General features: G+C 44.2%; 1 protein-coding gene, 1 long non-coding RNA gene and 1 other non-coding gene across 4 annotated transcripts; 2 read left to right on the top strand and 1 right to left on the bottom strand.

Annotated features, from left to right (window-relative positions):
* Positions 1-139,663: 139,663 nt before the first annotated feature.
* On the bottom strand, positions 139,664-213,144 carry LOC124711657. Its single transcript, XR_007005497.1, has 3 exons — positions 213,084-213,144; positions 181,534-181,713; positions 139,664-139,732 (listed from the first exon to the last, which is right to left on the bottom strand). It is a non-coding gene; the product is annotated as an uncharacterized LOC124711657 (long non-coding RNA).
* On the top strand, positions 193,378-575,769 carry LOC124711656. Of its 2 annotated transcripts, none has more exons than XM_047241845.1 (5): positions 193,378-193,404; positions 490,376-490,654; positions 538,115-538,395; positions 565,995-566,235; positions 574,610-575,769. In XM_047241845.1, exons 1-5 carry the CDS (start codon positions 193,393-193,395, stop codon positions 574,706-574,708), a joined length of 912 nt encoding a protein of 303 aa, XP_047097801.1. In that variant the 5' UTR covers positions 193,378-193,392; the 3' UTR covers positions 574,709-575,769. The 2 variants fall into 2 exon arrangements, with proteins under 2 accessions (XP_047097801.1, XP_047097800.1); XM_047241844.1 differs by lacking the exon at positions 193,378-193,404 and adding an exon at positions 336,521-336,732.
* Trnat-ugu lies at positions 479,704-479,777 on the top strand. The gene has a single exon. It is a non-coding gene; the product is annotated as a tRNA-Thr (tRNA).
* Positions 575,770-576,716: the final 947 nt, after the last annotated feature.

Raw genomic sequence — 576,716 nt, 5'->3', positions numbered from 1 at the left:
AAAACTTGACGCAATTCGTGGGTTTCCTAGCCCGAGAACTAAGAGACAACTCAAAGCGTTTATAGGTCTTGCATCTTTTTTTAGACGGTTTGTTCCAAATCAATTAATGAATAACGAGTCGTTATTGAGCCTGTTGCGTAAAAATTCGCACTGGGTATGGACAGAAGAATGTCAACGCGCATTTGACGCTATCAAAAACGCCTTGGTGAATGCAAACATACTGCGACACCCAGACATGGCAAGGGATTTTTGCTTAGCGACAGATTCGTGTTCATACGGTCTGGGCGCTTGTTTGTTTCAGTGGGATAGGAGCAACGACCCCACAACAATCAATGTAATCGGATTTGCCAGCCGCACACTGAACAGCTGTGAGAGAGCATATTCCGCTACCGAGTTAAGAGGCTCTTGCAGTGGTTTGGGCGGTAAAGAAATTCAATTATTACATCTATGGCAAAGAAATCGAAGTGTTCAGCGACCACCAGGCTCTGAGCTATTTAATGTCTTGCAAATTATACCACACCCGCTTGCTAAGATGGAGGTTAGCATTGCAGGAATATAAAATTAAGATTATGTACATAAAAGGGCAAGATAATGTTGTAGCTGACGCCTTGTCGAGGCTCCTATTGGGGCAATCCTCAGTGTCAAAGATTTTGGAACAATCGGAGGAATATCGAATACTCCTAGTACAAGATAAGGTACATAGGAGGGACTTTTTACATATGTGTAAGAATATGTCTATATTGCAGGAAACTGATCCGATTTGGCGAGATATCATTAGCAAAATTAAAGAAGGAACCAATCTTAAAAGTGTTCAGAATTTCAAAATAGTAGATAATATTCTGTATTATAAAACAGGTGTGTCAAATGACCATGGAGTCGTGTGTATACCGCAACAGGCTATCCCAGCTGTAGTGTGGCACACGCATTTAGCATGGGGTCACGCTGGGATAGGCAAAACAATAAGGATTTTATCCAGATTCTGTTACTTTAAAGGAATAAGCCAGCAGACTCGCACCATTATCAGGACTCGTCCTCTGTGCCAAAAAGCTAAGTTTCAAAATAAGTCCACAAGGTTTGAGCTGCATCCTATAGTGCCTCAGCGGCCACTTCAGTTAGTATCTATAGACATAGCAGGACCCTACCCTCGAGCCAGGGGTGGATTAAAGTACATTTTAGCGGTATATGACCTTTTCTCTAAATAGTGGCTCTGAGCACTATGGGACTTAACATCTATGGTCATCAGTCCCCTAGAACTTAGAACTACTTAAACCTAACTAACCTAAGGACAGCACACAACACCCAGCCATCACGAGGCAGAGAAAATCCCTGACCCCGCCGGGAATCGAACCCGGGAACCCGGGCTTGGGAAGCGAGAACGCTACCGCACGACCACGAGATGCGGGCTTTTCTCTAAATACTTAAAAATATACTGCCTTAAATCAGCCACCGCTCGTGGAATAGTTAAATGGTTAGGGAAAGAATATTTTACACAGGTGGGTAAGCCTGAAGCGATAATATCTGATAATGCTTCATATTTTACAGGTCATACCTGGAAGAACTTTTTACATGAACAAAGTATAAAGCACATACTAATATCCCGTTTTCACCCACAAGCAAGTTTAGTAGAGAGAACATTTGGAGAGTTAAATAAATTTTTCAGGTTATACATTGCATGTAAGCACACAAGATGGCCAGATCTGATACCTAAGTTTTTGGAAATTCACAATGCAACCCCGCATGCTTCTACGGGGTATCCACCAAACGAGATTATAATGAATAATAATAGAGTTCTGAATGAGTGGCTGGCACCTTTGCCTAACGTCCCAGTCATTCCTGAGCCTAAGGAAGAGAAGATAAGGAAAGCAGGGTGCATCCTTACCAGGTGCGCTCAGAAAAGGAAAGAAAAATATAATCGACATGTGACGAATAATCAAAAACTTAGTGTTGGGGACTTGGTACTATAACGCAATCATCCTAAGTCCTCGGCATCCTTGAAACAGAATAGCAAGTGGCAATTGGTGTACAATGGACCTTTTAGAATAGTAAGTGTGCCACATGAGTGTAGCTATCTCTTAGCAGATCCCCATTCAGGGAGAGTACGGGGACTGTATCCGCGTAAGGATGTAAAAATATTCCTACAGTAAATCACTAATAATCCTATGTGTTATGTGTAAAAAAGGTACACCATTAATTTGAAAAGGAATGAACATTAATGATGTGTGATCTGTAGAGATAATGTACTAGTGTAGAAGTATTTAGTTATAAGAATATGATTGATTTTCTGTTTTATTTATGAATATTTGTGTTATGTCTTCTTTTAATTAGTGTTAGCTTAAACATGCTCTAAATGTCTGCACAGATAACCTGATTCGTGCAATTATTTATAGTGTTAAATTGTGACAGAGATCAGTCAGGAGGAACATTTTAGTAGTGATTAGTTTGTGTACTGCATAATATTCAATATGTGTGTCAAACTTGGTACAATCTTTTCTATTATATATGTATATATGTATGTGTAGCTGTCAGATTGACAGATTTCGAACCCAGAATAATATCAATAATATGAGACCCTGAGAACTTTATTCTCAAACCAGTGTTATCAAAGAGAATAATGCACCCAGTAGTGACCCGAGGGCACTATGAGAGGCAAACTTATTGCAAATTTAAGTAACGCAAAGTTACGCACAAAGAAGCTTCAATTGAAGCATGTGCAGATTCAATCAGTAAAAAAGAGCTAGCCTGATACAGTCCAAGTCAATTTTAGCCTACAGAGACTACACTGTAGTTACGTAGGACCTTGCAAGTAAAGTGAGACATAATTTCAAAGGAGTTATTGAACAATATGCCTAAATCCGGCTGGAATGCACAAATAAAATCTACTCGAACATAAATATAGATGATTTTTGGGCAAACTAATACGAAGTTTTAATAATTGTTACCATGTACGCAAATATCACACACCTTGGTAAAGAGCGAACAAAGAAGTTACGAATGTGCTGTTATAAAAATCGCACAACGGACATTGTAAATAAAAAAAAAACTTAAACAAAAGTGCAGTATTGTGTGGCAGAGACAGACAGTGACTGTTAAACCTGCAGCAATACGTCACGAAGTTGTTTTGAACAAACAATAAGAAACTGTATCATCGCCGTGTGTGCAAGTGAACAAGGAACTAGCACGACACGAACAGTGAGCCGATAACGGACGGTGGACCAAGTTAGTGTCAAACTATAACTCTTTGTGTGTCAAGGGACGCTTGGAAAGCGTATTGACTACAGAGATACATTTTGTCCTAAGGTGAAAACTTGCGTGTTACTAATGACAAGTCATGACATGGTGAAAAAATATTGTGTGCCCATAAAACGTGTTACTATGACAAGGAAACATTGTGCAAACCAGACTAGTGAAGGCTTACTGAATAATAACTGCCAATAACTGTGTGCGTTTTTTCCCACAGCAGGAAAAATGCCCATAAGGATAGTACACTGTTTGTGAACTTGTTGCATGTTTGCTGGAGCACTACAAGAAGATGTCACACGGGCGAGCTGATATACAACGCGCATCCGGCTACATCAGCCATGCAGCGGCCGCAGCAGCCCGTAGCAGACCAGACAGCCACACGCCTCTCCGCGCCGTAGCTGTCAACACCGGGGGCGGTGACCTACACGGAGCCAACGCGCCGCGCCGAGCGCCGCTCAACAATCACTCCGCACCGCTCACCAACCACAGCATTGACATATTCCAAAATATTTGCACAAACTGCATAACATGTCAATGACTCCATTTTTGATAAACATTGAACATTTATTATGTATATCCGTAAACTGATAAGAGAAAATGAACACTAACAAGTGTAGGAGATGGATTTGTAACACGTAGGTAGTGGGAACATTATAAAAAGTGACGTTGTGCTAAGTGGTTTCAAAAAACTAAGTGATGTATCCTAGGACAAGTGACCTTGCAGTACATCGCAAAAATTGACAATAACGAGTTGTTAATCACACACAAAAACTTTCGTTGAACTGTATGTGACTGTGATATTATGTAACCATTGATGACAAACTGCTATATCAATTCAAAAGAATGACTGTTAAAGAGACAAGATTAATCATGAACCAACTGGGATGGCTGGGCTCCGGCACAGTTTTGCCCAGGTTTCCTGTCTGCCTTCGCCCAAATGGGGGAGCCATGAACATATATAACCCTGGGACTAATTAAAAGAGCCATTCCATATAAAAAAAATACAGAATTGTAAAGACCGTTACTGGCACCATTGTGTCAAAGTATAGAAACTCTTTGCCAAATGCTGCCAGGGGGCAATGTAACGTTCCCTGGCAAACTCACACTATTAATAAACTAAAATTTAATTGTACCATATACGCCGCTATAAATCAATTTGTAAATACTGTAATTATTTAACAAAAAATATTATTGAATTTTGTGTAAAGGACATTCATTATTATTGTAATATTTTCTGTAGTAATATTCTTTCTGTATTTAGGATGGTAATATTTCTATATTCATAATATAATTGCGAAATGTGTCAATATCTGCGATAACAAAAATGTAAAATTCAGCCACAGACGAAAATAATGTTATATGATTACAGAAAGATGTTAATAGTCAGCAGTAGTATAAAAGCACCACGTACTGAGTATTCTTTGGTCGTCTCCCTGTAGAGCTGAAAGCGAGAGCAAGCTGTGACGAAGCATTTTATGAATGGGTAGACGTCTTTTGTCTGTAGCTAGATTTAGCCGCCATTAGAGGAGAAATTACAAACTAATGTGAGTTGAATATTTGTTGTGGTTTAAATATATTATAATTTATCAAAAGTGTGTATTATTAATGTAAATTAGCTTGCCCATGTCATCTATAATATTTCTTTAAAGAATTTTCAGCATTTTTAGCGGTGTTGCTGGGCTGTGCCGCGACCGAACGATTTGCAGCGGCGGCACATTTAAAAAATTGTTCCGCTAAGAAAAATTAACCAAACCCGTAAATCGGGAACAGATAAAAATTAGCAGTGAATTAAGAAAATGTTCTTCTTTTACAGCGATCCTGAGACTTACGGATTTTAAATTAGTTCACATTTGTGCATTCATAGGCGGATAGTTAATGTTGAAATTTAACAATTTTGGTTCTTTCAAATAACTTAAATGTATAGGGATGTGTGTTTTATCAGTGATAATTAAACGTCGGCTTGGCAATATTTAACCGTTTTCTGCTAATAGAGACAGTCTTGTGTTCCATAGCTAACGCCGGGAAAGAATTCAGTAAATATTTAAAAAAAAAAAAAAACCACTGCATTTAGAAAATGTGTGCCAAGGCCGAATTATGTAAAGGATTTAATTCTGAACTAAATATTCTTAATCAGTTAATATGAGTTCACGTAATTTTAAATGTACTTAGTTCCGTGTAAATTAATTTTTTATTACCACACGTAAATGAGAGGTTCCACAACAAAGTTCGTTCGTACGTACAGAAAGAAAGAAAGGCAAATTAACTAAAAGCAAAAATATTTAAAAAATGTAACTGATTATTTACTTTTATTCTGTAATGAAATTCCATTTAAATTGGCAAATTTCATTAAACTGCCTCTGTGTCATGCAGTAGACAGCCACTGATGGTGCAGTAGCTGATGGAATTCTGGTCCCTTGTAATATACAACAAAGGACTGCAATGTTGCCTGGACGTTCTCCCAATAAAAGCCTTGAATGGCGTCTTGAACTATAAATGAACATAGATGACCAGACTTCCTGCTTCAAGGCTTTCTTTCAGCTGGTACAGGAGCAGACTTTGATGCTTGGCAATGTGCTGATGAACCGAAAGTTTGAAAATTTTTATAACCAGATCTTCAGCAAATTCATCCACTGTCAACTCCTTCGTGTCAAGAACATCCCCATACGTGAGAAACCAATGCTTGAAGACAACTGCTCTGTCATGATCGTATTCGCCAAAAACTTGTTCCAATAAAATTTCCAGTATTAATTTTCCCGGACAACTTTCACACAGGTGAAGCATTCATGCTTTTGATACTAGGCTACGCACTGTTTTTACGATCAGTGACTTGTAGTCATCTTCATTTGGACTGGCTATTAGCATTAACTTTACGTTTTGATGGATCGTACACACACACACACACACACACACACACACACACACACACACACACACACACAGAATGCATTCCCGATGAGCCAACTGTCACACACTATTTTGGGCGTAATTCACAAACCTTTGAGAAACCAATTTCAGATACATTTCGCTCAGGATATTCAACAAACATCTCCTGAAAGTTGCTGAGCAACAACTATTTCTGCTTCTGAACTTCGACCCAATTTATTCAGAAAGTGCTTCGCCTTGCTTTCTCTTAGGAACAACTAGAATCTTTTGATCCACTTTCAGCTTCCTTGTTCCTCGAACTATGTGTTCATAATTCTGAACTGCTCCATTGCCTTCCATTGTTAAAATTTGTATTTTTCTAGGCAATTCATTGCGTGCAGTTTCTGCTCCATGTTTTCGACGAGTTTATCGAGGTCTTTACTATTTGTGCACTTTTGGTTACTGCTTTGGTTCAACAGGCTTTGACGATCAATAATGCCAGCTGTGGCGATCTGCTCAGCAATGATTTTCTGCGTTTGACTAATCTTAACGCTGCGCATAGCCGCGCTGATCCCTTGTGCTTATTCGTTGAAAATTAACAGGTGAAATCTGCAAGGCTGACATACTTCGTGTTCACGCTTTCAGAGAATTGCAGTACAGCAGCGAGGTCATCAGAACCCGTGGAATTAGCCTCGTTCAACTGCTTCACGTCAAATTCTTTTCTGCAAGAAGTGCGTAACTTACGGCCAGGCTTAACACTAATTGCCTCTGAGCACTATGGGACTTAACTTCTGGGATCATCAGTCCCCTAGAACTTAGAACTACTTAAACCTAACTAACGTAAGGACGTCACACACATCCATGCCCTAGCCAGGATTCGAACCTGCGATCGCAGCGGTCGCGCGGTTCTAGACTGTAGCGCCTAGAACCGCTCGGCCACCTCGGCCGGCTTAACACTAATTCTCAGCAGATGCATCATCTCTGCAGCAGTCATTGTAATTGGTCACAAATCTTTTGTTTTTCCATGACAGTCCTTTCTGCGGAGATTACAACAACGTTCTTGCAAAAATTCAAATTTGGTCAATAGGAAGGCTTCATGATGAAGAGATGTCCGTGATTCGTCAGCTGAGTTTAGTTTACTTTGTCATGATATCACTTTTTGATGTTCTCCACTGTACTCCTTGAAAAACTTAAAGCCTTTTCTGGAAGTTTAGGTCGTCAGATGGCAGGCTGACGACTACCAGTAGCAGATGGCAGCAGGTCGGAAAGTTTCTCATCCATTGAAATGTATTATGAATATTTAGGTTAGTAAAGGGGGTATACATATTTAGATATAAAGCAATGTCTGACCTACGTACCATGCGTAAAATTCCGCAAAGATGCAGACAGTTGCGCAAGACATTAACTCTGAATTGTCCCATAAAGAATTCTAATCAGTGAAACGTGAATTTTCACAGTCCTATAATACTAATAAACAGCATGATGTATTTACAGTATCGCAATGACATATATGTAACGCAAAAAACTTAAACAATAATGACAACTCACTGGAATATGAATTCTGAACTTCTCTCAAAAATATTCTCACTGATGAAGTTTATAATTTTACGCATCAGCTTGGAATACATTTTGCACACAGTCCTAGCGAGCTGATAACGAATCGGGTGGAAGATGCTAATTTTTTTTTTAACCGCAAAAGTCTCTTCTTTGGAGTCCTGCAGCCATGCTAGAAACTCAGATCCCAGTGTAAATAGAAAATATACTTGTACGATAAAAACCTCTTTCTAATGGTACCAATTAAAATTAATTTTGGAGTGACACGTGTTGAGACATTTCGCCCTGAAAACTGGAAAGTTTCACGCTCATAATGTTTTTGGACAAATTTCGTTTGGCATGTCTCTGGACATATTGAGACAGTTCAGCATAACCTATTATGGTGCTCCCTACACACAGCTGCAAAATATCAGGTAATATAGATCTTTTGTTGATTGGCCCTCAAAGTCGAGTCGAAATCTGGGGCGAAAAAATTTGTCGGTATTTCAGCGTAGATTGATAGGTAAACTGTCAGGCATACTACTTTCTTGATTATAGCACTACATTCCACATCAAAAGTTGTCATAATGTGTTAAATTTCACTCTTATCTGGCAACTAGAACTGATTCGACAGGGCGTCGAAATTGATTCATTTTGCTGCACCGTGCATTAATCAGATGGCCCATTAAACATGGGCATATAACTCTTGAACCAAAGAACACTGAGCCTTAAAATTTTACACACCTGCATTTGAAGACTCGGCCAACTTCATTATAAAATTTCATGAAATTTGGAAAGGGTCGCGTGGGAGATTTCCGGTGGTTTTCGGTGATTTGACATGGATTTTATTCTCTCAAGTATGGGCGAGTCATTTCAGAAGTTTCTTAAGCGACATGTTGAAGCTTCACGTCACTCCATGAGGTATGCTGGGCTGACTCGGCTGGTAACGCACTGCCCGCAAATCACAGCTGTGGCTTCCAGTCCTGACTAGGCACGCTGCATGTGACAAGCCCTACATCTACACTCTGCAAGCGACCACTGTAAATTTCCTCCTTTCCTGTTCCAGTCGCGAATGGTTCGTTGGCAGAACGATTGCAGGTAAGCCTCCTTGTGAGCTCGAATATCTCCAATTTTACTGTCATGGTCTGTTTTCGAGATGTGCGTAGGGGGAAGCAGTACAATGATTGACTCTTCTAGAAACCAAACTGCGCTGCAGAACACCCCTCTTCCAACGTCTCCCACTGGAATTGGCGCCGTAACGAAACGCGCTCCTATTACTTGGATCTTGTCTCTTTCCTGTATGAGTCCTGTACTGAGGAGCAGTATTCATTGGCCGGACGAGGATTTTATAAAACTCCCTTCTTCGTGGGTGAACTAGAAGTCTTGAAGGGTGCCTCCAGTGTTGAAATCTTTCATCGCAGCACTACCCGAGAATAAAAGAATTGTCAGTTTTACGTATGATGCGTGGCAGAGGTGACTCCGCAACGAGATCCAGAGGACCACGTGATGCCTTCCGGCGACAGTGTTCTCCTCTGCCACAGGGCGTTACTCGCATGCGGTGTGGAGGGGCGCGGGGCCGTCACAGCGCTCTTCCGGGCGTTGCCGCCTTTCCAGAGCATGGAGCCGCTTCTTCAAGCAGCCCCCCGGAACCGGAACCGGAGAAAACATAAAGGAGTAAATGTTACTCTTATTAAGGAGAAAAATCGTGTCAATGACATCATTGGAAATGGGATGGAAGTTACACTATCCAGTAAAAAGTACGCGGGCCGGCCGCGGTGGTCTCGCGGTTAAGGCGCTCAGTCCGGAACCGCGCGACTGCTACGGTCGCAGGTTCGAATCCTGCCACGGGCATGGATGTGTGATGTCCTTAGGTTAGTGAGGTTTAAGTAGTTCTAAGTTCTAGGGGACTGATGACCACAGATGTTAAGTCCCATAGTGCTCAAAGCCATTTGAATTTGAAAAAGTACGCGGATTTCCCCCTCCCCCCCTCCCCCCGTTTTTAATGCGGAACAGACCACTAGATGCCACTAGAAATGGACCAATCAGCAACCAGTATAAAAGGATGCGAGGAGTATTGTGTCATCACAGGAGCAGTAACAGCAGAATGGATCGGTCAGGAGAGCTTAGTGACGTCAAACGTAGACTACTCATCGGATGCGACCTCAGTAACAAATCCACCATCCACGTGGCAACGCGAAAAATCAACCACAATCAAACCAAGGCTAAGCAGTCCTCATGTGCTGACTCATAGGGACGTGGTTGTAAGAAATCGACTGAGATCACTCGTCGGTACCGTAGTACTACCAGCAGTCCAGCTAACACGATGGCTGTGCGTAAGGAGTTAAAAAGAATGGGGTATAGTGGTCGAATCGCTTCTCGTAAGCCACACATCTTTGTAGTCAATTCTAAGAGACGGTCCAGGTGGTGTAAAATTGCGATGCTACTGGACAGTGAATGACTGGAACGAGTGATCTGGACACATGTCACTATATCCTGTGGCAGCCCGACGGAATAATTTGGGTTTGACGGACGTCTGTAGAACGTTACATGACGTCATGTGTAATGCCGACAGAGAGTCTATGGTCTTACAGTATGGCGGTGTTTTTCGAGGGTAGGGTGTGGCTCCCTAATTGCACTCCAGGAAACACTCAGTTTGGAAGGATATGGAAACATTTTACAGTACTGTGTGCTGCGTACAGTAGAACAGTTCGGAGACGACGACTGCCGTTATCAACTTGACAAAGCACACTGTCACCAAGCAGCGTCTGTAAGACAATTATCTGTGAACAGTAACAACTAGCCTGCCCAGAGTCCGACACTTTCGGAATGACGTAGAGCGTCGACTTTGCTCCAGACCCCAGCGCCCAGCATCATTACGTTCTCTGGTTCGACTGTTGAGGGTGAATAGCCTGGAATTCCTCTACAGACGTTCAGCCATCTCACAGGAATAGTCTTCAGCAGAGTAAAGGCGAAGGCTGAAGGCGGCCTATATTAAAGTCCACCATTAGATGGATACTTACTGTCAACCAGTGTATTTATATTACACACTACTGTCGACCCAAAGGGATGAAAAGTAAGGTGCTGGGATAATCGTATATTTGTATTGCTGAGGATATCTTGTTAGAACGTCGAGAACAGTCCATTCTTGAGTAGTAACGATCGTGAACATTTCCGTACACATTTTCCTACAGGGAAGTGCGCACTTCTCCATTTGAGGGCGATATATGTGACAACAGTGTAACGTTTAGTAGTTAGTGCAAGAGGAAGAATGTAGGATAAACGGCACGCTTTAGATAGTGAACGTACGAAAAAAAGCGGGCATCAGAGTGCTTAGCTGTGTACAGCATGTAAGGAAGGCAGTTGATGTCACAGTTCGCGGTAACGGATGGAGGTAGAAGAGAGACGGCTTGGCGCAGAGCTGAGACCGTGTTCCAGCCTTTAAATGGACTCGTGTAACTGGAAAGCCTTTCACGTCTGCACCGGTACACGTGTAAGCGTTATGTTCCGGCCTTCGTTGTCTGGTAATATCCGCGCCAAACTAATAAATCTGACCTACTGGGAAATCTTGTGCGTCCGGCGGTCTGAATTACTCTAACGGCTTTCTTTGCTGCCTCGTATTTGCCAATAAATTCGATGGGCCTTGTTTGTAAAAGGCTGCTGTTTTACGGCGTTATAACAACATAAAACAGACAAGACAACTTACGTTAATAGGATCTCGGTGAACTTTAAGAGAGAAATATCACCATTTCAGAGCTGTGTACCCAGAAATTGATGGAAGTCTGCTACCGTGAACACCTGCAGTCACCCTTGCTTTACGAAAAGTGCGAGAAAATATGTAGCAGCTGGTGATTCTTCTTCTCATCATGTACGCACCTCTAAACTTGAAAGACAGGTAATATTCAGTTTGCTACTTCCATTTGTCCAGCGTTTGATATGAATACTTTATGCATTCGAATCACTTAAAACGAAGTTAAATGAGTTCATAGCTAAGCCAAATCACGTCAACGGTTAAGTATCCGTTTCTGTGAGGGAAATAATGAGTGAGGGAAATAATGAGTGTCAGAATTCTAGAATAAAATTTTCACTCTACAGCGGGGTGTGCGCTGATATGAAACTTTCCTGGCAGATTAAAACTGTGTGCCGGACCGAGACTCGAACTCGGGACCTTTGCCTGTCGCGGGCAAAGGTCCCTAGTTCGAGTCTCGGTCCGGCACACAGTTTTAATCTGCCAGGAAGTTTCATATCAGCGCACACTCCGCTGTAGAGTGAAAATTTCATTCCAGAAACATCCCCCAGGCTGTGGCTAAGCCATGTCTCCGAAATGTCCTTTCTTTCAGGAGTGCTAGTTCTGCAAGGTTCGCAGGAGAGCTTCTGTAATATTTGGGAGGTACGAGACGAGGTACTGGCAGAAGTAAAGCTGTGAGGACGAGGCGTGAGTCGTGCTTGGGTAGCTCAGTTGGTAGAGTACTTGCCGGCGAAAGGCGAAGTTCCCGAGTTCGAGTCTCGGTCCGGCACACAGTTATATCTGCCAGGAAGTTTCATTTTCAGAATTAATATTGACCAGAAAATCAAGTTATTTGCTTTTGAGCTTTTATCCATAATATATGGTACCTGTTTCTCATGATAGCGTGATAATGTAATACCCTGACGACCTAGGAGAACGCCCCAATCGGCCCCTCCCCCTGCTGGAGAAGCAAGAGCCTCATCCGGCTCCTCTCATGTGGAGTGGGTTCCTTGGGGCCTTCTCTCCTAAGGTCTCCACTAATGCCATGCCGGACACTCGCCAGTGGCTCAAGGAGCCAAAAGCTGCTGGATGAAGAGCTTCATGGTCTTCCTCCGCGCCTGAAGCTACTTCAGAGAAATCTTCCCAGCAATCCCCTAAAGAGAAGCGAGAGAGCAAGCAAACTAAGAACTAGTTTGCTAAGAAACAGGACCCCTCTGGTGGCCCCAACACCATCACTCCTTACCGATTTTGCATCTGGGGATGTGGTGGAGATCTTAGGGTCCCCTGCGGATCTGGCTCTCACTGATGCGTCATCCACCATAGAAATGGCTACAAATGCTCAGTCGGTGGCAGCAGGTGACCATGAGGTATAACTGCCTCCTTGCGCGCTACATGCCTTCCCAGCCTCACGATAACGTCATCCTCCAGTGGAATTGCGGTTTTTTTTTCCGCAACCTGGCTGAGCTATGGCAACTCTTAAGCTTTACACCACCTCTTCTGCATTGCCCTTCAGGAAACCTGGTTCCCAGAAATGCGGACCCATGGCGTCCAAGGCTATAAGGGATATTACAGGAACCGTAGCGACAATGATAGTGTGTCAGGTGGAGTTTCCGTGTATGTCCTGAACTCAGTATACAGTGAACCTGTGTCTTCCAAACCGTCTTGAAGCTGTGGGTTTTAGGGGTAGGGACGATGCAGGAAATAACTGTCTGCACTGTATATCTTCCTCTAGATGGTGCAGTACCCCTGGACGCATTGGCTGCACTGATTGATCAACTCTGTAAACCTTTCCTACTTTTGGAAAATTTTAACGCTCAAAACCCCTTTTGGGGTGGCACCATTCTTTCTGGCCAAGGCAGAGACGTAGAAACCTTACTTCCTCATTTAGACCTCTGCCTCTTAAATATAGAGGTGCCCCCAAACACATCAGTGTGGCACACAGCACATATTCGGCCATTGACCTCTCGGTTTGCAGCCCTGGCCTTCTCCCATCTATCCACTGGAGAGCACATGACGACCAGTGTAGTAGTGCCCACTTCCCCATCTTACTGTCACTGCCCTGGCGTCAGACCCACGGACGCCTACCCAGATGGCCTTTAAACAAGGCAGACTGGGACGCTTTCACCTCTGCTGTCACCGTTGAATCTTCCCCACACGGTAACATCGATCGGTTTCTGCGGCGGAAAACGCGATCTCTCGTTCTTTAGGGTGCCCCTGGCGAAAGACAGTCCATTGGTGATCGCCGGAAATCGCTGAGGAAATTGAGGAGCTTCGGCGAGATCTACAGCGGCTTAACCGGCGCCCTTCTCTAGAGCACCTAATAGCCTTTAAACAGCTCCGTGCCCGCGTTCGCCAGCTTATCAAATGACGGAAACAGGAGGGTTGGGAGAGATACATCTCGACCATTGGGTGCCGTACGTCACCTTGCCAAGTCTGGGCATAGATCGAAAGAGTTTCTGGGTACCATATCCCAACAGGTGTTTCCAGTGTTGGCATAAATGGTGTGTTATCTACTGACGCAAACGCGATTGTCGAGCACTTTGCTGAGCACTATACTCGCGTCTGTGCATCGGAGGAATACCCACCAGCCTTTCGCACACTCTAACGGCGGATGGAAGGGAAAGTCCTCTCGTTCACTACACGCCACAGTGAATCCTATAATGCCCCATTTACATAGTGGGAGCTCCTCATTGCCCTTGCATATTCCCCGAAACAGCTCCTGGGCCAGATCGGATCCGCAGTCAGATAACTAAACATCTCTCGTCTGACTATAAGCGACATCTCCTCGAGATTTACAACCGGATCTGGTGCGACGGCGTCTTTCCATCGCAATGGCGGGAGAGCATCATGAAACCAGTGCTCAAACGCAGCAAAAACCAGTTTTATGTGGATAGCTATCGGCCCATCAGCCTCACCACGTTCATTCTAAGCTGCTGGAACGTATGGTGTGTTGGCGGTTGGGTTGGGTCCTGGAGTCACGTGCCCTACTTGCTCCATGCCAGGCAGTTTCCGCCTTGGTCGCTCTACCACTGATAATCTTGTGTCCCTCGAGTCTGCCATCCAAACAGCTTTTTCCAGATGCCAACACCTGATTGCCGTCTTTTTTGATTTACGAAAAGCGTAGGACACAACTTGGCGACATCATATCCTTGCCACATTATACGAATGGGCTCTTCGAGGCTGCTCCCGATTTTTATCCAGAATATCCTGTCGCTCCGTACTTTCTGTGTCCAAGTTGGTGCCTCCCATAGCTCCCCCCATATCCAGGAGAATGGGGTCCCACAGGACTCTGTATTGAGTGTCTCTCTCTTTTTAGTGGCCATTAACGGTCTAGTAGCAGCTGTAGGGCCGTCCGTCTCACCCTCTCTGTTTGCTGCAGTGCCAGTAGTGCTAGTATCGTCGAAACGCCGTCTGCTTCACATCTGCTGTGCAGCAAGCTACGTAAATTTAAGTATTAACTGTATTTTTCTTACTTGTCACTTCTTTTTCCGTGTGTTTTTGCTTTTAGGAAGCTTTAATTTTCGAGTACTAGTAAGTGTTCCATAGATCTCCCAGAGACGGGTAGTGCTTATTTTCATTGTTTCCTACAAGAAGTGTCTAGTAACCACAGTTTAGTCAGCTATCAGCCGCCTTTAGTGAATTAGCAGTCTAGTTAAAAGTTGTTTAACTCTCTACAGTAAATTGTTTTCTTAGGATGGATAGGATGTGTGACTGCTGTGTACGGACGCAGGAGGAGCTAGCCACTGTTCGCGAACAGCTGAACGTGCTGATGGCAGCGGTCAGCCGTCTTCAGGCTGCTGCCTCGGAGTGTAGCGGCAGTGGGGAGTCTGGTGTGTTGCATGGTACGCCCCAGGTGTTACATGCTTCACACACTGTCCCTGCTGTCGAGACATCTTCGCGGGTACCGGCCGCGGTTGGGTCAAGGGGAGTGGCGGGTTCAGCGGCGTTCATGTCGCACGAGGCGGAGGGTTAATGTGGAGGCTGGCCGTGTTGCATCGCCATCTGGCTGCTCCTTCAGCAAGGTCCGAGCATGCACACGGGGGGAGAGGTTTATTAGTTATTGGGAGCTCCAACGTTAGGCGGATGATGGAGCCCCTTAGGGAAATAGCGGAAAGGTCGAGGAAGAAGGCCAGTGTTCATTCTGTCTGCTTGCCGGGGGGTCTCATCCGAGATGTGGAGGAGGCCCTGCCGACGGCGATAGAGAGCACTGGGTGCACGCGACTACAACTTGTTGCTCATGTCGGCACCAATGACCCCTGCCGTCTGGGTTCAGAGGTTATCCTCAGTCCACACAGGTCGTTGGTGGAGTTGGTGAAGGCGGAAAGCCTCGCTCGCGGGGTGGAATCTGAGCTAACTATTTGTAGTATCGTTCCCAAAACCGATCCCGGTCCTCTGGTTTGGAGCCGAGTGGAAGGCTTAAACCAGAGGCTCAGACGATTCTGCGGAGATCTGGGGTGCAAATTTATCGACCTCCACTGTCGCGTGTAGAAATGTAGGTCCCCCTGAATAGGTCAGGCGTGCGCTACAGGCAGGAAGCGGCTACAAGGGTAGCGGAGTACGTGTGGAGTGCACATGTGGGTTTTTTAGGTTAGAGAATTCCCTCCCTTGGCCCGACAAGACGCTTCCTGAGACGCGACAAGGTAGCAGTAGGCAAAACGCAACAGGGAATGACAATATTAATGTGGTAATAGTAAACTGAAGGAGCGTCTGTAGAAAGGCCCCAGAACTGTTCTCATTAATAAACGGTCACAATGCCCACATACTACTAGGGACGGAAAGTTGGCTGAAACCATATGTAAACAGTAATGAAACTCTAAACTCAGATTGGAATGTATACCGCAGAGACAGGCTGGACAGTGAAGGGGGAGGCGTGTTTATAGCGATAAAAAGTGCAGTAGTATCGAATGAAATTCACAAAGATCCGAAATGTGAAATAATTTGGGTGAAGGTCACGGTTAAAGCAGGCTCAAACATGGTAATTGGATGTCTCTATAGGCCCCTTGGTTCAGCAGCTGTTGTGGCAGAGCACCTGAAGGAAAATTAGGATAATATTTCCAGTAGATTTCCTGACCATGTTATAGTTTTGGGTGTAGATTTTAATTTACCAGATATAGACTGAGAGACTCAAACGTTGATAACGGGTGGCAGGGACAAAGAATCCAGTGAAATTTTTTTAAGTGCTTTATCTGAAAACTACCTTGAGCAGTTAAACAGAGAACCGACTCGTGGCGATAACATATTAGACCTTCTGGTGACAAACAGACCCGAACTATTTGAAACAGTTAACGCAGAACAGGGAATCAGCGATCATAAAGCGGTTACTGCATCGATGATTTCAGCCGTAAATAGAAATATTAAAAAAGGTAGGAAGATTTTTCTGTTTAGCAAAAGTGACAAAAAGCAGATTTCAAAGTACCTGACGGCTCAACACAAAAGTTTTGTTTTAAGTACAGATAGTGTTGAGGATCAGTGGACAAAGTTCAAAACCATCGTACAATATGCGTTAGAAGAGCATGTGCCAAGCAAGATCGTAAGGGAAGGAAAAGAGCCACCGTGGTACAACAACCGGATTAGAAAACTGCTACAGAAGCAAAGGGAACTTCACAGCAAACATAAACATAGCCAGAACCTTGCAGACAAACAAAAATTACACGAAGCGAAATGTGGTGTGAGGAGGGCTATGCGAGATGCGTTCAACGAATTCGAAAGTAAAGTTCGAAGTACTGCCTTGGCAGAAAATCCTAAGAAATGTTGGTCGTATGTCAAAGCGGTAGGTAGATCAAAACAAAATGTCGAGACACTCTGTGATCAAAATGGTACTGAAACAGAGGATGACAGACTAAAGGCCGAAATACTAAATGTCTTTTTCCAAAGCTGTTTCACAGAGGAAGACTGCACTGTAGTTCCTTCTCTAGATTGCCACACAGATGACAAAGTGGTAGATGTCGAAATAGACGACAGAGGGATAGAAAAACTTAAAATCGCTCAAACGAGGAAAGGCCGCTGGACCTGATTGGATACCAGTTCGATTTTACACAGAGTACGCGAAGGAACTTGCCCTCCTCCTTGCAGCGGTGGACCGTATGTCTCTAGAAGAGCGTAGAGTTCCAGAAGTTTGGAAAAGAGCACAGGTCATCCTCGTTTTCAAGAAGGGACGTCGAACAGATGTGCAGAACTATAGACCTATATCTGTAACGTCGATCAGTTGTAGAATTTTGGAACACGAATTATGTTCGAGTATAATGACTTTTCTGGAGACTAGAAATCTATTCAAAAATGGTTCAAATGGCTGTGAGCACTATGGGACTCAACTACTGTGGTCATCAGTCCCCTAGAACTTAGAACTAATTAAACCTCACTAACCTAAGGACATCACACACATCGATGCCCGAGGCAGGATTCGAACCTGCGACCGTAGCAGCAGCGCGGCTCCGTACTGGAGCGCCTAGAACCGCACGACCACCGCGGCCGGCTAGAAATCTACTCTCCAGGAATCAGCATGGGTTTAGAAAAGGACGGTCGTGTGAAAACAAGCTCGCGCTATTCGTCCACGAGACTTAGAGGGCCATAGACACGGGTTCCCAGGTAGATGCCGTGTTTCTCGACTTCCGCAAGGCGTTTGATACAGTTCCCCTCAGTTGTTCAATGAACAAAATAAGAGCATATGGACTGTCAGACAAATTGTGTGATTGGATTGAAGAGTTCCTAGATAACAGAACGCAGCATGTCATTCTCAATGGAGAGAAGCCTTCCGAAGTAAGAGTGATTTCAGGTGTGCCGCAGGGGAGTGTCGTAGGACCGTTGCTGTTCACAGTATACTTAAATGACCTTGTGGATAACATCGGAAGTTCACTGAGGCTTTTTGCGGATGATGTTGTAGTATATCGAGAGGTTGTAACAATGAAGGAGGATCTGCAACGAATAGACGCATGGTGCAGGGAATGGCAATTGAATCTCAATGTAGACAGGTGTAATGTGCTGCGAATACATAGAAAAAAAGATGCTTTATCATTTAGCTACAATATAGCAGGTCAGCAACTGGGAGCAGTTAATTCCACAAATTATCTGGGAGTACGCATTAGGAGTGATTTAAAATGGAATGACCATATAAAATTAATCGTCGGTAAAGCAGATGCCAGACTGAGATTCATTGGAAGAATCCTAAGGAAATGCAATCCGAAAACAAAGGAAGGAGGTTGTAGTACACTAGTTCGCCCACTGCTTGAATACTGCTCACCGTTGTGGGATCCGTACCAGATAGGGTTGATAGAAGGGATACAGAAGATCCAACGGAGAGCAGCGCGCTTCGCTACAGGGTCATTTAGTGATCGCGAAAGCGTTACGGAGATGATAGATAAACTCCAGTGGAAGACTCGGCAGGAGAGACGCTCAGTAGCTCGGTACGGGCTTTTGTTGAAGTTTCGATAGCATACCTTCGCCGAGGAGTAAGGCAGTATATTTCTCCCTACTACGTATATCTCGCGAAGAGACCATGAGAATAAAATCAGAGAGATTATAGCCCACACAGAGGCATACCGACAATCTTTCTTATCACGAACAATACGAGACTGGAATAGAAGGGAGAACTGATAGAGGTACTTAAGGTACTCTCCGCCACACACCGTCAGGTAGCTTGGGGAGTATGGATGTAGATGTAGACGACTCCTGCATTTGGTACTGCCCCACCAGTACTGGCGTTGCTGAGTGGCGCCTATAGGGAGCCATTCACAAGGCGCAGCCATGGGCTGTAGCCCACAGCTTCCAGTTTTCGGCCGCAAAGTCGTGTGTTACGCACTTCTATCGGCGTCGTGGCGTTCATCCGGAACCAGAGCTTCACCTTACGACGATCCCCTTATTTTAGTGGAGATATATCGATATTTAGGACTGGTTTTCGACGCCTGATGGACTTGGCTTCCTCACCTTCGTCAGGTTAAGCGGAAGTGCTGGCAACACCTGAATGCCCTCCGCTGCCTGAGCATCACAATCAGGGGTGCAGATCGCCCTACGCTGCTGCAGCTCTACAGAGACCTTGTTCAATCCCGCCTTGATCATGGGAGCCTGGTTTATGGATCGGCGGCGCCCTCAGCGTTGCGTTTACTCGACCCAGTGCACCACTGTGGCGTTAGACTTGCGACGGGAGGTTTTAGAACGAGTCCGGTGACCAGCGTTCTGGCAGATGCTGGGTTCCCTCCATTGGAGGTCAGGCGTGCGCGCATCCGAATTACCGTCTCCTTTCCCCACCCACGGCGGTTCATCTCCCGAATTGGTGGCCCAGGTCACGGCTTACAATTGCAGATCGCGTACGATGCCTTGTATCTGAACTGGAGTCCTTGCCTCTACCACCTATACTAGAGGTCCATTGGCGTACACTTCCATGGTGTACATCTAGGCCGTGGCTTCACCTGGACCTTTCACATGACCCAAGGGACCCAGTTCACCCTGCTCCTCTCCGCTGTCACTTCCCCTCGATTCTTGACGTGTACCGAGGCCGTAAAGTGGTTTAAAAGGACGGCTCGATGGCTGGCGGTGTCGTCGGTTTCGCGTATGTCCATGGTGGACATATTGAACAGCATTCCTTGCGCGATGGCTACAGTGTTTTCACTGCAGAGATGGTGGCTGTACCTCGTGTTCTTGAGCACATCCGTTCATGCCCTGGGGAGTCGTTTCTTCTGTGTACTGACGCTTTGAGCAGCGTACAAGCTATCGACCAGTGCTACCCTCGTCATCCTTTGGTAGCGACCATCCAGGAGTCCATTTATGCCCTGGAACTGTCCAGTCGCTCAGCGGTGGTTATGTGGACCCCAGGACACGTCGGAATCCCAGACTGGCCGAACAGGCTACACGGTAACCGCTTATGGAGATTGGCATTTCAATAACTGACCTGCGTTCATTTTTACGCCGCCAGGTTTTTCTGCTTTGGGAGGAGAAATGGCATAGTCTCAGTACGCACAACAAACTGCGTGCCATTAAGGAGACTACGAATATGTGGCACTCTTCTATGGCGGCCTCTTGCCGGCTCCTCATTGGCCACGCTTGGACGACCCACGGCTACCTCCTGCACTGTGAAGACCCGCGTCAGTGTCGATGCGGCGTCCGGTTGACAGTGGCCGATATATTGGTGCACTGTCCAACTTTGACTGCCCTGAGACGAAATCTTCGGTTACCGGACTCGTTGCCGATAATTTTATCTTACAAAGCCTCATACACTGACTTGAGTTTTGCGTTTTATTCATAAGGATGGGTTTTATCATTTGATCTAAGTTTTACCGCATGTCCTTTGTCCCTCTGTGTCGTCCACCCTATGACTTTTAGGGTGGAGGTTTTAATGTGTTGCAGAGTGGCTGGCTTCTTCCTTTTGTTCTCGTGGTCAGCCAGCCATGATAATCTGTTTTGTCGTTTTAATCTCTTGTACCTGTTTGTTGCATTTATGAGGTTTTCCTCTCCCCTTTTGTCGATTTAAGTGTTTGTTGCCCTATCGTCGTTCTTGTGGTTTTTCCTTTGTCTCCACTTTCTGTTGTCAGTCTCGCTTGTTTTATTCTCACCTTTGTGGCATTGTTTTGTTCGGAACAAGTGACCGATGACCCAGCAGTTGGTCCCCCCCCCCCTTTCTCTCTTTTAAGCCAACGAACCAACCAATGACCGAGGAATCTAGAAAAAAATGCTCGAGCAGTACGTATAAACGCTGTGCACCAAGTATATTGTACTCAGCGTTAGTGGCGAACACTGAGGCGATGATTCATACTGTCGTAAATATACGTGTGTGTAACACTGGTAGACAGGGTCTGCACACTGGAGAAACTATTGGCAGGAAACTGTTCAGCGTCAGTGTCAAAGAGTTTATCCTCAATTCGAACAAAGAATAACGCGAGGAGAAAGTTATATGTGTATTGGGTAATACGGATACAAACTCTGTTCTACATAATTCTAGCAATACACTCAGATATTTTTGAGCCGATGACTGGATGACGTGAACAGAACAACTTTATCGCGACTCGAATCACTTTTATCGGCTGTAGGTCATGGTATCCGTTTCTCTGTCCTTTCATAACTGTTACAGGAGACATCTTTGTAGTACCCAGATATTGCAGGCTCCTACACAATATGTAATAGTGATCTAGCTATAAGGACGAGGTCATATTAGTCCACATCTGCAAATCTGACTGTTACCCTGTATTGCAAGAAGTTCAAACGATGAAGAGTAATTACGACAGTCGTTCGCCACTTCCTGTCGTCGATCTTTGGACTGTTTATATGCAAAGTACGTTTGATATCTTCAGCGTTATCTAGAACCTGAAACAGTGTGCCCTGGCACTTGAATTTTCTCCGTGTGACGGCTAGTGGCAGGTGCACTGGAGTCAGATGCATGTATTTATCAGGCGTCTTGGTTACCCGAGGCCTGGTGCAAGGAATAAGTAAAGAACTTTCTGGAAGTCAGGGCAGATGTACTGGCAGAATTCAATGTCCGACAGTGGGTTTTGAGTAATTCCCAGAGAGCGCAGCCAGTGAGAACCATGTCGGTCAAGTCAAAAGTCTGCTTTCACTCCTCAGTCCCGTGTGATGTTGTAAAATTACGGGAGCTGCGTATTTATACGGCCTCAAATGCAGATCTATTTGCAAAATTAATACGTCAGTCGATCGACGATTCTGGATTGTAATTATAAAAAATATATCATGAAGTCGAGAATATACGTTGGACACCCATTTCTTATGTTATTGAAAAAAGTGGCGAAGACAAGGTTCAGCCAGGCACTGGACTCTCATTCCGGAGGATGGCGACTCGCATCCCTGTCCGTCGACTCAGAATTAACTTTTATCTGGTTTCTCTAAATCGTCCAAGGCAAATGTCTGGATGGTTGCTTGGGAAAACAACAATGCCTATTTTTTTTCCGCAGCCTTCCCCAATCCGAACTTCCACTCTGCCTTTTAACAACTTGTCGTCGACGGGACGTTTACCATGACATTCTTTCTTTCGTATATTACGTGGAAAGAGCTACTACAGATTGTAGTGTAGTTAACTAGCACGTCGTTTTCTCGTTGCAGCTCCCACATTACGTTAACAATTTGCCTAACTACGGTAGATGACAATATCTGGACTCCAAGTAATCCACAACACGCAATATTTACGCGTATGCGAATAACTCTGCTGGATATAATTTCTATCAAGTAGATCTTCAAGATCAAACACTTGGTGTTTCTATTAGGTTCGTGCATAAGTTCGTAGCGTTTTTGCCTTGCATGTTGGTATTCCGGCTGCTATCGGTTTATTCATAGTGTCATTTTTTTATCGAGTGTCATTTTTTATTTGTAATCCACAGTTGTTATTTAAGTTTATGTATAGCCATTCTGTCATTTGGAGATAGGGCGTGGACGCTAGAAAATTGAGTGCCACTTGGAGAAATGAAAACATTTCCGACATATTCTTCTGTTCGATATGAATAGGAAGATGACAGCAGCGAAGGCAGCCAGAAACATTTGTGCCGTGTATGAGTAATGCCATTGGACACAGCATAACAAGAAAATGATTTGTTTTCTCGTTTTACGGAGGATAGATAACAATCCATCAGAACTTCTAAAATCATTGGGGAAGCAGCAAGAAAACAGACTATCAACGTTGGTGTGTAGAATGAATGAGTCTGGCGGCGTACCAACTGACTTCTGGAAAAATATCAACGACACAATTCCGAAGATTGCAGGAGCAGACAAGTGCGAGAATTATCACACCATCAGCTTAACGGCCCATGCATCTAAGTTGCTAGCAAGAATAATATACAGAAGGATGGAAAAGAAAACTGAGGATGTGTCAGATTACATCAGTTTGGTTTTAGGAAAGGGAAAGGCACCAGAGACGCAATTCTGACGTTGCGGTTGATAATGGAAGCAAGATTAAAGAAAAATCAAGACACGATCATAGGATTTTTCGACCTGGAAGAAGCGTTCAACAGCGTGAAATGGTTCAAAATTCTGAGAAAAATAGGTGTAATCTATATGGAGAGACGGGTAATACACAATATGTACAAGAGCCAAGAGGGAATAGTAAGAGTGGACACAAAGAACGTAGAGCTCGGATTAAAAATGGAGTAAGAAAGAGATGTAATCTTCGCCACTACTGTTCAATCTGTACATCGAAGAAGCAGTGATGGCAATAAAAGAAAGCTTCAGGACTGGAATCAAAATTAAAGTTGAAAGGATATCAATGATACTATTTGCTTGTGACTTGCTGTCCTGAGTGAAAGTGAAAAAGAATTGGATGATCTGCCGAAAGGAACGAACAGTCTCAGTACAGAATATGTATTGTGAGTGAATCGAAGAAAGACGAAAGTAAGGTGAAGTAGCAGAAATGAGAACAGCGAGAAGCTTGTCAGCATTGATAGCAACGAAGTAGATGAAGTTAAGGAGTTGTTTTACCTAGGCAGCAAAATAACCAATGACGGGCGGAGCAAGGAGGGCATCGGAAGCAGACTATCCCTGGCCAAAAGGGCATTCCTAGCCAACAAAGTCTAGTAGTATCAAGCATTAGACTTAATTTGAGGAAGAAATTTCTGAGAATGTACGTTTCGAACACAGCATTGTATGGTAGTGAAACACGGACTGTGGGAAAAGCGGAACAGAAGAGAATCGAAGCTTTTGAGATGCTATGCTACGGACGAATGTTGAATATTCCGTGGACTGATAGGGTAAGAAATGAAGAGGTTCTGCGCGCAATAGGAGAGGAAAGGAACATATGGAAAACACTGACAAGGAGAAGGGACAGGATGTAGGATATCTGTTAAGACATCGGGAAATGTCTTCCACTTCCACGGTACTAGAGGCAGCTGTAGAGGGAAAACCGTTGACAAAGACAGACTGGAATACAGTAACAAATAATTGACGACGTAGGTTGCGAGTTTTATTCTGAAATGAAGAGGTTGGCACACGAGAGGAATTCGTGGCGGTTGGGATTCTGTTGAAGATCGTTTAAAAGCATTAATCCACAACGATCTACGTCAGTGTACTCGAGAACTGGCAAATGTGATCCAACTGTGATCATTCCACCATCATGCGACATTTGCATACAATGAAGAAGGTTCATAAATCGGATGTGTGGGTAGCATATGGCCGCGCGGGATTAGCCGAGCGGTGTAAGGCGCTGCAGTCATGGACTGTGCGGCTGATCCCGGCGGAGGTTCGAGTCCTCCCTCGGGCATTGGTGTGTGTGTGTGTTTGTCCTTAGGATAATTTAGGTTAAGTAGTGTGTAATCTCAGGGACTGACCACCTTAGCAGTTAAGTCCCATAAGATTTCACACACATTTGAACATTGGTAACATATGCTCTAAAAATCAGCGGGGGGGCATATGTGCATCTCTGCCTGCTCGTCATCCTTTGGCTCGTGAAGGACACAGACCATTTCTGTCCTTTATAGTTACTGGTGACGAGAAATGGCGTCTTCGTTAACATAACGAAAAGAAAGAAATTGTTAAACCCTAACAAAGCAGCAGCTCACCGCACAAAGATCTGCACACATCCACAAAAGATAACGTTATGCATTTGTAGGAACAGCGACGGTGCGGTGTATTATGAATTACTTCCCCGAGGAGTAACCGTCACTGCTGAGATTTGTCAACAACTGAGACACCGTGCAAACGCAGTCCAAGAAGACTGTGCAAAGTGACGCTGTTCCACGATAACGCCCCGTCTGCATTTTGCTAGATAGACAAAAGAAAACACTACACAGGAGAGGGGTTGGGTAGCCATTCTGCACCATGTTATGCACCTGATCTTGCGCCCTCGGATTTTCCGCCTTTTCCGCTTTCTATGGAACTTCCTTTGTGGATGAAAGTGCCCTCCGAACGAGTTCTTCACCCGAAAACCACGTGATTTGGATTGTATTTCGTGCATCTGTCGTGTTTATTAAACTTACGGAAAAACGTTACGAATTTCTCCACCAACCTGATGTACTGGTGGTGGCGTGTGCCTGTTGTTATTCTGCTTCTAGTGGGGCACCGGTATATGGGTAAAGGCCGACCGCCTGGCGGGCGCCAAGATTCCGTTCTGTTAACATACGGCCCCGCCGTCCGGTTCCCCGGACAGTGATCGCCACACCTGCCGAAGACGGCGGCTCCGCGGAACAGCTGACGCGCACGCAATGCCCTCACCTTGCTTCGTGGGCGTGGTATCTCAAGGCTCGGGCACAAAAAATACGCAGAAATGCGGGAGGAAATGGCTACTGCAACTACCACGCAAAAAGGCCTTTTGTTTACCCCGGTGTTTACTACGTACATAACACAGTCGGCGAAGAAAGACGAACAAAATGAAAATTTCGTTGACCTGTTTGCGTGCGTATACTGCTCAGTTTTACGAGGACAAGAGTGCTACTGAAATGTCCCGTGGGAACCCTTGGCGGGGAGAAGACAAGCTTCCCGGCAAACGCTGTTGAAGTTTAGAGATCCACCACTTTCGACAGACTGCAGAACAATTCTGCCGTCTCCAGCGCTTATGTAGCGTAGGGGCCGTAACGACAAAAATGAAGAACATTACGCTCGTACAAAGGCATTCGGGCAGTAAGATTTTCCTCACTTCATTTGCGAGTGTAACAGGAAAGGGAATGAGTAGCAGAGGTGCAGCTACCGAACTGCAGTGATTCTGATTGCTTCATTTCATCCACTAATTCAAACGGTCGAGGTGCAGCACGATGCCTGTGTTCGTCAGACATGGAAAATGTTCACATCTGTCGTCATCTTTGAAAACTGAAGTGTCCACATCAGTATGAACGTAGACGAAAGAGAAAGACGCTGACGTAAAAAATGGTTCAAATGTCTCTGAGCACTATGGGACTTAGCTTCTGAGGTCATCAGTCCCCTAGAACTTAGAACTACTTAAACCTAACCAACCTAAGGACAGCACACACATCCCTGACTGAGGCACGATTCGAACCTGCGACCGTAGCGTTCGCGCGGTTCCAGACTGAAGCGTCTAGAACCGCTCGGCCACCCTGCCGGCCCGTTGACGTAAAGATCCTAGTCAATGGAATGAGCGGGCCGACGTTGTGGCACAAAAAATACCCACAGAACATGACAGAAACACCTTCTGTCTGAGCTACACCTCCACACGCTGCAGGTTAAGAGCATCTTTACGCCGCAGTTGCCTTCGATGCCTCGTATAATCTGAATAGGAGGTAAAGTCGCTGCTCTTTGGGCCACACCACACGCCTCCAGCCAGCTTTTGTCAGTTTCTGTGCTCTTTTCCCTAGTTAAGAAGTGCAACTGATAAAGACGTGTGTACGGCTTTATCTGCCGCTGTAGTAGCCTTTTGCGAGGTGCCCGACTCCAAATGTGTTCTCTGAAACCGTGTGAGATGGGCCTTGCGTTCACTGACAGCTGCATCTCCTGTCGGTTTCGAAACGGATTGTCACCGAGAAGGCGTCACACTCGCCTCCGGTCCCTGTCGGTTATGGTCATCCTACGACCACTGTTCATACGACGTGCCCCACGGATACGAACTGTACAGTACTCTTTTTACTGTGCTGATTGCATAAACTGAGATACACACATCCCACTGCAGTGACCTATCACCAGTGATGGAAGGCAGGGGGCAGGCAGGATCACATGGTCACCTGGTTCCAGTTTTGTACCATACCAGCGCTCCAAAGAGTCTGGCGCACACTTTTAACGCGGCGGCTAATACTTCCCGCTGAGCTTACCGAGACGCAAATCTTCATTGTCATCTGAAAAAATATACATTGATGAGCCAAAACATTATGATCACCTGCTTAATAGCTTGTTTGTCCGTCTTCAGAACGAAATTCATCGCTGATTCTGCGAATCAGGGATCCGACAGTTTGTTGGTAGGTTTGTGGAGGCATGTGGCATTAGATGTCTGCGCACAGTTCATGTAATTCGCGTAAATAACGGGCAGCTCATTTGCGTACACGGTGTTGGCGCCCAATAGCGACTTCATAGGATATACAGCAGGCGACTTTCGTCGCCGCGACATCAACGTGAGTTTACTTATGAGCTCCTCAAACCACTGCAACACCGTTCACAGTTATACTGCTGAAAGAGGAGATCGCCGTCGGAGAAGCCACCGAGGGCGAAGGGATGCAATGGGTTCGCAGTTGTCAGCGTGTCTTCGATTACGTCTACATGTCCCAAACAAGCGTGGGAGAATGTCTCCCACAGCTTAATACTGCTCCCAACAGCCTGTGTGCGTGGCGCACTACACGTTTCGATCCGCCGTTCACCTCGGTGATGGCGTTTGTGGAGACGACTATTGACCTAGCGTAGCAAAAATATTCTTCACCCGAAGAGTCGACAAGTTTCCATTTATCGACGGTCGAATTCGATGGTCCCGTGCTCATTGTCGCAACTGACATTGTCGTTGGGTCAACATGTGAACACGTCGGGGTGGTCTGCAGCGGAGCTCCACGTTCAACAGTGTCCTGTGAACAGTGTGCTCCGAAACACTGATGTGTGCACCAGCATTGTGCTCTTTCGCCAGGCGTGCCACACATCGCCATGTATCCTGCTTTATACAGCAGATAAGCCTTCGAACCCCATGTTGTGTGAAGAGTCGTGGACGTCCAACTGCGTACTTGGCGCCTAGTGGTAGTTTCACTGCCCTTCTACCTCTTTCCGGAGAAGCTCACGACGTTAGCACGTGGACATTCGACCAGCTTCGCCGTTTTCGAGACAATCGTTCACAGGCTCTGCGTAATAATAATCTTCCCTTCGTCAAAGTCGCTTGTCTCAATGTATTTCTCCATTTGCAGCCCTCATCTTCGCTAGTCCGTGTCTGCTTAGCTTACATATTTGTTACCGCGTCACGTTGCCGCAACGCCACCACGCGTCAAGCAGCATTTGATGCAAAGGTGAGACTGAATTCACCAGCTAGTAGTTTGAAAATGCGGTGAGAAGAGGAGAGTGTATCAGAGACAATCGCTTGTAAAGCTGTACCTTTGAGCATAGTTTCGACGATGCTCGCATTGTAACAATACAATAGTAGTACAGGACTACAGTCACTGCCAGACGTATGTTATCTGCGGTCCAGCTCAGCTGAACTCCCGTTGATGTACCGCTGTAGTGTTAACTTTGTCTCAAACGGGCTGTGTTATCTCCTGAAACTTCTTAGTAATTAAAAACTCTGCGCCGTAACAAGACTTGCAGGGTCCTGTGTTCGAGTACAAATCCGACACTGTTTTAATCTGCCAGGAAGTTTCATGCAATCTCTATCAGGCACAGCAGTAAAACGCCATGAATCACAACAGCCATACTGCTTGCAACCGTTGTTAACATTCTACACTGATGAAACAGGTTAACATTATTGTTCATTTCCAGCGCTGTGCACCCGAAACGTTTCTTAGCGTGCCAGTAGAACAATTTAAATGTGTTCGCTCATTTCACACTTCACAAGAGTAACTGATGAGGTCCCAAATGGGCCCCGGTGTATGTAAAGGTCTGAGTGGCTGTCTCGTGGTGCGCCACACAGCAACGGTATCGCTCTCCCCCTGCCCCCACTTCCCCCACTTCCCCTCCCCACACCAGCCCTGGCACTCATGTTCAATTCGATTGCTCGTCATTGTAAACTGATTATTTACTAACACCTACAAGTTTTATTTTATTATTCTGTCTGGAGACCTTTCTTTAATCGTATCGTTACTGATCTGAAGTATTCGATACTCTTCTTCAAATGGTTAGCGTGCAAAGGCTTAATTTGTACGTCACGCTTCACATTGTGAATTTGTTTATGAATGTTGAAATGTGTGTGAATTCCTAAGGGACCAAACTTCTGAGGTTATCGGTCCCTGGACTTCCACAAGACTTAAACTAGCTTACACTAACTTATGCTAAGAACAACACACATACCCATGCCTGAGAGAGGACTCGAACCTCCGGTGGGAGGGGCCGCGCAATCCGTACATGGCGCCCTAGACCACGCGGCCACTCCGGGCGGCTAAGTTATGATACTCCACTCCAGTAAAAGTACAGTTTCCCTAAAAAAGTTTGTTCAGTCACGAAAAGAGGCAAGGAACACGATAAACACCACTAAAAGCGGTAAGGCGTAAAAATGCCTCAGATAGTTCGAATGAAGTGCTACCTTGATCGTTCTATAGAGCAATAACATACCTTGGAACAACTTTTAAGACAACTGTCACAATTTATTATAAAAGTCACAGTACAAGAAGTTATGAAACGATTCATTTGACGAGTATATCTGTTGTGAAACAGTGCATTATCCATCTACAGTCAGAAAAACAGTGATTTTCCATACGAGTGTAGGGGTTCCCAAATTGTTCCTTTGAGAATCCTGATACTCTGTTGGAACCTTCTGTATTTTGAAGGTTAGTACAATTAACAGATTTTAAAAAAGAAAAATCTCGTTTTATTCAGTTATTACTTAAATTTTAAATCGTGGCTTATAATACAGAAATCATAAAAACAATTTTAAAGAATAAACAAGTTTTGCGAAATAACTGCATGTGATTGTTTTACAAGAAGCATTTATTCGTTCCCAATGAACACTATCGGTCTGCAGAACGTAGTTTGGGAAGCTCTGATAATGAAGCAAGTCTGCATTAATAACAGTTTGAGCTTTGAAATAAAACTTGCAGTCACTGCCCACTCGACACCAAAACAAACAACACTGCATGTTGTATAACATTCCAGCAATAGTTTGGCCACTGCACACAGTGGAAGCACCATCACACTGAAACATTTCTTTAATGTATTCCTGATAATACAAGTCAAATGAGGGTCGCCTCATCACGAGAAAAATTGTAAGAAGTAGGGTTCATAAGATCGAAGTCGCCGCCTCATCACGGGAAAAATGATAGGAAGTAGGGTTCGTAAATCGAAGTCGATTTCACAAATTACTGAACTTTTATTCAGATTAAAAAAAACATTTAGGATGTTTCTCAATTGTTAGTCGTGGGAAACAAAAACACAGAATTAATACGCAAAAATGAAGCTAATATTGTGAGACTTCGATTGAAATCGCTAGGCATACTGAAATAAGAACTGAGAATTCCTCATCTGCGCTACTCCCATCTTCAAGTAACCCAATGAACTCCACATCAAAGATTAACAAACAGCCACGTACATGAGCTGCTCAGAGTACAGCTTCTGAGATACGAAACTAAAACCTCATGCTATAGCAAAACGCTACACTTGCATCTACAGACTGCACAGTTAGCATGGGACGACAGCCAGGAAGCGAAAGAATAGAACTCGAAGCTCTTCATTCTCAGCCCTAGCTCTGTTGGAAGGACGACGGCGTGCTTGCAGCCAGTGCGAAGACTCTACTAAAGTTTTCTGAGGTGGCGTGCAAATATGCATAAGCGGTTCATCAGGCTGGCACCGAGCTTGAACGGTCTTTCGCTATTGGAGGACGCAACACACACAGTGTCCAGAAGGGGATTGCTCGAATAGAAAGACTGTTAAGATGGAGTGAAATTTCTCAAATGGCTCAAATGTCTCTGAGTACTATGGGACTTAACATCTAAGGTCATCAGTCCCCTAGACTTAGAACGACTTAAACCTAAGGACATCACACACATCCATGCCCGAGGCAGGGTTCGAACCTGCGACCGTAGCAGCTGCGCAGTTCCGGTTGAAGCGCCTGGAACCGCTCTTCCACAGCGGCAGGCCTGAAATTTCTCACATTTCGTGGTAACAGAAAGGCAGAATACTTGTTGACATCCATGGTGAACAGTGAAACCTTCCCGCCTCCTCTATATCTCTTTTTGTTACGCAACATTCCGTTCTACAATAACCTAAGAAACCTTCCCTTAGGATTTCTATCTCTTGCTTCATAATAACAAATGAAATCTTCCCTTTGAAATTAATTCTCTTTCTCAATCTTGACATACAAATTTAAATGCTGCTTATTAAAAGTGATTTTCTGATTATTTCGACGAAACATAGAATGTTACCTGCAAAAACCCAAAACTGTCCCTTACCTTTTTTACTGTTACTGGATCGCCATCTGTCTACTACATCGAACTGCGACATGAATATACTTACTCTGTTTCACTTTATTCTATTAGCTGCTGGTGGGCTGTCATAATAAGTGGCTGTATTTATTACCAAAGCCGACGTTATTCCTTAATAGGAACGCTGACGTTATTCTTTAATTAATTTGACTGAATTTATGTAATTCGTAGTTAAACTTTTTCTTGACAACAATAAAATTTTGCAAAGTTTTAAGTTGATAGTCTTTGGGATGGATTGTAATCAGTAATGCAATATTGCTGGCAAAAATTAATTATATTCACAATGAAATGATTTTACAAACGTTCAAATGGGACTTACTTTTTACAATAATCTTACAGCTAGCATTGCGCAAACGTACCTTCAGTAGTCTTGAGTTTCTCAAAAAAATAATTCAATAATATTAGTTCCTCTGATGATAATAGTTAGCTGACGTCTCTGTACATCCGTTTATAATCTCTTGTAAATCATAGCTGGTGGCTGGCAGGCACACCACTCCTCTCAACCTCTCGCTTCAGACCTGCTACCGACTCGCTTCACTTCTCGCTTACTACTGACTTCCTACGAACGCTAAAGTGCGGTCCCTCCCGCCAACAATGCTTTCTGGTACAGACAGTCCCTGCTACCATTACAAAATGTATCAATGCGCGGTCTTTCCCGCTCTTTTCTAAAAATGTATCCATACGCGGTATCTCCCGCCCTTTTTAAAATTATATCAATGTGCGGTCTCTCCTGCCAACATTACTACGGTGCAGACATTCCTTGCTACCACAATTATTTCCAAAATGACGAATATTAATTATTCCTACTTAATCCTATTAATAAAATGTAAACATCTTTCATAAATTGTGGTTTGACAATAGAAATATACACGTCTTACATCAGATACTCGCCACATCTCAAATGGGCACTCGGGGGCTAAGTCAGCGCGTCGTGAATGAACTCACGGAGACGCCGAGCAGGCATTGTCAGCCATCCCAGGGTGGCATCCAATTCGAGAGCAAAGCGTTTCTGCGTTGCACAACAGAGACCGCGGGTGGTCCTGCAGTGTGCGTACTTGCGTGGGAACCTTTCAGTTCCACCCACAGTCTGCACTGCCCGCTTTAAGAAATAAATGTAACTGAACTGAAGCGGAATCGTGAGGCGGTCTGTACCAGTCATGTTACGATAGGTTAATCTGTTAACAGAAATTGCTTTTTGTTGCACTTCTTCAAAAGTTTTATAAGTATTTCTAGAATTATAAATTTCGTGTCTTCAAAAATGTCATGCAGTTACAAGTTATTTTAGTTGTATGGGTATTAGAAACCTGGTCAAAGGCACGTTTATAGGCCTATCTTTTGGTCTCTTAATACTTCGCATTTGCCTTTTGAACCCAAACAAGCTCAACAACTTGAAGTCTCTATACTCTCTGGGGACGTCTCCAGCATCAGCAGACAAAAATTGGCTTAGTTAGATCTACGCCTAAGTTTCGTAGAACTAACATCACCAAGAATGTAAGTACCGGCAGTGAAAGCTTACATTGTATGGTCATGACTATTTTTTCGCGAAATGGATATTTTTATTAATTTGCTAGTGTCTGTTTACGTTAGCACCGTGTTCCTGTTATTTGATGTTAATAGGATAGTGTTGTGTGTTTGCTACTTCCTATTGATGCTTTTGAGAATAGTTTTTTCGTAGTAAGGGGCAGTGTCCTAGAAGTAGTTAACTTTTTTGTGTAATTTGCTTGTGTTTATAGGTAAGGATTGTCCACTCCTTGAAACTGACGGTTGTTATGTTTAGTTGCCACTTTCATGGAGAATATGGCTCGTTTTTTCGGAATTTGGAGTTGAATGTCAGTTTTAAAACAGTAGCGAAAACTGAATTCGCCATGTTGAGCTGCCGTTGTCAAACCCTGTACAAAACTGCCACATGAGTTGACTGATGATCAGGCAGGCACTGGACTCGCATTCTGGGGGGCGGTGGTTCAGATCCCCACTAGACCATCCAGATTTACGTTTTCTGTGATTTCCATAATTCGCGTAAGGCAAATGCCGTGATGGTTCCTCTGAAAGAGCGCAACCGCTTGTCTTGATCTGCCTTCCCGAATCCGAGATTGTGCTCTAATGATCGCATCGTCGACGGGACGTTAATCTCTAATGTGCCTTTCCTAGTGAGAAGCCTTCGGTCGCAGCAAAGAGGGGTCGTTAGATACCGATTTGCCTTTCCCAATAAGAAGCCTCCGGACGTAACAAAGACGTAGGACAATTATTAAGACAGACTTTTACGTTATCTGATCTCCAGGGCCCCCGGATTATGTGAAACACAGTATTAGCTACGAAATGCCACACGGACAGAAATTACAGTTCTTTAGCGGCGTAAAACGTGTGATTGAGTGCGTAATCTCGAGCTCTACCTCCTGTACCGGTATGTCTGGCTACTTGTTTCTCTTCGGGGCCACCGGCGGCGAAGACACTAACGACTGTCCTTTGTCAACTTATTTGCATGTCAGGCGTCCACTCTCATGTGTCACACTAACACAGGCCCCCTTGGGCCGTACAAAACTTTAATACTCGGGCTGCGCTCACGTGTCGACCAGCACAGACGAACTTCACATCACTTACGTGTTTCGTGGTTTGTTCAGAACCTGTGAACATTACACCAGGTGCTTGGTTAGGTTAAATGCAGTATTGTCGCAGTCAATTCTATTAGCTCACCCGTTAACTGCAGCTCTCTTCCACCAACTTTCAAGTGATCGTCCTGATACGGCTTCATTTCAGAACCGATTGCAATCGGATGTGGTAAGAGCTAGAACTATCCTTCGATGCTAATATCAGTTGACAAAAATTGTTAACACATGGTTCTCGTCACTTGATTCGTCTGCCCACATAGGCTTTGCAACAGTGCTCGGTCAAAGTTCAGACCATGTCCCATTAATTTAATCTAATGCATGAATGTCCTCTCAGTTTGGATAAGGTCGTGATCACAGATTAAACAGTTCAAGAATGATGCAAAGAAAATAATCACTCTCGCGAAGGGTTGTTTCATTTCAGTCGGTGAGGACAAAAATTCAAAATAAAGAAACGTTGAAGATACAGTAATTAATAAAAACAGTCCAGGAATTGCAGCACCGAACATAGATTCGACTGCGTGGTCCAGTGTCATCGGCACAGCAGTCCAAAAAATTACTGCAAATGGCAACCGTGAACCAAAAATTACTCTCCCCTCCATCTCCCACCTCCATCCCCTCCGCCTCACCCAACAGATATGAGCAATACGCTATAGTACCGCCTCAGTTATTCGGCGATAGTGTGTACACAAGTTTCTTCGGGCGGAGTCATGAACACGATTTTTTCTTTGTGCTGAATCAGTTCTGTACAGTCAGCTGGCACTTCACTGCCATGACGTCAGCGTGACAGCCAGAGACGACTTCTACAACAAAGAGACGGGTGTCCCATTTTAGGGAGGGAATAATGCTTTGTCTGGTGCGCGTGGTGATTCTAAGCTGAGTTGGCTGGTTCGAATGGCTCTGAGCACTATGGGACTCAACTGCTGAGGTCATCAGTCCCCTAGAACTTAGGACTACTTAAACCTAACTAACCGAAGGACATCACACACATTCATGCCCGAGGCAGGATTCGAACCTGCCACCGTATCGGTCGCGCGGTTCCAGACTGTAGCGCCTAGAACCGCTCGGCCACACCGGCCGGCAAACTGCGTTGGTAAAGGCATTTCACATGTTACAGTTCACCCAGATATTGCTAATATAAACTGTGAAAGTTAGATTTGGAAGGCAATAAAGGGATAATTAACTGTGTGATTAATTTTGTAACCATTAGTGCTGTTCGTACCTGAATATATCTAACATACCGTACCAAATGATTTTATTTGAATGAGTGAAGTATGTACACTTGGAATCCAGCCTAAATGTTTCAAGGGCAACAAGGAGGTCCTACCATCTTGGAAGCAGTAACTTCAATCAGTGGACGCGTGGCCTCTCGTTTCTTCCAATCTCTATCCAGGAGCGTATAGCACTCCCACACTGTATTGTGTTTGCCAGCTGCAGTAACAGTGCTTTCGTGCACATGACTACCGTGGTTCTGACTGACCACTCGCACTTCGTACTTTTATTTTACACACAGTATTCATGGTTTTGCTTTCGTAATAGAAATGCAAAACAGATTACATTTATAGCACACGAACAAAATTAGAATCACAAAACGCAGACCTGTTAATTTACGTATATTTCCGAAGAATCTTGTCCAAGACAGTTCGTAGTTGCCATTCTAAGCTATTTTATAAGCTTAATTTCCAACAAAAAAATCTGGTTTAATGTTCCTTAACAACCCTTCGGAAAAGTTATAAAATCTATCGATTTTTTTGCTTCGACACTACTTTTTGTGTAGCGGTGTTCATTTGCGATGAATCTCCACATACTTTCTTAAGCGTGTAACCGGTTCGGAGTGCAATTTACACTTTTAAAGTTGTTGTCCTGTACCTGAATGTCTTTCCCAAGACTCCAGTTGTATCCATCCTCCTTCGCAAAAAAAGAATGGTTAGAGAGACTGCTCTGTATATCTGTTACGAATCGTCTACGCATTATCAGATCTGTAATTACTAGCAAATTGTGAGAGAACTGTGGTGGGAAGGCCGTTTAAGCGGGCCTCGGCAGCGTCGGCGGCGAGAGTCAAACAGAGCTGTGCGCGGGGGGAGCCGCCGGCAGCCGGGACGGTAATTGGCGATTGTATTCTGCGGCGGCTGCGACGTCGATAAATGGCACGGATTAATTCAATTACGTGCTGTCGGCCGGCGGACAGCCTTCTCCGCGCTGTTCCCAGGACTACGCCCTACAAGCAAGTGTCGTGGGCGGTGGCTGCATTGATAACACAGTGGTGGCCAGTTGCTGTAATCCCGGAAACAACGCAGGGAAGACTGCCCGCGAGTAGTCACGGGACGCCTCCTAATATCGTGTCGGGCCTCCTTTTGCCCGGCGTAGCGCAGCAGCTCGACGTGGCGTGCAGTCAGCTAGTCGGTGAAGATCCCATGCTGCCTCTATAGCCGTCCATTACGCCAGTGCAGGATTCTGTGGCTCAACAGACCTCTCGATTACGTCTCCTAAATTTTCGATGACATTCGTGTCAGGCGACCTGGGTGGACAAATCACTCGCTTTGATTGTCCAGTCTTCAAACCAGTCGCCATCAGTTGTAGCCGGTGACATGGCCCATTGTCATTCACAATATGAATAATCTCAGAGTAGCCTAACACAACCATCTCCAGTGAATGAATGATCGGTGCATTTGGACCAGAGGAACCAATCCGTAGAATGTAAACGCAGCCCACACCATTATGGCGCCACCACTACTTACCAAAGTGCTTTCTTGACATTGGCCCCATGGCTTCATGGTGTCTGCACCACACTCGAATCCTACCGTCAGCTCTTACCAACTGAAATCGGGACTCACCTGACCAGGCCAGCTGGCCGTTGTGGCCGAGCGGTTCTAGGCGCTACAGTCTGGAACCGCGCGACCGCTACGGTCGCAGGTTCGATTCCTGCCTCGGGCGTGGATGTGTGTGATGTCCTTAGGTTAGTTAGGTTTAAGTAGTTCTTAGTTCTAGGGGACTGATGACCTTAGAAGTTAAGGCCCATAGTGCTCATAGCCATTTGAACCATTTGATTTGTTGGCAGGGGCAGTAAAGCGCGATGAAAAGCCAGTACTCCAGCAGCGAATGAGCAGCGCTCCTGCATGGTGGTAGCAGTGAGCGCGAGCCACAAGGGACGCGAATCGCTGCTAGAGAATTGGTTTTTCATCGCGCTTTACTGCCCCTGCCAACAAATCAAATAGCTCAAATGGCTATGAGCACTATGGGTCTTAACTTCTAAGGTCATCAGTCCCCTAGAACTTAGAACTACTTAAACCTAACTAACTTAAGGACATCACACACATCCATGCCCGAGGCAGGATTCGAACCTGCGACCGTAGCGGTCGCGCGGTTCCAAACTGTAGCGCCTAGAACCGCTCGGCCACACCGGCCGGCCCCTGTTAACATATTCCGATAAAACAAATATCACACTATACTAATCTGGGACCTCTGTATCGAATGGGCGCGTAAAATTCCACTTTAAAAATCATTTTCCTTCTCAAGGGCAACAATCCCAAGCTTACCGTCGACACTGGATGTCTCACGACAGACGTGATGAGCAGTGTTTGTCTGGGCTGACTCCTGCTTCATACCGCAAAAACGAAATTGCAAATATCTGCCGAAACACCAGCGCAAAAATGTCTGACAATACTTAAAAGGGACACCCGGTATAGAGTTTGACTTTTGTAGGTTCAAACGAAATGGGCGAGTAGTGGACAATGAAACAAAGAAATATCCCAGTAAACAAGGGTGTGGAAACTGTTTCTCCTATATGAAGCATGCAGAAGTGCAGTCATGCTAACAACACTGTTAATATCTGAGGCTACGTTCATTTCGATACACCGCAAGTGAGGCGTAAATTAAAAACTGATAAAATGGCCCCGTTTAATAATCATAATTTCGGATACCTAAGTGCTGGTAAATGACCAAGTTGGATTCTATCAGAGCAGATGTGCCCAGCCACTGATGTATATTTTAAAAGGGAAAAGGAATTCAGCAATCAGTCGCTATAGAAGCTGTATGTTATTGCAGATCTAGATTTCAGCTATTCAATAGCTATTATCAGTGCTAACAAATATAAGAAGTATATAGGAATCAGTAACCGAAAACTGTAACCTAAAAAGACATTGTACAACAGCAGTCCTCCCGGCGGAGGTTAGTCTTCCCTCGGGCATGGGAGTGTGTGTTGTTCTTAGCACAAGTTAGTTTACGTTAGTTTAAGTAGTGTATAAGTCTAGGGACCGATCATCTAAGCAGTTTTGTCCCTTGGGAATTCACACACATTTGAACAATTTTGAACAACAGCAGTGGCAACACGCTAGATAACGTACCGTTGAAGCCGACTCTTATAGACTCAAGCTTGTGATAACACACGTCACAACAGGACTCTAATATGTACGTAGCCAGATTCTGAGGCTGTTGTTTACGGAGCAGTAAAAGCAGCCACAGCTTACGGTAAATGAGTTTCGACAGTAAATGTATCAGTCGCGTTTCGCCTATACTGTGGCCGCCTGGGCCCTCCCACTTGAATCCGTTGAATTTTTTTTGTGTGAGGATATTTAAAAGCTTGATTACGTTCCCGCCTTGTGGATAGTGTCGACAAACGCCGGGAATGATTGTCAGTGCTTTAGGAACAGACCTAAGATTTCTGAACGAGTACGGGCATTAATGGGGAGACGTTCTGAACCCTGCTTTCACATGAAAATGAAATGTTTACTACTGTCACTGACTAGTTGTTCCTTGATTTGCACCCTACGTTGTTATCCCTGACTAACGTGGACCTACATGTCAAAATCGTGTAAGTATATGAAAGTCAACAAACTAAAAAATTGCTTGTACTTACACTATATGATTAAAAGTATCCGGACACCTGGCTGAAAATGACTTAAGTTCGTGGCGCCCACCATCGGTAATGTTGGAATTCAGTATGGTGTTGGCTCACCTTTACCGTTGATGGCAGCTTCCACTCTCGCAGGCATACGTTCAATCAGGTGCTGGACGGTTTCTTGGGGAATGGCAGCCCATTCTTCACGGAGTGTTGCACTGAGTAGAGGTATCGATGTCGGTCGGTGAGGCCTGGCACGAAGTCGGTTTTCCAAAACATCCCAAAAGTGTTCTATAGGATTCAGGTCAGGACTCTGTGCAGGCCAGTCCATCACAGGGATGTCATTGTCGTGTAACCACTCCGCCACAGGCCGTGCATTATGAACAGGTGCTCGATCGTGTTGGAAAATGCAATCGCCATCCCCTAATTGCACTTCAACAGTGAGAAGCAAGAATGTGCTTAAAACATCAATGTAGGCCTGTGCTGTGATAGTGCTACGCAAAACAGAAAGGGGTGCAAGCCCCCTGCATGAAAAACACGACCACACCATAACACCACCGACTCCGAATTTTACTGTTAGCTCTACACACGTTGGCAGATGACGTTCACTGGGCATTCACCATACCCACACCCTGCCATCGGTTGGCCGCATTGTGTATCGTGATTAGTCACTTCACTCAACGTTTTTTCACTGTTCAATCGTCCAATGTTTAAGCTCCTTACGTCAAGCAAGGCTTCGTTTGGCATTTACCGACATGATATGTGGCTTATGAGCAGCTGTTCGACCATGAAATCGAAGTTTCCTTACCTCTCGCCTAACTGTCATAGTACTTGCAGTGGACCTTGATGCACATTGGAATTCTTGTGTAATGGTCTGGATAGATGTCTGCCTATCACACATTACGACTATTTTGAACTGTCGGCGGTCTGTGTCAGCCGACAGACAAGGTCAGCCTGTACGCCTTTGTGCTGTACCTGTCCCTTCACGTTTCCACTTCAATATCACTTCGGAAACAGTGGACCTAGGGATGGGGAATGTTTAGGAGTGTGGAAATCTCGTGTACAGACGTATGACACAAGTGACACCCAATCACCTGACCACGTTCGAAGTCCGTGAGTTCCGCGGAGTGCCCCATTCCGCCCTCTCACGATGTGTAATGACTACTGAGGTCGCTGATATGGAGCACCTGGCAGTATGTGGCAGCACAATGCACCTAATATGAAAACGTATGTTTTTGGGGTGTCCAGATACTTTTGATCACAGTGTACTGTTCGTCCCACTTTACATTGTTGTCTTTACGTTGTATTATGTTTTGTAGATGCTTAAAGTGGCTTAATGCCAAAATTGCGCAAAAATGGCTCTGACTACTATGGGACTTAACATCTATGGTCTTCAGTCCCCTAGAACTTAGAACTACTTAAACCTAACTAACCTAAGGACATCACACAACACCCAGTCATCACGAGGCAGAGAAAATCCCTGACCCCGCCGGGAATCGAACCCGGGCGTGGCCGAAATTGCACTCGCAAAATAAAACACTAACAACCGAAACTAAGAGACACCATTTTAAAAAAAATTATAGAAGTTGTGGACCCAGACTACAAGAAAGTAAAGGAATGTAAGTGTTGTGGCGGTAAACGGCACGATAATCATTTATTCCTTATCTATGTGAGATTCTTCCATGACAAGTTTAACAGTCTTTAAAAGAATCGAAGACAATAATGAACTGCGGTACCAGAAGAGAAAAATCTCGCAGAGGATATCAGCCTGTTTCTGTTGGCTATTAGTACAGAGATTAATTAATGTCCTACTATCCTGTAATTACACGGGACGTGTGTGCGGGAACATTGCTTTACATTTTGTTACAAGGAGTAACTTTAGCGTTTCTTTTCCTCTTAATTAATCCCATGTGGACCGGCAGTGGAAGGAGAACAGCAGTCAGAAGAGCGAGACCACCTGTGGCGCCAGGTTCCGCATTCTACGTTCTGCCGTGGGAAACCTGTATTCTACGGCGTGGAGCAGATTACTGCCAGCAGCGAACTCTGCGGCGTAGGGCTCCCTGCTGGGAACTGCTCCATCCAGGGGGCTCACCACTCTTTGGTGAGTACGTGCATGGCTACCACAGGTCCCCATCCGTGCAGCGCTACTTCCCCTTCCATGCTGCATGTCTATCCTCCTGCTATTCTTTTTCTCTCCTTTGGGAACCGAGCCGCATGTCTTCTTCGAGAAACTGAAGTTATTGGTAAACCTGTGTACTGATTTGGCCTGTCCACGCATCTTTCTTTCCTAGGCCTTCCTTTTCTTATCCTTACTCGGCTTTGGCGTTTGAGGTCTGTTTTTCCTTTTCTTCTTCCTCCCTGTGCGTTCCTCAAGGCCGCACCGCGCGTTTTACACGTAAAAGGTGACTGGGTAACGCGTAATTCCCAGCCCCAGGTGACAAGTAGGGCTCATACGTACCCCTTGGATAAGGCCAGGCCCAGGGAGGAGTGACTACCTAAGCTTGTCCCTCAGTCAGGAGCCCGGGAGGTGTGTCCTGAGGTGTGGACAATCACCTAAGGTGGGCAAGCCGCGCTGAGGAGGGCCCTCCAGCAGGAAGGAGCGTTCCAAATGGTTCAAATGGCTCTGAGCACTATGGGACTTAACATCCGAGGTCATCAGTCCCCTACACTCAGAACTACTTAAACCTAACTAACCTAAGGACATCACACACATCCATGCCCGAGGCATGAGTTCCATCAGAGATTCTGGCAATCATGGGGGGTTTCTCCTCGATGAGTTCCTCATCCCAAAAAACACACTGAAGCGCCAACCCAGCCACTGTGGCCGAGCGGTTCTAGGCGCTTCAGTCTGGAACCGCGCGACCGCTACGATCGCAGGTTAGAATCCTGCCTCGGTCATGGATGTGTGTGATGTCCTTAGGTTAGTTACGTTTAACTAGTTCTAAGTTCTAGGGGACTGATGACTTCAGATGTTGAGTCCCATAGTGCTTAGAGCCATTTGAACCATTTTTGAAGCGCCAAAGAAACTGGTATAGGCAAGCGTATTGTAATCATACCCTCCTACACATCACTATTAAAATTCTCTTACCTTCATTATTTTCAAAAGCTTCGAGAGGCGTAAGATATACAAAATACAAACCTTTTATTTCATTTTCTGTTCTTGTTGTGGCTCCACTTCTTGTGTCTAACGGTATATTCTTGCGGCTGAAATTTTGTTTTAACGTTGAGAGTTCCTGATGACTAAGTAACTGATGAAGATTTGCCTGTATATTTCTTGAATTTTGTTCTTTGCCACATAATTAAATATCATACCGTGTTTACAATTTCCAGTTGATATTCCAAATTACATTATTAATGACACAATCAGAAACACCTCTGATTCCATCAGAGGTATGCCCACTACTACTTACATTCTGCGGTATTCACAATATTTTAAAAGTTTACAAACCTTTTCGACAAAGAAGAATCACCACAAAGATATAACATTATTTTATAAATGACTCCAGAAATAAATTTAATAATTAGTGTTAGATTGTGCAATTAGTAATATGAATTTTAAGTATACCAGAAATAAGAAGACTAATTTTAACTGAACATACAGAGTGTAACAAATTAATTTCTTTTTATACATTTTAGTCTGAAATATAATACATTCTATACAAAATCAAATGAAATTCTTTCAGTGAAACAACTGAGGAAATGTTCACCTATACAAGGATCGATAGTATAAATGGTATCGGTTATTTCTATAAAACAGGTAGTGTTAGAGGAGGGTGTCCCATCACAGTATTCAAATACAGAGATATATAAATAGGCAGAATTGGCGTTGTGGTCGAGAACGCCTATTTAAGACAACAACTGTGTGGCCCAGTTGTTAGGTTACTGCTGCTACAATCGCAGGTTATCAAGATTTAAGTCAGTCTGAACGTGGTGTTACAGGCGGCGCACGAACGATGGGACACAGCATCTCCGAGGTAGCGGTGAAGTTTGGATTTTCCTTTACGACCATTTCACGAATGTACCGTGAATATCAGGAATCCCGTAAAACATCACATCTCTGACATCGCTGCGGCCGGAAAAAGGTCCTGGAAGAACGGGAGCAACGACGACTGAAGAGAATCGTTCAACGTGACAGAAGTGCAACTTTTCCGCAGATTGCTGCAGATTTCAATGTTAGGCCATCAACTCGTGTCAGTGTGCGAACCAGTCAACGAAACATCATCGATATGGACTTTCGGAGCCGATTGCACGACACAGAGCTTTACGCCTCACCTGGGCCCGTCAACACCGACATAGGACTGTTGATGACTGGAAACATGTTGCCTGGTCGGACGAGTCTCGTTTCAAATTATATCGAGCGGGTGGACGTGTACGGGTATGGAGACAACCTCATGAATCCTTGAACCCTGCATGTCAGCAGGGACTGTTCAAGCTGGTGGAGGCTTTGTAGTGGTGTGGGACGTGTGAAATTGGATTAATATGGGACCCCTGACACGTGTAGATATGACTCTGACAGGTGACACGCACGTAAGCATCCTGTCTGAACACCTGCATCCATTCATGTCCATTCCGACGGACTCGGGCGATTCCAGCAGGACAATGCGACACCCCGCACACCCAGAATTGCTACAGAGTGGCTCCATAAACACTCTGAGTTTAAACAGTCCCGCTGGCCACCAAACTCCCCAGAGATGAAGATTATTGAGCATATTGTGCATATCTGGGATGCCTTGTAACGTGCTGTTTAGACGACATCTCCACCCCTTCGTATTCTCCCGGATTTGTGGACGGACCTGCAGTATTCAAGGTGTCAGTACCCTCCAGCACTACTTAAGACATTAGTCGAGTCCATGCCACGTCGTGTTGCGGCCCTTCTGCGTGCTCGCGGGAGCCCTACACGATATTAGGCAGGTGTACCAGTTTTTTTTTTTTTTTGGCCCCTCAGTATAAATGGGTTGAGATGAAAGAATCGACACCGTCTCTCCTGCTGCACCGCGATACCTTGCGGTGTGAAGCGCGGAAGATGGTCACAGTTTAACGACAGTTAATCCATTTGTTATTCAGAAGGGCGTAGTTGCCATTGCCGCCCCTTGTGAAGTCCTGCTCTCGTCTGCATAATGGGACCTTGCTTTTGGAGACGAATAGTGCTTTTCAAGCACAGAAACTGCTTAATGCAACTCTTTTCCACAGCTATCCTGTTAAAGTAGAGGTCCACTGCACTCTGAATTCCTCCCATGGTGTCGTGCACACACAGCTGCTTGATGGCCTGACAGAGGCTGTCAAAGCCTATCTCACTGACTAGGGTGTGACTGCAGTTCACCACGTCATGAAAAGGGCTGATAAAGAATTAGTGCGAATCCTCCCACTACACCCGGACCTACAAAGGACATGGCTATGCAGACTTGACTTCCAATTTAATGCCGCGTCTGTGAAATCGTCGAGCTCAAAGGACACACGCCCACATCTTCACTTGCTATGGGTGCACACCATACCAACAAACCTTCGCCTGCGCCAGCAAAATTGCATGACTCACAAACAGAAGCACGGAAATACAAAAATGAGTAAACCCACGATAACTTTCTGCACACATCTAGCCAACCAATGTCTAGGTCTGCAACTGATGCAACTGATAAACGCCAAGGTTCTTTACAGAGAAAGAAAGGCAAACGATCTTCCCGTTCTCCACCTCAGCATTCTTCTTAAGCGGTGTCACCACGTGATACCCTCAACAGCCAACCTATATTTTACTGGCGCGGGTCGGCAACAACCAGTCTGCTGGCCAAGTGAAGGTGAACTAATGGACCAGGATCCTCCAGCTTCTGAACCTGATCGATTTCTCGCACTCGGCATCCACAGCAGTGATTGTCCCCTTATTTGACCCATATCTTGTCTATAATCGGATACGGTTTTTCTCCAATGGAACATTCACGACAACAGATCCAATAGGGTTCAATTACAGCTCCTCTTGCGATCATACTGTCCAGTTATTTTCTGCCTCCGGGAAACAAAATTACGCCCTCACGACCGCTTTCATCTTCCACGCGTCTCTTCACTCCGCTTTGACCTTCGTCCAGCGGTGGGGACTCTGGCTTATGGGGAGTCATGTTGCTCATTCGAGACAACGTCTGTAGTCACACAATTTCCTCGCACATTCAGCTTCACGCTGTTGCTGTCCATCTTTCCCTTCCTGGTTTCACCTTCTCTCTTTAAAGTTTCTACTCACCCTCGTCTAATGCTGTCACCAGGGTAGACATTTTGCAACTGATTGCTCAACTTCCTCCTTCATTTTTGCTGCTCGGCGACTTCAGTGCCCACCATCTCCATTGGGGCACTCCACGCCCCTGTCCCACAGGCTCTCTCCTAGTACATATTTTCATCCAGCTCAGTTTCATCCCTTTGAACACGGTTACACCCACATTTCTATCAGATTCCAAGCATTCCTTATCCCACTTGGACCTTTCGATCTGTACTTCTAAGCTTGCTCGTCGTCTCCAGTGGTCCGTTCTCTCTGACACGCTCTCGAGTGACCATTTCCCCTGTGTCATTCGTTTGCTAACGTCTATCCCATCTGTGCCCTTAACCACCTGGCAGCTTTCTAAAGCTGACTCGCAGCTCTACTCCTCACTGGCCACTTTAGGTGAACATTTCCCCTGCATTGATGACCAGGTACAATATCTTACTGCTGCGGAATGTCCCATACCTTGCACCTCTTCCTCGCCGCGACGTGCTCCCGTCCCCTGGTGGACTGAGGCATGGCGCGACTCAATACGTGGGCGGAGACGAGCTCTCCGCGTTTTTAAACGCCAACCCACGATGGCGAACTGTATCCGTTACAAAAAGCTGCTTGTGCATTGGCGTTTTCAGGGATAGCAAGAAAGCTAGTTGACTTTCTTTTCAAAGCTATTTTAACAGTTTTACTCCCCCTCCTGTTGTTTAGGGTCATGTCCGTCGGCTTTGAGGAACCGCGGTTCATTCCCCGGCTCCCGGTCTGACCATAGCGAACAGTGTGATTGTAGATCCTCTTGATATCTCCAACGCCATGGGCAGATATTTTGCAGACACTCTACTATCCTGCCTTCCTCTCTGAAACGGGCGGCGGGGACAAAGGACAATATCTTTCTCCTCCCAGAATCGCGAATGTTACAATGAGGCTCTTACTATGAGGGAGCTTACATTCACCCTCTTCCTCTGTCATCCACTCCAGGACAGGACGGGGTTCACATTCTGATGTTGCAACACCTATCTCCTTAGGGCCTATGCTTTCTGTACCATACATAAACCGCGTTTGGACAGATGGTACATTTCCCAGTCGCTGGCTTGAGGCCATTGTCTGTCCCATACCTAAGCGTGGTAAGGACAAATACCTTCCTTCCAGCTACCGCCCAGTTTCCCTCACCAGTAGCTTCTGCAAGGTGATGGAACATACGATCAGTGGTCTGCTAGTGTGGTGGCTGAAGTCCCGGAATTTCCTCACTAACGCCAAATGTTGATTTCGTAGGCAAGACCCTGCAGTTGCTCATCTCGTCGCCTTGTCAACTCACATTATAAACAATTTTTTGGAGGAGTACCAAACTGTGTATGTGTATTTTGATTTGGAGAATACGTATGACACCCGCTGGAGGACGGGTATCCTCCGCATTATGTACGGGACTTCCTGCCCCTTTTTATCAGGAAATTTTTAAAAGACCGTGGGTACGTTTTGGCTCGGCTTTGTCGGACACTTTTATTCAAGAGAATGGGGTGCCTTAGGGTTCTGTGCTCGGCGTAGTCTTATTCGCCATAGCCATTAACCCTGTTGTGGATTGTCTCCTGACAGGTCTCTCAGGTTCTCTTTCAGTCGATGAGTTCGCGATGTATTGCAGCTGTCAAAGAACCTGTCTACTTGAGCGGCATCTCCTGCGATCTCTTGATTATCTTTACACGTAGAGCATCAACAATGGCTTCCGCCTTTCCGCAGAAAAGGGTGTCTGTATGAACTTCTGGTGGCGCCGGGAGTTCCTTCCCCCCATCCGTGCGTCTCGGCCCATTGGTTCTTCCGTTCGGTAACACAACGAAGTTCTTGGGACTCACATTTGATAGGAAACTCTGTTGGTCTTCCCACGTCTCTTATCTGGCAGCTCGTTGTACACGCTCTCTCAATGTTCTACTGTTTTATGCGGCACCTCTTGGGGAGCAGATTGGACCAGCGTCCTCCATTTATACCGGTCCCTTGTCCGTACGAAACCGGATAATGGATGTATCACATATTCATCCGCACGTCCCTCTATCTTACTTCGTCTTAAGACCATCCACAAGCGCAGAATACGTTTAGCCACTGGTGCCTTCTATTGTAGTCCCGCTGAGAGTCTTTATGCTGAGGTTGCTGACCTACCGTTGTCGTCCCGGCGGGATGTTCTCAGTCGTTACGCGAGCCGTCTGTCGTCTGTGCTCGGTCACCCATCCTGTGCTCCCTTCTGACTCTTTCCTTGACCGTTAATATGGGCTGCGCCAGTCTTCTCTGTTGCGTCCCGGAGTTCGCTTTCGTTTACTTCGCCGCCCTAGCTTCGTGCTGAGGTACGTGTTCCTTTCGGACCCCATCGCTTCGTAAGGACACTACTCGTGGCCTGGCGTATCGTAGTGGGTTTCTCGCACTTCGCACGCGGCTTGGAGGCAGTATCTTCGTCTATACAGACTTTTCCACGACTGACCATGGTGATGGGTGTGCATTTGTTCTTGGCGATTATCCTTTTCAATATCGGCTTTTTGACCAGTGGTCGATTTTTACCGCGGAACTCTACGCCCTTTATCTGGCCACGCAGTACTTCCGGCGACACGGGTTTTCAAATTGTGCCGTCTGTTCAGATTCTCTCGGTGCTCTTCAGAGCTTTCGTGCGCTGTACTCAGTCCACCTTTTAGTGCAACAGATCCAAGAATGCCTCGACTCGCTTACTGTGGGGGGAGCCAACGTGGTGTTCCTGTGGGTTCCTGGTCCCGCCTGCGTGGCAGGGAACGAGGCTCTCCCCCCTCGGCCTGCTGGTCATGCTGTTCCCTCTGATGATCTTCGTGTCGCTGTCGGCGTCGAGTATCAATATGGAGTGCACAATGGTCTTCTCTCCGGGGGAACAAACTTTGGGACATTAAACCTCGCCGAGCAGTATGGTCGACTACCTGTCGGCCCTCACGTCGCGAGGAGGTTATTTTAACCCTGTTGTATATAGTACGTTGTCGTTTTAGTCACCGCCATTTGTTACGCGGCGACGCTTCTCCACTCTGTGCCTATTGCTCTCAACCCTTTGAGGGTGCGCCACTATCTGATTCGGTGCCCATTTTTCAACTATTTACGTTTATGTCTGTGTTTGCCGTCTACTTTCTCAGATGTTTTAGCGGATGACATGCGTTCTGTCGATCGCAAGTTACTACTTTTTATTCGCCGCAGCGGCATGGAAAAGCAAATTTGATGCCCGCACAGGGACCTCCACCATCTCAACGATGTTTTGAGAAATTTTCCCTAGGATGTCCTTGTCCTTAGCTGCTCCTTTATAGTTGCTTGATTGGGATTTTGACTTTTTCGCCTTAGTTTTTCATTCACTGCTTGTTTCTTTTTCCTTACATTATAATACGGGCACTTAATACCAGTTTTGTGTCCTAAAGCACCAACCGACCAGCCTGCTGGGAATTGCGGAAAAGACGGGTCCTCGCCGTATTGGAAGACAGCTATGGGTGGGGTATTATTTTAATTAATTTAACGTGTGACGTACGCCATGTTCAAAGATAACATATAAATGCGTTTCGAATGCAAGTGCGTCAGACTAAATCTACAGCAGTTAGGGTACTGAAAGGCGCAAACACAACTTGCCTCTCCTACTCTCCACCAATGATAGGCTTCTTTTCTATTCTTAGGTTCATTCGGCCCTATCTATTTAGATTTACTGTTCTAAAGTCACAAAGATGTCCATCTCCAGGCCTTGAATGCCGCATTGCGACACATTAGATAATACAGGGTAAAATATTGTGGTAATATATCATAACCGTTACACTTAAATGAGTTCATATGTAACCTCCCCCTCACTTATCGACCTTAATGACAGTGAAAAATTTAAACCGCGTGTACCCAATGGAAATTTGGGAAAATCAATCGTCACCGAAGTTAATCTGTCGGTAAAGATGGAGGAAAGGGTTACATCTAAATGAAAGGAAAAATGCAAATGAAACTGGTGGAAATTAATTTTGAAAAGGGGTAAAGTTAATAAAGAAAGTAAATGTGCGGCCGTTACGTTAACAATTAACTAGCGGTAGATATTTGAGATTGGGGGGGGAAATTACGGCCGCCAGTCCTATGGACAATTACTATAGTAACTAAAAAATAAAGGTTATTACACATATAATTAGCACTACAAGCGTGGCAACTGAAGGTTGACACGTGTAGTGTGAAAACTGAACGTTTGTCAAAATTCAATAAAATAAGGTCAGTCTTGGGCTACCTCAACAATCATTTCAAAAGCTACTTGAATCTACGCAATTTAGAAATAAGAGATTTAACTTTGAACTTGAATTAAATGATTCTGAACAATTAACAATAATAAAATTTAGTACGTACCAAGCTGAGCTGCAGTCACAGGTAAGCTAAAATATGATAACAAAACTCGCACTCATAATTTGTGCTTGTGTAATCTAAATATTGTAGCCAGCTATGAATACTTTAACTGAACTTTGAAATTAAAGCAGTGAAATGGAATGATATAACTTTAATGTTGGCGTTTGAATTTCAACGACACTCCGCTTCATTCCAGAAAAGGAAGGGACCCTGCTTGGTAATGCAATTGGGACAATGAGCAACAAAGGTTCATGCTAAGTTGCTGTATTTTTGTGATGCAACAGTTTTAAAAGCTGAGGTCTGCCATACAGTTCTAAAACTTTACGTGCTACCAGTCTTCCTTGTTGGTTGATTGAAGGTTTGAAGCCGTCGATCGAGGAGGTGGCGACAGTCACTCATTGTCGGCCGTCGCTGTTGCAGAAGCTGGATGTTGGCGCGCCTTCTTCTCGACACGGTCACCAGGCGAAACGGGCTCTTGATGTGCGCCAGCTAACGCTCCCGTCCGCGACACCATGTCAGAGGCTAACATAGCAAGTCGAGCGCAATTACATGCTGCCAAACCCCGAAAGCGCGGCAACTCGCGGGAGCGTCACACAACACACCTGCTCCACTGCCCTCCTCCAGCCAGACTCTCCTCTGCTTGCGCTCCGCGCGGCAGAGTTCACACTACCAAAGATCCTAAACAATGGTTCTCCACACGACCTATCGATGTAATGGTTCGATAGCATAGTTTTCCTAGGCAAGACCCAGCGTAAAAATACAAATAACATTTACAAAACAAACCAATTATACATCGACATAAATGTATATATATAATTACAATATATAAAGACACAGAAATGTCATATCTTCAGGTAATAAGGTAAGGAAAAAATTCATAGTACATTAGATGGAAATAGGAGGATATGCATTTCTGGCGTTACGCATAGCTGATTACTTTCTTCCAGCTCCAATCACTTTGTAGTCGACGGTTCTCTAAATTCAGATCGTCCAGCGGTTTCTGTTCTCCCCTTATCAAACTACGCTAGAGAAATGTGTATGTAGGAACGCGGCCGAGCGATGCGTTCGATACGGGGAGGCACATAGAATTCACTGAGATATCGCCAGCTTTCTGTTGCTCCCTCTTAGTGCCGAACCAGATGCTTAGATTTGCTCCTGATTTGATAAGTAGTAACAAGGAAGCATACTCCACGTAGAGCATACTCAGTTTTTATTGATGACAATTTCTTCAAACGTTTACACAGAAAGTAGTGACAGCAATGGTATTCTGTGCATAATACTGTACTTACTATATGCTCTTGCTATCCCCATTAATAAACGATACGGTAATACCATTGTCATACGCATCGTACGACGAAACCCATCAGCCGATGTTCAACCCACACTCCGAAACGAACACGACAGATGAAGCCGACATTATCGCGATTCTGGCAGTCGCATAACGTTGTGAAATTCCCTTTGCTGGTGTTCATCCACACTACTTAAGTGATCCACCTCTAAGGGACTTCGCTGCCCGCAGGGTGTTTGTACAGGGTGCGGCGCGGGAACTTCCTTATTTGAAACGCGCGACACGTAGCGACTGTTACTCATTGTTGCGTGGGATTCAGTGCAATCAAAAATACGAGACTTAACGTTTCTTTAAGGTTAGTTCAGCAGCGATCATGCAGTGGGCAAGAGAGGAGCGCGCGTTCGCCGTTGTGGCCTACTTTTCGAATGGACGTTCGGTCATCAGAACTCAGCGTGCATTCAGAAAACAGTTCAACATCGCACCTGCAGGTCGTGTTCCTTATGGGAAATCAATTGTTATGAGAGTAGACACTATTTTGGATACAGGAAGTGTGCAGAAAAAGAAACCAGGACCTTCAAGAACCACCAGAACGACTGAAAACATCGAGAGGGTAAGGATGTCGATTTTGAATTCCCCCAAGCGATCTGCAAGCAAACATGCAGCTGCCCTTGCAATTTCTGAATGCACAGTGAGACGAATTCTTCACGACGGGTTGAAATTTCACCCGTATAAACTGTAAGTGGTGCACACATTTCACCCACATGATTTTGTTTCACGAAAAAAATGCGTGTGAAGCCTTGATCGATGAGCTGCCTCATGAGGCCTTAGTGTTCTTCAGCGACGAGACACATTTTCATTTATCTGTCTGCGTGAATAAACAAAAACTGCGATATTGGAGTGGCACGAACTCCTGAGAACTTCATGAGCAGCCCCTGCATACAGAACGTGTGACTGCTTGGTCTGCACTATCTAAAGTTAGCATGATTGGCCCACGGTTTTTCGAAGAGAACGATGAGGCAGTGACGGTCACTTCTGAGCGTTGCGTTCAGATGACTGAACAGTTTTTTCTTCCAGAACTAGAAGAAATGGATGTGGGTGATGTCTGGTTCCAACAAGATGGCGCCACAGCTCACACGGCACGAACATCGATGACCTCGTTGCGCGAACACTTCTCCGATAGTCTGATCTCTTTGAGCGGCGATCTCCAGTGGCAAGCACGCTCGCCAGATTTAGCGCCATGCGACTTTTTCTTTTGGAGCTGTCTTAAATCCTTGGTGTATACCAATCGTCCGCAGACCCTGGCTGAGCTACGGAACAATATTCGTGTTGCTGTTGCCAAAATCGACAGACATGTTGGAAAAAGTGGACCGAAACATCCGATTCCGGCTGTCCAAATTCATTCAGCAGAAGGGAGGCCGACTTCAAGACGTCATTTTTAAAACGTAATGGAACCAAACTGTAGATGTTACTCTTTCTAAAGAAAAAAGAATTGAGTTGATGTCACTAATACTTACTGATTTATGATTTTTTTTTAATATAAGAAAATTCCCTCGCCGCACCCTGTATAAACATTCCTTTCTTCACTTGTTAACCTCAGTAAAATTTCTACAAATTAATTGTACGGTTACTGTACAGCTTCTAACTCTACAAGCAAGGAGCATTGGTAAATATCAATGCAAGTTTCAATCTTCAATGACCGACTAGTTAGCCTATTGCCATAAAGTTAAAGAACTCAATGGATTAGATGAATTTACAGCTTTGACGATCATTATCATTACACTTAATAAAAGGCTGATATATCTGATTACCTTTAATTAGATTAAAATATATTAATTGGCGATGTATGATCCTTTTTCCAGGCAAATGTCAGACTCGTAAATATCAAGGTCTCTTATAGCCTCGACCTTTGTACGGTCTTGGTCTGTATTTGACCGAGTGTCAGTCACGGCCGGTACGCAAAAGGCAGGCTGAGACGCGAGTGAGCGAGGTTGAAATATTTCCATACCTCCCTGCAAAGCGTGACATTGTTAATTGATGCAGTCTGATCTTACCTGACAGTTATGCAACAAAGAAAGATAAAACACGCTGGGGATAGCATTGTATGGCAACGTCTCCTTGCCTTTTGTTTGGAAAGAATTCGGTCTTGTCAGCGTCACTGAAACAAAGATGTAGGTCACGAGTTCCACGATTTGGTCTGAACAGTATAAGGCTTTATTACGTAGTTACACAAATAACTGTTGAACCTTACATGGGCAGACAGAAATGGATTTTTCACTGTGCGCTGATATGAAACTACCTGGCGGATTAAAACTGTGCCGGACGCGGACTCCAACTCGGAACCTTTGCCTCTTGTGGGCAAGTGCAAAAACACCATGAACAACAGAGAAACGTAGTTAGTGAATGTACATAATAAGGGTAGGAGGGGAGAGGAAAAAATGGGGGGTATACATACATACATACATACATACATACATCCACCGGCGGAGTCAGAGGGCAGGAGTCGTAGTGAGCCGTGGCCACGGTGCCGCCAGGACTTCTCCACAGTCGGCCCGACCTTGTTATCGGCGTGGCAGAAACTGAGTTCCTCGTGTGTATTCCGAATCATCTTATCGCAAATTGCGTCATCGCTGACTAACATACATCGTGCTGTTCTGTACAAATAAGAGCCGGCCGGGGTGGCCGAGCGGTTGTAGGCGCTACAGTCTGGAACCGCACGACCGCTACGGTCGCAGGTTCGAATCCTGCCTCGGGCATGTGTGTGTGTGATGTCCTTAGGTTAGTTAGGTTTAAGTAGTTCTAAGTTCTAGGGGACTGATGACCTCAGAAGTTAAGTCACATAGTGCTCAGAGCCATTTGTACAAATAAGAGGATGCCCACCATGTCGTTCGCCGGGATTTTGGCTACATTACCAAGAAAGCGCTGTAACTCGAGTGCCTTTGGTCTTGTGTAGTCATATGCGGAACGTGAATCGGAGTGTTCATTTACAGAATATCTTCACTGCTCATCTGGAGTGCAACACGGCGTGCAAATAACGGCTGCAGAAGGTAAACGAAAGAAGCTCGCACGCTCCGTGGGCGGAAATACGGGATGTCCGCACCGCTCGTCTACTGAAGCCAGTCTCCGCCTGAGCTATCCGAGCAGCCATCATCACACCCTTACTTCCGCCAGTATCTCATCTCCTACCTTCCAAGTACGACAGAGTTCTCCTGCAAAACTTTCAGGACTAGCAGTCGTGGAAGAAAGATATTGCGGAGACATGGCTTAGCCACAGGGACATGTAGAAAAATATTTGAATTACACCGAAGCCGATATGCCGTAAGGCCAGCTGTGTCGTTACCCTCACACTCGATTTCATAATTTGGATGAACTTTGTCCGAAATTTCGTCGTCTTTTATTTCTGGTGATTTTGTAGAAACGATAAAAAGAAATTGAAGCGTGTAGCTTTGAATTCTGCACCTTCAGTTTACAACTACACTCTTCTATGACGCCACCAGAACCACACGTGGTGTTAGTCTACTTGAACATATCAATTCATACACTCGTGGAAGGTAATGTGACTTTAATCTTCATTCCAGAACGTCGAATTTATCATTTTAGGCTGTAAAAGACGAAAATAAGCGATTTTAGAAAAAAGTCTTGTTGATAAAATTGAACTTTCATTTTTATTTAAGCCTGAATGGTAAACTGTGAGCAATTGTAAGTACATTCTTAAAAGTTTTGTAGCCTCTGTGCCTCATATTTGTTGGTGTTCAGGAGCTTTCACTCCGATCTGAACATTGCCAGGTCTAGAGTCTGCGCCGGAAAGTAAGCAGTCCTTAGCACATGAGGCACAGGCGAATACAGATACCCCGCATTTTCTGAGTCAGTGGCCCATTTCCTGTGTGTCACGTCGCGTCCTGTGTGTCTCAACCCCGTACCGCGTCCTCCAGAAGGCGCTCACAAAAGCGGACCTCTTCTTGTATGTGCACCACTTCTCTCACTGTGTCGTAAACGTCCTCCGAGACTGTGGACAGCTACCATAGGGAACGCTGTGAAATGTGGGCTACACAAAAACGCGACTTGCTGCGAGCACCCCAATAGTTAGAGTGTTCAGTCCAATGCCTGCAGTCAGCTAAGGCAGGTACCTGAAGACTATTTTTCCACTTATCAGTCGCTGTTTATGGAGTAACTGGAGTATCAAGAGTGTAATCACCACCATCGATTGTAGTGACAGCGGCGTATACTGCCAAGACACCAAAAATTATTTAGGTCTCATTGTATTAGGTTTAGAGCATCAAGTGCCACAGGTGCAATTATGGCAGAATTAAGTAACATTTTGTTACACACTCTTATTAAATGTCATGTGTTATATCTTGCCGTGTTGCCCCATTTCCATTATAGTGCCGCTTTGTCAAACAAGCGTTTAATTAACAAATATCAGTCAACTTTAAAGAACTATAGCAGGGAAACACGTGTCTGCTACCATGGATGTTTGGGTTTAACTGATACTAGCATTCATTTACTACATTCACAACAGTGTTCCTTCTTCTTGCACAGTGGCACCTTTCCTTCTTTCCCGAGGTGTGAATATTGTATCTTAAGTAAATCTCACGAGTGTTGGTGACTGTGAAACGTCCCCTTTCAACAATTATACAGGACTGTCCTTAAACTGACATACAATATTTTTAGCGCAACGCAATCTGACTTTCAAAATTCTCTACTAAAGAATGGCCCTGACAAACATTAAACTATACCTTTCACAAATCACTTACCTCACAAAAATCTTCGCTGCTCAAGCTACTGCAATACAGCGAGCGCCACTACTGCCAGCTAAATAAAGATTCAAACTACTGAAGGCACTAACTACTGAAAGGGGTAGTTAGCAAATGAAAGATATTAATAGAGAGCAAACAATGTATTTACCTTAATATCATCACAAGTCATAATATATATCAGTTCATGACAAATTACAAAACTCCGCCATCTCTCTCCCCACATCCACCACTGCTGGCGGCTCACCTCCAACTGCGCAACGCTACGCGCTGTTCACAGCCAGCTGCCTAACACTACAATGGCGAGTATTACAACAATGCAAAGCAGCCACAGAATGCACACAGCACAGCCAGTGATTGTCATACAGAGGTGGCGTTACCAATAAAAAACCTAAACAGCCTACTTACATAGAGAAAACATAAACAGCCTACTTACATAGCCCCCATGCTCCCCACAAAAATTTTTACAAATGGTGTTGGGCACTGGCCAATACAGATTTGACAAAAATTTTTCACAATTACAGTAACAAAGATATAAAATGCACACACTTATTAATATTATGTTGGTCAAAAGATCAAAATTTCTCACAGTCCATAAAGACAGTCCACATTGTTCATCACAGTAAAAATGCAGTTTTTCTCACAGTCCAAGCAGTAAAAGAAAATGCACCTAGAAGTAGTGGATTTCCATGCAGTCTTGAAGAAGTAGTGTTGACCTTCCAACGGAAAGACAGTGCTGACTCTCGACATGCAGACAGGTAATGGGCCACAACAGAGCAAACCCACAGCAGAGTCATTCGAAGTTTGGAAGAATATTGGTAGGTAGGTCATCACAGAGCAGACCCACTGGAGTCCTGGTAGAGATTGTGGTATTGGTGGGCCACCAGAGGTGCAGACCCACTGCAGTCCTTGTGGAAATAATGGTATTGATGGACCATCAAAGATGTAGACCCACTGTAGTCCTTGTAGAGATAATGGTATTGGTGGGCCACCAGAGGTGCAGACCCACTGTAGTCCTTGTAGAGATGGCCAGCAGCCATCTGTTGCGATTGTGCAGGTGCACATCCACCATTGAAGAGTCTTGCGGAGAATATAGCAAGTCCATAAACCACGACTTGTGCACTCACAAAGTTTTTGGAATTGTCCTTAGGTCCAGCAATGCTGTTATCCAGTCCCTTGCTGAATCATTAACACACGTGCAAACACTATCAGTCCCTACTTCTCACATATTGTCCACATACTATGACCAACAGAAACGTGTGCAGTGAAATGTAACTAACAAGTTAATAATGTCATGAACTGGTGACAATTACAATTTTATAACATAAGAATACAATTACAACGGTACAAAATACATCATTAAAAACATAACAATACAGATAACATTTGTAGTAAAACAGGCGTTACAAAAGAATAGAAATAAACATATACATCAGTGTTACAAAAATAGTGACATAAGTACATACATAAAATAATGAGAATAGTTTTCGAAACATTAATTTCACACATGAACATTGAAACAGAACAGAATTGTAAACAACTTTACAAAGAAAATAACATATTATTAATGCAACTTATATTTGAGGATAACAGTATTCCTCCTCATAGTGAATATAGCTTAGTATTAGAAGAGAAAAAAAATTCTATGAAACAGTACACAGAGACAGGAAGAAAACAAATACTCAAGGGTACACAAACACATAGTGGGATAACACCAATAGGAAAGGACAGGGTTCGTTTTCAGTGTAACATTTGGTACTGCAGTCCAACCCAAAACTTCATATATCTTTCCTCTTATTTCATCCTCTGTTTCCACCAAAAAAAATTCTATCTAAGCATGCTTTCTGTATTTATATGTTCACACATTTCTTACCTCAACATTTATTTCCAAGAAAATCCTACCTAAACCTGTTTTATGTACTTTTTTCGTATTAATTCTCAATGCATTTCTTCCAATTCATCGCAACTCATTCTCTTATATAGTCTACCCCCTCTTAAGCTAACTTAAATCTACTGAGCTCAGATGCTAAACTAAGGGACGAGGCAATGCAGCATCACATAACAAATCAACACAAACAGCAATGCAAAAAAATGCAAATTGGCAAAGCTAGCAGCATAAATGAGCAAAAGTCAAATTCAATAACACTATGCCTGGCAAACAGCAGCAACTTATACCTAAACATGACATAGCGCAAGCAGAAAAAATATTACACTAAACAACAATGCAGATAAGGGAAATGTATATTCACATCTTAATGTCTATGTAATTAAAGTGGTGCACCACAAGAAGTTATTCTACCAAAAAGTTACCAATTACTTGAAAAGAAAATTATGAATGCAGTTACTAGTTCCTTCTTATTGTTCTTTCCTGTCCAAGTGCTCCTTTTTTAAAGAATGTGGATCATAAAATAATTATTTAATAGATCTGTTGACAGAAAGTGTTCACATTAGCAAATGCATTTCATTTTATAAAAGCAATGCTGCAACACAGCTGGAAACCAGATATCAAATGAAATAAGCAATTACGCAAACCAAAGCATAAAAACATCATTCAATAGCTATGTGGCATTTCGTAAGTCAGTAGCTCTCAATTCTCGTAGAAAGACACTTGTCATTATCAGGTTTGCAGATGTAAGAATATTTCCAAGGATAATGGCCTCCCCTTTTTTTTGTGCTACCTGTGCCGCTGAAAAGAGCTCGCAATAATGGCTTTTTCTCCAGGCGTCTGACACAGCTGGGTGCCCGCGACGCATTACGTGCAGGTGGTCACTTAACTTTCGTACGGAAATATTTACGACAGGAGATTCTGCTACCGTGGTAGTCTCATATAAAAATATTTCACAGGTCAAGAATTAGCGTTGCAAATCTGTAGAAACAAAACCCTATAAATATAACAGTGTCCAAAAAAATTTTCAGTGGCATGTGATACATTCACACATGATTCACACATGTCATAACTCTTAAAGTACTATTCTTGGTTTCCAACATCCTTTTCATAAATCAGAGTCCCTAAACACTACTCCTTATTCCTTACCTTATTACACATATACATATTCATATTCATCAACACGTCTTCAATATTTCATCATAATAGCTACATAGCATAATCAGATTCCTCATATAGCATCAGCTTATTTATCATAAACGTACCTCAACAGCATAGTACACATCGTCGTCGTAAAAATAACATCATAACACCTCAGTCAAATCTCAAAATCGTCGTAGCTTCCTCCAATAATTAAAAAAATTCTCTGCTCATGTCAAAAGTGTCATCTGCCTCAAACGTACTTTAAAAATCATGATCTCATACCAAATACATCATTCAAAGCTCTCATAGTATCACAATGATTCCGAAAAAATATGAACAGTTTACAAAGTACAGACAAAATACAGTTTCATAAGTGTGAAGTTATCCAACCGTGTAATTGCGTAAACATGTGTCACTGATGCAGTAAAATAAATGTTTGTCTCTCTCAGTTAAATAATTAGATAGCTGTGTAATTTGTGTGTTAGAGAAATAAGGTACCGATGTGTAAAGTTGTATAAGCAAATACCATATTAGCTAGGGTTCCTTGTGGTTGCCACACACATGGTACACAAAGTAAGCGTGTACCCCCCTGAGGATTAATGTAATTATACCCTCAGGTGTTACAGATTACAGCAATGGAATGAAATGTATCACGGAAAACTTTCTTTGTAATTCAAAAATCTTTAAAAATAAATGTTTTAAGTATAAAATTAATGACTCAAATACGTGTCCTGTAGCGCAAAATGTGCGTCTTGTTGCAACATAATCTCTGTAGAAGTGTCGTAGTTATCGTCCTCCGAAAGCTAAGTTCTGCAGAAGTCAATGTACTTACCTCATGATAAACAAAAGTGAAATGCTTTGCGTATAGATATCGTAGTTATTACGCTTATTGTTGTGATGAAGAAAGTACTGTACTGTAACGTATTGTTGTGCTACAGAAAACCCTGTCTCATTGTAGCTATACCACTAAAGTTACTACTAAAACATGTTTTGCTTTCCAGAAGAAGTCAGAAAAACTGTGCGGATATAAAACAGATACACCGCAAAAGCAACATTGTAAATTGTCACTCATTAGTAGCGTCGTGATAAAAATCGTGTAGCTGTCACATAAACTAACCTCTGTGTCATCTGGTATCTCTCAGAAAGCACTTTAAATTCAGAATGTATTTTCAAATAAACCAAAATGTTGCATTAAAATCTCATTAGCAGTACTGGTAAATGTTCTAAGTATGTGAGCCTTATAGTCGTTACGTAATCGTGCAACAAACAAGCAAGAATGTACACACACAATAACACTGTGACGTCTGTTCACTATAACAATGCATTCGTCATGTCTGTTTAAATAAGTTCTCTTGGTTCTTGACTGGATATTTCACTTCAAACATTGTTACATGTTAACAGATTCTAAGTCTGACAAAGCATACTAGCAACGTAAAGTGAAAAGTTATATGGCAAAGACAAAGGTAAAAAGCAGATTATCTCTCAATAAACGGTTTTACATGTGGAATGTGGTGTAAACCTTTACTCTTCATAGTACTCAGAGTTTGAACTTGAATGCAATTGTCAGGCGGTATACGTCGGTAAAGAATACTGGAGTTTTTCTCAAGGTTAGCGTCTATGTTATTTTTCTCTGAGCCACCTGGCGCACGCGGCTGCCTGCTGTGCGAGTCATTGTCTGTCTCTTTGTTGGCGCGCGTCGTTATTGGGATTAGGAGACCTAACTTCTACAAATTCGCCTTGCCGAGAGGGCCCTGCTCTGTTTGAATCCCGCCAGTTCTGATGCAATTGACGTCTGTCGTTATGATCATATCGTCTGTCGTCATTTCGGTAGAATCCGTAGTTTCTTCCTTGTCGGTCACGTGGTGGAGAATTTCTCCCTGAATCGTAACTGCGCGCTGGACCGTTGCGTCTAAAGTTATTCTGTCTCCCTTGATAATGATTGTTTTGGTTCCCATATTGTCTGTTTCTCTGATTGTCTCTGTGATAGTCATTACCACGGAGAGGTGATCTTTCCCTGTAGTTATTACTACTCTGCCAACGGTTGTCATACGGGTGGTGTCTGTTTTGGTCACGATATGTGTTGTGAGAATAGCCTTGTCGTGTCCAGTTATTACTTCTTTCATCGTGGAATTGTGACAGTTGTGACCTGTAATTGTTGTGCTCCTGGTTTCGCGTTCCGCGATTGTCAGTGTCAATTTCTAATTCTTGTAAGAGTCCCTGAAATGCTTCAATGTCGTCTTTGCAACGTCCTGCCAAAATAATATGTCGTAAATGTTCAGGCAGTTTGATTAAGCAAATGCGGATGAGTTCTGAGGGGCTGTATGGGTTTGAAAGATACTGATTCTTATGCAACATGTCTTCAAAATATTTCATAAGACTGGAAAATTCAGATTGTTCGAAACGTTTCATCATTATGATGCTATGTTTTACATGGTCTTGTGTGGCTTGAGACCAATATGCTGAGAGGAAGGCATGGTAAAACTCTCCTTCACTGTGGCAATCGTGAATTACCGATCGCATTCTTACAGCTGGTTCATTCTCTAAGTAGCCACACATAAATTCTAATCTGTGTTCCAACGACCAGTTGGGAGGAAAACAATGAGAGAATTGATGGAGCCATGCTTGTGGATGAATGTCGTTGCCAGAATTCTTAAATGTTTTGAATTTACGTGTAGTAATGAACAGTTTATAGTCAAAATCATCATGTCGGCGAGTCGCATATCGGTCATTGTTAGGTCGTGTCGGCCGTTCCATCTCAAAATTCGGTGCACATTGCCAATTTCTTTCATAACTTCCGAAATGCCCTGTGTTATTATTTTGTGTCTGTTCCGTATTTCTATGTCCCTCTTCCCGTATTGGGGCGCGAGTGTCCTCTGAAATACGTAATTCTTGTACTACTTGTGCCAACTGATCTTGCACTTCCCGGATTTCTCTTTTGTACTGTGTATTGATTTGATTTTGATTTTGTTTGAATTTTCTAATTTGTTCATACTCTTCAGTGTCCATGAAAGCTACAGGTGTTGTGTCATTCAGATCATCATCTACCTTTGTAGATAAGTTAGTGAACTGATCTGAAAGTTCGGCTACTTTATCCGATAGTGAAATCATTTCCTCTCTATGTTTTTCTGAACCAAGTTTCAGAGTGTCCATTTGTGTTGCAATCGTGTCTACTGTGTCTTTTAAGTTTTCTTGACTTTTTGCAAGTTGCGTAACCGAATCGGTAGATGCAACTGCGTCAATTTTAGCTTGCAAGGTGTTGTGATTTTCATGAACAATAGTTTGCAGTTCTTTTATGGCTGCTTCGTGATTCTGTAATGCATTTTCATGACGCGAAAAAATAGGTTGAAAATGCTCACAAATTTGAGTTTTTACGTCATTACAGACTTTTTGACATTTCGATTCAATGTTATGTAACTCAGCAGTTAAATCCTCACGTGTTTGTTCGAGAGTTTGTTCCAATGAGTCTAACTTTTTAAGATTTTGTTCCATTGTGTCTAACTTTTGAAGCTTTTGCTGTGTTTGTCTCTGATTTTGTTCCATTGTGTCTAACTTTTGAAGCTTTTGCTGTGTTTGTCTCTGATTTTGTTCCATTTGTTGTATTAATTGTAATAACAATGCATTGGTGTCTGAAACATGTTCCTCAGTGCTTTTCGGCAGTGAATTTACACCGGAAACATTCACATTTTGACAAGCAGAAAATGTGTCTTGACTTATTTGAGAAAACGGTGAGGATCCAAAACCTGAATCTACAGTATTTGCGAGATCGTGTCGTGTCATTTCGGCTTCCTGAGGCGAGCTATTGCCGACCGATCGATCGATAATGCTTCCCTCTTCACTAATTGTTTCACTGTCCACGCCATTGTTTGCCGCCCGCTCCATTTCCCTATGCACGATTACCAAATTACTACTTTGAACATCAGTTAATTCATTACTCTGCGGCGCTAACACACTGCCTTCGTCTTCACTGTCATTTCTCAGTTTACTTTGGAGCCTAGTATTACGTTTTTCACACGCCATTATTGTCACAGTATTTCACACGACAACACAGAAAAACACAATTTGAAGAGCAAAATAAAATAACGTAGCAATGGAAATAATGTCTAGTTAATTGCAGCTGCGAAATACTTGGTGCAAATCTACATGCATGCCACAACTGTTTTACTCTACAACAATGAAAACTACAACTACAAAGGAGATTCTCTCTACAATTACGTGCTAGCAATAAACAAAATCTACACTAATTACACAAACTACAAGAAAAATCAGAAGATTCCAGTGAGGTATCCTAGGCTAAGGGTCGACATATGAAACGTCCCCTTTGAACAATTTATATAAGACTGTCCTTAAACTGACATACAATATTTTTAGCGCAACGCAATCTGACTTTCAAAATTCCCTACTAAAGAATGGCCCTGACAAACATTAAACTATACCTTTCACAAATCACTTACCTCACAAAAATCTTCGCTGCTCAAGCTACTGCAATACAGCGAGCGCCACTACTGCCAGCTAAATAAAGATTCAAACTACTGAAGGCACTAACTACTGATAGGGGTAGTTAGCAAATGAAAGATATTAATAGAGAGCAAACAATGTATTTACCTTAATATCATCACAAGTCATAATATATATCAGTTCATGACAAATTACAAAACTCCGCCATCTCTCTCCCCACATCCACCACTGCTGGCGGCTCACCTCCAACTGCGCAACGCTACGCGCTGTTCACAGCCAGCTGCCTAACACTACAATGGCGAGTATTACAACAATGCAAAGCAGCCACAGAATGCACACAGCACAGCCAGTGATTGTCATACAGAGGTGGCGTTACCAATAAAAAACCTAAACAGCCTACTTACATAGAGAAAACATAAACAGCCTACTTACAACTGTAATAAAGATTTGTAAGGTTTCGTGTTTGTGTTGGTGATGAGAATGAGAGGTAAGGGAGAAGATGGAACCTGTGAATTATACCTTTCATATTAAGATGCAGACTGCTCTTGTGCTATATTGCGTATTTACTCATATTTTTTCTATAAAATATGTCATTACAACGGTGTATAACCGATGCCCTTGCTTCTTTAGTTTCTTTCATAGATACAGAAAGTCAGTGGCTCAGGATTACAGATACAGAGATTTATTTATTTATGCAGTTAAAAATAATTTCATCTTATCACAGTAATACATTTCAGAAACCCAGAGATCCTTCTATTCCGACAAAAGCTTTCAGTAGGTTCCCTTAATTGTCAGGTAATTGGTAGTCCCTTCCCAAATATTTCTAGTTTATGCCTTTCCCCAGATTACGGTTCACAAAAATTTGGTTGAAAAATACCGATGGTTATGTAACGGCCAGAGGCCCTATGTGGACTGGAAATTAAGGAAAAAAATGTATCGATGTTAAGCAACTGAAATTCCTTCTCACGTGACGTGGAACTGTCGAAGTGTGTAATGGAAACGTCTTCATATTCATTGTTTACAAGCAGCTCAACTTATGTAAAATTGTTATTTCTTAGTATGTGATAAACATGGCGTGTGACATAAGAGACAAGAATAGATGAAGAGAATAAAATGTTGTGCTTCTACTTCAGATTCTTACATGGACAATCAGATTACGATACCGATCATGGATGATACTGTGGTGTCACCGCCAGACACCACACTTGCTAGGTGGTAGCCTTTAAATCGGCCGCGGTCCGTTAGTATACGTCGGACCCGCGTGTCGCCACTATCAGTGATGTGCAGACCGAGCGCCGCCACACGGCAGGTCCAGAGAGACTTCCTAGCACTCGCCCCAGTTGTTCAACTGACTTTGCTAGCAATGGTTCACTGACAAAATACGCTCTCAATTGCCGAGACGATAGTTACCATAGCCTTCAGCTACGTCATTTGCTACGACCTAGCAAGGCGCCATTGCCAGTTACTATTGAGATTATGAATAATGTACCATCAAGAGCGATGTTCACCATTTATGGATTAAAGTTAAGTATTCCAGCAGCAACGTACATTGTTTGCTAAATCTAATTTCCTTGTCCTGTTCCAGACCTCACGCCAGCCTGCGTGAGCTAAAACGCGTGCCTTTCGGCTTTCTCTAGTGGTACCGGGTTGGCTCTCTTGCCAATCCACAACAGATACCGCGAGGCACAATGTCTACACGTAATATCCTATGAAGAAGATTGTTAGAAGAGCATGGCGTTTTTCATTTTCCATCGAGTCATTTCTGTAGGCAGTAACCGTGAGGACGATACACTACAGTAATGGGAATGCTAGAGCCAGTTCCTTGACGGATATTTACATCGATTAATATTTACTGAACGCCTTAGAACTTCCGTATCTGATTATTAGTGACATAGTGGAACATAATTTTCCATTAATACTGAATATAAGTTCTTCAGTGTTTTGCTATATTTTCTCTGTATTACAACATGTCACTACGTGTGCAGCGAGTACTAGCTTAAACATATTTACTAGTGACAGTGGTGGTGGTGGTGGTGGTGGTGGTGGTGGTAATCTTAACTGGATATTGATTCAAAATTACGTGTAATTAGCAGAAAACTGGGAATGAAGCAGCCATGGTAAGGAACAATTGCGGCATTTGTCTAGAACTATTTGGTATGACCTAACTGAGGACATATACACATTCCTCAGTTCTCTTGAAAAGAACAATTTTCGTTGCATTTCCGTCATCCGAGTAACACTAATGATGTCAGTTACATGAGAGTACGGTACACATAAAAAGAAAATATATCAAAGTTTGCCAAGAGAAAAAGAGATCTTTGGCTAAGGGTTGAATATGTTTAAACTCCCACTAGCCATGCATTATCCTTCCGAAGCGCTGTTGATCAGGTGTGGTAAAAAAATGGCATATTTTTCTGAATGTTAGAAAACACAGGGTACATACTTGCGTTTCCTCTGCCTTGCGTTCGAGAACTTACCTTTAATCAGATATATCTTGCCAATGGGAACCCGATGTGAAGCAGGTGTATTGTTACGTCAGAGTAAGAGTGAGTAGTTGGTGTTGAAGAAGCACTAGAGGGCAATATCGATAGATTTCTTGCTTAACTAAAGTTTTAAAGATAACGATTTCATTAAGTGGATGATAATGCTACTGTGATTTCTGTGCGAACGATCTTATACATAAAACTCTCAGAGCGTGTCAGCAGCTTGTGGTTAGCGTTGCTGGGTTTCGATCACGGGACCCTGGCTTCAATTCTCGGCCGGATCGGGATTTTTTTTCCTCTCGGAACTGTGTGTTTGTGTTGTCCTCATCATTTCATCTTCATTGACGCTTAAGTCGCAGAAATTGTGTCAAATAAAAACTCCCGGCCAAAATTTCCACACGCACATTTCACTTCTAATGAGTGTCATTATAGGGCTTTCACACGAAACGAATCTCCAGCACGCTAAATTCCTTGTGTACCGCGAAAATGGGTAACAAGAGACATCCAAACGAAATCAATATATTGTCGAGATCAGAATCTTGGCTGAATCCAACGATCTCGTTACTGACAAAGACGTGTAGTGTGAAGATCCTGAAAAATTGAAGACAATACGCAGGCTTTTGTTCTTTCCAACTCTCTGGCCAACATCCTGCATCTGAACTGCATTCTGCACAGCTCAGCCCTCGAGCCCGTAATTTTACTCGCCTGTGCACCGGTTCATGCAGGTAATTGGCTGTGCAGACAATGGAGACTACAAGGGGGCTTGTGGCTAGAGCCGCCTTTGTCTGTTGCAGCGGAGCGCTCTCAGAAAAGAATGCACAGGCCACGCCCAGCTACAGACAGACCGGCTGAGACACATGTCGCGACGCGGAAAAGTGTGTTGACACTTCCTCAGGTACGAAGAATGCCTCAGGTACGAAGAATGCCAAATGTATCTAAAACAAGTAGACATTCAGGAGCTCACCGAGTGGGTTGGTGCAATGGTTAACACACTCTGCTCCTATTCTGAAGGACGGCGGTTCAAATTCCAGCCCGACTCTCCAGGTGCAGTTTTTCGGTAGTATTTCTAAATCATTGAGAGTTTTGGGAAAAACTTTATATCAGAACTCAGAACGTATAGTTATACACGTATTAAAACAACTGGGACCACAGGTACAGAAAGAGAAATTGCGTGTGGTAAAATACAAACAGGTAAATGTATCTGGGTGGTTAAATATATCTGAATGGGCGGGTTTTATCAATATTCTACTCCTTAAAGTCATCTGTATAAAGTGAATATTGGAGTTACTCAGACAGACACTCATACATTCATCCATTTATTTCGTAAGCTTCAATCTAGTCTAGAGCCGGCCGGGGTGGCCGAGCGGTTCTAGGAGCTACAGTCTAGAACCGCGCGACCGCTACGGTCGCAGGTTCGAATCCTGCCTCGGGTATGGACATGTGTGCTGTCCTTAGGTTAGTTAGTCTTAAGTAGTTCTGAGTTCTAAGGGACTGATGACCTCAGAAGTTAAGTCCCATAGTGCTCAGAGCCATTTGAACCATTTGAACTTGCTCTTGAGAACTGCAGCGTCAATGGGTTTATGCAGGTGAGAGTGCTACTACAGCAGTACCCACCCACAGAAGTGCTGAGGGCGGAGCCAAGCGACGTGAAACACTGTTGTTGCTGGCGATAATAGGAGTGGCAGTGAGGTTTGGCTTTCAGTTGAACGTTGTTGATACCAAACTTGGAGTCTGTTAATGTAAAATCCAGAAGCATCCTAGCCTACCGAGTAAGAGTAGGGGAGGAATCTAAATGTGGTTGGCCGGAGGCTCCCTGGAGGTGCAGAACGACTCGCCAGATTGGCTGAAGCTCGTTAAGTAACGATGGACTGGTGGGTCGACTATAGGAAGGGAGAAATGGCGCGCTGCCACGAGTCTTATAAACACGTGTTGTTGTATTCAGGAAGTTCTATGTCAGATCGATGGGGCCAGCCTCGGTAAGCTCCGATATGCCTGTTTTCCTCATTTGGAATGCTGCTCTCGAGTTTATACTTAACTTGCTGCTGATGTTCGCTACTTCTGTTAGCATGTGCCCCGTGACTTCGGACACTGACTTCTGTTGTGCAACCAACTGCCTACTTTGCTTTTTATAGTGTTTAGAATTAGCTTTCAGTGTAGTAGTTAGTCTGGTCGCAAATAAATAGTTTTAATCAGACCCCTGAATTACATGAATCTCCTGCTGCAAATATCCTGGCGAGTCCCAGAATTTGCATCTCTCGTAGCTGCCGTATGACAGTGTTTCGCGCTGATCCAAGTCCATTTGCTCTTCGCCGCCCGGAAATCGAAGACTGACCTTAAGCCCCCTGTCTTCCCTCCATCCTGTGTCTATATGCGACATAAGAACTAAAATCCATCCATTCTACGGAATTGTAAATTTTCTGCTTTGGGAAAGAGAGGAAGGGGTAGAGGGGAAGCGCGTGGGGAGGGGGAGAAGTATAAATGGAATGGGTGAGGGGGTGAAGGGGGGAGGGAGAGGTCGGGAGAGAGAGAGAGAGAGAGAGAGAGAGAGAGAAGAAGAAGAAGAAGAGGACGAGAAGTAGAAGAGCGTAATAGTGGAGGCATGGATTACTACTACAGACGTGTCTTGCGGTTTTATAATTTCGAGCCAGAACAACTTCTTAGAATGTATTTATATTAAACTGCATTAAAAATACATATGCTACTGTTGTGGAGGGCTTTTGTACAAAACACACAACGCTCCACTGACCTCACAGTGTTTCTACGTTACTTGTTCAAATGGTTCAAATGGCTCTGAGCACTATGGGACTCAACTGCTGAGGTCATTAGTCCCCTAGAACTTAGAACTAGTTAAACCTAACTAACCTAAGGACATCACAAACATCCATGCCCGAGGCAGGATTCGAACCTGCGACCGTAGCGGTCATGCGGTTCCAGACTGCAGCGCCTTTAACCGCACGGCCACTTCGGCCGGCCGTTACTTGTTCATTTGTATTCGTACATTTATATTTACCCGATAAAACATTCTTTCGTTATGCAGAAGACCGTTCTTCCATATAGGCCCAAACAGTTTCAGCACTTTTGTGAAATCGTCAGTGGGTTTTCCTATCTGCCACATCTGTGAAATCTGAACATATTTAAAGTGTTTTCATGCATAATTTTCCTAGATTGCTTATCAGTTTTTCTTCGTTGTTGTTTTTACCTTAATTTTTCAAAAATGTTCAGATGTGTGTGAATTCCTAAGGGACCAAACTGCTGAGATCATCGGTCCCTTGACTTCCACGCTATTTAAACTAATAACAACACACACATCCATGGGCGAGGGTAGGACTCCGAACCTCCGGCCGCACAATCCGTGACATGGCGCCTCAAACGGCGGGGTCACTCTGCGAGGCTTAATTTTACGTTATGGGGTTATGAAGGACATCGGGAACTGGTAGCGTCATCTGCAAGTAAATGACGTTAATGTGGTTTTTGTTGGCGAGTTGACGTATCACTTTATATCTACGCGTAATATTGTCGTGTGAAGATATTTCGCGACTGTATCTGCTTTTAATTACAGTTAATGCCAAATAGAGGCTGTGGTAACAGTTTTACCTATAGCGTAACCTAATGTTGACGATCGCGCCATATTTAATCGATCGATTTCAGCCTAACTCCAGAGTCGCCGTATCCATTTTAGTACTCAGCTCGCTCTGATCCTCCTAGAGATTCATAGCCCTGTATACAACAGCATTCAGGTTTATTCAGTTTCATTGACTTCAGGAAGGCTTCCGACAATGTCCCGAACTGCCATTTAGTGAAAATAATTCGAGTTTGCCGAGTACCTGATCAGATTTGCGAATGGATTTAAGACTTCCTTTCTCTTAAAAGAACAAAATCGACACATGTAAAGGGAATTTCGAGAGTACCACAGGAAGTGTGATGGGACCATTAGGTATATAAATGATCTAGTAGAAAGCTACTGTTCTCAGCTGATGCGGTTGTCTATAAGAAAGTAGCAGCGCAAGAAGACAGAATCGGTTTGCAGGATGACCTACAGAGGATTGCTAATCACCCTAAATGTAACATATTGCACTTCTATAGGAAAAGAACTGCTGTACAACTACGCTATTGAAAACGATTTGCATGAAATAGTATCTGCCGTAAAATATCTAGGAGTAACTGAGTAGCTAGCCGTAGCCACTTTAAGTGGAATGACCCTATAAAACAATAGAAGGAAAAGCTGATGGCCTGCCGGTGTGGCCGTGCGGTTCTGGCGCTTCAGTCTGGAACCGCGTGACCGCTACGGTCGCAGGTTCGAATCCTGCCTCGGGCATGGATATGTGTGATGTCCTTAGGTTAGTTGGGTTTAAGTAGTTCTAAGTTCTAGGGGACTGATGACCACAGATGGTAAGTCCCATAGTGCTCAGAGCCATTTGAACCATTTTGAAAAGCTGATGCGAGACAGATTCATAGGAAGAATATTAAGGAAACATAATTCATCCACTACAGAAGTGGCTTACAAGGCGCTTGTTCGACCGACTCTTGAGTATTGTTCATTAGCGTGGGACCCTCACCAGGTAGGACTCTTAGAAGAGACGGAGAAGATCCAACGAAGAGCGGCGCGTTTCGTCGTGGGATCGTTCAGTCGGCGCGAGAGCGTTGCAGAGGTGCTCAACAAACACCAGAGGCAGACGCTGCAAGGGAGTCGTTCTGTACCACAGAGGTTTACTACTGAAATTTCGAGAGACTGACTTCGGAAAGGGTCGGACAACATGTAATTTCCTTCCACATACATCGCGCGGAATGACCACAACGAAAAATTTCGAGAAATTACAGGTAATGCGGAGCTTTGGTGACAGTAGTTCTTCCCACGCGCCTTTCGCAAGTGGAACAGGAAAGGAATTATCAGTTATCAGTATAAAAGTACCCTCCGCCATACACCGTCAGATGGCTTACAGAGTATGATGCAGATGTGTTCTCCAAATACAACTAATTTCAACTAAGTATTAATTTACAATTCGTTACTTGTACATTACACACATCCAAATAGTAAATCATCTTTGTCCACTGGTTACTCGATCATGTTTACTTTCCATAAATCTTAAAATTATGAGTTGTGCCCAAACGTTGTTTATTACTTCGCAGTTCCTTACATTGTGCCAAAATAGCCTCTTCATACGACGCAACATTTTGCGCTGGTTCGAGCTCACCGCGAAACATCTCAGTGACTCGACGCGCGACTAACCTTCTTACCTGCCATAGCCCGAGCATGCGCGTGACAGCGGGTAGGCAAAGGAGTGAAACCTGCAGGTCTGTAGGTCTTTGGCTGTGCTGTTTTTTTTTTTTTTTTTTTTTTTTTTTTTCCAAAGCCGTTCTTCACGGTAACCGCCCGTGCTGCCTTTCGTCTGCACACTAGGGGTGACGGTTATCGCTGAAACATACGATTTTCAGTAATATCGGATTTTTTCCACACCAGTTTAACCCGACTGTTAAATCCGCTCAAAATAATGGGTGTCTGAAATAACCGATTTTCGGTTTTTCATTCCTGTTATATCCTGTGAACAACATGGACATGGAGCAAAGATTGAACAATTTTCACTCTGTTACAAGACACGTAGAATCAAAGTATTAAATTAAATAGAGAAATAAAAGAAAACTTAGTCAGTCTGCCGTTTGCTGCTGTTCTCGCAACGTGGTAAATGGCTGAATACTACAAAAAAACCACCAGTACTCTCATACTGATTCTAATTTTTTGAAACTGCGCTCAAAATTCATGTCGTAATCGGGGAGCATACCACTGTTTGGGCATTACAAATAGTCAGTGCAAAAAGTAAAAACTGAGGTTGAGGAATTCTATTTTTCGTGGCGACGATAGCGACACACGGCAGAGGACATTATTTTTGTAGATCCAGCCTTTTGACTGGACGTCTTGGGGACCAGGGCCGTTGACCATTGTAAGAAAAGAAACGCCTACAACTGTCCTTATGATGTTATTTATTGTGTAACTACCGGATCGGCGATTCAGTGCACCATCTGAAGGGGTTATCACGATCCAAATATACGCTGCGTCAGTGGCCAACATAACTGGTTTATGCAAGCTATCAACTGATGTAGCTGATGGTTGGAGTTCAGGCATCACAGTTACAGATAGTCTGCGTAAATCAGTTACGTTGGCCACTAATGATGCAGCGAATACATGGGTCGTGACAACCCTTCAATATCAACTAAGGCCCGAAGATGGCGCATTGAAGCGCCGAAACTGGTAGCTACACAATAAACATCATGAGGACGGCTGTAGGAGCACAATTTTCTTACAAGGGCATTATTGTCTGTGTAGCAGTTCTTATGCCACGAGTCTGTTGGTCATTTCTATCGGCACTGTTACTAAAATAGCACCGATGGCTTTTCCCATTTTTTGTAACAACCGGTTTCAGACCAATGCAAATTTTTTAAAGAAAAATCAAAAAATGAAAAATTTTAGCATTTCAGCTATAGCTAATTGATACTATGCTTTTTACTCGGTTATCAGTAAAAAATAAAAACACCTGTTATCGAGACCAAACAAATACAGGAAAAGACCGGCTGTTCAGGAATAAAATACCGGTATCGCTTTTAACCTATCGGTTTTTCCCATCTGAACTGCACACTTTCAAAAGTATTCGTGGTTCTGCACACATTAATAATCTGTCAAAGCCATTCTTGGCCACTTTTAAGGTACGGGATGTACTTCGCTTTTTCACCCGCTTTATTGCAGTCTTTCTTTTAGTTAGTGGGGTCTGCACAATGGGAACACATCAATTTTCTTTCAGATCACTTGGCTGTGAAGCCAGTATACTATCTTTGTTAAGGGCTAACAAATTGCCTACTCTGGGACCTACTCCCAGCGCTTGCACCACAGCGTCTTTACATCCCGGCTCATTTTTAAAGTGCACTCTAGCCTTCTTCTGGTCGTTTTCGTTTGTAATACGTACGAGCACATTCTGTTGAGTCATACATAAGTATGCGTGGCCCTATTTTTCGTGTCGATCCACAATGTGTGGAATTTTACAGGCATTTTGTTGCAACCTCTTGCAGTCTTGCAGGGAATCATCTGTTTCGAAAACAGCAATGTTGATTGTTGTTCTTTTTGTTGTTGTTGTTGCAAAGTTCATTTTAAATCTTTTGTCCTAGGGTTAATTGCATCTGTTAGATGCTTTTGAGTGCTGTAGTGTCTTTATTGTCTATTGATTTCACAAAGATTATATTTTCTTCTGAAACTTTTTTCTGAACTATAGGGGCTATGCTAGACTTCTGTGTTCCACGAAAACAGCCACAAAAAACCTGCGGCAGTTGCGTGGAGATTCGCCTTTAGCTTATTTTCGCTTACTAATGCTGATGTGTTAGATGACTGCAGTTCACCGCTTAGCCGCGTAATTGTTGTTGTTGTTGTGGTCTTCAGTCCAGAGACTGGTTTGATGCAGCTCTCCAAGCTACTCTATCATGTGTAAGCTGCTTCGTCTCCCAGTACGTACTACAGCCTACGTCCTTCTGAATCTGCTTAGTGTATTCATCTCTTGGTCTTCCTCTAAGATTTTTACCCTCCACGCTGCCCTCCAATACTAAATTGGTGATCCCTTGATGCCTCAGAACATGTCCTACCAACCGGTCCCTTCTTCTAGTCAAGTTGTGCCACAAACTTCTCTTTTCTCCAATTCTATTCAATACCCCCTCATTAGTTATGTGATCTACCCATCTAATCTTCAGCATTCTTCTGTAGCACCACATTTCGAAAGCTTCTATTCTCTTCTTGTCAAAACTATTTATCGTCCATGTTTCACTTCGATACATGGCTACACTAAATGCAAATACTTTCAGAAACGACTTCCTGACATTTAAATCTATAATCGATCTTAACAAATTTCTCTTCTTCAGAAACGCTTTCCTTGCCATTGCCAGTCTACATTTTATATCCTCTCTACTTCGACCATCATCAGTTATTTTGCTCCACAAATAGCAAAACTCCTTTACTACTTTAAGCGTCTTATTTCATAATCTAATTCCCTCAGCATCACCCGATTTAACTCGACCACATTCCATTATCCTCGTTTTGCTTTTGTTGATGTTCATCTTATAGCCTCCTTTCAAGACACTGTCCATTCCGTTCAACTGCTCTTCCATGTCCTTTGCTGTCTCTGATAGAATGACAATGTCATCAGCAAACCTCAAAGTTTTTATTTCTTCTCCATGGATTTTAATACCTACTCCGAACATTTCTTTTGTTTCCTTTACTGCTTGCTCAATATACAGATGGAATAACTTCGGGGAAAGGCTACAACCCTGTCTCACTATCTTCCCAGCCACTGCTTCCCTTTGATGTCCCTCGACTCTTATAACTGCCATCTGGTTTCTGTACAAATTGTAAATAGCCTTTCGCTCCCTGTATTTTACTCCTGCCACCTTCAGAATTTGAAAGAGAGTATTCCAGTCAACATTGTCAAAAGCTTTCTCTAAGTCTACAAATGCTAGAAACGTAGGTTTGCCTTTCCTTAGTCTATTTTATAAGATAAGTCGTAGGGTCAGTATTGCCTCACGTGTTCCAACATTTCTTTGGAATCCAAACTGATCTTTCCAGAGGTTGGCTTCTACCGGTTTTTCCATTCGTCTGTAAAGAATTCGCGTTAGTATTTTGCAGCCGTGACTTATTAAACTGATAGCTCGGTAATTTTCACATCTGTCAACACCTGCTTTCTTTGGGATTGGAATTATTATATTCTTCTTGAAGTCTGAGGGTATTTCGCCTGTCTCATACATTTTGCTCACCAGATAGTAGAGTTTTGTCAGGACTGGCTCTCCCGGTAGTTCTAATGGAATGTTGTCTTCTCCCGGGGCCTTGTTTCGACTCAAGTCTTTCAGTGCTCTGTCAAACTCTACTCGCACTATCATATCTCCTATTTCATCTTCATCTACATCCTCTTCCATTTCCATAATATTGTTCTCAAGTACATCGCGCTTGTATAGACCCTCTGTATACTCCTTCCACCTTTCTGCTTTCCCTTCTTTACTTAGAACTGGGTTTCCATCTGAGCTCTTGATATTCATATAAGTGGATCTCTTTTCTCCAAAGGTCTCTTTAATTTTCCTGTAGGCAGTATCTATCTTACCCCTAGTGAGATAATCCTCTACATTCTTACATTTGTCCTCTAGCCATCCCTGCTTAGCCATTTTGCGCTTCCTGTCGATCTCATTTTTGAGACGTTTGTATTCCTTTTTGCCTGCTTCATTTACTGCATTTTTATATTTTCTTCTTTCATCAATTAAATTCAATATTTCTTCTGTTACCCGCGGATTTCTACTAGCCCTCGTCTTTTTACCTACTTGATGTTCTGCTACCTTCACTACTTCATCCCCATCCGTCAAAGCTCCCCATTCTTCTTCTACTGTATTTCTTTCCCCCATTCTTGTCAATTGTTCCCTTATGTTCTCCCTGAAACTCTGTAAAACGTCTGGTTTAGTCAGTTTATCGAGGTCCCATCTCCTTAAATTGCCACCTTTTTGCAGTTTCTTCAGTTTTAATCTAAAGTTCATAACCAATAGATTGTGGTCGGAGTCCACGTCTGCCCCTGGAAATGTCTTACAATTTAAAACCTGGTTCCTAAATCTCTGGTTTACCATCATATTATCTGAGACCTGTCAGTATCTCCAGGCTTCTTTCATGTATACAACCTCCTTTTATGATTCTTGAATCAAGTGTTAACTACGATTAAGTTATGCTCTGTGCAAAATTCTACCAGGCGGCTTCGTCTTTCATTTCTTACCCCCATTCCATATTCACCTACTATGTTTCCTCCTCTTCCTTTTCCTACTATCGAATTCCAGTCACCCATGACTATTAAATTTTCGTCTCCCTTCACTATCTGAATAATTTCTTCTATCTCATGTCTTCAATTTCTTCAATGTCCATTTGTAATTATTCGATCGCCCTGTCAATTTTATTACAAAATCACCTTTTTTTCTTTTGTCTTGGATCGGACGGAATCAGTCTGAAACCTTCTATTGTTTCCTCATTTTCTCCTGAACCAGCTACATAATATCACCATAGAAAGCTTCGTCAGAGTCGAAGACCCCCGTTTGGGCTGAGCTGAAAGATGTTGTTGCGACTGTAGGTCGAGATACTTGCCTGTTGGTCCCTGGTTGATCAGCTGAAATCCGCGTCTGTTATGCTGATGGTGGACGTGGAGACAGCGTATCGCACTACGCCGCAGTGCACGATTGTAGACACTCAGGGTAGCTGAACTAAAGCGTGAATCGTCCCCCCCCCCCCCATCATCCATCTGACGTCATGGTCGCTTCGCCATCCTGCTCAACACAGAATGTGTGACTACACCGAGTAAGGAGTAAGGTACCGGTGTTGCGCTGAAATCGGTCGATTTGGCTGTAGTGTCAAAAATGGTTCAAATGGCTCTGAGCACTCTGGGACTTAACATCTTAGGTCATCAGTCCCCTAGAACTTAGAACTACTTAAACCTAACCAACCTAAGGACATCACATACATCCATGCCCGAGACAGGATTCGAACCTGCGACCGCAGCAGTCGCGCGGTTCCGGACTGAAGCGCCTAGAACCACTCGGCCACTGCGGCCGGCGGCTGTAGTGTCAGTTTGATATGTAGCGTAGCCCGAGGTCTAAGTTCGGTTGAAAGGTGATAATTTGGTTGAGAGCTGGAGAAGCCAATGCACGTGAATGCCAAATAAATATTGTGTTAACAGTTTTGCCTACAGCGTAGCCTAATGTACATGGTCGCTCAATTTAATTGGTCGCTTGCAGCGTAACGCTAGTTGTATTTGTACTGTACTCATTATTAAGTGCTCTTCTGCCGGTGTGTAGGCGGGGAAGCCGCGGCTGGCAGAGCGGGGGTGGAACGTTGGTGGCTGGTTGTTACTGCTTGGTGTCTGGTGACGCCTCACTGCCAACGACACCGACGCACCACACAGCGCTCGAGCAACTTACGGAGCATTAGCTTGACGTTTATGAGCCACAGTGAATTACACGATTTTCACTAACCATCCGTGGATTACACGTTACATGCAAGCACTGTACACTTGCTATACAATCTTGAACTCTCAACTCATGTGGATTTGCAGTGTCATAAGTAGTCACAGATTATTTCTCCATATAGCCCCAGTCTGATCTTGTTGTTTCCACTGCATCAGCACGAATTTACCGTCTGTGGGAAACATACTCAGGTGTAATGTTCCTTACATTATGTCTGAACGTACACTTCAGTACATTCCATTTGGAAAGCAGTTGGTGTCCTATTTATATCAGTGTATGTTGATACACGGTAATGTAACTGCTCTTCATAAAACAGAAGTCCAGCCTGGATGGCGGCGCGTTGGCACTTGTGGGCACCCTTTACCACAGACATTGTCAAATGTAGAATAGCGTCCCGAAGCTCATAGAGTGACTGGATAAGGCCAGGAATGAAAAGAGAAGTTCATAAAAAGGAACCCGTGCCAGCTTCCTTTGCAATTGTAATTTTTTTAGCCTTCCATCACATCCAGGTAATAGCCGTAGTAGCGGTATGACCGAAACAGAGCCTCTCCCAGCTTTTGAGCAAAGTAGAGTGCAATACACACGCAGGGACAACTTTAATGCTAGATCGGTAGAAACGTCAAGTAGAAAAAAGAGCTCTGCTCCTAGGTAGCAGTCACAGTGTGTAGGCCCAACGCTACAGGAAAAGCTAGGTGTAAACTACCTCTCCACAAACATTGTAAAAAAATCTAGTGCCTCTTTTAGCCAGGTGACAGAAAATAGGGGCATTGCTCAGATTCTTTGATGAAAAATATCAGATGCTTGTAGTAGGAGAAACGGGTAACAGCCTGGCTAGGATCTTAGAATATACCATTAAAGGCGATCTCGAGTAAATAGGTGCAGCAACAGCACTCACTCCCGTCAAGTTTGTGGAAGTTTCGCAGCCGACATGATCCACCATGTGTTAAAATGACCGTTATCCGTGTGAAGAAAGAGCTAAGTGATTTGCTTTTCGCTGAAACGAAGTCTCATATCTGTGCCGTGCTTGTTGCTGCGAATGGGAGATGTCGATACACCTGCATCTGAATAGGAAGGGGAAGGAAAGATTACCTGAGCACCTTGTATAAACTGTGTAGGGAGGGGGGGGGGCAGAAACATACAAGACAAAATCCCTGTGATTACTGGACTCAGAGGGACACATTTTTTTACGTTAGAATCAGGATACAGGCAGAGATCATTGAAAGAAATTAGAAGAGAACAGGACCATAATATGTCTGGCAGTTTCCAGAAAAATGAAATTAATTTATCAGAACATTATAGGGTTGAAAATCAAGATAGATGAGCTTATTGTACGCCTAGAAGATGAGGAAAATTATGAAGTGAAGTGATACATGTTCTTTGCCTCTCCGAACAGCACGTAAGCATATTGACGGAGGAGTTAAATGTCATGGATTACAGACTTGCATTTTTTTCGGGTAGGCTCAACATGGAAAAAGGAGGCATGCCAACATGTTTTAAAATGGACACAACGTCGAAAATATTGAAACAAGCAGCTTTGTGCATATCAGATCGTGTGTTTATCGATTATTACTGCAAAATACTCCTTATGAATGTAACGGTCTACATATCACCTATAGGAAACTTTCAGCTATTTATAAGAAAACTAGATTCATTATTGAGCTTACTTGTCAGACAAAAAGAAACAGTTCATAGTTTGTGAAGATGTCAATGCAGATTCCTTAACATTCTAATAGGAAACATGAACTGGAAATACCAGGACCATATTTGGTCATGGTTTTATAGAAAATGCTCAGGCTGAAGCAGTTAATGTGTACCCACTTGTTTATGGACTATCTGGTCAAGGTACATTATGTTACTTGCATTCTATAGAAAGTATTGTAATACTTTGAGTAAGGTCATTAAAATGTCCACAAATGTGCACATCCTAACACAAATTAATAAACAAATAATAAAACTAGATAGCACACTGTGAATGTGAAGACAGGGCAACTAGTCAAGCACAAGACAGTATTGTATTTAAGTCGAATGACGAGGTTCTTATTGGAAATTCACAAGTTGTGCGTGTTTTTAACAATACTGTCCATATCTAGCAGAAAGAACAGGATTTAATGGCTCAGTTCAAACAGGTAGGATAATCTGTTAAAACGGCATTCCACAGAATTCTTAGCAACTACAAACAGCACCGGCATCCTTAAGCTCATAAGTTTTAATGGAATTTCAAACAGAATTTTGACAAGTTGCTCTGGCTCACATGGGAAGGTCTCAGACACGGCCAACCGATTCAGCTCAAATTTGGCAGGTCGCTTGTTTACAACCTTAAACGAAGGATTCTAAGATATTTTGTGTCAACACCCGCGCAATTTTGAGAAAATCACCGCCAAAGGTTATGACGAGCAATCGACTCAAAATTGGAGAGGTCGATAGATAATTGTAAATAGAATATTTTTCATCATCAGATATGGGGTCCGAAAACGCATACTTTTACAGAAATCGAGGTAAGATACTTTTACAACTGCCGCTTTTGTATCCACATGGTAAACGCTTTTCGCCGACAGCGCCGATCGCGCCGGCACGGTAACTCGGCGTGTTTGGGAAGAGAGCTAGCTGCCCTCTGTAATAAAAAAATTGAGTTAATGGATCAACAATGAACTGACATGTGTGTCTTTCGACGTCCGCCCCGAGCAGATACAACGAACGAAAACGAACAAAATGAGATTAAAGAAAAAAAAAATATAGTGCAACGGCCAAGGTAACTGGCTAGGAATCGGAGAACCCGAGTTCGAATCCCGTAGAAGCCTAGCGGGTGTTCTTCTTTTCGTTTGTATTTTTCCATATCTCAATTGATAGGGATAGGAGGGTTAATAAGGTAAGTAAATTAATAAGGAATGATAATAATAAGGTAGGCAAACTAATTTCCCAAACGTCGTGAGTTTGTAAAGTATTAAACTTTTAAGCCTTGTCACATAAAAACAACTCCGAGTAAGAGTGCTGCGAATTCCTCACGAGGGATCACAGATAGCCAACCGCGCGACACTTGTTTACAGCGAGGCACGGGACAGAATCCACGCGGGGAGAGTTAAGTTGTCCCGGTTGCCTCTTCGTCATATCATAGTTGTCAACCTGGAGGAGTCAAGTGTCCAGCACGAGCCTTACAGAAGTCAATCGGAAACCGTTGTTTTCCGTCATTTGGATGCCGCGAACCTCGCGACACATGTAGTGATTTTTCCATCGTTAATGCGCCGAATGAAATATGTTTTGTGAATGAATACAGTGTTCTTCCGTAAGTAACATATGACGGGTACTGTATGTAGTTTGTAGTAATTAGCTCGTCTGTTTATGCCGTAGTAACTAGTTATTGTTTATTGTGTCATCTTTCAGGTGCATAATCTGAATAATGGAGGATGTACACCCTTCGACTAGCGCTGTAATATATAGTTGGGAGCCTGTCACAGACGATAGCGGGAAGTTAACCGACGCTGTGTTTTGGTTTGTAAAAGCGTTGCAAGACAGATGCATTATCAATGCACTACCGGAAGCAGGCAGTTCTGTTTCTCGGCGTTCCAGATTGATAGGAGCGTCTATCGTCGAGCCATATTTGGAGCTGACGAACGAAATGACTTCTGTTGATACTGAAGCGCTATACCATGAAGACGAAGCCGAAGGTGATTCAGTGAAAGATATCCCGATTAGTGAATCGCAAAATGGTCGTAACACTTTGGAAATCTCCACGTCACTGGGAATATGTGCTTCATCTGTTCCCGATGAGTATTACGAACCGGTTACTGAACGACTGAACAACGGTGCTATACCCCTTGAAGTAAAAGTAAAGGCGGTAGCGCTGGCCAGGAATCATCCAAATTGGAACTTACAAACACTGCAAAAGAATGGAGCAACAACAGCCCTGAAAAGAAAGGACTTGAAATTGTGGGAAAGTGATATCGTTAAAGGAGGGACAAGATACGACAAATACCAGGCGATAAATATCTACATCTACATCCGTACTCCGCAATCCACCTGACGCTGTGTGGCGGAGGGTACTTTGAGTACTTCTATCGGTTCTCCCCTCTATTCCAGTCTCGTATTGTTCGTGGAAAGAAAGATTGTTGGTATGTCTCTGTGTGGGCCCCAATCTCTCTGATTTTATCCTCATGGTCTCTTCGCGAGATATACGTACGAGGGAGCAATATACTGCCTGAATCCTCGGTATGTTCTCGAAACTTCAACAAAAGCCCGTACCGAGCTACTGAGCGTCTCTCCTGCAGAGTCTTCCACTGGAGTTTATCTATCATCTCCGTAACGCTTTCGCGATTACTAAATGATCCTGTAACGAAGCGCGCTGCTCTCCGTTGGATCTTATCTATCTCTTCTATCAACCCTATCTGGTATGGATCCCACACTGGTGAGCAGTATTCAAGCAGTGGGCGAACAAGCGTACTGTAACCTACTTCCTTTGTTTTCGGATTGCATTTCCTTAGGATTCTTCCAATTAATCTTAGTCTAGCATCTGCTTTACCTACGATCAACTTTATATGATCATTCCATTTTAAATCACTCATAATGCGTACTCCCAGATAATTTATGGAATTAACTGCTTCCAGTTGCTAACCTGCTATATTGTAGCTAAATGATAAATCATCTTTCTTTCTATCTATTCGCAGCGCATTAAACTTGTCTACACTGAGATTCAATTGCCATTCCCTGCACCATGCGTCAATTCGTTGCAGATCCTCCTGCATTTCAATACAGTTTTCCATTGTTACAACCTCTCGATATACCACAGCATCATTCACAAAAAGCCTCAGTGAACTTCCGATGTCATCCACAAGGTCATTTATGTATATTGTGAAAGCAACGGTCCTATGACACTCCCCTGCGGCACACCTGAAATCACTCTTACTTCGGAAGACTTCTCTCCATTGAGAATGACATGCTGCAGTCTGTTATCTAGGAACTCTTCAATCCAATCACACAATTGGTCTGATAGTCCATATCCTCTTACATTGTTCACTAAAAGAGTGAGGGGAACTGTATCAAACGCCTTGCGGAAGTCAAGAAACATGGCATCTACCTAGGAACCCGTGTCTATGGCCCTGTGAGTCTCGTGGACGAATAGCGCGAGCTGGGTTTCACACGACCGTCTTTTTCTAAACCCATGCTGATTCCTACAGAGTAGATTTCTAGTCTCCAGGAAAGTCATTATACTCGAACATAATACGTGTTCCAAAATTCTACAACTGATCGACGTTAGAGATATAGGTCTATAGTTCTGCACATCTGCTCGACGTCCCTTCTTGAAAACGGGGATGACCTGTGCCCTTTTCCAATCCTTTGGAACGCTACGCTCTTCTAGAGACCTACGGTACACCGCTGCAAGAAGGGGGGCAAGTTCCTTCGCGTACTCTGTGTACAGTCGAACTGGTATCCCATCAGGTCCAGCGGCCTTTCCTCTTTTGAGCGATTTTAATTGTTTTTATATCCCTCTATCATCTATTTCGATATCTACCATTTTGTCACCTGTGCGACAATCTATAGAAGGAACTACAGTGCAGTCTTCCTCTGTGAAACAGCTTTGGAAAAGGACATTTAGTATCTCGGCCTTTAGTCTGTCATCCTCTGTTTCAGTTCCATTTTGGTCACAGAGTGTCTGGACATTCTGTTTTGATCCACCTACCGCTTTGACATAAGATCAAAATTTCTTAGGATTTTCTGCAAGCCAGTACATAGAACTTTACTTTCGAATTCATCGAACGCCTCTCGCATAGCTCTCCTCACACTACATTTCGCTTCGTGTAATTTTTGCTTGTCTGTAAGTCTTTGGCTATGTTTATGTTTGCTGTGAAGTTCCCTTTGCTTCCGCAGCAGTGGTCTAACTCGGTTGTTATACCATGGTGCTCTGCCACAACAGCTGGTGAGCCAGGGGGCCTATAGAGACATCCAATTACCATGTTTGAGCCTGCTTTAACCGTGACCTTCACCCAAATTATTTCACATTTCGGATCTCCGTCAATTTCCTTCGATACTATTCCACTTTTTATCGCTATAAACACGCCTCCCCCTTCACTGTCCAGCCTGTCTCTGCGGTATACATTCCAATCTGAGTTTAGAATTTCATTACTGTATACATCTGGTTTCAGCCAACTTTCCGTCCCTAGTAGTATCTGGGCATTGTGACCGTTTATTAATGAGAACAGTTCTGGGACCTTTCTATAGACGATCCTGCAGTTTACTATTACCACATTAATATTGTTATTTCCTGTTGCATTTTGCCTACTACTACCTTGTCGCGTCACAGGAGGCATCTTGTCGGGCCTAGGGAGGGAATTATCTAATCCAAAAAACCCACATGTGCACTCCACACGTACTCCGCTACCCTTGTAGCTGCTTCCTGCGTGTTGTACACGCCTTACTTATTCAGGGGGACCCTACATTTCTACACCCGATGGCGGTGGACGTACGACCGATTTGTCGAATCTCGTTGTCGTAACGAGAATGTAACAACGAAGATACTTCAGGAGTGGGCTGCAGATGTAGCGCTTCAGTATATGGTCAAAAAGGATTTTACGTTCGCTACATCATTATCTTGGGCAAGAAATTTCAAATCGGAGTATAAAATTCATCAACGACACGTCACTAAATCGTCTCTGATAAGGAGGTACAAAATATAGAAGATACACAGAAAGTGGCGGCTCTTTTCAGCACGCAAACGGCGTCACTTATGGTTCAAATGGTTCAAATGGCTCTGAGCACTATGGGACTCAACTGCTGAGGTCATTAGTCCCCTAGAACTTAGAACTAGTTAAACCTAACTAACCTAAGGACATCACAAACATCCATGCCCGAGGCAGGATTCGAACCTGCGACCGTAGCGGTCTTGCGGTTCCAGACAGCAGCGCCTTTAACCGCGCGGCCAGCGTCACTTATGGCCGGTTTTAATCGTGATTACCTAATCAACACCGATCGAACAGGATGCGAGTATCGGGTGGACATTCGACGCACGTTATCTCATAAGGGGTAAAAACGAACCCTAGTCGCAGTTGTTAGTTCAAATGGCTCTGAGCACTATGGGACTTACGATCTGAGGTCATAAGTCCCCTAGAACTTAGAACTACTTAAACCTAACTAACCTAAAGACATCACACACATCCATGCCCGAGGCTGGATTCGAACCTGCGACCGTAGCGATCGCTCGGTTTCAGACTGTAGCGCCTAGAACCGCTCGGCCACCTCGGCCGGCACAGTTGGTAGTAAAAACACACATTCGTACACGGCGCAATATGCCATAACAACCCCTGGAATAGTTTTGCCTAAGGTTTTCCTGTGTTTACAAGAAACGAATGTTAAATTTGGTCCTCGGGTTATAGAAGAGGTCAAGCGTTTACATTACCTGCTCCAAATCCGGGAAACAGGAATGCGATTTACAGAACATTTCTTAAGAATGTTTTTAAACCATACGTTTCTGATAACAAGTTTTGTCTAATATTGAATTCCCGAAGTGGACAAATTAATACTACAATATATGACACAAAGTTTGTAGATGGCGAAGGTCAGCCGACGTGCACAGCAAAAGTTATACCGCCAAACTGCACACCCGTGTGCCACCCGTGTGATGTTTATTTCCATCGCCAGGTTAAAAACTTTATTTCCGGGCTTCAGAATTGCAGTGTACTTCTGGAAACCCAGCGAGAATTGCACAATCGCACGGATGCAATAACTATTCACAGCATAATTCATAACCAACTTTCAGCACCGATTTTTCAGGCAATGATATCGTATGCGTGGTACTCATCAAAATTAATTCCCGAAAAAGACATATCTTTAAATGTAAACCAAGTTTGCGTGTAGCTGTCGAAAGATTGCATTCAATAGGTGTTCTTGGTGCCGTTAGTATATTTGTTTCGAATGTTCATATGACAAGTAGCATCTATCTAATTGTTCGAAGAAAAGTAAGGACACGTATCATTAACTGGAAGATCCCTTGTAAAATGACCTGGAGTAACATTTTAGTTGTTTACTATCCCAAGAGGTTGGAGAAATGTATTTGCGTACCTTATTATCATTCCTTATTGATTTACTTACTTTACTAACCCTCCTGCTGTTGTTGTTGTTGTTGTTGTTGCTGTTGTTGTCTTCAGTCCAGAGACTGGTTTGATGCAGCTCTCCATGCTACTCTATCCTGTGCAAGCTTCTTCATCTCCCAGTTACTACTGCAACCTACATCCTTCTGAATCTGCTTAGTGTATTCATTTCTTGGTCTCCCTCTACGATTTTTACCCTACACGCTGCCCTCCAATACTAAATTGGTGATCCCTTGATGCCTCAGAACATGACCTACCAACCGATCCCTTCTTCTAGTCAAGTTGTGCCACAAACTTCTCTTCTCCCCAGTGCTATTCAACACCTCCTCATTAGTTATGTGATCTACCCATCTAATCTTCAGCATTCTTCTGTAGCACCCCATTTCGAAAGCTTCTATTCTCTTCTTGTCCAAACTATTTATCGTCCATGTTTCACTTCCATACATGACTACACTCCATATACACTCCTGGAAATTGAAATAAGAACACCGTGAATTCATTGTCCCAGGAAGGGGAAACTTTATTGACACATTCCTGGGGTCAGATACATCACATGATCACACTGACAGAACCACAGGCACATAGACACAGGCAACAGAGCATGCACAATGTCGGCACTAGTACAGTGTATATCCACCTTTCGCAGCAATGCAGGCTGCTATTCTCCCATGGAGACGATCGCAGAGATGCTGGATGTAGTCCTGTGGAACGGCTTGCCATGCCATTTCCACCTGGCGCCTCAGTTGGACCAGCGTTCGTGCTGGACGTGCAGACCGCGTGAGACGACGCTTCATCCAGTCCCAAACATGCTCAATGGGGGACAGATCCGGAGATCTTGCTGGCCAGGGTAGTTGACTTACACCTTCTAGAGCACGTTGGGTGGCACGGGATACATGCGGACGTGCATTGTCCAGTTGGAACAGCGAGTTCCCTTGCCGGTCTAGGAATGGTAGAACGATGGGTTCGATGACGGTTTGGATGTACCGTGCACTATTCAGTGTCCCCTCGACGATCACCAGTGGTGTACGGCCAGTGTAAGAGATCGCTCCCCACACCATGATGCCGGGTGTTGGCCCTGTGTGCCTCGGTCGTATGCAGTCCTGATTGTGGCGCTCACCTGCACGGCGCCAAACACGCATACGACCATCATTGGCACCAAGGCAGAAGCGACTCTCATCGCTGAAGACGACACGTCTCCATTCGTCCCTCCATTCACGCCTGTCGCGACACCACTGGAGGCGGGCTGCACGATGTTGGGGCGTGAGCGGAAGACGGCCTAACGGTGTGCGGGACCGTAGCCCAGCTTCATGGAGACGGTTGCGAATGGTCCTCGCCGATACCCCAGGAGCAACAGTGTCCCTAATTTGCTGGGAAGTGGCGGTGCGGTCCCCTACGGCACTGCGTAGGATCTTACGGTCTTGGCGTGCATCCGTGCGTCGCTGCGGTCCGGTCCCAGGTCGACGGGCACGTGCACCTTCCGCCGACCACTGGCGACAACATCGATGTACTGTGGAGACCTCACGCCCCACGTGTTGAGCAATTCGGCGGTACGTCCACCCGGCCTCCCGCATGCCCACTATACGCCCTCGCTCAAAGTCCGTCAACTGCACATACGGTTCACGTCCACGCTGTCGCGGCATGCTACCAGTGTTAAAGACTGCGATGGAGCTCCGTATGCCACGGCAAACTGGCTGACACTGACGGCGGCGGTGCACAAATGCTGCGCAGCTAGCGCCATTCGACGGCCAACACCGCGGTTCCTGGTGTGTCCGCTGTGCCGTGCGTGTGATCATTGCTTGTACAGCCCTCTCGCAGTGTCCGGAGCAAGTATGGTGGGTCTGACACGCCGGTGTCAATGTGTTCTTTTTTCCATTTCCAGGAGTGTAAATACGTTCAGAAACTACTTCCTAACACTTAAATCAATACTCGATGTTAACAAATTTCTCTTCTTCAGAAACGCTTTGCTTCCCATTGCCAGTCTACTTTTTATATCCTGTCTACTTCGACCATCATCAGTTATTTTGCTCCACAAATAGCAAAACTCCTTTACTACTTTAAGTATCTCATTTCCTAATCTAATTCCCTCAGCATCCCCTGACTTAATTCGACTACATTCCATTATCCTCGTTTTGCTTTTGTTGATTTCCTCTTATATCGTCCTTTCAAGACGCTATCCTTTCCATTCAACTGCTCTTCCAAGTCCTTTGCTGTCTCTGACAGAATTACAATGTCATCGGCGAACCTCAAAGTTTTTATTTCTTCTCCATGGATTTTAATACCTACTCCGAATTTTTCTTTTGTTTCCTGTACTGCTTGCTCAATGTACAGATTGAATAAGATCGGGGAGAGGCTACAACCCTGTCTCACTCCCTTCTCAACCACTGCTTCCCTTTCCTGCCCTTCGACTCTTATAACTGCCATCTGGTTTCTGTACAAATTGTAAGTAGCCTTTCGCTCCCTGTATTTTACCCCTACCACCTTCAGAATTTGAAAGAGGGTATTCCAGTCAACATTGACAAAAGCTTTCTCGAAGTCTACAAATGCCAGAAACGTAGGTTTGCCTTTCCTTACTCTAGCTTCTAAGATACGTCGTAGGGTCAGTATTGCCTCACTTGTTCCAACATTTCTACGGAATCCATTCTGATCTTCCCCGAGGCCGGCTTCTACCAGTTTTTCCATTCGTCTGTAAAGAATTCGCGTTAGTATTTTGCAGCTGTGTTTTATTAAACTGATAGTTCGGTAATTTTTGCACCTGTCAACACTTGCTTTCTTTGGGATTGGAATTATTATATTCTTCTTGAAGTCTGAGGGTATTTCGCCTGTCTCATACACCTTGCTCACCAGATGGTAGAGTTTTGTCAGGACTGGCTCTCCCAAGGCTGTCAGTAGTTCTAATGGAATGTTGTCTATTCCCGGGGCCTTGTTTCGACTCAGTGATAGGAGGGTTAAACCAAATGGGCATGCATTAACCCTCCTATCCCTATCAATTAGCCTGCTGGTGTGGCCGAGCGGTTCAAGGTTCCTTCAGTCTGGAACCCCCGTTTAAGTAGTTCTAAGTTCTAGGGGACTGATGACCTCAGAAATTAAGTCCCATAGTGCTCAGAGCCATTTTGAACCATCCCTATCAATTGAGATATGGAAAAATACAAACGAAAAGATGAACACCAGCTAGGTTTCTGCGAGATTCGAACCCGAGTTCTCCGATTCCCAGCCAGCGGCGTCGATCCCTACTATGGGCTTAGGTTCTGAGACGATGAGGTGAGTAGCGCCGTCCAGAGGTCAGGAGAGGCTCTCCAAGCCAGAACAACTGGCTCCTGTAGTCGATGAGCCGGCCTTTTTAATTGCTGGTGGCGGAATAATCGTGAAACTATTCTCTTGTCAAGTGTTGTGCGAACACGAATAGGTACCTCGGAAGTGGTGGCCTCTGCCAGCGTTGGCGCCGCCGCCTAGTGCCCAGTAATGTCTACGACATGGAGAGCTGGCGATGCTGAGGCGTACAGGGACCGCCTAGGCTGCACGCATGTCACATGTGCACGAGGGGATGCCGCACACTATTGCGTAGACCTAATCATCTTGTGGTGCAGTTCTTCTGCAATGCTCTCCGACGTAGCAATATTTATTAATGAAACTAGTAATCATAATCCATCACAGTTCGAGAAGAACAATTTTGTCTATACACGCAACAATGGAAAAACAGTAACCTTCATCACCCATTATTAAAGCTGCCATTGGCTCCAAAGCAAAATGCATTGCCGGCCGAAGTGGCCGTGCGGTTAAAGGCGCTGCAGTCTGGAACCGCAGGACCGCTACGGTCGCAGGTTCGAATCCTGCCTCGGGCATGGATGTTTGTGATGTCCTTAGGTTAGTTAGGTTTAACTAGTTCTAAGTTCTAGGGGACTAATGACCTCAGCAGTTGAGTCCCATAGTGTTCAGAGCCATTTGAACCAAAATGCATTAACAAAAAATTTTTTCTAACAACTCAAACTATTTGACAGATAGCAATGTAAGTTTAAACAACTGATTATTTAATCTACATACATGCTCCACAAGTCACCGCACGGTGCTTGGCGGAGGGTACTGTGTACTAGGGAAAAACGGCTATGAAGCCTAATTTCCCGCATCTTATCTCCGTGGTCCTTAAGAGAAATGAATTCCATAGATAAATTGTGATCTAAAAACTGGTAGCTTGTAACAAAAAACTGTTTTAAATGTTGCTTGAAAAGAACTGAAAAACAGTATGATAATTAATGTTGAAACTAATCGTGTGATTGGCACTTAAAAATCGTTGACAGTAAGCATTCACACAGGCCTCTTTCTACATTTCAGTGCTCAAAGCTAACTCCAGTATTTAACACCGATCTCTCTTTTTAGTTTCGTCTGAGTTTAATTCTGTTAAATTTTTGTCGTTGCTTTGTATGTTGTCAATATTAGTATTGATTGAAAAATGTGATTATTGATCATATTATTCAAAAATAGCTATATAGACTTTGCCAGGAAGTGATGTATTCATCACCACAGATGTAGACCCTAAAAATTGTTTCAAATTGCACTGAGACTTCAGTGGTCATGTCACTAGAATTTGTGATTTTTTAAAATTTGTGCCGATATAGTACTGCAGTTATCCTTAAGACCTTGAACTGTACTAGGTTGATTTTTTACTGTACCTTAAGGGTAGAAAAAACGAAAGATAAGCACTTGGAGCGTTACAAAATTTCTCATAAAGGTAATAACTATACGATGATCGAGTCTCACAATGATTGAGAAGCGAGAACGTTGCAGTAGGAGTAAGCTGCAATCACAAACCATCGACTTTGCCTTTACGGTAAAGGGGAAGAGGGATGGCGGCCTAAAGTTCCTGATCACCAGCCTTTGCGCCAGTGCCCTCGGTTAAATTCCATACCTCTCCACAGCGTCTCACGAAGTGAGGGCACGTGCTGACACTGTTGACGGTGGTGCGTCCGTCGGATGGGGACTTTGAGCTCGGCAGTCTCCTTAGTGCTATTCGAGAGGAGTAGGCTTCTGATTGCTTATGGTACATCGTTATTTGTCTTACAGCCCTTTAGCCGCTGCTATAGGTCGTGGGGTCTGAGATGATATACACCTCCCATCGCACCGTTGCCCGTCGCTGCCAGGTGGAGGTAGGGTTTTGTATTTCTTTTCTTATTGTTTCCTTTACCTTCTTATTTTTTATTCGTTTTTTATTTTAGTTTTCTTTTGTTTCCTTTCGTTTTTCTGGTTGATAATCTTTTGATGTTTTCGTCCGTAGCTGAGTGAAACATTTATGAAATTAACAAAATTTTGGAAAATCGAAATATAAACCATAAACATATTTCTTGGAAGAATATACACAGAAGGTAGGAAACATGACAGTGGAAGAACGTCCCTTCACCAAATGTGTATGAGAGAGAGTGTCTTGGAACCGCCCATCAAGCCGTTGGCCGCAAATTGATCTAAATCCAAGATCTACTCCAGAATTCCTATTAACTAAATCTCAGCCTCTAACAATTGTCTTTACAATATGTTGTCAGTATGTTCTTTTTCTTCTTGGATAGTGAGTTGTTGAGACTAATGTTACTTTTTAGCTACTGTGTTGTCGATTTAAGGTATTTCTTGATTTTCATTTGCGGCCTTGTCGGGATCAGTAACATCACCTGATTCCATGTCGGAATCAGTGCTGTTTTCCACCCTGTGGATTCCTCCCTGTCACTGCATACAGGCTCGTTGTCTGGCTCGGACATACTCTCTATACGCCGCTTTGGATATATTATCAGTGAGCGTGTTTAACATGATTTATTGGTCTTTGTCTCTGAGCATTCCGTGCATGGTCTCGTGAATATTGTTGAGATATATGCGGGTCTAATATTGGTATATGGTGCGCAGAAAAAGACGATGTGTTCTGGGCAGCCTCCTTACCCCCATGTGCATGTTGGTGTCTGCCTCACTCACCTGGTTTAAGTGCGTGGGATGAGGGTCGTGTCCTGTGAAGAAGTGGGCCATACTGCTGCTGGTATCGATACGTTTGAGTTTTAATCCCTCCCTTATATCGGGAATCAACTGGTGTAGCCCGCTTCCGTTATCATTTGCGTCCCACTCACCTGGTCAGGTTTTATCTTTCAGTTTTTTAATTGGCTTTTGTGTTAATTGGTACTCCAATGCTCTTCCGAATCTGATCGTGTCTTGCCACCTTAAGGTAGTACATAGCCGTTGTATATCTTATCGTAATGTCTACTGGGCAGATTCCGAGCACCACACAAAGTGATTCCACTGAGGTCGTGCCGAAAACTCCCGACAGTCTAAGTAAGCCGCTCCTTTGTCCTCGTCTGACGAGGGTACGGTTTCTTGGTAGGCTCAGCCTGTGAGCCCATGTGCTGGCCGCGAAGTTAGGTACCGACTCGAAGAGAGCACAATAGTATGTCCGTGTAACTGACTAGGGGAGTTTAAGTTGTTCTGAATATGGTCTTGCCAGTTTGTGTAGTATATTTTCTGCTTTGTTTGTGACAATGCGCATGTGTTCATGGAAATTTTGCTTTTCGTCTTTGCGTACTCCAAGATAGCGTGTGGTGACTGCTTGTTTAATGTTTGTGTTCCATATTTTAACACTATGGTTTCTCTGGAGAGACCCTCTCAGTAAAGTATACGTCGTTTTGTTGTAGGTTATCTTGAGTCTTTTTGTTATGACACCATTTTGTTATTGTTTTAAGTGTTCCGTTTGCTCTTTCTTGTTAGCAGACACCACGACCAAAACATCGTGTATGTAATGCAACAACTCCGTAAGTTATTGTTCCCTCCAATAGCTCCAGGAGGGGTTCAGTAGTGTTGTTCCAGAAGACGGGCCCACAGATACCATGCAAACAATCTGTTCTTACAGTAGTGTAGTAGACTGCTATATTGTGTTTTGGGTGCCTCCAGTTGTCTGAGTCTTTTGAACATTGGGGGCCACCAGAGACTATCAAAGGCACCCACGAAGTCGATCATAATTGCCGTTGCGTACTTAGCCCTGCTGTTGCTGGCAATTCGTAGCGCTTGCTTGATGGCGTCATTAATCAGCTTTCCCTCTCTGAAGTCGAATTGTCGTTGGCTTAGGCTATGGAATGTTCTGTGCGCCTGTAAAAGCCTGCACAAGCGCTTTTCCCGGGCCTTGACAAGTGTATTTATACGACATATAGGCCTAAATGATTTGGGATCTGATCTGGATCCCTGTCACCTGCCTTCTTTATTATGACTGCCTTAGAGACCTTCCAAACTGTAGGTACTCGACCCAGCCCTAGAGCGTCGTTTAGCAGATTTGTAAGGAATGGGGAGATCTGTGCTATTATCTGTTTTAATACTTCTGTTGAATTTCGTCTAGTCCAACTGCTTTCTTGTTTTTGAGCCTTGAGATAGCTATCGCCACCTCTTCTTGCGCAAAAGGACAGGTGACTGCGACAGTGTTATGTGGTGCGTTTAGCTCTTCTCGCAGCGTTCCTTGTTGGTGGTTGTCAGCGTTGACGATATCATCAAGTAGGAGCTTGTGCAGCAGGAATTGTGCTGTTTCTCTCCATCCTTTGGTCATCGCGTCGTCGTCCTGTCTTAGCCTTCCCAGAACTACTGGGCTCTTTGTTTTCAGTAGTTATTTGGTACGGTTCCTCCTATGTGTTTGTCTGTATTTGCAATGCCAAATGTCTGTCCCAGTGTTTACGTGTTTTGAACGATTCATTTTTGTATTGGTCTTTAACGAGTCTATATGCTTCCAGTCTTCTTCGTCTATTACTGTCTGCTATTGACCGTTGGTATAGTCGTCTCGCTCTTCGGATTTCTTGTTTTACCCCAGTCAGTTCATTTGTCGATGGTATTTGTGTGGGTTTTGTGTTCTGTATTTTTGGTATGGATGTATTTTGTGCTTTTGTGATGAGATCGGTAAGCATGTGTGCCTTGAACTCAGCGCTTCCCTCGATGGTTTCAACGTTTTCATTTTGTACTATTCCTATTATTCCTCTTAGTCTCTCCCAGTCAGCTTGTGGAATAGTAAATGTCAAGTGTCTACTGTTTTGGTTGAGTTGTTTTGTCTTGTTAGTCTGAAAATGATCGCATTATGGTCACTGACAGTAATGTGGTCTTGGACTTTCTAGTCCATTATGCGTCCTGTGGCAGCGTTACTTACGAGCGTGATGTCTGTTACTTTTCGATCCGTCATGCCCACTGTGTGTCGGTATGTTCCCTTCTATGTTAACTACGTGTAGCCGCGTTTCCTGTGTAACGCCATTTATTATGCGTCCTCTGTCGTCTGTTGTGTTGGAATTCCACAGCGAGGGCCTGGCGTTTATGTCTAAGCACATGAGTACCTTCTTACCTTGTGCTTATCCTGCTACTAACTTTATATAATTTGCGTAGAACGCTGTGAAATGGCTGCATTGGGCATAAAATGAAGCAGTTATCCACATATTCCCTTGGTACTAAAGTTCAGTTGTTACCAAGTGTGTATTTAATATGAAAATTGCTGTCTTGACTGCCGGTTATGTTATTACATTTGTCGGAAAGCTTGTCACTTTGCCTTAGTTGCTGTATGGCTCTTGTAGGCAAAGTATACCCTTGTTTAGGTCTTTAACTCTTTTGGGGAGTTCAATACTAACTTGCTTGCTCCTCATTGCATTCAGTTTAGGAATACTCGTTAGTGATGCTATGGGTGTTTAACGTGTACTTAGCATTTTCTACCAGTTTGAGATTAGTCGATGTATGTCCATTGGTGTGCCCTGACATGGTCGGCATAAATCTTATCCATGTCAAACCTTTCTTCTCTTCTTGCATCCCTAAGTCTGAGAACCGATCGGAGTCAGTTCGTACGTTTTCCGTTTTAACGGTGATTCTGTCTGTTTGCTCTGTAGTTGGGAAACAGTCGTCCTTTTGATGCAGCTGCCTAAGCAGCATTCTTTGGGCTGTATATAAGATTTCCTTTCTTTCTAATCTACTTAGTTTAATGTTGAGTTCTAAGCCTTTTTAACTGAAGCTATTGTTGGTTGCGATGATCGCTGATTTTGTGGTACTGGATGCCATCGGGTTGGTGCCGGTTGCGGGCATCTCTGGGACTGAGGTGGTTGTTTTTGCAATGGCGTCGTTGGTAATGGGCGCGTCGGACCTCGTGGCGGCACTCTTGAACGTAGATGCGACCGAGATCGGCTGTGTATCTTGGTCTTGCATTACCTTCACTACGTCACACGCCAGTGAGAACGACATTCCTCATATTTCATAAATGGTTTGAGAAATGATAGCACACGAAGAGGAGAGTATTTCGCTGTATGGTTATAATGAAAAACTTCATTATACACCCTGTTAAAAGACTAACTACAGACTTTTCCGATGATAGAATGTAATTTTTAAGGGTCATCAGTAGCTGACGAAATGAGAAATGCTATGGGTTTTATAACAACACATGTGAAATCAGTACACGTTTGTTTTGTACCAAGAACGTACTTTTTCATAAGATGCTGACCTTACTTTTTCCTCAGTTCCTCACTCAATAAATTTAATAAATCACTGTTTCAGAATTCTCTGGCAAATGTGTCTGCACAACATGTTAGTGAGGTGAGACAGCTGAGTTTTGGAAAAAGAAGAAAATTTCAACATAGCAACAAGAGGAATGTGTAGGTTCCACTCAAAATTCCCCACTCTTGACTCTTTTCTGGAAGTTACAAATGATTAAAAACCAGGCGAAAATAAATCGCTAAATTCTTGCTACAATTATTTTTAGATACTGACCAAAGAAGATGTGACAGACCATTTTGAATGGTGACCATGCAAGAGTGAGCGTGGAGGGGCTCCGCTTAATATTTACCAGAAATGTGAGCACAGGCTTCAGTTTAGAATGGCACGTCGCCTCCAGCGCTTGTCATTTCCCCTAGAGCGCTCTGAGCGAACCCCCAGCACTGCTGCTCTCCTCACACTCCCTCAGCCGACTGCCGTCTAGTGGCCATGGCATTTTGAGTGCACTATACCCTTGTCTCTGATGAACACTCGCCATCGAGGACGACATAATGCGTTCTAGTACTAAAGAAGTCTTTGAGCCACTCACATATCTGGAAACCAATTCGATATGCTAGTAGCTTCGTTAACAGTCTACAGTGGGCACTGTGTCAAATGCTTTCTGGAAATCTAGATATATAATCGTGTGGATTTTGGTGCGTGTGACTCTACCCTGATTGTGCAGTAATTTTCGCGTCTTGGTGTGTGTGTGTGTGTGTGTGTGGGGGGGGGGGGGGGGGGTGCGTGTGCGCGCGGCATATACGATCTCCTGTTTCAGTTTTGTATCTATGTCTTGATATCTTTCATCCATCCACCTCTTACGTTTCGAGAAAATTTCATTTCTGAGTGATCTGTTTTGTTGCTGCTAACTTTGTGTAATTTTACATTTTCGCTGTTTCATTATTTTTGCCAATAATTCGTCTCCTATCCACGACTCTTTGTTTGCTTTTTTGTGTTCTAGCACTTTTTCAATTGCATTGGCATCACATATTGTATGGTCGTTTCATTGGTTCTTCACTTTAACATCAGCTGATATCTCATAAGCTTTAGGGTATGGTCACTATGAGTCTCAGCATCTGGATGATTCTTGTAATCTTTAATTTGATTCCTAAATCTATGTTTTACTGAAATGTAGTCATGTGATATTTTATCTGCTGCCATCCTCCATGAACTCTTCCCTATCAAGTGGTTTTTCGAAAAAAATGTTTTCGCAGTGCCACTCGTGCCCAGCACAGAATTCTATTAACCTTCCTCCTCCTCTCATCTATCATTCCGTAACCAAGCATCACTAAGTTGCCCCCTAGCACTGTGCTGTGTGTCCTAAGAGAGCGAAAGTTATATTTCGCATTATCACCGTTTCCAAAATCAATTCTTTTGGAAATTTATGCTAAGTTCCTATGGGACCAAACTGCTGAGATGGTTCAAATGGCTCTGAGCGCTATGGGACTCAACTTCTGAGATCATCAGTCCCCTAGAACTTAGAACTACTTAGACCTAACTAACCTAAGGACATCACACACATCCATGCCCGAGGCAGGATTCGAACCTGCGACCGTAGCGGTCTCGCGGTTCCAGACTGTAGCGCCTAGAACCGCACGCCACTCCGGCCGGCAAACTGCTGAGATCATCGGTTACTAGGTTTACACCGTCGGCTTCGTTCCAAATATGTCTTTACATTTGATCTCTGAACATATTCTGAATTGCTGCTACAAATTGAGGTGAGTGATGTACAGCTTTAATTCTGTGGATCGGTTCTGCCTACTTTTTTTTAAATGAGTGCGACCTGTATTTTCTAATCAGTGGGAACATCTGCAGAATTTATCTACGGTGAATTGTGAATTTATCTACGGTGAATTGTGGTCCAGAGTGGAATCAGATCCATGGGATATTGTCTACAGAAACTTACAGGAAATCTAACGGGCTATGGAGTCTCTTTAGCGAGTTTAGTTGCTCTCTAAAATCGCTACTTAACAATGACATACACGACATAATCTCAACTTATGTTTAATTACAAATATTGCTATCAAGTATAATCACCATAAAGTAACTCATTCGTCACACATCTCGGACGTGATGACTATTAGTATAACTGAACTGGTGGTTTCTGTGTCTGATAATGATCTGTGACTGAAGCTTGTGGCAAAATAGTCTTAACAGCGATTGCTCTTTTCAGCTCCAGTTTATTAATGAATTGGTTACGCGTTGTCACAGAGGAACGTAGCTGCACAGACAAACTGGTTGCTAGTTGAATACTGAACGACATTAAATTGCTAGTAAATTCTCATCCTCTCCGCGGAGTGTGTGCAATGTTGCTCGTATGTGACAAGTTAAAACCGTACATCTGACCGACAGGCACTACTACTTAGGCCATTCTAACACGCTTCCCGGACCAACCCAAAGCTTCAGCTTGGACGGTGATGTTCTGCTCAGATGACGTAATTGTTAGCGGTCCAGATTAGAATACAGGTCCAACGCACAGGTTTAACTTGTTATACAGTCATTGTTCAGTTACTGGTGTGATGGAATGTTACGTTCATCGGTTACATCAAGACACACAGTTCCTTTCTAGAAGGAGACGGAGATAGCGTATGCCTTTTCGGCCTTCGCCGTGTTCTCCAGAAAGGAGCGCTGCGCCATGAGGACACAGCGCCGAAAACTCCCCGCACACCCACCCAAGTTTTCCGAGAAGACGCTGCCGAGATTAATGACTACGGCCTCAACTACGACCTCCGTAACGGCCATGCGGGCCTGTCAGGCTGCTGCATGGCTAGCGCAGACAGCTTTCTGCTGGCGACAAAGAATTAAAGGCCTCACCATTTCCCGTCACTGTGAGTTCCCCTCGTCGCCGATCTCAGTCCTCGCGAAATATGGCAACCTTTTCAGGTTGATATGAAATGCTGTGACACGAAAGAACCTCCACGTGTGCCTTTATACTGCTACTAAGTCGCTACACGGTAGTGCGTCGTTATCCCAGCGTTCAGTGGCAGGTCAAGGAGGCTACTCGTCGCCTCAATCTTCATTTTCCCGTTTCACCAACAGAGTGATAGCGTTACGTGTATTTAACAGATTCGTTGCACCTGCAAGACGCTTAACTGTGAATAAATGTAGTTATTTTTTCGAGTAAAGCTCTGCGTAAACGACACTCATTGTATTTGAAATGTGTTAAGCTACTTTTCTTCTGCAAGGAAGTGCAAAAATTTTGACGCATAATTAAGTGATATTCATTACAGAGGACAGAAAGATATTGTGGAAAATTCTATGCCAGATCAAAGAAAATGGTGAATTCAGGAGACACCATAACGTCAACTCTATACACATTCGTAGGAGGAGTGTTGTTTCCTACGGCCAGATTGCGCGTATGAGTCCCACGAGGTTGACTGATCAGATCATTCGTTATTTTCTCAACAAGAGTACCTAGAAGGTGTGGTTCACCAAGGTAGAAAAATACCTGTAAGAAGTGGCGATAACGCTGGAGGATATTACGCTCACGAATAAACTCAAAAAGCACCATGGTTTCCAACAAAAGCTAAAACTAAAATCTGACAAAACATGAATTTAAGCGAGGAAGGAACAGCACAGGAAACGAATACAGGAATACTGGCGTAAAGTTAAAAGTCCAGGCGCAAGGGAAAGGAGAAATGGCATTGAAATAGTTGGTCCAGAGATGGCTACTTAATTACAGGAATTTACTTGTTATGAGACAATTTCGTATTATACCCTTTGCAGTAAAATAAATGTGCAAAATCAGAAGAGTTATATCACCGTCCAGGTAGACCAAATAGCTATGGGAGTTTTTTCAGATTTATACACAGACGGAAGAAAATCTCAAACAGAAAAAAAAGTTAATGTAGAGTAATGAAATAATCTGAATGCATTTGTGTAGGTAACATATTTAAGTGATTAACATTGCAGGATCCCAGGTTAATGTAAGGGCGAATAATTCATTGCAAATGTGAAACGCTGGTACATTAAACACTAGTGTAACCGCCAGAATGTTGAAAGCAAGCATGCAAATGTGCATGCATTGTGCTGTTCAGGTGCCGGATATCAGTTTGTGGGATGCTTGTTGCATTTGATCGGTCAATACAGGGATGGTTAATTCTGTTTTTGGATGATTCTGGAATTGTCGTCCGATGATGTCTCATATATCCTTGATTGGACAGAGACCTGATGATCGAGCAGGCCAAGGCAACATGTCAACACTCTATAGACCACGTTAGGTTACAACAGTGGTATGTGGGCGAGCGTTATCCTGTTGGATAACATCTCCTGGAATGCCGTTCATGAATGCAAACACAACAGGTCGAATCATCAGACTGACCTACAAATCTGCAATCAGGGTGTGTGGGATAACCACGAGAGTGCTCCTGCTGTCATAGGAAATCGCACCCTAGACCATAACTCTAGGTGTCGGTCCAGTATGTCAAGCACTCTGACAGGTTGGTTGCAAGCCCTCAGCTGGCCTCCTTGTAGCCTTGTATGCAACAGACGGCCATCACTGGCTCCGAGGCAGAACCATTTTTCATCAGAAAACATAACAGACCTCCAACCTGCCCTCCAATGAGCTCTCGCGTGACATCACTGAAGACACAAATGGCGGTGGTTTGGGGTGGTTGGAATGCATGGTACAGGGCATCAGACTCGGAGCTGTCCTTGGAGTAACCGGTTTGTAACAATTCATTGTCTCACTGTAGTGCCAACTGCTGTTCATACTGCAGCTGCAGATGATGTACTATGCGCCAGAGCCAAACGCCGAACACAATGCTCTTCCGTCTCGGTGGTACCACGTGGCCGTTCTGGGCACGGACTTCCTCAACCCGTACGTTCCCGTGACGACCACTGCCAGCAATCATGTACTGTGGCTACATTCCACTCAAGTCTTTTTGCAGCATCGCAGAAGGAACATCCAGCTCCTCGTAGCCCTATTACACGAGCTTGTTCAAGCTCAGTGGGGTGTTGACAATAGCGTCTTTTTTGTTGCCTTGAAGGCATTGTTGTCTAACATCAACTCATAGCGTCCAACCTCAAAGGCAACTAACGCTCAGTACCGTTACACCGTGTATTTATAGCAAACCTGAATTGCATCCTCAAAATGGCACTACTAGCGCCTCTCTTATGCGATTGGCGCGAAATTGGAGCAGATATCGTTTTGCGGATGTAGAAATGCGTCTACCAACTTGAGCAGATATCGTCTTGCAGATGTAGAAATACGTCTGCCAACTTTCTTTTTATGTCGCACAACTCTTTCTTGGTGTTGCGATTTTTCCCGTCATTGTATATGTATACACACGAAAACCGACATTCACAGAACGTTTTAATTGAAAACCTTGTTATCTGCGGACAATCCATGTCCTTTTCTTCCCAGACCACCATCATGCGTTGGCCAACTGCATGCATCTCTTCCTCTGTCCTCACTGTCTTAGAATGACATTATTGTTGTGGAACTGGAAATTCCCTTTCTTGTGCAGGTTGTTTTGTGCGTTTGTATTTGTGCACTATTTCTGGATTAATTACTGTTACTCATATTCGGAATGTAGTGTGATATGATGTATACTCTTTGTTTCAACAGTTCGTACACATTAACATCTCTCATTGCCAATGTTAAAACCTAATCTTCCATCTATTTCTCGACGTATCGTTTGAGGAATGGTGTGTGTTCGTGAACCTACTCTTCTGCAAATTTAAGGATTTAAAAATCCTTCAACTCGCCCTACCGCAGGAACATGGCCGAAAACTCAAGGACTTTTGCCTTAAAATTCCAGTGAAACCTCTGCGTAGAAGGCTGCAATTTATATCCACTACAACAAAAGTTAGAAAGTTATTCCCACGTCTAGTAGCTTGTCATTAAATGTTTTACTCGTCGTTAATCTGTACTGTGACGCAGTATCAGCGTAACTGTCGTTAACTATGAACTATTTTGAAGTATCTCAAGCAGTTACAAATGCTACATGTTATTTTCTAATCGCTAGTTCATTTTTCTTAGCACTCACAAAAACTGTGCTTCGGTATCAAATTCAAATGGCTCTGAGCACTATGGGACTTAACATCCATGGTCATCAGTCCCCTAGAACTTAGAACTACTTAAACCTAACTAACCTAAGGACAGCACACAACACCCAGTCATCACGAGGCAGAGAAAGCTTCGGTATCACTCAACGTTATTTTTGGTCTAAGTATTGTATGCCTTATACGAGTTGTATGATTGTAGTCGTTTTCCTCTGCTCAGTGATACTTTTTTGTAATTTCATGAAACTGTAATCGTGTATTCTCATCAGAAAGCAAGTGTTATGCAGTGCTGCTTCTCACTGTAAGTCGTAGAGTTAACATCTAGAAAAACTTATCTAGTGTGTTGGTCTCGTGGTCTCGCAGTAGCGTTTTCGCTTCCCGAGCACGGGGTCCCGTGTTCGATTCCCGACGGGGTCAGGAATTTTCACCTGACTCGAAGCAACTGGGTGTTGTTGTGTCGTCTTCATCATCATCATTCATCCACATTACAGTCGGAGGAAGGCAATGGCAAACCACCTCCACTAGGACCTTGCCTAGTACGGCGGTGCGGGTCTCCCGCATCGTCCCCTACACGCTGTTACGGAGTATGGTACTTTATCATCATCAGCATGATACAGCGTTAAAGGCGTACATTGAGAGGTAACTAGAGATCAGCGAAGGTGGCACATATACACAGGAACATGGATTGATGCCCAAAAGAAGGAAAATTCACAGTTGCTACCTGTTGCTGTAACTGATAATTTGGCAGCATGCTGTCGGGTAATGATAGAGCAGGAGCTACAAAAATGATGGTGGTGGTGATAAATAGAGAATCTGTCAGTTAAAGAAAGGGTTATCTGCAGACATTGTCATCGTACAAATACATCTGTCAACCACGGATGCAGATGACTGATACTGGATATATTTGAGGAAATCGTAAAATATGTCAAAACGGATGAGGACGTGTTCAGCTAGCGAAAGAAATGCAGCTGCCAATGACAGTAAGGAACGCACAAAAACTGGTGAATTTGTTCCCGGCAAGCTGAGAGGAAACGTAAATAATATTTTTAGAAACTTTGTACCTGAACTAAAGGAACTAAGGCTACAGAAAATGAGGACATGATTCTAAAAGATGACTGATAAGATACAACACTCTTTTCCGAATTTTAAAAAACTTCGCATGAGCTTGGAGGAAACAAATGCTCAGTTATTGGTATCCCTTAGTCATTAGGCGAAAGACCATAGCAAGAACTATACTAGTTCGTGAATGTAATTTGTCAGGTTCTGAAAAGAATATTATTATCACAGTACCGAAGAAAGCAGGAGTGGATGGACGTGAAAATTATCACACAATTAGCCTAATGACACGTGCGTTAAAAATACTCACAAGAGTACGTTATCGAAGAATGGAAAGTAAAACTGAAATTAGATGGGGAGCACAGGAGAAACAATTTTAGAGCAGTTGTTAGTAACACAGAGCAGACACTTAAAAATGAAAAGAGCAACACTCGTTGCATTCGCTAGATTTTGAGAAGAATTTGATAATAAGAAATAAATTATAGTGCTTTTTTTAAATCTTTGGTTAGGTATCCATCCTCCTCATGCGAAGCAGACCGGTGTAGCAAAGTCTGACGGAATGAAACAAGGGACCAAAATCAACAAATATGTAAGGCAGGATTGATTGTTCTCACCACTGATAATTTGTCTACAGAAGAGAGAAATGGGGAAGTACTCATGTGCGAGTTGTTCGTCAGTGGCGCTTTTCGTGAATAACATACCAGCGTTTGCAGAAAGTGCGGAGCCACTGAGTCGGGGGTTTAGTAAAATGGATCGTGCGCCAGCCAAAAGCTATAGCATGTGCGTAAATAAAAAGAAAACTAGGTTAATCTCGACGGTATCTGGTGAACACGTTGGGTGGATGAATCTTGAACAAGGACAGGAGTCTTGAAACGGTGAACGAATCTCGCTATCCCAGAAGTAGTATAAATAGGGGCGGAAGCTGTATGAATGATGTAGCAGCAAGTATTGTACGAGGCGAAAAGGGTGTCTGTCAGGCGAAACTGTTACTAAAGAGCTATGTTTTTGGTACGTGGTGTTCAGAAATCAAATATCAGTCGCGCAATGCAGTTCGAAGCAGCGCTAAAAAATTCACAAGAAAACTGACTTTACAGTCTTTAATGCACTAAAGTAACATCGTTTTATCGACGAGCTTTGTGGCAGAGTGCTCGCCTGCCAGGTGGGTGCCGTGGGTTCAGCTCCTACCGACGCTAACTTTCTAAACGAAATTGCGTGCCTAAAAGAATTTCTGTTAAGAGTAAAATACATAAAGATGAACAAAGTCAATTTTTAGCGTTTTTTAAATTTATTTATTACAATCTTTCATAAAAGAGCAGTAATTAGCAGTTTAGTTTTGCCATGAAAACTGTGTGGTTTTTTGCGAAACACAATTAGAAGTAAGAAATATTGATAGAAATAAGATATATTGATAGAAATAAGAAATATTTGAACGAGGTGGTATTCGAACTGCATGGAAACACACGAAAAAATTAAAGGCCGAAGCTTTTTCTCCGTCTTCATGTATTTTACGCTTTACAGATATGCTCAAGGAACATACACGCTTGTTTAAAGATTTGCAGTGGTTGGTAATCGAATTCATGCCACTTACGAGGGAGGCAATCATTCTACCATAGAGCCGTAGCGCTCACCGAAAAAAAAGCGTTAGTTTAGGGTATCAGAGATGCTCGTAAAACTTCAAAGTCAATTATGTCCTTAAGTTTTTTAGAGTTCTGAACTTCAGGTAGCTGAGATATAAATAATTACAAAACTGTAAACCCGAAGAGTGGAAATGACTTCGTTACAAGAGTATTTGGAACACCGATCAGTATGTCTGTCAGATATGGAAAAGTAGTAATCCCAACCCCGGTTCTTACGGAATCTAGCTCCTATATATAAGAGGGCTTGTAGTCCAGGTAAAGAGTTTGTGGCGTCGTATCTTGTGATCTGTGTGGCTTATAATGACGAAATTGTTCAGGTACATTTATTGGTATATGTGAACTCTGTCTGCAAAGTTTTTTGCGAATAGCATTAGAAGTAAAGAAGTAACAAATCAAAATGTCATGCCTTCTGTTCAAGTTTTATTGCTTGAACAGAAAAAAGTGCTAAGCTACGAACATTTTTCCTCCCATTATTTTTTGTGTTCTATCAGCGAGGAAAAGTTTCTAAAGGGTTTGAAATAATGTGTAAAATTTGTTTGAAGTGGCAGAGTGTTCTCGTTCTCAAATACTGGACGAATATAGCGTGGATAATTTACGGGCTGTGAGCTATAACTGCCTCAAGACATTTACGAGTACAAAGTTCGTGTCTGTATTACTTGTCTTACTATGTTGTTGTTGTTGTGGTCTTCAGTCCTGAGACTGGTTTGATGCAGCTCTCCATGCTACTCTATCCCGTGCAAGCTTTTTCATCGCCCAGTACCTACTGCAACCTACATCCTTCTGAATCTGCTTAGTGTATTCATCTCTTGGTCTCCCTCTACGATTTTTACCCTCCACGCTGCCCTCCAATACTAAATTGGTGATCCCTTGATGCCTCAGAACATGTCCTACCAACCGATCCCTTCTTCTGGTCAAGTTGTGCCACAAACTTCTCTTCTCCCCAATCCTATTCAATACTTCCTCATTAGTTATGTGATCTACCCATCTAATCTTCAGCATTCTTCTGTAGCACCACATTTCAAAAGCTTCTATTCTCTTCTTGTCCAAACTATTTATCGTCCATGTTTCACTTCCATACATGGCTACACTCCATACAAATACTTTCAGAAACGACTTCCTGACACTTAAATCTATACTCGATGTTAACAAATTTCTCTTCTTCAGAAACGCTTTCCTTGCCATTGCCAGTCTACATTTTATATCCTCTCTACTTCGGCCATCATCAGTTATTTTGCTCCCCAAATAGCAAAACTCCTTTACTACTTTAAGTGTCTCATTTCCTAATCTAATTCCCTCAGCATCACCCGACTTAATTAGACTACATTCCATTATCCTTGTTTTGCTTTTGTTGATGTTCATCTTATATCCTCCTTTCAAGACACTGTCCACTCCATTCAACTGCTCTTCCAAGTCCTTTGCTGTCTCTGACAGAATCACAATGTCATCGGCGAACCTCAAAGTTTTTATTTTTTCTCCATGAATTTTAATACCTACTCCGAATTTTTCTTTTGTTTCCTTTACTGCTTGCTCAATATACAGATTGAACAACTTCGGGGAGAGGCTACAACCCTGTCTTACTCCCTTCCTAACCACTGCTTCCCTTTCATGTCCCTCGACTCTTATAACTGCCATCTGGTTTCTGTACAAATTGTAAATAGCCTTTCGCTCCCTGTATTTTACCCCTGCCACCTTTAGAATTTGAAAGAGAGTATTCCAATCAACATTGTCAAAAGCTTTCTCTAAGTCTACAAATGCTAGAAACGTAGGTTTGCCTTTCCTTAATCTTTCTTCTAAGATAAGTCGTAAGGTCAGTATTGCCTCACGTGTTCCAGTGTTTCTACGGAATCCAAACTGATCTTCCCCGAGGTTGGCTTCTACTAGTTTTGCCATTCGTCTGTAAAGAATTCGTGTTAGTATTTTGCAGCTGTCTTACTATATTAAACATTTAAGATGACATTATACCTTTTAATGAGTAATTTATGACAGCATTTTAAATGTCTAAATTATATCAGCAATTATATGAAACAGGAAATATATAATATATGAAACAGGAAATATATAATAAATATATAAGAACTGGAATGAGGAAGGTGAGGTTAACTAGACACGTGTCTGAGTAATAAATGGGTTATTGGTAATGGTAGTATCAGAAAAGAGATAGTCACAAGTTTACCAGATACAGTTGCAATACGGAAAAAAATCCATAACGGATTTTATAATAATAACTGAAGAAATTCGAAGATGTCTGACAGAAGCGGAAGTGATGCGAAGCATTAATCTCGATAGGGGCCACAGACTGTTGACTGGGACACTGAAGAAATTCAGGAAAGATACATACGTGGGAGAAAGACAAGCAAAAAATCAGGTGCTGGAAACTGAAAGACAGAGAAACCCTAGAGACATACAAAGAGAAGTTTAAGACACAGTTTCCTAAAGTTCAGAGGAAGGATGTAGTGGGAAAATGGGGTAGGTTCAAACAGGCGCTAGTCAAGGCAGCGGAAGAAACATGTGGAAGGGCATCAACAAACGTCAGACAGAAAGATACTCCGTGGTGGAATGAGGGAATTGCAAAAGCTGCTAAGAAGTGCATCCTTCATTGAACCAAACAGATGGAGGTCGAAAGGTGCGAGATCCAGCCTTTAGTGTAGATGAGGAACAGCCCAGTGACGTTTTGTTTGCTCCTCTCGGGTGCGCAGACTTGGATTACGCCTCGCGTTGTCAGGGAGAAGAAAAAGTCCGTTTCATTTATGTCGAGACGAACACGTGGAAGTCGTTTCTTCAGTTTCCCGAGAGTAGCACAGTACACTTCAGAGTTTATCGTTGCAGCATGAGGGACATCATGAAACAGAATAACCCTTTCAGAGTCCCAGAAGGCCGTCGCAACGGCTTTACCGGCTGGGAGTACGACTTCGATCATTTTCTTCGGAGGAGAAGTGGTGTGGCGCCACTCCATGGATTGCCGTTTTGTTTCCGGTTCGAAGTGATGAACCCATTGTCACGAAAAATTGTCACGATCAGCCTCATAACCCCCAAGCAATTCCGCACGGATGATCCTTCGTTGCTCTTTATGGTATTCCGTTCCGCGGCAAGGAACATAGCGGGCACATACCTTTGAGTACGCCAACTTGTGGGCGAACGTGTCAGCACTCCCAACAGAGACGTTCAGCTGAACATCGAGGTGTTGGAGTGTGATCCGTCGATAACCTCGAATGAGAGTGTCCGCATGTTCCAGCACTGGAAGAGTCCCAGCTGTGTGGTGCCAGCCGGCATGCTGGAGACTAGACAGGTTTGCGCGACTTTCTTGCTATGATGAACGACGCCTCGCCCAACCACTTACCGAGCTCTTGCTGATTGCCAGGTATCCATGGACATTCTGCAAGCGCCTGTGGATATTAGCGATGGTCTGGTTTTCCGCCAAAAGAAAACTCGGACAACGCTCTGCGTGGAACGTACCTCTGTTACAGGCGTCATTTTAAAGGCTACGTATAGCACCTCCACCTGCCGGAACTTAATGATGCTGCAGGGGCTGAAGCAGGACTATTCCACGATGTCCCACAACAAATTCCGCATTTTTAAACGGAAAATGGACAAGAAAAAAACGGTTGCATTACTTACTGAACGGCCCTCGCATAAGCAGCCATCCTGCAGTGGCAGGGGACATAGAGAACTAGCGGTAAAATGATCGTCTCTGAGCACAAAACAGGTCAATATGTTGCTCTTTAAATGGCTGATGGAAAAGTGGAGAACCAGCTGCCTGAAACCTAATTCTGCCTTCCTCACCCAAAATTTTGGCATGCGAACGTAATAGCACTTTTTTGTGTTGAATATGAGTAGGAGAGACACAGTGACTTTGGAAGAGAGATGAGATAGAGCCAGTGGGAGAGAGAGGAAGCAGACAGTGGTGGTGGGAGAGAGAAAGTGATAGTGGAAGAGAAAGGGAGATGAAGAGAGTAGCAGTGAGAGCCAAAGAGAGAGGAGTTATTGATGGTCAGTAACGGACATTGACAGTAAAAGAGAAAGAGTGATGGATGGAGACAGAGAAAGTGGGAGCAAAGGGAGACGGTTGGAATGAGAAATACAGATGAGTGGAGACCATACATAGGCTTGGGGAAGACCGGCGAACTTTAACACAAAGACATAGGCGAGGGATCATTTTGACCGAAATTTAAAACAAGTGGCTGAGTTGGATCCACCACAACTTTTGAGCTGCTAAGGTATTGTGGAGACTGACAGTGGGAAAGAAAGACAAAAGAAGATATTGTAAGTGTGAGAGGAGACAGTGGCAGTGGGATATAGTCTAAATCATTGGGAGAAAATGGAGGCAATGAGAGAGAGAGAGAGAGAGAGAGAGAGAGTACAGACATATGTAGACAGTGACAGTGAGGGGGAGATGCTCAGTATGAACGGTAACTACAGAGAGAAACTGCGTAATAGATATATTAACCAACGATTGCTCACGCGCTGCGATGTTGAAGGTTCAGACTATGTAAAATGATTTAGAACGTTCTGTGTTAAAAGAGCGCGAATATGTTCGCATTCCAACATTTTTGGTGAGGAATGTGGTATGAGGATTGTGCTCCTATTTTTCCGCTGGTGTGATGGTACACAATCATGTTTTAAGAAATATGCTGAACTACGATGTCTTTCATTGTCTCATTTCAGCAAGCCATCTAGCTTGATTAAGTTAGTCATGCGAAGAATCAACACGACTACACATCTACATGAGTACTCTGGAATTCAGCCACCTTCAGGCTGGTTCTCTACCGTTCCACCCTCGAACAGCGCGCGGAAAAAACGAGCAGTTAAACCTTCACGTGCGACCTCTGATTTTTCTAACTTCATTATGATGATCGTTTCTTCCTATGCTGATGGGCGCCAACAAAATATTTGCCCATTCTGAGGAAAAATTGGTGACTGAAATTTCATGAGAATAACCTGTTGCAACGAAAAACGCCGTTGTTTTAATGATTGCCACCCAAAGTCACGTATCATATCCGTGGCACTCTCTCCCCTATTTCGCGCTAGTAAAAACGAGCTTCCCTTCTTGGAACTTTTGCAATGTCCTCCGTCGATTCTATCTGATGCGGGTCCCACACCCCACAGCAATACTCCAGAAGAGGTGGGACAAGCGTAGTGTAAGAAATCTCTTTAGTGGAACTATTGCATTTTATAAGTGTTCTGGTAAAAAATCGCAACCTTTGGTTTGCTTTCCCCACAACAATTTCTATGTTATTTTCAGCTTAAGTTGTTCGTAATTGTAATCACTAAGTATTTAGTTGTGTGTTTACCCTGCAACAGAAATTTTGCGGATTCCTTTGAGTACTCATGTGGATGGCTTAACTCTTTTCATTATTTAGAGCCAGTTGCAACTTTTTGCACCATATAGATATCTTGTCTAATTCTCTATTCTTGTTCTCATTCCGCGAGAAAGGCTTCTCAAAATCTTAGAAACAACCACTAAAAATTGAATTCCACATAACACTGTGGGATTCAGTAATGCAGATTGCGCTTCCCAACTGCTTCTGAGCTGATTTTAGATTTCACGCAGCGGCGATTTTTTGAAACTGGGCGTAGCATCTTTTCAATTTACTACACATCCCTTGCATTTCGTAGAATCGCTGTAAATGTCAAACACGTCGTCGCAGGCGCGGTCCTTCTGTATTCGCCACTCCTGCCGTGCAGTTCTGCCATGCACTGTGGACCGACCTACCGATACGCGGCCGCACCTGTCTTCGGGCGAAATTGGTTACGCAGGCCGCGTGTCGCAAGCCGCGAGTCGACAGGCCCGTTACGAGAACATCTCGCCAGGTGGCTCCTCGCACTTTCGAGCCAGGCAGTGTTGATGGAGGAGTAATGTACTACTACACGGGAACTTTCATCGATTATTTTCCTAGTATTTTAGCCTTTAAGCAATTAACCTTTCTCTCCTTTAATGTCCTGTTGCGTTCCGTTGTTACCATACACACTGTTATGTTTCGCGTTCAGCTGTTCGTTCAAGATCTTCTGAATGCAGAAATATATACAGGGTGTTTCAAAAATGACCGGTATATTTGAAACGGCAATAAAAACTAAACGAGCAGCGATAGAAATACACCGTTTGTTGCAATATGCTTGGGACAACAGTACATTTTCAGGCGTACAAACTTTCGAAATTACAGTAGTTACAATTTTCAACAACAGATGGCGCTGCAAGTGATGTGAAAGATATAGAAGACAACGCAGTCTGTGGGTGCGCCATTCTGTACGTCGTCTTTCTGCTGTAAGCGTGTGCTGTTCACAACGTGCAAGTGTGCTGTAGACAACATGGTTTATTCCTTAGAACAGAGGATTTTTCTGGTGTTGGAATTCCACCGCCTAGAACACAGTGTTGTTGCAACAAGACGAAGTTTTCAACGGAGGTTTAATGTAACCAAAGGACCGAAAAGCGATACAATAACGGATCTGTTTGAAAAATTTCAACGGACTGGGAATGTGACGGATGAACGTGCTGGAAAGGTAGGGCGACCGCGTACGGCAACCACAGAGGGCAACGCGCAGCTAGTGCAGCAGGTGATCCAACAGCGGCCTCGGGTTTCCGTTCGCCGTGTTGCAGCTGCGGTCCAAATGACGCCAACGTCCACGTATCGTCTCGTGCGCCAGAGTTTACACCTCTATCCATACAAAATTCAAACGCGGCAACCCCTCAGCGCACAGTGCACAGGATTGATGACGGCGATATGCATGTGGGCAGCATTGGTTTGCTGACGAAGCTTATTTTTACCTGGACGGCTTCGTCAATAAACAGAACTGGCGCATATGGGGAACCGAAAAGCCCCATGTTGCAGTCCCATCGTCCCTGCATCCTCAAAAAGTACTGGTCTGGGCCACCATTTCTTCCAAAGGAATCATTGGCCCATTTTTCAGATCCGAAAGGATTACTGCATCACGCTATCTGGACATTCTTCGTGAATTTGTGGCGGTACAAACTGCCTTAGACGACACTGCGAACACCTCGTGGTTTATGCAAGATGGTGCCCGACCACATCGCACGGCCGACGTCTTTAATTTCCTGAATGAATATTTCGATGATCGTATGATTGCTTTGGGCTATCCGAAACATACAGGAGGCGGCGTGGATTGGCCTCCCTATTCGCCAGACATGAACCCCTGTGACTTCTTTCTGTGGGGACACTTGAAAGACCAGGTGTACCGCCAGAATCCAGAAACAATTGAACAGCTGAAGCAGTACATCTCATCTGCATGTGAAGCCATTCCGCCAGACACGTTGTCAAAGGTTTCGGGTAATTTCATTCAGAGACTACGCCATATTATTGCTACGCATGGTGGATATGTGGAAAATATCGTACTATAGAGTTTACCAGACCGCAGCGCCATCTGTTGTTGAAAATTGTAACTACTGTAATTTCGAAAGTTTGTCTGTCTGAAAATGTACTGTTGTCCCAAGCATATTGCAACAAACGGTGTATTTCTATCGCTGCTCGTTTAGTTTTTATTGCCGTTTCAAATATACCGGTCATTTTTGAAACACCCTGTAAGATACTAATAACTTTTTCTGCGTGTTAAGACGTTAATCTCAAGTCACTGTCATGTTGTTAGGAAATATTTGATAGTAAGTGTGAATTACTTCACACAACCCCTCTACGATTGAACTGTCTGGACTCGCATGAGTATGCAAGCGGAAGTCATACTGCGGGGATAGTCATAGAGGAATCAGGTGATAAAATTGTTACACATTTACATCTATATCCCTCAAGCCACCTTACGGTGTGTGGGGAAGGGTACTTTATAGTGTTTAATAATTGCAGTGAGAGTGTTTTTTTTCTGGAAAGAGACAGTGCCGAAATTATAAATGTTTCATTATATATGTAGTTTAATTGTAAATAACTCAGTTCACTTTGGAAAAAAGTTGAAATTTGCATCAAGAAACGTTTATATGAACTGACGTTCTCACGTTTATTGTAACCATCGCCTCTCATTACTGTATTATCGGATAAATTTATGCCTGTTTGGCTCTAACGTGAAACTGAGATTTTGTAGCAGCAGAGTATTGCATTAGTGGTCATTTGCTGACATTAAGTAATCGATAATGTAATTCATAAGAACGACCTTCCTTGGCAAACTCTTATTACGTATTCGCTAAGTTAACTCGGGACGCAAAAAGCATAAAAATGGATACTTAGGTACCGTATTATCGTTCATCAGATACGGAAGTTAAGGAGCAGTGAATGTATTCAAGAGAATGAGTTCTCAGAAAGAAACGTCCGCTCATAAAGCTAATTTGCGTGAGCGACACAGGCACGAAGAAAGGACGATTATTGTAATTAGACCTACAGCTAATTTATTTATATAAAATGCAGATGAGGACAGAGTAAATAGTACGTTTGTAATGCCACTTACTTGTGCCACAGGATAGAATGCCCAACATTCAAGAACATGACGTGCTCGCGAAATCGGAACTGGGCGTGTTGGAGTAAACAGGCTTTAGGTGGTTCCAGTCGCTTCGAAATACAGTTGATATCGCTCAGACTACCGCTTGAAATCCTTGCAGGGGTTGGCCGAGCGGTTCTAGGCGCTACAGTCTGGAGCCGCGCGACCGCTACAGTCGCAGGTTCGAATCCTGCCTCGGGCATGGAGGTGTGTGATGTCCTTAGGTTAGTTAGGATTAAGTAGTTCTAAGTTCTAGGGGACTGATGACCTCAGATATTAAGTCCCATAGTGCTCAAAGCCTTTTGAGGATTTTGAATTTTTATTCATACTTACAAATGTGGGTAGCGTTTTGCAACAACAATGTTCGTTCTTGCACGACGTATAGAACTCAGGAGTAATAACAATGCCCTTCTGTATTCGGCGGTCAGGAATTCTGAATTATTTTTAATATAAAAGAATTAAATTCCATCACGAAGAGGACATTGTCTTTAGTTCCCCGGCTCCGGTTCGACATGGAGACCGCAAGAGGCTGGACACTGCCTGCTTACGCCTGCAGCGCAACAGGCCTCGAGCCTCGCAGCCTCTGTCAGCTGGATACGCGGGCCAGGCACTTTGTATACTTCACTGTCGCGCTCCTTTTACTGGTGTTCGAAATATGAACACCTCAAGTAGCAGAAGTGTATCTGGCATACGAAATATGCTCCCTTAACCGCCAAAAGGAAAGGGCAAAACAAGTCTATCCTGTCCAGTTTCGCGATTTTTAGAAACTTCCCGTTTCTCGGAAACACCATGCAATGACAGGCAGCGATGCGTGGAAGTGCACGTCGCCTTTCCTCCTCCTCCACCCCCTTCCTCTCTTCCTCCTCTCTTCCTCCTCTCTTCCTCCTCTCTTCCTCCTCTTCCACTTCCTCTCTTCCTCTTCCGAAGTGCCCATCTATGACCCCTCTTCCAGTCACATTTTAACAGCAAAGGCATCATTTACGTATATTTACGATCAGGTTGACCAACAGTTGCATTTTCAGCTTACGGGAGATTGCATTCCCGGATGGATTAGAGTTACAAAACACGAATGTCAGCACGCATTCTGAAAGTAAAGTAACGTTTTTGCGGAAACTAATTATAGTTCATAAAGTTGTTACGATTATTGCTGCAAATAAAATAGTTTCTTGATATTCACATTCTGACACACACACACACACACACACACACACACACACACACACACACACACACGAATTGCAAACGTTGCTCCGTTTCAGAGTTATTTAGCATTGAAGTTAGCCAATCGGGTCGTCGCGAGCACAGATTCAAGCTGCTGCATGCTCTAAAATGACATGTCTGGGTCCGTTAGTTACCACTTCTTCAAATGCTCATTACCAGTCTAAAATGTGCCTCTTTTTTTCCAACGTTTGGCAACATGACCTCTGGCCGGCTGTTTGGTAATCTGACTGGCTGACTTCAATGCCAAATAACTCTGAAACGGCGCAACGTATCAAATTAGTTCTTAACAGTTATTTCGGAGCACAATCTTCCCTACAACACTCTTACAAGCTTCTCAGACTTTTTCTGTCCATCCTCTATAGCAGTACATTTGTAAGTAGGCTGTTTAGGTTTTTTTTATTGGTAACGCCACTGTATGAAAATCACTGGCTGTGCTGTGGGCAGTCTGTGGCTGGTCTGCATTGTTGTTCGCTATTGTAGTGTTGGGCAACTGGATTGTTAACAGCGCGCAGCGTTGCGCAGTGGTGGATATGGGGAGAGAAATGGCGGAGTTTTGAGAGCGGATGATCTGGACGTGTGTCCATCAGAGACAGTAAATTTGTAAGACTGGATGTCATGAACTGATATATATATATTATGACTTTTGAACACTTAACGCAAATACATTGTTTGTTCTCTATCAAAATCTTTCATTTGCTAACTATGCCTATCAGTAGTTAGTGCCTTCGGTAGTTTGAATCTTTTATTTAGCTGGCAGTAGTGGCGCTCGCTGTATTGCAGTAGCTTGAGTAACGAAGATTTTTTTGAGGTAAGTGGTTTGTGAAAGGAATAGGTTAATGTTATTCAGGGCCTTCTTTTGTAGGGATTATTGAAAGTCAGATTGCGTTGCGCTAAAAATATTGTGTGTCAGTTTAGTGTTGATCAGAGTAGGTAAAGAGCGAAATGTCTGAGTACGTTCAGTTCTGCTCAGCAGTTTGAAAATCAAATAATGTAAGAGGTTTATCAGCACACTAATTCATTAAGTTTTCTAAGGGGACGTTTCATATGGCGACCCTTAGCCGAGGATACCTCACTGGAATCTTTTTATTTTATCTTGTAGTTTGTGTAATTAGTGTACCTATTGTTTATTGCTAGCGCGTAATTGTAGAGAGAATTTCCTTTGTAGTTTTAGTTTTTCATTCTTATACAGTAAAACAGTTGTGGCATGCATGTAGATTTGCACCAAGTATTTCGCAGCTGCGCTTGCAAAACGAGATATTATTTTCAATGCTATGTTAATGTGTTTTCTTATTTTGTTCTTCAAATTGTGCTTTTCTGTGTTATCGTGTGAAATATTGTGACAATAATGGCGTGTGAAAAACGTAACACTAGGCTCCAAAGTAAACTGAGAAATAATAGTGACAACGAGCGTAACTTATCAGCACCACTGTGTAATGAATTAACAGACATTCAAAGTGGTAATTTGGTAATTGTGCATAGGGAAATGGAGCGGGCGGCAATTAATGGCGTAGACAGTGAAACAATTAGTGAACAGGGAAGCATTATCGATCGATCGGTCGGCAACAGCTCGCCTCAGGAATCCGAAATGACAGGACACAATCTTGCAAATACTGTAGATTCAGGTTTTGCGTCCTCACCGTTTTCTCAGATAAGTCAAGACACATTTTCTGCTTGTCAAAATGTGAATGTTGCCGGTGCAAATGCACTGCCGAAAAGCATAGATGAACAGATTCCAGACACTAATACATTATTACTGCAATTAATGCAACAAATGAAACAAAATCAGAGACAAACACAGCAAAAGCTTCAAAAGTTAGACACAATGGAACAAAATCTTCGTTAGACATAATGGAACAAAAACATTCAAAAGTTAGACACCACGCTTGAACAAACACGTGAAGATATAACTACTGAGTTACATAACATTGAATCGAAATGTCAAAAAGTCTGTACTGAAGTAAAAACACAAATTTGTGAGCATTTTCAACCTATTTTTTCGCGCCATGAAAATGCAGTACAGAATCACGAAGCAGCCATAAAAGAACTGCAAACTATTGTTCATGAAAATCATGAGACCTTGCGGGCTAAAATTGAGTCACTTGCATCTACCGATTCGGTTACGCTACTTGCAAAAACTCAAAGGACACAGTAGATACTCTGAAAATTGGTTCAGAAAGACACATGGAGGAAATTAGTTCATTATCAGAGAAAGTAGTCGAAATTTCGGATCAGCTAAATACACTCCTGGAAATTGAAATAAGAACACCGTGAATTCATTGTCCCAGGAAGGGGAAACTTTATTGACACATTCCTGGGGTCAGATACATCACATGATCACACTGACAGAACCACAGGCACATAGACACAGGCAACAGAGCATGCACAATGTCGGCACTAGTACAGTGTATATCCACCTTTCGCAGCAATGCAGGCTGCTATTCTCCCATGGAGACGATCGTAGAGATGCTGGATGTAGTCCTGTGGAACGGCTTGCCATGCCATTTCCACCTGGCGCCTCAGTTGGACCAGCGTTCGTGCTGGACGTGCAGACCGCGTGAGACGACGCTTCATCCAGTCCCAAACATGCTCAATGGGGGACAGATCCGGAGATCTTGCTGGCCAGGGTAGTTGACTTACACCTTCTAGAGCACGTTGGGTGGCACGGGATACATGCGGACGTGCATTGTCCTGTTGGAACAGCAAGTTCCCTTGCCGGTCTAGGAATGGTAGAACGATGGGTTCGATGACGGTTTGGATGTACCGTGCACTATTCAGTGTCCCCTCGACGATCACCAGTGGTGTACGGCCAGTGTAGGAGATCGCTCCCCACACCATGATGCCGGGTGTTGGCCCTGTGTGCCTCGGTCGTATGCAGTCCTGATTGTGGCGCTCACCTGCACGGCGCCAAACACGCATACGACCATCATTGGCACCAAGGCAGAAGCGACTCTCATCGCTGAAGACGACACGTCTCCATTCGTCCCTCCATTCACGCCTGTCGCGACACCACTGGAGGCGGGCTGCACGATGTTGGGGCGTGAGCGGAAGACGGCCTAACGGTGTGCGGGACCGTAGCCCAGCTTCATGGAGACGGTTGCGAATGGTCCTCGCCGATACCCCAGGAGCAACAGTGTCCCTAATTTGCTGGGAAGTGGCGATGCGGTCCCCTACGGCACTGCGTAGGATCCTACGGTCTTGGCGTGCATCCGTGCGTCGCTGCGGTCCGGTCCCAGGTCGACGGGCCCGTGCACCTTCCGCCGACCACTGGCGACAACATCGATGTACTGTGGAGATCTCATGCCCCACGTGTTGAGCAATTCGGCGGTACGTCCACCCAGCCTCCCGCATGCCCACTATACGCCCTCGCTCAAAGTCCGTCAACTGCACATACGGTTCACGTCCACGCTGTCGCGGCATGCTACCAGTGTTAAAGACTGCGATGGAGCTCCGTATGCCACGGCAAACTGGCTGACACTGACGGCGGCGGTGCACAAATGCTGCGCAGCTAGCGCCATTCGACGGCCAACACCGCGGTTCCTGGTGTGTCCGCTGTGCCGTGCGTGATCATTGCTTGTACAGCCCTCTCGCAGTGTCCGGAGAAGTATGGTGGGTCTGACACACCGGTGTCAATGTGTTCTTTTTTCCATTTCCAGGAGTGTATTTTCTCTACGAAGGTAGATGATGATCTTAATGACGCAAGACCAGCAGTCTTTAATGACACAGAAGAGTACGGACAAATTAGGAAATTCAAACTAAATCAGAATCAAATTAATACGCAACACCAAAGAGAAATCCGGGAAGTACAAGATCAGTTGACACACGTAATACAAGAATTACGTATTTCAGAGGACACTCGCGCTCCAATACGGGAAGAGGGACATAGAAATACGGAACAGCTACAAAATAATATCACAGGGCACTTCGGAAATTATGAAAGAAATTGGCAAGCTACACCGAATTTTGAGATGGAACCGCCGAAACGAAATAATAATGACCGATATGCGACTCGCCGATATGATGATTTTGACTATAAGCTGTTTATTACTACACGTAAGTTTAATAAGAATTCTGGCAACGACATTCATCCACAAGCATGGCTTCATCAATTCTCTCATTGTTTTCCTCCCAACTGGTCATTAGAGCACAGATTAGAATTTATGTGTGGCTATTTAGAGAATGAACCAGCTGTAAGAATGCGATCGGTCATTCACGATTGCCACAGTGAATGAGAATTCTATCATGCCTTTCTCTCAGCATATTGGTCTCAAGCTACACAAGACCGAGTAAAACATAGCATCATAATGATGAAACATTTCGAACAATCGGAATTTTCTAATCTTGTCAAATATTTCGAAGACATGTTACATAAGAATCAGTATCTGTCAAACCCTTACAGCCCCTCAGAACTCATCCGCATTTGCTTAATCAAATTGCCTGAAAATTTACGACATATTATTTTGGCAGGACGTTGCAAAGACGACATTGAAGCTTTTCAGGGACTCTTACAAGAATTGGAAATCGACACTGACACTCGCGGGACGCGAAAACGGGAACACAACAATTACAGGCACATCCGTCACAATTCTGCGATAAAAGAAATAATAACTGGACACGACAAGGCTATTCTTACAACGCAAATCGTGAACAAAACAGACACAACCATATGACAACCACTGGCAGAGTAATAATAGTTACAGAGAAAGATCGCATTTCCGTAGTAATGAATACGACAGAGTCAATCATAGAAACAGACAATATGGCAACAAGAACTATTATTATCAAGTGAGACAGAACAAGTTCAAACGCAACGGTCCACCGCGCAGTTACGATTCCGGAAGAAATTCCCCACCACGTGACTGGCAAGAAAGAAACTATGGAATCTGCCGACATGACGACAGACGATATAATCGTAACGACAGACCTGAATTTCGTCAGAACTGGCGAGATTCAAACAGGGCAGGGCCTTCTTCTCAAGGTGAATTTGTAGAAGTTAGGTCTTCTAATCCTAATGACGACGCCCACCAACAAAGAGACAGACAATGACTCGCGCCGCAGGCAGCCACGTGCGCCGGCTGGCTCAGAGAAAAATAACATAGACGCTATCCTTGAGGAACATTCCAGTATTCTTTACCGGCGTATACTGCATGATAATTGCGTTCAAGCTGAAACTCTGAGTACTATGAAGAGTAAAAGATTGCACCACATTTCACATATAAAACCGTTTATTGAAAGATGATCTGCTTTTTAACTTAGTCTTTGCCATAAACTTTTTCGCTTCACGCTACTAGAACAATTTGTCACACTGAGAAACTGTTAACATGCAACTATGTTTTAAAATAAACTATCCAGTCTAGAACCTAGGGAACATATTTAGACAGTATTTACGAGTGCATTGTTGTAGTGAACAGACGACACAGTGTTATTGTGTGAGTACATTCTTGCTTGTTAGTTGCACGATTACGTAACGACTATAAGGCTTACATACTTGATTTTAATGTAACATTTTAGTTTACTTGAAAATACATTCTGGATTTAAAGTACTTTCTGAGAGATACCAGATGACACAGTGGTTAGTTTATGTGACAGCTACACGATTATATCACGACACTACTAATGAGTGACAAAATTTATATTATTGCTTTTGCGCTGTATCTGTTTTATATCTGCACAGTTTTTCTGAATTCTTCTGGAAAGTAAAACATGTATTAGTAGTAACTTTTGTGGTATAACTACAATGAGACAGCCTAAGTACATTGACTTCAGCAGAACTTTGCTTACAGTGGACAATAACTACGACAGTTCCACAGAATTATCTTACAGCAAGAAGCACATTAGCGCTACAGGACACGCATTTGAGTGATTAATTTTGTACTGAAAACATTTATTTTTAAAGATTTTTGAATCACAAAGATACAAAGAAAGTTTTAGGTGATACATTTCATTCGATTGCTGTAATCTGTAACACCTGAGGGTATAATTACATTAATCCTCAGGAGGGTACATGCTTACTTTGTGTACCATGTGTTTGGCAAGCACAAGGAGCCCTGGCTAATATGGTATTTGCTTATACAACTTTTCACATTGGTACCATATTTCTCTAACACATAATTACACAGCTATCTGATCATTTAACTGAGAGAGACAAACATTTTTTTTACTACGTCAGTGACACATGTTTATGCAATTACACAGTTGGATAACTTCACACTTATGAAATTGTATTTTGTCTGCACTGTGTGAACTGTTAATATTTTTTCGGAACCATTGTGATACTATGAGGGCTTTGAATGTCATATTTGGTATGGGAGCATTATTTTTAAAGTACGTTTGAGGTAGATGACACTATTGAAATGAGCAGAGAATTTTCTTTAGGTTTTGAAATTATTGCAGAAAGCTACGACGTTTTTGAGATTTGGCTGAGTTTTTGTGATGTTATTATTACGATGACAGTGTGTATTATGCTGTTGAGGTATGTTTATGATCAATAAGCTGATGCTATATGAGGAATTTGATTATGCTACATATCTGTTATGATGAAATATTGAAGTGTCGACGAATATGTATATGTGTAATAAGGTAAGGAATAATGAGTAGTGGTTAGGGACTCTGATTTGTGAAAAAGGATGTTGGAAACCAAGAATCGTACTTTAAGAGTTATGAAATGTGTATAAATGCGTGAATGTATCACAATGCCAGCTAAAATTTGTTGGACACTGTTATATTTATAGGATCTTGTTTCTACAGATTTGTAATGCAAATATTTCGACCTGTGAAATTTTATTTGTATCAAACTGTCACTGTAGCGGAAACTGATGTAAATATTTCAGTAAGGAAGGTAGGTCACTGTAAGCACCCAGCTGCACGACAGTCGCCTGAAAAAGAAAAACGCCATTAGTGTGTGCATTTCAGAGGCACAGGTGGAGAAAAGAGGAGGCCATTATCCTCGCTATTGACATTTCTTTGTAGAAAGCGTCGCAAATACGACACACTCAAACTTGAAAACATGATTACACTGTAGAGCTCTTAATTTATGATATTTACTGAAATGAAATGATGAGAAACATTTCACGTCTATTGTCTTGCTAGTTGAAAGATGTTTTACTGCATTATGGAATGCCATATGGCTAGTGAATGACGTTTCACGCGTTGCTTTGCCTATTTTGTTTAATATCTAGCTCCACTGCAGCATTGGTTAAAATAAAATTCTATAGATGTACTAATATAAATATTTTATGCCTACAGATCCAGTAAATAATAACTTTATGATGTACTTAAAAGAAAAAAAAAAAAAAAAAACGAAGGAGCACAAAAAGACATTTCCCTTCATAGGAATTGCATACAGAATTTTCTTTTCAAGTACTTGGTAATTCCTTTTGGAGAATAAGTTGTGGTGCACCACTTTGGTTACATAGACATTAAGATGTGAATAGACATTTCCCTTATCTGCATTGTTATCTTTAGTGTAATATTTTTTCTGCTTGAGCCTTGTCATGTTTAGGTATAAGTTATAGCATTTGCTGCTGCTGTTTGCCAGGCATAGTGCTACTAAATGTCACTTTGTATTACTCTGTTAAGCCAGTTTTACTAGTGATTTATTTTTCTTGTTTGCTGCACAGTGCCTTATATTAGTTGCAATATTGCAATTGCTTTGCCAATTTAGTTTCACTGTTGCTAGCTTTGCCAATTTGTATTTTTTGTCATTGCTGTTTGTGTTAATTGTTTTGTGCTGCTGCATTGCCTCGTCCCTTAGTTTATGCATCTGAGCTCAGTAGATTTATGTTAGCTTAAGATGGGGTAGGCTATACAAGAGAACGAGTTGGGATGAATTGGGAGAAATGCATTGAGAAGCTATAAGAAAATGGTTTGGCCAAAAAAGTATTTTGAAAGTGGATATGAACAAAAAAGTAGGTTTTAGGGACAACAGGTTTAGGTAGGATTTTCTTGGAAATAAATGATGAGGTAAGATAATGGAAAATAATTAATGTGGTAAGAAAAATGTGAACATATAAATACAGAAAGCATGCTTGGATAGGATTTTTTTGGTGGAAACAAATGTTGAAATAAGAGGAAAGATCTACAGAATGAAGTTTTGGGTTGGACTGCAGTACCAAATGTCACACTGAAAACAAACCCTGTCCCTGTATTTGTTTTTTTTTCCTGTCTTTATGTGTTTAGCTAATAAGATTTATGTTGTAGAATTTTTCTAATACTCAGCTACATTCACTATGCGAGGAATACTGTTATCCTCAAATATAATTTCCATTAATAATATGTTATTTACTTTGTAAAGATGTTTAGACAATATTAATTCTGTTCTGTTTCAGTGCTCATATGTGAAATTAATGTTTCAAAAACTATTCTCATTATTTTATTTAATTATTTATGTCACAATTCCTGTAACACCGATATACATGTTTATTTCTATTCTTTGGTAAAGCCTGTATTACTACAAATGTTATCTGTATTATTATGTTTTTTAATAATGTTTTCTGTATCTTTGTAATTGTATTCTCATGTTATAAAATTGTAATTGTCACCAGTTCATCAAATTAAGTAACTTATAAGTTACATTTCACTGCACATGTTTCTGTTGGTCCTAGTATATGGACAATATGTGAGAAGTAGGGACTGATAGTGTTTGCACGTATGTTAATAATTCAGCAATGGACTGGTTAACAGCATTGCTGGTTCTAAGGACAATTACAAGAACTTTGTGAGTGCACAAGTGGTGGTTTATGGACTTGCTATATTCTCTGCAAGACTCTTCGATGGTGATTGTGCACCTGCACAGTAGCAACAGATGGCTGCTGGCCGCCTCTACAAGTACTGAAGTGGGTATGCACCTTTGATGGCCCACCAGTACCATACTCTCTACCAGGACTACAGTGGGTCTGCTCTGTGATGACATACCTACCAATATTCTTCAAAACTTCGACTGACTCTGCTGTGGGTTTGCTCTGTTGTGGCCCATTCCTGTCTGCACTGTCTTTCCGTTGGAAGGACAACACTACTTCTTCAAGACTGCATGGAAATCCACTACTTCCGTGTGCATTTTCTTTTACTGCTCAGTCTTTGAGAAAAAAAAAACACTGCAATTTTACTGTGATGAATGATCAGGACTGTCTTTGTGGACTGTGAGAAAATTTTAGCTTTTGACCAACATTGTATCAATAAGTGTGTGCATTTGATATATTTGTTGTTGTAATTATGAAAAAAATTTTCAAATCTGTAGTGGCCAGTGCCCAAAACAATTTGTAAAATTTTTTGTGGGGAGCATGGGGGCTATGTAAGTAGGTTGTTTAGGTTTTTTTATTGGTAACGCCACGTAGCGCTCTGTATCAAAATCACTGGCTGTGCTGTGTGCAGTCTGTGGCTGGTTTTCATTGTTGTTCGCTATTGCAGTGTTGGGCAGCTGGATGTTAAGAGTGCGTAGCGTTGCATAGTTGGAGGTGAGTCGCCAGCAGTGGTGGATGTTGGGAGAGAAATGGCGGAGTTTTGAGAGCGGATGATCTGGACGTGTGTCCATCAGAGACAGTAAATTTGTAAGACTGGATGTTATGAACTGCTATAGATATTATGACTTTTGAACACTATTAAGGTAAATACATTGTTTGTTCTCTATCAAAATCTTTCATTTGCTAACTATGCCTATCAGTAGTTAGTGCCTTCAGTACTTTGAATCCTTTATTTAGCTGGCAGTAGTGGCGCTCGCTGTATTGCAGTAGCTTGAGTAACGAAGATTTTTTTGAGGTAAGTGGTTTGTGAAAGGTATAGGTTAATGTTAGTCAGGGCCATTCTTTTGTAGGGATTATTGAAAGTCAGATTGCGTTGCGCTAAAAATATTGTGTGTCAGTTTAAATACAGTCATGTATAATTTTTATAAGGGGACGTTTCACATTAATTTCATTTCTTGATGATTTTAAATATGCACTTGATTGCAGCATTTGAAATAAATACAAATAATTATATTACGTGCACCAACTGCAAGAATGTAATTACAGTACAAAATAATTGCTTTTATTTCCTCAAAAATTCTCTCTCATCGGCAGTGGATAAATTACTTGTTGTCACCCTTCACGAAACTAATAAATAATATCAGACACTAAAATCACAGAAGAAAGCAATAATACGCCCACTCAGGGGCACTTTCCTTGACGCGAGTTACATGCGTTTACTGTCATCAGTGTTTGGCCAACCTGACAACGGCTACCGACTGAGCGTGTCGGGCGGCATATCCGGGTGACAGACATCACAGCAGCCAGTGTGGGCTCTGCGTTCACCAGCAATGACCTGGCTGGTGGTCAGCGCTCACGCTCATGACTAAAACCGTGAGTGATGTTACGCGAGTAGTTGGGAGTCTCTGACGTCAAGCATCGGAGCAAAATTGTCCCACAGCTGGAGTATCTCCCACGGCTCTATCCCGTCGCGTTCTGCAAAAATATCCCTGGGTACCACCTTGCATTTCATTCACTGGCTCATAGTCTTTCACTCGCCAATGTAACTTATTTAATTCTTCTTCAGTCTAATTGAATTTATTGCTACGAATTTCAGATCTGTTATCTGGAAACTCTAAACAGGTCGTACATATTCGTTAATCATGGTGACATGCTATGCTTTATGTACGTAGCAGTAAATCATGTTAACAACAACAACTGGTATATTAATGTAGAAGTAAAACTTAACATTTGAAAGATAAAAATCAGCTTAAAAAAATAAAATAAACGGTATTAACTCGAGTTCCAACTGAATAACTTGCATCTTACATTACTAGATATGTTACTGGCAGCGCCGGCCAGTGTGGCCGTGCGGTTCTACGCGCTTCAGTCTGGAACCGCGCTGCCGCTACGGTCGCAGGTTCGAATCCTGCCTCGGGCATGGATGTGTGTGATGTCCTTAGGTTAGTTAGGTTTAAGTAGTTCTAAGTTCTAGGGGACTGATGGCCTCAGATGTTAAGTCCCATAGTGCTCAGAGCCATTTTTTTTTACTGGCAGCCTCGGAAGAGCTCGAGGTTTGCTGACTAACTACAACTACACCTACTTCTAAACCTTTTGTTGCAACACTATTCTAAATCACCCACACTGGTGTGTGTGTGTGTGTGTGTGTGTGTGTGTGTGTGTGTGTGTAGTTTCTCTTAATTTAATTTGCATCATATCATCTATAATTGAGGAAGTGCTTCTTGTGACATCCCGACATTTAAACTGTTCTTAATTCACAATCGTTCTAAAGTTAGTGACAGTGCTTAAAAGCTTTATCGACGCACATCGTGCACGGCGACACGCCCAGAAACAGTTACTGGTTCCAAGCGTACCAACCATAATGCCCGATTGGAGAAAGAATAGTTGAAAAAGAAGGTAATGTTAAAAAAAAATTTAACTCTAAGTAACAGCTAGTGTAAGGCCACGATGGACTGCTTACACGAGTTTCATTCTGCTATAAGTAAATGCCATACTTTTAGGAGAAAAAAAGGCCAGTAGTGGAGATGATGTACCTGGATATAAACATGAACGAAACTGGTTTGCAGTGTCGGGTGCAGAAAGTTTGTTCCGAAAATTAAACGTTGAGGACGGAATTAATTTGACTAGAGTGTAAATTGTGAACTTCATTTACATTTTCAAGGTACATAAATGACTTCAGACGAAAAAGCAGAATAAAATCCACGGAGGACGTTCGGAAAAAGGACAAAAAGGAGGAAAAACAGCACGATGGAAGTGGAAGGCGCCCGCATCAAGTTAACCAGCTACAAAACGCGCATTTCCTTGGAAAACGATTCCACTCGGGTGCAAGAGAATGGCGAGCGCGCAGGTAGTTAATGGCCGGCTGTACGTCTCCGCTCCGTGCCGGAGATGTTATGCGGGCCGCGCCGGCCGTGGCCCCGTTGGCTGCCGCCGCAGGCGCTCCCAGTAAGGGAGCACTGGGAGGCGGCGGGTGGCGCGATTTATGACGGCCTCTGCGGGCGCGTGTTTCTTGTAATGTCTCCATCTGCGTCCGAGGAGGAGGGCCTCTGAGGGGTGCAGCGGAGTTTTGTGTACGTAGCAAGCCAGGAGAACGTGGCAAAGCTGTTCCGTCTGCTATGAAAGATACGATACACGCGAAATACCATCAGATTTCGAGAACAATTTCAATTCTCCAGATATTGACTGGTGCCAATATTACCTAACCGTCAGTTTAATACCCCACGTCTGCAAAAATTCTGAAGCGGTTGTTTACAAAAGAATGGAAAAATGATACAAGCAGACCTCGGGGAGTATGTTTGAATTCCGGAGATATGTGCGAACGCGCGAAGCTGCACTGACCCTACGACTCGTTTTAGAAGATAGATTGAAGAAACGCAACCTTCTTTTATAGCATTAGTAGTTTTTGAAAAAGCTTTTAACCGTTTCGACTGGAGTACCCACGTGAAATTCTGAAAGTGTTAGGAAGGGATAAAATGGAGGGAGTGAAAGCAGAGTTGAGAAGGGAAAGACGGTGTTCATCTCTCTCCCTGATGTTATTCAGTCTGCATTTTGCAAAGTAAACAAAAGTTCAGGGAGGAGAAATGGAAATGCCGTGTGGTTAGGGCCTCCCTCCCGTCCGGCAGACCGTTCGCCTGGTGCAAGTCTTTAGAGTTGACGCCACTTCGGCGACTTGGTGTCGATTGGGATGAAATGATGATGATAAGGACAACACAACACCCAGTCCCTGAAAGGAGAAAATCTCCGACCCAGCCGGGAATCGAACCCGGGCCGTTAGGTATGACATTCCGTCGCGCTGACCACTTTATTTTTTTTATTTTACTTTTTTTTGTAGTGTTTAGACCTCTTTCACTTCAGGCGTTGGCCCCTATCACCCATACTACCCCCAAAAACCTCTCTAACCTAAAAACAAAAACAAAGCTAGTGCCACCGCCACTTTCACTCTAAAGCTAGCTAGGACGGTCGTGCGCCACCAGTCCAGGCCCTGCCCACACACAAAAATTAAATACGCCACTTGAACATTTCATTACAAAAAAGAAAAGGATAAGGGAAGGCGTATAATATTATATTTTATTTGTTGTTCATTTCGTTCTTATGTTTTTATTGGTAATTTTTTTTGTTCTATTTTTTTTCTCTGGGGTGTGCACAGCAGCCAGACGGCGGGATGTCCCTGGTCGTCTCATCGTTAAGCGAGGGTGAAACACCCTATAATTACCGTTGATGTCTCTTATCAGTCCATCACGTGCGATATCTCAGTCTCTTCTCACACCCAATACACCCCAATGGTCTGGAGGTCGCGTAAACAACGACCCCAAGTAATTAGCAAAGAGCGTACCATACGACGCTTTGCACCCTAAAATCGTGTAGTTATTCGTTAAATACTGCCAGTAATCGAAAAACCCTGAACGCTTTCATTAAAAAGGCATCACAATGCCATACCCTCAACCCACACCGTGGCGTTATGACGAGTAGCAGTTTTCATCAAAATATACAAGGTATTAGAGGTAAAGTTAGTGAACTGCTTATAGATGCTGACTCTGAAATTATTGGTATATCTGAACACTTCTTAAATAAGGAGATAATTCAGAGGCTTCCTTTACCACGATACAGGTTGGCTTTTCCAGGAGCTCTTTGCGGTGTGGGGGAGTAGCCATGTATGTGAGAAACGGCATCCCATTTGAGTCAATTGATGTTTCAAAGTACTGCACTGAAAAGGTGTTTGAATGTTGTGCAGGTGTGGTTAAATTTAACGGAGCTAAGCTTCTAACAGTTGTTATTTGTAGATCCCCAGACTCAGATTTCACAACATTTTTGCTAAAGCTAGAGGAGGTACTTGGGTCACTTTATAGGAAATACAAAAAGTTAGTTATATGTGGTAACTTCAATATTAATTGTGTAAGTGATTATGCAAGGAAGAGGATGCTGGTAGACCTCCTTAATTCATATAAACTTATGCAAACCGTATTCTTTCCAACGAGAGTGCAAGGGAACAGTAGAACAACCATAGACAAGACAACATTTTTGTTCGTTCCTTATTACTAGAAGGGCATTCTGTTAGCAAAAAGGTGAATGGCCTTTCAGATCATGATGCACAAATTTTAACTCTAAAAGATTTTTGTGCTGCAACACGTGTTAAATATAGTCATCAGCTGTTTAGGAAAGCTGATCCAGTTGCTGTAGAGACCTTTGTAAACCTTATCAAGGAACAAGAGTGGCAAGATGTTTATAGCGCTGATATAGTAGACGATAAATATAATGATTTTCTCAAGACTTTCCTCGTGCTCTTTGAAAGTTGCTTTCCGTTAGAATGTTCAAAATAGGGTACTAGCACAAACAGGCAGCCTGGGTGGCTGACTAGAGGGATAAGAATATCTTGTAGAACAAAGTGGCAATTATATCAAAACGTTAGAAACAGTCAAACTCTAAATGCAGCAGCCCATTACAAACAGTATTGTAAGGTGCTTAAAAATGTTATTAGGAAGGCAAAAAGTATGTGGTATGCAGATAGAATAGCTAAGTCTCAGGATAAAATTAAAGTGCCTGGTCTGCAGAGACAGGTCGAGGATATAGAATCAGTGCGTAGTGGGAATGTCCATGTTACTGATAAGTCGCATATATATACAGTATTTAATAATCACTTTCTGAATATAGCAGGTGAACTAAACAGAAGCTAGCCCCAACAGGGAATCATATAGCGCTCTTAGAAAAAAGTGTTCTGAGACTGTTACCTGAAATGCTCCTCCATGATACTGACAGGAGGGAGATTGAGTTAATAATTAAATCACTAAAGACAAAGAACTCTCATGGATATGACTGGGTATCTAGCAGAATACTGAAGTATTGTTCTATGTATGTTAGCCCAGTACTTAGCCATATCTGTAACTTTTCCTTTAGGAGTGGTCGGTTTCCTGACCGATTAAAGTACTCGGTAGTGAAGCCACTTTATAAAACGGGAGACAGGGATAATGTTGACAATTTTATACCTATTTGTATGCCATCGGTGTTTGCTAAAGTTATCGAGAAGGTTGTATATACAAGGTTACTGGAGCATTTAAATTCACATAATTTGCTGTCAAATGTACAGTTCGGTTTTAGAAATGGTTTAACAACTGAAAATGCTATACTCTCTTTTCTCTGTGAGGTTTTGGATGGATTAAATAAAAGGTTACGAACGCTAGGTGTTTTCTTTGATTTAACGAAGGTTTTTGACTGTGTTGACCACAAAATATTACTGCAGAAGTTGGACCATTATGGAGTAAGGGGAGTAGCTTACAATTTGTTCGCCTCTTACTTTAAGAACAGAAAGCAGAAGGTAATTCTCCGCAATATTGAGAGTGGTAGTGATGTTCAGTCCCAATGGGGCACTGTTAAGTGGGGCGTTCCCCAAGGGTCGGTGCTGGGGCCACTGCTGTTTCTTATTTATATAAATGATATGCCTTCTAGTATTACAGGTGATTCAAAAATATTTCTGTTTGCTGATGACACCAGCTTGATAGTGAAGGATCTTGTGTGTAATATTGAAACAGTATCAAATAATGTAGTTCATGAAATAAGTTCGTGGCTTGTGGAAAATAATTTGATGCTAAATCACAGTTTCTAACTCACAATTCAACGAGAACCGATATTTTGATCAGACAGAATGGGCATATTAGAAGCGAGACGGAACAGTTCAAGTTCCTAGGCGTTCAGATAGATAGTAAGCTATTGTGGAAAGCCCATGTTCAGGATCTTGTTCAGAAACTAAATGCTGCTTTATTTACCATTAGAACAGTGTCTGAAATAAGTGGCACTTCAACACGAAAAGTAGTCTACTTCGCATATTTTCATACGCTTATGTCGTATGGTATTATTTTTTGGGGTAATTCTTCTGATTCAAAAACGGTATTTTTGCCTCAAAAACGGGCTGTTCGAGCTATATGTGGTGTAAGTTCGAGAACCTCTTGTCGACCCCTATTCAATAGTCTGGGAATTCTGACATTGCCCTCACAGTATATATTTTCTTTAATGTCGTTTGTTGTTAGTAATATTAGCCTATTCCCAAGAGTTAGCAGCTTTCACTCAGTTAATACTAGGCAGAAATCGAATCTGCATGTGGAATGCACTTCCTTGACTCTTGTGCAGAAAGGAGTGGAGTATTCTGCTGCATCCATTTTCAATAAGCTACCACAAGAACTCAAAAATCTTAGCAGTAGCCCAAAGTCTTTTAAGTCTAAACTGAAGAGTTTCCTCATGGCTCACTCCTTCTATTCTGTCGAGGAGCTCCTGGAAGTGCTAAAAAACTAAGCAAATTCCAGTGTTACATTGTTGATTTTCTTTATTTAAACTTACGACTTGTCACCTGAGTATGTTTTTTTATATTTCATTTCATCTGTTTCTAATATCGTGTTATAATTTCGTGTATTGACTCGTTCCATGACCATGGAGACTTCTCCTTAATTTGGTCCCACGGAGCAATAAATAAATAAATAAATGAAGGGAAGTAAGTGACGTCGGGATGGATCAGTTCGGTGGGCTCTACGGACTCAGGCGTCCCTCGCAGCAACAATGCCACATGTGGCGTGTGAGGAGCCAGCAGTCGGCAGCCGTACCACAAATGAAACGGTGCGTGTCGGTGTAGACAGCGGCGCATCTGGGGCAGAGAGGACCTCGGCAAGATGTACCACGTGTAAACGTTGTCGGGTGGGGAATTTTTTAGTCGTTATCACGTACCACAGCTCCCTGACCGTAGTGGGAAGGAAAGGCGAGTGTATGTTACTCCACACCCGCCTCCAGCCAACCGCCGGATGTCGGCGTTCAACCACATTAGCAGGCAGCGTCCGTTGAAGGTAGCGGTAGAAGTCCTTGGTGCTAGGTTCCCGCGTGGTCGGCGAGACATCCAACAGATAACTCGTGTCGATCAGATAGGTACGAATGTGACACAGTCCTGGCGTGATATGTCCAACAGGAATCGGCGGACGGAGGGATAGAGGCACCTGCTCTTGAATCAGTATACCAGGGAGGGTGCCCTTGTCGGAAGTACGTAGGCGGTGCATCGACCGCAGGAAGAGAGCGCGCGCCCTGCTGTGCACGTTTATCATTCTAGTGCCGCCTGCATGTGTGGGCAACGTTAGCGTCTCGTAACGGTTCTTGAACACCCTACCCTCGCTGACGAATTGACCAAAGGTCGCCTGGAACTTGGCAGCTACCGTAGCGGCCATCGGGAGAACGTATGTGTAATGATTATTTTCGGAGCGAGGTAGACGTTGACAAAATGTACCCGCACGATCAAGTCAAGTATTCGAAAGTTATGGAGACGAACTTGGGTGCGGATCACATTCAGTAGTCTGCGATAAGCAGCTGCTGCTGTACGCTGCATGTTCCCATGTAAGGTCACTCCCAAACACTTCATCGCCGGGACTTTGGTAATGGGCACAGGCGTACTCGTTTGCAGTCCTCTGCCCACATCCATGTAGAGCGACTTTCTCAGGTTGATACAGCTCCCAGCCACCTCTCCGTACAGCTGAAGCCACACGATCGCTGTACATATATCTTCTGCCGACCTCGCCAAGAATACTACATCGTCCGCATAGGTACAACATTTAAAATGCACATGGCGGAGGCGAATGCCCTCCAAAGCTGTCGAAGACCGTGAAATGCAGACTCGAGGGCGACGGCGGAGAGAGAGGCTGACAGGGGATATCCTTGTCGCACTGAGCGCTCAATAGTGAAGAGCGGTGAGCGGTAGCCATTGACCAAACTATGGAAGGGGCTCCGTGGATGAGACGGAGAACCACACCTGCCGATATTGAGGACAGTCCCATCTTCTCTAAGACAGCCTTCAAGAAATGGTGCTCAACTCCGTGAATTGTGTGGTCTAGGTCAACCGCCACGAGGGCGCCATCTAAGCGGCATGCCGATATGAGCGCCACCACATCTCTACAAGAGCGTAACGCCGTGTGTATGTTACTGCCACCTCCCAGACATGTGGTTTGCGGCACACATACACACACACCCACACGGAAGTCCGGATCCAGCAGATCGCAGCACATCTGCCACAAAACTTCCCCCATCAGGTCAGGAATGGTGCTATAAAATTCAAGCGGAAGACCATCAGGTCCAGGTGATTTGTTTCTCGCGCCCCGCGAGAGGGCCATGCGCATTTCTTCCCCGCCTTGCGCACTACCCGATGGTGGCAGGTCGTGCAGGACGTCCTCAATGTCATTGTCACTCCGTTGATCTGCTAGATAGAATGCGGTAATACTCTGTGAGGGCACGGGAGACGTCGTTGTGTGTCCCTGCGCGTTGCCCGTCCGCAGAAATAACTGCCGCGATGAGTCGTCTCTTACGGTGCCTCCGTTCTCTGACGATGTGATAAAGAGGGGCACGTTCTTTGCAGTCTCGATCGAACCCGCGTGCCGTCCAATCTGTCAGCCGTGATCTGCAGAAGCCGTGCCTGTGTCCGGTGGACGGCCATTTGGCGCTCTGGCGAAGGTTCGTGGGATGCTAGTTCCCGCAAGACCGTGTAGTAAGACTCGGAGGTGGATCGGAGCCAAAGCGCCCTGTCTCGTCCATACGCCATGAGCGTGCGTCGAAGAGCTGGTTTGGCGCAGTATGTCCACCATCGTGTCGTGGAATCATAGGTATGACGCCGTCGCTCGCATTTGTGTCAGGTATCAGTGATGGCTACAGAGCAAGCCTCTTCCCGGAGAATGTCCTCTACTACGGCTCGTCTGTCGTGGCAGAGTCACAGCGCAAATGGCGGCCTGATGGTCGGTGAATGCAGTGGGCCGCAGCTCAGCACCGACAATTGCTGCCCGAAGACCTCGGGAGACATATATCCTGTCCAACCTGCTGGCCAAGTGGCTGGTGAAGTGTGCATATCCGCGTCGGTCACCTTGGATTAGCGTCCATGTATCATGCAAAGCGAGATCTCTGACTATAGATTGAAGGGCTGGACACTCTATATCGCCTTGAAATAATGGAGCTACCTGAGTGGAGTAATAGATGATTCGATCTCGACGCCTCGCAGTATCAGACGGGACATACAGATTTACAAGGCGGACTGCGCCGACGGTGAGCGGAATGCCTCTCGCTGATGGCAAAAACTGAATATCTACATCTATATCTACATTTATACTCCGCAAGCCACCAACGGTGTGTGGCGGAGGGCAGTTTACGTGCCACTGTCATTACCTCCCTTTCCTGTTCCAATCGCGTATGGTTCGCGGGAAGAACGACTGCCGGAAAGCCTCCGTGCGCGCTCGAATCTCTCTAATTTTACATTCGTGATCTCCTCGGGAGGCATAAGTAGGGGGAAGCAATGTATTTGATACCTCATCCAGAAACGCACCCTCTCGAAACCTGGACAGCAAGCTACACCGCGGTGCACAGCGCCTCTCTTGCAAAGTCTGCCACTTGAGTTTGCTAAACATCTCCGTAACGCTATCACGCTCACCAAATAACCCTGTGACGAAACGCGCCGCTCTTCTTTGGATCTTCTCTCCTCTGTCAACCCGACCTGTTACGGATCCCACACTGATGAACAATACTCAAGTATAGGTCGAACGAGTGTTTTGTGAGCTACCTCCTTTGTTAATGGGCTGCATTTTCTAAGGACTCTCCCAATGAATCTCAACCTGGCACCCGTCTTAACAACAGTTAATTTTATATGATCATTCCTCTTCAAATCATTCCGTACGCATACTCCCAGATATTTTACAGAAGTAACTGCTACCAGTGTTTGTTCCGCTATCATATAATCATACGATAAAGGGTCCTTCTTTCTATGTATTCGCAATACATTACATTTGTCTATGTTAAGGGTCAGTTGCCAATTCCTGCACCAAGTGCCTATCCGCTGCAGATCTTCCTGCATTTCGCTGGAATTTTCTAATGCTTTAACTTCTCTGTATACTACAGCATCATCCGCGAAAAGTCGCATGGAACTTCCGACACTATCTACCAGGTCATTTATATATATTGTGAAAAGCAATGGTCCCATAACACTCCCCTGTGGCACGCCAGATGTTACTCTAACGTCTGTAGACGTCTCTCCATTGAGAACAACATGCTGTGTTCTGTTTGCTAAAAACACTTCAATTCAGCGATAGGGCTGGTCTGATATTCCGTAGGCTCTTACTTTATCAGGCGACGGTGCGGAACTGTATCGAACGCCTTCCCGAAGTCAAGGAAAATGGCATCTACCTGGGAGCCTGTATCTAATATTTTCTGGGTCTCATGAACAAATAAAGCGAGTTGGGTCTCTCACGATCGCTGTTTCCGGAATCCATGTTGATTCCTACAGAGTAAATTCTGGGTTTCCAGAAAAGACATGATACGCGAGCAAAAAACATGTTCTAAAATTCTACAACAGATCGATGTCAGAGATATAGGCCTATAGCTTTGCGCATCTGCTCGACGACTCTTCTTGAAAACTGGAACTACCTGTGCTCATTTCCAATCATTTGGAACCTTCCGCTCCTCTAGAGACTTGCGGTACACGGCTGTTAGATGCCTTCGCGTAGTAGTATGGCCGCACCACCACCGCCGCCGCCGCCGCCGCAAGTTGAGTTGGCATAAGACGCGTATCTACTAACATCCAGGCGCAGATCAGGCCGTACCTCTTGAAGAAACGCGATATCAATGTCCGCCGCCTGTCCTTTAACAACTGAGTTTTCATCATGGAACTAATGCCGTTGACACTGACTGTACGTATCCGATACACCTGGGTCATTTGATAGTAAGATGACGTATCCTGCATGAGCCGTGGCTGCCTAATGCTATGCGCTGGATTAAAGCTTCGTTGCCATTCTGTCTTTAGTCTCTCGTGCTAGTCTCGGTTATGCTGTTATCATCTCCTTCCGCGGTGACAGCAGCGGTGTGTGTCGATATTCGCACCTTGGACTATCTTGGACCTGGCGTTTATAGTTTCCGGCTGGGCGGTGTGCGAGGAGTCGGTCGGTTGGCGTGGAGCAGCGAGGAATTCTCGGCGGGGCGTAGTCTGGCCGGGGCTGCTGGCGGTCTCTACGTGGTGTCGGAGTGTGTGGCGCTGTTCCCATTGCTACGAGGTCCGTGGCTCACCGACCCTGGACACGAAAGTCGAGTTTTGATTTAACCTGCCAACAGGTCAGACTGTTCACATTGTGTCGTTTGGAGTTCGTTGTCGGCTGTTGGGATATTCCCGCGAGCAACAACGTGGTTTTCAAATTGGAAAATTCTAGCCACCCTCCGGTGGAGTTTCACTGTATTTGGTTATTTGAATTGAAGTGCACCAGCGTAATCTTCTGCCTTGTGGGCGTTAACGTTCCGGTTACCTGCCCTGGGCGTTGACGTATATTTCAAGCAGTGTGGTTTCCTCATCGTGTAGTTACTGTCCAACACAGTGTGTAGTTTGACAGCTCCGTGTATGATTGGTTGTGGGCGCCAATATCTTCTACGTTGTTCCTTTGAACCCCCTGTTATGCCTTGGTCGGGTGAAGTGGAAGTTATCTTGTCGGTGGGTCCGCTGACTGTCGGTCGGTTGGGTTGTCGTCGGATCGTGAATGGTTGGCCCGACTGAAGAACTGTTTTAAGATAAGGCTTACCTTTTAAATTTCTGATTATGCTTGCGTTTTAAGATATTGGCCTTCAGCCGTTTTAAATTAAAGTGGCTTTCACCCGGTAATTAAGACCCAAAAATTAAATCTGTGTGTTTAAAATTTTGTTTTTGGGCGCTTGTAATGTTTGATCAAATAATACAGTTGTATGTTCGAGTGTAACTGACAGCCCCTTATTTTGGCTCATTTCCACAATTTATTTTATCTGTCCTGTCCTGCGGGTTAAGCAGGGCATTTCACTGCAGTCGTTTAAGCCAGTATGCGCCTCGTCGTCCGACCGACCTTCCCTGTCACCCGCATCGTATATACACTCCTGGAAATGGAAAAAAGAACACATTGACACCGGTGTGTCAGACCCACCATACTTGCTCCGGACACTGCGAGAGGGCTGTACAAGCAATGATCACACGCACGGCACAGCGGACACACCAGGAACCGCGGTGTTGGCCGTCGAATGGCGCTAGCTGCGCAGCATTTGTGCACCGCCGCCGTCAGTGTCAGCCAGTTTGCCGTGGCATACGGAGCTCCATCGCAGTCTTTAACACTGGTAGCATGCCGCGACAGCGTAGACGTGAACCGTATGTGCAGTTGACGGACTTTGAGCGAGGGCGTATAGTGGGCATGCGGGAGGCCGGGTGGACGTACCGCCGAATTGCTCAACACGTGGGGCGTGAGGTCTCCACAGTACATCGATGTTGTCGCCAGTGGTCGGCGGAAGGTGCACGTGCCCGTCGACCTGGGACCGGACCGCAGCGACGCACGGATGCACGCCAAGACCGTAGGATCCTACGCAGTGCCGTAGGGGACCGCACCGCCACTTCCCAGCAAATTAGGGACACTGTTGCTCCTGGGGTATCGGCGAGGACCATTCGCAACCGTCTCCATGAAGCTGGGCTACGGTCCCGCACACCGTTAGGCCGTCTTCCGCTCACGCCCCAACATCGTGCAGCCCGCCTCCAGTGGTGTCGCGACAGGCGTGAATGGAGGGACGAATGGAGACGTGTCGTCTTCAGCGATGAGAGTCGCTTCTGCCTTGGTGCCAATGATGGTCGTATGCGTGTTTGGCGCCGTGCAGGTGAGCGCCACAATCAGGACTGCATACGACCGAGGCACACAGGGCCAACACCCGGCATCATGGTGTGGGGAGCGATCTCCTACACTGGCCGTACACCACTGGTGATCGTCGAGGGGACACTGAATAGTGCACGGTACATCCAAACCGTCATCGAACCCATCGTTCTATCATTCCTAGGCCGGCAAGGGAACTTGCTGTTCCAACAGGACAATGCACGTCCGCATGTATCCCGTGCCACCCAACGTGCTCTAGAAGGTGTAAGTCAACTACCCTGGCCAGCAAGATCTCCGGATCTGTCCCCCATTGAGCATGTTTGGGACTGGATGAAGCGTCGTCTCACGCGGTCTGCACGTCCAGCACGAACGCTGGTCCAACTGAGGCGCCATGTGGAAATGGCATGGCAAGCCGTTCCACAGGACTACATCCAGCATCTCTACGATCGTCTCCATGGGAGAATAGCAGCCTGCATTGCTGCGAAAGGTGGATATACACTGTACTAGTGCCGACATTGTGCATGCTCTGTTGCCTGTGTCTATGTGCCTGTGGTTCTGTCAGTGTGATCATGTGATGTATCTGACCCCAGGAATGTGTCAATAAAGTTTCCCCTTCCTGGGACAATGAATTCACGGTGTTCTTATTTCAATTTCCAGGAGTGTATTATTGACCGGCTGAGACAAGATGTCCGTCCGACGATCCGCCGGCCGCGGGCATATGGTTGTCGCTCGAGTCTGGTATCATTCTTTCCAGCTCCATCTCGGACGCCCAATCACCAAGCTGGAAGTGTGGTACGTTAGGCGACGCATGACGTTCATCCGATGTCTTAGCGGCAAAATCACCAGGGGGGCTCGTCGGTGTGCTGAGCATCGTCAACTAGGCTTTGTCCTTGGGCAGACGTTGGCAGCAGCGAACCGGGAACCGTTGATGTGTGGTCCACAGCCCTTCCTGCCCGCACCCTGAATAAGTCCGCAGTTGACAGTCATAAATGACGATCTACATCTACATACATACTCCGCAATCCACCATACGTTGCGTGGCGGAGGGTTCCTCGTACCACAACTAGCATCTTCTCTCCCTGTTCCACTCCCAAACAGAAATGACTGCCTATATGCCTCTGTACGAGCCCTCATCTCTCTAATCTTATCTTTGTGGTCTTTCCGCGAAATGTAAGTTGCCGGCAGTAAAATTGTACTGCAGTCAGCCTCAAATGCTGGTTCTCTGAATTTCCTCAGTAGCGATTCACAAAAAGAAAGCCTCCTTTCCTCCAGAGACTCCCACCCGCGTGTCCCTGAAGCATTTCCGTAACACTCGCGTGATGATCAAACCTACCAATAACAAATCTAGCAGCCCGCCTCTGAATTGCTTCTATGTCCTCCCTCAATCCGACCTGATAGGGACACTCACCAACGGTTACGTACGATGGGGTGTGCTTACGCAGTTCGATTCGCACCTGACGCACTCCATTCAGTACAGGATATGTCTCGCACGTTTCTCACTTTTCTTCCACGAGAGTTCGTACTTTTCCGTAAGGCCGCAGCGCGTTCACGACAAGCATGGCCGAAACTTCAAACGGCAACTCGAAGATTCGTATGTTCCGAACGCAGAGTCCTGCACGGTCGACAGTCACTACACCCATGTTGCCATCCGAATGGTGGAAACGATATCCATCGGTGGAACGGCGAAGAAGTCGTTAGCACGCTGTTTCATCGACAAGTTTCAGGCAAACTATGCTGGAGACTATCGAAAGGTACTCAAAGAACGTTGGCGTTTCTTCCTGCTAACTGTACAGGTCACTTGCAGATTCAAGACATGCACATAATTCATCGTGTCAACACTAAGTACAGCATGTCTATTATGCAGAGATTATATCTTCATACTTCAAATGAATGTATGTAATGACACTGAATATTTTATAGGCTGTGCACATATTTATTGCTGTCTGGAATGCTGTGCTCCAGCGGACGGCGCTAAAGCCTGTTGGCTGTGTGCCAGTATCAGTTTCTCTACGACCACCCAATGGTATCTCTGAACGCTGTCACATATGTTAAAGCAAATGCGACATTTCAGGGTTTTGTTCTGGTGATGACTTCCAGATGAGTTGGTTGTAGCCAATATCTACCATCTTTTCCAGCTTTTCCTTATGTTATGCCGGCAGGAAAAATCAAACTACAAGCCTTTTTTCTCAACAGATAAAGGATAGAAATTTTCTTTTCGTACAATTGTATTTATCTACACCACGAGTAGAATAGAACAGCGTGTAATGATTTCCTCTTCATTCCAGGTACTGACTTGAAATCGAGACACCAGTTGGTGATTGCTGGCCGGTGTGGCCGAGCGGTTCTAGGCGCTTCAGTCTGGAACCGCGCGACCGCTACGGTCGCAGGTTCGAATCCTGCCTCGGGCATGGATGTGTGTAATGTCCTTAGGTTAGTTAGGTTTAAGTAGATCTAAGTTCTAGGGGACTGATGACCTCAGAAGTTAAGTCCCATAGTGTTCAGAGCCATTTTTGAACCAATTGATGATTTTATATACTATTTCAAAATAAATGACTAATGAGTTACTGAAAAAGTGTGCGGCATGTCCAATCTACAGACCACGATCTTCTGGAAGGCACAGTTCGTATATCACCGTACTGTTGACCCGTCGTATTTCTTCCGGCTCTTCTTTCCGCGCTTTACATGCCCTCACTTTAGGTCGGATGCGTTGAAATCGGGAATAAGTAACTGACCGTTGTGCTGTGCGTCCTTTGTGAAGAAATCTACTTACTCAAAATGGCTCTGAGCACTATGGGACTCAACTGCTGAGGTCATTAGTCCCCTAGAACTTAGAACTAGTTAAACCTAACTAACCTAAGGACATCACAAACATCCATGCCCGAGGCAGGATTCGAACCTGCGACCGTAGCGGTCTTGCGGTTCCAGACTGCAGCGCCTTTAACCGCACGGCCACTTCCGCCGGCCTACTTACTCATTTCCTGGGCTGTCTTGATATGTTGGCACACAAAGTTCGCTGACATTGCACACCTTCATAGGTCAACCACATTCTACAATATGTTGATGGGATAAAATTTGTCGTCTTTCCCCATCGTTGGAGTGTCGGAAGCCGACAGTGCAGTTAACGTGTCAGGCGCGATGTGGACGTCAACATGACAGAGAAATGCAGCGTCTGTTAAGTAAAGAGCGCGCTTATCTTTCGGCGTAGTCCCATCTCAGGATAATAAGGCAACTTTTTACTGGAAGATTGCCAACATATCCATCACTGCCTGCCACAGCCTCACACTCGACTAAATAGGTTTAAATGGCTCTGAGCACTATGGGACTTAACATCTGAGGTCATCAGTCCCCTAGAACTTAGAACTACTTGAACCTAACTAACCTAAGGAAATCACACACAGCCATGCCCGAGGCAGGATTCGAACATGCGACCGTTGCGGTCGCGCGGTTCCAGACAGACGCGCCTAGAACCGCTCGGCCACACCGGCCGGCGACTAAATAGGTTTTCCAGTCGCAGATTACTTGCATCTGGGGTTTGGGGGAAGCGAAGAGACGTGTGTAATAATCTGTTATGATGTTCCAGCAGTTCGCGCTAGAATGCCGTGGCATTTCCCGTTGTAAATGCAGCTTCGTTTTGTTATGACCAGACGAAACTATTATCGTCCGGTCATAACCGTGGATTCTTTGATTGCTCTGGAAAATGGCTCATCTGAACTAAAACATGAGGTATTCATTCATTTTATTTCATGAATGATAGAAAGATTTACTTGACTTGATACAAGCCTTTGCCACAGGAGTGTTTGATTATTTACAGCTGTCATTGACTATTAAGGCATCGCTTGCACTAAGTGACAAAGTCTACTCTGAAATATAATTTTCACCATTTACAAAAGAACATTTCTATTTGAGACTCCAGTACCTCTTTAGTTCTACCCGACGGTGTTAATTGCTTCACCTGGGGTCACGAACTGGGCTGAGAACTTCGTAGCTCGGCTCTATATCGACCTCCGTGAGGAGTTGTTGCTGTGCTGGGAGAGAGGGCGTATCTTCTTCAGCCTCTCCCATTCATCGTTGCAGATTCCAGGCAGACATCGCTAATGTCTTGCTACCGATGAGCGTTGCCGACTTTGGTGTGGCGCCGCTATCTTCGGACGGTAGCAGACCTTTCCTGTGTCGGGTACATGGGGCGTGCCAGACACCTAGTAAACGGTATTTGCAGTAGCTGTTAGGCGGCAACGGTGGAAATGGACGTAGTGGAATTCTCTGAGTCCGTTTTTGCGTTACTGAACTGGCCGAAACTGTTTTTGAGATGTGATAAAATGACTATAGACGCCCACGAAATTATTTAAGCAGGATGGCCACGCAGGGATTTGCAATCCTACTCATCCCGAACCCGAGAAAAGTGCCTAAAGTTGCGATCAGCCAACAGCGTTCATTCAAGCGACACACTGTTGTAGAGCGAAGGATGCCGTTCTTCATCCAATATCAGGTAACTGACACTGGGCTGGGAGTAACATTTGGAGGTGGGGCGAGAGGAACGTGGGGTGGTATGACACAGGTAATTGAACCATTTGCGGTCCGTATGGACAGATTAAGTATTTGTAAAATCGACTGCTGCATCAATTAGGGTGGAAGACCAGATGATGGTACAAAACAGAGAGAGCGTAGCTGAACCGTTTGTGCTGAGCCAGTCCTGTCTGTCGAGACACGAAGTACTTGTAAGGAGTGAGCGCACGGGACGGGGTGCGACGACCCTGCTTGGCCCGGCACGCCGAGGTGTGGATGTCAGATGCTATCTGGCGCCTCGTTAGGTTAGCCCGCTACCGCCTCCACAGACGTCGCAGTAGTCAGACGGCGAAGAGCGGACCGACTGAAACAAAGAGGAGATTCTCTCGTCAGGATGCAGCTGTTTTGAGTCATCCAGAAATCAGAATAGTACAGCGAATCGCTCAGTCGCTCGGCGTTCTGGATGCCTGTACCTAGACTAAGGGTGATTCACCTAGAAAATCAGTTCAGCTTCTTTGTAGATTAGCGAATAAAATGATTCATACATTCCTAGCATCTGCAATAATCTGTTGAAACGGTAGGCAGTGGAAAGTTTTGCAAAGCGCCTAGTAGAAAACTTTAGTTCTTCATGCTGTTGAACAGTTTGTCCTTTGTGCTTACTATAGTACGGCCTACAGTTAAGTACACGGCTGCTGACTATGGTCCAGTGTGCGGTTGACGACGGCCTCATCCGAGTGGACCTTATCAGGGAACATCGCCGTGACATTAATTTTGATTGCTTGGTTAGTGATGCCATCCTGTGAACCTACCTGATTACCAGAACACTCCCAGATAACGAGTTTGTCTGGTCACAGTTGTTTGACGTCAAAACGCCACAGTTTAGGGCAGGGATGGGGAGTGATACGGCATACAAGCAAGAGCATAACCAAATGTTGGTGCAAGCAAATTTTATGGAGACAAAGTCGCCTCTAAACGTCTTGCTTGAGGTGTGGTAGTAGCGCATTGACGTTGTCTGTGTTCTGTACAGTAACACAGAGCCCCCACAGAAAACGAAGAATACGCTCTCCCTGCGTATCCAGGATGAAATTATGGAACCCAGTGAAACTTCGTCTTTACAGAGGTTGCGGAGCTAATCTTGCTCGTACCCGTAACATTCTGTAAAGTTACTTTCTTAGCCGCTTGGGTGAAACAGACCATTTTATGTTTCACTGACACTTTGATAACTTAAGTAGAGTATTACGCATTCACTGAGTGCGCTATACTGCGACTATTTGGTCATTAGCGGAAAAGCACTGACCTGGAGAAACGAAACGACGTAAGACAATGCGCATAGTCTAAGCGTGCTTATTACATTACATTTATCGTTTTCCACGGATCCCTTGGAGAGGAGTCTCTGGGATGTGGAAAGGTGGTTTTTTTATTTATTTATTTTTACTCAGATACATTAATATTGTACAATTCTAATGCAGACAGAGTTATGAGCTATAATCCTTGTGAAGATATTCATCTATGGAGTAGAAGGAGTTGACCCAACAGCAAGTTCTTTAATTCACTCTGAAACCGATCTTTATCACTTACAAGATCTTTGATATGCTCTGGTAAGTTACTGAATATACGAGTACCCTTGTATTTGAATCCTTTTTGTACTAATGTTAAGCTTTTATAGTCCTTATACAGATTGGTTTTGGTTCTGGTATTAACATGTTTTGCACTATTTGGTGTAAAAAAGAAACATGTTGGAAATGACAAAGGACATCAATGAGTATATGTACTGAGAAGTAGTAGTTAGAATACCAAGTTTCTTAAAGAGGTCTCTGCACGATGATCTGGGACTGACACCAGATGTAATTCTAATGCTTCGTTTCTGAATTTTGAAAAGGTTCTCTGTGTGAGAGGAGTTTCCCCAAAAGATGATTCCATAACTCATTAGTGATTTGAAGTAGGCCGAATAAACTAACTTCTTCATTTTTAAATCACCTCTTTCTGCTATCATGCGTACTGCAAATGTAGCTGAACTAAGACGTTTCATTAAGTCTAGAGTGTGAGTTTTCCCACTTAGGTTGTGGTCAATTTGTAGCCCTAAAAATTTCACACTATCTACAGCTTTAATTTCATTGTTTGAATACATTATACTTAGAGTCAGATATTCTTTGTGAGGTGCTAAACTGTATGTACTCGTCTTGTCGAAATTCAGTGACAATCCATTTGCTGTGAACCACCCACTGATACTTACAAATATTTCACTAGCTGATGGCTCAGTCCCTTTTATACCAAGATTATTCGTTGATACAGAACACACTTTAAAGAAGACTGAATGCATGAACTGGATCTGAAAACCAATAGCCATTCGATCTTTTACTGCGGCATTTGCAGGCCGCGCACGCTAAAAACCTGCTGTGTAATGTGGGTGGACTCTTGTCGAGCTTTCGAATCGCCAGTCTTCTCCCATCGCCCTCGTGCCTCGCCTTTCATACTTACTACATTGTGTTTGGTACCACTTCAGATGTTCCTAACATTTTCTCATAGGTCTGCCTTCCATAATAGATTATCACATTTTGTTTTCTTTCCGCCCCCACCCAACACTCTTGAGCGGACTACGAATGTACTTTCTTGCCTATGTTTGGCTCCGCTCGCCTTCTCTGCAGATCGCTGACGGAGACCTCTGACGTCTGAAGATGATCTTCAAAGATTGAATCCGGTTACCATGAATAAAATATTTTGCGATCAAGACTGATCACTTATTAAAACTGAATTTAGATCACTGTTTTCCAATCATATATATAAGTTTTGTAACACTTATTCGTTACATCGAAGCATCGTCAAAGGAGACAAAACGAAAAATAATATATATGAGGCAAATTTAAACATTTGTCATTATCTCAACGGAACCAATAAGAAATTCTCTGGTGGAATATCAACAAGTATCAAAAGGTCGGGTTGAAACGTGGTTTGATAGATCATTATTATGTAACACAGCATTACCTATCTATGCCTGCAGTCCATTGTGCATATAATAGGAAGCGATTTCAAAGGTCACTGCACCATTAAGATTGCAGGATATCGACTGTTTGGCGATGAAAATATCATATTATAGTTTTCCATTAACGACATAAAAATTGCTCGTTGCAGCAGTAGCAGGTTTTTCAACAATAGATGCAGAGAAATATTATTGGCTGAGCATTACTAATGTCTTATCACAGTGCAAGGTATTTATACCTTATACAGAAAGGAATTATTTGTCGTTTTCCACACTCCAGCTTTAAGACTTCATCGTCCAGATTAAACACCCACTGTCCACTGCATCCACTTTTTTTCTGGAAATAATAGGCTCATGAAGTCATCTCCATTTCTACTTTTGTATCAAATAGCGGAACAAACCGGCACATCATTAGAATCTCGCTAATAATTATCTGGGTCGTACCAGTTCTAGTCAGCAAATTGCTTGTTTAAATAGGCCATAAAAACTGGTGTCAAAGTCAAATTCGCAAACTATCGCCGTAGATAAAACTTACAGCACAAGTGTTTATCGATGCCGAATCACGTAGAATAGAACGAGAAAAGACGAACAGCAGTACGGCGAGATGTACCCCAATTTCCGTACGCAAAAAATGGCGTTGTGGCTGTTAAATGCAGCTCTCCACGCTGCTCCGTTCATCTCCAAGTAACTACTGCAACCTACATATATTTGAACCTACTTACTGTATTAATGCCTTGGTCTCCCTCTACTATTCTTACATCCCGCGACCACCAAACTGCACTTTCCTCCATTACCAGAGTGACGATTCCACAGGATGTGCCCTGTCAACTGGTCTTTTCTTTTCATCGAGCTGTGCCACCAACTTCTCTTTCCCCTAGTTCGATTCAGTAGCTCCTTAGCAGGTACTCGATCTAACCACCTAATCTTCAGTGTTCTTCTGTACCGCCACGTTTCAGAAGCTTCTATTCTCTTGTTACCTGAACTAGTGGTAGTTCACGATTCACATCCGTACAGTGCTCCACTCAAGACAATTACCTTTAGAAAAGACTTCGTAGTTCATGAATTTATATTGGACTGGTGACTGACTCGCAAGATCCCGACAGTAGTTCGTGAGATTAGCCTTCACGTACATACAGAAAAACGTGGCGAGGGACTTCAGTAATATGTATACATATTAACGATTTTCGGTTTTTCAGAAATGCTTTGCTTGTTGTAGCCAGTCTTCACTTTGTATCCTCTCTTCTTCCCTCATTAGTCACATTACTGCCCAGATTGCTAAACACCTCTACTACTTTATCGTCTCATTTCTTAATCAGTTTGCCTCAGCAGCGCTTGATTTAAGTCAGCTGTATTCCAGTACCAATGTTTTGATTTACTGATGTTCATTTTATAACCAGACACTGTACATTCCGTTCAACTGCTCGACCACGTCCTTAGCCGTATCCGACAGAATTACAATGTCATCGGCAAACCGCAGTACTTTTATTTCTTCTTCGCGAACCTTAATTCTCTTTGCAAATTAATCCTTTGTAACGCCGAAAATGCATATTCTCCTATTTCCATCTATTGTACTATAAATTATGCATTTATGTCGATGTATAATTGGTTTGTTTTGTAAATATTATTTGTATTTTTACGCTGGGTTTGGCCTAGGGAAAACTACGCTATCGAATGATTACATCGATAGGTCGTATGGAGCACCAAAGTGTTTAGGATCTTTGGTGGTGTTAACTCTGCCGCATGGAGCGCGGGCAGAGAGAGTCTGGCTGGAGTAGGGCGGTGGAGCAGGTGTGTTGTGTGACGCTCCCGCGAGTTGCCGCGCTTTCGGGGTTTGGCAGCATGTAATTGCGCTCGACTTGCTATGATAGTTTCTGACACGGTGTCGTGGACGGGAAGCATTAGGTGGCGCACATCAGGAGCCCGTTTCGTCTGGTGACCGTGTCGAGAAGAAGGCGCGCCAACATCCAGCTTCTGCAACAACGACGGCCGACAATGAGCGACTGTCGCCACCTCCTCGATCGACGACTTCAAACCTTCAATCAACCAACAAGGAAGTTTTAGAACTGTATGGCAGACCTCAGCTTTTCAAACTGTTAAATTTGCCTCACAAAATTACAACAATGTAGCATGAACCTTTGTTGCTCATTGTCCCAATTGCATTACCAAGCAGGGTCCTTTCCTTTTCCGGAATGAACCCGAGTGTCGTCGAAATTCAAACGCCAGCATTAAAGCAATAGCATTCCATTTCACTTCTTTAATTTCAAAGTTCAGTTAAAGTATTCATAGCTGGCTACAATATTTAGATTACACAAGCACGAATTCAGAGAGCGAGTTTTGTTACCATATTTTAGCTTACCTGTGACTGCAGCTCAGCTTGGTACGTACTAAATTTTACTATTGTTAATTGTTCAGAATCATTTAATTCAAGTTCAAAGTTAAACCTCTTATTTCTAAATTGCCTAGATTCAGGTAGCTTTTGAAATGATTGTTGAGGTAGCCCAAGACTAACCTTATTTTACTGAATTTCGTAGTGCTTCAGAAACAAAGCGCACTATTAATTTCAGTCACTAAATTAACTTCCAATTTTCCGATTTTATTAATTCATTTGCTAAATTAAGTCAGAGTATAGCGAAATTCATTACTTCGGAAAAACATTCAGTTTTCACATCACACGTGTCAACGTTCAGTTGCCACGTTTTCAATGCTAATTATATGTGCAATAACCTTTCTTTTTCAGTTATTATAGTAGTTGTCCATAGGACTGGCGACCGTAATTTCCCCAAATCTCAAATATCTAATTAACGCCAGTTGATTGTTAACGTAACGACCGCACATTTACTTTCTTTATTTATTTTACCCATTTCTCAAAATTGATTTCCACCTATTTCATTTGCATTTTTCGTTTGATTTAGATGTAACCCTTTCCTCCCTCTTTACCGACAAATTAACTTCGATGACGATTGCTTTTCCCAAATTTCCATTAGTTGTATGTGGTTTAATTTTTCACTGTCATTAATGTCGATAAGTGAGGGGGAGGTTATACCTTGATTTCATTTACAAACTCAATAATATTGGGGACAGGCTACAATACTGTCTCACTCCCTTCTCATTAACTGCTTCTCTTTCATGCCCTTTGAATCTTGTAACTGTTGTCTGGTTTCTGTAAGGGTTCTTTTCGGTCCCTACGTTTTGCATATACTACCTTCAGAATGTAAAAGAGTGTAGCCATTCTGTTGAAAGGAATATACTGGGAGACACTTTATGTGGCACCAGAATAAGATAAGAATATTAATAAATTAAAATGACACTAGTGTACTATAAACAGTGAATGAGTAGGCATTCTCTGTGGTGTGCTGTGTGAAGCCACCAAGAATTAGATTAATGTAGGTATGTCAATATTGTTGAACATGCAAGCAGAAGTCTTCAGGCAAATAAGGTAAAGATTTAAATAATTATGATTTCTGTTTTTGCTAGCGCGTTAGTATAGATGAGTTGGCTGATAATTTGTAATTGTTGAGTAGCCCCAGAATGTACGTAAACGGTTTTGATAAGAAGGCTAGTTAGATATTTCATTGTTGTAATGCTTTTAAGATTTGTTGACAGAGCTCTGTGTAATTTGACGATTTGCACTTATGTTGGATTAATGAAGTTAGCTAGTACTTTCTGTTTAAATCTCATTGTTTGTGAATCAGTTGTGAGTAATGTAACTTCGACTGTCAGATGTTTTTGGAAAGACAAACTTAACTTGCAATATAACTCTGCTAAAAAAAATGCGTGTTAGTATTTCACCACCATCAGTTCCGCCTCCCAGTCCAGGTCATATATATACACTCCTGGAAATGGAAAAAAGAACACATTGACACCGGTGTGTCAGACCCACCATACTTGCTCCGGACACTGCGAGAGGGCTGTACAAGCAATGATCACACGCACGGCACAGCGGACACACCAGGAACCGCGGTGTTGGCCGTCGAATGGCGCTAGCTGCGCAGCATTTGTGCACCGCCGCCGTCAGTGTCAGCCAGTTTGCCGTAGCATACGGAGCTCCATCGCAGTCTTTAACACTGGTAGCATGCCGCGACAGCGTGGACGTGAACCGTATGTGCAGTTGACGGACTTTGAGCGAGGGCGTATAGTGGGCATGCGGGAGGCCGGGTGGACGTACCGCCGAATTGCTCAACACGTGGGGCGTGAGGTCTCCACAGTACATCGATGTTGTCGCCAGTGGTCGGCGGAAGGTGCACATGCCCGTCGACCTGGGACCGGACCGCAGCGACGCACGGATGCACGCCAAGACCGTAGGATCCTACGCAGTGCCGTAGGGGACCGCACCGCCACTTCCCAGCAAATTAGGGACACTGTTTCTCCTGGGGTATCGGCGAGGACCATTCGCAACCATCTCCATGAAGCTGGGCTACGGTCCCGCACACCGTTAGGCCGTCTTCCGCTCACGCCCCAACATCGTGCAGCCCGCCTCCAGTGGTGTCGCGACAGGCGTGAATGGAGGGACGAATGGAGACGTGTCGTCTTCAGCGATGAGAGTCGCTTCTGCCTTGGTGCCAATGATGGTCGTATGCGTGTTTGGCGCCGTGCAGGTGAGCGCCACAATCAGGACTGCATACGACCGAGGCACACAGGGCCAACACCCGGCACCATGGTGTGGGGAGCGATCTCCTACACTGGCCGTACACCACTGGTGATCGTCGAGGGGACACTGAATAGTGCACGGTACATCCAAACCGTCATCGAACCCATCGTTCTACCATTCCTAGACCGGCAAGGGAACTTGCTGTTCCAACAGGACAATGCACGTCCGAATGTATCCCGTGCCACCCAACGTGCTCTAGAAGGTGTAAGTCAACTACCCTGGCCAGCAAGATCTCCGGATCTGCCCCCATTGAGCATGTTTGGGACTGGATGAAGCGTCGTCTCACGCGGTCTGCACGTCCAGCACGAACGCTGGTCCAACTGAGGCGCCAGGTGGAAATGGCACGGCAAGCCGTTCCACAGGACTACATCCAGCATCTCTACGATCGTCTCCATGGGAGAATAGCAGCCTGCATTACTGCGAAAGGTGGATATACACTGTACTAGTGCCGACATTGTGCATGCTCTGTTGCCTGTGTCTATGTGCCTGTGGTTCTGTCAGTGTGATCATGTGATGTATCTGACCCCAGGAATGTGTCAATAAAGTTTCCCCTTCCTGGGACAATGAATTCACGGTGTTCTTATTTCAATTTCCAGGAGTATATATATATATATATATATATATATATATATATATATATATATATATATATATATATACAAGGAAGTTGAATTTTCTTAAATGTTATCGTTTATCAGCCAAAAGAATTTCAAGGGCATTTCAAGTATTATGACCAGCATTGCACACTGCTGAGCCTGTGGTTAGCATATTCGTATTTTTTATGAGATACCAGAATATATCGCATACTCCGTTGCTGCTTTAGAGGTAAGACAGTTCAGTTTATTTGTTATGTGAACAGGGCCTTAGGACTCAGAGCTAAGGGGCTGAATGTGTTTTGCAGTGACTGTATTTTTTTATTGATATTAGGAGTTGCATTGCCCAATCGATTCGTGTAAGGTTTTGCTAACAGTAAGACAGAGTAATCACACCACTTGCTCTTACAACACGCAACACGACAATTCGAGTTTTGTATCCATTCCACAGTACAGACTTCAGTCAACGTAATCGTAAAGTTTGTTATATTCATTTCTTTAAAAGAACTTTACACTGTATTGACAAAATGCTTTTTCTAAATCTAAAAATGTTTTACAACGTATCTTCTAAGAAAAGTCGCAGGAACAGTATTGACACGCGCGTTTCTGGAATTCTACGGAACGCTCTGTTCTCCCCCAACGTTGGCGTCTACCAGTTTTTCCACTCTTCAGTAAATAATTCGTGTCAGTATTTTACAACCATGACTATTAAACTGATGACTGGGTAGTGTTGACAACTGTCAGTACCTGGCATCTTAGCAATTGGAATTATTACATTCTCTACAAACAATGTTCCATGTAATCTGTATTTGCAACCTTAATGCAGTCTTCAACGTCACTGCACGCAGTACTAGCCGAAGGAAATAGAAGACAGCTAAGAAACAAGAGTTCTCAGCCAATCAGGGACCACACTGTTTATATAGGTGATCTGCCGTCGCCTCTGATGTGCACGCCATGGCTTCTGCAATATTCGTGTAGGAAAAAAAATACGTTTCACTTTGGTTTTCAGGAGATTGTTCACGGATGCACGACCAGGCTGTTATAACTCTTCTGAGGTGATAACACTAATTAACAAATTTAAGCTTTTTTCTGCATCTGGTTTGTAAAAGGAGGATTTACCTCATTTTGGGGCGCTGAGTGCACTGGTAAAATCGGTTTTTCTGTATGACGTCACATTTCCTAGATACACAGCAGAATAAAAAGTGGTAACAGCGAAAATTGACACAGTTCAGTCAAACGAAAACACACATTCAGAACGTTTGAAATCAACACTATTTTGTATGTATACATGGGCAGATGCCAATAAAAGGTCCAAATTAGTTCAGAAGATATTTTTGCCTTTAATCGTCTTTGGTTTTTGAGAAATGCGACGACGGAGCTCTTCTTTCGTTTGCCGTTTCAGCACTCTCCCTAACAAGATCCCAGCAGTAGTCACCCATCATCGAAGGGTTCCAATGGCCTTGGTAACGGTGTTCCACGGTAAGAATGTCTTGGTGAAAGCGTTCACCATGCTCATCGCTTACGGCTCCCAAACTTTCCGGGAAGAAATCAAGATGAGAAAGTAAGAAGTGAATTTTAAGCGACATTCTACACCCCATGTTCTTATAGTTGCCCAACAAATAATTGACAATGGTAACATAGTTTTAGTCTTTTCTGTTACCCAAAAAGTCCTTCACACTTGCTTTAGAAGAAGACCAAGCAGCTCATTGGATATCTGAGAGTTTGGTATCAAAGGTGGGATCTTTCAGCAATTTTCTTATTTGTGGTCCAACAAATATACCCTCTTCCAGCTTTGCCTCACTTAATTTGGCATGCTTTTCTTTTAAGTGATTTGCCTCACCTTCTTTATCCAGAGCTTTTCCAAAGTTCTTGATAAGGCCAAACTTGATATGAAGAGGAAGCAAAATGATTTTATCGGGGCTCAACCAATGGGGTATTGTTCACATTTACGTTTCCAGGAACATATGACTTCCTTATAGGGCATTCCTTGACTGTGTAGTGGTTCTTGGTTTCACGACTGTCCCAAAGGCACAAAAAGAAACAGTATTTCGTGAATTCAGCCTGTAAACCTGTAAAGATTGCAACGACTTTTAAATCACAGCAAAGCTGCCATTCATGATCCTTCTATTTGATTGCCTCTAACAGCAAAGCTATGGTTTCATAAATTTCTTTCATATGTACCTTATGCAGTAGTACTGCTTTCAAGATGGAGTCAGTAAATAGTCGCCACTCCTCTGGATTATGTTGTACACCTAGCTGCATCGTCAGACCGTTGACATCTCTACATACACACATTGAATTCTGCATATCGAAATACTGAGCGAATGAAGCACCTCTTGATTTAAAACAGGAAACTTTTGTCCCTGGAGCTAGAAGGTTCCGTTGTTGCAGTCTCGACCCCCAAGAGTTCAGCTTTCTGTTTCGAAAGTTTTAGATCGAGAAAATCGTTCAATTTCTTTTGATTAAGGACCTGAGGCGAAGTGTCATGATATTGAGGGCAGTACTCTTCTTTATGTTCAATACTTCCTGATTCACTTGACACGGTGTCTGGTTTCGTGAGTTTCAAGTTACAGATATGAACAGGCAACCCCTCATCCTGGGGCACAGGAAAATGCACTGAAGATACATTTGGATAATTTATGTCCCGAATGTCCCGAAATATTTGTAAGACTGAAGTAACAGTCTGAATAATGGTCATTAGGCTCACGCCACAGCATCGGTACAGCGAATGGCATGGCTCGGCGTTTTCCTTTCAGCAATTCGGTTAAGCTTGTAGTACAGGTTACGCAGGCAGTATGAGGTGCAAAATTATCTTGATCATCAACGGGACAATCAAAATAAATTTTATATGCCTTCTTAACCAAATCAGTGATTGGTTTCCTTTGGGCTTTTAGAGTGAATTTCCCACACTCATAACAAAAGTTGTCAGGGTGGTTTACACAGCAACGAGATTTACTAGTTACTATTTTTCTTAGTGTTAGTTTTAAACACAAAAAGTTTGCACTAGTGAGTCTTTCACAGGAAACACTCACTGAGGATCTCTTTCACACCACTGGATTACTACACCAACCATTTACTGACGATTTGTAGATCTTCTAGCTCTCCTCTGCAAATCGAAAACCAGTAAACATCAAAACAGGAGAACGGGAAAAAGCGAAATACTGAATACGAAAAATAAAAAACCTTTAAAAACTCAAAATGGTACGTGCTAGAACATTTTGAAAGGTATATTCGGATTCTGCACACCAAAATACATACTAGTTGATGTATCACATCCCAGATGCAAAAGCCGGCCGCTGGTGGCCGAGCTGTTCTGGCGCTATAGTCTGGAACCGCGCGACCGCTACGGTCGCAGGTTCGAATCCTGCCTCGGGCATAGATGTGTGTGTTGTCCTTAGGTTAGTTAGGTTTAAGTAGTTCTAAGTTCTAGGGGACTTATGACCTCAGCAGTTGAGTCCCATAGTGCTCAGAGCCATTTTTTGAACCAGATGCAAAATGACTGTTGACTAGTGTAATCGACATACATGCCTGAAAAGGTACTTATCGTTAGCAGTTACGTTCAAGTCTCCCCGTTTTTGAGATAGTAACGAAAGTGAATGTTAAAGACCGAGCGAGATGGTCCTGTAATTAGCACACTGGACTCGCATTCGGGAAGACGACGGTTCAGGTTCCCGTCTGGCCATCCAGATCTAGATTTTCCGTGATTTCCCTAAACCGCTCGAGGCAAATGCTTGAATGGCTCCTTTCAAAAGGGCACGGCCGATTTCCTTCCCCATCTCCTCGTAATCCGAGCATGTGCTCCGTCTTTAATGCTCGCGCTGTTGATGGGACGTCAAATTCTAATCTTCGTTCCTTCTCCCTTTTTGGACATATAGGTTGAGGGTCTAAGATTATGAAACAGATAAGATGCGTCCGTAACATTATGGCTATGAATCTTTAAGCTGTTACTGCCGATAGTTGCGTGTAGGGCTGCAGTAGTATTAGTTCCGGTGGTAGATTGGCGGTTCCACTCGGCCAACAAGGAAATGGTGTGGGGCGTGTATCGTTAACTGGAACAGCTCGAAGCGTGCGCGGTAGCCAGAATTGCCTAACTCCGGGGGGCGTGGGAGCTGGCAGCCGCACGCCGCTGCACCTGCCGACGCACACAGTTTTCGCCAAGGTCTTCGCAGCGTAATGGCTGCAATCTCCAGTCTGCCAGCCGCTTCGATAGAGATCGTAATAAGCACCGATGTCTTAATAAATTATTGTGTACGAGACCGAAATAGCTGGCCACTCTGTGAGCGCGAGGCGGTAACCGGCACTTGCCGATAGTTCGGTACACAGCTACTCCACTGTTGATTTTTCGTTAGCCTTCGTTTCCTGTCATTTTCATGTCAGTTTCAAAGACAGACGCCTCCTACAGTAACCAAGTAGGTACTCCGCCCGCCCACCAGCGTAGATGTTTGTTCTGCCTGCTACGCACGACGCTGCGTAGTATACACCAGTGTTCCAAGACACTTACTATTGCCAAACCGTTTCCGTTTTACTTTAACATGAACTACTGAAGAAGAATTTTAAGCTTTTCCTTCGTAGTTTTTGTGAGAAATGTATCTGAGGTAATTCTCAGAGAGCGAGGAATGAATACTGAACACTGTACGGCTGTCTTGCCAGATTCATCATGCGTGCTACAATCTCGCGTATCTGTTCTCTTCAGAATACTGTCTTCACCGGATGTAAGGAAATTCAGAACGATTAAGACAGTATTTCCACTTGATGTATCGAGTGGTAACTCTGGATAAATGTGAATACATGCAAGGCAACGCCAGTAAACAAGGGAAACGAATCTTTTTTTCCCGATCACGGGATTAGTGGTAGAATACGCAGTGTGTCCCTTCCCTTACATAACTAGAAGTGAAAAAGCAGGCCTATTGAACAACAGTACGGAAGGCAAATGTGTTGGCGATTTCGTGGGACAGCGCAGCGCTACCTCACATCAGACGTTATTAAGTGAGCAATTCTAGAGCACTGCTGCAGCGGCTTGAGTCTCTATCAAGCAGCACGAAGACCGACTGAAAGAAATTCAAATACACACTGCTATGATTGTGTCAGTATAACCAAGACGCTAGTATAACGAAGACGATCAGGAAACTTACATGAGGTTCTTTTGGTGAAAGGTGACGCAGATCTCTCGAAACTCTGATGTCTGACTTAGAGACCGGATACTTGACGTAGACTCTACACACATTCTGTCGTCTCCATCGCATGTAACGCGTAGGATTACGAGAATCAGATAAGGCTGTCTGTGGAAGCATGCACTTAGTCATTTTCTCCCCGCTCCATTTGTGAATAGCGTACGATATGTGTCTTAGAAGTGGCGGTACACACAAAAGGAAAGAATTATTTAAAACCACAGCAAAACGGATCGAAGGGACCTCTTTCTTTCAATTGGGCCCATCAGATTGGTTTTGGAGGGAATTTAGAATCGTAGGCACTCACCTTGGTAAGCTAGAACACTCGCAAATCTAAAGCACGTATCTGTAGACATGGAAGAATTTTGTGAGGTATCGGTTTATCGACTTTTCAGATAAATCGTCAAAGCCCTAAACCGAATGTACAATATCAATATTTTCCGTTTAACGTATTTTTAATGTATGAATGAGAGACTATCTTATTTCAAAAAGCTTTTAAGTTTGAAACAGGAAATTATTATTTATATTCCTTGTATGATACTTCCGCCATTGTTGTTTTAAATAAAAGTTTTTACGAAGTATACAAAATATTAATTGAATTATTTTCATTGCTTCTGAAATGAAGAAAATTTGTAGGGGGCACTTATCCTAAACGTATGTTAATACAGAAGCATCCGTTGGTCGAATACTCTGCAGAATTTTGCGCACCAGTCCGGTTCCGCAGCGCTCACATTCGTTTGAATGCAGCTGTGAAAACCATTAGTGGCACAGTCTGACTACACCTATAATACTGTCAAAATCTGTCAAGCTAACCTTTGTCGAAAGGTAGCTGTCTACAACCTTTGCCAGCAAGTTTCCAGATATCAGTCAGTTCCTCATCACGAAGATTTACTGTCGGCGCCTAGAAAACGCCTTAAATCCAGAAGACAAGCCTAAGGAGGAGGGGAGCAAATGCTCTCCAATAGCTTCAACAGAAGCGCCGATTGAAAATGTGAGTGGGAAGCCGCGGAAACACGGAACCGTGAACTTACTGAAAACACAGGTGTTAAATTTTCAGGCTTTCATCATCCTAGGATCTCTTAGGTACTTCTCTTAGGTACTTACGAAGTAGCGGAGTGGAGAAGGTACGTATAGACACAACATGGACAAGCGGGGCAGTTTAACTGACTGTATGTGTGACTGTGTTGATCATCGAACAATGAACCAACCTGTAAATGAATGTTGTACCAGACGTTTTCCTGGTGGAGTCACGAGTCTACGTGAAGGGAAGGGGCACACCACCGGATTGGAGGCTTCAGACATTCGTGTGTGGTCTGGGCCGTTTAATGTTTATATAGTGTAAATAGCTGCACAAGTGTATTTTTTGTTTAAATGTGCATTGATTTTACTCATGTAATTGTTGCATACTATAATAAGAATAACAGGAATAAGAGAGAAAATAGTTATAAATTGAAAGTAGTAGTTGGCAATGAGCAACATTGGCAAGAGAGCGCCGCACTGTTTCTTTCTTCAGTGAAGGTGTTGTCACCCCTCGAAAATAGCCCGTCAGGTGAACCAGGAGTCACAACATTCGAGTACTGCCTTGTTGAACTATACATTGTTTGGCAAACACGCTTGAAATTTTCACATATCTCTAAAGGATTGGCTCTGTTGTTGACGATTAAAACTGTTCACAAGTGGAGGGATATTTTTGCTGATTCAGGCTTGTAGCATGGGACAAACGCGCTCCCATTCTCTTAGTTTGTGTTCGGTCCTATCGACTTGTGATGCTGCCACGTATCTAAAGGATCGGTCCCCTGTAGCATTCACTTTGGCACAAATGTTACTTTTAACATCAATTCTACTGGTTGCATAAAGTGTCACTTCACATCACATTTAAGATCCATGGTTCTTGCTTAGCAACTTACACCACTCGGTAACAAGACAACGAAAGATACTATATCGTTTCGCCAGCGGCAAATAAACAGTTAACACGCAGCACGTCACGTTGACTCGATTGACAAGCGGACACACACGAATAGCCTCACACAAGAAGACGATTCGATGGATTCAGATTGATGGGAGATCCACCGACTGGCCAGTCGGAAGTCAACTGAACACTTCAACGATTGCATAGAATGAGAAGAAAGCGTAAAATGTTTAGACTGCTAAAAAGTCGAAATGAATTTATTAAAAATAATGAAGTACTTATCGTATATTGAATTTTCGAGGGAGCGCTTTCCGGGAAGAGTTAGATAACATATCACTTCCTTCCACATACGTCTCACGAAATGACCACGAGACGAAAATTGGAGAAATTACACCTGACAGAGAGGTTTAGCGACAAACATTCTTCCCACGCGCCATTTGCGGGTGGGATAGGGAGGAGGAGATTAATCAGTGGTACCAGCAGCCCCTTGTATCGGTGTCTGCGTCGGCAGCGTTACAGATCCTAAAAATACGAGTATAAGCATTTGTGAATGTGTTACTAGGAGCATGTTAATTGCAGCAAAGCCAACCATCAGAAAGTTTGCACTGTCATTCTGGAGCAAATAATGTATTTGAACTACCTTTTTTTTTTTCTCGAGAATGTCTTGGTCGCATTTGACTGATAGATTTCAGTTAACCACTTTCGCTCCTAATGGGTCCAAATCAGAATTAAAAATCTAGAAAAGAAATAAAAAATTACTTCTAAAGAGAAACAGTTATAAAAGTACTACAGGAAAAATGCTTCTATCGGAACACAAAAATGGCGTATACGTTCCTATTTATTCAAAAGACTGACTGAAGAGTGAGGTATCAGCTGCCTCATTCTACTTTCCTTAGCACCTTTAAATACTTTCCCACAAATTTTTGACATGCGAACTAACTAGCCCTTTTGTTAACTTGCAAGCCACCTCAAACTCCTACGAACTGCCCTAACCGTAACTGGCTCAAAGCCACGAGTCCATCGCTGTAAGTCACTCAAACCCATCCACTCCCAGTTGCTCTTTCTCACTTACTCATTCAGCCCAACACATTGTCGTTATCTTTTTTTGCCTCTCCGTCACTCTGTCCTGCGTCACTGCTACAGCCACCTTCGTTCTGCCCCACTACTAATGTCTCCTCCCACCATTGTGGCTGTCTCCCTCTTGCTGCTAATACCTCATCTGTTCCTTCCTACTGCTGCTGTTCTTCTCAATGTCACTATTTCTCTCTTTGTCGTTGTCATTGTCATACACTCTGCCTCTCCTTATCACTGGCTCTCACCCACTTCCACTTCCATTTTCTCTTTCTCTGTATTCCTCTCTTTCTGGCGCCGTCTCGGTCACTATTTTCCTAGCAGTATTGTCACCGTCAACGGTGTGTCCACTGCCATTGTATTCCTCTCTTTCTCTCACACTGCCATTGCCCCCTTCGCTCTTTCTATAACAAAATCACTGTCTACTATCTTCCAGTATTTATAACTGTTGTTCTGTCTGTTTACCACTGCCACTGCCTCCGTCTGTCTCAGCATTGAAAGCACGAATAAGTCTGCATACCAAAATTTTTGGGAAAATCTTTGAAGTTGCTGAGGAAAGTAGAATGAGGTAGCTATGGTACTCCACTTCTCAGTCAGAGTATTTTAAATAAACAGGAACATTGAAACGTCCCCTTGGAAAAAATTATGAATTACTGTGCTGATAAACCACTTACGTAATTTGATTTTCAAACAGCTGAGCAAAACTGAACGTACTCAGACATTTTTCTCTTTACTTATTCTGATCATCACTAAACTGAAACACAATATTTTTAGCGCAACGCAGTCTGAGTTTTAATAATCCCTACAAAAGAATGGCCCTGACTAGCAATAACCTATACCTTTCATGAATCACTTACCTGACAAAAATCTTCGTTACTCGAACTACTGCAATACAGCGAGCGCCACTACTGCCAGATAAATAAAAGATTCAAACTACTGAAGGCACTAACTACTGCTAGGCATAGTTAGCAAATGAAAGGTTTTGATAGAGAACAAAAAATTTATTTACCTTAATAATGTTCAAAAGTCATAATATATACAGCAGTTCATGACATCCAGACTTACAAATTTACTGTCTCTGATGGACACACGTCCAGATCATCCGCTCTCAAAAATCCGCCATCTCACTTCCCCACATCCACCACTGCTGGCGGCTCACCTCCATCTGCGCAACGCTACGCGCTGTTAACAGCCAACTGCCCAACACTACAATAGCGAACAACAATGCAAACCAGCCACAGACTGCACATAGCACAGCCAGTAATTTTCATACAGAGCGCTACGTGGCGTTACCAATATAAAAACCTAAACAGCCTACTTACAACGTATTCGCATTTTCTGTGCTCCGATAGAAGCGTTTTTCCACTGCTTCCCTACTTTTCCATGCTGCAGCAGGACATGTAACTCATACGAAGAGGATATATTGGTCACTGAAATATATATAGTATACTTATACGAAATTGAAATAACACAAAAGTAATTTACACCTCATACTGGATTTTACGTGCAAAAGAATTTTAGATGTCCTTCAGTACTACGGCATGGGGTTCCCAAAACCGTTATGATAACGGAAATATTTTACAATATATTTCTCTTTGCTACGTTACTTTATTACGTTTTCACTCATGCCGGATTTTACGTGCGTATTTTTCGTTTACGAGTAGGATAATTTTGAACCTCTGTATCTTAGAAAGAGATAAAAATATGGAAAAAATTCTCAAGGTTATTGAAGATCGGTATATTAGGAATACATTGGCCAAATTACAACCGTTTGTTATGCATAGCCATCTCGGAATCCGCGGCTCGGTTTTGGTATCAATTTTTGAGGTGTTTGCCGATAACGGATAAAGGTTTTTGAAAACCGGGAGATGACTTGTCTAGAAATATGCCTTTGAAATTTCATAAATTTGATGCGGTTACGTATTGTTTGGATTTCGCCTCAGACCGTATTTTACGTCTGGAAATAGGGTACCTTTGAACCTCTGTATCCTGGAAACGGATATATATATCAAGAGAGGAATACATCGTAAAAATTTAAGCCGTCCTCGACTGGTTTTTGGTTAGCTAGTGACTGTGAAAATAAAGCAAAAATGCTTTTTGTAGCGTTTTCCGAGGAACCGCCCATGAACTAATGGTGCTCCCATAAATCGGACAAAGCTCACGGTAGATCATATTAAATACAAGAAGAACCAACCGATTTTTCCATTTGCCTAAGGGGGAGGAACTGTGTAATATTCATACTTCGGCTCTGTACTGTAGGATGCTGACAGTAGGACGATCCTTCTGCTGGGTATACAAATGGTCCCCAGCCCAAGTACTGTCCAAAACACCTGGTCCTACCTTTTTATCGCCAGTAGAACCCGAGGTATGAGCACCGGAAAATCCCGTTTGTATGCGCGGCGTTTTCAATCATATTAGGTACTCATTCTCTCGCATGCATACCAGTTATAAAGTGCAAGCTAAAGAGAAAATGAAAATACACACATTATCTTGTCACGGATGTAACACATGAAGGCGACTGCCTACCACAAGATGTCCATATCTGACGTTGCAATGACGAGGCGACGCTGGCGAGCGCACAGCTTCGTCGTGCTTACTAAATAGGGTGCACACCGTTGTCGACGTTGAGCAAATCGTTCCCCTATCTATGACAAGCGTGTTCGTATCTGAGCGTTTTTTACTAGTCACTTGTGGAAGGAATATCGCTAAGGCAACAAATCGTTCCTAAAATAGCACTCACTGCACTTTTCCGTATACTTTTTATCGACCTGTTCGCTGCTGCAGCCTCTTCTTTCCGGCTGCCAGGAGACTCTGTTAGCATTCTTACTGAAAATAGGGTCTGTACCCTGTTCATTACCATAGCTTATCTTAGATTACGAATTTAGACGTTATATTACGTTCCACTGGAAATTTAAAACTACTGTAACTTTGGTTTGGCATCAGTCTCTCTCAAGTACAGCTATTATAGAATTCATTCTCAATTCTTGTGTGGACTAAAAAAGAAAAATTTTCAGAACTGTTAACGTATATAATTACATCTTGTAACAGCACACAACTGCGAATCAAGTGCAGAGAACATCTTACATGAAAGCAAACATGTTGGGGTTGCGAGCACAGCACACACTGGGACAAGCTTTCCGTGTTTCACACAATGGTTTTTTCAGTCTTCCGCATTCCCAGGTTGGTAACGCTCCTCTTTACTGCTCCATCAGTGGTTTGCTACCCTGCGAGCAAGAGCGCGCTACACGGCCAAACCTACTTACATCCTTCGGGGAAATAATGTGATGAAATTTAAATTTGTAACCTCAAAATTTTGCACGATTTTGTTCACGCCACGTATTGCTGAAGAATCGCTGATATGCCCGCTAAACCCACTGGGCAAAACAGGTAATAGGATTGTGGAAAGGGCCAAATAGGTTGAGGTCAGTTTCACCTTCTAATCGTAATTTATTGTAATTTAATAACTTTTACAACCAAAGCGGCACATAGCCGGACGTTAACCGAATGCAACTCTTTCACGGCTGAAGGTCTCCAAACAAGAAATCTTAACTAATCAAGATAAAAAATCCAATTAAGATAGCAATAAAATAATTTAAAAAAAACATCAGAGCAAAGTAGAACAAACATATGAAAGGTGCAATACAAATGGCTGACGGCCGCAATTAAGTTTCAAAATTTTAAAATATATCACCATAATCTTTTAAAGGCAGAAGGCCGCAATGTCAAAGCTTGAAAGATAAATTTAACAATTAATTTTGCAAAATTTTTAAGAAAAAAGAAAAAAATAACCATAAACCTTAAATTTTAAGTAGCTGAAAACATAATTAAACACCGGTGGCACTCAGAAGTCTCCAGGGAGGTCGGTCTGCCCTCGTCCGCTTAGGCGAAACACAGGTGGCGAGCCCAGCTACACTTGCCCCGTCGGAACGCAACCAGGGGACAGCCACGGACCGACCGACACAACGACTAGCTTCCCGTCAATCAGTACATGAGAACTTAAACAGAAAAAAGTTACAAACGTGATAATGCACAATGGAATATGTACAAACACTCGGTGTTGCTCACAGGAAAACCACCCCAACAGTGGACCACCGAAACGAACCACAACATGAATGGACGAGGCTTGGGTACATAACACACCACTCAACTTTGACGTCCTGGGTCGGTGAACCACGAAGCTCGTAGCGATCGGACAGCTCCAGACACGCTCCGACACTGCGCAGGAACCGGCAGCGGACCCGGCGACTGCACCGCGCGGAGAACTTCCTTGGTCCGCAGCAACCGACCGACTGCCTGCTGGTCCGTCCGCGACTGCACTGCTAGTGCGTCTCCCACTCACTTCCAGACCCACGAGAAGGAAATACTGGCTCGGACGCAACGATGCAGAGGAAACACCCTCACTGGCTAAGCGACATCCTTGCACCAGGAAAGGACAGATCCAAGTTCCACAAGATGGTAACTGAAGGGGCCCAGAAGTACTTGAAGAACCAGTTACAGGTCGCCTGATGAGACGACCGACCGCACAGAGCCAGAATGCCGACAACATTTAACATAATCGGCAGTGGAACTAACGTCAACTAGACGGACAACCTTACAACACTTGCACGAAGACCTGAACGATACAACAGCAACTAAGCACGCATGAAGTGAAATCGGGAGTACACACACACACACACACACACACACACACACACACACACACACACACACACACAGCCGACTCATGAACGATCGTCGAGCCAAAACGCGTCGTCCGGTAGGGCGACCGACCGACGATCCACCAAGACCGTGGCCCCGCTCAAGTGATGCGTGGTGGCAATGGTCGGGCGAGCAATGTCGTCGCAAACCTCACTGCTCCAACCCGACTGCACTAGTGCCGCATTACAACTCCCCGACTAACAGGTCCGGACTGCGCTCCAGACACGTTCCAACTGACTGGTAGACCCGAACTCATAACCCGAACTCTCGACGAACTGCCCTACGACAGACAACGACCGGGAAGTAATAGCAGTCAAGCAAAGATACTACGAGAGGGGATATATCGATACGCACTGCTAACGCCGCTCACGGTCAGGCAAAGGAGCAACTCAGTGACAGTAGTAATTTAAATTAACGCAGTGAGGTGGAAGTACGTTAAAAACAGGGTGTAAAATACATAATGGCGGGAACACGAGCCACGCACGTCTCCATCGCATCTGTATCTTTTTGACCTGTTCATAGAGAATACAATGAAAGTGCTCCTACATAGCAGGAGGAACGATCTGATGACAATCTGAGAGTGGTACAAGAAGAAAACTGTATTTTACATGATTATGTCCACTTTTGAAGCAATGGAGAACAAAGGGAATACGCTCCCACATGTTTCTCAGGTCACCTAGCCGTGTGTGGTAGAGGGTACGTCGCGTAGCGCTGCCATTTTCCACCCTAAGCCCTTCCGCGCCCACCATTGGGTGCCATACGTCACCTTGCCAAGTCTGGGCAAAGATCAAACATGTGTTCGGGTACCACTCCCCAACAGCCGTTCCCGCTGTTACCATAAATGGCGTGTATCTACCGACGCAAATGCGACTGCCGAGCACTTTACTCGAGCCTCTGCGTCGGAGAATTACCCTCCAGCCTCTCGCACTCTCAAACGGCAGCTGGAAGGGAACGTCAGTCAGTTAGTTAGTTAGCGTGTTCCATCGATCAATAGCACGGAAAAACCGTTATGATGTGGAATGTGTCAAATGCACAAGAAATGAGCACAGGGAAGAAGTTTTTTGTTTGTTTTTTTTTCTTTTTTTTACATTACAGTGTTATACCTAAATATTTCTATTACCTATCCCATTCCCTTAAATGACACAAAATGCATATATTGTATCTCAAGATTTATTTACTCATATTCAAGAATTCATCTATGGTATAGAAGGAGCTGTCAAGGAGGTATGATTTTAAATTGTTTTTGAAACTATTACCGCTGTCTGTCAGACATTTAATTTCATTTGGTAATTTGTAAGAATTCCTAACCTTTTAAACAGATGCCTACTAGATGTGCGAGTACGAACCCCACACATTATTCTAACTACTTTCTTTTGAACAGAGAATATCTTTTGTGTAAATGTTGAGTTGCCCCAGATTATTATTCCATATGACATCAGAGAGTGGAAGTATGCAAAGTATCTCAGCTTACTAATTTCTACATCCTCAGAATTGGCAATTATTCTGATTGCAAATGTTGCTGAACCTAGTCGCTTTAGGAGATCCAAAACATGACTTTTCCAATTAAGATTCTCATCAATATGTACACCCAAAAAACTTATTATGCTCCACCCAGGCTACTGACTTCTTTTGATGTTACGTTTATTGAAGGAATTATACTTTTTGCAGCATAAAATTGGATGTACTGTGTTTTTTCAAAGTTCAGAGCAAGCCCATTCGCAGAAAACCGATTAATAACTTTTCCAAAGACCTTATTTGTATCATTTTCTGTCGGACTTTCTTTTACTGGATTGATAATTATGCTTGTATCATCAGAGAACAGTGTTAGTTCAGCATCTTGTTTCACATAAGAAGGGAGGTCATTCACATATATCAAGAACAGGAGGGGACCCATGATTGAACTTTGTGGAACACCTAATGTAATTCACCCCAGTTAGATGAAGTGGCAAACTCCTTTGTATCACTTGAAGCATATAAAGAGACTTTTTGCTTCCTGTTCTGTAGATATCACTTAAACCACTCATATGCTGTTCCATTTATACCATAGAATTGTAATTTCTCTAACATAATGTCATGGTTCACACAATCAAATGCTTTGGATAAGTCACAGAATATTCCTACTGGTGACATTTTACTATTTAAAGACTCTATTATGTGGACAGTGAAATTTCGTATTGCTGTCTCAGTGGAACAATATTTCCGAAATCCGAACTGTAATTTACTAAGTAGCCCATTACTGTTGAGATGGCTAACCACTCTTGAGTACATTACTTCCTCAAAGATTTTTGAAAATGCTGTAAGCAAGGATACTGACAGGTAATTATTGGCATCTGTGGTTTTTCCCTTTTTGTAGAGAGTCCTGACAATGGCATATTTTAACCTGTCTGGAAAAATACACTGAGTCAGTGATGCATTAAATATGTGGCTCAAAACATCAGCTGTAATTTCTCCGCATTGTTTTGATAACTTGTTAGAGGTTTCATCTACTCCAACAAAACATTTATTTTTCAAAGATTTAATAATTTTCCTTATTTTACAACAGGTTGTTAGATGAAACTTAATCAGACTAAAATTTTTCAAAACTGACTTTTCCATGTACTGCCTGGTTTTTTTCTTTTGAACTATTCTCACCAATTTTTTCTCCTACACTTAATAAGTGATTGTTAAGTACATTGGCTACCTGTGTACTGTTGGTTAAGATGGTCTCATTCTCTTTAACAGTAATACTACCTACCCCAGAGGTTACTTTTACTGTGTCCCTTCTAACAACATTCCATATTGATTTGATTTTATTCCTGGAGTTGTTGATTTCTACTCTAACACACATATTTCGTGATTTCCTTACAACTTTTCTCAGTATGTTACAATAATTTTTATAGTGTAAAACTAATTCTGGATCTTTACTAGTTCTTGGTGTCTCATACGGTTTTATTTTTCTTTATGAAGACGCTTTAATACCTGTAGTAATCAAAGGTTTCTTTGAAAAGTTTTTGGTGTTAGATTTAGTAATGTTCTTTGGAAAACAGTGTTCAAAAAGGGATATAAATTTATCAAGAAATATGCTGCTTCTATCATTAGCATTTGGCTCATTATATACATCTTCCCAGTTGACATTTCTTAAACTTTCTCTGAAGTGATCTATGGATACCGGGTTGAGCACCCCCACACTTTTACTTAACGGTTTCTGAAGTGTGCACCGAAAATGCAGGATGCATGGCACCTGCTACCCGTATATATATATTTTTAATTGTATGTAAATATTTGTAATTTAAATGCTTTCTTTTAATAAGTAAGGACATTGCTTCACTGTATGTGTAAATTTAGGTAGAAGTCTGTTGACGTTTCAGTGTATTTATCTGCGTTTTACTGTGAAACTTATAAGCTCTGGGAAAAAGCCAAAGGAATTGCTATTTGCGTTTACTAGCAACGATAATAGCAGTGCTTTTTGTGCGTTGTAAAATCTTTGGGTAGGGAGCTGTTGCGCCAAAGACCTTGTAAAAAATAACTAGACTCACTGATGGCGCTGCAGTCGCGGGATAATTTGAACCTTCGGCTGGACGCCATTATAGTGGTTGTAGTCTGATGTGTTGTGTAGTATTGTTGTTTATGAAGACCCTTATTCAACGTTGTATATTTGTTGGGGCGTACATACAGTATTTGTTACTCGTAATTCTACTGTCTGTACGTTCCAATCAAAAGAAGTACAATGTGAAGAGTCGTGCAGCGATTAATTTTTTTTTTTTTTTCACTATGGGACTTAACTGCTGTGGTCATCAGTCCCCTAGAACTTAGAACTAACTAACCTAAGGACATCACACACATCCGTGCCCGAGGCAGGATTCTAACCTGCGACCGTAGCGGTCGCGCGGCTCCAGACTGTAGCGCCTAGAACCGCTCGGCCACATCGGCCGGCGCAGCGATTAATTGTACAAATAAATTCGAGGAAGGAACGAATATTACATTTCACAGGTAAGTGAATATTTTAAGTTGTTTTGTATGTCAGTGCACTTGCCTAATAAATGTTTTTGTAACACGGTATTAGCATAATGTGTGTGCATCTATTTGCAGGTTTCCTTTCTCAAAACCACGGCTGTTACAAAAATGGTTACACGCTGTCAGTAGGCATCATTTCCGACCGACAGAAAACCATTTTATATGTTCTGATGATTTTGAAGAAAGTTGGCTGATCGGTAGTGTTTTCATGGTCTAGGTTAGGTTGAAACTTGATCGTGAGTTGCCAAAGCACTATGCCATATATAACGCACTTCTCGTCATAAAATCTAAAGCAAGGTAGAGTCAGAAAATATGTATTAATATAGTGGGCAAATCTTCGAGTATTTTGATGCATTTTGTGTACATCTATCGTAAATGAACTACGAAAAATGCTAGGGGTCCAGAACATAACTTTTAGCTACGGCAGATTCCATGTAGTACGTAAGATAAATTCATAAACAGTGACTATTTGCTGTTTGTTCATAAATTTAAAAAGTATATTGTAGTAAGGTATTTAAATGAGGCATTATGTTTGCGACCTAACCCAAGGGAAGGCATTTCATAACCAAAAGCGATGTATAAACATTCGAACTCCGCGCGTCAGTTTACCACTCTAATGGCCGCCGGCCAGCTATTCAATTTGTCCGCTCTTCACAGTCGACCTCTCGTGCGGTTGTGGGGGCCTGTGTTGCGCAGAGCGCGCGGAGGGAGCGAGAGACGGGTTCCAGCGCTTGTAGTGTGCGGAAGTGTGGTGTTAACGCTCTCGCAGTAGGGAGTACCATTTTCGGCTGCATCATGTACGCGCGCCGGCCACATGTCTAGTAGCAGGAGTACCGACAGTGGATGGGCGGAAGAGGCTGTATTAATTACGATTGCCCGTTCCTGTAATTAGCCATGGCTCCACAAAATGCTACCGTCTGCAGCAACAGCAACAGTTCCAGCAACACAGTTTCGTGGTTGGCTCAGAGTTTCGTCGTGTGCACGGCACTGAAGTAAGACTGTTCATTGGTAGAAAGTATTAACGGCTAACCCAGCAGCACAACTGAATGTGATTTGATTGATAAGATTTATTAAAATAACAATTAGTTAAACTCAGGGCGATTGTGTCCTCATTGCTCCCATACATTGTTACCAAGCAGGATCCTTGTTCCTTTTTTCCCCTAATATGCTAACTGTGTGTCATAAGAACCAAATTGAATAGTTACAGCCAGTTTATTAATGAATAAATTCTCTTGTAAGAATTTTAGCCTCAGTATACTTTCAATTAACTGTTGTGCAACAGCCGGCCGCGGTGGTCTAGCGGTTCTAGGCGCTCAGTCCGGAACCGCTCGACTGCTACGGTCGCAGGTTCGAATCCTGCCTCGGGCATGGATGTGTGTGGTGTCCTTAGATTAGTTAGGTTTAAGTAGTTCTAAGTTCTAGTGGACTGATGACCACAGATGTTTAGTCCCATAGTGCTCAGAGCCATTTGAACCATTTGTTGTGCAACAGAGGCTTCAGTATATGACTAAAGTAAAGCAATTTCATTTTTCAAGTTTGAGAATCAATCATTGGAAAAAATCCAAATGTAAAGAAATGCACAAATTAAGAGTGCAGAAGTTTTATTTATTTTACATATAGCTTGGAGCACATGGCTGTTTGGTTTGGTACGTATTCTAGTATTTAATTCTGTTCAAGTCAGTAAAAAAAAGGTTCAGTTGTTGAGACAATAATATGAAATCCAATTTGCAAAATAAGTACGGTAAAGTAAAAAGTGCTTGCTTTTTTTCCTAAATTTTTTTGATGACGTTATGCTGAGGTCACTGACAGTCATTATTCACGTATCGAAGTTTAGTATTAACATACAGTTTAAGTGCATATTTTCAAATCATTACTCGACTGCATGCCAAACATAACGTAAGAGTGACTTCTCAGTTTCGTTTATCATTACATACTCACTTAAAATTCGTGTGAAAACGTGACAACCTTCAGTTGCCACGTCAGTGTTTAATAATACATGTTTTTCTTTCCCATCGTGTTGTACAGGATTTTGGATGTAAATTGCCGTAGAGGGCTGGCGACCGTTAATTATTTCTCTTTCGTTCATTAATTAACTTTTGAATTCAGTGGTAGCCCTTTTCTGTCCAGTGTTGTCCGTGAGTGAATGGACAAAATAACTTACATTTTCCAAATTATAGCCCTGTCCGGTTTAATTACCTTTTATTTTTAATAGACTTTCCATCAGAAGGGTCAGTTGTACACTTTCCTCCTCCTTATCGGTATCACTTCTTCGGGAAAGATAGCCTTATCCAATTATAAAAAAATCCATTAGGCATACACGCGATTCACGGTCATATTTTATATCGCAAGCAGGATAGGCCGATTAGTAAGAGGGAGGTTACACATCCTCTCATTCGCTACACGCCACAGTGAATCCTATAACGCCCCATTTACAGAGTGGGAGCTCCTCAGTGCCCTTGCACATTGCCCCGACACCGCTCCTGGGCCTGATCGCATCCACAGCGAGACGATTAAACATCTCTCATCAGCCCATCAGCCTCCCCAACGTTCTCTGTAAGCTGCTGGGACGTATGGTATGTCGGCGGTTGGGTTGGGTCCTGGAGTCACATGGCCTACTACTGGCTCCATGTCAGGGCGGCTTCCGCTAGGGTCGCTCTACCACTGATAATCTTGTGTCCCTCGGGTCTGCCATCCCAACAGCCGTCTCCGGACGGCAACACCTGGTTACCGTCTTTTTTGGCTTACGTAAAGCATACGACACGACCTGGCGACATCATATCCTTGCCACATTGTATGAGTGGGGTCTCCGGGGCCCGCTCCCGATTTTTATCCAAAACTTCCTGTTGCTCCATACTTTCCGCGTCCAAGTTGGTTCCTCCCATAGTTCCATCCATATCCAGGAGAATAGAGTCTCGCAGGACTCTGTATTGAGTGTGTCTATTTTCAGTCGCCATTAACAGTCTAACAGCAGCTGTCGGGCCCTCCGTCTCACCTCTGTATGCAGACGACTTGTGCATTTCGTACTGCTGCTCCAGTACTGGTGTTGGCTGAGCGTGTCTACAGTGAGCCATCCCCAAGGCGCAGTCATGGGCTCTAGCCCACGGCCCTCAGTTTTCGTCCGCAAAGTCGTGTGTCATTCACTTCTGTCGGCGTCGTACCGTTCATCCGGACCCAGAACTTTACCTACATGACGATCCACTCATTGTAGAGGAGACATACCGATTCTTAGGACTGGTTTTCGAAGCTCCATTGACTTGCCTTCCTCATCTTCGTCAGGTTAAGCGGAAGTGCTGGCAGCATCTCAGTGCCCTCCGTTGCCTGAGCAACACCAACTGGGGTGCAGATCGCTCTACGCTGCTGCAGCTCTACAGAGCCCTTGTCCAATCCAGAATTGACTAAGGGAGTGCAGTTTATGGTTCGACAGCGCCCTCAGCGTTGCATTTACTCGACCCTGTGCGCTACTGCGTGGTTCGACTTGCGACAGGAGCTTTTAGGACGAGTCTAGTGACCAGCGCACTGGCGGAGGCTGGGGTCCCTCCATTGCAGATCAGACGTGCACAACTGCTTGCCAGTTGCGTAGCACACATTCGTAGTTCTCCTGAGCATCCGAATTACCGTCTCCTTTTCCCACCCGCGGCAGTCCATCTCCCGCATCGGCGGCGCAGGTCGGGACTAACGATTGCGATTAGCGTGCGGTCCCTTCTCTCCGAACTGGAGTTCTTCCCTTTACCACCTCTACTTGCGGTCCGTTCACGTGCGCCTCCATGGTGTACGCCTCGGCCGCAGCCTTTTGCATGGCCCTAAGGACTCCGTTAACCCCGCCGCTCTCCGCTGTCACTTCCTCTCGATTCTTGACGTGTTTCGAGGCTCTGACGTGGTTTATACCGACGGCCCGATGGCTAATGGTCATGTAGGCTTTGCGTATGTTCATGGAGGACGTATTGAACAGCACTCCTTGCCAGATGGCTGCAGTGTTTTCACTGCAGAGCTGACGGCCTTACCTCGTGCTCTTGAGCACATCCGCTCGTGCTCTGGCGCGTCATTTCTCCTGTGTACTGACTCATTGAGCAGTCTACAAACTATCGACCAGTGCCACCCTCACCATCCTCTTGTAGTGTCCACCCAGGAGTCCATCCATGCCCTGGAACGGTCCTGTCGTTCAGTGGTGTTTTTTAGTGGATCCCAGCACACGTTGGAATCCCAGGCAACAAACATGCCGACAGGCTGGCCAAACAGGCGACGCGGAAACCGCTTCCGGAGATGGGGATCTCCGAAGCTGACTTGCGTTCTGTCTTACGCCGCAGGGTTTTCCGGCTTTGGGAGACGGAATGGCATAACATTACGCACAACAAACTGCGTGTCATTAAGGAGATTACGTGTGTGGAAGTCTTCCATGCGGTCCTCTTGCAGGGAATCAGTAGTCCTCTGCCGGCTTCGCATTGGCCATACGTGGCTAATGCATGGTTACCTCCTCCGTCGCGAGGACCGACATCGGTGTTGCTATGGCTCACAAATGACATTCGTTCGCCTCTTACTGGACTGCCCACTTTTAGCCGCTCTGCGGCGTACTTTGAACATTCCCAGCACCCTATCTTCGGTGTTGGGTGACGATGCCTCAGCAGCAGCTTTAGTTTCAGGTTTTATCCGTGAGAGTGGGTTTTATACTTCTATGTTGGTTTTAGCGCATGTCCTTTATCCCTCTGTGTCCTCCACCCTAGTGCTTTTAGGGTGGAGGTTTTAACGTGTTGCAGGGTGACTGGCTTATCCTTTTAATTTTCGTGGTCGGCCAGCCACTGTAATCTGCTTTCTTGTTTTACTCTCTTCTGTTTCTTGCGTCTCTGTGTTTTCTTGGCCTCTTGTTTCTTCTAGTGTTCGGTGCCTTTCCTTCGTGGCATTGTTTTATTAGGAACAATGGACCGATGACCTCGTAGTTTGGTCCCTTTCCCCTCTTTTAAACCAAACCGACCACTCATCTCGCTCCTCTCGTGAGCAGTGTGCGAGAAGGGAGTCTCGGTAAGAGCTCAAGTTTCTCTCCTTACCATTCTTGGGACATCCGCTCTCAGAACTTCAATAGAGTCTCTTCGCGGCCTTGTAACGTCCGCCACCGCAGTTCGAGCGACGTCTCCGCGACGCTGTCGTGTGCGCGAAACTAGTCTGCTCTTTCTTCAGCTTTTCTGGCTGCACTAGTATTCCTGTCTAGTTAAGGTTCGATAGTGAAGAGCATTACTAAAGAATCGGTCGAAAGTGAATTTCGTAGGTCAGTTATATTTACCTTAGTGTTCCCCAATGTACATGTCTGCGATCTGGTTATCCTACCATCAGTTTTATGTAGTTGTTGTACTTTTATGTAGCTTCGATCGGATACTACTTTCCAACTTCATGGGTGTTGCTCTTTCCGGTGACTGATCGTCTTTCATCTAATCAAACAGTAATGGATCTTGTAATTGTACCTAGCGTGCTACTTTCTACGTTGCGTCTTTGAAATACTCCTCCTTTTTCATCCTAAGCCAAGTACATAATTAGTATGACTTCGTTGTAAATGCTCTGTAAATATTTCCCTTTTTAATACAAAATTTTAACCTATGATTAATAACGCTGTCTAACTTCAGTTATACAGTCAAGAGTAGAATGGGCGTTTATGGCGCAACGGAAAGTATAAGGGTATCGTGAACATCATCTTAAGTGAATGCAAAGTTATCAACACACTCAAATCTTCTAGCGCGATCTGAAAGTAAATTTGCATCCTCCGTCAAAGAGACAACGTGTGCGATGGGGATGTAAAACCGACGTTGTATAGGCTGATACCTATTCGCAGAAAACATGATTCACAATATTCAGTCGGAATATATTCAGAATCAGCAGGAATTTACGAATTGGCATCGGCACAAACCTACCTTATACTTGCTGTAATATGGAAAGAAAGTAAATATATTCGTGCGGATGGCAGCGTGTCTGAGTAACGATTCCGCTGAAGGCCGATCGTCTCTGATCTCGGCCTTTATAAATTGCCCCCGCATCAACTGTTCATTCAAATTAGCATAATTGAGCTCACGGCAATAACCCAGGAAAAACGCAATAAAGTATAAATTGCTTCAAGGTGAGAAAAGAGAAATTTGGAAGCATTTCGTATTATTATTGAATAAAAGAGTAGGAAAATGTAGGAGAAACGCTACGTATGTCCTGCAACGGACCACGTGGTTCAGAAGACCGGGGAGGAGCAAAATCAGAACAAAACTAAAACCCCACATAATTTCTAATATGCGTAATAATGCTAAATGAGCAGGATAGGAAGATATGCCATGACCTATATTCAATAACGTTCTTTCGTTTATTGATAAGTGATCCTCGAACATGGAACAAAGTGTCACGCTTTGAATAACGGATTTAACGTTAATCACAAAGAAAGTAGGTCTGTAAAACTGAAAATTCTGCTAATGAGATATTATGCCATAGCGCGCTTGTAAGCAACATTCTGACCATAATTTCCCATGTATCGTAATGTTGAAATGTCCACTGAAATGAAACATTAGATAAGTCGTCGAGGTAAGCCATGAAAAGTGGAGACGCGAGTCCACGTGATGCGTCTAACCCAAGCAGTCGGGAACAACAAGTATCTATCTCTCAGTCCACATGGGCACGTTAACTCAACATTCTAACGCGGTGACACAGAACTGGTCAGACAGGGAGCGTCTCCAAAGTGTAGTGTATAGATGTGTTTTCACGCTACCGTGAAAGACGGTGGCGTTCCTAGCAGGCGAAACCTGTGCTTAGAGTGTCTGTGCACATCCCCAGCTACTAACAAGTTGCAAAAGATACAGAAAATGGAAGAAGTTTTCAAATTAACGGCTTTCAACTCGTCTACATACATCATCATCCGAGAACAGCCTCAAAGAGCGTCTTTAAGTTAGCGAGTACGTCATCTATACATATTGTAAAGGAGCTTCCACGCGAGCACTATCTGAGATAAGAGACCGAGAATCATTTGTCAGATAATGCCGGCGTCCCCCGGAAACGTTGCAATAAAAGGCAACGGCCAATCCTTCCAACACCGGAAAAGCAAAAAGAATGGGCCCTTCTCAGAGCAAACTCTGACGATTACAAGCGTAAACGTAGAGGGTATCACCAAAAACAAACAAATCATATCACAACTTTGCCGCACGCACAAATGGGACATACTGTGTATACAAGAAACACACAAGAAAGAAAGGGCAATAAGACCAGAAATAGAAGGAATGAAATTAGCCATAGAAAATCCACATCCAAAATATGGCAGCGCTGGCTTCACAAAACCTGAGATGGCCATAATATCAACTAACAGAACTACATACAATAACATAGAATTACTGACTGTCGAGTGTAGCATCTTCACCGTAACGTCAGTATACAAGCCTCCCGGAGAGAAGTTCAACTTGACTTTGCCACCAAACTTCAACAACCAGAAAACACAGTTCATCTTAGGAGACTTCAACTGCCACAGCACATCATGGGGCTACAAACATACAGACGACAACGGACATAAATTAGAGCAGTGGGCGGAAATAAATAACTTATCCCTGATCCATGATCCCAAGCTACCATGCTCGTTCAGCAGCAAAATCTGGAAGCGCGAATACAACCCTGATATTTGTTTTGTAAGCGCAAACGTGGAAGACCGATACTTAAAAAGTGCATAAAACACAACACCGACCTATCGGAATCCAAATATACGCTGCTCTGAGAACAACGAAAATACCATTCCGCAGACGCTTCAACTTTAAAAAAGCTAAATGGACAGAATATGCTGTGGAACTGGATGCAGAAATAAAAAATCTACACCCAATTCCAGAAAATTATCAAAGTTTCGAAGAGACTCTCTAAAAGATTTCTCGAAGACACATACCCCGAGGCTGCAGAGAGCATTTCATCCCAGGTCTCTCTGACGAATCAAAGAACATCCTGAGGGAGTACGAAATGCTTTACGAACAGGACCCCTTTAGTGAAGAAGTAGTCCAATGTGGAGAAACACTAATGGAAATGATTAGTGAATCAAGACAAAGGAAGTGGGTCGAAACTCTGGAAAGAATGGATATGACCCATAGTAGCAAAGTCTCTTGGAACTTAATAAAAAAACTTAATTGTTACTTTGGGACAGCTAAACAATGCTCTTCAGTAACACCCAATCAAATTACCCATCAGCTCCTACTAAATGGAAAACCCAACAAGAAATGTCAGAAAATAAAAATCAGTAGAATTCAGAGTCAAGAGTCAAGCATGTTCGAAATACCATTAACCATGAAAGATCTTAATCATGGAATGAACTCAATGAAAAACGGGAAAGCAGCGGGAGTCGACGATATATGCGTGGAACAGATCAAACAGCTCGGACCTAGTGCCAAGCAATGGATCCTGCAGCTCTTTAATCATTGCTTAAAAACGTGTAAGATCCCAAAAGTGTGGAGGAAAACAAAGGTAGTGGCGCTACTAAAACCTGGGAAAGACGCAGGTCAACCGAAGAACTACCGCCCAATAGCACTCCTGTGCCACCGGTACAAACTGTACGAAGGAGTAATCCTAAACCGCATAGAAAATATCGCAGACCAAAAGCTCATTCCCCAACAGGCTGGATTCAGACCCGGGAAATCATGCACCAGTCAAATCCTAGCACTCACAGAACACATAGAGGAAGGGTTTGAAAACAAACAAATAACAGGTGTAGCATTGGTGGACTTAAGTTCTGCATACGACACCGTCAACCACAGAAAGCTCATGGAAAAACTGTACTGTACATTTAAGGATCATCAGTTCACAAAAATCATTGCATCTCTGCTGCAAAACAGACAGTTCTATGTAATGCTGGACGGAAAAAAAGCCGATGGCGTCGACAAAAGAACGGCCTCGCCCAGGGCAGTGTGCTGGCCCCCCTACTGTTTAACCTATACACCAATGATCAACCAACACCGGAACGTACTACCCATTTCTTGTATGCCGATGATCTGGCCATTACAGCGCAAGGAAATAGCTTCGAGGAAGTAGAAGGGAAATTAGAAAGCTCGCTACACGTAATGTCTGAATACTATAAAGAGAACTCCCTCAAACCAAATCCGTCTAAGACACAGGTTAGCGCTTTCCACCTCCGCACAAAACAGGCAAACAGGAAGCTGAACGTCACCTGGAATGGCAACAAACTGGACCATACGGACAAACCAACAAACCTTAGTGTCGTGCTGCATAGATCACTGACGTACAGATATCATTGTGAAAAAACCTGCCAAAAACTTGCTGCAGGAACAATATTTTAAGAAAACTGACGAATAGTAAATGGGGAGCTAGTCCGACTGTATTATGAACAAGTGCTCAAGCATGCCAAAAAACTCACTACAGTCCTTAATGAAACATGCAGGCTAACAACAGGATGGATGAAACCCACTCCACTTGGGAAAATATACAAAGCAGCTGGATTCTCATCTCCTGAATCCCGAAGAATTGCGCACGAACATACAGAAAAATTTAAACAGATTTTCGACGAGCGCCACCCGCTGCATGGCTCTTCATGTGGACTTAGCAGACTTAAATCCCGCAAGAAATTTCTCACTAGTGAATTGAACGAGCCTCCGAAGGACTACCCTGCCTCACGAGAAATACCCAGCGGCAGTACATCAAGCTGGAAGATTTGGAGAACACTGAACCGCATCAGAACAGGCGTAGCACCAGTTAAAGCAAACCTAGTCAAATGGGGTTTCAAGGACGAATGAGACAACAAATACGACTGTGGTGGAGTTCAGGATATGGAACACCTTCTACAGTGTTCCATCTGCCCCACAAGGTGTACCCTTGACGAACTATGGCTTGAGAAGAGAGAAACATTGGACTTGGCCCGACATTGGCTGAAAGGCTTTGAAACAAATCTCCGGACACGAAAAAGTAAAGTAAGTAACGGTCCAATGCAACTCCCTTTGGGTATGGCCGAAATTACATTTACATTTGACGGTTTCGCCTCGTCAAGACCGTGTTACGCTGTATCTGTTAGGAAGTCCTGAACCGAGTACACAGTAAGTTCATACTTTGTTACCTAGACGACGGTGCGGGATTGTACCGATTGTCTTCCGTAAGTGAAAGAACGCGGTATCGACTGGGGGCAGCAGTGGACGGCTCCACGTGGCCGCCTGTTGTGGAATCCATACTAATTCACGCCGAGGAGGTGAACCGCAAGAAAAAGCGTCGTGTTATTCTGCGCCAGACTGGCGTCAGTGATACGGGCATACAATTTTCTCTTCTGTTGGATGTCACTCATAGGCATGCCCCAGTTTCATCAATTTGGACGCTTTATTCCTGCGGACACATATGATAAACTGGTGTTGGAAAGGCACAGTTGTTTTGCATAATCTGTAGCGGATCGAACAGGCGTCAGATGAGATGCAGTTTCTTTACCTTTTTGTGAAATTCCGGTTCCAATGATAAATATGAACGAAATATCATAACTGCACGGGATATTACTAGGTAGAAAAATGGAAGCGGAGGGACTCGGTGTTAAGGGACAGCCAAGAGAATAACACCGTTAATCGGCTACAGATAAGTGTGAGGTACGTTATGAAAGGTCTCTGCTTTTGTTTGCAAGAGCAAGATGTAGTAGTGTGTTGATACTTGCTGAGAGAGATGTAAACTCAAGGGGTTGAGAAATGACCTGTAACGAACCTTGACCCGAACGGTAACATCGATGTTTCCACTGAATTTTGTGTTTTATTTACTTCCGCTGTCGTCAGGCACTTTGTTACCCAAATAGCAACACTGGTCTACCACTTTTAGCGTTTTATTTCGTAAAGTAGTTCGTCACGTATCACCTACACTCCGTTACCTTGTTCTTACTTTTTATGATGATCTTCAACTTGAAAGACACTGTCCGTGCCATTTAACTCTTTTTCCAAGTCCTTTACTGTCTCTGTCAGAAACAAATGTTTTATTTCTTCTCCCAGAACTTCAGTTCCTTTAGTGACTTCTCCTTACTTTCTGTCACTGCTTTCTTTGCGTAGTGATTGAATGAAGTTGGGGTATAGGCTACGGAGCTGCCTCACTCCCTTCTCCTTTACCGTTTCACGTCTTTCAGTTCTTAGAACTGTAGCTTGGTTTCTGTTCGTCTTTTAGTTAAAGTTTCGTTACCCTGTATTTCACCAATTACATAAAATAAGTAGCCATATTGGCTCAGGCGTTTACGATAACGTTCTACTTTAAATTTTGCAGGGGGGTATGCAACGTCAGGCGGAAATGATACAAAGTTCAATAAAACTAGAAAGTTTAACAAATAAAACTTTTTCGATGGAAACCAGTGTTGTGGCCTAAGGTTCATAATTTAAACAGCAACCAGTCGCAAATGTGGTTTAAAAAAGTTTACTTTAATCAAAGCACGACTGATTTCGGATTTCTTAAAACTCCATCTACATATGGTTGTTACAGGTTTCTCTGCTTTCTTGCTGGGGCCTCGTTTTTGTATGCTGCAGGGATGTGTAACTCTGTGACGAAATCTCCATGTGTTTTTGTCCCGAATTTTAAAATTTACACACTTTTGGATGTGCACTATGTGAGTCGTGTTCAGTACACTGGAAAACGCTACAACCACACCATTATATGTTTAACAGCAGCACACACGATAAACATTTACAAAGCTTGGCCCAGCTTCGCACGAGTAGTGCGTGCTTTCTGTGTGTCTCTGTTTGACCGAGGGAAGATTCAATGAAAGTTTGCAAAAACATGAACGATTGACTCACGTTAACAAGAGAAAAAGTAAATGGACTTCAGCGTGTTTCAATGTGAAACTTGATATTTATCTTACCTGGAGAAGATGAATCCACGGGAATCTTCAAATGAATGATGTTGCTAGAAATAGGTTTGTATTAATGTTTGTTACTTACAGTAAGTAGGTACGTTACTGGAAGAAATGGGCGTGTTAGAAGCAATTTTGGGTGAGTTTATGGAAGGTAGGAAGGCAGACGGAGATTAGAATTTAAAGGGGTTGATGCCAAGAAATGGCTGGAGGACCGACGCCTGGTCTCGTCACGGTCGGCTTTGATGCACCGCCGGCGTGGGGGGGGGGGGGGGGGGGAGGTGTGTCGGCGCCGCGTGACGTACGCCGGCCGAGCCGGGATTTAGTGGCGCCGCCCGCCGCGCCGCCCACGCCGGCGGTTGTCGCCCCGCAGAGGGCAAGCGGGCACGGCTGGGCGCGGCCCACGCGTGGGCGGCGAGCTACCGGCGCGCGCGCGACCGCGACCGCGCCGCCGGATCACGGCTGACCCCAGGTCAAGGCCGGGCGCGGCCGCCGCCGCTGCAGGAGCGACGCGGCTGCCGAACGTCAGCAGTTCAGAAACGACGCGACGTGTGGACATGATACGAGTGCGGTAACGGGGTGTGCGCGATCGCAGCGGTAGTTGTCGGCTGTGTCTGCCTCATTCCTGAGCTAGCTCTATGAAAACTCACTTTTCTCCCATGGCCCACATGACAGTCATGTTCTTCTCTCTGTAGTGTACGTAAATAAAAACTTCAGTATTCCTGAACATGTTATGAGGAAAAAAGGGATGTACCATGTCCAGTCAATAAGGACATCGGCTTATAAAGGTTGCATTACAAATAGCGCAATAAAATTTTACAATGGTTCTTCACATAACACACAAATTACTTCATCATTGCCACTTGTATCAAAATCCTAAGATCATTGTTACTCGATCATCGTTCCTACATGCAAATTCCTAAGGCCATTCTTAGTTTATCACCGTTCTTACTCAGCAGCAGAATTTTTACTACAAAACATAAAACAAGAATATGCAAAATATCTACATGTAGTGAAAGCTGACCTGTAGATTAAGCCAATCGAACAAACTCACTTCACAGGAAGAGCGCACTTACGTTTACATAACATCGAACATAAACCCGAAGACTCTTAAGAAAAAATTTAGAATGCAAAAAAAAAAACGAACCTCCGCCGGGACCAGCCGCACAAACCATGACTGCAGCGCCCAGACCGCTCGGCTAATCCCGCGCAGCTTTTGAATGCATTGAGACGTGAACCAGCAACAGATCCGCCGATATCTTGCAATTCGACAGCTCCGCTCATTGTGCTCTTCCGACCGTGGCTTATGTGACTATACTTTGCTTCTTTCTGTCTCCTGAAAGCTTTAATCGTAGATTTGTTATTAAATGAAAGCTTGAAAGGTCTCTGTTGGATTCCTTTCATGTTTATTTCTTAAATCTGTTGTCATTTACGGCATAAATTCCACTTCTGAATTTACTGTGGTGTTTCTGACTATCTGGGAGGAGACTGAGCAGTGAAACGTGTTACTTTTACACATAAACAAGAACGATCTGTCACACTACTACACTTTAAAACACAGTTTATATATAATTCATGTCACACAGTCTCATACGGAACCTACATCCGCTTTCTTTTATATACTGTATATGAAAAGATACTGTCATCCCCCTTCCCTTCTGTGTGAAAGATGAATGAGCAAATGTATTTCTAGTTGCATGCTTGTTGGTAGCAGGCAAGCCTGTCTGCTAGGGAACAGTAGGACCAACGTCGGAACGGGTAGCTACGCTTTCTAAAAGCAAAGAGGTTTCTATTCTTAGTATGGTCGTGTCCGTCCCTTGTCATGTTGGTATAGGAAGCTGCCTCTCTGGTCACTTCCGTTTGTATCTGTGAAGCACCCTCAGTAGGGGCCCAGGCCAGTCTGTCCGAGACGAGCGTCTGAAGTGGTAAGATCTCCGGCTATGCGCGTCTCTGATAAGTCCGTAGGACAATGGATTTCTTAAGTTCAGCCTAACTGAAAATTTAATCACCTTTATTTCAGGTTTAGATCTAAAATATCTAATGTTATCTTAAATTTCAACGCAGTGTAATTCGCGTGTGAAGTTCAGAATATCTTCCGGTAGTTGATTTGTCACTACTTTGTGAGTAAAGTGGAACCACGTGTTGATCAGTAACTCTAACTAAGATCATCAATGTTAAATGCGAATGTGCGTGAGATTATAACGTCTCGTCTTGACAATATTTTTCAGTATAGCAACTTTTCTTTATGTTCAATCCACGTGGGGTGTACTTTGTGAGACCAGTACCACGTGCTTATACAATTGTTTGACCCATCAGGTTAATAGCAAGACGATAGTAACCAGTTCGAGGTTTTTCCTTTGTAAATTGCGTTTCGACGTAATTTATTTTAATTATCAAAATTATTGTGGATTTACACTCCTTGTGTAAACCAAGTTGACCACGTGAAGCATGTGGTGTAAGCATCAAAGTAGCCCTCAGCTATTCTTTTCAGGAAGATTTCACAAAGAGTTAGTATGAATTTAGTATACCAGTGTGTGGTAATTTCATGACGGACAGGATTGCGCTACGAACGTAACTTCTTTGGGTGAAAATTGAATCGGTTGGTTCTGGTTAATTTCCTCTTGCATATGTTTCAACACTCTTCGTGTGTTATTTTATGAATGCAGTGTTGTATGCAGTCTCCCAATCTTGGCTCCATATTTGATGTGTTCCGTAAGATTACAAACTCACATTTTCACAATCCTAAATAAGGCACCAGTTTAGTTATGAATGAAGTTTGATATGCTGAAATGTTAACGGAACAATGATCAATGTTAAAATAAATGTCCAAATATAAACTGATATATATTTATTTTTATTTAAATTGTCCTTATATATATAAATCACCGGTTATCGTAAGACAAGTACTAAAAGATTATAATTAATGTTAGTCTGGTTGGGAACTTGGTAAGCTAGACTGGATACCTGGTGAAACAGTTGCTCAGTAATGCAAGTTTAACTTCCCCAGATAGCTCACAGCTTTTAACCCGCTTTTATTGTCTTGAATATCAGCACCGCTTGCAGAACCCCTTGATTTATCAACGTTATAAGCTTCAATCGAAGATATGCTATTAACTGACACTTAATTGCAACATACTGTACCAAGAACAAATTGCGTTTCTTAAGCCTAGTTTGCAGGCAACTGCGCAACCGGCCACTGCGCAACTCGTCTGTGAAACTAAACACTTTAGGCGTGTTTCCACTTTGCCGACACTAGTTGCATGAGTTCTGACGTTGTGTGTGTTCGTCGAGTGTAGACAAACTGAAATGTGAAGTGGGGAACGGAGAATAATGTTCGCATTTTGGATATCTATGCTTTGCGTAGGTGTTTGTGGGATTTCAGTGATGCTGATTACAAAAATAAGCAAAGTGTTGCTGCTTATGAGACCGTCGCGTGCGATCAGAACATAGATAGTTCGACAATATCTGAGCTGCAGGGCAAAATTTATTGAATTATGAGCACATATACAACTGAATTAAGAAAAATACAAGCAAATGTAATTCTAGCTGTACAAATGCTCTTGTCTATAAGACTAAAATCCCATCGTTCGAGTTGGCAGACTTTTTTTTAAGGAATTTTGTTGACAGGAGGGAAGGCTACACAATTCAAGAAGCTGCATTGTTTATTTAATATTAATCTATTTAAAACGTCGCAGCAGTACTCCCCATTCACATATGTTAGAATTGTGAAATACTGCCACTGTACAGATCTATCTTCAAGAGAGTAGTTTGCAAACCATTTTCTCCTTGATGCGGCCTGCTTCGAAGAATTACTCCTGTTAATGTTAATAATTATTACTGTTAATTATTGGTGTTAATGAAAAAGCGTCAGCACCAACTAAAACCGCATCTTATAGCATGCCGAGTGTTCTCTATTGTAATGCACGCAATGCGATATGTAATTTCAGTTCTGGCGACAGTGCTTCATACATTGCAATATCTTGATTCCTTATCGCATAAGCCGGCCCTTGTGGACGAGCGGTTCTAGGCGCTTCAGTCCGGAACCGCGCTGCTGCTACGGTCGCAGGTTCAAATCCTGCCTCGGGCATGGGTGTGTGTGATGTCCTTAGGTTAGTTAGGTTTAAGTAGTTCTAAGCCTAGGGGACTGATGACCTCAGATGTTAAGTCCCATAGTGCTCAGAACCATTTGAACCATTTTTTGAACCTTATCGCATAATTAACTATTTAACTATTTAGAAGAAACATTAACAGTACTGGTGACATTCTAAGATAATTAAAAGAACTTCTTGGGTCTTCCATTACAAATTATTTCAGCAAGGATGCTGAGCAATCGAACTGACGTCTTTTCTTCATCCAGTGACCAATCGAAACATGTTTCTTATTTTTTTCTCATGCAGCGATTCCACGCAACAAGCTTTAGCTCCAACACAACTCGTGAGACGTACAGCTTCCAAAACTTTGATTTCAGAGAGGGCTCAGGAACCCACAGAACGATAAAACTGAAGTATGTACTGGTTTCGCCTTGTGTACAGTCAAATATGCAACCATCTGCGTACAACTCATTCCACGCAACGAGTGGCGCAACCCAATGTCGTCGTGTAAACCAGGCTTCAGAGATACTCAGTGAGCGTTGCCTGAAACGGCATACTTTCATAGTACGCAGGTTACACAATTCAACGACCAATATCACGTTTCCTGTCGTTTTATTGCAACAAATCATAAATTAGCAACGGCTTTTCGAAAAGTCCTCAATTTGCTGACGTTTGGATACGGCGTATGTAAGTATGGGCTTCAACTGAAAGCCAATATGGAGTCCCGCTACTCTGTACTGAAGAGAGATGGCGCGCATGTGATGTAGATTGCGTTCTTCCACTACACTGGTCAACGTTTAAACGCACGTTCAGGATCTCTCCCGTGTTATATATTGCTCTGCACGTTCGGAAAGACTCCCCAAGTTGCTTCTCGCACGCTTTGACGGCAGAATCTGGGCACGCTCAACTTTCGAGTGCACGGTCCGTGTGCCGACGGCTTAAGGAAAGCGTAGTTTGAATTTACAACTTTGCACTGCGAATCACGCTGTAAGGCGTAGGACTTAGTACCACATACACCGTGTGATCAAAAGAATTCTGATTGCAGTTAAGTATTGTCACGTCGAAAGCACTGGCAAGTACAAATGCGAAGCCACGTCCGTCAGCGAAGTGCAACACTCGACATTGAAAGCACGTCTGTTGCCGACACCAACGGGTCTGCCAGACGGAGAGTACAGCTATCAGTGCAAACGTTGAAAATCCCAGAATATTCAAACAATACGTACATAAGAGCGATCAAGAAACTGTGAATACTACACAACAAGTAATGACTGGTGGTCTGCTCAGCACGCCGCTACACTGGCGGCCCGCTGTTTGAGCAGCCGACTGCGCCACCCTGCCTCTGCCTCTGCATCCTGCCGATGGTCCGGCGGATCCTCGCCTTCCGGTCGTCTTGTTGCTTCCGCCTGGAACATTTGGAGAGGAATTTTAAAAGCAAATTTCGCAAGCGGACATTTAACGTGAGTTGCATTCTAACACAAGTCTCTACCGCAGCCATCATTATTACGCTTTTGAATCGGAGAATTATTGTAAATCCTAGTGCAACTCACCTCTAAAACAACATAACATGTTTCGACGAAAGTATGCGTGCCGTCTTATGATGAATTGTTTCACGCCACCTGTTCAGGATGGTAAACCGAGACAAATTTGTGGCTCGTTGCCGCTGTACCCCTCAACAATTTGTACGTTATAATTATACTAGGAGCACGATCCTGACAATGTCTGCTTCAAAGTAGCGTATATTCATCCAGCATTTGACAATGACAGCACTTAGCGACTTCAAACAAACTTTAAACATAATTTCACACTTCACCTAACTTTTCCTCGCTTATCACCACGCAATCAATGGAAAACAGTATATCGCTTAATAAATCTTCCTCATTCATGTGACAGAACTTCTGCATCAAGCATAACTTTTTAGTTTATATTTTCTTTACAATTAACTCAGTTTGCTACTCAATTTGCACACCATATACCTGTAAGTTCGGTTTCCAACGAATGTGATGTGGGGGTTTCGGGTTATTAGTGTTCCACTAAACACACCTCCAGGATCATTATTGATGAAACGCTCTGGAGTGAGTCCAGCATATTCTTTGGAGCGCAGTACATAGTATTCCACAACACCGAGAAGTAGCAAAATAAGCCTTATAGAACCAAGCATCAGGTTCCTCGACACGATTGTTGCAGTGTTTATGTATAAATTCCTGCACGAAGGCAAAACGGCCTCACAGCATTCAGTCTTATATAACGCTTCTCTAAATATTCTTTGGTATAGCAGCAAACCCTACCTTCGCGTATCTACGGATGTGTCACCGGAAGGGAAGACTTGTTTCGGCTGACCTTCTGCAGCAGAACATGCTCCTCCCCGAGGTGAAAGTCTGCTGTAAAAGTCGGTTATATAAGGAGTGCACAGTTTTTGCTGCTCTGTCGGCTTAGCTGGAAAAAAAATCAGGGCAGGTTAATTGACCCAGAAACAGAACGAAATAAGCGCAGAGCGCAGTAACACCAACGCTAGGTGCGAAGTTGTGTGAACTGACAATTAAACGTCTGTTCCCGAGTCTCTTAGTCTTCCGTTCTACCCACGAACACCTGACAGAACTCTCTACGATTTGTGTTCTTCTAGATGAAGTGACCTAAACTGCTTCACACACCATAGCAGCAAAGTATCGTAAGGTTTTCAGTACAAGCAAACCTTTTACTATCCAAACATGATCCATAATTAACTCGCACAGAAACTAATCTAATCTTGTTTCCTTTCGTGTGCCACTACATAAGCGTTATTGATACATAATCTTGTTTGTGTATACGTCGTGAATAAAAGTATGGTTCAATCGTCTATGGAGAAGAAACGACGCTAAATGTTGTTAGGCCTCTATGCCCTTACAATATAGCGCGTTCTGAGTTACGTTGAATGACCCCTGATAACGCACCCATGATAAGTTACAAATTTTATGAGATCATATACTAGAGGACAAATGTAAGGATTTAGAAGCATATTTCAGCAGGGGACAAATAGATACCGACTACAGGGGAATTAAAGAGACCTTTGGAGGGAAGAGAAGCAACTGTATGAATATGAAGACCTCAGACGGAAAACCAGTCTTAATCTGAGAAGGGAACGCTGAAAGATGTAGGGAATATATAGAGGGTCTACATAAGGGAAATGAACTAAAGGTAATATTATAGAAATTGAAGAGAAGATGAGGTGCGGGCTATGACACTGCTAGAAGAAAATTGACAGATCACTGAAGGACGTGAGACGAAACAAGGTCCAAGGGGGAGACAACATTCCGTTAGAACTACTGATAGCTTAGGAGAGCCAGACGTGACAAAACTCTTCCCTCTGGTGTGCAACATGTGTGACACGCGCAAAATTCCCTCATACTTAAAGAAGAATGTAATAATTCCAATTCCAAAGAAAGCAGGAGCTGGCAGGTATGAATAACATCACGTTACAGAAATTACAGTTATATGGTATAAATGGAACAGCATATGAGTGTTTTAAGTCATATCTACAGAACAAGATGGAAAAAGTTTCTTTATGTAATTTAAGTAAGTTTCCCATTTGATATAACTGGGGTGAAATTACATTAGGTGTCCCACAAGGTTCGATCATGGGTCCCCTTTTGTTCTTAATATATGTGAATGATATCGCTTTTTATCTAAAACAAGAAGCTAAACTGACACTGTTTGCTGATGACACGATCCTCATTATTAATCCAGTAAAAGAAACTTCAACAGAAAACGATACAGATAATGTCTTTGGAAAAGTTATCATTTGGTTTTCTGCTGCAAAGAGTACATTTCCTTTAATAAATATAACACATCAACAGAAGTCAGTAGCCAGGTTAGAGCATACTGAGTTTTCAGATGTAAATATAGATGAGAATCTTAATTGGAAAATTCATATTTTGGATCTCCTAAAGTGTCTAGGTTCAGCAACTTTTGCAGTCAGAGTAATTCGCAATTTTGAGGATCTAGAAATTAGCAAGGTAACAATCTTTGCATACTTCCACTCCATGATATATGGAATAATATTTTGGGGTAACTCAACACTTAGGCAAACAGTATTCACTGCTCAAAAGAAACATAGTCGCACATCTTGTAGGCATACGTTTAAAAAGGTTATGAATTCTTATAACAGCCTCACAGGACATGTACTCAGTACTGAAAGTTGTTCTCATCAAAATTGACCAGTTTAAAAACAACAGTCACATTCATGATTATACACTACTGGCCGTTAAAACTGCTACACCAAGAAGAAATATAGATGATAAATGGGTATTCATTGGACAAATATATTGTACTAGAACTGACATGTGATTACATCTTCACGCAATTTGGGTGCATAGATCCTGAGGAATCAGTACCCAGAACAACCACCTCGGCCGTAGTAACGGCCTTGATACGCCTGGGCATTGAGTCAGACCTTGGATGGCGTGTACAGGTACAGCTGCCCATGCAGCTTCAACACGATACCACAGTTCATCAAGAGTAGTGACTGGCGTATTGTAACGAGCCAGTTGCTCGGCCACCATTGACCAGACGTTTTCAGTTGGTGATAGGTCTGGAGAATGTGCTGGCCAGGGCAGCAATCGAACATTTTCTGTATCCAGAAAGGCCCGTACAGGACCTGCAACATGCCGTCGTGCATTATCCTGCTGAAATGTAGGGTTTCCCAAGGATCGAATGAATGGTAGAGCCATGGGTCGTAACACATCTGAAATGTAACGTCCACTGTTCAGAGTGCCGTCAATGCGAACAAGAGGTGACAGAGACGTGTAACCAATGGCACCCCATACCATCACGCCGGGTGATACACCAGTATTGCGATGCCGAATACACGCTTCCAATGTGCGTTCACCACGATGTCGCCAAACACGGATGCGACGATCATGATGCTTGCCATTCGTGCACCTATGTTCGTCGTTTAGTACACCATCGCAGGCGCTCCTCTCTTCGATGCAGCGTCAAGGGTAACTGCAACCATGGTCTCCGAGCTGATAGTCCATGCTGCTATAAACTGTTCGTGCAGATGGTTATTGTCTTGCAACCCCCCCCCCCCCCCCATCTGTTGACTAAGGGATCGAGGCATGGCTGCACGATCCGTTACAGCCATGCGGATAAGATGCCTGTCATCACGACTGCTAGTGATACGAGGCCGTCGGGATCCAGCACGGCGTTCCGTATTACCCTCCTGAACCGACCGATTCCATATTCTGCTAATAGTCATTGGATCTCGACCAACGCGAGCAGCAATGTCGCGATACGATAAACCGCACCGCGTTAGGCTACAATCCGACCTGTATAAAAGTCGGAAACGTGATGGTACGCATTTCTCCTCCTTATACGAGGCATCACAACAACGTTTCACCAGGCAACGCCCGTCAACTGGTGTTTGTGTATGAGAAATCGGTTGGAAACTTTCCTCATGTCAACACGTTGTAGGTGTCGCCACCGGCGCCAACCTTGTGTGAATGCTCTGAAAAGCTAATAATTTGCATATCACAACATCATCTTCCTGTCGGTTAAATTTCGCGTCTGTAGCGCGTCATCTTCGTGATGTAGCAATTTTAATGGCCAGTAGTATAATACCAGAAGAAAGAAAGAAAGACTTACACTATCCTCTACTTAACCTATCTGTGGCACACAAAGGTGTAAAATATGCTGATGTAAAACTTTTCGATAAATTACCAGATTAAATAAAATGTCAGACAGTAGTAATAGTTTCAAAAATAAATTGAACTCATATCTCCACGACAACTTCTTCTATATCGTAAATGAACTATTGAATAGGAATAAATAAATCTGTAAGTAAAATATATTCATTTTGTGCCATTCAAGGGAATGGGGTCGGTAATAAAAATTTCAAGCTAAAAAAGAAGAAACAAAAGGAAAACACCTTCATTCATATGTGCATTTATTATGCACTTGACACGTTCCACATCATAACGGATTCCGTGAGATTGATCATTGGAGCCCGCATCCCGTGGTCGTGCGGTAGCGTTTGTCGCTTCCCACGCCCGGGTTCCCGGGTTCGATTCCCGGCGGGGTCAGGGATTTTCTCTGCCTCGTGATGGCTGGGTGTTGTGTGATGTCCTTAGGTTAGTTAGGTTTAAGTAGTTCTAAGTTCTAGGGGACTGATGACCATAGATGTTAAGTCCCATAGTGCTCAGAGCCATTTGAACCATTGATCACTGGAACACGAAAACACGTAACTAACTAACCAACTAACTACTGAACTACCAGTTCAATAAGTCACAGCTGCAAAATACTAACACGAATTCTTCACAGAGGAAAGGAAAAACTGATAAAAGCCGACCTTGGGGAAGGTCAGTTAGATTCCGGGAAAACGTAGGAACATGCAAGGCAATACTGACTCTATGACGTCTCATAGAAGATAGTTCAAGGAAAGGCAAACCTATGTTTATAGCATTTGTAGACTTTGAGAAAGCTTTTGACTGTGTTGACTGGAATACTTTCTTTCAAATTCTAAGCGTGGCGGGGGTAAAATACAGGGAGCGAAAGGCTATTTACAATTTGTACGCAAACCAGATGGCATTTATGAGCCGAGGGGCGTGAAAGGGAACCATTGCTAGGGAAGGGAGTGACACAGGGTTGTAGCCTGTCTCCGATGTTATTCAGTGTGTATATTGAGCAAGCAGTAAAGTAAAAAAAAAAGTAAAATTCGGAGTAGGAATTAAAATCCAGGGAGAAGAAATAAAAACTTTGAGGTTTACCGATGACATTGTAATTCTATCAGAGACAGCAAAGGACCTGGAAGAGCAGTTGAACGGAATGGACAGTGTCTTGAAAGGAGGGTATGAGATGAACATCAACAAAAGCAAAACAAGAATAATGGAAAGTAGACCAAAGTCAGGTGCTGCTGTGAGTGAATTAGATTAGGAAACGATATACATAAAGTAGTAGATGAGTTTTGCTATCTGAGCAGCAAAATAACTGTTGATGGCCGTAGTAGCAAGGATATAGAATGTACACAGGGAATGGCAAGAAAAGTGTTCCTGAAAAAGAGACATTTGTTAATATCGAATAGAGATATGGGGTGTAACTATGTATGGAAGTGAAACATGGACGATAAACAATTTAGACATAAAGAGAATAGAAGCTTTTGAAATGGCGTTCTACAGAAGAATGTTGAAGATCGTATAGGTAGATCACGTAACTAATTAGGAGGTACTGAATAGAATTGGGGAGAAGAGGAATTTGTGGCACAACTTTACTAGAAGAAGGGATCAGTTGGTAGGACACGTTCTGAGGCGTCAAGGCATCACCAGTTTAGTATTAAAGGGAAGCATGGAGGGTAAAATTCGTAGTGGAAGGCCGAGAGATGAACACAGTAAGCAGATTCAGAAGGAAATAGGTTGCAGCTGTAATTCGTAGATGAGTCGTGCACAGTATAGAATAGCATGGGGAGCTGCATCAAACCAGTGTTCGGACTGAAGAAGAAGAAGAAGAAGAAGAAGAAGAAGGAGAAGAAGACAACAACATACTGTCCATACAAGTTGGTTGTTAATTCATAAATTATAAAATATGAAAACTGTCTACAACTGAATGATTCGGGAAATTGCAGAAATAGTGCGCCACATTGTAAACCGTAACTCTTTTGACTCAGTAACATTGCAGACTACTGCGCTGCGTCTGTCTAAACTGGCTTTTAGCTGCAATCGTGTTCGAGAAGTTCTCGTAGATATGGTAACGGCTTTCTAGCAGAACATAGCTTTATGTTTCTCTTGATCTAAGTCACAGTTGCGACATCGTGAGAAGACATTTATTTATTTATTTATTCTTCAGATTATACATTCACAAAAAAATATGTATTCGTTTCCAGTCAGTACTGAATGCTGCGTAACGTTTATTTTCGGCGGATCTGCTCTTATTCTTGTGATGTGGGGTTGTAGCTTTCTTCATAAGTTTTATTGTCCGTTTTTTGTGATCACAAGCAGTGAAAACGCAAAGTGTGGTGAAGTAGCAGAGAAATCTCTTTGTTAAAGGGAAACAGCTAAAAAGCAAACTGACATTAATCTGTAGTATCTAGACGTAATATGCACAGCGTTTGACTATTATAGGAACAAACGAAAGGAAATGGTTTCCCCGCTGCAGCTTATTACTATTGAGTACGTGAACATCTTACAACCGAGTCCCCGATCGATGATCCAAACCACAGATATGCGCTTGAGGACAAATACAGTACAACAGGTTTTCAGATGGTCACAGTTCACGTTAAGACAGGCTTCAGCACGTCTCCTCATCGATGTCTGCATGCGATCAAAAATCCAAATCGTGTTCCGAATGCGTTGATAACGATCCATATAGCGGTCCAGGTGTTCATTGATCCTATAAACAGCGTCGGAAGACACCAAAGCCTTTAAATAACCACACATAAGAAAATTAAACGGATTCAAGTCGGGGGTCGTGGGAGGCTGTTGTATTGCCGAGCCGCGTCGAGTACACTTGTCGAAAATTCGTGCTACGTATTCCCCATTAGCCACAAGAAAGTGTGTTGGTGCGTCATCACTTATGTACCACTTCAAAGAAAGGAACAGTAGCAGCACTATCTGCGCCTCAGACGTTAAGTGTTGTAGCACTGGCGTGACTGCACTAGTGCATACGCCGTATCCGGGAAACCATTGATTTCTGGACGTAGTTTATTACGATTATTTGCTTGTTTCATTCTCGTCATCGCCCCCCTTTCGTAGCGGAACGATCTGTAGACTGACAGAGCTATCTTGTGGAGATCAGTGGGCAGAATTATCGTATTCATCATTATGCCACTTAAGTTCGTCAACAAGCTCTCTGTAGTTTACGAAGTCCCCTGCCTGTGGGACGCCTGCAGCGTGCGTGGGTTTCGACAACCACCCTTTCTCCCATTTATCGATCTCTGTTCGGCGCCACCTCATGTAAGCCGGCTGCCCTTCTCTGAAGCAGAAGTTCGGCTGTTTTACTGGGAAATTAAACCAAACTTTATTTTCGACCTGTTCTTCCGCTGCTATAGACGGTTTAATGGATCTCAAAGTTCATATTAATATAATCCTAATGGTTTAATACGCAATTATATTGTTTTTCCTAAATCAAGTAGACATTTACATACGTATCAGCCATTGCTCGATCATGCAGCAACACTTTGTTACCGTGTCTCAGACTGCAGTAATGTTCAGTTCCTCCGTCAGATATTCATAAAACACATTTCGTCGCATTACTATTTCCGAACTGCAGAGACATGCAGAGACTGTGTAGATTGTTACGGAGGAGATTGTGAGGAATGGGGGGGGAGCACCATGGTTGAATAACAGTATTAGAAAGCTACTAATAGAGCAAACAAACCCGTGTCTCATATTCATCCCTGCTTAAAAACAGTAGTCAGATCTAACCTGTCGAGTTGTGAAACAAACTGAAATATTTTTGTCCCACTTTTAATTTGCGAAACAGTGATTTGTCCGGATCATCATGGCGATAAAACGAAGACCAAAATGCTAAATTATTTCCTCCGAAATTGCTTCAACGAAATCACATCGGAGTTCCGACGTTTGACGGACACACAGATGTAAAATGTCATACATAGAAATAAATGAGTGTAGAATGAAAATCGAGTAGTCTCTCGATGAAGGAAAGTGCACACGTAAAGAACGGGTCCTGATGAAATGCACGTTAGGTTCCATGTCGAATATACGGAATAAACTTCTAACTAGAGTTTGTCGTAGGTTTAAGGAACAATGAACGGTGCCAAGGGAATGAAAGTTCGCAGGTCTATAGGTCAATCTCATTAACGTCAATGTGATAAGAAATTGTGGAACATATCCTTTGCCCGTGTGAATATGTTTTCCATAACCGTCGATCGTGTGGAACCTAGCTTGCTCGGTTCACTTTGGAGATCTTTATGATTGTTGGTGGCAGCAGACAAGTTGATGCTGCGTTTCTCTTCCTGAAAGCCTGTGTTACGGTTCTGCACCTTCACCTTGTAACTAACGCATGCGTACCTAACGTCTGAACGTACATTTGATTGGATTTAAGACTTTCTAGCAGACAGAACTCAGAATGTCTTTACAAATGGGATTTTCCGAAAGTAAGTGGAGTGTCTGGTGATCCTCAGAGTAGTGAAGTGCGACAACCGGGGTTAACTGGCGGCAGAGTCTCATAAGGGAGGTGACGTAGAAAAATGTTGCGAGATGCAGATATATTTGCGGATAGCGAGTGCTTGGTGCAGAAGTGGGACAGCTGAAGCTCATCATAATTACATGCTTGACAATAGACGAGGAAACCAGATACAGTTTGACCACACGATCGGCGAGCAGTCAACGCAATCGTTCAGTCGTCAAGTACCTAGCAGTATACTATGTCCGGAGTAATTTCAGGTGGATCGACCAGTTAAGGGAAGACATGTCCATTCGACTCGTCACACAAGAAAAAAATTGAACCACAATACAGATCGCTTATAAAACTCTCATTTGTACAGGAATGTTCGTCTTTATCGAGGGTTCCTCTGGTCGCCATGGATGTATATAGTCACGGCAAGAGCGTCACAGAACTGAAGTGCTCGTCAAACCCATCATCGGGAGACGCTCCAAGGAAGGTGCACTGCGTGGACAAGAGTCTTAATTTTCAAATTCTGATAGCCGGTAAAGAAACATATTGCTTCCTCCAATGTACGTGTCACATGATGACAACAATGGTAAAACAGAGAGAATGGGGCCCACGCAAAAGGGCGCTGTCAGTCGCTCCTTCCAAGGAATCCGCGAATGGAACAGGAAGAGGATAACATGTTCATTTAACTATACTATGAGTCGCGGAATATACCGTGTATATTAGTCGTATATCACATTAACCACTTTCTGTGATGTTTAAACAACGTACCCTTCAGTTTCATTACTTCGTGGCAAACATATACATCTTTGTTCCTTCGAGGCCTTGAGATATTCGTTTTGAGGCAGTTCTCATTAGAATACTCACAGTTTTGGTACCTGTTCGTTTGTACATAGGATTCTGCTTCGAGGAAAATAGAATTTCTTGGCTTTTTCTGTATTCCCGTACTAGTTTCATCGATGTTACACCATCACCACAAAAGTACAATCAGGTGAAACATTTCGGTGAATCTGATGGATATAATACCAACATACATGAAATTTAATTCTTTATTGACTTATATTTTACAGTACGAAAAAGAAAAACCTCTGATGACTTAAAATTATGTAAACATGTAAGGTTGAACAGAAGAGGCACGAAATTGTCTTTTACCGAAAGCAGATATTTGTATGTTTCGAGATTCAGCACAAGTTTTAAGTGTAGGTTAACTGTGATATTCATTAAACGTGTAATTTTTTCGTTATGGTATGGCAGCACGGAATGCTTAAAAAGTTCAAAACCACAATTCATTGCTGGTTAAGGTAGTGTTATCGGCACGCTTGGACAGCACGCTTACCTAATATGTTCCAAAACGCCATGCATCAAAACGAGATTCTACCGGTGCTCATACCTCGGGTTCTGTTGGTAACAGAATGGTAGGGTCAAGTGCTTTGCATAGCCCTTTGGCTAGAGACAATTTGTACATCCAGCAGAAGGATCGTCGTAGTGTCAGTATCCAGAGTACGGGGTCGATGGATGAATATTACACACTTCCTCCTGCTCATGCAAATGGAGCAAATCGGTCGATCCTTTTATATTTGATGTTGCTTGCGGTGGGCGTGACGGGGCTCATGGAGATACCATTAAGTCGCGGGCAGTTCCGTAGAAATACCAAAATGAGGATATATACTATTTTTTCGTACCAATACCGAGCCGCTGATTCCAAGATTGCAACGCACAGAAAGTGGCTGAAATTTTTGGGAAATTTTTAAAGGTGCTGAGGAAAGTAGAAAGAGATTTTCCGCTGTAATGTTATGTACTAGTTTGTCTGGGTCATTCAGTTGTAGAGGATCTACTGTTTAATGTAGAATCTAAGAAGCTACTTACTCATCAGTTTTCATTTACACGCAGCCATTTACGTCGAAAAAATAAAGTTGAATGTGAGACAGTAGTATCTCTGACTCCGTGGAACTCCTGCATTGAGTCTTTTGTATCTCTAACTCATATGCAATTGGACTTCCGAGTTTAATTTTGTTCTTACGCCTGATACATTGCATATTTTAGAAGTATTGCCGTCTTCATATCACTGAACCCGCTAATGAGTTTCTAAAGAAAATATTACCTGCGATCGCTGCCTGTGACCCACGGATTAATCACAGACTGACACATGTATAACAAATATAATACAGTTATACTTTTACACAAACAGCGGAGTGAAGTATGATATGCATGGTACGCAATCACATGTTCACGTACCAACGTGCGTATCACAGCGACGCCGACGAAAATTGTGTGGCGAACGTCACGTCGCGTCCTTAGAACCATACGGGCCGAGTGGTTCTCTGTGAGTCAGATCGGTGTCCATTTGAAAGGTGCGGCGCCAAGAACCCTTTTCTACCAAACTGTATGGAGACAAATGCGCCGCACAAGATTGAGCAGACCATAACCGACTTCCATTCACAGTGTCTGCCCGCGACATGGGTTCTCGGTGTATTTGCAAGTCTCTGCTTTAGAGATCGACACGGCTTCCTAGCCGAGGACGTCAGCTGCGGGCTCTGCACGCCCTGGACGCCTACTGGCCGAGTGGTGGTGCGCTGAGTCACGCAGGCGTCGGTTGGGTTGCCTACCGGGCAGGAGATTGGCCGCTCGCGCGTGGCCGCGACCCCTGACCCAGCGGCGGACCCCGCCTTGCTCGCCGGACCTGACCTATGGGACGCTCGCGCTTGCGCAATACCGGGAGTGGCCACGTGTCCAGGCTCGCGGGTGGGGAGCCGCTCGCGTCTCGTCGGCCGCTGCCGTCCCGTCCCGTCACGTCCTTCTATTTTTCCCTCCTTTTGCGGGGCGGCTTCGTTTTACTTTTTTGGCGCCCCGCCTGGCTCTGCGGACACGGTAGGTAGGGGCCTGGTAGGCCGCATTAATCGGAGTATAAAAGCTGTGCTGGGGGCACGGCGTGCTGACAGTCCCTCCCCTCGTGACCCGGGCCGCTGTAGCTGAACCCCTCGCGCGAGATGACTCCAGAGGTAAGAAAAAATACCCGCCTTCCTCCTTTCGGCTTACCAGCGCTTCGCTTCCATTATCGGAACTTCAGTTCACGAAATTCTCGTGACAGACTGAACTGCAAATTGTTTAAGAGACATGCTGCCACCGAAAATTAGTTGCCAATTCCTTTGAACCTAGTGGAAAACTGTTCACTATAGTTGGAGTCAAGAACGATGGAGGTCGAGTTTAGGCTTGTTCTGCGCATCTACGTCACGCATTCTCAGACAGACAATGAGCGTTCAGAAGTGATCTGAACACACTGGTGTGTATGCAGTATCTAATGCGATTAAAATGATCGTAGCGAGTTGTTTACTGAATTTCTATTCCATTTGTTGCGAGTTGTCATCGCTTATAGTGGCGGTAAGTAATAAATTCTGCGTACGCAAGCGAGAGACATAATTTGCAGGATATACGCTGTCTTCAAGCGGAAAGCACACTTCATGCGCGTACGGCAGCTGTTGCTTGGAATCGCAAAGAATGCAATCCCCGTCCGAGCCTCGACATGCGCAAACCGCCATCGTACAGGTTGCTACTTGAGTTACTGTATCGCTTTTGATTTTGGGTCGTATACAATGTCCTACATTACCGTATTTACTGGTTGGCACCGGCTCTGTAACTGTGAGTTACAGGATTGATAAGTGCGAGGAATCGGCTTGTCACGAGAAAATTATTTCACATGATTGCTTGACAGTTCATACAATGAACAGTTTTTTAAAATACAAGCGTTAAAACTATTACAATGAAACTGGTTGAAATGACCACTGGTCGGCTGTAGCTGCATTTGTTCAGGTCACTTACAGACTTTTAAGTTCATCTTCTGGTGTAAATATAACGCTATGTCATAGGTGAAAGAATGCCGCAGAGCAACAACTGGCGTGACTAGGCATAGCTTTCACACCTCCTCAGTTGATGAAAGACGACCTTCAATGTGTAAAAGACAATCGTCAATGATGAATGTCATGTCTGTTTTAGGTCGCGAACTGTATAGTTTCCGATGAAAAAAACGGTCTTGTCAGCCTATTTCAAGCGACAAAATGCCCCTCGTACATGTTATTCAGGGAAGTACTGGACCCTGTAATGACAAAAGCAGACACGCTCGTGTATATTTTCCACCAACGAACGGCCGGCCGCTGTGGCCGAGTGGTTCTAGGCGCTTCAGTCTGGAACCGCGCAACCGCTACGGTCGCAGCTTCGAATCCTACCTCGGGTATGGATGTGTGTGATGACCTTAGGTTAGTTAGGTTTAAGTAGTTCTAAGTTCTAGGGGACTGATGACCTAAGATGTTAAGTCCCATAGTGCTCAGAGCCATTTGAACCACCAACGAACAGCCGACAACATAAGCTACGCGAGCGTCCCATGTGTTGTCAAAGCGTGTTCTATGACTACCGTCCGGGTACTATTATTAGACTATTATTATTATTTCAGGGTTTTTATCAGTACAGAACGGTTGGTCTAGTGATTCGGGAATATGAGCTTATCCGTGTGGCGATGTGTCCATGGCAGTTATTGAATGTAGTAAAAAAAATTCAACCTCTGTCATTATGTCTTATGTATAGTGCTACAACTTTCCTATGCCTTTAGGCATTTTAAGGGGAAGGATTGCAGTCATTTGGCAAAGCATGACCTACCAGCCACCAATTTTACTTGGGTCATCTACGTCTATTTCTACTTGACTACTCTGCAGTTCAATCTTAAGTACCTGGCAGAGGGCTCGTCGAACTGCTTTCCTACTATATCTCCACCGTTCCACTCCCTAATAGCACGCGGGGAGAAATGAACAACAAAATCTTTTCGTGCGAACTCTGATATGTCGTATTTTAGTACTATGATCATTTCTGCCTATGTAAATGGGAGTCAACAAAATGTTTTTGCATTCAGAGGAATGAAATTAAAAGATCGTATGGCATTGTCGGCCGGGAGCCTCCACCTGGGGAAACTCGGTCGGCCAGTTGCAAGTCTTTTCAGTAGGTCCCACATTGGGCGACTTGCGTGTCGATGCTAATGAAGTGATGGTGACAACACAGCGCCCAGTCACCGAGAGGAGGCAATCTCGAACCCGGACAGGAATACGACCCCAGGCCTGCTCCAGTGAGAAGCGCTGCCACCGAGCTAAACGGGCGGACATTCGGAGGAGAGAATCGCTGATTGAAATTTCGTTAAAAGATCTCAGCAACGAAAAATGCCTTTGTTTTAATGACTACCGCGCCAAATCGCTTATCAATCCTGTCTGGTGCGGTTGCCAGTACTCCAGAAGAGGACGGACAAACGTATTTGAGGCAGTCTCTTCAGTAGACCTGTTGCATCTTCTAACGGTTCTGCCAATAAAACGTAGCCTTTGGTCCACCTTCCCCAATATTTTTTTAGTGATGGTTCCAGTTCAAGTTGTTCGTAATTGTAATCTCTTAAGTGTTTAGTTCAATCGGCAACCTTTAAATTTTTGTTTGTGTCGTGTAACCAGGAAGATTACTATCAAGAGCTCATATACCGGGCGTACACAACTGGACACTCGCCATTACGATGGCGGTGCGGTATGTTGTACTTCTATCTTCCTGTATGTGCTCTTGATGCTAAGCTTCCTGGTATCACGGCCCAAGTAAAACAGGACGCTGGTACGTTACTTACCCCTTGCCATGCGGCTGTAGCTGTCCACATTAAAATGTCTCAAAAGGAGGAAATTGGTACGTACGATTTCTGTTTACTGGTCCAGGACAATAATTTCAAATGTTCGAGGAGAAAAAGGGCGTGGTTGTACTCACTAGAGGAAAAAAGTCCACATTTTTTGTGCACTTGTAAAAGTTTATTAGTTTCATATGCGATAAATGTGCTGGAGATTTATGCAGAATCAGTTGCGTATTGGACTTCTAGCACAAGCACTTACATAATTCGTCTCGTAATTATGCGCAGCCTGTCTGAAAGCGAGGTCTTATTATCCACTGGACTATATTATTCTTTTTCCTACACGAAAATCAACAGTTTTAAGGCTGTGGATACAATTGGACGAGTGTGACAAGAATCATACTGGGTTTTATTCATGAAGAACGCGAAAAAAATTTCCTGAGATGATAGCCATCGTTATCTGATCTTGTGATAACTTAATAATGCCTTGTCGTTGCGCTTCAGTGAGTCCAGCTCCCTAGCGGCTCTACTTACCTTAAAGAGCTGTCATCAAAACTCGGCACAAAAAGCTGGTATAATGTGAATGCGAATGTGTGAAACACTGCCGGAGAAGAATAAAACAAAAAAAAAAAAAAAAAGAGCGAAGAGTGAACCAGGTGGCGAATAAGACCTCGTGCTTCAGTCGTCTCGCCCCTTTCCAGAGCTGTCTGCCCAGTTTCACAAAGACAATTTAAGGTCCTGGTTGTCACTGTGTGCAGGGAGGTAGGAGCCACCCGCTCCAGGGAGCTCCGATGTTGAAACTATTATTCCATTCTACGTTTTGTTCAGTTCTGGAGCTAAATTCCAGTCGTCTTAACTACACTAAGTACCCTAACCTTTCAGCAACGGAGTCAAACGATTTCTATCGACTCCGGAACGTTTCTCATATGGGCTGTAATTTTACGATGCCCATTGATGTGGCAATAGAATCATTCTGCGACAGACTACAGAAAAATTCTACCGCTGCCAACGAACACACAGCGTAATAACGGTAAAGGCATAGTAAAAGAAATCAGAGCTCGTACGGAAGGATGTAAAGTCTCTTTTCCCCCTAGTTCCATTAGCAAGTGGAACAGTAAAGCGAATCACTAGAGTGGTACAAGATAAGCTATCCTACGTTACGCATCTTTGCAGGGTACGAGTATAGATGCAGATATAGATCTGAATTTCTTCGACGTCATCCGTCACCCTTAGCGAACTGCACAAATTCAGTCGAATGCTGCAACACTTCTTTGATGGAGTCCTAAATGGATTTTTTTCGCAGTGCTTTGGCTTAACGTCTCTGAAGTCCGCTATATGACCCTTACGTGACTAACAAAGTTACAAACATAGCAGTACATAATATTTTGTTTACGTCAGGAACAAGGGGCTATTAAACAGAGGAACACAATGCCACCAACTTTTTTCTGAGATGAAACTCCTACTAGAATAACTAAGTGGATATTAGGAAACAAGCACTCCGGTTCACAAACGTTCTATTGTTCAGGCGTCTCGAGGACAGGTTGTTCACATTCACGGACTTACTGTGACGGAACATGGAGAAGGCGGTGGTTATACGCAGCATCTGGCGGGGAGGCAAAAGTCATGGAGCTGCCGACCTCCCATTATTCAAATGGCTTGCGATGAGATTAAATGCAGAGATCGGAAAACGATATGAGGCTCTCAGAAGAGGTCAGGGTTTAATTTGCCTGTTGGGCAAGAAGTAGCGAACTGAGCGGTGATAGGAGAAGTGGAGAGAGTGTCTGAACCAACACTTTAGCGACCCTGTAGTTACGGCCACTTCCTCAGGGTCAGGCCCACACACCAGCCAATAATTATGGCGATAGCACCGGATGTACAAAAGTGTGTGTGCGGGGTGGGGGGGGGGGGGGGGGGGGGAGAATTGATAGCCGCGGGAGAGTTAAAACATATAGTGTGCTGGTTACGAAGACGCAAACGTTACAGTTTAAGTAGCGTTCGCTGTATTATGAGAGCATTAAGTAGATGTGGAAAATTAATATCTAGTCCCATTGAAAACACAGTTTAACCTCGGGGATTACCTATCGCGATGTGTTGGCTAGCGCTAGACTTCTGTGGAACTCTTAAGGAAAATTTCATTGCAGAAGTTGAACAATATTTTTCCCAAGTTAGGTACCTTGTTATCCACCTGTCGAGCCTTCACACTGGAGGTGCAGTTTTGGGGACAGCGAGCTACATTCCCATCCGGCCATCCTGATTTAGGTATTCCGTGGCTCCCCCAAAACAAAAGCCGCTGTGGTTCTTTCGGGAAAATAACTGTTCTCGTGCATCTTCTTTCGGAACTAGTCGTCCGTCTGTAATAGCCTCATTATCGACGGAATGTTACATCCTAATCCCCACTCTTTCCTTTTGCAGATACGTGGAAACACCGACTATTCGAGTCCCGATGTGACACAGTTTTAAATTTCAAAATGGCGCACGTTTCTCTGCAGAGCAGAATATTAATTATTACTGATCGTTTATCTGAAACGTCATGAAGCCACAGCAGTTGACAATATAAACCCACTAGCGTGGCGACACAGATTTTAAATTAATATAGTATTACAATTTCTTATAAATTCGGATACGCAAATTTTCTGACTGAGCAAGGTGTGTGTGGCTCGGAAGCTTGTGGAAATTATCTGTAGATATGAAATTGATTTTGCAGTTTGTTCCAGTAGGAACCTGGAAGTCAGGGATCATAAAAGAGTTTATTTACATAACAGAAAATTACTCAAATGTTTATTTAGAACGGTTATAGCTACAGGTTGCGAGACGACGGCGGAAAACAGTGTGCAATAGGTTACGTGTGCATATCGATGAACTTTTATTTAGTGCAGGGACTCTGTTTGTGGTTGTATGCGATACATCACACTAGGTTTCGAGGAAGGCATCCAGACGTGCCTTCACTAGTCCAAGCAGACTTATCTACTATAGGTTAAGATTATTTTTCTTTTAACGTGTTGCCCTCAGTTTTTCCTTAACTTAGTGCAATACGTTTCGGAGTTGCATTTTCTAGGACTACATCGTTGTTTTTGGGCGTTACATGTGCTTCAATTTATGTCCAATCATTTACCAGTAAGCAAACGACAAAGTCTTAGTTTTTCAGGAAATCCACCACTGATGAGATAAATGAATTAAGTGTTGTCAAGTTACCTTCATTTGGCCATCAAAATTTAATATTCCATGTTTGCGCTTAACGCTCCAAATAATGCAACATGTTTATGATAGTACTGCATGAATAATTTAATTTGTAGTTCTATGATTTACTGATGGAGAAGTCTTATTATTATCGTGTACATAATGTGTAGTAGAGGCACGAAAATAAAAATAATTTGTAACTACTGCTACTGTGAACTTCTAAATTTTATTTCATCTGTTTGTGTATACGATAATATTGTGACCTTCGCTTCCTTAATACATCCCAGAATCAAATTAAAGTTTGCGATGATAATAATAATGTGGTACAGCCATAAACACGTTATATTATTTGAAGTGTAAGTGCAGATGTCGAAGTCTTTCGCCTATTTATAAGGTGAACATCTCGTGGCTAAATAAAGGTATCCATTAATAACACGTCATTTTTTTATCTCATGTGATATGTCATTTACTGCTAGGTGATAAACTGAAACAAATGTAACTCCTGAAAATCATAAGCACAGTTTTTGAAAATTGATTTGTACCCCTCCAAACATATGAGATTAAAACTGATAAATTAAAAATTGTGATTGCATATTACCCACAAAAGTACTGGTAACCTATAAGTTACGGCCACCGAATGACGCACCTGTGACTGTAGTGGAGAGGCATGGATAGTCCCTCTTGCTCTGATATTTCTGAAGGCGTTTCGAAGTGGACAACATGCTCATAATGAAGAGCACAACGTAACTTTCATAGTACTGTTCCGTCGATTGTCGTGTTCGCGGAAACTGGACTAGCCGCACACTATAGTTGTTTCTAAATTCTGTCAATAGGACATTTTCCAGGGTTACTTCACACTAAATTACTTTAGTGGTCAGGTCTAGAACGTTTCGGCGCCACAGAGAACCGCTCGGTTTTATCTGTATACTTACGTTCACTTTCGCTGTCTCTTGTACCGTGTCTTGCCTTCAATACAACGCGTTACCTAGTTTAAGCTTTCCGCTGACTTCTCGCTCATTATAAGCCTACGAAGTTATTTTCTAAAGTGCAGTTTGACATACACAGCGTTCTACGTGCACCACACCAGATTTTCAGTTAATCTCCCGACGTTATTTGGAATCCACAATTTCACATTTACGCGACTGACATTGTTTTATTGTAGCTGTTACTGAAGGAATGGTGAGGCACGTCAAACATTCTACAAAAAATTTTCGTCACAACAAGATGATAAGATTGGTGATTCAACGGTGGAAATAAACTTGACAGTGTATCTCGATTGGAGCACACGGAAAGGAAGACTGCTCACGCCAGTTTACACGAGTGATTCAATTTTCTGCCTCGTCGAGACAAAATTAAAGAAATACATTTTGCGCGAGGTTCGAGTATTTCTGTGTGTCGGATTTTAAAGACTCAACGACCATACCTTCTTATCTAGAAGTTAGAATGCGTGGTCTTCCGATCTATGCTGCAGTTATTTCGTGCCCACTCTCCTCTGTGCTTGCTCTCTCGCTACCTTCTCCGTGACGCAGTCTTCTAGTCAAGACTTTCATACTGTGAAACGACAGAGGCTTGCCGAAATTACCTGCGTCACCACACGGCCGTCTCGTGATGATTGTTTTCCATACTCCCTCGGTAATTCACAATCTGCATCAGTCCATTTGTTGGCGAGCACACGTAAGTACTGAAAAACAGGATGTTCTCGTCAATTGATGGCTGTATTAATCGCCACCGATTAAGCGAAAGTGAAAAGTTACGTATTATCTTAGGAGGTATGGAGGTAAACAGATCATAATTAGATGAATTAATCCCTGAGACGAGAAAGTATTGTGCAATTTCTAGATAATGCAGTTATCTTAAATCTACCGTTATCTGAAAAAAGCTTCACAAATATTAGCAGATCAGATTTGGGAGTGGTGCAGAGATTGGAAGCTTGCCTTAAACGTTCACAAATGTAAAATAACGCGCTTCACAAAACGCAAAAACATGAATCTTAGACCTAAAATACAAAGAATTCACAAATGGAATCCGTAATCTCATACCTATTTCTGGGGATATGAAATTGAATGATCAGATACGCTCAATCGTAGGTAACGCAGATTGTATACTTTGCGAAAGCGTACTAACAATGTTTCAAGAAGCACTATTAAGTGAGGAGTATACAGCCTCTTATCTATCACTCCCGTGGGGATCGCGAAGACAAGATTGGCCTAATGACAACACATGCGGTGTCATTTCTTCCTGAGCGTCGTGCTGGAACCGGATGGAAGGAAACTAACACGCAGTGCAATAGGAATTACCCTCGGCTATGCCTTTCAGTGGGTTTCAGTGTGTCGATTATTATACTACTACAATAACGTGTCGAAAGTTTGTCAAAATAAACAGCACACTGAGCGCGCCGTCCGACGCTAATCACCACACCGTGGGGCAGGTGCAGCAGCACGTTCAGGAAGCAGTCGCTTCACGAATTAAAAGCCGTCAGCAGTTTCCCCCAAATATCCCTGTCTTTCTTATAAGTGACTACCATAAAGTCTCTGCGATTACGGAAGCTGGGTACCAAATGGCTGCTGAAGACACTGACATTCAGAACAAGAGAAAAACAACGGAGCTTGCTGTGACACGTCTGAACTGTGTCACAAAGGCAGGCAGTACCTTAACAGGTGATGAGACGTGGCTTGTTTTCTTTTCACTGGGCATTGTCAACACTGTGTCTATACAGCAAAGATTAAAATCGCACCATGTGCATCGGCATTCAGAATAGAGAGAGACGTGTTCAGATTAAAGAGAGAGATCTTCAGAGGCTATTGAATACCTTGAGAAACAACTAAATCTTTAGATGAAATGGTTGCTCTGTCAGAGAGAAATGGAGCACAAGATTCTGAAAAGTCAAAACTTCTGTCAGTACAGTGGCTACGTTTTTTTCATTGTTGGTAATTTTTGTTTTAAGGGCATTAGGGCGTAGTCCAACGTATAATTCCCTCTCTGACGTTTATTCTTCTAGTGCTGAAGACATCATAAGAGGCTATAAATTCAGGAAGCAGTTACCATCTTAAAGAATCTTATCATCCGAATTGTTTACACGCATCAGACCGCTGGGTTGTCGCGCCGGCATATGTTTTATTCCGTCTCAGTTGCACATTTTTTTTTTAATAAGGTTACATGTTTTGATCGCTCAAGATCATCTTCATATCCAAGCAGCTGCGTCGTCATCTCGTCTTGTTTATCCTTGCTGTTCGTTTTATTTAGCACTTGTATGATGTCAATCCTCCTCCTTTTCTGTCAAAGTTGTTGTGTGGTTTCGAATTTCTGTAGTCTCTCTGTACATCTTAGCATAGGAATGATGAGATCGTGCGTGGATACGTATAAACAGTTGAGTTTGCTGACCTTGTTTGAGATTGCCACAGCATTGGAAGACGAAACGCTAGGCAGAGAAATATGCCTTGGACTATGGCCTAAAGCACAGAAAACAGAAGTCAGCAACAACGTAAATACCAGTCGTGAAAACCCGCGTTCTAAAATACATTTTTCCCTTCAGTTCGTGAAAACAAAAACAAGTAAAGTCTACTGACAGTATTCAAATCTAAAAGAAAGCAGCATAAATACCTGAATTTCACAAAAGAGTTGCTTTCGTTACCCTGCAAACGCGGGAAGAATTGTTAACAGTCAGATGAAAAAACACGAGAAAAATTGGCTGCAGGGTGACAGATACATCGGCGGCAGCAGCAGCTTACGAAACCACCAAAAATTGTTTTCATAAGCTTGCAACAAGTGCAGTAATCACTGCGATACAGCGTGAGAGGCCACATAAATTCAAAAACACGAGAACTTAAACGGAAAAGGACTTGAATTAGACAACATGTGATCCTTAGTGTTAATGAGATCAAAGAACGTTAAGCCATCCGCCTAACGGGGTCTAAGTCACGACTTTACGATATTCTGCCGGTATTCGGATGACATCACGACAAGATGGCCGCTGGACCTCTGTGAATAAACGGATCAGCTGTACTGGTCAGCTAGATCAGTACAGTGTTTAAAGTATTCACTTTTTAAGGACAGTAAACGTCCTAAATTCATGTTAACTACCTTTGAAGATGTCTCCTTTAATACAGAGAAATACTGTATGCAAGAACCTAGGTTTGCAAATTGGCAAATATAAGCATAGTTTCGCCCGAAGGCAGTGAAAATAATGCACAGCACTGCAGATTACAAAATACCACCGAATCTTCATTGTAGTAGTGAGCCAAGAAGCAAGCGTATGGGCACATTGATTGTGACTGAAAAACTAATGCAGAATACTGAGGCGAGCGCTGAAGAGCCCTAAACACATTCCGATTTGTCGGCGACCGACCAACAGTTTACTCGTGCGTGGGCTTGCTGGACGACCGACACACAGAGTTTGTTTATCGAGCGGTGGGGCGGTTGGGTCTGACCACCGATAGTTCATCCCCCCACCATCTCGCCCAACAAATTCTACCGTATGTGGAGCTGTCGTGACAGTCGCCAGATAGAAGTTCGCTTTCGAATTGCGCACGGGAATAAAAGATGTTTACATATGCCTAACATGATAGAGTGCGAGGCAGACGAAACTTTGATGACAGAATTTCTGGAGGAATTTAAAAGACTGCATACGTGCGACCCGTCGTGCGAGAAATATTGGAACAGAGATGCAATAAATGTAGCGTAATGGTTTTCATGTAGCATACAGCGCCAGTGAAAGGTACATTTTAGAAATAGTAGACCGTGGACTGACTGTACTTTGATTTTTATGTTTTGCACACAGTCTACGGACTTTTCCCATAAAGAAAACTTGCTTCATTCAAAGAAGTGTTAGTCCGGCCGAACACTGCGTCCTCTGCTGTGAAAAGTAAAGTGTAGACCTGAACTTTTTTTCTTCTTGTTCTTGTTTCCTTCTCTGCTCTAACGGTTGCTAAATGCTTCATTTCTTGTTCATCTGTTGCTGCATTTATTACATTATGTGCTCCACGACAATTTGTAATATTTCTGCTTCGAATTTGAAATCCTTTTCTTACACTTATAGTGACATTTTTTACTAAACATATAAATAAATAAACACCTTAAGTTTAGATTAACATAATTTGCTTTATTTCTTTTGCTTTACCATGATTTATTTCTTCAGGCAGCTATAAATGACGCTGCAGGTTTCAGGAGTAATTTTACATAGTAACTGTACAGATAATCTGCTGTGAATTAGAAGTCTGCAAATGGTTAGTAACCCTAACATAGATTACAGTGAATCTCACCACATCACATTATCGGCATTGTTTCTCGTCAAATGAGGCTCAGCGATCTTTCACAGCTCAAAAGAGCGTTTCTCGTCCATGGTTAAAAAAAAATCGGAAATCGTCGTGTCCTTCAGTAACTAAGCGTGGGTGAATTTCTTCCTTTGAAACAACCGTGTCTATGTCCACAGCTTTCATTCACCTTGTCTAGGCCTAAGAGAGTCGAGGCAGTTCGAAGTTTTTGCTCTTTGTTATACCAAGCTGCGACTCGACCAACACGGCCTGACGCAGAAACAAGCAGCCAGCGACAAAGGCAGGGCGGCGCTGCCAACAAGTTAAATATGTGCGTGTGTAGACTCACTCCGGCTTTCAGGACTACGCCGGCTGAAGAAATTACATGTCCCAAAATAGCGGACGAACGTAGACCAAATCTGTACAAGGTAAATGAATGGCAGTGTGAATGGCATGAAATTAAAAAAGCTACAAGAGTTTAATGAATGAATGATGGCCTGGCATTATTGGCGGGGAGACCGCTTCTAGGTCTGTGCAAGTCCTGATGCAAGTCTTTCTGTTTGACGCCATTTCGGCGCCTTGCGCGTCTCTGCGATGGAGATGAGACGAGATGCCGGCCGCTGTGGCCGAGCGGTTCTAGGTGATTCAGTCTGGAACCGCGCTACCGCTACGGTCGCCGGTTCGAATCCTGCCTCGGGCATGGATGTGTGTGATGTTCTTAAATTAGTTAGCTTTAAGTAGTTCCAAGTTCTAGGGGACTGATGACCTCAGATGTTAAATCCCATAGTGCTCAGAGCCATTTTTGATTTTGAGATTAGGTGAGGTGACTGGGACATCATAGAGTCCGCGAGCTAAGAAAATCTCCAAGCCGGTCAGGGAATCGAACACGAGGCCCCGTGATATAGAGGCAGCGACGCTAAGCACTGGATCACGAGTTGAGGACCCCAAAAGAGTTCACCACGTATCCCCTGACATCAGAGAGATTACAGTTGAAACACTTCCAGCCAAGTCTCGGAGCAGTGCGCCTCAGTATAATGGCCCCTTCCCGCAATACATGTTTAAGAGTGCGAAACGACACTCAGAAATGTGTGACTATAGACGTGTAGGGACTCTGGAGCACTTAGCATTAATTTGTCAGCTTCTGCTGGACGTTAGGGAGCAAGTTCCCTCTTAATATTTGTGTGACGTTCTAAGATACCCAGAACTATATTCATCGTTTCGAAAGTAGAGGTCTGTTTCCATGTCATTTTACTCACTATGTTTCATTAAACACTCTTATTACATATAACTTTGGTTGCAATACGAACAATAATCGTGTCCCTCCCTTAGCAAAAGCCGGCCGGTGTGGCCGAGCGGTTCTAGGCGCTACAATCTAGAGGCGCGACCGCTAAGGTCGCAGGTTCGAATCCTGCCTTTGGCATGGCTGTGTGTTATGTCCTTGGGTTGGTTAGGTTTAAGTAGTTCTAAGTTCTAGGGCACTGATGACCACAGAAGTTAAGTCCCATACTGCTCAGAGCCATTTGAACCTTCGCAAAACATAGGGGACAACTAGTATCAAGCTGATTTCGTCGACACCGCGTGGTCTTGAGGACCTCATCACACATTTTAGTTAAGTTTCTAGAATTAAGCTTACCCCACATCGTAAAAGAAGAAAACATTTCTTGCAACGTATTCTGTGTAGCCTCTACATTTTGGGGTTTGGGCCGTAGCCAAAGACATAATTTTGTGTACGTATCGCCTCCAGTCGCAGTAGACAGTTTTTAAATATATTCATTGCTAGTCGTAAAGACTTTCCCTCTTGCATTTCTATTACAGGTCGTTAGACGCGAAAGTGGTTCTAAATTGTCTTTGAATTTAGAACCACTTCAGAGTCAAACCACCTGCAATAGAAATTCACAAGGACAACTTTTTATGAAATTTAATACATATAAAAATGTATCCTGAAACTTGAGACGATATGTAAAAAGAATTCTGTATCACTGATGATGACCCAAATACCAAAGTGCAGAAGCTACGAAAAAATATTCCAGTAACTGTTTTCTCTCTGTGATTTGCGGGAAACTAAATTGTTGTTAATCCTATTTTACTGAGAGTGAGGACAAATTTTTTTAAAGTACAGCCGATTTATTCTCATAAGCCAGCGATGGCTTCTTAATAATGGTATAGTCTGGGAGCGAGTAACGTGGTGAGCGCAGCATGCAGCCTTGTTCGTTGACTGACCAGCCGTGAAACAGCACACGCAGCCTGTGCACCTGTGACTGTGCCCCCATCTCGTCGTATGCAAATGACGCAGTGTGGCGTGTGCTAGCATAGCAGCGACAACACCCCCCTCCCCCCAATTCTACCTTACTGCCAATTCCACGCACACATAGTCCTCTCTGCGGCACCTCTGAGTAGCAGCCGGTAGCCAGGGCCGCTTTTTCCACGTTCTTAATTAACAGTTGTGTGACAAAATACACGCTACTAACACACGGTTTATACATGGTGCTCGCCAATTTCGCTTCGCAATAGACTTCATCCAAAAACGAATATCACCTTAAAAACATGCTTTTCCTTAAGCTGGGTCCAGGGCCACGAAATACAGATTAAAAGGAGCCATGGTCTCTTTCAGGATCCGGTCATCTTGCAGAAACCTCTTAAAGAAGATAGACGTAACTGCACCTGCACACACACACACACACACACACACACACACACACACACACACACACACACACACACACACACTGACACACACACTGACACACACACACACACACACACTCACACACACACACACACACACACACACACACACACACACACACAATATACTTACAACAAAATTCAAAATTTGCTGGAGAGTATTCAAGAAAACAATTCAGAAAAATCTGCTTTAGAGGAAAGGATACACAGATGGAAAAAGAGTATGTTATAACTAAGAACACGTACAACAAATAATGTTTATCTGAAGCAGCACACCAACACAGTGGTGAAACCAGAATGTCTGGATGCTGAAGACCGTCTAGTATCGAATTATTAGCTTGATAAATTAAGGTATTAGAAAGAATAATTATACGGAAAATATTAGCTCCTCAGAAAAACGCAGCATTTAGGAAATTGTGAATTAATCCTGAAATTTATCAAAACAGACTCACCACGCAGGTCTTCAAATATCTGAGGGAAAAGAAATCAACCATCACTTCGACTCCCGAAGGGACCATCGCGGCAATTCGCCCCAAATAATTTAGGGAAACCACGGAAAACCAAACTCAGGGTGGCCAGACTGGGATTTGAACCGCCGTTCTCTGGAATGCTAGTCCACTGCCTGAGCGCCCTCACGGGCTGGCAGACAGCCTGGGCCCGCTAGAGAGAAATGCACCTAACTAGCGCCGCGCGCAACTGCAAACTCCTCTGAATGGAATTAGCTTTCAGGTTATTTCTCCTCTTCGCAGTTTCCATTTCCAGAGGATGAGTCCATTCCAGTTTTCTCATTTGCAACCACGGGCTATTCCTTATACTTGCGCAGTAACAAGCAAATTTTAAAACATTTTCCAAATTGCTTTTACTGCATTATCTGTAACTAACAAGTCAATCAAAGTAGGCAAAAACATAATTTATCGACAAACATTTAACATTGCTCATTAAACACGTCCGATTTAAGTGGCATAAGATTCATTGTGTTGTATTGTATTAAACCGGGGACCTAGAGACGACGGCGAGGCTTCGTCCCGCCGTAGCCCTCAGTGATTCACAACCCAACAGGCCACAGCAGCCCAACCACCCCACCGCCGTCCCACACCGAAGCCAGGGTTATTGCGCGGTTCGGCCCCGAGTCCCTCCCCCCGCCGGGAACTTCTCATACCAGACGAGTGTAACCCCAAACGTTTGCATGGGAGAGTAATTATGGTGTACGCATACGTGGAGACTTGTTTGCGCAGCAATTGCCAACACAGTGTAACTGAGGCGGAATAAGGGGAACCAGCCCGCATTCACCGAGGTAGGATGGAAAATCGGTTAAAAACCATCCACAGGCTGGCCGACATACCAGACCTCGACACTAATCCGTCGGGAAGCAGCGTGTTCCCCGAAGCTTGTTATATAGAGAACGGAAAAGGTGAAAATCTGAGGGTGCCAGATCGGGAGAATAAGGTGGGTAGGAATGACTCCCCAAACCAACTCCTGTGTAGTGTTTTTTGTTAGCCTAGCAGAATGCGGGCGTCCGTTAACGTGGAGTAGCAAAACTTTACGTAGTCTTGCTGGTCGTTGTTCTTGGATTGTGTCTGCAAGACGTCTCAGTTGTTCACAAATAAATGTCAGCAGTTATGTTCAGACCTCGGGGAAGATATTGGTAGTAGTCCACACAGTCCTTGTTCCACCAGGCGCACTACACGGCCTTTTGCTCATACGTGCAGGTCTTTGTACGGAGAATTGCTAATTTCTTTGTCTTTCTTTTCGTTGTGTTCTTATGGAGATACAATTTGTCGTCACCAGTAACGATACAGGATAGGAGAGGTCGGTGTCGTCCACGAGCCAATTGATGACGAGGGAGTAGAAATGCACACGCGGCCACCGTCTGATTTTTGTGATTTTGGCTTCGAGCATGCACTCGATCTTTCAACCTTCCCTTTGCACGCAAATGTCGCACGAAGGTGGTGTGATCACATTTGATCACATTTGCCAGTTCTCGAGTTCACTAATGTGAATCATTGTGGATTAATGCGTTTAAAAGATCTACATCAAACCCAGAAGGTCTTCCTAGACACGAAGAGTCACTAATTTGAAAACGATCTTCCTTAAAACAAGAAAACCATTTCCTGGCCATGCACTGTTCATTGGAATTATCCCCACACACGGTGCAAATGTTCCTGGCCGCCTCCGTTGCTGTCACCCCTCCATTGAACTCAAATAGGAGAATATGTCGGAATATGTTCCGATTTCTCCATTTGGCGCTGCACCATCTAGCATCCATAGCTCCACTTACTAACCCCAAGCGACAAAATGACAATATGTAAACTCGGATACCAATAGTGAACTACAAATACAAAACGACAGTCGACAAATAAACCCGTAGCCACCGGAGTAACAACATCCAAAACAAAAAGGTTACGCACTTACGCACCTATATCTGTAACGTAACATGATGCTCTTCTTTGAATCTCCACCTGGTACGCATCCCATACTGACGAGCAGTATTCAAGTATTGGTCGAACAAGTGTTTTTTGCAAGCTACTTCCTTCGTTGATGGACTACATTTCCTGAGGCTTCTTTCAATGAATCTGTCTGGCATCTGCCTTACTCGCGATTAATTTTATGTAGACTTTTCATTTCAAATCGCTCCGTACGCGTACTCCTAGATATTTTATAGAAGTAATTGTTGACGGCGATTGTTCTCTTTCTGTGTATATATTCGCAACACGTTACATTTGTTTATCTTGAGAATCAATTACCACTCTCTCTCCAAGCGCAGATTCTCTGCAGGTTTTCCTATGTCGCGACTTCTATGTATTCAACAGCGTCATCCGCGAAAAGCCTCGTGGAACGTCCGACGTTAGCTAATAGCTCATGTATATCTATTGTGAAAGGTAATGGTCCTAAGGCACTCCCCTGGAACACGGCCGAAGTTACTTTCACATCTGAAGACTTCTCTCCGTTCAGGCTAACATGCTGTGTTCTGTTTGTAGCAAACTTTTCAATCCAGTCACACAGTTGGTCTGATATTCCATATGTTCGTATTTTGATCGTTCGGCTGCACTGCGGAACTTTATCGAATATTTGCCAGAAGTGAAGGAACGCGGCATCTACCTGGGCGCCTTTATCTACTGATTTCCAGGTCTCGTGGACGAACAGAGCGAGCTGGGTTTCGCACGATCGTGTTGGTTCCTACAATATGGGACGCTGTTCCTTCGGACTTTTGTCTCCAGTCGTAGATGGAAAAGTTCTATTTCGAAAGCTCCATCGTCTATTTTACCTTGCAAGATTTTCCTTCTCATCCTAGCTACTGTTAAATGTGTGAAAATTTGTGCACAAACGATATCGATTTTCAGCTTCAGTTCTTTTTCCCCTAAATACTTTGCCACTAATGCAAGGAGGCACCTCGTCGCATCACTGGCTGTTAAAAACACATCACAATCGCAGTCCAAAATGTACAACAATACGAAATTACTCTGACGAGGATATGGCCCGCAAACACGTAAAGCAGTAACTAAACAGACAACTGATGTTATTAGTAGGCTTAATCATTCGCAGCTCCACAAAAACAATTACGGGCGAATTACAGCATGTCGTTTGTGTTTCTTCAATTTCCATCCGTCTTACTGCAGGACAAAAATCCTTGAAAAATATAACTTAAATCATTTGTGGTTGAACAATTATTTTTAGACTGATATAACCGTTCCGGATGTTAATAAAAAATTCCGTACATAAATCAGTTCTTCGATGAATTAATTAACGAGTTGAACTGTGATCCAACCTCTAAAATATCGAGCATTTGCTGTGAAGGCGAACCATGCGTCTTAATGTGATTCTTGTGTATTTAACAGCTAAGCTAAGAGTCAAGTTATTAGTAAAAGTTGCAGTGTAGTAAAAATACGTGGCAGCTTGGCAGCGCATTTTTATATTTCAAGCAATACCCTTAACTACCTATTCGTTTCATTACTAAAGATAGCACTGAAAGTGGCATAATATTCAAACACCTGCGTTGTGCTTCAAGTTTCTCTTTACGAAATTTCTGTCCTTCAGTGTTAATTTTTACACGTTCTGTTAAATATACGTGACATTCGAAAGTCCATTATTACCTGCCTCGCAAATAGTCACGTAAAACGTGCGAGAGAGGTAGTAGCTAATACCGTAGCTAACAAGAAATCATTCAGAGTCCACACACCGCAAAAACGCAACAATAATAAATCTAAATCGGTTACCGCTTGTCGCTTGCAGTCAAGGAGGACTCTCCCCTTAGTTTGCAAATCTTCTGTCGTAATCCCCAGGCTTGTTCGTATATACATGATTTCTTGGTCCCTGAGTCGTCAATTTTCTCGAGTTCAGGTTTCGCTTGCCGTAATTTAGGGGGAAGGGGGGGGCTACAAAAATAAAAAAGAAAACATATTTCGTCATCGTTTAGCTTTGGAAACACTTCTGATTTCTTCAGTGGCAAGCTGTGGCTACATTTATTTTTACTTCTCCTGCGCTGTTTCACTCCTGCTGCTCCGGAAAGTGTGAAAATGTAATGTCTTTTAGATAAGTTAAATCGTTATTCCTAGACTACAAAAATATTTTGTAGTTATAATTTCATAATTATTTCAAAAATTTGTCATTTTAATGGCTTTAGTTAACAATGCATCTAAAATAATTCATAAGCGGTGTGTTCGGAAGCTCCCGTTATAAACTTCCAGGACTTGCAAAGGCGAGTGAGTACGTAGTATTGTGAATAGAAACCCGTGTCCTGAAGCGTACCGTTTTCGTTGTACGACGGTTTCAGTTCAGGTGTGTAACGCCTCCACCTGTGCTGAATCAAAGAGAAAAGTGTCAGAGCTGCTCGTCCCGGTATGCAGCAGGGCAGACAGGGTGACGTGTACTGACGCCACTTAACACTCTCCTGTAGACACAGAGGTAGATCTGTTGGCACGAGTTCTGGTTGCTGCGCTAGAAACTGAGGAGACACCAGGTGGGGTGGAGAGCGTGTGTGGCAGAACACCTTGTCTGTAACAACGTTGGTGGTCGCCACATCGAGCCGCTTTTGTACTGCACTACTGTTCTGTACGTACAGTACGCTGGATTCTTTTAAGTTTTGGAATAATGTAAACACGTAATGTTTAAGTGTCAAAACAAACAAATGTACTTAAGTGATAAATGGATGTTTCGTTATGTGTTCTTTCGAATTGTTACCTAATAACTGAACTGGGTCACGCCTAATTCAGTTCCTCCGGCAGAAGTGGATGAGTTTAACTTCTCAAACGAAACCGTCGCAGAACGGAAACGGTACTTTTCCGGACGTGGGTATCTATTCAAAATGTTATGTAATCACTTACCTCTAAAATTCCTAGAAGTTTTCACGGCATATTTCACACTAAAAACATTGTCAGAAGTGAAAAAAGTAATAAGTGACAGATGAATGTCTTAAGACTGACACGGCATCGAACTCGAGACCTTGGGGTCCTTGATCTAGCACTTGACCACCAGCCAACCTAGAAGACAATAATAACAGTAATTCTGACTGTGTAGGTTACAGTAACATAATTTCTGCTTCGTTCTTGTGGAATACCATTATTAATTTTTGACCTATTTCTTTGTGACTGTATTGGAAAGAGAGTGAGCAGATAGTCGTGAGATTCGGACTTGTTTTCCATAGTTTTTCTAAATCGCTTCAGACGAATCAGAGAATGATTCCGTGAATAAGGTCACAGTCGATTCGTTCCCCGTCCTTGTCGTTATCCAAATTGGCGCCCAGCCTCTAGTTACTTCGATACTGACAACGTGTTAAACTGTAACCTTCATTCTTTTCTACTTACGTGGTGACTGCTACAGCGACGTCATATCAGGCACTGAAGTCGAGGAATGCCAGAACAGTCTAGGGCTGTCGTTAGGGTGGTCTAACAGAGCGGCGAGGAAGCCGTGCCGTGGTGTGCTGTGCTGCACTCACCTGGTGCTGGGACGCGCAGCGACGGACGGCTGTCGGCGTCGCCGGCAGGCCGGCACTGGAGCTGGAACTGGAAGTGGCTGCCACGAGCAGCCGGCGGAGCGGAAACAAAACGATGAGCGCGGCCCATCGGGCGGGGAAGAGAGCAGCGCGCAGCAGCCGTGGCCAATGGCGGTGCTCCGGAGGAACCTGCCATCTCTGGCTGGAGCTGGAGCTGGGCAGCGCCGTCTGTCCGTGCGAATGCCGGAATGCTTCCTGAAACACCAGAGCCACCGTTAACTGCATTCGGGGTTGTTAGGCGCCGAAGGAAGGGGGGAAGATATCACCAGAGGCGGAACACGAGCCAGATCTGGGGAAGGACAGGTAAGGAAAGGGGCCCCTTATTTAGCCTGCATTTATCGCTAACCTCTCGCCCAGCGCAAAGTCCCAAGCGACTAGTAAAAAGGCGCAGGTGATTCCCTTATATAAGAAGGGCCAAAAAACGGACCAATATCCGTAACATCGGTTTGCTGCAGAATCCTTGAACAAATCTTCAGTTCTAATATATTTTCTTGAGACAGAGAAACTTATGTCCACGAATCGGCACAGTTTTAGAAAGCATCGGTCGTGCGAAACTCAGCTTTCACTTTTCTCACATGATATACTGCGAACTATGGATGAAGGGCAACAAGCGGATTCCATATTTCTAGATTACCGAAAAGCACTTTCACGATGCCCCATTGCAAACTGTTAACGAAGGTACGAGAATATGGAGTAGGTTCCCAGATATGTGAGTGCCTCGAGGGCTTCTTAAGTAATAGAATCCAGTACGTTGCGTTCGACGGCAAGTGTTCATCGGAGACGAGGGTATCGTCAGGAATGCCCCAGGGAAGTGTGATCGGACCGCTATCATTATCTATAAACATAAATGATGTGGCGGACAGAGCAGGCAGCAATTTGCGGTTGTTTGCTGACGACGCTATGCTACTTTCATGTGTCCTCGTTGAGTGACTGTAGGAAGATACAAGATGACTTGGACAAATTTCTGGGTGTGTGATGAGTTGCAGCTAGTTCTAAATGTGGATGGGTAGCTAAAACAAAACCGTAATGTTCGAATACAGCATTAGTAGTGTGCCGTTTGACACAGTCACGTTGATTAAATATCTATCCAGAGTGACGTGAAGTGGAATAAGCACGTAAGGACAGCAGGCGGGAAGGTGAATGGTCGACTTTGGTTTATTTGGAGAATTTTGGAACAGTGCAGCTCATTTATAAAGGTGGTAGCTTACATGAAACTAGTGTGACCCGTTCTTGAGTACTGGCAGAGTTTGTGGGAGCCCTACCATTTTGGATTACAGAAAGACATCAAAGTAATTCAAAAATTTGAGCTAGACTTGTTACTGGTAGGTTCAATTAGCAGACAAGTATTCCGGAGATGCTTCATGAAGTCAAATGGGAGGGGTTGGAGAGAACAAGACGTTCTTTTCGCTAAACACCACTGAGAAAATTTAGAGAAACAGCACTTTGAGGTAACTGCACAACGATTCTACTGCCGCAAATGTACATTTCGCGGAGGCATATAGCCAGTCATTTTTCCCTCTCTCTATTTGCGAGTGGAACGAGATAGGAAATGATTAGCAGTGTATACAGGGTATCCTCCACCGTGCACCGTATACAGTGGCTTGCAGAGTATTTATATAAACGAAGATATTTCGATTTTTTTTTCAAGTGTCAGATACGGCACAAAACTGTTCAAGGGTAAAAAGATGTACGCATTTGAGTCTTTTACACAGCAGACAGATTGTGCTAGGGCGAGCGTCATTAAGATCAGACAAAAGCCTGTCATTATTGAGAACCTGAGGCAATTTAGAACACAGGCGATGTTTAATCATGTAAACTCTTACACTGCTGTATTTATTACTTAATAAGATACTACTGTTTTATTTTAGGCAGAAAAAATAAAAAATTTTGAACCATTCTCAACCACAATTATTAATTAATTATTAATATAACAATGTAGTGGTATGACTGTAATAAGTGTTAATTTGCAACGTATCACTTTCATGCGCAACGCCCAAATACGAGGAATATTGAAAGTGAAAGCGGTGAGGTCGGATGGGTGAGGTGAGGCACGGCTGTGCATAGAGTGTAGCGGCGATTACGACTCTTGGAGTAGCTGGAACAAGGAGTGCCAAATATCTACATAGAATGAGCTTTTCTGCAGTCCTTAACGTTCGCTTTTGAATAAGCAGATCTTACATTATTCAGTCAAACTCAACATCATAAACAAAACGATGTCAGATAGCCGAAAAATTGTTTCAGCGCCAATCAAAAAGTAGTTTTTATGAGTGTATCTTATAAGGCTGCGATTTAAAATGTACCCCAAGCGTGAGCGAACATTACATACCAAAACTACATCTATACCCACACTCTGTTAACCGACTCTGAACTGTGCGGCAGACCCTTCATGGTTGCTACCCTTTCCATTCCCTTATGGAGTTTAGGCAGAACGACTGCTTAAAGGCACCTGTTCGTGCTGTGACTAGTATAATCTCTTCTACGCTGTCCCTGTGGGAGCGATATGTAGGCGCTGCAGTAAATTTTTAAATGTATCACTTAGTACTGGTTCTTGGAACTTTGTAAGTAGGCTGCCATAACATAGTGACGTATATCTTCAGATGTCCCATACTTTTTCAGTGAGGCTATAATGTTCTCCTATGGGTGAAACGAATCTGTGGCCAGCCGTATTGCCCTGATTTCTATACACGCATTTCACAGGATTAGTCCTGTTTGGTAGGGACCCATACACTTTAGAAGTATTACAGCATGGATCACCTGAGTATTTTGTAGACAACCTCCTTTGTAGGCTGATCTCATTTTACGAGTGTCCTACCAATGAACCTAAGCATGATACCTGCTTTACCTACTACTGTGTGATCACTCGATTTTATATCGTCAGAAATTGTTACTCAGGAGTTGACTCTTCCAAATAAGACTCACTGATTTTTGTAGTCATATGGCACTATATTTCTCTGTTCTGTTAAGTCCACAATTTAAAATTTCTAAATATTTAAAACAATTTACCAATTTTTTGCATTAGTCTGATGGTTTATGAAGCACTTACTAAATAATTGTGCAGCTTTTTTCAGACAGTATTTCATTATAAGTAACTGCATCATCTGCAAAAAGTCAGAGATTACTATTAACATTGTCTTCTAGGTTGGCTCGTGGTCAAGTATTAGATCAAGGACCCCAAGGTCTCGAGTTCGATCCCGGGTCAGTCTTAAGACATCAATCTGTCATTTATTACTCTTTTTACTTCTGACAATGTTTTAGTGTGAAATATGCCGAGCTTAATCATGATTCGTAGTCCAAACTGTAGCGCTCCCCCCCCCCCCCCCTCCCCTTCGGTAACTGGTGATTCTCACGGCACACTCACCATTGGCTCCTTATGTCAAAATAATTTACGTTCCTATAACGTGTGCATTATTTTGACTCTAAAAATGTAGTCGCCTTTAGGTGTTACGAAAATCAACCAGATTACTACTGCTGTGGCTGACATACAGGTAATTTGAAATGTTTCGTTAGCTTTAAAGCAGCGCCGTATTTAAAGGCAAAGGCCCTGTCCGAGATGGGACCAGAACCAACAGCGTCTGCTTTATGTGCCACCTGCTGCTGCCCGTACACTAATGGCTCCTTTTACGACCACTCTGCATGCGAGAGGCACTCCCCTGTTGTGTAAACAAACTCATTACAAATAAATCTGCCCTCTATGAGCCAGCCGTGAATCTTTCCGGCGTCCTGTTGGATGTGCCGTCGGAACGCAGTGGTCACAGCTCGCAGAAAGCCGCCACGTGTCTGGATTTACGCCAGCTCTGGCCTGAGCCCCGCCACACGCCATGTCCAAAGTCTTCGTCTCATGTGGGACGGAAATTAATTTATTTTTTGTGCGTGGCAGAGATCGTTGTTGTTGGTGGGATTGGTACGCGTGTAACATTTTTGTGTTCATACAGCGTCATTCAAAATTCTCGTTGCAGGCTTCTAGGGGTTGTAGAGGGAACTTACCAGATGAAGTTTTGATAAGGAAACCTTGTCGGTAAATGTGCCGCTTGCATGAATAATCAGTTTGAGGATCGGATAATTTTCAAATTTACGCTCCACGACACGGTAGAGAGGATGTGCTTTGACACGTGTGCTGTAGGAGCAAACGGGATGTGCAGTGTTTGGAGTACTTGTCCTCGGGTTCTCTGTTGCGTGACGAAGGACGTCGTCTTCAGAGTCGAGAGTGCAGCGTGTCCGTGGAGGACCACAGTCAACCCCCTGTTTGTGAACGTACGAGTTCCTCGCAGCCGTCGTTGTAGTCGGACGAAGGCGTTACGCCTTGTCGTAATTACAACCGGGACTCAAGGTGGCGCCCTGCCGTCAGCTTGTGTGCGTACTGTGAACCGGGATCCTCGAAAATGACCCGATCTTCAAACTTATTTTACATCCAAACGGTACATTTCCGGGTATGGGTTCCGTATCAAAACTTCACCTACTAAGCCCCTCTACAGCCCCTAGAAGTCTGTAATAGGAACTTTGAATCAGGCTGTGTATTTACTTGTATTTGTAAAAATTAAAAATGACAATCATTAAGAAACAGAAATTTGTAAAAAGACAACTACACGATCTTGTATATAAATTTGCAACTCTTTTCAGCAGAACTTGTAATTTCATTTCAAAAGGGGAAATCGGTTCTGATCTTCAGTGTCGTTTAAAACTGCTCAGTAGGGTTTCGCTGTAAAGGTCTCCTGGGAATTTGGTAAGTACTTCCCGATGGTCCGTACAGTTATGAGACAAAGCACTAGGACTAGTGCCCAACGCGAGATTTCCCGCCACCTGCTGAGGTTGCGGGCACGCGAGCCATAAAGAGAACATACGAGCGAAGCAGAGACGAATCCCCCGTGTGAGGACAATACGGACCGTGACTGAGGGAGATACAGTGACTTACGCGACTCTGACAAGTGGCAGACTGTTAATGGCCCGGCGCCTGGGAACGAGCCCCTCGGAAACGGCGAAGATGGTCGGCTGTTCACGTGCTGCTGTTGAGGAATCTGTGGACAGTGGTTGAAGGACGGCGAAACCACGAGTAGGCGACGTCCCCGCCCCACAGCAGAACGTGGAGGTCGGAGGCTTGCCTACTCTGCAAAGCGACTGTGGCGGATCTGACGGCAGATTAGAATGCTGGTGCTTCGCAGCGCACATTCTTGAAGGTGGAGATCGGTAGCAGACGGCCACTGCGTGTGGCGTCGCTGAAGTGACGACACGGTCAGTTACGATGACATTGGGCACAGGATCACAGAGATTGGACTGTGAATCAACGGATACGTGTGGCACGACTGGATAAATCACGTTTCTCGTTACATCACGTTGATGATAGGTATGGATACATCGTCATGCAGTAGAAAGGTTACTCCAGATATGCACTACGTCACGGATGCAGGTTGGTGGGCGTAACTTCATGCTACGGAGGGCATTCATCTGGGCTGCAACGGGACCTGTGGCTGTAATCGAAAGCGCCGGGACAGCTGTGGACCACGTGAACGTTAATGGCGGATACCTGCATCACCTTATGCTGAATGTCTTCCCCGACGGCTGTGCATACTCCAGCAGGATAACTGTCCGTGTCACGAGGCCAGAATCGTGCTACAGTGGTCTGAGGAACATGAAAGCGGTATCACTTTCTTTCTCGGTCACGAAATTCGCCTGATCTGAACTCGATGGAACGCGTCTGGGAAGCTATCGGGCGCCAGCTCCGCGCTCACAAACCACTGGCCTGTGATTACGGGACGTGTGTGTAGATATCTGGTACCGGGTACGTCGGGCTACCTGCCAACGACTTGAAGAACAGCTGCTTTATTGTGTTCCAGAGATGGGCCATCAAGCTGCTAAGCAAGTGGTGATAATGTTTGAGCTCTTCATTGTGTATGACAGTTTGTACTGTCGTCATAATCCCGGTGAATGAACCCGATTACCCACTCTCCTAGAGTAGCGACCCACCAGCATCCCTGCGGTAGTAAGCTGCTGAAGAAAATTTTGCGCCTCCCTCATGATTTGGCAGTTTATATGCTTTTAAAAAAATCTGATACCTTCTTGGTCATTAGTCTTGACTATTGAAATTCGCTACGGACACCCACCTGCGTAATGGTGATAAATTTAAGCCAGCACTCTCGGTGCAGTTCAGCGGAGCGCACAGTGACTCCAAGCGTGGACGACTTACCACCGTTGGTCAGTCTGTCAGTATACCTCGACGGTCGTTTCGAGTTTAGTCCGTACGTGCACTGTCACTTTATGGCAGCAAGTGATGTCGGCACTAGAATTTGGCCGCCGAATTGCGGTACACGAACATTGAAACTGTACGCCGGGATCCGAAACGTTGGAACTTCCGTCTCGCAGTGGTCGCCAGCTGTCAACTACACCAGCTTAGTGCCGCTAGCTACAAATTGTAGCTCGTGAGACACCCTAAACCGAAAAAACGCGCAGCCTTCCTCAGCATCTCAGTTTGTGTGGCGAAGGTCCAAGAACTGTCGTCATTCTGTTCTAAGCGGGCAGAATACCTAGGCAATTCTTATATCCCGTAAGCCAGTGTTTTTCCATATTTGACTTTCCAGAAGCCTACAAAGAAGAAATTAACTTGTCTCAACAATGTAAAGAGCGACCCGAGTTTCACACGATCGGTTTCAATGAACGTCGTTTTGACACGGAGTTGTTCTATTTTCGAAAAAACTGTGATACGCGAGTAGCAATTACGTAGCTCCTTATTTGTTACGTCGTCCGAACCGCAAAAGATCATGACAGCCGTCATCAGATGATAAATACCCTGTTTCTAGCGTGTCAGCAGTTTCTCTGCAGTGTAAAAACTCTAAAACGGTTGACGCTTGTTATTCGATAAGCTGCTTTTAACAAACTCGGTTAGTAAACGCTGTGCCCATCTTATTATGAACTGTAAATCAGTCTGAAGATTTTTAGATGCCTGCAGAGATTACATTATACGTTTTGCTATTGGGTAAGACAGGTAGTACAGCTACCGGGCAGCTGGAGCACTTAATGTGGTCGTCATTTGGCTCCGAGATCGTAAACAAAAATAAAGGAGAAGCGGTCTATTTTGAAGTAATGGCAACGCGCCAGCCCACCTCCTCGGATACGGGTATTTCAAGTTCTTCACTTTTGGAAATATCCAGAACCTTTCGTCACATAAAAATTACGTCCATACTTTACACATTTCGAACAGAGGTTTAGTTTCGGTACAAGACTCGTAATTTTAGTCTTCCGAATGTGTTGAGCACTTTGAACACGATGAACAGAGCTTCATGTACGCAGATTTTTTCCTCGGAGCTACCTCGACCAGTCACGTAACATGATGGCTTGAACGTGTAAGTCGTTATTTTGAAATAAGTATTTTACTGAATCGATCTTCGGTTGTGAGCAGTGTTATACCTGATTTTTCTGTTAAATATTCTACTTATCTTCCGTTCTGCTACAAGGACACAACGGCAGTAGCTGATCTTAACTTCGTCATATTGGCATGTTCCAAGTTCACGACTGCACAATCAGACTTGTATAAGAAATTGGTTGCGATATAACTTGCTCACAGACTTTGAAAGCCACCAGGATCCAAATTTAATTTGATTTGCCGAGATCTTCATTTTTCAAATGGCATCAGACCAGTTCGTAATCGGATTTGTAATTATTGTTTTAACTTGCGTACGTACCTCTGTTGTTCTTGTACATTAAATTTTCATTATTGGTGCCTCATGCATTTTATGCCACTGTTCTACTGGCACTATTCTACATGCCTTCGGTTGTGTTGTTTGTCATTTTGGTTTTTCTTTCATTATAAGTACGTCTGTCTGTATGCTGCAATTCTCACGTTGCTGTACGGTGTTATTTGCAATTCTTTTCTTCAGCTATCGTTGTACGTATTGTATGATGTAATGTGTTTGTCCTTCAATGTTTTGCCTTTTCTGTAAGAGCACATGTTGCTGTGAAGTGCTGTTTGTAATTGTGCTGCAGTTCCATTGTCATCACTTTCGTTGGCTGTCTAGTCTTTTTCTAATTGTGCTTTTATTTTATCTGGTAACTTGGTAATTTTGTGCTATTCTGCTGTTTTGCGTTTGTGTTTCTTTGGCACTTTATAGCCGTTGTTGGTTGTATGATCCTTATAACCCAAAGCCAAAATGAAGAAATAAATGTAATATATTCCTTTCATATTTGTCCAATGGTATAGAAGAAAAAATACGATTTTCTTCGTGGTAAACCGAACACCGTAGAAGACAACTAGTTTTATAATACCATACATTCCTATATTATTATTATTATTATTATTATTATTATTACTATTCGTAGCGTTTATCCCGCGCTAGCAGGGTGCGCCTCCATTTGGGTCTGCCTAGGGCATCTTCATAGGTGGCATTGATGAATTCCATATCCTTCTTGATGTTATATATATATATATATATATATATATATATATATATATATATATATTCTTCTGATGTTTGTAATTATCTCTGTCTGTTCCTACAGTTTTTTCGTCAGTCTCTTTATCCAAATCCCCTTTTTCGGACCTGGCCCGCAGAACTTTCCCACCACTTTCCTCTTGTTCTTGTGTCTACTCGATTTTTGTTCTTACCTTGATTATTGTTGTTTCTGAGGCGTACAAGGCTTCTGGTAACACTAACTTATTATAGCGACTGGTGGACACACTTCTTTTGTTGTAGTGGTTCCATGTAAGTTTGTATGCTTTCTGTAATTTTGTGATCCTTTCCTCGTCTGTTTTCGAGTGCAGTGCTGTTTACTGTATAATCTCTTCCAGGTATCTGATACCTTATACTTTGGTTATCTTTCCATACTTAGTTTACAGTGGCGCGATCTGTGGATTTTGTGCCTATATACTGTATTTTTCTATATGAGATTTGTAGTCCTGTTTTCGCTGAGGTTTTGTGTAGTGTATCTAGAACTTCATCGTGCTTGGGTAGCTCAGTTGGTAGAGCACTTTCCCTTGAGAGGCAAAGGTCCCGAGTTCGAATGTCCGTCCGGCACACAGTTTTAATCTGCCAGCAAGTTTCACATCAGCGCACACTCCGCTGCAAAGTGAAAATCTCATTCTGTAAATTCATTGGCTTCATTTGTTTTTATTTGCTATGATCAAAATGTCATCAGCAAAGGCGAGACATTTTATGTTGATGGTTATTTCTTTATCTCCAGCCACCTTTCCCCCTTTTGTTCCATGTCCTAATTATCTTCTCTAAAAAAGAGTAAACAGAATGGGTGACAGACCATCTCCCAGTCTCAATCTTGTCTTGATTTCGGATGGTTCTGAGACCTTTGTCATGAACGTCACTTTGGACGTATGTGAGACAGTCTTGCAGAAAATAAAGGCGAAACGCGTATGGCACTAAAATTGTGTTTTATTCAGTTGCTGTGAGAGGGTCCATAAGTAAAAATTATCAATATACCCTAATATTTGTTAGAAGTCGTTGAACAATCTGACTCTCCAGTACTGGTCGAATACATTCTCAGTAACTTGTGCGCCACGAGTGACGCTGCCTCAGGAAGTATGTTTCAAATGGTTCAAATGGCTCTGAGCACTATGGGACTCAACTGCTGAGGTCATTAGTCCCCTAGAACTTAGAACTAGTTAAACCTAACCAACCTAAGGACATCACAAACATCCATGCCCGAGGCAGGATTCGAACCTGCGACCGTAGCGGTCTTGCGGTTCCAGACTGCAGCGCCTTTAACCGCACGGCTACTTCGGCCGGCCGAAGTATGTTTCCATCTCTGTGTTAAACCGTAACATAACATTACAGCTCTTGTTGAGTAGATTGTGGTAGCACTTTAAAATTCTAAATGCGATAAATAACTGTATGAAATATTGAAAATCGATTAATTCCTGGCGCTGGAAGGTGTTAGAAACGCAACTGCCACTGTGTACCATGAACAGAGTTACCTGTTTAGTAATATAAAGAGCTAAACTTGTGTGACCGGTTTCAGGAGCTGCATGAGATGCTTCACTTTCGTTTCTGTGTAATACTGCACAACTCAGTGACGATAAACGAACGCAATTGCACTTATTTTCGCTTCTACCATTGCAGCAAGAAGACATAAATAGTGTAATGACATACAGACATCCTTGTGTCAATACAAAATTTCCTACGTCATGGGAAAAAATGCGTAGCCAATATGGCAGAACTCTCCCTACATGGGTTCATTTAATAACCCAAATATTACTTTTCGGTTTCATAAAATCTATACTCTTTAGTTAAACTATTATTTTATTGTCAGTATGCAACTATGGTTACAACCAAATAGTGTACAAGTATACAAGTAGTTCCGCGAAAATGATAGTAAACGTCAGGAAAGGAAAGGAATATTAGTGGTTTGTCGCTGATTGGTTCACCAAAACTATATTGGGCGAAGAATGTGCTGGGTGTTCAGAAACAGTCTGAAAAGTTTGTAAGGGTGTTGCAAAGTATGTTGTGCCGAGAAAGAAAAGTCGACACGTTGCACCGTGTCCGAGTTAATTACCACTCAAGTTACGCAATCCACTGGTTGCGCACGCAAATTCGAGCGGCCCGCCGGAGACGGTGTCGCCGTATGTGTTCCTCGTTTGGTTTCCTAAAACCGAACAAGAGTGATACAAAAACGGGACACGGGACGGTAGTAAAGATCGCACCTGAGCCAAAGGAGCAGTCTCGTGCTCTGTCATCTGCGCTATAATAACAACAGACACTATAGTCTGAGTCACAAATGACGGCCGCCGAGATTAGGCTCGTTCTGCCTACCTACGTCACGAAATTCTCCGACAGCCAGTGAGCGTTCAGTAGCGTTTTGAGCGCGCTGGGGTGAATGTCGAGCCTATGCGAGCATTAAACGTTGACCGTAGTGAGTTATTTAGCGATCTTTTGTTCCGTTTGTTGCGAGTTTTCATGGATGATGGTGGTGTTAACCGACAAAATCTACACAAGCAAGTGAGAGATATAATTTGCAGGACACGCGCTTACATCAAACGCAAAACACGTGTATGCACGTACCGCAACTGTCGCTTGAAATCGACAAGAACGTAACCCCTGGCCGTTTCTCGACCTGCGCCAACCGCCACCGTTCGTTGATCGGATAGTAATTCTATCTGGCGGGCTGCTTGAATTTGCGCGAGCAACGGCCTGAATGGCTAATTTCAGTGCTAAATATCTATCAAATGGCGCAACGTATCGAATTTGTCTTAACAATTATTTTCTCAGCACAACCTACCCTGCAACCCCTTTGGAAATTTTTGGTAAGTTCCTATGGGACTAAACTGCTGAGGTCGTCGGTCCTTAGGCTTACACACTACTTAATCTAACTTAAACTAACGCTGACAACAACAACACACACACACACACACACACACACACACACACACACACACACACACACACGCACACGCGCGCGCGCGCGCTCACACACACACGCACGCACGCCCGAGGGAGGACTGGAACCTCCGACGAGGAGGCCGCGCGGCTACCCCGCGTGGTGGGAATAACACCCTGGGAAGCTTTCCAGACTCTTTCCTACCACGATGAATAAACCTGGCACGTTATACAGTGTCGTGAAAATACTGTAAAATATGAACAGTGTTTTTGGGACAAATAATATACACACGGAAGAATATCAACGAACCTAGCCGTTACCACAAAGTGGAATTGTCATAAAAAATTTAAAAGGTATCACATGTGAGCGACGGATCGCAGCCACCCCTCGCATGTTATACCGATGCAGCCGACCGCGTCCACATCGTCACTCGCCAGCCATTTGCCAAGGAGTTTCAAACAGTATTACGAACGTCACTCTGTGGAGAAGTTCTAGTTGGACAAGGATCTGCTATCTTCAGCAGCTGACGCACTTGATTTCCTTATCCCCATGAATGTATGCAAAAAAACAAGTTGTTATTTATTAAACTTCTTCTGAAGTGCTTTACATGGGAACTATATGTTATTTTTCAGACTATATTGCGTTTTTAGTGACGCAGAATGGATTGTGCACATCTTGCCAGTGTGCTAATACAGTTCATCTCTCTTTGATTAGTCCTCAATTCCTCTTTCTTTCATTAATCTCATAGTTTTTCAATGATTTGCATAATTCGTTTTTTAGTGTCGGTGTATCTGTAGAAATGTTGTCAATAGCCTCAGTACTGATTACTATAAAAAATTACTGTAGGAGCGAGATTCTGATTATTTTAAATGACACGCGACTTGAGTACATGTGAAAGATGTATGTCATTATCTTTAGGGGTTAAAAGTTTTAATAATGCGTATAATTATTTCATAAATAACTCAAAATCATCAGATTGAGGCCATTGTATCGCGACCATTAAAATGAAGCTCCCATCAATTCTACTTCTATAGCACAAGCTTCAAAATGCTAATCAGTGCAAAACCAGAGTGTATATTCTGTTTTATTTCTTAATACAAATGGCAACTATGGCACTTCTTCGAGTGGTTCATGGTTCATTGATAATTAATAATTCTAACGTTAATTTCTTACTCGATGTTGAAAAGGTGAAACGAAACAAAAATGCACAACCGTACTTCGGAAACGAGACGCATTCATATTGCAACACATCACTGTTAACCATACAGGAGCCGCGCGGGGTAGCCGCGTGGTCTAGAGCGTAGTGTCACGGTCCGCGCGGCTACCCCCGTCGGAGGCTCGAGTCCTCCCTCGGGCACGGGTGTGTGTGTGTTGTCCTTAGCGTAAGCTAGTTTAACTTAGATTTAGTAGTGCGTAAGCTTAGGGACCGATGATCTCAGTAGTTTGGTTCCATAATACCTTACCACAATTTTTTTAAAGAGCCAGGCAGCCATGTTGCGTGCACGAATCGCATGCGGCCCATCAGATTGCCTGTAATTTCCATGCGATCAGCGACCAATCGCTGCGATTTGCCCACACACGTGCGATCTGCGAAGCGGCCAATTAGACGGATCGCTGCGATCCATCCCTCGTGTGTGGGAACCTTAATGCCTGTACGCGTTGTTTTATGCAAAACGGCGGTTTATGGTCAGACATTGGCAGCAATACTGTATGTTATAACGACCCATTTCGCGATTTCGGTACAAAGCAATTATTTTCCTTCCCAAAATAACAGTTTGAAAACAGATTATTGAGGGTGCTTGTACAGTAGGTACTCACACATAATAAGGTTATCAGAAAGAAGGACGAGACAAGAAAGGCGGGAGAAGTCAAAACCCGCAGAATAAAATTCAACTCCACGGCGGACAGCAATGCGACGACGCGTCGTGCTCACTAGAGAGTATATAAAATAAATTAAGCGGGGACGACACACACACGATGGATTAAACCTCACGGCTAAATAGGCGTAATGTTCTGTTTTAAATGCAACTGAACTGTTTACGGCCGAGTTAGACTGGCAGTTCCTTCGGCAGGACATCGGCTGAACATAATGAAATATGAAATAATTCCCCACCAAAACTACGAAATAATTTAGAAACACTGAAACACTTTGGCACAAAATGAAACAATAAATAATAAATCTGTGAGAAATGTAATTCGCTGCTGGGGCGCACGTCTGTTATTGTTGAATAAATCTGTCTGCTTTGTTTATGTCTCTCAGTGCCTGCGTGTGCAGCAGTGGTCAGTGTGTGGAGACAGCGAGAGTGCCTACCCGGCCACCTTTTTCAAGCAAGCGCGTTTGGCAAATGGTTCAAATGGCTCTGAGCACTATGGGATTAAACATCTGAGGTCATCAGTCCCCTAGAACTCAGAACTACTTAAACCTAACTAACCTAAGGACATCACACACATCCATGCCCGAGGCAGGATTCGAACCTGCGACCGTAGGGGTTGCGCGGTTCCAGACTGAAGCGCCTAGAACCGCTCGGCCACTCCGGCCGGCTGCATTTCACAGCGTTATACGTTGTGAATATACAGGGTGAGTCACTAACGATTGCCACCTAGAATAACTCCGAAAGTGTGATAGGAGCTGATACGTTTGTGGGACAAATGTTGCATGGGACAACGGGCGCATAAGAAGACGTTGGTTTTTTGTTGCTAGGTGGGGTCGTGTCAGAGATATGAAGGTCAACTTTTTTTTTTTTTTTTTTTTTTAATGGAGTGCTATAGTTTGGTACTTATTTTCTGATAGCGGCTATCGAGACGAATACAATGATGTGTAACAGTAAGGTCTTTGAAGGTCAACGAAGGTGCAAAAGGTGGCATGAACGTACATTTACAGAAGGTGTTCGAAGTTGACCTTCCTGTCTGTGACGCGACCCCACCTAGCAACGAAACACCAACGTCATGTTATGGCCCCCGTTGTCCCATGCAACATCTGTCCCACAAACTTTTCATCTACTTTCGGAGTTACTCTAGGTGGCAATAGTTAGTAACTCACCCTGTACAAACAAATTGAATAATTATAGCAAATTATCAACCAAACATTTTGTACAAAATAAGTTTTTAAAACAGTCAATACATGTCTCTGATTACTGAGGCAAAGAATACGTGTACCTCAAGCGACTAATTTTTTACAAAGCGAAAAAAATATGTAGATGGCTAGAACCGCGGCGTCCGAATATCACTACTTTCAAGTTCCTTTTTGCGTGGGTGCCACTGTCCTCTAGCACACGCACGGTTACCATCAATTTTTCTGATAAGTATTGGAGTCAGGAGTGAGAATACTGAACACTAAACGTGGATCATAATAAGAAAGTGTACTGCAGTTGAGCATGGAAGCGGAGATCACGGTTCCATACTGAATGCGTTCCCCCACTCACTGTAAACATGCAGCACTGAATTCCCTTAGAGCCCAGGAGGAACGAGTCCTACTTCGAGTAAGTGGGAAAAAACGCCGAATAAAGGACTCTGTGGATCGAAATAGAATGGATGGGGACACATTACCGTATCAGTCATTGCTGAAAACTGGACTAGATGGGTTGGAAAAGAAGGGTAGGCATAGTGGAGACAAGCATGCATATGAGAATACCGTACAGTGGTCGTAGTATGAGACAGTTATGCTGGAATGAAATGAAGTTATAGCTGGTAAGCAACAGCTATGGAGAACCGCAACAAGCCGAACTGAGTCGGTTGCAGGGCCAACAACGGCATCATTTCATTGCTGGAAACTTACGCTCCTTACTTACTGCTCTAATTCACTTCTCTCCGTACTTCTATCTACATAAACGATCTTTTGAATAGGGTGGATAGCAATGTGCGGCTGTTTGCTGATGATGCTGTGGTGTACGGGAATGTGTCGTCGTTGAGTGAATGTAGGAGGATACAAGATGACTTGGACAGGATTTGTGATTGGTGTAAAGAATGGCAGCTAACTCTAAATATAGATAAATGTAAATTAATGCAAATGAATAGGAACAAGAATCCTGTAATGTTTGAATACTCCATTAGTAGTGTAGCGCTTGACACAGTCATGTCGATTAAATATTTGGGCGTAACATTGCAGAGCGATATGAAGTGGGACAAGCAAGTAATGGCAGTTGTGGGGAAGGCGGATAGTCGTCTTCGGTTCATTGGTAGAATTTTGGGAAGATGTGGTTCATCTGTAAAGGAGACCGCTTATAAAACACTAATACGACCTATTCTTGAGTACTGCTCGAGCGCTTGGGATCCCTATCAGGTCGGATTGAGGGAGGACATAGAAGCAATTCAGAGGCGGGCTGCTGGATTTGTTACTGGTAGGTTTGATCATCACGCGAGTGTTACGGAAATGCTTCAGGAACTCGGGTGGGAGTCTCTAGAGGAAAGGAGGCGTTCTTTTCGTGAATCGCTACTGATGAAATTTAGAGAACCAGCATTTGAGGCTGACTGCAGTACAATTTTACGGCCGCCAACTTACATTTCACGGAAAGACCACAAAGATAAGAGAGATTAGGGCTCGTACAGAGGCATATAAGCAGTCATTTTTCCCTCGTTCTGTTTGGGAGTAGAACAGGGAGAGGAGATGCTAGTTGTGGTACGAGGTACCCTGCGCCACGCACCGTATGGTGGATTGCGGAGTATGTATGTAGATGTAGATGAAAGTCTGTGCCCCGACATCAATTTCCTGAAGCAGTACGACACAATTCTCGAAAAATACGGGTACTTTGAAAAATTCGCCTTCGAGTATTAACTTCCCTGTACCAGTCCCGAATAGCGCGTGGGAAAAATGATTGTTGGTAAGCCTCTGTATTAACTCTAATTTCTCGAATTTTCTCATTGTGGTCATTTTACGAGATGTATGTGTAAGTAACGTATCAGACTCTTCCCAAAAAGTACTCTCTCGAAACTTCAACAGTAAGATTCTTCGTGATGCACATCTTTCCTGTGGCGTCTGCCACTGGAGTTTGTTGATCATCTCTGTAACGCTCTCGCGCCGACTAAACTGTCCCCTGACGAAACGCGCCGCTATTCGTTGGATCCTCTCTGTCTCTTGCCGGCCGGAGTGGCCGCGCGGTTAAAGGCGCTTCAGTCTGGAACCGCACGACCGATACGGTCGCAGGTTCGAATCCTGCCTCGGGCATGGATGTGTGTGATGTCCTTAGGTTAGTTAGGTTTAAGTAGTTCTAAGTTCTAGGGGACTTATGACCACAGCAGTTGAGTCCCATAGTGCTCAGAGCCATTTTTTTTCTCTCTCTCTTCTACCACTCATACCTGGCAGATAAACAATACTTAAGAATCGGTCGAATAAGCGCCTTGTATGCTACTTCCCTCGTGACTGAGATACATTTCCTTACAATTCTCCCTATGGATCTTTGTGCCTACTATTTCCTTTATAAAGTCATTCCACTTACGGTCGCTCTGGATAGCTACTCATAGATATTTTACGGTGAATACTGTTCCACCAATTTGCATGAGTAGTGTAGCTGTTTTAGTAGTCGATTTTTTTCCCTGTGTATGTGCAATATGCTACATTTATTTACGGTCATGGTCATCTGCAGAGACTATACCGTTTATCAATCCTCCGCAGATCATTCTGCAAATCGATACTGTCTTCTGGCGTTGTTACTTTCTTATAAACAACCGCGTCATTTTTAAACGGTGACGGTCGTATCACACTTCCTTGGAGTACTCCGGAAATTACTTTTACATCTATCGATTTGTTTTTCCTCTAAGAGCGAAGTGTTGAATTCAGTCAGACAGAAGTCTTGAATCCAGTCGCAAATGTGGGCCGATACTCGGGAAGCTATCATTTTTTTCATTAAGCAGGAATGCGGGACGATGTCAAATGCGTTCCTCAAGGTACACAGAGTCAACCTGAGTGTCGTCGTCTACAGCACAGTGGATCTCGAGGAGGAACAGAGCGAGTTGAGTTCCGCAAGGTCTGTGTTCGAGGAACACATGTTGATTTTATAGAAGAAATTTTAGTTCTCCAAAAACTTCATAATTCTTGAGCATAAAATATATTCCATAATTCTACAACAGATTACGTCAATGATATAGGCCTGTATGTTCTATAACCCTTCCTGAAAACGGGAATGACCTGCGCATTTGTCAGCCGTTCCACTACTAAGCGATTGTAGTTGCTTTTGGACTGCGCGATCTGTTACCTCAATATCTGCCATTTCGACGTTCGTACGATGATTGAAAGGAGGGACCATATTACGATCTTCCATGATTAAACAGTTTCGGAAGACGAAATCCAATTATGAGTTATTGATCGTATTGCTGCTAATTCGAACCTCGCTACCGGCATTTCTTTCTAATACTTAAATTCCTAACGTATTAACAAGTGGAAATGTTAAGAAATATTTAACGTTATTTTTTAAGAGTAACATTTTAATTTTAATTAGTGTTCGTACCAAAATACAAGTGCTCAAAGTAAATTTAAATTAAAAGTTGATAAAAAGACTTATGCGAGTCATCAGACAGAAAATGAAATACTTTTTTAATTTCTAAAGAATGAACAGTGATGTTGATGTAATTTTTATGATCTTTTTTCGTACAACAAAAGGTCATTTCGCATGTATATGTCAAATTTTAAGTTTTTCAAACGACTAGTAATTAAAAATGAAACGTTATTTTCATTAGAACATCATGATTCATTATTTCCGTATTAACAATTCCATTTCTTAATAAATGACGAACATGTACATACAAAAAGTAAGAAGGTTTAATTACATTAACTGAACAATTATAAAACCCTCAGAAATAATGAAACTAAATTCTACAGAACAAGGTACCAATCATGACATGCAGTATGGAATTGTGTCCTGGACTATAAACAAAAGAAATGAACAAAGGATACAAGCATTGGAGATGCGATTGCTGAGAAGAGTAACTGGAGGAGGAATCAGAGAATAGCTGATAGTGGAAAGCTTATATGAGTTGATTAAGGCATGCAGAAACTAATGTAAGAACCATGTCACAAGAATGGAAGATGGGAGAATACTACAGTTAATTATTGCCGAGTGGGCAGAAGATCTCTATGAAGATGGAAGAAAAGATGGAAAGGTGAATAATTTTAACTGAGGGGGCGTAACAGGCATACATGTGACACAAGCAGAAACAGGAAGAATTTAAATGAAAGACAGAAAAATGTGACTGCTACCCAGCTTGGAACCATCGACTTCGAAATTACAAACCTACTCAGCTACCGACAATACAGTAAGCCAGACGAAATGTTTGGTAGTTAACAACACTCGGAAATCTGTAAGCTGTCAAAGACACAGACGTTGTGCGACAAGACACGTAGAAAGAACGCATGGCGAGACAGAGCTTATTTCTGATTTTTTGTTTCTGTGGTAGCTGTCCTGTAAAGTCACTGTTATTCTGAGCCATAGATCAGAAGTTAGTAAGAGTAACAAAATGAGATCTCCCTTGATCCTGGGCTCTCTTCGGTGTCCGCCATGGGTCGAAAGTGAAAAGATATTACTTAAAAATTGAAAATAAGAGCAAGGTACGACGCTGTTGAGCAGAGGCAACACGTCACATCGCAGCTTCTCACCGTAAGCTTCCTCCCACTTCACTCGCCACAGCCCGTTCCGAAACACACTTATCTGATTTTCACGTGGAACTTTGAACATAAAGCACTGATTTTCGGTGCTTTACCTTCGCACTAAGACAGAGAAAGAGAGGGGGGAGGGGGGGGGGGTGAATCAACGTATCGTCATATGGAAGGCCTTACAGACTTGTCCGTGGTGGTAACTGGCGAATTAGTCGGCTTCGCTGTAGGAACTGTCCCGACTTTCGGTAAATAATTTTGTAAAATTATGAACGAATTACATCTTGTATGGACTGTAGCGCCTCTCATACCAGGTGCTAGTAGAACAGTGTAGAGCTGCAGGCCTAACCACAGCCGCGTCAAACTCAGAACTGAGCACACTCGTACCTGTGCCAGTCAACACCTCGCCTGTGAGGGCCGACATTGCCTTATATTCTCAACAAACAAAACTAAGGTTAACTGCGACGCCAGAGACGAGTCAACGTAAAAGAATGTCGGTGGTTACATAGAAATCAGTCTGCGAATGGCACTCAACAGTTGTTTAATTTGCATAATCTAGCTGTTAACGCCCGGATTTGCGTGAGGATACTTATATTTGAGAAATTTTCTTTTGGGGAATGCGGATCCACTGACATATTTATAATGGGATTAAACCTGTCGCGGAACGGTAGCTCATCGGATACAGAAATAGTCCACGTTTCATTTGTTCAGTCCGTTAGCAGTAAGAAAGCAGAAAGGTTGCAATGAAGAGGAAAGGAGCTTCAGAACTCAGCCTGCATCAATATGTCGCAATACTTCAGAATACTTTCACTCTTTTATATATACTTACTTGTAGCTCCACTTCACTGGGCCACAGATTTCTACCACGGTTGTAATAAGACGCATCAAGAATCATCCTTGTGTGCTGATGTAACAGGAACTCAGTACGCAAAACACATGATGATGCATAATTATTGAAGGTAAACAAGAAGTTTCACTCTCTGGTGATACAGTATATACGGACACTTTGAGAAACGTATTTTTTTTACAAACGACACACTATCGCGACACAGTCTCGCATTCTGTGAGGGAATATTGGAGTTCTATTTCCGCGAATTAAAACACTGCCCGCTTTCAAATGTTCACCGCATCAAGCCCAAGACTAGACTACTCGGCGCACTGCAACGCAGCTGAGGCTAGACTAACCAGCTTGGCGCAAATGGCTTACCTAGTGCGCGAGACCTCCACCAGTAACATACGGGCGCACAAGTTTCTAGCGTGAGTCACGCCGCCGTGTAGCTATGATAGACTCCTTCCGCGTTTTGAGCAAAGTCATTATTGTACCACTGCCAGTTACAATGAATTTATGTACGCAGTCTGTGCTATGTTATAAGCAAAATTATATGCTGGTTGATTCTGGTGAACTTTTACGTAATAGTAAGTAGCCAGGACGGAATACAAATGAACGCCTTTCTAGTCACGGTAGACAGACCAATTTTATGTGCTTTAGAATCGCATCGATCGAGAAGTCTGTTGCAAAGCTGACCAGTCCACCATCAGTTGTTATATGTAGGTCAGTGAAGAATGTAGCAGCCATTGCGGGGTCTTAATTAAGAAAGGATTCCATGTGGAACTCTGTTCTACTGCATAAAAAAAAAAACCACGTGACTTACAGCTCGTACTCACAGGCAATATCTCACCACTGAAAGCGTAAATTCGCGTATATCTGTTCGTATCTGGTAGATCTAACAAAACAGGAGTTGGCAGTTGAGGCGTTAGTCAGGACAGAAATTTGCTTTGTGTGTAAGAGTTCCACTGCAGGTGTTGTGCCGTTGCCTTATTCCGGCCTTTGCATTGTCTTACCCAGGCTTCTATAGCGGGATGTACAGTTTAACGTAGAAGCCCAGTTAAGGTAAGAGATGGAATTTTTCACGTAACCAAAGAACTGTAAAGTGGAGCGCGGTAGCGGTTTGGACATCACGCAACCGGAAGATAAACTTCTAAGCAGGACGTGAGCTGAACCCCAGATCTTCAGCTGCCAATTTACACTTCTTGGACGTAATTGTATGCTTGAGGTAACATCACGATGTCACCAATGGTTCAGATGCTGAAAACGAAGCTCCATCAGACGCATATATTTACGCCTTTATGGATAATTTCGTCAGAGTTTTCGGACAATGCTGCCAGTTGTGGAAAAACGCCGAACCGCAAAACTTGATCTCCACTGACCCCACTGGCGACTATCATACGTATTTTCTCCCAGCCACATTCTTCGGAAACAATACTGCCTTCCCTAGAGACGGCACTAACTGTCCCCTACTAAGCGTTTTCCCATCTCTCATAGGTGCTGTACTGCTGTCGTCAGCGTCGCTTTAACTTCAAACCACGTGAGACATAGGCTGTTAACCTACTAAACTGTCTCAGTCCCTAAGTCTCTAAAATCAGAGTGTAGTTCGTAGCATCAAAAAAATGCGCGGAAATCCTCAACAGACAAGTTCGGCAAACAGTAAAGCGCACCGTACAAGACTCCAGTCCGCAGCTCGTGGTCTTGCGGTAGCGTTCTCGCTTCCGCGCACGGGCTCCCGGATTCGATTCCCGGCGGCGTCAGGGATTTTTCTCGAGATGACTGGGTGTTGTTGTGTCGTCTTCATCATCATCATCATCATCATCATCACCTCCACTAGGACCTTGCCTAGTACAGAGGTGCCGGCCGCAGGGGACTGATGACCTCCGATGTTAAGTCCCATAGTGCTCAGAGCCATTTGAACCATTTTTGAGTACAGAGGTGCGGGTCTCCCGCATCGTCCCCTACGCTCTTCAGAGTAAGACTGCAAAAAATATATAATCAAAAATTTTTAAAAGATTACCCACCAAAGCCAAGAACATCTAAAACAACGATCAGTGTCAGTATCAATAGAACCTATGTCGTGGTGGGGATAGCTTTCAAACGTTGTATACGGTATTACGGGAATTGAAAATTGCCTAAAACTGCAGTTAGCGTAACAATAGAAGGGTCGTGTCAAAATAACACTGTTGTTGTTGTGGTCTTCAGTCCTGATACTGGTTTGATGCAGCTCTCCATGCTACTCTATCCAGTGCAAGCTTCTTCATCTCCCAGTACCTACTGCAACCTACATCCTTCTGAATCTGCTTAGTGTATTGATCTCTTGGTCTCCCTCTACGATTTTTACCCTCCACGCTGCCCTCCAATGCTAAATTTGTGATCCCTTGATGCCTCAAAACATGTCCTACCAACCGATCCCTTCTTCTAGTCAAGTTGTACCACAAACTTCTCTTCTCCCCAATCCTATTCAATACCTCCTCATTAGTTACGTGATCTACCCACCGTATCTTCAGCATTCTTCTGTAGCACCACATTTCGAAAGCTTCTATTCCCTTCTTGTCCAAACTATTTATCGTCCATGTTTCACTTCCATACATGGCTACACTCCATACAAATACTTTCAGAAACGACTTCCTGACACTTAAATCTATACTCGATGTTAACAAATTTCTCTTCTTCAGAAACTATTTCCTTGCCATTGCCAGTCTACATTTTATATCCTCTCTACTTCGACCATCATCAGTTATTTTACTCCCTAAATAGCAAAACTCCTTTACTACTTTAAGTGTCTCATTTCCTAATCTAATCCCCTCAGCATCACCCGATTTAATTTGACTACATTCCATTATCCACGTTTTGCTTTTGTTGATGTTCATCTTATATCCTCCTTTCAAGACACTGTCCATTCCGTTCAACTGGTCTTCCAAGTCCTTTGCTGTCTCTGACACAATTACAATGTCAACGGCAAACCTCAAAGTTTTTATTTCTTCTCCATGAATTTTAATACCTACTCCGAATTTTTCTTTTGTTTTCTTTACTGCTTGCTCAATATACAGATTGAATAACATCGGGGAGAGGCTACAACCCTTTTTCACTCCTTTCCCAACCACTGCTTCCCTTTCATGCCCCTCGACTCTTATAACTGCCATCTGGTTTCTGTACAAATTGTAAATAGCCTTTCGCTCCCTGTACTTTACCCCTGCCACCTTCAGAATTTGAAAGAGAGTATTCCAGTTAACGTTGTCAAAAGGTTTCTCTAAGTCTACAAATGCTAGAAACGTAGGTTTGCCTTTTCTTAATCTTTCTTCTAAGATAAGTCGTAAGGTTAGTATTGCCTCACGTGTTACAACATTTCTACGGAATCCAAACTGATCTTCCCCGAGGTCCGCTTCTACCAGTTTTTCCATTCGTCTGTAAAGAATTCGCGTTAGTATTTTGCAGCTGTGACTTATTAAACTGATAGTTCTGTAATTTTCACATCTGTCAACACCTGCTTTCTTTGGGATTGGAATTATTATATTCTTCTTGAAGTCTGTGGGTATTTCGCCTGTCTCATACATCTTGCTCACCAGATGGTAGAGTTTTGTCATGACTGGCTCTCCCAAGGCCATCAGTAGTTCTAATGGAATGTTGTCTACTCCCGGGGCCTTGTTTCGACTCAGGTCTTTCAGTGCTCTGTCAAACTCTTCACGCATTATCTTATCTCCCATTTCATCTTCATCTACATTCTCTTCCATTTCCATAATATTGTTCTCAAGTACATCGCCCTTGTATAAACCCTCTATATACTCCTTCCACCTTTCTGCCTTCCTTTCTTTGCTTAGAACTGGGTTGCCATCTGAGCTCTTGATATTCATACAAGTCGTTCTCTTCTCTCCAAAGGCCTCTTCAATTTTCCTGTAGGCAGTATCTATCTTACCCCTAGTGAGACAAGCCTCTACATCCTTACATTTGTACTCTAGCCATCCCTGCTTAGCCATTTTGCACTTCCTGTCAATCTCATTTTTGAGACGTTTGTATTCCTTTTTGCCTGCTTCATTTACTGCATATTTAATATTTTCTCCTTTCATCAATTAAATTCAATATTTCTTCTGTTACCCAAGGATTTCTATTAGCCCTCGTCTTTTTACCTACTTGATCCTCTGCTGCCTTCACTACTTCATCCCTCAGAGCTACCCATTCTTCTTCTACTGTATTTCTTTCCCCCATTCCTGTCAATTGTTCCCTTATGCTCTCCCTGAAACTCTCTACAAACTCTGGTTCTTTCAGTTTATCCAAGTCCCATCTCCTTAAATTCCCGCCTTTTTGCAGTTTCTTCAGTTTCAATCTGCAGTTCATAACCAATAGATTGTGGTCAGAATCCACATCTGCCCCTGGAAATGTCTTACCATTTAAAACCTGGTTCCTAAATCTCTGTCTTACCATTATGTAATCCGTCTGATACCTTTTAGTATCTCCAGGATTCTTCCAGGTATACAACCTTCTTTCATGATTCTTGAACCAAGTGTTAGCTATGATTAAGTTATGCTCTGTGCAAAATTCTACAAGGCGGCTTCCTCTTTCATTTCTTCCCCCCAATCCATATTCACCTACTATGTTTCCTTCTCAAAATAACACTAAACTGCCTGAAAATTAATATGCCCTGAGGTATTTCCACCATGAGTATCGAAAAATCCTATTATTCCCTAAAAATGTGATTTCAGTGAGCAAAAGTCCCTGCAACTCCGATTTACGCACGACGCAGCAGTATCACAGGATAGTCCACGATCCAACTGCCGGATGTCAGTGTGCAACGGAGACAGTATCTCGGCAAGCGACCACCTTGCCATCATCAGGAGCTCTGGTCAAACTCATCGCTTGACTACATATTGTGTCCGTTCGACACTGATATCAGGCCGTTCATCCCTGAACTATTTCGTCTTGAGGTGCGTCGGAGAATTTAAAGAATCACATCATCACAAGAATTGAAACTTGACAGTAAGACCAAAGGAACAGACACACATAACATATTCGTTTTTACATTCGCTTCGGCACAATCACACTGTATCCATAAGCGCACAGTCATTCTACAGCGATCATTCCCTGAGAAGCCAAAACAGTATGACAGCTGTCCAGCGTGACGTTGGATGCCACCTGCTGGCGTTCCGGGCAAGTGACCGGGTGACAAATGTATATAAGCGGAGCAGACACCTGGGAAATCACTCTGGCAAAGATATGAGCTGCAATACTGTCTTGAGCTTTTACGGGAAGGGGTATGACGTTGAAACTACCACTAGGCGCTAAATGGTTGGACGTCCACAGGACGTGGCGTACGGTGGCTTGTCTGGTCTGTAAAGTAGAATAGAAGGTGTTCCGTGGCATTTAACCGGCCGGGGTGTCCGAGCGGTTCTAGGCGCTACAGTCTGGAACTGCGAGGCCGCTACGGTCGCAGGTTCGAATCCTGCCTCGGGCATAGATGTGTGTGATGTCCTTAGGTTAGTTACGTTTAAGTAGTTCTAAGTTCTACGGGACTGATGACCTCAGAAGTTAACCCCATAGTGCTCAGAGCCATTTGAACCATTTTGTGACATTTATGCCGAAATAATACAATGCTGGTGCACGCAAAACTGTTTTGAAGCACACCGTTCATCGTACATTGTTGAACATGGAGCTCCGCAACAGATCACTCCTAGTTGTTCACATGTTGACCCAACGACATCCTCACTTTGCAGTGGGCACGGGACCACCGTGATTCGATTGTCGATCATTGGAATCTTCGGATGAATCACAGTTTTGCTACAATAGGTCGATGGTCGTCACCACAATCGCCGTCATCGATGTGAACGACGGCTCGGAACATGCAGCGCGCCACGGACGCAGGCTCGTGAGAGCAGTATAATGCAATGGGAGACATAATCCTACACTTGCGTGGGACCTGTGGTAGTAATCTAAGTCACACTGACGGCTGCGAACCACCTGCTAATCGACGTTTCGACCCCTCTGCTGGGATCTTCCTCAGGATCTCCCGGTTTTAGTTTTAGATGTTCTTTGCTTTGGTGGGTGATCTTTAACAAATTTTTACTTTTTAATTGTACATTTTTTGTTGTCTTCTAACGCATAGCAAAATATTAATTAAAGATCTGATGATGACAACAGCCGAAACGAAACCATAAATGAGAAAAATATATATTAAGCTGTCTAGAGACATAAAATATTATCTGTGCTGGACGTGTGTGGTTAGTTGGAAAATACTGAACCATTCTAGCGTAGGGAGGGATAGAGTACTAGATATTTATACTGTTTTATTCAGCCGCAGGCTGAAGAGAAAGTTTCCATAGTTGGGGTGTGGCGTTTGTAAGAGTGCCAGAACGTCCAACTTCGTCAGTGAGTCAGCGTACACTTTCTTAATCACATTGCATCTCCTCTAGTAACGGTGTGAAAGTGGAAGCTGCAAAGTTCCTCTCAACTCTTCCGATACTATTTCTCTCTCCTTGAGCAATTATCCCACTTCGTGCTCTTAACCGTAAAGTCACCTGACTGAAATCGTCAGTAACAATTTTCTGGGTTTGGCGAACAAATTTTGCTTTTATACGAAACTTCGAAGGCACCACCCTTGGGCTGCTACTGGCCACGGGATTTTCGGAATGGCGAGAAAATTCACAAGCTGTGATAACTGTGTTATCCCTGATACGTCTCGTCGTGTGAGCACTCCAGCGTTTGATAAGCCGCTACACTAACAAGAACTTGCCCTCTTTGATTTGCTCCATGGTTACAGAATTTGAGGGTCAATAATTTCCTAATGCACTAAAGGCAAAATTCTCTAAAAATCGCCTTTGAAAATTAGTTTTCCAAGCGCTGTTAAATAAAAAACACATGCAGCGTATTATAAGAATCATTTGTAGGTGAATTAATATCGTTTAAACTTTGTATTCACGAGGTCTTTTGTTCGAAGAAATCTGATATCCCCTTTTAGGACGTCTGATAATTCACAACCCCTTTTGAACAACTGATTTGCGTTGTCCTACGGGGTCTCTAACATCGGCAGCCACCAGCAGAAAATACCCACGCCACCTTGTTCGAATTTCCGTCGATCACTTCCTTCTGATTTCCCAAGGCTCCAGATGCTTCATAACCTATTTGCTGAAAGTGAGTTATTGCAGTAGAGAGAATCATATATGTACGTAATGCATGCACTCACATTCGCTTGTTTGTGAAGTTTGTGAAGCAGTGGTATATGGCACCACGTGTACCCACAAGGGAAACGGGAAACGACACCTGTTGTCTGGAACCAGAATAAAGTATACATTCAAACGCTGTGTGGTTTTTTCATCACACAATAATATCGTTGGTATTGGGATTTGTTAAACCACGTACTTTCTTTCAATGACATCACTAGGGTTCATGATCATCTGAATAACGAAAATGAATTTTTCACGCCATGTGGGTTCCCATTAATGATTTTGGTGGAACTGTCGGCCTTTGTACAGCCTATGATTTCATTCAGTTTCTGTGTTACAATTTCACTTGCGGCGACGCTTGTACCGTTATGTGAGGAACAAACGCGCTAATGGCGTCACGTATTCTTTCTTGTAAAATTGGACGCGCAGATGAGCGGCAGTAAAGGTAGGAATTCCCACAAAATGCATGTAAAGCCTTCCATACGCGAAACGCGAGCGCTAACGTGGAACTGAAAGGCGCGTGGTTTACTGCATGTTTGGTGAGTGATTAGAACCGATAACATGGGACTTGTTCGTCAACGTGATGTGTCTGGAGAACAAATCGAAGGCACATCTGGCGTCAACATCACAGATTTTATTTTAGAAAATGAGCATGCGTGAAATAGACACGTTAACTGTCGATAATCGATGGAGATAATTTCCGAAAACACTTCGTGGAGACATCAATGGATTCAAGGATGTTTAACATGTTGGGAAAAGGCTCTAAAACACGCCATTTCGTTTTAGATAACAGATTTGACCAAGGAAAACACTCGTGTTAAGTAAAAATTGCATGCCTGGCGAGGACAGGAACACAGGTACCTCAATATAGCAAGCAATACATTACGAAATACACTATTCGTGCATTCCAAAATGGTTCAAATGGCTCTGAGCACTATGGTACTTAACATCTGTGGTCATCAGTCCCCTAGAACTTAGAACTACTTAAACCTAACTAACCTAAGGACATCACACACGTCCATGCCCGAGGCAGGATTCGAACCTGTCCCATAGTAGCAGTCCCGCGGTTCCGGACTGAGCGCCTAGAACTGCTAGACCACCGCGGCCGGCCGTGCATTGCATTTCTACCTTGTTTGCCTACCTTGCAAATTCGCCTGCAACAAAATCAATCCACGATGGCTTGAAAACACCGTTTTTGTTTTCGGAAGTATCACTGACGAACCACACATTTTGTGTGGGTACTTCACGACACCGTAGCTAGTTTACATTCTACAGTTTTGTCTTTAGGAAAGCTTGTAACAGCAGGCATTTCAACGTAGACATCTGCTCCGTTGACATGCGACGTGTTATACCATAAACCAAACTGGGGCTGTCAACACGTGGCGTAGAGGTTAGCGGCCACCACTCACATCCTTCCCTGTCTCCCCTCCGCTTCAGACGACGGCTGTGCCCAAACATCAAACTTCTCCTTCCTTTCTATCTTCCCAGATAAAAAAACCTGCCTTCTACTCCAGCGGACTCCTGCGTTTATGCCAACACTCTTCAATTCTACAGGACACCTAATGTTTCCCACCCAAAAACAATTTTTCCCTAGTGCAGGTCCTTCAGCAAATGAAGGGAAGTGCGGTTATACTTTTCAAAGAACGTCACCGTTTAACCTTTTAAGTCTTTCTGATACAATTAAGAATTGAAGTAATCAGCAGTTTACCTTTATGCAACTACCATAAAAAGTCGTCTTCTTACAAATTTTGAAAACATTTGTGAATTTTTTACCTTCTAGCCGGTTTTGTTCAGCCTTTACGTATATTTTACAACTTTTGGATGAGCGGGTGTTGTACCGATGCCAGCCCACCCACCACCCATAGGACAGGAGGATGAAACTATAGCAAAACAAAAAGGGGTCTGTCTGCACACGAGCGTCTTTGTGTTGGGACGTGGCGAGCGGAACGGAAGCAGTAGACGAAGCGCGGCTGGCGAACACGGCTGCCTCGCCCGGGGCCATACAACTGGTGGCGGTTGGCACACAACACAGCCTGGCGGCTTCCGCCCGCTCACGTGACCCTGGGTGGGAAGGGGCTGCTGCTGTCTGCCTTCCTCTGCCTGGCCTTGACAGACAAATGGCGTGTAGCAAGTCCAATAAACACTACACAAGTTAACAGTCACTGCTCACATATGCTGTTTGTCGGCTACGCCGGTTTCGACTTTGGTGTCATTTCTCAGTAGACCCTAGCCGATGACTGCATCAGTATGTTCGTTCATCTCCTCAGCTTTCCTACTGAGTCCCCTGTAATCTAATGTAGTGTGCTCTCTCCAGCCCCGTGCCAGCAACATGTCAGACATGAACGATGTCGAAGAAGACTCTCGGTGAGATGGCTGATGCGCGCAGCTGATTCCATACAAACCATATCGCAGTGACTGGTATTTCACTGAATTCTGCCGACACCCGACATTAGCTATCAGGTGTAATAATCTCTCTCTCTCTCTCTCTCTCTCTCTCTCTGCGAAGACACAAGCGATTTGTGGAGTTGATAATCGTAGAAATCTTCATGTAAACGAACTGGAAATAATCTTATTATTGACATACTGTCCGAATTAAACACATTGTTGTCTCCTTGCTGACGTTGGTAGCGACCGGAAAGAACTAAGTACACGTCGACAATAACTGATTTTTATCGATTCGTTACCCCCGTTACCCATATCACCGAAAGTCTTCTCAGAATCATATGTGGAACATTAATGGGTAAAGCAACTGAAAACGACAAGAATAGTACGTATTGCGGCGGCGCGGTTCCTTCCGTCCCTTTACGACGAACCTGCACCTACCTGTGAAGATCGCCTCAGCAGATCATCAGTAGGGAAGCCGAGCGAAACCTACTGTACTTCGACGTAAACCAGGCTGCAATTAAAGTCAGTAATCTACGTTTCGGGAGAAAGTTTTCACATGAAATGAAACGTCGGAAATTTTGTCCTTAATTAATATATTCTGAAAGTTAGGTGAACAAGTATCACTGCCAAGCCCGTGCTAGTCTTAACACAGTCACTCACAATCTCTTTCACTCACGTAAGCAAGTTTATGGTGTTGCATTTCCCGAAAACGTAATAGCTACAAAAATACGGATTGTTTTTTATTGAGAATGCTCGACAAATATTAAGTCTGTCGGAACCTAATGCAGTCACAGTTTTTAGCGACCGACCTGCTTAATACAATACAATAATATAACACTTTTCTCGGCACAAAATTAACTTAAAAATTCCGAAATTTCTACACACCCATCGGAATAATTATGCCGTCACTTTACAACACTTTAGCCGGCCGAAGTGGCCGAGCGGTTAAAGGCGCTACAGTCTGGAACCGCACGACCGCTACGGTCGCAGGTTCGAATCCTGCCTCGGGCATGGATGTGTGTGATGTCCTTAGGTTAGTTAGGTTTAAGTAGTTCTAAGTTCTAGGGCACTTATGACCACAGCAGTTGAGTCCCATAGTGCTCAGAGCCATTTGAACCATTTTTTTACAACACTTTTGATGTATGAAACACTGCCATCGGAACTACTACTACTACTACACACGTCCGAACTGTTTCATGGCTAGGCTCCGACTCCTCTCTAGAATACTCCAAGTCTTCTCTACCAGCAGAGAAAGGCGCGAGAAGAATATTGCTTTACCATTGGTCTGTTTACTCAACAGCCAATAGCAAAACAACATTCTCCCGCGTCACTCCGCGCTTTTCATCAATAACCAAACGCAAAATAGTAAACCTAACGACTGTACTTTTTACCGACGTAATTATATAATATGCTGAAGTTTTGTTTAAGCATAAGTTATTTACTATTGTTATTTATACCTGAATTAACTTTCCTTTTACCATAAACTTACTTTACAAATCTATTCTACAAAAATCCCCTTAGTCCACATCCATACCTCTTCGAAATGTTCCCACACTAAATCCCACTACGTAACTCGTTAAACAGTTATCTTCATATTAAACTTAAACCACACTCGCGCATGTTTCATACTGCTAAAACACACAACATTTTACACGCACAAAAAGACATAATTACACTTTATGAAAATACTAGAACAGTTTATGAAAAACATTCTATTACTTTAGTGCACTCTAGTGGGCACAATCGAAACTAAATCACACCCCCATCCAATATTGTCCTCTATCGGCTGATACATAAACTACGTGCGCGTCCAGTCTCGCGTCACCATCTGTCACTATCCAGCTCTGAGACACATCTCCCACTTAACCGCCTCCAAGGCAGGATCGGTATAAGGCGCTACGCCTCAGTATGGAATGTCATATTTACAAGCTTCCATACTGGCTGATATTTTTGACAATAGCGAGTTATCTTGTCAACAGTGTACGTGGCTTTCAAGGAACGATCTCTAATGGATTTCCTCTTAACAGCTCCAGTAGAGCTTGTGTTTGTGGGCGGTAAGAGGAAGCTGGTGCGACAATATCAGTTCCTCATCTCATGAAGCATACGTCTTTACTAACGAAATTTCTAGAATTTTTTCAACAACTTTACCACGTGACAGTAATTCACTTAAAATATTGCGTCTAGGAGAGACGAATCACGTAATAGGGAATAACTTTTGTTAGAGACATAATGTTCATGGATGTTTCCCGCCAGCTTTAGGCGTCTATTAGCCTTTCATTGTTGATCTAGTGACATCTTGATCTTTCATTATTCTTTATTTTCCTGAGAGGCAGGAGGGCGTAGGCACTGTAGGAAAGGGTTAGGCTTAGCAAAATTAAGTTCCGTATTGGCTTCTCAACTATCTTCCTCCGCTTACAGACACTCATTCTCATGGCATTCTTGCTGAAAACCACTCTTCTCAATTCATTGTGGCCGGTAGTATGCAGGTGCAGCCCACCTGGCTAGTAGAGCGTGCTAGTTGGGTGACATCTCGTCGTCCCAGGACCGGCGAATTCAACGAAAAGACCATTACCATCGCTAGTATGTGTCAGCTCATATTTTGTCTCATTAAAAAAATTTAAAAGAAACCTATTCTCCATGATATGATCCATCACCCCTCGGCGTGTGATGCAAAGACCTTAACACCCTTATTTTGTCTTACCTTAACACCCTTATTTTGTCTTTCTTTAACTTTGTTAGACTAAGGTTGCGCGACGTTAGCGTGAGAAGAGATACATGTCTGAAAAACAGGCAATTGATCAAAACAGTTGCAAATTATGCAACCCAAAAATTTGCAGATGTGGTAGTGAGGAAGGCTTCAGACAACAATGTATCTTCGATTAAGATATTTTATACGTTTGGAGACAAGCTAAATGAAAGAAAAATAACGCTCAGTTCACATGAGTATTTCAGTATAACGGTATATTAACTCGAAAAATTCCAAAAGGCAGCAGATCACTTCAAATCGTTATCCTAAAGCTATAAAATCAAAATACCTCCCGACCAAACAGAATCACTAAATGCCAAAAAGCACGCCAATTATGTCTATAACTATAATAGCAAAGAAATACTCTGGGCAAAATTTCGGTTTTAAATTTACGGTGTCGTACACGACGACATATCGACAAGAATGTTATTAGATGGCATAATATAAAAATACATACGCTCTGGAGAAAAAAATCCATGTCGTAAAAGAGACGCAAAGACTGCGAAAGATCGCTGCGTATACAGAGAACAGTGATGTGTTTTCGAAGCTGTGAAGTGAAATAATTGATGAATAATAAATTAGCGAGGAGCAGTAGGGGAAAAGTAAAAGAGATCAAAAAAAAAGGGGAAAGCAGGGTCTGACTAGAAAAATAGGAAATATAGAGATTAAGGCACTGTCGACTTAAAGGCCTTTGTAGATGGAATATTAACTCAGAGTGGACTCGGAACTGAAAATGAAATGGCCGTGGTCTGTTGGAGGAACCATCTCACCACTTAATTGAAGTCAGTACGTTAACCGCTGCAGCACTTCACGTCGTGCTTTCTAAGGAGATGGGAGTTACCAGACTCCTGAAGGCAGTTAAAAAGAGGAATACGGGAGAACACATTATGACGTGGAACGGTTTAGATCTTCGACAGGGAACGCGGGCTTAGGTTTTTCCTGATTTCCCAAAATCGATCTCCGCAGCTCGTGGTCGTGCGGTAGCGTTCTCGCTTCCCCCCGGGTTCGATTCCCGGCGGGGTCAGGGATTTTCTCTGCCTCGTGATGACTAGGTGTTGTGTGATGTCCTTAGGTTAGTTAGGTTTAAGTAGTTCTAAGTTCTAGGGGACTGATGACCATAGATGTTAAGTCCCATAGTGCTCAGAGCCATTTGAACCATTTTGAACCTAAATCGGTTATCGAAAATTGGGGACATGATTCCTCTGAAAACAAGGCCAATTTCCGCCCCTATTCCTTCGACCCTCCGATCCGATCTACATTAAACTTTAATCTTCCTGTCTTCAATTTTTCTAAACTAAGTGAATTATGACCAAATATCCAAGATTCTTAATCACTTACGTAAGAGACGGCAAACGTTCACAAGACTGTCTAATCTGTGATACAGGATAACAAAAAAGTCCCGAAAATGTATTCAGCAATTTCTGACAACATAAAAAAACAGCAAAGAGATCATTAGAAATCAACAGATAAGATATCATTAGAAATCGACACACGCAGAGGAGGTGGCAGCGTGACAAGGACGCAACGCAGACCTGTTTTGCGCAACCCAGCCAACACATGTGTGTTTCAAGCTGCCTATCATCCAGGGGCCTCAGTGTAAGAAGCCACTTCAAAGTGTATGGTTCTTTAACGAAGTATGAGGCACCTCAACAACCTCTCCCTGTGATTTGGATAAAGAGAGGCACCATATCCATTCAGAGTGTAGTGCTGTCATTTATGTATATAGTGATTACTGATTGACGACTTACTCACAGAAGAACAGAACAGAACGCATGTATTTTCTGTTCAGAATCGTTCCAAACAACGTTTCACAAAAAATCAATTGCAGACTTTGTTTCTTCTGGTACTAACAACACTCTTCATCGTTTGTTACCCACCAAGACATGCTGACATTGTTTCGCAATGTAAAAATTTATTGTCCCACCTTTAAAACCGTTTATCAAATACTGCCTCATTGTTTTCTTTGGAATAATAATGCTAGTTGACCTTAATGCGAGTGTACTTCTGAGTGAAGTCAGTACCAAGAATTTAGTCCTGTTATAAAACCCGTCCCGTTTCTATCGTGTCATGCCTGATGCTCGAAATAAAACAATAAACTACCATTGTTTCTTTACGAATTGTGTCACAAGCTGGAATAAATTTATTGTCACCAAGACTGATCTCTCATAATGAGTTTCACTCTGCAGCTAAGTGCACAACGGTTCTGTTGTTTTCTTGTTTGTAGTTTTTAGAATTAAAGTTGAAGTACATCTCTTTACATATTCCTTCTGTAGTTCATCAGCATATTTAGACTCGACGATTCAAATTCTGGTTAGCTCGCTGTTCATATTAATCACATTTTATGTCACATTCAAACTTTTTTTTTCCTTTGTGTCTAACAACATTAATGACCTTTTTGTGGCAGAAAGAAACCATATTCATGTCAACCTTGAGCCAACACTCCTCAAAGCATGGTCTTGTCAAATTACTCTTACTCCACGAGATTCTCCACGCACATTTAGAACATAACCCAGAACACAGGTGCATATTCTAACAATCACTAACTTCACGTTTTGCTGGCAACATGCTCTCGAGGAAAATTTCTTCCACTGTCAGTATTCGAAACAGATATCTCTGCCACTGCACAAGTGAACGTGAGCGACATAGGCTGCAGAGGCGAGTACTACAACACAACGTGTATTTTTTTGTATTTAGGTTCACAGTAATTTTGCGTTTCAGGGTACTGTCATGCCTGTTAAATGCCATTGGGTTTGCCGTTTTTGTGGAGCAGTTGGAAATAGTGGATCGCGTGATTAATGTGGTGACTCGGACAGCCTCATATCGGATACTAGGATAAGTCAATTACTATCCGCAAAGTAATTACAACATTTTATTATTATGAAATAGGAAACTTTACAAGAACATCATTTTTCGGCATAGTCTTCTTGCATTTCAACGCGCTTGGTCCATCGTTGTACAAGCTTCCTGATGCCCTCGTAAAAGAGCATTCTTGGTTGTGCTGCGAGCCAGGAATGCACGCACCGCTTCTTCCACTATTTCGTCCGAGGCAAATCGACGGCCCCTTAATGCCTGTTTGAGTGGACCAAACAAGTGATAGTCAGAAGGGGCAAGATCGGGACTATACGGAGGATGATCCAATACTTCAAATTTGTGTTTCTGGAGTGTTTCAGCAGTGTGGGCATTGTCGTGCAACAACACAACACCTTTTGACAGCAATCTTTGGTGTTTGCTTCGAATTGCAGGCTTTAGCCTAGCAGTAAGCATTTCACTGTCACGTACGTACAGTGTTTGTTGCTGTCCCCTTTTCCCCATAATGTTCCATTACTGGAACTTGTGCGTCCCAAAAAGCCGTAAGCATCAGTTTTCCTGCGGGCGGTTGGGTCTTGAACTTTTTCTTGCACGGGGAGATTGGATGTTTCCATTCCATTCTCTGCCGTTTACTCTCCGGCTCGTAATCACGGATCCATGTTTCGTCACCATTAACGATCCTGTCTAAGAAGTTGTCCCCTTCGTTACCATAGCGATCCAAATGTTTTTTGCAGATGTCCAAGCGCGTTTGGCAACTATGTGAGTTGTTTTGGGACCCATCTTGCACAAACTTTATGAAACCGAAGTCTGTTGTGGATGATTTCGTGGGCAGAACCGTGACTAATTTGCAGACGATGTGCCACTTCGTCAATAGTTAATCGTCTGTCTACAAGAATCATTTCACGTGAACGATCGTCCATCTCCTTCTTCGGGCGTAACGCTGATGCGACCATTTCGGGATTTTTCAATCCATTCGTAGACACTCCGTTGTGGCAAAACACTGTTCCCGTACTGTACCGAAAGTCTTCGATGAATTTCGGCCCCTAATACGCCTACTGACCACAAAAAAACGGATCACTGAACGTTGCTCTTCTTTGGTGCAAATAGACAGCGGAGCAGCCAGGATTAACAGCACGGTAGCGATAACGAAACTAACCTAGCAGCTTGAAAATTGCAAATATATAACAACAAATAAACAAATCATACATCAACTGCCAAAATAACCAAAAATGTAACTAAATTGCGGATAATAATTGACTTACCCTAGTATTTACGTCCTATAGGCGTACTAGATCAATGTACCGTGAGCATTTGTAGCTGCCTGACTATTAAACTCCACCATTACTCGACAGACGTGCAAAAAAAGTACCACGTATTATCCAAGCCATGCATTCGATTTATAATGGGGATAGTCTCCACGTTCTCTTAACGAAAAAATCTCCTGAATACTGTACAGTATTCTATCTGCACTTGAAATGATAGTTTATCACTCAGCTTAGAAACCCCTCGTCATTAGAAAATACGGTTTGTCCGCCTACAGAAACACAGCTTCGAGAAAGGAGCACAGTAAGATTTTCTTCCATGCGCAGCTGCGCATTACAGCAGCCAGGTGATTTTTCTTTATGTATCACTTTAGACACGCCAGCTTTTCTGAGAACTTACGCTATTTAGTAAATATTAACTACACACTATTGCAATACTGCAAAAAGTGTAAGTATGGACACCTTCTTTTGTTTTTGACTTAAAGGTACCTTCTTTTCTAAAAATTCTACATTTTATACTTTCATTAACAATTATAACAAGTTTAAGAAATGATGAGAGGTGAAACAACGATTAGTATCCATTATTTCTATTCGAAAACAAAGATTTACAAAAAGCTTGTAAAACGGAACTTAAAGAGAGAGGGTGTGTGTACCGGCATCCATAAAAAAGTGCAAGAAATATTTTGAAACGTTTTAGTCAAATGGGTTAAAACAATACAGAATGGTATAGTCTACAAAAAGCAACTTTCGTACATTTATGCATGAAATCTTCAATTATCTACAGTAATCGCGAACTTAAGTAGCTCATTCAGCGCCAGCATAATCTAAGTGTGCCCACATTTCGCACATAACACATTTAATCCACACCTTTCCTCTCCTGTCTCGAGAGAACTTTTCATCGAAAAAGATTCAAGTCGCATCGCTTGAGTCTGGTGTATCCCCGTCGTTCACATCAAGGTCATTATCGCAGTCCACAGGGTAAGGGCTGAAGAGTCCGATGATGAACCAGAAGGCCTTCTTTTTCTTGAAATTCAACGACCTCTTCTCGACAGCACTTTTGTCAAGCGACTTTGTCAACTGTACTTTGTATGGCGTTCCAGTGATGTGGCAGGGGGTTGCTGCTTTTCATCCCCGCTTTGTGGTTCTCTTCTTAAGGTTGGGGACAGGAGATATGCCGAATGGTGAAACTGCATTTGTTGAAGTCCCTGGAGAACTTCCAGGTGTTTCAATGGCTTCATCAACAGGCGTAGCTAGAGCTTGATGTGACTGTACATCAGGATAACTCGAAGAAGAAGCAGATGATGTCGATGGTCCACAGATAGCAAGTAGAGGAGCATGTGAGTCAGAAGCATCAGGTCTATGTTCCACTGTGGAGCAAGTTTTTACTGCAACCAACTGAGCAGCTATGAAATCAACGTCGATGAAAATGTAACGGTTCATAGGGTATAACCCAGATACTTTGAATCCGTTTATTGCTATCTCAGCTGATTGAGTACAAAGGTAGGCTTCGCCAAAAACCTCCATAACGTCGTAAGGTGTGAGAGGACGATATAGTAAGTTTTCAGAGGTCCCATGAACGTCTTATCTAGAGGCTGCAGTTTGTGGGTGCAATGTGGAAGTGACATGATGGTCACGCGGTGTTCTTTCGCCAAGTTAATCACATCTGGATTTCGAACGTGGCTATAATGACCATCCGAGATGAAGAGAATAGGCTTTGAAATGAAATGAGCGTACGGCATTGTTGGCCGGCAGGCCCCATCGGGGAAGTTCGGCCGCCGAGTGCAAGTCTTATTTCAGTCGACGCCACATTGGGAGACTTGCGTGCCGGTGACGAGGGTGAAACGATGATAACACCCAGTCCACAAGCGGAGAAAATCTCCAACCGGGTCGGGAATCGAACCCGGGAACTCTGCATGGGAGGCAAGCATGTTACCATCCAGCTAAGCAGGCGCACATATTTTCTCAATGAAGTGAACGAACCATTCGGTGAACAAATTGATTTGAAGGATGGGCGCTACCATTTGCATCAGGGGGGCAGCCTCTCATTAGAACTTGGGACATGTTAGTTCTAGGGAAAACTAACATTGGCGGGGCAATAATGTCCCGAAGTGGTCATGCCTGCGATAACTGTGATTGTGGCGCATCTTTCTGCAGATGTTAGAGCTGCAATTTGTTTCTTCCCTTTCATCCCTATCACTTTTGGAATTTTGCTTTGGACAATGGACAAGCGTAGGTCTCCCATGTTATACACTCGGTCTGCTGGATATGAGTGTGTGTTGAAAGCGTCTGCCACTAAATCAACGAAAGCCAACAAATTATCTTTCTTGAAACCTAAGGGTCTGCCATATGAAGTTCCACAAGGTTTGCGAATAGGCAGCTGATCCTTGCGTCTCTCAAGAAAAAGATCAGCTCAAGCTTGTCCCGCTTCTCCTCCAAAGGGGTAGTCAGATTATTTCTCTGGGCAAGTGAAAATGCAATTCTTCTCAGATCTGCCAAAGTACACCCAAAGAATGTTTGCTCCATCTGAAGGAGATAAGAACCTAGCTGTTTTTCGATGTATGCATTTAAAATCGGTTTCCTTCCAAGTTTTGTCTCTTGAACCGCATGCTCAGGGACTTTATCAAGTTAAAGAAATCTCTGGAAAATGGTACGAGCCATTCCGAATGTTCTTGCAGCACCTTTCACAGAAACCTCCTTTGCTTTCACAGCTGCTATGGCACGTACCATCTCAAATTTATGCCACTGATGCCTCTGGTTCTTACATTCATAGCGCTTCTTTTTCTCAGCATTCTGCAAGGACGAACAAAACCACTGGGGTCTATTATCGCAATCTGAAAATTCTATTTGTTTGTGTGTTGCTGTGTCAGTTGTACATATGAACTTTAAAATAAATTCGACTAACCATATCTCCATAAAATTATTTAAATGTTTTACATTGTTTCAGAGAAGAGATGTTATAATTATGGGCCCTCCTTAAATAGGGACCCATATTTACACCAACCCAATGGTCCCATATTTACTCCAACCATTCTTAAGCAACATAGCCACGATTACGTCTAACCTAAAAGCGTGTGTAACGTAAAACGTGTTTCTAAAAGTAGCTTACGATTCCGTTATTCCGGTTATCACTGAGAAATTGATTTAAACTAATCAGAAGGATATAAAAAATAAAAGATTTCACATACCTGCCAAACGTTTGCAGTCCTGAACAAACACCAATTCACACAATAACCGACGCTGTAAGTGCACTGCTTGAAACAATGCTTCCACCTGTTCACTGCTACTGTCTACCAACAACAGGCGCCGTTTCCAGTCCTGGTCGCCAGACCGCAGCACTTCTCATATCCTCTTCTTGAGGGGTGTCCACAATTACACCTGTGTCCATTTTTACACCTTTTCCTCTACAATAAATTATCTCCAACAGTCGTAGGTGGTGAAATTTAGGTGCTCATTAAATTGCGTTCTTTATGTTCTGCACTGTGCGACTGTTGCCAAAGCGAAGTAGATTCATACATTATGGATGAACATGTTAAAGTCACTCACCTGTTCAAACTGCCAAATGGGGGTTCAGTAAAGCTTTCTTGACGTGCGGGTCTGGGAAGAAATATGCCTCTTATATTCGTGTATTTGTTGACATCATTACGAGACTACAATTTAAAAAGAAAGAATAGTTAAACGTCTGTCTTCCTAAAATCTGTAGTTTAACATCGATCAAACGATTGTATTGACCTTGCCGTCTGAACGGTTGACGCAGGTGACGTAAGTCCAAAGATTGGGTTGGCATTTGTCCAGCGGTGACTAAGAAGACCGATTGGACAAGCTGACCTGGAAAAAAACAGAGGGTAAGTGCATCACAGAGTGATTGAACTAGGTGCGTTGTCTTCTGAAGTCCACATCCAACAACATGTTTGATGAGCTAGCCCAAAAATATTCTAGTTGGCCCTTAATATCCTGGATTCTGGAACTGGGGCGGAGTTTACGTCCGAGGTGGTTCCACGTATGTTCCGTCGCGAATAGGTCTGGGGATGTTGCTGGCTACAGACGTACCGCAGCATCACGAGAACAGTTCATAGGGACACGTGCCACGTGTGCAGGAGCATCGTCTTATAGGAAAATGGTGCCACGCTACAGTCGCCATCAGAGATCCCTCAGTCACTACCAGCCGTAATCAGAAATCACACCTGATGGCTTCCTGCACCATGAACCCACTGTGCCTCTCCCAGGTCGCCACCATACCCGCAGACGATGTTCGTCCGCGGTAATGCTACCTGCGATTCATCACTGAATACAGCGTGACGCCATTTACCAGCAGTCCATGCTTTCGATCACGAGACCACTACAAACTCAGCCGTAGTGTTCTGCTGTTGATTGCAGTCGACGCAAGGGACAATAATTCCCTTGTCCAACTGCTGCTCGTCACCGACCAGCGGTGCGGGATGACACAGAATGTTGCAGTGAATACCGTGCATACTTTCTGAGGGCAGGCGCAGACGTTGAGGAGTTACGATGTGCGTGGGATCCTTCCTTGTGGTGATCAAATGTGGAATACCGGAACCTTCAAGACAAATATATCGGCCCTCACATTACCACAAAGTCCTACATCGGGCCATTGTGACATCCGCATACCTTACGAATCTGGATATTGCACGACTCGAACAGCCCGTTAAGTTGAGACTCACAATGAGGCCCTCTTTCAAACTCTATCAGGTGCTGATAACGCTGTCCCACACGAGTACGCAGGATCTCCGTGTCTTTCGCGGTGATCACTCAACACTGGAGCTGTTCACGCCCATTACATACAGTACCAGACCTGGTAATAACACTATGCACAAATAACACCAATTCTCTCTGCACTCACAACCCCAGACATTTACAAGTACGCGTATGAGGTTGCACGGACATCCGAATATGTCTTCTGGGTGCTTAATTTTTTTTCGACAGGCAGAGTATTTTCTGCTGGCTAACAGATTTGGGTGGTGATTTCGTGTATTTTGGGGTAAACTGAGATAATTTTACCCACGTGTTACAGATGGACATGGTAATGCACCCGCTTTAGGTCCTCCTGCTTCTGTGCTCTAGCGCTTACGCTTTCTGTACTCCTTCCATAAGAAACGGGACATCGCTGACATCGCAGAGTTCGTGCCTCTAACAAGAGAACATGTCCAAAAATTTCATTGCTCTCCTCAAATCAAATGTGAGTTTACTTGGTTATGGACCCTTATCCTGTGCGTTGTTCGAACCACGCCAAATCTAACGCTTGCTGCGCTGTATTGCCTTACCGTCTTCCTCTTTCAAGTGGTCTCCTTGTGTCTTGTTTTATTCCGTTCTCAATCTCTTTGTGACTTCCTCTAATCTCTTTGTAGATACATTCTGCATTCACCAAGTTCCATGACTGGGTTTACACACTATACTTTTCTCCCACTTCCACCAAGTTTTCCTCTCTATCCTTTGGTGAAGTTCACTATTCTTGTATGCCGTAACAGGTGTTCCACTAACTTGGCCCTTTTTCTGGGGACGGTGACAGCTGTAAGCCATCTACTCTTTTTGTGTAGCATTCTAAGTACAAGATAATGTGTTTTCAAAAAAGAAATAGGTTTGACCTATTAAATAATTTACAACGCAATGGCCGGCCGCTGTGACCTGCTACGGTCGCAGGTTCGAATCCTGCCTCGGGCATGGATGTGTGTGATGTCCTTAGGTTAGTTAGGTTTAAGTAGTCTAGGGGACTGATGACCTCAGATGTTAAGTCCAACAGTGCTTAGAGCCATTTGAACCATTTTAACAAAGCAGTGTGGCTACATTTCATAAACGTATTGACGATTGCGTAGTGCTTACTTTGTGCAACGGAAATAAAATGTGTATAAACGACTAATTGAGAAAATTTTGAGACCGAAGTTACTTCCAGAAATCTCATAATCTTACTCGGACAAGGTATAAATGACTCACCCACTTTATAGTTTACTCGTGTGCAATGAGCATCTGTGGTTTCGTTTGATAGCCTAGGAACATTTTTCCACACCTAACCTGAAATACTAAAATGCCTAGAAACCATGTCGAACACAATTTGATAAGCAGAAAGCTGTGTCGGAATCTCCACTGCGTCACTTACCTTCTATGGAGTAAAGCATGGAAAGAATATTAAACTTATATACATCCATGTTGTTTGGAACGTTTCTGAGGACTGCGACTGTACTGAAAATTTATGAAATAATTTACACGGCTTCAGTTACTTTTTTACTGATATTTAATTAGCACGACGCATGTCGGCAGCATGCACACTAAAATACATTTATCTTTCTGTACAGGACTGTATGTTGATGCATAACCTCAGCGGCACACACAACAAATAAACGTAATGGCGCTTCAGATTAATATAATGTAAATGTAATTGGGATGTACCTGATGGTGGCAGTATGCTGGAGAAACGCGTGATGCTAATTAAATATTAGTAAAAAAGTGACAGAAGCAATATAAATTATTTCATAAATGGAAAGGATGGGAAAAGGTTTCTGCTGCCAGCAGTTCTGAAAAAAGGAAAAAGCTTATGCTGATTGCAATTTTGCTTCACATTGACTAACGTTCCTGCAGAAGGCGGAGTGTTGATTTAAGTGCGTACCTGAAATCAAGTCCCGATTGGAAGGCGTATAGAAAGGCTCGTGAATAGATACTTCTTTGAACTTGGATTCGTAAGTGACTCGTCCATGAAAATAAATCATAGAAGCTTGACCTAAATGTCTTACTATTACGCCTGTAATAACTAGTACAAGAAACACTACAATTATTCGTACATGAACTACGTGCGTACGTGGCCACCAAATGAGAAAGAATTGAACACAGAAAAATCTAGATGCATCAGAATATCCACAACACATTTAAACAAACGAGAGTGTGATGTAGTCAACTAGCTTGCTGTGCGAATGTATTTTGATGTTGTAACTCGTTCCAGGATAATGGCCATGAGAAAGTAACTTCATAGAATGTTACAACACTAGTCTCTTGCAGCAAACACGCGGAAGCAACAGCCAAGAATATGAGGGGCGCTCGCGGAAAGCCGGTTGGAAACAGCCAGAAACGGGACGGGACAGGACAGGACAGGACAGGACAGGACAGGGCAGAACAGAACAGAGAATGCCGCGTTTCTCTTTCAGCGAGGCTCGCAGACGGACCACGCGGCGCGCGCAGGCCTGAGATTCGCTCGCACCTACTGCATCCCTCACAGAGGTACCTTTACTCGACTAGTCAAAGACTGTGGTACGTCAAGTAATCGAACGCCTGGAACAGAACGTCTTTACGACATGTTTGCGATTCGGAATTTGCAGAAGAATGAATATTTTGAAATTTGACATTCTAACGACCAACTTTCACCCTCTTAATTTCATAATTTGTCGGTCCAGCTAATTCTTTATACACTCCTAGAGTATGACATTTTAGATGTTTCCCACTTCTTCTTCCCCGGATTTCTCGTGGACCATGTTTCTGCTTCATGCCCCAATCTTCTGCATGTTCACACTTCCAAGAGTTTCTTTCAGTATACCACTTTAAGACAATTCGATGCCCGTTTCATTAATGGAAACATCCCTTCGCTGGCACAATTTCTTTCAGTTTGAGTCGCCTATCTTTCAGTTTGAGTCGCCTATCTTGCATGGTTTTGTTTTTTAGATAGGGATATTCTTTCAGTAGTTGTATTGCAGTGTATCCCCCAAGTTATGTTTGAAGTGCGTAACTTCCTGTTTATAAGTGAAGAGATGGACAAATCTTGCTATCTTGAAAGCAGAACAGGTGTAAGGATGATATGGCAACAAAGATTTCGCAGGGTAAAAGGCCTTACTATAAAAACTAACACAAAAAAAAATAAACCTTGAATCCAGACAATGTTCCGAGCACAGCTCTCTGTAAATGCGAAACGTGAGCAATGGAAGACAGAAATGAAATGCTTAGAAACCTGAAAAGTAATGCGACATGAGACTGTTCAACGCCAGTTAGGTTGACCGTGTGAGGAATAAAGATGTCCTGCAACGACTAAAATAAAACTGATCTTTTTACTTTGCGTGATGGGCGAGAAGAACAGAGTCGACGCAGGTGCCTCTGGCTGATGCGCAGTGGCCATCTTCGTCCAGGGCTCTGGGCGAGTCCATCGGTTGGGAGGCCGTCAGTGTTTGCCACATTTCGGACGGTCGGCGAGGACAGAATCGAGGCGCACGCCCTGCAATCTTTCTCAAACGATTTTACAGAAAAACAATTTCATTTTTGTTGCTTATAGCTTATATGTCAGGTTCATGATAATGTGCCCGTCATTTTGTTAATGGTCATATTAGTTATGATATTGACGTGGAAGTAAGACACTGTGCGAAATTCTAAAAAGTTTGCAATAAAATACAGGGGATCGCTATGGTTTTGCGTTTGGTGCATATTCCATAATACAGGGTGATTCAAAAAGAATACCACAACTTTAGGAATTTAAAACTCTGCAACAACAAAAGGCAGACCTAAGCACTATCTGTCGGCGAATTAAGGGAGCTATAAAGTTTCATTTAGTTGTACATTTGTTCGCTTGAGGCGCTGTTGGCTAGGCGTCAGCGTCAGTTGATGCTAAGATGGCGACCGCTCAACAGAAAGCTTTTTGTGTTATTGAGTACAGCAGAAGTTAATCGACGACAGTTGTTCAGCGTGCATTTCGAACGAAGTATGGTGTTAAACCTCCTGATAGGTGGTGTATTAAACGTTGGTATAAACAGTTTACAGAGAATGGGTGTTTGTGCAAAGGGAAAAGTTCTGGACGGCCGAGAACGAGTGATGAAAATGTAGCACGCATCCAGCAAGCATTTGTTCGCAGCCCAGGAAAATCGACTCGCAGAGCTAGCAGAGAGCTGCAAATTCCACAATCAACTGTATGGAGAGTCCTACGAAAAAGGTTAGTTATGAAACGTCAACTACCCGAGGCGATGGATCGGCCGCCAGGCAGCCCGTGACAGAGCACTTCATCACTGGCCTCCAAGAAGCCCTGATCTTACCCCCTGCGATTTTTTCTTATGGGGGTATGTTAAGGATATGGTGTTTCGGCCACCTCTCCCAGCCACCATTGATGATTTGAAACGAGAAATAACAGCAGCTATCCAAACTGTTACGCCTGATATGCTACAGAGAGTGTGGAACGAGTTGGAGTATCGGGTTGATATTGCTCGAGTGTCTGGAGGGGGCCATATTGAACATCTCTGAACTTGTTTTTGAGTGAAAAAAAAACCTTTTTAAATACTCTTTGTAATGATGTATAACAGAAGGTTATATTATGTGTCTTTCATTAAATACACATTTTTAAAGTTGTGGTATTCTTTTTGAATCACCCTGTATGTTGCTGCGTATGAAATTTATATACCATATTGAATTTTTCTTTAGATTTGGGTGGAGGTGTCTATCTGTCACCAGTCGCGAAAAAATTGATCCGATGTAGCACACTCCTTCACCGTCACGCCGCGCTAGCGATAAAGCCACACTGAAATATTCACAACATTCCTAATATTTCATAAACGGTTTGAGATATCGAAATGAGATTTTAGCAAATAATAGCATGCAAAGAGGAGAGTATTTTGCATATGGTTACTACGCAAAACTTAATATCTATCATGTCATTCTACCAACTACTGATTTTTTCGATGAAAGAATGTAATTTTTAAGCGCCATCGATGTGTGGTGAAAAGAAAAATGCTATGAGTTTTGGAACAACATAAATAACGACATTACACGTTTAGTTTGTACTGAGGACGTGCTTCTTCATAAGGTACTGCCTTTACTTTTCCTCAGTTCCTCACTTAAAAACCACCGTCTCTGAATTCTCTCACAATAGGATATTGGACTGTTTTCTGGAAATCGTGTTAAATAGTTTATTAAATCAATTTATAGCCATAACACGCTTTTTTCCTTCTTGAATTTCTGTATTCTTTTATGAACGTGGAAATGAATTCAGGTAATTTGAAAGCCCACTAAAACACTCCATTCGAGTCATGTGATGCCTATGATGTCACTGGCTAGCTCGCTGCAGATGCTACCGTTGTAAAGATATTTCACAGTGATGCCTTGTTTTGGAATTTACGCTTCGGAAAATGGATTACAAAGAGTGTGTAGTACCACACTGTACAAATACTCATAAAAACTCCTGAAAAATTGTTGTTGAGGGTTTCAGACTACGAGAACGTGCATATAATTTGGTTGCACAGTATTGGCAAAGTTCCCTTCATAATTAAAAATGTCTTGCACTCTGAAATTAACGTTAATTTGCCTTCGAAATACAGTTTCCCACAGTTAGAAAGGAGGATGGTGGCAGGCGATGAAATTAAACTCTTTGTAAAAATTATCGTTGTTCCCATTTCCTTGCACATCATTGGTAGCCCGGTTGTTGGGGCGACGGACTTTCAAATATTAAGAGATAATATCCATAGGTCGGTGGTTCGAATCTAGGCTGCAACAATATTTTAACTTATTTATAAAACAAGTCGACAGTTCATTCATATGGAAACCAAATGACAGTTACAAAACTCACCACATCGTTTAGAAACAGAATATAATTATGTTTTCCTTTGCGTTTACATGTGCTTCCATTTGATATAGCTATTCACACAAGTCACGTTCAAAAAGATGTTTTCTAGTTAATGTGGCCCCACATTTTTTACTTTATTAGAAGCAATGTTTTTTATCTTCGTACTGTCAAGCTAGCTTTTGAAGTTCCATCATCTTACATAAGATGATTTAATACTGTTTCAGAGACTGACGTTAGTTTACACTCACAAACAGCGCATCCCACACCTCATTTTACTGTGGGAGTATGGTCGCTTTCCAAAAAAAGGTAATTGTTTCTAAGCAATGTAGATGCATTTATCCCCAGCTGTCTGTTTTTCAAAGTAAGACTAATGTGGAGCTACAGACAATACACGCCACCATCGCAACAACCGCTACAATGAGTTCTTCCTAACACTTTTCATTTTTCATGTAAAACTTTTAAAAGATTTATGGCCCTACCACGATTTGAACATGCGTTCTTCTTGTCCGTAATTGCCGGCCGGGGTGACCGAGCGGTTCTAGGCGCTACAGTCTGGAATCGCACGACCGCTACGGTCGCAGGTTAGAATCCTGCCTCGGGCATGGATGTGTGTGATGTCCTTAGGTTAGTTAGGTTTAAGTAGTTCTAAGTTCTAGGGGACTGATGACCTTAGAAGTTCATAATTCATGATTGGCAGTCGATAATATAGATATGAGATACGGACCCATTTGGAAAAGTTCTACAGATCCTTAGTTTTGTACGAGTTTAATGATGATGTAAGGAGTAGGGAGATGAATGTCTATGTGTATATATCGCCGCTCTAAATGAGTAGATCATAAGCGCGTTTTCGTAAGGTTTCCGCTATCACCGTTCACAAAATTCCTTTCTATTGTTGCTTAAAAGTTGTATATGTGTTTCCCATCACTGAATATCTATACTATTTGCAGAAGAAGTACATAAAAGCCTCGTAACTACGGCTAATACCCCTGTAACACTTTTATGATTTCGTCTTACTCCTAGTCTTTGACATCACCGGAGCTTCAGCCAATAACAGACCGTTTTCGAGCACTTGACCTTATCTTGATATTTAATGATTTTTAAGCTTTAATTACACAAAAACAAGAGATATTTTGTGAGAATTTTGACCGTAAATGCGATTTGAATCACTCCGAATAACAACAATCTGAACCATATCTTTAACATAAGAAAATAACCTACTGCGTGTGCACATCGTGTTAGTGAGGCGACACTTGTTAGTAAACTCCGCGGTGTTACGGCAAAAGAAGCAACTTTTAACATGGTAACAAGAGAAGTGTGTTGGTTTCACCCAAAATTCGCCACTCATGACGCTTCTCTGAAAGTTACAAATGGTTAAAAAGCCAGGCGAAAATAAGTCGATGCATTTTCTGCGGAATTCTTTCTAGATACTAACCAAAGCAGAGGTGACAGATCATTTTGAATAGTCACCATGCAGGTGTGAGCGTGGAGGGGCTCGACTTAATGTTTGGGGAGAATATGAGGGCAGGTTTCGTTGTCAGGCTTAAACACCTGTTCCATTTAAGTGCTCGGCTTCTCCCCTACAGCGCCTGCTGGCAACCCCCACCACTACTGCCCTCCCCACGCATGCCCTGCCGACTGCGCATCTGCCAGCCACGATATTCTGCATGGTCTCTTGTAGCGGCAGAGTGTATTAAGGCAGATCGTTTGTGATGTAGTGTAGGTGTCATGCTGACGTGAAGAAGTAAGCCAGCTGGCTAGTGACAGAAACTGAGAGCTATACATCACACCTATATTAAGAACACATGACATGTACTCACAACTGCGAATATGGACAACCATCGGAGCTATAATGGAATGCATGCATGTCCGAAGGAACATTGCATCGTAATTCACAATAACACAGGCTCTGCAATATCGTATTTATCCGCCGACACCGGCGAGCGACTTTCAAGTAAAATGTCTCCCCTGTATGGGAAAATACGTAATGGATGTAAGAGTAGAGCTTGTCGACACATCGTTGACGACGTATGGGGAGTTTGGGTATGGCCGCGATTCGTGTTCATATAGCCAAATGGTAAGGCGACCGCTCGCGATAAGCGAGAAATTCCGTTTCGAGTCCCAGTCCAGCACAAATTTTTACTGTCGTCATTCTATAGCACGACTGATGGTTGTCCGTATTCATTTTTCCGAATAAATTTCATGTATTTCATAATGGCTGCAGTCGCCCAACACGGTACACATTCTCCTTTAACGTAACCCACAGAAAGATGTCCAGAGGTGTAAGACCAGGAGAACGGGCTGGCCAATTTATGCGTCCTCCACGTCCTATGAAACGCCCGTCGAGCATCCTGTCAAGGGTCAGCCTAGTGTTAATTGCGGAATGTGCAGGTGCACCATCATGCTGATACCACATACGCGTTTCCAGTGGGACATTTTCGAGCAACGTTGGCAGATCATTCTGTAGAAACGCGATGTATGTTGCAGCTGTTTGGGCCCCGGCAATGAAGTGAGGACCAATGAGGTGGTCGCCAATGATTCCGCACCATACACTTACAGTCCACGGTCGCTGTCGCTCCACCTGTCTGAGCCAGCGGGGATTGTCCACGGACCAGTAATGCATGTTCCGTAGATTCATTGCCCCGTTGTTTGTGAAACCCGCTTCATCGGTAAACAGGTAGAACTGCCACGCATTCTCTGTTAATGCCCATTGACAGAATTGCACTCGATGATTAAAGTCATCACCACGTAATTGCTGATGTAGCGACACATGAAACGGGTGAAAGCGGTGACGATGCAGTATGCGCATGACACTACTTTGACTCAGTCCACCGGCTCTCGCAATGTCCCGTGTACTCATGTGTGGGTTCATGGCAACAGCAGCTAACACACCAAATGCACCCGCTTCTCCTGTGACGGGCCTGTTACGGACCCGTTTGCGTGCTACGACCATACCTGTTGCATACAGTTGGCGGTAGATGTTTTGCAATGTGCGGCACGTTGGATGCTCTCTGTCGGGGTAGCGTTCTACATACACCCTGCAGGCTTCAGCTGCATTTCGTCGACACTCGCCATAGATGAGTATCATCTCCGCCTTTTCAGAGTTCGAATACACCATGGTCACAGTTCCTACAACACTACACTATCACAGGCGTCTGGTAACACGGTGTACTACAGTTGGTCTGCGTGCGGAGACGAATGCAGTATAACAATAGCAGCAAGCGCTACATGCGGACATAGCGACAGCTAGACCAAACCACAACAGTGCACTACAGTCACACTCGTAAACACGGTCGTCATCGTAAACATGTCCCTGCAGATGCTGCTCGCCGACCGTGGCCCGTGTTTGTTACAACACGAAACTGAACGTCGGAGGTTTCAAGCGGTAACTTTAGGTTGCAATATCTCCGGATGTAATTAACATTTTACAATGCAACAAACGGCACTGATTACGTATTTGTTTATATGTTCAGATGTGCTAACAAAACTGACGTGGTTCCATTAAAAAACACGTAGGCTTATGTTAAAAAAAAGGCTTCCGCGCATTTTTGTATGGTTTGTATTAAACAATTACACTAGCCCCTCTCCTCACGTTCGGTCTGTGGAATCGGTTCGTCAGTATTTGATGTGGTTTACGAAGTATATCCAGCGGTAACGTTAGGTGACTCACCCCGTATCGTACTTAAAAAAAAACGTTTTCTGATGCATATACAACAAAGTTACTTTTACATTATTTCTCTTAGTGTTACGTTTCCTCAAGGTGTGATCAAAAGCGATACAGTATTGCTTATTAACCTGCTCTTCTTTATTTTACACCAAGTACAAAACCGTAACTCTGTCATACCTATTATTGACTTTGCACCTCAACTATAATTACGCTGTCCATCTTGTGCACTGAATTTCTAAACCCAGCTTCATTGAAAGTTCGCGAGAAGCACAATTCCTTTGCAGGCTGACCGTCTGTTGTAGAAGGTTTGGCTAAAATGGCTCTGAGCACTATGGGACTTAACTTCTGAGGTCATCAGTCCCCTAGAACTTAGAACTACTTAAACCTAACTAACCGAAGATCACACACATCCATGCCCGAGGCAGGATTCGAACCTGCGACCGTAGCGGTCGCACGGTTCCAGACTGCAGCGCTTGGAACCGCTCGGCCACACCGGCCGGTTCTAGAAGGCTTCCTGAACACTTTAAAGGCGTGCTATTTTTCGTTCCTTATTACATGTAAGTGTAAACGTTCAACACGTTACTTTAGTGACCTACAGTGAAGTGGCGGCCGGAGTGGCCGAGCGGTTCTAGGCGCTACAGTCTGGAACCACGCGACCGCTACGGTCGCAGGTTCGAATCCTGCCTCGGGCATGGATGTGTGTGATGTCCTTAGGTTAGTTAGGTTTGAGTAGTTCTAAGTTCAAGGGAATGATGACCACAGCAGTAAAGTCCCATAGTGCTCAGAGCCATTTGAACCATTTTTTTACAGTGAAGTCAATTTCCTCATATCAAATTTAATTATTAATGCCAGCCTCAGGGTGTCGTTTAAATAATGTTCCTAATAATTTATCTTATTTTAAGACGTTCTCTTCTAAGCTATTAATGAATCGTTCGCCGTTATTTAATGCAAAGTGTGACGCGATACGTCAGAGAGAAATAACATCCTCGTCGGGCTACAAAGAATACAGAGACGCCCTTAGGAAATTCAGTTATGGAAAATGAACAACATCCAAGGACATCTCTGAAACATTCACCCATCGAAAAGAGTTGAAGAGGATTTAGAGGTGATGGAGGTAGAGAGAAGGTCGAGGTGGCTTGATCTGTTTGAATGACTCGAAGTAGCAGATCATAAGGATAGATTTGGCCGCGTGCTAAATGTACAAACAGTGAGATACCCAGAACGGATGCTGGAATGTTTCTAATACTGATATAAACCCGACCTGCGTCAAAAAGTTTCATCAATCGCTGATGTATGATGGCGTGCTGAAAAGAAATGCCTCCGAACGTTTTATGTGAGAATTCTTGAAGATTTTTAAACAAACTAAACTTTATTAACATTCTGATCTTAATTCTTCGTGTCGACGTATTTATTTCTCAACATTGTCACCCTGGCGATGAACACATTTCTCCCAACGGGAGACCAATTTGTTGATACCGTCACTGTAGAATATTTGAGTTTGTTGATGGAGCGAAAACCTCCCCTCTGCTTGCATCGCATCACTATCGAAGTGAAGTCCTCGGAGGCGTTCCTTAAGTTTTGGAAACATATGACAATCGAATGGGGACAAGTCGAGAGTCTATGGAGGATGATCTACATCTACATGATTACTCTGCAATTCACATTTAAGTGCTTGGCAGAGGGTTCATCGAACCACAATCATACTATCTCTCTACCATTCCACTCCCGAACAGCGCGCGGGAAAAACGAACACCTAAACCTTTCTGTTCGAGCTCTGATTACTCTTATTTTATTTTGATGATCATTCCTACCTATGTAGGTTGGGCTCAACAAAATATTTTCGCATTCGGAAGAGAAAGTTGGTGACTGAAATTTCGTAAATAGATCTCGCCGCGACGAAAAACGTCTTTGCTTTAATGACTTCCATCCCAACTCGCGTATCATATCTGCCACACTCTCTCCCCTATTACGTGATAATACAAGACGAGCTGCCCTTTTTTGCACTCTTTCGATGTCCTCCGTCAATCCCACCTGGTAAGGATCCGACACCGCGCAGCAATATTCTAACAGAGGACGAACGAGTGTAGTGTAAGCTGTCTCTTTAGTGGACTTGTTGCATCTTCTAAGTGTCCTGCCAATGAAACGCAACCTTTGGCTCGCCTTCCTCACAATATTATCCATGTGGTCTTTCCAACTGAAGTTGTTCGTAATTTTAACACCCAGGTACTTAGTTGAATTGACAGCCTTGAGAATTGCACTATTTACCGAGTAATCGAATTCCAACGGATTTCTTTTGGAACTCGTGTGGATCACCTCACACTTTTCGTTATTTAGCGTCAACTGCCACCTACCACACCATACAGCAATCGTTTCTAAATCGCTTTGCAACTGATACTGGTCTTCGGATGACCTTACTAGACGGTAAATTACAGCATCATCTGCGAACAACCTAAGAGAACTGCTCAGATTGCTGTTCCCGATCTATATAAGTGACCTGGGTGACAGAGGTCCCAGGACGCTTCCCTGGGGAACACCTGATATCACTTCAGTTTTACTCGATGATTTGCCGTCTGTTACTACGAACTGCGACCTTCCTGACAGGAAATCACGAATCCAGTCGCACAACTGAGACGATATCCCGCAGGCCCGCAGCTTGATTAGAAGTATGATCGATGACAGTGAACCCAAGGCGTTGGACTGTTGCAGATGTGGCTGTGCTCGTGCGTCGTCATGCTGGAGGGGAGGGTGCTCCGTGTGTGGGCGAACTCTCCGAATTCGAAACTCGACTCCAGCACGCTGTTTCTCACGCACCGATATTGCCACCTCACACACCACGCCGCCATGTTACACGCTACAATTCGGAGCCCTCCAGCGGCAGAGGGCTGCCAGTGTGTAGATGTGAAGAATTAAGATGTAGAACGTTATTAACGCTTTTTTAAAGCTTTAAAGGTTTTCACATAAATTCGGAGTGTCTACATTTCAGCACACCCTCGTAAACACACGCTTCAGATCAACTATAGAATTTGACCAAACCGTAGTACTGTACGTTAGCTGTTTGACAGCAAGCAGACAGGGCCCGAGGCACCCTGATGAATAAGCGGCAGTTTGAGGGGATGGAACAGAGCGACACGATGTCTTAGTCCAAATGCTAGTGATTAACGCTTTAAACATGGGCAGCCAGGTGGTGGCAGCGTGGTTGTGGAAACGGGCCGCTGTACGTATGTCAACAACTGCTTTTACGGTTCAAGAAATGCTGGATATAAGGCGAAGAACATTGCTTCTCATTTTCACTCTGTAACTGATTATTCACTTCTTTAACAATTGATCACTGTGTTATTTTGTTCAAAGTTACATTTCGTTATAGAACTTACCTCTTGGCTGCTAATTAGCCCTTCTCCGCCACACGCTTCTGCCACGATGGCCTCTATATCTGAAAAAAAATAAAAATAAAAAAAGTCGGTCTGAGCCCTTGGCCCTTCATTTTCCTAGCCATTCAGGCTACTGTATTGTGGAATCTTGTAATCATCGTACATAAGACTGCGTTTTCGGACTACCTTTCACACTAGGATCGTGGCTGCGCATAAGCCGGATCTTAAAACAAGGCAGTGCTGCCGACCGGTTTTACCTTCTACAGCAGAAACCAATCTCCCGCCGAGATTCTCATTTGAATGGCGTGCCGAGTCTACCTGGAGCGAAGTCAAGTCCACTGTATGTCACGATTCGTCTCGTAGCTGTATCACTTGGAATCTTAAGTGGCTGTGGTTATTTACATGAAAAAGATCTTTGACCCAGGAAACCTGCCGTGAAGGAAGAAGTATCCATGTTGTACCCGAGTGTTCACTCCTAGAAGATTCATCATCAACTGTTTCTCATCTTTTGGAGGAATAGGGATGCTTCCAGAATGTACAGGGTGACTCGAAGTCCGTTAACGTTTGAAAATTCAATACTTCACGGAGTAACGAAGGTAGAGAGATAACAACTGACGCACATACTTGAAATGAGATGGAGTTTTATTGAAAGCAAAAAAAAAAAAAAAAAAAAAAAAAAAAGATGCACAGAATGACCAACAAACTGCGCTTGGATGTGATGCAAAAGTAGTAATTAGCATAACTGATTCTGAGCAAACAGAACTGCCGTTGCTCATCAACAATACCTGTAGTCGAGAGACAATCTTGTGAACAACACTGTACAACATATCAGTAGGTATGGTGAGAAACTGCCGTGGGATGTTGTCTTTTATCGTCCCTAATGAGGTAGGTCCGTCGCGGTACACCGAAGACTTAAGGTAACCGCACCACCAGTAATGTCATGGATTGTGGTCTGGGTACCTGGGGAACAGAGCATGGCGGAAGTGGCGACGCAGCACGCGATCCTCATCCAACGATTTGCGCAGGAGATCTCTCTCACGTGCAGCAGTATGGGGTCTGCCGCTATCCTGTCGTACCTTCCAGCACGTGTTTATCAGCCAGGCTAGGGATGATGCGATTCTCTAACATGTCGGCGTACCTCGCACCAGGCATGCTGACAGCTTGAAAAACACCGCCCCGAATTTCCTCGTAGAAAAAACTGTCCGATCACGATTGATGTGGTAAATCGACACCCCACCGTGACTTTCTCATATTGCAATTGGTTTCCACTACAGTTCTAGGATTTTATGTAGCCCAAATTCCGAACCTGTGGGCGTTGACAAACGTTCGGAGTGTGAAATGGGCTTCGTCGGTCACCACGACGTTATACAATCGCCATCTGCCGCCATTGTGTGAAGCGGCTCACCACGAATGCTCTCCGCGTCAGAAAGTCGATAGCTAACAGTTCATAATAGCACTGGATTTTGTACGTATGGCATTGGAGGGTACGCCTTAGCACTTTGCTAACAGTAATGCACGGAAAGCCGATGCGACTTCATGAGCGCTGACTTCACCACGCGGAGGTGAACCCGCCAAGGTCTCCATTTCTTCCAGAACTGTCCGAGCAGCAGCAGCAGCACTTGTGTCTAGACCCATACTACGGGGCCGATCGTGTAAACACCCCGTGGCTTCGAATTTCGTGATCATTTTCTTCACAACGATACTTGTCACAGGACCTTCACTGGTTCGAATATGCTTCTTATAGCGATAGCATAATAAAGCTGCAGCAGCGGATTCTCCATTCGATAGTAAAGCTTTACTGACAGTGCCTCTCCTAGTAAAGCCGACACGCCGCGATTGGTGGCGCATCTGACTCCCTCTCTCATATTAATATACGATCCTCACGCGGCAGTGGCTGGCGTGATGCTGCCCAGCGCCATATGTTGGCCGGTTTTGCACTTGTTTTCAGTTTCAATGAAACCCCGTGTCATTTCAGGCTTGTGTGTCGAGTTTTACCTCTCCACCTACGTTATTCCGTGAATTAGTACGTTTCCAAATGTTAACGGACTTTTGGGGCACCGTGTAATAACGTTACGAGAGTAAAGCAGTTTCAGATCGCACGAAAGTGTCAAAAGATCCCCTGTGATGGGTAACTGTAAGTTGCATGTAAACAGCGAATGCAATAAATCAATTAAGAAAGAACGACTGTATGAGGTCGAATACATCTGATTTATCGCCTTGGTAATTTTGCAAAATATATGAGGAATGAAGTAAAATGTTGCGTGACTCTTCTTTGAAGGCGCACTGTCTTGTGGGAGTTTGATGAGCATCTCTCTGACGCTCTCACTATTACTAAACGAAACGCGCTGTTCTCCTTCTAAGGGTTTCAGAGTGATGCGAGATGCTAAAGAATCTCTCACACGAGGATTTTGCAAGCTACTTCTTTCGTTGATGAATTGCGTTTCCTTAGGGTTCTTCAGATTAGTCTCAGTCTAGTACATGCGGAACTTAGCAATATGCGGTTGTCCCGCTCTACATCGCTCAGAAACACACACGTATCCATTTTACGGTTTTTACGAGTGTTACCAGAGACTGAACAGCAGTCGGGTAACAACCAATAAGGTCTCTTACCGTTTATTTGTATCCAGTGGCGACTTTATTTTATTCATATATATTCAGGGACTGAAGTCAGCTTTTGCGCAAAGCGTCTATACGGAAAGTCACACTAAATTTGACACCCCGTGTGAACTGAAATCATAAGTCTAATCGTGCATTCTTCCTGCTTTACTACTCATATATACGCACTGTAAGTGTCATGTAAAAAACACTAAGTGTAAGGTGAAACTGAATGCAGGCAAAAAATGTAGGAGCAGATAGACATTGAAACATATACCACGCCGGCTCAGGAAAATTCGAGACTGATTTTATACCTCGCGTATAAGCAACGTCAGCGCAGTGGCTATGACGGCTGCTTGAAACCGTAAAAAACAGATGCAGATTCGGCCAGTCATTCGTGAGCAGGCGATGCTAAGCAGTGGACGTGCGGCCGTAGTGCTTCGAATCGCAGTAGAGCCACATGACTAAATCAAGTGTTCCAGACATTCTCCAGAATGTTTTCACGAAGAGAGAAGGGTTTGCAAAGTTTTCCCGTACACCTTGACTCCCGAATACAAGCAACGACCGTGAACGCTCGCCGCAACTTGATAGGAGTGCAAAAAGTGGACAGTTCTTTTCTGGAAAAGATCATCACGGGTGAGGGGGTCTCAAAACGAACCTACAACAAAATGACAAAGTACAGACATTGACATGAAAGGTCGTCGCTTTGACGACATAACCGACATGGAAGCCAACGTCATGCGCGGGTTGAACAACATCCCAAAGAACAACTTTACTGACATCATCGTCCGACTAGAAGAACGCTCTGTCCTTCGTTGATAAGTGGTGGGAGACTGCGTAGAACATTTTAATTTTCCATACTCTTTAATAATTCACACCAGAAACGTTTTTGGAGTGACGGGATGGACTAAATAAGTGAGAAGGTTTGACGACAGTGCTACCCTGAGGTGAAGAGACAGACAGAGGGCACAAAGTCTTTGTGGTCGGCGTCAAACCAATCAGAAGACTAATAACATAAAGGTTCAGTGAATCACTTGCGGCGTACACCAAGTTTGTTTAATAAACCAGGCAGCAGTTATGCCAACCGCCCCCCTTTTTCTCTATCCAGCTGAGCTCCTATGCCGCCTCTAACCGTCAAGATGTAGACGAGCAGCTGTCCGCTCTTCTCTGCTTAGTGTTCTTATTTCTTCAATAGCATAGCTGTAAGTACATAATATCGGTTGCCTAAACAGGGTTCGACGCAAGAAGTCTGTCAGGTGAAGGGGCGCGCCCTCTTTGGACCCCCACCTGTCTCTTCGAACTGCCTCGCAGTCGTTGCCGCATACGCTCGACCACCACCGTTACCACGACCGCTTTCATACGACCCTATGCGGGTCTGTATGGCCACTCCGCCGCAAGGCCAAACACTTTTAATTTCCCTCACTTAATTTTTACTGCAGCGGAATAAATTTCCTCTGAACGAGCCGTTTCATGCAAATCACCGCGACAGACTCCGCGCTAAGTAGTGCGAGAAATTCTGGTACCTGTTCGGGTTTTTATTAAGCGTAATATTTTGGGAGGAAACTTTTATTACCCGGATATGTGGCGGCGGCGGTTGACGCCGCCACGCCGCGGTGAGAAAATGCCGAAAACCACAGCCTCGCCGTAATTAATTTTCCCGTAATAGACAATCGCATCGTTAGGAAGATAATTGTTTCCGTATATGCTGGCGCTGACGCCATACGATCGTAATTGGCGGGCATTTTTCATCCCCGTCGTTAAGGCGACTGCGAGTACTGCACGAAGCGGCCACCTGTTTTGAAATTCGTGCCGTCCGGACGTGACGGCTGCTGGCAGTTCTCCATATGGCGGGCGAGTTATTGCCGGAGGAGTTGGCACCCCGCATCCGGAATTCTGCATAACGAGGCGGCGAGGGGCCGGCAAATCTCCCGCGCGATGCTAAATCGCCCTGCCGCGCGGCTCTGACGCACTAATTTACTAACTACCCTGCGCCTTTCAGCATTCTGCCGGCTCTCCGCTAAACTTAGACGAAAAATACCGACATAACGTCTGTGCAGCAAGTGGCGTACATTCGTCATTCACTCCTGGAAGGCCGCTTCTTCGTTTCTCTCTTGAGCAGTAACGTTATGATGGAGTACAGCAAGGTATTCGTTGTTGACTCAAGTACAGTTCGTCAAGTTCTGTGGACGCGAAGAAACAATCTTCCCAAAAGGAGAGATGAAACTTCAGCTGATGGACCGTCCCTCAGTTTCCTAAACGGCTAACCCGGTGCGTGGCGTCACTTACTGTTTGCCTATCTACTGGATTCCAGGGTCGACAAACAATTGATTTCAAGTATTTCGTATACTTATTGACAGAGTTTAAAAATTTAAAATATTGTCATAATCTACTAACGAAGAGCTATAATCTTATGTTATGGGTTTAACACAGTAAGAAAAGTATCACGACTTGAGACAGTGTATATGTGCTGAAGCAACATAGCTTACCACGTGTAAATATCGATTCTATATACATCCAGTATTTCATAATGAGAGCGCTTATCCACTTCTAACAAACCTGATCTACCCCCCCCCCCCCTTGCACAAAATGATGAAAAGAAAAAGTTTATCGCTTACTACAATATTTCAGGGTTCATGCAGTAAAATTTCAGCATGAGAGGTCATGTTTTAATTTATTAACTTTTACTACCGACTGTATTCGCAACGCAGTTTGCATGCAGTATCCACAAATAGCACTGAATCTACCTGCTAACTTCTCTCATTGTACAACACACAGTGCATGAGATGAGATGTTTCAGACGTTGAGATGCGTGGAAAACTAGCTTGTGCTTAAAATGGCGTGCAGTAAACAACATTACGCATTTAATTTATTAGTTCTTTATTCCTAACTATTCGCAACAAAGTTTTCGGACAGTGTTCACATATATCAATGAATGTATCTGCAAAATTATATCGTTGTAGGATACATAATTCAGGAAATATGATGTCATAGACACCGAGATGCGTCAAAAACTTAATGGGGCGCAAATTACGCTAAGAGGTTCAAATGACTCTGAGCACCATGGAACTTAACTGCTGAGGTCATCAGTCCCCTAGAACTGAGAACTACTTAAACCTAACTAACCTAAGGACATCACACACATCCATGCCCGAAGCAGGATTCGAACCTGCGACCGTAGCGGTCTCGCGGTTCCAGACTGTAGCGCCTAGAACCACTCGGCCACCCCGAGCACTTAATGAAAGCACTTAGCTACTTCCAACAAACTTTAAACATAATTTGAAACCATTTACTCAACTTTTTGTCGCTTACATGTTTAACGTGAAATATTTGATACATTAACTCATTTGTCAAATTTGTAGCTATTTCATACATGGGAGTTCGATCTTTCAGGAATCGCTGGCTACCGGCACACTTCTTGGATGCTTAGAGCTTGCTGGGTAGATAACAAGTAGCGTAGGAACCCGTGCTTTGAGATGGCTTAGCTCCTGCAGGAGCGAATTATCAGAGTACCACAAACTTTAGGCTCAAAATTATACAAATGATAGAGAACCCTACACCGGGTATCTCGAGATACGGAATTAATGGTGGGAAATGAAGATTTACTTTCTTTAATTGACTTTAACAACTTCCAACATACACCCTCCAGCGATCGCTTAAGCTCACAGCAGGTGTTCAGAGTGGAGGCTACCTGCCTCAGGGTTTGCGTTACAGGCTGGCCACAGTGAAACTCGACCGCAATATACATATCTGCAGCAGAGTGATGCGGGACTGACCTCTGTTAATGGAAGGCGCTGGAAGTGGCCACTGTTACCGATGCACCGCTGTGCTCGATGTTCAAACTGTGAGAGACTCGTAGCATCTCCGTCTGAGGGGCAGCAGCACTAGCGTTTTCTGTCTTCTGCTGTAGCTCTTCTTGTGGGCGAGGATTTTTTTTACTGTACCTGACCCTTCAATTGGCTCTCAGGTAAAAATCACAGGGAAGGAGACGAGATTGTGGTGGTCTGGAGATTACTCTGCGTCTGCTGACTGTCCACTCCCTGTGCACATGTGACAAGTTTTCTCCGTCTCGCTGAAAATATCTATACAGTCTTCCATCTTCTGTAAGGTGACCCACCGTTTCTGTAGATACCAGTTAATGTCAACAGTTTGGTGAAAGAATCTTGCTACGATGCGGACATCAGACGTAGCACACCAAACACCAATCTGGAGATTATGCAACGGTTGTCCATAGTACCTATTGGATTTTTTTCTGAGGGATAATGGCCCATATTCTGTGCATATACATACCCGAAGGGGCTGAACCAGACCTGATGTGAAGGCATGAAAAACTGAAGTTCCGAAAGTCGTCATTCCGCTTCATTCAGTAACCACCGGCGGAAATCAATACGTGAAAGTTCGTCTGAACGCTTTAACTCATGAACGGCAGTAAATTTGTGGCGAGGTGCAGGTCCTTTTTTTAATAATGTTTCGACACTACCACTCTTAATTTTCGCTTGCCACTAAATTTTGGATTGCAGATGTTTCAGAAGGTTTTGGCAAAACATTTCCGATCTTACACTCTTAAGCAAATAATTCAGCATACGTTTTCCACATCTTGTACTTCGCATAGCACTTGACAATGAACACGCGCTGTTTTGTGGAGACCAGTATTCTGCGTTGTATGCAACTGATCTTTAAACACACACAAACACAATGACACAGCCAAGTACTCGGGACGGAGCACGCGGGGTATTGGTAGCCACAGACGTGTGAAACTACCAACGACCATAGTTTCCAGCATTTTCTCTGATGGGCTGTTCTCCTCTTCATTAACAACGGTCAATACCACCTCAGTACATAGTATAAAATAATCTGTGAGTCGGAAAAGGAGTCATGTCCCAGAAAGTAAATTTTGCAGGAGACACAATAATTGTGTTACTACACAATGGGGCGTAAGCACGTTGTCGTCGTGTTGCTGTGAAGCAAGTGGCCTCAAGGTGAAACAATATACACCATTACAGCATACTCTAGCCATCCAGTGTGCTAAGTAATCCAGTGTGAATGAACTATAGATGACCGTTTCACGGACCTGATGACATCGTTGAGGCAACTATATTTCTGCCTGCAGTGGAAGGATTGTCATGTACGTTCATATTATTCATATTCATATAGCAACAAAAGAGTGTGTTATGAGCATACAGGTTTATTCGTAATGTACCCAAAATATAACAACAGTCAAAATAGAGCAAAGCAGACAGTGATGGTTGTGCTTCAGTCATCCTGTCCATCCTGCGCTGGCCACTGGCTCGTCGAGTATTTATTGCAAAATTTTCTTCACATCGACTAGTTTCTTCTTTTATATTGGAACAGGTCCGCTATATGCTCGGTTATCTGGACATGGGCCCTTCTCTGACTCAATACCCGTCTAACGAGCGCTTCTGTTGATAGGACATGATACCTTTTTACGCCAGACTATACGTACAGGTGTTAAAGTATCCCCGGTAAACGTGCCATGAAAAATATATGACTCTGTGAGTTGGAAAACGGGCCATGTCCAAATATTTTTTAGGCCAGTTTCATATTGGCCACCTTCTACAACAAGACTCGTTGACGAACTGAAATCTGCGCTCAAAATCATTTGCCTCTAGTGCTTGCACGTATTGTTTTGTTTTGTGGATGTAATTCCTGCTTCACTAGGACCTTCCAAATTGTATTCCTTGAAGTCAGTTAGGAACGTTCCATCTGAGGAGTTGCACCGCCATCCTTTATTTAGTTCAGAAGGCCTGATCACCTTCAAAGAAGAAATTCTGCACACATTATGCACGAAACATAGTTGCGATGTCCAGGGGACTCACACAGTGTTGTGGGCAAGACTGCAAAGCTTGCGGTTGATGACTGAGAGGCTTCACGGACAGTGTGGAAGCGCTGCCTTCGTGGAAGCTGACTTCCTGGTCGTCTCTGCTGAAAACTTGCACTGAACGGCGAGTTAACATACAGGAGTATTGTGCTACCTTGGATCAGTTTTAACATATCTCGGAGACTGACCAGCTGACGGTTGTGAAAACTACAGGTTCAGCAGTGAGCGCGCGCCTTTCAGCGTGTTATACATCAGCACAAACCAAGAAAGTCGACCGGAAGTTACAAATTGATAACTGGCAGCCTACGAACAACTGCTGTGCCCGCCAGAAGTTACGAGGCACAGAGAGGGCGCCGCACACCGAGGCCAGCCTCCACAGGGCGCAAAGTGCTGTAGTCGTGGTCAGGCGCCACAGAGGGCGCACACACCGCGCTTCCGCCGTTCATCGCTGAAACTGTTCCGAAGTGGTCGTCAGTCCGAGCCTATGAGCAGGCGGACGGCTCTACTCGTGTCAGTATCCGCCGAATATCAGCACAGTATACGCAGTTAGAAGAATATTATCAATATGCTGCCTCGAGGCAGCATCAGGACGTATCTACAGCAGCTACGCAAAGCGCGCAACTGTACGTTCTACTAGCAATACTGGTCATCGTTAACTGGATTCAGGACTTGACATGAGTGCAAAGGTTCATCAGTACCAATGAACATATAACATTATCATGCACCCTCGTTACACTCAAGTTACGTAGCGTGTACTTTCTCCTAATAAGTAACTGTTAAATTGTTGCTAATCTGCGTTGTCATATATTCAAGCCATAGCTGTTACCTAACCCTGTTGGGCTCTAACAAGAGGCTACACAGCTGCTGCGTGCAAGTAAGCCACTTCATAACAGCAACGGCTTTCGGCGGGCGGAGGCTCTCTTTCTGCCTCATTCGTCTCCGACACTAAACGTTCTTGGAAAATACAGCCGAAATTCTTACTTGCACGTGACAACCATGTGTACAACCAGCTGCTACAGAGCTCAAGTTCAAGAACAATTTTATTAGAGCTGACTGAATTACTTTATTAACTTCGTGACTGACGTAGAACTATTTTTTTTTTTTCATTTTTACATGACAGTCGCAGCTATGAAAACATAATTCATAATGGATTAATGGATGTAATTGATATTTCTTAGATCTATTGCAGTCTCCAGCATGTACAGGAGGTGGACAAAAATACGGAAACGCCGAGAGAAATGCATACTTGAACATAAGCGCAGATGTTATCAAAACTGCGTATTGCACTGTTGTGTATGACCACCAACAGCACCTGTGCAATGTATTCAGTACGTTGCAAGTGTCAGTGGTGCTCAGAACGGCGTGTTGTACACTTAGTGCACTGTGTTGGAGCTCACTGAATTCGCACGTGGACAAATTGCTGCTGCTTCAGCAACGAAGGTAGTCGCAGTGTTTTCCGTGCCAACACACACCACATCGATGTTTATGCCGCACTCAGAAAAGAGGAGATACCCCATCCGGTAACTCACAACGCAGGAGAAGTGGTGTGTGTTCAGCGATCGTGACGGACGGCCATTAAACAGGATTGTGACGAAAAATAAGACGACAGGTGCAACAGTCACTGCAGAAGTGAATTTTTGATTCGTGAACACTGTCAGTAGCAGAACAACACGAAGGGGACTGCAGGGCGAACTGGAATTTCAAAAACCTCACCAGTGATGTAAATCCCCGTGATAGGTAAACGTGGTGCCGGGGTCATAAAACATGGACAACGGAGGAAGTCATTTGATCGGATGACTCGTGTTACAGACTATTTCCAGCTACTATAGCCGAGTTTGCGGAGGTTCACTGATGACTCGGGCAGCCATGTCGTGGTATTCCATGGGCCCCATGGTTACACTGCAAAGGCTCATTACTGCCAAGAGTTATGTGACCATTCCTGCTGATCAGGTCCGTCTCCTGGTACAATGTTTGTCCCTCAGTAGTGAAGCTATATTCCTAGATGACAGGATCGCTGTTCACATAGCTCGCATCGTCCAGGAGAGGTTGTGTGAGCACGAGGATGACGTGTCGTATCTCCCCGGTCCACCACTCTCAGCAGATCTCAATATAACTAAACTTTTGTGGCCTACTTCGGAGAGGAGGGTGCGTGATCGCTGTTCACCTCCATCATCGTTCCCTGAACGCGCCACTATTTTGCAGGAAGAATGGTATCAGATTCCTTTCAAAACCATGCAGGACCTGTATTTACCCATTCCGAGACGACTGGAATGTGCTTTGAGTGCCAAGGGCTTTCTTACATCGTATTTGGCATGATAATGTGTTTTTCCTGTTTCCATAGTTTTGTCCATCCTCTATAGATGTAGTACGACTATCAGTCTATCTCTCAGTTCGCGAATGCAACAGGATCGAAAATAACTTATGTTGGTGAGATGTACCCTCGAACATGCACTATGCAGAGGCTCTGCGGACTATATATGCAGACTCAGAATCAGACACAGGTGAAGCCACTTCCCGACTGAAGAGGTGTATAAAGTCCTGGAACACCGCTGAATCCAACCATCAGAAAAGCTTGCAAATCGATGCAAGGAGAGTTACCACCAAATTGAAATCTCTGAACTGACTTCTGCTTGATGTTGTTAGTTGCAACGAAACTTTATACGCCTGGGGTTTCGTAGACATTGCCAATGTAATGTAACCAGACGTTGTAGGTATTCCCGTGAAGAAATTATATCAGCTCATCCGAAGGAAGTTAATGTGTTCCGTTCCTGCGCTAAAATTATTTAGTACAAGGACTTGAGTTTGTACTCATTTATTATTTTTAGTCAGTTGGGAAAAAGGTTTAGAATATATGCGATGCTTCTGATACAATTATTAATAATAATGATAGCAGCGTGAAGCGTATATTTCACAAGTACGATGACTAGTGATTACTGGTTGATCGTGTCTCCCACGATCACAAGCCACATCCTCAGGAATGATCCTCCTCTGTACATTCACTCGGCTTTCTCGCAAAACGTCCTGCTGCGCAACATGTTAAATGCATGTCTGCAGGTTCTCTTAACGAGTAATACTGCATCTTGACAACCGTTCAGGAACACCGCTGATACAAAGCAAACTATGGGGTTTTGTTTTCCTAGGCAATACCAACACCGTCGACCGGCCTAGCAGTTGTTTTGTGGGGGGGACGGGGATCAGAACCTGGATACCTCGGTATAGGAGTAGCGCACTACACCACGCCTCACAGACCGACTCAAAGCTTCTACTTATCACAGGCTTTTTCCTTCTTTTCGAAACTATATAAAGGTTTTCCTTGATATTTTGAGGTTAACACCTCCAAGAGGATGGATCCATGGAGCTTCGAGTGGGTCGTGAGGAGGTGCGATTAAAAGTCTCAGTCCCGCTGTAGGCAGGCATCGGAGTTCGAATCCCGGTCTGGCACACGATCACACCATCGCACCCACAATCATCGCAGTATGTACTCTACTTGGATCAAACAAATTAACCACCGACATTATTTTCGTAGCTTCTGCGTAAATAGGAGCGCACATTTTATTGATTATTGAATGTATCTAAATGCTCTATCAGCGAAGGTAATCTAGATTGGTAAATGGCAAACCCTGGCCACCCTGATGGTTGCAAGGTTGCCCACTTAACGTCTCCTAGGTGCACCAAAAATATGATTTCGATGTTTCGTGTATTATTTCCTGACTTTAAAAATTAATCTACTCATTATTAGGTATAATTACGGTAGGGGTTTAGCACAAGTATTCAAGTTCGAAACTGTGCATATACTGAGGTAACCTCCTTTTACCCGGTGTAGGGCAGAAACTCGACGTGGCGTGGACTCAACAAGTCGTTGGAGCTGCCTGCAGAAATATTGATCCGTGCTGCCTCAATAGCCGTCCATAATTGCGAAAGTGTTGCCGCTGCAGGATTTTATGTATGAACTGACCTCTCGATTATGTGCCGTAAATGTTCGATGGGATTTATGTCGGGCGATCTGGGTTCAGGGTGGCCAAATACTTTGCTTGAACTGTCCAGAATGTTCTTTAAGCCAACTGCGAACAATTGTGGCTTTCCATCGTTGTTTGGGAACATAAAGTCCATGGACGGCTACAAATGGTGTCCGAGTAGCCGAACATAACCATTTCCAATCAACGATCGGTTCAGCTGGACCAAAGGACCTAGTCCATTCCATGTAAACGCAGCCCACACCATCATGGTGCCGCTACCAGCTTGCACAAGGCGTTGTTAACGACTTGGTTTCATGGCTTCGTGTGGTCTGCGCCACACTCGAACCCTTACCAGCTGACATCGGGACTCACATGACCAGGCCACGGTTGTCGTCTGGGGTCCAACCGATTTCGTCACGGACCGATCACAATCGCTCCAGGCAGTGTCGTGCTGTTAGCAAAGGCACTCGCGTCGGTTGTCTGCTGCCATAGCCCTTTCCATTAAAGTTCGTCGTACGTTTCACATTGATTTCTGGTAGCTGAGTACTTAGCGCGACAGACAGTCATACCTAACGGCCCGGGTTCGATTCCCGGATGGGTCGGAGATTTTCTCCGCTCAGGGACTGGGTGTTGTGTTGTCCTTATAATCATCATTTCATCCCCAACGACACGCAAGTCGCCGACGTGGCGTCAACTCGAAAGACTTGCACCACGCGAACGCTCTGCCCGACGGGAAGCCCTAGCCACACAGCATTTCCATTATATGTCCGTATCGCTAGCCCATGACTTTCAAAAAGAAACAAGCCGGAGGCACAATTATAGAAACCAGTACCTGTATGTTAGAAGTACTTACCCTGGCTGTTAAGGCACTTGTCCACTGTGACACAAGGCGGTGAATGGCTGTCTCATAAAATTCCAGGGGCTGCGATGTTGACCAGTTCCGCACGTTCAGCTCGACGTCGTCGTCCAAGGTGAATCGTTTGCCCCTAGGGGGGCCAAAATTGGTATAATCACAGATAGAGAGGTCCGGACTGTATGTAGGGTGGCCGGGAACCTCCCATTTGAATTTCTGCAGGAGCGCCGCGCCTGTGTTGGCCGTCTGAGACTGCGATGTCGTGAAGCAGAATGACCCCACGGGTGAGATTGCCTGGTCGTTCAGATTTGATCGCTTGGCGAAGGGTGGTCAAGGTTTGCGAGTAACGCTGGGTATTCGCCATTGTCCCGTGCTGCAGGAAGTGAGTCTAAAGGGGACCATCTTGGTCAAAGAAGAACGTCAGCATAACCTTTCCTGCACTCGTGTGGACAGCGGCGTTCAGCTGTAAGTGCAGTCCCGAGAATTTTATGCGACAGCCATTCACTGCCTTGTGTCACAGTGGGAAAAGTGTCTCAACAGCCAGTACAGGTACGTACAGGCACTGGTTTCTGTAATTATGCCTCCGGCTCGTTTCTTTTTGAGCGCCCCTTATATATTGGTTTGGCATTTGAGAATCAGAGCGCTTGGTGACTTCCAACAAACTTTCCACACAATTTCAAACTTTTTCGAAAATTTTTCTCGCTGATACTCTCTGCAAAATAACGAACGGGAATACGTCATCTCTTATTAAGTTTTCGCTGTAGATGCAGTAAAAGTTCAGCATCAGGCATGATGTTTTAATTTATTACTTCTCTATTACTAAGTCGAGCCACAACACATCTTGCAGACAATGCCAATATATACTAGTGAATTAGTTGCAAAGTTATATCGATGTGCGACATGTATTTCAGGCGATGTGACGTCATGAACACTGAGATGCGTACTAAACAAACAGCTCTGACAACGTAGCGCAAATGTTCGATTCTGTAAAGGATGGAGGGGGGGGGGGGGGAGTACTGGTTCGAACTAATCAACAAAATTTGCGCTTTCACGTGTGCTTCTTTCTGAGCGGTTCGGAAATTACAGTATTCGGAGGCAGAACCAAAATCTGCCAGTCGTTATGGAATTCCTATGCTATGGACGTTTTTTGTTACTGGGAAAACGTGTACAGTAATTTTTAAAATTTTTAACATTTTTATGCAGTGACAGCAACTGATATTGTTTATATAAGAATATACAGCCTACATTTGCAGGTTAACTTTATCGTTTACCCAGGTTTCAAAGTTAGTAATAACGTCTTCTTCAGAACCTGCAACAAGTTAATATTATAATGTGCTAGTAAATTATCTAACGTGTAGTACTTACATAAAATATTATTTAAATGTTTGCCTAAAAGAGGCCATGTCCTAAGACATCTTTATAAAACTTGATGCATAACCATAAGGTTTTGTCACTTCTATTAAACAAGCTGTAGCAAATTCACTTCAAGCCCGTTGTATGGCTCTCGTCGTGTGACTAGAGACTGCGGACCGAGAGGGCTTCGCGGTCTGCCTCACAGAGGGCGGCGCGCATGCGCGAGACGTATAGAGTCAAACTCTTATTACGCACGCGTCAGATAACCTTTTTGCTATGAATTAATTTTATATTTTACTATTTTAAGTTAATTACAGTATGCAGCATGACTACGTTTTACATTTACTACAGAACCTTATAAACTGACCAACAAATCTCGTATGAACATCTGTAGGAAAGGTTCTATTATTACAGAAACTGTAATGCATTATGAATTTTTGTAAACCTAATATAGGCTGGAAGCCTTCGAAGTATTCCCTATTTTTTAGATACAGTTGATCGTTCAGTAAATTGCCTCTATCTGTAATTAGGTGTGCATAAATTTGTAGTTCCTCAAGCGTGTCGAGTCTATATCCCTTAACTTCATGATGTAGTAGCTCTGTCACGTAAAGGTTTAGGTGTATGAGCCATTTGCACCAGATGTTCCGCAAAGGCTGACCGCCGTGTTCCTACGTCCTTTGTCAGATGTTCTTTAAACCTTACTGCTATAGCTCTGCCTGTTTGACCTATGTAATAACATGGGCAATCATCACACCTAATCTTATATAGCCTGATTTCGCTGACTTGTCACAGTCTTTCTCAAGGGAATGAACCAAATTTTGCTTTAAACTATTACTCGTCGAGTAGGAAATTTCAAAACGTGAATTTTTCCACAGGCGCCCTATCTTGTAGGAGACATTACCTATATGAGGAACCGACAACCATTTCTTGATCTGATCTTGGGTTTGAGTATTTGTGTTTACTAAAGTCGTTGTCCTTTTTCGCGTGTTCTTATGATATAACTGCCTCACTGTCTTTGGATCATAGCCATTATTCTGTGCAATGCTCTCAAGAATTTGTAACTCTTTTTCGAGGTTGACATCTGGCAACGGAATAGAAATCGCCCGATGGATACTAGAATAGAAAAACGCCATTTTATGCGCTTGGGGGTGGATTGAATCGGCCGGGATGATGTTGTCTGAATAAGTTGCCTTCCGGAATATGTTGAACTCTATTTTAGCATATTTAATAGTCAAGGTTGTGTACAGTACATGTGATGAGATTCTGAAACATGAAGACGACACGAAGATTGAACAGTCAGTGTAATCAGATAAGCCAACGATTCCCAAGGCTGTTTGGTTCCCCTTCATTTCAATATGAATCGAAATTAAGGCTTTTAAAACCGAATAAATCGGTTCCCTTGTGGCTTTTTGCGTTAGTCTACTATAAGGACAGCGACATCGCGTATTACGAACACCAGCGCGATGGGTTTGTGTGCTTCCTGCGTCGCTCGTCCACGTAAGGCCGAAATTCTGGATGCTGGCGGCTGAGGCAGCAGCTAGTGGGTAAAAAGAGAGAGCACCGCTGCGGCAGCAATTTGCTGCGGTCGCACCCGTTCAGCGAGAGCGCTCGATCCGCAGCGGGGAAAAAAAGAGCGCGGGGATGCGAACACGCGACCTGGACGTGAGACAGCAGCGCTCCGCGGAATCTGGCCACAGCTCTCACACTCCCGGTTTGGTCCCTCAAGGTTCCGCCCCGAACAATGCACGCTGGTGCGTTACCGCCTATACGGGACCAGCTCTTTCCTGGAACTACCAGCCGTGCCGGCTATCTACGAGAGTTGCCCAGAAAGTAATGCACCGCATTTTTTTCTTCAACAATCCATTATTGAACATAATGGGAATTACACACACGAAAGAATGGTGTTTTATCTACTCACCCTATTTTTCCACGTAATCTCCATCCCGTTCTATGGCCTTCCTCCAGCGCGAAATAAGGGGTACCAATCCCTGTCCTGGTGGCGGAGACAGTGCTTCACTGTGTGAATCACCTCCTCGAAATGTCTTCCTGAATGGCCCGCAGCAAATCGTGGAGCTCCGCCGAACCGCCCTCTGATGACCTCACCCTCCGCGTCCAGCGGCTAACTGCACTTCTGACGACAGGAGGTGCTCCATAGACTTTGCACAATCATTTGTGAATATTCTCCAGAGTTTCTTTCTATGCAGTGAGAAATTCAATGACTGCACGTTGCTTGTAACGTAAGTAACCTACAGACGCCATTTTGAAACTGTCCTGCAGCTACGCTGTCTGTCGGAAGTGACGGAAACTTGGCGCACTCACTCAGGACACTTCAAATAATACACACGTAACGTTTCGCATTCGTAGCATTGTTTACGGCTGAGAAAAAAAAATGCGATGCATTACTTTCTGGGCAACCCTTATAGTTGACTTTCTGCTTCTAGATGACGGAGGGGTGCTCGGTCCACAACTTAATAATCTCGAATATGTGGAAAGTTCTTTCTTTGCAATGGGTACTTTATTTACTCTTCTACTAGAGCCAGAGCAATTACAAAATACAGAATTTCGTTTCCAGGTGCACACAATTTTATCTTTACCATGATCAAAAGCGTTTGTCGATCATTCAGTCATAAATTGCTTGTTGAATTCTGTCTCCTTTCTTCGACTGACGTTGGTTTGATGATTTTTCTGACGTTTCGTTCGCCAGTACTAGTGGCTGGCATTGTCCAAGCTACACTCTACATTGCTGATGGCGGACAGCCTGCCACCAGCAATGCAGGGTGAAGCTTGGACAATGCCACCCACTCGTGATGACGATAAGTCAGAAAACTGAAGCGGTAATGTGAGTACACTTCGTCAACCCAAAACATACCTGAGTTGAATATATCCCTGTTAAGGGACATCAGAAATTAATCAGCTGATTGCAGCATTACCATATTATCCTCACATGTTAAGCCAATAGCCCGACTAATGGACATGCAAAGGTTATTGTTTTATTTCGATTGCCTTTTCAATGTGTTACACTTCCTCGTCCTCTCTGTACCTTTCCAGTATGTATGAGGGCATGTTGTGTAATGTGTTGGGCTTAGAAAGGCGAGATTGTCAGTAGATGCAGAAGGCTTCTCAAAAGAGAAACTAAGGAAGCTTAACACAGGGATTGCATGAGAGACTTCAGGAAGATAGGCTCTGAGGAGTGTAGAAGGCCGAGGCTGGCCTTCAGCCAATAGGAACGTGGCAGTTCAAACAACAGCCGGGGTGGCCGTTCGGTAGCGTGGCTTGGGGAACAGTAGCCGGCACGTGATGAGGAGAGGAGGCAGTGCGGAAACGCTCCGTCTGGAAGGTGGTGAGATGTAGTGAAATGGAGTGTATCACAGTAGACACGGTTCGCGAACCACGAGAGCAGAGATTGTGCCCTGGTGTGTCATAATGAATTCCTTTCCACCTCCCTACAGTGCGACAACTAATACGTTAATAGTGCCAGATCAAATAGGTATTTCAGTACTCAATTAGGACCGATAATAGTGTAGACCGATGATTCCACATTATGTTCAACTATGCCATCTTAATTTGTAATAAAATTTCAGTCACCTTAAATTGGTGTTGGTATTTTCAGTCAATTACCTCTCGTATCCTCGTTGATTATTATCAACCTCAAATTCATAATTATAAAAGAACCCCCTCATTACTTTACAAATTAATGCCAAATCAATTAGCCTTCCCACCCCGCCTCCGATAAACCAGTAGGAATATGAACGTAGGCCTGAACGATGATAGCGGTTACCACCCCCCGTTACTGAGCGCGTTGGTTTTTGTGTGTGTGTGTGTGTGTGTGTGTGTGTGTGTTTGTTTCGCATCATTCTTTGCGTGCACTAGTATTTTGTCAATAATTAAGATCAGGTTCGTTGTCAGTAATCACGCCATGAGATTCTCACGCACACTCAACCGCAGTATCCAGTAGCGGAGAAATACAGATAAGAATACAATGCCATACTACTGAATAAGCACCAAACAAACAAGCAAGCAAGCAGCACAGGCAAGCACTTACGAAAAGACAGTTACCGAGCAATATCATCAACCCACCGTTGGCCGAAGAACCCAAGACAGAAGTTAACAGGCAGTTTGTCAGCCTGTGAACACGAAAGCGTTAACAATTTTGTGTTAAGTTATACATTTGTTGCAGGAATGCTGCGCTGGAAACATGTTGAAATAGCCTACGCCCTTCGCTACTTCACGAAGTGACAAAACAGTGAATTCTTTATAAATTCTAGGTTATAAACAAAATCCTGCCACTGCAGAGACTGAAACACACACTATCATGCGTCTGTACCTGTCGAGCAACAGTGTCAGATTATTTCTCGTTTGCATGTACACAATGAAATTTTTGTCTCAAGCAAACTGTGGCGTATTCTGTTACGATACGTGTTTATATTAGAAATACCACTCCGCTCCAATATTTGGCGACCCGATGCCTGGTTACAGACAAAGCACACGTCTGGACGACTGCGCAGGTAAGTGCCGGAATACAAACCTAAACATCTGTTTTTCCATCCATGGCTTATTCTAAAACTTTGTATAACAGTTAACTATGAATGCCTTATATTTATATTCTCCTACAACTAAATGAGCCAGCCGCGGTGGTCTAGTAGTTCTAGGCGCGCAGTCCGGAACCGCGGGATTGCTACAGTCGCAGGTTCGAATCCTGCCTCGGGCATGGATGTGTGTGATGTCCTTAGGTTAGTTAGGTTTAAGTAGTTCTAAGTTCTAGGGGACTGATGACCACAGAAGTTAAGTCCCATAGTGCTCAGAGCCATTTGAACCATTTTTGAAACTAAATGATTAATCTCGCCTATTCCTGATGAAGCACTATTTAAGTAACTTTACAGTTCACGACTTCTTTAGGTCTTCTACAGACACATAGCAAATACGTCCTTGCCTACGATACCACGATACTCTACTCTGCAGCCGGAAGATACGACTGTAGAGTTCCACTGAAACAGTTTTAGGTTCTCAATAATTATTCTTATTCTCGTAATAGCACTTTCGTTCATACATTCACACAGCTTTGAGGAGAGTGCGCCGTTTTGCATGAAACAAAAAAAAAAGTATTTTCTCGAGGTGAAGGGAACGTCCTGCTAGGGTGGCATTGTTTGGATAACCACCTGATCTCCAACAATCGGCATCCTCTGATTACCACTTACAGTCCCACGTCCTAAGAGCTTTTCGTTTGGAAATTTTTTTTAGAGCAAGTGAAGAGATTATCGCAGCTATAGATGTTTCAATGCAAAATACACATCAAATTCGGCTTCCCCGCACTGGGAAATCGTTTGTGAAATCGCATAGAACTGCATTGGTACTTTATCAGATTCTGATCATTATTTTATATTCGGTCGCTAACTGTGTGCTCTTGTTTCTGGATAGCACCCTACACAAAATAGTACATTACCTATGCAGAAATGTGTCACGAAAATGCACTAATGTGTTAAAAAAAATAAGACAATCTTACATTATCTTATTCGGTCTTTATAACAAATGGGTCCATATTTATGAAATTCGTTTCTTATCAAATTTTCGGTCAGTTTCGCACAAAGAGCCAATGTAATTGTAAATTTAAATCCTTTCTACTCGAATAAATGTCTACTATTTTCTTAAAATTTTTAATTTTTTTTTCTCTTAAGTGGAGTAACGGTATAAGCTACAGTGAACAGTTTGGTTAGATACAACGTGTTCACCAAGTGAACAGTTCTAAGACTCCTCACGGACACCAACATCTGAATGAAGTTATGACTAAACCGACAGGCGTGCTTGAATACCATAGCTGCTAGGGAGGTTCGAGTGACGATCCGATACGCAGTTTTAACTGGTTAAGATTTTCTATCCCGGAGGGGATTACACAGGAATTACACCGCTTGACAGGTGAAGAAGTTAACTCTTGGAGTGTTGTTAATCTGTAATTGGCTGGAGGATGCATGAAAAGCCGTCGGAGACAGCTGTATCAAGGCAGATAATAGTACTAAACAAAAAACAAGAATGTTTCGAAAAGAGCCAGAGGTGTCCGATCAAAGGCCTGGTTGACAGCTGTGTAAATGATGTTAGCGTGCCTACGTGAAGGCGAGAGGTATGTGCATGTGTGCAAGGCAAAAATGCCGAATCACCGAGTTGCGGCAGAATTAAGTACAACTTGCATCTTTCAAGAACTCGCTACGTATATTAGCTCGCTACAAGAAACGACTGTCATGCAGCTCAATTTCGATTACCGCCGGTAATTATCTGCACAGTACAAATAAACTGGACGAGTATGTTAAGTAAAGCAGCGCATCGGAAGCCAACATGAAAATAATGAGTGATATAGTGTCCTTCAACAAGTTCTGTACTGGAGGTTACACAACTTGAAAGCCTATGAATTGTCATTGAGTCTGATAAAAATAACTAACGGAGAACACTGCAAGAACCCTGTCGTGACAGTTAGTTTCTTGTCTCTGAGGTGAAATGTTGTAATTGCAAAAGTTTTCCATGAGAAATACCCCTTTCGTTTTCTTCAGAAACACTCTGTGAATATCAGTCAATCTCAGTATCTTCAGCACCAATATTCCACATGCCACCTTAAGGTAAATCGTTTAGATTCTAAAGTACTTCCACTGTCATAGCCCCCCTTGGTGTTCAGTGAGCGAATGGTATGCGAGAAGGCTGATTGGGTAAGTCTCCGTGTGAGGCTGAAATTATTCCAGTTTACCACCGTGATTATTTCACGAGATACAGGTGATTGACTGTTCTCGGAACGTAACAGTAAACCTCTCCGCGAAGTGCAACAGCTTTCTCGCAGCGTCTGACATTGAAATTATGTAGATGAGCACCTCTGATGATCTCGTGCTTACCAAACGTAAACTGCGACGAATGTATTCACTCTTCTTTGGATCCACTCCGTGTCCTCTGTTAATCACTACCTGATAAGTGTTGAGCAATATTCAAGAATTAGGGTTTTGTGAGTCACTTTTTCTGTGGATGGACAAAATTTAGTTACCGGTAAGGTTGTTCCAATGAGTATCAGCTCGGTGTTGGCATTTTCTGCAACCAGTTTTGTGTGGTCATTCTACTTTAGGCCATACGGACGCACATTTCTGGTTGTCTCACTATTGTAATCGATTCTAGCGACTGATCACCATTAATGTAATCGCACGATTACAGATCTGTCCTTAGATTCATTTGTGTTAGTCGCTGCACTAGCGTCTGTCTCCGTAGCTGAATGACCTGCGCAGATGGATGCCATGCGGAGGACCTGGGTTCGATTCCTGGTACTGCCAGACTTTTTTTTTTATTGGTGGGAGGACTGGAAGTTAGAGCATTCAGCCTCGTATGCCAACTGAGGAGCTACTTGACCGAGAAGGAACGGCTGCAAGTCTTTTTAATCAGAGGACGGCCGGGAGAGCGGTGTGCTCACCACGCGCTCATCCATGCCGTGTCCACATGACGCCATTGGCTGACGGATGACACGGCGGTCGGGCGGACCCGAGTGGCCCGTCTGTGGCCGTAACGGCGGAGCTTTCTTTCTTTCTTTCTTTTTCTTTCTTTCTTTTTCTTTCTCTCTCACCAATCGTTGAGGTCTTCCTGCAGTTTGCTACTGTTTTTCGTCTTTGCTACTTTCCTATATACAAGAGTAGCATCATCATCAGCAGCAGCAGCAGCAGACAGTCTCGCTGCGGTTACAGAGTTTACATATACCGTGAGTAGGATCTGACCTTTAACATCCCCTTCAGGCACTCTCGAAATGACTTCCACATGTTGCTGTTTCTCCCCAAACGACGTGCTGAGATTTATCTGTTAGGAAGGCCTCAGCATAGTCACCACACATGTCCAGTCCATAAGCTCTTATTCTCTTAGGTGACAGTGCGTAGCTACACGGAATGTCTTCCTGAAGTACAAGAACAGTCTGACTGGCTTGATTCGGCCCACCACCACTTCCCCTCCTTTACCTACTCTTGAAATTTGCGTTTATTACATGATTTCTTACTTAGTGTGTAAAATGAACAGTATGGTAGAAGACTGCATCCCTGTTTTACATCCTTTTAATCCGGGCACTTCGTTCTTGCCCTTCGATTCTTATTATTCCCTTTTGGTTTTCGTACATAGTGCAACTTATACCTATTTTTTCGAAGATCTTGCACCATTTTACGTCGTGGAACACTCCTTCTAGGTCGATAAACGACATGAACTTGTCCTGCTTTCATTATCAGGACTGGTTGTCTGGCACCTTTACCTTTCCTAAAGCCAAATGATCATCATTTAACAGCTCCTCAATTTTATTTTCAGTTCTTAGTGTTTTTTTCTATTGCGCATGTCCAACAGAACAGACACCACTGGTGTTACAGCAGCCATATAGAATACATTATCAATAGAAATCAGGATTTCAGCAGCCTACAGGCATTGAAATAAGTCAATGATAAAGGTTGCTGGTCCAGGACTCAAACACGGATGCTCCGTTTCTCTCCAGAACGGTTGCCTTAACTGTCTCGGCCAGCCAGACACGCTTCTCGTCTGATCCAAATTTTCAATATGTCACGAGCAAGTGGCGCCCCCATTCATTAGCCCCACTGATGCAATGGCAGCATTCGCTAAGTCCAGCAGAGCAGACATCTCATATATATACGTGTGTGTGAGGTACTTTCAGTGCGGATGCACCATATCTTACAAACCCCTGCGGGACTTAGCGAATGTTACGAGCAATGGGGTTAATGGATGGAGGTGCTACTTTCGCGTGGGTGGTTGAGAATTTGGGTCAGACGGGAAGCGTGTCCAACTGGCCGAGACGGTACCTGATGACAAATTTGTCTTGGGCGTTGAAGCGGCACGGACATCTTGCTTATGTCTCTGATGCGTTAGTGTGTGCATGGTTTCATTGTGATTTACTCGTCTCCATGCAGCTTACTTCCTTATATACACCATGACATTTTCACAACGAAAATCGATATTGAAGTTCAGCTTTAAGACCAATTATATGTGACCAAAAGCATTGGGAATTAGACAATTTTTATGAGATGATGTACACATCTATTATCATGGGCTAATAGGGATTCACCTCATGATCATTGTCTAAATGAAACTCTTGGCTGAAGCAGCTTGTCAGAGGTTCCTCAGTAAGATGAGTGACCTTCACATTCGGGTGGACACATTGGCACCACGAATGTGGAACATGCAGGTCTCGGCCAGAAGAGTGGTTCTGTGTATGTTCGGCAATCTGAGACGCCAGCAGAGATAGTGATCACAGCATTGAGACCCAATGGTATCATGGTAAGTTATACTATCGAAAATGGGCACACTTTACCACGTACCCCATTCTGAACAAGTTGTGCCAGGTGCAAATGGATTTTACTAAACATGTCTCATTGTATTTGAACATAGACAGATGCCATGCCGTCGTAATTTACGACGATCAGCCAAAGACAAATTTTGGATATAGGTGAGAGGGGCATTCAGATCAAGTTGCATACTTCCAGGGAAGGTGAATATGTCGCCTCATCTGGCGGTGCTCTGATTGACATACATGGGGGCCCTTCAGTCTGTACCATCTGATCATTGACTGTCGACAGTAGTGTCATCTTCAGTCGACCTGAACAGCCCCTGATGCTGCGGCAGGGCGCTATGGATGGACAGTCTGCATTCCCAGAGCGCTATTGTCAATTGAAGGGGGAATGGTCCCACAGGTCAGGTTGGCTGCCACAGACGTGGTGGTGAGAACTGTCGCTTTTGTTCCCGATGGCAACGACCCCAACTTCTTGTCGTATATCGACACTCATGTCCATAAACCTTGGGCTCCAAAACAATGGATAAAAAGCCAACTGGATACATTCATTACCTAGAGGAAAATGTTCACAGAGGACGAAGATCTCTGTGGTGGCGACCATCCCTTGCACGAAGATGGGATCGTCAGTTCCTCTGATGGGATTCGACCAGCAGCAGATTTGCAGGCAATCTCTCACAGTGTCCTGCTTTTGGATGATGGACGACAGATCATTTCTGCTACCATCATAGACATGCTGCAACCTTCAGCCATCCCATAAATTCTGTGGGATGATCGCTGCATAAGCTTGACTGCATGTGCTGACGATATTCAGGATGCGAAGACTGCTTTGATAGCTAAACCAGTTGCAGTTGCTTCATATCACGACAGTTAGCGGAGGGCCATGTTGTCAACAGTGGGACCTTCTTTAGGTCCCCCACCACTGTCCATCCCAATGGGTGCAAACAATACCGCCTCCCCTTGTCAGGCCTAACGGATTGGCACCATCAACCTCAATACTATCAAATCCAAGGAAAACCAGCAGATGTCTCGTGACGTGTTGTGGGTGGCGGATCTCGATGTCACACTCCTACAGGATATGTGTCTCTACCAGTTCCCATCTGTTTATGATACAATGTTTATGAGGCAGCATGCACAGACAACGACAGTGGTATGTCCATTCTTGTGAACGAACATATCATGATCGAAGGTGTGACCTACATCTCATCACCACGAGGACTTTGTATCACATATCAGGGCATCAGGGTCATGAATGTGTACACCCTGTCCAGTATAGACAAGAGGAGAGACCATCATTTGAGGTTTTATGTGGAGGAGGTCATACCCTTATTCGAGGGATGCTATGATCATATCATCCTTGGCGGTGACTTCAATTGTCTCATGTCACCACAGATCAAATGCCACAGTTTAGAAAGTGTGGAAGCTGCAGTTGCTGGTGCGAGACTTTCACCTCGTCAATACCTGTATGAGGATTCATGGCGACAGACAGGGATACACATACATTACTGGACATTTGGCTAGTCACCTTGACTGGGTCTACATTTCCCAGGGACTTAGGGCGACGACATTAAGTTTCTGACATTGAGATATGGATGACAGCCTTTACCGATCGTGATGCCTACCTCTCCACCATCTCCCTCCTAAAACGGAGGGCTGTTGGAGCAGGAGCTTCAGGAAGATGAATATCACGCTGCTTGAGGATCCAGATTGTTGGCAGAAAATAGTGGAGACATGGGGGAACTGTGAGAAGCGACATCGGATGGTTCAAATGGCTCTGAGCACTATGGGACTTAACGTCTGAGGTCATCAGTCCCCTAGAACTTAGAACTACTTAAACCTAAGGACATCACAAACATCCATGCCCGAGGCAGGATTCGAACCTGCGACCGTAGCTGTCTCTCAGTTCCCGACTGAAGCGCCTAGAGCCGCTCGGCCACCGTGGCCGGCTAGGCATCGGACATTTCTTTCCACAATACAGTTATGGCTCCATTGTGCAAAAAAAAAAAAAAAACCTGCTCTGCAGCACATGATGGTGCACTGTGTTCGAGAGGCTATGTGTTGGCAAAAGCACACTGTGGAATATCATTTTATGCTACTATTGGAGATATCCGCCCAACCACCATTGCCAAGATGTTAGGCTGGCGTTCAGTGACCGCAAACAAGAATTTCTCCACTTACACAATGATGTCTTGAGGGCACACTTGTGCTCACACATCGTCAAGATCAGATCAGGGGTCGCCACTGGCCATGCAACACATTATTTGCAAATGTTGCAGATGTCAAAGAGCATTGATTTCCATGCTGAATGGTCGGTACCTGGCCGCCCAAAAGGATATCACCAACGCCTTGTTGGATTCTTCCCAGCAGTTCTACACCACAAAAGACCTCTACGCTCCAGGGATGGATGAAGTCCTATGGAGACATGTTGGTAACCCTCAAGGACCCTGTAATGGTGGAGGATGCTGGTGACACTCCCACTAAGGGAGTGATCAACAAATCGCCAGGCCCAGATGGTCTCCTGATAGAATTTTATCGTATGTTCCATGGTTTTATGATGCCCTGAGGGGTTACTATGCACCAAGAACTGATGAACTCTGAAGTACAAGTGCCACTTGCCTTTGTTGACAGAAGGCCATCTCCTGGCCATCTCCTGGTCGGGTAGTTGAACATAACTGGCCCCTTACACTGCTCAACAGCGGTTTCGCGATCTTTGAGTATTTTAGCTGCCTGCATTCCGAGTGTCCTGCCCTAAGTCGTCTCTACAGACCAGACGTGTCTATCTGGTATCAGCAAAATCAAGGCGGCGCTTGGTAATTAAGCGATGTTATCAGACTGATGGAGGCATGTGGCGTGCACAGGCCATTGGTGTCAGTAGACTCTGACCATGCTTTCGATAGGGTACAGCACAACTATGTTGAAAAGGTACTGCAGTGGGTGTACTTCCGCAGTCCTTCATTAACATCATCATGCGCCTTCTGTGTGGCACAACTTCACAGGTCATGATGAATGGTCATACAGTGGGCATCATCACTATCACCCACTCTTTGAGACGAGGTTGCCCCATGTTGGTGGTTATGTATGCCATTGCGATGGAGTGACTGTTACATGGACTATGATGCCAGCTGCAGGAGCTTACACTGAGAGACCATACCTTTCATTTGGCGCATATTTGCGGACAGTCTGGTATTTTAGTGCATACGGCAGACAAAGTCCAAAGATCACTGGACTGGACTGCTCAATACGGTTCTGCAGCTGTAACCTGCATGAGGTTGGGGACGTCTGAGGGGATGGTCATCGACAGGGTCCTCCCAGAAGGTAGCTTGGTTCCATACTCCAGGTTAGCCTCAAAAGTTTGGGAATTATCAACATGCACGACAATCGATGGTCAGTGTACTTTACTTATGCTCATCTCCTACAAGGTATATGTTTGCATGTCCATAGCAACATTCTAGAATCTTTGAACATGGTCCAGCAGGTGGCTTATTTCAGCGTCTATCTGGCGTCCAGGGTTCACCATCTCGCTAAGTGCTTCCCAGTGCTAAAGACGATAGCACACAGTTTACAGGCTGCCTTTCATTACTTCGCCAGTGAGAGAATGATAATGAAAGTGCTCACTCTCCCTACCACAGAGGGAGGTCTTGGAACGACCAGAGTGCAGGTTACAGCAACTGCTTTATATGTCGCCACGATTATGAAGATGTGGGCTCATAATGAGCTCAGGTTCATGGGGACTGATCGAAGAATTGGCCCCCACCCCTCACGAACCACAAAGTGCACTGGCACATATTGCCCCAAAACAATATCACTTTAAGATGTTTTTTGTGGACTTAAGTTAAGTCAAACGCCGACCTGACGTGTGAGCGGTTGCAGTGGGGCAACGATGTTTATTGCTGGATGACGCGACACCATCTCTGAAATCCGATTGAAAGCAGTCTGCCCTCGGTTACTTGGGCGGTGATCTGGCGTTCATTGCACATGTCGAATCTCCTCGATTCGGATGCTAGAGCGGCCTGGTATTTGGTGGTAAACCATAAATATATGAATCGATGAATCGCCAGAAACTCCATGCCATATGTATGGCAGATTCTCCATTATGCCTCCAGTGCCATATGCCTGATATGGATGACGACGAGACTGATGTTGGCCCTTATTCAGCAGACCACCCCAACTGCAGTGACACCGACATCTCTTCTTATCCCAGATACGACCTACTAAGATGCGTGCAGTGATATAGATCAATGGTTTGACCATCTTGTACCTTTGCCAGGATGGTGACAAGCAGTTCCTCTACTTTTGGACATTCCTATTGGTACCACTCATTCATCTCTGACGCTACCCGCTCTACAGCCAATACTTTGCTAATTATCTGTGTAGTGTCTTTGGGACCCTCGTCGCAGTTGGGGTATAATGGGTATGAAAAGTTAATCTTATGCGCATGTCAATTTTAAGGACCCTAAAAATGGCAGAGCCATGCAGAATCTTTCTTTGTGAAGATGCGTCTGGCCCCAATGGCAGGTTTGAAGGATTCCCTTCGGTTGTAGAGTCTAATGTTGGTTCAGCCAGAAGGGCGGCCTTTGTGTTGTATTTAAGCTTCAATTTGCTTTTTTGTTGTTTACATTTTTTCTTTACCCCTATAAGGGCACAATTGCATAGAGAATAAAGATGTTTTGTTTACCCTCCTTCCTGCTATAATAATAATAATAATAATAATAATAATGATAATGATAATAATAATAATAATTATTATTATTATTATTATAATCAGAGGTGCTGTTTAGGGATGGGAAGGGGGATACATCGTGACTAAGGCTCGGGTTTCGACCCCTGCTCGCCCTGTCTCTACTGGCCTGAAACTGACTCCCCTACCTAGAAAAACTGTGAAGGGAAGAGTAGCAGGTTCGCGTTGGTTAAGGCAACAGTTCTAGAGAAGTGGAGCATCCAGGTTTGAGTCCTGGTGCGCCTCAACTTTTCAAGCTTCACCATTGATTTGTTTCAGTGCCTGTAGGTGGCTAAAGTCCTGATTCCTCTTAATAATGTCTTTTGCATATTATTCTTCTCAGCAACTTTGATGTGTGAGCTGCACGATAGCTTTCGCACTTAACCCCCCTTGTTATCGTCAGAACTGTGTGGATGATATTTTTTCCGAAGGTCTGATGTTATGTCCATTCTCAAGGATTCTACACACCAATTTGAATAGTCGTTTGGTTACCATTTCACCCAATGGTTCTGAAACTCGAACGTTATCTATTCCTTCTGCTGTTTTGATCTCAAGTTTTCCAGAAGTCTGTTAATCTCTGGTTCTATTGATGGATCACCTATGTGATTTATACCAACTCAGTTTCTTCTTCCAACACCATTAGAGTGTTCATCTCTCTCATAGAGGACTTCGATGTACTCCTGTCATCTACTCTTTCCTCTGCCTTTAGCAGTGGATGATGATGATGATGATGATGATGGTTTGGTTTATGGGGCGCTCAACTGCGCGGTTATCAGCACCCGTACAAATTCACAATCTTTGCTCAGTCCAATCTCGCCACTTTCATGAGTGATGATGAAATGATAACACAAACTCTCAGTCATCTCGAGGCAGGTGAAAATCCCTGACCCCGCCGGGAATCGAACCCGGGACCCCGTACTCTGAAGTTAGCAGCGGAATTCCTCCTCCATTCTTGATGCTGGCGCTTTGCTTTTAATTTCACCGAAGGTTATTTTGAGTTTTCTATATGCAGAATCTGTCCTTCTGACGATCATTTCTTCACTTTTTTTTCCTGTAACCATTTCGCTTTAGCTTTCGTAAAATTCCTATTTATTTCATTTCTAAGTGATCTACAGTGTTGTATTCCTGTCTCTTCATAAGCATTTTTGTACGTCCTTCTTCCGTCAGTCAATCGGAGTATCTGTTCTGTTACCCAAGGTTATTTCGAGTTAACTTCCTTGTGTCTATGTTTTTCTCGCCAACGTTTGCCCTTTTTAGAGATTCCATTTTCTCTGCAGGTGAGCTGCCTACTGTGATGTTCATTGTCGCAGTATCTACGGCCTTATATAATTCATATTTTTATGCCCAGAGAAGGAGAAGAGCGGTAGAAGGGGGCAAAATGGTTGGAACTATATGTACAACAAAGTATGTATTACACGGCTAGATATTCCATCTTTGATTCGATAAAATCTGGACCAGCTACTGTTTCACCACAATGATCAGTCACCTAAGATTTAATCATTACAACCTTCCGTGTCTACCGTATAAACTGGTTGGGGACAAATTACTGACATTGTGAATACGTTACTATTGGTGATGTTAGTGGTATTTAGTTGCGTGTAGGAAATAGAAAAGCTGTCGCCATTAGTATTCATTTCTATTCGTCACCTGTCGACTGTGATCTCTACAGCTTCAGAGCAGTAGATTTACTGAAGAGGCACGAAAGACAGTAATTAAGATCCAACATATGATCATGTTTTTTTTTTAATTTTATACATACTGACATGCATTTTGCTTCCTCCATGTGATAAAATCGTTGATAAGCGGAAATATTTCTTTTCTTTTTTTTTAATTTCATACTTGCTTTGTTCCTACCATACGTTAAATCGTTCAGAGATATGGACATAAGCGTGACTCTGAGATGAACAGATATTTGGCGCTGTTCATTGAATTTGTAAAGATGGTGAAATTTTGCCTGACTACTTTGATCAATAAGGAAAAGGGAGATAGCTGTAACTGTGTCACTGGGTGGTGTTTCGCGCTTTTTGGGTACTGGCTGTTCCACAGAAGTCAAGGTCAGTTGCCTACCTGGCGTTAAGTCCCTCTGTACTTTCTCTACAAGTACAGGCAAGAGCAATTTGAATGAAATTCACTACCCCTTTTACTCTTATCGTACCGCACTGTTAGTTTTCTCTACAGTTGTTCCAGGTGAATTCAATTTTTAGATATCTTAAAACTGCCATTAAACAGTGAACCAGCGTTCAGAACTTACTATTATTCCTGCTTCATTGCACAGATGCGTACAAGTAGAAACCAGAGTTTTTAATTTAAAGTGAAAGGAAAACAGTCAACTTCCACCTAAATATGAAGGTCTGCAGAAAACAACTATATCGACGTATAACCCTTTTTTGTACTAACACATACACGCAGTGCTGAGTCTCCTGTTGACTTTTCCTTTTGCGGTTAGACTTCCAAAGTTGATGCGAGTAAGTACTTGCTATATTAGTAGACTAGTCTCTCTCCTCCCTAACAACAGTACTACAAACTAACTTTTAAACATCACTGACACTATGCCTGTTCGAGACAAATCGAAATTACTTTTCATGTTGTTTTAATAACCTTATTTACCTTATAGAGCACAGTATGACATCATATTGTTACAAATTTTCGTAATATGCAGATTTGAGGCGCGTCAGTTTCTACCTAAGAATTGCACTTGCTTCATCAAGATTCATGACAATAACTGCAAAAGTACGACTATTTCGGCGACTGTTTCGGTACTTGTGATGGAGCACGCAGAAACTGGGGAATCACACGCGTAACTTAGACATGTACAGTTCTGAAAGAACGCCCTATCTTTCAGAAGGTGGGAATAATATGACGACTTGACCTAGGCAGTTAATAAAGTTATTGATAAACCTTTGTTGGTTCGTATGTTTCTCTGAATGTTATAATTGTGCGCATACACATACCTTGTGGTTGCTACGTTCACATATCACACTTTTTTTGTTGTTTTCGCAGCGAGGTTTTTTTCTGTTATAGCAAATATGTATCTAAAGAGTGGACATTTCAAACACGAATGAATTTTTTATGGACCTGCTTGAACCAAAATGAAGCTATCTCCGGCAGAAAATTATGAGCAGTTTCAGCTGCAGCTCCCATGGTCAGCAGCATAATGAATATATACGGCCGAAAACGCGTCCTTCAGTCAAGACACACTCTCTGAACGTTTTGCGCATGCCTGATGGCGGCTTATGTATTTTATATGTAAGGAGATAGCCGTCTGGCGCCATCAATCTTCCGGCTGTCTCTGACGAAAATACCAACTTCGCATCAACGTCAGGTTCTGAGTCTCTTTTTTCTTCGTATATGTTTTAACAAGTTACGTGAACGTCGAACGACTTCAAACAAATTCATTTTACGTCAGCTGCGTGAATTCTCGACAGAAGTCTTCCAGGCATTGTTCTTCAGAATCAAAAGTACTAAAATACGAATAGTGCTGTTCCTCAAGGAGCTAAGGGCAGAGCATTGTGGTTGGAGTTCTGAATTCGTGTTGTTACGCAACGTAATCAGAACAACGCTCAGCCTGTGGTTAATATCAGCGTTGAAACTGCGGAGACAGAGTTTCACCTTAACCATCTGTTCCAGATGTATTAGAAAGGATGGGTGGGTGGACACCGTACTTCGCACTAGGACACTCTTTTAATCCCAGTACCAAGAAAGAAATACCTTGTGAGTGTCTCGAATCAGGCTGCTCGTAGCTACATATTAAGACGGACATTGCACAGAGGAAATGCAAACCGTAGGGCGCTGTCGGCGAGCGGAGAAGGACAGAGAGAGAGAGAGAGAGAGAGAGAGAGAGTAAATAGCCAAGACCACTTACAGAGTAGGGTATGATTTGTTTTCTCAGAAAATACTGAGAATAAACCCCGTTGACTTAGACCACATAACTAACGCAAAACAGTGTCATCGTACTAATAGTGGGCTGCTCATCTGAGTGTTCACGCAGGAGGAGAAACTCCAACTCTGGACTAGCAGATGACTAAACTGTTCTCATATTTGCAGGCAATAAATCGAGCACCTCTGCAAATCTTCAGTAGTGATATTTACTAGTAACTTGTTACCAGAGATTCATATTTTGAAATTTGGCCCCTATTATTTTCACATACAAATATCTCCAACTTATCAACGACGGCAAGATCGTGTATTTACATGCTACTGAAAAGAGAAAAAATTATTGTTACATATCCGTTGTACCGCATTGTTCAACAGCCCCATTTTGATAATGTCAGCCTGAGTTTCGTTCGGCTTCTGATTAAACAGTCTGTTACTTCGACACGTTCCAGTGCAAAGCAATCTGCGATAGCAGCCGCTCAGACTAACGGCCTAGTCGTGGAACTCCCATTCCATACGGTCGTTATGATGCCTGAATGAAATACTTAATAAAATGAGAGTAGTTTGCAGAAAATAAGCTTTTAGCGAATATCCCAAGTGTCATTACACAAAAACATTAATTGTAATGGACAGCAGCGCAGTTTAAACATACCCACGGAAGCAGCATATACCACAACACCTGGAAGGATGGCAGATAAATTATAGATAGTAGAATGCATGCATTTATGGAGGAGGCTCAGAGCATAGGCCAATAAAACTGGTCTTAGGTTCTCACCAGAGAATACTAAGTGTGTCAATTTTATCCTTCCTCGTCGGAGTTCTAACCAACCAGAGCTCACAAAGGATGACAATATTTTTCATTTTAAGGACACTGTGCGCCTTTTTGGGCCTACTATTTGGCTCTAGATTAATCTGGCTGCCGCACCAATCTCAATAGAAAGGCGAGGGGAGCTGACAGGTCCCGCCGCCTACAATTTTACAGGGCATTTGTCAGCTCACGGTTAAATTACAGCAGCGTGATTTATGGTTCAGCTCTTATTTCCTGCTTCAAGATGATAGACGCTGCCCACAATGAGGGTATTTGTATATGGAGTGGAGCCTATCGGACCAGCCCCCAGTGCAGAGCCTGTGCATAGAGGCTGGTGAGCCACCACTCTGGATTCGGCGGCGCCTCCTTCTGGCTCGACAGACCCTAAGAATATCAGCGCTGTCTCAGCCATTGACGTTTAGTGCGGCGGTCCGCCACAACTTTGAGCGGCTGTTCAGATATCGGCCCCACGCGACCAAGCCGTTCGGGATACGTGCTACAGACTGTCTCCGAATACACAGCCAGGAGTGAAACAAACTGCCGCCTTGTCGTCTTCATAAGCCCAAAGTTGTATCAAGCTTGACGCATTTTAAGAAAACTTGAACTCCGGATTGTATTCTTACAACTCATTTTCTTCAGTTGTAAGTACACACAACAGTTTTTCTGTTGGTTTTACAGAGGGATCGTAGCAAGCTATTTCCCTCGGTTGTCCAGCTGTTTTCCCTAATAATGCTTTCAAAGTTCTCCTTCTGTAACAACTTTACAAATTACGAGTATGGTATTATGACGACAGTGGAGTTGATTCACAGGCATTACGATACAAGGTTTCTTGTCTTCACTGACTCGCTCAGTGCGCTACAGGCGGTCCACCAAATGTATTCCATAGACCAGTGGATTCAGCTCATCCTAACTCCTTACAGCAGGTCCGTCACTGTGGCAAGAAGATGGTCTTTTTTCTTAGTACCTGGAAACAACGGGATACGGGGAAGCGACGTAGGCAACAAAGCAGCCAAAGAAGCCTGTCGGGATGTTGTACGTCGATGTGCCGTTCCCTTGCACACCATCATCTCGTTACCTGACAGACGAATTATGCGTCGGTGGGAAACTGCAGGTGGCAGAAAACAAGCTGTAGTCACTCAAATCGGCCGCACAAGGCATAATGGACTTCATGGCAACCACACTGATGGGGGGAATTGCTGCTCACCGTACTTCGCATAGTACATAGCCCCTAACACACGGCGACGTTTGTGATCTGCCATTTTCGGTTCAGCATGTTTTGGCTACGTGTGTCTTGTATACTGACGTCAGGGCAGCCCTCGGTCAGGCTGGAGATCTGTCCACCGGCCTCGCCGATACGGCACCAGTGTTATGCGGGTTCTGAAATTTTATGAACCGTCATGCTTCGTCCCTAAATCGTTGGGGAGGGGAGGCGGACTTAAATAGTATTGGAGACAGTCTTCGTCCCCCTCCCCCCGTCCCCCCACATGAGGATCACATGCTGACTTTTTGTCAGGGCGCTGATAATCATGCTGTTGAGCGCCCCGCATCGAAGATCATCATCACCTTGCATCCAAAATCATCATCATCATCATCATCTATATTTACGGGTGATATGCGAGTGTAGAGTGAGCGAAATTTAAAAAATGGAGGAGGCAGCCCTGGCAGAGACAACGGCTCCAACCAGGCCGAGTATCGAGTCGAAGTGAGCTTTCGTGGAAGACGCGGGTACGTTGTTGACTGCTAGTTCAGTTCCATGCCAGAGGCCACCAGTCGTAGTGGCTGGCGGCTGTGGCGTCCCAGTCTGCCCGCAACTCACCGACAGATATTTCCAGTGGGTATGTCAGGGCAGCACGGTCAACATGCGGTCTTACGTTATCGTGTTGGAACGTAACGGCACGCAGGTGTGAACTGTAGGACACAGCAACCGGCTTTAACACGACATAAAACATAACGCCCGCTGTACAGATTACCAGATGTGACCCTGCTGTGTACCTGATGGCACTGCATATCAGTGCATGGCCGGTATGGCTAGTGGCATCTGCCTACGTTCGTTGTACTGCTGCTGGTGATTTACGACACGTGCTTGTAGACTTTCCTGCTTCTCACAAGAAGTGCAACCCCATTCCCTGACAACCAGACAACATTCAAATGCGAACTCTGTATGAGAAACCGGCTGCATAATCTCTCCTTATTCACAGAACATAGACAGTGTTAGTTTAGCGCACTTTGTGCTGTTAAGCTGAGATGATAATCATTTGCACATTCAAACATGTAGTACACTTGATTCTAGTTTGAGGTCTGATTTATGCTACCTTCATGGTGTTGTAATTTCAATGTCCTTGCGGTGTAGTTATTACTGCAGAATTAGACCATATACAGGGTGTTTAAAAGGCTTTGCATAAAACGTCTAGAGGTGGTAGAGTAACTCACATAGAACAACTTTTGCTAGAGGCAAAATGGTTGCGGACGCTACTCGGTGACGCTAGGTGTCTATTTACTGTAGCCACTGGACTTGGACTAACCGGGTGCCTGCATCTGTATAGTACCTGCCCCAGTAAACTTATAGTGATTTTCAACAAAGAGACCTTAAGAACGATTGTCTCTAAGCTCAGAAAGGTATTTTAGAAGTGAATTAATACCTTTAATTTTGTTCGGCCAACAGCCTGTCACAAGGAGCAGATGACTGGATTATAGGCAACACACATTGCATACGCACACCGCAGGGTGCGGTAGCCCTGCCGCTTCTCAGGGGGCACAACCGTTAATGACAGACAGTGTCGCCAGGAAACGTCGGCGAGCATTTTGTCTGTAACAAAAGTTGTTTCACGTGAGGTGCTCTACCATCCCTAGGCGTTTGTGACAAAGACTTTGAAACACCATGTGTGTTTCAATCAGCTCGGAAATCCGCCTGTAGTATACATGGAAATGAAGTCCCATGCTTCTTGACAGACTGTAGGGGAACGATGCGGGAGACCTGCACCGACGTACTAGGCAAGGTCCTTAAGCAGGTGGTTTGCCGTTGCCTACCTTCGACCGTAATGGAGATGGATGATGAGGATGAAAGCGATACAACAAAACGCAGTAATCTGACCCCGCCGGGAATCGAACCCGGGACCCCGTGTTCGGGAATCGAGAACGGTACCACGAGACCACGAGCTGTGGACTCAAGTATACATAGAACGGTATGTTAGGTTTACAGCTTTGCTTCGCCCTGTAGCAGTAGATGGCGGGAGCGGCAAGTGGTGGTGCAGGTCGTAGGTCGTGTCATACAGTAAACTAAGACATTTGTAAACATAACGCCACCAAAAAAGTAGTAGATTTGCGACAGCACCATAAACTAATTTTCGCTTGAATAAGTCAACTTACGAGCCCAATTCTCGTCATATGCGGGAAATTTTAATTTTCTTCGTTAAGAAATTTGCGGCTGCGGGTCGTAATATTCTGGGTAATACGTATCTATGGTGAGGCACCTATTAGGGAAAGAACGTGCTGAGAATGATTTCAACGCGACAAGAATAGTAATTTTGACATCGAAGACCAGCATGGCGGTGGAAAAGAGAAGATTTTTGAAGCTACTAAAAGCGACGGAAACAATCGCAGGAGATCGTTATAGAAAGCAGCTGATGTGTTTCAGCCGAGCACTGAAAGACAAACGGTGACATTAGAGCAATGAACATGAAACAGTGAATTTGCAGCATGGCAGTGTTCGACCTCATATCGCAAACCTTTCAAAACATATTTGGGAACATTGAAATGGGAAGTCCTACCCCAGCCACCGTATTCTTCAGACATTGCTCACACTGTCTACCACCTTCTCCAACCATTGACACACAGCCTGGCTGATCAGCACATACGGTCATATGAATAAGTGCAAAATTCGATCAATTAATGGATCTCCTTAAAAGACGCCCAGTTCTTCCCCCACGTGGTTCTTATGTTGCCAGAAAGATGGAAGAAAGTAGTGGCGACCGATAACCAATACTTTCGGTAGTAAATTTTGTTGTAAGCTTTCCACAATAAAGCCTCGAACTTCGGGAGAAAACGGCGGAAGCAAAGTTATAGACTTAACATAATACTGTGTTAAAACCGGTGAAAAGTTGCAAATCGTTCTTTTGTCTGCCTTGTATTATCACTAAAATACGCGACAAAAAAGATTAAGCTTGCGAAACATGACCTATAAAAGTGAATTTAGATATAGGCCAAGGCCACGACAAACAAACGACGTCAGGAAACGACAGGAAGGGAGCTGCACTGAACGGCAGCACGCGTGTCCAACAGAATTCCCGAGAGTCGCCTTCCCTTCGACTGAAGGTTCGAGTGAAACGAGAGGAGTTTTACCAGACAAGCCAGTGAGGCGGCTAGTATGTAGTCGACGTGTATACTGGTAACGGAAGAAATCTTCATCGACAGTACCTGGTCGACAGGCCGGAAGTTTTTAGAATGCGACGATCAAGTTCCTTATTGTCATCATCAGTTGTGCATGTGGAACATCTATGGTGTATCTCATCGAGAAGAGAATGTGACAGTGATCCGCCCGTCAGATCAGAACAGTAAACTCTGCAGCATCCCTTGTGTTACTCCGTGGGAGGAGGCTGTGAGCTGCAGCTGGTACTCCCTTCTTTCCTTTCGTACACAACTCTTCCGTCCAGCGGTATTCTGGTTTAGTACTCGTCGTCGTCATCACACACAGGGCGCAGATACACACTTGACACTTTGTGCTTCGTTGGAGGATCTTACCTGGACAACAACGTTGCATTTCCTCATTGTTATCAGCACTTATTGCCGGTATATGTGAAGCATTTTGAGAGAACTGTGTAATTTGATACATAAAATCAGAAAAATGTGATGTGTACTGCAATTTAAGTAATGTGAGAGGTAGTCCTCTCGTAAAATCTTTTGTGCAGTGTGGTATCCTCTATTCAGAATTGCTGCATTATTTTTAAATAATAAAAATAAGAAACAAATAAACCATCGGAGTGAACATGTGTACTTGTTACTGTCACTGTTTCTTACAGCTCGATGGAACATCGATACATGCATACGAACCTTGCGAGCGATGGCATCGGGGGTTGTGAGAATAAGTGAAACTGCATATCTGGCCACAACAGTTGTGTGTTCCGCCTCGCTCTATGTTTAGAGCGGCGGTCGGTGGGCAGAGTCGTTGGCGAGCTGTCTTAGTGACGCGTTGTACGGCTCGGTCGCGAGAATTTAGCTCCGAGATGACTCACCTGACGATGATGAGGAAGTTGGTCGTGCAAAATTGGTCAGTGTTCAATGAAACTGCTGGTCGAATAGTACCGTTAAAGTCAGTGGTAGATAGCGTTATGTGAACTGATTCGGCGAATCTGAAATCGTGTCGTGCTCCAAGTCCTAAATTTTGTGGGATGATAAGAAATCTTATTAAGTCAGAAACTACTGATACCAGTGTATTACGTTTAAGACAGATTACTTTGATACCCAAACAATAACCTTGTTTCAACAGTAATACAAACTGCATTCATTTATGTTAGGATGAATATGGTCGACACGTTTTGATTCAACAATCTGAAAATTACACCAACGATATTCAGCGAGTTATGAAATAAAGCTAGAAAATTTTCACAAAAAATATTCATTCATGTTTCCACAACGTTAAGTTGAAACTGAAATAGAGAGAAAGTTAGAATGAGCGAGAAAATCTTTTTGAATATCGACGAAAATAACGAACAGAAGATACTGCTCGAAATGGAGAAACAGGGAATAAACAGTAGGAAAGACCGATCCAACTTTGGTGCCTTCTACAACACTTTCTGTGTGCACAGAACTTTACATTTGAGCTCGTTACTAGATTTACTGCATTTCCTGCTGCCGTGTTTATTATGTTGTGCTGGGAACCCACACAGCAAGGTGTCGGCTAGGCCCATTTCTGCAGCTCGATAAGGGCGTTACGAGGAAGTGGCAGACAGAAGATTAACGGTACTATTCTGTAAAGGCGATTCGCATCCACCTTCACTGCAGAAAAGTCCCAAAACGGCCGCCGCGCCAAAGATTCAGTATAGTTTCCAGTGAACGGCTTAAAAACATCAGGCCATATAGTTTCAGATAAAGTCGGTGTTTTACGTCATATTCGGCAATGTCAGATCTGCTGTTTAGTCGAGTCGCAAACTTTGATTGCTGGTCATTAGCGAGAATAGTGCAACGAATTAGAATTTAGATTCCAGGTGGGATCAAGAGCCACACCTCTTGTCCCCCCCCCCCCCTCGCCCCTCTCTCGTTCCTGTGGCGAACGCCTGTGGTTACCAAGCCCTCCAGCGGCAGTCGCAGCAAAAAAGGCTTCTGCATCACGGTGTGGTTTACTATTACAGTTCCTAGAGCGAACGTTGCTGGAGGAGTCAACCAATGTTTTTCTGCCGTCTACTTACATCTCGCGAAAACACCATTAAGGTAGAAAAATCTAGTAAAGGTTACGAAGAAAGTGCTGCGGCAGAGCCTTAAAGATTTTAAAAAACGTCTTTTATTACAAATATTTTAACAGATATTTAAGAGAGATCTTTTATAGTGTAATTCGGGCCTTACCAACAATCGTTTTTCCCGCGAATCATTCGCTACTGGAACTGGGATGCGGAAAGTGACGAAGTTCCCTCAACCACATACCGTACTGTGACTTGCGCAGTGTAGATGTCAATATTGGAGAGAACTAACAGCAAGAATATTATTGTTGTTATCAATAGGAATCCTCGTGTAGAACAGTTTCCTGATCCGTAATGAAAGAAGGTAGAGACCTACGAGATGAGTGTAACGGAAGGAGCGCTATGTACTCGTTCGTACCCAAGCCGTATTTGCTATGCAGCCGCTGCTCGCGGCGGCGGGTTAACGGCAGGCGCTGCGCCCCTCGCTTCCTTGGCAGGCGGTCCCCTGATGCGGTATCTTCAGCACGCTAGGTGTCCGCTGCAGGCGGCATATGAATCAGCAGGCGGGCTTCCCTGAACCAGTCCCACACCGTGCGGGGTTTCCGTACCAGGACTCGTCCCGTCCCGTCCCGTCGACCGGCTTTCTCTCGTCCTCTTATACCAAAGCCTATCTGCGTTACCTCATGGGACTTTCCTTCAGATGACCACACGGCCACTCATTTCCCGTGTATAGAACCAGAGCACACTGCAGTTCAAACCGAGGACACGAGCCGTCAGCGACGTCCTACATAATCACTAATGACGTGGTGTGAACATAATCAATTTAAACGATAATATATTGCTCTACAAAAGCCGTAGCTTGCCTTTCTCGTCTTATGCAAAATCTTAATTATCGGTTAGGAGTTTGTTCAATATCGTTTAGTCTAAACTTGTTCACCGTGTATTACATCGCCATCGGTGTTTGCTTGAAATAACCTGCGAGCTGAATTACTGGGAAGTGCTGCTTGTTTCTACTGTTACATCACTAGGTTGCATCTATTACAAAGCTCTACTGTTCGTAATTTGGAAGCACGACTCAGTTCCTGAAAACATCGTTCGTAGAAAATAAAGTCAGCCCTCTTCACAACTTAGAATTTTCTCCGTGCTATATCAAAAGTTTTAACGCAGGGTAACAAATATGTTCAGTCTTTATAGACTATCGAATATCTCTGGATACAGTGCGATAAAACCACTCAATACACATAATAGTTATACGTTATTTAGTGTTATTACTGACTTGAACATTCTGTGTCCTTACTGCTATTTTGCTCTGACTAATATCAGTATGTAGTAATTGGTAGCACCAAGGACACAGAATGTTGAAATGTTAACTGTTGAGAACAACTCGACGTCTTCAAATGTTGTTTCATCACCAACACAAGAACGACTCAGCTGATTGTTTGAAAATGAACATGTACTACCTGCATTAAGTCATCTGAGAACTCAGAAAGAAAACTGAAGAAATGGCGATGCTCTTAACAGAATAGCAAAGAATAACTTTCTGTCATATCTGTTAGAACAATGAATCAAGTCATTTTGAACGTATGGAGTCATTGTTGACATTCAACAGTTTCACAAAATCGCTTCTATTTTGGCTCTGGGACCTTGACCAAATCTCTTTTTTAAACCTGCTCGCTTCATTGACATCCGCTTCGTTACAGTCCTGTATTACGATTGTTCTTGTGACCTACACGTCTATCTTTAGTGACAGGCTGTATTCCTCAGAAGGTACAGTGTACGTCTACAGCATTAAGCACATTGATTATAAAAACTGCTGTACAGCGCTATTCTAGTCAGCTTTGTTGGAGGTTGCTTCGCCTGGCGAACCTCTCGTTTCTTATTTCCAACTACTATACACTGCTCAAGATTACTTTTTCTTACTCGAGCGTTACTGTCACATCTTACATTACAGTATGCGCGAGACTCACCCAGGGCCGACAAAAGGAGGGGGCAGGGGCGGGGGGGGGGGGGGGGCCAAGTCTCTCATGGTATCAGGTCCCCCATGGTATTAAGTTAGGAATTATTAGACCGCTATTGTAAAATAAATTCTGTATCATACAAAAAATAAGGCATCATTACCCCACACCAGCATAGCCAGCCTAGATCTTCCTTTTCACTTTGGTTCTTCAGTTTTATGTTTTATGTATTCCATTTAGTTATATTTCGTGTTTAATCCTCAGTGCATAGTATTTTCTTTGGGCGGCGAGCACTAAAGCCACATTGTGCTGGAGTCGAAAATCCGCTTTTTTCAAAGGTGTTGAAAATCCTACCAAAAAATAACCCCAACAAATGTACACGGCAACAACTGTGAAACATTGCTAAATGTAGTAGTTTCACCGATACCACTCGAAGATAAGGCACTTCTGATTCCATCACAAGATTATTTTACACAGAAAACGAGTATACGGAAAATCTTTTGCGTTCAGGAGTAAACACAACATAAAATATTCCCATTTCTCTATAGCTGTCCTGGAAGAATCGCGAAAGTGAAGAAATGAATTGACATGAACGAGGTGCATTGGCCACGCTGATACTCGGAGTACAGAGGTAATGTTCTTCTTTTGTTCGTCTGCAGGTTAGCGAACTTACAGGGGTATAGTCACGTGACTTGATGTGACATTATTTCTTCGTCAAAAAGGCTTGGCCTTTAGTGGTTCAGCTCAGAAAAGTGGATATCCAAATAATGGAAATCTTGTGTAACAATGATCCACTGCTTGTAAAGTACATTAGCAATGTCAGAGAACGACAAGAAGCTGGAAAGCGTTTTCAAGTGTACTGTCTGTCAACTGATACCCAGAATGAATTTATTTGTAGTAATGCCCATAAAGTCAGAGGTGCCATCCTGGAACCGGGAGAAAATTAGAAGTATTGTTCAACTATTGTTAGTACTACTACTGATTCAAATCATATTGAACGAACAACATTCATCCTGCGTTATATTTACTTAAAGAAGGAAATTGATAAACGTGAAATAAATGAATGGTTTTCGGCATTCGTAGAGTGTAATAAGAAAGTAAGAGGTGCTATTGCACATTTAATTTGATCAAAACTTGTGAAACACTCAGTTCCTACCGGTCAATGCCGTGGACAAGATTATGGTAACGGAAGAAATGTTTGTGAGTCTAATAAAGGAGCTCAGGCACACTTTCTTCAGTGAAGTCCTCCTGCAAAATTTTCGCTGTGTGCTTGTCTTAAAATATCTTCGCAAAAATTGGGACGCCATTCTACCTGATCTAAAGTTGTAGCCTAATATGGAGTACATACGGTTGAGAGTTGTCATGAAGTGGATCCGTAGCATTCCACAACGGTGGGAAGCTCTGAAACAGTGTGTTGGAAGTTTTTTATATTCCATACCTGACACCTGCTGGAGTGCTCGAGCTGACGCTGCAACACTAATTGCAGCTCACTTGAATAAGGCTGCCATTGCTGTTGAAACTCTCACTGAGTTAAATTTGTCACCTGAAACATGTTCTGTGGTACGGGGTGTTATGGACTATGTGCGATCATTCAAGTGTTTGTTCATGGCATCGGTTTAGCTAAAGTTGTCGGTACAAATTGATTACAGAAGCAAATTACTACAAGCTCGAAATACTACAATTTATGTTGAGGAAAGATCCTTCGAGAACTTATTACATGTCTTGAAATATCTTCGCGAAAATTGGGATGCAATTCTACCTGATGTAAAGTTGTTGTCAGTGCAATTAATTCCGGAAGAGGGAATCATTTCATGATGAAACCAAGAATGTAGTAAAATATTTAAATTCAGAAGATTTAGTCAAGAAAAGTGTACTTGACGTCATTATTGACAATCTAGTATGACTTGAAAACCCAATATGAAACAGTGAAGATTTTAAATGAAACATTTGAGTTTTATGGAAATACTCAAAGACAATATCGCTGAGGCATGCACGTTATTTATCAATGAATACCGTAATGTCACAACAGATTTAGAAGACGAAATTAAATACTTGAAATCAATTCATAGTTTACTTCTAACTTTGAATACATAATTGTTAAGGCTTTCGTGGTCACTTGTTGACAAACTGCCCATTGGCTTCTGTCTCGGGTTCTTCTGCCGACGTTCATCTAATGATTTTTCTGACGTTTCGCCAGCACGAGTGGCTGGCATTGTCAAAGTTTCACCCTCCATTGCCGGTGGTTTGAATACATAACTTTGGAACCATGAGAGTTCTTAAATAAGATACACGAGCTTAAAATTTTAAGCTTGTTTTCGAATGTGTGTGTGTAGCTACACGCATGTTTTACACTCTTCCAATAACTTTAGCTGGCTAGTGTTGAAAGTTGTCTCGGATCAACTATGAATCAACAACGTCTCACAGATTCGGGAACCAGAGCAGCTAAATATAATCTGGCAACAACTAGACTGATTGTGTGATTCAGACATTTTGCACCGCTACCGCACAGATCCGGACACCGTCTCAAATAGACTCAAAGAACATGACGATAAGAATATAAGAAAATCTTACCGCCTAACTTTACTGATATTTACGCGCGGCAAGAGCGTGAATAGAGCACTTATTTGGCGGAGCGGACACAAGAAAGAATCATAATAATATGGGGGGGGGGGGGGGCGGAATCTATACTTTAGTAAAACAGATGTCTGAGCTCTGATTACTTAACACCGCGCGACTCACCGCCTTGTTAATACAGTATTGGGTGAGGTGCTTTTAGAATTTGTTAAAATTGTTGTTTACGTGGGGCGTTCATAGTGGCAAAAAGACTTAAACTACTCTCAGAGGTTATATTTCGTGTTATCACATTAAAAATATTGCTGCGGGATATCGTTACCGTAGCAAGATTCAATTAAAAGAAACCTTTGAATTAAAGAAAGTATTTCCTTTTTTAAACGGGATAATCTTTGTTTTGCCGAGAAGCAGCCAATGTCTGTACTCAACTGAATGTTCTTAGTTTTTACTTTAATACGAAATAAATTAATTTATGCACTTTCTTTTCTTTACTATTTATGATACGAGTCTTTTAAAGCGCCTGTTGATGAAATTATAATGAAATTGTTCCTGCGCAAGATGTCTGCCAAGAATTGTCGATTGTTCGGCGTTCTTGTTGTTTATCCAGCGTAATGACAATCTTGAAAATAGATCTTATTCTTAATTCTGCATGAAGGTCACTATACACATGAAAGAAAAATGCACGATTAGCATAAATTACGATATATTATTTAAAATTCACAACTTACAGTGCGAGATGGCCGCCGTAGCGTGCGTTGTCTTCAAGGCTAGATCAGAGAGTGTGTAATAACGCTGGTGTGTCTGGTTTCTTGGACCAGCGAGTAAAATAACAATTACATTACTACATGGATTCTATACAGTTCTCTTATTAAATCTGTTTGTACCATTATTATTTCGTTTCATTACAAACTACCGTTATGACAGTTAATTACACGAGCATTTTCAGAGTTTTAAAATTGTCATTTTACTTTGTTTTGTGTCCGACTTGTCGTTGCACGATTCAACACTCTGTACAACGTATCGGTACTATTTCCTACACAAAAGGCTCGCAAAGCACCTAGACAGTGTTATAGGCAAGTAGGTTATAACACGCTACCCATAGCACTACCCATGGCAGTTTACATGCGAATGTGCTGACGTCTATTTTCTAAAATGTGTGGGTGTGCCAAGGACCGAGTGGGGACAGAAAACTCCATAACGCAGCGTTACTAGCACCAGACATTTCGTCAACGTTCAATTTAGTATAATATTTAGCCTTTTGTTTTAAAGTGAAGTGGAAGAAAATTAAACGTGTTTCAAAAATTAAATTAAATGGGCCTTACATACATTTTACAATAATTCATTATTGAGTAGCATTTAAAGCCTAACTTATAAGTTTGTCAGCCATCTCAGTTTTCTCCCTTGCCTTCTATGTAATGGCTAAGCTATCATCCAATTCCCTAGCTGTGGTGGTTTGGGCTCCTGATAACTGTCTTCGTTACTACTTTTCAAAGCATTTTGCTACTGTACTTTAAGTCTGCTACTCCATGTAATCGTTATAGCACTAGTATTCTTTATAGAGATATTTAACCTTTGCACACTCTTTCATCTGGTTGGTGTGTTAGCTCGACGCAGTGGGAATCTAGAGAGTAGGTTTGTGACTATTTTTTTATTACATTCTGAATAGTAATAGAACGTTATACAAGATGTATCATAATAGCTATTACCAGTTTTCTGAAATAACAGAGCTTGAAATTAAACGTTTTTCTTAATAAAACAGTGTCCAGTAATGAGTTGTTTTGAACTTGTACTGGGATGCTGGAAGGTCTTCGCTGGAAAACGAGTGTGACGTTTAGAGCACGATGTTGGCGAGGGCACATCATACAGGTGTGCTACTAACTGTTTTCTTTCTACGAAATTTTTTATAATTAAATACAATGAAAATTGCAAATATATTTATAAACATTATTTAAATTTGTAGCTACCGCAATCTCCTCTAATTCCGCTAGAAAGTGTGTATGGAAATCAAATTTGAATGCGGAAAATGTGCTCGGAAAAAATTACATTTTCGAGGCAGCAAATTTAACTTTCAGTGTCCGTTCTGTAATTAGAATGCTTGTATTTCCCAACTTTCATATAAAACATTGTTACGTGTTTTAATACCCGGAACTAATCAAACAAGTTTCGTAGAATATATTCTGTGACCAATAGTAACAAACTAAGTTCAGTAATTCATTGTTTCCGTCGTAAAAATAACAGCTCAAGCAAAAGCATGTAAACCTCTGAGTTATGTATAGAGTTTTGTATAAAAAAAGAAATTGTAGACACTGTTTTATTGATTAGTAATGTTTACGTTCTTATCCTTCACAACATGAAAAAGTTAGGATCAGTTAGTCTGAAACATGTGTACAGAAACCTTCTGCTCTGCGTCATTCTATTTGTTCGGTGTACCCACTTTCTACATACAATACAGTGCAATGACATGTCACATTCTGTGTAATATCCCGGAATGTTCACATGCTTTGTAATACAAGATAACACACTATCCAACATGGAACTAAAGTTAGTACTGCTAACAGTCGCTGTATGATACAGGTGTATATTACTAGTGCGCACTCTGATTCAACCTGCTGCAACACGAACGATTGCTAATTTTCTCAAATTCTGCCACCAGTATTTCATGCAACATACAGTATCACCGTATAAACCAGCGGGGCAATGCTCCTGTCAGAGTGCAAAGAGACGAATGTGTTCCTTTCGAAATGACTCTTACAGAAAAGTGGGAAAACACCTGCCTCAGTCCTCATTTCGCCTATCTCAACACAAATGTTTGCATGTGAACATATTCGAGGTCTTTTGACAGCACATTCAGAATCCTTTCGTCCAGTCTCTCTTTGCAGTGAAACCTTCAGACAACAGCATATCCATCTCACTGCCACTGTCTGAGTCTCTCCCGTTGATTTACGGTGTATCCCATAGCCACTGTATCCTCTCTCACTGTCTCCTTTTGTCTTTCTTTCGCACCGCCACTGTCTATACCATACATCGGCAGCTCAGAAATTCTGAGGGATCCAGCATATTTTTCCCCCTATAGTCTATACAGACGTTTTTAAAATTTCGGTCCACAATGCTCCCTCCCCATACACCTACGAGTTGAAGTTCGCCAGGCTAGAAAACTCCAGATCCCCCCTCCCAGCCTGTGTATGGTGTCCATTCATATCTTTTTCATTTGTAACGTCTTCTCTCTCTTTTACTCCCACTGTTTCTATAGTCATGGATCTCTTTTCTTTTATTGTCTCTGTCTCTCACCGACAATCAATATTTGCTCTGTCTTTGGCAGCCGTTGCTATCTTCTTCATCCATCTCGCTTTCTGGCTTTCTAACCATCACTGCCTCCTCTCTCTTTCTCTCCCCACTGGCACTGTCTTCTCTCCCTTCCACCGTCACTGTCTGTTGCTATTCTCTTTCGGCACAAAAAAGCTCGGCTATGTTCACATGCGAAAATTTTTGGTGAGGAAGGCGGATTCAGATTTGTGGCTGCTCGTTCCCCGATTTTCTGTCATAGTCCTTCCAAGACGAGCATATTCGCCTTTTTATGCTCAGACGCGAGCTTTTTTCCGCCGGTTCCCTTCTTTTCCCTGCTATAGCAGCGTATACAGCTTCTATACAATAAATTCTGTAGATCACTTAAGTTCTGACAGTTTATTTACATATTTCGACACATTTATAAACTTTGATACACGTAAATAACAAAAAAATACCCATAACATAAGATTAAAATTTCTCCTCAATATGTAGCTCATTGATCGGTATTCATCGGAAATGAATGAGTAAAAATGTTATTAGAAATATTTTTCTGGATTTGCAGTCTTTTGCAGTTGTACATAATTTTTTGGCAGTCATTTTAATTTTTTTCAGGTATGTTGAGACTTTTTTAGCCCGTTTTTTGGTACTGCAATACCACCTTGGGCATATTTGTATAGGCGTGAAGTGCCTTTTATAGAGAGACAGTGTGTCATAAAGCCTTATTGGCATAAAAATGTCGACGAAAACATAGTTTGGTGACCTCAGAACCCTTGCGATGACCCTAGAACTCTTTCCTCGTGCCCACAATGTCAGTTAAAAGAACATTTACACCTCAGACCGGATTTTACATGCATATTTTACTGCATGCGTACGACAACTTTGAACCTCTGGACCTTGGTAACTGATAATGATACCCAAAAAAAGTCTAAGTTCTCCGAGAATATTTTTTTCGACGAATTACTTTGAATAGAAAGTACAGAAGTGGCAGTCTCCACTTTTCGTACCTAAAAGTTGTAATTTATCGGATTTTTTTTTTCCTCTCTCCAGGAGAGAATATATATAAATGACCTAGTAGGTAGTGTCGGAAGTTCCATGCGGGTTTTCGCGGATGATGCTGTAGTATATAGAGAAGTTGCAGCATTAGAAAATTGCAGCGAAATGCAGGAAGATCTGCAGCGGATAGGCACTTGGCGCAGGGAGTGGTAACTGACCCTTAACATAGACAAACGTAATGTATTGCGAATACGTAGAAAAAAGGATCCTTTATTGTATGATTATATGATAGCGGAACAAACACTGGTAGCAGTTACTTCTGTAAAATATCTGGGAGTATGCGTGCGGAACGATTTGAAGTGGAATGATCATATAAAATTAATTGTTGGTAAGGCGGGTACCAGGTTGAGATTCATTGGGAGATCCCTTAGAAAATGTAGTCCATCAACAAAGGAGGTGGCTTACAAAACAATGGTTCGACCTATACTTGAGTATTTCTCATCAGTGTGGGATCCGTACTAGATCGGGTTGACGGAGGAGATAGAGAAGTTCCAAAGAAGAGCGGCGCGTTTCGTCACAGGGTTATTTGGTAAGCGTGATAGCGTTACGGAGATGTGTAGCAAACTCAAGTGGCAGACTCTGCGAGAGAGGCGCTCTGCATCGCGGTGTAGCTTGCTATCCAGGTTTCGAGAGGGTGCGTTTCTGGATGAGGTATCGAATATATTGCTTCCCCCTACTTATACCTCCCGAGGAGATCGCGAATGTAAAATTAGAGAGATCAGAGCGCGCACACAGGCTTTCCGGCAGTCGTTCTTCCCGCGAACCATACGCGACTGGAACAGGAAAGGGAGGTAATGACAGTGGCACATAAATTGCCCTCCGCCACACACCGTTGGGTGGCTTGCGGAGTATAAATGTAGATGTAGAATCGCCCATGAACAAATGGCGCTTTTATAAGCCGTCTCGGGTGCACCCTAGACCACATATAATGCAGAAGAACCAACTGATTTGCTCAATTTGCCTAGGCTGAAGAAAGTGTATGATGTTCAAGTTTTGACCCTGTATTGCAGGATAGCTATAGTATACCAGTTCTTCCGATAGGCATACAAATGGTCGATAGACCGAGGGCTATCCGAAATCGTTGACACCTTATTTCTGTGATCAATAAGACCCAAGGTATGTTCTGAAAAATTGCTTTTTCCGCGCGTCTTTACGGAACATATTGGTACCGTGCACTGTCGTACCTTACGTTTAAATCATGTCAAACCTTGTTTTAAAATAACAATGAAATATGGTTGGTATGTTTGGAAATGGGGCCCATCACACACCTTGCTCCAGGCTCAGTCCTGGCTCTCAGAGGCTCTGGACTCACCCGCCGCTGGTGGTCCAGCGTGCGAAACAAGTGACTGCCCACCCGGATAGGTATCGTCAGAACCACTGCCACTCACGTAACGAGAAGTTGCAAACAGAATTATTTATTCAGAAACCGAACATTCGACAAGACTTGCCATGCGGTGTTGTTCATGCGGACGGTTCAGTTTGGACTGTGCCACTGTTTGATAGGGACATTACGTTCATGTTGTAAGTTAATAATTTGGCGTATGGTACTACTCGTAATCTCAGTCGTTGAGCAGAGAAAGTATTGTGTCACTAAAAATTACAATAATAGTCAGTCAGATCTTGGAAAAACGTCAGCTTAAGCTAAAGAGTGGCTACTAGTTCTTAATGTGGGCTGATATCCAGTTGTGAAGTACACGACACATTTTTTCTTCCTTTAATTACAAATCGAGTCACGACTAGAATACGTCGTCTTACATAAAGTGCCTGGGAGTAAGAATGCATCAGGCTGTTAACTGCAACGACCACGATTCCTCACTTTAGGTAAAGCTGACATCAGGTTTCAATTTTGGATTTATCGGAGCAGTACTGAGGAACTTTAGTTTGACATCGAAAGATTTTGCTTATAATGGCTAAGTATGGTGACAGACGCGTTTGAATCGGGAGATGGTAACAGAAGTGCTGAAAAATCTAAAAACATCTTGGAGGAGACAAAAATCTACAGAGAATTCCAAGAGTCGGTTTACTGGTTGCTCTTCTGCCCTCGAGATACCTCTCCAGTTGAGAAACTGAAGATGAAATTATATCAGAAGCACCTCACATCAGAGCTTTATAAATAAATTTTCCTCAGACGCTCCGTTCGAGAATGGAATGGAAAATAACTCTTACGTCATAATGATGTACGAAGTATAGACGTAGATGTTGTTACTGGTACCAGACGTAAGAACTAAAAGGCAGGAACAACATGAAGGGATCGTAAGAAGAGCAAAATGTTAAACCTAACATCACTTAACAGTACTTAAAGGTATTTGGTATGTAACAGATCAATAGAGCTGCATTATTGTCACCAAACTGTCCCAAGAAGAAATGGTTCAAATGGCTCTGAGCACTATGGGACTTAACTTCTGAGGTCATCAGTCCCCGAGAACTTACAGCTACTTAAACCGAACTAACCTAAGGACATCACACACATCCATGCCCGAGGCAGGATTCGAACCTGCGACCGTAACGGTCGCGCGGTTCCAGACTGTAGCGCCTAGAACCGCTCGGCCACTCCGGCCGGCCCCGAGAAGAAAGAAAGCGAATAGTTTGTGATGGCACATCGACCTGCTGGAAGACAATTTTTACTTGCGTTATCAGACGAGACACCCTTTCACGTGATGGGATGGTTTAGTCAGCTCGGAAGTGTCGCAGAAGTGCAGAGGGAGACGCAACCAGAACGCTTTGTGTATCACTCAGATTCCACATTCCACACCGAGTCTAGAAACGCAATGTTGCTTCCTCTAACAAAAGTCTCGAGTAATTACCAGTGTGGGACCATACGAAAAATTAGAGCGTACGCAAACAGTTACTGAAAAATCTCTCTTCCCCCATTACGTTTGTAAGTAGGCTGTTTATGTTTTCTTATTGGCAACGTTACGTAGCGCTCTGTATGAAAATCACTGGCTGTGCTGTGTGCAGTCTGTGACTAGTTTGCATTGTTGTCAGCCATTGTAGTGTTGGGCAGCGGCAGCTGGATGTGAACAGCGCGTAGCGTTGCGCAGTTGGAGGTGAGCCGCCAGCAGTGGTGGATGTGGGGAGAGAAATGGCGGAGTTTTGAAATTTGTAAGACTGGATGTCATGAACTGCTATGTATATTATGAGTTTTCAACACTATTAAGGTAAATACATTGCTTGTTCTCTATCAAAATCTTTCTTTTGCTAACTGTGCCTGTCAGTAGTTGGTGCCTTCAGTAGTTTGAATCTTTTATTTAGCTGGCAGTAGTGGCGCTTGCTGTATTGCAGCAGTTCGAGTAACGAAGATTTTTGTGAGGTAAGTGATTTGTGAAACGTATAGGTTAATGTTGGTCAGGGCCATTCTTTTGTAGGGATTATTGAAAGTCAGATTGCGTTGCGCTAAAAATATTGTGTGTCAGTAATTGTTCAAAGGGGACGTTTCATATAAAGATTTTGATAGAGAACAAGCAATGTATTTACCTTAATAGTGGCTCTGAGCACTATGGGACTCAACTTCTGAGGTCATTAGTCCCCTAGAACTTAGAACTAGTTAAACCTAACTAACCTAAGGACATCACAAACATCCATGCAGACCGTAGCGGTCTTGCGGTTCCAGACTGCAGCGCCTTTAACCGCACGGCCACATCGGCCGGCTTTACCTTAATAGCGTTGAAAACTCATCATATACATAGCAGTTCATGACATCCAGTCTTACAAATTTCAAAACTCCGCCATTTCTCTCCCCACATCCACCACTGCCGGCGGCTCACCTCCAACTGCGCAACGCTACGCGCTGTTCACATCCAGCTGCCGCTGCCCAACACTACAATGGCAGACAACAATGCAAACTAGCCACAGACTGCACACAGCACAGCCAGTGATTTTCATACAGAGCGCTACGTAACGTTGCCAATAAGAAAACATAAACACCCTACTTCCACGTTCTTGAATAAAAATAGGGCCAGCCGCTGGTGACCGAGCGGTTCTAGGCGCTTCAGTCTGGAACCGCGCGACTGCTACGGTCGCAGGTTCGAATCCTGCCTTGGGCATGGATATGTGTGATGTCCTTAGGTTAGTTAGGTTTAAGTAGTTCTAAGCCTAGGGGACTGATGACCTCAGATGTAAAGTGCCATAGTGCTCAGAGCCATTTGAACCATTTGAATAAAAATAGGGAAAATGAAACTGGTACAGAAGTTGATGGCCTTTACGAGGGCGAATGAGATGTCTTCGACCACCGCTCTGAAGCCAGTCTTATCATAAAAGTTTGATTAAATCAATGAAAAGGTCCCATTAAATAAAACGGCAATTCCGCAACACACTAAAACCTCCAGGCAGTCTGCGTTATAATGTGGTGTAAGGTGACTTTTAAGCCACAACACCACACCATTGGTTCCTCCCACAAAGTATAACTCCCTGTCCCGTAAAACATTGCCCTGTAAGGAGGCAAGTGAGGCTAACTTCGTCCTTTCGGAATGACCCGTACAGTTTGCTTACCTTGGTGCAGCGTTGTGTTGCAGGTTACACTCCGTTTGAGAGTGAATGCTCAACGACGCAGAGGCTGTGGATCGGCCATTCTTCACCATATCCCACCTCCTGAAGTTTCTAGTCAGGCAGCACACGCGACTCTGTGGAATATGGAAATCAGGTGGAAGGCTCACCACCTGGTGTAAAGTATCCGCACACCTAGTGGTGGACGTCCATATCCATCCTTCGCTTTTATGACACCTTCAGTCCTGCCGGCAGCGCATCCAGTGACGTGTCTGAATGTCTGCGGAGGAATTCCTGAAGAACCGAAAGTGTAGAAGGTAGTGATGATGTTGGACGCTGGGGCTGGAATGAAGCCCACGTTCTGACACGTCCAAAAGGTGTTTCATTTGGAAGTTGTCTCACTAGACGGGACTCTGGGCGGGCCAGTCCATTTCAGGAATATTGTGGTTCATGAACCGTTCCTCCAAATGTACTGCTTTGGAACAGGGTACATTATCGTGCTGAAACAATCATTCCTCTCCGTAATGCTCCAGTACTGTATTCAATACACAAATTGTGTCCATATCCTTCCGCATTTAGTGATAAGAGGCCCACTCTCTAGCCACGAGAAATACCTCCGAACTGTAACACAACCACCTCCGTTAGCAATGCAGTTGACCGCAGGTAACGTTCTCGAGGCATTTGCCAAATCCAAACCGTTCCATCGGATTGCCGCAGGGTCATGAGCGCTAATCACTTGTTTCCAGTCATCCACTGTCCAGTGGCTTCGCTCTTTACACCACACGCCGCACAGTATTCACTACGGAAAGATGTGGATTACGAGAAGCTGCTTGCTCAGTGTACCCCGTTCTTTTCAATTCCGTAAGCACAGTCACTGTACTAGCTGGACTACTGTTTCCGCTTTGGAACTCACGAGTGATTCTCTCAGTTTAATTATTGCTATATTTCAGAACGACCTTGCACAATGCTCGGCGTTCCCACTTCACAACTACATCACCCACAGCCGACGTGGGCAGTATTAGAGGGATTGAAATGTCCCTTATTGGTTTGTTAGTCAAGTGACGTCCAGTGACTGATCCACGTTCGAAGTCACTTTAGTCTACTGACCGACCTATTATACTGTTACTGCTTCTCCAGTTACAACACAGTATTCCCTGCCTCCTTTTATACTGGCGGGTCCGCCTCCCATTGTATCTACTGTTCAACCAGTAAAGCTCTCATTCTTTCAATAATCGAATTCGAATATATAAAAGAGCTTCAGACTTTTCATTACAAATGAGATAATATCTGACTTTAAGTGAGAGAGAATTTTTTTTAAATATTTGAAATTATGTTTAACCCTTATTGGAAGTCGCTTAAGTTCTCTCATTGTTAAAGAGTGGATGAATATAATCAGGATAATCTGCCAGGAAAAGTTTCGTACAGGTTTGAAATTACGTGCTAAATTTGCTTCAAGTCACTTAAGTGTTCTTACTCTTACATACTGCGCGAACATAAACTGCGTATTTGAGCGCCATGAGCTACGCTCCGTCAAGACTACACAGTTTCTAACAGTAATACCCGTCTTAATGTGTTATACATAAGTGTATACCTCTTAATGAGCAGATTATCACAGCATTTGAAATTTTTATAATCGGTGCACCGTTTATTTATATGAAATTATATGAAATATTGAAAATCAAATTTTTTTGTCTCTGAGAGATAGGCAACCTGTAAGCAATTTTAGTGCTCCATGCTCCCTGAACCATGAACCGGTTTAGTTGATTAGTGAGATTTATTTAAATAAAATTAATTTTTAGTATAACACGTTTTAAAACGGACTAAAGAGTATAAAAGAATTTTTCCTAGCCCCCATACAGATTCCTAATCCCATACCGATAGTCTTGAAAATTTGTGATTGTGTTTTTAATAGTTATGACAGTACACAAACAGTAGGACAAGTCTATGTGCCGACTAGCTCCGCAGATGCGAAGAGATTGAAGAAATGCATCATGAGATAACAGATATTATTCTGTTAGTTAAGGGAGACGAAAATGTAGTAGTCTTGGGGGACTGGAATTCGATAATAGGGAAAGAAGGAGAAGGAAAGGTAGTAGGTGAACATGGACTGGAGGAAAGGAATAAAAGAGGAAGCCGCTCGGTAGAATTCTGCACACAGCACAATTTAATCATAGATAAATTTTGGTTTAAGAATCGTGAAAGAAGGTTGTATATGTGGAAGAGACCTGGAGACACCGGAAGGTTTCAGACTGATTATATGATGGTAGGACAGAGATTTCGGAAACGGTTTTAGATTGTAAAGACATTTCACGGGCAGATGTGGACTCTGACCATAATTTATTGTTTACACACAGTAGATCAAAACTGAAGAAACTGCAAAAGGGCAGGAATGTTAAGGTGGTGGGACCTAGATAAACTGAAAGAAGCAGAGGTTGTAGCGGGTTTCAGAGATAACTACTTACAAGAACAGGGGAATGGAATACAGTAGAAGAAGAATGGGCAGCTTAGAGAGATGAAATAGTGAAGGCAGAAAAGGATCAAGTGTCGCGCTACGTGGCCGTGTGGTTTGAGGCGCTATGTCACGGATTGCGCGGTCCCTCCCGCCGGAGATTCCAGTCGTCCCTTTAGCATGGGTGTTTGTCTTGTTCTTAGCATAAGTTACTTTAAGTTACTTTAAGCAGTGTTTAAGTCTCGGGACCAATGACCTCGGCAGTTCAGTTTGGTCCTTCAGCAATTCACACACACACACACACACACACACACACACACACACACACACACACACACTCAAAAGATCAAGTAGGTAAAAATGCTAGGGCTACGTGAAATCCCTGGATAACGCAGGAGATATTGAATTTAATTGATGAAAGCACAAAATATAAGAATGCAGTTAATGAAGCAGGTGAAAAGGAATACAAATGTCTAAAAATGAGACTGACAGGAAGTGCAAAATGGCTAAGCAGAAACGGCTAGAGAACAAACAAGGATTTAGAAGCATGTTTCACTAAGGGAAAGATATAAGCTGCCTACAGAAAAATTACAGAGAACTTTGGAGAAAAGAGAACCACCTGTATGAATATCAAGATCTCAGACGGAAAACCGGTTCCAAGCAAAGAAGGGAAAGCAGAAAGGTGGAAAGAGTGTATAGAAGGTCTATACAAGGGCGATGTACTTGAGGGCAGTTTATGGAAATGGAAGAAACGTAGATGAAGATGAAGTGGGAGATACAAGACTACATGAAGAATTTGCCACAGCACTGGAAGTCCTAAGTCGAAACAAGGCCCCCGGAGTAGACAACATTCACTTACAACTATTGATAGCCTTGGGAGAGCAAGGCATGACGAAACTCTTCCATCTGGTGAGCGTGATGTATGAGACAGGCGAAATATCCTCAGACTTCAAGAAGGATATAATAACTCAAATTCCAAAGAAAGCAGGTGCTGATGGGGGTGAAAATCACCGAGCTATCAGTTAATAAGTCATGGTTGCAAGATACTGACACGAATTCTTTATAGAAGAATGGAAAAACTAGTAGAAGCCGACCTCGGAGAAGGCCATTTTGGATTCCAGAGAAATGTAGGAGCACACGAAGCAATACTGACCCTGCGCCTTCTCATAGAAGACAGACGTTTCTAGCATTTGTAGACTTAGAAGAAGGTTTTGACAATGTTGACTAGAATACTCCCTTTCAAATTCTGGAAGTAACAGGAGTAAAATACAGGAAGCGAAAGGCTATTTAAAATTTGCACAGAAACCAGACTGCCGGTATAAGAGTCGAAGGTCATCAAAGGGAAGCAGTGGTTGAGGAGGGAGCTAGACAGGGATTGTAGCCTATCCCCGATGTTATTGAATCTATATATTGAGCAGGCAGTAAAAGAAACAAAAGAAAAATTTGGAATAGAAATTAAAATTCCGGGAGAAGAAGTTTGCCGATGACATTGTAATTCTGTCAGAGACAGCAAAATACTTAGAAGAGTAGCTGAACGGAATGGATAGCGTCCTGAATGAAGGATATGAGATGAATATCAGCGAAAGCAAAATCAGGATAATAGGATTCAGACGAATTAAATCAGGTGATGCTGAGAGAGATTAGGAAATGAGACACTTAAAGTAGTAGATGAGTTTTGCTTTTTGGACAGCAAAATAAGAGATGATGGTCGAAGTAGAGAGGATATAAAATATAGACTGGCGAAGACAAGAAAAGCGTTTCTGGAGAACAGAAACTTTCTAACATTAAGTATCGATTTAAGTGTTAGGAAGGCCTTTCTGAAGGTATTTGTCAGTAGTGTAGCCATGTATCAAACCGAAACATGGACGATAAACAGTTTACGCAAGAAGAGAATAGAAGCTTTTGAAATATTGTGCTACAGAAGAATGGTGAAGATTAGATCACGTAACTAACGAGGAGGTACTGAATATAATTGGGGAGAAAAGAAATTTGTGGCACAACCTGAATAGAAAAAGGGATGGGTTGGTAGGACACATTCTGGGACATCAAGGGATCACCAATTTAGTACTGGAGGGAACCGTGAAGGGTAAAAATCGCAGAGGGAGGCCAAGAGATTAATACAGTAAGCATCTTCTGAAGGATGTAGGTTGCAGTAGGTACTGGGAGATGAAGGAGCTTGCACAGGATAGAGTAGCATGGAGAGCTGCATCAAACCAGTCTCAGGACTGAAGACTACAACAACATGACAATACAAATAAAACTTAAAGCGTAAAACGTGGGGCCCGGGCAATAGGTGAACTATTCGTGCATCAGTTATCGTAACTAAGTCAGTAACTATTTTATTTCACTGTTGTGCGATTTTTCGCAACGACAGCTAATCTCTACAGCCCTTACTAATATCTACTGCACGCGCCAAGCGTTTTTCGTTTCAAACTTCACAAGTATTGTCATACAGCACAAGCACAACTTCTCAGTATTATCTGTATGGGGCTAGAAGAAATTATTTTATAGTTTTTTTCCGTTTTAGAAACATTTTATATCAAAAATCTTTTTTGTTTTCTGCTTTTTAGTGTTTTGTGTGTGGAAATTTTGAGTCGATTTCATACGTTTTGAAGGAATTAGAATAGAGACATGTGGTAAATTTCTGGTTTATTTCAGTCTCTCTTCAGCTGAGTGAACCCATATGTATATTTACGTATATCTTGCGATAAGACCGTGAAAGTAAGAATTAGAGGGAATCGAGCTCACACGTAGCCCTACCGGCTATTTTTCTTACCGCGAAACATTCGCCGCTGGAACAGGAAGACGGGGAAATAGCAATGGGACACAGAGTACCCTCCGCTTCGCACCAGACACGAAAGCGAGTTAATATTGCATTGCCGTCCATTTCTGAACTATATCCAAAGTCTCAAGTATCCATCTCATCGGGAAGTTTGTTTAAAATCAATTGCAAAATTTGTACCGAACAGACAGACTAGAAAGCGACGTAATAAAAACATGTTAATATAGATTCCGCATTACACGGGTGTGTCCGCATAGGTTTAGTTAGATAGTGTATTTTGATCCCCTTGAAACGCGTCTAAGTACTTCATTTGCTGAAAGCACGTTCTGCGAAAAACAAGCCCCATATTGATCTCAGTCCGACACAGTGTCTGAATATTTCAGTTACGTATTACAAAAGTCGGTCAGAAAGTAAGGTATAATCCACTGTTGCTAGTTAAGCTGTGGAGAAATAATATTTTGTAGGTAGAAGCATTGGCTTTTGTATCACCTACCGTCGATCTGATTGTTGTCGTTTTTGTTTCAGGTAAGCCATTGTGGATGACCAGCCTCGTGTAGTTAACTACGCTGGGCGATCATAATTTCCTACACGTCGGGATTACCCAGCAACATCAATTCACAGTAAGTTGCTTTTCAGAGAGCGAGTTGAGCAGACGAAGAAATCTACATATGGCATTCCCATAAGACACGGTATCACTCTTTAGGAGTTCTGCTTTGGCTCCTTATTTTCGCCATCATAGAAGTTCCGACTATCTTAAATGTGCCAATTTTATTCGCACTGAGCAATCAGACTTCGAGAACTTAATTGCAAGCACGTTGTAGGTAATTACTACATTTCGTGATTATCTCGGTGAGATGGCCGCAATGGCGGTTAAGCGGATATCGCCCCAACCGGTTATTCCCGTTCATAAAATAAGACTCATCCGCACTTCTACTGTAAAACCTGCCAATAACATAGCAACGATGTTACTGGTACAAGATAAAAGAACATGGCACAATGTTTCAGCAAAAATGAGTAATTATTCTCAGTTAAGGTAACATACTTTAATATACGCATCTTAACTAATCGCGGCTAGGAGGAGGAAAGGTAAGAAAGGTAAAGAGAAGTGACGTATGTCAGACGAAAGACGGATATTGCTTTACAAAGATAACTTACTTGTTCCTCCAAACTTATTACTTCATGTTTCGTATTCGTGAGTCTTCTTTTAACCGCAAATAACACACTTCATAGTCAGACTATTACGTCTGCTCTTAAAAGAAGAGAAAAATACTAACTAGTCATTAAAAGGCGGGGGCGAGACTGTGTAAGACTTCCTCGAACGTGGAATAACACCGCTTAGGGATGTTCGTTGTTGGACACGCAATGGAGTATGCTAGCAGTGAAGCAGTTGGAGCTGCGTGCGGTGGGCTTCAAGTTCCTTGGTTTTGGTCGACAGGTGATGGTTGAAGTGACCGCTATAGCAAGCAGAAATCTACAGATACCAGTATTGGAATGTTGGTCTGTGTTTTTACCAGAACCGAAGTGGAATCTTCCTACACGTCGGTCAGAGGCCTGAAGATTGCGCAGTAATTCGCCGAAACTGGTAGCGAAATAAATTAAGTTTGGAAACTATACGGCTGAAAGGTGTTGGATTTGACATCCTGTGTCGAACAGCCGAGTCCCGCAACCATCTCTGAAAAGATGGCCATATAGCAACCTTCATGCAGTGTCGACCTAGCGCCATGTATTTCTTTTCCTTCATTTCTGTAGGAAACAGTTTGGAGATGACGCTTCATGTGTGGAAAAGTGATACGATAAACCATTTCAGCAGTTTTGGGACAGTGTATTCTTGTGATGCAAACGAAGGCAGTCAGTCGTACAGTGAGAGACATTTCTAAGGTACTGAACTTTCTGCTTACGAAATTTCATTTTCGCGTTGCATACCGTTATCGAACTTGTGTGGATTGTAAGTTACCGTTTGACCTTTGTGAACACAACTTCAGTAACACGTATCAGAAATTGTTAAGCCAGCACACAGTCGTTCCCAGTACTCTTGTGACGTTAGTAAAGTCCGGAACAGGAACTTGGGAACGAGTACTTTTAAGGAACACGACTACGGAATTTTTGTGTTTCCCCAAAATGAGACAGTACATACCGCACGAGAGCCCGCGTTGCTTCCCGGCCGCGGTGACTTAAGCAGTGGCCATTACGCCATGGGAAACCTGTTGGGCGTTAGCTGCAAGCCGTCTCCGACCGGCGGGCTGGGAACTTCTGACAGCAGATCCGGGAAGAGTCCGAAGACCCGCGTGGAATCGATTTCTAGAAGATGATTCGGTTCGGAATTTCGTAGCAAGGCACGATCACCTTGCTGCATAGGATCCCGTTCTTTCCTTTTTACTCTGTTTTGTTTGTTTGTAACTAAAAATGTTACAGGCTGTCACATTTGAGCTACTTCATTCCTTTAGTAAGTTGTTACGTCGCGAAACAATTACAGCAATAACTATATTCAGTGACTTGATGCCTTGCTACCACTGAAACGAGGTAAGTATCTCACAAAAGAGGAGTTGATGGCACAACTGTCGCGTCACGTAAAACAGAGTAGGTGGCAATCTACCTCATGCATAAAACATTACTCATTCTAACGAATCCATAACGATTTCACGTGCCACACAGACAGTGAAAGATATAGATTTAACGAATAAAAATCCTTTATTTTGGTTGCTCAGGTTTTTATTTTCGATGCGTGTTTCGAATCGATAGCTCCATCGTCAAGATTTGGAAGGTACACTCGACGCTTTTCGTCATGACGTGATGAAGCAATCAAATCTCAGAGATATTATCATCTTACGTAAACAAAAGAAACATGCGTTGGCCGGCCGCGATGGTCTCGCGGTTAAGGCGCTCAGTCCGGAACCGCGCGACTGCTACGGTCGCAGGTTCGAATCCTGCCTCGGGCATGGATGTGTGTGATGTCCTTAGGTTAGTTAGGTTTAAGTAGTTCTAAGTTCTAGGGGACTGATGACCACAGAAGTTAAGTCCCATAGTGCTCAGAGCCATTTTTGAAACATGCATTTTGGAAAATAAATGGTTTAACAACTGCACTTACTGCTGCGGCTGTAAGAGCACAAAACACTTCCAGGGAATTAGTGACCTGTACGTTTATGGGACACTGTCACAGCACTGACTATGGAGTGGTGGCCTGTATTGCGGAGCTTAGATCGTATGATTATTTCCAGATAGTGTGCTTGAAAATAAAACATCAAGAATCGAATTATTCTTGCATGCGTTTTTTTCAAATGGCAGAATTTACTGATACTTTACAACTAATAACTAACAACCAAGTAATGCGATACATGGGGGTCAATAGCGAAAATTAACTGTATGTGATTGTCAAGATGAGCACAATCGCATTCAAATGAAATGTAATTTGAGCAGAGAACATAGGTACTGTAGCTAGAATATTTTAAGTACAACGACGGGAACTATTATTACTGATAAGACGTGATAGGGTGCAGAGTATTTTCTTCATATAAACCACCATAAAGTAATAACCAGTGAAATGTTTGAAGATGTACGTAAAGTTCTAACGTTCCTGTTTTAAACTGAGCGTTTAAGAAATCGTTTACGCAGGAGAATCCCACAAACATGCCGTATTTTGACCATCGCACAGACCTCCGTATGGAGGACATAGTAATACGCATCCGAGGTGCAGGGAAAAAACTAAAAGAGTTGAAAACAAATAAGTCACCATGTTCGACTGGAATCCCAATTCTATTTTACAAAGAGTACTCCACGGCATTGCCCCTTGCTTAGGTTCTATTCATCGCGAATCTCTCCCCCAGAGCGAATTCCCTAACGACTGGAAATGAGCGCAAGGCACTGCTGTATATAAAAAGGATAAAAGAACGGAGCCACAGAATTATAGACCAATATCCTTAACATCGGTTTTCTGCAGGATTCTTGAACATAGTCTGAGTTCCAATAAAATTAATTTCCTGGAGGCCGAAAAGCTTTTGTCCACGAATTGGCATCGTTTTAGAGAGCATCGCGTTTGCGAAACTGAGTTTGCCGTTTTCTCATACGATATCCTGGAAACTGTGGATCAAGGGAAACAGGCAGATTCCATATTCCTAGATTTCCGAAGAGGATTTGAAACGGCGCCCCACTACAGACTGTTAACGAAGGTACGAGCGTATACAGAATAGCTTTCCAGGTATGTGAGTGCCTCGAAGATTTCTTAAGTAACAGAACCCAGTACGTTTAGCTCGATGGTGAGTGTTCATCAGGGACGACGGCATCACCAGGACTGCGCCAGGGTTACGTGACAGGACAGCTATTGCTCTCTGTGTACATAACAGACTTGGGTGACAGGGTGAGCGGCAATTTGCGGCTGTTTGCTGACGTTGCTGTGGTGTAGGGGAAGCTGTCGTCGTTGAGTTGCTTTAGGATGATACGAGATGAGTCAGATATAATTTCTAATTGGTGTGATGAATGGCAGCTAGCTCTCAATGTAGAGAAATGTAAGGTAACGCAGGTGAGTAGAAAAAGAAACCCATAATGTTCGAATACAGCATTAGTAGTGTCTGTCTGACACCGCAACGTTGCAAAACAATACGAAATAGAACGAGCATGTAAGTACTGTAGTAGGGAAGGAGAATGGTCGACTTCGGTCTATTGGGCGACTTTTAGGAAAGTGTGGATCATCTGTCAAGAGAATTTTGGGAAAGTGTGGTCCATCTCTAAAGGAGACCGCATATAAGACACATGTGCAACCTATTCTTGGGTACTGCTCGAATGTTCGTGTTTGACACCAATTTGAATTAAAGGGGGACATCGAAGTAATTCAGTGGTGGGCTGCTAGATTTATAACCGGTAGATTCGAACAACGCGCAAGTATTACAGAGATATTTCGAGAACACAAATGAGAATCCCTGGAGGGAACGCGATGTTCTTTCCGAGGAACAGTAATGATAAAATTTAAACAACTTACATTTGAAGCGGGCTGCAGAACCCTTCAGCAGCTGCCAATGTACATTTGCGTAAGGACCAAGGAGATAAGAGAAATTAGGACTCATACAGAGGTATATAGATAGACGTTTTTCCCTCGCTGTCTTTGCGAGTGGAACAGGGAAGGAAATGACTAGTAGTGGTACATGGCACCCTCCGCCACATACCGTATGGTGGCTTGCGGAGTATGGATGTAGATGTAGAACATATCATTTGTAAGTTAATTAACGAACCTAGGTACTTAGATATTGAAGCGTTATACTTAGCGAGGTACCATTTGTCCTTCTGACATTTGTTTGGACACTTCTTATCTTTTACAGACTGTCCTACATGAGGGTACTTGCGTTACATCCTTGGTCTGTGTGGTGTTACTAGCGAATCCAGCAGTGCTTCTGAATTACTAAATATGTATTGAAATTGCATACACGACTTGATCTCCCCCCCCCCCCCCCTCTCTCCCATCTCCTCTTGCCGCCCCCCTCTCTCCCGTCTACTCCTACCCCTCTCTGTGACCAGCCCCCCCCCTCCCCAGATTTATCTCCTCCTCCGCCCTCTGTCTGGACCGAGCGAGGTTGTGCAGTGGTTAGCACACTGGACTCGCATTCGGGAGGACGACGATTCAAACCCGCATCCGGCCATCCTGATTTAGGTTTTCCGTGATTTTCCTAAATCGCTTCAGGCAAATGTTAGGATGGTCCTTTTGAAAGGGCACGGCCGACTACCTTCCCCATCCTTCCCTAATCCCATGGGACCGATGATCTCGCTGTTTGGTCCCCTCCTCCAAATCAACCAACCAATCTCTATCTGGTCTTTAGCCTTTCTTATTATTATTAGAACAAAACCTTGATTGGGAATTAAACTCGTTTAAAATGAGTATGCCCTGCTATCGTAATTAAAAATGATTGTGAGAAAGGAGAGGATATATCACGTACTACCGTATGGTTGTGGCCTTCAGACCGGCGTCAGTTCACCGATGCGGGGAGCACGAGTTTCTGAAAGTGTGTCGTATGCAGCTGATCCACCCATTCACGATGAGAGCCAACGGAGCTCTACCAGATTGGGGGGGTGGGGGTGGGGGGTGGGAGGGGGCGTGTTGACTGCTATGCTTAATCCGCTGTTATAAATAGTCGGTGTAGGAACAAGATCGAGGTGCATAGTACTCCAGTGGAGGTAAGATACGGGGCCCGAAAGTTCATCAAACCAGAAATCGTGCGTGACTCAGGCAATGTCAACAACTACAACCTTTGTACATGGCGATATTGTTCTTGCTTTCCAAATGACACGCGATAGTTTTTCCACTTGTGCTTTGGCTCATACACCAGTCCAAACAATATGCGAAACTCACACCACCTTCTTCTGAAGACGGCGCTGAGTGGGTATTCAAAACTCTAAAGAGATGCTGAAGATGCTCGCGTCTGATGAGCGAAAATACAAGGGGTATTTTTTCCTTTTTCATCTTCAGATAGGTCACCAAATGGAAACCACAGTGACAGTCAGAAATTTTTTTTATGCAACATTAGATATATTTTCCGGCTACTTCTTTACACAGTCGCCGCTCTGACTAAGACATTTGTCATAGCGTGCTACTAACTATCCAGTACTCTCGTCAAAGAAGTCAGCCCCCTGTTCTTTTCGCCAATTCTCTACGCTGGTCTGCAGCTCGTTGTCTGTGCCAAAATGCTGTCCCCGCAGCCAGCGGTTCGTGCGAGCGAAGAGCTGAAAATGAGAGGGAGCCAAGTCCGGGGCTGTAGATGGGTGATGGAACGCCTCCCGTGGAAAACGCTGCAGGAGCGTCCTCATTGCCCATGCGATGTGTGGCCGAGAACTGTCGTGAAGAAAGAAACACACGGCAGTTACTTTATACGGGCTGCATGGAATCAGGCGGAACGCCACAGCAGGACTTCACTATTGGCGGGAGACACTGTTTTCTGAGCACCTTTGTTCGCTCACTGTGCGCCCAGAACTTAAAAGTGCGATGTGACGCGATAGAAGGCTATACCAGGGACATTGCGGCACATGTGTGCAAAGCTTCACCGGATTTTCACTGTGATTTTAATTTCGCGAGCGATAGGGGATAGAAAATATTTATATACCCTCGCAGTAATAAGACGAGTAAAAGCGACCAAGGGCAGTACGTTAATTCCTAACGGCTGCTGTGTCCATAGCGTCTGTTGTGGCAGAAACGAGCGACTGCTGCAACATCGTCAAGTTTTGTTGGGCCGTTGTCCTCAGTTGCGTGTAGTAAGCGTTGATAATTTTTAGATAGGTCCAATTACATGCAGCTGAACAAAACGAATTTTACCGTACACTATGTGTTTCACCTTTATGTTTTGAAAGGTATCTTCAGTGGCCTAACTTATATACGTTTATTTTAGTGTATACTATTCTGGTTTACATGGCAGACACGAAACATCAAGGTTAGAAAACACAAGCGAGCGCGCGTACCACAAATATCACAAACATGTACTAGACAGTTGGGAACAACATTCAAAATATAACATGAAGTAAAGGAGTGCAGTGCCGTGCTAAAAAACCTCGGATGGCAGAAAGCAGAAGAACGACTCTAAAACCAGAAAAGGAACATGTACAGAGCAGCGGGTACAAATCCCGTGTTAGTGGAAATGAGAACTATTCTATCCTCATGTAGAGGCGAGATACATGAAACAAAACGATGCGCACAAAGATATGTATATAGTCGCTGTTACCCGCTGCTTCATTCGCAAATCAGTATTTCTGTTATGATGAGTAAGTAAACTAATAATTTTGAGATGTCTGTATATATAGTGCTGTATACATAAAAATGTATGCAGTGCCGGTATGTAGGTACATAATAAGTTTCTGTGATTTTGCTATCTGTCGAATCTGAAAGCACGCATTGTATTTTCTAATAATATTTGAAAAATATCTGAATTAATTACATTCATACTGAAGTAGTCGTTAAGGGTTTTTCTGGCTCACCTGGTAATGGATGTGAGATTTTGGCTCAAGAGCAACACATGCCAATCGCTTCTCAGTTCCATTTTAATGCGCTACATTGTCTACAGTTTTGATCAATCCCCCTAGGGCGATCAATTTATGATTAACATAGTCAGTTAGTAGATCATCATCAAATGCAGCCCCACCAAAAGCTTTGCACGTCCCACATGTAAAGGTACGACTCTGTGTTTGTCGTACAGCCTTTAAATGACGCCGTCCTTGTGAGTCTTGAAGCGCCTTGGAAGCTATAAGAGACGCGCGACGCTTAATGCCTATAAAACCGACGGGTCTGTGACTGTTCTAACGTCTCTGCAGCTCTTAAGGCCGCCCGACGTTCTGCGCCCAAGTTTCAGCGGGCGTGAGACTGCACTGAAGTTTGTTGGACTCTAGTAACTTTCTGTCGTAGCTTGAGCTCCCTGAGAACTATGCGCTAAATCAGGCTTACGTTTGCGATGCTTGTAGTAATAGTTTTAAATACGATTCTCGGGCTTACCGTCCGATTATATTGTTGTATCTGCAGTAGAACTCTCCAGCTATGCCAGGTGGTGTAGGAACTCAGTGTCACAAACTACGTGCACAACAACATTGGATATGTTTTTTCACGGAATAATCTATAAACATTAAGAGTCGCCGAGCATCGCGCCAGCATCCTATGCATGCTATTCACGTATACGATGTTTCATAATGTTAATGAATACAGAAAAAGGTACAACTATTTAGACTAGCCTGGGGTCTGCTTCAGGTCTCAAGCTACCTCTGTATTAAATACCATCGGAATCGCTTCACCGGTAGAGTGAAAACTTAACAAGAGTCAGTTACTTTCGCAATTAATAATAGCGGTATTAGTATGGATTAAACACGTGAGGACTGTATAACCATTGTATTCATTACGTCGAATCGTATTATGTAGAACATATCAAACAATAAAAACATTTTCAGAAATGATGAACTTCAAAATTCGAAGAGTAAATAGCTTTTTCAAAGAGTAATCATTGTTCCATATTTCGCGCTATATTCTCTAAATCAATAAACATGTTGTTCCTCACATATCATAAAGTAGGCTTATGTTTTTCCTCGGCGTTCAAACTATCTCCATGTCAACTTTTGTCAAAATCGGTCAGCGGTTTGGTCACGAAAACGTAACAGATGGTCATTTATAACGTTAGTATATATTTATATATTTCAGGCCACCGATGATGTCTTGCAAAATACAAAGTCGAGACGCGCGTTGCATGATAAAACACGTATTATTCACCTGTATACAGACAGACCTGCTTGAAATCAATAACGTAAGACGAATGGTATATCCTGCCGGAGTTGTTCAGACCTGCTGATGGCTTGTGGCAGTGATATTTTTCACGTATTTGCGGGATTTCAGAAATTATAGACTATGATAAACTTGCAGTGGAACAGATCAAGGATGCAGAGCTACGTCAGCTGTTAAACGACCCGTCTACAGGTCTGAAGTTCGAGCAAATTCTGGTGCCTAACTCCAAGCGGAAGCTGTGGTGCGACTTTTCTCAAGGTAGACCGAGACCATTCATTTCAGAAATTTTTCGCAAGACGGTATTCGACAGTGTCCACACACTATCGCACCCAGGAGCCAACGCTACAATCAAGCTGCTGACAGACCGCCATGTGTGGCCTTCTATGAAAAGAGACGCGCGCCTTTGGGTACGGTGCTGCATTCCTTGTGAACAAAGTAAAGTAGGACAACATGTGCGTGCTGATATTGGAGATTTTCAAGGTGCCTCTGCTAGATTCGCACACGTTCACGTGGACCTGGTTGGACCTCTCCCACAGTCAGAGGGTTACAGATATTTGTTTACGGCCATAGATAGGTGCACAAGATGGGCAGAAGCAACTTAAATAGTCGATATTTAAGCCGAAACTACTGCGAAGACATTTCTGTGTACGTGGGTTGCCCGTTTTGGATGCCCCTTCATGTCACAACTGGCCAAGGACGTCAGTTCGAATCAACGTTGTTCCTCGAGCTATCCAAAATGTGCGGTTTCCAACGCCACCACACGACTACTCATCACCCTGCCAGTAATGGTACGGTCAAACGATGGCACACAACACTCAAAGCAGAATTGATGTGTCATCAAGAGAGATGGACGGAAGTATTACCATTAGTGTTGTTAGGCCTGCGGACAGCTCACAAACCCGATATTGGCGCATCAGTTGCCGAGATGGTTTACGACGAGCCGCTACGGATTCCTGCAGATTATTTAGTATCAACCTCACTACCTGGATCAGAGGGCCACACACACTGGGTGCAGCAGCTAAAACGTCACTGCACAAATATACGTTGCCCGCCACCTTCTCGCCATGGCAACCGTAAGGTGTTTGTACACAAAGACTTATACAGTTGCTCTCACGTAATGTTGCAAACAGACTCAGTCAGCCGGCCGGAGTGGCCGAGCGGTTGTAGGCGCTACAGACTGGAACCGCGCGACCGCTACGGTCGCAGGTTCTAATCCTGCCTCGGGCATGGATGTGTGTGATGTCCTTAGGTTAGTTAGGTTTTAGTAGTTCTAAGTTCTAGGGGACTGATGACCTGAGAAGTTAAGTCCCATAGTGCTCAGAGCCATTAGACTCAGTCAAATCGCCTTTACAACCACCATATACTGGCCCATTTCAGGTGCTGAGTAGAAATAAGCATACCGTGGACATTATGTACAACGGTGTTCCGACAAAGGTATCGATTGAGCGTGTCGAGCCAGCACGGGCTTTACCCTCTCCGACCTCTGACACCGGCAGTGCATCAACACATGATGGACGCAGAGCATACCAAAACACCGCTCAGTACATCGTCCGAGACAGGTGAATCACCACCACAAACAACAACATCACTGCCCCCGAGACACCCGACGCACAACAGAGCTGGATGTCGAATAAAATTCAAGTATCAATATATACCTGGGGCTCCGCACATTTAGGGGGGGGGGGGGGGGGGGGGAGGCTGCGTGGCAGTGGTATTTTTCATGTCTGGTGCAAAGTGATATCAAAAGTGCGCGAGAGTTGTTTTTTTTTATTAGTTTCTTCTGATTGTGAGTTTTTGCGAATAAATATTTTTTCGTTAACTCATTATACCGGGCGGCTATGCAGCTATTTGTTGTAGACAAGTCGCCTAGAGGCTCCTGCCTTGCGAAACACCAGAAAGTGAGAGCGCTGTCCGGCATTTGGCGGGCCACTCCTAAATGGCGCGCCGATCCCAAAGCGCGCGCGCGCCCTTGGCGTAATCCGTGCGGTACTGCGGCCGCGGCAGGGCAGTGCGGTAATTGGGAGCGGCCCCGCTCTCGCGCCGGCCCCCTGCCCCCCGGCCCCATAGCCCCCCTGCCCCCCTGGGGGGTGAGGAGGACGCCGCGAACCGGTCCGGCCGGCACGCGCCGCGACCTTGCCCACGCCGCGGCTCGCGCATGCGCCGTGCGTCCTCGGTGATGTGTCGCATGCAGCCGCCACCCCCACCCCTCGCCGCGGACCCCGCCCGCCCTCCTACTCCTCCTCCTCCGGACAGCGATACCGTTTTTGTTTAATGCCAGTTTTATACCGGCAGCCCGATATTAAAAGGTAGAGTTTTGAGTGTGGTGCTCCCAGTGCGGTCCGTTACCCCCGACGAGCAGCAGCCACCATCAGCTGACGGGCCAGTCGGCGTCTCCACCTGCTCCTCCTCCGTACTCTGCTCTGCTCTTCTCCGCTCTCCTCTAGCCGATCACCTCGAGTCATGGGACTAGCGCACCACCTGGTGAGTACGCCCGACTCCTGAACTAGCCTCACTAACCCAAAGTTTCACTCTCCGCTACATATTACGACAGCGTCAAATTCTGGAACACTCGAGCTGTTACCAGCAAATATCTCCTAACCTGGAAACGTAGCCTAACTTGTTAAGTATGCCTTATGTTCGTAACAAATAGTTTTGACTTTTTTCCAAAAACTACGACAGCTACTGGACATGAGTATGAATCTACAAAGAGTGTCCTCCTGTAGACTATACGGAACGTCTTTAATCCGCTGATGTTGCCAAAACCCTTTATTATCTGGACAGATAAAATGGATCTGTGTTGTCAGTTTCTTTGTTATGTACAAGTACTCATACTTGCCTGAATCCACATTCTTCCTACATAATCGGGACTGCACCTTCACGTTACAAGTTTTGTTATTGCTGCGTGTTTCTCTTCGCCTTTCTGGAGAGATCTTGCAGGCGTAAATATTTCATGTACATATACAACGACTGAAACTGTAGTTAACAACCTACATAAACTCACCTCCATAACACGTAGCGTGGTTTACAACAGTAATTGAAACTATAATCCCATTGGTGAGTTGTTTATATAAAGCATTATAATACGTCTGAAGCAACAGTGAAAGAAAAAAAGTACTGTTCATGACGATTTAGACATGCATTTAGGAAGTCTAGAGGTGGCGTAGCCATTGCAATTCACAAGTGATCAAATATGTTCTGCTCCTATTATACTAAATTGTAGTTCAACCATCAACAATTCATTCAGGCTACTAGCATATGGTTGATATAACACTGTAATACCCTGACGTTGCAAGGAGTTTTTTTTTCTATGCATTGTGAAAATATTTCAAACCTGACTCACAAAATAGAGCCCGCCTATAGTCATAGTTCTTATTTTAGTAACGGACGATGTACCCAGTAGTCCAAGCTGTGAAACTATCTTGACCCAGAGCTTTGAGCAAACAGATCATGGCCCAACAGTATCCGAAATGTATGAATAAAAGAACACGCGTGACTCAACGCGGATTTTATTTTTAACCCAGTGAAGCAATTAATTATATGCGTATATTTTATTCTGGATATGTAAAGGAATATCCCGGATTTACGAAGTATAGTTGTTGCAAATATTGTGGAATATTGATCATTTTCCCTTCCATAGCTGTGTTACACATAAGTAGCGGAGAAAATATAGCACTCAACTATTAAACTTCGTGTCGCCTCATATTTGATCTCTTCATCAGAAGGTGCTTTTTCAGATTTGAATTTTACTCTAACCGTAATCATGTGCTACAACTGCCGCATTGACTATCACTTCCTTCTAGTTTGAGCTGAGATTTCACCTATATGCCGTACTACGTCCGTCCTTTTCACGTATGTTTTCTAACTACCTTGCGTGTCTGTTTCTGATTCAGTTTCGTAAAACGCACAGTCATAAATTATTGTTTCGTTAGATTTTCCGTATAAACTTTTTATATTTATGAAGTCTTCCTCGGCATGATTTATCTGTGGTATGTTTTTGGGTGTTGACTCTGCTACTGAGCACACTGTTCTGACAACTAATGTAGTGTGGCTGGAGTCCAGGCAACGAACTCTTCAGTGCGCCGTTAACCCTGTTTTATATATTTGTGGACAATTTCTGACGCCGTCTCTGAGAATGACTTGACAATTCTACGACAATGAAACAATGATCTGGTAGCATCACCTATAAAATCGTAAGAGCGGTGCTAATCGACACAGTTTAAGTACCACGAGTCTCACCAGCTGGGACTTTGAATGGACTTGTGCGAATAGGAATGGTAAACGCTTGCAACATCCTTGTCTGAGTTATAATATAACCAATGAGAGAAGTTGTTTCTTCAGATTTCCTAGGTCCGAATAAAGTGGCTTCGTAAAGAAACAATTAGTTTGTTTACAGAATTTACTGTCGCACTACCTGGAAGCATCGCGCGTTACCAAAAGTAGTTGTGTCAGCTCTGAGTTTCACCCCCACCATTTCTTTCATCTCGTACTCATCCATAACAAACACAACACCTCACAAGCACTCAGCTCTCCAGTCATCCACACGACACAGACACACACTTGACACTTCATAACGGGCAAGGCGAAGCTGAGAGCAAACCAGGAGCTCCCCGAAGACGGCAGTTCTGTCTCCCTCCCCTGCTCCAATACCTACGACCTAATTATAAACCTATTTTTGACTTTTCGTATAGCTCCATGTAGCAGCAATACTAAAATTACAAGAATTTCTTTTTAAATTGCTTACTCAGTGCCACAATTACGTAAAATTTATTTAAAATATAATTACCTGTTTTGGCCGTAACCGATCCTCTTCTGAGGACTGAAATCAGTAGTTTAAATTTTACGTGAATATGTTGAGAATAAACCAATTAAAAATTATTTTATCAATCACAAACGTCTCCACCATGAATGAAACGTCCATCGTTCTAAAATACCGGTTAACTTTCGTGTTGCGTATTCCATTAATTTCCCTCTGTGTTTTATATGTGCGTTGGCTGAAACCTTTTACAGCACGCAGTATTAATAAGAACGCCCTAGCGCGCGGAACTGTAAGGGGAGAGAGGCAAAGGAGAAAGGGGGGGGGGGGGGTTCTGATGCTGTTATCACGTGCTTAAAGTAGCTCCGTCGTCGATTCGTGACAACGTCGATCGACGGAGGCAAATCGCAGTTTGGTCGGAACTCTTAGTCGCACTGAATGCCCATCGTGATGTTCGTTACACCGCAGCATCAATGTTTACTCTGCGCCATTTGGTAATATCACTATCCGCTGACCCATCTGTCACTCGCTAACACATTTTAGTACCAGTAGTTTAACCGTCTCCATATTTTAACCTCTGTCGGGACCCAATCAGATACTAATCTTTGCTGGAAACTTTCTCCAATGGGTTTTTCTTTAATGCTGAGTTTCTTATTACTGGATGTGGATTGACCCATATGTTTACCTATTTACGTTCGCATATAGAAGTTTTACTGACAGGTTTTAACGTCTCCGAGGTAGCAGAATAAGTAGACTCACAGTAATCGACATCGGTAATACATCAACACTGAACATTGCGCCAGGGTTGTTATGGGATCGCTGTAGTTTTGTAGTCTAATGGCAAGGAAACTGCTCTTCCGTGACTGAAGGGTTTCGTAATATCCCCAGTCTCATACTTTACGAAATGTCGAAGTCACCATCTTCACAAACCAAACTTGGATATAGCATCTATAGCCGTATGTGAAGTGAATGTAGATGTCCTCCGTAGCGTTACTATTTAATATTCACTAGGTAAAATGCGACGATTTTCCAAATGGAATGTCGGAGCCTTATTTGAGAAACTTCTGTTCACGAGTTTTGTTGGCGAGTCATTTGTGGGTGGTTACTACGAGCCTTCCGCAATACGTAGCGAAGATAACAATTTTGTTGACCGGACACGATCAAGCAGGTAAACGCTACTGCGAGGGCAAACAGTAGTTGGCAAATAACCCATAAGATGGCCCTCGCACCCGGTTAGGAAAAACGGGTCTCATTTGGCAGAGGAACGGCGTTGACGCCTGCACGTCATCATCCTGAAGTGGTTTCTCTGTGGTTTTCCTGGGTCATTTGTGGCAAAACAAAGATACTGTTCTTCTCCAACCTACACCGTCCTAAGCTAATTTTCCCTCCCTAATCACCACAGCGGGAAAATAACTTTCCTACCCTCCGACTTGTTTTCTTGTATTTGGGAAGCCTATTCAAGTCTTGAAGGAAAGTGTGTGTTGATCTCAGCGCCCATCAGGAACACGATCTGTAATTAAACTCAGTTGGTCGTGTAAGAATGATCCGACCTACAAAGCATAGTTTGTTGACCCGCAAGTGTGCAGCTCCGCTGGGTACTTGCCGGTTCGACTCCTGCTTCTGGAAGGTATTTGCCCTACATTTCCGTAACAACACAAACACAATACCACACGGAATACGCACTGATCAGTCGTACGCACGACGTACTAATACACTAGAGACTGCGTAACAGGTCGGTCTGAGACAAAGGCGAACAACCTTTCCTCAGACCTTGCCCAGAATTGCATTCCTGCAACTTTCCCAACTTTTATTTCGGTAGATGTTCTAATATCACATGAGTTGAATCTCGGAAGTTTGCGATAGCAATCATCTCTGCAATATCGATTGTAACAATCCAAAACCGCTCTGCATGGTAGTTTTTGTGAACCTTCTTCGTATATTTTACAATGGGATCTACTTTTACAGGGCGCCTGAATGTATTCACAACGTAGCATACGAGGAGCGGGTGGGAGAGGGCTAAGAGGAAAGATCATTCCTTTTCTACGTGTAGAAGAACAACGTGAAAACGTGCTTTAATCATTTCATGAGAAGCGATGGGGAAAAAATAGAAATTTTCGGCGAAAAAAGAAGATAACAGTAGTTTCGCACTCACTCTGCTAACCGACGATGGACCCCTGTAAATTTTCCTGTTTATTATAATAAAAAGGTTCTTAAAACGGAACCGTTTTCACAACATAGAAGCGCTGGAACTAAAATCGCTGGGAGCATTACATATTATATAGGCAACGGCCTTGCCGCAGTGGATACTCCGGTTCCCGTGAGATCACCGAAGTTAAGCGCTATCGGGCGTGGTCGGCCATTTTTCGGGGTGCACTCAACCTCGTGATGCCAATTGAGGATCTACTCGACCGAATAGTTGTGGCTTCGGTCATGAATACCATCATAACGACCCGGAGAGCGGTGTGCTGACGCCATGCCCCTTCCTATCCGCTTCCTGCTCGGAGGATGACACGGCGGTCAGATGGTCCCGATGGGCCACTTGAGGCCTGTGGACGGAGTGGATTACATATTATATCTTTAGACGACATGATAAACAATGTGGATTATGAAGAATTGGATGAGGCACTATTTCATACGTGATACGATTTCATATATTTCCTGGGAAAGTCAGTAACAGTGTTTGATAACTTCTTGTTACTTTTGTGTTCTCGTTTGTACCTGATGCCGGGACAAATCGATAAGGAAAAACTTACATCCTTATTTTGTACGCGTTCTTTCTTAGCACCTGAACAAAATGTGTTTAGGTGGTTGCAGATATCCCACGACTGATAGGTGTTTCCAGTAAAAGTAACTTGCGAGCAACTGTCATGATTCGCCTTGGGATTTGCTTTCATTACAATTCAACTTTATTTACAGCATCTGTGAGAATGATTAGTGCGGTGGAGTGACTTTCATTATTGAAGCGAATATAAGCTCCAGAAAGAGAAGCAGAAGAGACTTGGTTTATTTTAGAGCTTTTTTGTTTCGAATTCCGAAATCAGTGGGCGAAGAAAGACTTACACTTCAGCAAAACTCAATGAGAACCTACTGAAACAACAAACGTGGTTGAATCTATGCTCCATCGTTGCTGGGAGTGCACTTGTACTACGAGCATTCTGAGTATGTAGGAGGTACATTATACAAGTCTTTCAAATTTTCCTTCTATTACTTACGAATATGCACCACAAGTAAGATAACGTAAAAACAGAACTGAAACCCTTATCTCTACCAGCGACAGGCAGCGCACTACCAACTGCGTCGTTCGGCCATAACTCGTGGCTCCATGCAGGGCAGAGTTCGACTTGATTTCAGTTAAGGAGAGGTTTGTGCTCCTCAGTGTAGTGTTACAAGTGTGAAGAGAAATCTGAGCCAAGCTGAAGGCTTCAGTCGGTCCGCGAGGCGTGCCCGAGTGTCGCAGTCGCTAGTGCAGTGGCTGCTCCTGCGAAGCTACGGCCCAGTATGAGCTTTCACTCGCTCTGTTTCTATACTTCTTTTCGCGGAATGCTAGATCCGTATGATATGTCAGAGAACGTTTGTGCACTTTTGGGGAGTGGGAGAGAAGGCTGACAGTACTGGATCCGTCTAAGCGGGTCGTGACTGGCGCCTGGATAGCTCAGGCGGTGAAATCGTTGCAGCCGAAAGGAAAGGTCCCGGATTCGAGTGCCGCTGTGGCAGACAATTTTTATCTGTCTTCATTTAAGAATAGTTACGTCCCGCGAGGTGGCATTATATAGGCAATTTTTCTACTGGTGAGTTTCGATCAGCCTGCTGAAACATACGTAATTATTCATCGTTCAGGGATCGTGAGACTAAGTGAAACACACGAAAAGGATGGAAGATTGTGTTTAACGTCCCGTCGACATCGAGATCGTTAGAGATGGAACACAAGCTCGTAGTGTGTCAAGGATGGGGAGGGAAACTGACCTTATCCTTTCGAGGGAACCATCGCGGCATTTGCCTGGAGCGAAGAAATAAACGGTGTCCATAGTTATCTCCCGGCTTTCAGAAGTCGAACGCGTATTAACTACAAAATATGCACAAAAGTGACACGGTCAGTCGATAGAGCATCTCGCCAGTTTTCGATCCGTAACTATGCGTTGTGGTGTAAATGCAGCGCACACTTCTGTGTATCAGGCGTGTCGGCAGCATGCAGGCAGATCATCCGCTCTGCTCCCTATTGTCGCATCGAGTTAGTTCGCACCTACAGGCGGGCAGCCCAGTAAACAGCGAGCAGCGTCACGCCTTCCTGCAGCAGCCGCTTCACTCAGTAGTACGCGCGTACTGACGTTTGCTGCGTCACCGGCGGTACCCACAATGTGCGCCTGTAATGTCAGCCAATAGCTTGGAGTGGTGCTCTGTACACTGATACGTGTCTGTTTTTCGTATGTTTTGTAGTTCCCGCAGAGTCGTCTCTCGAAACCTCAGACGTTCTCATGAACAGCCCTGTACATGAGTGGGTTATGTAGTATCGGTATGAAGTAAGCTTCAGCATGCACTGTGCGTTGGTTTGGAGGTGTATGTGAGTGTTACAGTGAGTCGATATAACAAAGCCGAAAGTCGGGACCGCGACAGGCGCTGCACTCGCACTCAGCAGTCGCTGGTTACAACCGCTGTGCTGCCAGATTTAGTTTTGTCGAAGTTTCCCATAAATCCCTTAAGGCGAATGCCGGAGTGGTTCCCTTGAAAGTACATCACCGATTTCCGCCCCCGTATTTTCCAAAATCTGAGCTTCTGCTCCGCCTCTAATGATCTCTCCGACGTAATCTTCTTCGCTTTCGAGGGGCAATTGTCAACAGTCTTCTTTCAACAATCTTATTTCTCAGTACCTGTTACCTGTTACAGCAAAATTCTTTAAGTGCACTATATATCAACTTTCTTGTTAGCAACGCAGTTAAATAGGTTACACATATTCTGAAGAAGATTGTCGACAGTTGTTAGGTATTTAGTGAAATTCACGACTCGCAGCACTCCTGTTTTGGTTAAGAACAATCATCACAGAACACAGGTTTCCTATCACGTCACGGCCGTATTAAAAAACGTAAACGTCGTATAGCCTTGTTGGTTGGGCTATCACACGCAGTGGTTTCAGACGTCTGTCGGGAAGTGTGTTCTTCCTCCATGCACACTGGTCCCTTTCCTTGCGAATGTGTGAAATTTGCGTCGTATGTCTTCTTGTACAGTGTAGCTATGTGTAATGGATGCTTGTAGGGAGTATTTTTGAGTTTTTCTTGTATAACGGAGATGACGGAAGAGAGAGGGTGAAATCAGGTAGCGTACTCCTCACGAATAGCACCACGGGGGCCGCCGAGCTTTATGTGCCCATCCGACGGACCAATCACCGTCAACGGTGTCACGTCGCATCGCTTCACGAAAGCCTGCGGAGAGGTCTCGAATTTAATCCACGACACGGGCGCAAAGTCTGGTGATCAGGAGATTTACACCACCAACTCGCCACCCTGTCCCGGCCAAAAATTGACGATGAAAATGTCATCAGGATTCGTCGAGTGGCGTTGAACAGTCCGTAGTGGTTCCAAGTTGTACACTATAGCAAAAACTGCGGTCACGTCCGAGGGGGATGCAGCCCTACAATGTCCTCAGAGAGGGTTGAAACGACCGAGAGTGTCTACAGTGTCAAAGGTTGTCAAACACGTGTTGTGTCAAAGGTTGTGAAGAACGTGTCCGTGTTGCTCACCGGACTGCGAACTGTCGTTTTCGACTGCGAAATACTTGGGAATCGACGCTCCAGGGAAAGGGCGGTTGTATTGACGCCCTGTGTGGCATCTCCTGCGACCTTATCGTACCGATTCTGAACGGCGGTGTGTCTGGGATGTTTTCCTCGTCCAGTCATAACAAAAACGCGTGATTTCAACGTCGGGCGTCACGGTTCTGATCTCTGTCGCAGAGGCGTCAAAAGAAGGAATGAAAGGTGGGGAAGAGGGGAGTGTTGACACCTTCCCACCGCGTGACACGTCCGTGTTGGCGCTGGACAGAATCGTGGTAATTTGGTGCTATTGACACGTCAGACCAACATACGAGTTGTGGCCTTTTCTCGCGCGTGTAGACACCTCGCTATTGGAAGCGTCGAGCGCAAGAGTAACGTCGCAGGGCACCACGCTTTTGCACCATTAGTAACGAAGGTTTTGCGCACCTTTGAGCCAAATTTTAAACTTTGCCTTCACAGTAGGAGGGTTACGAAAGAGTGATCCTTTAACTCTGTTGCGCAGTGTATTTTAGAAACGAATCGGGTACTTGGCCTGCAGCGTTTGACCGGAAGTTGTTATAGTTGTGTTATAGGCAACACACACTACGTACGCACACGGCGCAGTGCCTACTCTTTGCTTCTCTCAGGGGCATATTGATACAAAAAGACGCCTAGCGTCAACACGAAGAGTAACTTGTTCCCCGCGGCCTGGTCCGTCATCTCTGCTTTTGGTGCAAAGAGTTTGAAACACTCTCTATTTGAATTTTTATGCTGTCGTGATGGACATTAACTGAAAAAGTTAGTGATAACACACGACATACAGAGAAGTTCCGTATCATGCTTTTAATGAAAAGTAATTAAATAAAGCAGTTTCTCTCTAAACGTGTTAGTGGATCCGTTGCCTGTTTAATAAAATTCTCGCAAATCAGCGCTCAAAGTAGAATCGTTCAGTGAGCATAAGCTGTATTAGATGCATATTTACTACCCAATAGTGATATACGAAAATTTATGGGCAGTAGACCGGTACCTAATACAGCTGAGGCCAAGCTATTCGCATTCAGCACAACAATTTCGAATTATTTCGTACAGCTGTGGATTGTCTGCACTGTCTGTTGTTTCACACGTGCGTGTATGTATTACAAGCCTAGGATGGCATACGACATTGGTTTAGATTCCTCGTTGTCTGATTCTCCCTCTTGTGGGAATCCAAGTAAATTCGCCACCATTAGTTGACGAATTCAGTGCACTACGATGTAAGGGTGTAGACAGCGTGATACCGTGTGGCAGATACGACGAGTTCAACGGTAACGTCGAGCTAGTTCACAGAGACCGCCGAACTGCAATTACCTTTGCAGACTTCATCAGTACACTGCCGCCCGTCTCGTGTTACCTATAAGGCGTCACATTACATAACGAACTCTCGAGTTTAAATACGTCTTCTTAGCGGCGGAGTGTGAGCCGGCGGTATTTGTTTGGTTAGTGGAGACGCTGGCAGCCGTAGCGGAGGATAACGGGCGAGGCGAGTAGGCGGTTTCAAGGTGAGCTCCAAGGAAGGTCTGGGGCGGGCCTTGGGAGCGCGCGGCGCGGCGCGGCGCGGCGCAGAGGAGAGGAGAGGAGAGGAGACCGCGACCCGGCCGGCGCTGCCGCAGGTGCCGTGGGCAGGCGGCTGCCAACGACCCGCGCGCCGGCAGCGTCGCCTCACATACACTCAGGCCGCTGGTCGGAGCTGGTCAAGACCTGCGGGCCCCTCAAAGGCAATGCAGGACGAGCGAAATTGAAACTAGTGAAGCAGGCAGGCGGTTGCCCTGCAACTGTGGAGCCTGTAACCCACGCCCATTAGCAGCAGATGAATCGAGTAATTCCAATAAGAAAGGCAGCGGTGTAGGTAAACAGGGGGAAGACTTTGCCAGGGGAAAAAAAATCTGACCAAGTTTGGAGAGTGTCGGCGTTTCCATTTGCGGCCAGCAGGAGGCAGCAGCTGGAGTGGGCCAGACGGTCGCATTTGGAGCAGCAGTTGCAGCTGCTGCAGGTGGGGCTCGCTTTCGCAACACTGGCGTCGCAGGACGGCCCGGCGGCCTCCGAGCCTGACAGAAGGTGTCTGGGAGCGCCGGCGCGCCTGTCGAGAAAAGCCGAACGGCGGCGTCTGCTGCATAATCCACAGATTCTACGATGTATAACTCATTTACCGTCTCAGACTGGTTGCGTGCAGTTCAGCACGTGGATGCTTACTCCAAACACGTCCCGGTGGTTCAGTTTTCAGTCATAGCCAACTTCTTGTTATTTGAAGGCACCATTTTGTACTATATAACACAGTTTTCATAAATGACACGTAACATCGTAACATGCTGTTAAAAGTATTCCTTAATAAGTGATCAGTTGAGGTCAAACACCATTTGCCGCACAGTTTGTTTAACAGCAACAGTTACACTGGATTACAGTGACGTCATAAAAGGAGCACAATGCCAAAACTGTATAGGGAGTAAAACTGATGAAACAGCACACTTAGTTTGAAGCAGTTTACAGACTTCTACGTGCACATTAGATTGCTGCTGCTGTTGTGGCAGTGGTGGCGGCCTCGGTTTCGTGCAGCTCTGCGCGCTAGTTCGTCGTGTGCAAGCCTCTTCACGACTGCACGACTACCGCAGCCTACATCCATTTGAGGCTCCTTACTGTACTCGTGCCTTACTCTCACCCTCTACATTTGTTACCCCCACTCCCCTTCCAACCCAACCCACACTTCCTTATATTACCAAATTCATTGATTTCTCAAGATGTGTCCTGTCACCCGATCCTGCTTTTTACTCGAGGTGCGCCATAATTTTTTTTTCTCCCCAGTTAGACTCAGTACCTCCTCATTTGTTAATCGATCTATCAATCTAATCTTCAGCATTCTTCTATAGCAGCTGGCCGCTGTGGCCGAGCGGATCTAGGCGCTTCAGTCTGGAACCGCGCGACAGCCACGGTCGCAGTTTCGAATCCTGCCTCGGGAATGGATGAGTGTGATGTTCTTAGGTTAATTAGGTTTAAGTAGTTCTAAGTTATAGGGGACTGATGACCTCAGACCTTAAGTCTCATAGTGCTCAGAGCCATTTGAATCATTTTCTTCTATAGCACCACATTCAAGAACTTCATCTTCTTCTTGTCTGTATTGCCTGCCATCCGCGTTTCACTTCCATAGAAGACTAAACCCCACACAAACACCTTCAGAAAAGACTTCCTTAAATTTATATTAGGGGTTACCAAATTCCTTTTTTCAACAAACGTCTTTCTTGCTATTGCCAGTCAGCATTTTATCTCTTCCTTGCTGCTGTCATTATCAGTCATTTTGCAGCCTAAATAACGAAACTCATCTACCACTTTTATCGTCTCCTTTCCTAATATAATTCGCTCAGCTATTCTGACTTACTTCGACTGCAATCAATTATCCTTCTTGTACTTTTATTGATATTCATGTTATCATCTCGTTTCACGGCACTATCCACTTCATTCAGCTGCTCCTCCGAGACCTTAGTCCTCTCTGGCAGAATTACAATGTCATCGGCAAACCGCAAAGTTTTTATCCCTCCACATGTAAGAAGACTGGCAGCACTGCAGACCGAAAAGCTGGTATCAGGCTGCCATCTCCAAGACGAGACATGGAAGGCCCTCAACAGGTTGAGAACGGGGGTGACGATGTGAAGACTAATTTGGAGAAGTGGTGTATCATGGTGATGAATTATGCGAATGTGGGGCAAGACAAGATTCTGAACACTTACTAATCTGCAGTAACCTGAAAGAAGTCTCTGACATGGAAGACTTGCGTGCAGCGTATGACCGCGTCATTCTGGCTGCTGAAAATTAGACTCACAAAGTGTGAAATTCTCTCAGTCCTTAATATTAGATTGTAATTTTATATTATATTGTGTTTCCGTTTTCTTTGGGCTGGGATAAATAAAATAAATTCCTTCTCCCTGAACTTTAACTGCCTTTCAAAATTTCTCATTGCTTTTCCTTCACAGTTTGTTCAATGTGCAAAGCGAATAACATCAGGGATAGACTACAAAACCTGTCTCACTCCCTTCTCAATTATGGCTCCCCTCTCCTATTCTACGTATCTTATAACTGCACTGTGGTATCTGTAAAAGTTGCAAAATTTCAAAGAGAATAGGCTAGTCTTCTAAATCTAGAAATGCCATAAATTTAGAATTACCTTTCTTCGACACGTATTCTAAGATAGCTCTTAGGGTCAGCATTTCCTCGCCTGTTTCTACAATTCTCTGGAACCCAAACCAGTCTGCGCGAAAGTCAGCCTCTACCAGTGTTTCTGTTCTACAATGAATAATTCGTGTCAATATTTTGCAAGCATGACGAATCAGAACGATGGTTCGATCGTATTGACATCTGTCAGGTCCTGCCTTCTTCAGAATTGAAATTATTATGTTCTTCCTGAAGTCTGAGGGTATCCCGCGTGTGTCGTATATCTTGCTTACATGATGGAATAATTTTGTCATGGCTCGCTCTCCCACAAATCTCAGCAATTCTGAGAGAATGTTGTCTACTTCAGGATACACTTAAGACCGTCCAAGTGCACAGTTTACGGGTGCCTTTCTTTCCACAATATGTGGTGACGACGGCTCTCCCCAGTATAATATTGTTGCGAAGTGGACGGAATTGACGGCCATCAAGAATTGACACATTTGGCCTCCCGGATAATGGAAATACAGTCTTAGCATTTCATGGTCACCTCGCTGCCTACTGAGTTCCTAAGAGTTCCATTTTAGGCAAACGTGGTTTGATCCAATGTGTGACGCGCGATCGTATAGACAGTATTGTTCACGTATTCGTAGAGACCTGAGTTAGAATCCATGCTTAGCAGACGTTCGTTGTGAGTCTAAGATCTCCCTTAAATTTCACGTGAAGGGCGAGAAACTTTATTCTCACAATCTTTAGACTTGTCTATGAGGGAACAAAGAAAGATACTAATTATCTAAGAATAATTATTGTCGATCCGACTATTTTTTTCTTTCAGAATTATAGCCGTTCTCGAAAGAACAAATAGAGGTTTAAGTCGCTACCGAGCCCCTAAAGGAAATGAAAGCGTAGCCCAGCCGATAAAAGTGGATAACAAAAATTGTTGCCTCCCGTATCGAGCTGACTCAGGATTTTACCATTAAACGGAACCATTTGTGAGAGAATTAAAACAATCACAAATAAAATCGCGACAAAATGGCAAGCTGTTACGTAGTCTAGCGATGTAGTGGTTTTCCTAGGTTATTAGGGAAGTAAGTCGTGAATACTGATCGAGCCGTAAAACCACATCTTTAAAATAATTGGTTTGGAAGAGGCGCGGACTCGCTTTGCTTTGGTGACGAAGTTGTGAGCCGGACTTGGAGCTGTAAGGCGGTTGCGGTTGGACCAGTAATTGCCATCTGACTGCCAACTGTCCACTCGATGTAAGTTGTTTAGCAATTTTTCCTTGCTACTGAAATTATGACGCAGTATATCAAAGCATGCCTTTTGTAAACTGTTCTTTATTCCCGGGACCAGTTTGTTGTCGCTCAGTAATTTCTTTAAAACAGTTTCCTGCGGACATAAATTTTGTTACCAACTAGACGATAGCGTCAGAAGGTCGGAGGTGAGCGCTTCCATTATGTAAATACAGCTACAAGCGCCCGTTGCTTATGCGGTACGTCCATATGTGATATCCCATTCTCGACGCACGAAAATTGTGTGACGGTATACATAATTATCACAGATTTACATCGCAGTTCGTTACAGTTTTACAGTTGCATTAATTTTTTTTTTTTTTTTTTTTTTTTTTTTTTTTTTTTTTAAATATTAGGGAAACCATATAGTCTCAGCACGACTCGTTGCTAGAGAGAGTATTGTTGCACTGTTAATTGTATCCCATACTTTCAATTTCATCCTGATAGTAAATATTCAGTGTTTACTTCTCACTCATTTACAGAGGCGCAGGGTAAGTGGAAGCATGTCTTCAAATACATGGTTATGATTTGACGAATACATCAGTTCCATTGCCCTATCTAAGTCTCTAGATGGGCAGAGGCAAGGCATATCTCTCAGAGTATCAACTCGTAAATGCTGTAGTGCTTGTCCTTAATTGCATTTGCTTGATAGTGACGTAAGTCCTTTAAAAAAATCTCGCCTGAAATATCTGCAATGAATATTACTCTCGATGAGCTACGTTGTGTATCAGTGTGAACATCTCACTCTTATGGACACAGCGCTTTGTCAAAGAAAGAGTTGTTCAGCTAAGAGAGATGATAACTGATTCGTTTTGTGGTGTGAAAACCACATCGTTGCTAGAAAATTTACCACCTCAGTTGAGAAAAGATGCTTGAAGCAAATGCTGAGAAAACATTATTTCGCAGACAGACCCACTCTAGATCAACGCAACAGGTCTGAAACCAGGGCCAGAACTTATATTAATCAGTTTGTATGGGGTGCGTAAGACAGGATAACGTTTGTTATCCGCTCTCATTACAGATAAAAATCAGACATTGTTACACGAACAGAGGCTAAGACTGTGTGAGCCCGGGCACTCAGTTGAGAAAATAACCTTGGCCCTGTTAGCACGATTGGTTAGTGCCTCAGCAGGGTATGATGTCAGAACCTGAAGTCTGGAACGATCTGTGAGGTAAGGTGAATGGCACCGGGCGATCTCCAGTAAAACTCGCCTACACTGGTGGGATTGGCACGTAGGGAAGCTTCGTCCTGCAGTAAGGTAACTTATCAAATTATCGTGGAACATACGCAGTCGTCAGAAACGGGGGGGGGGGGGGCGGGGGGGGGGCGGGGGGGGGTGAAGAGGTAAGATGAATACGCAACTGGGATTAAGATTAATTTCCCGCTCAGTCCCAGCTGCTCAAAGTATCGGCTTTGTACCTAGCTCCAAGGGGTCTCTGATTAATTGAGGGAAGTGGATAAAGGTTAATTTAAAAACTGGTCAAACATTAACAGTGAGATGTATTCTGTGTTGGGAATGTAGCAAGAGAATGCTATTATTAACTCAGCTCAAAGATCCACGGTACCAGAAAAGTGTTTCCATGCTGTACTTTATTAAAGGTCACTGACTGCACGCTTGCTAATTAAAAGGGGCAGTACTGTAACAGATTTTTGGCAACACTATAACAGGTAACTAGTAACATTTATTAGAAGTGTGTCACAATGTAGTACAGTGCTTAATTTTGGTACCGTTTGATGCGTGTCAGTTGATATCCTAAAGGTAATGCAATGAAATGTAAATAACTGTGCCGTCTCGGCAGTGTACGATATTGTAGCTATGAGGGAAAGTAATGATTGCAGATATTCTTGATAGTCCAATTACTGCCAATTCGGAACGTCTTTACAGTACTGTGCGGCGCTTGCTCCGGACGCTGAGCTGAACTCAAAATGTTGAGATGTGTGTGAATTCCTGAGGGACCAAACTGCTAACGTCATCGGTCCGTAGACTTATACACTATTTGAACTAACGTACGCTAAGAACAACATACACACACCCATGCCCGAGGGAGGACTCCAACCTCCGGCGGGAGAGGCCGCGCAGTCCGTGACAGGACGCCTCAAACCGCGCAGCTACGACGCGCGGCTTAACTGTCAAGACTGTTGGTTCGTAACTGTCTGAGAGATCGCTACGCGTCATGTTTTGTGCCACTTGCCGGAAGAATTTCCAGGGCTGTTAGTGCAAGTTGGTCGCTCGTAACCACACATTGGCAATCATCTCGCAAATGGCTCGCTCGCGGAACTATGTTTTCTGAAACGTTATTGATACTATTATCGTATATTTGTTCGCACCGATAGCTGAGTGGTCAGGGCGGCGGTCTGTCACGCTAATGGGCCCGAGTTCGATTCCCGGCTGGGTCGGGGATTTTCTCCGCTCAGCGACTGGGTGTTTTGTTGTCCTCATTATCATTTCATCATCAGCCCTGGAAGGCAACGGGAAACCACCACTGCAATCCCTAGACGCTCATGCGGTGGAACTCTCTGTCGAGGCTTCCCCATGACAAGACCTGCCGTAAGGCAGAACACAAAGTTTATCGTATGTTTTCACGTCTGCCAGTTTTTATTACTAATCAGGATACAAGCTGCATACAAATACCGCACTCGGCCGCCACTGGAGCCCCACTCAGCTTTACGCCAGAAGCCGTCCCCTTCGTGTCACTCGGGCCTTAAAGCGGTCACCGGCGTATCTGAACAAACTTGCGGATTCTCTTCTCCGCCGGACTGCGGCCCCCGCGACGGTTAGAGTCGTTATCGTACGGTGTCAGCGCGATCTCGCCGCGGACTGACGAACTGTTTGTCCGGTGTGCTCTTTAACGGCTACATCTCCAAACCTCCGCGTGGCAGCGGTGTCACGTGACTACTGTACACAAGTGTGGCGCTCCCACGGGTCGGGCCCGAGCGGCGCGGCGTAGCGGCGTGGGCGTCACACCCACCCACCCGTCCACCTAGCAGCAGCGGGTCATCGGCGCCGCCCAAGGCCGCTGCTGCACCTCTGACGGTGGCTGCCGTCAGCTGCTGGCGCACGCTCTCCCTACCATTACATCGACAGCGTCTAGCGACGTACGCAGGTACCTCGTAAAAACCGGGCGAAGCTACTGTTTTGGATATACACATTGACGAAAACTTGAACTGGAAGAAAAATTAATGATCTCAAACAATTAAGATTACCAATTATACGTAGAGCAGGTCATCGGCACAAATGAATCAATCTCCTAAAACATTGTGATATTTTAAATCAATAACGTCGTATCGAATAATTTTCTGGTGCAACATATCACTTCGAAAGAATGTATTCACTGCACCAAAGCGAACAGCAAGAATAACATGTGGCGCTCACCCGCTGCCGTTTTGTACGTGGCCTTGTAAGCAGCTGTACCTTTTACACGCGCCTCCACGATACACACGGGCCAAGTCTCGCTAATGTCAGCGTGCAACAGCCACTCCCACACCGCAGGTGGCAGCGCGGCAAACAGTGCAGTCGTTGTCGTAGTGCGGAAGCAGAGCGCTTTACCTGACGTCCAAAAGGACGTGACCATTGGCTTTCGAAACCGAGGGTGGAACTATCTCCGAAATTATTAACTTTGTCAACTCTTACCGTGCCGCCGTGGTTGAGGTATACCGCGCATAGCAAAATGGCGCTGTCGAAAAATCGGCGCCGACTCAACTGTGATGCTTCACGGACCGTAGAAGGCAGAGGTGGACGGCCGCTGCGGAGACATTGTACGGGAGAATAGACGGCAACTGTTGACGAGCTATCAGCCCAGGGGTACCGAGGGGCTACCAACAGTGTCTGCTCAACAACCGTTTGGCGGACGTTGGCGAGCACCGGGCTGAGCAGCAGGCGCCTCCTCCGTACGCCCCTGGTGACCGCTGTTCGTCGGCGACGACGGCTTGAATTTGCGCACCAGTATAGCAACTGGACCTGACTGAGTGGCGACGGGTGGTCTTCACAGGACAATCACGTTTGATGCTCCGTCGGCGTGAAGCGACTGACAGCAAACACCTCGCAACAGTCGTCTGAAAGGGTCTAGGCCGGACGAGCGAGCGTTTTGGTCTGGCGATGTTTTCGTGGCCTTCCCTGAGCGATCCCGTCATTGTCGAAGGCACAGTGGATCTTGACAAGTGTGCATCTTTCCCCGGTGACCGTGTCCACCCCTGCACGCAGTTTGTTTTCCCCCTACACGACGGCGCCTACCAGCGGGGCGACGCAACCTGCCACACGGCTCGCACTGTACGTGCGTGGTTCGAAGACGAGTTCACCGTACTCCCCTGGTCACCAAACTCCCCGAATTGAAACGCGATTGCGGGACCACCTCGATCGAGCTGTTCTCGCCGTCGATCCTGAACCGAGAAATACAGCGCAGCTGACCATGCCACTGCACTGCAGCCGGCTTCGCTCCACATCCCTGTCGGTCGTTACTTCTTCACTACTTACTCTATTCGCAACACATTTTGCAGCCGGTACCCATACGTATCACATCATTGTACGACACGTAGCATAGGTCAGGAGGTATGACATCATAGTCATTGAAAAAGGTGGTTGTTCAGGGATTTGACAGGTGGTCACAGTAACGTGAGTAGACAGTGTATATATTACTAACGGCTAACCTGATTCATGTTCCACGCTTCCTATTGCAGGTTGCCTACCTAACGGATTTCAGGGGCAACAAAACTTTTACTTTCCATATTTCAAACAATTATTTACCAAATTTAAAAATTTAAAACGCTGTCATAATCAAATCATTAAGAGACATGATCTTATGCTAAAAGTTTAACATAGTAGGACAAGTATTGCACTTGGAAACTGTGTTTATTTGATGAAGTAGCGTAACTCAAAGGGCGCAAATTCCTCACATTTGACAATTGCAGCACTTAGTGTCTTACAACGAACTTTACACGTGATGTCAAACCTTTACGGACTTCTCCTCGCTGACACACTCCACAAAATGATGAAAATAAAAAAACTCTATGGCTTACTACATTTTCGCTGTTCATGTAGTAGAACTTCATCGTCACGCATGATCATCTAATTTATTACTTCTTTCCTACTAACACCATTCGCAACACACTTTCGCAGGCATTATCCATATATACCACATCATTGTACGACACATAGTTCAGGAGGTGTGACATTGTAATCATTAAAAATGCGCGAGAAACTACCTTTTGCTTAAAACGGAGTCTAAACTACCCATATTATACTCACGCAGTGTTTCATAACGAGAGCACTTTAGCGTCTTCCCACATACTGCAAATACAGGGTCAATCACGAAGTGTTCAAAACTTGTAATATGTTATTCTACAAGTAAAACTAAAGAAAAAAGTTCATATAAACATAGGCCCGCAAATGTTTGGTTACGGAGTTACGGCTAATAAAAGATTTTGTCTGAAATTTCTTTAATATGAAGACATCGCAAAACTGTGCGAGGTTAAAGTAGAGCAGGATTTCGATTTATTTTGTTGTTATTAATCCGGTGAATCTAATAAAACGTGTCCCATACGTGTATCTGCAGTAGTTTTCCAGAACATCCAGAGAAACAAAGAAGTAATTTCGTAAAATTTTAAATTTATTAACTACTTGGCCCAGCCGCGCGGGATAGCCGTGCGGCCTAAAGCGCCTTGCCACGGTTTGCGCGGCTCCCCTCGTCGGAGGTTCGAGTCCTCCCTTGTGTGTGTGTGTGTGTGTGTGTGTGTGTGTGTGTGTGTGAGTGTGTGTGTGTGTGTGTGTGTGTGTGTGTGTATTGTCCTTTTACTTGGCCCAATTTGTTTTTTAAATTCCAGACAATTACACAAAGTTTTCAACAGAAGCTGCAGAGAATTTAATTTTCGAAAAATAATGGTAATAACGTTAACTAAAACTGTATGAGTGTGTCAGATAATCTACAACAAACTAAAACAGTTACTATGTGATTTCACTTAAATACACTGTTATTATGTTCTTCCACTGAACAATACAGAAAAATAACTCGTTTCAAGGTTAGGAAACGACTGAAACAACTCACTAACGGTTGCCAACAATGACATAAACATTTCTACATTCGTAATGGAAAGTAAAAGAAAATTACTTTTATAGTAATCTTTACTTCTATGCGTGTTCTGTAAAACTACTGCAGATACACGTCTGGGACTTGTTTCATTACATTCACCAGACCAATAACAACAAATCGTGCTTTACTTTAACCTCGTACAGTTTTGCAATGGCCTGATATTGGCGAAGCTGCTAAATTTCAGCCAAAATCTTTTATTAGCCGCAACTCCGTAACTAAACATTTGCGAACCTATCTTTATACGAACTTTTTTCTTTAGTTTTACTTGTAGAATAACCTATTAAAAAATTTAAATATCTTCGTGAATCACCCTGTATAGTCCGAAACCATTTCTAAAATTTTTGTCGGTTACCTGCTTAAAGTCAAATATTTCACATACTAATTGATATGTAAGATAATCAGACGTTTAATAGGTGTTTAATATATGAGAGTTCGATTCGTTAAGAAATTTTTTGTGAGAGAGGGGAGCGTTACTGTTATTACATTATCAGCGCTCAAAAGGACGTCAATATGAATCAACGAAAGTTTTCTTCATTTGCCCAGTAACATAAAATGTCTGGTAGACAATAAATCAAATTCTGAATTTAAACTAAAAATCATTTCGTCTGATCAACTCCTCCAATTGCATAGACGAACTTTTATTTCAAAAACCGGTAGCCTGTACAAAAAAAAGGGGTTCTAAGGGTAGTTGCATAAGCAGAGCTAAAAATGTTCTTCAGTGTTAAAACTAATTACCTATACAGATGCTATAATCTGACTCGTTCCACATAATTCCTTATAAAAAAATTCAAATCATGTATGGAACATGTGCCTAACTAAGTAAGGGAAGTGCTTCTCGTTTCACTGTTTTACTATCACATGCAGCGACCGGCTGGCGTATCAAATGTATTCGATGATGATGTGCGACTAGAGGCCTACAGCATGTGTGTTGTAGATAAAAGCCCTCTTTGATAGTACAGTACAGTACGAAATTTGACTGCTCATTCGTTCTGTCACTCGAGTGTCACCTCCTTTCACATTTGTGCTTTGTTTTCAGGTGCACGCACTTCGGGAACAAAAAAGCTACAGCTATGTTCGTACTGCTGTTCGTACATGAGTCCCTTTGCTGGAAGCAGTGGTAACTGTCAGAAGTTGATCCCAACTGATAACCAAGTCCAGACGCTAATCTGTATTATGTAACTCTATTCACGACTACAGTCCTGTAAACTCCGGACGTTAAACAGTCAGTGACAGCAACGCGAACTTTTCCAAGAGTGACCTGGATATATTTTTCTACATTCAATACAAATCACTGGAGATTTCTGTGACACCGCGACTGAATCGCTCGTAGTTTCAGCATAATGGTTAAAGCAGTTTACTCGCGTTCTGCCCAGATGCATCACACATACGGTTTGACACTTCCGCTAAAGAGGAAGTAACTGCATGAACAGCCACTACTTTCGCCTTTGCCTTCTTTCTTAGCGTACATAAAAAAATAAAGAAATGAACACAATATCTTAGTAGAAATGTGAATTACCCCTTAAAAAAAAAAAAAAAAAAAAAAAAAAAAAAAAAAAAAAAAAAAAAAAAAAAAAGCAAAGTAATGTGTTCGCATTATACAAAATTTCAAACGAATATTTCTCACCAGCTTGCAAATGTCAGGACGTTTTAAAATTTGTCTGCCATACTTTCACTGATTTTCAGATGACGCTACACTCGCTTCATTATCTAGCATCACGTTGTTACGATACACCCAGTACTGCGATTTGTAAATAAACGTACAGGGAGCGGACAAAAATGTGGAAACACTCAGAACACAACACGTTAGCTTGGCTAATATGATGTAGGAAAAGCGTTGGCATTCTAAACAGCTTCCATTCGTCTCGGAATGGATAAATGCAGTTCCTCTTAAACCTCGTCCCGTTTGTCCTGCAAAATAGTGGCAAGTGCAGGTGACGATGGTGGAGGTGACGCTCCGTCCTCCCCCAGCTAGACCACAGAGGCCCGTCAGTACTGAGGTCTGGTGACTGTGGCGGCCGCTCTCCTCGCGCTCACAGTACGAGTCGTGGACGTTGCGAGCTGTGTGAGCGGCGGCGACATCGTCTGGGAACAGACACTTTGCCAGTGTGGCGACATAATCAGCCAAAATGCTCACATAATCCTTTGCAGTATGGCACCGTTTCAGAGTAACCGTGGGCCTCTTGGAACACCAGGAAACGTCTGCCCAAATCATCACCGAACCCGAGCCATGTTTCACGTCTGGGAGGTAAACTCGGCAAACAACACTCATCCGATGAAATGACTTTTTTCAAATGGTTCAAATGGCTCTAAGCACTATGGGACTTAACATCTTAGGTCATCAGTCCCCTAGAACTTATAACTACTTGAACATAACTAACCTAAGGACATCACACACGTCCATACCCGAGGCAGGATTCGAACCTGCGACCATAGCAGCAGCGCGGTTCCGGGTGTAGCGCCAAGAACCGCTCGGCCACCCCGGCCGCCCGTGCTTCAAGTCCTAAATTTTGTGCGAAGATAAGAAATCTTATTAAGTCAGAAACGACTCATACCAGTGTATTACGTTTAAGACAGATTACTTTGTATATACTGTTGAAACAAGATTATTGTTTGGACATCAAACTGCATTCCTTTGTGTTAGGATGAATATGGTTGATTCAACAATCTGAAAATTACACCAACGGTATTCAGCGAGTTATGAAATAAAGCTAGAAAATTTTCACAAAAAATATTTATTCGTGTTTCTATGACGTTAAGTTAAAACTGAAATAGAGATAAAGTTAGAATGAGTGAGAAAATCTTTTTAAATGTTTGTTGTTGTTGTTGTTGTTGTTGTTGTTGTTGTGGTCTTCCGTCCAGAGACTGCTTGGATGCAGCTCTCCATGCTACTCTCTCCTGTGCAAGCTTCTTAATCTCCCAGTACTTACTGCAACCTACATCCTTCTGAATCTGCTTAGTGTATTCATCTCTTGGTCTCCCTCTAAGATTTTTACCCTCCACGCTGCCCTCCAATTCTAAATTGGTGATCCCTTGATGCCTCAGAATATGCCCTACCAACCGATCCCTTGTTCTAGTCAAGTTGTGCCACAAATTTCTCTTCTCTCCAATTCTGTTCAATACCTCCTCATTAGTTATGTGACCTACCCATCTAATCTTAAGCATTCTTCTGTAGCACCACATTTCGAAAGCGCCTAGAACCGCTCGGTCACACCGGCCGGCTCACTTTTTTTCAATTACTCCACAGTATGGGTCTCATGGCTTCCGCATCAGTTTTTACTGCTACTGTCGTTTGCATCACTGATGAGTGGTTTTGAATTTCCAGTTGGGTCTGTAATTCCCAGCTTACGCAGCTCCCTTTGTGCCGTTTTGGAGACGACAGGCTTCGCGAGTGCGACATGCAGTCGCGCAGTGACTTTCGCAGCCTTCTGCCTCATATTTTACGTCACATTTCTCTTCAGCGACCGTCCGTCACTACGTATGATTCAACACACATACCTCGGTCCGTATTGTGACTTAGCGGATGGTATGTTTTCGCTTGTATGCGGTAGTAATTCTTCGATACAGTTTCTCTTGAAACACCAAACATACTTCGGTTACCTTGTTTAAGGAAGCACCCACGTACGGGCGATAATAACTCTCTCACGTTCGAATTCGCCTAGCTCCTACACAATACACTAACAACTGCACAGAATACTCTTCTGACCGTAACTGACACCTGCAACGAGTTGGAGACACTGCACAGGCGCCGTTCGTGGTCAACGACAGCAGTGCAGTCTGCAGGCTTGGCCGGCATCCGCTTCTGTGTTCAAGCACGCTTTTCTCGCCGTGTTTCCATATTTTTCTCCATCCCCTGTATTCCCGCACCCAGTGTGGAAGTCTTTACATTTGTGTGTACTTCTGCGTCGTCAGTGGTGATGCTGTCGTGTCCGAACCCACACAGACCGCGTCACAGGGCTCAGTGGACCCCGGCCCAGAGCTTCCCACCGTAGGAACATTAAACGTGGGCACCTGCAACAGCAGCCAAGCTAGACCACGACGGCGGTCGTCAACTGGCACACAGGTGGATGCACGGAAGACTCTGAGGTCTGCTCCACTCTGGAGCGACATAGCTTGCAAATTACAGGTGAAACAATTAAGCGTATGATCTAAGTAGCAATACTTAGAAATCCCGATCTCGACTGCAGCAGATTTTAAACAGAACGACTAATTATTGTAATTTCCGTTGACATAGCGAAAATAGTACCCAGTGCGCCAAATTTCGCAAAATTCTTTGAGCAGTCGTGGCCTGGAATTCTCTCTTATATTTTGTACATCCCTGAAAAGAATGTTCATTGCGTAATCTGCTTACTCGGACAAAATCATTGCCGTTCAACGTGCTTTTTAGTTGACAGAAGTTACTAGTCACGCGAACGACAATCTTTAGACGGCGTAAAATGTAGCAGGCCAGTGAAAAGCGAAATAGCTTATAATTTCGCGTCGAGCAGTACATACAAGGAAAAAAGAGGAACGTACGTGCCTTTGTTTCAAGATCATAATCTGTGCCTGGACCGCATAACGGGCACTTCATTAACTTTCAAGGACGAGGAATTAATTTCGCAACAGCCGACTTAGGCAGTATTTATTTACAGCCTGCATTCAGGAATGTGGCAACATCAGCACCCACTCGCGGCGTTTATGTAACCCTATACAATCGAAACATCTCAGGATTTTTAGATAAATATATACGTGGCACTGGAAATGCTAGTCAAATGATTCAAGTAGACATTTCTTCTGTCGTCAGTTTTCTGACGTTTTCATGCGATTCACCACGACTTTTCTCAATGACAAGCTACATTTGCTGTGCATGCACTTTCCCTGTCTGTAATGTGGCGGTTTCTGTAGCGTTTTGCATCCTCGTTCCGTTTTCTGTCATTGCTGTATTCCGTCTTCCCATCGAAAGGAGAACACTGTGCCTTGGACCTCTTTCCGCCTCTCCGCGTACTTTCGACACTATACCTATGGCAGAATGGCGGTGACATGTTATACTAGAAGTCTTGGGCGACTACGGCAGGAATCTAAGCAGTGACTCATACACAACCTACAATTGCACCCCACGAAGTGTCCCGTCCGAGAAAATCAACGCATTTTAGGCTGAGAATTCTCAGTCACTTCTTATTCTTAGGTAGGGCAGTTAAGTCTATTCTTCACTGAAAAGAATTACTAAAGTGTTCATTGAGGTAGAATGTTCGAAATAAGCTAGAAATCGAAGATTAAATGCAGAGAATATTTTTGAGAAATTAACTGTCGTTTTAAATTCCAAGCCGAGAGAAAGACTAGATTATCCGGGTCGGGCCCTTGTGTGGTGCAACATCTGTTTCACCTCTTAAGCTTCAGTAATTTTTTCATACTACCGAGTACAGTGCGGCACAGTAAGAAAGACTCGTTACGTGAACAAACTTTGGGAAGTTAAATTTTCGACCAACAGAGTTTTCGTTCGGATTTCTTTTTCATAAGCTTTGCACTCAGGTCGACTGTAATCTCACGCATAGTCTGTTACTCTTCTTGGCGTTTATATGGCGCCTTACAGAGTCGTCTGCTATACGTTCAGAGAGTACGTTCCGAGGAGAGCATCGGAACGTATTACTTCCACCTACGTACGTCTCGCGAAATGATAACGACGGGAAAGTGAGAGAAATTATAGCTAATACGAAGGTTTACCGACAAATATTGTTCCCACGTGGCTTTCGCGAATGGAAAAGGCATGGAGGGAACTGATGGTGGTACAAGTATCCTCAGCCACACACCGGAGTAATAGTTGCAGATATAGGTATTTCGTGAAATCTAAATGAAAAACAGAAACAGTAAAATAAATCGAAAAAACTGTTAACAGAACAACCAAAGAAAAAACTACGGCACGCCTTTTCTAATATTCCACCGCAAGAGGTTGACAATCTTTCTGTCCATGGAACAGGTATAACATTATAAACAACCTTCTTAGTTTGCTGATACATGAAATATCATCACTTTTAGGAAACACTAGTTTACAATAATGTTTATTTACGGCTGCCCGTATTACCGTATCTTGTGGATATAAAATATGCTTTAACTTGACTGTTGAGGAAGAAACATTTATTAAGTTAACGCTCATTGCTATTTATTAAGTTAACGCTCATTGCTACACATAAAGTCCGCCTGCTTCGCTGGGTGGCTCGCCTCCCAAACAAGCGGGCCCGGTTCGATTCCCCGGCGGGTTGGAGATTTTCTCCACTCGTGGACTGGGTGTTGAGTTGTCCTAATTATCATTTCATCCTCATCACGGGCGCACAAGTCGCCCAGTGTGGCGTCGAATGAAGTAAGACTTGCACTTGGCGGCCGAACTTCCCCGAATAGGGGCCTCCAGGCCAACGATGCCATACGCTCATCTCCATTTCACTACACATCACACAAGTTGTGAGCAAATACAGGGAGAAGATAGGTAACCACACGCGCGTCTGTATATGCTGGTACTGGGGGCAAACTAAGTGGTGTCAGTAGGTTTGTCGCAGTAGATTGGGTAATTTTAAATGGCGATAAATGTAGGACCTACCAGGACGACGTTAAAGACGGTCTGTAACAAACATATAATTATTCCCTTTTACTCTACGCTTTTTCTACGTACATTTAGCTAAGCTTCTATTCGCTGCATCCTACAGTGATTTTTAGTATAGATTACCGTACATCCCCACGTAACACATTACACCGTACAAAACCTTCGCTATGGAAGAAAGCAAGAGAGGCTAGAGATCAGTATCTGGTCCATATCAGTGATTTACGGTAGAGAAACCCGTGGTAACGAATAAAGCATTGCTTCTTTAAAGAGAGAGCGCAACAGTTCCCCAGATTAATTTAGAGAAAGCACAAAAAACGCGAATCGGTGTAGCTGGGTGGACAGTTTTTTAGGCTGACGTAATTCCTGGTGTTACGCTCTCGGTTCTAAGACTTTTACGTTAGGCCGAATACAACATCCCTCCATGAACAACAGTCGGGACACATTACATTCTTACATCCGACTTCAGCCCTCCCCTTAGGAGCAAAAGTGAGTGCGTAAACGACGTCCTGTGTTAGAAGCCTCCGAGTACAGAATAAACTCCTCGCAATTAAACGTTTCCTCAGTTTCAAATTGCGCGTCCCAGACAACATGTTAGTACATCGTATATTTCCCTATAATTTGTAATTCAAAGCATTATGCGTACTTTTGCTAGCGTTCTTCTTCCACTTTTGTTCTTTCCCGGTCGTCTTTCGCCTTTCTGTCCTCTCTTCCTTAGGTAGTTGCAAGTTTTAAAATTATTACACTGTAATAGAACAACATACACTAATAGTGGTTATGTGAAAATACCAATAAGTCGTAAAAAGTAATATTTCTGACTCTGTAGGACGGCGGGTAAATCAATCAATCAATCAATGGTTCAAATGGTTCTGAGCACTATGGGACTTAACTTCTGAGGTCATCAGTCCCCTAGAACTTAGAACTACTTAAATCTAACTAACCTAAAGACATCACACACATCCATGCCTGAGGCAGGATTCGAACGTGCGACCGTAGCGGTCGCGCGGTTCCAGACTGTAGCGCCTAGAACCGCTTGGCCAACCAGGCCGGCAATCAATCAATCAATAACCTTCGCCGTTTACAAGAGTCTGAAAACTGTTTTCGTGGTCAGCCAGAAAGCGATGGAGAACATACTGATCACAAATTTCCATTCTGAAAGTCCACATTACTCATTGTGCCCACTGATAGAAAATGTTCCTAGTTTCTATTTACTCATCAGGGTCTGGAAACTGTCACCACAAATAAAAGTTTAGAGTTTTAAACTGGTTGCTATATTCAATAAAACTTCACACGCATAATACCTAATAATATTCCTGATGATAATGATAATAATACTAATAATAATAATAATGTTCCTATCGGAAACAGCACTACTGACAATTCAGTGGCGATCCCTGCGGGAAGTTCCAACTAAACTGGTCTGACATCTAATTGCTCTACTTAAAAAGTGGAAAACTAATCTCACCACTTGCGACGCGGTATTATCAACATTACGGGCGGCACACAAACAGCTCTTTCCGTGAAATCTAAGCGATCCAGGACGGTCTACAGGCCTCGCGAGTTCACATACTACTTCTACCGAAAACACGTTTAGTAGCTGCCTGACTGTGACTTCATCCGAGGCACACCGCGCGCAGGCGTTTGACTGACGTGGACAGATTGATACTTCGGTGCCGAGCCTCACTTTTCGCTGCCTCTCTGGCCTTTTTTATACAGTATATGGGCGCAGCCGACCGCCGAACGGAGCATCTGCTACCAACCGCCGTAGGCACAAGTAGTAGCATCTCAACGGCCCCTTTTTCGAAAACGTGTTAATTAATATCTCTGATCAGTAACAATTCATAATCTTCATAAATTTTGTGTGAAAAGAGTTAAGTTGGCTTTAGTTAATGAAAAAGTTTTAGCTCGACTGCAGCTAAACTTTGTCGGCTAGAATTTTTAGAATAAAATCGACAGTAAAACATCACCTCTGAACTGCCTCTTTAAGATCTCTTATAACGATTGTTATTTACAATAAAGTTTTAAAACTCGGTACACCTGCGTTATTTAATGAATGCAATCAAGTGTTGCAATTACAACTTTCTATTAATAAATATAAATGATACTTAATCGAATTTGAATAGACATTTTCGTTCCAAATTTAGTTTTCAGTAAATAACTTGAAAACTAATAGAGGTAGCTTAATGGAACCATTTAGTTAATGTTTTATAACAAAATGAGGATAGATACGAATTTTCAGTTTTCTGAGCCTAATATTAAGCACTTTCAAATTTGCATAAAAACGCCGATTTTGACCAAAGTATTGCTCCCATCAAGTTGATTTTGATATACATTTGTACATTCTGAACAATTTTTAGCTTTCTAGCTTTACTACTTAAGCGCCATTCATTTTTTCTTAAAATAATATATTTAGCGAAACATATTCATTAGGTCATTCTGACACTTCACAATGTCAACATTAATATGCTGAATCATACACTGACAAAGTTTCGTAAAATTATTTTAATTTTTAATTTCATTCGTAGATTATGGCGGAGTACTTTCTATGCTACGCGAGGCTGCACTATGATGACGTGGCACTAGTAGCAGTGAACTGGGGAAAGTGCCGGCACACCCACTCGCCTCTGTGTCTCTCACAATGGTACGACGCTTGTTTCGCCACTACTCTATGTCAGACAGGACTCTGAAGTATTAATTCGGCTGGGGTACAGAGTTTAGTGAACATAATATATTAGCTTGCCAAGAATTCGGCCTGCAGATTTTTCTGTTGAAACGTTTTCAGTGCATTAGGTAATGTTTATGTGCGTGACGTAATGATCGCATCGAACCTCGACTGCTCTCTCCAGACGAAATGGTGCTGTGGTTGAGACTCTGGAAAGGAACCAGATGAGGGTGACTGGGACGCACAGGGCCCCTCCTCCCTCCCAAAAAATGCTGAGATTTGGGTCTCCTGTTGCTTCCCTAAACCAGCTGCGGCTAATGCCGGGGTGGCTACTCTACACCTTTCACGAATCAGTACATGGATTAAAGGTTACGGTTAATTTGCCGCCATTGTCCGGATAAGACTCCAAGCTTTCCGTACCTGCCTCCATAATCGTCAGGGGGCAAATCTGAGTGTCATAAACCCGCAAGATCTTCATAGGGGGAATTCTCCTGTTGCCTTAGCCCTCTAGACTGTTCCTTCAGACGTCCGTTGATCCAATTCTAGCGACTTTTGTTCTTGGCTGCCATATCTGCTGGCGACTTGAAACACGCGAAGTAACGCTGCTGTAAGGATAATCTCAATCCGCCAGCAGGAGCGGCCACGTGACAGCGCTACGGTGCAGCACCCTGGCGGCCAGCTTTCAGATGCAACGGTTCCGTGACGCCCTGCAGTTCTCTTACAAGTCACTGGCCGATCGCCCAGACCTCTTCGAGGGCATTGTGTTCCGGCCACCCGGTGTCGGCAAATCACGAAATAGGCGTAAAGCGAGCGTTAGTGCTCAGTTCTGCTCCCTCTATAGGCGATGAACGCGCGCGTCGGCAGTATTTCTCCCAGACAACAGTCGCAGACCTCAAAACTGGAAGCTGCAACGTCTTGTACGGAACAACTCAAGCGTCCTGTCCAGCTGTCGACGTCTGGTTTAGCGCGGATCAGAGCTGGCGAGGCCTCCACACCCCTCGATCCCTCAGTTCTTCGACTTGTTGGCGCCAATTATACGCCTGTCGAGAATGGCACCTTGGTACTTGGCCATGCTTACCTACTGCTGAGCTCCACCCAGGATGTCCATCTCGCTACTACAAATGCTTAGTTCTTTACGCTATTGGAGGCCAAAAATCCGCTGTGTCGCCCATGACATCATGTCGTTTTAGGCGGCCTGGAATGTGAGCTGCATGGCCTGGACGTCCGAGCTGCGCGTATACAGTACAGCGTCGTCAGCATGCAGGGCGAGCTTAAATCGGCGAGTCTTCTGTCACTGTCACTAAACTCTACGCCCTGAGGATTTCCACAACACAGTCCTAGTAGTTCGAAGCGTGAGCTAGGATGCTCGTCCGTTCATTTAAATACACATATACATGTCCAGTACTTGACAGAGTTCTGAGGACCTCTTCCAGGCTATTTCTCGACCGTTTTGCTCGAATAGCACGGGGGACAAATTAGCACTTAAATCTTTCTGTACGAGCTCTGATTCTTTTTCACTCATTACGATATCGTTTCTGCCTACGTACAGTAAGTGTAAGCCAACAGAATATCTTCGCATTCGGAGGAGAAAGTTTGTGATTGAAGTTTCTGTCACGGATCAGACATGCAGGAAATTATCATACGGCCCTGCTTATGGTTGCGCCTTCGACATAATTCCATTTATGATAATTTCGTAGCTGATCACTTGTATCTGGCAAAGGACCATGATAATAAAGGTGAATTTCAACTATTATTGTTGTATACCGTATATATATTATATACTGTATTAAATAATACGAAGAGTTTGTTATTACAAGACTATTTATTACGAGAACTCCTTGCGTGTTGCTAGACACAAATATTGAATGGAATGTAAATAAGAACAATGTAACTTTGGTAATGAGATGTTGGCTGACCTCGTGTACAGGAATGGGATGAGGCAAGGAATACTACAACTTGGTGAGTATGCCTTAACACGCTATTTCTGACTATTACGAACAACATCGATCAGGAATGAGAGTCCTTGATACAGACCTCTCACGGAAGCCGTGACTATGTATGGCGACAAAAAATGGCTCTGAACACTATGGGACTTAACTGCTGTGGTCATTGGTCCCCTAGAACTTACAACTACTTAAACCTAACTAACCTACGGACACCACACACATCCATGCCCTAGGCAGGATTCGAACCTGCGACGTTAGCGGTCACGCGGTTCCACACTGTAGCGCCTAGAACCGCTCCGCCACTCCGGCCGGCTTGTATGGCGACAAGGCGACAGTGTAAGCTGATAGAGTTCAGATTAATTAGACAAGTTCCAACTGCGCCGTTACTGCGACTGCATTACCACCTGCAAGAGTGGGAGCTCAGGGGTGATGTTGCATGCGCTGCCAGTGGAGGTCCGCGTCCGTGGGTGAAGACCCGACTGAAATAGTGTGAGCGCGAAACGAGGGACAGTACCGACTGTTGACAACAAATGGTAACAGACTGGCACTGCGCCAACTACCGTGACAGTAAAACTTGTGGCTCCTGCGATCACCTTCATACCGGAAGCGAGGAACTGTAATGTTCGCTGCGGCGGTACAGAAGCAAAACACAACCGATCTCCCAGGCCATCCGGATGCGAATCCCGTGAACTCCTCACTTTGCCTTCACACCAAAAGACTAGCGCCTTGTCCCCACCGCGCAGGAAAATTTCTAATCGTGGGAGGACACAGAAACAGCCGCCCATCATACTGTCGGATTTTGCCGTTCTTCCCCGTCCAAACCATTACAACAAATTGCCCTCCTATCGCGAGTCATCCCGCCAAATTCGGAGTATGCTCTTTTATATCAGCACACATCGAAACAGTCTAGCAATTAATTGGCGTTTTTGGTCTGCGCGCGGGAAATCGTAGGTCTGAAACTGCCTCTGGCCGTCGGACGGCAATGGGCGCTGTACTCTAATGTAGACCCCCATGAATGCAGACACTGAAATTCTCCTAGCCGACAGAGACAATGCGTAGCCGCCCGGCGTCGCCCGGTAGGCGAGCGGTGGACCGCAGTGCACTAAAAATGACGCTGCCGACGTCCCAGCCCCCCTGCTTGCATCGCTGCAGAAGGGGAAAACGACAGGCACCCGCAATGGTGCCACGAGCGGGCCGTACTCTGCTACTGTGCGAATCTGGCCGACCTCTCCAAACACGGGGCTCAGCTGCCCCAGTCCCTCCGGCTCTTATCGCCCGCGTACCCGTGCCGCCACTAGTCGCCCCACGCCCAATAAAGTGCGCCAGCCCTGTTACCCAGTTTCTATCTGAAGAAAATCGAAGCCCTCATTCGTGACGGTTCCTGAACTAGCGCCACGGCACACGTCCTCCAGTGTGACGCGGCCGGTCCTCTCTCGCGGCGCCCAGCCGAGCGCAGGGGGTATCGCACTCCGCGCGTCGCCCACGCCCGGCCGAGGCTCAGGCAGATCCTGTTGCGCGGGATGACGGACTGCGGCCGGCGGGGCCCGCCCTTTTACAGCACCGGACAGGCGGCACCTAACTCAGGGCCCGCGACCGTCACTCTGCCGCGCTAATGAGGCGGCGCGGCGTCGCCTACCTCAGTCCGTACGGCGGCCCCCTCGCCGCTGACCGCTGGCGAGTTACGATCGCCGCCCGGTGATGTAGTGCGAGCGGCCAGAGACGCGCCGGCCGCCGTGGCGGGTTCCGCGCTGCCAGCTGCATTAACGACAGCCGGCGGGGATCCAAAGTGGCCGAGGGGGACCGGGCGGTCGTCTCGCGAGCGTTGATCTCTCAGGTCGACCGGTCCGTCGTACTCTGACGTCGAGTCTGGGGCTGCCTCTGGACGGTGCACTCGTAACAAAGGGTTCAAATGGCTCTGAGCACTATGGGACTTAACATCTGAGGTCATGAGTCCCCTAGAACTTACAACTACTTAAACCTAACTAACCTAAGCACATCACACACATCCATGCCCGAGGCTGGATTCGAACCTGCGGCCGTAGCGGTCGCGCGGTTGCAGACTGAAGCGCCTAGAACCGCTGGGCCACACCGGCCAGCCACTGATAACAGTGCCTGCGGTTGGCTAAGGAACACGCAGTGCTCTTTTGGTAAGAGAAGGCAAAGATGTCACAACGTGGAAGCTAGTTTGAACAAATATTTTTCCACACACGGTCCAGCTGGGGACGGCATGCAGTTCCCTTACTCCCAGGCCTGCACTTTAACAGGGGCTATAAAAATTACTTGCCCCGATTACGACAAACTAATATTGGTGAGTTAAAGAGAGAGAGAGGAACTAGGCTCGCTGAATGTGAGCGCAGCTGGAGTTGCACAAGTCTGACGCATTTGCTGAGCATCTACTGAATAAGGGGCACAGCTACCAGCCACAGCCGCGAGGGGTGGCCGTCACGGTCCCCCCGTCAGAGGTTCGAGTCCTCCCACGGGCACGGGTTGACCTTAGCGTAAGTTAGATTAAGTAGTGGGCAAGCTTAGGGACCGAGGACCTCATCAGTTTGGTCCCACAAGACCTTAACACAAATTTTTTACCTGCCACAGTCCCATGTCCTCCATCTAACAAACAACCAGCTCAGGAGCAGCCATAGCGTACGAATCACCGTGCCGGCACGTTCACAGGAGCTCAGTCCGTCAGTTCACCTGATGATGGCGACATGTATGATCGCCGAAATATTGTGCCCGTTGGACACTGTAGACCGGCAGTACACCCGTGGATATTTTGGTTATCAAATACGCCGGGAGAAACTCAAGAATCACAACCAGTAAAAAATCTATCAAAAGCCCTGGAAGTCAACAAAAATGTGGCCCACAGTTCTAATGTAAGATCGAATGACCAACCACAGCTCAACACTTTTCCTCCTCTAAACTTCACTTACTCGTTACATTTCCTTAATGGTTCCTACACCGAGTTAGTTCCATTCTATTCTCCCATTTTTCCTGTTTTTATTTTATTGTGATTATATTCTGTTGTTTTATAATACGCTCATCTTCCCTATAGTAAGAGAAATTCATCATGCCAATGATATGTATTTCCCGTTGAAATAGTCAGTTTTGTCAAAATGATGGAGCACAGCAATCAAGCGTCCTTGCCTTTGGGGCTTTATTAAAGTAAATGGAGAATTCAGCTAGTGCTTAGCCATTATCAGTGCGCTGTTTCATAATTTCAATACATTTCCTAGTTTGTCAGTCCCCTATTGTTCGGGCTTCTGCCACAGTTAATTCGAGACTACTCTGTAATGAAGGTGTTCTCTGCAAAGCCTACTTTCGTTATACTGTAGCGGCACCACCATTCAGGTTAGGGAAAGTTAGTTTTGTGCAATATTCTGAGCACAAGTTACATCCAGGTGCGGGCCGGATTGCAGTGAGTTACGCATACCGACAGTTGCGAAGTAGAATAGAGGCCACAGGTCCGTCAAATTGCTGAAAGAGTATACGTAGCGGTTTTGCGTGTCACAAATCACAGGTAGAAGGGGCCCACTGGGCAAACTAGCGTGTTACAATTATGTGACGCAGAGCGGTGCATATGGTAAAATGGAGGCAGCACAGCTGCGTATAAACAGGTCCGAGATTCATTCGAGTGTGGCAGCTCTCCTGGCTGGCGGGGCGTGTCACACCACCAGCTACACGCAGCAGCGAATGGGGCGCCAGCATTCCAGTCCACGGCGGGTCGCCGGTTCGACCCTCTGAGGCCGACGCGGGGTCCGTAGCCGGCCAGCGGCCGGTCACTCCGCGGCTCGCTACCGCAGCAGTCGTCCTGGCTTCCGACATACGCTGGAGGCATCCCGAGGCGAGGGCCTGGAGGCATCCCGAGGCGAGGGCCGCAGATTCGGACTCCGGATGGCGGGCGCTCTTTGTCGCCGCGATCTCGGCCACGCCGGCGACTCACACCGAGTCGGCGGGGACGCAGACTGCCGCCACAAGTCCGCTGACGTACGAGGCCGACACACAGTGTGTGCACGGGTTGCTGAGCCAGCCATTCCGCACCGAGCCGTTTCACAGACAGCCAAGTGGTGTCGTCAGCAGTGCGGGACCCGGTGACGCACACTGAGGGGAACGCGGCACTCTAGTTTGAAACAATAAATCACTCGGAAAGCTCGGACAAGTCTTAATACGGTGCCTTCTACCTCTTCCCGCTACATTTGGTCATCCTGATACATTCGGTGGCAGAAGTTGCCACTGCAATACAGTAGTCTCGAATGAACTGTGACGGAAGCCCGAATAGGGGACTGCCGTACTAGGACATGTACTGACACCGTGAAATAGTGCATTGATAATGGCTGGGCACTAGTCGAAATCTAATATTCCTTCAATAAAGCCTGAAAGGAAAGGACCACTGATTGCTGTGCTTCATTATTTTGAAAGACATATCACAGTCATTGAGTGCATTCCACATTCGTAATCGGTGTTTCATTCTGTTGTGGTATCATCTTTCATGTGTAATACCTGTTTCAACAGTTTTTCAGCACTATTTTGTTGCATTAAATTTATTTCGTTGTGGCTCTTAATTTAAACTGCTATATAGGCAATGTTTTTTCGAGGTTTAGTGTTAACTTTTTTCTGGTTGTTCCCTTTACATTTTTTACTGCTTCATATTGTAATTACATTCCTGTTGCACTATCAAATATGGTATTTACCCTGTGTTCGTACCTAACTCTCGATGTATAAACCTTTTTAAATTTTGTGTACTAATAGTGTCTTTGAGAGAGGTGGTCAGTTAAAGTTCGATGATGACTTTGTTAGCGAAAAACCGGTTAACAAAAAAAATTAATTCCATAGAAAATGCACAGCACTGTGTTTTTCATTTATAGCTATGAACTTCTTTTACAAGTAACCGGGAAGAATCAGTTAAAATTATCTTTTATTTTCGAATAAATGTCACAATTGACATATACCGGAGCGTGCTGATATCGGCTGAGATATTACATGTGATGCATATTACTCGGTCGGCTTTTCCGCTTCGCTGACGTCATTTGCCACCCTCTGCCGCTAGAGGGGTCCCAGTTGTAGCGTTTGGAGCAGCGGCATGTAACGTGACTGTGTCCGTGCGTGAGACACAGCGTGCTGGAGTCGAGGTTCGAATTCGAAGTGTTCTCCCACACATGGAGCACTGTCTCCTTCAGCATGACAATACATGCCAGACCACACACAAGCGCAGCAACATGTGCAACAGTCCGATGCCTTGTGTTCACTGGCACTAGCACCGACCATCCTCTGTACACTCCAGACAAAATGGCTCTGAGCACTATGCGACTTAACTTCTGAGGTCATCAGTCGCCTAGAACTTACAACTAATTAAACCTACCTAACCGAAGGACATCACACACACCCATGCCCGAGGCAGGATTCGAACCTGCGCCCGTACGGTCGCTCGGTTCCAGACCTAGAACCGCACGGCCACTCCGGCCGGCCAGACTTGACACCATCCGAGTAACTTCATCTGTTTCCAAACATTAAGGAACACCTTCAAGGACTTCATTTTGCTACTGATGAAGCAGTGCTAGCAGAGGGGAGGTTGTGGCTTCGTGAACAAAGTCAAGACATTCTACAGTGATGGAATGAACTAACTGATCTCTCGATGGGAGAAATGTCTTCGTCTCCAAGGTGACTATATTGCGAAATAAATACCAATACATGAAGAATACAGATATAGAATGTTAATTAACATTGTTTTATTTAAAAAGCCTTACGTTTTTTCATATAAAAAAATTCGGAGGCATCACTTTTCTCTACGCCCTCACACAGCAAACTTGTAGGCGAGAAATTCTGTAATATTACATCGTCCCGCCACTTTAGTAGAGATCACTAATGCACGCTTATCAACTGATAGGTAGGAACTCGGATCCTGATGCTGGAAGAAATTTTCACTAACCGTGTTGGGGAAGTATAACGTTCATTTTCATCATACTTTGCCCTAGTGCCCTGGATCAAGAGCCCACCTAGCTAGCCACGCAGTTTAACGCGCTGCTTCCCGAGCGGCAAGGCGTGCCGGTCCCCGGTACGAATCCGCCCGGCGGATTAGTGTCGAGGTCCGGTGTGCCGGCCAGCCTGTGGATGGTTTTTAAGGAGGTTTTCCATCTGCCTCGGCGAATGAGGGCTGGTTCCTCTTATTCCGCCACAGTTACATCATGTCGGCGATTGCTGCGCAAACACCATTTCCACGTATGTGTACACCATAATTACTCTACCACGCAAACATTTGGGGTTACACTCGTTTGGTATGAGACATTCCTGGGAGGTTCCACTAGGGGCAGAACCGCACAATAACCCTGGGTTCGGTGTGGGGCGGCGGTGGGATGAGTGGACTGCTGTAGCCTGTTGTGGGGTTGTGTACCACTGAGGGCTACGGTGGCACAAAGCCTCTCCGTCATTTCTATGTCCCTGGTTTAATACAATACAATACAATACAATACCCTGGATTAAATTCTAAGGTCCTCAGAGTCCTACGGTGTGACAGCATGCGTCACTGTTCATGATAATCTGTCCGTCGGATGGAGCCGGCCGGTGTGGCCGTGCGGTTCTAGGCACTTCAGTCTGGAACCGCGTGACCGATACGGTCGCAGGTACCGAGCGAGGTGGCGCAGTGGTTAGCACACTGGACTCGCATTCGGGAGGACGACGGTTCAATCCCGTCTCCGGCCATCCTGACTTAAGTTTTCCGTGATTTCCCTAAATCGCTTCAGGCAAATGCCGGGATGGTTCCTTTGAAAGGGCACGGCCGACTTCCTTCCCCATCCTTCCCTCATCCGAGCTTGCGCTCCGTCTCTAATGACCTCGTTGTCGACGGGACGTTAAACACTAATCTCCTCCTCCCGGTCGCAGGTTCGAATCCTGCCTCGGGCATGGATGTGTGTGATGTCCTTAGGTTAGTTAGGTTTAAGTAGTTCTAAGTTCTAGGGGACTGATGACCACAGATGGTAAGTCCCATCGTGCTCAGAGCCATTTGAACCGTCGGATGGGGACGTTATATACGGCGGCGTCCTCGGTGCTGTTCGAGTGAAACAGGATACGTTCTGGCAGTGAATTTCACCCTCTCCCTGCTCTCATCATCATACGACTCAAACATGACACCATGCCGTCCCCCAACGTTACACTCAACAGACACACTTACTAGACAACTCTCACACATTACGAGGAAAGCGAGCATTGTGTGCCGCCAGGGAGATTAGGCGGCTGAACCAATAATTGTGGATCTCCCAGCCAGAAACGCCGTGCTACTCTTGCAGAAATAATTTTAAGTACTAAACCGGTTGGGGCAAAATATATTATTCTATCGATGAAGTGTACTCAGCTGAAGTCTCTTCTCGTCAGTTAATCGTAGAATCTCTCAGGAAGTGACAGCCTAATCTTGGCTGTAGGTCTCGGGAGAAGCATTAATGATACGACTAGACCAAATGTCAGTTGTTTTCTCCCACCTCCTTCCTTATGGCATTAACTGGAAATGTCGCAGGCAACAGGGAGCAAGCTTTTACACGGTACGTCCACGAATACACGATGGAATTAAAATTTAAATTCGGCGTCGTTAGCGTTAAGTCCCCGTCGATCGGCGCATACTGATGAAGGCCGGCGCTGTATGTGGCGGTAACTCAATCACAGATCAATTCTGACGGGACAGGCGACAGGGACCTAACGGTACAGGGACGCGGCCGCCTCGCCTTGGAGGCCCGACTTCGGTTCCCGGACGGGGAGCAACGGCGGCCGAACCGCAGATCTGGCCCCCTCCCGGTTCGGTCGTCCCGTTACTGCAGGCTGGAGGTGGTTTCTTTTCGGCTCGCCACAGACAAATAAGGTTCGGGTATCTCCCTCAGCTGTGAGTGCGGCTAGTGTCAGGTATCGTGTGTGGCTGTTGTGGGTCAATGCTTGGCGTCATCTGGCGCGGGTCAGGACCGCGGTCTGCCGGGGAAAGTTGCGGCCACCAGCTGTGCAGCCACCTGTCGCGCCCGCCAAGGCTCCGCGGATCCATTACCGCCGTCACCCGGGAACCGCCCAGTCGTCGATCTGAGGCGCGTTCGCACTTTACACCCGTGAATATTACTGCGCGGAGTTGAAGAACACCGTAAACAATGTCTTTTTGTGGGATGGTTGGCCTCTTCCTTCAGTCCAAGTGCTCCCTGTTATTCCAACAAAGTGTGGATCCCAACACTCTCAAACAGCTAATGGATGTCCATGTATTCTGTAAGGTATCTTTTTCATAGTCAATGCATTGTTTCTAAGACTGAACTGGTATGTTACGGTCCTCGTAGAAGTACAAGCATTGAACAAAATTAGGCACGCCACACGTCGATAATGCTGTTTCTGTACAAAGTACCTTTTACCTCAACAAGACAACACTCTGTAGAGTCAACAAACGTTCCCCAAAACCACTCGAAACAGGAGTCCCTTCCAGTAGACTTCCAGATCTGTAAGCTGAAGTGGGCGCCTTGCATCACCTACAAACAAATATGGATGTGAGTTGTTTGATCAGATGAACCACTTATACTCATCCGTGACCGCTGCTGGTGTCCCTACGCCAACTGTAATACGTCAGCTTCGTAGGCAACAGTGAGCACCATTCTCAAGTATGACCCAAAAGTACTATCTTACTATAGACAACGCTGCGACGTATTAAGAAAAGTTGTAAAAAATCCAGAAAATGTGAAATTGACGGATAAGATGCTAAAACAAAATCAATATGGAATATTGTTAAAAGAGAATCCGTAGAAGATGAAACTATTTCCGTTATAGAGAGCTCCATGAGTGTAAAAATATGTCATGTGTATCATCTGTTTTAATAATTACTTCTTCTTTCTTCGCTTGGGTCATCTAAGGACCACGCAGCAATTTCAATGCTTCCTTCTTTGTTGCTCTTTTTTTTCCTCCAGTATTCTTTCATCTTTTCGCTATGTATCCTTTTTCTCTCCTCGGACCATTTTGACCCTGTCTTCTTCTCCCTCCTGCCTTGGAACCCTTCCATTTTTAGCTCTTTTTAAAAATAGATGAGAAAATTAATGAGAATAGTTCAGAAGAGAAAGCAAAACAGTACATCCAAGATGAAACACAGAATACATTTAGTGAAGTAAAAATTAATCTCACATCCCCATCTGAGAAACCGAAAATCATGGACGACACACTAAAAAGTAAAACTTCGTATTGGGTGCTAACATCTCCAATAAGAAACAAAAAGGCGTGGGCCTATAATATGTAACGTTCTTGGTCACTCAGGGTGTTTTCACAGAAATATTCAAATATGGGATTCTTAGGCTTCACGGGCCTCAATATCTACTGCACATCGTCGCTCCCTACATCATTTCCTACCTTTTTTTTTTTTTTTTTTTTTTTTTTTTAGATGATGTACTCGAGGGTTGTAATGTACTCCATGTTTGTCGCTTAGTCAATCACATTTGAATTTGAAAAGGACCATCCTGCTGACAGTCCGCCTCTGTCGCTTATTGGTCGGCGCGGCTGCCTGTCATGCGGGGGAGCCGGGTTCGATTTCCGGTACTGCCAGAGGTCTTTCCTCGGTGGGAGGACTGGCGCAGGGTGCACACAGCATCGTGAGATCAGCCCAGGAACCACTCGACCAATTAGTCTCGGTTTCAACGTCAAGAAACTGGATCCGTTACGTCATCGACAGAGGATGACACGGCAGTCGGTCGAAGGCGATTGAACCGTCTAGGGCCAGAATGTGGAACATACGCTTATCATTCTCCTGAGTCACCTCCTTATAAATTCACTCAGCCCATAATAAAATCTTTAAATGATACAATATCAACCGACTGGTATCTTCTGCGACTTATCGAAGATATGTCAGCACAGTATTCTAAGTTAAATTCTTATGGAAAATGTAGTTCAGCGCTCGCCTGATTTAGTTCTTATTCAAGAAACAGAATGCGTAAAGTTACCGCAGACTTTTCGAGTAACGTGTGGCGAGGAACTAAGTCACATCAACAGCCCAATTACTGCAGATTAGACACCGCACGAGCATCAAGTGTAAGCAAAGTGCCGTTGTGACCGGCACATTAGAGTGGCTGTTTCTAAGACGCTAGGCGTCTTTTTCTTAACGGTTGTGTCACTGAGACGCGGCAGCACACGGGCCCTCAGCGTTGTGCGTAGGCCATGTGTGTTGTCTGCCGTACAGTCGTATGCTTCCTCTGAAAAAGGGTTGGCCGAGTTCCTGATTATCTTCTAAAATATCTTCCCCTGATTAGAGACACTCATTCTTAACGTTTTCTTCTTGAAAACCACTCTATCGATTTACTGGGTGATTTGTAAGCCAAAGCATCACACTTGATTGGTAGACCATGCTAGTTCTGTGAAATCTTGTCGTCCCAGATCCGGCGAATTCAATGAAAAGATGCCTAGAGCAGGTGGAAAGCGTCAGCGAACTTTTCTTGTCTCTAAGGAAAGATGTTCTCAATGACCAGATCTCTCACTCCTAGACGTTACATGGAAAGTCTTTGAAACGCCTAAGGGGCAGTCAAATGAAAACGAGACAGATGGATAACGGTGTATTACTTCAAAAGTAATTGCCAACACTGTTAATACATTTATCCCACTGTGAAACAAGACCGTCTGGGCCTTCATGGAGAAATGTTTCCGGCTGCCTACGGAACTATGGTTGTACCCAGATGTGCACCTCTTCGTCCGACGCAAATCGGCGGCCACGAATGTCTTTCTTCACGTCTTCAAAACAATGGAAATCACATGGGAAGAAAGCAGGACTGTGTGGAGGATGTGGAAGAGTTACCCAGCAAAACTTGTGCAGCGTAGTCGAAACAGCCTTGGCGACATGTGGGCGCTTACACGTTTTCCATGGAGTGCCGATCTCTGCCCCCGCGATTTCCATATTTTTGGGGCTGTGAAGAAAGAAGTCCGCCTGCTTTGCTGAGTGGCACGTGTTTGCCTACCACGGGTTCGATTCCCGGCCGGGTTGGAGATTCTCTTAGCTCGTGGACTGGGTGTTGTGATGGCCTCGTCTTCATCTTATCACCGACGCACAATTGGCCCAATGTGGCGACACCTTGAATCAGACTTGCAGACTTGCCCCCGGAAGACACCTCCCGGCCGTCAGTGCCATACGATATCTCGTTTCTGAAGAAAGACATTCGAGGCCGTCGATTTGCTTTAGATGGAGAGGTTGACGCGGGGGTACAATCATGGTTCCATAGGTAACAGCAAACATTTCTGCATCAAGGCATTAACGTTGTCTCACAGTGGGATACATTTATTAACATTTATGGCGAGTACTTTTGAACTAATCAACAGTTTACTTAAATTTTTCCATCTGTCTAGTTTCCATTTGACTATGCTCAGGGATGTCACGTGTCCGTTTTGGAACTAGGGACCCACGGTCTCCGGCGGGTCGTTACAGACTAATAATGTAATTACGGTTTATTTGGTTTGCTATCGCAACCAAAGTGGTTTCTGTGAAAATACCTCCACAAGAGTGAAGAAGCTTGTAATGTGCAATAACCAAAACTTACAATACACAACGCACAGCTGCAACATTACTGTGACGTGGTTGCCGTCCGTGGATAGTGTCGTTGTGTCGCTGTTCCGTGGCATTCAGAGAATTCACGCACGAGGTGCACATCGACAGACTCTTTGCCACTAAACCTATCCATAATAACACCGTCGATATTTGCACTGTTGTGCGCTGTTGTCAGTGCATTACAGTTACAAATCCAATTGGGGCAAGAAATGGGAAAATCTTTACAACGAGCCGCAGGGGCTCGTGGATCCCTTGCACGAAAGCACTCAGGTTTCCGCGAACAACCTGTGAATGTTTGTCGGTGGAGTTCTGGTTCATCCTTTATACAAGTGTACATACAGTAATTGTTTAGAAGACATCACAGTGGTGTGGGGAGAGTGCAGTTCTTCGCAGCACACTCGCGGTCCGTCACGCCGCTGGGCGGCCTCAGATTAGCTTGCAAAAGCCACCTAAGCTATAGCGCATCCCTGCTGCGCCAAAGTTTGGCTAAAATCTTTCTTAAATACGAGAAACCCGTTGTTCTTACACTTGCAAAATGTAAAAATTACGGGTGTGTAAATTTTACCTCAACATATTGTGAATTTCAACAGCATAAAATTACCAGTTACATCGTTATGTTCGTCTCGCCTTGTTACTACGAAGCTACTGCGCTTAAAAGGGTGAATCTTCCAGCTTACGCTGTAAACGTGATTGGTTTTTGCACAGGAGTCTTTTTTCTCTCATCACCCTCAAGGGCAAGTTAATTGTGTTAACGAAATAGTCGACAAGTCAGGTGACTTAAGAGAGCAAGAGAATATTGAAAATCTCGCGAGGCACGCATGCGCTCTAACTTTGCTGGCTTGTGTAAGCCAATTTGAGGTTGATTCCGGGCCTGAGACACGCAAGTGTGCTGTGTGAAACTGATCGTCTCGATTTCCCCTACACCACTGTTGTTCGCTGTAAATAGTTGCCTTTGCAGTTTATATATACCACCTGAATGCTGCTGTTCTATATACAATGCAAACAATATTAGAGGATCATTTTGTCGAAACTCCGTAATTGTCTCCAATTCTGAACTTTGAAACTTGGTTCAAAGATGCCTACAATCTTCCTTTGCAACGAAGCCTGGTGCCTGTAACGTCACCCTCGGCGACACTTCAAACAGCGAGGTGTCGACACGTGCAGATAAAAAGGCCACAGCTCAAAAGTTAATGACGTCACATTGGCACCAAAGTTCCCCACGATTCTGCCCAGAGCCACCACGCACCTGTGACACGATGGGAAGGTCGTCACACCCTTTCTTACGTACGTTTCACGCCTTCCTTTGACGCCTCAGCGACGGAGGTCACAACCGCGACAGCCAGAGTTGAAAACACGCGGTTTTCTTATGGGTGGCGGCGCAAAACGTTTCAGACATATCGCCGCTCACAATCGACACGAAAACGCCTCAGGGGGCGGCATTAGAACGTCAATAAAACCAGCCCTTCGCTTGTGCCATTAATTCCCAGACACTTCGCGGTCGAAAACGACAGCTCGCAGTGCGATAAGTAACAGCACGGCTCGCTTCATAACGTTCGACACAGTTCACTGTTGTCACCCCCCACCCCCCTCTGGGCGTCACAACCCTACTCTGAGGACATCGTGGGGCTGCTACCCCACCGAACGGGCTCTGACTCCTTTGGAGCGCAGAGCGACCGTAATTTTTGCTCTACTGTACAACTTTGAATCATTACGGGCTGTTAAAACACATTCGACGTGATTCGAAGTGGCAAATACACTCCTGGAAATGGAAAAAAGAACACATTGACACCGGTGTGTCAGACCCACCATACTTGCTCCGGACACTGCGAGAGGGCTGTACAAGCAATGATCACACGCACGGCACAGCGGACACACCAGGAACCGCGGTGTTGGCCGTCGAATGGCGCTAGCTGCGCGGCATTTGTGCACCGCCGGCGTCAGTGTCAGCCAGTTTGCCGTGGCATGCGGAGCTCCATCGCAGTCTTTAACACTGGTAGCATGCCGCGACAGCGTGGACGTGAACCGTATGTGCAGTTGACGGACTTTGAGCGAGGGCGTATAGTGGGCATGCGGGAGGCCGGGTGGACGTACCGCCGAATTGCTCAACACGTGGGGCGTGAGGTCTCCACAGTACATCGATGTTGTCGCCAGTGGTCGGCGGAAGGTGCACGTGCCCGTCGACCTGGGACCGGACCGCAGCGACGCACGGATGCACGCCAAGACCGTAGGATCCTACGCAGTGCCGTAGGGGACCGCACCGCCACTTTCCAGCAAATTAGGGACACTGTTGCTCCTGGGGTATCGGCGAGGACCATTCGCAACCGTCTCCATGAAGCTGGACTACGGTCCCGCACACCGTTAGGCCGTCTTCCGCTCACGCCCCAACATCGTGCAGCCCGCCTCCAGTGGTGTCGCGACAGGCGTGAATGGAGGGACGAATGGAGACGTGTCGTCTTCAGCGATAAGAGTCGCTTCTGCCTTGGTGCCAATGATGGTCGTATGCGTGTTTGGCGCCGTGCAGGTGAGCGCCACAATCAGGACTGCATACGACCGAGGCACACAGGGCCAACACCCGGCATCATGGTGTGGGGAGCGATCTCCTACACTGGCCGTACACCACTGGTGATCGTCGAGGGGACACTGAATAGTGCACGGTACATCCAAACCGTCATCGAACCCATCGTTCTACCATTCCTAGACCGGCAAGGGAACGTGCTGTTCCAACAGGACAATGCACGTCCGCATGTATCCCGTGCCACCCAACGTGCTCTAGAAGGTGTAAGTCAACTACCCTGGCCAGCAAGATCTCCGGATCTGTCCCCCATTGAGCATGTTTGGGACTGGATGAAGCGTCGTCTCACGCGGTCTGCACGTCCAGCACGAACGCTGGTCCAACTGAGGCGCCAGGTGGAAATGGCATGGCAAGCCGTTCCACAGGACTACATCCAGCATCTCTACGATCGTCTCCATGGGAGAATAGCAGCCTGCATTGCTGCGAAAGGTGGATATACACTGTACTAGTGCCGACATTGTGCATGCTCTGTTGCCTGTGTCTATGTGCCTGTGGTTCTGTCAGTGTGATCATGTGATGTATCTGACCCCAGGAATGTGTCAATAAAGTTTCCTCTTCCTGGGACAATGAATTCACGGTGTTCCTATTTCAATTTCCAGGAGTGTAGTTCTGTACTTTTCCATCCCTACATTTTCGAGCCCAATATGCCAGTCGCTTTCTTCCTCAAAAACTTCTAATATTTGGATGGTTTTCCAGAGAGACGTCCTCGAATTCATTCGATCCTTTGCGTGTAAATGATGATCAGCTGGGAGAATTAATTGGTTTCACATGTTCTTCCTTTTTTGCGTCAGATCCTTAGTGGTCGGATATTGGCTACGCTGGTAGCCAGGTTGTGGGAGTCGGTTTTAGTGAGCCACGTTGATCCTCATAGATTTATTGCCCATACTGCGTCGCAATATCTTCAGTATACCATATACCAGTACCAATGCTGATGTGCGCATTGTGTTTCCTTCGCTTCCCCATGAACTGCCTGCTTGTTTCAGTTTCTGCTTCACTTCTTTTGGGTGGTGCCTGTATAAAAGTGTACGGTCAAGTTTAATTCCTAAGTATTTATTTATTTAATTTACCGTTAGTAGTTTAATCGATTTCGTAGTATGGCAAGTTTGAAAGTTTGCAATGGCACTGTACGTCAACATACCACATTTTCAGCTTCAAAACCTGTGAGATGATTACGAAATAATCGAGACTACAGACAGTAAAAATTAAGTTGTATACCAATTTTTTGGCGTCACATGTAGAAACATGTGTTATCAAAACCGTGGACCACAACTCAAGGAACGTTATTGGATTAAGTAACGCAGTGATCATCATACAGTATCTAGTCTTTACGTCTAGGTCTCTTGCGCCCAGTGTTTTATTGAATGTCTATTGCTTAATCTCTGCCTCAGTCCGTAACATTTTAGATCTTGCTCTCGTTTATTGAGTATGATATCGTTCTGGACACTAGTGTTCACGATATTCCGTTCTGTCCTGTATAAAAACGCTATCACTGAGCGAATTGGCGCATTTATGAAGAAGAAACTGCAATGTTCGTCAGAAGTCATTGGTCCAAGGCTCATAGCTTCATCATATCAGTCCAGTTGAATTCCCGACTAATTCTGTAAGCACAACCACAGTCAGTCCTTCATCCTCCTCCCTCTTTAGTGACAGATTCCAGCGGAACCTTAAACTATTCCCCCATTTTTGCTTGCGTGTCTGACAGCTAGAAATAAATTTATTTGCCACTTATTGCGTGACATTCTGGAAACAATATATGCGTTTTGTAACTCATGGCCATGTTTTTGTATTTCTAAACGTGCTAGCTTCATGTAAATGCGTTAATACTACTTTAAATAAACTGCATAATAATTCCACATTTGACAACTTCTCATACATTCGTTTTCACACGGCTGTATGGTGCATTAATTTTAATTAAAACTTCTAATATCTAATTCAACTTATCTAAAAATCAATAAAATTTTGTGCTCGAGGGCAGAATTAATTTTGTTATTTGCTTTGTACATTTTTAACATGTGTGCATTAAGATGACACCCTAATAAGCGTTTGGAAGGCAACGGAACTTCATTTAGGTGGTAGGCCCGATTCAAAAAGCAAATGGTTTTTTAAATTTTCCGTGGATTATTTATTACAAAAAGGGCAATATCTTTGCCTGCTGGCGTTAAAAAAATACATAGCTCCCAAGTCACCAACAGCACCATAGGGAAAGTTGTAATAAAATTTAAATGTGCGAACCTTCTTCTGTCACATTCTGTTACTGAACGTATACCAGCCGCATGGTGCCCATTTAATTCTACATTTCTTTAATAAGCTGTACAGATTATTCGTGAAAACCATCATTTTACCACCACTTCGCGATATGTCACGAGAATCTGTGCAGATGTCCCGACTGCTGGTATCGAAAAAAAGTAAAAAGTTAAAGTAAGAAGTGTTCAACATTCGTTGCGCAATATTAGATGGCGACATTTAAAAACTAACTATGAGGTCGAAGAATTAAATTAATGCCTTTGAGAAAGACCATAGAAAGAATCTGCGGCTCACATGGTGACAGTAACCTATCCGCTAGATGGTACGCAACTCACGAATTTTTCGAATTAATTGATAGATAGTTTATCGTTTTAGAAAAACACTATATTTAACACCTTGCATCAACAAATGGTAATTATCAAATGTATTTTAATGGCGGGAGTGACAAGTTTTATGACCGAAGCGTTTAGGGTATTTAGTGACTTCAGTGCACAATTCGAAGAGCAACTTTTGTATCCCATCTTCTGTAGATATAGTCTTCAACAAAATGTAGTTCACTCCAAACGAGATTTTGTACTACTCGGAGATTTCGATGCGCGGTTAGAAGAGCAACTTTTGTGGTCTCCATTTCTGAGTCTTTTACTATGAAATATTGCTCGCAACAAACACAGGGGAGTAACGGGAGTTCTTTTTCAGTCTACATCTGTAACGCAAGTCGTCCGAGTGTATCGACGTCTTAACCGGTATGGGTGTAGCTGGACGCATATTTTCGATCTCACCTTCGGCGCCTCTCGCGCTGTGGATCGAGGTAACCGGTTCAGCTCGCCTTGAGACGGGCGTGCGCGCCGACTGCCGCGGCCCGTAATTCTATTACCCGTCCCTGGCTCGGCGGTTTTATTTAGAGTCACGTGCGCTGCAGCATTATGTACACCACTGCCGGCCGGCCGGCCGAGCTCGCTTATCTAAGATCCTGCACATGCAGCTATTTCATTCAACGAGCCAGCAGCTAGTATATTTATCGACTAACTGATCCGGCACTACGTATTCGTAACGCACTAGAGGTCGTAAGTTGTTCACTGTGTGACTTCCAGCTTAATGAATCTTGACCAGACATAACAGTAAGAAGTATCAGTGGACGCGTTTTAAGAGTATCATTAGGCTGCCGGCATTACTACAGTCCTGTACTGTGCTTGTAGTTGTTTCAGTTTTGAGTAGTTACACTGAAGAGCCAAAGGTAAAGGTGAATGGCTAAACAATGTTACGCAACAAGCTCAGTTGTTTTTTCCGTTTCTGTGTAGTAGGTTCATGTTCATATTTCACAAATGTGAAAAATCTTCATTTTTATTATCCTCTTGTAGACCTGTTGAGGGGCTGTAAATGTGAACCATTTACCTGTTTAAATGAAGTAATATACCAAGCCTGTGAGCTCTACAGTTTATATTGGGATTTGTCAAACATGCAATTTTCATAGGACGCATCGTAATTCAGTTTACCGCTTTATAAATTTCTGGTCAAATCAAAGAATTACTGCGCTACAGTCTACAAAGAAATCAAAGAAATGTAGAAATATAATAACGCTTTGACTACACTAATCCCTGACGTATCGCATTCGGGAGGACGACGGTTCAATCCCGCGTCCGGCCATCCTGATTTAGGTTTTCCGTGATTTCCCTAAATCGCTCCAGGCAAATGCCGGGATGGTTCCCCTGAAAGGGCACGGCCGACTTCTTTCCCTAATCCGATGAGACCGATGACCACGCTGTCTGGTCTCCTTCCCCAAACAACCAACCAACCAACCAACCAACCCTGACGTAAATTTTGCTCAGTTTCGATGTTTGAAATGCAATGAACAATGCAAGAAATTCTATCGAATAAGACTGTCGACTGACTCGATTCAGTGCGATCGATAATTGCATTTCCGTTATGAAACAGATACTATGCAACTGTTCCCAAAATCCTTATTTGACGCACAGCATGCGTTGCACTTCAGTTTCATCCAATTCAACAGTTAGTTCATCAATTTAAACATGCTAATACAGTGCTTCTAAACATGCGTAGTCTTGCGATATCTACAGTGTTCACAACTACAACTGTCTATCTTTGTGTAGTTTGTTAAGCTCTTGACATGAACAATCAGTATTCTATTTTTCTGTGCGCTTTGAACGTTTCCTTAATTTCGTATACTAAATTAACCAAACCCATAAGCAAAATCAGTGAAGGGAAAATTCATCTTGTGGCAGACCAGTAGAGATGTAAGAGCGCAACTGAAGTTAAATACATTGTATAGCACTATACTGCAACCCGTATTATATCAACATAAAATGTGTATTACCAAATATGGTATTACGACGCAGTAAATGTTACCCTCTGGGAGGATTTAAGAAAAATTGACCGTGAGTTACCTTAATGGGTTTGGCTTATCGGACCTGAATTCAGTACTACAGAAGAAACCAGAAAGCTAAAGATTGAAATTTGAAAAATATTTTAAGTAATCAAGTTTACTTAAATGAAATAGAAAACGATCGCCAGCCTAATTAGGCATAGTAATGTGAAACATTACTTTTATATAATTTGTATAGAGTTATAATAAAGGAAACCTACTATTACTTCTTTCCCAAAGAAGTGCAATGAACTCGACTATAATCGGATTAATGATCCTAGCAGTTATAGATAGTATATGCAAATTCTCATAGAAACAGTTAACAGCTTATTTCTTCTCAATAGTAATTACTTTGTTATATATGAATTATGTGATCACCAAAAGTTATGAAAGTCAATATTAAACCAGAAATGTACATGGATTTAGTCCTATTTCAACAGTAACTTTCCAAATAGTACAAATATAATTAAAAGTCACTTGCAATAGGATTTTTACACTCATTAAGAAGTAATATTGTTTCTATTTTTTATGGATAAGGGCAATTAAGTAACTTAATCTTCAATAAGCAAAATCGTTGGTGGAGGCTCTCAAACTGGCTTTCCAATTTTCATCACACAAAGTACACAAAATTCAAAATTTACTTCAACTGCAATTAATATATTCATTATTCAAGCAGGTTTATTCATTTTACGCAACTCAGAATTGTCCATTACCATAAAGCAAACTAACACACTTTTCTAAGAAAATTTGTAAGATGCAAATTATGGTATTATTCTTTCACAAGTTTCACTCATGTTGCAGGACTTTTAAAACAGTTAATGCCGTTGATCTTTTATGCAGGTTCTTAAGTATGAGTTTAAATGCATTTACACTCTAACTTCAAGACAACGTGCTGTCTTATTGTCATTGATACAACCAGTAATTTTCATTAACAGAATTTAATGCAGTTTATCTTTAAAGCACAAACACTTTGACTTAAAGCAAATCAGTCACTAAGGAGGTTTTCATAAATACAACACTAACTTCCTCCCTTAACTTCAGTTGAAACCACAATATCTCTAGATATCTTTTTGCATTCAGAATTACGCAAATAAACATATTTTCATTAGATTTTTAACACAGAGGATACTCGGATGTCAGTATTTATGTGGAGTGGGTCCTAAGAGATATCATGAGAGGAAGTAAATCAAGGACCGTTCACAAGTTTCACATAATTTGCCTGATTATTGCAAATTAAACAACACTTAAATGTACTGGTTCATACTTTGACAAAATTCTGACCTCTTATACCTGCCGAAGTGATTGCGCAGTATGGGTGGCGAGTACATAACGGCTACTGGTCTCTCCTCTGGATGTAATTGGCTGTATTATCTTCTACTTGGCGACGACATTTCCAACATTAGAGCCTTTTCCATTAATAGAGCACCATTTTATAGCCGCACACACATCAGAGGCCTTTCCATATTACATCCAGGTACTGGAAGCCTCACCCGGCACTTGTGCAGTCCACTCTAGTGCTGCTCAGACCAGACCAGACTTGTCCAGTAGGTAGCTGCCGACTGACTGTGCTCTCTCACTTGGCGCCCAGACTGAGCGCCACATCCACCTCTTCCTAGCTCGCCAACTCACTTCCGTTGCAGATGCGAAGTACTGTTGCTTTTCATTTTATACTCTGCGAGTCCCTATGTATGAACCAGCTTATACATAGTTGTAAGAAAACATATTTAATAAAATCCCTATATTTAAACACATTTTAAGTCAAAATAAAATAACTGTAATTAAATACTACTATTTTCCAATTAATACAAGAATTTAAATGGTAAAGAGAAAACGTTTTACACAACTCTCCATTTCATTACAATAGGTCAAAGACATTACATAATTAAAAAAATAAATACTTGACATTAGACAGAGTTAATCAGTACAAAATATTTACAGTATTAATTATGGTGTTACAATACATGTAATTGGAAGAATATTCTGCACTTTGATATGTAGTACGAAAATGTCTCCCATGACAGGTGACAAAACGGCATGGAACGTCTTTTTTTTTTTTCCTCAGCAATTTCATAAACATGTCAGTGAAAGACTGAATTGTGGTTCAAAATGGCTCAAATGGCTCTGAGCACTATGGGACTTAACATCTATGGTCATCAGTCCCCTAGAACTTAGAACTACTTAAACCTAACTAACCTAAGGACAGCACACAACACCCAATCATCACGAGGCAGAGAAAATCCCTGACCCCGCCGGGAATCGAACCCGGGAACCCGGGCGCGGGAAGCGAGAACGCTACCGCACTGAATTGTGTGTAGACCGAACAACTCTCCTACAAACCACCAGTAAATAAACATGTAAGTCATAATCAGTACTTCATGTTATGTGTAAAATAAAAGAAAGATGTATTTGCTCTCCTAAGTGAAATTCAGTGTAGGCGTAGAATTTCAGTGGCCGAAATTGGGTAACACTGGCATCGCTGAATTGCGTTGGCCACAAAGTGTACAGAACCTTGCGGTTTCGTATAGGCAGCAATACTTCAAATGCTAATCATCTTAGCTATGTCTGAATTTGTAATTAAAGATATTTCTGATAATAAGGCGGTGAACTAATTTCCTCGACGTGGCTATAATGAACACCGGCTAAGTAGCAATAACCCATAACAAAGTACATCTTTTCAATAGCATTCAGTCATCTCAGTCTTCTCTCATTACTGTAGAATTGCTCATACGCCATTACGTGTTCCCTATTTTTACTTTTATAGTAAAAAAATCCGAGTGGCGTAGAGGAGAGACCGTAAATTGTGATTAAGAATATTATGAAATACCTTATGCTGTGCAGTGTAGCGACGGTTGGTATAATTTTGAAGCAGTAGATTGACAACGGTTGGCATTAGTGACAGGTTCATTTGATATTACAATGTGCATAAAATAATATTTTTGAGTACATCAAGTGGCGTTAGAGTTGTCATAACTGAAGGTTTATAAAAATAATCGTTGCATTTCTCAGATCTCGTACCAGTAAATGTGACTCATTCCCATACAGATGATCACTGAAAATTCTCGATCATAGCCGTTAACACTTTTGTAAAGCATTATTTTATTGTACCTCTTCGCAAGATTTATTGGCCCCGAAAAAATTCTGCCAAAGTCCTCTATTTCGAATTAGCAATGTCGGACGATATTAAATATAGCCGTTGTGTCTCTGTCTCTTGAGTATCGCTGCCATTATCCATTTTGTAGCTCAGGATTTTTGTGTTGTTGACGGGGTTTATTTGAACCATATGAAAATAACACAGTGCTCGGTTAATGGATGAGAGTGCTTGTAGTTCAGGTCTCAATAAGTATACTGACAGATGTCAAGAGTATTTTACTTTGCCGGCCGGTGTGGCCGTGCGGTTCTAGGCACTTCAGTCTGAAGCCGCGTGACCGCTACGGTCGCAGGTTCGAATCCTGCCTCGGGCATGGATGTGTGTGATGTCCTTAGGTTGGTTAGGTTTAAGTAGTTGTAAGTTCTAGGGGACTGATGACCACAGATGTTAAGTCCCATAGTGCTCAGAGCCATTTGAACCATTTATTTTACTTTATTACGGAACGAAAATATTTAAAATTTACAGCTTAAACGACTCGGTTCTGTTACAGAGTTGAGATTCTTGCTCTTGGCAACGACTAATTGTTCTCACAGATCGTTAGATTCTATTGGATATATATATATATATATATATATATATATATATATGTGTGTGTGTGTGTGTGTGTGTGTGTGTGTGTGTGTGTGTGTGTGTGTGTGTGTGTGTGAATGCGTAAGGGACCAAACTGCTGATGTTATCGGTCCCTAAACTTACTCACAACTTAAACTAACTTATGCTAAGAACAACACACACACACACACACACACGAGGGAGGACTCGAACCTCCGGCGGGAGGGGCCGTGCAATCCGTGACGTGGCGCGTCAAAGCGCGCGGCCACTCCGCGCGGTATTCTGTTGAAGAACTGTGTCTTTGAAATATGAAAAAATGCACCCTAGGTGTTCCTTTGTTAGTAACTGTAGTAATAGAATCAAGTTTATTGTTACAGTAACTAAAAGTGCCTCTAAAGGATCAGGCCAGCATGTCAGTTATGTAACCAGTTACGGGTACATTCGATTTACAAAGCGTTATCCGTGAAGTTGTATCCAATTCCTTAAGAATTTTCATTTTATGCAGTTCAGCAAGCACTGCAAGGAAGCTGAAGGCAGTCTGCAGTCCTTTAAGTTTCATAGCTACATGCATGTAGCGAAGTAGATACGTAGTCCGCGTATTTTGGACGTGCTGGCAGCTAGTGATATAATGTCTTAAAAATGGTTCAAATGGCGCTGAGCACTACGGGACTTAACATCTATGGTCATCAGTCCCCTAGAACTTAGAACTACTTAAACCTAACTAACCTAAGGACATCACACAACACCCAGCCATCACGAGGGAGAGAAAATCCCTGACCCCGCCGGGAATCGAACCCGGGAACCCGGGCGTGGGAAGCGAGAACGCTACCGCACGACCACGAGATGCGGACGAATGTCTTAAAACACACCCTGATTAGCAACAACTGGGTTTTCACTGCTCAAGACAGTCTGTCAGTACGGAAATTCAACAAATCCGCTTATTCCGAGGAGCAGTCATCAGTCAGATTTTGAAAAACGATTGTGTCGTCAAATGAATGTTCCAGGACAGAGAATTTTGAAACAGGCAGTGTAATAAAGTAAGTGGATAGTAAGTACTGCCAATTCCTAAGCACTTTTCTGTGAAACTGACCGATTCCAGAGGTATTTTGCACTCTTTTGGGTTGTTTCTATTGAACCGTGGTAGCTCGACCACAGCGCCATAATTGACTTACCAGCAAGGCCGGTTTAAGGCCCAAACGACACAAGTGGCCCTTTGGGAGGGGCACAGCAAACGCAAAATACAGGGTGATTATCATTAATGTTTCGCTGCTTGAGAGGGCCCCCGTGAAAAACATATAATCGAGGGACAGTGAAACGTATTGGAAACGTTTGTAAGCACATACGGAACAGAAATGACTCAAAGTAAACATATTTCAATTTCCAAGTGAGAGGGTAACATTTGTCAGTTGTTTACGTTCCAGGCTATAGACATTGCTGAGTGTGACGGCTGTCTGCATCTAGGACAGCCTGGATGCGCACTGGAGATAACGTTTGACAATAATTGTTCGCAGCATTTTCCGAACGGTCGTGACGCAGCTCGCGCTGCGTGAAGATCGCACACTGCGTCCAGCATTCTCAGCCGTGGCAACTGTAAACTTCAACAAATTGTCGGCTTTTCCTAGGAGCAATTCTCAAATCACTAGTTGATTGGAACTTCCGAAAACACCGGTGCGGAGAGAGGGACCTCTCCGTATTGTTTCAATGCGTCGACACTCGCGAAAAGCGGCAGGACTACTGCTGCTGTGTTGATAAAACATCTCCACGAGCAGAGCCCTGCTCACCTTGTCCAGACCAGTGTTGACTGTCAGCAGCTGTAATGCACACTGATGCCTGTGTTTCAGCCCTGCGTCAACGTTTCACTGCCGCCGCCTAACGCCATGTCATAACACTAACACTACTAACAAAACAATTCCTAACTGCATTAGTATAAAGTGTGATACCCTAGCGAAAGTTTGATTATGGCCACCCGATATTTAAAAGTCTTACCAAGAGCCCAAGGAAAGAGTAGGGAGCAGGAGAGGGGTATGAGATGATGTGTCGCTTGTGTGGGCGAATGTTTTTCAAAAAATGGTTCAAATGGCTCTGAGCACTATGGGACTTAACATCCATGGTCATCAGTCCCCTAGAACTTAGAACTACTTAAACCTATCTAACCTAAGGACAGCACACAACACCCAGTCATCACGAGGCAGAGAAAATCCCTGACCCCGCCGGGAATCGAACCCGGGAACCCGGGCGTGGGAAGCGAGAGCGAATGTTTTTGAACTGCACTCCTCTTCTGCATGGAAAGTTGCTTTCCTGTGACGGCTCGATCACCCTTCTGTTTCTTTTACGTTAACATAAACTAACAGACACAAACAGGAATTATGGTATTTCTCATTAGCTCATCGATAACGAACAAGCTAAGATGTTGCCCGACAGTATCTGATCAAAAGCGCCTGGACGCCTATCAATGGAACGTTAACGACGACCGTTCGCCTTTGTGGCGGCGTGAAGTGTCTTAGTTCCTGTGGAGAAATGGCGGCCCATTCTTCCTCAAGAGCCGAAGCCAGAGCAGGTAGATCTGGGCGCTGGGGGTCTAAAGGTGTTCCGTCGGCTTCATGTGGGGACTGTGGGCCAGTCACTACGTGTCACGAATGTTATTGACCGCAAATCGTTGCCTCTCAGAAGCTTTTTATGACGGGGTACACTGCACGCTGATATAAAGCTGTCTTCTCCGGACTGCTCCTCTACTGTACGCATTGCACAACGCTGTAAAACGTTTTCATACAATTCCGCATTTGGCGATTCCTTAAGCGCGATAAGGAGGTCACACCCTAACCACGAGAAACATGCCTCAACGCCACCTCCTCCGTACTTCATTGGTGGCATTATACGTGATGTCAGGTAAGGTTCTCGAGGCATTCGCCAAACCCAGACACTTCCATCGGATTACCGCAGGCTATAGCGCGGTTTATTACTCCAAATCAATTGCTTCCAGTCGTCCATTATCCAGCTCAAGAATCTCTGAATACTGACAACAGTAATGGTGTAGCTTATAAGTAGCTGGTCGACCACTGTAGGGCGTTGTTTTGGACTTCCTAAGCACAGTGATTGTGTTACTTAGAGTGCTGGTAGCACTTTGGAAGTCACTGGTGATTCCATCCTCTGGTTCCGTGTGATTGTTTTTCAACCATGTTCAGCAATGCTCGATGGTCCCGGTCCAGCAGTACATGAGGTTTGTCTGGTCCTGCTTTAGATGTGTTCGTTCCTTCCCTTTTCCACTTCACGATCACATCACCATCACAGCTTTAGAAGGTTTAAATGTCCCTGATGGAGTTGTTAGGTGACATCCAATCAGTATTAAACTTTCTCCTGACTGACTTATTCCTCTGTTACTGCTTCTTCACTGACAACTGGCGGGTACGGCTGTCGTGACATAGAAAAGTCATTTGCGCATTACATGAGGGTGTCCGGATATTTTTGATCAGATAGCGTATTATGATGTCTATTGTGTTTTTATAAAGGTTGTGTTAACTGTAGAAGAATTTCTTTCTGAATATTTGCCAGGGTAATATAATTCGCAGTCCATCGCATCTCTCACCTATCTGAGACTAAGTATAACGAAAAGTCAATGTACTTAAATATTCTCAATGTACGCCAACGATTTTCTTGAACATAAGGAAGTTTTTAAAGTAAGAGCGAGTCCATTTATAACGTTCAAAAAATTGTGCTTCAACTTATTAATTTCTGTTAGTGTACAATACCAATACTTCGAGACTCCGCTGCTGGTTTTGTTCCTTGTTAGTTACACAGACGAAAACGAATCGTTCTTCTCGCTTTAAAGGCCATTCTACGGAATTTGTTAGTTGCACCATCTGCCTTTGTGTCTCGGGAAATAAAACACACAAAAAAAGATAACTCCTAAGAAACAGCAGTATCGCGACATTAAGATACGATAACTTATTGTCAAGTCAGTACTTGTTAAAATCTTGCACAAAAATTGGTGAGGAATGGTAATGAAGAAAGAAATCGAAGGCGCCAGCAGACGGAAGTGCTTCGGCAGACAGACATACTGCCATTAAATCAATTGTGAGAACCGCTGAAGAGCGATTATTATCGGCGAATCGCCGTGTAAGAATGCAGGGCAAGGGCACCGCGACCGCAGCGGTCGGCGGTGTATCATTCCACCTGCCGATTGCACGGCCGATAAGTTTTCGGTAATTGCGGTCGCACCTTGAAAGGAGACCGAGCAGAGAACCGCTTCCGCAAACGGACCTCTGATGCACTGCAGTACCGGCAGCCTGCGTGCGGCCTCCACAAGGCGCGGCGGGCCGCAGGTAGTCTACGGCTGCGATTTTCAGCTGTCAGCGGTGAAAGGCTGTGCCCGGGCTCTCCTTTGGTTTAGAGGTCGCTATGATTCGTTACAATCATTTCGTTGTCTTCTTTCAGTTTCTTCTCGGTGTGTGTGTGTGTGTGTGTGTGTGTGTGTGTGTGTGTGTAACTGAGAGGCAGTCCGCACAGCTAAATTATTATTTTTATCAAATTTTCGATAGCAGACAAAGGTGAAGCTTCCAGAATGAGATTTTCACTCTGCAGCGGAGTGTGCGCTGATACGAAACTTCCTGGCAGAGGACTTGCCCTGGTAGAGCACTTGCCCGCCAAAGGCAAAGGTCCCGAGTTCGAGTCTCGGCCCGGCACACAGTTTTAAACTGCCAGGAAGTTTCAAAGATGAAGTTGTTTATTTATCTTAACATTTTTGTTTGTTTAACATAGTGAAAGACTCATCTTGGTTTTAACCTCTTTGCCTAATGTGCAGCTATCTGTGCGCTGTCTTTTCACGCTCTTCCTTTACCATACTGAACATTTACTGCGAGGCAGCATAGTTAAGAGGAAATATGACCTGACCCTTCTTGGCAGATATCTTTTCATCACAATTTGCTGTACTCTGTCGTCACTATTTACGAGTTTACGGTTCAACACGGAAGGTGCGAAGAATAAACTGAAAGGAATTTCGGGAATGGGAGCGACTGTTAATAAAACCGGAAATAATTGCGGGTTTAAACCTTGATTTACTTTCAATGCGACTTAATAATTTTACACTTTTAGTTAATAGCAGTAGATTTCCGTATCTTTTGGCTTATGTGGCCGTTCTATTCCATACTATTGGGCAAAAGTATTAGTGATTTGAAGGAAAATTGAAATATTTCACGGACAGCTGCTGCTAGCTATGTAAATAAATTGTCAAAAAGTTCTCTTCAGCAGGCCTGGCTATTTTGCGCTAAAAGTTGCGCTGCTGTGATATTTAATCATGAATAAAAATTTTTTAGATAAAATAATTGAAAAAAGAGCGTCAAGTTATTTGGCTAAAAGTAACCAATGAATCAGATCAGAGAAACATTTCATGGGCATTTGAATGATGGTCGAAATGATGTACAGCATATGAAGTGCCTCTTGACAATTTAATGTTCAGTGTTTATCTCAGAATTGTAAAGACTTTATTGGATATTTGTCTCGAGGATTCTGTAGAAAAAGCAGTTTCACAAGCTGTACATGAATTCGAGCATCATTCAAAGTTTTGTCAAATGTTTCTCTAATGTATTTCATTTCTTACTTTTAGACAAAACATTTCACAGAACATTCGAGCGCTTTTTTCAGAATTTTTTCTACACACGTAGTAAGAATTTTATAAGAGCAGCAGTATTAAAATACTTATCGATATGCAGCTTCGACAAAATTTTGCGATAAATTTAAAATTTAGAATGCGATTATAGTTAGAAATTTCTAGACATTATGCTATCTACTTCAACAAGTACGAAGTTAAGAGGCCAAGGACGTTCACGCATGTCATATCTACAGAGTACCGCACAGAGGCTGTGAGCAGTACTGGCAAGTGAGTCCCAGTCTGTGATCTCTGAAACATTACAGTGCCTCTAAACGAAGTCGTCTCTTTCACCGACATACCTTCTTGTGATATGTATGATTGACGTTCTCTCTCAGACCTGTCCGTCGGTCATATAATCTGGGACGCGCCTGGTCTGTACCCGTAATTCATTTTCGATACAAAGGAGATAAATGGGAAACACACCATATATACACAATTTTTTTAACAACCATTACCCGTAGACATTTTTCCTTTCTTATATTTCTTAAATAAATAAACCACTGATAGAGCGCAGCCGTGCTAACACTTCTTCTGCGTCCAAAGACATTGTGCAGTGGTCCACGCTCTGTCATAGCATTCCGGAGGAGGGGTGTTCAAACCTCCGACAGCCCACATGGATTTAGGTTCCCCTAACTCGCTCGAGGTGAATGCTGGGATGGTTCTCTTGAAAGGGTGATGACCTGTTCCCAGCGCCATTTCTGTCCGTTCAGATCTTGTGGTCTGTCTTTAGTATTCTCCCCGCCTATGCGACGTAGATTGCTGATCTTCCTTCTTTTTTCTATTTTTTGTTTCTTTGTTAAAACTAGACAAAGAATATATTATGATTTTTATGTGGGCTGGAGCGATAGTCATAGTGAAGCTTTTTGAATGATGCTGTCGCCATTTGACTGTAAAAATTTTTATTTTATTTTTATATGATCCTGATTTCGGCCTTGCCACCCACACACAGCTGCCACGCCTATCTAGTTTCAATAATGTTTCGTATTCTGTTGACTCTACAGTTGGATCCATGTTCCTTCCCCCTCCGTAACATTGCGTTATGGTTGTCTTGGTTTATTGCGCTGATGTGAGGGACGTCTGGGAGCATTTGCGTACTGCAGTTTTATTTCGTAACGCCTATATAGTGCACCTTGTTGTACGTAATTAACTGTATTACAAGGTAGAAATTCCATATTCGTTAGAAATATGTTACGATAAGACACCTCACGATGTTTACTTGTGAACTTCAAGAGTGGACCTCCACGTCATATATTGTAAACACTATTATGTACCAATGTACGCAAAGATAATATACTTATCAAGCAAAATAGACAGTTTAGCTACCTTCTTCCCTAACAGACCACTGATTGCATCGTGCAGACTGCGATGTCTCTCAGGCGGTCTTTGGAAGATCTTTTAATCTATATCCATGTCAGTTGTGGTTGAGCCACGATAGTATAGCGTATACCCGTTTATTGGTTAGCAGTTTCATATAACAGCTATGTTATAGGGACCAGAAATGAAAGTCTTCAGTATATTTACGCGTTTTAGAGATGTTCTGACCTTTACTAGTGACAGATGGTTGAAATGGCTATAAGCACTATGGGACTTAACTGCTGAGGTCATCAGTCCCCTAGAACTTAGAACTACTTAAACCTTAGAACTACTTAAACCTAAGGACATCGAACACATACATGCCCGAGGCAGGATTCGAACCTGCGACCGTAGCGGTCGCGCGGTTCCAGAACGTAGCGCCTACAACCGGTCGGCCACTCCGGCCAGCTACTAGTGACAGATCTGGCCTACATGACCAGATATGTTTTCTTCGACAAAGAGCTATATTTCATACCAGTCTGATGTATTTTGACGTACAAAATATAACGTAAAGAATCATGGTATTTATATACTATTTTTCATTGTTGTCCTGTCTTCATCTACATCTACATCTACATTTATACTCCGCAAGCCACCCAACGGTGTGTGGCGGAGGGCACTTTACGTGCCACTGTCATTACCTCCCTTTCCTGTTCCAGTCGCGTATGGTTCGCGGGAAGAACGACTGTCTGAAAGCCTCCGTGCGCGCTCTAATCTCTCTAATTTTACATTCGTGATCTCCTCGGGAGGTATAAGTAGGGGGAAGCAATATATTCGATACCTCATCCAGAAACGCACCCTCTCGAAACCTGGCGAGTAAGCTACACCGCGATGCAGAGCGCCTCTCTTGCAGAGTCTGCCACTTGGGTTTATTAAACATCTCCGTAACGCTATCACGGTTACCAAATAACCCTGTGACGAAACGCGCCGCTCTTCTTTGGATCTTCTCTATCTCCTCCGTCAGACCGATCTGGTACGGATCCCACACTGATGAGCAATACTCAAGTATAGGTCGAACAAGTGTTTTGTAAGCCACCTCCTTTGTTGATGGACTACATTTTCTAAGCACTCTCCCAATGAATCTCAACCTGGTACCCGCCTTACCAACAATTAATTTTATATGATCATTCCACTTCAAATCGTTCCGCACGCATACTCCCAGATATTTTACAGAAGTAACTGCTACCAGTGTTTGTTCCGCTATCATATAATCATACAATAAAGGATCCTTCTTTCTATGTATTCGCAATACATTACATTTGTCTATGTTAAGGGTCAGTTGCCACTCCCTGCACCAAGTGCCTATCCGCTGCAGATCTTCCTGCATTTCGCTACAATTTTCTAATGCTGCAACTTCTCTGTATACTACAGCATCATCCGCGAAAAGCCGCATGGAACTTCCGACACTATCTACTAGGTCATTTATATATATTATGAAAAGCAATGGTCCCATAACACTCCCCTGTGGCACGCCAGAGGTTACTTTAACGTCTGTAGACGTCTCTCCATTGATAAGAACATGCTGTGTTCTGTTTGCTAAAAACTCTTCAATCCAGCCACACAGCTGGTCTGATATTCCGTAGGCTCTTACTTTGTTTATCAGGCGACAGTGCGGAACTGTATCGAACGCCTTTCGGAAGTCAAGAAAAATAGCATCTACCTGGGAGCCTGTATCTAATATTTTCTGGGTCTCATGAACAAATAAAGCGAGTTGGGTCTCACACGATCGCTGTTTCCGGAATCCATGTTGATTCCTACATAGTAGATTCTGGGTTTCCAAAAACGACATGATACTCGAGCAAAAAACATGTTCCAAAATTCTACAACAGATCGACGTCAGAGATATAGGTCTATAGTTTTGCGCATCTGCTCGACGACCCTTCTTGAAGACTGGGACTACCTATGCTCTTTTCCAATCATTTGGAACCCTCCGTTCCTCTAGAGACTTTTTCCCTGCCTCGTGATGACTGGGTGTTCTGTGGCGTCCTTAGGTTAGTTAGGTTTAAGTAGTTCTAAGTTCTAGGGGACTGATGACCATAGATGTTAAGTCCCATAGTGCTCAGAGCCATTTGAACCATTTTTTCTAGAGACTTGCGGTACACGGCTGTTAGAAGGGGGGCAAGTTCTTTCGCGTACTCTGTGTACAATCGGATTGGTATCCCGTCAGGTCCAGTGGACTTTCCTCTATTGAGTCTTGCTTATGTTATGTATACTTTTATTGTTTATTTCAGTTTTTGTATTTGAAAGTGACCTAAGGACGAATACTGGATCGCACAACAGTAAAATAAAAATTATTAGTGAAATGGCGACAACGTCATTCAAAGATATAAACAAATAAAATAAAAAAGATTTTACGAATGGGCCGGCTTGTAATTAAAGTACTTTAAGTGCAATTTGTGATCACTGTGACTTGCTGACATCACCTAGGAATGGTAATAAAATTTACAGAGACGTGGAGCGAAACGTAAACATCGAAAGAGAGACCACGGCAGTCACAGAAATGACAGGTGACCGTAAAACCAGGTGTTTAATATCTCCTGTTCCTTCAACAAGATTTCCTTCTTACTCGGTTGCTACTGCTAAACCCGCTGCACGACCGAGTGGGCAACGGGCTGACGTGCTACGAAGCCGAGGAATTTTCGGGATGCGGATGTTGCAGACACGTGCGGAGTTCGCGAGCCGGTACTCGGTCGGATCTCGAATCTGTGGAGTGCAACGGCGGTTGCGGATCCGACAGCCGTCCACCGAGCAGCATATAAGAACGTAGAATTTTCCGCGTAATGTGGACGGCAGCTGCCCGGCACGAACCGGACGGGCTGCGTGAATCAGCGTCCCGTGTTAAGAAGATGGTCAGCACGAAAACTTTGTAGCGAGCGTCTGTGCAGCAGTTAATGCCCGCTGCACCGAGGTTCGCGGAAAGTAGCCCGTAAACGTTGGGAGGCGCGCCCTCAAAGGTCAGCACGGAGGGACGCGTCAGGGCAGGCCAGGGCAGGGCAGAGCCTCCGCGGTCCCGACTGCGAACTGCTGTCGACTCCCGACTCCCAACTGGTCCGCCAAGGCCGCGCCGGCGCCCACGCGCCGTCCACCGGCTGTCGCCCGCCTGCGCCGCGTGTCGCGCCGCCGCGTCGTCTCGTGCCCGAGGGAAAGCGGAATGTCGGTTTTAACACGACAGCCGTTTACTGACAAGGGAACCTCCCCATCGCACCCCCCTCAGATTTAGTTACAAGTTGGCACGGTGGACAGGCCTTGAAAAACTGAACACAGATCAATCGAGAAAACAGGAGGAAGTTGTGTGGAACTATGAAAAACGTAAACAAAATATACAAACTGAGTAGTCCATGCCTAACATAGGCAACATCAATGATAGTGTCAGCTCCGGAGCGTCGTTGCCCGTGGTCAGCGTCAGCAGCTGCGGAACGAGAGGTCCTTGGTTCGAGACTTCCCTCGAGTGAAAAGTTTAATTTTTTATACAATCAACTTCGCTCTCCAAAATTCCAGGACATGTTCAGATTTGCTTGGACATATGCAGGACTTGACGGTCTACACACGGAACTTTTGAAAACGTTAAAAACATACGTTTTGACAGAGCACAGGGAAAACTGTGCGACTGTGAAACTGTTGCATTCATTTGTTGCAGTTTATGTGACAAATTCTTATGTTTTCATCACTTTTTTGGGAGTCATTATCACATCCACAAGAAAACCTAAATCGGGCAAGGTAGAAGAATCTTTTTTACCCATTCGCCAAGTGTACAAGTTAGGTGGGTCGACAACATATTCCTGTCATGTGACGCACGTGCCGTCACCAGTGTCGTATAGAATATATCAGACGTGTTTTCCTGTGGAGGGATCGGTTGACCTATGACCTTGCGATCAAATGTTTTCGGTTCCCATTGGAGAGGCACGTCCTTTCATCTAATAATCGCACGGTTTTGCGGTGCGGTCGCAAAACACAGACACTAAACTTATTACAGTGAACAGAGACGTCAATGAACGAACGTACAGATCATAACTTTGTGAAAATAAATAAAGTAAAAATTTTCACTCGAGGGAAGACCTCTCATTCCGCAGCTGCTCACGCTAACCACGGCACCACGGCGCTCCTGAAGTATTATCCTTGATGTTGCCTATCTTGTGGATAGACTACTCAGATTGTATATTTTGCTTATTTTTTTCATAGTTCCACACAACTTCTTCCTGTTTTCTCGATTGATCTATGTTCAGTTTTTCAAGGCCTATCCACTGTGCCAACTTATAACTAAATCTGAGGGGGGTGCGATGGGGAGGTTCCCTTGTGACCGTCATCCTGTTGCTCGTGCGATGCCGTTTCCTCACCCTGAAGCGTTATGAGCAGACCTGCAGTTCAGCGTCCAGCTCGAATTAGGTTGCTTATTTTTATACGTACAAAAAATCATTGTCACTGTGACAACGAAAAATTCTGTTACATTGTGCGGATCGAATGCAAAAACTTAAGGTTTCGTCTGACAACCAAATTGCCAATATGCGCTAACAACAATGATTCTAAACTACAGCCGGCCGGAGTGGCCGTGCGGTTCTAGGCGCTACAGTCGGGAGCCGAGCGACCGCTACGGTCGCAGGTTCGAACCCTGCCTCGGGCATAGATGCGTGTGATGTCTTTAAATTAGTTATGTTCTAGGCGACTGATGACCTCAGAAGTTAAATCGCATAGTGCTCAGAGCCATTTGAACCTGAACTACAGTATTGTTGTCATGATAAATTATAATGATCCCAACTGTACACAAACGTGGATTGGTACGTGATGAATTTTATCGTCCTTCAGTTTCTCACAGCGTACTTGATGAGAAAACCGCTGCCGGCTGCCGACGTCTAAAGGGTTTCCTTTGGACCCCAGTAGCCGGCAGTACATCCTTTAGATTATTTTGTTGTGTGTATTAATTGTCGCCATGCTGAAACACGTTTCGTCCACGAGTCCATCATCTGAGAGTCATTAAATATAGATTAACAATAGATATTATAGAGGACTTGTCAAATATTGGGCTACGCGCTGTTAACGTAGCAGGTCTTCTAGAGGCTACGTTTTCTGATTGTTAGAAAATACAATACGAATAACTGTCGTAGTCAAAATTCAGTCCTCATCATATACAGGGTGAGTCACCTAACGTTACCGTTGGATATATTTCGTATACCACATCAAACACTGACGAACCGATTCCACAGACCGAACGTGAGAAGAGAGGCTAATGTAATTGTTTAATACAAACCATACAAAAATGCACGGAAGTATGTTTATTTAATACAAACCTACGTTTTTTTAAATGGAACCCCGTTAGTTTTGTAGCACATCTGAACATATAAACAAATACGTAATCAGTGCCGTTTGTTGCATTGTAAAATGTTAATTACATCCGGAGATATTGTAACCTAAAGTTGACGCTTGAAACCTCCGACGTTCGGTTGCGTGTTGTAACAAAAACGGGCCACGGTCGGCAAGCAGCATCTGCAGGGACATGTTTACGATGACGACCGTTTTTACGAGTGTGGCTGTAGTGCACTGTTGTGGTTTGGTCTAGCTGTCGCAGTGTCCGCATGTAGCGCTTGCTGCTATTGTTATTCTGCATTCGTCTCCGCACGCAGACCAACTGTAGTACACCGTGTTACCAGACATCTGTGATAGTGTAGTGTTGTAGGAACTGTGACCTTGGTGTATTCGAACTCTGAAAAGGCGGAGATGATACTCATCTATGGCGAGTGTCGACGAAATGCAGCTGAAGCCTGCAGGGTGTATGCAGAACGGTACCCGGACAGAGAGCATCCAATGTGCCGCACATTGCAAAACACCTACCGCCAACTGTATGCAACAGGTATGGTCGTAGCACGCAAACGGGTCCGTAACAGGCCCGTCACAGGAGAAGCGGGTGCAGTTGGTGTGTTAGCTGCTGTTGCCATGAACCCACACATGAGTACACGGGACATTGCGAGAGCCGGTGGACTGAGCCAAAGTAGTGTCATGCGCATACTGCATCGTCACCGCTTTCACCCGTTTCATGTGTCGCTACATCAGCAATTACATGGTGATGACTTTAATCATCGAGTGCAATTCTGTCAATGGGCATTAACAGAGTATGCGTTGCAGTTCTACCTGTTTACCGATGAAGCGGGTTTCACAAACCATGGGGCAGTGAATCTACGGAAAATGCATTACTGGTCCATGGACAATCCTCGCTGGCTCAGACTGGTAGAGCGACAGCGACCGTGGACTGTAAATGTATGGTGCGGAATCATTGGCGACCACCTCATTGGTCCTCACTTCATTGCAGGGGCCCAAACAGCTGCAACATACATCGCGTTTCTACAGAATGCTCGAAAATGTCCCACTGCAAACGCGTCGACATATGTGGTATCAGCATGATGGTGCACCTGCACATTCCGCAATTAACACTAGGCTGACCCTTGACAGGATGTTCGACGTGCGTTTCATAGGACGTGGAGGACGCATAAATTGGCCAGCCCGTTCTACTGATCTTACACCTCTTGACTTCTTTCTGTGGGGTACGTTTACGGAGAATGTGTACCGTGATGTGCCTACAACCCCAGAGGATATGAAACAACGTATTGTGGCAGCCTGCGGCGACATTATACCTGATGTACTGCGGCGTGTACGACATTCATTACGCCAGAGATTGCAATTGTGTGCAGCAAATGATGACCACCAAATTGAGCATCTATTGGCCTGACATGTCGGGACACACTCTATTCCACTCCGTAATTGAAAACGGAAACCACGTGTGTACGTGTACGTCACCCCTCATGGTAATGTACATGTGCGTCAGTGAAAAATACCAATAAAAAGGTGTTAGAATGTGGACGTAATGTGCTGTTCCAGTCTCTTCTGTACCTAAGGACCATCACCGTTCCCTTTGGATCCCTACGTAATTCGGTGCTCTCCGATACACACGATCGAACAGCGGAGGAGTGGTGCTCAAGCGTCAACTTTAGGTTACAATATCTCCTGATGTAATAAACGTTTTACAATGCAACAAACGGAACTGATTACGTATTTGTTTATATGTCAGAACTAACGGGTTCCATTTAAAAAAAACGTAGGTTTGTGTAAACAAACATACTTCCGTGCATTTTTTTTTTTTTTTTTTTGTGGTTTGTATTAACCAATTACACTAGCCTCTCTCCTCACGTTCGGTCTGTGGAATCGATTCGTCAGTATTTGATGTGGTTTACGAAATATATCCAGCGGTAATGTTAGGTGACTCATCCTGTATTTGTTTGCACTCCCATCTTTCGCGTAAGCTGCTGTATATCTGTTATCAAAAATGGTTCAAATGGCTCTGAGCACTATGGGACTTAACATCTGAGGTCATCAGTCCCCTAGAACTTAGAAGTACTTAAACCTAACTTACCTAAGGACGTCACACACATCCATGCCCCCGGCAAGATTCGAACCTATGACCGTAGCGGTCGCGCGGTTCCAGACCGTAGCGCGTAGAATTCACGTAGATGTCTCGTAACAACGTACCTAAACAGTTCACGTTATTATGAGGACCCTTTACGTGTTCGAAGGAAACATGTCGTCCCTCGTCCAAAGTTATATAGGGAACCTTTAACCGCGCTCCTTTCCAACACAAGTGCAGAGTTTGAGCCACTGTCTCACCTGCATCTGTATATTATTCGTAAGTGTCGGATGTTGAATAAGATGAGATATATCCGTCACCGTCGCACAGTGGTTGACTGGCTGATATTGTTAGTTGTCTACTGTCAACACACACTCCCCGCCTCCTTTTGTGCTGGATGTCCGTGAAATACGGCGGTCAGTTGCGCACTACTAGCGGTGCGTGCAGATCCTTGTGAGCAGGCAGCGCACCTGGACTGGCTCTTGTGGAGTGGCGGGCGTCTTGGCCGGCCGTCAATTAGCAGACGTCGGGACCCCCGCGGCCCGTCGAAGCCGAAACAATGACGCCTGTGTGCTGGAGCAGACGTGGGCGGTGGGCGGCCGTGACTAGCCCTCTCTGTCTGCAAGTGACGGCGTCTCCTGCCGGGCGCAGGCAGCTGCGGCGGCCCGCAGGACGCGCCTCCCTGACCAGTTACACGGCTTCCTCTCCAACTTCCTCTCCCACCGTCCCTTCCTCTTGATGACTCGTCTGTTCCGCTTCCAGGCTCTGCTGCACAAATTTAATTGAAATACCAGATAGCCATCAATAATCGTCGTAGTTATCGTACTTGAAACACTTCTTCGTTTGATGCAGCCGTCGTTCTTTGTCTGCGGCCCTCCGTACCATTAGTTTCTAACTATCGTAGCTCATCCTAGAGTTCACATTTTTAGAATAGATCTTCGGGACCAGTTTCTTGTTCCCCTTATCCGGATTTTTGCTTCCAGGATGTTTTATGAATTCGTTATGTAATTGTTGTATCCACCAAACACTCTTGGCGTCCAATATACAAACGTGGCAGGAAGAGAACTCCGTGTCATCGAAAGTAGTTACCGTTATGTGGTAGTTCGGTTGAACGCACCTACTGTACAGCCTCGTCACATAGTCAAAATGCGCCTACAAACAGGTAAACAAAATATATGGCAATACAGTTCAGCAACAATTTACAATAATGTATTAGAAGAAATTATACGCTGCGTAACTTGGCGTGGAACTGGTGCATGACAGTGTTCATTTGCACTGGCCTGGCTTAAGCTCTGCTCTAGTCCTGAAGCCAGTGAACAGTAACTAATATAATTACTAGAGTGCCCAACCCAGAGACGTGGAGCAGTGGTTGTACACTGGACTCGCATTCGGGAGGACGAGATTTAGGTTTTCCGTGATTTCCCTAAATCGGTCGAAGCAAATGCCCGGATGGTTACCTTGAAAGGACGCGGCTAACTTCCTTCCACATCCTTGACACAATCCGAGCTTGTGGTGCGTTTGTAGTGACCTCGATATCGACGGGACGTTAAACCCAATCTTCCTTCCTAGAAAGTCCAATTGGGCACTTCTGAACTATAGACGCGGTCCACACGCCGTCTCGAAGATCTGGATACCTTAACCAGACAGTGCCAGCATTATGTTCAATAAAAGACATGTGAAGTTGACAGTCTGCACTTTCCACTTGTTACCATCTATGCCCTTCGACTTGAACCTATTCCAGTTTCAGTTCTGAAACGCAATACAGAGGAGTGTGTGTCAGTCATTTCTGAATTTTTTTACGTTAAAACACACACTGTCTGTTCAAAAGCCTCGGGAGACCACTCTGCAATAAAGATTTCACCACTAGATCTGACGAGAAGCGCACGTGCCGATATAAAATGTTGATATGTGTGTGAAATCTTATGGGACTTAACTGCTAAGGTCATCAGTCTCTAAGCTTACACACTACTTAACCTAAATGATCCTAAGGACAAACACACACACCCATGCCCGAGGGAGGACTCGAACCTCCGCCGGGACCAGCCGCACAATCCATGACTGCAGCGCCTTAGACCGCTCGGCGTGTTTTACAATTGGTTGCGCCCCTAAGAGGCGCAGTGTGTAGACACTCGCAGCGTCCGTACGCTGTGTGTGTTGTCTGTCATCTAGGCATTTGCTCCTATTGAAAGGGTGTTGGCCGAGCTTCTAAAGTACCTTTCACTGCTTAAAGGCACTCACTCTTAGGGTTTGTCGTTTCATTCTGTGTTTGTCAGCATACGGAGATGAACTGCTACTGTTGTCGAACATAGCAGTTTATTTTCTAAACATAATTTCTTGACACTGTGGCGTTCGAAACTGCTCGGATAATTTCCTTGCGGCAGGATCGAGGCGAGTGACCGACGTTAGAGACGATATATCGGTGTCGTGTCGAGGCCCTCCGGAGGGCACCGGCGACAGCCTGGCGTATCCTGTAGTTACAAAAGGCGCAGTAGAAGATCCCTGGCGGAGGCGGCAGACGAGGCAGCCGTGAGCTTCCGGCATATGCCGGATGGACACGACGGCCACCAGGCACAATGGTCTACCGAAGGTCGCGTCTGCAGAAGTGGAAGGTCGGCGCAGATCCGGCTCGCCTCGTCAAAATGGGAGGGAAGGCGACGGTAGGGGAGGGGAGGAGCTGCGGGATCGTCATAGCGCGCAGCCGCCACTGTGTCGCTCGAAAGGTCAGTTATAGGAGAGGCTTGTTGGGGGAATTGTAGGAAAGTGTAGTTAACGTATAGGGGAGACAGCGTATATAACGGTTGTGTGCCCCATTCTTGAGTACTGTTCGAGTACTTAGGATTCGTACCAGGTCAGATAGAAAGAAGACGTGTAATAAATTCGGATGCTTCCCTGCTAGACTTGCTACCGGCAGGTTAGATCACCGCACGAGTATGAAGGAATGCTCCGCGAACTAAAGTTGGAATCCCTGAAGGAAAGACGACGTTCTTTTCGCAAAACACTATTGAGAAAACTTAGATAACCGACATTTGCTGCTGACTGGGGAACGATTTTACTGCCGCGAATGTACATTCTGCGTAAGGACGTCGAAGGCAAGAGAATCGGGCTCGTACGAAGGCACACAGAGAGTCGCTTCACCCTCGCTCCATTTGCAGGTGGAACAAGAAAGGGAACGGCCAGTAGTGTTAGAAGTTTCCTCAGACGAGCCTTGCCGAGTATGTATGTAGATGTAGATTTGCCGAGGCTAGACGACAAATCTCCTCTGCACTAATTAAACTCCGCTTTCAGGAAAGACGAAAACATCTCAAATCAACAGTTTTAGGAACCACTACATACGATGATCGCTATAGGTGTTGGTCTAGATACTGCTGCAGTTTCTCAGGACAGTAAACAGCAACCGTATGTGTACAGTTGTGCATCAGAGACATACTGGCTGTTATACTTACCAGTGGATGAAAGTGCAGTATGCGTTGCACAAGGAAAAATGTTGCCTCTGTATGATGTTCCAGCCCCTGGATGTGTAAACATCTCTTATTTTCTTCTGTGGGACTTTGTAAATTTAAATGTATGACACGTGGGATAGTCTCGAGAAATAACTCGGCGAGGCGAAGACAGCAGGGCCTGGAGTAATGCCGGCGCCCCGTGTTTCCGCGCCGGCGTTCGCGCACGGGCCAGCACTGGCTGACTACAGTGGCGAGGCTGCCCCGTACCGTACTGTGCCGTAGTGAGCTGTGCTGTCCTGTGCTGTGCTGTGCTGCGCTGTGGAGTACCGGCCAGCTGCCACCTGTCGGGCGCTCCACACTGTGTGTGGGAGCACCTGCTGCCTGAGGCTGGCAGTTTTTTTATTTATCACAATAAAAATTACAGAAACAACCCGATTTCAAAAAAATCACACATGTATAAACAGAACAATAAATAACAGTTTGTATATAAGGACAGCACCAATTGTAAATTTACACTCACAGACGAGAAATCACAAACACACGTCCAGCTTAGATAATATATAGTCGATTACCTCTTGGGTCACCATTATGAAATCCTGTGGGTCACCCTCATATGCCCTTAGTGGGCATTCCTGCACGATGTGTTTGACCGTCTGTCTCTCAGCGTCACAGTCGCAAGCGGCCAAAGGAAGTTTACCCCATCTGTGTAAGGAGTCGGCAAATCTCCCACAGTTGGTTCTGATGTGATTAAGAGTTGACCAAACTTTGCGAGGGCAGTCAAATCCTTTTGGTTTACGAAAGATGCATGGCATACTGTGGCAGTTTACTGCTGTTCTGCTCTCCCATTCCTCTTTCCATCGGTCATTTATTTTAAAGTTGGTTTGGTGCAGCGCCTGTGCGGTCTTTAGTGGAGGATGCATGGACCAGAGTTGGTTTCCTTAGATGTCGTGAGTATCTTCACAGATTTATAATTCAGGGTTGCTCATGATTTTATGAAATTCTCTAACCAGAGCGTGTTCTCGGCGCAGGTTAGGGAGGGGCTATGTTACTGAGAACAGGCAGCCACACTGTAGGAGTTGGCCTGTTTGTGCCTGATATAATACGCATTGTTGCATTAAGTTGGCTGTCTACCGTCTGTGTGTGTTTGCTGTTGAGCCACACTGGGGCACAGTGTTCTGCCACTGGATACACCAAGCCAAGTACGGATGTTCTTAAGGTAGATGCTGTGGAGCCCCAAGTGGTGCCACAGAGCTTCTGCAATATGTTGTTGCGTGTTTTAAGTTTCGCTGCAGTTTTCGTCAGGTGTTCTTTGAATGTTAGTGTCCTATCTAGGGTAACCCCAAGCTACTTTGGGTGTTTGTTGTGATTTAATATTTTCCCGTTTAGATATACATGTAGTTCCCTGTTGGCCATTTTGTTGTTCAAATGGAAGGCAGATACTTCCGTCTTTGTAACACTAGGTTGTAGCCTCCATTTTCTAAAGTACTCGCTGAGAATCCCTAGGTCACTCGTAAGGATATCTTCGGCAGTTTCTATATAGCAAAGTCTCTCTGCGACCATCACAGGGCGGAACGGTTTCGTTACCAGACAGTCTGCTGACAGCCACTCCGGGCTACAAATTAAGTTCATTCACAGTGAATTTGTTTTGGCTTTCTCGAGAAAACAATTATAAGAACGACGAAAGATTCGTCCCCAAAAACTACAAAGTTGCACAGTTCCACCAATATTCGAGAAAGGTAGTAGAAGTAATCCACTAAATTACAGGCCCATGTTACTAACGTCGATATGCAGCTGGATTTTGGAACATATATTGTGTTCGAACATTATGAATTACCTCGAAGAGAACGGTGTATTGACACACCTTGAACACGGATTTGCGAAACACTGTTTTTGCGAAACACAACTGGCTCTTTACACACACGAACTGTTGAGTGCTATTGACAAGGCATTTCAAATTGATTCCGTATTTCTACATTTCCAGAAGGCTTATGACACGGTACCATGCAAGCGACTTGTAGTGAGATTGCGTGCGTATGGAATATCGTCTCAGTTATGTGACTGGATTCGTGACTTCCTGTCACGGATCGTAGTGATTGAAGAAAAGTCTTCTAGTGAAACACAAGTGATTTCTGGCGTTCCTAAAGGAAGTGTTACAGCCCCACTGCTGTTCCTTACCTATATAAACGACTTGGGAGAGAATCTGAGCAACCCTTTTAGCTTGTTTGCAGATGAAGCTGTCGTTTGTCGACTAGCAAGGTCATCCGAAGAACAAAACAAATTGCAAAACGATTTAGCAAAGATATCTCTATGGTCCGAAAATTGGCAATTGACCCTAAATAATGAAAAGTGTGAGGACATCCACATGAGTGCTAAAAGGAATCCATCATACTTCGGTTAGCCGGCCGTGGTGGCCGTGCGGTTCTAGGCGCTGCAGTCAGGAACCGCGGTACTGCTACGGTCGCAGGTTCGAATCCTGCCTCGGGCATGGATATGTGTGATGTCCTTAGGTTAGTTAGGTTTAAGTAGTTCTAAGTTCTAGGGGACTGATGACCTAAGATGTTAAGTCCCATAGTGCTCAGAGCCATTTGAACCATTTTGAATCATACTTCGGTTACACGACAAATCACTCAAATCTGAAGGACGCAAACTGAACTAAATATCTAGGTATTACACTTACGAACAACTTCAATTGGAAGGAACACACAGAAAATGTTGTGGGGATGGCTAACCAAAGACTCCCTTCTATTGGCAGAACACTTAGAAAATGTAACAGATCTACTGAGGAGACTGCCTACACTACGTTTGCCCGTCCTCTTTTAGAATACTGCTGCACGGTGTGGAATTCTTACCTGACAGGATTGACGGAATATATCGAAAAAGTTCAAAGAAGGGCAGCATGTTTTGTATTATCGAGAAACAGGGGAGAGTGTGTCCCTGACATGATACAGTATTTGGATTGGACATCATTAAAACAAAAGTGGAGTCTTCTCACGAAATTTCAATCGCCAACTTACTCCTCTGAATGCGAAAATATTTTGTTGGCACCGACCTACTTAGAGAGAAACGATCATCATAATAAAATAAGGGAAATCAGAGTTTACGCAGAAAGAAATAGGTGTTCATTTTTTCCGCGCGCTATACGAGACTGGAATAATAGAGAATAATTGTGAAGGTGGTTCGATCAACCCTCTGCAGTGTGATTTTTCAGAGTATCCTTGTAGTCGCTGATCAAAGAGAGAAGGAAATGTTTGCTTTTCTCACGTAGTTCAAGTTCGGCAGTTAGCAGCTCCAATATCGCAATCGATATCTTGTCGAAATCAGACATCGTGAGAACCGTGGTTGTATTATAATTATAAGGTTCATAATCTGAAACAGCAACTAGCAACAAGTATGTTTTGAAAATGTTTGTTTAAACCGAACCAGTGTTGGTTTCATGTTTATTACGAATCTGTCTTCAGATGGCTGTTACAGATTCTCTTACTTTGCTGGTGGTGCCGGGGTTTGTCATCGTTGTTGGTTTTGTGCACTAAGAAAAACAAAAAGCTTTTCTTTCAAAATTCGGTGGACATGAGAAATTTTTATTTTTATTTTTGTACTTCACACAAACGTATACGAAGTGGTCTTAAAGTTAATAAAACAATCGTATATTTCAGTTATACATTTTAAAGTTTCCGCATTTTGGCATGTGTGCAGTATAAGTGCTGTTAAATTCTCGGGAAACTGGTTGAACACACACCACTTCCTGTTGTATGGCAGCACACACGAGTCAACGTTCACAAAACTTGGCCCAGCTTCACATGACTAACAAAACTTTGGTTTCAAAGAAGTGGCAAAGATGCAGAGAGTAGTAGAGGAAAGGGAGCATGGCCCCACTCTCCATTGTTTCCGAATTTATTCAGTATGGCGGACCCAAGATGGCGGAGATTAGATATGGCAACATCACAATGACATCATGATGGGAAGTTCAAATTTTGGCAGGAAAATAGTTCAATTGGGCTACCTCCGTAACCTAACCCCGTCCACTCGCCCATCCTCTCCCCACCCCCAGAAAACGGTGGGAAGTTCAAATTCCAGCAGCACAGTGCAACATACCACAGCTACCTCCACTAGCCTAAGAAAATGGTGGGAAAAAAGGTCACTTGGGCAACCTCCACTAACCTAAGTCATCCAACCGCCACCTCTTCATAGGAATTGGCTCAAAAAGGACTCAGGCTCTGCTGGATAGGATGGGTGTAAGTCTTTATTTTGCAGGCAGTCCTTATTTATGCAATTTGAGGCAGTAGATCCATCCAGTGTGTTCAGCACGAGGATTGGAGACCAACTGACCTAGTGCACAGTACTGCCACCAGAGGGAGCTGTCGTCCCAGGGCGGTCTGGGGTGGGGAAATAGGTAGGAAAAGGACTCAGCCTGTGGTGGGGTGATGGATAGGATCGACATAAGTCCTTATTTTGCATACAGTCTTTATTTAAACAATTTGAGGCAGTAGCTCCATCCATGGTATCCATTATGACGTCTGGAGTCCAACTAATGCAGTACACACTACTGCCACCAGAGAGTGCTGTCATCCATCCCATGACGTAATCCAAGACGGTGATCTGGGGGAAAAATGACGGGAAAAAGACTCAGTCTGCACTGAGCTGCTGGAGAGAGGAGGGAGTGTTCTTTATTTATTTTTGGAACAATTTATTTATGGGCGAATTTCATGTAGTTTATTTATTACACTAGTACAAAACACTAGCTCTGACGTGCCTGGGGTCACAATATACAGTTTAAAGATGTGTCAACTACTTGTAAATAACCGAAATAATGCGGTACACTGATGTACAGCCATGCAAACAACTCATAAACTGTCGAAATCATGCATTGCACAGCCTGCACACCTATCCACAAAATAATGCAACAGACACAGAAACAACTCATAAATTGTCAAAACATAATGCATGTGTAATGCTATTCAAACACACTCACATTGCTTGAACATCCGAAAATAATATAGTCCACAAACACTAAGTGCACGTAAAAAACGTGGCGTATCAACGAACTGTTCCAACACGTGCACTCACTTTGCAGGACCAGCCAGACACAAGCCAGTGCCAGAGCGCGACCTATTGCTCTCTGGCCGCTGCCGATGGCAGGTGAAAGTTGTGTCTATAGTTAGAGTTCTTTGAGTGTTATACTGACTTCACATGTCTATGTAAATAAATGCCAAGTCACTGTCTGGGCCACACGCACGTGTTCACCATTGCTGGTGCAATCTCTCTCTCTACCTGCAGTCCACTGAAGACCTAATTGCCGAGCAACTCACCCTCGAAGACGCAGCAGAAATCGGTTCCATTGCTTCCCAGAATAGCACACGGTGCGTAGGTCATCAGAATATCGGACCATTTTCGCGACACTTCTCGATATCAAGCACATAGCAATATTGCTTGCATAGCTGTACCGCTTGTGCAACATAATTCCGAAGATATAGACTGGAAATTATTTTTCTAGAAACCTGAACCTTTAGCCAGATGGACCATGCTGTAAACCATGGAGTAACTAGAAACTTGACCCGTCTGCAAAAACCTTCTGTGAAAACATGGAAAAAAAGAGGAAACTGGTTTTCTCCACTCATGAATACTGATGTCAGTTATATAACAGATTCCAAATCATGCCTATAATTTACAAAGTCAACTAAGGTGTTTCTCATGTCTAGAGAACCAACAAACATGTCTTCCATCTGTCTTTCACCTGCTAGATGCGTACAACACAATCGATGTTCCTCAACTAAATAAAGGCGTGATACGTGCAGAAGCAGTCAACTGGACAATTTATATGGGAGGTAATAATGGTCCAGTGCGGACACACATCCGTATTGAATCTTCTCAAATTTCCACGCGATCATGAGAGCTGTCCAACACATACCAAGTATTAGTTCGCTATTCGTCCGACTAGAGGACGGTACTGTTAATTCAGCTGTATTCCTACACCCCAACAGGCCTCTCCATTCAGACAGCTCCTACCGTTAGCTAGAAATGTGAATCTTTCCCACCACAGGTCACAGGTTGAGAAGACTCAATATGGACATGTGTTTGTGCTGCACCATTATTCCCTCCTATGTAAATTGCCCAGTTGACTGCTTCTGCACATATCGCACCTTTATTTTGTTGGGGAACATTGATTGTGGTGTGTGTATCTAGCAGGTGAAAGACAGATGGAAGACACGTTTGTTGGTCCTCTAGACATGATAAAGAATTATAGGGATGATTTGGAATCTGTTATATCACCGACATCGGTATTCATGGGTGGTAATATCAATTTCTCTAGTTTTTTTTTTCGAGTTTTCACGTAATGGTCTTCGCAGATGGGATAAGTTTCTAGTTAATCAATGGTTTACAGCATGCTCCACTTGGCTAAAGTTTTGGGTTTCTAGAGAAATAATTTCCAGTCTATACCTTCGGAATTATGTTGTGCGAGTGGCACTTCCATGCAAGCGATATTGCTATGTGCTTGATATCGAGAAGTATAGCGAAAATGGTATGATATTCTGTCGAACCATGTGAAGTTATATGTGTTCTTGTAATCCCATAGTCTGGAGATGGGTGAAGAAAATCAAGCAAGCAAGCAATCATGTTGGGACCAGAAACAGTAACGTCTTTGATCTGAGGGGAACCGACCCAGCCTTTGTACAACAGTTCTGAGGGTGACTTCGGTCCACTGAGGGCATTCTGGTCATGTGTTGGGAATGGATGACCGCCTGATCTCGTGCGAAATATCCAGTGCAGTGAGGAGTATGTCCTTGGCACAACTGCTTATGCTTTCTGTCTTCGTGGTATATGTACCAGTGTCTGGCAGTTGATAGCTATACAAATGACGTAAAAAGGGCAATTTTGTATGGCGCAGGATGCGAATTCTATGTTTACTACATCGACACGGTACGCAGTGATATATTGCCGGGTTGGAGATCGGCTTCACGCTCTAGTATTCAAGCTCCCGTCCTCGGTGGCACAGCAGTGTAATTCAGTAAGAGTCTTTCCGTATTTGACGATCCCTAGGCCACTTTACATGGTTTAATTGTCAGCGCAATATGTTGATCTGTACAAAATAGTTTTTTGCCGCTGAAAGTCTCATCTGCAGAAAGAAAGAAAAAAAAAGGCAGACAGTGCTTCCACACCAGTGGTATCAGCAATTCGGCAGGGAAATTCAATAAGAGCCAATCATAATGCCCCATTCATTCACAAGACATTCTTTGTGCTGGGACACAGAGCATCTACAAACTGATTCGAACAAGATGGAGGCAAGGTATCTATGGAAAGTTTTGAGAAAGCAAGTGTTCAAAGACAAGTTGAAGCAGACCATCCCTCTCTGGCATGGATGCCAACACTCATCCACCACTGTGGCATTAGGACTTCTCCAGACCAGTAGCTGTACAGACATGATAAAGGCTTTTAGCGGTAAAGAAAGTTTAACGTTTCTGAGACGAATGTTGACAGCAGGACTAACATTTCAAGACAATGCTTCAGCACGTGTGTACGGCTAGACACAGCTTGGGTGTCCCGTTACGATCGCTAGGAACAGTGCAATCAGTGCTATTGTGGGAAGCAATGGAACGGATTTCTGCAGTGTCTTTGAGGGTGAGTCGCTCAGGAATTACGTTTTCGCTGTAACATAAGTAGAGAGAGGGATCGTACCAGAAATGATGAACACATGCACATGGTCGAGAGGGTGACTCGGTGCTTATTTACATAGACATGTGACGTCAGTATAACACTCGAAGAAGTCTAACTGTAGACGCAACTTTCACCTGCCGTCGGCAGCGGCCTGAGAGCAATAGGTCGCGCTCTGGCGCTGACTTGTGTCCGGCTGGCAAAGTGCGTGCACGTGTTGGAACAGTTCGCTGATACGTCGCGTTTTTCAGGTGCACTAAGTGTTTGTGGACTATATTATTTTCGGGTTTTCAAGCGTTGTGAGCGTGTTTGAATTGCATTACACATGCGTTATCTTTTGACAATTCATGAGCTGTTTCAGTGTCTGTTGCATTATTTTGTGAACAGATGAGCAGGCTGTGCAATGCTCGATTTCGACAGTTGACGATTAGCAAGCTTCTTTGCATAGCCTTTTACATGCGTTATATTGACAATTTAGGAGCTGTTTGCGTCTCTGCGCATCAGTGTAGTGCATTATTTTGGTTCAAAAAATGGTTCAAATGGCTCTTAGCATTATGGGACTTAACATCTGAGGTCATCAGTCCCCTAGAACTTAGAACTGCTTAAACCTAACTAACCTAAGGACACCACACACATCCATGCCCGAGGCAGGATTCGAACCTGCGACCGTAGCAGTCGCGCGGATTATTTTGGTGATTTACGAGTAGTCTGTAGGTCCGTAGACCATTTACTGCAACCTCAAACACGTGAGGGGGTCAGTGTTTTGAACCAGTGTAATAAATAAACTACGTGAAATCCGTCCCTCAATAAACTGTATGCGTTTTTCCAACAGTTTACGAGTTGTTCTCGTGTCTGTACATCAGTGTACTGCATTATTTCGGTGATTTACGATTAATTTGCAGGTCTGTAGGCTGTGCAATGCATTATTTCGACAGTTTACGAGTTGTTTGCGTGTCTCTGCATCAGTGTACCGCTTTATTTCGGTGAGTTACGAGTAGTTTGCACGTCTGTATGCCGTGTACTACATTATATCGATAATTTACGAGTTGTCTGTAGGCTGTGCAATGTATTATTTCGACAGTTCACGAGTTGTTTGCTGACTGTACATCAGTGTACCGCATTATTTCGGTGATTTACGAGTAGCTGGCATGTCTGTAAACTGTATACTGTGAGCCCAAGTATGTCAGAGCAAGTGTTTTGTATTAGTGTAATAAGTAAACCACATGAAATTCGTCCCTAAATAAATCATTCCAAAAATAAATAAAGAACCCCCCTTCCTCTCTCGAGCAGCCCAGCGCAGGCTGAGTCCTTTTCCCGCCATTTTTCCTCCAAACCGCTATCTTGGATTACGTCACGGGATGGACGACAGCGCCCTCTGGTGGCACTATTGTGCACTAGGTCAGTTGGTCTCCAATCCACGTGGTGAGCACTCTGGATGGAACTACTGCCTCAAATTGTATAAATAAGGACTGCCTGTAAAACAAAGACTTACATCCATCCTATCCAGCAGAGACTGAGTCCTCTTCGCACCAATTCCTAGGAAGAGGTGGCGGTCAGATGACTTAGGTTTGTGGAGGTAGCCCAAGTGACCTTTTTTCCCACCATTTTCTTGGGTTAGTGGAGGTTGCTGTGGTATGTTGCATTGTCCTGGTGTAATTTGATCTTCCTGCCATTTTCTGGGTGTGGGAGGGGAGGGGGTTATGTTAGTGGAGATAGCCTAATTGACCTATTTTCCCGCCAAAATTTGAACTACCCGCCATGGCGTCATTGTGATGTTGCCATATCTATTGCCGCCATCTTGGTTCCGCCATCTTGAATTAATTTGGCAACAATGGAGAGTGGGGCTTTGCTCTCTTCGCTCCACTACTGCTGAACTACAAACGTTGTATGAGCACAGTAACATATGTCTTTGCTAGAACTGCGAAATTAATTTGAAAATCAAAAAGAGAAAGTAAAATTATAATTATAGAAATAATACAATGCGCAGCCCCAGCAGGAATGGATGAAAATGCGTAATATCATCTGAAGATGGATTTATAATTTGTCTGAAACTGGTAATGGTTTGAACTTTATTTAACTATACTTAGGAGTGGTTGGTGTTTCAAATTATGAACCTTACTAATATCGTAAACCATCCAGAAAAGAGGTCCATAGATTTTCACATGTCGTTCTTCAGTCGGTTTTTTTTTTTTTTTTTTAAGTGCATGAGCACATTCGAAGGCATTCTTATATTACTAAGCTCTTTCGATTTCGGACGTCAGTGAAACGGGGTGACGCCTACAGAAAGGGGCAGTGCCTCACGGAAATCTTTGCAAGTGACCGCCAGCTGACACAGACTTTTTTTTGGTTAAAAAATTATTTATTCAGTTATTGTACCTATACATGTTAACCCACTACCTAAATACATTAGTCGGTCCTAATTTCATATTTTACATTTTTGCAGCTATTGTTTCTACACTACAGATAAGTACTTATAATTACTCTACTACTACAGGGATCTCCATTCTTCTATTATTTAGTATCTACCTATGTGTAAGTATTAGGTATTATATATCTTTCTCTTAAATCTGTTATTAAGATACATTTAATTTATCCTACTGCCCTATACTACATGCAGCGTTACAGGTGTGCCAGTAATCTATAAACCTAATTGTTGTTGGCCTTGCCCACCAAGCTAACCCCAGTGGGCGTGCCCCTGGCACTGGGGTGGCCGTCGTTTCGCTTCAGTGCTGATGCAGATATGCTTATGAGTGTCTTCATGCTAGCAGTGTTCCTGCAGCTGCTGTGTAAGGGATGCTCGGGAGACTACAGCCAAGAATCGCACGTAGACCCATGTCTCTGTAGGCAAAGCAAACCCTCCACCGCTAGTGCCGCTTTTACTTCTAGGACGACTCTACAGGCCTGCGTCATCCACAGTGTTGGGCTCCTACCTTGTTGTTAAATCCAGTTACGGGGGGCAGAAGCGTATGGATAGACATAGCTTAGAACTGCAACACTGTATCCGCAAAAATAAGTCACAAGCATGTTGAAATGTACTCCGTAACTAATCACGAAGATAGGGAAACGTCTCCCTGAAGTATGTTAAGTAAAGTGAAACGTATGCTCTTGCGTCCTTCGCACTGAAAGCCCCAAAAAGCTACGATCACTGTGAGTGGTAGCAATTACGGGTATGCGAGACTGTAGGCGGATAATTGTATCGCGGCTGATGTTATCGGAGAGGAAGATCTGAGGGCCAGCAGGTGCGGGCAAGGTCGCGGCTGCGGGGCGGGACCGTCCCCGGCCGTCGGCGGTTCCGCGTTCTCGACCCCGCGGGCTGACGGGCTGAGCTGCTCAGCCTCGGCCTGCTTACGTAACGCCGCACCACGGCCAGCGCGTGCCTGCGAGGCGCCGCTCTCTCGCCCCTCACAGTTTGCGAGGAGCGTGGGGCGCTGCAAGGGATGCTCGAGAGTCGAGCGAGGACTGTCAGCGCCCCAGTTAATTTCCCCTGCCGCGGCGTTTAACAGCGCAGGCAGTTTTCGGGGAGCGAGATTTTTTGCTTTTTTGTAATTACTAGTATATCTTCTACATATTTAATAGTATCCTACATCATCTTCTGGCAGGTCTGAAACTCAGGAGCTTTCAGTCTGCACCGTAATTAGCTACGCTAATAATAAAAGCAAACGTTTCTTCTATTGTAATAGCGAATCAAGCATTTATAAATTTCAGTCAGAGTGTATTTGTTTCGAGAGGAATTAACTTTCTGGATCTATCGAAAAGCAACTTGATTTTCCGTTAATTTCACGAAGCCAACGAGTACATGAGCTGTTCAATACGGGACCTAATCTGCCATATTCTCACAATCCCTACGTCGGATATGCTAAGGAGTCATATATATCGTCTTTAATGCAAAGATTCACATTTTAAGTTCCCTACACATCTGTGTTCCACTTTCCTGTGCGCTTAAGTGATGTGTCACCTGAAATTTGTCCACGAATTCCTCCGTGTTCTGCTGTCACGGATATTCGATAAAGACTCTTGCGACAGTGCAGTAGAAGTGGTTGCACAAGCTCCTTGTTGGTTTTTTTTTTTCACATGCGACATACTTTGCTACAACGTTTCCAACATATCTGACTTTGTAAGTTTGCCATTCTCCTTCCCTATATTTTCTTTTACACGCCTCTCCCCCTCTGCAGGCAACAACATAGTCTAAGTACCATTTATTTTATTTTAAATGGTTTCTGGCAATTATCTGTACAACCAAGTATAAGATACAAAGGCAGGAAGCAAAATTAAGCTGTGAATAGTTTATATATAGGACATGGACGTTGTGGAATTTGTTGTAATATCGTTTACTTTCTTGTCATGAATATAAAGACATAGAACATTGTGTCGTTGAAACATAACATTTTGCATAAGTACCGAAATTAAGGACCCAATTCCGTAAAACATAAAGCATCATTGAGGATCCCTTTGACAGAGTGTAATGAATAAATACATTTGCACCTTTGACAGATCAAAGAAATTGGAACTATTAGGAGGAGATTAGAAGTAATAGGAATTTTGAGGCCTCCATTTAGTTCAAAATGGTTCAAATGGCTCTGAGCACTATGCGACTTAACTTCTGAGGTCATCAGTCGTCTAGAACTTAGAACTAATTAAACCTAACTAACCTAAGGACATCACACACATCCATGCCCGAGGCAGGATTCGAACCTGCGACCGTAGCGGTCGCTCGGTTCCAGACTGAAGCGCCTAGAACCTCACGGCCACTCCGGCCGGCGCCTCCGTTTATTGTTTTCACCCTTTTTTATATTTTACACACTTCCATGCAAATCATTGAATACTAATAGCGATTTAGAGAGGGTGTTGAGTCTAACAGATGTTCCGTGTGTTTTTTTTTTTTTTTTTTTTTTTTTTTCCTCCGTAGCCATGTGTGGTGACAGTACACTTGTGCTTGCAGCTAGAATTAAGAAACCGATGGGAACGTTGGATAGCTCAGTAACAAGGTCGTACATTGATTTGGGGAGATTATTCGCCATAGTAAGGTGTCTTAAGACGTCCTGAGCTAGACCGTTTACAGTTTTGCCCGAAGATCCTCTCGAAAGCGACAACGGAGCACTCGTGAAATCGATATATCTTTGTACAAGTCGAGACGGATGTAAATGGGTTGTCGAGTGCGGCTGAGCGCGCCACACCGCAAAGCAAGTTGAAACACTAACCTCGCGCTAGCAGCTCCAGTGTGGAGCTGGTGACTGAGAGGGTGGCTGTCCTCGCCTCCCACGGCCTGCCGCAGCACACAGCCAGCCAGCCAGACAGCCAGCGGCTGCCCGGACGCTACGGCGCCTCCTGCCGCTGTCCTGCCCTGCGCCACGCCACGCTGTGCTAGGCTGCTCGCCGACGCCGGTCACGGCGCCGCCGCCCTTGCCGCCCCACCGCCCACGCACCCGCCAGCGAACGTCTGCCACTGGCCTCGTCTGCACCTACCTCGGCGCCTGCATCTACAGGGCCACCTTTCACGTTTTCGCAAAACGGAAGAGAAATGTGTCCCAATGAGTGTGGGGAATGCGACTGCTAACACGGCAACACGAACGGCCGCGGTTGGAGAGCTGCCGTGATCGGAAAGCTAGGGCTCCTAACGAACGGCGTCGTACTACGTTCAGTGACAAATGGCAGTTCTGCACGACCCCCGAACGACCGTCGCCGGCGAGAATGGCTGCGACGAGGGGAGGAGAGTTGTTCTTCCTGTGTTCTGGAGAGGCACAGCGGTGTCACTCGAGCCGTCGGGTACGACCTGAGGTCACGGCTGCCAGTGGCTGCACAGTGGCGCACGGCGGACATCCTGCCTCCTCCTGTCGAACGTCTCACGCTGCAGCGCCCTGCTCCCATTCCCCAAGAGGACGACGGTCGTCCACACGTGGCACTGTGAACTGTCTGCGTGATAACGAGGTGCTCCCGTGCCCAGCTATGTCTCTAATACACTACTGGCCATTAAAATTGCTACACCGAGAAGAAATACAGATGATAAACGGGTATTCATTGGACAAATAAATTATACTAGAACTGACATGTGACTACATTTTCACGCAATTTAGGAGCATAGGTGCTGAGAAATCAGTACCCAGAACAACCACCTGGGCATTAAGTCAAACAGAGCTTGGACGGCGTGTACAGGTACAGCTGCCCATGCAGCTTCAACACGATACCACAGTTCATCAAGAGTAGTGACTGGCGTATTGTGACGACCCAGTTTCTCGGCCAGACGTTTTCAATTGGTGAGAGATCTGGAGAATGTGCTGGCCAGGGCGGCAGTCGAACATTTTCTGTATCCACAAAGGCCCGTACAGGACCTGCAACATGCGGTCGTCCGTTATCCTGCTGAAAAGTAGGGTTCCACAAGGATCGAATGAAGGGAAGAGCCACGGGTCGTATCACATCTGAAATGTAACGGCCACTGTTCAACGTGCCATCAATGCGAACATGAAGTGACCGAGACGTTGTAACCTCCCCCTCACTTACCGACCTTAATGACAGTGAAAAATGAAACCGCGTGTACCTAATGGGAGTTTTGGAAAAGCAATCGTCACCGAAGTTAACCTGTCGGTAAAGAGGGAGGAAAGGGTTACATCTAAATGAAAGGAAAAGTGCTAATGAAACTGGTGGAAATTAATTTTGAAAAGGGGTAAAGTTAATAAAGAAGGTAAATGTGCAGCCGTTACGTTAACAATTAACTAGCGGTAATTAGGTATTTGAGATTTGGGGGAAATCACGGTCGCCAGTCCTAAGGACAATTACTATAGTAACTGAAAAAGAAAGGTTATTACACATATAATTAGCACTAGAAGCGTGGCAACTGAAGGTTGACACGTGTAGTGTGAAAACTGAAAGTTTGTCAGAAGTAATAAATTTCGCTACACCCTGACTTAATTTAGCAAAAGAATTAATAACCGGAAAATCGAAAGTTAATTTAGTGACTGAAGTGAATAGTGAGCTTTCTTTCTGAAGCACATCGAAATTCAGTAAAATACGGTTAGTCTTGGACTACCTCAACAATCATTTCAAAAACTACTTGAATCTACGCAATTTAGAAATAAGAGATTTAACTTTGAACTTGAATTAAATGATTCTGAACAATTAACAATAGTAAAATGTAGTACGTACCAAGCTGAGCTGCAGTCACAGGTAAGCTAAAATACGGTAACAAAGCTCGCACTCTTAATTCGTGCTTGTGTAATCTGAATATAGTAGCCAGCTCTGAGACTTTAACTGAACTTTGAAATTAAAGCAGTGAAATCTAATTATATTATTTTAATGCTGGCGTTTGAATTTCAACGACACTCGGGTTCATTTCGGAAAAGGAAGGGACCCTGCTTGGCAATGCAATTGGGACAATGAGCAACAAAGGTTCATGCTAAGTTGCTGTAATTTTGCGAGGCAAATGGAACAATTTGAAAAGCTGTGGTCTGCCATACAGTTCTGAAACTTTACGTGCTTTTAGTCTTCCTTGTTGGTTGATTGAAGGTTTGAAGCCGTCGATCGAGGAGGTGGCGACAGTCACTCATTGTCGGCCGTCGCTGTTGCAGAAGCTGGATGTTGGCGCGCCTTCTTCTCGACACGGTCACCAGGCGAAACGGGCTCTTGATGTGCGCCAGCTAATGCTTCCCGTCCGCGACACCATGTCAGAAACTATCATCGCGAGTCGAGCGCAATTACATGCTGCCAAACCCCGAAAGCGCGGCAACTCGCGGGAGCGTCACACAACACCTGCTCCACTCGCTACTCCCGCCAGACTCTCACTCTGTTCTGCCCGCGCTCCACGCGGCAGAGTTAACACTACCAAAGATCCTACACACTTTGATTCTTCACACGACCTATCGATGTAATCGTTCGATAGCAGTTTTCCCTAGGCAAGACCCAGCGTAAAATACAAATACTCTTTACACAACAAACTAATTATACATCGACATAAATGCATAAATATATATATACAAACAGTAAAGCAATTACAATATATAAAGAGACAGAAACGTCATATCTTGAGGTAACAAAACAAGGAAAAAAAATAATAGTACAATAGATGGAAGTAGGAGGATATGCATTTCCGGCGTTACAACGTGTAACCAATGGCACCCCATACCATCACGTCGGGTGATACGCCAGTATGGCGAAGACGAATACACGCTTCCAATGTGCTTTCGCCGCGATGTCGCCAAATACGGATGCGACCATCATGATGCTGTAAACAGAACCTGGATTCATCCGAAAAAATGACGTTTTGCCATTCGTGCACCCAGGTTCGTCGTTGAGTTCACTATCGCAGGCGCTCCTGTCTGTGATGCAGCGCCAAGGGTAACCGCAGCCACGGTCTCAGAGCTCATAGTCCGTGCTGCTGCAAACGTCGTCGAACTGTTCGTGCAGATGGTTGTTGTCTTGCAAACGTCCCCATCTGTTGACTCAGGGATCGAGACGTCGCTACACGATCCGTTACAGCCGTGCGGATAAGATGCCTGTCATCTCGACTGCTAGTGATTCGAGGCCGTTGGGATCCAGCACGGCGTTCCGTATTACCCTCCTGAACCCACCGATTCCGTATTCTGCTAACAGTCATTGGATCTCGACCAACGGGAGCAGCAATGTCGCGATACGATAAACCGCAACCGCGATAGGCTACAATCCGACCTTTATCAAAGTCGGAAACATGATGGTACGCATTTCTCCTCCTTACACGAGGCATCGCAACAACGTTTCACCAGGCAACGCCGGTCAACTGCTGTTTGTGTATGGGAAATCGGTTGGAAACTTTCCTCATGTCAGCACGTTGTAGTTGTCGCCACCGACGCTAACCTTGTGTGAATGCTCTGAAACGCTAATCATTTGCATATCACAGCATCTTCTGTCTCTCGGTTAAATTTCACGTCTGTAGCACGTCATCTTCATGCTGTAGCAATTTTAGTGGCCAGTAGTGTAGAAGCTGTGGGCCACCAGCTGGGACATCAACTCCAGATGTCGAGGGCCGCCGGCCGAAGTGGCCGTGCGGTTAAAGGCGCTGCAGTCTGGAACCGCAAGACTGCTACGGTCGCAGGTTCGAATCCTGCCTCGGGCATGGATATTTGTGATGTCCTTAGGTTAGTTAGGTTTAACTAGTTCTAAGTTCTAGGGGACTAATGACCTCAGCAGTTGAGTCCCATAGTGCTCAGAGCCATTTGAAGCATTTTTTTGTCGAGGGCCAGTAGCAACAGCTCGGGGCCAGGAGTGGACACAACTGCTTCGTGACACCCTTCCCAACCAAATCACTGCGTGAATTTAGGCCGTAGTGGGTGTACTGATAAATGGACTCTTACCGCCACGATGGCACACTGGACTTGCGTTGGTGGGGAGGGAAGGATCAAATCTCCGTGCGCGCATCCAGCTGTAGGTTTTCCGTGACCGTAAATCACTCCTGGCCAAATGACGGGATGCATCCTTCGAAAAGGGCACGGCCGGTTTGCTTTCCCATTCTCTCGAAATCTGAGCTCGTTCCCTATTTCTAAAGACAGCGCTGTCGACGGGACATTAAACTCTAATCTTCCTTACTTCGATTTTGTAATCACCGACGTAACAGTAAAAACTCTCTCACCCCGATGTTACACTTTAATAAATATGTACGTATTTCAAATTTTTTCCTTTATATACTGCGAACATTGTATTTCTGTGTTCTTGTAAACCTTAAAAGCTATTTGTGCGTGTAAAGAAAATTTATTTATCTGTGTAAACAATAATTTATACTGGGTCAATGTTGGTTAGAGAAGTGTTGGGGAAATGTCACGGACATGCATCAAAGGGGAAGAACGCAATGTGTAACGGCGTCTCCGGAGGCGAGTGGAGTGACGACTCTGACGTCATGGGAATCAATTTAAGAAAAGTTTTAGTTAGCGGCACAATAGCGATTGACCAGCGTGGTCAGGTGAAAAGGCAGCTCCATTCACACCGAGATCCTGCTCCGCCAATGGTCTTTCCTTAAAAAAAAAAAAAAAAAAAATAGGTTCAAATGGCTTTGAGCACTATGGGACTTAACTGCTGGGGTAGTCAGTCCCCTAGAACTTAGAACTACTTAAACCTAACTAACCTAAGGACATCACACACATCCATGCCCGAGGCAGGATTCGAACCTGCGACCGTAGCGGCCGCGCGGTTCCAGACCGTTCGGCCACACCGGCCGGCGCAAAGCTTTGCAAATTTTGCCTGGAGGTACTGCAGCATTGTCGACGACGGTTAGGCACCATCTCTTCAACAACGAACGACTGCAAGACTGTTCCACTCAGCTCACGGTTTTTACAACTACAATGGCATTACCCATTTATATTGGCGAATTTTTAGTTTTAGTAGTAATTACTGTAAAAATAACCTAATAATTATCCCAAATCATTATGACCAAGTAGGTCCCACGTCCATTCCTGTTACTGACGCAATCCGAGTATCGGTTAGTTCAAAAGAAAGAAATATATTAAAACTAATCTCAGTGCCAGTTCGTTTCTATATTTAACAGTTTTGAAAACAGGATAAAAGTATCTTTTAATGAGCCTCAGTAGCTTCACTATGGAGATCAGTATCGTTTAGGGGCAAAATTAATCTTGCAGATCAAAAGTAAAGTCAGTTATCTGAAAGTAAATTAATTTCTGGGACTTCAGACTAAAGATTTTATTTACAAGAAAACAGTTATTCGTACTTGCTAATTTTAGTTAAACTTGTGATGCTGTTTTGTGTGATAGTCCGGTTTATACTTTGACGTTGCAGTTGTGTTGATATTCAGTGATCGTTGTTTCATTTACATAATTCTAAAGTCAACTAAAGTTCTCTTTTATGTTTCATTGCCAATTCCCAAGTTAGCAAAAGCGCCTAAACGCCACCGGGAGGTTACGCCACTATTTAGCAGTCTCCTGTTACTCAGTGTGAGATTTATTTATTCCAGGTTCATTTGATTGTGTTTAATGACGGGTGCAGTAATAACTGAAATTCTCTCTCATTATTATTTTGCGACGTTTTTTGTTACTGCAAACGCGCGTGCACGCGTCTGTTGGCGCACGTACTCAGATTATTCCTTACTCGTGGTTGTTCGCATCTGTAGTTACTTGGTGAACAGACAGTGTCCAGTTTGGCTGGCGACAGTTTTTTCCAGTCATTCGAAAAGTATTTATGAAGTTTATATCTCGAGTCCCGTGTTACCCCTTTTCATTGGAACAATACGTGAATGACTGAACAATTTTTGGTAATTTAACTGAAAGTAGAGTAGGCGGAATAAGTTTTCCTCAGACATAAGTTGTTGTAAGCCTCTCCCTCACTAATCGGTGTTGCATTTTCCTTCGAAAATCATAGCCCTTGCCAAATTCTACTCTCTGCTAGGCACACGCGAACACGGTCAAACATGTTTTCGCAAAAGCCAGTTACGTAAAGGGGGACTTTACACCGCAAAGTTTCGTTTCGTTTCGTTTCGTTTCCTCTTCTCCGTCTGAATGCTTCACTTTTTTTTTGTAAGGCTTTGTAAATGGACGCAAGATACGGAAAGAAACAAGAAACGACGGGCCCCTCATTCCAAAATATCCCTGAACAACCTCCTAAAATTTGTCTTTGCAGTTCGGATTCACCTCGTATACTCTCATTCTACACTTCGTGGGCCGTGTGGCGCGCCGTATCAACTTTCCACTCACTTCGACCTCCTCGGGAGAATCCAGGGGGACAGATGTTTATTTACGACAGAAATTCTGACATTTACCGCACAGAGATGAAATGCAGACTTCGCCTTGAAATTCTCCGAAATTCTCGTACGGGAAAGGGCAGAGGAAGCTGGTTGTCATACGCAGAGGCGCCTCGGTGCTGGCGTGGAATGTATTTGGCATAACGCCTGTAGTACGGCTGGACGCAGCACGCACGCGCCACTGCGTGAGCAGGGCCGCCACCACACGTCGGCTTCGGCAGGGCTGCCCCCTCCCCCGCAGCCTGCCACGCACCTCTGTGTCGCAGGACGGGCGCTGTGTAGGTGCGCGTTACAAGCAGCGCTCGCCTCACCCACAGGTCAGCAGGTTCGTAGGGTCGGTGTAACAGTGATATTTTAATGCTCTCTTTACTGACGTACTTCGAACGTGACAGTTGACCCAGAGGTGTAAATAGCTCCTGGCGTGATCGGCATTTGACCGCGGAATTTATGCCCAGTTGACATCCTGATAAACGTATAGTCATACAGAATATCTCCCCAAGCGTGTGATAATTCTGGACAGTGTGTGCTAATCTGAATCAAAGTTAGCGTTTAGCATTTCCTTGAAGGTTTGTAAAAAAAATGTTCAAATGTTTGTGAAGTCTTATGGGACTTAACTGCTAAGGTCATCAGTCCCTAAGATTACACACTACTTAACCTAAATTAGGCTAAGGACAAACACACACACACACGTGCCCGAGGGGGGACTCGAACCTCCGCCGGGACTAGCCGCGCAGTCCATGACTGCAGCGCAGGTTGTCGGTTTTATTAGTGTTCAGCCTGTATAGACAGTGGCAGTAAGAGGGAGATGCTGAGTATGAAGGTTAACTGCAAAGACAGACTGGATAAAAGGATTTGGAATGTTGTGTGTTAAAAGAGCGCGAAAATGTTTACATGATAACATTTTTGGTGAGAAAGACGTAATGATGGTTGAGGCAGCTGGTTTCCACTTTTGTGTCAGTCATATAAAAATGAACATATTCGCAGTACGTGCTGCGCCGGGTGCAATTTCCCGCTGGTTCTACGGCTACTACCTTAGCACTCGTTGTACTCTCGCATTACTTTCTTGTCGTTCATTCTTCACTCTCGCAATATGTAAATGCATTTAATGCGATAATACTTTCCTGGTCTGATGTGAACCTTGTCATCAGGTTACAGCATAGACATCAATGACAACACGGCACATATACCCTTGATAATGGTCGCCATGTTTAGAGATAGACTTGTTAATTTATTCACAGTAGCACTTATTAACACAAACTTTCACATTCCAATATTTCAGAAAGTATACCATGTGTTATCACAGTGGCTAAATATTAATACTGTGGCCTCCGTCGTTTCACAACTCGCACAAGTGACGAGCGCACAGGAATGCATACGTCTTATCCTGGTGGAGACGAAAAGTTTCCTCACCAGTATTTGCCCGCAGAGGGAATGAGAGGCGTAGGCGTACATCTCCTGCTGACCACACTTTGGTCCAATGACGTGGACCAAGTGACAAACACCTCCGCAGTGCCTCTGCTTGTGACGCTGTACGTGGTGATCCGCCCCTCGGACTGGAACGCTAAGCCGGACGCCCACCTTGCTGCGATTTCATTGAGGAGAGCAGTCTACAATCCGGCGCTGCGTTTCTACCTCATTGTTTTCACCGTCCTATAATACAAAACACAACATTGTGGTGTCGCACTGGCGAGTCCTGAGAGGGAGTAGGAAGGACTGCACGAAAGCGCGTAATGGAACTCACCGACAAGGTACGTAGAGAACAACTTCTGCTAGTGGGCCGCCTGCTCTTCACTTGCTTGACTGTAAACTAGGCTATTGAGTGGGTTACAGTACGGAACTCGGTAGGAATCTCAGGGATCCGAGGAGGATTACATAAAGCGGTAGATAGGATTACTGTTACTGGAAGAACCCCTGCCATATTCTCTATGTACAACTGTATCTACAAAGTGTCCTTATTTGGTTGTGGCGGCCGTTCTGGCCGAGCGGTTCTAGGCGGTTCAGCCTGGAACCGTGCGACCGCTACGGTCGCAGATCCGAATCCTGCCTCGGGCATGGATATGTTTGATGTACTTAGGTTAGTTAGGTTTAAGTAGTTCTAAGTTCTAGGAGACTAATGACCTCAGATGTTAAGTCCCATAGTGCTCAGAGCCATTTCATTTGGTTGTAAGACTTCCTGTTCTTCCCTGAGCCCAAGTCTCGTGGTGCAGAGGCGAGCGTGCCGGCCTAAGTGTCGACTACATCGGATTCTTCCAAGTCCACAGTGACACTAGCTAACCACCTCTCGACGACTATACAGCAACAAGTAGCGTGCGTAGCCCTTTTATATCCGTCTTTGCGCACGGCCCCATCCTTCTGGAAGCTTCTACCCTTACGTATACGTGTGGGGCTGATCACGCGGGAACGCGTTACACCGGCATGGCGTACACGCGTGGTATTTCCACACTGACTGTGTTTCAAAGATCACTTTTCCTCGCTTACTCCCAGCCTCTCTTGTTGGCAGAACAAATAGTAAATAGTGGCTGGGTCCGGTCACGTACGAGCCTCTGCTGTTCTGACTAAGAATTACTCTTAGTCGCCAACGCTCAACAGGTACACCTAAGACACCTCTCATATTTTGCGTTGGTAAAATAGCGTTGCGCACGAGAGAAGAAAATCCTTAGAGACTGGGCAGCTGAAACTACCCCGGAGGGTCTCCCAGCCAACCACTGTATTTTACTGCAGCAGCGGTAAATCTTTTGATTCGCATATTCATTAAATGCCGGAAATAATGCTCAAAAATGGCTCGGAGTACTATGGGACTTAACATCTCAGGTCATCAGTCCCCTAGAACTTAGAACTACTTAAACCTAACTAACCTAAGGACATCACACACATCCACGCCCGAGGCAGGATTCGAACCTGCGACCGTAGCGGTCGCGCGGTTCCAGACTGAAGCGCCTAGAACCGCTCGGCCGCCAGCGGCCGGCGGAAGTAATGCGAAGAAGTACTGTGAGATTAAATAAACGAGACGAAATCTGTAAAGGAGCACGTCGGTCAGAAGCGTAATGTGGAAACGTGGAACCACTCCAGCTAGGTCACAGGAAGTTATTACGGAGATGTGAGTGAACTTAAATGGAAATCACTGAAAGGCAACACTTTCCTCGAGAAACTTTGTTGGATAGGCTCAAATATGGCTCTTAAACCATAACTACATTTCATTACAAGCTTTCAGAACGCGAAGACCTCCCTTTAAAATAACCTGCAGCATTATTTTTTTTCAGCTGCTCTTCCTGTGCTTCCAGATTCATTTGCCAGTTCTCTGCGAAATTCCTTTTTCGAAAGTGTCTCAGCATTATTTAGCTATTTAACTACTGTAAATGAGCGTTTGGCGTCATTGGCCGGGAGGCACCTTACGGGACAGGTCCGGCCGCCTTGGTGATGGTCTTACTACATTCGACGCCACATTGGGCGACCTGCGCGCCGGATGGGGATGAAATGATGATGAAGACAGCACAACACTCAGTCCCTGGGCAGAGAAAATCCTCGTCCCAGCCGGGAATCGAGCCCGGGCCCGTAGGGCGGAACCCGTCACGCTGACCACTCAGCTACCGGGGCGGACATTTAACTACTGAAGCAATAAAACGCTAAGATCAGCTACATTTTATTTCAAAAGCTGCACGATCCGCCTGAGGACTTTGCTCTGTTTTTCTTTCAGAATTATTCCGAGCAACAAGTGAAATTTGAAGGCGAGTTGTATCAACACTCTAGCTGCATTAATAGTCAGTGTATGGAAATACAAACATTTTACCAGCACTCACGTACTGATCAGTTTCACGTTTCGAAACGCCTCACTCGTCATCACTCCCAATTTCTTTATTCAGTTCTCTGCTCCGCAGCCTCCTTCATCAAAGAAACGTACTTTTTCGGCAGTTAACTTCTGCTTTTTCATTTAATGCAGCAAAAGAATCTTGTTACCAGCTTCTTTCAAATAAATAGAAGTAAAGTTATCGAATGCACAAAAGAAAAGAAATTGTTTTTTGCTTCACAGCGCCGGCCTCTCAGAGTGTAACCTACAATTGAGAGATGCTCACAGCATTTGCTAATAAACTGGCAGTATATCATAGACATTGTCTTACCAGTTAAAAAATCACTTATTTCTGGCGCAAAGTTACAGAATCTGTAAATAAATAGGAAAACACAGGTGAGAAATTTTTCGTCACATCATTATCTGAGTTCAGTTGTACTCGAAATGAATGAGGGTCCTTTCAGATCCTGGTCAGGGATTCACGTTACTGTCAGCATCTGCAAGGAAAACTTGATGTGTGTAGCGTCGGGCTCGACGCTACAGGACACCAAATCCAATTGTATTCAGATATCAGTGATTTTAATAAACTCGCTAACGTGGAATATTCCCACGCGTAGCCGAGCGGCAGAGGCTGTCACTTGGAAACGACAGCGAGGCACGCCCGAAAAGACCTTCAGAAAGCTGCCAAATCGTGCCACGATTAACTGCTCTGATAATATTCACAGAAGAGCGACGCACTGCGCACGAATAAGCGGAGAGTCCCAGAAAGCGCGGGTTCAAAGCTCTACAGTCCAAACTGTGGTTAAAACACCCGTGTATGTACCAACCTCGTTTCCGTACATACTTTATCTTTTGCTAGTGCAAATACCGGCTTTTTCCTCATCTGCCCAATTATGTAATCTACTTATGAACATAGTTACCAAAATTGCCTCCCTGCCTGGCCTTCACATTTTACGGCTCCTCGCTCGCCTGAGTATCAGTATTACTACTTGCTTATTGGCCTCACAAGTCTGAATGGACCACTGTCCAAGCCTTTCCGAGAGAGAAAAACACGGAAACGAAACACAACCATTTGCATCACTACACAGCGATGATAATTTGATTGATAAATTGCCGTGTGTTCAGATGTAAGTGACTCATAGTGTTAAGGATTAAGGTGTCTCTTGAAAATAGCAGCGTTACAAAATTACCTGCGATATCAAAATTATTTTCAGGAACGCAGCTATAACCAGGACACTAGCATTCAGCAGGCAGTAGCCTTACAAGCTGAGCCATCCAGGCGTACAGGCTCAAATATTCGGTCTGCCAGCATCTTTCTCCCTCTTTCCAGATGTAATCATTGTTGTAGCTTCATATAAGAGGCCATTAGTACGGACTGCTACCCACATTCAAAGTATAAAAAATGTCCTCTTACTTATTGTTGAACAAGTCACATACCCATCGCTTTGTTTGCAAGATATCGTCTCTTAACGTTCCGTTGATGTAGAGGACACAGTTGTTGTTGTTGTTGTTGTTGTTGTTGTTGCGGACTTCAGTCCTGAGACTGGTTTGATGCAGCTCTCCATGCTACTCTATCCTGTGCAAGCTTCTTCATCTCCCAGTACCTACTGCAGCCTACATCCTTCTGAATCTGCTTAGTGAATTCATCTCTTGGTCTCCCTCTACGAATTTTACCCTCCACGCTGCCCTCCAATGCTAAATTTGTGATCCCTTGATGCCTCAAGATATGTCCTACCAACCGATCCTTTCTTCTAGTCAAGTTGTGCCACAAACTTCTCTTCTCCCCAATCCTATTCAATACCTCCTCATTAGTTACGTGATCTACCCACCTTATCTTCAGCATTCTTCTGTAGCACCACATTTCGAAAGCTTCTATTCTATTCTTGTCCAAACTGGTTATCGTCCATGTTTCACTTCCATACATGGCTACACTCCATACAAATACTTTCAGAAACGACTTCCTGACACTTAAATCTATACTCGATGTTAACAAATTTCTCTTCTTCAGAAACGATTTCCTTGCCATTGCCAGTCTACATTTTATATCCTCTCTACTTCGACCATCATCAGTTATTTTACTCCCTAAATAGCAAAACTTCTTTACTACTTTAAGTGTCTCATTTCCTAATCTAATCCCCTCAGCATCACCCGATTTAATTTGACTACATTCCATTATCCTCGTTTTGCTTTTGTTGATCTTATATCCTCCTTTCAAGACACTGTCCATTCCGTTCAACTGCTCTTCCAAGTCCTTTGCTATCTCTGACAGAATTACAATGTCATCGGCAAACCTCAAAGTTTTTATTTCTTCTCCATGGATTTTAATACCTACTCCGAATTTTTCTTTTGTTTTCTTTACTGCTTGCTCAATATACAGATTGAACAACATCGGGGAGAGGCTACAACCCTGTCTTACTCCCTTCCCAACCACTGCTTCCCTTTCATGCCCCTCAACTCTTACAACTGCCATTTGGTTTCTATACAAATTGTAAATAGCCTTTCGCTGCCTGTATTTTACCCATGCCACCTTCAGAATTTGAAAGAGAGTATTCCAGTCAACTTTGTCAAAAGCTTTCTCTAAGTCTACAAATGCTAGAAACGTAGGTTTGCCTTTCCTTAATCTAGCTTCTAAGATAAGCCGTAGGGTCAGTATTGCCTCACGTGTTCCAACATTTCTACGGAATCCAAACTGATCTTCCCCATGGTCGGCTTCTACTAGTTTTTCCATTCGTCTGTAAAGAATTCGCGTTAGCATTTTGCAGCCGTGACTTATTAGACTGATAGTTCGGTAATTTTCACATCTGTCAACACCTGCTGTCTTTGGGATTGGGAATATTATTTTCTTCTTGAAGTCTGAGGGTATTTTGCCTCTCTCATACATCTTGCTCACCAGATGGTAGAGTTTTGTCATGACTGGCTCTCCCAAGGCCGTCAGCAGTTCTAATGGAATGTTGTCTACTCCGGGGCCCTTGTTTCGACTCAGGTCTTTCAGTGCTCTGTCGAACTCTTCACGCAGTATCATATCTCCCATTTCATCTTCATCTACATCCTCTTCCATTTCCATAATATTGTCCTCAAGTACATCGCCCTTGTATAGACCCTCTATATACTCCTTCCACCTTTCTGCTTTCCCTTCTTTGCTTAGAACTGGGTTGCCATCAGAGCTCTTGATATTCATACAAGTGGTTCTCTTTTCTCCAAAGGTCTCTTTACTTTTCCTGTAGGCAGTATCTATCTTACCCCTAGTGAGATAAGCCTCTACATCCTTACATTTATCCTCTAGCCATCCCTGCTTAGCCATTTTACACTTCCTGTCGATCTCATTTTTGAGACGTTTGTATTTTTTTGCCTGCTTCATTTACTGCATTTTTATATTTTCTCCTTTCATCAATTAAATTCAATATTTCTTCTGTTACCCAAGGATTTCTACTAGCCCTTGTCTTTTTGCCTACTAGATCCTCTGCTGCCTTCACTACATCACCCTCAAAGCTACCCATTCTTCTTCTACTGTTTTTCTTTCCCCTATTCTTGCCATTTGTTCCCTTACACTCTCCCTGAAACTCTGTACAACCTCTGGTTTAGTCAGTTTATCCAGGTCCCATCTCCTTAAATTCCCACCTTTTTGCAGTTTCTTCACAGTTATGAGTCGTAAATGAGGCGCGAGGAAGGAGCCCGAGGGACGTTGGAGAAGTATATCGAATCCGTCAAAGCTGTAGCTGCAATCACGACTGGACAAAGAACGGAGTTTTGCGCGCTTTCGCTCTAGAGCGAGAGTCCAGTGTGCTCAGCACATCGTCACTTTACTCTACATCACGCTGGTAAGACACTCTAAATTGTTATTGTCTTCAGTATGACGACTGGTCTGCATGTGGCATTGTCGGTTTCTTGCTGCTCAAAAGAGAAAACTGATTTCCTTCAAGTGTCTCATTTCCTAATCTTATTCCCTTATGATTACCTCATGTAGTTTGCCTACATTTCGTTATCGTTGGTACTTTTTTTGGTATTCTTCCAATAGACGAAGTGTGATTTAAGACTTTTTTTACACCCTCCGACGTCCGTAACGGGAACAGGTTTTAAATAACTTCACGTCTAGGACGAAACTGTCACGCCCTGATAAACTGAAAACTCATCTGAGACAGCGGACACGAATGTTGCTGAATAACGCTGCAGCGCACTCTACTGCGGTACTCTTGAGCGCATCTTCTGCTGAAAGAAAAAGACGAAATGGACTTTATTAGTATTTAATCTTCGCTGATCCATTATAGATCGTGGGACGACGGCTGGCATGAACTTCTTGATGCAATAATTTACCAACAGCCGTATGTATTGTGGAAATTTATTTTATTTTATGCACTTCTATGTGCTACCAGTTTCGGCATTACGTTGATGCCATCTTCAGACCCCACTCGTCATAGTCGTAAAATTGCTATACACGGAAGGAGCCATGTAACTGGATCCGTGAATCAATCGTCCTGCAACAGCTCAAACTGTTGCAGGACGATTGATTCAGGATCCACGAAACTGGTAGCACATAGAAGTTCATAAAATAAAATAAATTTCTACAATACATACGGCTGTTTGTAAATTATTGCATCAAGAAGTAACTAATATTTAGTGAAAGCTGCGAGACCGACAAATAGGAAAGTACGAGACGATATTTCAGCGTCTGTGTTATTCTGAATACGATGCAAAATTCCTTTGCACATCCACGCATGTCCAAAGGAACAGACACTGCGGCGACTACATCTGTTCAAAAATGTTCAAACGTGTGTGAAATCTTATGGGAGTTAACTGCTAAGGGCATCAGTCCCTAAGCTTACACACTACTTAACCTAAATTATCCTAAGGACAAACACACACACACCCATGCCCGAGGGAGCACTCGAACCTCCACCGGGATCAGCCGCACAGTCCATGACTGCAGCGCCTTAAACCACTCGGCTAATCCCGCGTGGCCTACATCTGTTACGAAATACAGTAAATGCGAATAACGACGACCATCAGCTGTACAATAGAATGACGAATGACGACAATGAAAATTTGTGGATCGGGACTCGAAGCCAGATTGCGAGCCGTCGCCGTACCTTTTTTAACATTTTGCTAACCGTGCGCGTCTGACGGCCAGAGCCAAACTCCCATACGTCGTCAACCGTGCGTCTGTGCGACAGCTCGCGATCAGCGGAAAAACCCGGGTTCGAGTCCCGGTCCAGCACAAATTTCCACTGTCATTGTTTTTAATGCAAAAACAGGAAAGTTGTTGCGGGAGAAAAGGCCCTAGTTATCTCGAGAGCTGACTTCTTCACTAACACGCCAATGCGCGAAGAAGGAAGTCCACGAAACCGTATATAATTGAGTCTGATAAAATAGTGGAACGACGAGGAGTACAGGCGATAGAAAATGAGGGTTACGAGCAACAGCTGTTGGGCCAGAAAGCTACTAGCCGGTACAAGAACGAGAGGAACAAATTAGGCCAGTAGAGTGTCATAAGGGCCAGGGGCGACAGCGAAGTTGCCGTCGGGTGGTGTGTCAGAGGCGTGGCCGACTGGTTTCTATTTCTGCGGGAGGGAACCCTAGCCGCGCCGCCACGGCCGCACCGCCGCTCCAGGGGTCGCGCAAACCGCAGCCCGTGCGCCACCCGCGCCCGCCCGATTACGCCGCCAGCCGGCCGTCTCCTCCTCCTCTCGCCCTTCCTTTCGCTGGCGTCATTTTCTCCGCTTTCCGTTATTCCGACACGCAGGCGGCCCCGGAAGCCAAGGGCGCCCGGCTTATAAAGGCGGCAGGTGGAATGTCACCCGGCGGCGGATGTCGCCGCGGGCCGAGCCGAGCCGCCGATTCGCCAGGGTCGCCAACCTAATTTAGAGGCCGCGGCATTCCTGGAGCCGGGCCAGCAGACCGTCTGCACCTGACGGCGTATCGACGGTAACCCGCCAGCACGGCTGCACCCGGGGCTCCGAGTGCTCTGACTGCTGCGCTCGTGCACACTGTCTCCCCAGAACCGAACTATTTTGCGTAAATTCCTTCAATTACAGTAGGCGCACTGTGCAGACTATACACTACGAGATCGAAAGTGGTCCGACACCAATTAGTGCTAATTAATACGGAGTGTGTGTACGCTTTATCACGACTTTAATTCTGCTGGAGACACTTTCAGTGAGATACGCTACTGGCCATTAAAATTGCTACGCCAAGAAGAAATGCAGATGATAAACGGGTAATCATTGGACAAATATATTATACTAGAACTGACACAGTTTCGGTGCATAGATCGTGAGAAATCAGTACCCAGAACAACCAGCTCTGCCCGTAATAACGGCCTTGATACGCCTGGGCATTGAGTCAAACAGAGCTTGGGTGGCGTGTACAGGTACAGCTGCCCATGCAGCTTCAGCACGATAACACAGTTCATCGAGAGTAGTGACTGTCGTATTGTGACGAGCCAGTTGCTCGGCCACCATTGACCAGACGTTTTCAATTGGTGAGAGATTTGGAGAATGTGCTGGCCAGGGCAGCAGTCGAACATTTTCTGTATCCACAAAGGCCCGTACAGGACCTGCAACATGCGGTCGTGCATTATCCTGCTGAAAAGTAGGGTTTCGCGGGGATCGAATAAAGGGTAGAGGGTCGTAACACATCTGAAATGTAACGTCCACTGTTCAAAGTGCCGTCAATGCGAACAAGAGGTGACAGAGGCGTGTAACCGATGGCACCCCATACCATCACGCAGGGTGATACGCCAGTATGGCGATGACGAATACACGCTTTCAATGTGCGTTCACCACGATGTCGCCAAACACGGATGCGTCCATCATGATGCTGTAAACAGAATCTGGATTCATCCGAAAAAATGACGTTTTGCCATTCGTGCACCCAGGTTCGACGTCGGGTACACCATCGCAGACGCTACTGTCTGTCATGCAGCGTCTAGGGTAACCGCAGCCACGGTCTCCGAGCTGATAGTGCATGCTGCTGCAAACGTCGTCGAATTGTTCGTGCAGATGGTTGTTGTCTTGCAAACGCCCCCATCTGTTGACTCAGGGATCGAGACGTGGCTGCACGATCCGTTACAGCCATGCGAATAAGATGCCTGCCATCTCGACTGCTAGTGATACGAGCCCGCTGGGATCCAGCACGGCGTTCCGTATTACCTTCCTGAACCTACCGATTCCATATCCTGCTAACAGTCATTGGCTCTCTACCAACGCGAGCAGCAATGTCGCGATACGATAAACCGCAATCGCGATAGGCTACAATCCGACGTTTATCAAAGTCGGAAACGTGATGGTACGCATTTCTCCTCGTTACACGAGGCATCACAACAACGTTTCACTGGGCAACGTCGGTCAACTGCTGTTTGTGTATGAGAAATCGGTTGGAAACGTTCCTCATGCCGGCACGTTGTATGTGTCGCCACCGGCGCCAACCTTGTGTGAATGCTCTGAAAAGCTAATCATTTGCATATCATAGCATCTTCTTCCCGTAGGTTCCATTTCGCGTCTGTAGCACGTCATCTTCGTGGTGTATCAATTTTAATGGCCAGTAGTGTATTTGAATATCTGTCGAAGAATGGCAGCCCATTCTTCCGCAAGAGCCGAATCCAGACGGGTATCTCCTGAATGTCGACTATCTAACTCACCCCAAAGGTGTTCCCTTGGGTTCAGGTCGGGCGTATGGGCAGGCCAGTCCATTTCAGGAATGTTACTGTTAAGAAACGAGTGACTCGTGGATGCTGCTTAATGACAGGGTACATCGTCAGGCTGATACAAACAGCTATCTTCTCCACACTACTTCTCTACTGTAGGCAGTACACATTGCTTCAAAATGTGTTCGTACGCTTCCGCATTTAGTGTTTTCTGACGTGGAATAAGGGAACTACACCTTAACCACGGAAAACACCCCCCAGCCGTAACACCAACTCCTCTGTACTTCGCTGTTAGCACTACACACTGTGGGAGGCAACGTTCTCCAGGAATTCGCCAAACCCAAACCCTTCCGCAGGATTACCAAAGTGTGTAGCGTGATTCATCACTCCGAATCACTCGTTTCCAGTCATTCACCCACCAGTGGCGTTACCCGTCACACTACCTGAAGTGCCGCCTACTACAGACTGCAGAAATGTGTTGCTTATGAGGACCTGTTCCACCATTGCAGCCCATTTAACTCCCCACACAGTCATTGTGGTACCTGGGTTGTCATTAATAGACATGTAAACTCATCAAATGATTAAAAAAATGATTTGGACAAGATATCTGAATGGCGCAAAAAGTGGCAATCGACTCTAAACCATGAAAGGTGTCTAAGTCATACAGAGTACCAGTGAAAAGAATCCGCTAAATTTCAGTTACACGATAAATGACACAATTCGAAAGGTTGTGAAGTCAACTAAATACAGTTACGAATAACTTGGAACGATCACGTAGATAATGTTGTGGTGCGATGTATTGGCAGAAAAATTAGAAAATGTAACAGGTCTACAAAAAAGACTGCTTACTGTACGCTTGTCCGCCCTCTTCTGAAGTACTGCTGTGCGATGTGGGATGCGTATCAGATAGGATTGACCGAGGACATCCAAAAACTTCAAAGAAGGGCAGCTAGTTTTGTATTCTCGAGAAATAGGGGGAGTGCCACGGATGTGATTGGGGTGCCAATCATTAAAACAAAGGCGTTTTTCGCTGCGGCAGGACCTTTTCATGAATTTTTAGTAAGCAGTTTTAACCTCAGAGTGTGAAAATATTTTGTTGGGGTCCACCTACATAGGGAGAAATGATCATCATAATACAATCAGAGAAATTAGAGATACGACGGGAAGATTTAAGTGTTCGTTTTTCCCACACGCTGTTCGAGAGTGGAATAGTAAAGAAGTAACTTAAAGGTGATTCGATGAACTTTCTGCCAGGAACTTAATTGTGAATCGCACAATAATCGTGTATATGTAGACGCACATTACTTGCGCCATCAGGTGGTACCCAAAGCACAGCAACAGCGCACTCTATTTGATAGATGAAACATTAGTGCAGACACGAATAAAATGTCAATTGAATTGAAAATATACTTCCTTTCTTTTGTTACTGTGTTAAACATTAACATGACAAATGCGAGTGCATTAATACATGTACATCTACCTACCTCTCGCAAGATTTTGACAGACGTGAAGTAATAGAAGAGTGGTAGAACGTAACACAGCCTACAGTAAAATATTGAAGCACCAAACGCAAAACTGCAGACAAAAAAGAGAGAAATCGTGGAGCTCAAATCTAGCAAAAAACAGAGGCATTAACAGAAATACAATAAAGAGCAATGAGAAAAGGGTAGGGTTGGGGGGGGGGGGTTCTTTTGAGGGAGGAGACCAGACAGCGAGGTCATCGACCTCATCGGATTGGGGAAGGATTGGGAAGGAAGTCGGCATTTGCCTGGAGCGATGTAGGGAAATCACGGAAAACATAAATCAGGATGGCCGGACGCGGTATTGAACCATCGTCCTCCCGAATGCGAGTCCAGTGTGCTAACCACTGCGCCACCTCGCTCGGTGAAAAGGGTAGGTAAAATTCCTCCAAGGCAACTGGTGCGTAATCCTTCTGAAACCAATAAAAGATAATGAGGTGGGGGTGGGGTCGGTTAGTTAAAGCAGTCAGAGGTCACAACAGATCATAGAAGATGTCAAAGAAGCAATTTTTACTAAAATCCGTCTGCTCGTTTATCATTCGTCGTGACAGCCCTTTTCTCCGAGAATACACGTCGAGTTCTTCCAAATCACAGAGTGTATTTGTGCCAGTAGCTTCTGCGGAGAAGACGACGTCCCGGGACGCACGACCCGAGAGTCAGCTGGGTGTCCGCTGTCTGCACGAGCCGTCGGTGCACGTCTAACGGTCCGCAGTCGAGACACGACCGGCAGTGCGGGACTTGGCAAGGTGCGCCGGCCGGAGTGACGGACTGTCGCGTGCGGTGCGGTGCGGTGCGGTGCGGTGCGGTGCGGTGCGGTGCTTCCCCCGGCAGGGCAGGGCAGGGGCAGGCTGCTGCTGCTGTTTCTCCAGCATTGCTCAAACGAGTAGCCCAGTGACCTCAAGGCCTCGGTATCTTTGGGACCACAGAATTCGTCCTGAATACAGCAGTTCTCGGGACTTCACCAAAATACTTGACACATGACTGATTTCACATACAAAGGGTGTGTCTTATACGTGAAAAGTTACGTCATTTTCTTATATTAGATCCAACCGGAATTACTTTGTGAAGATTGTATGTAAAAGGTTACCCTCCAATGTCGAATACGACTCTATAACTGGGGTAGTTAGCTTGTGTAATGGAGCAGTCTACCAGTTTTTCTTCGGGGTTGTCTCCATCCGCCGGCCGCGGTGGTCTACATCTACATCTACATCGATACTCCGCAAGCCACCCAACGGTGTGTGGCGGAGGGCACTTTACGTGCCACTGTCATTACCTCCCTTTCCTGTTCCAGTCGCGTATGGTTCGCGGGAAGAACGACTGTCTGAAAGCCTCCGTGCGCGCTCTAATCTCTCTAATTTTACATTCGTGATCTCCTCGGGAAGTATAAGTAGGGGGAAGCAATATATTCGATACCTCATCCAGAAACGCACCCTCTCGAAACCTGGCGAGCAAGCTACACCGCGATGCAGAGCGCCTCTCTTGCAGAGTCTGCCACTTGAGTTTATTAAACATCTCCGTAACGCTATCACGGTTACCAAATAACCCAGTGACGAAACGCGCCGCTCTTCTTTGGATCTTCTCTATCTCCTCCGTCAACCCGACCTGGTACGGATCCCACACTGATGAGCGGTTCTAGGCGCTCAGTCCGGAACCGCGCGACTGCTACGGTCGCAGGTTCGAATCCTGCCTCGGGCATGGATGTGTGTGATGTCCTTAGGTTAGTTAGGTTTAAGTAGTTCTAAGTTCTAGGGGACTGATGACCACAGATGTTAAGTCCCATAGTGCCCAGAGCCATTTGAACCATTTTTTGTCTCCATCAGCCGAAAAGTTGCAGGTTTAAGGTGCCAGAGGCCCGTCTTTCGTCCTCTTCTACATGCAAAGTGAATCCATTTGCCATGGGCTGAGGAGGGTAAAGGGCTGCACCCTGGTAGTGTTCGCTCGCGCACGCTTACACAAGCGTTCGCCAGGTGGCTGTTGACTCAAATAAATGGTTCAGATGGCTCTGAGCACTATGGGACTTAACTTCTGAGGTCATCAGTCCCCTAGAACTTAGAACTACTTAAGACTAACTAACCTAAGGGCATCACACATATCCATGCCCGAGGCAGGATTCGACTGTAGCGCCTAGAACCGCTCGGCCAGGCTGTTGAGTCCTCCATAGCCAGTCTGAAGAGGAAAGAGCTGTTCTCCAGCCTGCAGATGACGGACCGGCCTTTCTCTAGTCCTCGTAAGTGGCGTGCACGGCTGGTTTAAGGGTTAATGATTTACGCACGATGGCCAGCGTTTCGGTTGGGAAACAAACTTGGAAAGCCGTGGTCGGATCGAGACCTTTACTGACTTCTGTTAATGGTCGGAGGAAATGGTTGTTTTTCTACTCCTGATTTCAACTGGCTGAAACGCCTTAATGTTACAACAATTTCGCGAGAGGACTGGAGTTCACGAAGTCGAGGAGTCGGCCGACAGCCCTGGTGAGATGCAAAAGTCGTGTGCCGTCTGGGCCGAGAGTGGAGAAGTTGGTTCTTAGTGATCAGCCCAGTTAGTTCTTGCATTACGGAAAACCGAAACTTTCAGCAGTTGCTTCCCCAGTGCAGCCGTGGATGTCGGGTTGAACCTTCCGGTTTTCTAGCTAGCGTTGCCGTTTCGTGACTGTGCAGGCGCTCGATTGACAGAGGAGGCGATTAGTGTTTAACGCCCCGTCGACAAAGAGGTCGGTAGAGACGGAGCATAAGCTCGGTTTAGGGAAGGATGGGGGAGGAAATCGGCTGTGACCTTTTGAAGGAACCATCCCGGTATTTGCCTGAAGCGATTTAGGGAAATCACGGAAACCCTAAATCAGGATGGCAGGACGCGGGTGTGAACTGTCGTCCTCCCAAATGCGAATCCAGTATGCTAACCACTGCACCACCTCGTTCGATCCAGTAGCCAGAGACCTCGTTTTAAGTCGTGCAGACAACTAGTTAGCCGGGCGGTGGTGTTCAGTGAATGAGATGGACTTGGCGAGGGTTGAAAGGAGCCAATAATAAATTATGTTCGTCTCTGTGCAGATTTGAGAGTGGTGTTTTCTTCGTGTGACTCCTTTCCCCTTGGCTTTAAACGAATTTTTTAAAGGGGGGGGGGGGGGGCTGGTAGGTGAACGGTGGGAGTCGCTGGTAGCCAGTCGGAGGTAGCGCACTGAAATGTTAGTGGTGCACATATTCCAGTCCAGTGATCGGGATCTCGAAATCTATCCTTAAAATTGTTGGATACATACACGGCATTTAACTACTTACTTTGGAATAGTAAGGAGTTCAACCATGTCCCGCGGGTCAAAGCGTGACTTACGACAGTTGTTTAGACTGACTTTACGTGAGTGGCTGGGCAGAACATTAATCAGAATTTCAGAATAAAGACTTTCTAAATCATTCGAATTTACTGTGTATGCTGTTAATGAGAAAATAAGTGAATATTGAGAGAGGTGGAAACAGCATGTGAATAGAACTGGAGATGAAAGATAAGCCAAGAAAATCCTGAGCAACAACTCGAAAGGAAGGAGAGACACACGGCGACCGAAGACGCATTGACATGAGCTCATCAAGAAGAAACGGGCAAACAGCCTAATGGCTGTGTGTGTAAAGTAACGACAACGGCGACCTGTCGTTTCTAAGCGGCCGTTTACTGATGTCCCGCATGAGCAGCGCGTATTAGTCACAGTCTGCAACAGAGCGTAAGTAATTACATCTTTGTTGTTCTTCTGTCCCGGGCATTCTGTATGCCTTACGACATATTATTTACATTTGGGGTGCTGGCGTGGTTCAAATGGCTCTGAGCACTATGGGACTTAACTTCTGAGGTCATCAGTCCCCTAGAACTTAGAACTACTTAAACCTAAGTAACCTAAGGACAGAACCGCTCGGCCACGCCGGCCGGCTGCTGGCGTGAGTGTGGACTCTGGTAAACAATGGAAGCAGAAGCTATTGCTTACCTAGTGTGTTAACACGGTTTAGTTGCCGTAATTAGTGTGCTCTTTCTTTTTTGTTTTCTTTTTGTAATCTTTGGAGGTATGTCATCAGTGTAATGTACATTACTTCAATCGCCACTAGAGGGAAGAGGATTGTCTGAATGAGTTAAGCGTTACATTACATCAAACAGAATCTGACTACGTCCGGCATAGTTGACCGCCCACGCTGCCAAAGTATCAAGCGTGAAATGCGACACATGACAGAGTGAAACTTCCTGGCAGATTAAAACTCACGACCCATCATCACAGCTTCACTTCCGCCAATACCTCGGCTCCTACATTCGAAACTTAAAGAAGGTCTCCTGAGAAATTTGCAAAATTAGAACTGCTGCAAGAAAGGACAATGCAGAGACATGGCTCAACCACAGTCGGGGTACGTTTCCAGAATGAAATTTTCACTTTGCAGAGGAGTGTGCGCTGATATGAAACTTCCTGGCATTAAAATTCTGTGCTGGACCGAGACTCGAACTCGGGACCTTCCGCAGTTCTTGCAAAGGTTCCGAGTTCGAGTTTCAGTCCGGCAGACAGTTTTAATCTACATCTACGTGATTACTATTCACAATTAAGTGCCTGGCAGAGGATTCAATGAACCACCTTCAAGCTGTCTCTCTACCGTTCCACTCTCGAACGTCGCGCGGGAAAAACAAGCACTTAAATTATTTTGTGCTAGCCCTGATTTCTCTTATTTTATCGTGATGACCATTTCTCCCTATGTAGGTGGGTGCTAACAGAATGTTTTCACAATCGGAGGAGAAAATTGGTGATTGAAATTTTGTGAGAAGATCCCGTCGCAAAACGAAAAACGCCTTTGTTTTAATGATTGCCACTCCAATTCACGTATTATGTCTGTGGCACTATCTCCCCTACTTCGCGAAAATACAAAACGAGCCGCCCTTCTTTGAACTTTTCCGATGTCATCCATCGGTCCCACCTGATGCGGATCCCACACCGCACAACAATACTCCAGAATAGGGCGTACAAGTGTGGAGTAAGCAGTCTCTTTAGTAGATGTGTTGCACCTTCTAAGTGTTCTGCCAATGAATCGCAGTCTTCGGTTTGCTCTACCCTCAATATTATCTATGTGATCGTTCCAATTCAGGTTACTTGTAGTTGTAATCCTAAGTATTTAGTTGAATTTACAGCCTTCAGATTTGTGTGACTTATCGCTTAATCAAAATTTAGCGGATTTCTTTTATTACTCATGTGAATAACTTCACACTTTTCCTTATTCAGGGTCAATTGCCACTTTTCGCGCCATACAGATATATTATCTAAATCATTTTGCAATTCGTTTTGGTCATCTAATGATTTTACAAGACGGCAAATGACAGCATCATCTGCAAACAATCTAAGAGGGCTACTAAGATTGTCTCCTATATCGTTAATATAGATCAGGAACAATAGAGGGCCTGTAACACTTCCTTGGGGAACGCCGGATATTACTTCTGTTTTACTCGATGACTTTCCGTCTATTACTACGAACTGTGATCTTTCTGACAGGAAATCACGAATCCAGTCGCACAATGAGGCGATATTCCCTAGGCGCGCAGTTTGGTTAGAAGACGCTTGTGAGGAACGGTTTCAAAATGGCTCTGAGTACTATGGGACTTAACATCTATGGTCATCAGTCCCCTAGAACTTAGAACTACTTAAACCTAACTAACCTAAGGACAGCACACAACACCCAGCCATCACGAGGCAGAGAAAATTCCTGACCCCGCCGGGAATCGAACCCGGGAACCCGGGCGTGGGAAGCGAGAACGCGACCGCACGACCACGAGATGCGGGCGGAACGGTTTCGAAAGCCTTCTGAAAATCTAAAAATATGGAGTCAATTTGACATCTCCTGTCGATAGCACTCATTACTTCATGAGCATAAAGAGCTAGTTGTGTTCCGCAAGAACGATATTTTCTGAATCCGTGCTCACTATGTGTCAATAAATCGTTTTCTTCTAGGTACTTCATTATTTTCGAATACAGTATATGTTCCAAAATCCTACTGCGATTGACGTTAGTGAAATGGGCCTGCAATTCAGCGGATTACTCCTATTTCCCTTTTTGGGTATTGGTGTGACTTGGGCAATTTTCCAGTCTTCTGCATACTCTGAAAGGAACCTGACTGGTATACCATCTGGACCGGGAGCCTTGCCTAAACTAAGTGATTTAAGCTGCTTTGCTACACGGAGGATATCTACTTCTACAGTATGTTTCTCATCTTGGCAGTTGTTCTTGATTGGAATTCGGTAATATTTACTTCGTCTTCTTTGGTGAAGGAGATTCGGAAAACCATGTTTAATAACACTGCTTTGGTGGCACTGTCATCAGCTGACTTCACTGTTGTTATCGCGCAGTGAAGGTATTGATTGCGTCTTGCCACTGGTGTGCTTTATATATAACCGGAATCTCTTTGGGTTTTCTGCCAGATTCCGAGACAGAGTTTCGTAGTGGAAATTATTAAAAGCATCTCGCATTGAAGCACGCACTATATTTCGAACTTCTGCAAAACTTTGCCAATCTTTTGCGTTCTTTTCAAATTGGCATGCTATTTTCGTTACTTCTGCAACAGCGATCTGACCCGTTTTGTGTAACATGGGGGATCAGTACCATCACTTATTAATTTATGTGGTACTTATCTCTCAATTGCCGTCGATACTATCTCTTTGACATCATTCCACATCTTTTCTACGCTTACGTGATCAGATCGGAAGGAGTGGAGACTGTCTCTTAAAAAGGCGTTAAGAGCATTTTTTATCAGATTTTTTAAAGTAGATGTACTTTGCGTTTCTTTTTTATGGTTGTGGATATTACGGTATTCAGCCTAGCAGCACCTCCCCTGTGGTCCCTAATCCCTGTATTCGTCATGACACTCCCTATGTGTCCAGGATTATTTACTGCTAAGAGGTTAAGTATGCTTTCACAACCATTTACGCTTCGAGTGGGCTCATGAACTAATTGTTCATATTTCCAGAAAGTTTCATATCAGCGCACACTCAGCTGCAGTGTGAATATTTCAGTCTGGAAACGTGGCAGTAAGTTTGAATATACATGTTGTAAAGTTATTGGAATGTACCTATAGTAATATGACCAATGTGTATAACTACTGTCGTTCATTCTCTGGAGCTTACGGACGTCTCCTGCTTAGAAGTCTTTAGTATTTGTTGTTCCTTAACGAAGTGTAATCACGGGTATCGTTCATCAAAGTTTGTTAGCGAGATTCTGAAAAATACTGTTCACCACAAGAGGGTTGATATTCTCCGTCTTGCAAGAGGTTGTAACACTCCCTGCAGTTGATCTGCATTCTGCAATGTGTTCCGACAATGTGCGATTAGATAATTTCGTATCTGCTGCTCTTGAAAGTCTTAACCTTTATTACGAATTCTATCCTAACAGCTGCTCGCCCTCACAAAAGCTCAGATTGCAATTTTGGCGCATTGCAGTACCCTCTCTCTTATTGACCTAATACTTCAATTGCTTGAAAATTGTGTACTTCATTGAGATAAATAATTGGGCAAATGCTATAAGCATTGAGGCAACAATAATAAAGTATGGCCATTTGGTCCGTGAGGCGGACCCTCGTCTCCCTAGCAGAATCCTGTACGCTGGAGATGTGGGGATGACGTAAAGGATATAAACATGCTCTGTAGTGCTTGAACAATACTGAAAACTAGGAGGCCGAAATCTCTACTAGGCAAGCCTGGCGCGGAATTGTTTGTGAAGACCTACGACACTTGGAACAGACACGTCGCAAACATGAAATTTATAAGCGACGGGCAAAGAAGGACCTCTCGGATAAACAACCGCCTCAGGAAGCTGTCGTTAATGTAAACGTTTATCAAAATTGTGGAAGTGCTTGGGGTACGAAAATTGAGAGGTCCCAAAAGAAGACACCATTCACATTAGCAAGTGATGGCCTACGCTGATGGATTAGATTGACATTAATTAATATGCTCAAGGAGATGTCTTCAGTTTCGCCTGAAACTGTGTATTCTGTGCGCTGGTCTTGGAAAATGCCATTACTGAAATTATTTAAAAAAAATATATCAGTCATCACATCTTTTCGGGGAGTGGAAAACATATTTTTATTTCGCATCAGATGCCAAAGTGATGTGTTGCTTCCTTTTTTAATCCACACTTCACTATTCAACTGAGCCAGAATCAAACCTGCCGATGCAAGGACGTTCAGTAATGGTTCTCTGTCTGCTGAGTCACGTAACACGCTGTTTCCGTTTCATCTGATTTACGCAGGGCCAGTTTAGTAGGCTACTCACAAAAAAGATATCCGAACAAGTGTCAGCAAACGTCACTTAACATGGAGGTCACGCAAGACAGCTCATCCATAAGAATGTTGTACCAATTTATTTGCGTGTCAGAACTCCTCCGTTTTCAAGGACTCCCACAATTCTCCATTAAGTAGTCCTCCTCGCATTTCTTAATCGAGATTATTAAAAACAGCTCGCCGTGAGCTTCTTGTAGTCATAACTGGGCGTGAACGCCGCTGCTTGCGAAACTAACACAGCAGCCCCGTGTTCTGCTGTACACTGAGTCGATGCCTAAACTGTGTTACTGAGAAATAAGATCAGCATATTGAGCTTGAAACCGCTAAACGACTACTGCTTCCAGTTCATAATTAATAATACTGGTCTTTCAGTTTTTCCAAAGTCTGCTGTAAACCTAAGTTAGCTTGTCGGTGAGTTGGCAGTGATATGGGAAAAGAACGGATGAGCGGAAAATTTCAAAACTGTGGCGAATTCGGAAGTGTCTCGTGTGTAAAGATTACTTATAAGCGAAATCGAGATATACACTGACAGAAAAAAATCGCAACACCGAAAATTAATTAATGCGGAGTAATGAATTTACCAGAATACATTTGTGTAGATAACATATTTAGGTGATAAACACAGGTTAATGTTTGCGCGAGATAAGCCATTGCAAATGTGAAGTGCTGGTACAATAATAAACGGTGTAATCGCCAGAATGTTGAATGCAAGCATGTAAACGTGCATGCATTGTGTTGTACAGGCGCCGGATGTCAGTTTGTGGAGTGGAATTCCATGACTGTTGCACTCGGTCGGTCAACACAGAAGACGGTTAATGCTTTTTGCGGACGACACTGGTCTGGTGATGCCCCATACGTGCTCGTCTGAAGACAGATCCGGTGATCGAGTACGCCAGACCAACACGTCGACACTCTGCAGAGCACGTTGGGTTACAGAGCAGTCTGTGGGCGAGCGTTATCCTGTCGGAAACTACCCCCTAACATGCTGTTCATGAACGGAACAGACTGACGTTCAAAAAAGTTCAAATGTTTGTGAAACCTTATGGGAATTAACTGCTAAGGTCATCAGTCCCTAAGCTTTCACACTACTTAACCTAAATTATCCTAAGGACAAACACACACACCCATGCCCGAGGGAGGACTCGAACCTCCGCCGGGACCAGCAGCACAGTCCATGACTGCAGCGTCGGAGACCGTGAAACAGTACAGTAGTTTCTGCTCTATAAGCAGCAGGTTTCGCTGCTCGCTCGCACCGGGAAATAGAAACAGAGGCGGCTCTGCAGCCAATTTTATTACACGACGCGGCCGGCCGCGGGTGCAACAGAACCCGTGTGGACGGGTCCAAAGAAATGTGTCAGGCTTCATAATACGTATTTATATGTGCCGTGTATTATGCATTTCTTGTACGTGGTTGTGAATCTGCACATGAACTTTCCTAATCCTCCTCATACCTTTCCGTAAAGCGTGGCCAAATATTTGTTGGGAAGTAGTTCTGTAGTATAGTAGTGCCAAAGTTACTCCTGGCTAGGGGATCAGAGAGACAGCACAGGCAGGTAAAAGTCAAAGACTTTCCAGTGTCACAAGATTTGGGGTGGATAGGTTGGTCACGGCCAAGTGGTTCGACCACCCCTTCCACCGTGGCCCAGGAAGACCTCCGGGTGCCCGTCATATTCTAGGAGTGTTACAGAAGACGGGTGAGTGGGAAGACGTGCCCTCAGTGCGTCTGTCTCAATGTTCAAGCATGGAAGAGAGGTATTTCAATATTTGTACTAATTCTTTTATTTCCAGCTTCGGATTGTGTAAGGTAATGAACGTGCTCGTTTAATTCCGGAAATTTGACCCCCTGTGTTAAAGTATCTGGTCCCCAGTTTGCCCGTTATCCTCCTCACATAGTGAATGTCCTATGTAAAATATTGGGAGACTTTGGTGGTATACATTTGGCCAACGCAATTCCGTCTTACCCATAGAAATGTGCGTGCAGATTAGTATATAATATACCCGAGCTATAAGTTGTAAATTTGTAATATCTGTAAATTGAAACAATTGCTGCTATCGCTGTAAAGTCGAGTGATAATGTTTAAAATAAATAGGAAATCAACTGTCATCAATCTTTAACATACCTTAAAAATCACAAAGAAGTCAAGATACAGGAATTTATTTAAAATAAAAGCTATAGAATGCAGGGACTCACACATCAGCGTGTGAGCCCTCGAGCCCCTTGCATAGTACAGTACAGAAAGGACACGCTCTCTAGGTAGCGCTCTCAAGCTCCTCTCCCCAGTTATCCGTTGCGCAATTTTCATTCAGTGCTTGACCGCATCAACTTTCATCTGGCGTCCCTAGGCAAGGAGGTAAGACGATAAACTTTCAACCGGTTGGCTAATCCCGCGCGGCCAGACTGACGTACAGATTTGCATTCAGGCTGTGTGGGATAACCACGAGAGTGCTCCTGCTGTCATAGGAAATCGCACCCCACTCTAGGTGTAGGTCCAGTATGTGAAGAACACAGACAGGTTGGTTGCAGGCTCTCAGCTGTCCTCCTTGTACCCAACAGACGGCCATCACTGGCACTGAAGCAGAACCAGCTTTCATCAGAAAACACAACAGACCTCCACCCTGCCCTCCAATGAGCTCTCGATTCACGCTTGACATCACTGAAGACGCAAATGGGGGTGGTTTCGGGCCAGCGGAATGCGTGCTAAGCGCGTCATGCTCGGAGCTGTCCTTGAAGTAACCAGTGTGTAACAGTTCGTTGTCTCACTACGGTGCCAACTGCTGTTCATACTGCAGCTGCAGATGATGTACGATGCACCAGAGCCAGACGCCGAATACGATGATCTACCCACTCGGTGGGCCCACGTGGCCGTTCTGGGCCCCGTGACCACCACTGCCAGCAATCGTGTGCAGTGGATATATTCCCGCCAAGTCCTTTGCAGTATCGCAGAATGTATATCCAGCTTATCGTAGCCCTATTACACGACCTCGTTCAAGCTCAGTGGGGTGTGGATAATAGCGTCTTTGTTACCCTAAAGGCATTGTTGACTAACATCTAGCCGGCCGAGGTGGCCGAGTGGTTCTAGGCGCTACAGTCTGGAACCGCGCAACCGCTACGGTCGCAGGTTCGAATCCTGCCTCGAGCATGGATGTGTGTGATGTCCTTAGGTTAGTTAGGTTTAAGTAGTTCTAAGTTCTAGGGGACTGATGACCTCAGTAGTTAAGTCCCATAGTGCTCCGAGCCATTTGAATTTGACTAACATCTACTCTCCACGTCCAGTCTCAGAGGTAACTAACGCTCACTGCCGTTACACCGTGTATTTGAAGCAAACGTGATTTGCATCCTCATAATGGCACTACTAGCGCCTCTCTTTGACCTCTTTGAATAGACCTCTTTCAGATGCAGAAACACGGCTGCCAACTTTATGTCGCACAGTCCGTTCTTGGTGTTCCGAGTTTTTTATCTGTCGTGTAGATTCAGTACTTTTGTGCGTTTCTCCCATAATGCATCTCAAATAAACAGGTTTTGTGGATATGTTTTTTTACTTTTTCTGATTAGCTGTAGAGGAACTTAGAAGTGATGTATAAATCACGATTTGTAATTCTTTCAGTAGAACGTTACGTGATCCTATTTTTATTGTTGTCGTTAGTCTACTTGTTTTCCGTCTACCTCTGTGCATGTATTAAAGGGTCGTGTTTGTTCACAGAAGTTAAAATTTGACAAAAAGAGCCGTACTGAAATCAAGCAGAGAACTCACACAATTTCGTTGTTTTTCTTAAGATTCCTTTGACTGCCCATTTGGTTTTTTTTTTTTCCTGTCACTGCCGTTCACTATGTTCAAAGCAAAGCAATCACCAATTAGATATTCAGCAAGCTCCTTCAACTGTTCAGACGAAGCGCCTAGATAATTCCTTAAATAATGCACTTGCAGGCTCTTTTCTTAGCGTTGCAAGCGTTAGAAGAAGAAGAAGAAGAAGAAAGGAAAGATAAGAGTGATTGCAGGGCAGGACGTCACCACTGTCTGCGTATTGAGGGGGTTGTCCTCTTTTTCCTCTTCACGTAAAATAAAAGGTAATGCTAAACCTGGTGATATAGGTTTATTCCTTAGAGTTTTCTCTTTAAGGAACCTTTTTGTGTCCACATCTGACGCTCCCTGTAGCCGCTGCACCTGTTAGAAGGTGGTCAACGGCGGGTATTCCCGAAGCCCTCCTACTGAATTTGCAGCAAAACAAATTTTTGCACGTCATTTTCAATATGTATTGTATCAGCATTCATAGGATAGCTGAAAAATGTTAAGCTCTAACAAAATGGTGACGTGTTGTACAAATGTCATTTTATTCGTCCACAAAATAGAGACAAAAACGTACACCGAAAATATATTGTTGAAGAGTTCTCAAAACGGGTATGTATGGTGGTAGAAAATTCGATTTTGGATGCTGGCATGAAATTCCGAGCAAAACCGCATGTACCGTTCTCAAGTTACGTTTCCCATCAATTTCAAGAAGACGGTTTCGAAAAAAAACGCGTTTAAAGATTTGCATTTTGTATTGTTACGTTAAACATACTTCTAGTCAGGAGTCCCGGGACCATACAGCAATCCTCCCAGGTCCAAAAGGAGATCGTTGTCCATCTCCTTCGTGGCCAAGGCGGTCCTGTGGGCCTCTGGCAGCTTCCGTCACCCGCGGCTCTGCTCGCTCGACACCCTCTCCGTGCGCCTTTGGGCAGCAGTTGTTAACAGGCCGGTCCGATCTCAAGTTCGAACACGTTCGTAATATTCATAATGCTGAAACTACATATCGACTACTTTGTTCCCATTGCGAATGCTTTTCGGAGACACTTTTTCACAAATGGCCCTGTAATAGATAACGGAGTTTTCGGCGAACTTGAGATGATTACTACGATAGACAAGCCAGACAACATTTAAACAAAAAAATCGATTTTTTGAAATTTCCAAAGAGGACTACCCTCTTGAGCATCTTTGTCGTCGTGTTTGCCGCCAGTGTCCGTCCCTTGCCTATCCTGCAGTGGTGACGCACTTGGGACTCGCACTCAGTTCACCCAAATCGATGTGGGCGACCAGCACAAAAATTTCGTCCAGGCTGGATGGGTGCCAGAGTCCGTCCAGTGGAGTTTTTACGTCTGCATGTACAGAGAATCGGATAAGATGGCAGAAATTTTAAACGTCTAGAAATACCTATTACTTCATTTTATACGAGTTGCTCGTTCACATTGAGATATTTAGCTCGACAGGACAAGAAATATGGCTGCCAGGCCTTTAAATTGCGACGGCAGCCGCAGTGCTCCCCAACAGCGAGTCACTTTGTTTCGTACGGTGCCCTTTCCAAACAGGACAGGTTTATAGGCCGTTACTGTCCCGCACCCACGCGACAGACCGCAACAAAATCGATTTTAAACGGTCGCGAGATATCGGCGCTGTAGCTGGCATTAGCTCCGCCTCAACGTGCTGACCCCGCGACCTCCACGTGGCAGTCAGAGAGTGCGGTGGGAAGCGGAGGAGCGAAGGGCAGCGGCTCAGGACTCACTCGTAATTGCTCTGCCAAAGCTACTAAACGAGAGAACGATGTACCGCCTGTGGCCAATGCTGTCGTAAGATTTATTTTAATCCTTGTAGTTGCTTGGACGGGAAATAAAGGCGGTTGCTTGTTATCTCTGGTCTTGAAGGCACTGCACAAAAAAAACGATAAAACGGAGGACGGAAACAAAGTAATAACATTAATTTATCCTGGATAATGGTAGTTGAGCTCCGTTGCTACGGATTAAATTACGGCAGCCACCCACTTTTTATACAACTTTATTTATGGCAAGACACTTTTTCGAGTTCTCACTTGGCGCAATACATTCATGTTTTCATCAGTGCTGAATTTATGTCGACTGCATGCTTATTTCCTTATGTAAACGAACGCGGGAGACGCCAGGAGGCGAATGCTGCGCAGCATCAGCCTACCAGTGAATCCAGAGTGTGTGTGTTGCACATATAAATGCGAGACAGGCAGCTACGAACAACACAATAAGAGAAAATTCATGTAACTGGAAGTCAGGCGTCAGTATATAAAAAAAAAGAAACTCGAGAAATTCAGTAGCTACAGCTTCGTAGTGATGAAGATATAACGCCTACTGGAAATGGATGCAACCGCGAAACGTGTCTTTGCGTGAAGAAAATTATATAAAAAGTAGACGGCTTCCGTATTTCTACAGGAAACTGTGTAAAAAGTCCACCTTTATTCTGAAAGATTACCGTCAAACCTCCTTGCCTAGGGACGCCAGAGGAAAGTAGATGCCGCCAAGCACTGAATGAAAATTGCGCAACGGATAACTGGGGAGGGGAGCTTGAGAGCGCTACCTAGAGAGTGTGCCCTTCCTGTACGATACTAGGCAAGGAGCTGGAGGGCTCACACGCTGATTTGTGGGTCCCTGCATTCTATAGCTTTTATTTTAAATAAATTCCTTTCAGTTGACTCCTATGTGATTTTTGGGGTATGTTAAAGATAGATCACAACTGGTTACCTATTTATTTTAAACATTATCACTCAACTTTACAGCGATTGCAGCAATTGTTCCAGTTTACAGATATTACAATTTTACAACTTATAGCTCGGGTATATTGTATACTAATCTGCACGCACATTTCTATAGGCAAGGCGGAATTGCGTTGGCCAAATGTATACCACCAAAGTCTCCCAATATTTTGCGTGGGACATCCACTATTGAGGAGGATAACGGGCAAACTTGGGACCAGATACGTTAACACAGGGTGTCAAATTTCCGAAATTAAACGAGAGCATACATTTCCTTACACAATCCGAAGCTGGAAATAAAAGAATTAGTACAAATATTCAAATACCTCTCTCCCATGCTTGAACATTGAGACAGACGCACTGAGGGCACGTCTGCTCACTTACCCGTCTTCTGTAACACCCCTCTAGAATATCGTGGGCACCCGGAGGTCTTCCTGGGCCCCAGTGGAGGGGGTGGTCGAACCACTTGGCTGTGACCAACCTCTCCACGCCAAATCTTGTGACACTGGAACGTCTTTGACTTTCACCTGCCCATGCTGTTTCTCTGATCCCCTACCCAGGAGTCAGGTTGGCACTACTATACTACAGAACTACTTCCCAACTAAGTTTTGGCCACGCTTTACGGAAAGGTGTGAGGAGGATTAGGAAAGTTCATGTGCAGATTCATATCCACGTACAAGAAATGCGTAATACACGACACATATAAATATGTATTATGAAGCCCGACACGTTTCTTTGGACCCGTCCACATGGGTTCTGTTGCACCCGCGGCCGGCCGTGCTGTGCAATAAAACTGGCAGCGAAACCTGCTGCTTATGTAGCGGAATCGACTGTACCGATTCAATTCGTAAAAAGTGCACCTTTATTCGTCTTCAAAATGGTCACTATTGGCCACATAACGTCCTTTTGACAGCGTTATAAAACTTTAGAAAATGATCCGACGAGAGTTATTTTGGAACTGATCGTAGCACTGAAGTCACACGTCCGTGGAAGGAATGGAAGATCAGAGCTTAGCGTCCGCCGATCGTTAGAGGTGGTAGAGCACGTGATCCTGTGGCGGAGAGGTGGTGTGTGTATGGGGGGAGGGCGGGAAATCGGCACTGTTCTTTTTAGACCGACCGTCCCGTTATTTGTCTTAAGCGATTTAGAGAAATCTGGGCAACACAGATCTGCATGGCGGGTCCAGGACTGGAACCGCGGTGCCGCGGGGGTCCGCTGACTGCCACGCCGCTCGGCCGGTGTCTGGCGAGGAGTGAGGCGGGCGGCCGCGAGTAGTGACTGCCCTGCCCTGCCCTGGCTCCGCACGCGTCCTCGCTGGCCATCGGATATCAGTCGGATGCGGAACTCATCGCTGAAGACAACTCTACTGCAGCCAGTGCGCCTCTGGAGGCGCCCCGGACAGCGGTGGAGTAGCAGCCTGCGCGTCGCCCGCCTTACGGTCCGACGACCGGCAGTGACGGCCTGGAGTGCCGTTTCTTTACACGAGGCTCCTTTGCTTGTCGTACGCGACATCCTCATAGCACAGCGGTACGTCGACGATACTCTACGCCCCGGTTTGTTGCCCTTCGTGGCAAGCCACCCTGGGCTTGTATTCCGCCAAGATACTGCCCACCCGGACACTGCTGTAGCTTCTACTGTTTGTCTTCGCGCTTGTCAAACCCTACCTTGGCCTGCAAGTTCGCAGGATCTCTCCCCGATTTAGGTTCAAAATGGTTCAAATGGCTCTGAGCACGATGGGACTCAACTGCTGTGGTCATAAGTCCCCTAGAACTTAGAACTACTTAAACCTAACTAACCTAAGGACATCACACACATCCATGCCCGAGGCAGGATTCGAACCTGCGACCGTAGCGGTCGTGCGGTTCCAGACTGTAGCGCCTTTAACCGCTCGGCCACTTCGGCCGGCCCGATTTAGGTAGTTTGGAACATTGTACGCCCCCCCCCCCCCCCCCCAATCGTCTCGCGAGTTTCACTATATAACGAGCCAATTGGGCAGAATTTGGCACGATATGCCTCAGGAGGGCATTCAACAATGCTATCAATCAGTGCCAATCCGAATAACTGGTTGCATAAGAGAAAGATGTGGACCAACGCGTTATCGACTTGCTCAACTTGTGAACCTAGAATATATGATCCACTTTCTAAAATGGTTATCACTTATTTGTCTGCAGATGTACATCACATCTACGGATCCGCATCAGGTGGGACTGACGGATGACATCGAAAAAGTACAAAGAACGGCAGCTCTTTTCGTATTGTCGTGAAATAGGGGAGATAGTGTCACAGACATTATACATGAATTGGAGTGGCAATCATTAAAACAAAGGCGTTTTTCGTTGCAACGGGATCTTCTCATGAAATTTCAGTTTTCTCCTCCGATTGCGAAAACATTCTGTTGGCACCCGCCTACATAGGGAGAAATGATCAACACAATAAAATAAGAGAAATCAGGGCTCGCACAGAAAAATTTAACTCCTCGTTTTTCCCGCCGTTCGAGAGTGGAACGGTAGAGAGACAGCTTGAAGGTGGTTCATTGAACCCTCTGCCAGCCACTTTATTGTGAATAACAGAGTAATCACGTAGATGTAGATGTAAATATCGGTACCATTCGGGTAGTTGCCTAGTGATAGATTTTTTATTTTTTATTTTTAGAGTGTAGTTGTTATTCGTTGCTAGATAATTTCGCTTCGGCGCCTCAGCAGCCGCCCAGTTGCTCGTACGCACCAACAGCTTTCCTCAGGGAGTCGGCCGGTCCTCGTGCCACTCCACCCCCACTATCTGTCGCACTCTACTCCGCCTGTGCTCCCCCCCCCCCCCCCTTCCCCTTTTTTTTAACAGTAGCCTTGCACGCGCACAGCAAGTTGGAGTCACTGTAACGCGTATCGAAATCTAAGTTCACCCGATACCCAATTAACAAAAATTCATAAAACGTCCAACACCTTGGCACGGTAACTATCATACATTCACCAAACATTTCGGCGTACCTTCTGTGACAAACTGCACCGACTGTAATAAAGTTTACCTGCAAGTCTTTGAGACATCAGTCCGGGGCAGTACTTGTAAGAAGAAAAAATTCGGAATGTATTAGCCTCATTTCTTTCCTGAGGATCTACGTTAGTCACATCAATTTGCCTCTGACAGCAGCGCACTCGCCTTCGGCATTATGCTTCGCACGCATGTAGAAGTAATCCCTTTCATTCAGTCCACGCCGCTCGGAAGAAATGTCTCTGCTCTTTTTTGTCATTAGAAAGCGTTGGGAAAGAGATTGATTGCGTACCTGCTGCGGCATTAAAGTGCAGCGGCGGTTATTAATGGAGAGCTTACGGCATTGGGAGCGACCCCGCTATCTGCAGCAGCCATCGGCACGGAGTTGACCGCGGCCAAGGTCGCGACTGCGCGGCTGACAGCCCGGCGGCAGTTCACGCCCGTCACTCACTGCCGTGCTGTGTGCGACGCACTGAGCACGTCTCTGCCGCCGACCGACGTCTCTGGCGCATTTCCATCTGTGGCCGCATGCGCAGTCGCGCGGTACACGAGTATAAAGGGACGAAGCTAGCAGTGGAGCGGCAGTCTTGCGGCTCATTCTGAAGATGCCTGAACGTTATACAGCCGAAATATTAGAAGGAGGAGAATTCTTGCAGCTGCTCACCCGAAACTTACTGGAGGAATAAACTGTTTATTGTTTGAAAAGTAATCGCCGTAACTTAATAGATTTTTCCCACTGTCAGAGAAGATGGTCAGTGCCTTCGTGGAAAATCGTTCGCAGTTGGCAACGGGATCGTGATTGTGGGCAGGCCCACTTGTTAGGGTTGTTTGCACTGCGCTCCAGAAGTTTCGCTGGGAAGCCCTTCTGCATCCTCCGTGTAGTCCCGATCTTTCCTCGTGCTATCTCCATTATTTTGGATTCCTGAAGAAAGGCATTTCTGGCCGTCGATTTGCTTCCTACGGAGAGGTAGACGCCTCGGTACAGTCACGGTTTCGTAGTTAACCGCAAACATTTTCCCACGAAGGGACTGAGCCTCTTGTCTCACAGTGCGGTAAATGTATTATTACTTTTGAAGTAATAAGCAGTTTACTTACTTTTCTCCAGATGTCTCGTTTTTATTTGACTGTCCGTTGTACATCTGTAAGCAGCAAGCGACAGTATGGTGTTCGGCGGTGTCCTATTGTGTACCAGAGTCAGCTTCCGCTCTCCCGTTGAAGTCGCGGACGATCCGCGGGAAGAACGGTTGTTCGGTAAGCCTCCGTGTCAGCTTGACTCTCTCTAGCTTTACACTCGTGGTGTTTTCTGCCAGTTGTACTTACGTGTGGAAAACATATACTCTCTTAGTAACGTACGCTCTCGGAATTGTAGTTACAGAGTACGCCGTGGTGCAAAACGCCTCTCTTGTAGCGTCTGCCAATGGATGTGGATGAACATGTCACGGTTTCATTTCAAGGGGTGTTCCACACGCTGTCTTCTGGTGGTGCCAAACACACACACACCTGTGTTCGGTTATGCACTTCGTAATTTTAATTAGGAATGTGGACCTAATGACTCTTCTCCGGGGCAATAAGATCATGTTACCATGATGCAAGACTAATCGTCGATGGTGAGGATTACCGTCTCACGTATCGACAAGTGACATTCAGATTACAAATATGTAAGGACCCAATCATTAATATCGCAGACTCAGCAGCAGTTTACATTCGTTCAATTGCTCAACTCTATCTGACCAATGGAAGAGGAACAAAAATGGTGGGAGCGGGCTGTCTTAGACCTCCACTCATTGTGGAGTCTGGCTGTTGTCAGCCATATTCCAGCAAGCAGGGAGTGTCTGAAGATTGGAAGCGAGGGAATGGTTCCCAGCTTGTAATAACTGTGAGGATATTTCAAGTTTCGGATTTGTCATAGAACCAAAGGAAACATCTCTCAATCACAGAACTGGAAAAATATCTAAATGTACTATCACGTAGGTGCATGTGTATGCGCCGAAGTAATCTGACAAATTTTTCGTATCGTTGTGAAGTGTGTCGCCCTTTCCACCGCGATAGCGTCATTCGAGCTAAGATTGTGGTCTCTAGTATCCTTAGCTATCAAATTCGAGTAATACGGAATTAGGTGTCACATTAACGCAGCTACGATGTTAAACATGTAACATAGTTCTTTATACCGTTAAATCTGCGGCTGTTACGCCCATGCTGTCTTACACATTACCTTCGGTGAAGCCCAGTCGTGGACGGCCTAATCGAAATGGTGACATTAGCGACGGGAAAGGTCAGGGATTTTCACTTGCTTCGAGATGACTGGGTGTTTGTGTTGTCCTCATCATTTCATCATCATTCGTGAAAGTGGCGAGATTGGGCAGAACAAAGGCTGGGACTTTGTACGGGCGCTGATAACCGCGCAGTTGAGCGACCCACAAACCAAAGATCATCATCATCAGCGACGGGAATGTCGCGCGTGGTGGTCGGGCGGTCTGCGCTCTCCAGAAAAGGCGGCCGGTCTGCCGTTCAGCCGGCTTTACGGCTTAAATTACGCGGGTCGAGCAAGCGCTGCGAGCGACAGCTCTGCCGCGATCCCGTGTTACGATGGGTAGTTCGCGAACGAAAGGGTGCAAAGGAACGGTTCACCGAGATGAACGAAAGGACCGAGGAACGAATTCCAAGGAACGATCGGTTCATAGTTCACTTCGGTCGCGGCGGTCTACTTATAGTTCCCGGGAACGAGGGACGATCGGTTCATAGTTCGCTTCGGTCGCGGCGGACACTTCGGCAGTTCTCGTTCCAGCTTCGGTCGCGTGCTCGTCTCAGTCTCGGTCTCCCTCGGCCGCACTCGTCGTTCTTCGCATCACCACCTGTCGCAGTTCCACTGCCGACTGCTCCTAGTTGGTTCAGTATCAAGTTGTTCGTTTCGTTCACTGCATTCGCCCATTTTACATGTGTTCGAAACTATTCTTGCTCTTGGTTCTGGCTATTATGCGTCCACGACCGGTAATCAAAAAGTATTTTATAGTTACGTTGTATCTAATAGGTACGTCTTTTCAGGTAACAAAAGGGCATATCAGCACACTTCATTATATCGATGAACAGCAGAAGACATACTTATAACAAGGCAAGTTTTTTTTGCAATTCATATATTTTTTGGTTTCATCGACATGATTTAACAACTAACTTTCAATAATTTGCTTAATTTTTAGTGTAATAAAATTCATATAAAACGATTTTCTTGTATCCTTCATATACGAAACATTACATTTAGGATGATTCTAATTATTTGGTTGTTTCCAATTTGCATTACCTGCTAGTTAGGTTTCTTTGAAAAAAACAGTGGGTTGTGGGTTATTTTGGCTCAGTAGGAAAAGCGGTGCCTCTCCATTTGAAAAGACATGATTGCCATAACATCGTATTTACTTATTATCTCAAAAACATTTGTTCAGAAGGAGCTTCCAAACCAAAAACTTTATTACTGCGAACTTTATTATTAGTATTATTGCTGCATTAACTTTAATAATGCAACATAAAAACCTAATTTTTACTAAGCGTGTGAAGCAAGTACGATGAGAAAACCACATTTTATTTTATGCTTCCATAAAGTCTCTACTTCGCCTACGAACTCAGAGACAACGTGAAGTATATATAGGGTGTAAACGATTATTGTTTACAACGTACCATAGCTATGTAGTGGAAGTCGAAACGAAGAATTTTATACAAGACACTTATGGTCTATTAAGTTGGAAACAGCCACGAACAGGTTTACAAGGCTACACGAGCTATAGCCCATGCGCGTCGCGTGAGATTTTCATGTTCTCTTCTCCAGCTCTCTACACATCGTCATCGATTGTTTCGCAATTGTTGCTTGAATTAGCGTGTTATTTCTTCACTGCCTAATTATTACATGTTTCTCTTTTTGTTGTATCTGCTAGTAACGGGCAACACATCGTCCGTAATTGGCGAGCAGTCTGTACTCGGGGTGGTTTTCCGTGCGCCATCCTATATTATTTCTCTGCGATCAGTCACACAACGCTACAGTTGGCTAAACGAGAGGTTCTGCAGAATCACAGAAATTACTTCTAAAAGTGTGTAAAAATTCTGTAATGAATAAAAACTCTATACTCCAGGGGAGAGGCAAGTGCCCACTCTTGGTGCCCTCCATCCTTCAGCCACCTACACTATTTGTTTTCAGTTTTTCATAAGAACCATATACCAAGCACAAATGAAAGGTGAACGAGTAAAAATGAACGGTTCCCAAAAAAGAACGATCAGCAGTGAACTAGTTCCCAAGGATGAACGAGTTTGCCCATCTCTAATCCCATGTGCCCAAGCCCAGCCGCGCAGTCCACATGGAAGGCGGGCTACGGCTGTGATCGGTGCACGCTTCTGCCCCGGGCGGCACACATAACAACGTCCTCGAATATTAAAAACTCCTTATTCTTCCACTTCCTGTAAATTTTATCTCACAACATTGTGAATTTCAACATTGTCAAGTTAACAGTTAAATCACCTTGTTTGTCTGACCTTCTTACTACGAAACTACTGTGTTTGTAACGATTAAGTTTACTTCAAACTGCAAACAGATTTAGATTTTGCGTAATGTTTACGAAAGTCTGTTTTTCTTTCACATAGCCGGCCGTTGTGGCCGAGCGGTTCTAGGCGCTTCAGTCTGGAACCGCGCGACCGCTGCGGTCGCAGGTTCGAATCCTGCCTCGGGCATGGATATGTGTAATGTCCTTAGGTTAGTTAGGTTTAAGTAGTTCTAGGTTCTACGGAACTGATGACCTCAGATGTTAAGTCCCATAGTGCTCAGAGCCATTTGAGCCATTTCTTTCACATACCTCAGAGGGGAGCTCGAATTCATAATGTTAACCAAGTAGCCGACTAATCCGGTGGCGTAAGAGAGCGAGAGAATATTGAAAATTCCGTGCGGCACGGCGGCACGCATGCACTGTAGTTGAGGCGGCTTTTCGAGGTCAGTTTGAGGTTGTTCCCTGGCTTCATAGACCGCAGGTCTCCTGTACTACTGCGGCACGTCATAAACAGTTACCGCTTGCACTCTGTGTAGTAGCCTGTGCATTAAGCCTGCAGCGTCCTGCTCCCGGTGTGCTACAGAGATGCTCGCAGTAGACCCCATCTATCCACTAAACCACGCACGGCGTCTCTGCCTCTCTCGTCTTCTTGCTCATAACTGACCACGCATCGTGCCTCAACGACTTAATTATCTTTCTTAGGGTTTATCCGGTCTTGCAGGGTTCGTTATTTTCAAGATTTGCCAAATTTTATTTTATTTTAAATCTGTGACCGGACGACTTTCCTGTTGCTACAGTAGTCGGTTAAACTAAGGGAGGGAAGTTTTCTGCGCCGCCTGACTACAAATCGTGTGAACTCCTGTGCAGTGTCTTTTATCGAAATTGGGGACTAGCCTGGCATTTACTTAGTTGACTGTGGAAAACCGCTTACAAACCGCCCGCAGTCTAGCAGGTGCGCCGGACCAGTGGTCGTTACACCCCCGCGAATTCACTCCGTGTCTGTCGGTCTCTTCCCTCGCCCCTCCTCTCCCTCGCACTGCGCGTCGGGCTCTACGAGCAGGCCAGCGGAGCATCTTAATTAGACGAAAGAAATTGCTCCATTGTATGTGGCCGAGCAGTGTGACGCTGCACGTAAGAGCCTTTCTTTTATTTTGTTATTCACCTCATTAGGTTCCATAACATCGCGTGAGCCAAACTTACCCGACCGTGGAACGAACTACTACTTAATTTATAGAAAGTCAATTATAAAAAATGAAAGTTAGGAAAGAATAGTGTGAAAATATAAATTATGAACAGAGATACATTTCAAAAGATAGTTTTAAACAACCGTCTCCAGAGAAAACCTCAAAAGAAAGCTGGAGCAAAGGGGTCAGAAATACGGGAGAAAAACAACGCTCTTATCGAATGAAAGATTATTGGTTCAACCGAAAGTTAAAACAGTTATTACTGACGTGACCCACAGAAGGCCCCCAGCTGAACCAAAAATGTATAAAAAACACAGAAAGATTTGTACAAGTATGTTCCACGAATAATACGTTACACTGCAGAGTTCTCAGCTGTTGCCTTTAAAATCAGTTTTGAAGATCACAAATATTTTAGTTCTGCCGAAAATCAAATTTGCAGAATACCATTCACCTTTCTACACAATGGTTAAAGAGTGCAATTTTTTTCTCTATCTATTGTTCAGTAGTTAATGTGGCAGTTCCTTTTGAATGACTCTATTTTATTTGCTGCAAATCTCATGACAGACTTAATGTTGTAGGACGGCAGAGTAGGAATCGCGAAACACTTGAGCAACGACCTGCACGACGTTCGCTAACTAATGCCGTAGGTCACAGTGATTGCCCTTTTATGGGTACACTCGCCTTCGCTAAGAGCGTTCTACCGCGAATTAGTTGGTAAAAACTGAGCGTAGCTGTGCGTGATTGTTTCCAAGGCGATGACGGTAAGAAACATGTGGAAAGCAAAATGACAGTTAGTACCGCGCGACGGCCGGTCACGAACTGAGGCCGAGAGGGCGCCCCTCAGCAGTTTTGTAGACTCTGGTCCTCACACACTGTGTGCTTCCTCCGAGAGCAAAAGGTCCCCACAGACACGTGTTGCCTCTGAGCCTAGGCTTTCAGCCGGGGGGCTGTTCGTCCAGGCCGCGCCGCATGTTGGCATTAGTCTGCGCAACCGCCGCCTTACCGTAGGTTTTTGAAACCGACGGCCACTGAAACTTCAGCCATTTTGAAGGATCTGTGAATTTACTGATTATCGGTCACAGAAATTTCCCCGTCTGCACTACCTGATAGTTCTCTACTCGTAAAAGAGTTAAATCCGTCGTATTTTTAATAAACGGCTGTGCAGCCTCGCGCCTACCACGTGTCGTATAAGCCACCCGATCCTGTGATCGGAACAGCTGTTTCGTTTCTGTTTTATCTCTTTGTAGAGGGACTGGGCTGGACACGTTTAGAGACTCGACATTCGGTCTATGGAAAGTCTCAGTGTTAAAATTCCACCAGTCTCCTCCAACAGATCTATCCCTCCGTCATTAATTACTTAGACATCGAACAGAACGCACACGTCGAATACTAGCCTCCCTCCTCTTACTATGAACATGGGGCATGTTGCCAGCTCTGGAATTTCCTAATTTAGTTACTTAGTTCCATGTTCCACCTGTAGGCTAAATGGTAATGATATGGAAAGAGTCACTTTAAATAATTTTATAAATATGCCTACATACTGTTCATTCACAAGCAGCTCCTTTTTCTTTTGTTTTTTAAATTGTTTTTTCAATTTTTACTTTGCTGGCTGTCAGACATTTTCTGTCACTGGATAAGTTATCAAAAGTTTTGTTTGCTGCATTGTGCACACCTTTTCGTGCTGAAGACAACGTTAATGTGGTGTAGTGAAAGTCCTTTTTTCCTTCTAGAACTGTAATTATGTACATCACTGTACCTTTTGAACCACATTTTTATTCTTACAGCTCGCTTTTGAGCAATGAAGACTTTCTTTTTTGAAGATGAGTTACCCCACGGAACATTATTCTGTGTGACGGAACATTATCGTATATGACATTATTGAATGGAAATATGCAAAATATGTTAACTTACTGATTTGCCCTCACCCAAAGATTTGCAGTGATTCTAAGTGCAGATGTGGCTGATCTAAGTTGTTTTAGGAGTTCCAAAACGTGCGTTTACCAGTTTAAATTCTCATCGTTACGGTCACCTAAGAATTTTGAAGTTTCCACCTTATTTATTATTTCCTCATCAATTATTACTCTTATCATTGGTGTAGTACGCCTAGATGTGCAGAACAGAATATTCTTTTTATGCTAGACTGAGTCATGCGCTGCCCCATGTGTGATTATTCTGGCTGAGGATGCGTCACATAATGTCCCCGGACTGCGATAGTCGAACTCCAAAGCACAACTTTTTCCGTATTCTTTTGGTTAGATATGACCTAATCCATTAGTTGGCTATACCACCAGTACCATAAAACCTCAGTTTATCTAGGAGAATATTGTGATTCAAAAAGTCAGATGCCTTAGACTGGCCGAAGAAAATACCAACTGACACAATTTTGTTGTTTAACGCTTGTGAAATTTGATGAGCGAACGTGTAAATGGCTTTCTGAATTGTGCAACTCTTCTGAAATCCAAACTGATTTACGGAGGATATTATTGTTGCTCAGGTGAGATGCTATTCTTGAACACATCACCTTCGCAAAAATGACGTCAGTAGTGAGATAGGTCGGCAGTTATCGACATCTCTCCTATCAGCTTTCTTATACAGGGGTTTAACAACGGCATATTTCAATCTGGAAAATGCCACGAATTAGTGATGTATTACATATTTCAGACACGATAGCGTTTATTATAAGGAAACCAATCTTTAGCACTCTACAGGAAACCTCATCAAATCCGGATGATTCTTAATTTCAGAAGAATAAGTTGGTGATACTTTCGTAAGATTGAATTTTATGACAGCTGTTTTATCCAACTTACTGCTATGCTTTTCTCTTGAATTGTTTGTCGCTATATTTTCTACTATGTTTAAGAAATGGGATATATTTTATACCTGTGACTGGTCATTTATAGCCCTTCCATTCAGTTCAGTAGTGAAGTTATCCTGTTTCTCGTTTCACTACATTAAATGTTCGACAGTATACTAGTTCACAAGTCATGAAGGTATCAGAGAGTGTGGAATTAAAAGCAGAGATTTAAGTGTTGGCGATATCGATGCCGTACAGAAGGAGCTTGAAAGACGGAGGTGGCCCAGGCCTCTGAGCCCCTCGTGTTGACACCATGTCGGAGCTGGGATGAGGAGTATGAAACACGGGGTTTATAAAATATCCAATTTCGCAATTTAGTATACGCTTCACTGGCGAAGAAATTAATGGTGAAGCGTACTAACGTAGATTATGAGCCACGGATTGCTATTCGCATTTTAGACGTCGGATGAACTTGTTACATAAACTCGTACTCGCCACACCGAATACAGTGGCCAACGGCTTGGCCAATGCCGCTTTGGAGTCCCGCTTCACTTTTATGCGTCGCACTGCTCTCTCACTTCTCGTGGTTTCCCTACTATCCTGTTGGAAGTAAATAAGCGGGTGGTGAAGTGAACTCTTGTCTGACACTTTGTTTTTGATAGACTGCAATGATTTGCATCTAGAGAGATTGTTGTTCTGTGATGAAGTTTCTAAAAACTTTTATTAAATGTGTCCAACATGAGCGCTCCGTAGTCAGTCTTGCTAGTCTGGTGTTCACAATGCTTCAAAATGCGTTGAATTTGCACTGAACTTTGTCGAGACTGTTAACTGTAATAACAACATTTTTAATGAAAGAAAGGAAATTGTCGATAGTGACAGTAGGAGTGGTAATAGTAATTGAAGTTTTGTGATTTTGGCAACAGAGACAGTGCTGTTTGAGTGAAGCGAGAAACGAAAAGAAGATTAATGGGAGAATTATTGAAGCCTTGTATCGTCGCTGCAAAACAGAAGAGAGAACGCGCCGTTTTGCCGTCGTCGATACTAAAATTCTTAGGGTAATACGGGAAAGATGCTTAAGGTACTTGTGTTAAGAATTACGAGGCTAGATTTCAGTTAAATTACAGGGTATTTCGATACAGTCAGAGACAGAGATATTCTGTAAATTTCGAAGACCGTCACCCCCAAATAGTTTCGGAAAGTTTCCAGCAGTAAATATCAACTGGAGAGGCGCGTATTTATTTTTCACACAATTTCATAAATGCAGCTGTGCTCTCTGAAGGATACGTGTCTCAGTGTCAAAACAGCTTACCCCGTGTGCTACCAACACCGACTCAAAGGAGGGCCTCGGCGCTTGTTCGTGACGTCACGTCAGCTAGGCACGGCGAACGCCACGTCTGTTGCAGGCATACTCACAATGGTGGTGTCTCCCTCTCTGACACAGGAAAATGTGGAACTATTCGCGGTAGTTGACCGACACACATTGTTCTGAGAGATTCCTGCAATCAATTAATTGTGCAATTCATTACACTTCTTAACAAATAGTGTACTCCTGAACTTAAATTTCCACCTGTTTTAAGGATTGACATACAAAAACAACTTCATGGTCCAGCAGCAACAGAATTCGTGCTTCTTTACATTATTTGGAAATCTGAGGAAGTTACGTTTGTACTGGGTTGCTTTTACAAGAAACTGTGAACATATTGGTGCTCTTCTTTAGGTATCTTGGTTGGCTATGGAGTGAGGAGCACTGAATATTAATGAAATATCTTGCGATTGTACACGTTGGGGGAGGGGGTGGGGGACAGAAGAAAAGGCAGAAGAGAGATACTTGTTTTATCAAACAATTTTTTTTATCTTATAAAGTTTCTCCTTTCAGTTGCCAGAGGGGAATATTTATCTTTCCTAATGTGCATGTTTAAAAAAGTTTAAGCTCAGCAGTATTTTCGATGTACGAAGCTATTTTGTGTACTGTTTAGAATTCCTTTCGTTGAAAACGACTGTAATCTAATGACTGGCAACAGTTGGACATTTACACATGTAAATTAGTTCACATTTCCAGTGACGATGTCAAACGAAAATAAAGAAATAAAAGAAACGAGTTCGTTGTAAGGGGGTTGGGGTAAGTTTCGATAGCAAAATGGATCAAGTAAATATAGTTACTGGAATGTAAAATTTCCGAAGCTTGCAATGGGGCAAAGCGTCTTCTCATATTGATCTATGTTTGTTTCGACAGGATTCAGTAATACAGAACTGTGATCTTCATTTGTAGCTTTACGATAGTAAGACAATCTTTCATCTAAATAAAACTGCAGAATCCAAAACAATACCAAACAGTTTGTCCAAAAATAAGAGATTTATAGTGATAAGCACGCCCAGGCGTTTCTGCCTGCAACAGACCTGGCGCTCGCCGTGCCTAGCTGACGTGACGTCAGCAACAAGCGCCGAAGCCTTCCTTTGAGTCGATGTTGGTGCTACTGAGTGAAAGACAGTGTATCTCTTTCGCGTATTAAAGCAAGGGGGATGCAACAGATTGCAACTGGCCTGAAAGGTAGCAACTCCGGTACATCGAACAGATCGTGCAACCGCGAAGACTAACGCCGAGCGCACAAGTTTGAATAGCGGTCGTGACCAGAGTGCAGGCTTCCCCAGTTTGCCGGAATGCAGCAACGTGACGGCAAAAGGAAAAGTCTTCAGAGGGCGTACGGCGGGGCGTCGTTCGCGGGTCATGTACGGGCGTGCAGCACGGCTCACGACAGGAGCGTGACGCGGGAAGTGAGTGCGCCGGCTGGCGGCTCCCTGTGTTCTGCCACCGGCTTTCCGCACGGCCGCGCACTCTCCCACGAAGAGCGGGCGGTGGTCCCGGCCGCAGTAATTGCTGCACTTACCTCGCGCTGCGATCTCGCGCATTAGCACACAAATGAGCCGGCAGCTGGCCCCGCCCCGCTCCCGCTACCAGCGGTGGGGGAGCCCATCCGCGAGGGCACGGCGACGCATCTCACCACAAGCAGGCACCTTTCACACCGGTGCACCTTATCCATTGTTTATCTAACAAATACGCTAAATCTAAACTCCGCCCGAAGAGGCCACGAAGGCCCAGCGGTATCGACCGGCCGCCGTGTCATTCTCAGACCACAGGCGTCACTGCATGCAGATATGGAAGGCGATGTGGTCAGCACACCGCTCTCCCGGCCGTATGTCAGTTTACGTGACCAGAGCCGCTACTTCTCAATCGAGTAGCTCCTCTGTTTGGCTCAAAAGGGCTGAGTGCACCCCGCTTGCCGACAGCGCTAGACAGACCGGATGGTCACCCATCCAAGTGTTAGCCCAGCCCTCAACGTCTAACTTCGCTGATCTCACGGGAACCGGTGCTGCCACTGCGGCGAGGAATAAATATGCTGGTGCGGAAAAATAGCATACCTTGAATGTCGACGTTGGTGTGACTTCGGTGACAGATATGCTATCTGTGGGACAGTAGATGTTTCAATTAATTATTGAAAGCTAGCGTATGCCGACATTAACGACATCTGGTCAACTTACAACACAAACATCTTGTGGCTACTGTGCGGCAGCTTGTTTTAAACAGTAGTACTACTGACAACATGAATCGTGCATGTGATGTGATTTATGTGTATTTGACGATGCTGGTGCTGATTTCGCATATTACATTTGGCGATGCCACTATGGCTGCAGTACATTAGGACTTTGTTTTTGCGAAACAGGTATGCCTCTTCATATTTAAAGCGCACAAATGTAAATTTTGTCAGTACTACTTTTCAATATGCTCTATGTATTGTTCTTAAGCTGTATACAGTTTGCGAGTGTATTTATATTTTTCCCATTTTTGCTGCAGGTCTGATGATGGTCATTGAAGACCGAAATTGGTAATCTGTTAAACAAAAAAGACTGTGACCATAGACGTAAATCAAAGGAAACTTATTACGAATACGGGTCACTGTGTTTTTTCGCGACGATGTCGCAGCTTGTGAAAGTAGTGGTAACAGTGTGAACGTCATGCATCAGCAGATGGAGTAGTGACGTAGCTACCAGAACTCCGTCTTTGTGTACCCTTGAAAGAGAACGCCTATCGGGGGAGGGACGGTCTCAGCTTGTTGCAGACGTGTAGAGCAAGCAGGCGCCACGTCACAGAGACGCACGGGTGTCCCTACAGCCAACAGAGCGAGTGGCCTTTCGAATGACGGCCTGCTCTCTTCGGAGAATTGCCACACACGTTGGACGTGCGACTGGCCAAAAGTCGATCTATTGAACATTCTCGCACTCACAGACGACGTTCAGAACGTCCACACAGCACAACCGTCGAACTGTAAGGGCAGCAGTGGCCGATCGAATACCTTCCACAGCAAATTTGAACCCTCAAGCGTCAACACGGAGTGTTGCGAACCGGTCACCAGCAGTGGTACGGCGGGCACGTCACCCACTCACGCCACAGCTTCGACGTTCACGACTCGACTTCTCTCGTCAGAAGATTACTTGGATGATGTAATGGCGCGCCGTGGTCTTCAGAAATGAAAGCAGATTCTGCCTGCAGAAAAGTGACGGTCGTTTGCGCGTACGTCGTACACCTGGTGCGCGCTGTCTCGTAAAGTGCATTGGTCCACCACACACTGGGCCCACCCTGGGCCTTGTGGTCTGGGGTTCGATAAGCTGCAGTTTCCTGTAGCCTTTGGTGTTTGTGGAGGGAACACTGAACAGCACTCGTCCAAGTCTTTTGCCACTCTTGCAACAGGAAGGTAAAGTGCTGTCGCAGTAGGATAAATCTTGCGCACACATTGTGTGCTCTGCAAGGCTGGCAGCAGCTTCACTGTCAGAACGATCGCTGCGCCTGTTTGCAATGTGCACTTGTGGGAAGCTGTGGGACGACAAGTGACTGCTGAACCTCCGCCACCCACAGCGGGAACTGAGCGAGTAGGTGCGAAATAACGCATCCAGAGACAATATTCAACACATTTATGATCGATTCCATGTCTGTCAGTGCCTGCATTAGAACCCGTAGAGACTACACTGCGCACTAATGTGGGTGTTTCAGTATGGGTACCTCGTACCTCTGAGCCGCTTGACCTGTTGGTTCAAATGGTTCAAATTGCTCTGAGCACTATGGGACTTAACATCTTTGGTCATCAGTCCCCTAGAACTTAGAACTACTTAAACCTAACTTACCTAGGGACATCACACACATCCATGCCCGAGGCAGGATTCGAACCCGCGACCGTAGCAGTCCCCCGGTTCCGGACTGAGCGCCTAGAACCGCTAGACCACCGCGGCCGGTGCTTGATCTGTTGATCTGTAACGATTCCGTGTACTCCGTATGTATTATTTCTGTAATAAATTTTAAATGAATTGGAGAAGTCTTAATGGGCGTCCAATCCCCTCCCTCCCTCCCTCCCACCACCAGTATAGATTTCATTCGTGAAGCGGGAATCTAAGAGGTCTGCAGAATACCCATCTACGACTGTCATAACCTCTTCATCAGATTCAAATCGTTTTTCAGCTGAAAATTTCTACGAATGTGGAAATCAATGAAAGTTATTCGGTGCAAAATTACATACATTAATAGGGTGGATGCACCAACAATTGATCCAAATTATTTGAGTAATAGTCGCTATTATTGTACTACCCTTCAGTCTTTTCATTCGCTTCATCCAAATCATTTGAGTAATAGTCGCTAGTTTTTGTTTTACCCTTTCAAAGGTAATCTGTTGGAAGAATTCCATTTTTTATCTCAAAAAATGGACACTACGTTTTCGGTAAATGAAATACACTTTGCTTTTTTTGGTGCCGAATAACTAGCTTTCATCCACTGCTTTTATTTTTCGCCTGCAGTGGTGACCCAGTCATTAGCAGTCAGAAATAGGGGCATGAAATCAGTTGGGGTCTATTTAAAACAGTCCGTGCATTGCTGAGAAATTTCATTTCTTCACGTAGTTAAACTCACGATTCAGTACTCGTAGCAACAATTCAAATAGCCCTCTCTCCTAGTTCATGTAAAATTCGCCGTGCTCTTTCGTTTTGCATGCCTTTAGCATCAGCTATTTCATACAACTCTAAAAGCCGATCGTCTAGTTTTCCCTGTTGTGTATCTTCATCGATGTTCTCATAATGAGTTTTTCAATTCTTGTGGACGTACTCAGTAGTCATTAGACGTCGTGAGAGAGTAGGCTTGAGCGCTCCGTGGAACTCACGAACTTCGAACGTCGTCTGGTGATTGGGTGTCACTTGTATCATACGTCCGCACGCGAGATTTCCACACTCCTAAACATTCCTAGATCCACTGTTTCCGATGTTTACGAAGTGCAAACGTGAAGGGACACGTACTGCACAAGAGCGTACAGACCGACAATTGAAAAGGGCCGTAATGTGTAATAGGCACACATCTATCCAGCCAATCACACAGGAATTCCAAACTGCATCAGGATACATTCCAAGTACTATGACAGTTAGGCGGAAAGTGAGAAAACTTGGATTTTATGGTCGAGCGGCTGCTCATAAGCCACACATCATGCTGGTAAATGCCAAACGACGCCTCGCTTGGTGTAAGGAGCGTAAAAATTGGACGATTGAACAGTGGAAAAACGTTGTGTGGAGTGACGAATCACGGTACACAATGTGGCGATCCTATGACAGGGTGTGGGTATGGCGAATGCCCGATGAACGTCATCTGCCATCGTGTGTAGTGCCAACAGTAAAAATCGGAGGCGGTGGTGTTTTGGTGTGGTCGTATTTTTCGTGAAATGGGCTTGCACCCCCTGTTGTTTTGCGTGGCACAATCACAGCACAGGCCTACATTGATATTTTAAGCACCTTCTTGCATTCCACTGTTGAAGAGATATTCGGGGATGGAGATTGCTTCTCTCAACACGATCGAGCACCTGTTCATAATGCACGGCCTGTGGTGGAGTGGTTACACGACAATAACATCCCTGTAATGGACTGGCCTGCACAGAGTCCTGACCTGAATCCTACAGAATTCCTTTGGGATGTTTTGGAAAGCCGACTTTGGGCCAGGCCTCACCGACCGACATCGACACCTCTCCTCAGTGCCACACTCCGTGAAGATTGGGCTGCCATTCCCCAAGAAACCTCCAGCACCTTATTGAACGTATCCCTGAGAGAGTGGAATCTGTCATCAACATCATATTGAATTCCAGCATTACCGATGGAGGGTGCCACGAACTTGTAAGTTATTTTCAGCCAGGTGTCGGGATACTTTTGATCACATAGTGTAGATCGCATTAAAGAGCAGTACGGTCACATTTTAATTCGGCCACTACTATCATAAGTGACGTAACTGACAGACGGGTCCCTTAACAAGCCTTAGATGGTGTTCGTTTAGCACACCATTCATCCTGTTAATGATTGCTCTGTCCGAACATCCAGCGCCTATATCTGAGCATATTACTCTTGTGCGATGCAAAAACTTTTGATACTGAATGACAAATAGCGTTAATATCTTCAGCTTCAGCTTTCGTTTTAGACAATGTACACCCCAAAGCACATTCTGTACGTAAGATCTTCAGTTTTCTTCCACTGTAGTTTCATCGAATTATCGTTCAGAAGACGGTTCTCTCATCACGGGATGATGTGACGAAAGTGTCGATCCAGGGATTGTTACTGGAGTTCTTTTTTACGTCTTATTGGTGGATCTGTACTGTAACGTGTACCTTTCATCCATTGTCATTTACAAGTGCCACTCAAACAGTTAAGAGGAAACATCCATTTTTGGTAGGGGAGAGTGTTATAGCTGAGTATACTTTTCAGGCTTCCACCTCTAGTCAGCCCTGCAATAGAAGTTTAATATATTTTCTTATTCCAATTTGAAATGATAGCATTCACTTTTTATCCTTTAGTCTTTTTTCTGAAATTACATAAATTACCCAGGAAAATTAAAATTATTCCAAATGTGAAACATGTTCTAAGGTCATTTAGCTAGGAACAAGTGTTCTATTGAAATCTAAAAGCGCTGCAGTTGAGAAAATCTTGTCAGTAATGTATTTAATCGTCTATCTGGTACATTATTACTCTGCTACGCACCGAATCAGCAGCAGAAATCAAACAAAACAGAACTATTGTAAAAAAACAAAAAAAAACAGTTACGAGTTAAATAGATTTTGAAGCAGAAGCTATTGGAAACTAACACAGATTTGCGTTTTCAAGGCAGCTAAAATTATTGAGACACAAAATAATCTGAGTACAGCTCTAAGTATCACATGTTCCACTATAAAATACCCCCCTTTTGTTTCAAGGTACAAGATGATGGCCGACCGACGAAGTACAGTTTATCTCTCCGTATCTTACATAAGTAGTTATAAAAATACGTAGCATTTTACTCACAATAAACTATTGCAACTGAAGAATTAAAACTATATTCCAAATAGTTTTAATGCGTTGCTGCTTATGGTGGTCTGCAGGCGGTTCTGAAACCAGTCACTAGACTGAAGAACCGTCCCGGCAGCATCACGTGTACCAATGTGCACTGTCATCTGGGTACAGCACTCTCACCTGTTATCACATGTGTGCTGGTGGGAGAACAAATCGGTAATTACATTTAATGCTTTGAGAAAGGGAACAACGCTGAGACAGATCCCGTTGTCGAAACGACGTGAAACCCTAATCTTCATTTCTTTTTAATTTCTGAGTGTGAAAAGAGCATTAGACACGGTAATCTTCATTACTAATGTTAAAACGATATGATATAGACACAATGCCAAAGAGTAGATTGCCAAGTGGTGGTACTGGCCATAATGAATGTGACGTCTATGGTTCTCTCATTGCATCAGTCGGGTTTCAAAGAACTTCCTGGACACAATATCACAGATCTGTGAGAAAAATAGACGCAGCTATAAATTACATCAGGAATGAAAGGCAAGAGAGAAAAAGAAATACATGCCTGTATACTGAAATCCCTATCAGGGTTTCTCGATCTGCTGTTCGGAGGTACTAATGGCCGAAAGTTTCAAAGCAATTAGGGGTAGCTGTACAAATAGTATGTCCACTTTTACGGAGGTAAGGGGTCACACCGTACGACTTAATCATTGTTGACACCATATGTTGCGAGCAACTGCTCATATCCTAGAGCGTGTCGAGATCGGGTGGAGTTAATTGATGCTAACGTTATCTCCGCTCATAATCGAAACGCTCGATGAGACAAACTAATAGCCTATAAACGCGCCGTAAACTAGTTACTGGGAGAAAAACAAGGGAAACGCTACGTTAAAGCGAGCTCATTAATGATCTGGAAGCTCGAGTTCCCGTCCGCAACTTGTAGTGTTTTGTCTTTCTTCTTGCGCCCCCTTTGGACTGCTCCGTGCTTCTGCTGTGTAGCCGTACAGCTGCCGACAGCTCTGCGAGACGGGCAGCAGCTTTAGCCGTACTCGCGAAATGTCAGCTGTCACGTGATGCGACGAGAGCCGAGGACGAGCTAGAATTTTTTATTATGTTTATAAATTTTCTCAAATTTACGGCCAGCAACCAGTTAAACAAAGCCAGCGTGCAACGATAGTCTTCCGTTTTTCCTACCGTCACTGAGAAACATTTAGCCGCGGCAGTTTTCGGACTTACGGACTGTGGCTCCGCGTATCACACCATTTGATTACAAAAAAAAAACAGGAAAAGAGACGAACAAAGTGCAGTAATGGTTACCACACTTAGCTCGTTTTCAGGTGGCCCTGAATATAAAACCCTGTAAAGGTCAAAAGTTATACATTACGGGTATTTGCGTCACTGATACGTGGTTTTCGAATTCCAGCTCGGCCGGCAGTTGCCGGCCTTCGTGTTCTTTTGGTGCTGAAAGGTTTCGCGAGTGCTACACTCACTTCTGTAGTGACTTTTGCAGCTGACGTACTCTTATGTTTCGTCACACTCCTGTTCAGTGGCCGTCCGTCACGACCACCCAACATAAAATTTCATCCGCGTTGTGATTTAGCGGATGATGGTTTTCCGCTTTCTCTATATGCGGTGTCAATCTTCGATACGGTGTCTCTTGCAACATTAAAAACTTCGGGTACCTTGGTTACGGATGCACCAACCATGCGAGCGGCAACAATTTGCCCACATTCGAATTCAGTTAGCTCCACCATGGTGCGCTCAGAACTACACGCAACGTTTTTCTCACCACGACTGACACTTGAGGACATTGTCCAGGTGCCGTTCGTAGTCAGGTACAACAGCACAACCTGCAGGCTTAGCTAAGACCTGCATTTATGTTAGATCATGCGTTTCTCGCGGTGTTTTTGTCTGTCCCACATATATGACTTACTGTCTGGAAGATGGTACTGTTGGGTTGGGTTGCTCTAGCCCTTCCAGAGGACCATAGGATGTGGAAAGTAGGTGATGCTTAAAAATAATAGAAGTGACCGATTTTAGTGTTGAATCCATAGTTTTCGGCGTCGCCAATCAATCACATTCGAATAGAAGATGGGGATAAGCAAGTAACAAGTAATGACGGGTAGTCATGTAACGATACCGTAAAGTAAATGAAACAAAATATATAATTAGTATATCCTTATTTGCATTCAGAATGATCTCCATTAGACACAACCACACCTCCGATTCTTCAAATAATCAAAAAAATGGCTCTGAGCACTATGGGACTCAACTGCTGAGGTCATTAGTCACCTAGAACTTAGAACTAGTTAAACCTAACTAACCTAAGGACATCACAAACATCCATGCCCGAGGCAGGATTCGAACCTGCGACCGTAGCGGTCTTGCGGTTCCAGACTGCAGCGCCTTTAACCGCACGGCCACTTCGGCCGGCTTCAAATAATCGATTCCCTTTTAATAAAAACTAGTTTCTCACGCAGCACGATGTTTATGACGCCATATCTCGTGAACTGTGATTCGTACAGTGACATAATTTTGCAGGTACATTCAGTGATATTTGTACATACTAAGTGGACTACGTACAGAGTTAGTAGTAAAGAAGTAATAAATTACAATGTCATATCTGACGTTGAAGTTTTACTACATGAATAGCGAATATGTAGTAAGTAATTAATCTTTTTCCTTTCATTATTTTGTGAGTGTGGGGGGTGTCAGCGATGAAGAGTTTCAAAAAGGCTTGAAACTACGGTTGAAGTATGTCGGAAGGCGCTAAGTGCTTTCATTCTTAAATACTGGGAAAATGTAGTGTTAATAATTTGGTCAACACGTATACACAGTCTGTAATTTTAATACTTAGCTTATTGAGTTAAAACTTAAACGTAAGGTTGTACCTTTTATTGAGTACAACAGACGGCATTTTAAATTTTTAAATTCGGTCATTAATTGTGTGAAATATTGAAAATCAAATTTTTGTGACCCGCGAAAGGCGTTAGATGGCAACCTGCGTTTTAGCCGTTTAGTGATGTAGACACGTTTCTGAAAACGTTTACAAATCTACTGGGAAGAGCGAGTGAACGTTTATCTTGTCGTAGTCAGTCACATCACTGTTATTTCACACGGTTGTTAAATTAGTATGCGCAGTCCGTGAAATGATGCAACTAATTGTGTCCGCACACATGTACTTTATTTTCATCACAGTATGGACATTCAGCGGTCAATATTGCATGCTTGAAGAACTTGACAGCTGCTTTTCGTTGATTTAAACAATTCGAAAGTACAAAACGATTTGTGCCATTAAACGATATAAATACACGTTATAAGCTATCCTAACTATAGCAGAACACATCCCACCTTGCATTTGCGACAGAAGTGACAACTGAAAGCACTAACATCTAACAGGGTCAGACGTAGTCGCTCACACATATTTTTATATCCGTCAAAATACGACGCAGAATGCCTCACCATCGATCAGCAGTCGCTTCAAGGTGGAAGCAAGACTTGTTGCCTAATAGTCGTGGAGAACCAACAATCCGACAGGAAACACTCGAGAAGAGTTTAAATTCGAGACGCAGAGATCTTTCTGCAGACTGTCGCGCTGGTGCTGTGGCAGTTCTTGTGAAGCAGATGGCGACGGCTTCCAGGGGGAAAAATTCGTCTCAGTGCTCGTCAATCAATTTATACGGCACAAACAGGGAGCAGGTCCATGGCTTCCCCAGTTATTTGTGAACGGTGAACGATGGCGTTCAGGTTGTCTTTGCTAATCGCCAATTCCTCCGACACCAGCCTAAAAGATAGTTACAGACTTTGCTGCAGCGTCAGTCGTATTTGGTCGACGTTGGGCATCACAGAGAGATTTACTATTGAAATTTCGAGAGAGCACATTAGAGGAAGAGTGAGACATCATATTACTTCCTCCCACATACATCTCTCGTAATGAACACGAAGAGAAAATTTGAGAAATTGGAGCCAGTACACAGGCTTGACGCCAGTCTCTCTTCCACGCACCATTCGCAATTGTAACAGGGTAGGGGGAATCAGATAGTGCTGTCAGAAGTACCCACCGACACGCACCACTAGGTGGCTTACGGAGTACGATGTAGACGTAGATACAAATTGTGAAGTTCCTTTGGATGACATAGGGACACAACGGCTCGAACAAAACGTGTTTTTGCAGTCTGTTGCAGTTTTATTCTTTTTTTAAAGAAAAGGCAGTTTCTTAATTTTCAGAGGTCTGTGTCCTGTGAGCCCACTGCAGAAGCGCTAGACAGTCCTCGGCGACAGAGGCGTCTATTCTAGTCGCCTTGAGCCAGGAACAGGCAGGGGAGCCGTACTGAGCCGAGAGATGACCTTCCGTGATGTCCGCCAGCAGGTGCACGGCAGCCCGCTCCGTCGTGAAACCACCATAAAACTCCGCCCGTCACGTTCCGCCCATCTGCGGATTACGTCCTCAGGATCCGATGATGCGGTAACTGTGTCTTACCTTGGCCGCCGGGAGTCACGGACGCAGCCTTCAGAACCGGTGACCGCAAAAGCGACCGCTCGTCGCAGGTTCTTGAACGTTTTGGGGCGAGGACGGCTGTTTGGGAAAATGGTTACAAGTTGTTCTCCTCAGGTGGTTCTAAGAGTTTCTTACTGAAACGCTACACATTTCGTAGTTAGAGTAGTTGTATTACACGACGGTTGCTTCCGTCGTTTCCACTGCCCATTCATTTTTTAAATTAATCATTTCTTCGTCAATAAAGAGACTAACATCACACGTTGTCGTGGTCTCCAGTCCAAACACTGGTGTGATTCAACTCTCCAAAAAAGTCTTTCCTGCGTAAGCCTCTTCGTTTCTGCATAACTGCTGTAACCTTCAAACTTGCATCTATCTAAGGCTCACCGGCCACTTGACCATCTTCTTCTTCTGTGCGAATGCACAAACAGTGCCCGAACTCTTACGGGAATCGGCAACGCGCCGCGAGTAATGGAGGGTAATGGGCGGAGCCACTACGAATATAGTGCGGGACAATACGTTGAGAATGTGGGTTTCGCGGGAGGCGTGCCAGAGATAAATCCCTGCAGTCGCGCTATCCTCTGTGTCCTCGGTGGCTCAGATGGATAGAGCGTCTGCCATGTAAGCAGGAGATCCCGGGTTCGAGTCCCGGTCGGGGCACACACTTTCATCCGTCTCCGTTGACGTATGTCAACGCCTGTAAGCAGGTAAGGGTATTCATTTCATTTTAAGTCTTGAACTCACCCTGCAAGTGCTCCCCCCCCCCCTCCCCCAAAGCTCAACCCCATTCACACCGCGAGCGCGAGCGCACACACACACACACACACCCACACACACACACACACACACACACACACACACACACACACACACGTATTGACATTTATTACCCAATCAATATTCCATCACGCCTTTGGACGTGACTTATCAACCAATCCCTTCTCTTAGTGAAATTCCTTTTCTCCCCAATTCCAGTCGCTACTTCCTTATTAGTAGGTCGATCCACCCATTCAGTCATCAGCATTCTTCTCTAACAACAAATTTCAAAAGTTTCTACTCACTTTTTGTTTTTATTGTCCACGTTTTACTTCCGTACGGGCTTCACGCCAATTACCCTCAGAAAATAAAAAAAAATGGTTCAAATGGCTCTGAGCACTATGGGACTCAACTGCTGAGGTCATTAGTCCCCTAGAACTTAGAACTAGTTAAACCTAACTAACCTAAGGACATCACAAACATCCATGCCCGAAGCAGGATTCGAACCTGCGACCGTAGCGGTCTTGCGGTTCCAGACTGCAGCGCCTTTAACCGCACGGCCACTTCGGCCGGCCCCTCAGAAAATACTTTGATGTTAAATAAATTTCTCTTTTCAGAGATACCATACTTGCTATTGGCTACTCTGCGTTTTGTATCCCCTCTGCTTCAGCCGTCGTCAGTGATTTTTCTACCAAAGTACAAAATCTAACGTACAACTTTTATTATCTCAGTTCCTAATCCAATTCTCTCGGCATCGCATGATTTGATTCGACTACATTCCACTATCCTCGTTTTATTTTTGTTGACCTTGTAATACATTGCAAGACACTGTAGTTTCCGTTCAATTGATCTTCCAAATCATTTGCCGTTTTTGACAGAGTTACAATTTCATAGGCTAACCACAATTTTTTGTTTCTTCTACCTGAACTATAATACTCTTCCCAAATTTTTTTCCGAGTTCCCTTTAATGCTTGCTCAGTTTACAGACTGAATTACGTCGGGAATTGGCTACAACCGTGTCTTACTACCTTCTCAAATACTGCTACCCTTTCATGAACTAATGTCACATGACACTACTATATTTATCGTGGACGATGTACCTCATTACAACTACGAAAATTGTTAACATTTTACTGAAATTTTCGAGGATTTCTAGTTGTCACCAGACGATAATAAAACCCTTTTGCATTCATAAGAACTTCATGATGGGTAGGAATGTTTGAAACTGCTTATGATTGACTGAAGTAAAATCCTACCAATTGTTGCTGATAGTCATACAACGAATAAAAGCGCGCCAAGTCGAAAACAGGAGTCTTTGACCCCTAATAAAAAAGAAACCTTGTCAGCCTGTACATTGGCAGAGGAATCATACAACCGCTGGCACTAGTTTCGAATGAGCATCGATAAATAAGACAACTTGTCGTTCACGTTGCTGTCTTTGAGTAACAATGATACACTAATATGTCTACCATCCCCTTACCCACCGATCTGCCGAACACTACTTGTAAATTGTATTCCGGCTAAAGCTAGAAGTTAGATAATTTTTTACACTACAAGGAAACCGAGAAAATTTTACGCAGCTATTGCGCTGATTCAGAGCACGACGACTGCTCTTTCTGAATTGCCTTCAGCACTGGTAAAAAGTGGACGTAAGTTTACTAATATCTGGATTCACATTAGCTTCTATCCATCTGAGAATTGGCGTCGTTCTTCCCTGTACGAATACGTCACAAACCTGGAGACGCGGAGGTAAATAGTCACGTCGCCACCTGTGTTTCCAGGAGACTTCCACTTGGGTTAGATTTATCGCTCAAGTACAAAGCCTCAGATAATAAGATACAGTGAATCGCGATTCATGAGAGCAGGCGCGCGCCTCCGACAAAGGTCAGGGCCGTTCCTTCACCTACGCCTATAAGAAAGAATCCATCCAGTAAATTGCCTCGTCTTTAATCACCAGCTTTCTGGCCGTATCTAAATTACCAATCCCAGCGATAGCGTAAATAACGGCCCAACTACGGAGAACACTGCAGCAGTGCTTTGCCACGGTGTAGTGTGGACAGAGAGTTGCAGCGGAAGCTGGAGACCAGAACCTGGATGAGAATGTCTTCTGGCTGTGCTCACTTAAATTACAGGTACCGCATTCAAGGCCCGTTCTAGAGGTGCTCTCTTCAATATGCATCCCGCATTTATTGCTCTGAATATCCGTACGATTTGTTTCTTGAAGTCAGTATCAAAAAGGAAAAGCTCTAAAAAATGACTAGCTTGGCGCGATTTTGACGTTGTCGTACCAGGTCTTCGAACCCTTCTAGCCCGTTCCGCGATTCATCAGCTAGGCGTTCTTTCGAGACAGCAGTGATGATGTATTTGCGCTCACGCAAGTCGCATGTGGCTGCGACGTACTACGTTTATTCTGTAGGGAGGAGGTGGTTCTGGATGATACGGCTGCTCGCTGCTTGACGTTGCTCGGCGATAAAGTGACGAATGCTTTGGTACAGCTGTCGTTCGTGTGTCCCCTGCCATACTCCCCATCACCACCTCGTTACTGCCTCTGTATCAAAAATACATTCGTGCTCACACAGTGCTTAACTGTTGCACCAACAACTGAAGGAGGATAAATTGTGACAAGAGTATTCCGTTGCAGTCTGTTTCACCCCAAGGCCGCTAGCAGCAGCACTTTTAGGACAAGACAAAATTTCGAGGCTGTTATTGTCAGCAATAGCGTGTGAAATTGCCACGATAGATGTAAAATTCTGCTGTGAACCTAGATATTTTGTCTCCTTACGAATGCTGCAGCTCCAAAACCGTTTTAAACAATCAATACGTAGTTAAACTGCGCACTGAAATATTGGTAGCGCGTTTATGGTAACACCAATGCGTAGTGCTGCGGTATTTACTTTGACGTCATGGCAGGAGTTGGAGCATGTTGTTAGAGGGGTGGGAGGGCATGTTGCGCTGTAACTCAGTCCGCAAGATCTTTGCCCCACACTCACAGATTAAAGAGAACAAAAAGCAGCCAATCGGAAAAAAAACTATCCTGCCTTCTCGAGTAGTTCTCCAGTGAAGAGATACATAAAAGCAGAATCACGAAACAAACAAGGAAGCAAATGCGTATGAAGTCGAAGAAGCACGAATCTACGCCTACTTAATGAAAACAGCCTGTAGAACTACAGCACTTACCGTCAAGTTCTAATGACAAAGATTTAACTCTGTGCGCCTCACATGACTGAAACTTCGGTGTCTGTCAACGTGGGGCAACAATGGGTGCAGCGCACGCAGTACAAGATATGGACTCACGCAAAATGTACTACCAATGACTATTATATTTGGCGTTAAATGCAACTAAGGGTATGGAATTTAAGGGGGTGTAGGAAGTGAAACGGCCCGACTTGGAGCAGGAGAGGCACCACAGGACATTTTAATTTACACTGTCTATACTTTTACAAATAAATTCATAAAACTTTATTAGCGTGACCAGGAAGGATTCAGGATTCACACTCATAGCAGAGGAAGTTCAAAAACATAACAAAGCAATTTTTTTTTACATGTGAAATTTCATCATTTTTTGACTTGGTATTGGCTGCATTTGTTACTGAAGGTACACTTTTCTTCATAAGTAAGAGATTCTTCGATGAATTTTGCACAACATACAAACCATACTTACAGGTGTATGAAACTCTAGGATTTCCCAAATCTGTTAAAAACTGTGGTAAAAATTGAGATAATTAACTATAAATTTCGAGTTTTCTCTAAACACGAAGTTTAAAACATAACAGCCCATTCATTTTTCCATAGATTAAATAAATTCTGTAGTTTCAAATACCTGTAAGTATGGTTTTTAAGGTGTGCAAAATTCATCTAAGAATTTGCCTTACTTATGAAGAAAAGTGTACCTAAAGCAACAAATGCAGCCAACAGTAAGTGAAAAAAATCATGAAATTTCACATTTAATAAATTTTATTTTTTCGTGTTTTTGAACTTCCACGGCTCTGTGTGTGAATCCTGAATCCTTCCTGGTCATACTGACAAAGTTTTATGAATTTATTTGTAAAAGTATAGACAGTGCAAATTAAAATGTCATGTGGTGCCTCTACTTCTCGAAGTCGGCCCGTTTGACGCCCTACCTCCTTAAGAGTTTTGTGACGATAAAGGTGATTTGTTGTCACGTTTATTCCTACTTAAAAATAAACTTAAGGGTACCGTGGACACATGTTGACACTTTACGTCATTAAGATTTGGAGACTAATTTGTAACAACGTGCCGCGTGGTTTGAGGCACCATGTCACGGATGCGCAGCCCATCCCGCCGGAGGTTCAAATCCTCCCTCGGGCATGGGTGTGTGGGTGTTGTTCCTAGCATAGTAGTGTGTAAGTCTAGGGACCGATGATCTCATCAGTTTGGTCCCTTAGGAATTCACACGCATTTGCATTTGCAAATCCTCCAGGTGTAACGAGCTACGTCACCAATGGAGCGAGTTGTTACGATGCACTTCCGCCACTTTAATGCTAATTACTGGGCAATATACATGGTCGACAAAACTGTATTAAATACAATAGTTACCGATAGGATTGCTCTTTAGAATATTTTTAGCATAGGATTTTATCCAAAACCGGGCCTCCCAGAAAGGCGTCATATTGGACTACTGTAATCTACATCCATATAGTTCGCAACCCACGTTACGGCGTGACATAGGTCTCGGCAGTGAACTGGTTGAACTGATCTGTATGTACGAGTCGGATATATGGATTCAGCGCAGTAAGATTGGCCGGCGGGGTGGGGTGGGGGGATGTTTTCACCACGCCGTCAATGACATTGTCCTGTGTGTTGTTGTATCAGCGCGGATTGTCCAACGTCTCTAATAGGAATGCTGCGCTGCTGGCAGCCCTGTAACACGGCGTAAAAAAACAATGGTCGCAAAAAGGTTTTCACCGACAGGGACGGGAGACGAGTATCACGCCATGTCAGTGACAATCGGTCTTAAAACCAACAGGAATCCAAGGTGTCAGTGAATGCACGTCCAGCTCAGATAGTTTCAGAACGAACATTACGGAGGGAACTGCATGCCCTGGACGTTGGGAGTAGGGTACGTTCCAGCCTCAGAGCTGTTCATAAAGCTGAACAACATCAGCGGGCAAAACAAAACACACACAGGACACTAGCCGACTGGAGGCAGCGATGGCGCCGACCACCCAGGGAGGAGGGCTTTAACTTGACGTTTACAGAGGGTCTAGTTGAGACCGGACGTGGTTCCGTGATGTTTTGTGAGTGTGTTTCGTTCCATGACTTGGGCCCTCTCCCGCGTTGCACCGTCTCGTACATCCCCATATTGAGAATGCTGTGGACACTCGTCTTCTAAGGAGAACAGCCGTTTCACAGGCCTTCAAGCATTTGTTCCCGGAATGACGAACACTCGAACACCCAATCGCACCACCGAGTGGCCCGCTGTATCTCCCGATTTTAATCACCTACATTACGTCTGGGATTGTGTGGAATAGCGGCTGAAACATACCGACTGAACTCCCCGCAGACTGGTAGCTCCGCGTCACTGACTGTCCCCAGCTGTATGCGGCACACCTGAAGAAACTCGTGGACTGGCTTCGTCTGCGAACGTTATCGAGGCCAGAGGTGGGGTGGCTCCTCAGGGGGCACCCGTGTTTTGTCCGGTCTGCTAATTTTACATTGTGTTCACCTAACGTCACAGACTTTAGAACAGTAGTTGAGGCTAATATACATGGAGCCACTGAGCTGCGAAACTAATTTTTTGAAACAAGCGTTGCGAAACTAATAGCGAAAAGACATTTCCGTCTCTGAAATGAATGTTGTGGCACTTACATTGGTAGTTGACTGGATAGAGAGAGAATGTTAGGTAAAGTGCTGAGCGACAAAATTTTAGTAGGTTACTGCAGAACCTACTTCAACTACCCTACAATAACGCCAGAACAAATGGTTCAAACGGCTCTGAGCACTATGGGACTTAACTTCTGAGGTCATCAGTTCCCTAGAACTTAGAACTACTTAAACCTAACTAACCTAAGGACATCACACACATCCATGCCCGAGGCAGGATTCGAACCTGCGACCGTAGCAGTCGCACGGTTCCAGACTGTAGCGCCTAGAACCGCTCGGTCACACCGGCCGGCTGACGCCAGAACAATTCACAGAGTTTAAGATACTATATGAAAGGAAGATCCACTGTTGACCAGTAACTGCTCATCCTCAGTCCTTTGATGTTCATATCTACATGATTTACTCTACAATTCACTATTAACTACCTGGCACTGGGTTCATGGAATTACCTTTAACCTATTTCTCTACCGTAACACTCTCGAAAAGTATGCGGGAAAATGAACACTTAAACCTTTCCGTGCGAGTTATGATTTATTTTCTTATGCTGATCAGTTCTCCGTATGTAGGCGGGCGCCAACGAAGTATCTTCACAGTCTTAGGAGAAAGTTGGTGGTTTGCAGTTTCACGAGAAGGTGCTGCGACAGCGAAAAACATCTTTGTTGGAACGATAGCCATCCCAAATCGAGTATGATATCTATGGTACTCTGCCCTGGTTCGCGATAGTGCAAAACGAGCTGTCCTTTTTTGAACTTTTTTCGGTGTCATCCGTCAATCCCATCTAATGCAGATCCCACTCCTCACAGCAATACTCCAGACGAGGCTGGAAAAGAGTAATAGTAGAACTGTTATGTTTTCTAAGTGTTCTGCCAATATCGACATCTACATCTACATGGATACGCTGAAAACAACATTTAAGTGTCTGGGTGAGGGTTCATTCAACCACCTTCACAATTCTCTATTATTCCAATCTCGTATAGAGCGCGGAAAGAAAGAGGACCTCTATCTTTCCGTAAGAGCTGTGATTTCCCTTATTCTTTCATGGTGATCGTTTGTCCCTATGTACGTCGGCACCAACAAAATATTTTCGCATTCTGAGACGAAAATTGTTCATTGGAATTTCGTGAGAAAATTCCGCCGCAACGAAAAACGCCTTTGTTTTAATGATGTCCATCCCAAATATCATTTCAGTGACACTCTCTCCTCTATGTCGCGATAGTACAAGACGTGCTGCCCTTCTTCGAACTTTTTCGGTGTGCTGTGTCAGTCCTATCTGGTAAGGATTCCAGGCCGCGCTGCAGGACGGAGAAGCGTAGTGTAGGCAGTCTCCTTAGTAGATCTGTTACATTTCTTAAGTGTTCTGCCACTAAAACGCAGTTTGCAATTCCTAGATATTTAGTTGAATTTACGGCCTTTAGATTTGACTGATTTATCGTGTAACCAAAGTTTAACGGATTCCTTTTGCACTCATGTGGATGACGTCACACTTCTCATTATTTAGGGTCAGTTGAAAATTTTCGCACCTTACAGACATCTTTTTAAAATTGTTTTGCAATTTTTTTTCGATCTCCTGATTACTTCACTAGTCGATTAACCACAGCGTCATCTGCAAACGACGAGATTGTCTCCCATATCGTTTATACAGATAGGGAACAGGAGAGTGCCTCTAACATTGCCTTGGGGAACGTAAGAAATCACTTGTCTTTTACTCGATGACTTTCCACCAATTATTACAAATTGTGACCTCTCTGACAGGAAATCACGAATCCAGTCACATAACTGAGACGATATTCCATAAGCACACAATTTCACTAGAAACCGCATGTGTGCTACAATGTCAGAAGCCTTCCGGAATTCCAGTAAGTAGGGTGTAGGCTTAGGGACCGGTAGTTCAAAATATTCCAATTGCTCTAATCACTATGGGACTTCTGACGTCGTCAGTCCCTACTTATACCTAACTAATCTAAGGACATCACACACATCCATGTCCGAGGCAGGATTCGCAGCTGCGACCGTAGCAGCGGCGAGGTTCCGGACTGAAGCGCCTAGAACCGCTCGGCCACAGTGACCGGTTCAAATGGCTCTGAGCACTATGGGACTCAACTGCTGAGGTCATAAGTCCCCTAGAACTTAGAACTACTTAAACCTAACTAACCTAAGGACAACACACACATCCATGCCCGAGGCAGGATTCGAACCTGCGACCGTAGCGGTCGCGCGGTTCCAGACTGTAGCGCCAGAACCGCTCGGCCACCAGCGGCCGGCCACAGTGACCGGCTAGGGACCGATGACCTCAGCAGTTTGGTCCCATAAGATCTTACCACAAGTTTCCAATTTTTTTGAAATCGCTTGGGAATAGCAGTCAACACTTCGTTCAAGTAAAGAGCTAGTTCTCTTTCTGAAGAACAATGTTTTCTACATCCGTGTTGTCTGTGTGTTAATACAACGTTTTCCTCGACGTAATTCACAGTGTTCGAACACATTATATGTTCCAGAATGCTGCGGCATATCGACGTTAATGATAAGGGCCTGTAATTAAGTGGATTACTCCTACTACCTTTCTTGAATATTGCTGTGACCTGTGCAATTTTCCAGTCTTTGGCTATGGATCTTTCGCAGTCGTTGGTTTGCTTTCGTCACAAGATTATCTATCTAATGCTTCCAATTTAGTTATTCGTAATTGTAATCCCTAAACATTTAGTTGAATTTACAGTCTTTAAATTTGTGTAATTTATAGGCTAACGGAAATTCAGCGGATTTCGTTTAATAGTCACGTGGATAACTTCATACTTTCATGATTTAGAATCAGTTGCCACTTTTTGCATTATACAGGTATCTTGTGTAAATCATTTTGCAGTTTGTTTCGATCATCTGACGACTTCACAAGAATGACGAAGAAATTTCTCGGGTGGAGCAGTTCGTGGCACTTCGTTCTCGTAACGATTGTCAAAACGTCCCACATGCACCAGTACACAGTGTTACCTGCCGAAAAAAACCTGTCATTTTTATCAGTTACCGACTACGTGTCCGAATAAGTGAAACACCACCTAATTTAAAAACTCACGCATCTAATACACTACTGGCCATTAAAATTGGTACACCACGAAGCTGACGTGCTACAGACTCGAAATTTCACCGACAGGAAGAAGATGCTGCGACATGCAAATATTAGGTTTTCGGAGCATTCAGACAAGGTTGGCGCCGGTGGCGACACCTCCAACGTGCTGACATGAGGAAAGTTTCCAACCGATTTCTCGTACACAAACAGCAGTTGACCGGCGTTGTCTGGTGAAACGTTGTTGTGATGCCTCGTGTAAGGAGGAGAAATGCGTACCACCACGTTTCCGCTTATCGCGATTGCAGTTTATCGTATCGCGACATTGTTAGTCGCGTTGGTCGATATCCAATGTCTGTTAGCAAAATATGCAATCGGTGGGATCAGGAAGTTAATACGGAACGCCGTGCTGGATCCGAACGGCCTCGTATCACTAGCAGTCGAGATGACAGGCATCTTATCCGCACGGCTGTGACGGATCGTGCAGCCACGTCTCGATCCCTGAGTCAACAGATGGGGACGTTTGCAAGACAACAACCATCTGCAGGAACAGTTCGACGACATTTGCAGCAGCATGGACTATCAGCTCGGAGACCACGGCTGCGGTTACCCTTGACGCTGCATCACAGACAGGAGCGCCTGCGATGGTGTGCTCAACGACGAACCTGGGTGCACGAATGGCAAAACGTCTTTTTTTTCGGATTAATCCAGGTTCTGTTTACAGCATCACGATGGTCGCATCCGTGTTTGGCGACATCGCAGTGAACGCACATTGGAAGCGTGTATTCGTCATCGCCATACTGGAAAATCACCGAGCGTGATGGTATGGGGTGCCATTGGTTACACGTCTCAGTGACCTCTTGTTCGCATTGACGGTACTTTGAACAGAGGACGTTACATTTCTGATGTGTTACGAGCCGTGGCTCTACCATTCAATCGATCCCTGCGAAACGCTACATTTCAGCAGGATAATGCACGACCGCATGTTGCAGGTCCTGTACGGGCCTTTCTGGATACAGAAAATGTTCGACTGGTGCCCTGGCCAGCACATTCTCCAGATCTCTCACCAATTGAAAACGTCTGGTGAATGGTGGCCGAGCAACTGGCTCGTCACCATACGCCAGCCAGTACTCTCGATGAACTGTGGTATCGTGTTGAAGCTGCATGGGCAGCTGTACCTGTACACGCCATCGAAGCTCTGTTTGACTCAATGCCCAGGCGTATCAAGGCCGTTATTACGGCCAGAGGTGGTTGTTCCGGGTACTGATTTCTCAGGATCTATGCACAAAAAATGCGTGAAAATGTAATCAGATGTCAGTTCTAGTATAATATATTTGTACAATGAATACCCGTTTATCACCTGCATTTCTTCTTGGTGTAGCAATTTTAATGGCCAGTAGTGTAGCTTCGTGTTCGCGGAATTTGGAACGCCACGAAAGTGGATAGTTTCGCCGCAGAGTTTGGCGACTGCAGGTCGCGCATCCGTAGTGGCTGGGAGCCCAGTTCTGAAACTTAGTTTGGCAACGCAGTGTGTCGGTGTTAAGTTAGGCTTGACATTCAGTGGTGACAGTGGCTGACCGGTGTGCGTGTGTCGGTGGTGTTGCAGACGAGAGCGGCGTGGCTGCTGTGCGCGCTGGCGGCGGCGGCGGCCTCGTGGTCGGGCGCGTACGGCGCCGGCTACGCGGGCGCCTTCCCCAGCTACGGCCTGGGCCTGGGGCTCGGCTACGGCCGCCTCTACCACCGGCCGGCCGCCGCACAGCCGCTGCTCACCGTGCTGGCCGAGCCGCCCGCCGCCGTCGACAGCACGCTGGTCGCCGTGCCGCTACTGGCCGTGCCCGGGGACCGCATCCGCGTCCTGCACGACTCCGCCGCCCTCGCCAAGCAGGTACCCACACCTACATCTACATCTACATGCATACTCCGCAGTCCACCATACGGTCCGTGGCGGAGAGTACCTCGTACCACAACTAGCATCTTCTCTCCCTGTTCCACTCCCAAACAGAATGACAGAATGACTGCCTATATGCCTCTGTACGAGCCCTAATCTGTCTTATCTTTGTGGTCTTTCCGCGAAATACACTCCTGGAAATGGAAAAAAGAACACATTGACACCGGTGTGTCAGACCCACCATACTTGCTCCGGACACTGCGAGAGGGCTGTACAAGCAATGATCACACGCACGGCACAGCGGACACACCAGGAACCGCGGTGTTGGCCGTCGAATGGCGCTAGCTGCGCAGCATTTGTGCACCGCCGCCGTCAGTGTCAGCCAGTTTGCCGTGGCATACGGAGCTCCATCGTAGTCTTTAACACTGGTAGCATGCCGCGACAGCGTGGACGTGAACCGTATGTGAAGTTGACGGACTTTGAGCGAGGACGTATAGTGGGCATGCGGGAGGCCGGGTGGACGTACCGCCGAATTGCTCAACACGTGGGGCGTGAGGTCTCCACAGTACATCGATGTTGTCGCCAGTGGTCGGCGGAAGGTGCACGTGCCCGTCGACCTGGGACCGGACCGCAGCGACGCACGGATGCACGCCAAGACCGTAGGATCCTACGCAGTGCCGTAGGGGACCGCACCGCCACTTCCCAGCAAATTAGGGACACTGTTGCTCCTGGGGTATCGGCGAGGACCATTCGCAACCGTCTCCATGAAGCTTGGCTACGGTCCCGCACACTGTTAGGCCGTCTTCCGCTCACGCCCCAACATCGTGCAGCCCGCCTCCAGTGGTGTCGCGACAGGCGTGAATGGAGGGACGAATGGAGACGTGTCGTCTTCAGCGATGAGAGTCGCTTCTGCCTTGGTGCCAATAATGGTCGTATGCGTGTTTGGCGCCGTGCAGGTGAGCGCCACAATCAGGACTGCATACGACCGAGGCACACAGGGCCAACACCCGGCATCATGGTGTGGGGAGCGATCTCCTACACTGGCCGTACACCACTGGTGATCGTCGAGGGGACACTGAATAGTGCACGGTACATCCAAACCGTCATCGAACCCATCGTTCTACCATTCCTAGACCGGCAAGGGAACTTGCTGTTCCAACAGGGCAATGCACGTCCGCATGTATCCCGTGCCACCCAACGTGCTCTAGAAGGTGTAAGTCAACTACCCTGGCCACCAAGATCTCCGGATCTGTCCCCCATTGAGCATGTTTGGGACTGGATGAAGCGTCGTCTCACGCGGTCTGCACGTCCAGCACGAACGCTGGTCCAACTGAGGCGCCAGGTGGAAATGGCATGGCAAGCCGTTCCACAGGACTACATCCAGCATCTCTACGATCGTCTCCATGGGAGAATAGCAGCCTGCATTGCTGCGAAAGGTGGATATACACTGTACTAGTGCCGACATTGTGCATGCTCTGTTGCCTGTGTCTATGTGCCTGTGGTTCTGTCAGTGTGATCATGTGATGTATCTGACCCCAGGAATGTGTCAATAAAGTTTCCCCTTCCTGGGACAATGGATTCACGGTGTTCTTATTTCAATTTCCAGGAGTGTATAAGTTGCCGGCAGTAAAATTGTACTGCAATCAGCCTCAAATACTGGTTCTCTAAATTTCCTCAGTAGCAATTCACGAAAAGAAAGCCTCCTTTCCTCCAGAGACTCCCACCCGAGTTCCTGAAACATTTCCGTAACACTCGCGTGACGATCAAACCTACCAGTAACAAGTCTAGCAGCCCGCCTCTGAATTGATTCTATGTCCTCCCTCAATCCGACCTGATAGGAATCCCAAACGCTCGAGCAGTACTCGAGAATAGGTCGCACCAGCGTTCTATAAGCGGACTCCTTTACCGAACATGACTATCCGCCTTCCCCACAACTGCCGTTACATGCTTGTCCCACTTCATATCGGTCTGCAATGTTGCGCCCAAATATTTAATCGACGTGACTGTGCCAAGCGCTACACTACTGCTGGAGTATTCAAACATTACGGGACTTTTTTTCCTATTCATCTGCATTAATTTACATTTATCTATATTTAGAGTTAGCTGCCATTCTTTGCACCAATCACAAATCCTGTCCAAGTCATCTTCTGTCCTCCTACAGTCAGTCAACGACGACACCTTCCCGTACACCACAGCATCATAAGCAAACAGCCGCACATTGCCAGCCATCCTATCCAAAAGATCATTTATGTAGATAGAAAACAACAGCGGACCTACCACACTTCCCTGAGGCACTCCAGATGATACCCTCACCTCCGATGAACACTCACCATCGAGGACAACGTACTGGGTTCTATTACTTAAAAAGTCTTCGAGCCGCTCACATACTTGGGAACCAATCCCATATGCTCGTACCTTAGTTAGGAGTCTGCAGTGGAGCACCGAGTCAGACGCTTTCCGGAAGTCGAGGAATGTGGCATCCGTCTGATACCCTTCGTCCATGGTTCGCAAGATATCATGAGAAAAAAGGCGAGTTGCGTTTCGCAGGAGCGATGCTTTCTAAAGCCGTGCTGATGCATGGACAGCAACTTCTCCGTCTCGAGGAAATTCATTATATTCGAACTGAGAATATGTTCGAGAATCCTGCAACAAACCTATGTTAGGCATATTGGTCTGTAATTTTGAGGATCCGTCCTTCTATCCTTCTTATATACAGGCGTCACCTGCGCTTTTTTCCAGTCGCTCGGGACTTTACGTTGGGCAAGAGATTCGCGATAAATGCAAGCTAAGTAAGGAGCCAATGCAGTAGAGTACTCTCTGTAAAACCGAATTGTAATCCCATCAGGACCTGGCGATTTATTTATTTTCGACCCATTCAGCTGCTTCACAACCACAGGGATGTCTATCACTATGTCCTCCATACGGGAATCTGTACGAGACTAAAACGGCGGTATGTTTGTACGATCCTCCTGCGTGAAATATTTCTCAAATACTAAATTTAAAATTTCAGCTTTCGTTTTGCTGTCTTCCGTTGCCATGCCAGACTGATCAGTGAGTGACTGTGTAACCTCCCCCTCACTTATCGACCTTAATGACAGTGAAAAATTAAACCGCGTGTACCTAATGGAAATTTGGGAAAAGCAATCGTCACCGAAGTTAATCTGTCGGTAAAGAGGGAGGAAAGGGTTACATCTAAATGAAAGGAATAATGCAAATGAAACTGGTGGAAATTAATTTTGAAAAGGGGTAAAGTTAATGAAGAAAGTAAATGTGCGGCCGTTACGTTAACAATTAACTAGCGGTAATTAGATATTTGAGATTTGGGGGAAATTACGGTCGCCAGTCCTAAGGACATTTACTATAGTAACTGAAAAAGAAAGGTAATTACACATATAATTAGCACTAGAAGCGTGGCAACTGAAGGTTGACACGTGTAGTGTGAAAACTGAAAGTTTGTCAGAAGTAATAACTTTCGCTGCACTCTGACTTAATTTAGCAAAAGAATTAATAAAACCGGAAAACTGAAAGTTAATTTAGTGACTGAAATTAATAAGAAGCTTTCTTTCTTAAGCACATCGAAATTCAGTAAAATACGGTTAGTCTTGGACTACCTCAACAATCATTTCAAAAGCTACTTGAATCTACGCAATTTAGAAATAAGAGATTTAGCTTTGAACTTGAATTAAATGATTCTGAACAATTAACAATAGTAAAATTTAGTACGTACCAAGATGAGCTGCAGTCACAGGTAAGCTAAAATACGGTAACAAAACTCGCACTCTTAATTTGTGCTTGCGTCATCTAAATATTGTAGCCAGCTATGAATACTTAAACTGAACTTTGAAATTAAAGCAGTGAAATGGAATGATTGTACTTTAATGCTGGCGTCTGAATTTCAACGACACTCGGGTTCATTTCGGAAAAGGAAGGGACCCTGCTTGGTAATGCAATTGGGACAATGAGTAACAAAAGTTCATGCTAAGTTGCTGTAATTTTGCGAGGCAAATGGAACAGTTTGAAAAGCTGAGGTCTGCCATACAGTTCTGAAACTTTACGTGCTTTTAGTCTTCCTTGTTGGTTGATTGAAGGTTTGAAGCCGTCGATCGAGGAGGTGGCGACAGTCACTCATTGTCGGCCGTCGCTGTTGCAGAAGCTGGATGTTGGCGCGCCTTCTTCTCGACACGGTCACCAGACGAAACGGGCTCTTGACGTGCGCAAGCTAATGCTTCCCGTCCGCGACACCATGTCAGAATCTATCATCGCAAGTCGAGCGCAATTACATGCTGCCAAACCCCCAAATCGCGGCAACTCGCGGGAGCTTCACACAACACACCTGCTCCACTCGCTACTCCAGCCAGACTCCCTCTCTGCCCGCGCTCCACGCGACAGAGTTAACACTACCAAAGATCCTACACACTTTGATTCTTCACACGACCTATCGATGTAATCGTTCGATAGCAGTTTTCCCTAGGCAAGACCCAGCGTAAAAATACAAATAATATTCACAAAACAAACCAATTATACATCGACATAAATGCACATATATATATATATATATATATAGTAAAACAATTACAATATACAAAGACACAGAAATGTTATATCTTCAGGTAACAAAATTAAGGAAAACAAATTTATAGTACAATGGATGGTAATAGGAGGATATGCATTTCCGGCGTTACAACTGGATGGAAGCCTTCGAGCCGCTTACCGATTTTACGTAAGACCAGAATTTCCTTGGGTTTTCAGCAAGATATTTTGCTAAGGTATTACAGTGGTAGTGGTTGAATGCTTCACGCGTTGCTCTTTTTACGGCAGCACGAATATCTACTAGCTTTTGCCTGTCCTCATTCTCCCGATCTTTCTTGTACCGCGAGTGCAACTGCCTTTGCTTCCTGAGCATTCTCCGAATTGCGCTGTTAAACCACGGTGGGTCTTTTCCGTCCGTAACCCACTTTTTCGGCACGTACTTGTCCAATGCGTGATTTACGTTGTGTTTAAAATTTACCCATAATTCTTCCACGTCCGTCGTACCGGAAGTAAATGAACTCGATTCATTTACTAAGTGGGATGCTAACAACTGCTTATCTGCTCTGTCTAGTAAGAATACTCTCCTAGCCTTCTTCACCGACTTTTTAACTTTCGTAACCATAGTCGTAATGACAACATCATGATCACTAATCCCTGTCTCAACACTGACTCCGTCGATGAGGTCTGGTCTGTTCGTGGCTACCACATCTGAAATATTTCCATTACGCGTTGGCTGTCGATTTAGCTGCTCAAGACAGTTTCCGGATAATGTGTTCAAAAGTAATTCACACGACGCCTTGTCTGTACCACCTGTAATGAATCCATAGAAATCCCAGTCTATACTAGGTAGGTTGAAGTCGCCTCCGACTAATATAGCATGATCCGGGTATTTCTGCGATACAGAGTGTAGAGTCCCTTTGAATGATTCTAGAACTGTCACGTTGGAACCTGGTGGCCGGTAATAGCACCCCGCAATTAACTTTATTTCCCCTAACCCTGTTAAACGTGTACAGATAACTTTACAATCACACTCTACTTCGATCTCACTAGACACAATATTTTTGTCAACTGCAATGAAGACACCACCTCCTACGCTGTCCAATCTGTCTTTCCAATACACGTTCCAACCCTCACTAAATATTTCGGAACTTCCTATCTCAGGGTTCAGCGAGGTCTCAGTCCCGAGAATAATTTGCGCGTCACACGCTTCCTGGAGGGCAGTAAATTCAGGAACTTTATTCCGAACACTCTGAAAATTTACTGCTAATATCTTGATAGCTGAAGTATCTTTAGAATGAGCGCGTCCTGATTTCCCTGCCTGCACGTCGACTGGTAAGTGTTCAACCTCGCACTACTGCCTAGCCTCTCCTGCCCGTCCCGTTTCATTCGCTTCCCTGCCACCTGGCATATCAGCGTCCGAACATTCCTCCAGACATCGCTGTAAAGCCACCGTAGACTATCCTTAAGTAAGCGCGGACTGCGGTAGCTTTCCTAGTAGTTTTACCGCGTTACCTACACGTTAAGTGTGTTGCATATCCGTCGGGCGTTACATCATTTCGTTGGCTTCGTATGCCTATGCGATCAGTGTCACTAGATTCCCCTAGAAACCAGACGCCGTGAACCGTCTGGAATGCGAGTGTGGATACAAGAGTATAAAGGGCCACGTGACCTACAGAATGTTTTAGTTCTACGTTGTTATACTCCTGTCGCGTAGCAGAAAATAAACATTATTTATAGCAAAATTGGAAGTTTCATTGTTTAAGTCATGTTTCAATCAAAAACTGTTGATCTGTAATGTGAAACAGAGCGATGTTGTAGTGAAAAAAAAAAGATACAGATGTATCATATAGTGCCAGAAACGCAATTTCCTCAAAAAATGCAAATTTAAAAAAAAAACGCAAAACAAAAACATAACACCGCCTCACTACTAGGGTCAGCATATATAAAACATACCTTTGTTATTCATAAACAACTTTCACGAATAACAGGAATCCCTTGTCTTTGATTATTAAGAAGAACGTTCTGTTGAGTACAAAATAACACAATAATTACTCGTATATAGATTTCTTGTTATTGTGCTTGTAAACCGTACTTCCATCAAAATAAATTGTTTTAGTTACATAAAAGTGCAGAAATTACGCTAGTAGCTTTTTTGTACTTATAAAATGCAGTTTATATTTCGTAAAGATGTAGAACGCACAATGGACTAACACTGAACGATGTGCTGTTCTAATTAAGTGCAAAACAAACAAGCAAAAAACAAAGAGGAGTCGTCGGCTAACTTTTCCTCTCTCACACATTTATTTATGTTTCTTTTCCTACCAGTGTAACTCATTGCAGTGGAAGTTCGAAAACATAACAAAATAATTTTCTTTTTTACGCGCGAAATTTCATTATTTTTTCACTTACTAAAGGCTGCATTTGTTGCTATAGGTACACTTTTCTTCATAAATTAGAGATATTCTTCGATGAATTTTGCACAGCGTACATACCATACTTACAGGTGTATAAAACTCTAGAATTTATTTAATTTGTGAAAAAACGAATGAGCTGTTATATTTTAAACTTCATGTTTAGGAAACACACAAATTTTATAGTTAATTACCTCAATCTTTACCACAGTTTTTAATAGATTTGGAAAATTCTAGAGTTTCATACACCTTTAACTATGGTTTGTATGCTGTGCAAAATTCATCGAAGAATGTCTCTTACTTATGAAGAAAAGTGTAGCTATAGCAACAAATGCTGCCATTAGTAAGTGAAACAAGGATGAAATTTCGCATGTAAAAAAAATTTCTTCGTTATGTTTTCGAACTTCCACGGCTATGAGTGTGAATTCTGAATCCTTCCTGGTCACGCTGACAAAGTTATATGAATGTATTTGTAAAAGTATAGACAGTGCAAATTAAAATGTCCTGTGGTGCCTCTCCTTCTCCAAGTCGGCCCGTTTGACGTTCTACCCTCCTTAAGTCAGAAAGACATATGAGTCAGTGATACAAATGTGATGTGAAAAAAGACGCAATTGGTGAAGGACATTGTGAAAACAGTTGACTGTCTGAAAATTCAAAAGGTGGTGGTGGTGTTGCGGAGGGGGGGGGGGGGGGGGGGAGCTTGAAATTTTCGCACGGTGCGGAAAAATGCAAAATATCTATAGTAGGCCCTGCTTTCGACGAGGGGCCTCCGACATCGTGCTTTAGGACGAATTTGTTCCCAATCCGCATGTTTTTTGCTCGATATTTTAAAAAAATGTTCAAATGTGTGTGAAATCCTATGGGACTTAACTGCTAAGGTCATCAGTCCCTAAGCTTACACACTACTTAACCTAAATTTTCCTAAGGACAAACACACACACCCATGCCCGAGGGAGGACTCGAACCTCCGCCGGGACCAGCCGCACAGTCCATGACTGCAGCGCCACAGACCGCTCGTCGACATTTTAACTTCTCGTGATTTTGGAAGGGGTGGGGGAGGAGGGTGGGTTGGCAACGATCAGTCTGCCGCTCTTCAGTGTCCGTTAAAAATGTTTAAGCAATGTACTTTATTTGTTTCAGCCGACTGTTCCCTAAGATTAACCACCTGTTTTCACTTCGTAGATTCTTTCGCCAGTATTTCTTCATTCTCTGACTCAATATTGCTCGCTCTTCTTTCCAGAATTATTTGGAATGCTGGAACCACGTTTCCAGCTGTCTCATTTGGAAACGAACACCCACTACCCTACTCCCTGCCCTGTCGGTACATATCGTACCACAGGCGTTATTCGACTTCGTCTCCGCAGTCGCAGTGGATAGATGAGGGACTGAAGGGATACCATAGCTCAGCTTAAGTGCTGCCTACCGGAAAGTTACTGCTGGATCGCTAGACAATAGTCTGTCAGTCGGAATAACTGTACACGTTACTGAGGGCGAGCAGTAGACAGTGGAACGTTGCACATTATCTGAGCGGAGACGTCGGGGCCCCGGTAGTTGGAATGCAATCGTAATTACGAGTTGCCACCGAAATTCTGGATGATCTTGTAGTCGCAACTGGCGAGTGACACAATCATTTATTGTTTCTCCGACTAGCTGGCAATCTGTTTCCTGTAGAACTTAGTTACACTCTCTCTACATGGCACATAATCGGGACGGCCATGTGCTCTGGAGCTTGGCAGTACTGTTATCCAGGGAAACGCGTCATGACGGCAGAAGAAACCGGGTCCCAGTGAGGCAGACCTTTTTCATGGTGGTTATTTAACACCTCGGGTTTCAAAGCAAACAGCCGACTGCACAGAGGGCTCTGCTCTTCATAGCCAACCTTACTGCCTTCATTTGTACGTTCCGGACAGAGGCTTGCTTGAGTCAGGTTGCCAGAGAATGATTTCTTCCAACGGCCGGAACCGCCTCTGTGGCGCCTCCCTGGTGTTTTCATGAGCAAAGGGCCGGTCAGCCAGCACAGAGGGCTCCCTTACAATGCCAAACACCGTATTACAAATTTCTGAATCAGAACCACACCCCTAGTGTACCGTTGTGGGACGTGGCCTTTTGCCACTTACCCGACGACACCTAAAGTCCACTCGATGCAGCTCCTTTCGCAGTGTTCTCTCGGAAACTGGTTGAGAACACCTGTATCCCCTAAGAGCAGGGATGCTTGTCGAGTGTCACGCCTTGTCAGAGGCAGTGAGTTTCAAACGCGTCTTTGGTCCGTGTCGGTTTCCTTTTATAGGTCAGTGGTACAGCGTCCCTTGAAGACACGTTGGGCAGTCTGCTTTTTGTCTGGCTCGAGCTCAGTCGTGTCACTTTGTTGTTCACTGCCTAAAGCTCTCTTTGGTGTCTTTTCAGTGAATGCCCAATGCGTGTAACGATGGCAGCGGAAAGAAATCTGTGAAGGGCGCCGACCTCGGTTGCCCTCTTGTGTGCTTACATCATTTAACAGGCGTAGTGTGTAGCTGACACCTACACGATCCATCTTCATCTCGCAACCGTGATATTAACTAAATTGCTTTTCTGTCGTTCGGAGAACAGGCCCGGCACAAATTATCATAATTATTGTGTGCTACCATTAGCTTTTTGTGCTGGCGGGGTTGGATAGGTTTCTTCTGCTAGCTGTGACTATTTGAAAATTACACATGCCGACAAACGAGCAACGATTTAAGGAGTACGCTTTCTAATATACAAACAAATACCGCCCTCTTTCTTTCAGCACATTTAATCAGTTCCATACTCTCATTAGTGGTAACCGTAAAATAACTAATAAATGGTGCTTCCAGGAATCATACATAGTTACTTGTTAATTGCGTTTTTCAGATAAAGAGCGCTTTGACGATAAATTCCACTCTGGTGATGAATGCGAGACAACAGTCTTAAGGGAAGTTTGCTCAGTCGGAAAAATAACTACAAACATTCTCCTTTTGGTCCAGAGCCAATGTTTTCGTGCGTTTGTTCAATTATTGTTAACAACAAATCGGGACAAATCTCTACGTAGTTATTGAAAGAAATCGGCTAATTTTCATCGTAAATACATATCCAGAAATGCTGTATGTTTATAGTTAATGCCACTTAAACGTAATACGACAGTTAAGGTTATTGCTCTCTGTAAGTGCGTAAACAGTTTCTCAACGACGTTGGAAAAGAAGGTGAGCGTTCCCAAATGAAGAATAATTTCTGTCTGCAAGATAGTCTACAAAAGCAATCCGCAGCCCATTGCATCTAATGTGGGCCGCCGTGTCCTTCATGCCATTGTTTATCCCTATCGATTATCAGCTTCAAACAAGGGTGGGAGGGAATTGGCATCCTAATCTGCGTAGCCTTGTTCTTATCATCCTTTCCATGTACGTATATACACGACAAGGACAGGAGAATCGTATGTAGCCCGTCTCGAATACTGGTTCTTTAAGGATACAGGGTACTTTTCCGGCTCAATATTATGTGAAAATCAACACCTAATTCTTTCAGGCACTGTTTATAATGTATATGTTTTACAGATTTTTTGTTGATATCAGGTAATGCAGCACACTTTCTAAACAAATGAGAAGTGTTTAGAATATTTTTGAACCTGCTTAGGGTTATTAAAAAAATTACAAAGAAATTTATGCAATTTTTTTCCAAAACGCTTCTTCAAATTGAGCTACCATTTAATCCAATGTTATACATTTGAAAGAGACCAGATTGTTACCAGATATGCATGACATGATGGCTGAGGTACCAGACCTATTTAATTCCACCTATTATGTATATTACAACGATAAAAAATATCACACCTTACATTTTAATTTTTGTAATTTTTTCCTAATACAAAAACATTCTTGGGTACTCTTTCCCATATGCAAAGGTTGAAACTTCCATTTGTATTCTGAGTGCCTCCACGAAGACATTTACTAAGCAAAACAGGGTCACTCAGGTCTCTAAAAATTGGTTTTATTTCATACATAACAGGCTCAGGAAGAGAATGCTTATGATGGTATATTTGACCACTTTCTTTTGCTTTTTGGTAACCACACCAAAAATCTGCTCCTTTAGGGCAAAGTCCGTGAACAGGGTGGTCATCTGTGGACAACTTATGAAAGTAGGTGGCCCATACGGCTTATCTCATTGCTGTAACATCATTCAGAGGTGCAGTTCGTCTAATGGCCAGAAGGTCTGTCAGTTTATGTCAATCTTCCTCGGCCAGACAGAGATTTTCCATCAGATAGCAAACTTCCATTTCATTTCTCAATCTAGCACCCATCTTCTTTTGCACATGTCCACAAGACTCCAGTTTTGTTACCAAGGTATCACCATAAACATTGAACTCATTAATTTTATTGAAAGCTGTAGAGTCCCCACCACCTAGGTACTTCGTATGTCTAACGTTATAAACGGGCACCGACCTCTGAAATATTTTTAGACCTCCATCACACTCCATACCTCCACTGTAACCGTGCTGGTGTTCAATATGTCGTTCAGTGTTACCATGGCAGGTGTGGCAGTACTAAGATAAGCACTCAACATCAGTAACCTTTCCATTCTCCAGAGAAGTAGCACTTACAACACCATTCAAGGGAAGATGTCCTCGACGTTGCCATATCCCATCAAGTGCAACAGCAATGTCCCTGGTTCCACTAATATTTACAGTTTCTTCTGCTGCACGTTTCATAGATGCTTTAGACACAACCATCAAGGCACCAAAGTATTTTTATGTACTTGCTGAACCTACTGGAAGGAGGAGGAAGGTTCATCAAACCACAAAACATTTGAGCAGCCTTTTTTCTTTTCCTATTGCATCCATCGCATACACTCAATTCAAATTCCCCTTCCTGTTTCTTTGTTGTTTGGTTATTTCCAGACAGCCTACACCATCACTTTGTTTACATTTCGCCACTTCCTTTATCAAAGAAGATAAGAGGCGCACATCAACAACAACAAATCCATGACAAACAGCGTCATTCTTAACACAAAAATTTGAATCACCAGGAGGCATGCCAGGTGGGAGTTTCTTCCCTGAAGAACTGATAAATAGGTTACTTTCAACAGTGTGGCTTGCTTTGCTTGTAGGCTGGTTACAACGGAATTTTCTTTTATTGAATTTCTTGATGCGTGGCATAGTTCGTATTGGATATGTACTTCCGCGAATATATGTAGCACTTGCGCAACAAACATTCAGTAACACGTGAACAAATTCCTTCAGCGAAACAAAAGTAAATACTAGCAAAGAAAATCATTTGCAGACACTGGAAACCTTTACTGTTACCAACATATACAATGTATCATACGTATAATCTCTGGAAACAGAAAGTTCACAGTTCTTTTCGAAATAATACTGGTTTCTGTAATAGAAATAAAGGGAGCGTGGTGGCATACATAACAGTAACTTTAAAATTTTGTATATATAGGTCATTTTTCATTTGAAACCCTATAATGTATATATCTATGTAATCATGAAAGAATATAGAATTTGATAAAGTCATAAAAATTTCGATTTTTCCACCATTTATAAGTACACTGTATCCTTAAACTTCCCAACAGCGTTTGGGCTTCCACCTTCGACACCTAAAATACCTAAACAAGTCTGTTAGTACTTTCTTTCTGACTAAGCAGCTGGCTTAAAAACTAGCAAGTACGCCTCTATACTCACATTACGTTGAACATCTGTGTAGCCACGTTATAGTCGAGATAGAAAACAGCTGACTTTTAGGCCAATGATGATAATTGTAGCACATTTCGAAGGATTATACAATGCAAATATTTATTAGTTTAAGGCACACTGCAACGCACATGACATAATCGCCATAAATAGAAGGAAGACATATTACTGAAACTAGTTCCGCACTATCGTACACGAAGATTATAGAGTTTAAAACAGGAATAAGAAACGCAGTTACTAAACAATGAGTCACTGGAGAATATGACTTTCGTATATAAAACCATTTTAACACGTTCTGTAACCACAGCTGCAGGTTTTTGACAGTTTTGTGCAACTCTACATACAGAATGGTCAAGGCAACAGACGCAGTTGCTTGATTTATTTTGTTCCGATTTAGCCTTTTGCGAAAAAAAAAGAAAATTTGAGAAGTTCGAAGGTGATGAAAGAAGAAATTGGCGGTGACATTCACAGAAGAGTTGTCGTTCGGTATTGTCCTGGAGTGACGTAGAAACGCATTGCACTCAGATAGCGAAATGCCTGCCCTTGTCTCAGTCAAAATATTGTCTACTTAGGAGCTCGTATTTTGCTTCTTTGTCAGTTACCCTACGTCACTGTTCTACCTTCCGTTCCCATTCCTCTCGCACTTTTTCTTCCATATCTCTCTCTCGCTCACCCTCCTCTCCTATTTTCCCAGTTTTCACTCCTTCTTCGCATGCCGGTTTTCTTAAAAAATTACTGGTTAACCTTCTGAAAATCAAATTTGACCACTAGGTGGAGAAACGCACGTAGAACTACCTCTTGTCAGTACATCCCAACGCACACAACTATATGTCACTGCGGACTATGATCGTCGGTTGTTTTATTGACGGAACCATTTCATTATTCGCCTCCAGCTATTTGGAGGAATAAGTGAAAATATAAATCTAACCACCTTATGGTCATCTGAAAACCACATCTTCCGAATTCAAAGTCCGGCATCTTTACTGCCGAGACACCTTTGCACAGAATCCTATTCAATTTTCTTGTCTATTCGTAAGTGAAACGTATATTACAAACACTCCAACGATACCTGATCGACAGGTCCAGAGCGAAGGTTCTTAACCTAAATGTTTGTGCAACTAAAGAGGGTTCTGATGTAACATAACGTACACCGTCTGCTACAACTTAAAGTTGCTTGAAATTATCTGCCTCTTTTCAGACCAACCTCTCCAGTTAGACTTGCTTTAATAGCTTTCTTCGTGTGAGTCGAGTTTAAGCATTTTGTTTATATTTTAGAAATTATTCGCACAATTTGTAACATGTATTATACGTCAGAACCACCACTTCTTATATGCAATGGCATAGCAGGTATTCAAGGACGGGGGGGGGGGGGGGGGGGTATGCTTCCACGAACCAGAGCCACAAAACCCGATGCGGGAGCACTGCTTAACTTACTTTCATTGCAAATTATACTGAAGCATTACAGTCGATATACGAGATCGAAATACCTCCATACAGGTAATTTATTTATTTAAGGCATTGTACTATACCGCCGCAATACGATTCACAACGTATAACGTATAAGCCTGTGGAAGCACGTACTTGAACATAGGTTCTGCAGCACAACTGAAGTAATGTACCTGTAAGTACAGTTACAGTTAACGCATCTGACTGTCGTGCTACACGAAGAATTTCCTGGTTCTTAAGAAATGCTCATACGTATGCGTGAATTTCAAGTTATGGGATACTAGTATACGGAAGCACTCGCAGATAGCTGGCGTGTTACAAAAAAATTAAGTTGAACGCAGTTAACCGCCCAGTAATACGGTCTCTAGATGGATGAAATTAACTGTATCGGTATTCAAAATTTAAACCACTTTAAACCTGATCGCACTGTAAATTGTCTATCGCACTCTTGTATTAAACAGTGGAAAATCCAGGAGGGAATAATGACAATATAATGAAAAGGATCGATTGCTACTCACCATGTAGTTGAGATGTTGAGTCGCAGACGGGCACAACAAAAAGACTGCTAAACATGTGAGCTTTTGGACAATAGGCCTTCTTCTGAAGCAGACTATACCGACACATTCACTTAAGCACAACTCAGACACACATGACCGCTGTCTCTGGCCTCCGCAGCCAGGGACATTAATCGTGTGTGAGATTTATTTGTGTGTGTGTGTGTGTGTGTGTGTGTGTGTGTGTGTGCGCCCGCGCGCGCCCTATAATCCAGTCATCTGTTCCGTGTGAAAGAGGGGCAGGCAGAGGTTCTAAATCAGCTATCTCTGTTTAGAGACCTTCATTCTCAAGGTTTACTTCTTCCAAATCACTTTATCAATTTCCTTGGGGTCGGTACTATGGTAGCTGCAGCACACCTGCTAGTTCGGTGAATCTCGCCGTCCCACGCAACCGAATTCAGTAGAGGAACGCCTAGAGTCATCGGGAAGTGTCTGCGAACGTTTTATCTGTAGCAGAAGTTGTTCTCCGTGACGTGATGTATGACCCCTACTCGTCTGTTGCAAATACTTTGAAAGAGCACTTCTACATCGCTACGGCGTCCCCGCTGTCAGGTGGGGATAAAGCTGCACGCATGCGGCTGTGGATTGTCCTTCGCGACGAACTCTCCACCAGAGAGACCTTGATCAGCTCGACGAGCGCCCGCCCGCTCTTTCCCTCTCGGAATTTATGCAGATTGTCCCCCGACCAGAAACAGAGGAAAGGGGGGGGGGGCAGAAAACAAAGAAAAAGCCGTGGGAGCGGAGCGGGCCCCGACTGACGGCGTAATGGCCTGCTGCGATGTACGAGCAGTGTGACTCCGTCTCGCAGTGTGCCCGCGCGTGGGCCGATCCGTCATGAAATATCACTGTCTGCCTCCAGCTGCGTCGGCTGCAGCCACGTCGACACGATACGGTTCCAGCGCCAAAGACGAGGTCACAACGTCGGAGATGCAGGAGGAATATTCAGATTACCTATCCGTTCCCCTCTCGATTATAAAATGAAATGCGAACTGTAGACGGCGAAATGAGCGAAGCTCCCATTAGTAAATGCACAATAATAATTATAATAATAATAATTTCAAACTCCTCAAGGGCCAAACCTAGAATGCATCGGTTTCTTTCCGACATGAAGGTAAAAATTCTAGCAGGAGGCTAGCGTACTAAAAATACTGTGATTCAGAGAAACGTAGAACCAATAAAGCTTTGAAGCTGATCCAGAATAAGTAGTATTTTGAAGAATGGGAAAAGAACATAGACGATCTAGCTGAAAGCGTCAAGGAAACAGTTCCCCTGGAGAAAAGGAGGCGACACGCGTGGTTGTCTCCTGAAAGAGGGCAATCGGAGAGCGTCCGAAAGCGTTGGTTGGTTGCTGTTCTCATAAACAACGCCCCAAAACAACCATAAATCTCAAGTGAAGGTATGAGGAGGTACGCTTAACTCAATTAGAGGAGAGCATCCGAGACACCAGTACGCGAGACTTCCGTTGATCATAGGACACTAACATATGTAGGTACAGCCCATCAAACGTCAGATTTAAAAACAAGGAAGGAAAACTGTCATGCGAGATCTTGGCTAAGTACTTTGAAGAGCTACTGAATTTTGAAGTACTGTCTCACATTCATCTGTAATGGGAAAGAACCAAATCCGGACTCGGAACCAGCAACTGTAGAAGAGGTTAGGAGCTCGAAGAACAATAAAGCTGCAACTTCGTGCGCATATTAAAACTGTATCCCGGACCGAGACTCCAACGTGGGAACTTTTTCCTTTTGCGGGCAAGTGCGAAACACTAACGAATATACTTAGGTCCACAAATAGAGACATACCTGTGAACATCGTTTCGACAGGAAAAAGACAGTAGTGTCTGTTACCACTTTACCTTCTTGTAATTTCGTATAACATTACCATATTACGTCCTGAACAATTTCATAACTTCATCTAGGGATATTAATACTATATGACGTCCAGAAGACATTACCAGTTCCATCACTCCTGTCTCATCCATATTTACACCATTTCCAGTTTTCAGACGTTCGCTGCACGAGCCAAGAATTACGTAACCGTCTCAGTTAATACGTAGAAATACACCAGCCAAAACATTTCTATCCGACGTCCCAATTCTTAAATATTTGATAAGCCAAGTCCACTGCTTCTGTTTTCTATGCGTGTCCATGTTAGGTCGTGTACCCTTTTTCCTGTGTGTCTATGTCTCTACACAATTATCTGATCTTTTACCGCAAAACCATTATTAATAGAACGATAGCAATCTGTATTTAAAATGTAGTCTTACGGTTCGCCATTTAACACACCGACTAAAGTATCGCTCTCACAGCTTTACTTCTGCCAGAACCTCATCGGCGGCCTTCCAAACTTTCCTGCATACCTTGAGGGAGTAAAACTTCTGGAAGAGAGGACATTGCGGAGACATGACTAGCCACTGCCTGAGGTATTGTTCATTCTGAAAACAGTAAAGCTTCAGGGGATGATGGGATCATTGTAGAACTTTGGAGTGTGCTAACGAGAAAACGATCATGGGACTGTCCCATATTATAAGTAAAATTTAGAAAGAAGAGCAGATTCCTGAAGGGTGGACGTCGGCACAATACATTATTTACACAAAAAGGAAGAAAAGTTGCAGCCTGGTAACGACGCAGGAATATCGTTAACACCAATGGCTTAGAAGATATTCTCAAAAGCGTTACTGAACAGAGTGAAAAGTTCACTAAATGCTCAAACTAGCGTGTACAAACGAGGCTTCAAAAAGGATGGATCATGAGCGGAACAAATCTTCAATCTGAAACTGGTAATCGCTTCCCAAAAAACAGAAGAACTGCGTGTACACATTCGTAGACTTCATGAAGTCCTATGATTCATTAGATGGACCAACGCTGTCCCAAATTTTGGGGAAGATGAGTTTGGACAGGAAATCCAGTGTACTGACTAAACAAATCTTAATCGAACTGACATCAGACGTTGAGTTGAGAGGAAAACAGTCAGAGATCTAGAAGACCAAAAATGGAATCAGACGCTGGGACAGACTCTCTCTCTCTCTCTCTCTCTCTCTCTCTCTCTCTCTCTCTCTCTCTCTCTCTTACTCCTTAAATGTGGTTTTGATAATGTAATCAGGGGACGGCGAAGAGAGACGAAAGGAGTGATGGAATACGACTGGAATGCAAGAAAAAAGGGATATGGGTAGTTTGTCTGGCATTCTCAGATGATATCGTGATATTGTCGGAACCATTAGAAGAAGCGACCAATTTAATCACCCACTGCAGAAACTAGCGGCTAAAGCTGGTCCACAGATCTGTGTCGAGACGACACGGTATATGACGGACATCAAGACAGTTCCTGAATGGATGACAGTGGATAGAGTGGATATTCAGAAAGTAGAGAGAAAGATTTAAATACCTAGGTGAACGCACAGAACCTGCTCTGACAGGAAAAGAAGCTATGGGAGCCCGGATAAACAAGACGAACTTAGGATACAAACTCAGTACGAAGGCCTAGCTTAAGCAGAATGTTTCGATAAATGAGAAACTGAGATATTACCAGAGGGTGATCGATCCTGAACCCTTATACGCACTAGAAAGTCTGGATCTCGCAAAAGTAGGTTTACTTAAGGGGCTAAAAGTTGTGGAGTGAAGGATTCTCAGGAGGGCGTTGGCACGAAGAAGAGCGGGAATGTTCAGTCTCGAAGACGAGCGAACCATGAACTGTATAACCAGATAGTGAGAGGCTGTCGGACACAGACAAGGAAAAAGATGACCGTGTTCTTCGGACACGTCCTTCGCATGGACCAGGTGAAGCTGATAAATCAAATAATGCAGTTTCTTGTGAACAAGAAGACCAAAGAAATGTAACAGTAGCTTCGGAGATACGATTGTGGAGTAATATTGGACAATTAGTGTTCACAGTATATATACAGATCACCTAGCTTATAACGTCGGAAGCTCCAGTAGGCTATCAGTGCATAGTGATGTCGTGTACAGAGAAGTTACAACGCTAGAAAATTGCAACGAAACGCAGGATGACTTGCAGAGGAACGACGCCTGGTCCAGAGATTGACAGTTCACACCCAACAGAAATAAATTTAGCCCGTTATTGTGTGATTGCACCGTTGACGAACAATCGGTAGATGCAGTCACATCCATTAAGTGCCTGAAGTATGCGTACGAAGCGAATTAAGTTGGAAAGAGCATTAGTAAATACAAATGCCATATTGAAATTCGCTGGAAGAACCTTCAGGAGGTTCGAGTCCTCCCTTGGGCATGGGCATGTATGTTTGTCCTTACGATAATTTAGTTTAAGTAGTGTGTAAGCTTAGGGACTGATGACCTTAGCAGTTAAGTCCCATAAGATTTCACACACATTTGAACATTTTTGAGTCTTCAGGGAGTACGAATGACGTAGGTTACAAAACGCTCATTCGATCTTCATCTGAGTATTGCTTGTTAGTCGGGAGCCCTAATCAAATAGGATTGCTGGAGGAAATAGAGAAAATCCAAAGAAGAGCAGCGCGTTTCGTCGTCGGTTCGTTTCAGTAAGCGCGGGATCATCACGGAGCTGTGCAGCCACGTGAGAGACGTTACGCATTGCGATGCGCTTCACTGTTAAAATTGCGAGAGCGTACGTTCCCAGAAGAGCCAAGGAATATGTTGCTTCCTCGTACTTGTACCTCGCGAAAAGATGATGCGGATAAATTAAGAGATACCCGAGGTCATACCGACGCTTTCCAACACTCTTCCTTCGCGCCCGTCGTTCGCGTATGTACAGGAAGGGACGCAAGTGACAGAGGCACACACAGCCACCCACCGTCAAGTGGAGTACAGATGTAGACGTAGATTTGAGCCGCAGTACTCTGCTCTTCCACAGTTTCACGGTCGCGCTTGGAAGGAGCCGAAGAGGAAGTTCACTTTACACTACGAACTGGCCACGGATGCACTTTTGGACCGAGACTGAAGCAGTGTTAACCCATTACCGCTGGAATTAATTTTTTTGTGATTTTTTAAAAAAATTACACAACAGAGTTGTTTCGACGAAAGTCATTACCGCCATTAGCGAGATATTTGATGTTGCCATATGGCAACGCTAGGCGCTTTCATTACCTAAATTTATATGGATTACAACTTCAATTAAAATAAGTAGGTTATTGAAATTTCTTATTACATCACAAGTTTTGTGCAAATTTATTATTCAGTCTTCATCGTACAATTGATACTTAATAACACAGTACAATTAATAATCAAAAATCAAACCTTGAACTCAGCAGTATTTTACATGAAATGGAATAAAAAAGTCAATACACAATCACACATTACACTTTGAACACATTGTTCTCACAATATATTTACAGTCCTTGTTTGCACACCTTCTCTTCTTCTTTACTTCTGTGTGCTGGACGAGGTGGTCAGTCTTATCAAACCTAATTGAATCTGATATGTGGCTGTCGGAACATGCCCTTGATGCAGATGGTCTCCCGGCTCCTTTTGGTAAAGCTTGGTGTCCTTGCAAGTACACTGTTCCTACTTCTCTCTTGAAGTCAAGCTGAGAAATACAGATACAGATGGCTCCGGTATATTTGGACGTTGTGTAGCTGTTTCAGGTACAATTGGATCTTGTGCAGTACGCATTGATGGTGCTGGTGGATTACAGTGCTCATAATCAACACCGATCCTTTCGTTATTTGGCATCCTTATTTCAGCATTAGCTCGTAGTTGACGAGAGGACAGGTTGTCTAACAATCTGTAAAAATAAGAAATGAAATAGCGAATCATAATAAACTCGGCATCAGTATACAAACAATTACAAACCAATGATAGGCATACTTACCCGCCAACTTGTTCATTTCCCGAATCTTCATCTGTGTCTACATTCGGATCTGGGGGCTCAACAAACACATCACCTTCAATGTCGTCATTATAAAGAATCTCCAGCGCCTCAGCAAGCGAGAAACCTCTTCTAAAACAAAAAAGAAAAATTCATCCTTTTACTGAGTACAAGCGCCTAGCGTTGCCATATGGCAACACCGACGTTCAAACGGCCTAAATGAAGGTAATTTATTTCACAGCAAGCAGTAACCTCCAAACAATATATATTTGAGTATTTAAAGCATAACCATACTAAAAAACCAAATTATATATCGTAAGTTACTGTGTAAAACATACTTACTCGAACTTATACCACATTTTTCTTCGTCATTCAGCAAACGACGACTTCCAACACTGCTTACGCCGCAGAATTTAAATGTATTGTTAAAACTGTTGCATTGTAGTGATCTTTACAGTCTTGCGGAACGGAATCCAGTGCTGCCAACACTCCCGCTTCGTTGGTATCGTGGAACCAACGATTTTAAAAAAGTGTTACAAACGTTGCCATATGGCAACGCACGGCGCTAATGTCAATGTGAGACATTGTGACAGCGCTGCAGCGGAGTGTCATACACGGAGATAAAACACCACCACGCAGGTACACAAGTCCGGTTGCAGGCTCGCGATCTTGTTCGCGTATAATGAGACGCCTCGGAATGCCACTCATTGCCATATATAGGAGCGCCACGCCGGCGGCGCGGGAGACGGCGGCTTCCAGAGGCGCACCTGCGTGCCTGGGCTGGCAAGTGTTTTAATCTCCGGCGGAGAACGTTGGCGGTTACCGCGATCAAGTTACAGTGGGTCCAGTTGCTGCTAACTGTACTGTTTTCTCGTGAGAGGTCACACGTTTGAATGAAACTACACCGTTCAGCCATTGCGTTCACTGCCTTACCCAATTTAATATTCATCACCTATTATTTAGGCAGTTACGGTATTTCTTTATCGATATCGTGTACATGCACTCTCATTATATAAAAACTGGAACAAGGAGTTAATAAAATTTTAAGTTTAAACTTCTACAGCTGAACCCCGTCAATCTTTATAAACTCTATGGAAGAGTGTACTTTATAATCGACCATACACAGAGGAGGCTTCACATTCCTTTCGCGGATGGGGCGTGGGAAGACTGATTGGCTGTTACTCTTCTCTGCAAGCTGTTGCTAGTATAATTTTTATTTGCACGATGTCTGTGAGGTGGATATGTTAACGTTTTTCGAAATGCTTTAAACGGGCTTTCGCGAACTCTACGAACTTTCCAGTTAAGACACTGCAGCAGTTATGTTTCTCTTTCGTCAACCAAACGCGCACGCCTCGTCCTGCTTTGTATGCGCTCCGTGTCCCGCGTTACTCCGACCTGATACGGATCCCCCAGGTTTGAGCAACGTTCCAGTAACAGGCTATATACCTGTAGCCGAGCTCCATTTTTCTGCCTTTATATACAACTGAGTTTATGTGGTCGTTGTACTTCATCTACACTGTGCAACTCAGTTAAAGTATCGATCTTTCGAAACGCCTTAATTGTCTCCCGTTGTGACGCATAAGTTCGAAATTTAACTCAGGGGTGGCTACGATGTCCCTCTGTAACGGTGGTGGGAAAGCGAGAGGCGCCCGCTGACGTCACCCTCGAGCTGGGCGACGCTTCAGACAGCCAGGTGTGGACCAGAGCCCGCAAGTTGACGTGGGGTAACGAGGTCACGCTGCCACAGTTCTGCCTGACACGGCCGCGGCCGCGTCACAGTATGGAACATTCGTCGCACCCCCTCTTACCCACATTTCGCCACTCCGTTTGGCGCCTCTGCGATGAACGTCCAAACCGCAACGCCCAGCGTTGAAATCACACACTGTTCTTACATGTGGGCGAAGAAAACATTTCAGACACAGACCACACGAGACCGACACGAAGAGGCCTCAGGAGGTGGCATAAGAGCCTTCACTGAACCACCACTCCCTCTCTCAACGTTATTTCGCCCTCGAAAACGACAGTTAATAGCGCGATGTGCTACGGGACGACGTTCTTGATAAATTTTGCCACTGCTGACTCCCGCTGGACGATTCAACCCTTTCTAAGGCCATCCTGAAGCTGCAACACCGTTGAACGTCATCGCGGCCCTTAGGAGTGTATCGTGGCCGCAAAATTTTCTTTTATGTACAGTGTGGAAACACTAGGGGCCGTTAGAAACCATTCGGCGAAATTTGAACGTGATCTGAAGCTGAAAAATCTTTTATGCTCTTTCGTCGTTCCTTTCTCGTGCTTTCCTGTGGCGCATGCACGGGGGGTGGGGGAGGGGGAGGTAAGGGGGATGTGAAGCATTGACACGCATGTGAATGAAATGGCAAGTGGTCCCTCTTAGACTTCCCAGTTCGGCAGTTCCATCGGTACCATCTCCACACCTGTGTTGGGGACTTCAAAAATGTCTTTGTGCAGAAACACCCTTCTGCCGATCCCTACCCGGCCGCCGGTTCGTATGCGACCAGCAGGCGCAATTGTGGAGCGGTTTGCCTGCCCCGCCGGTGGGTAAGGATCGGAGGAAGATGGGTGTCTCTGGATTGAGACATTTCTGAAATGCCCAAAAAAAGTTATAGAGGTGGCACTGATCGTATTGCCCAGCTGGGAGACCACAGATGGACGCTTTGCCATTTCATTCACATGGGCGTCGCTGTCGCAGATCCTCTCTCTCTCTCTCTCTCTCTCTCTCTCTCTCTCTCTCTCCTCCCCACCCCCACCTACTCTTTTCGGCTTCAGAGCATGTTCAAATTTCCTTGAATGGTATTCAACGGTTCCTATTCGTTCCACCCTGTACCCCAAAGGGGCGAAATCACTTTCAGTTGGGTTGCAGCCGCAAAAGAGTTCAGCACCAAATAAGGTTGTAAAAAAGAACTCTCCTAGGGAAAGGGTGGTCCATGGTCGACCCTTATGCTACCTCCTGAGTCCTTTCCCTGCCAATTCTGAGCGGCGGTGTGTCTGAAATGTTTTTCTTGTCCACCGATAATGAAACCGCGCGATTTCAACGCTGGGAGCCGCGATTTTGACCTGCTCCGGGGAGGCGTCAAACGAAGGTGTGAAATGTGGATAAGGGGGGCTGTGACGACCTTCCCAACGTGTGACACGTCTGCTGTGGCGTTGGGCACAGTTGTGGTGAATTTTAGTGCCGATGTGACGTCGTTAACGCAGCTAAAGAGCTCACACGAACTTCTAAGCTCTTGTCTTTTTTTCACACGTGTCGGTACTTGCTGTTGGAAGCGTCGCCCGAGTGTGACGTTGCAGGACGCCACTCTTTCGCACCACAGCAGAGGAACGTTGCAGGCTCCTTTTATCCAAATTTAACGCTTCTGCGTCGCAATGGCAGCTAATTACGGAGTTTCGAAAAAGTGATCCTGTAATTGATCAGCGTAGTGTATATTACTAAATGGCTGAGTTGATTCATGGTACGCGGCGTCATTTGAACGTTGCCTATCTGACAGCTTCCAGCGGCAGTAAAAAATTTGAATTTATAGTTATTGAGTGAATTTAAAAACTTGAAATGCTGTCATTATCTACTGATTAAGAGGTTTAAAATTATAGAATTTATAAACTGTGTATATGTTTTGAGACATGTAACTCACAGCATACAAATACTCGGACTATATTCGCCCAGTATTTGAGAATGTGAGTAGTTAGTGCCTCCCAATAAATTTTACACTTAATTCCAAACATTTACGAAACGTCTTCTCGCTGACACTCCCCACAAAACGAGGTTCATTGCTTACTACATTTTCCCTGTTCATGCAGTAAAACTTTACCAGCAGCATGGCGTTTTAATTTATTATTCTTTACTTTAACTCTGTTCGCAACACGTTTTGTAGACAATGTACCACTCAATGAACATGCAAAATTATGTCATTGTACGACACATAGATAAGAGATATGACGTCATAAAACTGAGATGCGTGAAAAATCTAGCTTTTGCTTAAAAATGAAGCGCAAATTACCCAAACTATAGTCAGCCATTAAGCATAATTTCAAACGTTTTCTAAATTTTCTTCGTTTACGTGCTTAGCGTCAAATATTTGACAATTAAGTCATTTGCAAACCAGCTGAAAAATGCTCCTTTATTAAGAAGTTTGAAGCTGTTTTATACGTGGGAGTTGGAGTCTTTAAGGAATTTTTTTTTTGGGCGGGGGGTGGGGGGGGGGGGATGCGCTCATGTCAACCCGTGTGCGTAGTCTACCCTTGAGCCATCGTAGGTGACCGGGACTGCATACACGCCAGGCGAAGCTAGTACGCTGCTGTTACAGGGAGCCAACGACGAAGTACGTCGCACGTCACTTGTTACGTGCAGCGAATAGTACGCAGCTGTAGTATCACTGCACGCTAGTAGCCAATAGTACGCAGCTGTACTACAGTACGGAGCTGTACTACAATACAAGACGTCAGTGTTATCCAGCGGAGAGTTCGGCGGAGCTATCCAGTAACGACCGAGACTCTTGGTGTGTCCGCAGCAGTAGCCGCTACAACCGCAGCAACACCACGCATCGGGTCGACAGGAAACGACGATCTCTCGAAAGTGTCTGCAGCAGGATAGAGACTGCACGGTGAAAATTAGACTTCTGTCTGTACGGTAATGCTGATCCCTGAATATGAGTTTCTTGCACTACAGCATCGCGCTACTCAGTTGTAACGCTCGTTGTCCCACTGCAAGTCTTCAGAGTTCTGAGCGCAGCAGTGTGTGTGGCATCTTACAGCGGCTGGGAGTCGAATCGAAGCGTCTACAGTGCCACACATAGGAAGAAGTCAGCTTGACATGCTTTTTTCCAGGAATTTTGAATTTTATGAACACAACAGCCCTGAAGACATTTAAAAGAGAATCTACAAAAAATTCATTTAATTGGAAACGCAGTGTGATTCCTAAGAAAGAAAGTAGTTAAAGCAACGTATTTTACGGTATTTTCAAATTCTTGAATTGTTCGGTCCTGCTTGACTCTGTACGGGGACAAATTCGATTCTTCACATAGAAAACTCAATATAATTAATATCAAGATTCGGTTATTTGAGTTGATAATGGCAGCAGCGACAACGTTCCTGTGCTCTGTCCAGTGCTACAGACGGCAGACGGCAGACGGCTAATCAAGTCCATATCACCAAGCTGCATCACATTCTCTTCACGTTCCTGATAAGAATAACATACCTGAAGTATTAGCCGACAAACTGCGTTTCTTGTAGCTCCCCTGGAGCGCGCTTGGGAGAATTTGGAACTCACCAAACACGAAAACTGACAACCAGGTTTCGTTGGTAATGAAAGGTTCACTAAAGCAAGTCACCTGCTGTTCGTGTAGTAAATATATGAGCCTCGCTTGAGATTTCACACGGTAATGTCCGAAGCTACAGGGCAGCAACTGATGTTTGGTAGGGTCAACGTGTGAAATGGGCCCCCAAAAACCATTCCTCTACGATACACACTAATGTCTAAATTCAGTAAACAAACAATGAAATTTCAAGAATATGGCGGCAGTTGTCTCAAATAGGATCGCCGAGCAGCAACAAAACGAATTTCAGATCGAGTATTCCAGATTAGCGCTCTTCACTAACGGAAAAATCCGTATGTGCGACGGACATGTGAAACTGTCTTGGGACAGTGTATATTTCAGCTAAACGCTTCACTGGTAATGGTACAAGAGACAAAACCGTGATGAAAGCCAGGTACAAGCGAATGTCAGGCATAGCACAGCATAATACGAATGATAGGCGAACACCGAAGATCAAACTAAAAATGGAACAACGGCGCAGTTTGCTTAACAAAAAACAGTCCTGTTGTGCAGTGAAATTTGATCGACGCCTATATCACGCGAACCAGGCTGAGCCTCGTTCGCATCCCATCCTGGAGGATGGTGCTTAAAATCCCCTTCCAGCCACAGACAGTTACGCCTTCTGTCGTTTCCCTAAATAGCTAGAGGCAAATACTGGACTGCGACGTTTCCAAAGGATTCTGCCGATGTCTTTCCGCGTCCTTCCCCAGTCAGGCCTTGTGCTCCGTCTCTAGAGACCTAGTGTGAGCAGGGCATTATAGCTTCATTAGGTGTTACTGCAGATCACACGAATGGCGGCGAGACACGGTGTCTCCGTCGGAGACGAGTCAGAGGAAACACTCTCAGAAGAGGCGCCGGGTCCCGACAACCTTTTGGTGGCCGCCGCGGTACGTGTCCCACGCCTCCACACACGTACTCCGCTACGGACACAGTGTCGTGCGCAGTAAAAGATAATACCGGCGAATATGTTTCACTGCCGGCGATGGTTGTTTCCGCCATACCTACTGCTGTTGTGCTCTTCAGTCCGAAGCCTGGTCTGATGCAGCTCTGCACGCTAGTGCTCCCTGTGCAAGCCTATTCCTCTCCGAATAAGTACTACTACCTACCTTTATTTAAACCTGCTTACTGTAGTCGTGCCTTGGTCTCCCTCTACAATTTTGTTCTCCCTCCCTAAATTCTTTGCCGGCCGGTGTGGCCGAACGGTTCTAGGCGCTTCAGTATGGAACCGCGCGACCGCTGCGGTCGCAGGTTCGAATCCTGCCTCGGTCATGGATGTGTGTGGTGTCCTTAGGTTGATTAGGTTTAAGTAGTTCTAAGTTCTAGGGGACTGATGACCTCAGATGTGAAGTCTCGTAGTGCTCAGAGCCATTTGAACCTAAATTCCTTCCATTACCAGACTGACGATTCCTTGATGGCTTAAGGTGTGTCCTATCACCGACCCCTTTTTTTAGTCAAGTTGTGCAGTAAATTTCATTTCTTCCCCAATTCGATTAGTCACTCGATATACCCGTCTAATCTTCAGCATTCTTGTGTAGCACCACATTTCAAAAGTGTCTGTCTTGTTTGAACTGCTTATCGTCCATGTTTATCTTCCGTACAAGACTATATTCCAGATAAATACCTTCATAAAAAATTTCTTAACACTTACATTTATATTTATGCCTGATGTTAACACATTCTGTACGTGTATCTCTCTCCTTTTCAGAAATACTTTATTTAGGGACCCAATGCTCTACTCACATCAACTCAGTTGGTCAGATGATGTCAAAGCAACTGTCCTATGAGTTCCTCACAACTACACTAAAGCGCCAGAGAAACTGATATAGGCAAGCGTATTCAATTACTGCACAGATACACGTGAACAGGCAAAATACGGGGCTGCGGTCGACAACGCCTATATGATACAAAAAGTGTCTGGCGCAGTTGTTATATCGGTTACTGATGCTACATTGGCAGGTTATCAATATTTAAGTCAGTGTGAACGTGGTGTTATAGTCGGCGCACGAGCTATGGGACACAGCATCTCCGAGGTAGCAATGAAGTGGGGATTTTCCCGTACGACCATTTCATGAGTGTACCGTGAGTATCAGTTATGCGGTAAAACATCAAATCTCCGACATCGCTGCGCCCGAAAGAGATCCTGCAAGAACTGGACCAACGACGACTGAAGAAAATCGTTCAACGTGAAAGAAGTGCAACCCATCCGTAAATTGCAGCAGTTTCAGTGCTGGGCCATCAACAAGTGTCAGCGTGCGAACCATTCAACGAAACATCTTCGATGTGGGCTTTGGGACTCAAAGGGCCACCCGTGTACCATTGACGACTGCACGACACAAAGCTTTACGCCTCGCCTGGGCCCCTCAACACCGACATTGGACTATTGATGACTGGAAACATGTTGCCTAGTCGGACGAGTCTCGTTTCAAATTGTATCGAACTGATGGACGTGTACGGGTATGGAGACAACCTCACGAATACAAGGACCCTGCATGTTACGAGGGGACTGTTCTAGCTGATGGAGGCTCTTTAATGGTGTGGGACGTGTGCAGTTGGAGTGGTATGGGACTCCTGATACGTCTAGATACGACTGTGACAGGTGACACGTCCGTAAGCATCCTGTCTGATCACCTCCATCCCTCCACGTACATCGTACATTCCAATGGATTTGAGCAATTCCAGCAGGTCAGTGCGACACCCTACACGTCCAGAATTGTTACAGAGTGGCTCCAGGATCACTCTTCTGAGTTTAAACACTTCCACTGGCCACCAACTCCTCAGACATGAACATTATTGAGCATATTTGGGATGCCTTGCAACGAGCTGTTCAGAAGAGATCTTCAACCTCTAGTATTCTTTCTGATTTATGGACAGTCCTGCAGGATTCATGGTGTCAGACATTAGCAGAGTCCACGCCACGTGTAGCGGCACTTCAGCGTGCCGAATAAGTGCTGATATGATTACTAACTGCGTTGCAGCAAGATAGCAGTGTTGTGATCCTTCAGTCGTTTTCGGTGTTTTTAGTGGTCTACAGGTTTCAGGGATTGCGGCCAAGTAGTTTTTATCTTCTCGCGATATTTCGACAGGTGTGGAGCGCAGATTCCGTTGCTCGATATCTGGACTCCGACCAGAGTGTGAACGCCGCTCGTCCCGGCAACGTTAAACAACAGAACAATGGCTCCCAATAAATACCCGATTCCTTAAAGAACCTAAATCCCGTGTATAAAACAGCTCTTGACGTCTGATTATTTTACAAATAAGTTAATGTGTTATATGCTTGACGTTAAGCATGTAAGCGAGAAAAAGTTTAGAGGAAGTGTAAAAATTGCGTGCGACTCAGTGGCCCAGCGCTTCGACGCTACATTGCCGACTTGCATGTCCATAACCTACAACAGTTATTCATCCGTGGAAAAGGGATTTTAACGTGGAACCTGAATCAAGCGTCGTTTCTGTCGACTCCTCACATCGCTCAGAAATGAAGGCTAGGTTAAAACGAAGACTCAAAAGTCCGTTGACCTCTGTTTCCAGACACACGCTTTGCCGCTAACCACCAGGCCGGGCTGGAGAAGGTCTGAAATTGTGTGTAAAGTTTATCAGCACTAACGAGGAGAACAGGGCAAGTGCCTTAACCCGATGTCCAGAAACTTCGCTCAGTGGAAGAGGGGTCAAAACAGCGAAAACGTGTCTCGGCTGATCCGTAGATTCTCAACCGTTTCTGAAAGAAACGACATTCAAAGTTTTCGAGGTATTTTGTTTCGTGATATCATGAGCTGAAATGGTGGCTCGGTGGTTACCGTCGCGGCGTTTTAATTTTTCTCCCGGAATAATCGGGTTTCGAATTCCGGGAGCAAAATTAAAACGCCGCGACGGTAACCACCGAGCCACCATTTCAGCTCATGATATCACGAAGCAAAATACCTCGATATATATATATACGACTGTAGCAGGTTACAACACGAATGTTTTCTGATGTATACTGATATATCGTTGTCCTTATTCGTCTACTACCTGTATCATCGTGCGGTAAAAGACACACAAAGTACCTCGAAAATACCTCGAGAACTTGGACAGTCGTTTTTTCAGAAACTGTCGAGTATCTACGTCTAATCTGAGACACGTGTTCGCTTATTTTGACTCCTCTTCCATAAGAGCTTTCATTGTCAAATAATGAACGAACACAGAGAGATCAGAAACAGTGTGAGGAGCTTGCAAGGGTGTTGCAGAGTAGGTTGTGGAAAGGAATAATTATTAAGAAAAAAATTCCATACATTGCTCTGTTTCCGTGTAAATTAGTATTGCAGTTAGGCCATCAGGCCGTGGCGCGCGCAAACCGCCAGGTACCATTGGCGTCAGTTGATCTCATACCGTAGATGATAGCGCACGAGACTTCCCGGCCTTTGGCTCGGGTACGATCCAGTTTTTTTGTATCTATCTCTCGTTCGGTTTTATGAAAACAAAAGAAGAACGCTTTTGGCGACACCGCCTTTTGCAGGCCGCTCGATTTGGCGCACGCAACGGCGCGACTGGATAACTCCAATGCTAATTTACTCGGAAACTGTGCAACGTATCGAATTTTTGCTTTACAATTACTTCCCAGAACAATGTGCCCTGCAACGCATTTGCAAGTGTTTCAGACTGTTTCTGTCCACCGTGTACAATCCGTGTATTTGCGCCGACTGAGTTACGCTGCCTCAGCACGCATACAGTCTCCAACTTGACGTATTGTGTTAAACCTTTAGCCTCCTAATGTCCAGATTATGACAGCATTTTCAAATTTTAAAATCGTTCGATAATTAGATGAAGTACTGCAATTATATTTTTGTTTCCAGAGATAGCTCTTAGATACGCGACGTGCAATCAGTGCCGTGTGGCATGAAGCGGGTTACCAATTTACTAATGTAGATGCCACAAAGTAAAAAGTTATTACTATCACAGATGCCAAAATTGAAAAGTTATTTAAGTACGTGAACGCCCTACGACAATACCAATGGCCAGAAAACGTTTAATAGGCACTACATTTCAGCAGAGAGAGAGAGGATTGAGATGTTTTCCGAAGTTATTTAAGGAAGCCTATGGCCGTACCTCTCGCTTTACTTAAGTTGACTCCCCTGCCTCAGTTGATGAAACGATCATCCATCCACTCTAACGTCTATCACTTCATTTGTCAGACTGTCTCAAAATTTCGCCTGCTACCTCACAATGCTGGTATGTTGGCATTTCATTTCATGTTCACAGGTGAGAAATTAAACAAAATAGGAACGTTTGCTAACTTACATAGTTGCACCTTCTGTGCGACGAAATCGTCTTGCTGCGTTTTGAAGTTTTTATTGATCTTTCTTCCCCGTGCCTGCAAATGAAATTTGGCCTTTTGCAAAACACAATGTATTCCCACATATTTCTTCTTCTGTTTTTCATTACAGGCACGCATAAAATCCGCTTATACACACGCAGACGTCAGATAAGTCGTCGTCGTCCTCTCCTCCCCCCCCCCTTTCCCCGCCCTCCCAAAACACACCCCGCGAAACGTTTTCATCAAACATTCAAAATTAGCGCCACGCTGAACAGTAACTAAACGATGAGCAAGTGAACGGCTACAGTGACATAGCGGCAAAAAAATGGTTCAAATGGCTCTGAGAACTATGGAACTTAACTTCTGAGGTCATCAGTCCCCTAGAACTTAGAACTACTTAAACCTAACTAACCTAAGGACATCACACATATCCATACCCGAGGCAGGATTCGAACCTGCGACCGTAGCGGTCGCGCGGTTCCAGACTGTGGCGCCTATAACCGCTCGGCCACCCTGGCCGGCGAAATAGCGACATTCCTAGACTTAGGTATAAGTCTAGGAATACAAGTATCTTCTCAAATATCGCATTACGTAAAAATTGTGTGAAAAGACGTGAGCGCAAAGAATAAAAAACTTCGGAAACAGTGTATATAATTACAGTAGAGAAAGAAAACACAAGAAAGAGCACAACTGGACGAAAAACGTAAGCACAGGAAATACACAACCACTAATCACGAAAACATATTTTCAAAATATGCAACGCCTTCAGACTGCTTTGCGGATGACATATTGTCAAACGATAAAAGTCATAAAAACAAGCTAATCTGTAGAAATCCACTTTTCGCCAATAACTTAGTGTCAGGTGAGCGATAGAAACGAGACAACATAAAACGCACCTGTCGTTATTTTTTAGGCCTAAGAAGGATAAAACAACGATCAACTTTGTTCGATAATTTACAGAAATACTAAATAGAGACCCAGAAAAGATGACACACAGGTGTCGAAACATGCTTGGGTAAATAGAAAATTGCAGAAGGCAGAGTTTAAAACCCTGAATTCTGTACGAGCATTTTCCAGTTGGTGTCACTGTGCCTTGTCTCTCCTCCGTGTTTTACTGTGTTGTGGCTATGACCAGCCGGAAGGGAGGGGGCGGGTCTGTGTCTGTGTCTGTGTGTGTGTGTGTGTGTGTGTGTGTGTGTGTGTAGAGCAGGCTGCAGGTAGCGCCGTCATTACCGGCCGAGAGCAAACACAGCAATTTGCCGGCGGCCGCAGGCGGGACGGCCAGCTGCTCAGCTCTGCCGCCCACGCAGCCAACCGGCGGGCGCGTAATGACACGGCGGGCCTCCCTCCCTGTGTGTGTGTGTGTGTGTGTGTGTGTACTCAACGACTACTGTAAGCGGCGCCTCTGGACGGGGCAGAGGTCGAGAATAAGTACCGCAAACACTCTGTGTGGGGAGTAGCCGGCCGCCAGACTGAATGCCGTAATCTCTGGCAGTCACAGTCCATTACGTGTCGAGATGGAGCTCTCACAGCGTAATTGTGACGCTACGCACGTCTTCCTACCGATAGCTCGATAGCTTAGGGCGTCTACCTTTAAAAGGCCACTCCGTCGCGCACAGCCGAACGAGCAGCGAGCAAACGCTCGTCCGTACCTGCTGAAGGAGCGTAGGCCATACGTTTACAAGTAGCCGCCACCGACTTCCATCCACGTCGCCCCTGATAGCGATAACCCGTCATTTGTCAGTCATACGGCACTGCCATTTAGCGTTCACGTCTTCATTTGCCGAACCGCGTATCACGGATAGCGCAGCGACATTAACGGAGAGTCTCTCGATTCGAGCCAGTCTTAGAGTAAATATATTAACACACAGTATTAATTTTCTACTATGATATTAAATATTTTCCTCGAGTTTGTTGCCGTATCCTAAAATGACAAGAATCGCTATTTCGGCGATTCCCCGGGACCGAACATCATTCTGCTGAAGTTGGCGGACAGGCGGTTCACCGAAATATCGAGACGTGTTGATTTTAGGACCCGGCAGCCAACCTGAGGAGGCTACTAACAATTATTCCGCCTGGAAAGCCTGCGCAGTGACGATATTTAATGTATATTTCGTTCCAGTCCGGCTTTCAGCCACCACAGGCAACTTAACACTCGACGGCCAGTCAACACTCAACAGTCAGTCCACGCACCCTGGGGGATAAGTCTTCGTACAGCTGCAAGCTCTCGATCTCGATGGTGTTGCGTGGACTGTTTCTTCAGTCTTAAGTTGCCTGCTGACGGCCTACAAAGCGGAAACTCGGTTCGCAAAAACATAAACTACGAATTACTGTGGAACATTAATAATGCGTATTTGAGTTATTAATACGTGTATGTTTCGTCAAGTACCGACGGAATATACCGTAAAAGTAAATGCACTTGTGACTTCTTCTTCTTTTGTTTTTATAAGTAGCATTTTCATACGTTGTCTTCCTAGACCGTCCCGTCGTATTCACCGAACGGCACGGCGCAGTGCTAAACGCTCCGTACTCGCCTTTGCGAGGAGTGGGGTCAAAACTCTGTCTGCCCACCCAAGTTTCCCGTGGGTTTTCCTAAATCGATTAAGATGAATGACGGAATGGTTCTTTAAACCCTGTCCAGTCCGAACTTGGCTCCCATTCTAATGATGTTGTCATCGAAAGAACATTAACACTTAACGTCTTGCTTTTCCTCTACACCCGGTGAACGTCAACCTCTTATTGACAGTTTTAAGATTCTTTCAGCTTTCCCCTAAAGGTGTCCACTTTACGGTAGATAACTGAAACTACAGAGCAACCACTGTTTAACACGCCTATGTGTTGTCCTGGTCTTGGAAATGACTGGCGTGGCCTGCGGGCTTAGGAAACGCCTGTGCTTCCTATCGTCGCCATCTCGTGCTGCTAGGACTGCCATGCGCTACAGGTTACAGTTACCCGCGAAAGTTTCAATCACACGTTCATTCATCCTTGCTTTCACGAACATAGGGGTACAGGCACAAAAATACGAGGGGCAGTCAAATGAAAACACCCATCGCGACGGGACGATGGAATGGTTGCATTCAAAAGTAATCACCATACACGTCAACACATCTATCCCACTAAAAGACGAGACGATCAATTCCTGTTTCGTGGAATACGGTCGGCCGCTGACGGATCCACAACCACGCTCACTCTTGCACTTACTCGTCCGACTGAAACCGACATCCACCCATGTCTTTCTTCAGGTCACAAAAAAGACGTAAAAATCACACGGTGCAAGATTTGGACTTCATGGGGAGTGGTGTTGTGTTTCCGAACCAAATCACTAAAGCGTAGCCTTCGTCCGAGTGTTAGGAGGGGGGGGGGGGGGGAGGAGGCGTCCACGATGCTTCCTCTGCTCTTCAAGTTCAAATGGCTCTGAGCACTATGGGACTTAGCTTCTGAGGTCTTCAGTCCCCTAGAACTTAGAACTACTTAAACCTAACTAACCTAAGGACATCACACTCATCGATGCCCGAGGCAGGATTCGAACCTTCGACCGTAGCGGTGGCGTGGATCCAGACTGCAGCGCCTAGAACCGCTCGGCCACAGCAGCCGGCTACTCTTCGAGTTCCTCGAGTGCGGAATCAAAAGGAATGCACAGCGCAGTGAAGATACTGGGGCGCCCAGGAGTGCTGTCGGACGGAATCGTCCTGTTGCACGATAACGCCCGCCCCCACACAGTCAGTCGAACGAAGGCAGAAAACACTGAAACATCCTCCATACAGCCAGGACGTCGGTTTCAGTCGCACGAAAAAGTGCAGCTTTGGAGCCGTCGGCGGCCGACGGCGTTCTAGGAAGCAGGAACTGATCGTCTCCTCTCCCAGTGGGATAAATCTGTTAACGCGTGTTGTCACTTCTTTAGAATCGAACCATTCCGTGGTCCCGCTGTGGAGGATATTCGCTTTTCATTTGACTATGCCTCACATAATACTACACTACCATTTGTGGAAATTGCAACACCAAGAAGGAAACGCACCAATTCAATTTATTTAATACCGCAGGTTACTTACATAACAAGTAACAAATAATTACCTTTTCAAATCTGTGCATGTTCTTTGAGCCCTACTATTCAGTATGTTGTGTGGCCACCATTCGCTGCTATTAGAGCTGCTATACACCGTGGCATTGAATCAGTAAGGTTCTAAATACGTTCCAGAGTGATTTCCCTCCACGCAATCTGTATCCGAGCCCACAAATCCGTGGCACCAGCTACTGGTGGTGCCGACCAAGCATATCCTAGACATATTCGATGGGCGACATACTTCACGAACGTGCAGGCCAGGGAAGCAATGGTGCCCGTCGCTCTTCGAAGAAGGCCTGTACATTCCTCGCAATATGTGGCCGGGCACTGTCCTGTTGAAATGTGGCCTGTGGAGATGCCTGAAGCAGGGGGAGCACCTCAGGCTCCATAACCTCCGTTAGGTACCGGTTGCTGTTCAAAGTGCCCTCAGTACGTACGAGGCGAGATCGGTTGTTGTAACCGTCTCATGCAGCCCTCGAGGTTCCGGTCACCCGGTAGCGCCGGACACGTATGCGGCCACCACTTTAGGACACGTTGAAGCGGGACTCATCCGAAAAGATAACCTGTTGCCACTCACCACTCCAGTGACGGTGTTCACCTGCCCATTCCAGTCGGAGGAGCTGTGGTTTCTGGACATTGGAAACCGACGTAATGGCATGCGTGTAACCAGTCCAACCTGCAGCAGACGGCGATCAACCGTCGATGCAGACAAGTTCACACCTGTTGCAGTGCTCCAGCGACGAGCCAACACTGTGGATGACGCTGTACGGTCCGTACTGGCCGTGCGGACAAGATGACGGTCATCCCGTGCTGTGGTCACGTTCCGTGGTCCAGTTCCCGCTCGTCGCTGCATTCGACCACCCTCTATCCACTGCTTCCACACACGCATCACTGTCGTAGCTGCATGCCCTGTGCGAGCCGAAATGTCACCGTATGACAACCCCGTTTCCCGGAACCCGATCATTCTGCCCCGTTGGAACTCCCTCACATCCCGATATGGCTCCCTTTGATGTCGACGAGGCATACTGGCACTCACTGTATTGTTCCCACCTCGTGTGACAGCTCTGCACAGACTACACTAGGCGCAACACCGACCCTGTCGGACCGACACGAGAGGGCTCTGCTCGGCCTACGTGTACCCCATCTCGCTGCAAAACTTGCCACGTATTGCTTGCACACCCGTCGCCACTTCCACCAAGTACGGCGCTATTCGGGTAATTTCTTCTCGGTGTTGCACTTTTCACAAACGGCGCTGTAGATGGACATAAAAGCTTCTCCTTCCGAAGGTATATTACCATCACACAAAGGTAATTTGTAGCTCCGTCTGAAAATAATGCTCACAGTGAGAACCCTTCCGTGTGGAAAAAGTTCTAATGGATCCGTTTCAGTGTGAGTGTGTGTCTTCACATCGCATTCCAGGTATGCTCTGTCAGCGACAAACTGGGAGACCGTGCATTCCTCAGGCAGTCCTGTTCGCACCCCTCGCCACGTCTCCAGGAGTTGGGGAGGAAAGTGGCTGCTGCCTGTGGCCTGCCAACAGGTTGGCGTCGACGTCACCGCCACAGGCACAAACGAGGCTCGTCGCTGAACGCCACTCAGTGTCGCAGTTGACTCTGGCTTCACACCGCACAAGTCTCTGCTGTCTGCGGTACGGTGTCAGCCGTAATTGACGCGTGGCAACTCGAGACGTCAAACCAGCCGCCAGTAAACTGCTCTCGACTCTGCTCGTAATCTGCTTCATTTGTCAAAGCCAGTCGAACAGACGTACAACCTTGTTGTCGTGCAGTCCCTCCGTGCCGGCTGCTCTCGCCACACTGTTCGCTTCGTCGGCGCTCGTTCTGCTGCTGCTGCTGCTAGACAGCCATCTGTTGACAGTGCTCCCGTGTACCTCGAGCCAATAATTCGACCTTCCCCAAAGTCTGAAAACTGGCGATAAGTTGCACGTGCCCGTGCTCTGTGCGCGTGGTGTTGCGGTATTGAAACATCCATCTGAAAAGACCTACTGATGCTACCTACAATCACTGTGGCCATCATGTGCTCACATGGGCATTGGTTACATTCGGTCAAGGTGTTCATTACCGTCAGAGAATTTTCGCACAAGCATCAATCGTGAGCCTTTGAATGGAAATAACAATAACCCACTGACAATTTGACACATTCTGAAGGACCGGTTAAGTTAGTAAAAATGAACATTTCGACTAGTTGCTAATAGTCAAGATGGCATCGATTTCTTAAATGTTGAAATTCTGTCGTTGTGTAGGAGAATACTGGCTTTCCCCCTGCGGGTCCGGACGTTACAACAGGCTGCCTACCGTAAGAGGCGACTAAAAGGAGTCTCACACGTATCGGCCTTTATGTGCTGGTCCCCAGTAGGGTTTGACCTCCATTTTTCGAAATTTTCCCGAAGAGCGAACCAACTGGGGATGGGCGCCTTACATGGTGCGTAGTGTCCATCTTGTGCTGAGACTTCTCTCATCCTTCGTCGATGTGGATCGGCACTTCTGCTCATTCTACTGCTGTTGAGTCTGGTCACCCTCCTAGGTGCGTTTTCCTCCATCCTCTGAGCAGTATCGCTTTCTGCGCTGTTGACGATAATGGACTTCTTAGCTCGTTTGTGCCTGATATTCAGCACAGTAGCCAGTCCGTTGCGGTGAAGCTGCCAAGTACCCTGTTGGTTGTAGCCGCCTGACCACACTGGGATCGCTCTGCTGATGCCTCCGCCGTTAACTCCTCACGTATGACAAGCAATAGATAGATGCCCATCACCCTGGGGCATCGGAACTCCCGGCAATGGCCTTCCTGCCAAGTGGCCCTTGCTGCGGCTGGGTGGCGCCTGTGGGGAGGGCTCCTAGTCGCAGTGGGTGGCATCGGGGCGGATGGCACAGCATTAAGTGTAGTATATCATTTCTTGCTGGTGGTCAAACACCAGCAGTCTCTAAGTGACCCCAAATCGTCCACCCCCACCCCCTCCCATTGGCCACACCATGGGAAGAACTCCAGGCTAAGGATGGCAGCGAAGCTTATTCACCCCGGTACCTCATATGTACAAGATTTGGTGGGGTATCTTTCTTGTCAATGAAACATCAGATTTTGTGGAGCATCTAGAGGAAAAGTTTGGGGAGGTGGAGGGCTTGTCCAAAATGCTGTCAGGGTCGGTCTTGATCAAAACAGCGTCCTCTGCCCAGTCACAGGCACTACACGCCTGTGACAATCTGTGGGATGTTTCTGTTTCCATCACGCCCCATAAGAGCTTGAATATGGTCAAGGGTATCATATCTCACAGGGATCTTCTTTTGCGGTCTGACGATGAGCTGCGCACTAATTTAGAGCGGCGAGGTGTCCATTTCGTCCTGCACGTCCACCGAGTTCCGAGGGATAATCAGGTTGCCACCAGTGCACTCATCTTGACCTTCGAGTGTGAGACATTACCTGAGAAGTTAAATGTGGTTGTCTACCCCTGTGACGTAAAGTCATAAATCACTGCCCCGATGCGGTGCTGTAAGTGCTGGAAGTTCGGCCATATGTCTTACCGCTGTACTTCCAGCATCAGATGTTGGGATTGTGAACGTCCTTCATATCCCAATACTCCCTGTTCCCCGCCTCCCATCTGTGACAACTGCGGAGAGCACCATTTGCCTTGCTCGCCAGACTGCTGGATTCTCCAGAAAGAAAGAAAAATAATGGAGTACAAGACCCTGGACCGACCTACACCGAGGCTAAGAGAAAAAATGAGAGGCTACATCCTGTGCATATGACGTCAACCTACGCTATTGCTACGACAACAGTTCTACGATCTTCCATTGCGCCACATACAGTTGGCTCTCAGAGCAATCACTCCTCCTGCCCCCTAGATGGTGGGGCACTTCCCTCCCTGCTGCTCCTGCACAACCTACTTCAGGAGGAACCCCCCCAACCACCGGGGACGTCAGTCCCAACTTCTCAGCTGGAGAAGTGTAAGTCTTCTTCAGCTCCTCTCGCCAAGTAGGGATCCCTTGGGTCCTCCTCAGTCCTTGAGGCTGAATCCTCCCAGCCGGACAAACCTAAATAGCAGCGAGAGAAACCTAAAAAGAAAAAGACCCTCAAGAAACAAGGCACTGCGGTGCCAACGACACCACCACTATCTACAAGCTCGGTGTCTGAGGTGGAGATTATGGCGTCTGCTGAGGACCTAGATCTCGCTGGGCCCTCAGACACAATGGATGTCGATCGCACAGGTACTTATCTGGTGGCAGCAGGTGACCCTGAGGCGTAGACTGCCTCATTGAGTCTTTCATGCCTTCCTAGTCTCACAATCACGTAATCCTCCAGTGGAATTGAGGAGGTTTTTCCACCACTCGGCTGAGCTACGGCAACTGCTAAGCTTTACACCTGCTTTCTGCATTGCCCTCCAGGAAACCTGGTTCCCAGCAATGCGGACCCTTGCCCTCTGCGGTTGTAAGGAATATTATAGGAACCGTAGCGACTATAATAGGGCCTCAGGTGGAGTTTGCGTCTATGTCCTGAACTCAGTATGTAGTGAACCTGTACCTCTTCAAACCCCTCTTGAAGCTGTGGCTGTCAGGATAAGACGATGCAGGAAATAACTGTCTGCAATGTATATCTTCCTCCAGATGGTGCTGTACCCCTGTTAGTATTGGCTGCACTGATTGATCAACTCTCTAAACCTTTCGTACTTTTGGGAGATTTTAACGTGCAAAACCCCTTGTAGAGTGGCGCCATGCTTACTGGCTGAGGTAGGGAGGTCGAAAATTTACTGTCACAACTCGACCTCTGCCTCTTAAATACAGGTGCCCCACACATTTCAGTGTGGCACATGGCACATATTCGGCCACTGATCTCTCGGTTTGCAGTTCTGACCTTTTCCCACCTGTCCACTGGAGAGCACATGACGACCTGAGTGATAGTGACCACTTCCCCATCTTCCTGTCACTCCCCTAGCATCATTCCCACGGACGCACATCCAGATGGGCTTTAAACAAGGTGGACTGGGAAGCCTTCATCTCTGCAGTCACCGCTGAATCTCCCCCCCATGGTGCCATCGATGTTGTCGTTGTGCAGGTCACTACAACGATCGTTTGTGTGTGTGTGTGTGTGGTTCTTGGCATTAGTTAGTTTCAGTAGTGTGTAAGTCTAGGGACCGATGGCCTCAACAGATTGGTCCCTTAGGAATAACACACATTTGAACATTTTTGGAATCCATAAACCCTCGACTGCTACCAAGGAACCTGGTCATTAAGCATGTAAGAAAGGCGTGTTTAGTTAATAGCGGTTTCAATTGACGGCGCGAAGAATACCACCTTCTCTGTGGGCGGTTAAAGCCAATATTACGTGATCCTTCCGGCTGTGCAGATATGAGACTGTATCTCGCTAACCCAGTATCTACATATCTTCATTAACGCACGCTTTCCGTCAGCAGAAAGCAAGGTGATATCTCTTGAATGACTTACGTGAACATTCAGAAATAACTGGAACGGAATGAATGTGTGACGGAGCTACTTGCATTCAAAATGTTGCTTTGTCAGCTGTTTATGTAACACACAGAACAAAAGTCCTACATCTTTACTCAGACGTCATACGACAGAGAACAATTGAGAAATGGAAACTGCTATTCTGCCTGTTCTGCGCTTCGCTCTGTCTTACGACTTCGGTGCGCCCACACGATCTGGAGGTGTTAAGCGGAACATAGTCGATATCGCCGTGCAAGCTGCACTTACGGATGAATTTGTGACAGTACTCAGACCGCTAAGAATGGCTGAGATTGTAGTTCCTGCGCACCAGCATTGTACTTTCCCGAAGACTGCTGCCTATGACCGGTCCCCGAAAATTGGTGGCGCGTTTACGAAGCCCTAGTTTGGAGAGAGGATGTGTAGGCCTGCCGTAGGGCAAGGGCAACAGCGACACCGACGGTCTCGTTTACCGCCGCGGGCGTAAAAGGGGAAAGGACAGAAAGGGGACCGCCAACCGCCTGTGACGGTATCTGCTACAAACGGCGATAGCATCGGCCGCCCCGAGATTACGGCCGTGGCAGAGACCTCCCGCGGGCGGCATTAGCCTAAGTACTGTGCCGGGGCATTAGCAGCCCCGCTCAGGGCCGCGCACCTATCTCTATGGAAATGTTTTCCCGGGCGGGAGCGAATAAATTATGTATGAGGCTCGCATTCGACAAGTGTGTGAAACTCTGTCGGTATAGCGGCTGCAGAACGACACGCGTGTAACACGGCCGTGAAGGCCCCCAGCTGCGATTCGGCACCGGCGTTTGTCGCCATTACGCCGCGCTCTGACTGACGGGAACAGCTGGACGGCTGTTCTTTCACACCTGTGGGCCAGCCTGTGTAGTGCAGCCCGATGTCGCGATTTCCACCGGATGTCTCGATTTTTAGGAGTCTCGTTGCAACGTTCCTTTCGCCCGTACTCGAAAGCATCTGTGGCGTTGCGCCGAGTCACACTCGCCGCCAAAACCCACAGTACTCTCATAGAGGTGTGCGACCCACGGGACCAGTGATCCGACGTATTGCTCCGCGGATATAAACGGAAACGTCTTTGGCGGACCCGTATTAATTACTGTGCCACACTGTCCAGTCAGATTAAATAAGGGCAGCTAACCTCTCCTAGACCAGCGAGGGAGGGTTCCAAAAAATGGTTCAAATGGCTCTGAGCACTGTGGGACTTAACTTCTGAGGTCGTCAGTCCCCTAGAACTTAGAACTACTTAAACCTAACTAACCTAAGGACATCACACACATCCATGCCCGAGGCAGGATTCGAACCTGCGACCGTACCGGTTGCGCGGTTCCAGACTGTAGCGCCTAGAACCGCTCCGCCACTCTGGCCGGCGAGAGTTCCAAAGTCGACAATTGAAAACACCTATTGCTACCCGACTACTTTCAGGTAAGATTTGGAACGGCTAAAAGTTCAAGCCGTGCGGTTCTAGGCGCTGCAGTCTGGAACCGCGAGACCGCTACGGTCGCAGCTTCGAATCCTGCCTCGGGCATGGATGTGTGTGATGTCCTTAGGTTAGTTAGGTTTAATTAGTTCTAAGTTCTAGGGGACTAATGACCTCAGAAGTTGAGTCCCATAGTGCTCAGAGCCATTTTTTAAGAGTTCAATAAATAACTGTCAGCTGGCTGTTCGCAATTACCGTTGACAATTATTCGACAACCAGACTCAAAAACAGTTCAGTGTCAACAGGTAAAACGCCACTCTGAAAACGTCACTCTCAGATTTGCACTGATACAGATGACATTTATTAGTTTAGAACAACACTAGCCAAGTCTGTCACGTTTTATCTGTAAAAATGAAAACGAGAGACATGGAAAAAAAGTAAGTAAACTGTTTATTATTCCAAAAGTAAACCCCATGACTGTTAACACGTCTATCCCACTGTGAGACAAGACGGTCAATGCCTTCCTGGAGCAATGTTTTTGGTCGCCTACGGAAAACTGATTGTAATCAGGCGTGCGTCTGTTCATCCGAAGCAAATCCATCGCCTCCAGTGTCTTCAGTCGGAAGTCCAAAAATACGGAAATCGCGTGGGGAGAGATCGGGACTGTACGGAGGATGTGTAAGGACTTCGTAACGAAACTCCTGCAGCGTAGTCGAAACAACAGACACGGCAGTTCCGGGAAAGGTACGATAACGTTTTTCTTTGGCTGCAAGGGCTTTATTGACTTTCTGGAACACCAACCGAATACTAGTGTAGAGAGGCACGTGGACACTCTGCGGAAACTCAAGCACCCCATAAAGTCCCAACGCCGAGGAGAGTTGAGGGTCGTCATCATTCTGTTGCGGGACAGTGCCCGCTCACATGCTGCCGAGGTTGTTTGGACTTGGCTGCACAAGTTTCGCTGGGAACCCCTTACACGCCCTCCGTACAGTGTCGATCACTCCCCATTCGACTTCCACATTGTTGAATACTGGAAGAAGGACATCGGTGGCCGTCGATGTGCTTCGGACTAAGAGGGACGTGCCCGAGTACAATCGTGGTTCCGTAGGCACCCGCAGATATTTTCCAGTGAAGGTGCCGATTGTCTTGTCTCACATTGAGACAAATGCGTTAACAGCTATGGCGATCACGTTCGTAATAACACACAGTTTACTCACTTTTCGGGATTCTCTGCCTCACTCAGTAAGAAAAACAAACCCCTTACAGGGTCGCTTAGTTGTCCGTCCGTCCGTCCGTCCGTGTGTGTCTCTCAGTCCGACTGTGAAGAACCTTTCTACTCAGGAAGGTGTAGGCGTATCAGGTTGCCAGACATTAAGGTCAATGGTCCCTCAGCATTGTAAAAATTTTAAGCTTATACGTCAATTCAATCAAAAGATGCGGTCATTTATGTCACATATTTTTATATTCGATAACTCATTCATCAAATCCGACATCGTACTTCCCGTTGATCTAGACTCATGAAATTTGGCATGAAGCGAGGCTTTGCAGTACAAGTAAAGGGAAAAAATTCGAAAATTGTTAATTTGTAATTATAAAACACGAACACAAATTTTTTGTCATTTTTATCTGTCTGTCTGCTTGCCTGTCCGCCAGTTAAGAACCCTTTTCCTGGCGAACAGGTTGGCGTATCAAATTCAAAATCATGTCACTTACTAAGATGTATAGTCCTTTGGTGGTGCGAAAAATTGAAGTTTCTAAGTCAGTGCAATCAAAAGATTCACTCATTTATGTCACATATTTTGATACTCGCAAACTCACACGACAAAACCTTTAGCAAGAAGCAAGGTTTCACAGTACACGTAAAGTAAAAAAAATCTGGAAATTGTTAAACAGTAATATCAAATAAAAAATATTTTTTGCCATTTGAAGATACATTCCATTCGTCATCCGAACATTACTAAATACAAACATAAAATGTAAGTTGTAGTCGTGTTTTAGTTAGTAAATAAAAATATTTTCTTAAATCTTCTATGTTTATAGATATAAACTGAAGTCCTCTGATAGCATCTTATTTTACGTCTGGGCTAGTGTGGGGAACTACTGTACAGATTTTGGTACGGTCTTGAAATTCCCGGGACCGATATCTTGCCAGTAACTATATCGAAAACATGCAAAAATCGTACAGATTCTCGAATCCCAGGATGAATTAAGTTCGCGCCGAAGCCTCAATACGCTAGTCCTATTCGCACTTGGCTAGTTTTTACTTCTATCTGTCTCGTTTTCATTTGACTTCCACTTCGGGCTAACTAAAATCTCCAAGTTTCGACAGAGCCCTTATGTTACCGCCAAAGCCCACACTTATTACTCCTCAACACTCACAAAGCACAACCGGATACTGTGAAAGCAGAAATCGCTGCCTACACACGAGAACACGGTACAGATACTCTGTCTTCCGTACTGCACTCAATGCCCTCGTTGATCACGAAACCCAGACTTCCAAAATACACCCTAAAGCACGGCCTCCGCCCCAGAGGGCGCACCACTTCTCCACCCCACACTGGCCACCGGCTGCCTGCCATGATATCCAGGCGTCCCACCGCCCCACGAACTTGTTTCAAATGTAGGCCGGAGCAGAAAGTAGGCACTTTTCAGTGGCCGTTCCCCTGCTCATCCTTACAGCACTGCCCCCTGGCAGGTCATTAAGAGCCTTTTCAGCAACCGCAGACGCGGGATGAACCTTCTGCCAGGGACTAAAGAGTGAATTGCAAAGTAGTGTTGTAGATGTTCTCTGAAAGCCACATGCTGATGTTACTCACCACTCTATTTAGATACATCATTTATATTACGTTTCCCATCTTTCACAATAAAATTTGTGTCATCTGCAAGAAGAACAGTTTCAGTTTCAACAAGGAGAGTTCAGGCACAGAGTATGTCACCGATGACGTCATGGGTTGCCCCACCCCCGAAAAGAAACCTTTCACCCTTACAGTGGGTAGTTCTTTGATTTCATAAATTACAGCACTTAACTGTAAAATAACACAAGATAAAAGGATGGATTCTACGTTTTGGGTGACAAATTCGAAATGTGTCTGTGCCATTAGCAACGTATTTTTCTGGTGTAACGCAGAACCGAGGCTGCAATGAATACTGATGTGCTATTGAACATCCATTTCCGTTTTTCAAGAACTGACAGCAAATCTCATATGTTTCCCGATTTCTTTGGAAACCACACCGCTTTCTTCACGGTATTTCGACGTCGGACGTAGAAATGCAGTGGAAACGTCTGATGGAAGGCTTAATGCAGCGGCGACTTACAACAGGAGTAGGCGCGGCTTAGCGTGAACGATCCGTGTGTGACGACACGCAGCAGCTAGAGATTTCACACGTCACTCCCGTTAGCCTCTGTTGGCATTCTCGAGGCATAGCGTCCGTACTTCCAGCAGATGGAGCTAGCAACCAGTTTGCGCTGCACCCTGTTGGTGGCGGCAGTTCGTATTTTCGTGTCGAAATGCGATGTACGAGGATGTTGTTGACGATTACTCTCGTAGAAAATATCGTACTTTTCCATCATACGTATTTCCGTTTTTGTGGGTGCGTTTCAACTTGTAAATTCGTATAAGCGTGTTTGATTCTCAAATATTGATGCCATACGGCTTCCACATATAAATTTGCGTGTTCGATAGCTCTGAGTTGGTCTGTTATGTTATTATCGCTATGCGCTCCACACACATTTATGTAAGGAAATTTCTTTCCGGGTGCGCAACGTGCACGGCGCTTTCACTTTTCCCGACGTTTTAAGTCGGGGCCGGCGCGCCTTAAGGCGGTGCAGGGGCCCGGGCGTGCGGCCCTGCAGCCTCGGCAGTGGTGCGCGGCGACGCGGCTCTGACCGACAGCGGAAGCACTTCTCGAACACGAACTCTGCAGTCGCGGAACCGGGACTTCTGCCTGGCCGGGTACTTGTTTGTTTAAACAAAGATGATTCGTTAGTATTCCATTTCCTGCAGCTGTTTGAAACACTGCACATACGGGGCCAATCTTAGGACAAGCGGCAGTGACATTCCCCACTTGGCTTGTGGTAGGTGAATCGGTGGTATCCGCGCTACCTCTCTGCGCACGGAACTGTCACCAGTGCAACTCCAGGGCGATTTAGAGGAACAGGAGTTAGGAGAAGCAGTACGCTCGAATTCTATAAGTAACCGTGCACTCTGTGTGAAAGGCTTTCACTCCCACTGTGGTGTTAAAGATATAATGCGGAAAGAACAAATTTAGAGTTAGGAGAAGCAGTGACCACGGAACTCTCAGTGAGTAGAAGCTAGGGAAAACGTGGCACGCAGGATAAGAGCTTCACAAACATCTTTGTCTCGGACGTCATAGCGCCAGTATTCCGGAACGGGAATTCCAACGTCGCAGAACCTAACCTGTCCCTGTCTCTAAAGTCTAGGCTGGCACGCCTGAATTCCACACTGTTATAATAGTCAAGGAGTTTTGGTATTTGGGGAGCAAAATAACTGATGGTGGTCGAAGTAGAGAGGATATAAAATGTAGACTGGCAATGGCAAGGAAAGCGTTTCTGAAGAAGAGAAATTTGTTAACATCGAGTATAGATTTAAGTGTCAGGAAGTCGTTTCTGAAAGTATTTGTATAGAGTGTAGCCATGTATGGAAGTGAAACATGGACGATAAATAGTTCGGACAAGAAGAGAATAGAAGCTTTCGAAAAGTGGTGCTACAGAAGAATGCTTAAGATTAGATGGGTACATCATGTAACTAATGAGGAGGTATTGAATAGAATAGGGGAGAAGAGGAGTTTGTGGCACAACTTGACAAGAAGAAGGGACCGGTAGGTAGGGCATGTTCTGAGGCATCAAGGGATCACCAACTTAGTATAGGAGGGCAGCGTGGAGGGTAAAAATCGTAGAGGGAGACCGAGAGATGAATACACAAAGCAGATTCAGAAGGATGTAGGTTGCAGTAGGTACTGGGAGATGAAGAAGCTTGCACAGGATAGAGTAGCATGGAGAGCTGCATCAGACCAATCTCGGGACTGAAGACCATAACAACAACAACAACATAAATAGCACAACGGGTCAGAGCAGCTTTCTGACGTCATAGAACCGGAGCCAGTATTCCAGCTGTGGGCCACTATGCCAGCTTTGCACACAGTTACACAAACAGCCCGACGGGTCCGAAGTGGAGTGTTACGCCGTAGAGGTGTGCCCGTGTGCCCCACTTTGCATTCCCGACCAGAGGTCTCGCATTCTGACGTCACAGTTAGGCCGGTGATCGTGTGCTCGTATTCCTAGTCAGCCAGCATGACAATACACCGTTTTGAAATTGCTGCCAATTTATACTTAGGACGACGGCTCTACTTTTGTTCGATGTCCCGCCAGAATTTGAGTTGCCACCATTGTATACAGAGTGCAGTTGGCCTTTGCCAGATGGGAGATGGGCTAGACACAGTCTGCTCGTGTGCCCGCAGGCGGAGGGGTCGCCCGCGAGGAAGGGCCAGCAGCAGCAGCAGATGCTGCCGGCGGTGCGCGTGGTGCTGCGCCGGCCGCTGATGGTGCCGGCGGCGTCGTCGTGCTCGGTGCCGTTCCCCGCCGCCTTCACGGTGCGCCACGGCGGCCGCCGCGTCCCGCTGCGCGTCGGCGCGCTCATCGCCCCCGTGCCGGCCGCCGCCGCCGCCCCCGCCGCCTCCGCCGCGCTGCACTTCCCCGTGCGCGTGCTGTACGCCGTGCCCGTGCAGCCGCTCGCTCTCAGGTAATCCCACACCCACGCCCACACTACGACTCCTGCGGCGGGCTGCCCCAGCCCGTACTTCAAACACGAAGCACACTCGTTACGTAAAGATACAATTACTAGGACACTGAACCGTACAATTACTACTGGTTCACCAAAGGTTTTTAATCTCTATCAATACACAAAATGTAAAGTGGAAGTAGGTGTCAATCAATAACTGGTGAAATTACACACAGCCGGCCGGTGTGGCCGCGCGGTCCTACGCGCTTCAGTCTGGAACCGCGTGACCGCTGCGGTCGCAGGTTCGAATCCTGCCTCGGACATGGATGTGTGTGATGTCCTTAGGTTAGTTAGGTTTAAGTAGTTCTAAGTTCTACCCCTAGAACCTGATGACCCCAGCAGTTAAGTCCCATAGTGCTCAGAGCCATTTGAACCATTTTTGAAATTACACACACTTTTCAATAACACTCTTCATTCAAATTTGGTGCAAGACTTCACGATATTTAAAAAAAGGACCAACAATCATTTAACAAATGAGTGGCCATTTACGATATGAAAGGAGCTTTTAAATTATTAATTATAAAAAATTTGACGCCAGTAAAAGGCAAGTACAGGCAAGCAACTTAACGTATACAACGCGAAGCTGTATAATATTTCGAGCTCAGCTACATTACAGGTGAATTTCACTCCATTCATTAAATGGCGCAGAATCTAGCTTGTAAGGACAATCCTATTTACAAAAGTTCTCAAAATAGAAAAACCAAAACGCACGAGTCGTGCACACGGGGGGAGGACACTCACAGTTAGTAACATTAACATTTCCAAAATATATTTAAAAAAAAAAAAAAAAAAAAATTTACAAATTTCTGCCAGTTAACTTACGGCAAACACACACGCTCGCCAGGTAGGACTTGCGAACTTTTACAACACTCTTCTTTCGAGGCAACAATTTCTACCCGTAATGAAATGGTAAACTTTTCCATGGCAAGAAAACACACTAATAAGCAACTACCTGTATAAAACACATAAGGACGTTGAGTAAAAGCCTTAAAAGGTATTGAATTGGAAAAACACACAACAGTTTTTGCTGACTACAAACAATATAAAAAATCCGCTACGGCGTACATTAACAACCTGCTTGATTATAGCCAAATATACATAAACAGAAATTTACGTGAGTTACACCTTCCAGACGGGTGGGCAGACGAGAATGAATGGCGGGAAACCCCCAAAAATACGGCTGGTATAATTAACAATAATAAGTAAATTGAATTAAGTTAAACTTCATAAAATCTGTTGACAATCAGTACTCAATTTCTGGTGCGTTGCGACGCCCAGGACTGAACCAACGTAGCACCTCCAAACGCTCTGCCGAGCCGCCCGCTGCCAGCCGTTTCAACGGACGCAGGAAGGCGCGCCGATCCTCAGAACCTCCTCGCCGGTCGACAGCATACGGCCGAACTGCAGACTAGGCCCCTCGCGGACCCACGCTCAGGAAGAGTCCTTTCGCGACGAGCAGTTAACGCCCCATCGCTTACGCTGATGCCGCGGTCTGCGTGCTGTCCCTCTAGCACCGGCAGAGCAGTCGCGTCGCTTCTTGATGCCCCGACTGCCAACTCTCCCGAGAGCCCATACCGCCACTTCTTAAACCCACACGAACAGCCCACTTTTCCCCTTTCCCGCTAGAGGGAGACAACGAGGCCTTCAACTGCGACAAAGGCGCCACCACTAGAAAAAAGGAGGGCGAGAGGGCGACTGCTTCACGCTACGCGCTGCGGCGCGCTTTTCAAAGCTAACTTTACTACGGTTCAGACACTACATCGCTAACACCAAAAAAAAAAAAAAAAAAAAAAAGAAAAAAAAAAAACAGTGTAGAAACAGTAAACAGTGCCTTGCATCATAATACGTACAAACGCTCGTGTATTATGTGAGTTTTAAGTTGCAACATGCAGATCATTACTGACTGCTACCTCATACCGTTCATTTGTGTTCGCAATTACAATTAAGGTTCAAAATGAAACGTTACGTTCTTTCTGGACAAATCCACGCATTTCCCGTCCTGTTGAACGCAGTTTTACTCTGAAAACTACATTGTTTTTCTGACGGAATAAACTTTACTTCTTTTCCAGATAGGGAGTCTTAATTTCCTCTAAAATGCCTCGGCGACGAAGTTGTTGCACCACGTCTTATAGTTTCGTTTATTCTGGAGAATTCTGTCTTTTTCCGATATGTAATATACAGAATTATAATAAGTAAAGTTCCAATTTCAAAACGCTTAAAAAAAGAACTGCTGCTCAGAATGACATCAAATTTGAGGGGAATCATATCGAAGAACGAGGAAAAGTTGCCAAAACAAGAAAAAACATAGAAATTATCGCAAACTGTCCCACTCTTGGCGCCGTAATCGCCATAACGTAAACGGGTTCGGCTGCAAATGGCAGCCAGGGCTATGGCGTCAGTCCCGCTTTACACCGACCGTACTGTTCGATCCGCTTCACCACCCAAGTTCGGCATTTCGACACTTCTGGTACTGTCAGTTACGTAAGCCCATCCACCACGGCAAGATCGCGTCACAACGGATGGGAATAATCCGTGTTCAATTGTCCTGAGGCCAAGAACTGCATAAAAAATAAAAAAGACATCGCTTTTTAATTGCTCTGAGACGGGAAACTGCATAAAAACTAACAGTGTAATCGTTTTTCAACTGTCGTGAGACTGTCACAAGATATGTATGTTCAGTACGCCGTCCGCCGTTTTGTGCTACTAGTTGAAATCGAGAAACGGAATGTCCCACAACAGGTCGGAGTGCCTCGGGGGTCGCGTTCACAGTCCGTGCCTTCAACTGAGCGACGTTCGTAATTGGCCCAGTATCTTTCAGATGACCCTCACTGTCAGAAGTCACAGACATTAAGATCAGGTGATCTGGACGGCCAGGCTGTAGGGATATGACTAATGATAATTCTAGTATTTCCAAAATTCCTCTGCAGCAGTCGCTTCATTGGCTGAGCCGTGTGCGTTGGAGCACTATCTTCAATAAAAATGATCCTGTTGGAGGGTTAGGTGACGTTGGTGTGCAAAAGACTGTCACAGCGTTTGCCCGTTGCGGCACAGGTAAAGTGAGCTAGGACGACCTGGGGCAGGGTGCGGTGAGTCGTTAACACAAACGATGAAAAGAGTTGGGGACAGGACGGAGCCCTATGGGGGACCTTCCTGCAGGCGTCTAACGCTGGAGCATTGCCCATCGATGTACCTGCCGACTGAGTAACAGCTGTGTACCCCGCGTCTTTTATTTTGCTTATTCTCCCGCTTACAGAGCCATCTAGTGGTAAAATTTTCGTTTATTTTATTTTTTCAGTTTTTTAATTTAATTTTTTTTCTCCGTAGCGTTTCCCCCTTCTTCGACAACATCCGTTGAAATTCGGTATCATTCTGAGCAGTAGTTGGCTTTTTACAGAGTTTCGAAACTTAGAATGTAGTAGCTGAAATTGCACTGTTGTGGTATTTGAACTGGTTCTGTCAGTGACTGCCAGTTTTTTTCGTGGTACATGTCCAAATCTGAGTCTGTTCGTCGCAAATACAGATATGTGGCAGGTTTCAATTAGTTGACATTTCGTGCATTCCAGTGAAGGACTTACTTTGTGCAGCCCCTCTGCTGTCAGTACGACCTCGTGTTCTATATCATACCACATTGCTCTATCTCCGCTATTCATAACTGTATTATTTATGTTATGCCAGATATTCTTCCAATTTACACTTGGATACTTGCGTTTAATTGGCTTCCGTGTGGATTCCGTTGTGAGCACAGTGCATAGTTACAGATCGGAATTCATTACTTGCACATAACGTAATTCTAAGTACAACTAGAGCACATGGTGCAGTTCTGAATGTATAGTGGCGAGATTTATTGGAACTGCTTTATCTAGTGGTTCAAGACTGGTAAACAGTTTGCTCGTCAGTGTCGTTAGATTGTTGTGTGATATTTTTGTGATTCTGCTTATGAATAAAGCGCTGATTTGCTGTTAGATATTTTTCAACCCTAGTCCTCCACGTGGACACTTGAGTTCTGTAGTCGTGAAGGCGACCTTGAAATACCAACCAGGGAAAGCTCGGAATATTTGTGCCATACGGTATGAGGGCTGGTATAGGCTACCCTCCAGGTGGACCTATCTCACGCGTTTTGCGCTTGCGCGAGCCCGCCAACCACACGGCGAACACTCCAACACTGCTTTATATTCGCACTCTTCCGTCTGCAAAGGGAGAGTTTTCTTTGAGCACACAATGACACCATGAAATGATTGTATGGCATTGCTGGCCAGGGGGCCCCATCCGGGGACGTTCGGCTGCCGATTGCAAGTCTTACTTGAATTAACGCCACATTTGGCGACTTGCGTGCCGGTGATGACAGCACAACACCCCGTCCACGAGCGGAGAAAATCTCCAACACGGCCGGGAATCGAACACGGGCGCACTTGCAAGGGAGGCAAGCACGTTTCCACCCAGCTGAGCATGCGGACTGTAATGACAGCAATTAACACGGTACGCCATTGGATGAATGGGGAAAGGGGAGGGGCGGGGGGGGGGGGGGTGATATCCACATCAGTCTTTCTTCTCTATGGGAGTTCCTGCTGGTGGGCACCGTGAAAACTGGAACGTTAATTGTGAGACCCTGTTACTGCGCGTACCACGTTAAATTACCTGAAAGACAGCCATGCATCAAGCGTTCAGCTAGTTCGAGACTAAAATCCTATCCACCGACCTGACAGAAAATGCTAAGAAGTTTTGGTGTCATCCAGACACTCAGTGAGCGTAACAGCATTGAAACGGACGATGACAGAGAGAAGGCTGAAATATTAAATTCCATTTTCAAATTCGTTCCCTCAAACTTCGCACGAATGCCAAAATGACAGATGTCGAAATAACGTACTGGTAGATGGAAAATCAACTAAAGTCCTTCAAAAGAGGGAAGGCGGCTGGTTGTGATGGGATATTTATGATTTTTCGTAGCGGGCCAATATACCTATTCTTTCCCTTTACTGTATGACATACCTAACAATTCCATAAAAGAAGTCCTATCCAAAATTTCTGGTACCTGCAAGGTTAACCCTGTTTCTATTATTCCTTAAACTACTGTTCATCAGTGACACTAATTTACTTGTCCTCCACGAGTCAACTGGCGGAACAGTAGTGCAGCCTATATTGTTACGTTGTGCAGGTACAGGGTCACAATTATTTAAACATATAAAAGAAAACGAAAATAAGTTACAAACAACGGCGTGCAACACTTTATTCGGCAGGTAAACGTCACTACAGATATTCAGATTTAGGTTATGACATGTTCGATATGCCTGCCATCATTGGCGATGATGTGGCGCAGACGAATAGCGAAGTTCTGCATGACCCGCCGAAGTATCGGAACACCGATGCTGTCGATGATCTTCTGAGTGGCCGTTTTCAGCTTAGAAATGGTTTTGGGATTATTGCTGTACACCTTGTTTTTAATATACCCCGCAAAAAGGAGTCGAATGTCTTCAGATCCGGAGAATATGGCGGCCAATCGAGGCCCATGCCAGTGGCCTCTGGGTACCCCAGAGCCAGAATGCGGTCCCCAAAGCGCTCCTCCAGGACATCGAACACTCTCCTGCTTCGATGGAGTCTAACTCGTCTTGCACGAACCACATCTTGTCAGGGTCGCTTTGGATAACGGGAATGAAATCATCTTTCAAAACCTTCACGTACCTTCCGGTAGTCGCCCTGCCATCAAGGAATATCGCAACGGTTATTCCGTGACTGGACACTGCACACTACAGACTCACCCCATGAGGGTGAAGAGACTTCTCGATCGCGAAATGCTGTTTCTTAGTCGCCCAAATGCGCCAATTTTGCTTATTGACGAACCCATCCGAGCGAGAGTGGGCTTCGTCGCTAAACCAAACGATATTCACACACTGGTTCTCATCTTGCCCCGCGGTCAACCGTGAACATCGTAACGCAAGCGGTTCAGAAGTTATGACGATTTTATTTCATATAGTTCAATAATGGTCACCTTGTACGTTTCAACGCGCTTTCCATATGCTGCCACGTTGTAATTTCTAGCCACTTACTGTACGGCTCCTGTTTCGTAGCCCTCTAGTACGCTCACATACCATTCATTGGATGAAACTGGTTTCATTGTCTTCTTCTATCTTGATTTCGGCACGTTCTGTACTGCGCGTGTTCCACAGTCAGTCCATCACTGATGCCCTCCAAAACTTCCATCATGCATTTACTCAGCTGCACGGCGTGTGTTGTTAACATTCCGACAACAGCAGCAGTTCTGTAAGCGTCACAATATTCTATGGGTCACTCTACAGCTATTTTAATTAACGACGTAAAAAAAATTATTTTAATTCTTTTTTAAGTTCTACGAACTAAGTTACAAGGCAATGCGACGAGTTAATATATTGTATGCAGAATGTGAGTAAAAAAATTGACAAAGGAATTAGAAAATGAGCAAACACTGTAAACAAAGATTTCTGCTGCAGTGTATAGAAGTAGGTAACACATTACACCGACAGGATCTGAGGCACAGCGAAGGACTTCAATCCATAATCAAAAGAATATGTCACAGAGATGCCTTTCGTTTTAGTGTTGATAATTTTTTTCCGAGTACGATATCTCGTCGTCATGTGTGATCAATATTTGATTCTCTGTTGCAATTAGCCTCCATAAAGTTCGTATTTTTAAACAGCCTATGATATTGGTAAACCATTCGCAACACATTCCACATCAGTTACAAAGTCACTTGCATCATCTGTAAATGATTTTTTGAAAATAGTTTATTGTGCAGTCAAAAGAGCAAACCGTGCCGAAAACTGTTCAGAGCAAGGCCTTTTCGTAAAACCAACAGTCGCATTTTTATACATTCGTTTGATAAAGGGCGAATTTTTTTCGTCCAATAAATAAGCTTCCGAGGACAAGTTTCAAAGACCATTAGTTCACCTGGTATTTCGATGTAAGTGGGGAATGATATGTATCAAAGGGAACCATTTCGGAATTCCTCTGTGTAGCACGTTAACTGAGTGGAGTGGTTGGCGAGTAGTAACAGGTCTGTTAGTCTGGTGGTCCAGTTCTTAGGCCATAACGTGTAAGCGAGCGAGACGGCACGGAGCTTCCAGCACAAGGCACTGTCCCTCCCTCACGACAATGCAGTGCCGCGTTTGCGCCTTCAGATATGTCGCAGTCGGTTCCTCTCCTCTCACTGTCCCGCTGAATTTCATCTCCGTCTCTAACGACCACTACACTGGGCGAACGTTCTGCAGAGCCGCGGCTCAAATTCGCGCGTGCCCATCCAGACTAAGGTTTTACACGGTTTCTCTGAATCACTTGAGACAAATTCCGAGAGAAGACGGCAAATATCCTCCCTAAAAAGTCTACATTTCGTCTCTGATAGCCACCTGGCGATGAGTCGTTAAATAAAAGATCTCGCAATCTGTGGACGAAGAACGCGGGACTGGCGCAAACCACACGTGCTGCGAAGCCGCAGTAGCAGCCACTGGTGAGCGCTGGAGGTGCACCACGTAGCAGGGAGAAGCAAGAAGCATGTGGCGGGCTCGCGCCGTACCAGCTCGCAGAGTCTCTCTCCTGAGGCAGTAGAACGTTAGGAGAGTGCCGAGTATCTGACCATCTGGGCCGCGCTGCATAGAAATGGTTTGAAGGTCACTTGCCTGAAGCGAATGAGCAATACGTACTAATATTTACTAATTATTTCATCTTTTTTTCAAGGTTCAGCAATTTATGAATGTGCATATTGTACTTTAATGTTACATTTCCTCACACACACACACACACACACACACACACACACACACACACACACACACACACACACACACACACACCGACGACATACACTGAAGAGCTGAAACTATATACATCAAAAAAAGTTTTGCATCACCTCGGTTCCGAGAGTTCCGGTACCTGTACAGAAAATTGGGATAGAGATCAACATAATCATCATTTCCGCCTTTTGATTGCTTATGAAAACCACACATTGCATGTTGTACCATCATACAGCGAGACCTCCAGAGGTGGTGGTCCAGATTGCTGCACACACCGGTATCTCTAATATCCAATAGCACGTCCTCTTGCATTGACGCATGGCTGTATTCGTCGTGACATAGGGGCCTACTATCCACAAGTTCATCAAGGCACTGTTGGTCCAGAGACAATAATGGACGAAAATAAAAAATGCTGCAAAATAGTAATGGGAGACTGGAACGCCATTGTGGGAGAAGGGAAAGAGGGAAACATAGTAGGCAGTCATGGTCTTGGAAAGAGAAATGACAGAGGTGAATGGTTAATTGACTTCTGCAGGGAAAGGCAGCTGATAGTGGCAAACACATGGTTCAAGAACCATAAGAGGAGGCTCTACACTTGGAAATCACCAGGGGATAAATATAGAAACCAAATCGATTTTATACTGGTAGAAGAAAGGTACAGGAATGGAATCAAGAAGGTGCACACATTACCAGGTGCAGATATTAATAGTGACCACAACTTACTTATGGCAGAAATAGAAATAAGAATGAAAAAACTGAAAAAGGCGACAGTGGTGAAGAAATGGGATCTAGAGAAGATAAGGTCCAACAAAGAACAAATTACACAAATGCTGTCTCGGGACTTTCTAAACACATTACGAGACAAAGAAGCACCTGATAATGCCAATGAGTACTGGAATATGCTGAAAGAAGGAATCATTAAAGCAGGACAGCAAAATATAGGATATGTAAAAGGGAAAAGGTCAAAAAAACCATGGGTCACACAAGAAATGATTTCCAAGATGGAGGAGAGAAGAAAATTGAAAAACAAGAACACTGAAGATGCAAGAAAGATATACCGAAGTTTAAATAACGAACTGCGAAGAGAAACAGAGCAGGCTAGGAAAAAATGGCTAAAAGAGGAATGTGATGAAATTGAAGAACTGGACAGGAAAGGAAGATACGACTTACTATACAACAGAGTAAAGACTATGACATGGGAACAAAACAGAGCAGGAAGTGCTACTATGAAAATTTTGAGTAAAGACGAAGAGGTAGTGTATAAAGATCGTGACGATGTCCTCCAGAGAAGGGAAGAATATATAAAAGAGCTATATGACACAAATAGCAAACCAGAAACTCTGGAACTTGAACCACACAACAGTGTAAGTGATGAAGAGAAAGGACCGACCATCATAATGGAAGAAGTAAAGTCTGCCATTGATGCAATGAAAAATGGCAAAGCACTAGGTACAGATACAATACCGGGAGAAATACTAAAATGCTTGAACCACAATGGAATAAGAGAAATATTGAGGTTATGTAATAAAATATATGACAGTGGTGAATGGCCTGAGGACTTTTTGACAACAGTAATGATTCCATTGCCGAAAAAACAAGGAACCAAGAAATACAGCGAGCACAGGACAATCAGCCTCATTTCACATGCAGCCAAAGTGATGTTAAGAATAATTAATAAAAGACTTGAAAAAGTAATAGAGGAGAATCTCGGCGAGGAGCAGTTTGGCTTTAGACGGAATACGGGCACCAGAGATGCAATAGGTCTCCTACGAATCTTGGGAGAAAGGTTTATTGAAAAAGGAAGATACCTATATATGTGCTTCATCGATTTAGAAAAGGCATTTGACAATGTGGTTTGGGACAAGCTGGCGACTATTATGAGGGAAAAGAGATTGGACTGGAAAACCAGAAGACTTATAAACTCATTGTACCTTAATCAAAAAGTTTCAGTTAAAGTGAGAGGAGAAAGTACAAACTGGATCAGACTAGGGAAAGGAGTAAGACAAGGATGCTGTTTATCACCTACTCTTTTCAACCTGTACTTGGAAAATATGATTGACCAATGCTCATTAGATGACAAAGGAGTAGAAATTGGAGGATGAAGAGTAGGGTGCTTGAGATTTGCTGATGACATGGTCCTTCTAGCCACAGGGGAAAAAGAATTACAGGATTTGGTGGACACCATTGCAACTAACGGAAAAAAATATGGAATGAAAATTAACACAAATAAAACAAAAGTATTGGCAATAGGAGGAAATAAGGAAATAAAAATTGTGCTGAATGGAGAAACACTAGAACAGGTGCAAAATTTTAAGTATCTTGGAAGCAGGCTAGACACCGACTGGAAGTGCACCACAGAAATTAAAAAAAGGATAGCAATGGCAAAAGAGGCGTTTTATAAGAAAAGGAGAATCTTCTGCAGCGGTATGGACAGAGAACTCAGAAAGAGACTCATAAAATGTCTTGTATGGAGTGTTCTTCTATATGACGCTGAAACATGGACTATGAGGAAAAAAGACAGAGAAAGGCTGGAGGCTTTTGAGATCTGGACATGGCGGAAGATGGAAGGAATAAGTTGGATGGACAGAGTAAAAAATGAAGAGGTACTGAGAAGAGTGGGAGAGAAAAGGCAGTTACTAGATGTAATAAAGAGAAGAAAAAGAAATTGGATTGGGCATATATTAAGAAAGAATGACGGACTGATAAAAACAGTTTTAGAAGGTTATGTAGAAGGGAAAAGGAAGCGAGGAAGGAAGAGATTCCAGATACTGGATGGCATGATGGACGGTACAACATACAGCAGCCTTAAGAAGGAAGCAATGGATCGCAGAAAATGGAGAGGCAAAGGACCTGCTAATATAGCAGATAACTGATGATGATGTTGGTCCAGATTGTCCCACTCCTCAACGGCGACTCGGCGTAGATCCCTCAGAGTGGTTGGTGGGTCACGTCGTCCATAAACAGCCATTTTCAATCTATCCCAGGCATATTCGATAGGGTTCATGCCTGGAGTACATGCTGGCCACTCTTGTCGAGCGATGTCGTTATACAGAAGGAAGTCATTCACAAGATGTGTGCGATGTGAGCGCGGATTGTCGTCCATGAAGACGAATGCCTCGCCAAGATGCTGCCGATATGGTTGCACTATCGGTCGGAGGATGGCATTCACGTATTGTACAGCCCTTACGGCGCCTTTCATGACCACCAGTGGTATACGTCGGCCCCACACAATGCCACCCCACCTTGCTGAACCCGCTGGACAGTGTGTCTAGACGTTACGCCTGACAGGGTTTCCGCCAAACACGTCTCTGACGATTGTGTGTGGTTGAAGGCATATGCGACACTCATCGGCGAAGAGAACTTGATGCCATTCCTGAGCGGCCCATTCCGTATGTTGTTGGGCCCATCTGTACCGCTCTGCATGGTGTCGTGGTTGCAAAGATGGACCTCGCCATGGAGGTCGAGAGTCCATCATGCAGCCTATAGCGCACAGTTTGAGTCGTAACACGACGTCATGTGGCTGCACGAAAAGCATTATTCAACATGGTGGCGTTGCTGTCAGGGCTCCTCCAAGCCATAATCCGTAGGTAGCGGTCATCCACTGCAGTAGTAGCCCTCGGGCGGTCTGAGCGAGGCATGTCATCGACAGTTGCTGCGTCTCTGTATGTCCTCCATGTCCGCACAACATCTCTTTGGTTCACTCCGAGACGCCTGGACACTTCCCTTGTTGAGAGCCCTTCCTGGCACAAAGTAACAACACAGACGCGATCGAACCGCGCTATTGACCGTCTAGGCACGGCTACAGAAAAACACGAGCCGTGTACTTCCTTCCTGGTTGAATGACTGGAACTGATCGGCTGTCGGTCCCCCTGCGTGTAATAGGCGCTGATCATCCACGGTTGTTTACATCTTTGGGTGGGTTTAGTGACATCTCTGAACAGTCAAAAAAATGGCTCTGAGCACTATGGGACTCAACTGCTGAGGTCATTAGTCCCCTAGAACTTAGAACTAGTTAAACATAACTAACCTAAGGACATCACAAACATCCATGAACGAGGCAGGGTTCAAACCAGCGACCGTAGCGGTCTTGCGGTTCCAGACTGCAGCGCCTTTAACCGCACGGCCACTTCGGCCGGCGAACAGTCAAAGGGACTGTGTCTGTGATATACAATATCCACAGTCAACGTATCTTCAGGGGTTCTAGGAACCGAGGTGTATGTTAACGCCTGCGTAATAGCGTGTTAGTCTTCCTCTGGATAGCAGTACCACAGCGATTTTGTGTGTGGCCTGTATTCGACAAGACGTCGGTAGGTTTCGGGAGGTATGTGGCACCAGGTGCCTAAGCACGGGTCAGACAGCTTCCGCAAATTATGTACCGGCAGTTCGTGGGTGGCGAAGAGCTGATGTCCGATAGCAACCCAGATGTGTTCCACCGTACTTAGGTCGAACGAATGTGGTGGGCAAGACATCGAGGTAAGTTAACCAGTGTGCTCCTCAAACCACTGCAACCTTTGTGAAGAGAGCCGGAGTCAGGAAGAATGCTTTGTGGCTTTCGTATTTCTTTATTACGGCTCTCCGCCGTGATTCATTAGAAGCAGCGGCAGTGTAGTGGAGGCGGGCGGTCGCCTTCCCGCACGTAACGCCACTGCTCGCGCCACAGGCGGCCCCGGACTCGCCGTGTGAGGTGCCGGTGGGCGGGGCGGCTGCGGCCCACTGGAGAGGCGCCGTGCGGGGCCGCCCCGCCGTCTCCTGTCTCACGGCAGGGGGGCCAGTGTTGCGATGACTGCAGTACGCAAGTGGCTAGGTATTTATGTGATTGCGGACTGCACTTACTTGGACCTCTCCTATGCCTTGCGGCGCGTGTACTAAACACTGCTGCCGTCGCTGGTGAGGAAAAGCTTCCACCCTTTTCCGATTAGGCTCGCCTCGCAACGCGCGACGGCTGTGTTGTGTTATGTATGGCGTAACATCTGCGCGCCTGCTGTAATCTACTTCTACTTTGCGCTCTTCTGGCCGAATACGGACGGTTCGCTACAACTGATTCTGGGCTTGTGACACGGACAGCTCCACTGCTGGAAGATGTAACTGCCGTCAGAGCAGAAATTGAGCGTGTCGGAAGGCGAACGGTCCACAGCTGTGTCGGTGCCTTCGGTTACTCCACAGGTGCGACGCGAGCCCAGGTGAATGTCCCGCACAGCATAATACTGCCCCGTGGCGTGGAGCACGTTTCGAGCAGCAGTTGGCCTCTGTCACGGCATATCCACACACGACCGCCTACCTGATGTCAGAAGTAACGTGATTCGTCCGACCTGGCGATGTTTTCCCGTCGGCTCGCGGTCCGATGTCAACGCCACAGAAATTGTAATTGACGATGTCGGCGATCGTATGAACACGTAGGGGTCGTCTGATAAGAAGCTCCATATTGAACACTGTGCGTTGAATGGTGCGCTCCGAAACACTTACACCTGCATCGGCATTATCTTATCTGCCACAGATAGCTACCTATCCTGCTCTAACGACTGGGGACGCCTCCGTCCTCCGTGTCGCGTGGAGGCGCAGCGCCTCTTTGCCTTCTCGTGGTTTCACCATCCTTCAACCACTTTCCACAGGTGCTCGAGGCAGCATCGCGCCAACAGCCGACGAGCTTCGCCGTTACCGAGATGATCGTTGCCAGGCGCCGAACCATAACATCCTGTACTTCGTCAAAGTCGGTGGAGTTCCCCGATTCCAATTTCGTCACTGGAATGATTTTCTTTCGTCTCTGTTCCGTTTATGTACTTTCCTTACTCCGTCACTTGTCCTCAGCACCTCCAACCAGATGGCACTAAATCTCGGGGTGGGCAGAGTTTCTTCTGGTCGTCAGTGTATCGAAATCTCAGAGCCAGTCGCAGTTAGTATCCTCGACCTCCGCAACACAGAGCAGTGCGGAATGAGAGTCCACTGGCTGTCGTTGCGCCACCTCACTCGGTCACCAGAGTGAAGAGAGTCCTGAGGATGCGAAGCAGTGCTGCACGAACCAGGAGCGTTACCCACGAGGCTGTTAGAGCGGACCGTGCTGTTGCCGATAGGAAGGTTGCAACACCGGGAGGGTGGACCGAAATACTGCAAGACCTGCACAGGATCGGTGATCGGTGCACGGACTGCCAGTTGGCCCTACCACTGCTGTTTCGGTATGCTAATGCCAATAAATCGCTGGAATCCGTGGCTCTGATCATTATGGGACTTAAAATCGGAGGTCATCAGTCCCCTAGAACTTAGAACTACTTAAACCTAACTAACCTAAGGACATCACACACATCCATGCCCGAGGCAGGATTCGAGCTCCGACCGTAGCGGTCGCGCGGTTCCAGAGTGAAGCGCCTAGAGCCGCTCAGCCACACCGGCCGGGCCTGGAATCCATGTGGCCTGCAAAATTTCTACCCCTTTCTAATCGTACAGTTTGAGACTGGATTAGTAAAAAGTAGGAAAAAGTTAAGATGGCGGTTTTAATGCTTCAGGCGTTCTACATTGTTTCCCTCCACGAACAGAACGTTCATACAACCACCCCAAACGGTCAGAAAAGTCCTTCTTTCGAACGTTGTTCAACTCGCTTGTCACGTTCACACCCTTTTCGGTCTTGGCGAAGAATCAGATATCCATTGTTCATGTGTCCTCTCCCGTAGGTTCATATCGATAACACCAGATCCCAAAGCCAGTCATGATTTTACCACGAAAGAATTGTCCGCGTTTTTCTGACTTCAAATAAATAGCGACAGTCATCCACAAATAGCTATTTTCGTACAGGAGTCAAGGCATGCGGGGTAAAATTTGCACTCTCTTTTCTTCAAAACATTCTTGAGAACGCTTGAACACTCGATTCAGAGGTTCGATTTGTGACGCAACAGTGTTCCCTGCTCACAGCTGACAGGTCGTACGCTCGTCTGTCGTTTAGTTGTAAGTTTCCGCCGTTGTCACTGGGCTGACGTTGCTTACACACTATGCGATCAAAAGTATCGGAACACCACCGAAAACATACGTTTTTCATATTAGGTGCATTGTGCTGCCACTTACTGCCAGGTACTCCATATCAGGGACCTCAGTAGTCATTACACATCGTGAGAGAGCAGAATGGGGCGCTCCGCATAACTCGTGGACTTCGAACGTGGACAGGTGATTTGGTGTCACCCGTATCATACGTCCTGTACGCGAGATTTCCACACTACTAAACATCCCTAGATCCACTGTTTCCGATGTTTACGAAGTGCAAACGTGAAGGGACACGTACTGCACAAGAGCGTACAGGCCGACCTCGTCTGTTAGAGACGGCCGACAATTGAAGAGAGTCGTAACGTGTAATAGGCACACATCTATCCAGCCAATCACACAGAAATTCCAAACTGCATCAGGATCCACTGCAAGTACTATGACCGTTAGGCGGGAGGTGAGAAAACTTGGATTTCGTGGTCGAGCGGCTGCTCACAACCAACACATCACGCTGGTAAATGCCAAACGACGCCTCGATTGGTGTAGGGAGCGTAAACATTGGACAAATGAACAGTGGAAAAACGTTGTGTGGAGTGACGAATCACGGTACGCAGTGTGGCGATCCGATGGCTGGGTGTGTGTATGGCGAATGCCCGATGAACGTCATCTACCACCGTGCGTAGCGCCAACAGTAAAATTCGGAGGCGGAGGTGTTTTGGTGTGGTCGTGTTTTTCGTGAAGGGGGCTTGCACCCCTCGTTGTTTTGCGTGGCACAATCACAGCACAGGCCTACATTGACATTTTAAGCACCTTCTTGCTTTCCACTGTTGAAGAGATATTCGGGGATGGAGATTGCATCTCTCAACACGATCGAGCACCTGTTCATAATGCACGGCCCGTGGCGGAATGGTTACACGACAATAACATCCCTGTAATGAACTGGCCTGCACAGAGTCCTGACCGGAATCCTACAGAACACCTCTGGGATGTTTTGGAACGCCGACTTCGTGCCAGGCCTAACCGACCGACATCGATCTCTCGTTAGTGCAGCACACCGTGAAGAATGGGCTGCCATTCGCCAAGAAACCTTCCAGCACCTTATTAAATGTATGCCTGCGAGAGTGGAAGTAGTCATCAAGGCTAAGAGTGAATTCCAGCATTACCGATGGAAGACGCGACGAACTTGTAAGTCATTTTCAGCTAGGTGTCCGGGTACTTTTGATCACATAGTGTATATCACGCATAAATCAGTCTCCGAGCTATCTGAAGTGCGGGTACAGATGTCGACGTACGTTGAACCACATAAAAGTAATTATAAGAAAAGCAGATGCCAGGCTGAGATTTGTTGGAAGAATGTCAAGCAAATTCAATTTATCCACGAGACAAGTGACTTACAAAACACCTGTTCATCCGATTCTTGGGCACTGCTCATCAATCTGGGACCTTTATCGCATTGGATTGACAGAAGATCCAACAAAGAGCGGGACGTTTCTTTCACTGGACCATTTACTGAGCGCAAGAACTTGACAGAGATGCTCGTGTGTTCGTCACGGCATCGCTCAGTCGACGGGAGTTCACTACGGAGATGCTCAATGAACTCCAGTGGCGGGCGCTGTGAGAGAGCTAGTGCGCATCAGGGGGGGCTTCGCTGTTTAAATGCCAAGCGCGCACGTTCGAGAGTCGTGTAGCATATCACTTCCTCCACATACGTCTCGCGAAAACCACCACAGCGAGGTACTCGGAGGACCTCCACAGGTTTCTGGTCAGTTGTTCTCCCCGCGCCCGATTCGCAAACGGGACAGGGAAGGTCAGAAACGATAGCGACATCACAAGTACCGTCCGGCACTCACCCTACTGTGGCTAGCGCAGTGCAGGAGGAGGACTGGGGCCAGACCTGGACTGGACTGTACTTTTGAGGCTGCGGCCACACGGGCGATTTTTCCTGCGGGATTCGAGCCTTAAGAAACGCGGCTCGTGTTTCACGAAGTGTGTCGCCGACACAGGGGAGAAAAACTCCGAGCGTTGGCGTTCGGACGGCCACGTACGCGCGCCGGAGAAGCGATCTCTCGAGAACACCAGTGGGCAGCATGTCATTGGGCAGCAGTTCAGTTTTCGCAGTGTGTTTTATTAACTGCTCGGCGTCGTCGTTGAAGACAGTAGAGGAAACATTGGGTCCACCGTATACTGAGTTACAAGTGATCAAATGGAAAATTCATTCCTCTAGATTGTACGCTGAAGGAATATCCCGATACATTTTTCAGCATTTTCGATCGTTAATCAATCCATTCGTAGAAACTGTTATCTGTAGTGATTTAGGCACTTCTAAAACAAATACAGCGATCTGGAATCGTTCTTTCGATTGTTGTAGGAGGTGTGACAGATAGCAATTACCATTTCAGATACATTGATTTGGGAGGCTATGATCGTGAAGGAGATTCAGATTTGTTAAAAAAAATACACAGACATATTAAACTTGCGTGAATAAAAACATCTTGCAAGCTGTCCTGCCCATATAACAATTTGTGTTTGTGGCTGACGAGGCACCTCTTCAGACCTTTTCGAGAGAGAGGAAAAAAAAACCAGATTATAATGGGCTAGATGTTTTGTTGAGATGGCTCGGAGCACCGCGGCCGCGGTCACGCGTCGTTGGCCATCCGCAGTGTCTCGCTCAGCGCGAGGTGACTCTCCTTCAACAGCCTCCTTACTCTACAGATTTTGGCGCCAGCAGATTTGCTAGCCCTGAGGTGCTTGCGCTCCGCGGACGCTGCGCGTGACTGCGATGTCTCGAGCGATTTCCCAACAAGCGTTTGCTGGCAGTTTCCAACAGCCTTACAACTGATGTCGCAAGTCTGTTGTAGCTGATAGTGATTAATTTGAAGGCCAGTAAAAATATTTTGTTCGCAACTCTTGCTTCCTTCCTATTGGTTCGAATGGCTCTGAGCACTATGGGACTTAACTTCTAAGGTCATCAGTCCCCTAGAACTTTGAACTAGTTAAATCTAACTAACCTGAGGACATCACACAGATCCATGCCCGAGGCAAGATTCGAACCTGCGACCGTAGCGGTCGCGCGGTTGCATACTGTAACGCCTAGAACCGCTCGGCCACTTCGGCCGGCCTTCCTTCATATTCTGAGATCACTGACCGAAGTTTTCTGACGCACATTGTAGCTGCAACGTGTGTACCTCACAGTTAGTGGGGATTGTTGACAATTACAGCTTTGACGACAATCTGATGTGTGCGTGACAACAGGTCTGCGTGTGGAACTGGAGGCGACACGAACAAAAAATTTGTCAGAGGTCATTTTACAAACTATTTCTCTTCTATTCGTCGATCAGAGACTTAGTAAATCTTCTGTAAGGACTACATCTTACGCGATTGCCTGGAGAATTGGAACTTGAAGAACTTGCTCGTAAATAAATGTGTAAGCTCTATGGTAATTGCTAGCCACGACTCTGTATTCATACTCCTATGTTTATATTTTTGTGCGCATAATATATGTTCCACATCAACACTGAGGCGATCTGGTCGTGAGCGCGCGGCGGACTGTACGCCACTTGCAAAAACGTTGGTGTGGACGTATCAGACGCAAATATAAAAACTGCCGCATCCCGCACTCTCGCTTTTGGGAGGTCGAGAGCACACTGCTGCCAGTCAGCTGGAGTTCCTGCTGAGAACTACAGGCAGGCCGGGGCGCACGCGAGCAGCGGCGGCGCTCTGTCTGGCCACCCTCTTCGTCGCGTTTCTTCCAGATCGAATCCCACTGGGGAAATGGCACGTGTGGCCGCGGCCGTAGCCGTAGCCTTATAACGGAGCGGGAGCCGGGGTTCTGTTGGCCGCCGACCTCGAGTGGCTGCAGCAGCGCGCCTGATTGATCCCCCTGTTTACGCTGCGCCGTCCCGCAGCGTCGCAATGACCCGCTTCTTCTCTTCTCTTTTCTTTTCTTTTCTTCGCGTCTACCCGAGAAGAGCCTTACGTAATGCGAGGCCACCTCGTGTGGACGCTACTCTGCGACGGCTCGCCCATGTGGACCGCCCGTGTTTCAGCCTCGCGAACCAGCTAGCTCGCGGGTTCTGCTTTCACCAGTCCGCACGATGGGTAAGAGACACTGATGTACAGCTACACGACGTTCGTGGCGCCTCAGCTTACAGTTACGAGGGCAGTTCAATAAGTAATGCAACACATTTTTTTTTTCTGAAACAGGGGTTGTTTTATTCAGCATTGAAATACACCAGGTTATTCCCCAATCTTTTAGCTACACAACACTATTTTTCAACGTAATCTCCATTCAATGCTACGGCCTTACGCCACCTTGAAATGAGGGCCTGTATGCCTGCACGGTACCATTCCACTGGTCGATGTCGGAGCCAACGTCGTACTGCATCAATAACTTCTTCATCAGCCGCGTAGTGCCTCCCACGGATTGCGTCCTTCATTGGGCCAAACATATGGAAATCCGACGGTGCGAGATCGGGGCTGTAGGGTGCATGAGGAAGAACAGTCCACTGAAGTTTTGTGAGCTCCTCTCGGGTGCGAAGACTTGTGTGAGGTCTTGCGTTGTCATGAAGAAGGAGAAGTTCGTTCAGATTTTTGTGCCTACGAACACGCTGAAGTCGTTTCTTCAATTTCTGAAGAGTAGCACAATACACTTCAGAGTTGATCGTTTGACCATGGGGAAGGACATCGAACAGAATAACCCCTTCAGCGTCCCAGAAGACTGTAACCGTGACTTTACCGGCTGAGGGTATGGCTTTAAACTTTTTCTTGGTAGGGGAGTGGGTGTGGCGCCACTCCATTGATTGCCGTTTCGTTTCAGGTTCGAAGTGATGAACCCATGTTTCATCGCCTGTAACAATCTTTGACAAGAAATTGTCACCCTCAGCCACATGACGAGCAAGCAATTCCGCACAGATGGTTCTCCTTTGCTCTTTATGGTGTTCGGTTAGACAACGAGGGACCCAGCGGGAACAAACCTTTGAATATCCCAACTGGTGAACAATTGTGGTAGCACTACCAACAGAGATGTCAAGTTGAGCACTGAGTTGTTTGATGGTGATCCGTCGATCATCTCGAACGAGTGTGTTCGCACGCTCCACCATTGCAGGAGTCACAGCTGTGCACGGCCGGCCCGCACGCGGGAGATCAGACAGTCTTGCTTGACCTTGCGGCGATGATGACACACGCTTTGCCCAACGACTCACCGTGCTTTTGTCCACTGCCAGATCTGCGTAGACATTCTGCAAGCGCCTATGGATATCTGAGATGCCCTGGTTTTCCGCCAAAAGAAACTCGATCACTGCCCGTTGTTTGCAACGCACATCCGTTACAGACGCCATTTTAACAGCTCCGTACAGCGCTGCCACCCATCGGAAGTCAATGAAACTATACGAGACGAAGCGGGAATGTTTGAAAATATTCCACAAGAAATTTCCGGTTTTTTCAACCAAAATTGGCCGAGAAAAAAAATGTGTTGCATTACTTATTGAACTGCCCTCGTAGATACAGAATGAAAATCAATAAAACAGCAAACAGCAGGAACGCTCCTCTCTGGAAATGGAGGAAAAGAGCTCCTAGAACATGTGTCAGGAAATGCATCGTTGCCACGTTAGACAGCTGTGCTGAATAACAGCTCCTCTGACCACGCGCTGTGAGATCCTTGTGTGGCAGACGCAGCGTACTGTAAGCACCAGAATGGTCCGGTATTCGTGTCGGGAACGAGCCGAGATGGTGGTTCTGTACGGCCAAGCTGATGGAAACAAGTACCTGACAGACGCCGACCACATCACACAACATTTCAAATCCTTTTTCTGCAGTTTCCTGATCACGGGTCCTTTCAGACAGACGAACGTGCAAGGGGAGGGGTGGGGGGGGGGGGGGGCGGACTGTGCGTACACCAGATTTGGAGGACCGCGTTCTAGAGGATTTTGAGTCGATTCCTAGTCGACTCCAGCCAAATGGCCCGCCAAGATGGTGTAAGGCAAAGTATGATTCTGTACAGTGCATTGGCTGGTGAGGGGAGAGGAGCCATGGGGGGGGGGGGGGGGTGGAGACAAGGCACGCCTAACCAGTTGCAGTGCTGGCACTACAAATTGTTGCGCGTCATGCTTACACGAAAGCAGACGAAAGGCTTGGAAGTAAAACTCGCTTTAAATGTTGTCCGTAAACGAAACTGAAATCGTCATGTATATATATATATATATATATATGTTTGTCTACTATGCGCTCACAAACCATTCATCCGATTGCAATGAAACTTTGGTGAATTGTTGTCCGAACGACCGAAAAGAGTAATAGACAATGTTTTAACAGATAGGTCCCTGTGGCATGCGTAGCGCAATTGATTAGGAAAAGGCTTGTCATGCAGTGCACCCGGGTTCGATTCCCACTACTCGCAATTTTTTTTTCATTCCCCGCAATGTTAAACAATTAATTATAAAATTTAAATATACTTAAACACGCAATATAATTTTGCGAGCATCGCTACGTAATACTGGTTTCCTTCTAACCGTAGGCCTATCGGTAGGGGTTGTTGGCGACTCCCGAGATTGGCCAGCAACTGCCTCTTCACTCATTTTGATTGTGTTTAGCACAACTGCTCAATAAAAACACGCAGAATGTGCACACCCTCCAACAGTGTGTTCACGACGCCTGTGACGCTACTCGGAGAGAGGGCCGGCATGTGCGAAAGAGTGCAGCAACCAGAGATGCGACGCGTGTACGCGAGCATCGGGTTCCTGTGGAGCCCACGTGGAATATCAGTTGTGGCGTAGATGCGATGCAGCTCAGTACTGTGTTCCAGGGTGATTTGCCCTCGTTGGACGCACACCGTCCATTTCTGGACACATGTTCTTAGGATCTTTTTTCCTCCATTTCCAGTCAGAAATGCGTACCTGCCGTCTGTCGGTTTTATTAATGTTCGTCCCGTATACAGCCACGCCCCTACGAGAAGTTGTTTCAGTCACCACGTCGAAGAAAATCCGCTGCGATCGTGAAACTCGCTGACCTTTTACACATGTGAGACCTGAGTTTCTTCCGCCGTATACAGTGTTCACATGACGTATGGGAATGCAGAGCGGGACGTCGTCGACAACCGCCAATATTTCGACATTTTCAAGCAAAGTTGCAGGAAGTAGGCGCTGTGCAAGTGAATTTCAAATTTCGATTTAGAGAGCAATTCTGGAAAGATAGCACACACACACACACACACACACACACACACACAGACACACACGCTAGCGCCACACAACCAAAGATGACAGGTGTCAGAAGTTATCAACAGTGAAAATTTATAGCCAAGAGGGAAGGTAGCATTGACTCTCTCCTCTGTTTTTTGATAAGGAAGAGGATGCCGCGTGTTGACTGGGGCACGTCCTCCCAGGAATAAAATAACAACAGCTGAGAGGGCTGCTTTACGTCCAATTAGAGTTGATCCGTGTATTGTTATTTTAACCGCAGACAAGGGAAATGCTACAGTTGTTTTGGACAAGCGGGATTAAATTCAAAAGATGTAGTGTTCGCTGACTCGATCAGCGTGTCGCAGGATCGGTACTGACTCCACAACAAGTGTTAAGAGAAAAATTTAACAGCCTCCTCAAGAAATATTCTCTGTCGCAGGAGACTATCGAGTCTTCGTTCTTACCGAGCTGTTCGCTCTAGGTTACATGGCCTTCCGAAGGTCCACAAGGAAGGGGTTCCTCTTTAGGCCAGTTGTAACATTGGTGCTCGGTCATATCGTGTAGCAAAACACCTTGTTACCCTGTTGAGCTCACTAGCTTCACGTTAACAACTCGGCGGGTTTCTTACGTCGATTAGAGGGAGTGCATTTGAAAGGCTCTGATCTTCTACTAAGTGTTGATGTGGTGTCTCTCTTCATTCGCGTGTCTCTCTCTGATCCATTACGATTAATTGAGGTTAGATTTGGTGTCGTTAGAACCTATTTCGACATGTGTTGACTTCTACTTACTTTTTAACCAACGGCCAGTACTATGAGCAGAGATCTGGAGTTGCGATAGGGCGCCCGCCGTCGTCTTTTACTGAAAATTTGGTTATGGAAGAGTTCGAGGAACGTGCCTTAGGGTCGGCGGCTTTGAAACCTGCGTCTTTTTTTCCCTCAGATATGTAGGCTATATTTTTTTGTTTGGCCTCATGGCTGTGAGAAATTGACCCGCAACACAGGACAGGTAGAATAAATTGTGGAAAGAGACCAAACTAAGGGGCTGTCAGTTACACTCGAACATACAACTTTATTCTTTGATCAGACATTACAAGAGCCCAAAAATTTTTTTTAAACACGCAGCTTTAATATTGGGACTTAATTACCGGCTGAAAGCCACTTTAATTTAAAAACGGCTGAAGGCCAATAACTTAAAACGCAAGCATAATCAGAAATTTAAAAGGCAAACCTTATCTTACAACAGTTCAAATTGGCTGAAGGCCGAAAACTTAAAACTCCAAATCATTAATTTTTTAAAAAATACCAAAGTCCTTACATGAAACAGTTCTTTCATTTAGGCGAAGGCCTTAAGAACAAACAAAGACTTAAAAATTCAATAGGTTGAAGTACAAAAGTTAAATTCAAATCGGCTGAAGGCCAAAGACTTAAAAATTAAAAAACTTTTTAAAATACCAAATACTTACATGAAACAGTACTTTAAACTAGGCTGAAGGCCTTAAGAGTAAAACAACTCTAATTTAAAACACAAAACCGGCCAGAAGCCATACAAGTACCAACAACAAGAACAAATTTAAAAAATAAGGCAGTACACACAAGGGCGCCCAGATGTTTGACGGTTGGCCTGTACTTCAAACACTAGCGCTCGCTCAGGTGAAACAGTCAGTCGGGCCAACCGCTCACGATCCGACGACAACCCGGCCGACCGACAGTCGACAGACCGACGTTCCAGGTGGTTTCCACTCCACACTTGCATCGAGGTTCCGCTCTGCACTTGCGCCAAAATTCCAATGATGCTGACATCAGAGACTGCAGAACCAAAAAGAATGGATCACAGACGATCCATAAGGGGTGGACGACCCGAAAACCCATGTCGTTTAATCAAACGACCGACTAACTCAGAGGCAGTACGCCGACAACACTTAAATAAACTTGTCAGTGAAAATCACATAAACTACACACAGCCCCACGAACATCTGCACGAGGACTAGACAATGCTCACGGCAGTGACTGTGCAGTAACGAGGACAAACCATGAGTTGGCGCACACAGCCGACCCGTAAGCAGTTGCCAGCCAAATACACGTCGACGGTCAACCGACGTTGTCCCCACTCAGACACCTGTGTCAGCAATCGTTGAGCAAGTAATGGCTATCCGCACACTCCTGACACTGCATGCCCCACTGGTGCTACATCACATCTGCAGCAACCAACCAACTGCTACACTTCAGCACGGAAACAGCAGTAAAATAACTGTGCAGTCGACATCACAAGCTACACAAAATATCACAAATACAAAGACAGAGTGGAAAGTCTGTTCCAACATATTCCCATTTTCCTGCAATCATTAAGTTTTTGTTTTATTGAAGTTGTCTATGTATTCTACACTCCTGGAAATTGAAATAAGAACACCGTGAATTCATTGTCCCAGGAAGGGGAAACTTTATTGACTCATTCCTGGGGTCAGATACATCACATGATCACACTGACAGAACCACAGGCACATAGACACAGGCAACAGAGCATGCACAATGTCGGCACTAGTACAGTGTATATCCACCTTTCGCAGCAATGCAGGCTGCTATTCTCCCATGGAGACGATCGTAGAGATGCTGGATGTAGTCCTGTGGAATGGCTTGCCATGCCATTTCCACCTGGCGCCTCAGTTGGACCAGCGTTCGTGCTGGACGTGCAGACCGCGTGAGACGACGCTTCATCCAGTCCCAAACATGCTCAATGGGGGAGAGATCCGGAGATCTTGCTGGCCAGGGTAGTTGACTTATACCTTCTAGAGCACGTTGGGTGGCACGGGATACATGCGGACGTGCATTGTCCTGTTGGAACAGCAAGTTCCCTTGCCGGTCTGGGAATGGTAGAACGATGGGTTCGATGACGGTTTGGATGTACCGTGCACTATTCAGTGTCCCCTCGACGATCACCAGTGGTGTACGGCCAGTGTAGGAGATCGCTCCCCACACCATGATGCCGGGTGTTGGCCCTGTGTGCCTCGGTCGTATGCAGTCCTGATTGTGGCGCTCACCTGCACGGCGCCAAACACGCATACGACCATCATTGGCACCAAGGCAGAAGCGACTCCCATCGCTGAAGACGACACGTCTCCATTCGTCCCTCCATTCACGCCTGTCGCGACACCACTGGAGGCGGGCTGCACGATGTTGGGGCGTGAGCGGAAGACGGCCTAACGGTGTGCGGCACCGTAGCCCAGCTTCATGGAGACGGTTGCGAATGGTCCTCACCGATACCTCAGGAGCAACAGTGTCCCTAATTTGCTGGGACGTGGCGGTGCGGTCCCCTACGGCACTGCGTAGGATCCTACGGTCTTGGCGTGCATCCGTGCGTCGCTGCGGTCCGGTCCCTGGTCGACGGGCACGTGCACCTTCCGCCGACCACTGGCGACAACATCGATGTACTGTGGAGACTTCACGCCCCACGTGTTGAGCAATTCGGCGGTACGTCCACCCGGCCTCCCGCATGCCCACTATACGCCCTCGCTCAAAGTCCGTCAACTGCACATACGGTTCACGTCCACGCTGTCGCGGCATGCTACCAGTGTTAAAGACTGCGATGGAGCTCCGTATGCCACGGCAAACTGGCTGACACTGACGGCAGCGGTGCACAAATGCTGCGCAGCTAGCGCCATTCGACGGCCAACACCGCGGTTCCTGGTGTGTCCGCTGTGCCGTGCGTGTGATCATTGCTTGTACAGCCCTCTCGCAGTGTCCGGAGCAAGTATGGTGGGTCTGACACACCGGTGTCAATGTGTTCTTTTTTCCATTTCCAGGAGTGTATATGGATTGTAGTTTTAATAGTTAAGGCTTTCTTTTAACTGGTACTTGTATTATTGCCCATTTTTAACACCTCTTTTAGTAGACTCATCAGATATTGTTTCTATTTTACTTGGTTCATTTATTTAATCCAAACTGTTACATAGCCACTGTTTTGAATATGATGTTAATGTTAAAATGCAGTGCCACCACACTCTCAAAAATTGCATTTACTCTTTGTTCCCTCAAACTCCTCCATTTTCCCGCATTTATTTATTTCTGTTTATCTTATTGATATTGATAAGTTCCTTATGTATTGTGTAGTTACATTGATAATTGTTTCTTCTTTTAATTGATTTGTGTATCACTCTCCATGTTTCCACCTCCTGATGTAGTCTTGTCAAGTACTAATTTTATTTTATTTTATTAGTTTTGTTTATTAATAGAGCCTGTTATGTAGGCATGCTGTTCCTATTTTGTGTTAAAGTTTTTCCTGTCTGCTCCATTTTTATTTATTTACTGTTCAATTTTTTACCTTTTCATCGCATTACCACCACACTGTCAAAGATATTACTTACTGTATGTTTATGCTTCAGTCTAGACATGTTACATCTCTTCCAATGTTATTTGTAAACATTGTAACTTCTTTGGTGACAACACTCAGTAACTGTCTGAAGATGGCCTTTAAGCCGAAAACTGCTTAACACAATAAAAGTAATACTTTGCAACAAAAGTAAACTGGTGCTTTTCATTTATTATAATGTTGTTCAACCAAGAACAGATGGAAGATTCTGTTAACTATCTCTGTCTTGCTTATTACCCTGTTCTCAGGTTTTCAGATATCATATGGTGCAGGCAACAACCCACGTATCTTCTGGTCGCATAGTTGTTGACTCGTAAGCAGTGCACAAAGCTGGCTTACAAATTAGATGATAAAATTATATAAACTTTCAGTTCACCAGTGGAACAGTAGTGGAAGGTGTATCTAGTTTTTAGTCCCTTCCTCATTACTATTAATGACATTGCAACACCCTTAAACTCCGTGTAATAAACTTTTGCTACTAGTGGTGTAACAGAAGTAACAAAATACTGCAATGATCAGGGCATTGAGGTGAATGTCATCAGATCTCAGTTACTGGAATTTAAAACAGGCAGTTCTCATCACATCAATGTTTATTCCAATGGGGCGAAAAATTTCAAGCTACCTACCTTTCTTGCTCCTCCACTCTTTTCCCTTCTTTTCTTTTTCCAGATTGGTTTGAATATTACAATACCAAGACTGCCACATGTGACTGAAAACAACCTTGGGCCACACACTGTATGTGTGGAAATACATAAATATTAGGATTAACTAAATGAACATGACTGCCAACTTTGAGAATTCAGTATAGTGTGAAGCCCCAGATTGCAATAACAGCCTCAAAATAACACACCATGGTATCAAGGGGGGGGGGGGGGGCGCCTAGATATGTTCCTAGGAAATTACCCTCAGTGTGATTAGTATGTGAATCCACAAGGCATCACACATGGTTGGTGGAAGACTGCAGGCTTTTCATTCTGCTCTGTTAAAATTCCTCCCGTACTCATATTGGCCACTTTGATATTGATGAAATATTATGGCACTACTTTCCATGTTTTCAACTCATTTAACAGCTCTCCACAGATGAGCTGGATAAAATGTTGACGTTTCTGGACTCACAAGAAGGGCAGTGATGTGCTGCATGTACACACTCTCTCTACAGTTTCTGTAACACTAACCTAGACATTGTCAAATTTTTGATTTGTTGGGGCCATTCTTTCTGAATGCTACAATTCTCATAAACTATTTTGTTATTATGTCTTACATCAAACAGCTGAGAGGTATCTGAATTCTTTGACGACTGCAGACCGTTTGTGCCGTACACCCCGAGCCGGCGGCCGGTGCTGCCGCCACTGACGGTGACCGTACTGGACTTCCCCGAGGCGGTGGCCACCCCCAGCTCACTGTTCTACCAGCCGCCCCTGGAGGACGGGCTGGGCAACCGCGAGCCACCGCAGCCCGTGATCCCTGCCGGAGTCGTGCAGTCGACGGCACCCCAGCCCAACCTCTCCGTCTTTGTCAACTCCAAGGAGTCTCCCATCCTGCAGGTACTGCCCGTGTGCAACTGGTGCAACACATTTGTCGTTTATAATTACTGAACTTAAATACACAGAAAGTATAGCCCGATCCTCACAGAATGCTAAAAATAGTTTGATAGACTGGAAATATCACCTCAGTGGGCAGCCTACAAACTGAGACCAGTTGTCATATGAAATTGTGGGGAGGGGGGGAATGAGTCGTGGGTCATCCATACTTAGAGGATTCACTGAGATTTCTTGCAGATCTCTACTGACAAACTTTCATAAGTTGATCACAGTTATCTGCTAAGTATTTTGAAACGAGGGCACTTAGTTTCCAGTTGACGAATGTACAGTACTTTGTCCTAAAAGAGTATCCATGATTCTAGAAGGGAGCAAGGCCAAGGAACAGGAGAGAGGTTGCAGAAGCAGTGGACGGAGTGTAGCTTTGCACTGAATGACAATATAGTTTTGAGTTTTCAGACAGATTCTACCAGCCACTATTCATTACATGCTCTGCCTTTCTCAAAGTAATACTGAACTGATACATTTGTTTCTGCAGTAGGGCAAAATGACAAGTTCCATTCGCGAATATCATTTCCATCAAAGGGTGGGAGGTGTAGGGGGAGGGGTGTCAGCTGGCCTCCGTGGCTTGCAAAGTTTTCGTTCACTTACAGTACTCTTTGTTGAGAACATAGTTAAATGCTCTTAGGTCTGTTTACTCCGGACATCAGTTGTGTACTTCTCTGGCCTATCTTGGGTTTTGTTCCTGGCATTGTTGTTGACTTTTTGATCTCTACCCGTACACTGCTTGAATCATTTACATATAGATATGTGTAACAATAAAAATCAGAGTTTGTTATTATTTTTTAAAAATAAACATAAAAGACAAAATTAGAGGACACAAAGCTATAATCATCAAAGAAGCAAATCAGTTTAACTATGAGCTGGATAACTCGAAAATCACGAAATTATAGCCACTATTTTATGAAAATGATTTCTGTTTATGTGGGGGTTCCGATAGCCTACTAAAGACAAAATGTTCCGCATTCAATAATTAACCAACTAACAAGTTATTTTCTTGAAATCACATATTTTTGAAACCAGAAAATTTAGTGTTACAAAACTGTGGTACTGAATTTTGGAAGTAACATTTGAAATATAAAGTTTTTTTTTTTAGTGATGACTTTTAAATGAACTAATTCAATTTAGAAACTTGCTCACTGAAAATTTCATCTTCATGTGGTTTCCATTTATTGTTGATCAGTAATATTTCTTTTTTAAAGCTAATGCTGGTAGATGAATTAATGGTCCTAGTGTTGTCAGTAACAAAGAAACTATACAGTTAATAATAAAGTTTTGATAATCTATCCTTAAATAAGAAATTTAATATTTCAAGTAAGTATTGTAATGTACTAAATGTAAAGGGGGGGGGGGGAGAGCACATATGCATTTAAGTAGTAGAATTGTGGCAAGTGGGACTGTCCCATCTTGTTGCTACATCTCAAATGCAACAGCGATCTCCACTTGGCCCATAGATAGCCCCACAACAGAGAAAGGGCTGCACATTTATTTTAGGACACTGAATAATTTTTTTGTGTTTGAAATTGTTCAAATATGTTAGGAAAATGTTGAAAAAATATACATTCTTAAAATGCAAAGAGTAAACAAATATATATATATTTTTTCCTCTTTACAGTTTTGCAAAACTGTGTGGAATTTACTCTATTAATAGACATTTGTTAAGTATAAAATCATAGTTTCAAACACTAAATGAACAATATTATGATAGAATTAATGGTACTATTGAAAATGGATTTATGGCACATATCTTTATATACTATTGAATGCAAGAAAGCAGTTTTGTCTGTATTTAAATGTAATTTTTCTTTGCACTTCTTAAGAGCGTTTGCACATTGTTCTCTTCTCATTCCACACTGGTCAGGGATTAAAGTATCTAATGTTTTTTGGAAGTAATGATGATACCTTGTATTTAAGCTGGATGATCTATATTGGATCTGTGCTAACTGGTCTACCTGGCTTTGTTGCTCCAGGACCAATCTGGCAAAGAGCATGAGCCAGTTCAGTTTTAAACTTTTGGTTCATTTTAAGAGTGAGTACCCTTCTGTAGAGAATCCACAAATTTAGTACAGATATATCAGTGAAATGGATAAACAAACTTTTTATAGCATCATTTGGATCTAAACTTTATATGACATCTGCCAGTGTTGCTATCTAATAAATCTGCATTTCCCATATTTGAGTTTTACTCAGAAACAACAGCAGGACACTGTAGCAGTGTGTGTTCTCTCTTCTTTCTGTCAAACCTTTTGACTTCCGATTCTGGCAGTTCACTGACAAAAGTAAACAGAAAACAGCTAATACTATTCTCTTTATACAAAATGGAGGAAATGTAAACTTGGTTAATGGAAGTAATGTATTGCTCAGAATATCCACGTGTTTCTTTCTTCAGCTCCTTTTCATTTTGAAATTTACAGTTTGGTGTTCTATACCTCTATTGAGGTATAATATCCATCACAATATATTTTGTAGTTCAGGTCCCTTTGCAGATAATCTGGCAATTTTAACTAGGGATATTACCACAGCTCAAAAACAAATTGAAATTCTTAAAGAAATTGTGGAAAAAGTAGGAAATTCTTAAAGAAATTGTGGAAAAAGTAGGACTACAAATATATGATGTGCAACAAACAAGCACCAAAGTTTTTGAACATGAAATATGGAAAAATAAAAAGGGCTTCTGAATTTGGATACTTGGGAAAATCTTACAAGAGAATGGTGTGGAAGAAGCTGCAAACGAAGTTCTCTGTCAAAAAATGGCAACTGCAATCAGATTAACACAAAATATTTATAATAAAAAATCACTTTCTAAATTCAGTAAACTTAGGCATTACAGCACTGTAATAAAGCTTGAATTCCTTTATGGAGCAGAAACTTGAAATTTAATTAGAAAGAGGGATATTGAAGAAATCTGAAAGAAAGATTACTAGGAAAATATTAGACCCAAAATAACTGATGGAGAAACTTATAGACTGGGAAGTAATAAGGAAATAGAAGAATACACAGACATGCATGGTGGACTTAAATTTTATGGGCACATTAAAAGAAAGGCACCCACTATGTTGGCAAAACAAATAGTAGAATTCTACAAAAACAGAAGTAAGGTCAAAACTGGGCCAATTAAATGGGTCACCGTGATTCAGGAGGATCTTAAAGTAGCCAGTATAATTCAGGGAGACGTTACAGATATTTGATTGGAAAGTTTGTCATAGGGAAATTAGAAAACAGACTGGTAACTGTTGTCTGATGAAGAACGAGACTTCATTCTGAAAGGATGAAACAAATTTGGACACAAAGGAAGGCCAACCATCAAAAGTGACATTGATTGATTGTACCTTGCATGGTCCTGTTGGGCCTATATGTGAATAATAATAAATATGTGTAATTCCTCTAGTAGTCTCGGGCTTGCTATCACTACCTGCAGATTCCAGAAAATTTACAGTTATACTAGGATCTTCATCTGAATTGTCAAAATCTGCACCATCTTCACTATCAGACAGCCATTCTATGGCCATGTAGTCTTCTTAAGTCCTCACTTTGCATCATCTATTTTGAAAATATGAAAATGACTCTGTTACAACACTTGAACTATCTTGAGAAACTAGAAAAGCAGAATGAAGGAAATACTAATTTGTTATTGTTCAAGTGTGGGTTGGAAAATTACTACATGTTATTGCACACATGCAAACAAAACTGATTCATGTAGTACTTAAGTATTTATTAGAAGAAATAAAAGCTCAACCGTACAGAATGTATAGTATACTCTCAAAATGTTATACAAGCACTACATATTTTTTACATTCATGTGTTCTTGCTTGCAACTGCCAACAAGCCTCAAAATTTTACATAGGAGAAAGTTCAATTAAAAACAATATGCACACTTACCTCTCTGATAAGCAGAAAGAAAATTGACGAAATGTATATGAGGCTCAAACTGTAGACGCAAATATGAAGCATTCCTAGAAACATTTTCTGAACTTACCGTTAAAAACAAAAAGTATAAACAGGGACAGGGAATCCAGGATCGTCCCAGGAGTAATCATATCATCTCAAAGAAAATCTGAACTAGGTAGTAGCAAACAATTTACAAAGTTCTTCATGTAAAAAGATATTTAGGAAATAAATCATTGCCTCAGGTAATAAACTCCTTATTCTTGAATGGTACATTTCTTAGTAAGCTCAAAATTGCAGAAACCATACCTGTTCATAAAAGGAGAAATAAAGATCTATAGCAGTACTCTCAATATTTAGTAAAGTATTTGAATATGTAATGGCCATCAGCCTTAATCCATTGCTAAACAAGGCAAAAATCTTGTCACCTGGCTTCCAAGGAAAGAAAACAACTGTTGATGCAATACATGAATTCTGGAGCTTGTTGACAAAAAATTTCCAACCATAGGTATTTTTCTAGACCTCACGAAGGCCTTCAACAGAATACTGCTGCAAAAGATGGATTCATATGTGATAAGAGGAACCACACACACATGGCTGGTCTAATAACTATGTGAAAGAATCATCAATATTATGTTGAATTAAATGAAATCAAGCCCTCAGGAATAGCTGGACATTCTTCCACATAAACCATGAAGCAAGGCCCCTTGTTGTTTTTAGTTTAAATAAACAATCTTCCACATACCCCAAACACCAGAACTCTCCTGTTAGCCAGTGATACCACTAAAATTTTTGAAAACATAGTCACCTATCTTAAAAGTAGTTAAAATTAAAATTTAAAACAGTCTTTATTGCAATCTTGTTAAAATACTTTTTTTTTTAATTTGGAATGAGTGACCGGTTTCTACTCTATGAGAGAGTCATCTTCAGACTCCAAAGCGGTGGATGGACGCTGCTAGATGAGTTCCGTCGACCCTCGACGCTCATGTAAGCAGTTACACGAGCATCGAGGGTCGATGGAACTCATCTAGCAGCGTCCATCCACCACTTTGGAGTCTGAAGATGACTCTTTCATAGCGTCGAAACCGATCACTCACTCCAAATAAAAAAAATATTTTAACAAGATTGTGATCAAGACTGTTTTAAATATTAATGGTACCACTGTTCTCACATCTGCTACAGAAGAAACTATCAAGCCTGCAGTAGGTTGTTACATAATAACAGCTGGACTAACTTTTCACAGTACCCAAAGCAGAAATTATATGGTACCAACTATATCACTGGACACAAATAATGTTGAATTTGGCATGAGGGTTTCCATAACTTCGAAAAAGTGCATTGATTTAGCTAGCAGAAAACTCGGTAAAAATGTTTTGTGAACAGATCAGTGAAGGATGTTATAAAAAAACATATCATTGTATTACACTCTTTTCCACTAAATACTTAATTATAGAATTATTTTTTGGGGTCCAAGTTTTGAGTCAATTAAGTTATTTAAACTTCAAAAGATAATAATCAGAACTATTTTATTCAAACAGCAAAGAGTTACTGTGTAAACACTCTCTAAAGAACTGAGTATATTGGCCCTTTGATGGCAATACATACTGAACATATTACAATTCACTAAGAAAAGCATTAACAAACTTGACAGAAATATGGATTGCCACCATCATGACACGGGGTCATAAACCTCTTTAAGACTAATGTAATGGTTTTAAATGTATGGGAATTAAATTACATAATCACTTTCCAGCATAGATAAAAGAAATTCAGGATCTAAATAAATTTAAAATGACTGTAAAATCTCTCTTAATACAACACTGTTTTCAAAGCATCCTGCAATTTTTGGAATCTGACCTGTCCTAACAAACAAAAGTATGTCAAAACAGTCATCACTGAAGCCATTTTCATGCACATCTTATGCTATCTGCAGAAATAAAAGTAAATGAATTAAGAAATGTTACTGTTTAAGAAAATAAGTCATCTTGCTCACTCACGCAGCACATAAGAACATAAGAAAATAATATGATAAGATGATAATGTATACAAAGGTATAACTATTAGAACCTGTGCTATATAGGTAAAAATAACACTATCACTACTGTAGGGTTCCTGCCAGCTGTTAGTAAAGAGCCTTTAGTAAAATTTAGTGAGAATGCTATTTGATATTCAAACAATGGAAACTCCGGGTAGGAATATCAACAGTGTAGGAAAAAACACATTGCTACTTACCATAAAGAACACGTTAGGCTGCAGACAGACATAATTGAAAGACACTCGCATAAAGCCTTCATCAGTAAAAGAGAGACACACACCATTCATACACACAAGCAAGTGCGGCTCATACACACACAACCACCAACTCCAGCATCTCTGGAGTTGGTAGTCATGTGTAGTACTTAGCTGTAATTCAACATTATTTTACATATATTTATTGAAATGACAGGCCTAAAATTAAACTATTTCTTTTTTTCCCACTTTGCTAATGTTAGATTATAATACTCTCATTATCTTATCTTATATTCTGCTTTCAACACTGATTTGTTGTTTTATTCTTGAACTATTGTATGTTAGGATAAATGAAACCCGCAACCAAACAATATTTTATACCTATAAGAATTATGTGGTACTAGCTGTGTCCGCAGTGTTACCTACAGTTAAACAATAATTTCTAAAAAATGTTAATACCAAAACTCGTTATCCACATGTATGCACCATCACAAAAGTTATTTCTTGGAAGTTTTGCAGCAAGAGCCACTTGCAGCCTAGAAAACTGTGTGGCATCAGAAGGGTGGGGGACACAGAATTTTGAGATGCCGGGAAAAGCTGACAGAACTCACGTTGCTCAGAAATGACTCGTACTTTTCACAGAAAACATTTTTATGTGACCAAGTAGCGAATTACAAAATGTGCCATAAAAGGGAGCAAATTGTGCTTAGCACAGGAAAGATCATAATTGTCTGGGTGTGTAAGAAGAGCCATAAATACTGCAATATGGTTCTGTAAACAATGTCTCTAGACTTGTATGTAGAGACAGCTGAATACCCGGCATTGCCGGAGTATGTATTTACTTCAATCTTCTATTAGCCTATCTCCTCCTCCTCCTTCTCTCTGTCCATTTACTTACCCCTCTCTCAGCCAAACTCGCCCCCCCCCCCCCCCCCACACACACACTGTACTTCCCTCCTCTGCTTGTCCATAGTATAATTTTCCAGGTCATAATTAATATGTCTACCAAACTTCGTTTAAATCATTGCAGGGGTTTAGGGTGATCTTTTGATCCTTGGCTTTGCCTGCGTGCTCACATGTCAAATCTATTTCACACATATTTCATAATATTTCACATATATTTAACATACTTATATTTCACCTCTATCTCTAGCAAATTTCGCCCTGCAGTCTCATTTTCACACAGCTCAAAGTTATCTCCTGAACTATGTCATAGAATCACATAATTTTGCAGGTACATCCAGCGATATAGTGACTAGTGTCTGCAAAATGTGTTGTGAAGAGAATTAGTAGTAAAGAAATAATAAATTCAAAGCAAGATATGACAGTTTCTCACACATCTCGGTATTTGTCATATCTCCTAAATTATGCAATGTACAATGATAATTATATTTTGTAAATACATTTAGCGACATATGTGGATACTGTCTGCGAAATGTGTTGTGGATATAATTAGTAGCAAAGAAGTAATGGATTTAAATGTCATACATGATTCAGCAGTTTGTCACACATCTGTATTTATGACATCATACTTCTGAACTATGTCACACAATGATATAATTTTGCTTCTACATTCAGTGGTAGATGTGAATATTTACTGTGAAATTTGTCATGAATACAGTTAGCAGCAAAGAAGTAACAAATTAAAACATCGTGGTTTTTGCGGCAGTTTCACAACATGAACAGTGAAATGTAGTAAGTGGTAAACTTTTTTCCTTTCATCATTTTATGGGGGCTGTCAGTGACAAAAAGTTTTGTAAGAGTTTGAAATTATGTGTAAAGTTTGTTGCAAGTCACTAATTGTTCTCATTCTCAAATACTGGATGAATAAATTATGGACATTAAAGCTTTGTGGGATACACTTCATTCCTCCCTCCCCTCCCCTCAACCCCTTTGGTTAGTGTGTAGCTAGGTATATATAAGGTAATCTATGTGCTAATCTGGGGAATAATCTATCTCCATTACAAATTCGTACAGCCATTTCAGACTGAAGCAGTAAAACACACACACACACACACACACACACACACACACACACACACTCTCTCTCTCTCTCTCTCTCTCTCTCTCTCTCTCTCTCTTTCACATTTAAAATATGTATAACATACTTTGGATGACAGCTTAAAAAATGTGACTTTCGGTCTCAGAAAAAAACACTATAATTACATAAGCACATTTCACTAAAACATACATTTTTCTTTTTCAGGTGTTACGTGATGAGGCAGCACTCAATGAAGACCAAGGCAGAGGTGAATTTGTCATTGATGAAGACAACGACTCCATTGTTGTCATAGCCCCAAATTAATTTTCTAGCTTTTTTTAGTAAGGGAGTATCACCCTTACAAGACAACACTTATATTAACACTGCACTCTAATGAACATCTAAAAGTTGATACCTATATTGTTTGGTAACACATGACAATGCTGAGGCTGTGAAAATATAACCACAAATTATTACTACAAAGGAATTAATGAAATAATATAAGACCACTGGACAGGACGGCATGAAATGGCTCATTCCGTTCACTGTATCTGTGTGTAACATTTTTGTAATCATCATAGTTCAGTTGCTATGGATTCTGCCTGCCTACCCTGAGAAGAAACTAAATGAGAAAATATCAGTCACACTCTCCACAATAAGTTACATGTTTCTATTTCATGAAATCTTTATTGTTCTTGGGTACCTTTTATGTTATATAATTTATTAACTCTAACTTTTGGAAATGCATAAACACTGGAGGAAAATTACCAAGTGTTTCATAATCTTAAATTTTTAAGTCACTTTTTGTAAATAAGAAGAATGTAATCTCCAAAAGACATTTTATGAACCCGTTATTGGTAGCAAATTTCTTATTGTGACTAAATCATATGTAACACAATTGAGGTAAAATCAGATAAGGAGCCAGTGACTAAGTATACTGCCCCCTAAACAAGAGCACTACATTTTATTGGAGTAATTTGCACGACTGAGTACAAATGGATCAATGAAACATACAGTTTTGCCTGGGGAGTTCTGGTTCCAAATTTGTACCACTTCAAGTGCAATAGTTCAAACACTGAAAGTAAGGAAGGACAAATGAAAACCCTTTATCTTACAAAATCTCTATTATTGTGCAAAATGATATGGATACATGAAACACTGACGTTACAATAATTTATAAAATGTATTAAAACAAAGTAAAATATCTGTATTTTCTGTACTGTTTCATCTAAGAAAGCTCAACCATGACTGTTCTCTGCATTGTCTGTAATTATCATGCAAATATGAGAGTGCCAGTGATATTAAAGTTACCATGCCTTACCATTTTAAAAATAACATGTAGCATATTGTCATTTTTATTACTAATAAAATACAGATCATAACAACTTTCCACCAATTTTTTTAAAAAAAATGAAACTTACAGGAAATATTATTATCTGACAATGATCTGATCATTGTGGCCAAAGTAGATCAATGTATGTTTCATGAAAACAACATTAATATCCAAACACAGCTTTCAGAAAGAAATTGTTTTCATAATAACAAATAAAATACTAAACTAAAAAGTCTTTATATGATGCAGTGATTCACCAGTATAATATACTAAAGTGAACCCTACATCTGCTAAGCCACTGTGTAAAATATACTCATTCCCTATCCTATGGGAACATAAGAAATCTCTTCAATAAAAAGATGGGCTTCTAATGTAAATGTAGGAAAAAATAGATACTGTGTAAATCATATAATTATACATTGTTATGAATATCTGAAGGTGAAGACAAGCTCATTGCCTTCTTTTACTTCCATTGTCATTACAATTGTTGAGGCATGGATGTCTACATACAGGCAACTACTACTTCCCCAGAGAATATGGTCGCTATGACTGCAGCACATACCATTTCAGGTTTTTGCAAAAGCTCTTTCAGATTTTCTACAGTACTTAAAATTCTTTAGGTCCACCCCCTCCACCACCTGCTGCCCCAAGTTGTATGAGGCTTGCTCAGGCAGGGCTCTGCCTGGGTCGACGGTTGCTTCCATAGCTTCTCATGCGATCCATATGGAAAGGTCTCATCAAACAACTACCTACAGCCACTCATCAGAGAGAGCTCAGTTGGTCAGTCCTCCTGAGAAAAAGTCAGATTCGTAGTAACAGGACTTAGTGTGCCATGACACTTTTATTGTAATCAAGAGAATGGGGGTAACCTTTGAGAAGGCCTCCCCTTTCTATATTCACAAGGCATTGGAGGGTATTGCTGGGTCCAGTGCTCACAATGGGGGACTATATTTTATGTTTTCAGGCAACTGTGTCCAAAGTTAACTTGGCTCCCATACC

This window comes from Schistocerca piceifrons, chromosome 8 (assembly GCF_021461385.2).
Source record: "Schistocerca piceifrons isolate TAMUIC-IGC-003096 chromosome 8, iqSchPice1.1, whole genome shotgun sequence".
Lineage (NCBI taxonomy): Eukaryota > Metazoa > Arthropoda > Insecta > Orthoptera > Acrididae > Schistocerca > Schistocerca piceifrons.
This window is presented reverse-complemented; position numbering and strand designations above follow the sequence as displayed.

What these genes read in the sequence shown, in the direction of transcription:
- LOC124711656 (XM_047241844.1), top strand. Translation starts at nt 336,712, where the DNA reads ATGGGACTAGCGCACCACCTG. An exon ending in GTGCAGCCGCTCGCTCTCAG is followed by an intron (nt 538,396 to 565,994) that starts GTAATCCCACAC and finishes TGACGACTGCAG; the next exon opens with ACCGTTTGTGCCGTACACCC. An exon ending in AGGAGTCTCCCATCCTGCAG is followed by an intron (nt 566,236 to 574,609) that starts GTACTGCCCGTG and finishes TTTCTTTTTCAG; the next exon opens with GTGTTACGTGATGAGGCAGC.